General features: G+C 37.2%; 3 protein-coding genes and 1 pseudogene across 39 annotated transcripts; 2 read left to right on the forward strand and 2 right to left on the reverse strand.

The window, feature by feature from the left end:
* Positions 1 to 1632: 1632 nt before the first annotated feature.
* Positions 1633 to 3875, reverse strand: LOC106969426 (tubulin epsilon chain-like; annotated as a pseudogene).
* Positions 3876 to 14580: 10705 nt separating this feature from the next.
* ADGRG7 (adhesion G protein-coupled receptor G7) lies at positions 14581 to 85751 on the forward strand. Of its 3 annotated transcripts, XM_015065947.3 has the most exons (16): positions 14581 to 15130; positions 27775 to 27888; positions 29591 to 29695; positions 32191 to 32303; positions 35166 to 35315; positions 35781 to 35884; positions 41763 to 41887; positions 42003 to 42110; positions 45335 to 45495; positions 45931 to 46086; positions 57089 to 57201; positions 63466 to 63812; positions 64505 to 64601; positions 72258 to 72413; positions 74459 to 74615; positions 84965 to 85751. In XM_015065947.3, exons 1-16 carry the CDS (start codon positions 15016 to 15018, stop codon positions 85223 to 85225), a joined length of 2382 nt encoding a protein of 793 aa, XP_014921433.1. In that variant the 5' UTR covers positions 14581 to 15015; the 3' UTR covers positions 85226 to 85751. The 3 variants fall into 3 exon arrangements, with proteins under 3 accessions (XP_014921433.1, XP_053076748.1, XP_053076749.1); XM_053220773.1 differs by lacking the exons at positions 29591 to 29695; positions 32191 to 32303 and having other exon boundaries at positions 14994 to 15130; XM_053220774.1 differs by lacking the exons at positions 14581 to 15130; positions 32191 to 32303 and having other exon boundaries at positions 27855 to 27888.
* Positions 85752 to 98230: 12479 nt separating this feature from the next.
* On the forward strand, positions 98231 to 130836 carry TFG (trafficking from ER to golgi regulator). Of its 4 annotated transcripts, none has more exons than XM_027077634.2 (8): positions 98231 to 98486; positions 103483 to 103709; positions 106896 to 106979; positions 113020 to 113166; positions 117036 to 117203; positions 121102 to 121242; positions 126597 to 126695; positions 130028 to 130836. In XM_027077634.2, exons 2-8 carry the CDS (start codon positions 103526 to 103528, stop codon positions 130405 to 130407), a joined length of 1203 nt encoding a protein of 400 aa, XP_026933435.1. In that variant the 5' UTR covers positions 98231 to 98486; positions 103483 to 103525; the 3' UTR covers positions 130408 to 130836. The 4 variants fall into 4 exon arrangements, with proteins under 4 accessions (XP_026933435.1, XP_026933436.1, XP_014921434.1 ...); XM_027077635.2 differs by having other exon boundaries at positions 121102 to 121230; XM_015065948.3 differs by having other exon boundaries at positions 98234 to 98486; positions 130025 to 130836.
* A 229-nt stretch (positions 130837 to 131065) lies between these two features.
* Positions 131066 to 393566, reverse strand: ABI3BP (ABI family member 3 binding protein). 32 transcript variants are annotated; one of them, XM_053220741.1, is made up of 66 exons: positions 393382 to 393565; positions 328497 to 328676; positions 302734 to 302802; positions 299235 to 299367; positions 286695 to 286876; positions 286078 to 286133; positions 275751 to 275799; positions 274659 to 274730; positions 273793 to 273885; positions 268505 to 268582; positions 266529 to 266603; positions 265708 to 265782; positions 264788 to 264859; positions 264264 to 264338; positions 252881 to 252946; positions 251685 to 251759; positions 251058 to 251132; positions 250111 to 250185; positions 249157 to 249228; positions 248275 to 248349; positions 243456 to 243497; positions 242547 to 242585; positions 241843 to 241923; positions 241365 to 241412; positions 240207 to 240269; positions 240016 to 240090; positions 239279 to 239326; positions 237725 to 237784; positions 236816 to 236905; positions 234363 to 234443; positions 233152 to 233211; positions 232221 to 232304; positions 230922 to 230981; positions 228257 to 228316; positions 227368 to 227451; positions 225092 to 225175; positions 223912 to 223971; positions 223092 to 223175; positions 221694 to 221750; positions 220634 to 220693; positions 219910 to 219993; positions 219235 to 219294; positions 216720 to 216794; positions 215801 to 215857; positions 215073 to 215144; positions 214557 to 214604; positions 213740 to 213805; positions 211598 to 211672; positions 207635 to 207709; positions 201136 to 201195; positions 200492 to 200539; positions 199533 to 199613; positions 197342 to 197419; positions 186526 to 186591; positions 184763 to 184837; positions 178217 to 178294; positions 176460 to 176564; positions 173061 to 173189; positions 172451 to 172519; positions 157680 to 157889; positions 152362 to 152470; positions 136717 to 136796; positions 135750 to 135779; positions 134796 to 134957; positions 133463 to 133585; positions 131066 to 132243 (listed from the first exon to the last, which is right to left on the reverse strand). In XM_053220741.1, exons 1-66 carry the CDS (start codon positions 393458 to 393460, stop codon positions 132128 to 132130), a joined length of 5277 nt encoding a protein of 1758 aa, XP_053076716.1. In that variant the 5' UTR covers positions 393461 to 393565; the 3' UTR covers positions 131066 to 132127. The 32 variants fall into 32 exon arrangements, with proteins under 32 accessions (XP_053076716.1, XP_053076715.1, XP_026933302.2 ...); XM_053220740.1 differs by having other exon boundaries at positions 197342 to 197416; positions 216720 to 216809; XM_027077501.2 differs by having other exon boundaries at positions 216720 to 216809.
* Between the last annotated feature and the right edge of the window lie 183150 nt (positions 393567 to 576716).

Here is a 576716-nt window from a genome sequence, read left to right on the forward strand (position 1 = left end):
AAATACACACAGGTTCTAAAACATATAGACATAAGCAAGCCCAAGTAAACAAGGGGCCTAGCAATTTAGAACAGAACAACGCTCTCCTCTGATCAGAACCTGGCCTAGGTTCCTTTGCCTCCCAGATCCAGCCTAAGTTAATTAAGCATCACATCAAATAAAATAAAATCACTTCATTTGAGTATAATTCACTCTGCAGTTATGCTGTCATACTGTCTAACAAAACCCTTGTACCGGTCAGGCTGACTTGTTTTCTGTTACCCAAAACATGCTTATTTTAATTTCTATACCTATGGTGTATTAACCACCCTACCTGCCCCGCCTCCTTGCAGCTTAACTTCTGGAGATTCTTTAAGGCCAAGTTAAAAACCTTTCTTTTCATAGGGAAGAGCTATGAGCAGTAAAAGTCCTCAGTATGTGTGTACATGAGAATATTTCAGTATTTTTCTTTTTTCTTTCTTTCTTTTTTTTTTTTGTTGAAATTAAAGGACATTATATGGTCACTTGAATCTGTACAAAGAAACAAAGGTAAATACACGGGTAAATGCAAAAAAAAAAGGTACGTGGTTTGCAAATTTTTTTTTCTGTCTATATCTTCTTTTTTTTTTTAATTTTTTTTTCAACGTTTTATTTATTTGGGACAGAGAGAGACAGAGCATGAACGGGGGAGGGGCAGAGAGAGAGGGAGACACAGAATCGGAAACAGGCTCCAGGCTCTGAGCCATCAGCCCAGAGCCTGACACGGGGCTCGAACTCACAGACCGCGAGATCGTGACCTGGCTGAAGTTGGACGCTTAACCGACTGCGCCACCCAGGCACCCCTATATCTTATCTTCTTAATAAGGTCTTCTGCAGAATGAATTTTTAATTTTCCCAAGAAAACCCCACGACTTTTCTACTGCTTCCTACAACTCTCTGCCTGTGAATTCCTACAGCACCAAGTCCAGGCTCACATTGGATCATTCTCCATCCAGTCCTGTAATTATCTTTACACGTAAATTCTTCCTTCTTACTATTTTATAATCCCTTAATGACAGCCACACTTCTTTTCTTTTTGTTTGTTTAAAAATATGAACATTTATTATTATAAAAACTAGTTTAATAAAAAAGCATATTTAAAGATAATTTAATACGAATACATGTCAAAATAAATGCAAATTATGATTCTTTTGAGTGCAAAAGAAGTGGTTACCCAAAGAAGAAATAAAACCTCCTTAATAGTTGTAATAAAACCTACACCTGAAAAGTTAGAGGGTATTACACAGAAGTAATAAGTTCCTCTACTACTCCTCATACTTATTTTTAAAGAATCAGGAGAATTTAAACAATATGAAAAAATAAGTCATGAATAAATATAAAAATATACCCATGCAAGATTTTTATTGAAGACGTGATTATCATTGTATAAATGCCTAAATATCACACTACAAATAAAGTAAAATGTGGAAGAACTCTGTTGTCTCAATTTTAGAAAAAGGGAATTTTTTGAAAACAATGTCTGAAGTTAAGGTCCTAGGACTTCACTAACATCACACACTGGTGTCAACAAATTTTGATGAAATGAAAACCACTCTTTTTTTTTGGCAAAAATGCTCTCTGATAGGAAAAGCACAAACACGGCTTTCTAAATCACGAAAGTTCTGAAACAGAATGGTAAGGTGACAAAACCAGTATGAAATTAAGGAAGGTAAAAGTAGTCTTTTGGGGGTTTCTTTTTTACCCAGCCATGCTTAGTCTAGGTGAATCTTCCACAGGCATGCTTTGTGTGGCCTCCAGTTGGTTATGTTCCTCTGGGGGCCCTGATAAAGATGACACAGCTTCTGTGAAACAGCTTTCCTCCGCCCCTTCAACTTGTAGGTAGTGATAAAGAGCCTTTTTCTTGTAGAGCCTCATGAATCTTACGGTTCCATGAAGGTAGGCCTCACACATGTGTGCTAGGGCTAATCATGGGAATGGTCCACATGAGGTACTGAACACAGGCTGCTTTTCCAGCCTTCTTGATTCCAGGAGACAAACTGTAGAGAAGGTTTTAATCTTTCAGTAGTTCTACAAAAATCGGAAACCTGTACTTTCCTCTAACCATAGGTAGAGACTATGTTTGTGGCCAGCCTGAATCAGCTGGTGATCTTTACTAAAGGAATCTGAAAACATCTGATCCAACTTTCAGGTAGGACTGTTAACATCTGCCAGTATACATAGAGGTGTTAGGCTTGACACAAGATCATGCACTTAAGGAAAAGAAACTGAATTCATGATGATTTCTTTGAGGTCCATATTAAGGAATGCTTCAAACCTTGCAGAGCTTGTTAGGTTCAGCAGCAAATTTGCCACAGTGTTGTTCATTGCATCAAAAGACTTCTGGGCCCGTTTCTCAAAAGCCTCAGCACTTGAAGTAACCAGACTCTTTGGCTTTACAGTTGTACCCAACTTTGCAGAATTCACCATGAGAATTCACCAGTTTGCTAATGAGGTCAAATAAATATTGGACGTCAATGGGCAACACAGTCTGCATGCTCAGTAAGGCGAGGTTATGACATCATCCTCACCAGAAGGATAAACTGAAGTCATGGATCTGTATACTTCTGGGAATTCACCCTCAAGTGCCTTTAGAAGAAATGTTCCAAGTCCAGATCATGTTCCACCTCCCATGGAATATATTCTAAAAAACACTGCAAATGATCACAGGGCCCAGCCAACTTTCTGAGTTTCTCTAAAATCTGAGTTTCTGAGTTCTCGATAAAGACTGCCAAAAACTTAACGACCCACAGCCCAGTTATTCCCTGAGTCAGAAATATCAGTGATGAGCTGCTTGCTCTCAAACACATCTCTCAATGGTTCCTGCAGAATTTCATTTGCTACCCCTTCCTCCATGTCAATCAAGAGAGCTCATGCTTTCAAAGAACAAAGTTTCCCCTTGGAAATAGTGCCACCATCACCAAGTTACTCTGGTACCCACATTTCTAAACAAGCTGCTTATTTCCTCATCATAATTCCTTTCTGTGGCTATGGCATGCTCCCTTAGTGCAGATCCCAGAAGCAGCAGAAAATCTGGCGTCCACACTGGCCTATAAGACCATTTACTGGGTCACCACCGGCTGGAACACTTGTAAACCTGCGCTGGCTTTTGTACTCCTGACCTGGCCCTGTCCACCAGCGGCAACCATGATTCTTTTGTCTCTCTCTCTCTCTTTTTTTTAATGTTTTTAACGTTTATTTATTTATTTTGAGAGAGAGAGAGAGAGACAGAGAGAGAGCATGCATGGTGTAGGGGCAGAGAGAGAGAGAGAGAGAGAGAGAGAATATCCCAGGCAGGCTCCACATTGTCAGCGCAGAGCCTGATGCAGGGCTTGACCCCATGAACTGTGAGATCATGACACAAGCCAAAATCAAGATCAGACCCAGGCACCCCGTGCTTAATTTTGTACTCTTTCATTATTCTCTAATCCCTGCCTGAGTATAGTGCAGGCTGCTGCAGGCCAATTTCTTAATATCTTTTGTAGCTCCTACAGTGCCCAGGACAGTGCTGGCTGTATAATAGGCACATAGTAAATCATGTTGAATTGAATCAGTGAAACTGAGTTTGTTTCTGCCCCCAGAAGAGGGGTGCTCTGAGCTTTGAGTGTCGCTACCATGTCACTGACCCCCTTTATCAGACGACTGGGCCTGGAGGCAGAGCTACAGGTAAGAAATCAAGTTTGCACCTTAGATGCAGATGGCTGGCTCTTAATTCTCTGCCTGTAGAGAACCCTCCTGGCATTATTCAAGGCAAAAACAAGTTTTTCTCTGCAGGTCATACCTAATGGTTTCCTGTCCTTTCTAGCAGTTTTATTAAGCAGGTAAACATAGGCAGGTAAATCAAGGTTAGTGATTGACATGGTCACACGAAATTGTTTTTTGGTCATATTATTTGCTTTGTGTTTGGAAAAATATTGTTGAAGTGCATACCACTGTTTTTACTATGGACTTGGACAGTAATTATTCTTACCTTTGCAAAGGAAGGTAAAATTTACAAAGCTTTTACATACACACACGTTTTCTCATTTTAGTTTCAAAGAAATGCTGTGGGGAGGTTTATAGGGAGCGGGTATTTTTTTTTAAAAAGGGCTTAGTAAGGCCAAGCATCTTGTCCAGTGTTATCCTGTCCAGTCCATGGAAAGCCAGGCCTTTAATCCAGAAGTTCAGCTCTTTCGTTGTGTCCAACACAGACGCTCCATAGTGTCAATTCCAGGCCTTTCTTCCTCCAGATCATGTTTTGAATCCAACATTTAACTGTCCTGTCCAACTTAGTGTTACCTTCAAGTTGAGTAAGAATTCTCTTTGGTTCCTTAAAGTTAATATTTATAAGTGATCCTGTTGATCTATGAAAAGACTAGAAAGAAATTTATTGAGTGTTCACAGTGTTATCTTGGGGTAGTGAGATTACAGATGGTTGTTACTGCTTTTTTAAGTTATAAACTTTTATTCATTTTAAAATATAACTACATTATGGAGCGGCTAGGTGGTTCAGTCAGATAGGTGTCCGACTTTGGCTCGGGTCATGATCCCACGGCTCACGAGCCTGAGCCCTGTGTCAGGCTCTGTGCTGACAGCTCAGAGCCTGAAGCCTGCTTCAGATTCTGTGTCTCCGTCTCTGCCCCTCCCCCAATGGCATGCGTGCATTTTCTCTCTGTCTCTGTCTCTCTCAAAATTAAACACCAAAAAATTTTTAAAAATAAAAGCATAAAATATAACTACATTAATGGTAATATGGAAAAGATAAGTAAAAATTACTTCTTAGTCCCATCTCCCTAAAACAATTATTAGCATTTTGTGTACTTCCTTTTATCTCCTGCATATTTTCACATAATTGTAATCCTACTTTACATTGAATTTTGTATCTTAAATTAAGATACATATTAACATATAATTAACATATAATAATTCTTTTCTCCATGTTACCAAGTAGTCTTCACAATTTTCACTTAAATTTTTTCTTTTTTTAAAAATGTTTATTTATTTTTTTAAACTTTATTTTTTATTTTTTAAAATTTACATCCAAATTAGTTAGCATATAGTACAACGGTGATTTCAGGAGTAGATTCCTTAGTGCCCCTTACCCATTTAGCCCATCCCCCCCCTCCCACAAGCCTTCCCATAACTCTCAGTTTGTTCTCCATATTTATAAGTCTCTCCTGTTTTGTCCCCCTCTGTTTTTATATTCTTTTTGTTTCCCTTCCCTTATGTTCATCTGTTTTGTCTCTTAAAGTCTTCATATGAGTGAAGTCATATCATTTTTGTCTTTCTCTTACTGACTGATTTCACTTAGCATAATATCCTCCAGTTCCATCCACGTAGTTGCAAATGGCAAGATTTCATTCTTTTTGATTGCCGAGTAATACTCCATTATATATATATATACATACATATATATATATATATATATATATATACACACACACACACCACATCTTCTTTATCCATTCATCCATCCATGGAAATTTGGGCTCTTTCCATACTTTGGCTATTGTTGATGGTGCTGCTATAAACATGGGGGTGCATGTGTCCCTTTGAAACAGCACACCTGTATCCCTTGGATAGATGCCTAGTAGTGCAGTTGCTGGCTCGTAGGGTAGTTCTATTTTTAATTTTCTGAGGAAGCTCCATACTGTTTTCCAGAGTGGCTGCACCAGCTTGCATTCCCATCTTTTGTCTCTATTGTAACTCCTAAGGAATCCTTCTCAGCCTGTAGCATTAGAAAGTGAGCTAAAGGAACAGAATAAAGAGAGAAAAATCAAAGGAATATATTATTTAGAGAAAATAGGCCTCAAAACATTGTCTATATAGGTGAGGACTCTGAGACCAGAGAGTGATTTGTCTAAGATCATGCAATCAATTAGTGGCTGAGCCCATAATGGGATATAAGTCTCCTGACACCAAAAGAGTGTCAGGAGCTCTTTCCATTTTGGAGGTGACACTACTGCATAGTGAATGGCTCAATTCCTTCTTAGATGGGCCTACCTTATTCTATAGACCACTTGTCCCCTATTTCTGTTCACATATCTGGTCAGACATTTTCTAAGTCAGTTTGGACTGATGTTACAGAGCACCACAGACTGGGTGGTTTGAACAACAAACATTTATTTCTTACAATTCTGGAGGGTGGGAAGTCCAAGATCAAGGCACCAGCAGATCTGGTGTTTGGTGAAGGCCTTCCTGGTGGGCAGACTGTCTTGTATCTTCATGTGGTTCAGAGACAGATTATCTCCCTCCAGTGTCTTCTTCATAAGGGCATTAATCCCATCATGATGGCCTCTCCCTGATTATCTAATTATCTTTTAGAAGGCCTCACTTCCAAACACAATCACACTGGGGATTAGATGGGATGAATGGTGAAGTACTGAATATGCCCTAAAATAAATAGCAGAAAAGACAATAGCAATGATGCTACCCTCTAGTGGCAGAGCATAGCAACACAACTCATAAGTCAAAGTACCAGGTTGACATCCTAAAAAAACGAGTCAGACCACAAACATTGTTAGTGGTAAAGTTTGGGTTATTTTTTTAAATCTTAGATTTTAATTTATTAGTGCTATAACTCACTGTTCTGGATTGAATTATGTTCTCCCCAAATTCATATGTTGAAGTCCTAACTTCCAACACCTCAGAATGTGAGCTTGTTTGGAAATAGGGTTGTTATAGATATAGTTTAGTTAGGATGAGGTTATACTGGAGTATGGTGGGCCCAATCCAATGTGACTTGTGTCCTTAGGGAAAGTGGGAATTTGAACACAAAGATATACACACAGGGAGAATGCCTTGTGAACATGAAAGCATGGATTTGGGCAATGTGTCTGCAAGTTAAGGTATGTCAAGATGCCAGCAAATCACCAGAAGCTAAGAGAGATGGCTGGAACTGATTCTTCCCTAGCACTTTCCAAGGAAGCTTGACCCTACTGGTAACTTGATCTTGGACTTCATATCTCCAGAACTGTGTGACAATAAATTTCTCTAGATTAAGTCACTCAGTTTGTGGTACTTTGTTACAGCAGCCATAGAAAACTAATAAATCCAGACCTTAACATTGGTTTTAAGCTTTATGTTTTAGACTTCAAAATAAGGCATTTATTTGAATTGGAAAATGTATGCTGAACATAATATGGCAAATGCCAGGGATGAAAATACTATCTTTCTCAAGTTGTATTACCAGCCATAAAATGTGTTTACCTTATTGAGAAACCTGCTGACAATGTGGCTTGGTTAATACATTTATGTTGCTTTATGGCCTCATACAAGTGGCAAATTTCCTTAACTGGTGTGTCATTCATTCCAAGATTCTTCACGCAGGAATGTACATTAAACACTTATGGAGTAAGTCATTTACCAACTAGTGACTTCTGCATTATCTTTGGTGTGCTTTAATTTCTTATATGCCTCTTCTCTAACTAGGTCACAACCTCCTTGAGTATCATACACTATTAAGTTTTCTGGGGATTATGGGTCTTATCTGGAAAATTCATGGTGCCTGATACAAGTGGACTCTATATTATGCAGGGTTTTCCAAAAACAAAATAAAAAATATAAAGTCCAAGGGGCACCTGGGTGGCTCAATGGGTTAAGCGTCTGACTTTGGCTCAGGTCATGATCTCACGGTTCATAGGTTCAAGCCTACATTGGGCTCTGTGCTCATAGCGCAGAGCCTGAGGCCTGCTTAGATTCTGTGTCTCCCTCTCTCTTTGCTCTTCCCCTGTTCATGCTCTTTCTCTGTCTCTCAAAAATAAATAAATGTTAAAAAATATATAGGCAAATTAATAATTATTAATTAATAATTAAAACAATTATACCAAACTGAGATATTTAGGATCCAAAATATTATCTTGACAGATAAAAATAGTGGGATTTTGGGGCATCTGGGTGGCTCAGTCAGTTGAGTGTTTGACTCTTGATTTTGGTTTAGGTCATGATCCAGGGTTATGGGATCGAGCCCTGCATCAGGCTCTGTGCTGAGTGTGGAGCCTGCTAAATATTCTCTCTCTCTCTCTCTCTCTCTGTCCCTCTCCCTGTATCATGAGATCTCTCTAAAATAAATTTTAAAAAATAGTAGGATTTTATGCAGGATATTGAAAATACCAACTCAGCTCAGTTAAGCTTATGATTTCATACTACTATTTTCAGAAGGACTAGTGTTCACATGGGACTAGTGTTTCTTGGTTGAAGCTCCTTTTTATTTACTGTAAATTTTGGGTCTGCATTTCACTTGAATGAGGCTTTTCAGAAGGAAAAAAAGAATATTACACTATTTCCTACATTATGCCTCTCAACCTAACCATAAGTGACCATTTCTCTCCTCTTTCCATTTAATCTGTGGCTGACAGCTCATATTTGGGAGATATAAAAGGATAAATAAAAGAGGAGAAAGTGGGAAAGAAAAGATAAAGGAACAAGTTAGAAGAGATGGAGAGAAGAATTGAGACTGTCTAGAGGAGGATGCAGAGGTAAACTTTAAAAAAGAATTTGAGGGTTCATTTTCTTTCATCTTCTGGAGTACAGGAGTACTTCTGCTAGTGTTAGGTGAATTACTTTCACAAAATGATGCTGGTTTTTCCTCCATGGAGTAATGAGCCCTCAAGACCCTCAAGATCTAGAACACCTGGCTCTGGAGAGCATAGGAGACACCTGAAGAACAAAGACATATAGAGCAGAAGAAAAGTGGGAAGGCGCAAAGAAAGGTCAGTGTCCTAGTAACTTCCTCTTGGCCCAGGAAAGCTTTCTTAGTACCTTTCTCCCTGCTCTCCATTGACCGCCAGAGAGAAACAGAGGTGGGCACGGTTATATGGATATGTAAACACGTGAATTCAAGGGTTTCTTTGCTTGTAGTGGCTCAGAGTTTTCACTAATGAAGGGGTGGCAAATACCATTGGGAAGTTTTCCAGGGGAGAAATTCAGAGGCTTATCTCTTAGGAATAACAGGTGGGGAAGTTGAGATTGCCCTTTGTCATCAGTATCATGGGAGGTAAGGTAAGCAGTTTTCTGTATACTTAACTCTCCACTGGGGTCACAGTCCAGATGGTTGGGAAATGAAAGATTTCAAAACTTCTTCATGCTTCAGGGTATTAACTCATTGAAAGTGTGGTTAAATAAATGAGTAAGATAAAATGAAGAATAGTGATTTCAAAGATGACAGAAATATTGTGAATTTGAACAGGCTTATATGAAAATCTGGCAGTCTTTAAAGCCATGAGATTTCCCGTAAACATTACCAAAGGAATGTCCTATAACACAAAAGCCCATTTAATCTCTTGCCATTTGCTGGTTTACTGTGAACTTGATTCACTTTCTTTGGGAAAATTACTCTTGAACAGTGGTTACTAAACTTCAGTGGGCAATCAGGTTGGAGGACTAGTTAAAACAGATTGCTGGGCCCACCCTTAGAGTTTAAAATACAGTAATTTCCTATTTTATTTAATGGGTTATAATGTTATAATATTATTTATTTTGATGCTCAAATTATCCCTCATTTAGTATCAGGCAGCCACTTCATGCTGGATTCTGTGTCCATTTGATATGTACCCATCATTTCTTGAACACTTCTTTCCTTTCTGGCATAAAGTATTCTAGGCTCATCTTTGACTTTCCCTGCCCCAGTCTTGAAATTAGCCAATTTTCCAAGGAGCTATGTTCCTTTTAGTGGAAAATTGTTTTAAGAAATCAAGATCTGGGCTCTATATATGCTTATGATTGGTGTGTATGTGTGTGTGCATGCATGCGTGACAGAGGTGTTAGGACAAAGCTATTCTCACTTCCAGAGCAAGAGAAAATGGAGATAGACACTTCATTCTATTTTACCCAGTTCTCATGTGGAGTGAAGAACTTTGGCCTTCAGTGTAGGCATTCCTATCCCCTTGGTGTGGTTTTTTTTTTTTTTTTTAAGTTTATTTATTTATTTAGAGAAAGAGAATGCACACAAGCAGGGGAGGGGCAGAGAGAGAGAGAGAGAGAGAGAGAGAATCCCAAGCAGGCTCTGCATTGTCAGCACAGAACCCAACACAGGGCTCGATCTCAAGAACGATGAGTCTGATGCTTAACTGACTGAGCCACCCAGGTGCCCCTCCCTTGCCATATTTTCAATTATTTCCAGAGTCCCAGAAAGGGAGATGGGGCTGTCATTCACACAGAGAGTACCCAGGGATAGGTAGGGAGCTCTCACTATAGTCTTGTGTTAAACTAGAGCCAACAGAATCTGGTATACCAAAGAAAAGATTGCAGCCCTGCCACTGAACGCTTGGTGTTTGGCTGGCTGGGGCAAGCGCAGTAATGGCTGGCTAGCTCGCCTCCCTCCCCTGGCTGACTGAGAGGTCTTCATTCCAAAGAGCAGGCTGTTCACACATGCGCAGTATGCTCCAGGAACTGGTCACAACAGAAAGCACCAATATCGAAGGACTACTGCAGTCCCACTCCAAACGCTGGACACCTGGGTGGCTCAGGCGGTTAAGTGCCCGTCTGCAGCTCAGCTCATGATCTCGCGGTCTGTGAGTTCTAGCCCTGCGTTGGGCTCTGGGCTGATGGTTTGGATCCTGCTTCCGATTGTGTGTCTCTTTCTCTCTCTTTGCCCCTCCCCCGTTCATGCTCTGTCTCTCTCTGTCTCAAAAATAAATAAACGTTAAAAAAAAATTTTTTTTTTCCAAACGCTGGAGCATCAGTCCTGAGCACTTACGGCTACACCTGAGTCACTCCTGCATCTATCCATAGATGGGAAAGGAAGGAAAAACAGCTCAAACCAGAAGATTTCACTCTTTTTCTAAATGAAAAATGCTGGCTTTTCCCCCTATTTTTAAAAACTTTAATTCCAGTAGAGTTAACATGCAGTGTTACATTAGTTACAGGTGTACAATATGTGTGCTTAAGATTAGGGGGGATGTCACTGTTTTCATGGCCTATGAGTGGCCAGAACTAGAGAATATATGTATGTAAATGTATGATATATATCATAAACATACCGACATATAAATTTGTGTATATATACAGAATTTTGCATCTATTTATCTACTATTAACATATGTTTATTAAGTATATATTGAAATATATATATAATCATGAGTTTGTATTGATACATAAATCCATTTCTAATTCAATACCATGTTTCTATTTTTTTAAAGACACATGGAAGTTATGTAGTTCAAATATTAGCAACAAGTAATATCACACCCCTTCCTTTGAAATACTTGACTTTGTTGCAGTCATCAGTTTTCCTCTTTTGGATAAGAAATTCCTGACTGTATTCATGCATTTATCTAATAGCTGTTTCCCCTAAATGATATTGCTCCCTTCAGAATTAGTACCCTGTACCCTGTAGCTTTTCTTTCTCCATGTTTCTGATGACCTGTTTTGAAATTCTTATGGACTTCGGTTTCTCCTTTTCCAAATTTGTAACTCCCTTCTCCTAGAGTAAGGAACTTGGCTCTCGTTATTCTTATATGTTTACCTGTTCAGTTACTCATCCTGTATATAACTAATCTCTGATCTTCAGCCCTACCCTACCCATGTGTGGACACTCTTCTCTTTTTGCTTGGGCTCTGACTTCCTATTCTAGGCTGCCACTCCATGTGGACACCCTCCTCACTCAACTCTGGCCCTGAATTCCCACACCAACCAGCCCACACATGCTGCCCCTGTGATCCTTCTGGGTCTCTGAAGGAATGCCCTCCTCTCTCTGCTCTGGCTTTGATTTCTCACATTGGACTGTTTTTTGCCTAGAGGCCTTCCTCACCCGTTGGTTGTGACATTGCATGCCAGGCTGTTCCTCCTTATCGCAGGGATCCCTTATGCACTCTGTTTGGAATCTGACATCTCATGCTATCCCCTTTTTCACCCCTTGCCCAATAGGGCGCTGACATCTGCTCTGGTCTACTGCTCCCCTCTACCCCCTCTATAGACACCTACCTTGTTCTTCCTCCACTAATGACGTTAGGATTGAAATTTTCAGGAAGGAAAAGCCTCAATTAGGTTGTTTGTAATATGGAAAAATGGAGGTTCAGATGCTTATGTGGCTTGTCCAGGGCCACAGAGCAAATTAGAGCTAATGTCAGTACAAATTCAGGTATTCCTGAGTGTAAGCTGTGTGAGGTCAGGGACCTTGCCTCTCTTGTTCACTGTATCATCTTCAGCATCTAGCATGACATCTGCATTGAGTGGAACAAATGAATAAATGAATTATTCCCTGTTTATTTCTTTTCCCTTGATACATATAGGTGTGTGTATATAAAATTGATGTCTATATATTTGCCTATAACCAATAGAGATTCATGCCCTTATATAAATGTCAACATGTAAATTTCTGTGCCTAGGAATTACTTGCATTCCATAAATTTCTAGACTTTCTAACTGGAGAGTTGGCATATAAGTGAAAATATAAAAGTACTAAGAAGCTACGGCCATTTTAACTTCCCAGGATTCCAGCACTTCCATTGAGTGTGGGAAAGAAATATATGAGCATCATCAAAGTCAGTTTTTCAGTCACCAGACTACAGCTCCTTCAAAATATTTGGAACACTACAAGAAAAAAATACCATCATCATATGACAAATACGGGTCCCCATGATCAGTCCCTTTAGTGATCTAAGACCTTACTGTAGATGATCATGCAGGGAAGTGTTTCCAAAGCACATTCTGAAGATCGGTATCTCTTGAGAAATTCTTCTTGAGAAGAGGTTTCTGTGGTCAACACTGGGAACTTGACAATTCACAATGTATGTGAGCATATTAAAGACTTTAGGAAATTCTAGAGTTCAAGAAACCTATTACCTTTATGTAACCTCCTGTCACTCAAATTTCCTTAACCAGAGATCTCCTCTTTAGGGTAATACCTGCCCAAGTCTCATTTCCTCATTCATGCAGTAGGCAAAAATATCTGTTACATGGGGTTATTGTACAGAATAAATGAGTTAAAGATACACAAAGTACACAGCATAGTGCTTGGTATATTCTAGGCATTTGGTAAGTGCTAATTCCTTTTCTTAGACTTATTTATTTAAAATGATTTCTTTTGTTATTGAAAGAATAATAGAGGGGCGCCTGGGTGGCTCAGTCAGCTGAGTGTCCGACTTTGGCTTGGGTCATGATCTCATGGTTTGTGGGTTTGAGCCCTGCATTGGGCTCTGCACTGGCAGCTCAGAGCCTGGAGCCTGCTTTGGATTCTGTGTCTCCCTCTCTCTATGCCCCTCTCCTGCTTGCACTCTTTCTCACTCTCTCTCTCTCTCTCAAAAATAAACATTAAAAAAATAAAAATAAAAAAGAGAAAGAATAATAGATATGTTCATTATTATTATAATTGAGAAAATATTAAATGCATAAGGTAAAAACCTCAAATCATAAAAGGGGTACAAAATGAAAAATGAGTTTCTTAGATCTTTCAGATTCCCAAGAAGAATTTTTTATGTACCCTTCTAGACATTTGGTGTGCATAAATATGAAGACATCTCAGAAACATATTTTTAAAAATCTACTCACAGCAATAACAAGGGATTCACATTTGTTTTGTGCCACTGCAGCATTACCTGTAGTTCTTGCATTTTGGGTACAATGAAGTGTTTTTCTGAAGTCCTTGGGTGGGGTAAAGGTTAGAGCCTATGTTCATATCCCGTGAAGCTGTATTTTGATAAAATGTTATAGAAAATAGGGGAAATATATAATTGTTTTGGGGGTCAAAAAGTCAGCTTAAGTGTGTCCTCTTTTGTAAAATCTTTTCATCCACCAAGAACAGGACTCTGGTTGAGGTGAGTATTCATTCATTCATTCATTCAGTTAATGATGGAGAAGGGATAGGGAAAAGAACATGGGCATGAGATGGTCAGAGTTGCTGCAGCAAAGATACCTGCTAACATTGACCCAGATGGTGAATTAGTTTGCTTAGGGCTGCTGGAAGCCAGAAGTCCAAAATCAAGGTGTCAGCAGTGTTGGGTCTTTCTGAAGGCTGGGAGGGAAGGATGTGTCCCAGGCCTCTTTCCTTGGCTTATGGACAGCCATCTTCTCCTAAACTCTTGCCTTTATGCATATCTCTGTGCAAATTTCCTCTTCTTATAAGGACACCAATTATGTTGAATTAGAGCCTGCTTTAATGACCTCATTTTAACTTGCTTACCTCTGTAATGACTCTGTCTCCAAATAAGGTCACATTCTGAGGTACTAGGGGTTAGGACTTCCACATATGACTTTGTTTAAGTTTATTTATTTATTTTGAGAGAGAGGCAGAGTGAGCAAGGGAGAGAGAGAACCCAAACAGGCTCCATGCTCAGAGCCCAACGTGGGGTTTGAACTCACGAACTGTGAGATCATGACCTGAGCCAAAATCAAGAGTCACATGCTTAACCGACTGAGCCACCGAGGTGCTCCAACACGTAAATTTTTAGAGCAACATAATTCGGCTGATAACAAGTAGGTTGTAATACCGGAATTTAGTGCTCTTCGAAATTCATCCTGTGCTAGTAAAGCCCACTGACCAACTGCAGCTATCAAAATGTGGGCTCCTTTAAAAAATGCAAATATTGGAATCATGTGTGTGTCATTGCTTAAACCACTTGTTGACAAGAGAATCTGTGTGGCCTGAAGCTCCTGTTAGTCTTCCTTTGCTAGATCCTTCTAAAATGAAAGTGCAGGAAGATGACTTGGTTTTCTTTTTTCTGGCTCCCTTCCCCACCTTCTTGCTTGTATGGACATTTACACTTTGACCCTGTTAACTATTCCCTCCCTTTCTTCTTTATTATCCTGAGTTATCTTCTGTTCCCATAATTCCAATCACTTTTTTCTTGTTCTCATTCAGTGAAGGATGAGGAAGTTGCAATCAGAGCATGTACCTTTTATTAGGTGATTCAAACTGCCTCCCGCCTGATTAACCTCAAGAGTCCCAAAACATGAGGACTTCTGCCTGATAGATCACATAAAGGAGGAATTAAAAAAAATTTTTAGAATAGTTTCTGATTCAGCTTCTTGGCTCAGGAAGAAAGAAGCTAGCTGTTTTTCACCTAGGAGTGGTCTGACTTCTCCATGGCTTCCTGTCATGTTTGTGACCTCAGGGTGCTGGTGGCCACTGTGTGTGGACTGCTGACGGCCGTCGTTTTGGGACTGGGCATCTGGAGGATTGTGATTAACGTTGAGACAGGTAATATCGTTTATGTTTAACTATGTTATGTTTATCTTTAACTGCTATGTTGAACTCAAATCAAGAGAAGTTGTTGAGCCTCTGTCTCTGCTACCTGACACACCAGTACTGTGAATAGCCATGTCTGGGCTAGGGTTGTCTGCCAAGGTGTCGTGTATGACATGCAACAGGCAAGGGTCAATTGATGGCTAGCATATGGTTGTACATGCATGAATATGAATATGTGTGTGTGGGCAGGGTGAGGAATTACAAAGTTGAATTACCCTCTTCTTGCTCTTTTAACACCTGACTGGAAAACAGAATAATCAAATCATTAATAACACATGTTTGGGTTTGTTTAGCTAAATTCGAGAAAGAGAAATAATTATGGACACACACACACACACACACACACAGATATACAGACATACACACATAATCAAATATGCCCAGAATGGAATTTCATTTTCGGAATGTTCTCACTAGGATGGTAAATAAACTCTTAAGGTTTGTGCATAAAGTTCTCACTCTCTAAGTGTAAAAAACTACTTAAAAAATTAAGATTACTTAGAAAATGATTTTTTCAGGGGTGCCTAGGTGACTCAGCCAGTTAAGATTCTTGATTTTGGCTCAGGTCACGATCTCACACTGTGGTCTGTGAGTTTGAGCCCCATGTAGAGCTCTATGCTGACAATATGGAGCCTGCTTAGGATTCTCTCTCTCCCTTTCTCCCTGTCTCTTCCATGCTCATGTTCTCTCTCTCTCTCAAAAATAAGTGCATAAACATTAAAAAAAAAAGAAAATTATTTTTCTGGTTACTCAACAAGTATCTGTTGGTAACTTTCTGTGTGCTAGAAACGACACTGGAAGGTGGGAGGGGGAGCCATGGGTGTAAAACAATGGTGTTAGAGGAAAACCCCCAGTAACTCACACTGAAGACTTTCTATAATCCCAGTGCCTGTTCGCTTGGGCTGCAGAGGTTCTCCATGAAGGGATTCAAAGCTGGATGTGCCAAACGCTCCTTTTGTAATAAACAGAGAAAGATTCTAATAAAACTGAGTAAATAATGGTAAATAATACTAGTCTAGAGAGCAGAAGGAGGGGTGATCTGCCGTCTGAGAAGGTACCTGAGGAGGATGGAAGGTTGGGGGAGCCAGGAGAAGCACAATGCATGGCTGCAAAGATCCCATGCTGGAGAGAAAAGGAGTCAAATATATTCACTGTTGATGGAGTGACAGCTGAGATCTCATGGTCCTTCCTTCCCTGCCCCACAGAACATTATTTAGAAAATGTACTAACAGGATTTGTAGAATTAGCATGAGAAAATTTTCCAGAACAAAACCAATAACATTTAAACTTGAGAAAAATGTGTTTCCATTTGTTTTATTTATTTTTGTTTAAAGTTAAAAAATTATGAACTATAGATTTTTACCTCATTAAGGCTGCTAAATTTATAAGACCTCATTTAAAGAGTATACTTTTAAGAAATCTTTTTCCTCCCTCCTTCCCTCCTTTCCTTCTTTCCTTTATAGGACATCTACTTTTAAAGGGAAATTTGTGGTGACTTATAATGGAGACAGGTATAATAGAACCATTAAAACAAGGACCAAAGTATTAAACACTATAAGGAAGAAAACAGCAGAAGTTGCTAAAAACAAATACAAAACATATCCCTGAGACATATCCCTGAACTTCCTGAGGGCCAAGACCCCAAACAAAGCATAATAAGCAACAAAAAAACCTTGTTTAACAGTAAAAGCATACCAGCTACTCAAAGAACACAAATGTGTCCTTGCTCTGAATTTTTCTTAAAAAATGTTTTATTTGATTGTAGTTGACACACAATATTACCTTAGTTTCAGGTGTACAACATACTTATCTCATTTAACCCTAACAGCTACCTTTGAAGCAGTTATTATTATATCCATATTACATATGGGGAAACCCAGGCTCCAAGAATCTCTTCAAACTTATGTAGCTAGAAAGTGTTGGGTCTGGATTTGAATCTAGATTATTTTGACTTTAGTATCGATGCTCTTCACTCCTGCACTATTCTGCCTTCCTAGAGGGAAGACAATGGTAACCCAATCAATTAATTCACCTTCAGGTTTAAAAAAATTTTTTTTAGGCACCTATGCCTAAAAACCCAATTTCACAAAAAATATGCAGTAACTAGTAGTATGTTTTCTAGGCAAAGTTATGCATTTTGGTAAGTATGCTGTTTGTCTTCAAGTCAATGAGGTCTCCATTATTAATGGTGCTTATAGAGCATAGATTAGTATGCTTCACCTTTAAGCTTTTCCGAGTCTTCAAATAGTGTTTATAGATTTTTGGCTGTGGAGTAACTGCCATAGCTTTGCCACATTCTTCCAGGTTTTGCCAAAGCACCTCCTTCAGCTTTGCAAAGTTCTAGGATTGTCTGCTGTTGATCTTCTAGTCTAGAACAGCAGAAGAAAGTACAGATTCAGACTGCATTGCCTGGAACATTGCCCATTTTCTAACAACATTCATCCTGGTGACTGCCTTTAATGTAAAGATTTCTCACATTCACATAAGCCCCAACATCTAATGGCCATCAAACAAACTTATCTCTGTCTAATTGCTAAGTGTAATGAGTCATTAAAAAAAACCAAATTATTGGTTTAAATATCAAACAAATACCTCTAGAATGCCAATGATCTGTGTAGTATAGGAAAACTGTTAATTCTGCTCCTATTACTTAATAAGTCCTCTTGTAAAAGGTCATGGTAAAGCTCCAGTCCAGATGAAGTTGACAGCATTTCATGGGAGTAGACAAGCATGGGAGTAGCAATTCTTTCAGAATTGCTAGAATAGTCTTTGGCATTTTTATGTGCTGCTGCTGAAAACATTAAATAATAATGACCTTTTTTTTCATCAAAGCATCACAATAAGATATATTGTCAAGTATAACACTTTTTCCATCTAGGCTTTCAGAAATAAGATATCCTAGGCTTTTGAAGTTCTGTTTGGTAAAGAAATTTTTCAAAACTTTTGATGACTCTTGGAGGAGCTCAAGACTTGAAGTTCTTCTATGATGATATCTGTTTGCTGGAACATGTCACCCAGAGTTTCACACAGCCACCTCCCTTATGATTTAGGTCTTAGTTTCAATGTCACCACCTCAAAGAGACCTTTTCTATCCACTCAGTCCAAGGTTATCATTCTATTTGCTCTCTTTCACATGTATTTTGTTCATGGCTTTTATCACCTGGTAATTTCTTATTTGTTTGCTGTCTGTCTCCCCATTCCTAGAATGAAAGCTCTAAGAAACCAGGGACCTGACTTATCAATCTACATTCTCTGCACCTATATGGGTACCTGGAATAGAGTTGCTAGTACATAGCTTATCAGTAAATGAAAGAATCATGTGAAAACCAGAAACTGGACTGAAAGTTGTCAAATAGCTGTATTCAAGAAGTAAATAAATAAATATTAAAATGAATGTTATTATGGTTTTGTTTACATCAGTTAAGACAGACACCATTTTTGTTTTCTTCCTCTGCCCCAGGCCATGCAACACTGTGACCATTTCTAGAACTTCCGCTTCATTAGGATCTCTCCTGTTGTGTATGATCTCTTCTGTTTAGCTGTATGATCAACAAAAGGATGCTTTTATGTTGGAGCAAATTGAAGTTTTGCCTGACCTCTAGCCTTTTCACATTAGGCCTTCTTTGTAGAATATCAAGTAATATGTGCCTCATCTGATGTGTTTTCAGAATGGACAACGTAAGGCATTCTATCTCTTTTGGACTTTTGCTCCCAATAGCAAGAACCTTGTGATATAAGAAGCAGTGCAGCTTTTTGGTCCAATCACACTTGATGAAAGTAAAATGAAGCATAATTAAGTCTTATTATACATCTTTCCCTTGACATTTTTCAACTTGAGCAAGGCCTGATGTAAACATAGACAGATGTCCATAATCATAATAGTAGGAGATTTTTTTCTTAACTCTTAGGGAGAATATCTTAACCTTATGACATATTACCATTGATGATTATGCCCTATTGAACCATATCCTATGTCTCTTCTAGATTATAAAACTTCCTCCTTTCTGTAAGCATGAGTGCCTTTCCCACTCTTTCCAGATACCCTGACCTTCATTTCCTATCATGGGCTCACTTAGGCCTCAGGCCAAGAAAAGACTTTAGTAGGTTGCAATATTTCCAAAACCTAAGGTCGAACTTCATAGCATTGAAATTCTTGCACAGTAGGAAATACGGGTTGTGGGGAAAGGTCAAGGAGAGTTTATTGATTCTCAGAAAATAATTTGTACACAGATGCTTGACTTCCATTTTACTCAATTACAGTACTTACTCAAGAGGCAAACTTGTTAATAAATCAAACTCATGGGACTGTTCCTGGAGGACAGATTGTATTTTGGGGTTCGACAAAAGGTCTAGTAAGTGGAGAGCAGTAGTGTTATTTAGTCTTAATCCTGCTGTTGTAAACCTCTCTTCTGCTGTTTTGCCAGTCTCCCTTCTTGCTTCCTCATATAACCATTCTCTAAATTAAGAAAACAATTGCTGTGAAAAGGAAGGGATTTTTTTATGGAGGAATAAATTTTGTTATGTAATTGGCTGAAGAGCATGAATTATTTTAACATCAGTATTAGTGATGTTTAAATTGCTGATCCCATTCTCAAAGTCACTTTCTCAAATTAAGAAATTTAACACAAGTGGGTTGACTTAGTAGATTTTTCCTTGATTTCCAGGTATTAGGTATTTTTATTAAAATACTGAATACAACCACCATCCATAGATCTTTTGATAGCATATATTTTATTGAAGAACATCTAGTATAGAATGTGGTGATTAGGAGTGTGCACATGAGAGTCAGGGGGAAAAATGTACATAAACAGGGGCAAAAAAAAAAAAACCAAAAAAAACAACAAAACACCTCTGGAGCCAGACTGCCTTGTTGAAATGCCAATGCTACCACTTACTGAGTAAACTTGAGCAAATTACTCAACATTTCTGTGCTTCAGTTTTGCTATTTATGGGAATCAGAATAAACCTATCTTTCAGGGCTGTCATTAAATGATTAAATGAGTTACTACATTTATGGGTTTAAGATGACATTTAGGACACTATAAGCACTCAATAAATATTAGCTGTTATTTTTAATTTATGAATTTTTAGATAATTTAGTGCATAGTTTTCTCTGCTCCTTGAATTATACCTTGAATGAATGCCATTGACTTAGATGGGACCTTTGGATTGAAACTCACCTTATCAAACTGAAGGTCTACTACAGGCTTAATCATTAAGTTCAACTGATTAAAACAGAAACAGAAACATTTCTAAGAATTGTTATATCTTCCTGCATTAAAAAAAATTATATTATGCTACACCATCAGGGAAAATTTTATTAAAATATTTAATCAGTTTATTGAAATATGTAACCAGGTATTTCATACTGAACAACTTCTACCTTAGGTAAAAACTATGTATATTTTATTTGTTTACATTTTTTAGGTTTCTTTTCACAGTAGAATAAACTTTCCTAAATATTGTCCTCTCATTTAAGAGGAATCTTTATTCTCATCCAAATATTTCAAATTCCTGGTCTGAGACAAATGATAGATGCCAGGATTTTAAAACCCTAAAGAATTGGAGCCAGATACTAGAGTCTCCTGCTGGAATTTCTTTGACTAAGGAAGAGCATTTTTATTCCCACACTTAATTAAACTAGACTTTTCAGAACAGATTCTAATTTTGTTTAGTTTAGGAGAAGAAATGAAATTCATGTTTTCCATTTGGCATTTTTAATATTTTATGCTACTTTCTCAAGCAGCATGAAGTGTGTTATGTATGTTCTACATTTAATTTTCCATGATGTGTGGTAAAGATATTGAAAATAGGACTCATATTTCTGGAAATACTGCTTATTATAATGTAAGAAAATGTAGAAAATGTTAATATTATACTGGTGTTATAAAAGAAAAATAAATACTACTATTAAACACATGCCAGCGTATGAATCCTCAAGTTGAAGCTGATGCTCTCCATCCCTGTTTTTCCTGTGATAAAGGCAGCACTTGTAGGGTGGAGCTGGAGCACTTGATTAGTAACCAAAAGATCTGAGTTAACTCCACTCAGCTGTCAACTAGTTATTGATCTGGAACAAGTTACCCTTTATGTAGAATATACTCTTTATGTAGAATGTACTCTTTATATAGAATGGGGATGTTGGGCTAATGAATAGCTAAGTGTCATTTTTATAAGTCCATAGGTTTAAAAACTAGTTAAATGAAACAAACAAAGCACTTAATCCTTCAGGGTCTGTCTTTCTTTACTTAAAATACAGAGGCTTAAAAATACCAATATTCCCTTTGCTATATTTTGTGGGTAATTTAGGCATTTCAGGGGACAGGGTCTTGAACTGGGGGGGGGGGAGGGGCAAAAGGTGTTAAAAATGGGATTGTAACAGAGGAGTGGTAGCTCAGCTTGGGCTCGATATCCTCAACCAAATTGCAAATGCCAAAGAAGCCAGTCAGCAAACATTTGTTGTACTGTCTATGCATCTGTCATTAGGCTGGGCCTGGAGACAAAACAAATAAAAATAAATAAATAGAAAAGAAAGTAAATTCTAAGGAAGGCTGTTTGGCAGTAATGAAAATAAGAACAAATTAATGGAATGGAAACAAAACAAGAATGGAGATCAACGAAACCAAAAGCTAGTTTTTTGAAAAGATGAATTTAAGACGATAAATATCCAGCGAGATTTGTCAAGACGAAAAGGTATATAAGCAACATGTGCAAAAGTAAAGCGGATCACAACACAGAGAAGCAGGATGATAGACAAGATTTAAGCAAAAGCCAAGACAGCACGCTGACCCAGAGCCCGCATCTCTCCTTCCGGGGTTTGCGTCTTGCATCCGGGTCCCCAGCTTCCCTGCTGGGCTTATAGGGAGATTTTGCTCACCTCACTTCGCCCCGGTGGTGGCAGTGCTTACCTGGCCCTGAGGGGTGGCTGTTGGCTCGGGTGTCGGTAGGTGGCAGCACAAGGCCTCCTTGGGCCTGGGGCCCTACCAGGCATGAGGACAGAGGGGGGCGGGTGCATGTCACAGTCTGAAGTAGAACTCCGAGGAATGCACAGTTCCTAAATTCAGACCTGGACTTCCAGGTCCTTAGGAAGGTATGATTATCCTGGCATTAGAATCAAGCACGTAGACTTTATTTAGCAGTTTGTGAGCTTAATTTACAAGTTTTACATCTACTTTTATATAAATGGTATATGGGTCTTCATTGTACTTTGTTCCAGGCCCTGCATAGAGTTGCATTGCTGGTGAAAATACAAGTCAATACAACCCCTATAAGGGCAAGCTGGAAATAAATGTCAAAATGACAAAGGTGCACTCTTTGGCTCAGAATTGCACTTCTGGGAATTCATTCTCCATATGAATTTGTGCAATGTACAGTGCAATTTTGAGACAATTGAAAACAACATGTGTCCATCAATAAGGGGTCAGTTAGCTAAATCAGGGTTTATTATGATGGACTATAATGCAGCTGTAGAAGAAGAGGTGGAAGTTTTCTATGAACTGCTGGGGAAAGATTTTGGACATTCATTGTAAGGTGCAACAGCAAGCTACAGAAAAGAGGATGAAAATAAGTATAGATTCATATTTGCTTGTACTGAAAAAGAAAGATTGGAAAAAATGAATAGAAATTATTACTTGTGTATATTTATGGATGGGAGAAAGGTTATGTACTTTGTGTGTTATTTTTATTTTCCAACTCTGTGAATGTATTACCTATTAAAATATATAATAAAGAAGTGATTAAAAAATCAATAAAGTCATAAGCAAATACCATGCAAATATCCTAGCTAATATAAAAACTTTGCCCAAGTAGCAACTTTCTAAAAAAATATAAATGACCAAATTTACCCCCAAAGGAAGAAAAAAAAACCCAAATCGAACTGTAACCATTAAAATAGTCAAATCAGGGAGCCTGGGTGGTTCAGGCATCTTGATTTTGGCTCAGGTCATGATTTCATGGTTCATGAGTTTGAGCCCTGTGTCAGGCTCTGAGCTGACAGTGCAGAGCCTGCTTGGGATTTTTCTCTTTCCTTCTCTCTTTGTCCCTCCTCCCCCAAATAAAATAAATAAACTCAAAAAAAGTAGTTGAATCAATAGTAAAAACCAAAACAAAACAAAAACTGCAGCAAATGCTATGTATTGATTATCTTAGATATAATAATAGTATAAAATATGATGTAAAAGATAAACGACAATTTCAATATAGTGTTAACCTCTGGGTATGGAGAGAAAGGAATGTTGATAGAAAGGAGTAGAAGGGGTTTCAACTCTTCCTGTAAAGTTTTATTACATATTTTTTAAAAAGTCTGAAGCAAATCTGAGAGAAAGTTCCTAGCTTTTAAAACTGGCTTTGGGGTAGTGGGGGATGTTTTATACTCTGTACTTTGTGTACTTGAAATATTCTACAATTTAAAAAGATTCACATAAGGGCACCTGGGTGGCTCAGTCAGTTAAGCATTGGGCTCTTGATATTAGTTCAGGTCGTTATATCACAGTTCATGGGTTCAAGCCCTGCACTGGGTTCTGCGCTGATGGCTGGGGCCTGCTTGGGAATCTCTCTCTCTCCCTCTCTCTCTGCTCCTCCCCCACTATCATGCATTCACCCTCTCTCAAAATAAATAAACAATAAATAAATATTCACACATTTCCTTGGTTACACGGAGAAGTTTGTCATATAACAATTACAATTAAATCTCTCTTGGTAGATCTTAAGCTCTTTGAGATCTGGATCCATATCTTATATTTTTATACCAATGACTTGATTTTTGGAGAAGTTTCAGGCTACAGTAAAATTAAGCAGAAAATATAGAGTTCCTATTTATTCCCTCTCACATCACTGCTTCCCCTCCATATCTTCCTTTATTATTAATATCTTACTCTAGTGGGTTGCTTTTGTTATATAATGAATGAACCAATATTGATACATTATTAATTAAAATGCATCTTACATTAGGGTTCATTCTTTGCGTATACAAATTTGGTGGATTTTGACAAATATAATGACATGTATCCACTGTTACAGTATCATACAGAATAGTTCACTTGCCTAAAATTTCCCTTTGCTTCACCTATTCATCCTTCTCTCCCTCTCCCAACCTGCCAGTCATTTTACTGTTTCTATAGTTTTGCCTTTCTAGAATGTCATATTTAAATTTTTTTAACGTTTATTTATTTTTGAGAGTGAGAGAGACAGAGAGCATGAGTGGGGGAGGGGCAGAGAGAGAAGGAGACACAGAATCCGAAGCTGGCTCCAGGCTCTGAGCTGTCAGCACAGAGTCCAATGAGGGACTTGAACTCATGAACTGTGAGATCATGACATGAGTTGAAGTTAGATGCTTAACTGACTGAGCCACCCAGGAGCCCCTCCAGAATATCATACTTAGAATCATATAGTGTGTAGCCCTTTCAGCCTGGCTTCTTTAACTTAGCTAAAAGTATTTAAGATTCCTCCATATCTTTTGGGGGCTTCATAGCTCATTTCTCTTTATGGCTGAATAATATTCCATTGTATGGATATACCACAGCTTTTTAAAAAAATCCATTTACTTGGTGATGAGTGACGAACATTTTTTCGTGTGTCTGTTAACCATCTAGATGTATTCTTTGGAAAAATGTCTGTTCATGTTTTTTGCCCATTTCTTCACTGGATTATTTGTGTTTTTGGGGGTGTTGAGTTTGGTAATTTCTTGATAGATTTTGGATACTAATCCTTTATCGAATATGTCATTTGCAAATATCATCTCCCATTCTGTCAGTTGCCTTTTAGTTTTGCTGATTGTTTCCTTTGCTGTGCAGAAGCTTTCTATCTTGATAAGGTCCCAATAGTTCATTTTTGCTTTACTTTCCCTTGCCTCTGGAAACATGTCAAGTAAGCAGTCGTTGTAGCTGAGGTCAAAGAGATTGTTGCCTGTATTCTATTCTAGGATTTTGATGGCATCCTGTCTTATATTTAGGTCTTTCATCCATTTTGAGTTTATTTTTGTGTATGGTGTAAGAAAGTAGTCCAGGCTCATTCTTCTGCATCATTCATCATCAGGGAAATACAAATCATACATCGTAACAAATTGGGATTTATTCCAGATATGCAAGCCTAGCTCAACATTTGAAAATCAATTAATGTAATTCATATCAACAGGCTAAAAAAGAAAAATCACATGATCATATCAATAAATACAGAAAAAGCATTCAACAAAATCCAGCTACCATTCATGTTAAAAACTCTTAGCAAAGTGAAAATATAGAGGAACTGCATCAACTTGATACAGAACATCTACAAAAACCATAAACTCAATCTCATACTCAATGGTAAGAAATGAGATGCTTTCCCCTAAGATGAGAACATGTTATAAAGGAAGAGAAGGAGGATTGAGAATACTGTATTATGTTATAAATTTTTCTATACATTGTTGGGTTTCATTTGCTAATAATTTGTTGAGGAGTTTTGACTTTACATTCATGAGAGATATTGATATGTAATTTTCCTTTTTTGTAATGTCTTTATCTAATTTTGGTATTAGAATAATGTTGGCCTCATAGAATGAGTTAGGAAGTGTTCCTTTTGCTTCTGTTTTCTAGAAGAGAGTGTAAAACATTGATATCAGTTTTTCCTCAAGTGTTTGGTAGGATTCAGCAGTAAATCCATCTGGGGCCTGATGCCTATTGTTCTGGAAGGTTATTGATTATTGATTCAGTTTCTTTATCAATATAGGCCTATTCAGATGATCTATTTCTCCTTGTGTGAGTTCAGTAGATTGTGTCCTTCAAGGACTTGGTCCATTTCATCTAGCTAATCAAATTTGTGGGCATAGGCTATTCATAATATTTCTTTATTGTTCTTTTAATGTTCATGGGATCAGTAGTGATGACTCTTTTTCATGTCTGTTATTTGTGCCTTCTCTTTTTTTTATGGTTAGACTGTCTACAGGTTTATCAATTTGAATGATCTTTACAAATAACAAGCTTTTGGTTTCATTGATTTTGTCTATTAATTTCCTGTTTTCAACTTCATTGATTTTTGCTCTGATTTTTAATTATTTCTTTAAAAAGAAAGTGGACTTAGATTAGTTGTAAATGTATACTGCAACCTCTACAGTAACCACCAATTTATTTATTTATTTATTTTGAGAGAACAAGTAGGGGAGAGGGGCAGGGGCAGAGGAAGAGAGAGAAAGAATCCCAAGCAGGTTCCATGCTCAGTGCAGAGCCAGACACAGGGCTCAATCCTGTGACCATGGGATCATGACCTAAGCCAAAATCTGGTCAGACACTCAACTGACTGAGCCACCCAGGAGCCCCCCAAAATGTATCTTTTAAGTTTATCTATTTTGAGAGAGAGAGAAAGAGAGAGTGAATGGGGGAGGGGCAGAGAGAGACAGAGAATCCCAAGCAGCCTCCTTGGGAGTCTGACGAGGTGCTCAGTCTCACAAACCATGAGATCATGACTTGAGCCCAAATCTAGGGTTGGACACTCAACTGACTGAGCCACCCAGGTGTCCCTAATCTAAGTCTACTTTCTAATATCTCTGTGGTCTCATAAGTAGTGCCAGGACCTCATAATACAGTATTCCCAATTCCTCCTTCTCTTCCCTTAAATTTTTTCTGTCCTTTATTTTGTTTTTCCATAAGCTATAATCACCTCATATGTCATTGCTATTATTATTTTGAATAAACTTATCTGTTAGATCAATTAAGAATAAAAAAACTAGGGGTGACTGGGTGGCTCAGTCAGTTAAGTGTCTTGACTTTGACTTAGGTCATGATCTCATGGTTTGTGAGTTCAAGCCTCACCTTGGGCTCTGTGTTGACAGCACAGAGCCTGGAGCCTGCTTCAGATTATGTGTCTCCCTCTCTCTCTCTGCCCCTCCCCCACTTGTACTCTGTCTCTCTCTCTCAAAAATAAACATTAAAAATTTTTTTTAAAAGATCTCTCTAGACTCTTGCAGGATAAATCTCCTTGGCTTGGTCTATAAACCCACTCATAATCCAGTCGATGTCCTGCTATTACTTCACATAGGACTAATATTCCTTATTTGTTAAACTTTGCTATGTTCCTTGGACACATCAGAACTTTCCATTTTGTGATTTTGCACTCTGTATCCCGCCTATTTGGGGCCATCCTTTTTTATCTGGCTTTTCTAGTTTTAGTCTTAAAATCTGACTCAAATACCACCTCTTCTGGAAAGTCATCCCTGGATAAATTGCCTCTGTCCTCAACACCTCTCTTCTGTGTTCTTAAAGCATGTAAAAATCTGCATGTTGACTTAGGTGCCTTATATGCCTGCCTATCTATCTATCTACTATCTATCTATCATCTATCTAATCTATATAATCGCCTGTTTCCCTCCGTAGATTCTAATGTCCTTGTTCAAAGTATTATGTCTTTTAAATGTAGCTTTTTGGTATTCATAACCTGTCATAAGTATTGTATATCCTGTGTAAGTTCTCAATATATATTTTTGTTGATGATGATGTTACAAAAAATACTTCTCTAGTGCTACTCAAGGTGATTGTTTTACATGTAGAAATTGAAGGCTACACATCCAAAAGGAGAAACTGATTAGCCAGTTTGTGAAGTATTCTATAATTTATTGTTTTTTTTAGTAACATTAACCCCCACAGCAAACACCACAGTAAAGTTCTGCAGGAATGGTGGAACCTGGGAAAATGGCAGATGTGTTTGTCCAGAAGAGTGGAGAGGATGGAGATGTACAATCCGTAAGTTACTTGGGATGGCACTAGGGTATGAGATTTAGGTGGCTCGTGTTAATAAGGACAACAGCAAAGTTTTTCAAATGCTTCTGTTAATGATTTAGTAACAATGGGTTTAATAATGATGGCTTTAACATGTGTTTGTAGCTTAATAGTAAAAGCTGAGTATTCTTTTTGGGCTATTTACTTGTATGTTCAATATACCTAGTATGTTTCCCAACTATCAAGTTTCTCTGTAAACTGACAGATGCTTGTCCTTCTGGTTGCACTGTCTACTTCAGGGCAATGGGTGATATGGTTTTCTCAGGTCCTTCTGGTTGGTGATATGCTATATTACCCCATTTCAAAGATCACAATTCTAATATATTTAACTTTTCTGAAACCAAGGTACATCTTCCTATCTAACTATATATGTAGATGAAGTTTTTGTCTTTTCATCCTTTCTCTTGATGAGATGTAAAATTAGTGGTTTTACTTCAGACAGTGCTCTCTCAGAATCAAAGTTCAAAGCTACTTCTTTTTTTAATTGAAGTATAGTTGACACACAATGTTACATTAGTTTCATGTGTACAACATAGTGATTCAACAACTCTGCCCATTATGCTATGTTCACCACAAGGGTAGCTACCATCTGTCACCAAACAATGCTAGTTCAGTACCATTGACTTTATTCCCTGTGCTGTACCTTTCATCCCAGTGACTTATTTACTCCATAACTAGAAACCTGTATCTCCCACTTTCCTTCACTCATTTCGCCAATTCCCCCGGCAACCCCTCTGGCAACCACTCTGTATTTATGCATCTGTTTCTGTTTTTTATTTGTTTATTGATTTCATTTATTAGATTCTACATATAAGTGAAGTAATATGATATTTTTCCTTTTCTGTCTTACTTATTTTACTTACCCTCTAGGTCCATCCATGTTATTGCAAATGGCAAGGTCTCATTCTTTTTTATGATTAAGATTCATATATATATATATATATATATATATATATATGAATATTCCCAGCAAATATATATATATATGTTTGTGTGTGTGTGTGTGTGTGTGTGTATATATATATATATATATATATATATATATATATATATATTTCTTTATCCATTCATCTACTGACAGATAGTTAACGTTGCTTTCTTGTCTTGGATATTGTACATAGTGTTTCAAAGCTACATCTTCATCTACAGTATGCTTTCCAATACTCTGTACACTTTGTGCTCCCTGCTTAGGATCCAGAGCCCTAGAAATGCATTCCTACCATTTCCTGCACTCCTACAAGCCAGTATATCTCACATGCTCCATGACTTTGGTCTTTTTGCTTTGACCCACATCCTCATGATGCCCTTTGGTAGTAAAGATAATAAAGATATAGGCTCTATATCTTTAATTTTCAAGATTGCAACTAATTTGCTTATACTATCTTTTTTGATGTGTGAGTGATTACATTGTACCTCTACCAGGTTATATATTGTGTACATTTTAACTAGAAGACATTATCTAACATACTAATTTTTCTAATGGTATTAATATTAACTCAACCAGATAAAAAAGTATGAAATTCCTGGCGGGTCAGTGAGTCCTAAAGCTTTCTATTATCCTTCAAATTATACTGAATAGGTTTTGAACTTTGACTTTTATCTGGTTTGAAATTTTAAAAAGAAAATTATAATTTATGATAAAAAATATATTTTCTTTTCATCATAGCTTATTTCTGTGAAAGCAGTACCTCTGATGATTTAACTTTTGCCAGAATTCCAGTGGGAAAATATGGATCTTCCCAGGAAACATGTGGTGAGAACACTTTAAATGGTATGTGTTTCTCCAAACGTCTCCTCTGTGTAAGCATATTAATCGCTATGCTGGATCATACCTATCATTCCTCCAACCAGTATTAAGTTCCTGGAAGAGGCATCAAAGATAGCTTTGTGGAACGGTTTGCCTCCCTTTCATGATACCAGTGTTCCAAGTTTAGGATGCAATTTCACATAATTCTAATTCTCCTAAAAACTATAATATGGATCAGTTAAAAATTCCTTTTACTCCCTCTCCCATTGGTTTATTTCCCCAGTTTACTCTATGTCCTTGAATTTAATCATGTTAATATCTGCTTATGGAGTTTTATAAATTTTCTGAATATTAAACATTAGCTATAGATTTGTACCATATCTACTTTCAGACTTCATCTTTCTAGGTAGAGATGCTGTTAAGTTTGTCCACAGTTGGTAGTACTTCATCTCCTTGATAATTTTAGTTAGCCATCTTGGAACATTCTCTAGATTCATCATACCTTTCTTAAAGCATGACAACCTTGTGTGCATAGAGACATTCTAAGAATAAAGGCAAAAATAACGTTTTTAAAATGTCTATGCTCCCTGATGATATCCAGGATTTTTATGATTTATTTCAATGTTGCATTGGGTAATATCTTCTGAGAGTAGCCCTTAAAAATTCATAGGTTCCTTTCCTAACAGCTTAGAACCCATTATGCTGTATAATTTTCTCTCAGTGTTTTACCTGAACTTTGTTTGCATTGATTTTCCTTTGACCACTCCTCCTATCTCTCACATCTTCCTGCAGGATAACATCATTTCCTGCAGCACTGGATATCTGAATAACAGCCAATTCTAGATCATTTATGAAAATGTTTGAGAGAACTTCAGTCAGTAATAACCCTGGGGAGAATTTTGCATTTTATATAGATATTTATTTTTGTTTATGTCATGCTCTTTGAAATGCTACAGTACTTATAGGTACTGATCTTTCCCCTGTGTTTCTTTATCTTATTTATTCTAAGAGATTGTGTAAACCAGTATTCCATTTGCAGAGTTCAAATTGCCTTTGCCCTCATATATCATGTCTACTCAAATATTCATGATCCTATTCTTTACATATGTCCTTATAAGGCTAGAGCCTCTTGATTAAAAGCTCAAAAGGTGAAAGACATGGGGCTTCGTGTATTGGTACTTACTTTTTATAATGTATGTCCATGGATACTTACCGTCTTAATTTTTATATGTTTTGTGTGTGTTAAATATTTCATTATAACTTGTAAAAGAGATACAACTACAAAAAATAACTATGTGCTACCCAATCTGGAACAGTAAAAATGTCAGTAACATATGCATCAAGGGACATCACTCTTGTTTGATTTTTTTTAAATGTTTTTGGGACAAGGGAATCACCATCTTTCATTTGGTTCTTTTATTTGGTTATTTTTATTTTCTGAGCAACTATTGTGAAAAGGTTTATTTTACTTACCTTTAAATTTCAGATTGAGCCCATAAAATAATTTTAAGGATATAGATTCCAACTATTGGCAAATGTGTGTTTAGTTTTATATTAAGAATTACTTCTGAATTATTCACTTTTATACAACAAATGACCAAGATATTTTCAGTGATTTTGCGTAGGTAGATTCATACTTGTAGGAGGTGATTTTATCTGTTAACAGCTTCTTAAGCTTTGTTCACAGGAGAACACTGAATTAGGGAGGCTCAGTGATAATTATAAGAAATAAACCTAATGATTCATAAATATTGAAAGCCAACCAAGTATCAAATGGGTGCTACAATATAGTAGAACTCTTTGCCTTTCAGTTTACTCAGATTTGGATAAAGAAGGAAAGATCAATATGTAATTCATTATCTAGCAGGAATTTTTCATATTGTTTCCCATCTCTTCAACCCTCATCACATCCAATTCAAAGCCCTATGTCCCTAGTTGCTGGAAGGCAAATCTTCCTTGCAGACTTCAAAGGAAGGAAATAGTTTTGAATTCCAGATTTAAAAATTAAGACAAGTGATATCTGCCTTTAAGATTCCTGTAGTAACTGGCCGATTCACTTTTCCATTCCTGTATATCAAACTACCCCAAATTTCGTGGCTTAAAAGAATTAATGATTTAGATTTTTCATAGTTCTGTGGGTTGATTGTGGCAGCTGGAGTCCTAAATGGCAAGACTGAAGGGCCTCAGTTCTCTTCCACATAGCCTCTTATTCTCTAGTAGATTGGAGCTGCTTCCTTATGCAACAGTCTCAGGACAGTGTTCCAAGGGGGTGAAGGCTGAAACTTCATCTTCTTGAGGCCAGGTTCTGGAGCTCTCACAGAACATTCTCTTGGTCAACACCAGTTGTAAGTCCAGGCTCAATTCAGGAAAAGGAGGAATAGACTCCACCTTTTGGCGGGAGAAGCAGCTAAATCACACTGAGATGGAGGTGTGTATAGGGGCAGATTGTTGCTAGTGGCCATGTTTGCAAACACTGTTTTGTTTTGTTTCTTTTGTTTTTTTGCTTCTTTTTATTGAAGTGGGCTATCCAATAGCTACTCGGATGTGCAATATTTCTATATATGGAGAAATAGTATTAGAAAATGTGACAAAAGGAAATTGCGATGAAAATCTGAAAACCCTGGAAAATAAGGTATGCCCTATGGTCCATGTTCTGGGTAACTGGAAAAAGTTTGGATTCTGTATACTCTCTGTTCTTTAGATACCTGATGGTCAGATCTATGCTTTTTAAACATTTTTAAAAATTTTATTGTTATTATTTTTATTTTTATTTTTATTTTTTTTTACTTTTGAGAGAGAGATTGCAAGCGGGGGAGGGGCAGAGAGATAGACTGAGAGAGAAAGGGAGACACAGAATCTGAAGCAGGCTCCAGGCTCTGAGCTGTCAGGACAGAGCCCGATGCAGGGCTTGAACTCATGAACCATGAGATCATGACCTGAGCCGAAGTTGGACACTTAACTGACTGAGCCACTCAGGAGCCCCTGAATCAATGCTTTTAAAACTGTCAAATTAGAAATAGCAAAAACTGGGGTGCCTGGGTGGCTCAGTCAGTTAAGACTTCAGCTCAGGTCATGATCTCAAGACTCATGAGTTGGAGCCCTACATTGGGCTCTGTACTGTGACAACTCAGAACTGGAGCCTGCTTCTGATTCTGTGTCTCCCTCTCTCTCTCTGCCCCTCTCCTGCTTGCACTCTGTCTCTCTCAAAATTAAGAAACATAGAAAAAAGAAGTAACAAAAACTGGTAATTAAAGCCACTCTTTTTTTTTTTTTGAAGATGACATCTGTTTGTGAAAAAGAACAGTTGGACATGGGTTCAGCAAATTTTAGTGAATGATAATCTGTAACATATTTTAAATGGCCTCATCTTTTTAGATCAGTGGTAAAGTATTGACTGAAAATAGATCACTGGTATCTGAAACCAAAAGGAAGGTATTTTGATGGTCAACTTTATTAGAATAAAGAGAAAAAAGAAGAAAAAAAAACTATGATCAAACACCTTTTGAGACAGGAAACCCCAGCCCCTAATGCTGGTCTCAGGGCTGTACCCATGAGCAGGTAAAGTGGGAATTACATAGACTAGATGTTTTATTCATGAAGATTAAATTATTTTGACCTAATATATACCTAAATGCAATTGCATGGGATTGCTAATACCTGCGGCCAAGAAAGGAGAGAAGGAGGAAACTTTAAGTGGTCCAAGTGCAGGGCATGTAACATACATTATCTCATTTAGTCCTTATGGAACCTCTGTGAGTTAGATGTTATTCTCATAGATAATTATAGTGATTATACTAATTCTTGATCACTTACTGTGTAGCAAATATTGCACTAACATTTTACATATGTTTTTAAATCACATTTAATTCTTATAACAACTATATAAATAGTTATGAATGTACCTATTTTATAGATGAGGAGACAGTGTCTTTGAGAGGTGCAGTGAACCACAGCCAAAAAATGATGGAGCTGCTTCTTATTTTAAAGTCCACACTGTCCCACACTGGCCCCCTAACTGTAGATGGGCAGGGTTGAAGGTAAAGATGGGGATGGAAGTGGAATGTGGAGATGGCTGCCAGCCACGTAGTTTGTGTCAACTACACAGGCTGGGGAAAGACTTCATGTTCCAGAGTTTGACTAGCCAGTTTTTGGCTCTCAGCTCTGACATTTTAAGCTGCATGGACTTTGGGTGAACTCCTTTCCCTCTTTAGACACTTAAACAGGGAGAAGGATGCCCTACTCACAGTGTTGTTTTGTGCGTTAAATGTGATAACATCTATAAAAACATCCAGCAAAATGCCTGCACAGAGCAGGGACCTAGCTATTGAATGAGAGCTTTCTTTGTTTTGTCTACTGATTGGTTATTATTTTCAACTGTTCCCAAAGTATGAATGGCCTGTGACCTTGGTTTGATTTTTGAAATGATGCTGCCATCTAGTGAAAACTAACACACATGCTCACATTAACACCTGGCTCTACCAAAGACAATATGGATTAACATGTTTTATAGTCTCACAACACCAGAGCCAGGAGACTGATTGGTACCTGGAGATATGGTCAAGGTCAGTGTCTCCCAAACTGTCTTTGCTGAAAAGCTAGTTAAAAAAAATTTTTTTTACATTTATTTATTTTTTGAGAGACATAGAGAGACAGAGCACAAGTTGGGAGGGGCAGAGAGAGTTGGGGACACAGAATCCGAAGCAGGCTCCAGGCTCCAAGCTGTCAGCACAGAGCCCGATGCAGGGCTTGAACTCACAAACCGTGAGATCATGACCTGAGCCAAAGTTGGATGCCCAACTGACTGAGCCACCCAGGCACCCCTTGGAAAGGTAGTTTTAAAAATTTCCAACTCCTTGCTGACCAATAATTTTGTAAAATGTAATAAAAATGAATTACTAGGAAAATTGGATAAAAAAGATGAAAAATACAGATTATTTTTTCTCTTCTAAAAGAGTTTTAAATTATTTCTTTACTTATATTTTATTGAAGTGTAATTGACATACAGTGTTACATTCGTTTCAGGTGTACAACATAGTGATTAGAACAAGTCTCTATGTTATGCTATGCTCATGCAAGTGTGGCTCCCATCTGAATACAAATCATTGAAAAAAATCATTAGATTCAATAATATGCAATTGTTGTAGAAGTTTCTGACCAGTAACTCTCAGTTTCTGTGCTTACCTTCCCTATGGACCCTATAACAAACAGTGAACCATTTGGTTCATGGTTCCCACCTTGAGTAGCATTGCTTTCCCTAAGGCAGCCTGTCTTAGTTCATTAATCCTGGCAGATAGTAAAGGCTGGAAAAACCACCAGCCTGCGTGTACTTTGTCCTTTTCACAAGTAGAGAAACAAACATGAAGAACCAAGTGGATGTGATATTCAGGAGATTGAGGGTCAGCTGAATTCCAGTTTATTCACCTGTAATTGTTTGCAAAGTATTTGGACATAGTTGTATAAATCTGGCTGTTTTGTTTTGTTTTGTTTTTAACAGATAGACAATATGGGAGCACAGTTAGAGAACATTTCTAGTGAAACTCAGATTTTAACATCTAATGTCAGTAAAATGACTCCTGAGAACATCACTTCTGCTGCTAGAGTGGTCGGACAGATCTTCAACACATCCAGAAATGCTTCCTTTGAGGTAAAACTCACAAGGTTTTAAAAGGGGGGAGGGGAAGAAAAAAAAAGACATGGAAAGACAGACAAAACTAGAAATCCCTTTACTTAGTTCAATAGTAAGTATAATTATACTAAGTATCGTGGGCTGTGATGTTTTCATAGTCAGAACCCTGCACTCTTATTTTGTTTCTGCTTCTGGATCCAAGCATCTGCTTTTGTGTTCTCGGGGTGGGGTAGAGTTTCTGTGAAAGACCTTGCTTTGAGGGGAAATTCAGAAGCCTAAGCTTCCCAATTGACTCAATTTAAATTTCCATCATGCTTTATCTTTATTCTCTCTGCCATCTAAAACTAAACCTTCAATTTTGAAAAACACTTGCCTCTGGATTACCATACCAGTGGTGCCACATGATTCTACAATAATTCATGATAATGATGATGTATGATGTATGTCTTCTATGATGATGGTTTGGTCCCTTGTTCCTGGCAGGCAAAAGACACTGCTGTATCTACAGTGAGTCAACTTCTAAGTGTCAGTGAAGATGTTTTTCAAGAAGTTCCGGATGCTCCTCCTGATGATGATGCTTTCACAACGTAAGCACAATTCCAATTGGGAAAGAAAACATTACAAAGTGCTGTGTACCATTAAGACAGGTGTTTTTGTTTCTCTCATGGATGTACTAACTAGCTGATTCCTAGAGAATGAAGACTGAAGCCTTGGCTTTCCACCTGATCTTCATGTACTAGACAGGGTGGTATATGTTAACTCTTGGTTCCAGGGGTGTCCCTGGCCTAGGATATAGAGAGCAACTAGGATGATTTAGATTAGACTTCTTTTCCCGGCCTTAGCTGGGCATGGCCAAGGGTCAACCTGCATGCACAATAGGAGCTCTTCCAACTCTTTTCTCAGCATAGAGCTGAAAGGAACAACATAACTTTGCGGGACAAAGCTCCCTACCCACAACTCAGCTATCCTTGAGATACTGGTGTATTTTGATTAAGCTTTCTTAAGCTTTCCCAAGACTACATTGAAAAAAAAAAAAAGAATCCAACTCTACCTACTTTCTCTATTTTTGATTCCAGTGGGTTGGCATAGTTTTGGTTGTATATTTATAATAAAACTCATGTACTTTATTATAAAGTTCCCTCACTATGATTCATTATGGTTTTATCTTATACACAGTTTTTTTTGAGTTTTAAAAAATTTAAAATTTAAAAACTTTAAGTTTTAAAGTAATTTAAGTAAGTAATTTGACCACATTTTTATGTATGCTCATTGCAGAAAAATAAGAAAATATATAGATGAGCAAAATTTTATTTTATTTTATTTTTACTTAAAAATTTTTTTAATATCCACTTATTTTTGAGAGAGAGAGAGAAAGAGAGAGAGCAGGGGAGGAGCAGAGAGAGAGGGAGACACAGAATCTGGAGACACAGGCTCCAGGCTTCAAGCTGACTGTCAGCACAGAGCCCAACATGGGGCTCGAACCCATGAACTGTGAGATCATGACCTGAGCTGAAATCGGATGCTTAACCAACTGGGTCTGAGCCACCCAGACACCCCTAGATGAGCAAAATTCTAAAAATTGTCCCACCTTTATTAACTTGAGGGTATGTATTCTTCCAGATGTTTTCCTCTGTATGTGTGTGTGTTTGTATCATATTACATACTTTACAGATTTATAGCCTGTTTTTGTCATTTAATACTCCATGAATATCTTTTTAATATAAATATCTATACATTTATATCATAAATTTTTATTTTATTATTTTTATTTTTGAGACAGCATGCACAAATGGGGAAGAAGGGCACAGAGACTGAGAGAGAGAGAGAGAGAGAGAGAGAGAGAGAGAAACTTAAGCAGACTCCATGTTGCTCATTCTCATGAACCATGAGATCATGACCTGAGCAAAAATCAAGAGTCAGATGTTCAACTGACTGAGTCTCCCAGGTGCCCCTGCATCATAAGTTTTAGATACTGCAAAATATGAGTGAACTTTAAGCAATTCCTGCTGAGGGACATTTTGATTACTTCAAGTCTTTTAAAACTTTGAGCAATCAACATTCTTATACACAATCTCTGTTTGCAAGGCCCATTATTTTTTTTAGGAGAAAGTCCTGGAAGAACTTACAAGTTTTCTAATTTTTACAGTGTTGAGCCCTCAAAGTAGAAAAAGTACAAAAGCATGAAATGCATAGTACATTCACAAGTTATAATTCTGAGACCTGGTTGTCATTTCAGCAGTTCAACTGGTGTATTTTATGACTTCAAATTTCAGTAGGAGTCTAGGCCCTTCCGACTGGGAGTGTGGAGATTCCCATTTTTCCTGAAGTTGGAGAAGAAAGTGGCCATAGCACTCAGAGTCTATGTTGAGTGACCATGGATCCAAGAGCTGGAGCGCGCTCCCCCCAGACCTGGAGGCTCTGTGTTTGCAGTCTGGCTAGGCAGAGAGAAGAGTGGATGTTTCTGGTGAGAAAGTTGAGGAGACAGCAACTATGAGATTTGGCTGAGAAAGTCATACATCATGATACAGATGAAAGTACTGTCCTGACAATAAGTAATTATGAATTTTACTGGCTTAAGACATGGAGAATCAATTGTGTGTATTTATGTGTAATATCCAAATGGCTTCAGAGGAGGTGGTTAGAGGATAAAAATTTTAAATATGGGACACACTGAAACATGAAATGTAATCACACTCATAGTAATCCTTCCCATTCTGCATTTCTAGTCTACTTACTTTTTCTAATCCCATTGTGAAAGCTGACCCTCTCCCATGTGATCTTGTATATAAGCCCTTGTGGACTCAGGTCCTTATTCACTCGGATAAGTCTGTTGCCTCAGCCTCCAGGCCCCAGCCTCCCACACTTATTACTCCTCAAGAGCTGCCAACAGAGGTGACCTCTAATACTCTCTCTGGGGAAGGAAACTAATTCCTTCCAAACTCTGTCCCCTCAACCTGGGCCTACACACAGGGTCTCCTGACAGACACCAGGCTTCAGTTACTCATCTCCCTTTGACTTCTACCTTCTTTCACTTACAGTTTCTGGTTTGTATCCCTAAGCTACTGGACTCCCCTTCTCAACTTATGGAGAGAAGCGGACAGTGTAAGACTAAAACTCCTTAAGTGGAGAAGGGGAGACTGGTGAAGTTCTCTAACATCCATTCATCCATTCTCTTGGTCTGAGTTGGGAGGAGCCTGGACAAAGTCTCTGCTGTTAAGGGCACCCTGCTACAATCAGTGAATCTAAGACTTCATTTTTCCATTTTGACCACGTGCTGCAAAGACTGACCCATAACCCTGGAACTCTGCCCTCAAATTCAAGCCCATAATTGTCCTTGTTTACCTATTTTTGGGAATGGAAAACTGCCTCCCTAATACTGACCACTTTGTACATTTACATTTCACATTTTTATTTGTAATCTTGTTCCAACCAGCCTTCTTTGGTTAAAAGATCCTCACTTAGATTATTTTGACCAGAGATTTATTGTAAAGAAGCTTATGGAATCTCATGGGAACCTAAGAACAGTACCATAATATGGCAGGACTTTATGGATCCTGGAGTAAGGGGGTGGCAGGGCATCCAAGGCAGTTTTGAAGGTCCCATTAAAGGAGTTTGTGGGCCTTCCTTCTGGGAGAATATAACGGTTATGGCAACAGACTTTGGAGTCAAATAATCCTGGGTTCAATCTTAGCATTGTTATTTAGTAGGTCCATGATTTTGGCCAAATTCATATCTTTTGGAAAAGCCTCAGATTCTTCAGTATAATATGGGAGTAACTGTGGGACTCACTTCAGTAAGATTCTTGTGAGGCTTAACTGAGATAATATATGTAAATAACTAGCACGATACCTGACTTATACACATTAAGTCTTGAAAACAAAAACAAAAAACATTGGCAGTTGTCTTTATAATTAATATGACTCAGTAAACATGTATGTTTCATTTTTACTTCTAGTTTCTGCTCTGTCATAAATTGACCCTGTTGTTCATAACATTGGGGAAATAGTTTAAAACAGAATCTTTTCCCAACCCAGAAATGCTCTCCACAAAGACAGTAAAGAAAACACTCTTTATTGCATAAGCATTAAAGCAGAATGTGATGTGTATCATAGGCAAACACTAAGAGATTGCAGATAGAAAGGAGTCTCACTGCTTTATATAGCCAACCAGATATATCCCATTACATACAAGTTTTCAGGTAATCAATAACTAATCCTCAATTAAGAGAACTTAACAGCACTATTTGTCACACATAGTTCATCCTAGGTTAACCTGGTAATTGAGGTGACCATTTGTATTAGCTAACTGACTTTATTCAGAGGAAGAACAAACTTCACATATCTTTATGACAGGAGGTAGCTTTGCAACTTGGAGCAAGGTACCCACCCACTAAAATTAGGCTCCTACCCTCCACAGAAACTGGAAAATAGGGGCGCTAACTCCCTTGATGTTTACATTTCAAAAAGATGGCTTCCATGTCCTTGCAAAAGACATTCCTAGGTCATAAATTGACAAAATGCCCATCTTTCTTCTTTTCTTTTTTTTTTTAATTTTTAATGTTTATTTATTTTTGAGAGAGAGTGACAGAGACAGAGTATGAGTAGGGGAGGGACAGAAAGAGAGGGAGACACAGAATCTGAAGCAGGCTTCAGGCTCTGAACCATCAGCACAGAGCAAGATGCAGGGCTTGAACCCACAAACCGTGAGATTATGACCTGAGCTGAAGTCAGATGCTTAACCGACCGAGCCACCCAGACGCCCTGCCATCTAGCTTACAAAAGAATTTATTTATATTTCAAACAGAGGAGAAAGTACTTACAAAGTACTTTACAAAGTACTTTACAAAGTAAATGCTCATAGGAAAAGGAAGAGAGAGAAATTTCTTCTCTTATTTTCAACAGGAAAGTTAAGTCTCTTATTTTTAATTTGTATTTGTCTTTACAATGACAGAATGACCTCTCTGGTCCCCTCTAAACCATGGTTGTCCTGATATGACTATGACACTAACTTGAAAATTCCTGGGTGAAAGAATCTGATTGCTTCTTCTAGTCATTTGTACTGGTTTTGGTCAGCCTCTGCATTGGGTACCCTGAGGCAGAGCATGCATCTCTAATATAATCAGCGATGGCAAGAGGAGGGAAGAATCACATGGAAGAAAAATACAGCCTTGAAAGTGGCTGTGACTAGAGCCTTGAAAACCCTTGAAAAGTGGTTATGGACCCTGCAGTCACTGCCATATATCTAGTACATTGTTCTCTTTAGCCTTCAAATGCCTGAGGGAGCACCTCTTGCTATCTCCAGTGTTTCATAGGGTACTGACCTCTTAGTAGGTGCTCAACAGATATTGTTTGGTTGACAAATGTACAAAATATGCTCTTAGAAGATTAGAATTTTGTTAGGTATTCCTTCTGTTGAAAGCAGCTCTGGAGTATGACTGTTATTCTTTACATGGAGTATGGTTGTTATTCTTTATTCTTTAGTGTGAATTGCTAAAAATTCATAAAATGGAGTTATGAATAGAAAACATTTAAAACAGAGAAAGCAACTCAAATGGTTCCATATGAATGATTGTCACATTCTCTTTATAAAAACAATCTTTAATTATTTTAAAGTTTATTTCTTTATTATGTCACTTGGGGAAGGGAAAAATACTTTAGTGGACAAAATAAAAATTTAGAATATGGAACACCTACATTTTAATGAAATCCCTTCTTTCTAGGAAAACTAGATTGAACCATTTATCTTAGATATAGAGATTTTGTTTTGTCAAGTACAGAAATAGTACAAATATTTGTTAAAGCAAACAAGGAAAAGAAAAGGTCTTATGGCTTTTCTTGGAGAACACCAAATTGACAGGTTCTCCCCACTCCCTCCAACCTTCTATCTAATCTGTCTTTGAAGTTATCCAAAGTAGAAAAGAATATAGTGGAAACCTGCAATGTTTAGTTAATAACTGAGGCGGTGAGCTCAAAGATGTACTCTTACATGGTTCCAAATGAATTGTTGCCTCTGGAACCACCAACTCACAAGAGATGCTTGAGACCTGAAGGGGTTCACGTGAGAGAAGAGAAGGGAGTTGAATAAGTGGAAATTGAGTCTCACCACTGTAGAAGCAAGAAGCACATGTCCGGTCAATGATGGGTAGCAACACCACCCTTTTGTCAAGAGCAGCACAATAAAGATTATTTCTATGGGGAAATTTGTCTTTCTTGAGTTCCAGCTGTCTGGAATCTATATACAGGGTATCTTTCAGGGGAGAGAGTCCACCAGAACTTTAGAAAAATTATATGTAACAAAGAAACACTCTGGTGAAGAAAATAAATTATTTTAAGTTGATTGTGCCATTGTGTGATCACATGAGTTCTGTGGTCATGCCTTTCTACTGGAATGTGGGAGAGAACACATACCACTGATTTTTATGACAAATCTATAGAATATTATGTTGTTATGTTTTATTCTATACAGGCTTATTCAACAAATGGAGAGTTATTCCTTGTCTTTGGATAGCACTTCAGTGGTGAAACCTAATGTAGCAGTACAGACTGTTTTATTCTCTACAAAAAGCACTGTGCTCTTCTCTGTGAAGAAAGGTGAGGTGTTTATCTCATGTACTTATGATAGCAGAGAGCATTCTGCTATCAACCATGAACAATGCCCTATTTGTGAAAATGTTGACTTAAAATTCTACTTTTCTCCCTCTCACAGGAGATAGTGATTCTCTCATTTCTGGTTCCATAACTGTGGACACAAATGTGAGCAACCCTAATCCAGATGCAGAGACTGAACTTCAAATTTTGCTCAATACCTCAAAAAGTAGGTCTCAAACTTTGTTTCAGTAAAAAATACCCTCAAATTTATGGAATTAGTAACTTAAAATCCACTGAGTGAAAAATAATGTTTACTTAGTTTCATACTGAGTAATTTGCATTTGAGTTCATTTGAGCTCTGACAAATTATGGTAATCTCTACTATTCTGGATGATAGAGATGATTTCTTTCTCTCTTTTTTTTTCTTCAAAAGCCTTGGAGCAGAGTTGAAATACTCTGATCATGGACACAGATCTTTTTTTCTAACAAAAATCTAGCTAATGCAGGTCTGTTTTACACTTAAAAATACATTTAAAAATATTCGGTCACAAATTCTGCCCATATTTACTAGTGGCATGGCATTTACAGGCACGGATTCATCCTATGGGCCTGCCTCAGGATATTTTATGTAACTGACACAGTCACCATCTTGTGGCAACAGATTTTAGCTATCTCCACTACTATAGTACTTACCCTATCATCTTGCATACGGCCCTTCAGGAATTTTTATGTCTAACGTGAAATGTTGGTACTTTTCAAAGTCTAAAAAAAGTGATTATTTTGACAATAACAATAAGCAAAATAGGCACACACATTGCTTTATTCTCTCCCCAAATAAAAAAAATCTGATCCTAGAAAGTATACATTTCAGAATTAATAATGGCACTACTAAAGAAGAAGCGGGTATTATTCGTGTGTCTGGCATGCTGTGGAATTTTGCTTCCATTTGCTTTGGATACATTCTTTGTGAAGGAGAGACTAAATCTAAGTCTTTTTTGTTCTTTCTGTGTTTTTCTTTTAATTAAAGAATATTTCATGCATATAGAAAAGTACAGAAAATAATGTAAGCACACCTATGTACCCACCAACAAGGCAAACTGATGTCAAATTTTGCTTTGTTTGCTTCAGACCCCCTAAAAAAAAAGAAGATATTACAGCTGCACCTGAAGTTCTGTGCCCTATCTTTTCCCATCTCTCCTCCCCAGAAATAACATCTATCTGAAGTTGGTACGCTTCATTTTTATGTTTGTCTTTAAACTTGTGCTACATATTTATATATCCATACATAAAATAGTCTATTTTGCAGGTGTTTAAAATATTTACATAAGTGGTATTATGTTGTATGCAACTTGCTTTTTTAAATTTTAATTTAATTAATTTTTTTTTTTTGGAACTTGCTTTTTTTGAAAACTAAACATCTCTTTTTGGAGATTTATTCATATGTTATCTTAACTTTTGCCTATCTGATAAATATGTTACCAGTATTTTTATATTCCTTTTGCAGCTTTGAAGTTCAATGATACGTTAGATTTTTTTCCTTCCTTTACTTGAACATCTTTTCATGTGTTATTAGACATTCTGATTTTCTACTCTGTGACTTGCCTATTCAAACACTATAATCATTTCTCTACTGGCTTTTTGTTTGTCTTTTTCTTATTGGTCATTAGAAGTTCTTTGTGTACTCTGAACACAAAGTTATATATTTGTTATATATAAGTCACAAATATCTTTTCTCCAGTCTGTAGCAATGACATGGATGGAACTAGAGTGTATTATGCTAAGCTAAATAAGTCAGTCAGAGAAAGACAAATACCATATGATGTCACTCATATGTGGAATTTAAGAAACAAAACATAGAGGAAGGGAGTAAAAAAAGAGAGAGGGAGGCAAACCATAAGAGACTCTTAACTATAGAGAACAATCTGAGAGTCGATGGAGGTGAGGTGGGTGGAGGGATGGGCTAAATGGGTATTAAGGAGGGCATTTGTTATGATGAGCACTGGCTGTTATACGTAACTGATGAATTACTAAATTCTACTACTGAAACCAATATTACATTATATGTTAACTAACTAGATTTTAAATAAAAACTTGAAAGAAAAAACTGTCAAGAAGGTATATCCAGAAATACAGATATTTAAAAAAATTATAGGTAAATAGAATTTCTTCTAGTGAATCTGAAGATCTAGTTGAAAGTGATTGTTTTCTAATAAATGAGCAAAATACTGTAGGAATGAGGAGAGGGGTAAGCAAGAATTTTCATTTTTTAATTTATATATTTCTATAGATTTGACCTTTAAATCAACCATGTCATTCTTTTATAAAAAACAATAATAATGAAAAGAAGCCTTACTGAATTTTTAGGGTTAACTTTGTTATCTAGTGTTGAGAAGGAACAATTTGGTAAGGTCAATGTGCCATGTAAAAACTCTGTAAACCAATGTCTTTATTTCTGGGTAGAGGATAGAACAACATGGCTGGCTGTGGAGGACATTTTAGGAGTCGTCAGGACATTGTCTGCCTATTTATGCAATCACACTGAATATGCTGGCTCACTGCCAGGGTTTTAGTTTTCCCGAAATCACTAGTAAAAGCAGAGTTTAGAAAATTATTTCAGTCTAAAATGTGTAATTATTTTTGTTGCTTCTGTTTTAAATATGACAACAGTTGTACAAAGTGTTAAGAGGCATTCCTCAGGTTGTTCTGTTTGACCACTGCCATGGCCAGTCTCCATACAAAAACCCTCTGCTGTGGCCATGCTTTTCTAGGGCCTCTGAGGAATAGCTGACCGCTTTTTCCAGCCCCCTGAAGAAATATGTCACAATAGCCTTTTAGCCTCGGGAAAGACCTGTGATCATCATGAAGTAGCCAATAGTTCAAGAGATGATGGAAAGTATCTGGCTCCACTGAAACAGTCCCTGATATGTGCAACGTGGGCTCCTGGCTCTGTGGCTGAATAGACTGGTTTCTGCTCAGTCCCTTTTAACAGGACACAGAACTCACAGACCACTTTTCTAGGCACAGCTGCCTCCATATTCGCTCACTGTTTCTGGTCTGATGTCTTAACAGTGGGTAAAGAGACATGGCTTTAGGCTACCTGAATGTCATGTTCACTCTTGCTGCATAGAAAGCAAGATGTTATTTTTATACATGAGATCCTCACAATACTTCCTTGAGGTGGATTAGGTAGAAACTTTTGTCCCTATTTAGAAGGTAAGGAATCTGAAACTCAGGAAAAAAAAATTAACGTGAGTGGAATGGCAAGCCACAGGTTATATATGTTAATTACATATTGCAATTGAAGAAAGATTCAGCCAGCAAACCATTTTTACTGTACTTTACTCAAAGATAAGCAGCCATGCAGTTGAACAATGACATGGGACTTTGTTTTTTGTTTGCCCTTAGGTTCATTTGTTGATTTTAGTTTTTATTTATTTTTTTTCTTCACAGGTAACACAACATGTGGCTTTATAGTGTATCAAAATAGCAAGTTTTTCCGATCAAAAATTTTTAAACCTAAATCAAATTTTAGTCAAAAAATTATCTCAGGCAAAACTGATGAAACAAAAAAAGATCAGAGAACTTCTGTTGAAATTGTCTTTAACCCAAGGGTGAGTTTTTCCCACTAACAACAAAAAAAATTCTGTCCACTTTTGATTACAAAAGCAGGGTTGGTTGGGCAAAAGAAATCTACAGAAAAACCCTTTATTTTTTTAAGTTTTTGTTTAAATTCCTGTTAGTTAACATACAGTGTAACATTAGTTTCATGCGTATAATATAGTTATTTCACAGGAAAATTCTGTGAAAGATTCTTTGAAAATATTCATTTATACCTTCTCCCACCTATGTTTTTGTCAGACTAGCTAAATGCAAAATGAACTAATTTGAATTTCATATCCTTTTCCCTCCTCCCTAATCTATAATGAAGATGTTACACTTAGTACATACCTAATTGATTTCTAATATGCTTATTTTCTTCTATTTGATTTTTTTCTACCTGGTTAAGTATTTAAAAAGAAATTAGTTGTAATTTTTTCAATTTACAGTATGATCCAAAAACATTCCAAATTCATTCCTATGCCTGTGTCTATTGGAATTTTATAAAAAGGGATTGGGACACAAATGGCTGTCACAAACAGAGGAGCACTGATGAATTCTTGTACTGCCACTGCAACCATACTACGAATTTTGCTGTATTAATGGTAAGGATGTACATAGTAATCTCTTTCGGGCCAAGAATTTTCCTTATACACAGCTCTGGTATATACTAAGTTGGAGATACCTTTGGGGCTTATTTTGCATAGAAATTCAACCTAGATTACATGGAAAAACAGGGAATGGAGTGATGACTTAAAAAGGAAGTTCTGGTAAAAGCAAGTAAATAGAGCTTTTTACAGTATGGTCTCAGGGTGGGTGAGTTCAGCACTGTGCATTTATTAGTGAGAAGGGAGCCCATATGCAAAAGAGGAGCTGACAGACTCCATTCAACTAACTCACATGTGAAACTTGAAGTTGTTATAGCCAGAGGTAAGGCTGTATAGTCTGTGTCGAGGATGGGTTTAATGCATACTTGACTATGGGTGGGCAGTTTAAATAAGTTACTCAAAGCTTTTTCCACTGGAATAATCTACGTTGCTAAGTTTATGCTAGAAGATAAAAGAGGAAAAACTCTTGAATTTATCCAATTTGTTCCATAGTTCCTTTATGTATTTCTTAAAGCTTAAAAGCAATTTTTTAAAAATATGAATATAGTTGACACACAATGTTACATTAGTTTCAGGTGTACAACATAGTGATTCGACACGTTTCTACATTAGGCTGTGCTCACCACAAGTGGAGCTATCATCTGTCACCTTTCAATGCTACCACAGTACCACTGACTATATTCCTTATGCTTTGCCTTTTATTCCTGTAATTATTTATTCCATAACTGAAAGCCTGTATTTCTCACTCCCTTCACTCATTTTGTTCTCCTCCATTCTCTGCCCTCTGGCAACATCAGTTTATTCTCTGTATTTACAGGTCTGATTATGCTTTTTGTTTGTTTATTCAAGTGTTTTTGTTTTTAGATTTCACATGAGTGAAATGATATGGTATTTTTCTTTCTCAGTCTGACTTATGTCCCTTAGCATAATACCCTCGAAGTCCACTCATGTTGTTGCAAATGGCACAATCTCATCCTTTTTTATGACTTTGTAATATTTCATCATACAAACATACCACATCTTCCTTATCCATTCATCTATTAATGTATTCCTTATATCTTTTAGCTCCAAAGCTACCCTGTGTGATAACTGATAACACTTAGCTCTGATGTTCAGCTAAAAATGCACCTTTGAAAGTTCTTGGGTTGACTCTTTTAAGAGAGAAACTTTTGTTTGTTCTATTTTCAGAAATGTATTATTCTGGTAAAACCAAAAATGTTAGTTTTTACACTTGATGGAATGCTTTTTTATGTAATGTAATGGGGAAGGATGTAGTGTCTTACACTTATTGATACTATGAATCTTCCTGAGACAAGCAGATGTTTCCATTCTTCACTAAATGTGATGTAGCTATATTCGGGAAGCCAATAGAGATCAGAACATACATAGGATATCAAATGTTGGAAACTTTCTTATAAAAAAAATTATTGCATACATTTTTATTTATTTTTTTAAATTTTATTTAAATCCAAGTTAGTTAACATATAGTGTAATAATGGTTTCAGAAGTAGAATTTAGTGATTCATCCCTTACATATAACACCCAGTGCTCATCCCAACAAGTGTCTTTCTTAATATCCATCACGCATTTAGCCCATTCCCTCACCCACCTCCCCTCCAGCAGCTCTCAGCTTATTCTCTGTATTTAAAAGTCTCTCATGGTTTTCCCCCCTCTCTGTTTTTATCTTATTTTTCCTTCCATTCCCCTTTGTTCATCTGTTTTGTTTCTTAAATTCCAATTATGAATAAAATTTTATGATATTTGTCTTTTTCTGACTGACTGACTTATTTTACTTAGCATAATACATTCTAGTTCCATCCATGTCGTTGCAAAAGGCAAGATTTCATTCTCTTTGATCACAGAGTAATATTCATATATGTATATGTGTGTGTGTGCATATATATATATATATATGCCATTTCTTCTTTATCCATTCGTCAGTCAATGGATATTTGGGTTCTTGCCATAATTTGGCTATTGTTGATAGTGCTTGCTATAAATATTGGGGTGCATGTGACCCTTCAAATCAGCATTTTGGTATCATTTGGATAAATACCTAATAGTGCAATTGCTGGGTCATCGGATAGTTCTATTTTTAATTATTTGAGGAACCTCCACGCTGTTCTTTAGAGGTGGCTGCACCAGTTTGCATTCCCAGCAGCAGTGCAAAAGGGTTCCCCTTTCTCTACATCCTTGCCAACATCTGTGATATCCTGAGTTGTTAGATGTGAGGTGGTATCTCTGACAGGTGTGAGGTGGTATCTCATTGTGATTTTCATTTGTATTTCCCTGATGATGGGTGAAGTTGAGCATTTTTTCATGTGTCTGTTAGCCATCTAGATGTACTCTTTAGAAAAGTGTCCATGTTTTTTGCCCGTTTCTTCACTGGATTATTTGATTTTTGGATGTTGAGTTTGGTAACTTCTTTATAGGTTTTGGATACTAACCCTTTATCTGATATGTCATTTGCAAATATCTTCTCCCATTCCATCAGTTGCCTTTTAGTTTTGATTGTTTCCTTCACTGTGCAGAAGCTTTTTATCTTGAAGAAGTTCCAATAGTTCATTTTTGCTTTTGTTTCCCTTGCCTCTAGGCAAGTAAGAAGTTGCTATGGATGAGGTTAGAGGTTGTTGCCTGTTTTCTTCTCAAGGATTTTAATGGTTTCCTGTCTCACAATTGGGTCTTTCATCCATTTTGAGTTTTGTGTGTGTGTATAGTGTAAGAAAGTAATCCAGGTTTATTTTTCTGCATGTTTCTGTCCAATTTTCCCAACATGAATTACTGAAAAGACTGTCTTTTCTATTGGACATTCTTTCTTGCTTTGTCAGAGATTAGTTGACCATATGTTTGTGGGTCCATTTCTGGGGTCTCGATTCTGTCCATTGATCTATGTGTCTGTTTTGTGCCAGTACCATACTGTCTTGATGAGTATAGCTTTGTAACAAAGCTTGAGGCCCAGAATTGTGATGTCTCCAGCTTTGGTTTTATTTTTCAAGATTACTTTGGGGTCTTTTCTGATTCCATACGGATTTTTGAATTTTGTGCTCTAGCTCTGAAGAATGCTGTTTATTTTGATAGGGATTGTGTTGAATGTGTAGATTCAACAATTGTTGAATTGTATTTGTACAACAATTGTAATTGTGTATTTTAACAATATTTGTTCTTCTAATACATGAGCATGGAATGTTTTTCCATTTCTCTGTGTCTTCTTCAATTTCTTTCATAACTTTTGTAGAATTTTCAGTGTACAGATATTTCTTTGGTTAGGTTTATTCCTAGGTATTTTACAGCTTTTGGTGTAACTGTAAATGGAATGTATTCCTTGATTTCTCTTTTTGCTTCTTCAATATTGGTGTATAGAAGTGCAACCAATTTCTGTACATTGATTTCCTATCCTGCAACTTTGCTGAATTCATGGATCAGTTCTAGAAGTTTTTTGGTAGTGTCTTTCAGGTTTTCCATGTAAAGTAGCATGTCATCTGTGAAGAGTAAAAGTTTGACTTCTTCCTTACTGATTTTGATGCATTTTATTTCTTTTTGTTGTCTGATTGCTTAAGATAGGACTTCCAACACTGTGTTGAACAACAATGGTGAAAGTGGACATCCCTGTCATGTTCCCGACATTAGGGGGAAAGCTCTCAGTTTTTCCCCATCGAGGATGATATTAGCTGTGGGTCTTTTGTATATAGCCTTTATGATCTTGAGGTATGTTCCTTCTATCCCTACTTTCTTGAGGGTTGTTATTAAGAAAGGGTGCTGTATTTTATCAAATGCTTTTTCTACATCTATTGAGAGGATCATGTGGTTCTTATCCTTTCTTTTATTGATGTGATGTATCTCACTGATTGACTTGCAGATATTGAACCACTCCTGCAGCCCAGGAATAAATCTCACTTGATTGTGATGAATAATTCCTTTAATGTATTGTTGGATTTGGTTTGCTATTATCTGGCTGAGAATTTTTGCATCCATGTTCATCAGGGAGATTGTCTGTAATTCTCCTTTTTAGTGGGGTCTTTGTCTGGTTTTGAAATCAAAGTAATGCTGGCTTTGTAGAATGAGTTTGGAATTTTTCCTTCCATTTCTATTTTTTGTAACAGCCTCAAAAGAACAGATATTAATGCTTCTTCGAATGTTTAGTAGAATTCCCCTGGGAAGCCATTTGGCCTGGGCTCTTGTTTTTTGGGAAATTTTTTATTACTGATTCAATTTCTTTATGGTTATGGGTCTGTGTAAATTTTCTATTTCTCCCTGTTTTAGTTTGGTAGTTTATATGCTTTTAAGAATTTGTGCATTTCCTTCAGATTGCCCAATTTGTTGGCATATAATTGCTTATAATATTCTCTTATAATTGTTTGTATTTCTGTGGTTTTAATTGTGATCTCTCCCCTTTCATTCATGATTTTATTTATTTGGGTCCTTTCTTTTTTCTTCTTGATAAGTCTGGTTAGGGGGTTATCCATTTGTTAATTCTTTCAAAAAACCAAATCCTGGTTTTGTTGATCTGTTCTACTCTTGATACACACACACACACACACACACACACACACACACACACACACATATATATACACATATATGTATATATATATGTATATATAGATAGGCTATATATATATATATATATATATATATATATAAAATTGATTTCTGCTGTAATCTTTATTATTGCCTTTCTGCTGTTTGGGGGCTTTATTTACTGTTCTTTTTCCAGTTCCTTTAGGTGTAAGGTTAGGTTGTGTGTCTGAGATATTTTTTCCTTCTTTAGGAAGGCCTGGATTGCTATATACTTCCCTTTCATGATTGCCTTTGCTTCTCCCAGGGGTTTTGTTTTTATTTTCATTGGCTTCCATGTACTTTTGCATTTCCTTTTTAATTTCTTTGTTAGATTATTCTTTCTTTAGTAGGGTGTTCTTTAATTTCCACATATTTGTGGTCTTTCCAAATTTTTTCCTGTGGTTGATTTCAAGTTTCATAGCATTGTTGTCTGAAAATATGCATGGCGTGATATCTATCTTTTTGTACTTGTTCAGGGCTGATTTGTGACCCAGTATGTGATCTATTCTGGAAAATGTTCCATGTGGACTCAAGAAGGATGTGTATTATGCTGCTTTAGGATGAAATGTTCTGAATATATCTGTTAAGTCCATCCAGTACAGTGTGTAATTGAGAGCCATTGTTTACTTTGTTGATTTTCTGCTTAGATGACCTATCCATTTATATAAGTGGGGTGTTGAAGTCCCATACTATTATGATATTATTATCTATGTGTTTCTTTATGTTTGTGATTAATTGATGTATTTATTTGGATGTTTCAATTTGGGGGCATAAATATTTATAATTGTTAGCTCTTCTTGGTGGACAGTCCCCCTAATTATGATATAATGCCCTTCATCTTCATTTCTTGTTATAATCTTTGTTTTAAAATCTAGTTTGTCTGATATGGGGCACCTGGGTGGCTCAGTTGGTTGAGTGTCTGACTTTGGCTCAGGTCATGATGTCACAGCTCATGAGTTTGAGCCCTGAGTCAGGCTCTGTGCTGACAGCTCAGAGCCTGAAGCCTGGTTCAGATTCTGTGTCTCCCTCTCTCTCTACCCCTCCCCTGCTCACACTCTGTCTCTCTCTCAAAAATAAATAAACATTAAAAAAATTTAAAAAAATCTAGTTTGTCTGATATAAGTATGGGTACTCCAGCTTTCTTTTAATGTCCATTAGCATGACAGATGGCTTCCATCCTCTTACTTTCAATCTGCAGGTATCTTCAGTCTAAAATGAGTCTCTTGTAGGAAGCATATGGATGGGTTTTGTTTTCTTATCCATTTTGATATCCTATGTATTTTGATTGGAGCATGTAGTCCACTTACATTTAGTGTGATTATTGAAAGATATGAATTTAGTGTCATTGTGCTGCTTGTAGAGTTGGTGTTTCTGGGGACGTTCTTTGGTCCTTCCTAGTCTTTGTTGCTTTTGGTCTTTTTTTTTTTTCTTTGTTTTTCTCCACTCAAGGAGTCCCCCTTAAAGTTTCTTGCAGGGTTCATTTAGTGGTCATGAACTCCTTTAGTTTTTGTTTGTCTGGGAAACTCTTTATCTCCTCCTCTTTTGACTGACAGCCTTGCTGGATAAAGAATTTTTAGATGCATATTTTTCTGATTATGCACATTGAATATATCCTGCCACTTCTTTCTGGTCTGCCAAGTTTCTGTGGACAGGTCTGCTGTGAACCTGATCTGTCTTCCCTAGTAGGTTAAGGGCTTTTTTTTTTCACTTTCATAATTCTTTCCTTGTCTGTGTATTTTGTGAATTTGACTATGATATGCCTTTGTGGTGGTCAGTTTTTGTTGAATCTAATGGGAGTTCTCTGTGCTTCTTGGATTTTGATGTCTGTATGTTTCCCCAGATTAGGAAGGTTTTCAGCTATAATTTCCTCACATAAACCTTCTGCTCCTTTTTCTCTCTCTTCTTTTTCTGGGACTGCAATGATTCGAAAATTATTCCTCTTTAATAAGTCACTGAATTCTCCAAGTCTTGTATCATGACTTTTTGCCTTTGTTTCCCTCTTTTTTTCTGCTTCATTATTTTCAATAATTTTATCTTCTATATCACTGATTTGCTGCTCTGCTTTGTCCATCCTTACATTATGGCATGAATTTGAGATTGTATTTTTAATTTTGGCCTGACTAGATTTTAGTTCTTTTGTCTCTGTAGAAAGGGATTCTCTGGTATCTTCTATCCTTTTCAACCCTAGGTAGCATTCTTATAATTGTGGTTTTAAATTCTAGGTCAGACATATTAATTATATCTGTGTTGATCAAATCCCTGGCTGTCATTTCTTCCTGTTTTTTCTTTTGAGTTGAATTCCTCCATCTTGTCATTTTGGAGGAAGAAAAAGATTAATAAAATAAAAAATAAAAATTAAAAACAAAATAAAACAAAATAAAATAAAGGAAGCTAGATCTTAGGCATGTTTTGGTTTGCTGGTTGAGAGAAACTTGATAAAATAGAGAAAAAAGAGAAAGGAAAAAAGTTAAATTTTTTAAAAAAATTTTAAATAATAAAATGGAATAAAATAAAATAAAGAAAATAAAATAGAATAAAAAAATAAAAAAAGAATTTGCTCTTTCTGTGTCTAGGAAACAAAAAGAAAGAAAAAAGAAAAGAACCTAAGCAAAAACAGTATAGAAAATGAGCAAATAAAAGAACCAGCAAACAGAATAAAACCTGAATGAAGTTACATCCAGTATCCCCTAGAACAGAATCTTTGCAGCATATTATAGTCGTAGACTAATAAGCAGGTGGAAGGGATTTGTGCTGGTCTTCTAGGGGATGTGCCTGGAGGGCTCAGTTGAGCAGGGTTTGGTGTAATGGCTCCATTCTCCACCTGGTGGCACTGCTTAGCTTACTAGGGTCGATTTGTGTGTGTGCATGCACACACATGCACACATGTGCTTTAGAAGTGAAAATGACTTTACCCACCTTTCACACAGGAACCTGTAGCCTCATGACTTGCTATCAAGCACCCTCCTTTGTCATAGGCTTCTATCCACTCCCCACCTGTACCTTGTACCTGTCCAAGCTGTCCACTTGCCAGGTGGCACCTCCCTCCAGAGTTTTATCTCAGATAGGGCTGTGTTTCAAAACCCCACACTTCAGACACCCCTTTGACTTGGACCTGTGCCAACTCTCTGCAAGAGGGTCTCACCATACAATGGCCAGGAGCTGGCTTGCCCCAGATAACGTTCCTGTGATCACACAGTGGCAGAGGCCACTGTGGGCAAATCACATCACACAGCCTGCACTAGGTTTCCCTACACTCTGGGGTCTTTGTTCTAATATCAATAAACGTGACCACTCTCCAAGGTCCACTGAGACTTTCACCTGCGGGGAGCCCATATGGCCTCTACCAAATGCACTCCAATCTGGGGAACCACTTCTCCCTATGTGGTACACGGATCCCTCAGACCACACTACTTCCTCCTGGAAAATTCTGGGGATTTTTCCCTACTTCCTCACCAGAACACTGAGCTCTGAAACTTCAGACTTTGGACTTCACTGTTTATAGAATCCTGGCAGTATTGAAACCCTCTCCTTTTCTCCCCATCAGAGAACAGGTGTTGATTGTTTTCAGTCCCTGCGGGTATTTTCACTCTTTCTCTCTTTCTCTCCAGCTACTTTTAGGGGGAGTGCTTTTCTTGTGTGATTTCAATGTGCTGCATTCTCCCCCTTTGTCTTTCTTTCCTCTCTTTGTGAAAACAGCTCAGTACCCTCTATGGCTCCGTGGCTTTTCTCTCCCCCAGTTCACCTCTCCACACCCCATACCTGCCAAGTTCTCTGTTTCCAATTATGCAGATTGTTGCATTAATCCTCAGATCAGTTTCCTAGGTGTTCAAAACGGTTTGATGCTGATCTAGCTGCATTTCAGGGATGAGACAAGCTCAGGCTCCCTATACTACTCTGCCATCTTAACTCCTCTGTACTTGATTTACAAAAGTTTTTGAAATAACTATAGATTTCTTTCTTATTTATTTATTTATTTATTTATTTATTTATTTCTATTTTACAGTCTTTATGTCACTTTTTAAAGTTTATTTATTTATTTTTGAGAGGAAGTGAGAGGGAAAGAGAGAGTACACACGTGCATGTGTGCCAGGGGCAAAGGGAGAGAGAATCCCAAGCGGGCTCTACGTTTTCAGTACAGAGCCCAACTTGGGGTTTGATCTCATGGGTTCATGAGATCTCGACCTGAGCCAAATCAAGAGTCTGACACTTAACTAACTCAGCCACCCAGGTACCCCCATTTATTTCTTTTTCTTACTTTACTGTACTGGATTTAACTTTCAGTACAATTTTTTTTATATCAAGTTTTAATTTACATTCTAGTTACTTAACATATGGTTTAATATTAGTTTTAGGAGTAGAATCCAGTGATTCATCACTTACATATAACACCCAGTGCTCATCACAAGTGCCCTCCTTAACACCCATCACCAATTTAAACCATCCCTCCCCCTACTTTCCCTCCTTTAACTCTCAGTTTGTTCACTATAGTTTAGAGTCTCTTATGGTTTTCCTCCCTCTCTTTTTCCCCCTTCCCCTATGTTCATCTGTTTTGTTTCTTAAATTTCATATATGAGTGAAATAATATGGTATTTGTCTTTCTCTGACTGACTTATTTTGCTTAGCATAATACACTCTAGCTCCATCCATGTCATTGTAAATGGCAAGATTTCATTCTTTTTGATGTCTGAGTAATATTCCATTGTGTGTATGTGTGACACACAGCACATCTTCTTCATATCACATCTTCTTTATCCATTCCTCAGTTGATGGACATTTGTGCTTTTTCCATAATATGACTATTGTGGATAATGCTGCTATAAACATTGGGGTTTATGTGCCCCTTCAAGTCAGCATTTTTGTATCCTTTGGGTAAATACCTAGTAGTTTAATTGCTGGGTCAAAGGGTAGTTCTATTTTTAACTTTTTGGAGACCTCTATACTGTTTTCCAGAATGGCTGCACCAGTTTGCATTCCCACCAGCACTGTAAGAGGTTTCCCCTTTCTCCACATCCTCACAAACGTGTTATTTCCGGAGTTGTTAATTTTAGCCATTCTCACAGGTGTGAAATTATAGTTTTCTTATTTTAACTATCAAACCTTTATTATTTTAATTGACTTTGCTTATTTTCTAACGTATTGCAGAGAGATCTACTTTCTTAATTAGAAAATAGTAAAGATAAAAATTAACTTTTTTGATACCTTTAAGATCATTACTATCATTTGCTAGATGTGTAAAGCTTGGGTTGCTATATATATTAAATGATACGTAATACATTGTCACAGTTATTTTTCTTCTTTTCTGAGGTCAGGCTTTCAGCTATTTCTTCTCATTAATGTCTGAATCTGCCTCAATGCCTACCACTCACTTTGTAATTAGTTTGGGTTGCCAAATTTTTTTAAAGTTTGATTAGAACTTTAAAATATCTAAATAAATAAATAAAATATCTAAATAAAATAAATATGTATCTAAAATAGGAGCAGATAGGCTCTAAGTGAATAGATGATTTCTAAGCTTGAAGGTTTATGTATATTCTATGATTCTTTGGTATCTAGTCAGTATACTGTACACAGGAAGTAACATGAAGTCTTTGTTTTATAATTTTTAAAAATGAAAACTATTTTATTTTTGTTTTCTTCCTATAAAAGTAATACATATTTATTGCATAAGGTATGAAAGTTTATCTATTAAGCAGAAATATATTTATTCAAGAGATGTGGGTAATATTTGTAAGTACATTAAAAAAGTAAGCTCTGGAGAAGAGATATGATTTCAAGAGGAAGGGTGGTATGATGTGGGGTAGCCGGCAGTTAAGAGAAAACTATATTTTTTAATGTTTCTACATTACTTTCATGTTATATAAATATTACTTTCTATTTTTTTAACTATTAAAATAAAGGCAGGCAAAAATATTATATATATCCTACCCACCCAGTGACCACCATTATTACCTCTCCATAGAATATACTTATCTATGAATATATGTTAAAATACTGGGCTAGATATAGATATATTGGACAACAATAAGACTGCCGGTTTAAAAAAAATTAGCAGGATCACATGAACATCTTTCCATGTCCAAAAAACATTTCTGCAACTTTATTTTTAGTGCATTAGCTCAGATATGCATACTTCCTCTTGGATGATAGTTACATACAAAAATAACGTGAGGGATAAATTTTAGATTTTAGACATTGAGGTAAAGTATATATGTTTTCTTTAACTGAATTGGTTAGATAACTGTTCTCAACACTCTAATTCATATAAACTGCTTAGAGAAAAGGGGTTAATTTATTTCTTTTTAAAATATATTAACAGTTTTATAAAAAGACATATCTGGCAACTATCTGGTTATTTTGACCAATGTAACTTTTTATGATGTTGACTTTCATAGACATTTCAGGAATTGTTAGTAAAAAATATGAGTCTTAACTTGTTTTTTAGAGTTTCGAAAAGAAGTATAAATATCCTGCATCACTAGACATATTATCCAATGTTGGATGTGCGCTGTCCATTACTGGTCTGGCCCTTACAATTGTATTTCAGATTGTCACCAGGTAAGAAGGGAAACAGGCTCCTTTTATAAGAAAAATTGCTATCTTGATATTATTTCCTCTGCACATATTCTCATCATAATATGGTCTCTTGGAGATAAAAGGGAAATCAGAATTAGTTCAACAAGTTCATCTTACAGAAGAGCACACTCAGTTCTGAAGAGGCTAAGAAATACATACAAATAAATTTATAATTAAAACTGTGGTAAGTGCTTTGAAGAAAAATTACATACCATGTGATTATAAGTTTGTCATGTAAAAGTAGTGTGGTCCCATAGCTCATTAATGCTATATAGTTCCTTTGTGTTGAATAGAACCATACCTACCAATTTGCATTTATAAAAGAGCAAAACATTGCTAAACAATATTTTTGAAAATTAAACTAATTTAAAATACATATTAAGTTTTCAAATGGTCAAACTTTTAAAAAGTCTTTAAATTCCATAGTTCGAAAAAAATCTAACTTAAGGGGCACCTGGGTGGCTAAGTCAGTTAAGTGTCCGACTTTGGCTCCGGTCATGATCTCACAGATTTTGGGTTCATGCCCCACATGGAGCTCTCTGCTGTTAGCATAACGCCCGCTTTGCCTCCTCCATCTCCCTCTCTCTCTGTTACTCCCAGCTTGTGCTCTCTCTCTCAAAAATAAATAATTTTTAAGAAATCTAACTTTAAAAATTACCTATAAACACATATTTCTTTCCACCTTGACCTCCTCACTAAAGGTCCAATTTTATATAGCACTTGTTATTTTTTTCAAATGCTACATTTTTATCAATATGTAAATATAAGTTTGTTATTTATTAGTTTACCTGGGTACTCTCTGTTTTCCCCATCAGCATGAAAATCAATGAGAACAGTGACTTTTTCTGATTTTGTTGTTTCTATTGTTGTTTGTTTTGTTTTGATTAGTGTATCCCCAAGACTGAGCACAGTACCTGGCCCTTAGTAGAGGAATATCTGTAGAATAAGTGGGACTATTGAGTATTCCTATGTGGTCCTCCTCACAAACTCAAGATATCCCAAGATGAATTCATCTTTCTTTCAGAATTCTTTCTCCCTACTAAATTCTCTCATAAGTGTTTTCTCAGATGTGTAGGCTCAGAACCTTTTATTCTGAAAGCATTGCTGTTTAAAATATTTCCTGAAATTTTATTTAAAAAGTTGAAAACCTATAGAAAAGTTGCTAAATTTTCAAGCATTTCCTAAGGACACGGGTATTCTCTTCTACAGTATAATACCATTATTCTCACTCAGGAAATTCAACTCAACCAATTTACCATTGATATAATGTTACTGTGTTAATATACAATCCATATTCAAATTTCTGCAGTTGTTCCATTAATATCCGTTATAGCTGAGTGGTCCCCCTCCCCAATTCATTTAGTTGCTATGTTTCTTTTCTTAAAATTTTTTTAATGTTTATTTATTTTTGAGAAAGAGACAGAGCACGAGTTGGGGAGGGGTAGAGAGAGAGGGAGACACAGAATCTGAAGCAGGCTCCAGGCTCTGAGCTGTCAGCATAGAACCTGATGTGGTGCTTGAACTCAAACTGTGAGATCATGACCTGAGCCGAAGTTGGACACTTAACCAACTGAGCCACCCAGGAACCCCAGTTGTCGTGGTTCTTAGTCTCATTTAGCCTAAAATAATTCCTCTGCTTTTCTGTTTGTTTTGGTATTTGGGGACATTAAATCTTTTGAAATGTTCGTGTCAGTTATATTGTAGAAAGTAGAATATTCAACAGTTTAGGATTTGTCTGAAATGTTCCTCATGATTAGATAGGGGTTAAATATTTTTGATGAGAATACTACATCATTAAGTCTTTTTCAGTGTGGTATATATAGCAAGAAGCATGTGATGTCAGTCTGTCCCATTATTGGTTGTATTAAGTTGGATTCCTTGTTTACAGTGGTGTCTAGTGGAATTCTACACCCTAAAGGTTAATATTTTCCCCTTTGTAAGCAATAAGTAATCTGTGGGATGATACTTTAAAATTGTGTGACTCTTCTGTCCCCCAACTTTTACTCAATGGTTCTTATTGGAATATGTTATTACCTTGATGGTTGAAAATGATTCTTTCTCTTTATTTACTCTATTCCTTTGTAAAGAAGTGTACTCTTGAATGTAACCAGAGGGAGTCTCTTCATGTTGTTTTGGCATGTCCCTAGCAGTCTTTAAGCACTTTTTAATTTCAGGTACAGCAAGATGACCCAGGCACATTTTTCACTTTCTCTGCTCATATTCAGAAAAAGCCATTTGTTCAAAGAGCCAGAACTCCTTTTGATTCCTCTTCTTTATCTATCACACTTAATGAATCTCTTGCCATTCACTCAAAGTTTTTATAATGAGTGCTAATTATGGGCCAAGCACCACATACAAACTGAATACCAAACTATGAACAGCAAGTAAGCTCTCATTTCTCATGATATTTATATTCTTTGGCAAAGACAGATGTTATACAGATATATACAGAATTAAATATATGATTACAAATAGTGGTAAGTGCCTTGAATGAACATTGCATGCCATGTAGTTACAGGTCTGTTATGTAAAATGAAATGGCTCTTATATTTGTCCTTTTATTTGTATTTCTTTTTTTAAAATGTCCATCTTTGAGAAAGAGCAAGTTGGGGAGGGGCAGAGAGAGGGGGACAGAGGAACTGAAATGGGCTCTATGCTAGCACAGAGAGCATAATGAAGGGCCCAAACTCAAGAACTGCAAATTGCAAGATCATGACCTAAGCTGAAGTTGGACGCATTCCACCTGAGCTACCAGGGCCCCCTTTTATTTGTCTTTCTATCGTAATCATACTTGAACAGTTTTTGAACCCATTTGAATAAGTTGTGGTAGGTACATAACTAGTGTCTTTGCCTAAAATTTCAGTACTTCTAGTGGTTTTCAGATTTTTTTTTCATTCTCTATTGACATGTTTCTTAGCACAGTTATGCTGCCATGTATGTCACTAAAAATTCATCAGGAAACAAAAACAAAAATTAAAAAATGGTATTGACTTCTAAACGTGAATCAAATAGTTTTCTTTGTTCATGGACAGGGTCCCCCATAATTATATATAAATTACATATAATATGTATAATTTATAGTAAATTATAAATAATTTAGATACATAAGATATATAAGCTACATAATATATGTTATAATACATTATCTAATTATATATATTATATAGAAAAATAACATAATATTAATGTACAGAATATAGAAATGTACAGAAGAGCCAGGCTATTTGAAAATAGCCTGTTCTTCCTGTGGATTACAATTTCTGTTTGAAACTGGAAAAAAATTAGAAGCTAACTTTGCTTTTATATAAAAGGAATCTTTTGAGTACTTTTTGCAGTTCTGGTCATTAAAACTTTCAAAAGACTGAATTAAATTTTGAATTATTCAGAAAATCTCAACTAAAACATCAAGAGGACGAGCAGAGTTCTGTTTAAATATACACTTTTTATGCACTGTAGAAATCCAAAGACTGAGAAGGTTCATGATGGAATGTTATAAAATCATAAAGGATATGTAATTAGTAAGCAGACTTATTCATCAGATTCTGAGATATTAAAAATGGGTACTTGGAGATGTTAGAACTTTAAGCACAGTAATAAACTTAGGGAAATAGTTATTTGAAGAGGCCTTGTATTCTGAAAAACCCAGAAAGGCTTAGATGGTAGTGAATGGACATTCTGTAACTTTCATTAATATAAGACTGCATACCATAGTATACAGAGAACTATAATATGTCATTAAAGGGGCCTTATGGATATATCTGCCTTTAACCATTAAGGCAAACAATACATGCACAGTAAAGACAATATGAAACCTCACATTTGAGATCAACCCTTATTTAGGGAAACCTTGAATTCTCTGCCAATCTGAATATACACAGGTAGGCCACCACAGAACACACATGTGAGCATGAGCACACACACCCATTCTCATTTTCTCTCTCTCTCCCTCCCACTGCCTTTTAAAGACTCCTGGTAAACAATGCCAGCTTGCAGACAAAATGAGAAAAGGCTCTTCTTTTCTAGCAAAGATCTTAGGTAAAGGTGAGAAGGTAACAAACTCAAAAGTTTTAAAGAATCCTTGGTTCTACCCCCCAGAAATTATGTCTTCAAACAAAGGAACAGTCTTCAAGCATGGTTTATATTATAAGGATCATCCAGAGCATCTTGGCCATTTGACTGTCAGCAAGTATTTCCTAAATTATGTTTCTTGGACACAGGTGAAATTTTGTTGAGTATAAGCCTTTCAGAGGGATAGTAATCATCAGTCTACTCAAATTATGAAGAATGTCATTAGTAGCAATAGACCATGGAACACATTTTAAATATTTTTACTTAATTTAAAATGTTTATGAAAACCTTACTCTTTAAATGTAATATAAGCTAAACTTATACCATTTTGTTTTAAACTTATAAAAGTAGTTCAAAATTATATTTGGCCTTATTTTTTTTAATACAAAATTTATCGTCAAATTGGTTTCCATATAACACCCAGTGCTCATCCCAACGGGTGCCCACTCTTAGGTGGATCCTGAGAAACTTAACAGAAGACCATGGGGGAGGTGAAGGGGGGAAAAAAGAGAGGGAAGGAGGCAAACTATAAGAGACTCTTAAAAACTGGCCTTCTTTTAAAATCCATACTTGATTTTTTTTATATAAAAGACTTTATTTATTTATTTATTTATTTATTTATTTATTTATTAAATGTTTATTTGTTTTGAGAGAGAGAATGTGTGTGTGTATGCCAGGGTGGGGGAGGGACAGAGAGACTAGGAGAGAGGGAGAATCCCAAGCAGGCTCCTGCTCTCAGCATAGAGCCCCACATGGGGCTCGAACCCACAAACCATGAGATCATGACCTGAGCCAAAATCAAGAGTCAGATACTTAACTGACTGAGTCACCCAGGCACCCTTATATAAAATACTTTTTAAAGTACAAGAGACTTTTTCTCCACATTTGAACATATGTTCACTTACTAATGTGGAATTTTTTCCTATTTTGAAATTTAAAAAAAAATCCATTTGGAGTCTTTCTATAGCTGGCCTTTGTATATGTTTGCAAATCTGGAGTGGAACCTATTGTCTATTATAGTAGAAGGCCCTAAAAGTTAGTGGCTTAAAACATTAATTTATGTCTAAGGACTTAATTTGAGCTCAAGTGGCTTGATGGGGCTCAGCTGTGATTCTTCCATTGGTCTCTCTTATGGTCTCCTGTGAGGAGTCAGATGGTGGGTGGAGTTGGGCTAATCTGGGGCTCATCTGGTATGCTGGGAGAGATGGGTCTTTCTCCCTCTCCACATAGTCCCAGAGCATTCCTGTGCAGTTTCTTCAATAGGTTAGCTAGACTTTTTACCTGGTGGCTCAAAACTTCCAGAAGCGTGAAGGGGAAAGAAAGCTTGTTTTGAGTTTCATGGGCAGAGTGCCTTTATGGAGTCTTTCCTCCATTAAAAAAAAAATCAGAAAATGTTTCACCACTGTATAGGTATAAAGGTGAATATATTATATGTTCATATTTATTCTTTGACCTATAATAGTTAATTATTTTCCCCTTTGGTTTTAAAAGGAGTTAAAACTTTGCTGTGGGCCATAAAACTATCATTGGTCCTAAGCACTACTTTGGTGAATAAGTTGGCCCTGGCTTCCAGGCCTTCTGGCGCATTTCATTAGGGAGATCAAGTCACAGGTTGGCCCTGGGAGAGGATTACACAGCATATAGATACCAGAAAGTAGAATCCAGTGGGAGTCCTCTCTGCTGAATAGCAGTTACCTTTTATTATAACAGTTTCAAGAAAGGATGTATCGGGGGCACCTGTGTGGCTTAGTCAGTTAAGCATCTGACTCTTGGTTTTGGCTCAGGTCATGATCTCATGGTTTGAGCCCCACATTGGGCTCCAAGCTGACAGCATGGAGCCTGCTTGGGATTCTCTCTCTCTCTCTCTCTCTCTCTCTCTCTCTCTCTCTCTCTCTCTCTCTCTCCTCCCTCCCCTGCTCTCTTTTTCTCTTTCAATAAATAAATAAACTTAAAAAAAAAAAAGAAAAGATGTATTGACCTATTTTCTCTAACTCACTTCTCTGTGGAAATGAGAGGACAGTGAGCTCTTCTGGTGCAGTTAGAAAGGTAGGTTTACCAGCTGGCCCATGGGCTATGAGCTGGATTTACATCGAGTAATAATATTTTTCACTCACAATTTCACTAGAGTTTATTTTTTGCAGATGTTCTATTTGTTCAATTATATTTACTTGTTTTTAGGAACGTCAGAAAAACCTCAGTAACCTGGGTGTTCGTCAGCCTGTGCACATCAATGTTGATTTTTAACCTCCTCTTTGTGTTTGGAATCGAAAACTCCAATAAAAACTTAGTGAAACGTGATAATGACACCAATAAGATGGATTCTGATAAAAATGAAATACCCACGCAAGATACTGTTGTCATCTCGAATCCCACCTGCACTGTGATGGCTGTCTTGCTCCACTATTTCCTGTTAGTGACATTTACCTGGACTGGAATCAGTGCTGCCCAACTCTATTTCCTGCTAATTAGGACCATGAAGCCTCTTCCTCAACATTTCATTGTGTTCATCTCTTTAATAGGATGGGGCAAGTGTTTGCTTTTCCACTTAGTCATACATTAATTTTCTTGAAATAACTTAAAGGAATACCTACTTAAGGCCTAACAGCCCAAGTCCTTTAGGTAGGGGTGATGGAAAGCCAGCACCACCAGGAGTGCCTTCTGCCTGGTTGTTCACACTCCTGGGAAGGAGACACGTGTGATCAGGCAGCTGTACTAGTCACATCATAAGCTAAACTCAAATGTTAATTTCCTTTAACATCTTTAGTAGTTTGATTTGAAATTTAGACCACATATAATGTGTTTCCCAGCTACTTTAAAAGAAATATTTCAAGAAAACCAGAGTGACTCTAAGAAAAATAATTTCAAAAATTTTCAAGTTCCAGAAAAGAATTGTGTTCGTGGTATATAAATTTAAATTTCTTCAAGTGAAAGAGGAATTAGGCCATTTAAGAATGGAAATTGTGGTAAGTGTTACAAAGGAATCAGAAATAGTATCAGGTTATTATGTACAGCCAACAATAAAAGACAGAGGCAAAGAGTTACAGAAAAATTATGTCCACGATTGACCTACATCTGTAGGTCATTTAGTACATTGTCTAGAGTAGAAAGAATAACATAGTCTTGAAAAGGGTCAGACGTATAATTCATTTGTGTTCTTTTATAATTAATTTCAGTTTTGGGTAAATTATTAATTTGGTGCCTCTCTTTTGCCACATAGGAGTCCCAGCTATCGTGGTGGCTCTGACAGTGGGAATTATTTTTTCTCAGAATAGAAATGATCCACAATGGGAGTTAGAGTACCGGCAAGAGGAAATGTGAGTTTATATTTTTAAGAAATGTTCATTTATTTGATATAAGAGTGTAACTGTTCAGTGATATTGAATGTAAGTATCAATGTACATATGAATCTCACTTTATAACTGTCATAAGTGGGTATTTCAAATTCTCAAAGAACACATATTTTAAATATAGTGACATAAAAGTTTCCTATGATAAATCCTTTTGTAAAACAAGTAATTACCTTCTAAATTTATAATCTGAACTTCTTATATTAGATTTGTCTTCTTTAATTAAGCCTGAAAATCATAGGACACAATATGTGTGATCCGTAGTAACCCTTTATCTTAGTTTTTTTAATCTAGAAAATGGGAATTACAATGATAGTAATACCCACTCTGAGGTCATGGTGAGGGGTCAAGCGAGTGTGAAAATATTTCATAACTTGAAAAGCACTATCCATGCTTTTTACCAGTTCTATATTGATAAGATTATTATGAATACTTGATGATGATTTATCACACATTACAAATTCTTTCTGTGATTATAGTGTGAATAATTAACTCTTACTAATGGAAATACCTGACTGTATGGTGTTTGCTTTTTATGTGAGGTGGGAGAGAAGAAAACTGAGCTGAACTCTTTACATGTGTGTCTGCTGCCAAACAGCAACTGCTCTTTAATTTATCCTCCCTTCTCCTTTTATAATCCAGCCATTCTCATCCCCAGATCCACCTTAGGTCCCAAAGCAACTTAAAAAAACAACAACAGAATTCTAGGAAATGTGCCAGTACACCCAAGGAAAGTCTGTGTTGTCAGGGTGCATATCTAGTTCCAGGGCTGACCATGCCTAATTGTAGACTAGGAAGCTATCTTCCTGGCTTGATTTTAGGGGCCAAATACTCCAGGTACTATTTTCTCTGTTTAATTAGGGTTAAATATCTTTTAATTAGTTAAAAAATGTTTTAATTCCACAATTACAGAACAGGGGTAAGATGCAAATATCTCACGGGACAGGTAATTCACTTCATATAGCATCACTGATTTCCTTCCCTAACCCTGGGACAGGGCTAGACATACTACTGTCAAGGCCTTCAGGAGAAAGAAGCCTACCATCTTAGATATATTCACATTGAGCTATAAATAATTAAGAGCAGATTCTTTCCTGAGCACACTGTAGGTGTTAAGGAAGACACTAAGCAACGGATAATAGAAGTTGGAAAGAGAGGAAGGATGCTTAACATGAATATCTGCCTCATCTTGGACTCATCCCCCACCTTTCACCCTATACACATGCATCAATGGTCACATTTTTTCAGGATGTATGTGGAAAGAGAAGGGAGTATTTTTTGGTTTCTTGAGTTACCCTCCCAGCAATTATACCACCATATCCCACACTCTCCCCCACTGCTCCCAGCTCTGCCAGTCACACGTGAAACCCCTAACCCAGTTCCCCTCATGTACGGCTATCTCTGCAAGGACCCAATTAAGGGGTGACTGCAGGGCAGGACACACTCCTCTTTAATGCTCCATCCCTTGATTGTCAGTGCTGCCATCATATAGGCTGTTTCATACTTTCCTGAAGGATTGAGGTAACATGGAAAATTATAATGCCCGAGAGGGAAATTCTTTTCAGGTGAATGCTGCATATGATATAGAGCTGTCTTCATGGTATGTTTTCTGGCAAAATCACCATGGAATTAAACAGTTCATCCGAGGTCCACTTGTGATGCTCTCCAGACCTCAGGTCCATAGCTATTTGTCAGATCAGCCTCCATTGTGTGCTCTCCAATCTTAATTCTAGAAATTCCACTCCATACCTAAAAGGGTTAGTCTGACTGTAGGAACCATCCTCTCTTAGACAGCCTATTTCTCAAATCTGAGTTATTAAACCCAGAATAACAATAAGAAAGGCTATTATGAGAAGAGATTAAGCACGACTCTCTCTCCAGGAAGGACAAAGGAAAGAGGGGGTGAGGAGTCCTGTCTTAGTGCACACTTCCCGACGACCATGGGTATCTAAGCCTATTTCCCTTCCAGGTCTCCCCAGTGGTATGAGGTGGCTGAGAAGTCCTGCGTACATTTATAGGCACACACGCATGCACACACATTCACACACACACACACACACACACACACACACACACATCTATAGTACAAATAGTAATCCTCAGAAATTGTATTGTCAAAAGTAGAAACAACTCAAGACTCAGGTAAGGAAAAATATATATATGTATATATATTTGTATATGTATATGTATTTGTCAAATTGTTTCATAATTAACAAGTCTGCCTTTGTCCAATAGATGTGTATTGTTCATTTTCTTTCTCTATCCTTTCTTCCCCTCTTAAGCCGTGTTTCTCTAGACTGCCTAGATAAGAAGCGTGTTCATCTTTTTCACTTAAAACTTTTGATAGCCACTTGCAGTGTGCCTGGGTGGCTCAGCCAGTTAAGTGCCCAACTTTGTCTCAGGTCATGATCTCACAGCTCGTGAGTTTGAGCCCTGCATTGGGCTCTGTGCTGACAGCTCACTCTCTCTCTCTCTCAAAAATAAATAAATGTTAAAAAATATTTTTAAAAAATAAAACTTTTGATAGCCGCTTGCTTTGTCACCAAGTTGCTTCTAGAGATTTGAAATCCTTCCTCTCAGAAGGATTTCATTAAATTCTCAGCCAAGTGCTCTCCTGTTTCTTCTGTGAATGGCAGGAGGGTTGGCCTCCAGTTACACATGAAAGGAAAGCCTAAAATCCTGAAGATAAACTTGCTCACTCTCACCACTTTATTTAAGGATAGACCTATTCTATCTGTTAATGGATGAAGGCACTCCTTTTTATTTTTTAATTCATTACAGAGATTTGAACATCTTCCCAGTTTCCTTCTAGATCATTTGGATTAGAAATAAGTTTCTAATAATTTAAAATATAACAAATTACAATGCAAAACAGTTTAGAAATCCTCTGACATGTATAATAATGTTGTTTTGCCCGCAGGGGAAAGAAAACATACATTAACTAAATGCCAGGGAGTCTTAAATTATTTTGTTAATAATAATGCCCACCTGGGGCGCCTGGGTGGCTCAGTCGGTTAAACATCTGACTTTGGCTTAGGTCATGATCTCACGGTTTTGAGTTGGAGCCCCGCATCAGGCTCTGTGCTGACAACTCAGAGCCTGGAGCCTGCTTCAGATTCTGTCTCCCCTCTCTCTGCCCCTCCCCCACTTGCACTCTGTCTTTTCTCTCTCTCTCTCTCTCTCAAAAATAAACATTAAAAAAATAATAGCGCCCACCTGACACCTCCACTTGGGTGTCTAATGGGATGTCTTCTGGTCTTCACTCCCCAACCTGCTCTTCTTTTCATTTTCCCCATCTCACTAATGGTAAACTCCATCCTTCTAGGTACTCAGGCCAAAGAACTTGGAATCACTCTTAATTCTCCTACATCTCACATCCAACCTGTAAATAAATCCTTTGCTTTACTTTAAATATATTGGGAATCAGACTCTTTCCTAACATCTCCTCTCCTGGTCCAAGTCACCAGATTATTGTAATAGACTCCTAGGTGATTTCCTACTCTTGTGTATCCTCTTCTATTATCCCTGCATCTAGCTAGAGTAATACTTCCAGATCTCAAGACAGATCATGTCAGGTTTCTCCTTCTCATCAAGAGTACATGCAACAACTGATAAAGCCATAACATAATTTGCATCTTTTCACTAATGCCATCTACATACTATGTCTAGCTGCACTAGATTCTTTGCTATTCCTTCAGTTCTCAAATCAGGGCCTTTGCACTTGCTGTTCCCTCTGCCTAGAACACCCTCCCCCTGATCTACTTCAGATCTTTGCTGAAAGAAATATCACTTTTTTCCATAATGCTTTTTCTGACAACTCTATTTAAATTGAAACCCTCCCCCCCAACACATATACATACACATACACATAGTAATACCTACTCTCATTACCTGCTTTATTTTTCTCCATAGCACTGGTAACCATCTGATACAGTATATATTTTATTTGTTAGTTTTATGTATTCCTCTCCTTCAAAATCACTAAAAAAAGGAATTTTTATTTTTTAATTTTTTTCATCATGGTAAGTGTGCTCTTTAATCCCCATCACCTATTTCACCCATCCCCCCCCAACTCCCCTCTTGTAATCATCAGTTTGTTCTTTGTAGTTAAGAGTCTGTTTCTTGGTTTGTCTCTCTCTCTCTTTTTCCTTTGCTCATTTGTTTCATTTCTTAAATTCAACATATGAGTGAGATCATATGGTATTTGTTTTTCTCTGACTTATTTTCCTTAGCATTATACTCTCTATCTCCATCCATTGTTGCAAGTGGCAAGATTTCATTCTTTTTTATGGCTGAATAATATTCCATTGTGTGTGTGTGTGTGTGTGTGTGTGTGTGTGTGTGTGTGAGACATCTTTATTCATTCATCTGTCGATGGACCCTTGGGCTGCTTCCATAGTTTGCTATTGTAAATAATGCTTCAATAGACATGGATATACATGTATCTTTTCGAATTAGTCATTTTGTATTTTTTGGGTAAATACCCAGTGGTGCAATTGCTGGGATTGTAGGGAAGTTCTATTTTTATTTTTTTGAGGAACCCCCGTATTGTTTTCCATAGTGGCTGTTCCAGCTTGCATTCCTGGTTCTTTAAATTTAACGAAGAGGGTTCCTTTTTCTCCGTACCCTTGCCTGTACACTTGCCAACACTTGCTGTTTCTTGTGTTTTCTTTTTAGCCATTCTGACAGGCATGAGGTGTTATCTCATTGTAGTTTTGATTTGCAATTCCCTCATGATGAGAGATATTGAACATCTTTCATGTGTCTGTTGGCCATCTGGATGTCTTCTTTGGAGAAATGTCTTTTCATGTCTTCTGACCATTTTTAATTGGATTATTTGTTTTACAATATTGAGTTGTATCAGTTCTTTACATATTTTGGATAGTAACCCTTTATCGGATACGTCATTTGCAAATATCTTCTCCCATTCAGTAGGTTGCCTTATAGTTGTGTTGATTGTTTCCATTACTGTGCAGAAACTTTTTGCTTTGGTATAGTCCCAACAGTTTATTTTTGCTTTTATTTTCATAGCCTAAGGAGATATATGTAGGGAAATGTGTCTGTCGCCAATGTTAGAGACATTACTGCCTGTGCTCTCTTCAAGGGTTGTTATATTTTAGGCGTCACACATAGGTCTTTCATCCATTTTGAGTTTGTTTTTGTGCATGGTAAGATACAATGGTCCAGTTTCATTCTTTTGCATGTAACTGTCCAGTTTTCCTAACATCATTTATTAAAGATACTGTCTTTCTCCCATTGTATATTCATTCCTTCTTTGTTGAAGATTAATTTACCATATAATTGTGGGTTTATTTCTGGGCTTTCTAGTCTATTTAATTGATCTGTGTGTCTGTTTTTATGCCAGTACTATACTGTTTTAAAGTACCACTTTATAATATAACTTGATGTCTGGAATTGTGATACCTCCAGTTTTGTTTTTCTTTTTCAAATTTGCTTTGGCTATTTGAGGTCTTTTGTGGTTCCATACAAATTTTAGGATTGTTTTAGTTCTATGAAAAATGCTATTAGTATTTGTTGTAGACTCTATGCCTAAAGTTCTCTCTTGTTCAGCAAGAGAGTGGATGCAGGATTAAAAGTGAGAGATGGCTAATGTCTGGGAAAAGACAAGAGCTCCGAATAAGCGTCCTTGCCCGTATTTATTAAGATCAGAAGACTTACAAATGTGATGGACATGTACAAAGAGACAATGAATTTGTGAACATAAACGCATGGGCATGAGGGAAAGGGGGTTTTGAAGATATACAGTGTTAGGAGTTTGGGTCAATATAAAACAAAATCCTGGTGCCAGGCAGATGGGCAGGAGGTTGTTAACAGCAGACATGAGGCACCATATCTGTTTATCTTAACCAGTGTAGGGGATAAAACAGATAGAGCAAGTAACCTCAGGGTTAACAAGGCACCTTTTCTTTTGCTAATCAGCTCCACTCTGAGCAGCTTCACCCACATCAGGTCTATAGCCCTAGGTACCTGTTTACCTGATTTGGTCCTTTCTTTCTGTGAAAGCAGCTTTCTGTTATAGTACTAAATTGGGGGGCATTTTTGCCCTGAATACCTAATCTTGCTTACCAGATATACCTTTGTATGGGGGCCTTTGCCCCCCCCCCAATTCTGGTGGCTTTGCCCCCCCTACTCTATTTTGGGGGCCTTAGCCCCCCTTCTCTATCCTTATTCACCTAATCTTATTTACCCAAACTTGGGTGTGAGCATCCTATGGCTTTGTAATTCTTTATGCCTTGTTAACCCATTGGTTCAAGCCCAGGGAGTTTCTAAGCTTATTTCCCACAGTATTTTGATAGGGATTGCATTAAATCTGAAGATTGCTTTGAGTAGTATAGACATTTTAATAATATTTTTTTTTCCAATCCATGAGCATAGAATGTGTTTCCATCTCTTTGTGTCATCTTGAATTTCTTTCATCAGTGTTTTATAGTTTTTGGAGTACAGGTCTTTCACCTCTTTGGTTAAGTTTATTCCTAGACATTTTCTTGTTTTTGGTGCAATTGTAAATGACATTGTTTTCTTAGTTTCACTTTCTGCTGCTTAATTATTAGGGTATAGGAATGCAACAGATTTCTGTACATTGATTTCATTTCCTGCAACTTGACTGAATTCATTTATCAGTTCTTTTGGTGGAGTTTTTAGAGTTTTCTATATATAGTATCATGTCATACAGAAAGAATATTTGGATTATTTTGTGGTTCACTTCTAATATCTGATATCTAGAACAATGTCTGCCACATAGCATGTGTTCTATAAATACTTATTAAATAAATGAATTCATTCTTACAACAATGCCAGGAAGTGATTACTATACTTCATAGATGAGAAAAAACATCACCAAAACCACCATCACTAATTGTAACAGTAACAAAAAAAAACAAAACAAAACAGATGCAGTAAGGTTAAATAACTATTAAAATATTTTTATAAAGTAAGAAACTATGTAAGTAATTTATGGTATAACAAAATAATGGAGCAGTATGTAGCTATAAAAAGTAATGAGAACAATCTTTATAATCTCATCTGGAGTTATCTCCAAGAGATGTTGTTAAGTAAGGTATAGAAGTATCATATATTATGATTTGTTTAAAAATCAGAAAAAACAATTGATGGTTTATGCATAGCCTAAATCTGGCAGAATACACAAGAAACATTGATTAACACTGGAGATAGAAACTAGGTGAGAAGGGATAGTTGTAGGAGGGATGGTTGTAGGGGTAGTTGTCTTTCTCTGATTATTTTTACCTTTAAAATTTTGAACCATTTGTGTCCTACATGTTCAAGAATGAAATAAAACAATAACTTCCCTGAAGTCAGACATCTAGTAAGTGATAGAGCGACATGTAAATTTGGTCTGCCTGACTGGAAAGCCATTTTCTTTCCACTAGCCCATACATCAAGAAATATGGCAGAACTAATCCGTTTCATTTTTTTTTCTAGTGGTTGAATTCTTGAAAGTCATTTCAAATATATGGAATGCGAAGCAATATTGGCTTTTAGCAGTTCTTTCAGTAAAATGAATGTCAGTAACGTTAATAACATAGAGAACCAGTATGTATAGCTTTTGTAGTCTACTAAAATTATTTTTTTTTCTCTCCGTAGCTGCTGGCTGGCAGTTCCAGATAAAAAAGATCTTATAACTAGTCCATTTTTATGGTCATTCGTCTTACCTGTGACTATTATCCTCATCAACAATATTGTTATATTTATTATCATCATAGTCAAAGTGATATGGAAGAATAATCGCAATCTGACAAGGTAAGATTACCAATTATGGGAAACTTCAGGCATGACTCATCTGATACATAATACAGCACTTTAATATGCCCACGGTTCCCCAAAGAGTTTTCAGATTCTGGTACAATGGTAAGGATACGTGGTTTGCAAGGCAGATTTTCTTTTAAACTTTGTCTCAGAAAGTAAATCTTCCAACAATGTATTACATAACACACTTTTGTGCTATATGAGCCCAACTAAAAACTAAACCCAAAGACTTCAAGAAAAAAAAAATTTTCTCTCCCAGTCTCAAATATTCAAGAAATAAGATTTGGATAATTGAAGAAGTTGGAAGATTGTGAGGAGATGCTGGTAACTAGAGCTACAGGCTATATTTTACATGTGTTTCTTGAATCTGAGTATGGCTTTGTTTTTAAAATTCATTTAAAACATATAAAATTGGGAGATTTAACTTAAAAATTGTATTTTCTCTTGAAAATATTGGAGCATCTGGAAACATTGGGTCCACATTTCCTGCAGGGGGGACATATGCTCCCTGGATTCTCTGGATTATCAATTCCCATGTATACTGCTTCTCTCCTTTCTATAACCTTTCTGACTCCAATAAGCTTTTTCATTGTCATCCCTGGTAAACAAAACAGCTTTCAGTTGGAGAGACAAATAACAGAAACTGTTAAACAAATATACTGTCCATCCCCACCTCCCAACAATGTAGATTGGTTAGAACACAGTGCTAATGAAGCCATGAACCCAGCAGGTTTAATTTTACAAGACTGTGTTTATCACCAGTACATTTACTATAAGCACATCTGTGAGTTTTGTTGGTCACTGAATGGATCCATTTGGTATGCACATATGGGTGAAAACTGTCATTAGTGGGAATATCATCTTAAATATGTGCTTTATTGATCAAGAGTAAGTATCATCTTCCTATATGAATGATAGTCCACATTGAGAGGAAATGTGGGGGGAAAAGACTATCACTGATAATCTTTCAAATCTTTATTTTACTGGTAATGAAGAAAAATCTTGGTAAAATCTTAGTCTAATTGCATATTAGTTATATTTGCTTTGTACAAAACGGTATCATTTTGGCCATGGACAGCAACAAATGTGTATCTCTAATTTTGACTGGTAGATCATTGTTCTTAAGTTGGCTTAGTTACAGTGAAAATCAGGTCACAGTTTAATTGCTTAACAAACTATCTTTCATTGTATCCGTTAGCTTTTGCTGCATAACAAACCACCCCAAACTTAGTGGCTTAGAGTGACAAATATTTACTATTTTTCATAAATTTGAATGTTGATCAGGTGGTTTTTCTGGTCTTGGATGGCTTGAATATGGATGGATGGTCTAAGATGACTTATTTTTATGCCTGATGGTGTTTGGTTGGTTGGTTGGTTTTGAGTGAGAGCTGCTCAGCTGGGAAAACTAAGCTTTGCTCCATGTGGTCTCTCATCATCAATTAGGCCAGTCTATGCTTCTTGACATAGTGAAGTTAGGATTCCAAAGAGCAATAAAAAAAGGCCGGCTCTACTGAGCAAAATGCATTCAAGCTTCTGCTTGTGGAACAATTGCTAACATCCCACTAGTAAGTCATATGGCTGAGCCCAGATTCCTACATTTCTACATTGTAATAACCTGTCATTCCCGTATCAACCTGCATCATGGGAAAGTCCCAGATGTTCAGAAAAGGATTGCTCACTGGCTGATCCACAAAGCAATTACCAAAATAAAATTCCTTTACAAAGAAAACGTTGATATTTTCGTGTGTGAAAGTTCACACACAGTAGTACTGTGTGTGACTGCAGTAGTATTTAAGGGACTGTTTACGCCTGAGCTTTTAAGCAGGTATCACGTTCTTTACAAATAAAGCTTGCTAAATCATATTTTATCTGGACATAGGTCTAATATGCTTTTTCCACCTAATGCATAATATTGTTAAATAGTGTGTATGGACAGCTGAATATGTATTCTCAATTAGAGGGTAACCATGATATTAATAAATAAAATTATATTAGTAAGTAAAAATCTCATATTTTCTTTCTTGCTTTCTCTTACCTAGCACAAAAAAGGTTTCATCCCTAAAGAAGATTCTTAGTATGTTATCAATTGCAGTTGTTTTTGGAATTACCTGGATTCTGGCATACCTTATGCTAATTGATAATGATGTCATCAGGACTGTCTTCAGCTACATGTTCTGCCTTTTCAACACTACTCAGGTATGGTGTGGGTTAGTCTGAAAGTAGCACACCATGCAGTTGTGGAGACGACATCACCCTGGACTAAACTGAAGTTTTCTTCTTTTGAAACCCCTGAAGGTCATTGTTTATTACATTTTAGGAGACTCTATTTTTAGTACATTTTGAAGCAAGAGGAAAGAAATCTCTTTATGACCTACCTACTGTGTCCTTTCCTGGATGGAGTTTATAGAATATAATTATAGTAGGGTTGGACCACGTTATTTTCTCTTCTCTAAGCAGAAGAAATTTTGTACAGCAATTGGCTTGGCAAACACTTCTGATTCCTGTCTCCCATACAATAGGTTCACGACAGCTCCTCACCATGGTTGACAAGGACAATGTTACAGTTATTGCTGGAGCTTAGATCCCTGTGGGATTGGCTGAATTTTTTCTTTCTCTCTGTTTTCTAACAATTTTATAAGATTATGTGTCTTATCTTAAAAAAAAACCTTTATTGTGGAATAATTGGGAATAATTGACAGATATAATTGCATTTATTTATTTATTTATTTATTTATTTATTTATTTTAAATATAATTTATTGTCAAGATAGCTAACATACAGTGTACACAGTGTGCTCTTGGTTTTGGGGGGTATTTTCCTGTGGTTCATTGCTTACATACAACACCTAGTGCTCATCCCAACAAGTGCCCTCCTCAGTGCCCATCACCCATTTTCCCCTTTCCCCCACTCCCTCATCAACTCTCAGATTGTTCTCTGTATTTAAGAGTGTCTTATGGTTTGCCCCCTTCCCTCTCTGTAACTATTTTTTTTTCACCTTCCCTTTCCCCATGGTCTTCTGTTAAGTTTCTCGAGATTCACATATGAGTGAAAACATATGATATTTCTCTTTCTCTGACTGGCTTATTTCACTCAGCATGATACCTTCCAGTTCCATCCACGATGCTGCAAATAGCATGATTTCATTGCCAAGTAGTATTCCATTGTATATATAAATCACATCTTCTTTATCCATTCATCAGTTGATGGACATTTAGGCTCTTTCCTTAATTTGGCTATTGTTGAAAGTGCTGCTATAAACATTAGGTACATGTGCCCATATGAATCAGCACTCCAATATCTTTTGGATAAATTTCTAGTAGTGCTATTGCTGGGTTGTAGGGTAGTTCTATTTTTAATTTTTTGAGGAACCTCCACACTGTTTTCCAGAGTGGCTACACCAGTATGCATTCCCACCAACATTGCAAGAGGGTTCCCTTTTCTCCATATCTTTGCTGTTGTTTCCTGAGTTGTTAATTTTAGCAACTCTGACCGGTGTGAGGTGGTATCTCAGTGTGGTTTTGATTGTATTTCCCTGATGATGAGTGATATTGAGCATCTTTTCATGTGTCTGTTGGCCATCTGGATGTGTTCTTTGGAAAAGTGTCTATTCATGTCTTCTGCCCATTTCTTCACTGGATTATTTGTTTTTTGGGTGTTGAGTTTGGTAAGTTCTTTATAGATTTTGGATACTAACTCTTTATCTGGTATGTCATTTGCAAATATCTTTTCCCATTATGTGGGTTACCTTTTAGTTTTGCTGATTGTTTCCTTTGCAGTGCAGAAGCTTTTTATCTTGAATAGGTCCCAATAGTTCATTTTTATAATTGTATATATTTAAAGTGTATAACATGATTTGATATAGATATACATTATTGAATGATTGCCAAGATCAAAATAATTAAAACATCTATCACCTCCCATAGTTGTTGAGGATTTTGGCATCTATGTTCATCAAGGATATTGGCCTGCAATTTTCTTTCCAGCAGTGTCCTTGTCTGGCTTAGTATCAGGGTAATGTTGACCTTGTTAAATGAGTTTGGAGGTATTCTATCCTCTTCAGCTTTTTGGAAGAGTTTAAGAGGAATTAATATTAATTATTTTTTAAATGTGTGGTGGAATTCATCTGTGAGGTAATCAGGTCCTGGACTTTTCTTTATTAGGAAGCTTTTGATTACTTATTCAATATTCTTGCTTGCTATTGGTCTATTTAGTTTTTCTGTTATTTCATTATTCAGTCTTGGTAAGTTCTGTGTGAATTTTTTATTTCATTTCTTTTAAATTTATTGATGATGGTTTTATGGACATGAATTGCTATATCTTGATAAAACATTTACCCTTGAAAGGAATGTGCATTGTGTAGTTGGGTGTAGTGTTCTAAAAATGTCAGTAGGGTTAAGATGATTTTTAGTATTGTACAGATTTTCTATCCTTACCAATATTTTTTCCTGTTTTTCTCAATTGCTGAAAGAGGTGCATTAAAATCTCTAACTTTGATTGTGGATTTGTCTATTTTGCCTTTAATTCTGTCAATATGCTTCACATATTTTAAAGTTCTGCTATTAGATGCATATACATTTATTATTGTGATGTCTTCTGAGGGAATCGACTATCCTTTGGAAATGTCCATCTATAACTCTGAAAGTACTCTTTGTTGTGACATCTACTTTATCTGATATTCAGCCTTCTTGTATATATTGGATTAATGGGGTATATGTTTTTTTAATATATTCACTTTCAACCTATCTGTGCTTTTACATTAAAAGTATGTATCTTGTAGATAGCAAATAGGCAGGTATTACCCTTTTGTTCATCCTGACAATCTCTGTCTTTTAAGTAACATTTAGTCTATTTAGAGCTGATGTAATTATTAATATGGGTGAATTTATATGTACCATTTTGCCATTTGTTTTCTGTTGCCATTTTAAGTGTTTTATTCTTCTGTTTGCCTTCATTTTTGAAGGATACTATCATTGAATATGGAATTATGGGTTGAAAAATTTTTTCACTTTTATGAAGTATTATGAAGAAGTCATTTCACAAACCTGTTCTAGTTTCTAATGGGACACACTCAGTGTTTCATATTCCCGCCCCCCCCCCCCCCCCATCTATGTAATGCTTTATTTTCCTCTGGTTGCTTTCAGGATTCTCTTTATCTTTGATTTTCAGCATTTTCACTAGGATATGCCCAGGTATTATTTTCTTTGCATTCATTCTGCTTGGGATTGCTGAGTTCCTGGAATCTGTTTATTTAGATCTTTCACCAAACTTGAGGAATTTTTGAACTTTATTTTTCAAATACTTTTTCTACCCTGTTATTTTTCTCTTCTCTTTTTTGGGAGTTTAATCATATATGTTAGACCATCTGATATTGTTCCACAGGTTCCTGAGCTGTTTATTCTTTATCATTCTTTATTCTTGCTGTTCATCAGATAGGATTATTTTAGTGATCCATCTTCAAGGACATTGATTTTATCTTTAATCATTTCCAGTCTTCTGTTAACTCTATTTAGTGATTTTTATTTCAGATACTGTATTTTTTTCATTTCAGAATTTTTATCTTATAATTTTTAATAGGTTTTAGTTTGATGATTTTCTTAATTTTTGGCTCATAATTCAGTACATTTTCTTTTACAACTTTACGTGTATTGTCATAACACTTTAAAATCTTTGTCTGCTAACTCTAACATCTGGGTCATTTTAGTCAATCTCTACTGATTATCTTTTTGTTTACTATGAGCCTTGTTTTCCTGTTTCTTTATATGTCTAGTAATTTTGGTTGTTTCCTGGACATTCTAAATAATACACTGCAGCAACTCTGCATTCTGTTTTATTCCTACCAAGAATGGACTTAGCATATAATTAGCTTAGCTGGACTAAAACTGAAAACTATCTCTCCTAGGGTGGACAACAGCTGAAATCTCTATGTAGTCTTTTTTAGCCATAGACAGACTTCTTAGTGTTTACTCTATGCATTTACAGTTTATAGGTAATTAGAGATTTGGGTAGAATTTATAAACAGAATCTGGAGCTCCCCTTCTCTGTTTCCTCCTGGATATTCTGAATATTCTTCCTTATTTTTCAGATGTTGTAGTTGCCCTAAATCCTGTCCTCCAATTCTTCAACCTAATAAGACTGCCTATTTTAACCCCTCATTTAGTCATCCTGTGTGGGGCTGATCAGAGTGTGCTTTCTGGCAGAAAGATATTAAAAAACCACACATAACAGGAATCCTACCCAGTTATAGTTCCTTTTTTCTTAAATGTAGACTCTCCTTAAGACTCTTTCTTAAATGTAGACTCTGCTTTTATTTGTCCTTCAGTGTCTTCAGGTAGGTTTTAAAAAATATTTTGTTCAGAGTTTGTAGTTTTTATCTTCATGAGGGTTGATTTAATAAAAGAAGAACCTTATGAAGTTGTTTTTGTGACATAATTATACATAAGACTAAAGGTGCTTTTATTCCTTGAGTCTTATCTCTAGTATATATTTAATTATAAATCTTTTAAAAAACATTGCATTTATATTTTGTATTAAAATCAGAGATGAAGATTTATATTCTTTTTCTTTTTTGAAAGCCATTCTATTAGTATTTTGGGAGAATCTACTGTAAGAAGGATTATGGTGATCTTTTGATTTTTATCATGATAAAAATAGTGACATAAATGAACAAAAATGTTAGATTAAAAATGAAGATAATTCTGCTTGACCTTAGAGGATTTTTGTTTGTGTGTATGCATGAAGAATGTCCAACTCTAAGATAAAACAAGTATGCATTACTGAAAGACCTATCTTAAAAATTTTTTTAATGTTTATTTGTTTTGAGAGAGAGAGAGAGATAGAGAGCAAGCAGGGGAGGGACAGAGAGCGGGAGACAAGGAATCCCAAGTAGGCTGTGCACTGTCAGTGCAGAGCCTGGTGCAGGGCTCGAACTCATGACCCATGAGATCATGACCTGAGCTGAAATCAAGAGTTGGATGCTTAACCAACTGAGCCACCCAGGCACCCCTGAAAGACTTATCCTGAAATCAGAATTTCTCTCTGTGCGTCTTAACTGTATGCCTTCTTTCATAGTGAACAATGACTTTTACTCTGATAAAAAATACTACCAGGACTTTTCCCTCTGTATATGAAATATTGCTATTTGTATTTATACAATTTAATGCTGTATTTCATGTTCCTAGAAATTTATGGATGTTGTATATTTCTGGTGCATTATATCTTTCATTGATACAACAAGGCACTCTCGGTCCCATTTTGTCTTGAAGTATGATTTTCTATGTATTAATGTAGCAACTTCTAATTTGTTTTTATTTGATCTTATCTACTTATAGTTTTAATCTTTAAGCTTTTCTATGTCACTTTGGTTTTGACTTACCTCATTTTAAATTCCATATATTTAGGGACACCTGGGTGTCTCAGTCGGGTAAGCGTCCATCCGACTTCAGTTCAGGTCATGATCTCACAGTTTGTGGATTTCATGGGGCCCTGTGAAGACAGCTTAGAGCCTGCAACCTGCTTCAGATTCTGTGTCTCCCTCTCTCTGTCTTTTCCCGCTTGCATGTGCTCTCTCTCTCACTCAAAAATAAAGATTTAAAAATTTTATAGATCCCATATATTTAGATTTGTGTTTTTTAAAATAATTTTCTCATTGTTTTTCCATTTTATTAAAAAAGTTAGTCTTTTACCTATTTAGCTAAATGTTAGCCATCAAAACTAATATGTTTGATTTTATTCTGTCTTATTTTCTTTTTTCACATCTATCCATTTCTTCCTGTTTTATATTTACTGTGCTATATAAATTATGTATTCTTTTACTTAATCTCTAATTATTAGCATATTTTCCCTCTGTTAATTGTTATCTTTGTTTATTAAACATTGCAATTTTGCAAGATATAATTTTCAATTTGCAGAATAAAACAATATGTATTGATTTCTTCCTTTTAAGGTAATAACATTAATACAGTGTAGCTGCTTCCTGTCTCATGGTTTTATTGGTACAATTTAAAATTTACTCCACAATTATTGTTGTTAAATTATAGCATCTACATTATTTTCTTTCATGAGCTATTTACAATGCTTGGATCATATTTGATAATGATCTCAACTGTATTTTCTTTTCTTTAAAATTATTTTTTATTGAGGTATAGTTGACATACTCAACTACATTTTCTTATACTTACATAGTTTCAATGCCTTTTGCTAGTCATTTTATATTGGAATGTCCTAATATTTAACTTTTAAATCTTTATGAATATCTCATTAATAGTATTATATTTTTGAATAACTGTTTAATGGGTAGTTAGTAAATTTATTTTTTTAATGTTTATTTTATTATTGAGAGAGAAAGACAGAGCATGAGCAGGAGAGGGGCAGAGAGAGAGGGAGACACAGAATCTGAAGCAGGCTTCAGGCTCTGAGCTGTCAGCACAAAGCCTGACGTGGGGCTCGAACTCACGAACCACCAGATCATGACCTGAGCCGAAGTTGGACGCTCAACCAACTGAGCCACCCAGGTGCCCCAGGTAGTTAGTAAATATTAATGAGGACTTTGCTAACTGATACTTTTTCTTTAGGTACCATGACACATGAACCACAAATTAGCTTGGCATTTAATTCTTGGCAGTAATCTTTTTTTTATTTGACATTCTGTAGACTTACTAAAATTTTATGTTGTGCAAAAAGGTTAAAATTCTTTCTTTTCCTTCTTTTTGGTTCTTCCCATTCTTATGCAATTCCTTAAAATTAAAAAAAAATTTTTGGACCCCTAGGAAGTTACAAAAATCATACAGAGAGTTCCTATGTACCCTTCATCCAGCTATGCCAATGACAACAACTTATACAACTATAATACATCAAACCCAAGAAATTGACATTGGTATAATCCACATAAATTATTTGCTTATAGGCTTTAAACTCGTAAAGTGATGACTTTAATTCTAGCTTTACTAATTTATTAAATAAATAAAAATATATAATTTATCAAATTAAATAGAATTATTGTAGTTTTGTAAGTTCATTTGTCCTCTTTCTTCTTGTACTCAGAAATGAACTTTTTATGTATACAAGTTTCATCTCCTTAATTGGTTTTCAGTTCTCTCATGCAAGAAACATGCTTGTGTATCTTTCATAGTAGGTAACATCTTGCTTAATATCAGTATGGGCTATACTTGTCTAATATTTTGTGAAGACACTGCAGTGTTTGATGATTGTCTCATCACTGAAAGTAGTAACCACTGTGTGAAGTTGCCATCATGTTGGTTGTTTCTGGCCCTGGTCAAATATCGCTGAGGAGGCAAGTCTTTGATACAAAATGGAAACTATTGGAAAAGTATTAGATAAACTTGCCTGGACCACAAATGATAAAGTCTGTATAATGCAGTGTGAGAGCTGCTTGGATGTTTAAATTGCTACCACCATGTTTAATGTTTGTAAGCACCTCACCCTCTATCTGGTAGCCCTCTAGAGTGCCTTTTTATTAGTGCCTCAAACACTGGATGTGTGCCTGCCACTAAATCTAAATGGATATAAGGTAGTTTTTCACTGTTGTCAACACCCAGTGGAAATTCCTCAAGGGAAATAAATAGGATAAACTTAGTCGGTCTGGATTACCAATTGCCTCATGAGCTTGTTGCCTAGAGTGATGAGGAATTTAGAAAAGTACCAGAAAGAAGGTATAGTCAAGGATATTCTCTTCTCTGTGATATGAATGGCACATTACAACTAGAGGCTCATTACAAAATGTTAATAATGTCTAGTAAAACTGAGGGTGGCCATATGGCAAGAGCACTGAGCTTAAAGGAGAGTCAGGCTATCTTCCAGCTTTACCATTAATGATTCATATGATTTTAGGAAAATCATACAACCTTTCTGAGTGACATATGTAAAATGTAAAATGGAGGAGGGTGTTAAAATTGATACTATGTTTTTCAAAGTGTGTCTGAATATTGCTTAGGTCAGAATTTACATAGTATGTTAAAATGCTTATTCCTGAGCCTCATCCCTTACCTAGTCAATCAGAATCTACAAGGTAAGAACTAGAAATCTTCACTTTAAACAAGGGTTTGACTTTTATGTACACTAAAGTGAGTTGTTTATATGTAAGCCTCCCTCTAGATTTAGAATGCTACAATTCTAATGGACATTTACTATGTGCTATAAATATTACTTAAAAAACACAATTTGATCTTTGTGCTAGTGAGAATTAGTTTGGTCCATGCGTTTTGTCTTTTTCAATAACACCTTTGGGATTTTGGGAGTATAGAAATATTGGGATGCTACTCAGACAGAGTTTCACAGGATGGTGTCTTTATGACTTTTCCATGGTCTAGATCTTTTCCTCATTGTTGCATAACAAGCGATTCTATCCAGTCTTGTCTTTACCTTAGAATTTAAAGATGAAATAGTGTACTCCACAAAGAGGACCAGTTTTCTCATGTCTTCAAAATAAATCTCTCTTCCTTGAACAATCAGGATGGTCAGTGAACACTTTTGTTCTTCTGAAACCTGTGTCCCTATGCATACTTCCTTGTGTCATCAAGGCCTGGCACAGATAAGTAGGTACCACCTGTTGGATAACAATCAAGTTAACCTTCCTGCTTTTGGCCAGAGAACTGGTCTGTCTCTTGCCGATATGTATTGATTTTATTAGTTAACCTCTCAGAGTCTTTGGGTTATCTTACCACAGTACCAGAAGTCTCCTACCACAGTATTCACAGGATATGATTCTAGAAATAAATCCTAATAAGGCTTGGGCTCTAGAGATGCCAATCTGGAGACATGATGGATTTTTAAAAATAACTTTTAATTTTGAAATAGTGTAAAACAAGAAGTTGCAAAATAGTATAGCATTCCCACGTACTCTTTTCCCAGCTTTCACTAGTGATATCTTATATAACCCTGGTACGTTGTCAAAATCAAAAAGTGAACATTGGCACAATACTATTACTCAACTATAGATATTATTTAAACGTTATTTCCACAAAGGATATTAATGAGAAATTAACACGGGACTCTTAGATGCTATCATATACTTTATAATATCTTTCTATTGTAGTTACTAGCAAGAGGTTGAGTAGTATATTGGATAGAAGAATTTTGGAACCAAATGGAGTTGAGTTCAACTCCAGACTCTACTGACTAGTGGTTGGGTAATGTTAGGCAAGTTACTTAGTTTATCTGAGCTATAGTTTTCTCACTTAACATGAGGATAGTAAGGAGAGTAAGGCTCATTTCATAGGGTTGGTGTTAGGATTAGATAATGAGGATTAAAGGAAAAGCAGTATCTGATACCAATAGGACTTCATGAAGTAGTAGTTTTATTTTAAAAATGTACAGAAAATAGTACTCAGTCTTTTATGGACAAATTTCTCATGAACATCTGATCTTTATGTGTAAAGGACAGAAATGAATAGAAGTGCTTAATTTTTTTTTTTTTTTTTTTTTTTAGAACTGGAAGAGTTAGGTAACCCATAGTCAATCTACCTCCTTCAGAAATAAAAAACCAAACAGGTTAGGAAAAGAACGAAATTACTCTGGTACACTCAAACATAAAATATTTGGTCTTTGTCCTCAGTTCCTGACACACAATTCCTAAAATCCTTGGAATATTTGGAGTGATATGAGTTTCTTTTGTGTGCTAATGAATGACTGGTGGTCAGGGTCCCTAGAAAGCTTTAGGCTGGAGGCTTATTGCCAGAAAGACCAAACCTTGATTTGAAGCTTGGAACTTTCAGCCCCACCCCTCAACCTCCAGGAAAGGTAGAAGGGCAGGAGATTGAGTTGGTCACCAATGGCTAATGATTGAATTACCAGACCTGTGTAATGGAACCTCCATAATAAGCCCTAAATTAAGGGGTTTAGAGAGCTCCTGGGTTGGTGAACATATTGAAGTACTGGGAGCGTGGTACACCTGGACAGAGAATGGAAGTGGAAGTTCCATGCCCCTCCCCTCACACCTTGTTCTATGATCTCTTCTATTTGGCTGCTCCTGGGTTGTATCCTTTATAATAAACAGGTAATAGTAAGTAAAGAGCTCTCCTGAGTTCTGTGAGTATTTCTAGAAAATTATCAAACCTGAAGTGGGGAGGTGGGTTATGGGAACCCCTGTCATGGTAGTCAAGTCAGACAGAAGTGTGGGTAATATGGGGACCCAATATTTGCTATTAGCATCTGAAGTGAAAGCAGTCATGGGACTGAGCCTTAACCTGTGGAATCTGACACTAGCTCTGGGTTGTTAGTGTCAGAATTCAGTTGAATTATAGGACTCCCAGTTGGTGTCAGGAAGAGAAAGAGCTTCTCGGTTACACAGCCAACATGTGGTAAACTGGGACCTGAATTCAAGTCTTCCAGTTCTCCTGCCTACATGTAGCATTTCATATATGAGAAGAACATCTTTTCAACAAAGTGCACAACAGCTTGCAGATATAATCACTCAAGTTGGGGAGTTGTTGAGCATGATGAGAAGGGTGTCTGGCAGAGTAAAATAAATTGTTTCCCTGATTCTGTTATCTCAACACTGATCTAACATTAAACTTTTATTCTATCTCCAGGGATTGCAAATTTTTGTCCTCTACACTGTCAGAACAAAAATCTTCCAGGATGAAGCTTCCAAAGTGTTGAAGTTGCTGTCACTATCCACTGGGAGAAAGAAGTCACTGCCATCAGTGACCTCACTGAGGCTGCGTGTGAGGATGTATAACATGCTCAGGTCATTTCCAGCCCTAAATGAACACTTTAGGCTGCTGGAACCATCTGTAATTACAGAAGAAACTACACTCTCTGAAAGTGACCAAGCAAACCCAAGCATCTAGACAGTAAAACTATTACTTTTTGTAATCCTCTTTTTATTCAACTCATTTTAAGTTTTGCTTATTCTGTTTCTTTTGTTTATTACTCAGTCCTCCCAGAAAGTCTCCCTCAGCACACTTTGCTCAAGGCTGAGAATCGGATAAAACCTGTCGTTTATTATCATCAGGGATAATAGATTTGGAAGTTTTTCCATTATTCAATAGATTCTTACCTGTATGAGGTGAAGAATTCTACCCAGCATTCAAGAGAATTTAAGATTATAATTGCTACTTATATCATAAAGTCTATGTGACAAACTTTGGTAAAACAAATTATTTTACAATTTAATGAAAAGGACATGAGAAGAAGGGTGCCTAGGTAGCTCAGTTGGTTAAGCTTCTGACTCCTGGTTTCTGTCATGATCTCATAGCTTTGTGAGTTTGAGCCCCACATAAGACTCTTCACTAGCAGCATGAGCCTGCATAGGATTCTCTCTTTCCCTCTCTCTCTGCCCCTCCCCCACTTGCTCTGTCTCTCTCTCTCTCTCTCTCTCAAAATAAATAAATAAAACAAAAAACAAAATGACTCCTAATAAACACTGTATGGAATTGCTTGTATATATATAATACTTTTGATTTGTGAATATTTTAATTTATACCTTTATTCTTATACTTTTATTTCTACTTAATAATTTTGTACCAGTTTAATCTCTGGAAAAGGATATTTTTTTCTGTTTTGAAAAGGGATGTTTTTTTCAAAAGAGAGCATGTTATGTGACCAGAGGAAGTGGCTGTATAAGAAATGGGCAGTGAGGGGTGCCTGGGTGGCTCAGTTGGTTAAGCATCCAACTTCATCTTAAGTCATGATCTTGGCACTCCCGAGTTCAAGCCCCGTGTGGGGCTCTGTGCTGACAGCTCAGAGCCTGGAACCTCTTTCAGATTCTGTGTCTCCCTGTCTCTCTCTCTCTCTCTCTCTCTCTCTCTGCCCTGCCCCCACTCGTGCTCTGTCTCTGTCTCTGTCTCAAAAACAAATAAACATTAAAAAAATAAAAAAGAGAAAAGGAATGGGCATTGAGACACAAAAATAAGAGCTCGTTACTAAAGTCTCTGTATATTTCCTTCTGGTTCTTGATACATCTATGTTTTTATTGATGAAGAGACACTGAGACTCCAAAGATGAGAAGTTAGTCACAATCATCACTTACAGCTTTTCAAAGATTTAGCTGCTCCTGGAATTTCAAACACTTGAATTATGAAAGGCTTCCTGAATAAAAAAATGACCTCCACTAGGATGGGGAGCACTCCCACTGAACTTAGGAGATGCAGTCTTTGAATTGTGGTGTTCTGTTGTGTCATAAACTAGGCAACTGCGATGAGTGCACTGAACTAAGGGACTAACAAATGTCATGTGAGCTGTGACATAACCTTCTCATCACACCCTAGAGAACATGTGATTTTTTATAAAAATGGTTTTAAATGACTGTTGAACTCCTAGACTAGCTGAGAGCCTATCTCATCTGCAGAATGAGACCTTACAGGGTAATGGGAAAAAGTAAAGGGAAGAGGATAAAGAAGAAAAGCAGTTCTCAGAAGTGAGTATTTTTAGTGCTGCTATAGTTATATCTCTAGATAGGGGCTGAACACTGGGAAAATTGAAAGATGTGGGTGACTGATTCTATATCCCCAAATTTATATTCAAATGAAAGTAAACCTTAAGTGAGGGCCACTTTAAAGTGAAAAAAAAAATCACCAAAGAGCCTCATTTAGCCTCAGAGTGGAGTATGTGTGTTCTGTTGGCAATTTTGGTTTTCTTTTCACTTTTTCAGTCTTCTTGGGAGTATAGCAAACAAAATTCCATGTAATCTTCCTGGAATGGCTGTACCAAAAAATGTGCAAACTTTGCTTAAGTATTGTAGAGGATAACTTTACATACATATTGTGGAGAATAAGTTAGGCAGACATTGACGTTCATCCATCTACCCTGAAATCCTACCACTTGTAAATAATTCTACTGATTTAAACCTTTACCTCATGCAGTGGTCAGGAAGTTTAGTGGTAGAGATCAACTAAAAGTAGGTTAAGGGTCAAAGAGAATTTTATGACTCAATTAATTATAAAGTCCAAGGACTGAGTTGGTTTTAGGTGGGGTGACTATAAGCTCTACTTTGCCTGAGTCAGTCCTAATTTGTACCTGTTGTCCTGACTTATGTATTACTAGCAGCCCCTTTTCCTCTCAAGTGTCCTGGTTTAGAGAACAAAATATATGATGATACTAACTTTAGGTCTAGAGTTCAAAAGCAAGGAGTTCAAAGAATGTGTTAGGATTCTTTTTCTCTCCCTGTTTCCTGCATCTTTGTCCTTCTGTGCTTGACTCCATCCTCCAATTGGATTACATGGCTGAAAATTGGCCTTTAGCATCCCCTTTTTCCTGCCCTGCAACTTCCTGTCAGTGAAGACTAGATGAGCCAGAGACCTGTGGGGCTCGGTTCCTATGATCCAGAGTAAAGCAGGGGCAGGAAAAGAAAAGGAGCCAAGAACCGGCTTACCTTCCTTGGCCACGTGCCCACAGACACTTGTACTCGGGGAGTACTGGGCCAGACTGAGTCCCATACCCACTGTGAGGTAGAGGGATGAGGGATGACCTGGTTGACAGGATATCCTGGAGTGGAGAGTGAACAGTTACACTGAGGATGGGCTCATCAATCATTTCCCTTACTCTGAATGAACCTGTTAGAGCCTTGTCCAAATATAGTTTGAATGCAGTGGATAAGGAAAGCAAGAATTAATTAGTTGGTGCTCTGGAAGTTGAAGAGCAAGTACAGGGACTGTAGGAGCAAAATGGTGACCTACCTTGAATAGAAAATTTCACAGGGCACCTGGGTGGCTCAGTCAGGTAAGTGCCCCACTCTCGATTTTGGCTCAGGTCATGATCTCATGGTTGGTGAGACTGAGCCCCATGTTGGGCTCTGTGCTGACAGTGTGTGGAACCTGCTTGGTTTTCTCTCTCTCCCTCTCTCTCTGCCCCTCCCCTGCTCGTGCACACCTGCTCTCTCTCTCTCTCTCTCAAAATAAACAAATAAAATTAAAAAGAAAAAGGAACTTTCAGGAAAGGGAGACTCAGAGTACTGTTTTTCATGATATTACATGGAGCCAGTTTTCCATGTTTCTGATTTATTTTGCATGGTAACAGTGTCCTGTAGCCTTTTTGCTTATGGTAGCACATGTAGTTTCTTTAGGGAGCAAACTATCCAGACCTTTGGATTTCGTTTGCTGGGTCTAAACTGATAGTTTGGATGGAGCTCATTGTTTAATTGTTGGGGTTTTGGATTGCTCTTTCTCTTACCCTTCCTGTTTTGAAATGTATCTTAGGTCTTTTTTTTTTCCTGTTACCAACAAAAGGAGATTATTTTCAAGCTCATTGCCTCATTCAAAAGAACTTGGCATTCTGTGCAAATGTTTGGGAACCTGGGCCAAAATGCTGATTGTATCATACCAACCTGTCATCCACTGGAGCTCTCTGGCTCAGCGGAACCCCCTTAATGTCACCCTGGGACCTCTAGTACCTGGCTCCTCAGATGAGGTCCAAGCCAGAGACACCAAAATTATGTTCCATTCAAGCATGGGGGGCAGGCAGTTACTAAGAGAGGAAGTGACTTCCTATTTCCTATATATGTTTTGAAAGTTTTAGAAGATATTTACAAAGTATATCTTTCAAAAAAGCAAAATTCATAATTCTCTAACCTATCAAAGATGTCTGTTTTTCCATGTTTTCTTATGCGCTTTGAATACATCAGAATTTAAATAACTGTAATTACAGTAAATGAAATTTTATCCTGATTTTCATTTAAATTACCCAGCAATGTAGTCCTTACAATAATTGATTGAATAATATAGCACAAGTTATTAAGTTCTATTGGATTTCCATCTTATTTCAATTTTTAATGTTGTAACACATAATAAACTGATATATGTGAAGATATATATATATTTCCTTTCTTTTAAATTATTTTCTTAATATAAACTTTAAGCATTAGGATAAATGTGTCAAAAGTTATGGAAATTTGTTTAGATTCCTTGTATGTATTATTATATTGCCTTGAAAACCTTGCACTAATTTATAATGTCACCAACATTTGAAGTGCCATAAACATTTTTTATATACTTGTTTACTTTGGTACTTCATTTTTTAGTTGTTTGTGTTGTCCATTTATCAATTGAGCTATTGTTTTTTTCCTCATAAATTTGTATGAATTCCTTTTATTATAGTTGTTAGCCTTTTAATGATTAAATTTGGTGAAAATATTTTCCCTTAGTTTTTTGTTTTCCGCTCATTTTAATATAATGAAATGCTCAGTCTGCATTTGATTCAAAAGATGCAAAAGATTTATGGAGAATTTAGCATGTTTTTGAGTTTATATGTCCTCATAGAGGCAGAATATTTGTCATCTTGTTTTAAGGAGTATGTTAGGGACAATGTAGAAACTTTTAGAACAAAGAACAGAGACATAAGTGTGCCAACCAAGCCCATGGCATCTTTTTTTTTTAATATTTATTTACTTTTGAGGGAGAGAGAGAGCAAGCAGGGAGGGGAAGAGAGAGAGGAGAGACAATCCCAAGCAGGATCCGTGCTGTCAGCACAGAGCCCGATGCAGGGCTTGAACTCATGAACTGTGAGATCATGACCTGAGCTGAGATCATGAGTCAGACGCTTAACTGACTGAGCCACCCAAGCACCCCCATGATGTCTTTAGTTTTTCATTATATTGTATAGCAAGTAGGTGGGGGTCTATGGCATTATTTTTTCCTCTCAAATACGTTTTCTGTGTCTGTGTCCATTCACCTTTTCTTAAAAGTAAAACCCCAAATCTTAGAAAAGGAGAAGTTTTATTAGCAATTATGTAGTAAAGCACACATACAAAACTCAAAGTAGTGTTACAGGTGCATCATCTATGACTTCATTTACATATATGTAACCTATTAAGTGTGTATTTGAAAAAAAAATATATATATAAGCTGCTGAAAAACTGATTAAGGAAATCAGGAGGAAGGGAAAATAATCATAGGGGCAGAAGGAGAGTAATACCCAAGAAACATTTCATATGGTCTTGTATTTTTCCTAGGTGTGGGCCTCGAATTAGACCATAAGTTTCCTGGCACACAACATAAATAGGGAAACATGAACACACAAGTCACATATCTCTGAACAATTAAACCAATAAACATACCTTGGCAAAAACACTGCTATTTGACTACTACTTGAAATTCACATTAAGTTTTCTTCAAAGTGTCCACCTGGGTATATTACCAAATGAGAGGGCACACTACTTGGAATGAACAAAATATTCACATCCATGCCAGTTTGCTAAGTACATACACTAAACAGTCATGTGTAATGTTCAATGTTATTCCACACTCATACATTACTATGTATACACAAAGACACACTGTGCCCACAGGAAACTTCAGTATCACAAGTAGGTCACTGAAGACTTTTGTTTTTGTTGTTGTTGTTGTTTTGTGGGGGTTTTTTGGTTTTAATATTAAAGCAGTTTTCCTTAATTTTGGCAATTGGAATTAGTTTCCTATTTTATTTGTTTGCTTTGGTAGGGGGCTTGCTTTGTTTTGTTCTTTTGTAACCTTTTAAATTAACATCATCGAGTAGCACCTGGGTGGCTCAGTGGATTAAGCATCCGTCTCTTGATTTCAGCTCAGGCCATGATCTCATGGTTCACAAGGTTCCAGCACCACTTTGGGCTCTATGCTGACAGTGCGGAACGTGCTTGGGATTCATTCTCTTTCCCTCTGTCTCTGCTCCTCCCCAACTTGCTCTCTCAAAATAAATAAACATTTAAAAAAAAATAACTTCACTGATAATTTACATGCAATAAAATGCACCCATTTAAAGTGTAAATCAGATATTTTAGCAAATGTATGCCCTTTAGCAAATGTATGCCCTTAGGGTAGTAAAACCACTACCCTAAGCAAAATTAACAACTTTTTCATCACCCTATAATATTTTCTCCTGCTCTTCCCCAGTTAAATCCTCTGCCATCCTCAGCCCCAGGAAACTACTGACCTGCTTTCCATTATCATGCATTAGTTTTGCATGTTCTAATATGCCATAAACGGAATCATGTTCTCTTTTGAGACTGGCTTCTTTCAGTCACCATAGTATTTTTGAGATTCATTCATGTTATGTGTATCAGTGCTTTGCCTCTTTTTATTGCAGTAATACTCAATTTTTTTTTTTTGATAAATCACATTTTGTTTATGCTCTCACCAGTTGATAGGCATTTGGTCATCTGCAAGTTTTTAAAACTAGGAATAAAACCGATATAAAACTCTTATATAAAGTCTCTGTGTTTTCTCTTGAAATACCTAGTAGTGGAATTGCTGAGTCATACAGTACGTGTATATTTAACTTTACAAGAAACTGGCAAACAGTTTTCCAAGGTGGTTGTACCATTTTATACTCCCAAAAACAATATATGAACTTGGGGATTCATTTTTAAAGTCGTTATTTGTGATTTATTTCAAAAGTAGAAATAGGTTATCTTTTTTGCAAGCTATTGATCATATTTCTGAAAAATCCCACTGCTTAATATGTTAGCCCTTTATTTTAACAAGAAAAAAATTAAAAGCAAAGCGGAGTGCTATGATTTAATGCTGTTATCATGTACAAACTCCATTTCCCAGAGAACTATAGTCCAATTCTTATCTTCTTCCAGTATAGCTTTGTTACACGTGGAAGTATGACATTGATAATTTGCTGAACTTTGTTATAAGCTGCTACGAAACTATGTTGTAACAATTGAGACCTTGCGGACCTTTGCAATAACACAAAAAGAAGACAGTTTCTTCTGGCCACAGTACTTACCATGCAGTTGCAGATTAGGAAGCATTCCAGACTGGGAGTTGCGGTGCCAACTACAATTGACATGGCAAAACACAACACTTGCCTCTCTGGGCAAAGGCCTGAGGCTCTACCGTTTTAAAGGTATGGGCAGGACCAGGTGAACTCTAAATTCCCCACCAGCTCCAAAATTTTGTGACTCTAAATGTGGGCTGAAACTATTTTTAAATTGACTTAAAATATTTTCCTACCTAGGCAGCACATGAGTATATTTTCTATAAGAAAAACTAAAATAGAGCATGCCAGATAGAGCCAAAGTGCTTTTTGTCTAATTTCTACCAAATCCAGGCCCCCCTTTTCTTCCTTCCCTGTCTCCTATAAGGAGTTATTACCTTATGTTAATCACTGTAATAAGTTTGCTGTGTACCTTGCAGATTTTGAGAAATGTGTATACATAAAATTATATACCCACAGAAATTCAAAGTCTTTTGCTTCTTTTTCCTTATTTTATATAAATGGTATAGGGAAATAATTCAGTAGTCCCCAAGGCCACGCCCAGGTTCAATGATTCACTAGGAACACTCATATGATTCAGCATAGAATTGTATTCATGGCGATGATTTATTATAACAGAACACTATATAGCAAAATTGGCAAAGAATAAAGTCACATGGGCTGAATTCTGGAGGACACCAGGCACAAGGTTCCAAAAAGATCTCTTCCGTGCAGTCACATGGGGTGCACTTAGTGCCTCCACAATGAATTGGAACAACACGTGTGAAATGTTGTCTACCAGGGCTCATTAGAGAGTCAGTGCCCAGGGTTTTTATTCAGGGCTGGTCACAAGGTGCTCTCTGCCTGGCATATCCCGAAATTCCAGACTCCCAGAAAGCAAGCAGGTGTTCAGCATAAACCACATTGGTTGTACAGTTCAGGTTCAATGCACAATTCTTATCAATCAATAGCAGGAATGCTCCTGAAATCCAAGTTCCCAGACACTAGCCATAGGCCAAATCATGCAAGCAGTTCTTTCTAAGGATAGCTGTTTTGGTTTGTATGTTAACTCTTTCCTGCAAAGTAACATAACTTCCTGAAACTTGCTTTTTCTCATTTAATAAAATGTTCTTGAGATCTAACTGTATGTGTGTATTTCTTTTAATTGCTGTATAGTCTTTTACTTGAAAATAACACATCAGTGGTATCTGTGTTCTCATGTGCAGGGGTTTCTCTGGTACCCAAGAAATAGAATTCCTGGGTCAGATAGGATTGGCTATTTTAGATGTTGATAAATACTACCATACCACCCTTTAAATAGTTTACATCATTTTATAATGATACAAATATATAATAAAGTATGAATATATTGCCATACCCTTTTCTATGAAGTGTTATGAAACTTTAAGAAAATCAAACTAATAGGTGAACACTGGCATTGTTTTACTTTTCACTTTTTATTATGAGTTTTTCTTCATTGAAAAGGCTTTTTTAAAATGCCCTAATTTTGCATTTATATGGAGGGACTAAAAGCAAGATTGTTGGCATAAATGTTAGATTAGAGATGTGAGAGCCTTTCAGTACCCAGACTGTGATTTGACCTGCATGATTTCTAGAATCTGACATCTGGGTTTCTTAAAAGAAATGAAAATAAGATACTCTTCATCAAATGAAAAGTTGTGAGATCTTCTTGTACATCTTATGACATCAATCTTTCAACCAAAGCTGACGGACTGCATAGATGTAACTCAGCACTGTCTCCACGAGACATAAAGGAAGAAAAGTGAATAATTTCAAGTTACTCAGAGAAAAACTCCTATACTTCTAGGGACCTAGGAACTCACCAGTGATGGTTGCTCCCTGTTTCTGGAGACTTGCCCACTAAAATGGTGAGGAACTTAGTGTTGTTTCATTCAATAAATATATACTGAATACCTCAGAGGTGCCAGCCTCTACATATACAAAATCTAGGAAGAATGGCCTACAAGGAGCAATTGCTCTAAACAGGGGCTGGATATAGAGCCCCGTGGTAAGGACAAAACATTTTAGGGTCTCAGTGGATGTGCAGCTAGTAGGGCAGACTGAAGGATGTCGGTTAGCTAGTGCTATGAATGACTCCCTCAAAGTTACAGAGTAAAAATATTCTTTTCTCCTTCATTATCTCTGCATGGAGTGGCAGCTTCATTTGTTTACACAAATAGACCTTTATGTTTGGCCAATGGAAGGGAGGCTGACCTGACCACCTGAATCCTGTTTGGTCCTCATGAGTTTCCCTTTCTGTTTGGAATTCTCTGTATTTAGCAACTGCTGCCACAACAGGGCAGATTCTCAGGGAGGGACATAATTTCTCCTTGAAATTTCTCACCCAAGGAGGAACTTAGATCCCTTCTTTTATTCCCCTGAGGGTAGAAGAGATGATTGAAATTTTCAAAATGATTTATACTGACTACTAAAGGAGGACATGATGAAATAGGTTTTATTCAACTTGCTACAAGTCTCATAGTCTTTGTCCCATTTCCCATACTGTCTGAGAATATACCTTTTTGATTATTAGGATCTTCCTCTTCTATTTGAAGTATTCTAGCCACACAGACTTTCAGGGAGAAAGAGGAGGTGAGAGGTAAGTGAGTTGACTGCCTCTCTCAAAACCACATCTCAAATCTAACCCTTCTTCAGATGTCGGTGAAAAAGGAAAGTAACCTTTGAACTAGTACCTCAATTCTCCCTTTGCTACAGGTAAGTCAAAAGTATTTCCCTACACTGCTTCACCTTTATTCACATGTTTCCAACTTTAACATTTCTAATTCAAGACTATTCTTCGTGTTCTTTTAAAATCAGATTCACCTGCATATAGGTGACCAGGTGAGCATGAAGTTCAATCTTCTCTGAGCACATTTCTAAACTCCACACAAAAAAAGAGGGTAAGATGTTTTCTAACAGCATTTTAAAAGTGTAATTACTTACAGAATTCCTAGGACAATCTTCTTAATAGTTTGATTGATGTGTATCCCAATAAATGTGATCATAAGCGTTTAAAAAGTGATAATTATATATGCTAACAGCCTTTTTGGCTTCATTAATGAAAGGCAGCAGTATCTAAAATCAGCATCTACACATACAGTGGGAGAAACCATGTTCTTGGTAAAGGTGGTAACTAGTTCAATTCAGGTTATCACTCCCTGGCCAGTTATCATCCACATGTTTTGGGAGCCTAAGTACACAGACTTGTATCATCAGCAACTGTGGACACATTACAGAAACAGTAATAACTTTTCATTGACTCAACAGTTACTCATTGAGTGCCTATTATTCACTCACACAACCAGTGCCAGATGCTGGGAAGGATAGAAAGAATATAATCACAGCCTTGAATTCAAGTTGGGTGGGGGTGAACCAGATACTCAAAGACAGAATTATAAGGATACAGAACAACTACATGTCAAATGTTTGCACAAAAAGTCAGGGTTATAATGTAATCTTTATAGTCTTCAATAAGACTGCAAAATGATACCACTTACACTCCCTACCCCCCCTTCCCCGCCCCAAAGTCTTAGTGGTGATGCCGAGAGTTGGCATTTTCTTATACAACTAAATATTTGCATAATCTACTATTCAGTAACCCATGTATTAGCATGTAACAAGAGATACTCTTGAACAAGAGACATACAAAAGTATGTTTATAAAGGCACACAGCAGAAACTGGAAACAATCTAAATACACTTTGATAGGACAAATTTTAAAAATTTGTGGTATACTCCCCCAAAGGAATATTATTCGGCAATGAAAATAAATGAATTTCAGCTACATGAAGCAATATGGATATATCTTGGTAGCATAATATTGAGTGCAAAAATTGTTCCAGAAAACTAAGAGATGATACTCTATATAATGCCAATGAAGAAGTAAAATTGAGCAATATATCACATAGGCATATATATCTATATCCACACATATATGTATGTATGTATATAAATATATATGTGATTTAATTACATAGAACATTTAAAAACAAAAACAAAAACCACACAAGGGAATGTTAAATGCAAAATTCAGGAAAGAGGCATGGGACCCCCTCTGGTAGAAGCACATAGGGAGGCATTATTGGTAATCTTCTAATCCTTGGGTAAGGTAACAAGTTCCAGCTGTTCATTATGCTCTTAATTTTTAAAATGTAATCGTTATATAGGATCAGGAAGAAAGGTCACTGAAGTTTTTGTGGACTATTTATTATTAAGCTGAAACAAGAAAATGAACAGGATATGGTTTGGGTTATTAAGCAATTTGACACACACAGATGATAATTTCGTATGCTTCTCTATATCGGCTCTATAAAATACAAATAAACCCAAATCTCCTTGATTTCATGCTTAATCACATTGTAAGCCTGCATCTGAGATAGCAGGAGGCAAAATCTTTCATAAAGTTCTTCATTAGAAATTTTAAAATGTGTATGTCTGGAGAATCTTGGGTAAATGTTTTAATGTTGCATAGACATCCTTCTCGCCTCATGTCACTTGAATCTCTGATCTGGCTTCCAACTGATGCTTTACTCTCTTCTCACTTCTTGCCTTGGGCAGGTCCTACTTCCGCTTTGACCTGAGGAATCATCACTACCTCGTCTCTTAACTTCCATAGTGGTAGCTGGGAACAGGTTTTAACATTAAACAAGACTTCCACTAATTGTTTGGGGATGAAACATGAAGGAATTACAACATAGAGAAGCTCAAGCTGCTTTCAGAGTGCAAATGTTCCAGCCCCTCCAACAGACCACCCTATGGGTGTCTCTCTTCTAGCTTCCAGCTGGTCCCAGGGTAACAAGGACCAATGTACTTTTCAATGGCAGGACTCCAGTGAGTGTGCCTTTCATGGGAGCCTAAAGAGAGGAAATTGTTTCCCTTTATTCCAGGCCGAGGCTCAGTTCCTTATTTCCTGCCCCAGGATCTACCTCCTTTTAGGAAAACTGTGGTATAATTCACTTCCTTCAGGGAATATTTTACCTCTGCTCATATTTGTGTAGTTTTATCCAATCTCAAACCATCTCAAAGACATTAGAATACTATTGGACAGCTGTGCATTTCCCCAAATATGGAGTACTATTGTCCTAAATAACAAGTAACGAAGATCAGTCTTTGGAGAAAGTCAGGAACTTTTTTCATTTCTTCTACATTCCTCTCCTCTATCTCTGCAAGCAATTGCTCAAAGAGCAATACACACAGCATTGGAAAATACAATTCAGAGGCAAAAAGCACTGTGACGTCATATATTTCATTTTCAAATGGAATTTTTCAGACTTCTAACTGCAAAAAGATCACACTATAGTACTAAAAGAACTTATTTCTCACCTTGAATTCACTTTACCCCAGGTCCATGGAGAACATCTGACGAACAACTGGGGACCACGTGAGTTCGATTTGCTTTCTGCTTGGTTTCTGTCATAGGAGGCAAAAACTACTTGCAACTTTTAAAATAGCACCTCTTACCCTTAGATTTTACTACCTCCCCCCGAAAAATGTAGACTTCAATCTGAGCCAGGGCACTTCTTACAAAAATAGGCGTATTTAAAACAAATGTTTTAGATAAAGAGAGAAGGAAAAGAGTAAATAGTGCACGCTGCCTTATCTTCCCAAAAGGCATCCGGAATCCTTTGTGACCTTAATTTTCCAGACTTTACCTTTTACACACTCACAGGTTTGTCCTGTCTCGTAAACGCTATTAGAAACCCCTTGCTCACCAACTGATTCATCCCCATTCCCAACACAGTGCGTAGGTGCCCAATAAGAATGAATGAGTTTGTGGAAGGCGGGAAAAGGATTCGTTTTTTCGAGACATGACTAGAAGAAGTACAATGATCACTAAAAACAAAACAAAACAAAAGCCACCCAAACTTGAACAAATGCCCACTTTCAACAGTCTATCAGAGTCCAAAACAGCAAACCATGCCTCACAAACAGGCGACGGACGGGTTTCAAGCTTCCGGGAAAACCGGAAGTGCCTGGTCACGCCTTGCGCATGCGTGCACCCGTCAGCATACGTTACCACACTCGGTCATCCAGTGAGAAAGCAGAGACTTCGGCCCACGCAGGTTCGGGCACTACCCGCCCCGCGCCTCGGCCTCTGCGCATGCGTTCTGGGTTGCCTGCTTGCTGTGAGGCGGAGCGAAAGGACAGATTTTTTTTTTTTTTTTTCCCTTGTTCCCGCCCCTCTTCTTCCCCCACCTGCCACGTACTGGGCCTGAGATCTCGCTAGGCTTGGTGGGTCTGTGCGATTGGCCGCGGCCGGCGCGAGCCTGCGAGCGAGGTGCGGCGGCGCCGGCGGAGGGCACCGGAGTGGGCCGTGACCGCAGCCTCCTCACGACGCCCCAGAACGCGCCGGCGGCCTCGCACGGGTCCGGTCATCGGAGACCCGCGGAGAGGCAGCCGCGGCGGCCACGGCAAGCCGGTATGGCCGCTGGGGACGGGGGCGCGGCCGCTCAATCGACAAGGCGGGCGGGGAGACGAGGAAGCGCTGGGAGGGCCTCGCTCGAACCAGCGGGTACCCGGCGGGTGGGGCCGGAGGGGGGCTGTGGGAAGGGGCTGGGGCCCGGGAGGGCCCTCGCGCTGGGGAGGGGAGGGCCCGGAGGGGGGGATGGGAGTCCCGCAGGCCACCGTGGCAGGGGGGCAGGCCTCGGGGGTCTCTGGGGGTTGTTTGGGCCGGCAAGTGCTCTTGCTTCGATTCCTCCTGGCTCCAAGGGGTCGGACTGCCCGAGGGAGAGGAGAGGAGGGGGCTTGTGAGGCCTGGGGTGGTCGAGCACCTAACCCCCAGAGGGGCTTGGATGGGTGAAGAATAGAGCCTAAGGGAGTAAGTTTATTGGGGTCACTTAAGAGGAACCTTGTTCCTTAGCTGTGTCAGGGTTTAATCGAGCGCCGTCTGGAGGCCCAACCCGGTTTTATAGTGATGATGATAGCGAACTTTTAAGTTTACTTTACTATGCCCTGTAGTAAGTATTTTAGATGCATAATATCATTTAATCATCACAAGGATCCTTTAAATTTAGAGATCCTTTAAATTTAGATATTATTATGCCTATTTTGTGAGGTTTGGAGAGGTACTTGCCTAAGGTCACGGGGCTGGTAGTGGGAATCTTTACCATCTTACTGGCCAGGCAGGATTTGTGGCTCCTTGGATTCTTTGTAGTAACCAAGGGTTGCTTTTGCTTAGAGTTTCTTAAGGAAAATTGCTACCCTGTGGAGGTGCCTAAGCAGGCCCCTCTGAATTTGAGCGGGCTCAACTCATAGGATTAGAGGAGCTGGAGGTTTGGCCACTGAACCTGAATTCTGGTTCGAGGCAGGCTTTTTATGTGTCTTTGGGCATGTCACTTTATTCTTCAGTGCTGAAAACAGTGTTCCTGTTGGAGGACTTGGTAAATTAGTGTCTGTGCCCTTTCTGGACCTCAGAGGGAGTGGGGTGTGGACAAGATGGGAGAAGAAAATACTGTAAGGATCTCACTAGCAGTCCTGGCAGTTGGTAGTTCATTCATTACTAGGCTCTGCCTAGTGACTGGAGTTAGAGAGAAAGAGGACCTGAATTCTTTTACATAAGAAAATGTTGGGGATGGGATTTCCCCTGAAAGGGAGAATTTTGTAGTGTCCTTAGTTTTGTGATAATTGTGTACGTGGCTTGAGGAGATGGCTGCACAAACTGGGGACGGCCTTAGGAAAGAAGCTTTGGTTCCTGGCCACAGGGAGTTTACAGTGCATGGGAAACACCAAGGAATAAGTGAATTTGCAGGCAAACATGGCAGATAAAAGGAAAAGAGACTAAAGTTTTCAGATCCATTGGAAATGAATACTGCATAATCCTCCCCCCCAATAAAAAAAACATACTATTAGTTAATTCGATGTTGGAAATTTCTCTTAATCAGGAGTATGTCTGTTGCGGGAAATCACTTCAAAGAAGGTACAGTGTGAAGGTCCGACTTAGGAACCGACCCTAACAGTTCAGCTTTCTTCTCCCAATCCCTTATCAGAAATTTATTATTTCTTATTCATCTTTTGTTCAGAGAACAAAAACAAGTCTTTAAATACCTACTATATGTCCGGCACTATTCTAGGTGCTGGTAAGAGTAGATAATAACGTGTTGCTGAAGCTAAACCCTGGTCCTTAACTGTGTTCTTGCTGGTTTACGCATCCTCTGGGTAGGAGGAAGTAACATACCTTGATTTACTGAAGTTCTTTATTACTTTCAGACTGTAAGGTGAGCAAGGTGGAATCTTTACCATTTTGTTGAAGTAATTATACTTCAGAGCTTGGCACATAGTAGGTATTAAGTAAATGTTTCCTGACTATAGAAAGTGCTTTGGCTAACAGGTGAAGAGGTTGTATGGAGGTTTCAGTTAATCACAGTGTTCATGAGAAGTTCATTGTGAGAATTGTCAGATAAAGAAAACTATTCTTATTTTAAATTAAGACAAGCTTAGCATCCAGATTTAGGAACACAATCCACTCTGTTCTGAACTGCCTTAAAGTGTTAGATTCAGTATTTAATGCCCCATTTAAAAATATTAATATAGCTGTAAAATACAGTACAAGTACAAAAAATAAAAAAAGGAAGAGTGGAAAGAAACAAGGGGAAGGGCAAATTGTGGAGGGTATTTAGTGTTAGGTTAAAGGGAGTTTGAATTTACATCCTGCTGAAAAAGGGATAATCTGAGGATACAGGCCTTCAAGGGCTGACTTTGGGTCCTCACTAAGTGGCATAATTAAAAAATCTGTTGAAGTAACTGGGAAGTTTATTTCCAAGCCATCTGTGATTTGTGGGTCACTGCATCATGGAAAAAGAGTATTTCTAAATTTAAAAAGAAAGAAATTATTAAAATGTTCAGAATATGGCAAGGAGTTCTAGAGACACTCATTTAAGGCATAGTTGGAAGGACATAGGACGTTTATATGAAAGAATATTAGGGCATTTATATGTAATATTCATGAAATGACTTAGGATTCCTGAAGACTTTCTCCAGGTATTTGAGGGGGTGATGTGTTGGAGGGTAGATGGGGTGCTTTCACACCAAGAAAAATAATTGTAGAGAGGTACGAAAACTGTAGAATGATTGTAGAGAAGCATGAAAAGCCGGTATGATGTTAACAAATTAAGAGGAAAAAACAGCTGCCAGTAGTAAAACATGAGGTTGAAACTACAGTGTGGCCAGTAAGAGATTGTAGGGCACTTTATTTTATTTTATTTTATTTTTTTGTAGGGCACTTTAAATAAGATCATTTCAGGGGGGGGGTGCAGGAGGAGGTGGGGAGTTGAAGCTAGGGAAATGCTCAGTAGTTGTAGATGTATTTAAGAACATTTTGGTCTTGAAAACAAGAGATAGACCTTGAGAAGAAGAGCTATTAACACATTATTTAATTGTAACTGTATTTTCTAGAACTCTATAGTAACCATGTAAATTACTAGAGACCTCATAGTATATTTTGAGTTTAGAATTAGTGTCGTTACAGAATAATCACTCTGAAATAATACCTACAATTAAGATGAAAGTAAAACCCAGGAAGGGAAAATTTTGTAGCAAATTAGTATTTAGTGGCTAGTTCTCTAACATTATCTTATTTCTTTCTTAAAATATGCAATTTAAACGGGGCGCCGGGGTGGCTTAATTGGTTAAGCAGCCGACTTCGGCCCAGGTCATGATCTCGCAGTTTGTGGGTTCGAGCCCCACGTTGGGCTCTCGTGGTTTGTGGGCCGGAGCCTGGAGCCTGCTTCGGATTCTGTGTCTCCCTCTCTCTGCCCCTCCCTCGCTCGCACACGTGTGCACTCTCTCTCAAAAATAAATAAAAACATTAAAAAAACTTTTTAAAAATTTAAAAAATGCAATTTAAACATACACAGCCACTCAGGTTTGGGGAGGGGTGAGGTATAGAATATTAAGAGACAATAGTGGACATTCTTACTAGAAAGCACCAGAGGATGTCATTCATTTGTCTTTTCTCCTTAAGTTCCCAAAACAGATAGGAAAATTAGAGAAAATACTAGTGAGGTCTTTCTTATTTTAGAGAGAAACATTTCATACTCTAGTGTTCACACATGATTTTCTCTTTAGAGTTAGCATTTAGTTATAGGCTAATATAGAGTGAAAGCCAGTATTCTTCATTTAACACAATTGAATGACTTCCATGTGCTAGACCAGTATTGTTCTGGGCTCAGGAATACAATGAACAAAACCATTTACTTCTTTACGTTCTAGTGGAAAAGACAATACAAAATTAATTCTTAATGTCTGGGAGTGATAAGTGCTTTGAAGAAAATTGAAGCAGGGTAAGAAAGTGAAAGAAGATCCATTTTAGCTTAGATGGTCAGGGCAAACCTCTGAGAAATGAAGATTTGATCAGAGATCTGAATCATGTGAGTTTTGAAAAGGGCTCATGACAAAGGGAACAGCAAGTGCAAAGCCTTGAATTGAGAAGGAGAACTTAAAGTGTGGGTGCAGCAGTGTAACCAGGGAGAGAAGTAGGAAATGAGGTTAAATACTTGGCTAGGGGCCAGAGGCCAGATCATGACCTTGTAGTTCTGGCTTTTATTAAAACTGAGATGTGAATCCATTGGAAGATTTTAAGCAGAGTGACATTAGATTTTATTCAACAGGATAATTCTAAATTTGAGAATAGATTAAAAGTGGACAAAGGTAAAAAGGCAGACTGCTTACGAGTCTTATGCAGTAATGCAGGCAAGAGGAGTCTTGTGCAGTAATGCAGGCAAGAGCTTTAGATCAAGCTGGTAGAGGTAAAGTTACTGAAGTGATTGGAATATAGAGATATTTTAAAGGTAGTAGCAACTAGATTGTTGGCTATTTGGACTTATTTTTTTTTTTCTTTTAAATCTTGAACACCTAGAAGAAATTGTCACTAACTGAGTTGGAGAAGACTACAGGAAAAGCAGATTTTGGGGAGAGGATCAGGAGTTTGTTTTCCGACATGTTAAATTAGAAATCTAAATGGTAATGGCAGATAGGTGGTTAGATATATGGGTAAAATAATAATTGCCCAAAACAATGAAACTTGTTTTCTTATGCATATACTGAAGTTATCTCCATTTTAACATGATGAATGGGGTAACATTGGAACAGTAAATCTCTTTTGAAGACCAGAATTTCTTAGATTCCAATAGTAGTTTTTCAACTTTTTTTTCTTTAAAGTTTATTTATATTGAGAGAGACACAGAGAGAGAGAGCATGAGCAGGGGAGGGGCAGAGAGAGAGGGAGAGAGAATCCCAAGCAGGCTCCGCACTGTCAGCACAGAGCCCTACACTGGCCTGGATCTCACGAACTGTGAGATCATGACCTGAACTGAAATCAAGAGTCGGATGCTTAACTGACTGAGCCACCCAGGCGCCCTGCTTTTCAACTTTTAAGAAATGTTTTTATAGCTGTTTAATCACCAAAACCATTTTATCAGTCTTTCCCTAGAGTTGTATATACGCAACATCCTGGAGTCCACCATGAATGGACAGTTGGACCTAAGTGGGAAGCTGATCATCAAAGCTCAACTTGGGGAGGATATTCGACGAATTCCCATTCATAATGAAGATATTACTTATGATGAATTAGTGCTAATGATGCAGCGAGTTTTCAGAGGAAAACTTCTGAGTAATGATGAAGTTACAATAAAGTATAAAGATGAAGGTAAGATTGTTTCTAAAGTTAGTCATTAAAAGTCTAAGTATTGTATGTGTTCTTTTGCCTATCTTTTATTGAACAGCTCATTATAAATTTCCCTTCTGTCATAATTGAGTACCCACTTTATTTAATGGGATATATATGTAGCTGATTATAATTCTTTTATAAGTTAAAAATAGCTAAGTGATTTATTATTAAAAATGGGGTTTTTAGTAATCACTTTCACAGAATATATATTTTTAAAGTTTATTTATTTATTTAGAGAGAGAGTGTGCGTGTGTACCTCTGCGAGTGGGGGAAGGACAAAGGGAGAAAGAGAGAGGTGAGAGAGAGAATATCCCAAGCAGGCTCCATGCTATCAGCACAGAGCCCAACACAGGGCTCAGTCTCACAAATCATGAGATTGTGACCTGAGCTGAAATCAAGAGAGGACAGCTTAACCCACCTAGCCACCCAGGTGCCCCACTTTCACAAATATTTTTACAAGCATTTTTTTTCTTTTCTGCTCATGCAATTTTGGCTTCCTTTTTGCTTTTAAAACCAACTTTCACTCATATTTCTCAAAGTGAAAGAGGTATCAGTAGGTATTGGATGAAAAATGTTTTCATGGTCAACTAAGTGTGAGAAAGCTGGTTGAAACAGAAATGTGTTTCTTTACTGCAGGAATTTTTAGAACATGTAATAATGCTGATACACATTGTCTGTTTATAGTATTCAGTGTCCCTAGACTCATTTGACCACAAAACTGTTTTTATGGCAATGGGTTTTATATGTCAGATGTTGCATCAGACACACAGTGGAATTAAAATCATAGACTGTCTTTATTTCATCTTCTTTAAACCTTCTTCTTTGTAAACATCTCTACTGAAATTGTACTTTAGGTGGTTACCAGTTTCTTTCTGCTGAATTTATTTCCAGTCTGTTTCACCTTGATCTTTATACTTGGCATTGCTACCCCCATACCATCCTTTTAAAAATAACTCTTATCCCCTAACATCTCTGACACTACCGTCCCAGTTTTCTTATCACTAACAGCCGTTTCCCTGTCTTTCGGTGTGCTGGCTTAAAGTAATGCCTGCTGTTAATAATAGAAATCTTAAAATTTCAGTGGTTTAACACTCAAGAGATCATTCAAAGGCCCAGGTTGACAGAAGCTGTGTTATGTTCAACACATGGCTTATAAGCTCACCTTGAGCATTAACATCTAGCAGGCAGATAGACGAAGACAGAGTGTAGAGGATTACGTGAGGGATTGTACTCCCTGGGCCTTGAGGTAGTGTTTATCATTTCTGTTCACATCAAGCTGGCCAGACCCCATCACATGGCTCTGCTGAACTGTCAGTGGCTTGGAGTATGTCCCTGGTTGGCCCACTTTCCAACAACCTATACTATGGAAGGGAAATATAAAAATATAAATCACTGATGATCAATCAGCTAGCTGGCCATTTAGCTACAGGTGTAATTTTTTTTTTTTTTTTTTTTTTTTTTTTTACAAAGTATGGTCTAATGGTACCCAAAACTAATTTTGAGAGTCACCTGGATGGTAAAAGAGAGCAATTGCTTCTCATTCTCTTTCCTAATACAATCTCATCTACTTCTAATATGTTGACTTTAACCTTTTTGACTTCCAAGTGTGTGCCTTAATTTGATCAATTTGTTCTTTTTCTTCACTTTAGAACTCAAATTTTTAACAGCTTTCATTTTATCTGAGATGCTATGCTCTTGCCTCAAACTTGTATATTTTAAGCTGACCTCACTATTTATCTGGCTTGCTCTTAAATCCCTTATTTTTGTTTAGGGCAAGGATTGGTAAACTTTTCTCTAAAAGATCAGATAATATTTTAGCACTGTGGGTCATATTAAGTCTCTATTTCATCTACCCTTTTTTTTGAAAACCTTTAAAAAAAAAAGTAAAAGCCATTCTTGGTTCATAGTCCTATAAACGGATTTTTGACCATTGGTCTCACTTTATGGACCCCTAACTTAAGGGTATCTTCAGTGTTGAAATTTTGTCCTCCACATCTAGTTACCACATTAGATTTGTTTTTCACAGTTTCTAAGTGTTTTGAATTGTACAGATTTGTGTTACTTGTGGTAATTGTATAGACTGTTAGGTATTAATTAGGGTGGAGGACTGGCTTAGGTAAAGTTCTTGCCATCATATATTTCTGTTGTGAAATTCAGAAAATAAAAAAGGCAGTTACAGAAGGTTTTCTGTTTATATATATATACTTTATTAAAAATATATTTATGAGTAAAATCTCTGAAGTCTGAACATTAGATATGTTATAAGAAGTGGGTCTGGTTATAAGATCTTAGATCTTATAAAGATCTAAGAATAGTGATAAAATCTTTAGTTATGGCTTTTGTTGCCAGCTTTGTTCAAACTAAATCTGTCTAGTCAGTGTTTTGGTGTAGCAGAACATCCTTGGAGCAGCCTCCCCAGGACAGAACTACCATCCTTACTCCCCTTCCCCAACCCAGCTGTGTCTGTGAAGATAGCCAGCAGAGGCTCCTGACCCAGCTCCTTGCCTCTGGGTGCTTTTCTGTTCTTTTTCTCTCCAGAGAACATTTTCCCTGAGCCCTTTGAAAGCTTTTGAAACAAGCAGCTGATAGGCCGATTATAATATTCTTTAACTTTGAGATCTCGGAGATTATAGAATCTTGTGTATATGAGTATTTTTTCTAAGGAGAGTTGATAGTTTTCATCTTAGTATCAAAATGGTCAGTGACCCTTTTAGTTACTGCTATAATAGCTTCCTCTACATTTGTGTCAGTGGTGTTTTACTATACTTAGAATTACATTTTGAACACTGAGAATCTTTATTTCTTTAACATTTGATAAATATATTTAAATTTTTTGGAATGGAAAGATTTCAGTCTAAACCAATAATTTGTTATATTGCTACCATGAATGCTCTGGTGACTTATAAAGGATCGTCATATGTTAATCTTAGCTATGTTTTGGCTCTTCTTAATGAGGATGTGATAAATAGCCTTGTTATAAAAGTAATAAGCAAAATTGATATTCTTTTGAACAGATACATCTTTCCTAGATCCTTTAATGTTTAAGGTTTTTATGGGACATTCTAATTATGCTCTGTTACCTACATTTTCAATTTTAATTTAATGTATATCCTAGTTTATTACTGATACAAATCTGAAACTCACTTCTGTTTGTTTAAATTCCAGATGGAGACCTTATAACAATTTTTGATAGTTCTGACCTTTCTTTTGCAATTCAGTGTAGTAGAATACTGAAACTGACGTTATTTGGTAAGTGGTAAATCTTCTAATAAATTTACTATTTTATCCATTGTGTTTTTGTTGAAGACTTTTTAGCTTTTCTTTTTAAAGACTCAGAATTAAGCGATAACTTTTTCAGCCGTATCTGAATTTTCGAATTATTAGGCCTGCCTATATTCTTTTTTTTCTTTCCCGAAGATTAATAGAAAGTAGTTACATTTAAAATCTCCATCTGCTCAGTATCCTACATAGTAATGGGTGCCACTTATAGAAGTATTTCCAGGATTGAAAGTAATTGCAGTATTGAAACTACCTTTATTAAGTTTTAAATTTATTAAATTTATTCATTATATTAAGTTCTTAGTACTCTGAGAATATAGAATTATTTTCCATAAATGTAACATGTTTTTACTTATTCTCAGAGCTTAACATATAGGCCTAAGACTGTAGACATTATTTTTTAAGGAGTACTTAAAGATTAAATTAGAAGTAGTTTTGATTAAAAAAAAAGCAAATACAAGACTAATTTTAATCTTTTAGATTTTGTATTCTTGTAGACAGTAACATATTTGTGATGTAGAACTCTTAAAAGATAAGATAGAAAAGATTACAGAGTTTAAGTGGTAGCATGCTTATGTGAAAAATAAAATCTGGGCCTTTTTTTCTAGATGTTTTGTTTAGCATTTTTTAATAAGTTATGTGACACTGAACCTTTTGGTTCATGAAACCTGATGTGGGCCAGTTGGTTTAATTTGTATCTATTTCATCTCCATGTAGGAAGGGTGAATGTTAGTTAGATTTTAAAATGCTAATAACAAATAAAAGCTGTTTAAGAAATTTTTAAATAAAAGGTATGATTGCACAGTATTGAATCTAAAATACTTAACCACTAGCAGCCAGCTATCAGGAAGGTTCAATAAACTGAAAATCTTCCTTCCAGAAACACTGAGGACATTTTAGATTAACTATTATAAATGTGTTTTTTGAAATATATACTTGAAGTTGCTCAGGAGAGTAAGAGAAATGTCCAGAGACCAAAAGACAGATGAAATTAAAAACTGGGACCAGTAGTACCAAAGGGTGAGACTTGGTGTGCTTTTGGTGTTAATAGTCAAGGTTTTATTCTGCATAGTCTAAAGACTAGTCATTTGGTGTCTACATAGTAGAGGCCTTGGGTCCTAGACCCTCAGTGGGGTGTTCTAAAAAAGAATTTTTTTTTTAAGTTTTACTTATTTTGAGAGAGCATGCATGCACACGTGGTGGGGGGAGGGGGAGGGAGAGAGAGAATCCCAAGCAGGCTCTGCACTATCAGCACAGAGCCTGACATGGGGTTTGAACTCATGAACCCGGTGATCATGACGTGAGCTGAAATCAAGAGTTGAATGCTTAACTGACTGAGCCATCCAGGCACCCCTAAAAAAGAATATTGTAAAAGAAAAATACCTCTCTGTTGGTACAGGAAAAATCAAGGAATTGATACAGGAAACTCTCATACCCTGAAGCTGTTGGGTTTGTAAAGGCTCCCTTGAGGATTTCTAACCATGGTTGCTAGGTGGGTTGGATTTAAATTTAAACTGTCTTCAAAGATGGGGAACTCACAGGCACAGATACTACCATAAAAAATGGTAAGAAGTAAAGGCAGAAATCTCTTAGAGTAAGTTCTCAATCCAGGTCATGGGCTGCTTCTAGACAAAATCCTGTTGATGAACTTAGAGTTTAGAACTGTAAGACATGTGAAACAATCCATGTAGGCCAGAAACAATGGCCACCTCTAATAGTGCAGTTAGACTTCCAAGAACTTGCAGTTAATAGAAGTGGTCATCTATAAAATAATATTAAAAATTATTAGATGTAAAAGAAATAAGAATGTAAGAACAAGGCACTATGAAAAAAGGATAAACAGATTTTAAAAACAAATCAAGATAACTTTTGGAAATGAAAAGGATAATCATTCAAATTAAATACAAAGAGGAGAGGTAAAATAGATCAGTCACAGTGGAAGAGAGAATTATTGAACTAGAAGGTAGTCTAAAGAAATTACGGAATAAAGCACCAAAACAGAGATGAAGAATATAAGATAGAATTTAAGAATAAGAAAGTCCAGCCTATTTCCATTAAGACTTTAAAGAAGGAGATATAATGGGGGAGTGGAAATATTTGAGGAGGTAATGGCTAAAGAAATTTTCAGAATAATATAAAAGATATAAACTCGGATTCAGGAGGAAAAGTAGTCCTGAGCAGGGTAAGTAAAAACAAAACTCTCCTGGACATATTGTCACAAAACTGGAAAATATGTAAGGCAAAAAGATAATCTTACAAGTAGCCTGAAAGAATAAGACATCATCTAGCAAGCAATTAGACTTTTGGTAGACTTCTTCATAGTAATAATGGAAGCCAGAGACAGTAGAATAGCATCTTCCAACTGTTCAGAAAAAAAATCTGGAAAAGTAGCTTTCTATAGTGTGCTACACTTAAGGAATAAAGGGAGAAAAAAACATCAAAAATAAAAAGACTGAGGATTTACCACTCATGGACCCTGTTAAAAGAATAAAAGAGTTCTTTAGCAAAAAGGAAATTGAGTCCAGAAGAATGGTGAAACCTGCAAGAAATTGTGAGCAAATAAACTGGTCAACATGTAAATTTAAATGAGCACTGATAATAAAAAACAACAACAATAGTTTTAGAAATATAAAAAGATGGGACAAAAGTCCTGATCATTAATTGTATGTAAGACAGGAAAGGATGATAGGAATTACATTTTTTTAAAGTTTATGTCTTTATTTTGAGAGAGAAAGTGTGAGTCAGGGACAGGCGGAGAGAGAGAGGGAGAGAGATAATCTGAAGCAGGCTCCATGTGGTCAATGCAGAGCTGGACACAGGCCTTGAACCCAAGAACCGTGGGATCATAACCTGAGCCAAGTTCGGATGCTTAACCAGCTGAGCCACCCAGGTGTCCAGGAATTAAAATATTAAATTTTTTTTAACATTCATTCATTTTTTTGAGAGAGAGTGCGAGCAGGGAAGAGACAGAGAGAGGGGGAGACACAGAATCTGAAGCAGGCTCCAGGCTCTGAGCTGTCAGCATAGAGCCCAACCCAGGGCTCAACCTCACGAACTGAGATCATGACCTGAGCTAAAGTTGGACGCTTAACCGACTGAGGGTAAAGAAGGAAACAGAGTACCTACTTGGTTCACTAGACGATGAGGAAGAGAAGCAGAGAGAAAGCTTGATAAATATATAGTATAAAATACTAACTACAATGCACACAAATGGACTAAATGTACATGTTAAAAGACTCTTATTGGAGTTAAACCAGATCTAATTACATGCTTATTATAAGAGACATACTGAAATATTATGATGCAAAGTTTGAAAGTAAAGGGCTAATATTATACTAGACAAACTCAAACCTAGTTAGGAATACTAACAGAATGGACTAAAAAATTCCCTAGTAATAGTCACTTCATAGTGATAAAAAGCATAATTCACTGGGAGTATATAATAATTCTGAACACTTGTACGTCATAGCCATAGATGTTCCCTAAGGAAAAATAAATTCACAATCATGGGAGAGCTTTTATTACTCTTCTCTGGGAAACTGGTAAATCAAGCAGGCTCAGAATTGTTAGTAGGGATAGAGAAAATTGGAACAGATCAAATACAGGCTTGGTCTTATGCATCTAGCAATTAAGAAGGGGTATGATTGTTTTGAGCACATACGGCTATTTATATAAAAATTAACCACATAGTGGTTTTTCCAACAAATTTCAATAAGTTCTAGAGAAGAGATACCCTGGAGGTCACATTCTCTGGCTTCATTTAGAAACCACTGGACAAAAAAGATAACATACACTATGGGAGTCAGTCTGTGTTATCTTTTGGTTTTTGAGGATAAAAATATGCTTTAATATAAAAAAGAAATTATAATGGGAATTAGAAATTATTAGCTATGACTTCTATATAACAAAGTTTTTAGAGTATGCTAAAGTAAAACTTGAGGGGATATTTGGTAGCCTTCTATACAAGAAGGACAAAGTAAGCCGAAATAACTTATAAGGAAAAATTAATAAAGAGCAGAAGTGGACTAGAAGTCAGGGAATTGATAGGATCAACAATTCTGACGAGATAACAAATTTGCAAACTTCTGTAAGATTAATTAAGAAAAAAGGCACAAACAATGGTAGGAATGAAAAGGGGCATACTACAAATACATTGCAGTGAGGAAGAGTGAATACCGTGGAAGAACAATGGGTGTCTCAGTAAAAGTATTGGAAAGGATTTTTCATAGGGCTTAGGTGTATGGTAGAGGATTTTGGATAAGGTTCAAGGAAGTGGGACTTGCTATAGATTGGATGCCGTTAGTAGGTGGAGATGGTCCTGTGATTGGGTATGTAACTAAATTTTATGCAGAAGGTGGGAGGAGTTGTGGCTAAAGCTTCAATTAGTGGAACAGCAGCCATCACTCATTTTAGCTAGGGATGTTGGTCATTTTTGTGGTTTGGTTATTGTTCTTGTTTTGTCTGAGTTCTCACATGATTATGCAGTGGTGCTGTTTTCATCTTCCATCTATCACAGTCACAGAGTGATCTTTTCTAATGGTTGATGTTCTTTGAGATTGTTCATGTTCAGCAAGAGAACACCACGGCTTACTTGTGAGTGCCAGGCCAGCTTCTGGCAGCACTAAGGTCTGTCTTACAAGACTAGGCCAGTTCCTGGTTGTCAGGAGCTGCTTTTCTCCTTTTTAGGTATCAAAGAAAACCTAGTAATACCCTAAAAAGTCAATAATTAATTCATGTAGGTAGGAGATTGTATTGAACTTCCTTGTAGATATATGGACGGTATGTAAAATATTGGTGAGTTGTTTTCAAAAAACTTCTATTGCTGGTTTGATATTTGCAATTCAGTTAACAAAGAATCCCTGCACCTTTATTTAAATGGATTTCCTTTTTTAATTTGTTACCTTAGTAATTTGTATATATGTGTACTGGCAGTGCATAAAGCATTTTAATTTAATTTTTGAACTCCTGTCTTGAAGTGTGCATTCAGAACCTTGTTGTTACTTTTCTTTTTTTTTTTTTGTTTTTGTTTTTAAAGTAACCTTTAGTGGTGGCAATCTTTGTTGCTGGATGAAGGATTTCTCATATTTTTTCTTTACTTTTAAGTCAGTTGGAAGTCATTTGGACAGAATGGTTAAATGAGGTAGCGTTGCCTTCATTTAAAAAAAGACCCAATGATTATTAAATAATCTTTGTCTTTTTGTGGCTTTTATACTGCTTTTGGAAGTAACCACTTTGAAGGACAGTGGTGATTTGGATTCATGAATTCTGCATTTTTTTTAATAGGTTACTTTTTAGGTCAGTCATTTTAGGCGGCTATTTTTTCTTTTTTTAGATCAAAAAGTAGGCAAGAGGGATAATAGAACTGTCAGTCATGTTGCACCTTTTAACATATATATTTAGAATAATGTGTTGATTGTATTACTTTAAGAATATAAAATAGTGTGGGGTGGGGGCCTGCATGGCTTAGTCGGTTAAGCATCTGATTCTTGATTTCAGCTCAAGTCATGATCTCATGGTTTTTGAGTTCAAGCCCCGAGTCAGGCCCTGTGCTGACAGTGCAGAGCCTACTTGGGATTCTCTCTCTCCCTTCCTCTCTGCTCCTCCCACGCTGGCACTTGCTCATGCACTCTTTCTCTGTCTCAAAAATAAATAACTTAAAAAAGAACAGTGTGTGGTAAAAATGAGCTTTTGAAGGTACATCATTTCTCTTAAAAATATATTAAAGCTTTAGTTTACTATATTTTTTTCCTAATAAAACTTTTTTTAAGCTAATATCATAGGCCATAGATGTGGCATCCACAAAGACTGATGAATATTTTTTTTCCAAAAAGCGAATTTTTAGTAATAAAGAATCCTTTCCTTAAAAAGAGTTTTCATTTAAATGTCATCATTAGGTGTCGTTTGATTTTCACTTTTTCAAAAAATCCATTTATCTTTCCTTATTGCTATTGTTGTGTTGATTTTTAAAGAATGTTGCCTAATTTTGAGCAACTGAATGCTTTTATTCCAGTTAATGGCCAACCAAGACCCCTAGAATCAAGTCAAGTGAAGTATCTCCGTCGAGAGCTGATAGAACTGCGAAATAAAGTGAATCGTTTGTTGGATAGCTTGGAACCACCTGGAGAACCAGGACCTTCCACCAATATTCCTGAAAATGGTATACTGTGAATCCATTTTATTCTGCTTTATTCTTACATATTTATAAAATTTATTATTTTAATTTCAGTATACAGCATTATATCAGTTTCAGGTGTAGAATATAGTGATTCAGCGATTCCATACGTCACCAGGTGCTCATCATGACATCCTTAATTCCCATCACCCATTTTATCCATCCTCCCACCACCCAACTCTCCTCTGGTAACCATCGGTTTGTCTTCTATAGTTAAGAGTCTGTTTCTTGTTTTTGTCTCTCTCTCTTTTTCCTTTGCTCGTTTGTTTCTTAAATTCCACATGAGTGAAATCATATGGTTATTTGTTTTTGAACTTTTTTCACTTAGTGTTATACTATGTGCTCATACCTTTTTGCAGTTTTTTTTTTTTTTTTTAAGTTGGCACCTTCATTGTTACCCTTTCTTATTCCTGCCTCTCTGCTAGTATTCAAACCTGCTGTTCTTTAGGATTACCAGGAGAGGTATTTTACCAATTCCTGGATCTCGTTGTAGACCTACTAGAGAGTAGGACCTGGGAATCCCATTTTTAAAGTACTCTCTGGTTGATTCTTTGCAACTAGTCTTAAACCCCTGGGTGTATGAATAGGTCAGTTTTCAGATCCCTTTGACTCTTTTGAATCCTTTTCATTGTGATAATGCACCCGAGGAATTGCAGTCATTTCATGAGTTTTATGTGGTATATGAAGTAGTTTCAAATAAAAAATAAGATTACTACATTCAAGAGGTGTATTGTAAAGTTTATCTTAAACACAATTTTTAGTAATCATGCAAAGAAAAACTTATTTTTTCCATTTTTCAGATGACATGTACTGTTTATATTAAGATGAAGTAATATTTATTGACAAATTTGGAACTGACATTTTGGGGCCAAATATATTTAAAAATGTAGACTGAAATTTATGTATTATGGCTTGAAAGTAGATTTTAAAAAACTGCTTTCCTCAGCCTTTAAGATTCTTAGATGTTGAACTTAAAAAGCAAACTTAGGTTTTGTTTTGTTTTGTTTTGTTTTTTACGATTTTTGTGTTTGCATACAAATTACACGCTTAAAACCATCTATATTATGATAGAGTAATTTGTTATAGAGTCTGGATGACTGTGTATAAGGGCCTTAATAAAAGATGTTTTTGTGCGAAAGTGGCATTGTATAATCCTTTGCAGCCATTAGATTCTAAGAGATTGTATTTTTCTGTTCCATTTAGATTTTGGAGTTTTGCTTTCTTTTAATTTAGTAGTTACAGTGTAAATAAAGCTGTCTTTTTGTATAATTTCTCTTCCTCTCTTTCGCTGTATGGAATTGTATTAGTGGTAGATTCTCAATAAATATCTGGTGATTAGTAATTTCTAGTTCTCTCTCTGTATTTCAGAACATATGGGAGATGTGCTGAAATATAGTAAGATCTTCCTGGCCTTTATGTGATGAATCTTACTATATTTCAAGTCAGTGCAAATGGTCTTTTCTGAACCCTATCTCTCCAAACATAAGCTCCATTTTTAGGTCAAGAATCTGAAGAAAACTTTTGACGATTTTCTCAGAAGAATTCATAGATGCTGACACAAAAACATTTGCATATAATTTCAGGGGATTTAAGCATCTGTAGAATATTATGAAACTTAGATCAAAATTCAACAAGTATAGCCAGTACTGTGAAGAAATTACCTATAGTAGCCTATGTTCTCCTCTAGGGGATAGAATTATAAGCTTTTAGATTTGGTGAAACAACCTTTCAGTTCTCACATGTTTCTTGCCACTAAATTTACTACTTCTCTTTATTCTTTATTTTCATATATTCATATGTTTATTATTAACTTCATACCTATGTTCATGGAAAAGATGTTGAAACTGGTTCTCTGAATCTTAGAAATTATATCACATATTGTTCCTTTGTGTGGCCTCCCATCTTGTCATGGTGTCCTATCTGAGTTGTCTAATGAGTTTAATAATACATCCTGTGCTTTATTTTTTACGGATGGTTGTAGTGGTACCAGTGCCTATTGAATACCTTGGTATACTTAGAAGATACTTAAACTTACCATGCTCATGTTTAAAATTTTATCTTATTGTAATTGTTTATTATAATTATTTTATTGAAAAAATTTATTTTTGTAATTTATTGTTTCCTCAATAATAAGATCACTTACCTCTTGACCACTTACTTGCCTTCTAAGCTCTCAGAACATATCCTGACTTAATAGTCTTTTCAAGGAAATAGCATAAATAAGCCAAAAAAACCCCTACATCAGAAACTGAAAGTCTAGTCCACAAACAGTGCTGCCAGTCAGCTGTCAGTAGTCTTTAGAACAGTGTGGCTTACCCTCACCCAGAAACATGTGGCTATCTATGTTCTTCAGTGGTCTACCTCCACAGTGGTTCTTGGACACTTTCTTTCCCCTATGAGGAACGTGATGTGTAGGCTACCCTGGATACTGGATTGACCTGTTGACTTAGCTGTAGCACCAGGCAAAGCAACTAGTAGGCTAGTGGACATACAGTATTGTGTTTCCTAATGGACTTAGTTTGCAGGAAGTGGAAAGTTGAACAGGTAGTGGACTCTGTAGTAGTGTGAGAGGGGATAATTTATAAGCTTGGTCTGATGTCCTCTTGGGGTGTAGCCTTGGAATTAGAGGAGGAAAATGGGTGAGGAAGGTGGATAACTGTAGACTTATTTTAAAGGAGTCTTAATCACAGAGATGATCTAATAACTGATACTCAGTTACTTGTTTGGTGACAAAAAAAACATAATTGAATAAATGGTTAGCAATATTCTTTTTGTTTCCTTAGTTTTTAAAAAAAAATTTTAATGTTTATTTTTGAGAGAGAGAGCGAGCGCGAGCGAGTTGGGGAGGGCAGAGAGGGCGACACAGAATCTGAAGCAGGCTCCAGGCTCTGAGCTGTCAGCAGCTCAGGTACCTATTTATAAGATGTGGGTTGTTCTTGAACCCCTTTTCTTTCACGCGGTAGTGGTACCAATGCCTATTGAATACCTTAGTATACTTAGAAGATACTTAAACTTACTATGCTCATGTTTAAAATTTTATTTTTCTATTAAAGTATGGAAAAACAGACAAAAGTAGAAATACTTTAATGAATCTCATGAACCACCTCCAACCTCAACAGTCACCAACTCATCAGTACCATGCCATCTCTCCTCCCATACATTTCCACCTGTTATTTTGAGCAAATCTCAGACATCATTTTGCTATAAAGTATTTTAAGGGAGACATAGCAAATTAAAAGGATGTGTTTAATATATTGGTGGGCTTGAGATTTCCATGCAATTAATAATGAACAAATAGACAAGTAGAAATAAAACATAAAAGTTGATATCATAACTTCAATGAAGCTGCTTTATCCTTTCACAAAATGATGTATTAGTACCCAGTATGTATCTGATAGTAGGAGATACATATATATACATATATACGTGTGTATATATATATATATACACACACATATATACACACACACACACAAACACACACATATATGTATACATGTGTATATATATATACGTGTGTGTATATATACATATGTATATATGGGTCATGGGGCTCCAAAAAAAGGGGCAAAATATTTTTCTCTGTTAAGGAGCTCATAATTTTTTTTCTCATCTAGTAATTCTTAGGGAAAGAGGTAGATAAAATTTTTTGGAAAAAGCTGTTTTTTTTAAATTTTTGATCCTTCCTTCTGATTTAAAAAATAAAGGTATAAAAAGGAAAGTAAAATTATCTATGATCCTATATTCAGAGATATTTACTCTTAACATTTCAGACTGTATGTATTCTTCTGTATTTTTTAAGCCTTACTGAATATAGATAAAATTAAACAAGTTTTTGTTTATTCCTCTCACAGATACTGTGGATGGTAGGGATGAAAAGCCTGCTGCTTCTGATTCTTCTGGAAAACAGTCTACTCAGGTTATGGCAGCGAGTATGTCAGCTTTTGATCCTTTAAAAAACCAAGATGAAATCAATAAAAATGTCATGTCAGCGTTTGGCTTAACAGATGATCAGGTTTCAGGTAAGTTAGTTCCTCCCTCACATCCTTCATTCCCTCTCTTCTTCTCTCTCTTTCTTTCCTTCTGTAATAGAAGGATAACAGATACAGTGATGTGCATAAAGGTTGACTTAAAGGTTCAGTTGAATAAATTTTTACTTTTGTCTACATCTACAGAAAACATCAATTAAGTTCAAGACATAGATGATTTCCAGCACTCAGGAAAGCTTTCTTATGCACTTTCCCAGTCAGTAGAATCCTACCCTTGAAAGAATAATCATTGTTTGGTTTAGGTGAATTTTATCAAAAGTGGAATTCAGAAAGTTTATATTTTTTTTAAAAATCTGAACCATTTTATAATCTTATTTCAGTTTTGTTGTAGGATTTAAATTATATTTGATGCCATCTTCTCTCTTTGGATGTTTAATTAGAGAAATTGAAATTTAAATATAGATTTTTGGTTTACTTGCCTTGTGTAGAAAGAGCTCTTATAATGGATGGTTTTAACCTTTTTTAAAAAAGCACCTATACTGTGATTTCTTTATTTTTTGACTGTCATTTCTTCAATATTTTTTCTGCTGTCTTCCCTCTTCAGATTCCAATTACACATACAGCCTTAGAATTTTCATTTGATTCTTTTTATAGTTTATTTTTTTCTTTTGGGATTCCTTACCTTTGCATTTCATTAAGACTGTATTTCCCTTTAACTTATTGATGCATTTTTAATTCTTTAAAAATATTTATAATAGCTGCTTGATGTTTGTCTGCTTCATTCAACATCTGGTCCTATTTGGAGTCCAGTTTCTTTAGCCTGTCTTTTTTCCCTGAGTATGGGTCACATTTTCCTGTTTCTTTGCATATCTGATGATTTTTTTATTGAAAACTGTACATTATGATTAATACATTGTAGTGACTTGAGATTTTTTTTTGTTACTACTACTCTGGCAAGGAGTAAACTTGTATGTATTCAAACTACTCATTCTTTTTTCCCATGAAATATAGCAGCTAATATCTCTATTCAGTCCTTTCAACTCTTGGTGCTTTTTTTTTTTTTTTTCTGAGCCCTCTTATGTCTCCTCCTCGTAACTCCATGGCTAGCTGAGATTTGGGGGCAGAGCTTATACTGACTTTTTAGGTCTCACTTCTTCAGTGGCTTTTTTACTGCAGGGATATTTTCCCTCAAATTTCCAGGTAGTTGGCCAGCCATCAAGTTCATACTATGGCTTTCTGCTGTTGGGGCTGCAGAGGTCAGGGCCTGTCATTCTCATCCACTGTACTTCACTGGGGGGTAAACTTTTCTGGTTTCTGCTGACATTTGATTGACTTCTAGTGATTTCAGATAGTTGTTTTCTGCTATTTTACAGGTTTTTAGTTTTTAACTCTGAGAGTGTTCACCTGACCATTTTCATTGCCATTATCAGTAACTGGAAATGTAGTATTCAGTCTATTTTTTTTTCTTTGAGACTTTTATGGGATTATTCACTAAAGAGAATTGTGTGAAATTCTGGAGAGACAAATATTTGTATATGATGCATGTTCTTGGCAAAAGAAGACATTGCACAAGAGATATATCTGAAAATCACTTTTTAAAGCAACTGAAATTTGAGTTACTGTTATGGTTTCTTACTATTTACGACTTGAAGAAATGGCAAATGGAGGAGTAAATAGGAAGTCAGGCTTAACATTTTGATTAGAGTATATGCCACACCCTAGAATAACATGATTCACATTATTTGAAGGCCATTTTTCTGATACCTTTGTGTGTTAAAGTAAGAAAAACTGTGCACATAGAAAATACCAGGGGGGTACGTTGTAGTTATTTGGGTGTGCTATTGTGAAAAGCTTGACTGCAATAGTGAATGTGAACATGGAAGGAGGGATAAAATATTATAGAGATAAGATGGGTAGCATTAACTAATAGGTTACATACAAGAGAGAAAAGAGGAGTCAAAATAATACACTTTTTTTTTTAGATAATACAGTGTTTTTTGTAGGAGAGAGTGTATGTGTATGTATTTACATGTATGTAAATATCAATAAAATGAGCAAATTGTCCATTTTACTCTGGTAATCATTAGTTTCTCCTGCATTGCCACTTTGTTATCCTAAACCTAGTTTAGGTTCTCATCAATACCTGGACTACCAGTTGCCAACTATATAGTTGCCTAATACAGAGCTAAGTTCTGGGATATATCAGTGTGGAGGATAGAGGTTTGCCCTCAGGGAAATTAGACAGATTGTAATAGCAAGTCCCTGTGTGGAACTTTCTAAATGGTTGTCACTTTCATAAGCTCTTGCCATATAATCATTTAAAAAAAAAAAATTTTTTTTAACGTTTATTCATTTTTGAGAGACAGAGACAGAGCATGAGCGTGGGAAGGCCAGAGAGAGAGGGAGACACAAAATCTGAAGCAGGCTCCAGGCTCTGAGCTGTCAGCACAGAGCCTGATGTGGGGCTCGAACTCACGAACTGTGAGATCATGACCTGAGCCAAAGTCAGATGCTCAACTGACGGAGCCACCCAGGTGCCCCGCCATATAATCATTTTTACAAATATTTGCTATAAGCTCCTGTTAACTCAATCCTTGTAGTAACCTAAGTGAAGTAGAAATTAGTATTGCTTTCATACAGATGAGGAAACTGAGGCACAGAAAGAGATGAGGTGACTTGCCCAAAGTTATAAAGCTTACTAAGTGGCAGCACTGGCATTTGAACCTAGGCAGTCTGGCTCCAAAACCTGTGCTTTTAATGACTCTTGTATATTGCTGAACAGAAAGAACTTAAAGGAATAAACATATCTACAGTTGTCTTCACAGTGTCTTTTTTGACTGTCACAGTACTGGAACTCTAGTGAATTCTGTCCATTTACTTCTTCATTATTTTAGAAGAATTTGAGTGGCTCCAAGAATTTGAGAGGTAGTCTTTGTGAGGCAGACGAAAAGAATCAGAAAGGACTCTGGCCAAAAGAGCTTGTAGTCTAAGAGGAAGATGGGACCTGTTCAGAAATGCAAAGTAGAAGTTGGTAAGGGTCATCATAAAAGTATACTCTGTAGAAGTTTAAAAGTGGATAAAAGTATTTATGAGTGAAGAGGTCTTACTGGAAGTATAGAGTAGTAACCGGGGTTTAAAGACCATTATATGTAGATACATGAAATTGGGACTGGAGGCGACAGTGATAAATGAAGTGGAGGCAGAAAAAAATATTAGATATATTGTGGGCTCGGGAAAAGGTTAGTTTTAGCTGAAGTGGGCACGTGAGAGGAGAAATTGTGAGAAACAATGTTTGGACCCTGGAATACCAAACTAGAGGGTTGAACTTGATTTATGGGCAATGGGGACCCGTTGAAGATTAGGTGATACTTTTGGTTGATCCACAAAATAAATTAGGTAGCATGAGGTGGAGGATATTGGTATGGCAGAGAGGGCTTCTGATTTTTGCAGGGGGGAAGTTAGGACTTAGGAATATAACACTGCACATCATAGGGAAGGATTTCCAGTCATTGCTATGTCTTTTTTTTTTAAATTTTTAAATGTTTATTTATTTTTGAGAGAGACAGAGTGTGAGCAGGGGAAGGGCAGGGAGAGAGGCAGACACAGCATCTGAAGCAGGCTCCAAGCTCCTAGCTGTCAGCTTGGAGCCCGATGTGGGGCTCGAACTGACGGACTGCGAAATCATGACCTGAGCCGAAGTTGGGTGCATAACTGACTGAGCCACCCAGGCACCCCTGTTGCTGTGTATTCTTAAGAGAGTGAAGCAGAGGAAAAAATGAAGTATATACATTCAGTGTAAAAGGCTGTATTTGTGGTTGTGCTTACTCTGTAGTACTTTCATTTTTGTTCTCTTTTAACCAAACTTATTTGTTCAGCTTGCTGGGGAGAATTCTCGTATTAGAAACTAAACTGACTTTTCATGACCGTTTAGGGCCACCCAGTGCTCCTGCAGAAGACCGTTCGGGAACACCTGACAGCATTGCTTCCTCCTCCTCTGCAGCTCACCCACCAGGAGTTCAGCCACAGCAGCCACCATATACAGGAGCTCAGACACAAGCAGGTCAGAGTGAAGGTAAAATAGAAATAAGAGCACATATTTGGGGAGGTAAATGTGTAGAGATGTTTATTGCAGCATTGTCGGTGATGATAAAGAGATTACATAACCATTCATGCTATAAATACAGTTGTAAAAACTTTTGATTTACTGATAATGGTATGTTTTGGGGTTAAAACCCAAATAGAACAATATGTCAGATATGCTTCTGATTATTGAAAAGAAGAATACCTTAAAAAGTGCTTGTATGAATATAGATACATGGCAACCAATCAGGAAGGATTCATACCAGTCACCAGTCAGTGGTAATGTCAGAGATGACCCATTGAGGTGACATTTCATATTGCATAATAATACTTAGGTGCTTCCTTTCCCTTCTTGCATCAGTGTATTATTTTTGTAATTGGAGCTATTTTTAAAATAGAAGTAAAGCATAACTGTAGTTAAGTGTAATTTTTTGAAAGATAAATAGCCCTTAAATTTTGTGCAGTTAGCAATATGTAATATGTCTTTTGTGGAAAAACAGTGTATTTTAAATCAAACTTGTCTTCTCTAAATGATGTGTCCTTGGATGAGCAGTTTAATCTCTCTGGGTTTAATATTCTCTCGTGGTAAATTATGAAAACTGGACAAAATTAGTGGTATTAAAAGACTGTCTCTAGTCCCAAATGAAATAGAACTTGAAAGCTCAGTATTTAAACAGATAAAGGGGTCATTACCATGGTTGAAGGGGCCTGAGGGGCCACAAGCTCAGGACAGCAGGCACTGAAGTTTAAAAACTGCACATTCCACTTGAAAACAAACACCAGGTGGTGCTCTATTTGTGTATAAAAGGGTCAAGTGGTGGTATGTATTTTCAGCAACAGAAGCAAGTGACTGAGTTTATTAATCATATAAAAAAAAATTTATCGACTAAAATGAACTGAGCACTTAGGTAATAGAGTCCTAATCATCCTGTGGCTACATTTTTAGAGTTGTCCTGTTGGATGAATGCTAGTCATAGGGTCTAGCAGGTTGCATTTTGCTGATGAGTGAATAGTTTGGGAAGAATTTCTTACTGCTTCAGCTTTTTCTCAACCATCCCTAGTTATAGTCTTTGTACAAAGGTGCAGCTGCCCCAAACTGGAACAAACTAGAAGCAGATGTGGACTGCAACAGCGAAAGCAGAGTTTGGGTATGAAGGGAGTTTAATGGCTCCTTATGTTACTTAAATTCCATAGAAAGGGCCTTGGGATTGAAAATATTTTTCCTAAGGATTTTACTCCTAATACGTTCTTCAGTTCAGGTCAGCTTTCATCTCTGTTTTTAAAAAATTGCATCTTCAGCAGTGTATACTGTTGTAGAATGGCAGTTGGAGGGATAATTGTACCAAATAATGTTTGCTGTTCACTTATAAAGGAATGAGATTTAAGGCTCTGTTAATGTCTCAAATTATTTTGTTGGGTTTATTTTAATTGAAAAATTATTTTCAAGCAGGTAAAAATTTAAAAATACAATTCACAAATTCTCTCTCCCACCTCTGACCCATAGCAGCCAAGTTCCTTTTTCCAGAGGCATCAGGTTAACAGTGTTCAATATGCAATGAATTCATTTAGCATGGCATTAACTGTGTACCTTGCTAAAACTTCTTTATTTTCTATTTTATTAGTTTACGTTAAAACGTACACTATAAAAATTGTACAGTTATTAACACGTGACATCAATCAGTAGCGTTCTGGAGGTGAGTTTCTAGATCAGTGCTGTCCAAGAAAAAGAACAGTGGAAACCACATGTAATTTTTTTATTTGTCACACTTAAAAAGGTTTTTAAAAAGGTAAAATTAATGTTATACATTTTACATAACCTAGTATCTGATGTATCAACATGTAATTATTAAAAAGTTACTAATGTTTTACTTTTATTTTTTTGTACTGTGTATTGGAAATCTGGGGTGTGGCACCAGTTCGAAACACTTCCAAAACATACAGTATATCGTAGTTAAGACTAGCGGCATTTCAGGTGCTTAGTAGCCATGTGGCAATTGTATTGGATAGCACAGCCCTGGCTTAATATATCAGTTATTTATAGGATGAAGTATGGTCCATTTTAATGAGTACTTTTTGACCTGTGATGTATATTGAGTCCCTGACATCACCAGTTATATCAGCCGCTGGTTATAATTTGAAGAGAAAATCAATAAAAATCCATTACTAATAATAGGTTAACATAGGAATTTCTTATAAGACAATATGAAATAATCTAAACTAAATCTGAGTTGTTATTTAAAGTCCATAAAAGGGACCTTGGAATTACAACTTTCCCCCCAAGGATTTTGGTCTTTTTTTTTTTTTTTTTTTAATGTTTATTTACTCTTGAGACAAAGAGCGTGAACAGGGGAGGGGAAGAGAGAGAGGGAGACACAGGATCCGAAGCAGGCTCCAGGCTCTGAGCTGTCAGCACAGAGCCCGACGTGGGGTTCGAACCCGCAAACTGTGAGATCATGACCTGAGCTGAAGTCGGACGCTTAACCGACTGAGCCACCCAGCCACCCTGGAATTTGGTCTTAATATGTTTGATTAAAAACATATTGTTGAGCATCATGAAAAGAAACAAAATGGAGAGTATTATCCTTTTTCAGACAAAGTAGGCACCTCTGTTATTGGAAAACTATGTGCAGTTGAGTAGTTGGCCAAAAACTTTGAAGTGGTGAGGACACAGAGAAGAGCATTAAAAAATCATCAGGGAGACCAGGAGGTTTTGCTGTTTGACAAACTAACCAAAAAGGTGAAAAGGCTAGAATTAAAATATGTAAAATCTTCTGATAATAGAATGATAACTTGAGTAGAAACATACACAAAAGTAGAACTAGAATAATCAACTCTACATGAGTCCATTATGCAGCTTCAACACTTACCAATGTTTTGGCATTCTATTTTCATGTATCCTCCTTGGTCCCCCTCTTTTTTTTTTTTTTTTTTTTATTTGCTGGAGTACTTTATTTTTTAAAGTTTATTTATTTTGAGAGAGAGAGAGCAGAGGGAAACAGGGAGGGGGGGGAGGAGAGAATTCCAAGCTGGCTCTGTATTGTCAGCGCCAAGCCTAATGCAGGGCTCGAACCCACAAACCGTACCATGAGATAACAACCTGAGCTGAAACCAAGAGTTGTAGGCTTAATCGACTGCACTGCGTAGGCACCCCTCCCTGAAGTATTTTAAATCAAATACTTCATGTTATTTCACTCAGCTATTTCAGTATGCATGTCTATACTGGTAGTTTTTCTTTTACCATAACTTCTATGCTATTACACCTAACAAAACTGATTCTTAATGTTACATACTAGTCTATATTTGAATTTCTTTTGTCTCATAATTATCTTATTACAGTGGTGGCTAGGTTCACATTTTTTATTTGATTACATGCCTTCTTTTTCTTTTCAATAGCTGTCACCCCTACATGTTTCCAAAGTTAAAAACTATGTATTTTCATTATCTATTGCTGTGTAACAATTTATCCCAAAGCATAGATGCTTAAAGCTACAAACATTTATTATCTCATAGTGTTCCAAAGAGTCAGGGATCTGAGAGCAAGCGGCTTAGCTAGGTGGTTTTGTGTCACAGTCTCTCATGAGGTTGCAGTCATCAGAAGCTTAATCTGAGCTAGAGTATCTACTTCTAAGATGACTCTTTCACACAGTTGTTGTCTGGAGGCTTTAGTTCCTCACATAAACCTCTCACAGCCTGCTGGGTGACCTCACGCCTTGGCAGCTTCCACCAGAGAGTCAGTGAAAGACCGAGAGAGAAAGGTAGAAGGTGGCTGTCTTTTATGACCTGTCCTCAGAAGTGTCATTGTGATTTCTGCAATATTTTATTGGTATGTAGGTCAGCCTTATTGAGTGTGGGAGGGGACTACACAAGAGAGTGAATACTCCTGTGTTTATTGCTTATTGCTCTTTTGTATCGTGAGGTTAATCTTTCTTGTTTACAAAGATGTAAAGGACAGCAGGAGTCTTGTGCATATGCTAAAGCCGTGCAGGGGGTTATCACGGAGGCTGGCTGCCACTTTGTGCAACACAGTGCAGTACGAGAAGTTTCACAATTACTCTGCGCTTCATCCTTTTCTCTTGCTGTTCTGAAATTTAGTTATGAAATACAATCTAGGATTAATGTGGTGTCTTCCAAGGTAGTTCACTCTTGTGCTACATTTTGTGCTGTCTGTAAGTCTTAAACCATGAAGAAAGCATTTAGGAAACTTTTTGTCAACTTTTTGTTATTGTATTTGGGAAGAGGATTAATAGTTTAAAAATAGCTAAGCAGATTTTATTTCTATCATAAAAAGCAAACAACTGCTTGCTAGAAAATAAACTGGCTCTAATAAGTACAGGCATATCTCAGTTAGTGCTGTGGTACATAGGGCTGAGCAGGGAGCCCAGTGGAATGGGCTCTATTCCTTGAGTTCAGCCTGTGGGTGTTAGCTGCCTAGTGCACCTCAGTTTGGTGGCACTAAGATAATGTGACTTTTTTTTTTTTTTGAATGAGCAAACATATAAAGACAAATATTAGATAGTAAATGCAAGTTTTATTGCTACTCTAGGCATTAGATCTAGCTAAATCCACTGTTAGAACAACAGTAAAGTAGTAGAGATGAGAAAGATGTGCACCAATAAATCCTTGCTTGTTTGGAAATTACAGGTAGTAACAGTACCCAAAAGATTTTTCCATAGGAACTGTGCTCTCCTGATCGCAAATAGCACTCTCATTTCCCAGTTTACATCCCCAGTGTCAAGCCATTTTCAAAAATGTGCAGTGAGGAACCATGTAGGCTTTATCAGATTCCGAAACATGATGGGCTAGGATATTCGGATGATGGAAAAGCAAATTGTTGCCAAATGCCATAGGAATCTCTGAGGTCTGTAATGAAAGATGTCGCATAGTTCCTTGTTACCAGAGAGTCCATTCATGTGGTAACAAAGGTTCAAACCTTTAGATGACAAATACACTGTTTTGGGAGAGATTTAGGAGCTGTCAGTTGTATTTGTTCCTTTTCTCAGATTTTTATTTTTTGTATTTTGACTTGGTTGATTTTTACTAAACATCAGTAGTACGTATCTGTTGGTACTTGGGTTTGAAAGCATTTGTTTTTCTGGAATTTATGAAGTAACCACACTAGTGTTATTTGCTGCCCATTAGAGTTCTCTGCAGTTAATCCACAGCGGATCAGCTCCGTTTGTTCGGTTCATTCTTCTCTGTGTGTAGCATTTAAAGGGGAAACACATTCTTGTGTCTTGTTACTAAGTGTATTTGTGTGTTTGGATGGGGAGAGAATTAAATGAGCCTTAAAAATATTTCTCTTTATCAAATTAAACCTACCTCTTTTCCTTGTCTTGTCATTTTTAGGTCAGCTGTACCAGCAGTACCCGCAACAGGCCGGCTATGGTGCTCAGCAGCCACAGGCGCCGCCTCAGCCGCCACAGCAGTACGGTATTCAGTATTCAGGTGAGCACGTGTCCCGAGGGAGCGACTCGTTGGTGTTGAGCTGTTTCTATACCCATCGAACTTTAGTCCTTTCCTCTTAATTCCTTGATTTGTAATACTTACATTGTCGGAGTAGGTTTTAAGTATTTGTTTGTTGGAGGTTATAGCATTTATTTGTAAATATTTTGCATAAATATTGTAAATCAACATTTAACAGTCATAGATGATTTTGTAATAACTTGTAGCATGAAAGCATTTTTTAGCAAAAGCTATCTTGTATGATACAGTCTTATGATTAGCTCTTAGTGACTTAGAACTGCAAAAATGCAAGATTTTTTTTCCTCATTATATGTAACACATAATTCCAGGGTACTGTAAAAATAATAGTAGTTTCCTCATACATGAAAAGGCAGTCTTATTAAATAAGAACTAAATTAAGCTACTTAGGTTTTTAAATCTCCAAAAAAGTATGTAGGCATGCCAAAAAACACGCCAAAAAAATAGACTTGTGTCAAATGTAATCCAGGCAGCAAAGAATGTTGAATATAGATGTTGTAGACAGGCATCCCAGGTATTTTCTTTTACCTTCTGTCCACTAAAGATTATCCATATTTAAATATCAAATCTCTTTAATGTAGCTTTGAATGTGATAGTTATAGATCAGGTAATTTTACTTTTGTTAAAACAGAGTTTCTGTTCCACTCATGTTTCACAGCCAAAGATTTAAGTATCAAAATTTCAACTGTAATTAAAAATAACTTATATAAGGTGAATATTACCTAAATTCTATTTTATAGAGTTTTATAGTATCATTTAGAGTAGGAGTTAGCAAATTGTAGCCCACAGGCCAAATATGGCCTGTCACTTGTTTTTTGTGTATTAAGTTTTATTGGAATACATCAACACCCATTCATTTCATGCTGTTGCTCCTTGGCACTGTAATGGCAGAGCTGAGTAGTTGTAACAGAGATTGTGTGGCCCACAGAACCTAGAATGTTTACTCTCAGGCTGTTCACAGGAAAACAAACAAAAAACTGTGTCATGCCTCTTGAACTAGAATTTTATGGCCTTAGTTGGAGTTTGGTATATTTTAATGCAGATAGCAATTTTTATTTGGATTATGTTTGCTGTAGAGTGATTTAACCTGTAGCTGTTAGTTTTTAATTATGTAAAGTAGGTGAGATGAATTTAAGCTTGGATTATTATATTAGGGGAAATTATTTCAGGTTTCCTTTAAAGTCGTAGTGTTACAAATTAAGTAACTTGTAGAAATAATAGAGCTGAAAAGACCTAGTCCTCATTCTAATCCAGGGGATTTCAGCCCCCTCTGTGCTGGTGTCTGTACTCTACTCCCAGATATTTTGTTTCAGGTTAGGAGTGAGACTTAGGCTTTGATATTTTAAAAAAGCAAAGCATGTCATTCTAAAGTGCAGCCAGGTTTTTTATTTTTTATTTTTTGTCCTTGTCTCACCCACTCATTGTATAAACGAGACAACTGGTTCAGAGAGGTTGTGACATGCAAGCATTCAGTGGGGAAACTATATCAGAACCAGTGTACCTGACTTTGCTGTTCATTACTTATATCATGCTGCATTCTCCAACCTAGTCCAGTGGTGGCAGACTTACCTGCCATGAAAGTCTAGATAGTAAATATTTTAGACTTTGTGGATCATATGATCCCTTGCCCTATACTAATTAACTTTAAAAAGTCCCATAATTTCCATTCCTTGAGATTTTTGTTCTTCACCAAACTTGTTTTTCAAGGGTGAGGGTGGGGGTGGGAGGGAAACTGTACACAAAAAGAAGCATTGCCACATTATGATCAAAGACTGGAAGGTTGCTAATGAAATGGCATCTTAGGCCCATCGTTATTCCTGCTATTGAGAAATAATTAAGGATCTGGTTGTTTCCAGACTCAGTTAAAAAGCCAGTCTAGATTTCAATTGCCAGGATGAAAAGGCAGCATTTTTTTGCTCATAGTCTTAACTTATATAGACATTTTCAGTAAAATAGCTGATCCTTCTGTCTCTCCAAGAATTTACAGTAAAAAATTAAGCAAGTTTTAATGTAGAAGTTAGGAGAAGTTGTATAACATTGAAGATTTTATCATGAGTTGACTTCAGTATTTGGTACCATAAGTAAAATGACTTGATTTACTTATTAAAAGTTAAGCTTGTTCTTAATGATTTTAGTAGGGCCTTCTTCACATGAGTAAAATTTAGTTTTCCAATTATCATCTTTGTATTTCTGATCCCACTAGTCCTATTAACTTGAATTTGGGAGATGTGGAAATAGTCAACTAAGTACTCTGCTTGGAGACTGTAAGTGGTGGTGGTAACATTGGACCATTTTTGACACTTTTGGTTTGGCAGTTTCCCTTTGACCTTTCCAGTTTTATTCATGGACTATGTCAAAAAGGTTTCTTTCATGAGTAAATTTTGAACCCAGGTTCAAGGTGAGTTCAGAATATACTCAAATTCATTCAATCCTTTTTTTTTTTAATGCAGGGTTGTACATATTTTAATAATTTTCTTATGTATCTGGTATTTAATGCTGACAGGATTCCAGTCATTGGAGAGGTTTCATTGCAAGTAGCTGCAGGTGTGTTTCATGGTAGAGATAAAAGTTTGTAGTGAAGCAGACTTGTTCTTTTAAAAAAAATTTACATCCTAGTAAATAATGAATATAGATGTTGATATTGTGGGGCGATATGGTATGCTTTTTGTGTGTTATGCTGTTACTGTTCAGTCAAAGTGTAAAGGCAAAACATCAGATACCAAATCTAAAAGAAATGATTTGTAGGATTGTGAAAATGGTTACTTAATGTTTATTCTTAAATGGCTTAGTTTTTATAGAGTGAATAAACCTTAAAGCATCTCATTACCACAGTAAGATGTATTTGTAGCACCACTGCTTCATTTAAAAATATTGTCTGCAATGTGTTTTTACTTGCTACAGTTGTTAAATAGGCCTCCCTTCCATGCCAGGTTAATGACTAACTTTATATTCCTGCATTTATCATTTGAGCATCTGTTCTTATTAGGATTATGCTAGAAAGGTATTTGCTCTCAGGGATTAAGTCGTGCAGAAACATAATGAAGACATATGCATATATTGGTTTCCATTTAAGATTAGAGCGTTGTAAGAAATTGTTTAGGCAATACCTTTTTGCTACTACTTGGTTTTGAAGTAATATTATATGATGGAATCTACGCTACTTGTTACATAAATACTTAGGAATAAGTTTAAATTTCTCCTCTTTTTTGGTCCATTACAGTAAGACTAATTCTCTGGAAAATTTTCACCAAAAGAAAAATAAGGTATATGTGTACTTTATTTTGCCTTTTCAGCAGGTTATAGTCAGCAGACTGGACCCCAGCAGCCTCAGCAGTTCCAGGGATATGGCCAGCAACCAACTTCCCAGGCACCGGCTCCTGCCTTTGCGGGTCAGCCTCAACAACTGCCTGCTCAACCACCGCAGCAGTACCAGGCGAGCAGTTACCCTTCACAAACTTACACTACCCAAACTTCTCAGCCTACGAGTTACACTGTGGCCCCTGCCTCACAGCCTGGAATGGCTCCAAGCCAACCCGGGGCCTATCAGCCGAGACCAGGTTTTACTCCACCTCCTGGAAGTACTATGGCTCCACCTCCTAGTGGGCCTAACCCTTATGCACGTACCCGCCCTCCCTTTGGTCAGGGCTATACCCAACCTGGACCTGGTTATCGATAAAGAGGCTCAGCTACACTGATTAATGTAGCTGCTAGCTTATTTGCCTCCCAAAAGACTCCAGTACTACTATTTTAATTTGTATTGAAGTCCAGAAATTTAAAAAGCAGAGCATTTTTTGATATCATTGTTGCTGTTAATTGAAAGTATAATTTGCTAGAACACAAAAAGACCAAAATGAAAGTTTTTTTCCCTTGCTTAAAAGTGTAGCAGCTGCCTAGTTGTTTTGGAACACTACTCTGATGTGTGTAAAGTGATTGACTTTCTAGCTTGCCTTGTCCGGAGGATATTAAAATGCTAGGTTGAAGTTTAGCCATCTTACTTGGCTTTTTATTATTAACATGATGTACTAAAGTAGATCCCTTTGAGAAGACAACTAGGTATTATGTATAAAATGTAACATTGATAGGTTAATAAAGACAATTGAATCCATTAGTGGTCTTGTATATGTCAATGACTAAACTACATGAGCGAAATCCTTTTTGATGTTTGGTCTGTTAAGTGTAGACATTTTAGCTCACAGTTTTCTATATCAGGAAACACGGTGCCATTTGTTTTTTGTCCTGACTTTAAAAGAAATGCATTTAATAATCATTGGCTTAAAACCATGACACTTTGTGATTTTCCTTAGATGAATCATTCAGAAATGAAGAACTCAGTCTTAAAAAAACTACATCTCTTTATTGCAGTTTATACTTGCTTAAAAAATACAAAACATAGCACTGATAAAATTGAAGCATGATGGAGAGCAGAGGAAAGGTCCTTTCAGAATAAGGGCAACGAGGCAGCATTCTCCTATCCTCCAAATGAAGGACTTTTTTAAAACATTGTCATTACAGGTTGAGTTAGACAAAATTATGAAAACATCATCTGATACATTCGTGCATAGAGGTCTAATGTATAAAAGTAGAGTACATATCCTGTAAAATGGTAGGGAAGACTTCACATTCTACATACAGCTTCATTAGAATTATATTAAAAATAATATAAAGGCAGTTGCTTAACGGGACAGTTTGACAAAGTACATTCAGACATTGTAACACATTTATGGGTAGAAAGAAAATGGGTGTTTTGAAATTGAATGTCAGATATTCAGTTTGCAGCTGAAGTCAAATTTCCTGCTTCAAACAATATTTTCAGTAATTTGCAAAGATTTAAGGAAATGTTTATCAGCATGAATGGTTAACTACTGAAATGCTTCAGAAAAGCTGTTTAGCTATTGCTAAAAGTTTGAACTTTAAATAAACATGAATATTAGGACCCTTCCCCTCCCCTGATACAAATGCTGAAGATAATTTGATCTAATAAGTTAAACCAAGTTGAGATTTATGGAATTAACTCACCAGTAAGAAGAATACACTTTAATAAAAGTAAATATTTTTTAAAAAGTATATTAGTTTTTGATGTTAAATTTGTTATAAAAGTATCTCAAAACATCATTACAACAGTGTGATAAATAATATACAAATGATCTCTTAAAATACCATGAATAGGGAGCCAGCTTCCCTAAAAATGTTATTGTTAATGTCAATATCTTGTTTTCTTAAAATGATTTTGTAAAACCTGATAAATATTCTCAGCAATCTAATAAACATCTATTGCTATTAAACTTTAATACATAGTAAACATAACAGCTTTAAATGAATGTGACAAATACTATAGCGTTTCCAATTGTTTTTTGCCGTGATAGAACAGAAGGCACATTTGAACATGACTGCAGCATCTACCATTTTCCAGGAATTGTGGTCCCACATTCATACCACTGGACATAATTGATTTGGGTGTGACCACCTATTTCTCCAAATTGGACAGGTTCCTGGCGAACTGCTCTGAAATAACCTAAGAAGGAAAATGATTTTATTTTAATAGCTGCTCTGTTTTGGCCGTCACCACTCACAGACTGAAGGGTGTCACTGAATGGCTGAATGCTACTCTAGGTGAAGCAAAGTATTTTAGAAAATAGGTGGTAATAGAGACCCTGGTGTCTTTACTAAGATAGTAATGGCTGGCTAAACAGGAGGGGCACCTGAAACTCTTCTGATGCCTGCCTACGTGTTGGGATGAGCTGGTTGGTAGTGCCTGAGAGACCAAGCTGAAAGTGGGTAGGAGTCAGAGGGGTTTTTTGTTCTGAGTGTCTTGGCCACGTTCAGTATACTCTCTGCATCTTTTGTGAAAGTGTTCTTTCTGCACATTACAGACTAGTGGTCTGTGAAGAAGTGACCAGTAAAGGTGGTGTTTACCACAGTGTTAGGAAACAAAGGGTCATTCTAAGAATGCTAAATTTCTAAAAATTAAGTGTAGGTGAAATCTTCCTTTAAGGATGCTACATCAAATGATTACAAATTTTGCTGTGAATGTAAATGTTAGGGCAATACGCACAATTTGCAGTATGTTTCATATCCAATTCGTAAGAGGCAGCAGTTTCAACTTCTAGTAAAAGATGACTTAAAAGCCAGTGAACAAAACGTGTTGCTGAAAAGACTAGTCAAATAATTTAAAAACCTCTTAGTGATTCCTGAGTAATGTGGACATTTAATTTGCTCTCTCCTGCCCTGCCTGGATAAGGATTAAATTTTCAGTCTTTGGAATTCTCGAGGAACTTAATGCTAATATGGCTTTAGCAAGTTACAGTGGTTATTCATTACTCACCAGAATTGTTCAGTTTTAATTATGTTTATATAATGACTTCTAAGGCAAATAATGGAATAAAAAAACGCCAGTGTGCTTGGTATGACAAAACAATAAAGGTAACACAAGAGTGATTTAAGATTGGGAAATACTACTCTTTTATAGCTGTTTTTGCAAATTCAGGTGTTCTTGGAGTAGAATGCCTTTAATAGATGTCCGTGTGTAATTTCCTTTAGCTCTAGGGAGTAGAGTCTGAAGGACTGGGAGGTAATTTGAGAAATTCCTATTAAGGTCTTATGCGAAGATCTTTTTTTCTAGTCAGATAATTAGAGCAGCAATACTGTAGAATAATTTTTAAAATGATTGCTTTCCTCAGCTTGAATTCTCTTTGTAAAATCCTCTGGCTTAGGAGGAGGCTCAGAAAACATACCTTCTTTGGTGGGTAACTGGTCAGAAGTTAGTTGCTGTCCTGTGCGGCCATCCAAAAACGAATCCACAAACTGGCAGTGATCTTCTCCATGGCCTCTCTGATCGCCTATGTTATAAAATTTTCCTGAGGAACCGGAAATTAAAAGCATCATAAAGTGATACTATCTTTGATAAAGGATAATTCTGAAATAATCAAATTTTTTCAGATAAAGTCTTCCCTGCTTCTGTACTACCCCTCCTCCCCCCGCCAGTTCAAGCCATCAGTGTCTTTTCACTGAAGTATGGAGTAAGTCTTCAGCTGGCACCACTGCTTTTACTCTTGCCTCTCTTACTCCTCTCCCTCTCCTCCCAGAGATCAGTCATCTCTTTAAAATGCAGCTCAGATAATGTTACTCCTCTTCATAAATCTCTCCTGCAGTCAGTCTCCTATTCAAAAGAGAACCCATGATTTTATGCCTGCCTGCCTGACCTTCCCCTTACTACACCTGAGCCACACTAGTGGAACTGGCTAGGCGTGTTCTGGCAGAGGCCTTTGCATTTCTCTTCCTTCTCCCTCTAGTGCTTCATCCCTACATTTTTGCTGGGGTGATTCCTTCTAGTTTTCTTCTTAGCACAAATCTTAGCTTTTCAGGGAGACCATTCCAGCTAAAGGAGCTTCCGTTGGGCCATTTTCTCTCACCCCTTTTAATTTTTCTGTACATAGTTGTCTGTCTCTACTAAATTGTAAGCTGCTAGAAAGCAGGAATCAGGTTTGTTTACTGGTTTGTCCCCAGCACCTAGAAAACATCTGAACACAGTAGTTGCTTATTGAGTGCCTGAACAAATGTCTGCCTTTCCATGGTGAGGCCAGCCTTACTTGTTTAAAATTTTTACTGTATGAGTATATGAGAGAACATGGTAACCATGCACTGATCAGGTCTGGATCAAGGATTTATAACCCTTTTGGTCAGGTGTTTTGATCTGGTCTCTGACAGACTTAAAACATTAAATCTGTCCTATTCGTTCCATGATTATTGTTTCACTCATTTTATTATCAGTAGGCTTGTCTGTCTTTGGTGGCTGTAACAAAATGGAACTTTGATATGGCCAAGTGCCTTTACATTCAAATTTGCCACGATGGTTTTGTTTCAAGTTGCATTTTCATTATTTACATTCTAATAGCATATCTCGAATCCCAGGCTAAGTATTCCAGGACTATCTTGCTCAAAAAGAAAAAAAATTGCTCAAAAGAAAAGTAATGGCTGGAGCTGTCCATAGAAAAGGCTAAGTTACAGAATGCTGTAAAGCATTCCCTGAAGGACAAGGCTCAAAACAGAGCTGGGAGCCCCACTTACCTGTGAGGGAGTCACTCAGATAAATCTTGTATCTGAGAGAGTTGCACAGCTGCACCCCTACAAACTTTTTATACCATGTCCGTTTGACATACTGTTTGCCCTTACATTCTGAGTAAGAGTCTGAATTAAAGGGTCTTTCGGTCCAGATGGCATCTCTTCCTGCTACAGAAGGAGAACACATGGTTTGAGGTTAGCATCCAACTTTGCATATTGAAGAGCCGTCCTAAATGCTTTTTTGTTTTGTTTTGTTTCTAAATGTTTATTTTTGAGAGAGTGCAAGCAAGGGCAGCAAGAGGGGACAGAGGATCCAAAGCAGGCTCTGCGCTGCCAGACTGACAGCAGTGAAGCACAAGATCATGACCTGAGCCAAAGTTGGACACTCAACTGACTGAGCCACCCAGGTGCCCCAGTCCTAAATGCTTTTTAGAAAGCAGTTTGCAAAGTTCATTGTCAACTTGCTGATAACCTGGTTTTCTACAATGCTAAATATTAGACTCAAACCATTCTATGAGTTTAAACATATAAACCCCTAATTAAGTTCCTGTCACTAGTGAGAGAAGTGGTGTGTTTAGGTGTTGAGTGTAGACCAGCATCCCTTTAGGAGCAAATTTAAGATTTTGTTGCTTTGTTTTGGTAGCAGTATATAATTTAAACAGCTGCTTTAATGTGACTTGCTATTAAAGGTGGAAATGAAGTTGTTCTGTCGTGACTTATTTAACAAATTTTGAGCTCGCCTCGCACACGAATGACAGGGAGTTTCAAAATATCCAACTTGTTTCCCAAACATCCTAGGTTCTCAATGTTAGTGAATGTTTTAGGTAAGTATTTGCACCTGGCTGATATTCTAAGACTAAATGGATGAAAATGAAATCATGACCAAAACTCTGCCATGCCTGTTTAGTTGAATCAGTTTAGAAAAGCATGTATTGTGTTCACACTGACACAGGTACTTACCAGAAACTGGCTCGCTGACTCTTGGGTCCGCTGAAGAGAAATAGCAAACACAGAGTCAGAGGTTACTAGGTAAGCCCTGGTGTTTCGGTGGCAGAGTGAAGAAGGTGGACGCTTAACAGTCAAGTCTGACTTGCAAAGTGGTACACTCTTGCTAAAGACAATTTGAAGGGGTGTTTTGGAATTGTTCTCCATTGGACAGTCTTCTGCCAGGTACTCAGCTGCATCTTTTGGAATTTTTTGTTGCTCTTCAAGCGCTCATTCCATTTTAAAGCTTCCTTTTTTAAATTCAGACAGGAAACTATTGATGGTAAAATTACCAAAATGCCATGACGTACAGTTGGTGTAAAAATTACACAAATAATGCTGTGAGTATAGATTTATCTTTGAAAGGAATTGGAATGTAGGTCAGAAAATTTCACAGCTGTTTATCAAAAAAGTATCAAATAAATTCCCTTTCTGGAGGTACCTCGGTTCAGTGTGTCTGATATTTTGATTCTAGTCTTGGATTTTAAGCATACAGAGGAGCATTTGTTCAGTTTGTAAGTATAGATCCCCCCCCCTCCTTTTTTTTTGTTAGAGAAAGAGCACATGAGCACATTTGTGTGCAGGAGTGGGGGAGGACTAGAGGGAAGGGAGAGGGGAGGAATCTTAAGCAGGTTCCATGCCTAACATGGGGCTCCACCTCATGATGGTGAGAGATCATGACCTGAGTGGAAATCAAGTCAGAGGCTTAACAGACTGAGCTACCCAGGAGCCCACTTTTTATCTTTTAAACTGATACGCCTTTTTTTGACATCAAAATAAGTGAAAAAAAATGTAAGTAGTATTTTCTTAAAGCTACTTTGATCAATTTGTTTTGAAATTCAAGAAACTATACACCGTGTTTATTTAGCTGAATTTCAAACAATCTCCATATGCAAAACATTGAGGCTCTTTACATCCTTGATTTGGGAATTGATGTGATTACCTGATTCAGTACTGAATGCCACCGTGTTGCTGGCTGGGCCTTCTCCAAGTGGGTTTTTGGGTTTCACCTGGAATTCATAGCTGTGTGGGAGAGAAATTTTAAAAAATGTGATATATCCTTTAGAGGTGGGAAACAATATTCCTTCCTAATTCTATTTTTAAATCATGAGGACGGTGAATACACATATATTCTCGAAGCAGCATGAGGAAAGAAAAAGTACTTGTCAAACAGTCTAGGCTAGGCCTTATGTCTTTACATTAAAAAAACAAAACAAAATAAATTGCTTGGAGTTGTAGGTATGTTTGATTCTATGCTTAAGAATTATGCATTAACTTACTATGCAATATTTGGCAAATTTCATTCAAAGAATACAGAGAGCAAATCCTCTTAAGAATTTCAGGCAGTAAAGCTGTTTGCCATTTGCCTGAAACTAAGTTCCTTTTAACAGCACACTTAGCAGGAAAAGTAATTTTGAATGTAAAACCAACTTGCATCAGCTATTTTGAGTCTCAAATTTGTACAAGGCTTTTGGGATATAATTACCATTTTTGAGAAGTTTGTAATTGAATAAGAATGCAGAACACATAAAAGATGGAAATGCATTTTACAAATGAGTAAATAACAGGACAACAGTTCATTTGGTACAGAGGATAATAAGCAGTAACACGAGAAGTTTATGGAGTTCAGGGAAATCAGATTCTTGACTTTTTTTTTTTTTTTAATGTTATTTCTGAGAGAGCATGTGTGAGGGGGGACGGGGCAGGGAGAGATGAAGACACAGAATCTGAAGCAGGCTCCAGACTCCGAGCTGTCAGCACAGAGCCTGATGCGAGATCATGACCTGAGCCAAAGTTGGACTCTTACATGACTGAGCCACCCGCGTGCCCCCAGATTCTTGACTATTGAGGCAATGCATTAAAACACTGCCAGAATCTATAAGATGACAGAGTCTAGCATTACAACAAAGGCAAATCACTTTTTGAGTGCTATATATATCAGACACATCGATCATTCTACATATGGTACAAGATGGTAATCTATTCTTTGGTTAAGAACAATGAGGCTCTCATCATCAGGGAAATACAAATCAAAACCACAATGAGATAACACCTCAAACCTCTCAGAATGGATAAAATTAACAGCTCCGAAAACAACCCATCTTGGCAAAGATGCAGAAAAGGGGGAGCACTTTTGCACTGTTGGGGGGAATGCAGACTGACGCAGCCACTCTGGAGAACAATGTGGAGTTTCCTCAAAAAAATAAAACTACCCTATGACCCAGCTATTTCACTACTAGGCATTTATCCAAAGGATACAAAAATGCTGATTTCAAGGAGCACATGCACCCTAATGTTTATAGCAGCACTATCAACAACAGCCAAATATGGGAGAAGCACAAATGTCCATTGACTGAGGAATGGATAAAGAAGATATTGTATATTACCTAGGATATTACTCGGCAATCAAAAAGAATGAAATCTTGCCATTTGTAACAACGTGCATGGAACTAGAGTGTATTATGTAAGTGAAATAAGTCAGAAAGATACATGTTGATGTCACTTATATGTGAAATTTAAGAAACACACCAGATAAACATAAAAGGAAGAGAAGGAAAAATATGAAAAATGGAGGCAAACCATGAGACTCTTAAATACAGAGAACAAACTGAGGGTTGCTGGAGGGGAGGTGGGTGAGGGTATGGGCTAAATGGGTGATGAGCATTAAGGAGGGCATTTGTGTGGATGAGCACTGAGTGTTATATGTAAGTGATGAATCACTGGGTTCTATGCCTAAAACCAATACTATACTGTATGTTAACTGACTTGAATTTAAATAAACTAAAAAAAGAATAATGAGGCTCTTCATCATTGTACTATTACCATCTGCTTTTACAAACTGCAATGAGGATTAAAACTTACAGGGATTTTAGTGAGAGACTGCACATCAAAGCATTTTGTAAACTTATCAACTGACAGAAGGTACCATTATCATTTGCAGTAAAAGGAACCCAATAAAAAATCATCCATACCACTCATTTAAATAAATTGTACGGACAAAGGATGTTTGGGCATGTAACACTCTAGAGATTAAATTCTTGCTCAGAGGCCTGAGGACCTTTAAAAAAAAAAAAAGGAAAAAAAAAAAAAAAAGAAAACACACCACTATGGTGAATGGAAAATGGAAAAAAGAAATAACAGGTATGTGGACTTTGATTTAAGTGGGTAATGCATTCCACATACCAAGCCATTGCCAAAAGCCCTGTGCTTTGGCCAAGTCTGATTGCTGGAATCATCTCCACGTCTTTCTATTTCACAGTTATCTATACTTCAGCTTCATTTGTAGCATGGCCACAGATGTTCATAAGCTACTTTTTCTTCTTGCCAACATCTTATGATACTTGACATGTTTTGGAGAAATCACTTAAAACTAAGTTTAATTAACAGTAGGGAAACTAAAAGGCACATATTTTGAGGTGAGTAAACCCTATATAAAGAAAATATTTGAAGAGGCAAAATCTTTCTCAAGAAGCATATTTTATCATGAGATTTATAATGGTCTAAGAGTAGTGTCTCAGAGAAAATGCCAATTGCACATGCACATAGGCATATAATGCTATTTAAAATTTCCATAGAAGAAAATTATTTTTGAAAGAATAACACTTTAAATAGGTTTGAACAATCAAATTAAAATGTTACAAATACTAGAACAAAGAAGTCAAAGTAATAAAAATGAGCAAAAATAAGGAAATCTGATTATTCCAGGGAATACAACACCTAACTATAGATTCCAGAGGAGAGAGGAGGGTAAAAGGTGCAAAATTATCCTAGAAAAGTAATTTCTCAGAGCTGAATGACAGGTTTCCAAATTTAAAAGGGCTAATGTATGCTAAGCAAAAGAAAAAGAAAAAGAAAAAGAAAAAAAAAATAACCAAAGCACACAAGTTGAAAAATTTCAGAGTATTGGGATAAAGACAAGATCTTAAAATGTTTCTGAGAAGAGAGGTGCTGGGTGGCTCAGTCAGTTAAGTGTTCGACTCTTGATTTTGGCACAGGTTCTCATGGTTTTTGAGTTTGAGCACCGTGTCAGGCTCCACTCTGACAGTGCAGGAGCTGCCTGGAATTCTCTCTCGCTGCCCCTCCCCTTCTTGTGTGCATTCTCTCACAAAATAAATAAGTAAAATTAAAAAATAAAAGTTTCTGAGAAGAAAATAAGTCCCAAAGGATCCAGACTCAGAATGACATTTGACTTCTTAGCCCTTGAAGTTAGAAAATAGTGGAACAGTGCCTTCAAAAGTCCTCATTTTAGTTTAAAAATCTGTCTGCCTAAACAATATTATCAGTAAAATGAGGATATTTTCAGACATGTAAAAACTCAAAAATATTATCTTCCATAATAAGCTATTCTAAAGATCGATTTCTCAAGGAACACCACAAAGTGAGGGAGTAAAAGAAGTAAAAGGATGTAGGAGTTAGGGGAGTCAACATAGGATAAAAGCAAAAGATAATTGGCGAGGGATTCCAGAAGATGCTGCCTTAAACAAACACATACAAGGAGATGACATATTTTGCCTTTTTGAGAAGTGGTCAGTCTAGAAATATGGATTTAATTAACAGGAAAGATAGCTAAATTAATTAGAAATTGAAGATAATTGACGAAGAAAGTGAAAGAGGAGGCTTTTGAGCTCCTCTCCTCCCACAGGCACATCAAATGTACAGCTGTATATGGAGTTCTCTGAAAAATCTAGAAACTAGCCGAGCAACACATACACATTGGGTAAATGAAAGAACACCCACATTGAAATGGGTAGGAAAGGCTGAGACACACTCTTGCCATAAACCCTCTTGGCACAGTGTCCTACAATTGGGAGAAAACCCTCATTCCTACCTTCTCCCTGAAGAGTAAAGGGTTTGGACCTCACATTTAGTACCCCAACTTTTATTTTATTATTTAAAAAATTTTTTTTTAAACATTATATTTATTTTTGAAACAGGGAGAGACAGAGCATGAACAGGGGAGGGTCAGAGAGAGGGAGACACAGAATCTGAAACAGGCTCCAGGCTCTGAGCTGTCAGCACAGAGCCCGACACAGGGCTCGAACTCACGGACCGTGAGATCATGACCTGAGCCGAAGTCGGCCGCTTAACCGACTGAGCCACCCAGGCGCCCCTAGTACCCCAACTTTTAAAACTCCCATCTGAGGGATGGGGCCCATAAACACCCAGCTCTGAAGGCCAAAAGGGCTTGCATTCACAAGTCCCATAGGACAGTAACCAAGAAGCAGTTCTTAACCAGCTAACCCCCCAGGACTCAACAAAGAGGGAACAGGCAAAACCACTCATGTACCATCAGCCTTTTCCTGAAAGAGGTTTATTTGCATGTGTTAAAAGCTGTTATCTGAGGGCCAGGCTTCTAACTATAACACATATGCACTGGCTGGCTGTAATCCTCACCAAAGACTGGGAAACTGGTGGACATTTTCCCTGCCCCTCCCCTCTGGCTGGAACAGTAAAACCAAGTCTCCAATATCTCCTTGGAAGGAGTTTGCACAAATTTCTGGCACGCCCGCTTTTGTGGCTGCTGTTCAAGGAATGCCTCCCTGTACCCCCAACTCCGGTTGCCTGGCTCTGAGAACCAACAAGGCTTGCATTCTTCAGTCCCATAATATTGTAGCACACAAAGCAGTTAACAGGTACAAGAGCACTTCTTCCCAATGACTATATCCCAGGCCAAGCACAGAGAGAGCAGGCAAAAATGCCCATCTTCCAGTGTCTCTCTAGAGGGGTATTAAGTAAAGAGTATCCCAGCTGCTATCTGAGGGTCCAGTTGATAATCAGTCTGCATCCAGGTCGTGACTGCAATTCTCACCTTTGGGACATTGATGGGTTTTAGAGCACCCTCAGCTACTGTGAGCCACTAACAACAAAGAAGTTGATTTGGACAACCTCAGAAGTTTGAGGGACAACTAGAAGCCTGGGCTGGGCTGATTGAAGAGATTCATTTCCTATACAAGACCACTGTACCAACACTGGGAGAGGTGGGTGTTTTTTCTAATATGTAGAAATGAACAAAGAATCAAGGAAATTGAAGAAACTGAGGAATATGTTCCAAACAAGACAAGAAAAGTCAACAGAAACAGATCTCAATAGAGATAGTAATATATGTGACAGTTCAAAATAACAGTCATAAAGATGCTTACCAAGATCAAGAGACAAATGCAAGAACAAAGTGAGAATTTCAACAAAGAGAGACTATTTAAAAAGTACCAGAGAAAACACTTAGCGGAAGAATGCAATAACTGAACTGAAAAATTCATTACAGGAGTTCAGTATCAGACTAGATCAAGCAGAAAAAGGATCAACAAACTTGAAGACAGGGCAGTGGAATTCATCTAATCAGAAGAACCAAGAATGAAAATGAGTAAAAACAGTTAAGAGACATATGGACACCATCAAGGAGACCAAGATATACATTATAGTGGTCTCAGAAGAAGGAGAGAGAAAGAAAGGGGCAGAAAGCTCATTCAAAGAAATAATGGCTAAAAGCTTTTGTTAAAACCTGGGGAAAGAAACGGACATCTAGATCCTGGAAGTCCAAGAAGTTCCATATAGAAGAATCTACAGATATCCATACTGAGATACATTATAACTAAGCTGTCAAAAGTTAAATTCAAGGAGAAAATCTAAAAGAAGAGAAAAGCAACTTGTTTCATACAAAGGAACTTCCATAATACCATCAGCAGATTTTTCAGGAAGAATTTTCAGGCCAGAGGGAGTGGCCTGATATATTCAACATGCTATAACTAAAACAAACAAGCAAAAAAACAAAACAAAACAAAAAAACAAAAAACAAATTAACCAGCAAAATTGTCCTTCAGAGTTGAAGGAGAGGTAAAGAGTTTGCCAAACAAAAGCTGAGAATTTATCACCACTACACTGGCCTTGTAAGAAATGTGAGAGTTCTAGCTGAAACTAAAGGATGCTAATTAGTTATAAGAAAACATCTAAAAGTATAAAACTCAATGGTAAAGGTAAATACATAGTTAAATTCAGAATACTCTAATCGTGGTGCAGTAAATGACCTATAACTCTAATTTGAGGGTTAAAAGAGAAAAATATTAACTATACTACAACAAGTTGTTAACGATTACAACAATGTAAGGAAAGGTAAATTGACATCAAAAAACAATGTGGAGGGGAGAGAAAAATGTAGAGCTCTTTTTATGTTTGAAGTTAAGTTGTTATTAGTTTAAAACAGACTGTCATAAATGTTTTATGTAAGCCTTATGGTAACAAAAGCAATAACCTATAGTAGATATGCAAAAGATGAAGAGAAAGCAATCAAAGTATACCACTACAGAAAATCAAATCAAAAAGGAAGAGAACAAAAGAGGAAATAAAGAAACAAAAGAATTATAAAACAATCAGAAAACAATGAACAAAAATAGGAATAGTAAGTCCCTGCCTGTCAATAATTAACTTTAAATGTCAATGGACTAAATTCTCCAATCCAAGCATGTAGAGTGACTTAATAGACAAAAAATAAGAACCAAGTAAATGCTGCTTACAAGAGCCTCACTTCAGCTTTAAGGACACACACAGACTAAAGTCGAAGGGGTGAAAAAAAGATATATCATTCAGATGAAAAGCAAAAGAAGCAGGGGTACCATCTAGACAGATAATTAGTAATGAAATATTGGACTTAAACTACACATTAGACTGGACGGATTTGACATTTACAGAACATTTCATCTGAATACATATTCTCAAGCACACATGTAATATTCTTCAGGATAGATCATATTTTAGGTCACAACAAGTTTTGAGAAATTAAAGAAAACAAATCAAATCAGGCATTTTTTTTCTAACCATAATGGTAAGAAACTAGAAATCAATTATATGAAGAAAATTGGAAAATTCACAAATACATGGAGATTAAACAATATGCTCCTGAACAACCAATGGGTCCAAGAAGAAATCAAGGGTAATTAAAAAATATCTTGAGACAAATGAAAATGGAAATGCAACATCCCAAAACTTATGAGATGCAGCAAATGCAATGTGAGGAGGGAAATATATAATGGTGAATGCCCACATTAACAAAAGAAAGGTATCAATTAAACAACCCAACTTTACAGTTAAAAGAACAAGAAAAAGAACAAACTAAGCCCAAATTCGGTAGAAGAAAGGAAATGACAAATATCAGAACAGAAATAAATGAAATAGGGAACTGGAAACACAATAGAAAAGATCAATGAAACTAAGAGCTGTTTTTCCAAAGCTAAATAAAATTGACAAGCCTTTAGTTAGAGTAGCTAAGAAAAAAGAAGACTGAAATAAAATCCTATATGAAAGAAGAGACATTAAAACTGATTCCACAAAAATCCAAAGGATTGTGAGACTACTATGACCAATTATACTCCAACAAATTACATAATGTAGAAAAAATGATATATTCCTAGAAACATACAACCTACCAAGACTGAATGATGAAGAAATAGATAATCTGAACAGACCATGATCAAATGGGATTCAGTCCAGGGATACAAAGACAGTTCAATGCCCATAAATCAATTAATGTGATGCACCACATTAACAACATAAGTGATAATTTATATGATCTCAATAGATGCAGAAAAGTGTTAGACAAAATTCAACATACTTTTATGACAAAAACTCTCAACAAAGTGGGTAAAGTGGGAATGCTTCTCAACATAATAAAGGGCATATGTGACAAGCCCACAGCTAATATCATACTCAACAGTGAAATGCTGAAAACTTTCTACCTAGATCATGAACAAGACAGAAATGCCCACTTTTGCCACTTTTATTTGACCTAATGCTGGAAATCCTAACCAGAGCAATTAGGCAAGAAAAACAAATATGAGCCATCCAAGTCAGAAAGGAAGAAGTACAACCATCTCTATTTGCAGATGACATGATATTATATATAGAAAGCCCTAAACACTTCACCAAAACTCTGTTAGAATAAATAAGTTCAGTTAAGTTGTAGGATCAAAAATCAGCATACAAAAACCAGTTGTGTTTTTATATACCAACAATAAACTTTCAGAAAGAGAAATTAAGAAAACAACCCCATTTATAATAGCATCAAAAAGAATAAAATATTTAGGAATCACTTGATCTAAGGAGGTAAAAGATCTGTACTCTGAAAACAATAAGACATAATTGAGGAAAACACAAATAAATGGAAAGATAATCCATGTTAATGGATTAGAAGAATTAATATTGTTAAAATTTCCCTATTATCCAAAGCAATCTATAGATTCAATGCAATTGCTATCAAAATTCCAATGGCATTTTTCACAAAAATTGAACAATCAATCCTATGATTTGTAAGGAACCACAAAAGACCCAAATGGCCCAAGCAATCTAAGAAAGAACAGAGCTGAAGGCTCTATGCTGGATTTCCAACTGTATTACAAAGCTTCAGTAATCAAAAACAGTATAGTATTGGGATAAAAACAGACACATAGATCAATGCAACATAATAGAGAGCACAGACATAGACTCACACATATATGGTCAATTAATTTATGACAAAGGAGACAAGAATATACAATTGGGAAAAGGACAGTCTCTTCAATAAATGGTGTTGGGAAAACTGGACAGCTACCTGCAAGAGAATTAAACTGGACCACTATGTTACACCATACACAAAATTAACTCAAAATAGATTAAATACTTAAATATATGATCGGCAACCATGAAACTCCTGGAAGAAAACCTGTGGGTAATCTTCTTGACATTGGTCTTGGTGATGATTTTTTGGATTTAATACCAAAAGTAAAGGCAACAAAAGCTAAAATAAATGAGTAGGACTATATCAAACTAAAAAGCTTCTGCATGGCAAAGGAAGCCACCCTGTAACTGCTTGTTGGTTTGAGTGGTTTGGTTAGCTAATTTTACCCCTATGTAGTCTTGAAATATTTGAGCCCTATTCAGGTGGGGCTTCAGTCAGAGGGAAAGAAATGGAAAAGTAGAATATGAAAATATGAGTAATAGGCCCTCAAATAGGGAAAGAGAAATCCAATCAATTAGTTATATGAGCATTTCTGGATACCTGCCATATACAGACATTGTATTCACCTGGGAATATAGAGAAGGAGCAAAAAGTGGCAGAGCTGGAGGGATACTATTAGAGTGATAAAAGAAGTTCTAATCAGGGACAAAGGTCAGAGGAGCAGGGTATCAGCAGGCATGAGGTATCATCAACCAGTTACCAAGCATGTCCTCACGGACATTCTTGTATCTCTCATTTATACGGGGACAAGAAATTCCAGATCTGGGCTGCACTCCAAGTCTATGGTATTGCTAAGAGTTTCTGGCATACCCCCCTCCCCTGCCACACCCCAGATACTAAGGAATTCTAAATGAAAAGTAATTAAAAGAATATGTTTATGTGAAAATAATTGCTCTCTTTATAGATTAGTGGAGTTCCATGCTCTTAGCTAGCCTTTTTGCCAGAAGAAAAGTTGTAAAACTGAGCAATCCCTTCAATTTCTTTCTTCAATGGTGAAATTATTGATTGTTCTGCTGCCTACACCTACAATAAAACTCAGTAAAACTAGTAGCTTATTTTACTCCTTGAGAAAAGACGTTTAAAAGTTAATACACAAATGGGGTGCTTGGGTGGCTCAGTTGGTTAAGCGTCCAACTTCAGCTCAGGTGATGATCTCATGGTTGGTGGGTTTGGACCCCGAGTCAGGCTCTGTGTTGACAGCTCAGAGCCTGGAGTCTGCTTCAGATTCTGTGTCTCCCTCTCTCTCTGCCCTTCCCCTACTCATGCTCTGTTTCTGTCTCACAAATAAATCAACATTAAAAAAATTTAAAAGAAAGTTAATATATAATCTGCAGGAAACAGAACTACACAAAAACACTACGAATAAGGGTATAATGGCTATTCCACATGCCTGTTTTGTTCAGCCAGGTTTATAGTTTATGAGAACTTGCTGCCTCTATTCCAGTTTACTTTTTGAGCCAAGATTTTATTAAATCAAACAACATAAACAATATTCCTAAACTGTCTTTGTTGTCAGCTATAGGAAACTTTAGTATGTTTTAATTTTAGACGGAGAACTGTTCTCTAGAATCCTCCCAAGCTACAGAGGACAGAAGTACAGGAATAGGTTAAGTGAACTTGATTTAATTACCAGACAGAATACATTTTGCGTGGAAATTGCTGGGCCACATGTAAATCTGGTACACGCAATGGATTCTTTAGTTTCTTAGTCAAGTGAGGAGACAAGGGCTCACTTGAAGAGATTATAGGGCTTTTTGTTTGTCTTTACTGTATAGCAATTATGTGTCCATCTATATTGTCCAGCCTACCAATGGATTATTCAAATATGAGATAGAAACAATTTGTCTGAAAACAAATTGGAGGCCACAGACACAGACTTAAAGAAAAATGCTTTCTCTACTTCTGTAATAGAAGGACAATTCGACTTGCTGTAAGGCTTAACCTAGCTTTTCATTTTAATGTCAGTTCCAGTTTCCCACTGATTCTATGCATGTCTTTGGATATCATAAGAATGTATCATTTTAGAGGTGGGAGAGACTTCAAGATCAATTTACCTCACACTCCCTGTCCCCATAAGCAGTGGTACAAGACTTACTGTTTAAGTCATATACTTTATCAGTTCTTCTGTTCACAGAACTAAAAATAATCATAGTTGTCTTTACACACAAAGTGGTTGGCTATAGATTGGAGAGGCTCTTCTTACTATTTTTCTTTTAGCTCAACACAAGCCACACACTGAGGTTTCATGGGGGAAATAAGTGGAAAATATATACTGGGGAGTGGGCCAGGTGGGTACCGATTCAGGTGGACACCAACATATCTCTATTTTCTTTGCATTCTAGGGGTAGGAGGTAGGAGAGGGGTCTTGCAAAGAAAGAGATGGAGTTGTGTCACAGCACTGTGCCTCTGTTAGCACATCCCTTCTGCTTCATCTGACTAAATAGTTATGGCTCCATTCCAACACCCCTGTTCCCTGTGCGCATATATGACCAAAGCCCATTGTAGCTGCAAGCATCTGTTGGCAAGGCTGGGGTAGTCCCCACTGTGCCACCTTTGGAACTACAGCCTGCTGGCCCAGAGCAGCCTTGGGGCTTCACTCCCTATAGACAGAAACATCTCACAACACATATGCAGCCAAACTGTTCTTCAGCAAGATAGCTACTGTCCCTTCCTGTGGCTATTTTTTGAGCTTTTGCAGAAGAGGTAAAAATCCTGGCTAAAATGTAAAAACAGGCAGGGAGAAGGTGATCATACACTGTGAGAAGGAAATGGTAACACAGTCCACTGTGCTTTTGGTTCTAGTGTGTGAACATTTAAAGGTTTTACCTAAAAAGCTCTGGGGATCTATTTTCTCTGCATTGACTCTCTTGGGTTAAATGTTCTAATGCCAAGCTCTACTCCACCCATTTCAGTGTGTAATAAATGATTACCCTGTAATTATCACCTGTTTTTACATCTCATGATTTTTACTCAGGACAAATCATGGAAAATGATACTAAAATAAATTATATACATGTGTCTCCTGAAATTGGAACACAGTTACAGTAATTCTTTCAGAATTTAGTATCTTCTAGCTTTTCAAATAGGGTATCCCAGAACCTCATGTTGGGGTGGTGGTGGTGATGAATTTTACCAACTATAACTCAAAGTTTGCCTGTTGGGAATTCAACAGGCACTGAAATGTGACTAAAGTCATTCTTTACAGGTAATAAAAACCACCTGGTGGCTGCATGCTGTACATACTTCCTCTTTATTTTATAGCATGTCTTTTATTAGCATTAATCTTGGATCATGGTCGGGCAGAAAAGATATAATGGAAAGAAATCTTGCCTTAACAACTTAAGATAGTATGGAAAAAGCTTACATCGAAAAAACCTACAAACCTAAATTTGGAACTCATAATTTTATTATTCTGGCTGTAACCTTGCTGTCAGTAGTAACTTTAAGGACTACTTGTATTTCACCGAAGTCATGCACATGGACTTGATTTGAAAGAACGATACTGTTGTTACTCTTTCTTTTCTTGCCATCCTGTTCTATTCAATTCTATCCTTTACCGTCAAGTTCTAGTCTCAAGTATTGCAGGAGGCCTTCTCTTCTCTTCTAAATTGCAGAACTTCAGTGTAAGTCCTATGTGATCTTTTATGCTGTCTTGTGATGCTGTCCAGCTGTTTCATGGCTGTTAGTTTTGTTTCCCCAGGTGCTTCTAGGCTTCAGAAATATCAGATTAAATGAAATAATTTGACTTCAAATTATTCTTACTTAACTCATGAAGTTATTTTGATTAATAGAGGTTTCAAATCATAATTTTAATATTTCAGCTGAAAACATTTTTTTTGCTCATTAAGTGGACAAATTCATCTTTAGCATGCCTGTTAAGAGAACATAGAATGCATTCCTACTCACTGGGGTCTGGGATCTACTAAACTACTTGAACACCACAAGGCTCCACACATTGTAGACTAAACAATTTTCATTAGAGCACCTTTATATCCATGTGTATTATATCTGCTCCCAGTGGGGAAATGCTTTTCAAACTGCTGATATACAACTTTTAAATCATGACCCATTAGGGATTATCAGTATAATCCTGGTCAAATCATATATATGACTATCAACAGTCTTCATGTCTGAACTGGATTTCATTCAATTATATGAAACTCTAAAAATAACATAAAATAAGCCAAATACAGATACATTGAGTGGCCCCAAATTTATGCCAACTGGAAAAACTTGGCATGGGATTCTGATTTCAGGGAATCCTACATTTAAGATTACTTTTTCCCAAAGATGATTCCAGAAAGGGCCTCCTTTGAGCTTTGCTTGTCTTGAGACGAGGATAGTTTTAGGAGTCCCTCCTTTGAAGACCCACTGATGAAGGACAGGAGTGACAAATGAGATGCATATCTTAGGGTGAGATAAAGGGGACATGGCTGTAAATTCCAGAAACAATTAGTGTAATTCCTACAACTGACATAAACTCCAGAAACAATTAGCATAAGTCCTACAACAATTCATAGCAGAAGCTAGATGTGAACTCCATGACTAGTCCTGTGATTCCAGAATGAAATGCAGCTTAGCCCAAAGGTACGTTTGTCTTATGCACCTATTTGGCCAAATAGGCAAGATGCCAAAATGGCACTCTTGCAAGACATTATCAAAAAGTTCTTTTTGTTAGCTTTATTCTGCCGACTGTTACTCGTTATAAGTAGCTCTAGTATCAAAAGTGATTATTCCAACTAAATCAATGTCAGGAAAAAACTAAATGTGAAGTTGGAGCAAGTCACTTCCACTTAGCAACTTTCTGGCTCTCCCCATCTCTTGACTAAGTTCTCTGATCTGGCAGAGAAGGCCCTCCACAACATGGCTTCTACCTCTCGTTGCTTCCACTGCCTCTGTTCACTTTTCACCTCTCACACTCATGGAAGTAGCTGATTGTTCACTGCATACAACCATACCATTTGGGCCTCTGCTCTAACATATGCTAGTTTCTCTGACGTTTCTTTCCCCTACCACAGTTACCTAGCTAACTCCTTCCTGCTCTTCATTTAAGCCTCAGCCCAGGTGTCACCTCCTCCACAAAGTTTTCCCAATTTCCCCAGACTTTGCAAAGTGTCACCCACTCTGTGCTCCCCTTGCAACTTGTATATATTTTTGCCAGAGCTCTCACCATTTTGTGTAGAATAATCAGTTACTAAAAGACTACCCCACTACCTCAAGTCCTCAAGGACAGGCACCATGTTTATTCAGTTTTGTGGTCACCACACCAAGCACACTGTTGGCACTTAATAAATGTTAGCTGAGTGGAAACACAAACCTGTTACAAACAAATCAGGTTTAAAATGTCACTTAAATAATTATTTTCTACATCTGATCATGAGTCATAGGTGAACTTTGAAGGTGAAGATTTGAAGGTAGCCTAATTCAGAAAAGGAACACAATGAATATTTAGAAATTAGATGCTTTTCAATATGTTTTCAGTATATTAAGTGGCATAAAAAGCAAGAAACTATAAAGAAAAAAACTTCCATGTTCTGTAAGCCCAAATTCACCTATTAAAAAGTCCAAATTAAATAACTTTTTCTTTTTTACTCTTTCCTTAAAATATGTTAAAAATAGTCTCTCTCCCTGTTAATCTCTCTAAGGAAACAGAACCAAGATCATCAAATGAGTTTTTACTGAAATACATGCTTATTTTGGCTAACTTAAATCCTTTAAAAAAATTAGCAGTTGTAAAATTTTCCATATTACAACTCAAAATAGAGGACTTTAAAGAAAAAAAAATACCTGTGGAAATTATTATATTTATAGTATAGGACTACAGTTTGTACACAGCAAACCATCTAGAATTAACTAGATGCTTCCTTTTTTTCCTGAAAAGATTATCAGTTTCCTTGTTGTCAGAACTTTACTAGGCTCTTTTGAATGTCATAATCAATACCTGATTCAATTCAATCAACTGATGACAATGGAAGATAGAAATAAAACTTATGAAAAAATTTTCTAATGCTGGAGTTCCAGTCTTTGCCTCTGCTGGTCTTTATCAAGCTATGAAGTATTCAGGAAACTTTATCAAGCTATGAAGCGTTCAGTCTGGAAAAATTCCTGATTGTGTCTCTCTGAAAATTGATCTGTGTTGGTTGGTGCACTAGAACGTAAAGTGTGAAGATGTTTTTGTTTTAACTGAAAGCATAGTTTTCAAATAGTGTCTTGGAATTTGAGGAAAGAAATTGATTTTCCACAAAGAGTGATATTTAGTCCCCAAATGAATTTACTACATATTTGTTTAAAGAAATGCTTGGCTGTATCCTTTTGAGAATTTCCTTGAACAATAAATTTGATGATTTAGCCATGTAAAACAAAACAAAACCTTCCCTATTACATTTCTAGAAGTGCGTAAAGCCCTTATTTTTCTTCCAATACAGTCAGCCGATAAAATGTTGGATATTTTAGATTTAAAAAGAAATGACAAAACCATACAGTAATGTAAACAACCAGGTACCAATAGGTAATAAGGGATGCCAAGAAAAATTGTTTATTATAGAGCATCGGTAATAATATATGTGTCTATTTTCAAAAATGGATTCTCATTTGTTTATTATAAAAAGACCCAAAATGAAAAGACCACTATGCCTGGGAATGGTCTGTAGTTATTTTAAGCGTTAACTATCACAAACTTTCATCTACTTTTGTTACATAACTTTTATATCCTTACCCTCTTCTTTCCAGCATGCCAGCCAAATTCTTCTGTTTCACATTTAGTTTACGTCCTACACACTCCAGTTGTGTCTCATCCACAGAATTTTCCTTCTCTCGATTTTGGTATTTAATATCAACATTTGATATTAATGATCCTCTATTTTTCAATGTTCTCACCTATAGTGTTAACTTACAAGACCATCTTGTCAGCTCTTGTATCCCCACCAATAATTTGTGTATTTGCAAAACATGACTCTAGAGGTATCTACTCCTATGCACAGAAAGCCAAAGAATGAAATGCAAACTACACTGTCCCTTAACACAGAGACGGATGATGTCATTTCATTCCTTTGGTGATGATTTATGCACTGTCAGAATTCACCTGTAAGAGCACAGGTGGCTTACCTTGTATCTGGTTTTAGATTTTCTACAGTGGAGAAGGTTTGATTTGTAATTTGAATGGACTTGTTCTTCCCGCTGAATGACCCATTTTCTCTGGATATAACTTCATATTCTGAAAAGTGAAAAAGCCAACAAATACTTGTCTTTATGTCCCGGCTGATTTAATTGCTCTTAAGGCTAACAGCATCATAAAGTCACTCTTATAAAGGTGAGCAATTTAGATTGTAGTTACTGAGATGTACTGATCTTATACATTAGCAATTTGCAGATGGGGATGGCCAATGGATGACAAAGGTCCCAAAGCATTTTGGGAGTTGCTCATTGATCACATCTACTTTCCCTTTACTGGAACATGAAAGGCTTGGTAACTGTGAAGACTGATGATGAACCTGTGGTATCTTTGGATACTGGTAACTAATGATTTTGCTAGGCAAATCAAATAGTCTGTCATTGTTGAAAAACCCAGTGTGGGGAAAGTGCTGTATGAGAAGTGGTACTTAAGTAGAAGGCACGTTTCTTCTCTGTGGGGCTTTATTATATTGCTAGGGAAAAGACCACTGCATACATGGTTCTGCTGCAAAAATATATCTATATATCTATATCTACCTATACCTATACCTATATCTATATCTATATCATCTATATCTATATATCTTTGGGTTTAATACCATCCAGCAAATAGCAGTTAACCAAATAATGAGTGACAGTTCATTATTGGGAACTATAGAATTACGAAATTTTTCTACCTACTGCTTACATATGCCTCATTGAAAATAACCCTTGTTTTTTAAAAAAATCATTAAATTATGAATGGAGATCTGCATAAATTTCACCTAAAGACACGTTCCTATGAACTTGCAGGGCTAATCAAGAGAAGGGCTTTCAGATCAAGAACATAATTTATAAATTTGTTAATTGGCTTTTCCACCTCTTAATTGGAGTTTAATGTATGTGACAAGGTCACACAGAAGATTCAAAACTTGAAAAATAGAAAACAGAAACAAACCCTACTCAAAATCAGCTCCATAAGTATGAAGAAATATACAAGTGGTAGCCATCAGGGAAAGTGGGAAAAAGCCACAAAGGGTGGCAATTTAGTGGGGATTTCTGCTATTAGCACTAAGACCAAAGGTGGTCGAAAAATTCAAAATTAAATCAGAAGGCAATGACCATTGTATCTGGATATGTTAGCACAGCTACCAAAGGACTAATGGCTAGTATTTAGTGTTCTTTTCTCAGAACTTTCTGTTCCTTAACCTATTTCTGTTGGCATTCTATTCTCAAAGAGGATAGAAAGGGAGGGAAGGGAAGGACCTTGAATTCAAATATATCCATTTTATATCTGTTTCTCAGCTGTGAATCAGTATTTACTAGATAGACAAAGATGGGAGTAATTAAAATGGATTTTTAAAACTGGAAACTGCTTGTTGGATACATGGTTAGATATCTACTGATGAGGAACCCAAAACACTCATGACTTTTCTATTAAAGTTAAGGTATGGGGAAGGCTAGTCCAAAGGATAGAGGAGTGCTGTTTTGGAAGGGCACATGCGCACCAATGTTTATAGCAGCACTATCAACAATAGCCAAATTATGGAAAGAGCCCAAATGTCCATCATCTGATGAATGGATAAAGATGCATATACAGACACACACACACACACACACACACACACACACACACACACGTATACATACACAATGGAATATTACTCGGGGATGAGAAAGAATGAAATCTTGCCATTTTCAACAATGTGGATGGAACTAGAGTGTATCACGCTAAATGAAATAAGTCAGAGAAAGACAAATAACATATGACTTCACTCATATGTAGAATTTAAGATACAAAACAGACGAACATAAGGGAAGAGAAGCAAAAATAATACAAAAACAGAGAGGGGACAACCCATAAAAGACTCTTAAACACAGAGAACAAACCAATGATTGCTGGATGGGTGTTGGGAGGGGGGGATGGGATGGGCTAAATGGGCAAGGGGCATTAAGGAGGACACTTGCTGGGATGAGCACTGGGTGTTATATAAATTCTACTTCTGAAAACATTATTATACTGTATGTTAACTAACTTGGATTTAAATTTTAAAAATCTATAAAATTAAAAAAATAAAAATAAAAGATAAAAAGTTGAAAAAAACCCCGAAAGGACACTACATGACTCATTGAAAAGTGACAGACCAAGCCATTTGCCCTGATCTCAGTTTGTAAAATGTCAGTAATAGCTCTTCATAGTGTTGCTTGTGGGGATTAAACTAGGAATATATGGAAAGTGCTCAACAGTATTTTGCATAGGTTTTGTTCAACAGGTGGTACCTATTATTATTACTTATTATCCCTGAGTTGTGTTTAAATTTGAAAGATTTCAGTTGGAAAGATTCAAGTGTCGCTTTGTCACCCAAAGAAAAATTTGTATGACACTCCCGTTGAATTTGTATGAAAGCAACCACTTTCAAGAAACATCTTTGGTGTGGGACATTAATCAGTGACTGTGTAATATTCTTTTTAATATTACCCAGACTCAGTACTAGAAACTCTTACTGAATATCTTCTCTAATTTTCTTTTGACTGAGTTTTAAATGTTCATTTAATACTATTTTCATCCTGAAAGATTCAAGTTTTCAAAATGGACACAGAAGTTACCTTTGTAATTAAAAAACATATTTAGAATTTCAGAATTCTAACTTCTGAATGTGTATTCTTGGGTCTTGTAAATATATCTTTCATTTGTAATGCTTTAAAGAAATAGTAGCTTTTTCATAAATTCACTATACCATAAAAATGGAACATTAATGCTTGGAATGAACATTTATAGACACATTCTGATTATATTTCAGAAAGTAAAGACAGCCACTTAGTATGTGTCCATATTTCTCACTTTAAAATATGGGGTTTTATTTATAAATTCCTTAACAGTAAAGATATAAGGAACCTATAAAGAAGTAACACTGAATAAATGGTCTTTTTCCCACTCAGAGATTATTATTGCCCTATTATGAGATGATTTACTTAATAGAAAAACACTATTTATTATAAAGGTTGGGAAATCACATTCTGGTCATGAAAATAATAATGGTGACACTATTTCTACCAGTCCTACTATTGCTACTACTGACAAACATTAATTTAACAGCTTCTAACTTACACTGTACATTCAAATTCTGTTTAATTTTTGTCCTCATGATAAGCTGATTACAATGGAAGTTGTTGTTGTTGTTGTTGTTGTTACAAATAAGAAAACTAAAGCAAGGAGGTAAAGTGCATACCCAAATTGCATATAGAGAATCAGCTAGTCTGGGATTTAAATCTACGTTGGCATGCTCTTGGCATATCACAAAGCACCACCCCACAACTAATTTAAATTGTCCAAGGACTCAGGCTATGGCCCATTTCTCAGGTGTATCTATTTCTACTTTAGTGTAGAAAAGACATGTAGAAGCAACTGAATTTGGGTGTATTTATTATAGGTAATATGTGCCTGTTGATTAAAAGATGATAGACAGAAGCCAGCTAAGGAAATAAAGAATATGTTTCACTCCTTTTTTGTTATCTTTCTCAATCCTTTCTTGTAAAGCCATTTCCAGTGATTTGAGAATTAATCGTATTATCTGAGTGCTGGTTTATAAAAGATCACATTTGAAACAAAATGATATTTGAGAAAACACTAAAAATAAACAAAAGTGAAAAAAATAGAAGAGACTATTAGGCTATATAGTCTGACATTTAAATACAGACTGAGTAATGATTAAATATGGACTTATTTCTATTTAGAAAATCTTATAGCTAAAGAGATATGGACCTTATCTATAAAAGCTGTTATTCTAAGTCTAATATCTTATGAAAGATCTCAAGCAGTCCATTAACATTTAGTAACAATGTTACAAAAGGAATTGGTTAAATGGGTAAAGTATACCCTATTCATTATTTTTTGTAGATTACAAATTTATACAATTAAAAAAGGTTTCATGATGAACTGGAAAGGAAAATCATTTTGCTTTTAAAAAGTTAAATCAGAAATTGACACACCAAAGTGAATATATATTAGATGTATTAGATTAGATTTTAGATATATTAACCAATTCCAACTTGATGTCCCACATCTTCAAGGCAAAGGAAATTTTATAGATCATTTGGTGTTATGATAACTAAGCCTCAGACTGTCAGGAGAACTCCTTATTAGCACAGTATATGAATTGGGAGTTCTGGACTTTTTCATCTATGTAGATAATCAATGCTTAGAGATTTATTGTTTTTTAGATACGGGATGGTAGCACCTACTGGCATAGTCCCAAGTAAAGAAGCAGGACTAGACAAGTCCCCAGGAAACATGAGCAGTGGCTGGTTCTTTCCCAAAACAAAGGCAAGGTCTGCATGAGAAATGAAATTCACAAAATATGGTTTAAAAAAAAATCCAGTTAAGCAAAGATAGGCTGCTTATAGTGAAAGTCCCCCAGACCAAACAGTTTTGTCTGAGGAGAAATAGCTGCTGTTTACTCCTTTATTCACAGAAAACACTTTTGGCTGAATTTCCCACTTCCTCCTTTCCCCTGTATACTTCCCTCTACCCATCCTGATAGCTTCTTAGTGGGCTCCTCTAAATTCTGTCTACCTGTCCCATGCACAGCAGGGCATGGGCAATGGGGGGCTTGTGTACTCCTGCAATTTGCTATATTCCTCTAGCTGACTCTGCCCCTTACCTTTTCTCCTTCCTCTCTAGTTTGACTAAACTGTTCATATGAAGAATTAATTCGCATATAATAAATTCAAAGACTGACTTAGGATTTCTTAGTTTTCACAGTCATTTTTAGGAGGATTGGGCTAGTGATAGTAGAATTAACTTTTTCTGAGATGAGGAGAAAATCAACCATGATTAGAACCTAAAAAAACCCAAAAAAACAAAAAACAAAACAAACAAACAAAATACTAAAATAATTGAATTGCTTGACAGTTCTAGGTCAACCTAGAAATTGGGTTGGTGAAATGAAAACTGTTTAAATTATCATCAGCCCTGCCAACTTCTCCTATGTTATCTGTAATTTTCTTGATAATGAAAAGACCACATCTATTTTTACACTGTGAGGAAGAGTTCTGAGACAAGATGGAAGGAACGTAACCTAAAGAGATATGTTAAATTAACAGGAAACCCACCACTGGGACACAGATGATCTTTGCCCATCATATGACACTTTTTGACAATAGTTCTACTAGGACTTGCTACCCCTGAGATATGCCTCATAGTTTGACAAGGTACCACACTCACATTATTGAAGCTTCCCACCATAGCACAAGTGCTCACATCATGATCTTACCAGTGACAGTATCATTTAGTGGCTTTTCCCAGTCAAGGATGACAAATGAGGGACACCCTTCCACAGTGACCACAGTGAGGTTGGTGGGTGGGTTCTGCGGTGGGCTTGTGGCATTCCCCTCGGTGGCATCCTCTTTGGGGAACCGTTTGACAGAATCAGTGATGGAACAGGGCCTGTTGTCCGGTTTTTGGATGTAACGCACATGAGGACCTAAGAGAGAGAGGACTTGGACAGTTAGCCTTATTTGAGTTTGTACATACAGAAGGTGGAGGTAAACTCAAATTTATTTTTCTGTTTGAGGATATCTGGTCTCATATTATAAGCAGATAGATGAAAGCAGTGATGTGGACTGTTCAAACTTGTGAAAATCTAGAATTCCTGTCTCTGGGATACATGACATGGATGTTGTAGCTGATTTACTTTTTAAAATGGGTTTAACTTATGCTAATATCGAGAAGTAATTTGGTTCTTCTGAGCATGTTTTAAACAGTATAATTTGTGGGGTATTGGAAGAAGTATTCAGGAGGGTATTGCCTTGAGAATGGGGAATAATTATCCCCACACTAAACAGTTCTGGTCCCACCTAATAAATCTTAAAAGCCAGACTCAAAAAGGTCAAATGGTTTCAAGTAATTTAACCCAGGACAAAATTAAAGAATATTTTAGGAATAAAAAAAATAGGAAATAACAGGAAAATGTTGCCCATAATGAGAAAAATAAATAATTTGAAATCAATCTAGAACTTGCCTAGATGTTAGAGTCATCACACAGGGAAAATAAAACTGTTATTATAACTATAATCCACATGTCAAGAAGTTAATACATGAAAGATATTTTTAAAAATACCCAAAGTGAATTTCTAGAGATGAAAACTAAAATGTGTAAGATGCAAAAAACACTGGATGATACTAGCACTGATATGATATTGCAGAAAAAGATTAGTGAACTTGAAGGCATAGCAGTAAAAACTACCCAAAATAAAAGTGGAAAGAAAAAATAATAAAAATAATGAACAGAGCATCAGTGAGCTATGGGGAAGCTTCAGGCAGTATAACACAGATGTAATTTTAATATCTGCCCAGAGAACAGGGACAGCAAAGGTATTTGAAGAAATAATGGCAAAAGACTTTCCAAGTTTGATAAAACGTCTAAACCCACAGATCCAAAAGGCTTGAATAAACCTAAGCACAACAAATATGACGGAACTACACCAATCAAAATCAAGTTTCTCAAAGCCAGTGATAGAAAGAAAACCTTTAAAGGAGGCAGAAAAGACACATGATATATAGTACAACCAAGATAAGGATTATGGCAGATGTCTCATTGGAAGGAATGCAAGGGAGAAGGCAGTGGAGCAACATCTTTAAATACTGGGAAAAAACCTTACCATCTAGAATTATTTAACTAGTGAATATCTTTTTTTTTTTTTTAAAAGTAAAACACCTTTTATGTATATAAAAGCTAAGAGAATTCATAACCACCAGACCCACCCTACAAGGAAGATTAAAGGACATTCAGGCAGAAGAAAAATGATGTATCCACACAAAGAGATAAAGAGCACTGGAAATAGTAACTATATAGGTAAATATGCACAATATTTTTGTCATTTAATTCTTTCTAAAAGGCAATTTACTATTTAAACATAAATAATATCAATTTAGCATGATGTATTAATACGTAAAAGTAAAATGCCTAACAATGATAGGCCAAGAGGAAAGATAAGTTGCTATACTAATGTAAGGTTCTTGCACTATTTGTGAAGTTGTAGAATATCACTAGAAGATAGACTGTGGTAAATTAAAGATACATACTATAAACCCTAAAGCAATAACAAAATAAAGAGTTACAACTAGTAAGACAACTAAAGAGAGAAAATAGAATCATAAAAATCATAAAATTCAATCTCTAGAAATAAACCTATGCTGGGGTGCCTGGGTGGCTGAGTCGGTTGAGCGTCCGACTTCAGCTCAGGTCACGATCTTGCGGTCCGTGAATTCGAGCCCCGCGTCAGGCTCTGGGCTGATGGCCCGGAGCCTGGAGGCTGCTTCCGATTCTCTGTCTCCCTCTCTCTCTGCCCCTCCCCCATTCATGCTCTGTCTCAAAAATAAATAAATGTTAAAAAAAAACTAAAAAAAAAAAAAAGAAATAAACCTATGCTTATATTTCAATTAATCTATCACAAAAGAGATTAAGAATATACAATGGGAAAGACAGTCCCTTTGATAAATAGTAGACAGCTACATGCCAAAGAATGAAATTGGACCACTCACACTACACACAAAAATAAACTCAAAATGGATTAAAGACCTAAATTTGAGACCTGAAGCCATAAAACTCCTAGAAGAAAACATAGGCAGTAATTTCTTTGACATCAGTTTTAGCAACATTTTTCTAGATATGTCTCCTCAGGCAAGTTAAACAGAAACAAAAATGATCAGGACTACACTGAAGTAAAAAATTATTGCACAGTAAAGGAAATTATCAACAAAACAAAAAGGCAGCATAATGAATGGGAGAAGATATTTGCAAATGACATATCCAATAAGGGTTTAATATCCAAAACATGTAAAGAATTTATAGAACACCAAAACACATAAATAATCCAATTAAAAATGGACAAAGGACCTGAATAGACATTTTTCCAAAGGAAGACATGTAACTGGCCAATAGACACATGAAAAGATGCTCAACAACAGTAATTATGAGGGAAATGCAAATCTACACAACAGTGAGATATTACCTTATCTTATATTACCTGTCAGAATGGCTAGAGACAAAAAACAAGAAATAATAAGTGTCGACAAGAATGTGGAGAAAACTCTGGTGTCCTACTGGTGGGAATGTAAATTTGTGCAGCCACTGTGCAAAATAGTAGAGTTTCCTCAAAAAATTAAAAATAGAAATACTGTATAATCCAGTGTTTCCACTAATAGGTATTTACCCAAAGAAAATGAAAGCACTAATTTGAAAAGATATATGCACCCCTATGTTTATTGCAGCACTATTTACAATAGCTAAGATATAGAAACAACCCAAGTGTCCAGCGATAGATGAATGTATAAATAATGGTTTATACATACACACACACACACACACGAAAATTCGTCAGCCATAAAAAAGAATGAGATCTTGCCATTTGCAACAACATAGCATTATACCCTCTAGGTCTATGTAAGTGAAATAAGTCAGAATGAGAAAGACAAATACTGTGTGATTTCACTTATATGTGGAATGTAAAACACACACACACAAATGAACAAACAAAAAGCAGAAACAGATCCATAAATATAGGAAAACAAACTTATGGTTGTTAGATGGGAGGGCAAATAGGCAAAATGAGTGAAGGGAGTGAGGCATAGAGGCCTCTAGTTAAGGAACGAATAAGTTATGAGGATAAAAGGTCCATCATAGGGAATAGAATCAATGGTATTATAATAGTGTTCTATGGTGACAGATGGTAGCTACACTTGTGGTAAACAGAGTATAATGTATAGAAAAGTTGAATCACTATGCTGTACACATGAAACTAATGTAATATTGTATGCCTCATATATTTCAACAACAACAACAACAACAACAAAATACTCAATAAGAGATGGTTGAAAAAGAGGAAAAGAGGGAACAAAGGATAGATGGGACAAAAAGAAAAGAAATAGCAAAAGGAGATAGATTTAAATCTAACCTTATCATTGGTCATGTTAAATATAAGGTTCTAAACACCCAAATAAAGAAATCAAGATTAAATGAGGTCACAGGGTGGGATCCTAATCCACTGTGACTGATGTCCTTTTAAGAGGAAGAGGGGCGCCTGGGTGGCTCAGTCAGTTGAGCATCGACTTCGGCTCAGGTCATAGTCTCATGATTTGTGAGTTTGAGCCCCACATTGGGCTCTGTGCTGACAGCTCAGAGCCTGGAGCCTGCTTCGGATTCTGTGTCCCCCTCTCTCTCTACCCCACCCCTGCTTGTGCTCTGTCTCTCTCTTTCAAAAATGAATAAACATAAAAAAAAATTTAAAAATTAAGAGGAAGAGACAGCAGGGGTGAATATGGTAGAACATCATGGAAGCATTTTTTGTGTCTCTCAACTCTGAAATGCAGCCAGATCAACACTAAACCATCTTGCATACCTAGAAAACTTATTTGAGGATTAACATAACAATCTGAACAACCTGAACCACAGAACTCAGCAGGTACATGGTATGGAAAGGTGAACTGGGGGAGTGTGCATGGAGGGCAGGGAGCTGTTTTTGCTTGTTGGAAGAGGACAGAGATGGGGGGAGAATAAGGGAAAAGCACCCCTCACCCTGAAAGCACATGGAGAAAAAAGGAAGAGTGGAAACAGTTGCAAGGGGCTGACCAAAAAAGGGAGAAAGGAGAAGGTTTAAATTCCATTAAGACTCTATAAACAGGGGGAGCACAGAGTCTGAAACTCCACAGCTTGATACCTAGCAGTGCTCTGGTGAGAAGGGTGAATCCCCAGGAGCAGAGAGCAAGGTCTGTGGGGTCTTTGGGCCACATGGGGAGACATGGTTCTCCTGATGGGAGGACATTTGGTAGAGGCTGTGTGGCCTCACCATAGGAAAACATCCCAGCAGACCCCAGAAAATAACCACATTTGCTGGTATTGGAACAAGGATGTTAAGGGTGAAGCCTGGTGCCAGATATGTGTTGTGATTTACCATAATCCCTGAAATGGTGCTGCTACATGATCACACAAACTTTATCTGGGGTGGGTTGGCACCTAGTCAGTCTCTGGACATCAGCAGCAGCACGGTCTCATGAAGGTTCTGGCAGTGGGACGGCGCCTGGCCATTGCTTAGCAAGACCATCCCCCAGAGGGTCAGAACAGGTCAAAGCCACAGTCCCTCAGAAGTGAGGGGTTGGGAAACACAGCACCATCTGAGATAAAACTCAGGAGAGAGGTCCTGTCTGGCAGCCTGATGGCTTGGTCACAGACAGTCTACAAGCGGGAAGTAGACAGAAGCTAGAGACAAAGGTGGGGTGCTTGATTGCCCATAGGTGAGAGCACAGAGTTCTGATACTATAAACTGGGTAGCTGGGTGATGTCATTTTGACCCCTCTTACACATGTGCATACATGCCTACATGCACTAGAACAATCCACCCCAGTAAGCTAAGCAGTGCCATCTAGTGGAGAACGAAGCCAATACACTAAGCCCTGCCCAACTGGGTCAACCACATTCTTAAGGAACACCACAAGTCTCTCTGCCTGCTTAGTTTATGGACTATAAAGTGCTTCATAGTTTGGCTTCTAGGAGAAACCAGATGTAATTTCAATTGTATTTCATTCTGTTCACTGGTCCCTCTGTTCAACTTTTTTCTTTTCTTGTTCTTGAATACAAAAAGAGAAAAAAATTATTTTTTATATTCAATTTTTATTAAAAAGATTATTCTTTATTTTTTTCTACTACATTTTTTACTTTTTTGTAACTTTTAAAAATTCTATTTTACCCTCATTTCATTTTATTCTACTGTATTCATTTTTTCAGTTTTTCAAACGTTTTCCTTTTTCCTTTTCCTTTTTCTTTTCTTATCTTTCCCTTTTTTCTCTAATCTGTCAAGTTTCTTTCAACAACAAGACCAAAACACACCTAGGATCTAGCACCCTTTATTTGATTTATTTGTGTTGTTTTTAATTGTTTGATTCTATTATTTTTTTTAATTATTAATTCATTTTCTTCCTTCAAAATGACACCCCAAAAGAAAGAACAGGAATAAACAACAGCCAGGGACTTAGTCAACATAGATACAAGCAAGATGTCTGAACCAGAATTTAGAATCATGATAATAATAATACTAGCTGGGGTCGAAAATAGATTAGAATCCTTTTCTGTGGAGATGAAAGTAGTAAAAGCTAGTCAGGATGAAATAAAAAATTCTATAACTGAGGAGCAATCTCAAATGGATGCCACAGAGGCAAGTAAGGATGAAGCAGAGCAGCAAATCAGGGATATAGAGGACAAACTTATGGAGAATAATGAAGCAGAAAAAAAGAGGGAGACTAAGACAAAAGAGCATGATTTAATTATTAGAGAAATGAGTGACTCATTAAAAAGGAATAATATCAGAATCATAGGAGTCCCAGAAGAGGAAGAGAGGGGAAAAGGGGTACAAAATTTATGTGAGCAAATCATAGTGGAAAACCTCCCTAACCTAGGGAAAGACAAAGACATAAAAATCTGAGAAACACAGAGAACTCCCATTAGATTCAACAAAAACCGACCATCAACAAGGCATATCATAGTCAAATTCACAAAATACTCAGGCAAGGAAAGAATCATGAGGTTAGCAAAGGAAAAAAAGACCTTAACCTAAAAGGGAAAACAGATTAGGTTCTCAGCAGACCTACTCACAGAAACTTGGCAAGCCAGAAAGCAGTGGCAGAATATATTCAATGTGTTCAATTGGAAAAATATGCAGCCAAGAATTCTTTATCCAGCAAGGCTGTCATTCAAAATAGAAGGAGAGAGAAAAAGTTTCCAGACAGACAAAAATTAAAGGAGATTGTGACCACTAAACCAGCACTGCAAGAAATTTTAAGGGGGACTTTCTGAGGGGAGAAAAGATGAATATATATATATATATATATATATATATATATATATACACACACACATACATACACACACACATATACATGTATATGTATATGTATATGTATATGTATATGTATATGTAAATAAATAAATACCAAAAGCAACAAAGACTAGAAAGGACCAGAGGACGCCACCAGAAACCCCAACTCTACAAGCATCATAATGGCAATAAATTCATATCTTTCAGTACTCACTCTAAACATCAATGGACTCAATGCTCTAATCAAAAAACATAGGGTAACAGAATGGATAAGAAAACAAGATCCATTTATATGCTGTTTATAAGAGACCCATTTTATATCTAAAGACACCTTCAGATTTAAAGTAAGGGGATGAAGAACCATCTATCATGCTAATGGCCTCCAAAAGAAAGCCAGAATAGTCATACTTGTGTTAGACAATCTAGACTTTAAAATAAAGACTGTAACAAGAGATGAAAAAGGGCATTACATGGCGGTTAAGGGGTCTATCCACCAAGAAGACCTAACAATTGTAAACATTTATGCTCCTAATGTGGAAACACCCAAATACATAAATCAATCACAAACATAAAGAAACTCAGAGATAATAATACCATAATAGTAGGGGACTTCAACACCCCACTTACAACAATGGACAGATCATTTAAACAGAACATCAACAAAGAAACAATGTCTTTGAATGACACTCTGGACCAGATGGACTTAACAAATATATTCAGAACACTTAATCCTAAAGCAGAATAAACATTCTTCTTGAGTGCATGTGGAGCATTCTCCAGAATAGATCACATCCTGGGACACAAATCAGCCCTCAACAAGTACAGAAAGATCAAGTTCATACTGAGCATATTTTCAGACCACAATGCTATGAAACTCAAAATCAACCACAAGAAAAAATTTGGAAAGATAACAAATAACTAAAGAACATCCTACCAAAGAATGAATTTGCTAACCAAGAAGTTAAAAAGGAGATTAAAAAGTACATGGAAGCCAATGAAAATGATAACACCACAGCACAAAACCTCTGGGACACAGCAAAGTGGTCATAAGAGTAAAGTATATAGCAATCCAGACCTTCTTAAAGAAGGAATAAAGGTCTCAGATACAACCTAACCTTACACCTTAAAGAGCTGGAAAAATAGCAAATAAAACCCCAAACCGGCAGAATAAAGGAAAGAATAATGATTAGAGTAGAAACCAATGCTATTGAAACCAAACAACAACAACAACAACAACAGAACACATCAATGAAACCAGGAGCTGGTTCTTTGAAAGGATTAACAAAATTAATAAATCCTTAGTCAGTTTGATCAAAAAGAAAAAGGAAAAAGGAAAGGGCCCAAATAAATAAAATGAAGGATGAAATAGGAGAGAGTACAACCAACACTGCAGAAATACAAACAATAATAAAAGAATATTATGAGCAATTATATACCAATAAAATGGGCAATGTGGAAGAAATGCAAAAATTCCTAGAAACATATAAACAACCAAAACTGAAACAGGAAGAAATAGAAATTTGAACAGACCCATAACCAGCAAAGAAATTCAATTAGTAATCAAAAATCTCCTAAAAAAACTAGAGTCCAGTGCTGGATGGCTTTACAGGGGAATTCTACCAAACACGTGAATAAGACTTAACACCTATTCTTCTGAAACTGTTCAAAAAAAAAAAAAAAAAAAAAAGAAAAAAGAAAAAGAAAAGGAAAAAGAAAAAGAAAAAAAGAAAAAAAAAGAAAAAAAAGAAAAAAGAAATGGAAGGAAAACTTCCAAACTCTATGAAGCCAGCATTACCTTGATTCCAAAACCAGACAAAGACCCCACTAAAAAGAAGAACTACAGACCAATTTCCCTGATGAACATGGATGCATAAGTCCTCAACAAGATACTAGTCAAGTGAATCCAACAATAATTAAAAGAATTATTCACCATGACCAAGTAGGATTTTTATCTGAGATGCCGGGCTGGTTCAATATCCAAAAAATACAATGTGATACATCACATCAATAAAAGAACAAGAACCACATGATCCTCTCAATAGATGCAGAGAAAGCATTTGACAAAATACAGCATCCTTTCTTGATAAAAGCCCTCAAGAAAGTAGGGATAGAAGGATCATACCACAAGATCATTAAATCCATATATAAAAGACCCACTGATAATATCATCCTCAATGGGGAAAAACTGAGAGCTTTCCCCCTAAGGTCAGGAGCATGACAGAGATGTCCAGTCTCGCCACTGTTATTCAACATGGTACTGGAAGTCTTAGCTTCAGCAATCAGACAACACAAGGTAATAAAAAGCACCCACATCGGCCAGGAGGAAGTCAAAACTCCAACTCTTCACAGATGGCATGATACTCTATATGGAAAACCCACAAGATCTCACCAAAAACCTACTAGAACTGATCCATGAATTTAGGAAAGTCGCAGGATATAAATCAGTGCACAGAAATCACTTGCATTCCTATACACCAATAATGAAGCAACTGAAAGAGAAATTAAGGAATCAATCCCATTTACAATTGCACCAAAAAACATAAAATACCTAGGAATAAACCTAACCAAATAGGTGAAAAATCTATACACTGAAAACTAAGGAAAACTTATGAAAGAAATTGAAGAAGACACACACACACAAAAGGAAAAATATTCCATGCTCCTGGATTGGAAGAACAAACATTGTTAAAATGTTGATATTACCCAAAGGAATCTACATATTCAAGGAAATCCCTATCAAAATAACACTACCATTCTTCACAGAGCTAGAACAAAATCCTAAAATTTGGAACTAGAAAAGACCCCAAATAGCCAAAGCAATCTTCAAAAAGAAAACTGAAGCTGGAGGCATCACAATCCTAAACTTCAAGATGTATTACAAAGCTGTAATCATCAAGACAGTACGGTACTGGCACAAAAACAGACGCTCAGATCAATGGAACAGAATAGAGAACCCAGAAAAGGACCCACAAATGTATGGCCAACTAATGTTTGACAAAGTACACAAGAATATCCAATGGAATAAGACAGTCTTTTCAGCAAATGGTGCTGGGAAAACTGGACAGCGACATGCAGAAAAATGAACCTGGACCACTTTCTTACACCATACACAAAAAGAAACTCAAAATGGATGAGAGACCTGAATGTAAGACAGGAAGTCATCAAAATCCTTGAGGAGAAAGCAGGCGGCAAAACCTCTTTGACCTCAAAAGCAGCAACTTCTTAGTCAACACTTCTCTGGAGGCAAGGGAAACAAAAGCAAAAATGAACTATTGGGAGTTCATCAAAATAAAAAGCTTCTGAACGATCAGCAAAACTAAAAGGCAACTGACAGAATGGGAGAAGATATTTGCAAATGACATACCAGAAAAAGAGTATCCAAAGTCTAGAAAGAACTTATCAAACTCAACACCCAAAAAACAAATAATCCAGTGAAGAAATGGGCAAGAGACATGAATATACACTTCTCTAAAGAAGAAATCCAGATGGCTAATAGACTCATGAAAAAATGTTCAAGATCACTCATCATCAGGGAAACACAAATCAAAACCAAATGAGATACCACCTCACACCTGTCAGAATGGCTAAAATTAACAACTCAGGATATGACAGATGTTGGTGAGGATGCAGAGAGGTACAGCCACTCTGGAAAACAGTATGGAGGTTCCTCAAAACATTAAAAATAGAACTACCTTTCGAGCCAACAATTGCACTACTAGGTATTTATCCAAGGGATACAGGTGTGCTGTTTCAAAGGGTCACATGCACCCCAATGTTTATAGCAGTGTGATTGACAAAAGACAAAGTATGGAAAGATCCCAAATGTCCATCATTGGATGGATGGATAAACAAGATGTAGTATATATACACAATGGAGTGTTACTCAGCAATCAAAAAAGAATGAAATCTTGCCATTTGCAACTATGTGGATGGAATTGGACAGTATTATGCTAAGCGAGATTATTCAGAGAATGACAAATATCATATGAATTCATTCATATGAGGAATTTAAGATACAACATAGATGAACATAAGGGAAGGGAAGCAAAAATAATATAAAAATATGGACAGGGACAAAACGTAAGAGACTCTTAAATATAGAGAACAAAGAGGGTTGTTCGTGGGCTTGTGGGAGGGGGGATGGGTTAAATGGGTAAGGGGCATTAAGGAATCTACTCCTGAAATCATTGTTGCACTATATGCTAACTAATTTGGATGTAAATTAAAAAATAAATTAATTAGGTAATTCAAAAAAAAAAAAAGAGGAAAAGACATGAAGGACGTGTGCATTCAGAGGATAGGCCATATGAGGACATAGTGAGAAGGTGGCCATCTGCAGTCCAAGTCTTCAAAACAACCCAAATCTGATGATACCTTGATTTCAGATTTCTGGCTTCCAGAACTTAAGTTTCTGGAAAATAAGAAAATAAGTTTCTGTTGTTTAAGCTACCATGTCTGTAGCATTCTCTTATGGCAACCCTCGCAAATGAATACAACATTGCTTTTATGAAGAGCAGAATACACATTCTTTTCAAGTACACACAGAACATATACCAAAATAGATCATACCCTGGCCATAAAAAAGTCTCAATATATTTAAAAGGATTTAGGTATCTGGCAGAGCATGTGACAACAATGGAGATACATTAGAAGTCAGTAACAGAATAATCTCTAGAAAATCTCAAAATATTTAGAAATTAAATTACATATTTCTAAATAATCAATGAGTCAAAGAACAAATCAAAAAGGAAGTTAAAAAGTATTTTGAACAGAGTAAAAATGAACATACAACATATCAAAAACTTTTGGATACTGCTTAAATAATATCTAGGGGAAAATCTGTAGCACTAAATGCCATAATAAAGAAGAGAGGTTCTAGATCAATGAGCCCATATTCCACCTTAAGGAAATAGAGGAACAAATTAAACTACATTAAGCAGAAGAAACAAAATAAAGATCAGAGTAAATAGACAAAATTAATGAAACACAAATTTGACTTTTTCAGATCAATAAATTAATAAACCTACAGCAAGATTGATTAGGCAAAAGAGAAAAAAAAGACACACATCATCAGTAACAGGAATGAGATGATATCATTAAGAATTCTACAGCTATTAAAATAACAAACAATATGAGAATATTAAGAACCTTATACCAATAAATTTGACAACTTAGATGAAATGAACTAATAACTTGAAAGACAAAAATTACCGAAACTCACTAGGGAAGAAAAAATACTCTGGATAGCTCTACACCCATTAAAGAAAGTGAATTATACATAAAATCCTTCCAACAAAGAGAATATGAGGCTCAGATGGTTTCAATGGTAAATACTACTAAACATTCAGGGAAGAAGCAATACCAATTCTAAATTTTTTCAGAAAAGTGAAAAGGAGAGTTCAGCATTATACTGAGACTAAAACATGACCTATTACAAAAAAAGAAAACTACAGACCACTATCTTTCACTGAATACAATTCTCAACAAAATTTTAGCAAGTGAGATCCAGCAATATATTAAAATGAGAATACATTATGACCATGGAGTTTGTGCCTGGAATGCAAAGTTAAAAATTCAAAAGCAATTATTTCATTGTATTAACAAACTAATAAAGAAAAACATAATCATCTTCATAAAGGCAGAAAAATCATTGGACATGATCTAGCACTCGTTTCTGATAATAGTTACCACCGAAGTAGGCATAGATGGGAATTTTCTCAACACAATAAAGAGCATGTATGAAAAGCCTACAAGGTAACATCATACTATATTCAGGTGAAAGGCTGTATGTTTTTTCCATAAGACCAGGAATAAGAAAAGGATGTCCATTCCCCACTGTATCTATTCAGTGTTTTATTGGAAGTTCTTGCCAGTATGATAAGGCAAGGAAAAAGGCACCCACGTTAGGAAGAAGTAAAATGTCACTCTCAAATGACATGATTTTGTATGTAGAAAATCTAATTGACCTACATAAAAGCTACTGAGTTTCACAAAGTTGCAGGATATAAGATCACTATATAAAAATAAATTTTTCTATATAGTAGTAATGAACAATTGGAAACTGAAATAAAAAATACTATTTTAATGGTTTTCTGTGTACTGAAATTTAAATAACATTGGTTATAGAAGTCAAAGACCTAAATAAAATATGCCATGTTCATAAATAGGAAAGCTAAATGTTGTACAGCTCTCAATTTTTCCCAATTCATCTATAGGCTCAATTCAATTCTAATAAGAATCTAACCAGGCTATTCTTGGACATTGATAAGCTGATTCTAACATTTATACGGAGATACAGAGGACCCAGAGTCACCAATACAATACCACTACCACAGTAACACAAACATGATGGTATTGATGTAAAGGCAGATAAACAGATCAATGCAACAGACTAGAGAGCTAAAAAGAGTTCCACATATATATGTACAATTCATTTTTGATAAAAGTACAAATGAAATTCAGTAGAAAGAATAGTTTTTTCAACACATGATGCTGGAACAATTCTATATCCATTAGCAAGGAAACGAATTGGTATTCACACCTTGTATCATAAACAAAATGTGACACAATGTGGATCATAGACCTAAATTTAAAAGAAAACTTCTAGAAGGAAACAGCAGAGAAACTTCTAGAAGGAAATAGAGGTCTTTATGACCTCCAACTGGCCAGTTATTTCTTAAGTACAACACCAAAAATACAACATATAAAAAGCCAAATTAATAAACTAAGATATATTAAAATTAAAAAAGAGAAGGTATACACTGGGAAAAAAATATTTGTAAAGCATGTATCTGAAAAGGTATTCTACCCAGAAAACAAAGACTGTCAAAACTCAACAACAAGAAAATAAGCAAGGTATAAACAAAATGGACAAAAAAATGGGACACGACCAAAATGATGGCAAAAAAGCACATGAGAAGATGCTTAGTAATTAGAGATACACAAAGTAAAATCACAATTTGAAACTACTACACACCTATTAAAATGACTAAAATTAAAAAGACTGTCCTAAATGTTGGCAAAGATGTGGAGGAATTCAAACTCTCATATACTGTTGACAGAAAGGCTAATAGTACAACTACTGTGGAAAACAGTTTGGTAGTTTCTTAAAATGTTAAATGTACACTTATATCATCTAGCCATTGCTCTTGTCAGCATTCATCCAAAAGGAATGAAAGCACATATCCAGATAAACACTTGTACTTTAAGGGTTATGGCAGCTTTATTGGTAATATGAGAAAATTAGAAAAAAACCTTAATGTCATGAATAGGTTTAATAAATAATTATATATATCCATTCAATAGAATACCAGTCAGGATTAAAAGAAATAAACTGTTGCTACATGTTTCAACATGGATGAACCTTAAAATAATTATGCTGAGTCAAAGAAGCCAGACCAAAAAAAGTTCGTATCGTATCCTTTCTTTATATAAAAATCCACAACATGGATACATATTTTTAGTACGGCAGATCTGTGATTATCTAGAAACTAGAAATTTGGTGGGAGGAGTGAGATGGAGGAATTATAAAAGTACATGATGAAACTTTTGGAGGTGTTACATGTATTTATTATCTTGATTACAATGATGGTTTCATGAGTGTATACATATGTTAAAATTTATCACATCTTACACTTGAGAAAAACATTATAAAAGGAAATACCAGGCTCTATATCATATTATAGCTTTCTTACTGTGGTATATTTGATACTGTTCAAAAATATTCTCTATATCCATGGAAGGAGTATACTTTCCCAATCTTTGATTTGAGCTTGGCTATGTGACTTTCTTTAGCCAATGAATATTGGCAGGTGTAAAACACAGAGGAGCTTAAAATGCTGTATTTGAACTCTCCACTCTTGACTTTGTATTGTCATTAGAATGGCTTCTCCTGAGTCATTGTTGGTCTTTCATCCTGAGCACCAAAATGAAAAATGTGGAGCAGATCTGAGCCCAAGACATAGGAAGCCCAGCTGTATCTGATGCTGGAGGCAGAACCATCCAGTCAAGAATAGCTAGATCAGCTGACCCTCAGGTGACTTGCAGACACATGAGAAATAAATCCTTATTAGAACATGCTACTAAGATTTTGCAGTTATTCCACAGCAAAAGCCAAGTGATACTCCCATCAAAGACAGCCTTGTCAAAACTGAGATTTGGAGCCAATCATACACACCTTTGAATCTGGGCTTCCCAAGAGGATCAGTTTCTCTTGTTGGACTTGAGCTAAAGTCAGTTACATTACCTGAGAATAGAAGATAATAAATAATTTTAGAAAGATATAAAAAAGCTTCTCAATAAAATGAAAAAGTATTAAAGATTACAAATATTCAATAATGCCTCCTAGTCAGATGCCTGCAATTTTGATTTCCTTTATTATTATTATACATATTATCCACAATAAAAGGCTTTTAATTGTGTCCTGCTGCAGGTGTTCTGGAGTGTACTCAATAATGATTTAAAGATTAAGGTAGCCAATACTCATTAATTAAGATACATATGATTAATAATGACATTTGATTTAGTAAGAAGCATTGGGTAATTTATATCTTTTCAGGAAGACTTTTCCAAAAATATTGGGTACTTTATTCTATGTCTGTGGAGTGAAGGACCATATTCTATCTCATAGCATTAAACTTAAGTATAATTGCAAAAATTAAAAAGACATATTAATAAAAAAAATGAAATAATTCGATAATCCAGAACTGAGACTCTTTTCCCCCTAATTTGAAATCTTTTAGTACTTCATAGTTAAGCATCTAGTGGGAAGTGACTGACATACTAACCAAGATCTTCTCCTGAGGCAGGAACAGTTGGTTGCTTTTCATCTGTCTCTGTTTTCTCTGAGGGGGCTTCAGTAGGCCTGAATGTGGCAGTCAGAGGTGGAGAAGTTACTCGGCCTGATGAAATGATTCCTGTAATGTAGAGGCAAAGTAGTCAGGCTTTATAGGAGCACTGCCAACTTCCCCCATTTATTTATTCCATAAATATTTATTCAGCACTTACCATGTGGCTTGGCACACTATACGCTGGGCTTGGAGAAAAAACAAAACCTGTGTCCTTGATCAAAATAGATGTGTGATCCAAATATATTGAAGCATTATAAATATTGTGAAAAAACTGGATAAGATTACAGGGAAAGTAAGTGGAGGGAGTAGTAATGTCTATGGGAAAAGATGAGGGTGGGTAAGGAATGTCTTTACAGAGGTTGTGCCAATAAAGAAGAGAAGTAATCAGGAGGTAGCTTTGACAGTTATATTCTAGGCTGAGGCTGCAGGAAGAACCAAGTCAAGGAAGCATGAAACTACTTGGTGCATCTATTTGATGAGGTGAAAGTCAAGAGTACTTTGGGGTACAGTGAGAGCTGGCTATGGAGGGGCAGGGAAGGCCAAATCATGAAGAGCCTTCCATAACATGGATTTGGACATTGCTTTTTTTTTTTTTTTTTTTTTTTTTAGGTGACAAGGACCTCCTGAAATATTTTCACTAGGAAAATAACAAAATCAGATGAGAAAAGGATGAATGATCAGGTTGCAAAGCTGATGGCTGAGAGGGAAGTCAAGAGACTAAAGCAGCTGTAGTAAGGAAGAACAGAGCAGGTGAACTACATAAGGAGCCATGAGATTAGATGGAAGGTGTTTTAGGGGAATTAGAGTTACTCTTAGAATATGTTTATGGTTCTCTTCAGGATAGGCTGGCTGTACCAAAGTTATACTTACTGATGGGATAGAACAAGGGTTTTATATGACAGGAACCAAGGTCATGAAGCTATAGCTGAAGACACATAGCCTTACATAGTTTTACATGAAAGATGTCAAGGAGATAGAATGACTTGACCTGGAGAGTAACTGGCAGGCATGGGTCATGGCTGGACAAGAAGGAAAAACATGCTTACTGTAATATCTGTGATTCTGGCTTAGTTGCCAGAATAGTGCCACTTGAGATACTATATTCAATAGCGTCTCCTCTACTCTGAAAAGACTAATTGGTATCCCAAACAGGATCCATCCCAAAGTCCAGGCAAGTCTGGGTGTTTAGAGTAGAGTGGAGGCTGGAGAGGATTCTATAATCCTCCTAGGAAAAGGACTCATTCTCAACCAAGGGACAGCCAAGGTCTATAAGACTGACCCAAGGACCCTGGCTCATCATGGAACAATGAATGAGGGACTCAGATGTGCAGCTGGTCCAGCTCCTGCAGATTCATGCTTTTGGTGCTAGTGGGAATGGGCCACAATGCGAAGGTGAGAGAAAACCAAGAGAAGTTGGAGCTTTTCAGAGTTGGCAGAGCCAGCAGGAAATACTGACATAGCACTTTCACCGTGGCAAGGAAAGCAAACTCAGAGACTTCAGGAGATCTGGAGACAGGGGACAAGTGTCAAGTGCTACCTGGTAGTCTAAGACTGTGCCCACAGGCACATGTGAGAGAGGACTTATGTTCAGAGGACTTCAGAACATGTAGTTGATGTCCTGAATTAAGGACACACTTTCTTTGATGTTAATCAGGTCAAATCTGTACAATTGCCCTTTGTGTTTGGTTCCTCAGTGGAGCCATTCCCTTTGAGTTAGAGGTAGACAGCAAGAATGAGGGTAGGGGAATTGGAGTTACTCTTAGAATATGTTTATGGTTCTCTTCAGGATGGGCTGGCTGTACCAAAGTTACACTTACTGATGGGACAGCACAAGGGTTTTATAGGACAGGAACCAAGGTCATGAAGCTATAGCTGAAGACACATAGCCTTATAGGGGAGCTCTACTGAATGGTGGTGGTGGAAGGGGGGTGAATTTTCCATAGAGGACACTGAGGCAGTACTTTCCTGATGTGACTCATCCAGTCTGACTGGAAGCCTGCTGCAGTTCAAGTCATTGCTGCCCCAGGTTACAATTAATGAGGAAAACCTGGTCTCCTCATTGGGTTCATGTTCCTGGGCCTTGCCTCAGGAAGGCACCAGAAGTGTGGATGAGAGTCTGATTTCTTCCTTCAGCTACTTGGAAAAATGATTAAGAATTTACTGTGTACATGGTACATCACAGAAGCTTCTCCACCCCCATACCCTCCTTCCATCCTATGAAAAGAGTGACATCCATTCCCTTCCACATAAAGCATCATCAGTTTCATCTTTCACAGCCAACCTTAACACGTTTATCTTGATTCCATGTACAAAATATTTAAGAAGTAGAGATGGTGGGAGAGGAAAGAAAGATGGTTTGCTGGCAGGTCCAGGGGAAGAGCCCTCAAGAGAAATGAGGCAAAGCTTTCCCCAAACGGAGTCAATTTTCACTTATTCTTAATTTAACTGATTTATTCACTCAGCTACTTATCAAATATCCTCCGTGTGCCAAGCACTGGGTTTGGTTCTGTGAATTCAGACAAAAGGTACCAAGGACTCTGTCATCACAGAGCTCCTAGTCTAGCAGGGGAAGACCAGTATGTAAACACCCAAGTCTAAGCCAATTTGTTCTCTGCTGTAACAGAGGTAAGTGTCAAGAACAACCAGAACACAGAAGCAATGCTAATGCTAAAGCGACTTTAAGCAGCTGGGGAAAACTTCTTCAAGGAAAGGATGAAGTATGAGCATCCCAGGGACTCGAAGGTGTCATTCCACGGAAGGAGACAACACATATCAATGTGTGGCTTGATATAGTGTGGCTATATCACACATTGATTGGTTGATTGATTGATTGATATCACACATATCAATGTGTGGCTCTATAGTATATTCCTGCCCTGTTGCACAGGCTAGAGCTGCTGGTGTCTAGAGCTTAATCTCTCTCCTGGTTCCATGATATGGAGGTCAGCATGAAGGCTGGTAAACAGGGGAGCTTTCAGTGAGATGTACAGGATTTCATTCCAAGAGACAATGATAAGCAGATGACAGGACATCACATTTTCCATTATCCCTGGTAGGAAACATACATCATCCCAAATAATTCACTCACTCAAAGGCCTGAGTGAGCGTCTGTCTCACAACATTTGAAAAGCAAACCGAGATGCACAGGGATGGTTTCCGTGATCTCACCCATCCAGAATCAGGGTAGGAGTCCTCAAAACTGTAATTTACAGTGTCCAGTTGTGGGGGCACATGCACCATGGACTTGTCCATCGCCTGAGCTAGCACACCAAGAAGGGTTTGTGGTTGTCTAGTAAAACTAAAAGCACGGAGGGAGAAGGCATATGACTGACATACCTGCACTTCCTGGCTTCCCGGTGACATTATTTGGTGGTAAAGGTTTTCTTCGTGGGGGCACAGGTCTAGGTGGCAAGGGTGGGCGGCGAGTGCCTGGGATTGGGGCTAAGAATTTACATTACAGATAAGGCTGTCATGAGGATTCACTCCATAAACATGTCAGGTTTTAAAAAATAGTACATTTGGGGGGCACCTGGGTGGCTCAGTTGGTTAAGTGTCCAACTCTTGGTTTTGGCTCAGGTCCTGATCTCACAGTTAGTGAGGTTGAGCCCTGCATTGGGCTCTGTACTGACAGTGCAGAGTCTGCTTGTGGTTCTCTGTCTCCCTCTCTGCCACTTCCCGACTCACTCTGTCTCTCTCAAAAATAAAAAAAATAAACATTAAAAAATAGTACATTTGGTAAGTAGCTATTGGATGATAGAGAATAGATGCTATAGAAAAGTACCTATGAGTAATATATTCTGACAGTCTTTAAATTAATACCGGTAATGTAACCAGGGATAATGAAACCCATTAACATATGGAAAAAATATCCTCTAATTATGGGTAAAAACATATAGGTCTATCTGCCTTTTGAAACTGTATAGATATAGAGAGTTTAAGATCTTTAGTTTCTCATATAGGCTCGACAGTATTTCTCAGTTTCATTGTCCCCCTAGTGCCTTCGATTTACATTTCTTATATCAATTTGGCTTTAAATTGTTAAAGGATAAAATGTACCCTTTAGTGGAGAAATTGCAAAAGATTACAACAAAGCAGCCTTGATGGCAGAAGCAATAAGCCTATGCCTGTGGAGAACAATGTCGCTACAAACAATTGCACACTGCACAGGGCACCGGGCTAGGGATATGTGAGTGTGAACCAAAGTTTTCTTTTTTTTAATGTTTATTTATTTTGAGAGAGAGATAGATAGCAAGTGGGGGAGGGGCAGGAAGAGAGAGACAGAATCCCAAGAAGGCTCTGCACTGCCAGCACAGAGTCTGATGTGGGGCATGAACTCACCAACTGTGAAATTATGACTTGAGCTGAAACCAAGAGTCCAGTGCTTAACCGACTCAGCCATCCAGGTGCCCTGGAAGCTGAAGTTTAACACCCACTCTGATCACCCCACTAGAAGCCCTGGTGCAAGCCTGCCAGCCCAGAGGAAGATCTGCCTAAAGGGCAGAGGGAAGAGACACCTTTTTATAATATGCACAGAAGTATCTTTTTATACTTTTCACAAAGGCTGGCAAGGCTAGAGGTGCCTAGAGCAGTCCACCTTAACCCACACTTTAAATCTTGTGTTATAACAAGATTTTATAGCCTAAAAATTCATCTCTTTCACTGCATAATATATGTTGGTTAAAAACCTTCAAGTAAAATTGACAACCTAGGAAAATGCCCTGTGACTAAGTACTTCCTGGGAGACCAGCATAAACCCTGTCAGGTAAAAAGATACAGTAAATTACATAAGAACAAAACGTGAACATGATGAAAACCCAAACCCACAAGGAATCTTTACTGTTGGTCCATTGTGACCCCTCCGAACATTATACAAAGTAGTGATTCTTAAATTAGTACCCCCATTAGAGGTTCTTATTCATATTTAATGTGTCCCAAAGATAACGCTTTAGAATGCATCTCTAGCGGTACCCATGTAGTGTCGGCATGGTGCTTTGGGAGCTGTGAGGATGCTGTTTTTGCTACATTTGCCACTACGGTTACTGCCCAAGCAGCAGAGCAGAGCGAACTAAGGGAGTCAGGACCTTGTTCCTTACCTGGTTTTTTTGTGATATGGGTAGAGTCCACTGACACATCTTTGCCAGCACCTGATGGCTTTGGTGCTTGCTTGGCCCCTATGAGCAGAGATAATGAAAGGGAATAAGTACACAGCAAAAATGTGCTAAATGTGTTTCAAAGAAACTTGGTAGAGTTATCAGTGATAATGTGCATTCTGTGCAGAACAGTGGCATTGGTGTTTTTGTGCCCAAACATTTTAATTGGGTTCTCCTGTCTGCATATAGAAAATATTCAAAGTCCTATATTAATTAGCTGTAATAGTTTCTCTGAAGAGTTAGTGTTTGATTGTGGATCGTGGATTTATCTTAATTTTCCATGATGTCCACACTGCACTGCCTTCCTGGGTGGTATGGTCTTACCAGGCAGACTTCATCTTCGGTGATTGGCTATTTTTTGTCAATATTTCTGGGTACATTCTGTGGTTTAAAAAAAAAAAAAAGATTTCCTCCAACGCCTCAATACGCGTCTCTACCCCAAACCTCTTAAAATTCCAATGTGTTTGGATTTAAACTTGGAAAGTTGATTTTAAAAATATTCCTGGAGAAGTCCTGGCTGGTTAGGCCACAAACTGAATCTGTACCTTTGAGACTTGTAATTTAGTCCTGGTCAGGCCTAGATCTCCAAATTGCTATTTGGAAGAAACTGATCTGCAAATGGTTTTGTGTGATATTTTATGTCCTGAGTCTCTCAAATACAGTGTAGTGATTATTAGTCAGTCATTCACCTAAATACTCATGCGGAGTTGGATATCTGCCCCAAGGAGAGGGGGAGCCAATTTAAGTTTTATTTTTAAAATTATTATCCTTTTACATTATAAAATAATCTTCCTTTATGTGGCTGACAGTTATCATTAAGAACAGAAATAGACATTATCCATACAGAGAGGCAAGAATTCATACTGTGAGGATCTGACTAGAATTCACATATTAAAAAATAAGAATAAAGTATTTAATATACTAGTCTGTACATTAACAAGGACAACCAAAACTTTGAGCATTCGCCATGTTTTAAGGACTATGTAGTGACATTGCACACTCAACCTCATTTACTGTGCAGGCTGATATATTGATTAAAATACAAGAGAAGTTTTGCTTGCCTGAAATCAGATGATATTATTACATTAATATATAAAAATAAATTATTAATTATAATTATAAACCAACATTTTTATTTGACTGTAATAACACTGTAATTAGTGACGTATAATAATTATTATTGTTGTAATTATTATAATTAACATTAACTTATAAACCCTAGTATTGCAATCCATACTGTCTTCTGCTTGGTTAAGAGATAATACGTAAAATCGTGGAGAATGTTGGTATAGAGCCATGAATTAAATGTTGCTTATTTGTACTAGGAAGAAAATGTTTTGAGGGTCAATGACTATTTTTTGGCTAACCCCACAAGCATGGCAAAAACAAACAGCTCATTAGTCTTCCTGTGCTTACTCTCAGAGGTAGTGGGGTCAGAGAAAGGACTCATTTGTGCATGGCATAGAGGAATGGAAAATACTTCCATTTGTGTTACTGGGATAGCCTGGCTTGGTGAGATTGATTTACCACTACTTTTTGAGAGTAAAAAATGTGTTGTGTACTCAAGAAGGCTTTAGAAGTCTAGTAGGTTGTGTGTGCCTTTAGTGATTCTTCACAGCATTTCTCCAAATCTTTCTAACCAAAAGACAAAAATGATGTATTTTGATCCAAAGTACCTTCATATTCATTACCCAATTTGATCCTTACAACACTTCTGTGTGGGAGATACCACCCAGGTTCCACAGATGAGGAAACCCAAGGCAAGGAAGATTAAGCAATTCATAGCGAGGAAGTGTTGGGACTCAGACCAACATGTGCCCAAGCTCCAAGGCCTAGCTCTTCAACACTAAGTGGCATAGCACAGTGTACTGTCTTCCTCTCATCATTGCCTTGCTTCTGTTATTCCTCATAAAGACTCTAAGTGACTCTAGCTTCAGAGTGTTATACACTGCCTACTGGATGGTTTGAGGCATTGCCATTGTGAGACGTCTAAATGGCCCTGCCTGGCAAGCATGTGTCATCCAATTATGCCACTAGTGTGTGGGGCTCAGACATAGCTCAACCTGACAGTGGACAAATCCTCTAAGCCACAGTGGCTAGTGAATTGGAGATCTAGGAGAGAATCCAAAATTCTGCAAGAAAACTTTACGAATAAGACCAAAGTTATAATTTTCCTGGCTTCTTTTGTAATTAAGGGAGAAATCAGCAGAAACCAGTCATTTTGTGTTCCTTTCTGTGTAGGTAGAAACAGCATCTTACTGTTATGATCCTTAAATGTAAGTGCCCAAACCATTAAGCAGCTAATTTGGACTTTCTTCAGCCTTCACAAATAGATAAAAGTTGGCAGGGTATAAAAACACCAGTAAGAGCCCTGCCAAAGGCAGCCATGAAGCTCAGGGAAAGGGCACTGAATGGGGGAGAGAAGGATGAACTCCGGTTCTGGCCGTGCCTGCACCTTGTTGTGGTTTGCATGTCAGCCAAGCAGCAATGTGAGCACCAGAGCCCAGACACCAGTGAACTTCTTTTACTCTGAATCAGAGAGCAAGTGAAGGCCAGAGGTAGCAGAGAGGCAATGGGAAGACAAAGGAGGAAGCCAGGAAGAGAGATACCATGGAGAAAGAATTCTCAGGAATTGGCACTTAATCAGCCAGTCTGGCCCAGGCTGTGACCTGAATTCTTTTTCCCTCAGGCAGGATTAATCAACATAGTTTCTAAAGGGCAGCATTGGCTCTGGAAGCACCAAGTGGAGCTCCAGCATGAGCCCCGAATCGCCATATGGGAGTTCTCCAAAAATCTCTGGATTTACATAGTTCACCCCTTAGCAATTTATTGTCAAAAATGAAGTAATGGTTTGCGTATTTTTAACCATGGTAACAAAAACGTTGCAAACAAACACAGTAAACTGAAAATCCATTTCCAAATGTTTTAGGCACTATTCCTGGTGACCAAAAAGGGGTGGTATTTATGCATGATTGGTCTCTGTGCCCTTGTCTCCAAATCTTAGCACCTTGCTAAAAAGCCAGGAGTGATGAGCCAGCAGACTGGAAGATTTAGCCACAGCCCAGAAAAACACATTCCTCATCTCAGAGGAGTCTGGTTTCTGGTTGTCAAGCACACTCAGTGTGGGGGCAGTCAAGTGTGGATTCCTCATTAGGAGGCAGAGAAAGGAGTCTCAGGTTCAAGTATTTAACATATCTGCTAAACCACATGTGTCAAGGTAGTTTCCAGATTACATTTTGCCTGAAACATAATGGGCCTTCAATAAATGTTGGTTGGATGAAAGTGTATCTGTACAGCTCAGTGACTTCTTGCTACAAGGAGAAAGTTGAAGATTGACCCTTGATAAAAGAAGTTAGCCTACTCTGTGCTGGACATGCAATAACCGTTTTCAGATTTGTGTGCCATACGGTCTCTGCCACAATTGTTCAACTCTACCATTCTGTTAGGAAAGCATGCTGTTTCAATATGGCAGTGAGCCAGATTTGGCTTGTGGGACTATAGTCTTTATGATCTAGCCTAGTGCATGCTTATTACATCTCTGTAGTCTAGAGCTGAAATTGGCTATACTTTTTAGAACGTATCAGTGAAGCTGAAACACATCTCTGGAAAGCTTGTAAAAACAGAGTCCTGGGATAAATAACCTACCAACAACCTCAACCTTTGTAGCCTACTTTGAGACTTGAGGTGGAGAAATATTTACAAATATAGCTCAGAAATTCATATAAAGCTGGGTAAATATCTGCAATGATGTTATGAAATAAGAAACTTGGGCTTTCCTGGAGTTTATGGAATCATTGCAAGATTTTTTGTAGAGGCCTAAATAATCAAAGGTCCATAGTTTTGAGGCCTCAGAATGTTTCTTTCTTAGTCTTCCAAGGGCACAGTCTTAAGTGGCCTAAGACCATGAAGAGTGTATCCTATAAATCCTACACACTTCCTTTATCAAATGATTTTTCTTTTTAATGTGAAATATCTGGGCTGAAAACTTTAGACAGAAAAACTACAGGAAAATGTATGTAACGTGGATGAATAACAAAGAAATATTCTGGACAAGATGTCAAAGTTGATTAAGAATCAGTTGGTGTAGAAATTAAGTCTCATTAAGACTCAACAGAAGCTAGAAGTGAATGTAGATGAGATCATGGGATTGGGGTCAGAGAAGAAAATAAACTTAATGTAAATACCTGCATTTCTGGTAAACAAGCCAGAATGAAACTATGCAGAGTCAAAGTGAGGGGGACACATTTAAGTCAATAACCTGGAATGAACAGATTTCAAAAAATTCTTTTTCTCACCAGTTTTTAAAAACCTTATTCCCTAAGCAAATAGTCTGAAAGCTATTAAATTTTCCTTTCATAATATCCTACATGTTATCTGTGATTTTCAATTTTTTTTTACCATTTTACTTTCCTTTTTGCCTCATTTCACTGGCTGAATACTCCACCACTGTTTTCAGCATAAGTGGTAAAAGTAGGAATCCTTGTGTTCTTGATGTTAGGAGAAAAACATTCAGACCACTGTTAAATATGATGTCAGTTGTAGGTTTTTCACAGATGCTCCTTATCAGAGTGAGAAAAATTTCTTCTATTCCTTGTTTTCCAAAAATTTTCATCATGAATGGATTTTGAATTTTATCTAATGGTTGCTTTTTTTTTTGTATTTACTGAGGTGATTGTATGATTTTTCTCCTTTTCTCTGTTAATGTGGTGAATTAAATTTCTTTGAATGTTGAACCAACCTTGCATTCCTGAGGCAAGCATCAATTGGTTATGTGATAATGTAGATTTGGGGATGTATCACTCCCAGACCTCTAATCAAGGCTCTCTTAGCAGAGGCTGATCCTGAAGGAACTGAAAGGGGATGCTGTCTGCTGACCTCATTCCTTGCAGATGGGCAGTAGGTCCTCCCCTGAAGGGGAATCTCAATAGGTAATAGAGCATAGAACATGTGCGATGCATTTTAGTTGGGGGTGGACGTAGAACAAGGGAAGCAGAAACTGAACTCACCTTTGTCTACCTGCGCTCACCAGCCCATTTCTACTAGCAACTAAGAAGCTCTGCTTAGAGATCATCCTTCCACAGTTTAGCTAGATGAGTAATACTACAGAGTTGATTTCATCTACACAAAAGGGGAAGGGATGTCAATTTGTGTTACAAGGGGGTCTAGAAAAAAATGTTTGTATTGCAGATAAACTTGTAATAATGCTGTTTTCTTTCTGAAAGACAATTAGCATTCTCCTAGTGAGAATCAATGCTTGATTACACTGAAGGTTAATGACTTTCATGTTTGATCATAGGTACTGTTTTTTCACTTGCTTTGTTGACAGAAATGTTTCTATTTTTGCTTAGACAAACTCCAGGGAATTGCTCTGACTATTAACAAGGTGGCTCTGTTAAGAGCCAGACTGTTTATATCAGTCTGAGAAACTATGCATTGCCTAAACCCACAGTTGGGAATAATAAAAGGAACAGCTGAGCACAAATAGATAATGGAATGCTTTCTTGCTTTTCATGAGTCAGGGGTTTATAGTAATTGCCTCATTAATTAATTTGAAGGAAAGTGTGGATTCCTAGAACTTCACACACTGTGATAACCTAGGACAAAAACAAAACAAAATCCACCCCAAAAACCAAAAACAAAAAACACTGTACAACCAATCTAAATGATTTTCAGACCAAATATCATTAGGTATTATTTATATCTCTCTCTCATTAGGGAATCATCATGGATTAAATATATATGCACTAAATCAATTCTAATTTCCATGCTCTTTTGCATAAGTATATGATTTGTACTATTAAAAAATATTGCAATATTGCAAGGAAATGATGCAATCCCATATGAGGGCATCTAATAACTACTATGTATCTATTTAGTGAGTTGGGTGTTTGAACTTTTATCACATCATTTTCTTAGTTATCTGTATAATTTCAACTCCCCACAAATCTGGCTGGATTAGGGCAATGTCACTTAATTCCTGAATTAAACTGAATGATTTGGAAACTTTACTCTGAGTCTTAGCTCCTCTTGTTAGAATGTCATGTTCCAGATTACAACAAATGCAAAAAAAAAAAAATTGTAATGGTACTTGTGAAATTACAAACTTAAAAGCCAAGTGATTACAGTCTGAAAGGCCAAGCCTATGCATGGATAGTGTTTTTGAAATTAGGGAAAACAGCTATTTTGATATTTTCATTCAGTGATACATATGATACTATTTAATCAGGATCTTTTCAAGGATCAAGACTATATATGGTAGCTGATTTAGTGAGCTGAGTTTAGGAAAGAAAAATTCTTTTTCCATGTTTTCAGAGACATTGGAAATTTTGATTTTGGAAAGATGTACAATTTCCAATTCCAGTTACATTAAGAACTTCCAAGATTGGTAAAAGAAGAAATTTGAAGTGTGAATTCAACAAAAGTATAAATTTTGAATGAAACATTTGTAGTTTAGAGAGGATCAAAAGGAAATAAATTTGTGATCATTACCAGCTCCCATTCCATTTCCTTTGGGCGTCCCACTGGGTTTGAGTCTACTAGGTCTTGTAGTTGTCTTATTCAGAACTACAATAAAATGGGAATAAAAAGGTCAGGTATTTTCTTTTTAAAACTTTGTAGTTAAGGAAAGCAAAAGTTCCTGGAGAATTGGAAGTCATTTAACTAAGCAATGGAAAAATTGTGGCTTACCACACATATTGTTCAGAATATGGAAACCACAATTCTGGTTTAAAAATAATAGATTTGAATTTGGGACTAGAGACTTGAGTTTGTACTCTGAGGTGATCACTGGGCTTGAAGAAATAACTGGCAAGGGAATTTATATGTCTAAATGGGAAATCCCTCACTTCATTTTTAAGCACTAGATACATTCCAAAACAGAACTGAAAAAAGATTGAGACTACTACACCCAATGAAAAACCAAACCTGAAGTGCCTTTATGTGCCAAGGCCTTAATTTAAAATTCATAAGTTGGTGGTTCTTCTACAGGGGTCTCTAGGTACAAATGTCCCCTCTTAACCTGGCATAAGTCCATTGTTGAACACAGAGCATGATGAAACCATTTTCATTTCTCTCCTGCTCCATGGAGAGCCAGAGTATTACCAACACTTTTAGAGATCACCTGTCTGTTTGGAAGACACTTCAAGGAAAAGCACTAAGTGTATTGTGATTGAGAGAGCAAGTTCTGGAACCAGGTTGTTTACCTTAAAATCTACTTCCTAGCTCTTCTCATGCCTTGGCTTCCTCAACTGTACCCCACATCAGACATATGACAAGCCCTCAGTCAATGTTAGCTATTGTTACTGTTTCATTATTTTGTAGAAACCTTTAATATAACCAGCCACACATTAAGCTCTCAACAGCTATCATGATATAGAGGGCACATGGAGATACACTTGTTTATAAAAGATGTCTGTGCCTAATTACCTTTAGGTATTGGAATATTACTGCAAAAAAAGCATGAAATCTCCATAAACCAAAGGATAAGAAGAATTATTGTTCCTTCTCCCACATACCTGGAGAGATGTTCACCAAGAACATTAATTTATAAGCCAGCTTCACCATTTAGAACTTTAAGAAGACTTAGAATTGCAGCAACCAACGGGTACATAATAGTGTCTTTGGTCCAACTTGTGCTTTAGCACAGGAGCAGTTTACATGAACCAGATGAACCTTCCTAAGTTACCTTTTCATTAACAAGCTCCAGTGAGGGAGAGCCTAGAGCTTTTGGAGAATTCAGTAAATGTATTTTCTAATGTTTATCATTTTTACTGTATACAGCCTATAAAATGTGTGTGTGTTTTATCGCTTGAAGGAATCAAGTAAAAATATTCTCCCAGAACAAGGGTCTTTTATACTGGAAGAGACCATCTCTTCTTAAATAACATTTGAGAGCTAGTGTATCTGAATAGCTAACTCTAATGTTATTTCTGTAATTGCCATGGAAAACTGAAGGACTATGTGTGAGATTTACACACAAATACTGTTCTAAAAATATTCCTATACTGATAAAGTTCCACAGGAGTCTTTATATCTGGTCATCCTTAAAAACCTTAGTCACATTGTATCACTTCCATGGAAGTGATCATTACCTCTCTACTTATCCACAAAGATCTGAATTTCTGTACATCTGTTATTGCCATTTAAGTATATATATATATATCCCTCCTTTGGTGTATGTTGCTGTTTCTATACATTTGATACCTTCTCAGGTGTGCTGATTATTTAGGTCTCCAAAAAGAGAAACAACTTACCGGGTCTGATGTGTGCTTTGTCAGATGTTCTGGGCCTCACAGGAGTAGTGTACAATCTGTGTGGGGCTGAAACAGAGGAAAGGTTTCATATTTAATAACCAACATTCCATTAAATGGAGATTTAGCATCTTAGGGACCAACAATTCATGCACTTGCATGGAGTAGAAAGGATGTTTTGAAACCTGCAATTATGCATTTACAGCATAGCTGTTAAAGAAAAATAAAACAAGATAATCATGACTGGAAATAAAGGCACACAGCAAGTAAGGTAGGTCATTTGCAATGTGTGTTAAGGATTAGTCTTCATTTCGTCCATGTTTCTCAAGGGCACTTATTTTACCCAATGGTTGCTTAACATGGTTAACATAAACCTTCCATCCGTCCATCCACCCATCCACCCTTTTGTCCGTCCATCCATCTACATCTCTCAATTCGAAAGTCATAATGGAACATTATTTGGCCAAAGAAGACAGGCAATGTCCAAGGTAAAAACAGTATATACTTTTAGGTACGTTAGAAGAATAGGAACATGTGGTCTCTATCCTACTGTCTTAGCTCACTAACCCTGGAATGAATACTCACTTAGCGCCAACCACTAAAGTTTTAGGAATGGGAAAAATGACCTCTGGTGCCCTGCCTGTCAAGACAGGGTGAGCAAGGAGCAAGAACTCGAACAAGCTCTGGGATCAATACACTGCCTTGTCATTTTCTGCTCCTGTTATTCAGGATCTGGCACAGTGAAGACTCCTACTTGCTGAATAAAGTTAAAAAATGATTGGCCATTGTAAGCAGGCAAATTCATGAGAAACTCAGCTGGAATACTTTTGCTTCCTAAGATTTTAAAGTATGCTTTCATCCTGGAATTCCTCCATCTTTCCCTTCCGTCCTCTGCCCCCTTGACATACCACACTGCCTCCTTACCACCAACTCTCTTGGTAATGCTTTAGCTAAGACTGGAAAAAATTTTTCTTTCAAACTATGTAAGTAGATTACATCGTTTTGATGATTTTGTTCACATCTTGAGTGGGTATTTATATAATCATAAATCAGTAAAGCCTTGCCTGCCAAGTTAAAAAAGTACACCTGCGAAACAGATTATACTATAGCTCGTTTACGAGCTTCCAACGTGAAGACTGATGAGCAGAATTTTGCCGTACTTGAGGCCAAAAATAGCAGACGCATATTGAAATTCTCTGTAGGTTTAGTGTGGGCCTTTCAAAGTGTAGCAACTAGAGTGAAGAGAGGCACTGATGTTATAAAAAATTCTCGTTACACTCTGAAGTGTGTAATGATGATTTGTAAATGTTATGCTTCAAAATTTTCATTGCTAGTGGTAGGATTCCTGTGAATTTAATATATTTCAGTTTTTTTCATGTTAATTTCTTCAATGTTAGATTGTTTTTAGCTTAAAGAAATACAAGGATCATGGTTCTTATTAGTCTCATTCTAGAACAAAGATGAATTTTAAAACGTTACACAGGAAAGGGACATAAAGCAGAACACAGAAATAATCAGCACGACACTTAGTATTTCAAAGCCATAGGATCAGAATTTTTGCTTTATTTTTTTCCTCACAATCTTTACTTAAATCTAGACAGAATTGGAAGAGTTGCAAGAGTTGGAATATAACATGAGTTTAGACTGTAAGTTACTCATGTAGCTCATCACCAAATAACACAAGACCTTGAGAAAACTACTCTAGGGTTTTAATTTTGAACTGAAAACACACACACACACACACACACACACACACACACACACACACACACACACACAAAGGAGCTTTGTGAACATATCTCCACATAGTTTTTAATGACTAATAATAGAAATAATTCTAAAAGATGGCCTGTAAGGACTCATGTTCTGCCCAGCACAGGGAGAGGGTAAGTAAGATATAACTTTCCCTGGGTGGGCAGGGATAAGGGAGTTGAAATAAGTAAAATAAACACAGTGTCCCTCTGGCCAAGGGGGTTTCTATTACAGTTTGAGAAAGGCAAAAAAATAAAAACAAAAACAAAACACTTGAGAATTTTAGGGTTTTGATTATAGGGTGCTGCAGGGAATTGTCTCAGTAGGCAAAGGAGCAAAGGTGTCAGAGAGAAAAGGTGCTGGAAATTCTACGAGCAGGGTCGTGTTGTGGGTTTTAGGCACAAAGTTTCGGTGGAGGACTTGGACCCCATCGTGGAGGGCTTGGAAATCAAAGAGCCACGTGGATCATGGTACATGCATGGGGAGAATGTGAAGATCAAGAGGACTAATTTCACCCCTATAGCACCTCTCTCAAATTGTCGTGTGCTGTCTTATGCTCCTAATGCCTAACGTTAGAAACACAACGCAATGTAACAGTAAGAAAACAGCTGACTTCCTCTTCTACAAAGCCCAGGCACACACTTATGAGGGTTTTATGAGGGGGCTCCTAGTGACACACATCATGCCTTTGTGAAAGTGGACGCTTTCGGTAACGCGGGGCTATTGGGCTTGTGCATGCTACTCTCATCCTTAAGATGAGTTCTTTCCCAGGAGGTTCTTTGTTGCCTCATATCAGCAAATCCCTGGTGAGCTCACCATAAGATCCTTGGCGCAAGCTTAGAAAAATATGAATCCCAGGGCAGCACAGTTTTGGTTCAAGCTAATGATCCTTAGAACATAAGAAAACAATTAAATAGATTGTTTTCATTGTGTAAGTATGTTAAGACATTTCATATAATGATATCAGATTCTGCATATACCCCCATCAACTATGAAACTCCTATCTAATAAAACCATGTTCTAGAAAGAATTTGATTAAAATTCCACACACACTAGTAATGGTGACATAATACTGATATTCCCATTAAAGTAAGAAAAAGCAAAGCAAGGAAAAAAAAAACAGGCCTATAATCTTGTATCCTCAATTCTGAAATTTTTAAAGTTCTAAAAAGCTGAAGCCTTTTTTCATTTTGCAGCACCACCTGAACTGAATTTTTTATGATTATAAATATTTACATATTTTAGCTTACATAAAGCTTCTTTATGCTTCTTATTATAAATATTTACATATTTTGCTACAAAAACAATGTGTTTCATCATGAGAATCCACCTATCTTCTATTAAGTAAGACACTAATTGCTTCTATTAAGCAAAAACATTAAAAAAATGAGGGCACATTATGGATGTAATGTGACTGACCATCTACTATTAGTGGTTGAAGCTGGTAAAGAGGATGTGGGAGGGCTAGTGTTATGTTAGGTTTCTTCTGTGTGGATTATAAATAAATAAAAAGTTAAATACAGCGGGCACCTGGGTGGTTCAGTCTATTAAGCGTCTGCCTTCAGTTTAGGTCATGATCTCAGATTTGTGGGTTCGAGCCCTGCATCGGGCTCTCCACTTCAGATCCTCTATCCTCCCCTCTCTCTCTGCCCCTGCCCATGCTCTATTTTATTTTTTTAATATGAAATTTATTGTCAAATTGTTTTCCATACAATACCCAGTGCTCATCCCTCAATGCCCATCACCCACTTTCCCCTCCTTCCCACCCCCCATCAACCCTCAGTTTATTCTGTTTTTAAGAGTCTCTTATAGCTTGCTTTCCTCCATCTTTAACTTCTCTGTCTCAAAAATAAACAAACATTTTGGGGCATCTGGGTGGCTCAGTCAGTTAAGCGTCTGACGTCAGTTCAGGTCATGATCTCCGGGTTTGTGGGTTTGAGCCCTGAATCCAGGCTCTGTGCTGACAGCTCAGAGCCCAAAACCTGCTTTGGATTTTGTTTCCCTCTCTCTCTGCCCCTCCCCCACTAGTGCTCTGACTCTGTCTCTGTCTCTCTCTCTTTCAAAAATAAATAAACATTAAAATTTTTTTAAAATAAACATTTTTAAAAAGTTAATATAAAGATAATAAGGTAAATAATAAATATTAAAAACAACAAAAAATGAAACCAAACAAGTAGAAAAAGATTGAGAAATTTTACAAAAACTATCCTCGAGAAAAAAACCGCCAGAAGACTAGCAGAACAGAGTCTCGGGAGCCAAGCGTAGACAAGAGGCCCACAGAAGAGGGTAGGAAGGGCGGAGAGGCGGTGAGTGCTGCACGGACTGGCGGGAGGGAGCCGGGGCAGAGGGGCAGCCCGCCAACCAAGCAGAGCCCCCGAGTCTGGCTTGCAAAAGCTGAGGGGCCGGAGGGAGTGTGTTACGACAGCAAGCGGGACTTAGCATCTGGGAGGTCATAAGTTAACAGCTCTGCTTGGAAAGCGGGAAGGCTGGAGGACAAAGGGAGGGAGAGTTGCTAAGCCCCGGACGACAGAGCTCAGTTTGTTGGGGAACAAAGGCGCTCGCCAGCACCATCTCCCTGGCCCATCCCCCAGCCAAAATCCCAAAAGGAACCAGTTCCTGTCAGGGAACTTGCTTGCTCCATGAAAACACCCAACGCTGTGCTTCTGTGGAACCACCCCTCCCGGCAGGGGGTCTGACTCCCTCCTGCTGCCACAGGGCCCCTCCTGAAGTGGATCACCTAAGGAGAAGCGAGCTAAGCCTGCCCCTCCTGCCCCCGTGCACCTTGCCTACCCACCCCAGCTAATACGCCAGATCCCCAGCACCACAAGCCTGGCAGTGTGCAAGTAGCCCAGATGGGCTACGCCACCCCACAGTGAATCCCGCCCCTAGGAGAGGGGAAGAGAAGGCACACACCAGTCTGACTGTGGCCCCAGCGGTGGGCTGGGGGCAGACATCAGGTCGGACTGCGGCCCTGCCCACCAACTCCAGTTATACACCACAGCACAGGGGAAGTGCCCTGCAGATCCGCACCACTCCAGGGACTATCCAAAATGACCAAATGGAAGAATTCCCCTCAGAAGAATCTCCAGGAAATAACAACAGCTAATGAACTGATCAACAAGGATTTAAATAATATAACAGAAAGTGAATTTAGAATAATAGTCATAAAATTAATCGCTGGGCTTGAAAATAGTATAGAGGACAGCAGAGAATCTATTGCTACAGAGATCAAGGGGCTAAGGGACAGCCAGGAGGAGCTGAAAAACGTTTTAAACGAGATGCAAAATAAAATGGAAATGACCACGGCTTGGATTGAAGAGGCAGAGGAGAGAATAGGTGAACTAGAAGATAAAATTATGGGAAAAGAGGAAGCTGAGAAAAAGAGAGATAAAAAAATCCAGGAGTATGAGGGGAAAATTAGAGAACTAAGTGATACACTAAAAAGAAATAATATGCACATAATTGGTATCCCAGAGAGGGAGAGAGGGAAAGGTGCTGAAGATGTACTTGAAGAAATAATAGCTGAGAACTTCCCTGAACTGGGGAAGGAAAAAGGCATTGAAATCCAAGAGGCACAGAGAACTCCCTTCAGACGTAACTTGAATAGATCTTCTGCACGACATATCATAGTGAAACTGGCAAAATACAAGGATAAAGAGAAAATTCTGAAAGCAGCAAGGGATAAACGTGCCCTCACATATAAAGGGAGACCTATAAGACTCCTGACTGATCTCTCTTTTGAAACTTGGCAGGCCAGAAAGGATTGGCACGAGATCTTCAATGTGTTGAACACAAAAAATATGCAGCCGAGAATCCTTTATCTAGCAAGTCTGTCATTTAGAATAGAAGGAGAGATAAAGGTCTTCCCAAACAAACAAAAACTGAAGGAATTCGTCACCACTAAACCAGCCCTACAAGAGATCCTAAGGGGGATCCTGGGAGACAAAGTACCAGAGACATCGCTACAAGCATAAAACATACAGACATCACAATGACTCTAAACCCGTATCTTTCTATAATAACACTGAATGTAAATGGATTAAATGCGCCAACCAAAAGACATAGGGTATCAGAATGGATAAAAAAACAATTCCCATCTATTTGCTGTCTATAAGAGACTCATTTTAGACCTGAGGACACCTTTAGATGGAGAGTGAGGGGATGGAGAACTATTTATCATGCTAGTGGAAGCCAAAAGAAAGCTGGAGTAGCCATACTTATATCAGACAAACTAGACTTTAAATTAAAGGTTGTAACAAGAGATGAAGAAGGGCATTATATAATAATTACAGGGTCTATCCATCAGGAAGAGCTAACAGTTATAAATGTCTATGTGCCAAATACGGGAGCCCCCAAATATATAAAACAATTGCTCGTAAACATAAGCAACCTTACTGATAAGAATGTGGTAATTGCAGGGGACTTTAACACTCCACTCACAGAAATGGATATATCATCTAGACATACGGTCAATAAAGAAACAAGGGCCCTGAATGATACATTGGATCAGATGGACTTGACAGATATATTTAGAACTCTGCATCCCAAAGCAACAGAATATACTTTCTTCTCGAGTGCACATGGAACATTCTCCAAGATAGATCATATACTGGGTCACAAAACAGCCCTTCATAAGTATATAAGAATTGAAATCATAACATGCATACTTTCAGACCACAATGCTATCAAGCTTGAAATCAACCACAGAAAAAGTCTGGAAAACCTCCAAAAGCATGGAGGTTAAAGAACACCCTACTAAAGAGTGAATGGGTCAACCAGGCAATTAGAGAAGAAATTAAAAAATATATGGAAACAAACAAAAATGAAAATACAACAATGCAAACGCTTTGGGACACAGCGAAGGCAGTCCTGAGAGGAAAATACATTGCAATCCAGGCCTATCTCAAGAAATAAGAAAAATCCCAAATACAAAATCTAACAGCACACCTAAAGGAAATAGAAGCAGAACAGCAAAGGCAGCCTAAACCCAGCAGAAGAAGAGAAATAATAAAGATCAGAGCAGAAATAAACAATATAGAATCTGAAAAAACTGTAGAGCAGATCAATGAAACCAAGAGTTGTTTTTTTGAAAAAATAAAATTGACAAACCTCTAGCCAGCCTTCTCAAAAAGAAAAGGGAGATGACCCAAATAGATACAATCATGAATGAAAATGGAATTATTACAACCAATCCCTCAGAGATTGGTTGATCCCTCAGAGATAATTGAACAGACCCATAACTGTGAAGAAATTGAATCGGTTATCAAAAATCTCCCAACAAATAAGAGTCCAGGACCAGATGGCTTCCCAGGGGAGTTCTACCAGACGTTTAAAGCAGAGATAATACCTATCCTTCTCAAGCTATTCCAAGAAATAGAAAGGGAAGGAAAACTTCCAGACTCATTCTATGAAGCCAGTATTATTTTGATTCCCAAACCAGACAGAGACCCAGTAAAAAAAGAGAACTACAGGCCAATATCCCTGATGAATATGGATGCAAATTCTCAATAAGATACTAGCAAATCGAATTCAACAGCATATAAAAAGAATTATTCACCATGATCAAGTGGGATTCATTCCTGGGATGCAGGGCTGGTTCAACATTCGCAAATCAATCAACGTGATACATCACATTAACAAAAAAAAAGAGAAGAACCATATGATCCTGTCAATCGATGCAGAAAAGGCCTTTGACAAAATCCAGCACCCTTTCTTAATAAAAACCCTTGAGAAAGTCGGGATAGAAGGAACATACTTAAAGATCATAAAAGCCATTTATAAAAAGCCCACAGCTAACATCATCCTCAACGGGGAAAAACTGAGAGCTTTTTCCCTGAGATCAGGAACACGATAGGGATGCCCACTCTCACCGCTGTTGTTTAACATAGTGCTGGAAGTGCTAGCATCAGAAATCAGACAACAAAAGGAAATCAAAGGCATCAAAATTGGCAAAGATGAAGTTAAGCTTTCACTTTTTGCTGATGACATGATATTATATATGGAAAATCTGATAGACTCCACCAAAAGTCTGCTTGAACTGATACATGAATTCAGCAAAGTCGCAGGATACAAAATCAATGTACAGAAATCATTTGCATTCTTATACACTAACAATGAAGCAACAGAAAGACAAATAAAGAAACTGATCCCATTCACAATTGCACCAAGAAGCATAAAATACCTAGGAATAAATCTAACCAAAGATGTAAAAGATCTGTATGCTGAAAACTATAGAAAGCTTATGAAGGTAATTGAAGAAGATATAAAGAAATGGAAAGATATTCCCTGCTCATGGATTGGGAGAATAAATATTGTCAAAATGTCAATACTACCCAAAGGTATCTACACATTCAATGCAATCCCAATCAAAATTGCACCAGCATTCTTCTCGAAACTAGAACAAGCAATTCTAAAATTCATATGGAACCACAAAGGCCCCGAATAGCCAAAGTAATTTTGAAGAGGACCAAAGCAGGAGGCATCACAATCCCAGACTTTAGCTTCTACTACAAAGCTGTCATCATCAAGACAGCATGGTATTGGCACAAAAACAGACACATAGACCAATGGAACAGAATAGAAACCCCAGAACTAGACCCACAAACGTATGGCCAACTCATCTTTGACAAAGCAGGAAAGAACATCCAATGGAAAAAAGACAGTCTCTTTAACAAATGGTGCTGGGAGAACTGGACAGCAACATGCAGAAGATTGAAACTAGACCACTTTCTCACACCATTCACAAAAATAAACTCAAAATGGATAAAGGACCTGAATGTGAGACAGGAAACCATCAAAACCCTAGAGGAGAAAGCAGGAAAAGACCTCTCTGACCTCAGCCGTAGCAATCTCTTACTCGACACATCCCCAAAGGCAAGGAAATTAAAAGCAAAAATGAATTACTGGGACCTTATGAAGATTAAAAGCTTCTGCACAGCAAAGGAAACAACCAACAAAACTAAAAGGCAACCAACGGAATGGGAAAAGATATTTGCAAATGACATGTCGGACAAAGGGCTAGTATCCAAAAACTATAAAGAGCTCACCAAACTCCACACCTGAAAAACAAATAACCCAGTGAAGAAATGGGCAGAAAACATGAATAGACACTTCTCTAAAGAAGACATTCGGATGGCCAACAGGCACATGAAAAGATGCTCAACGTCGCTCCTCATCAGGGAAATACAAATCAAAACCACACTCAGATATCACCTCACGCCAGTCAGAGTGGCCAAAATGAACAAATCAGGAGACTATAGATGCTGGAGAGGATGTGGAGAAATGGGAACCATCTTGCACTGTTGGTGGGAATGCAAATTGGTGCAGCCACTCTGGAAAACAGTGTGGAGGTTCCTCAGAAAATTAAAAATAGACCTACCCTATGACCCAGCAGTAGCACTGCTAGGAATTTACCAAGGGATACAGGAGTGCTGATGCATAGGGGCACTTGTACCCCAATGTTTATAGCAGCACTCTCAACAATAGCCAAATTATGGAAAGAGCCTAAATGTCCATCAACTGGTGAATGGATAAAGAAATTGTGGTTTATATACACAATGGAGTACTACATGGCAATGAGAAAGAATGAAATATGGCCCTTTGTAGCAACGTGGATGGAACTGGAGAGTGTGATGCTAAGTGAAATAAGCCATACAGAGAAAGACAGATACTATATGTTTTCACTCTTATGTGGATCCTGAGAAACTTAACAGGAACCCATGGGGGAGGGGAAGGAAAAAAAAAGAGGTTAGAGTGGGAGAGAGCCAAAGCATAAGAGACTCTTAAAAACTGAGAACAAACTGAGGGTTGATGGGGGGTGGGAGGGAGGGGAGGGTGGGTGATGGGTATTGAGGAGGGCACCTTTTGGGATGAGCACTGGGTGTTGTATGGAAACCAATTTGACAATAAATTTCATATATTGAAAAAAAAAACTATCCTCAGCCATAGGTGCTCTAGTCATGTTTATTTAGAATAAGTACTACTTATGAAATCTTTAAATTAGATTTCTTTTCATCATCATTATCTATAATTTCAAACTTCTTCCTCCACATTTTGTTCACAAATTATAACTGACAATAAGTAAAATAAGTTTACTTTTTTTGTTTTTTGGGGATTCCTACCATGTAAAAGAGGTAGAGATGAGCAAAAGGGATCCTTCAGAACAAAAATAAAAGAAACCACAAAAACATAAGAAATCCACAACTGTTTATAACCTAAGTAACATAGAAAAATAAAAGAAAGTCAAAATTTCTGAGAGCATGAAGGTAAGATAGGGCTTTGTGTAGGTAACACTTCCCAAAAAGTTGGAAGAAAGAAATAAAAGAAGGAAATCTCCCCCAAACCCTCCCTAGATATTTAAATATTGTCATTTTCTTTGAGAGAGAGAGGGAGAGAGAGAGAGAGCACGTAAAGAAGAGGGGTAGAGGGAGAGAGAGAATCTTAAGCAGGTTCCATGCTCAGCACAGAGCCCAATGTGGGGCTCAAACCCATGACCCTGGAATCATGACCTGAGCCAAAATCAAGAATCAGACTCTCAGTTAACTGAGCTACCCAGGTAACCCAAATATGAAGTCATCTTAAAAAAATGATTTTTCTCACTACTAGTTTCCTTCCTCAGGCTACAATATCAATGTGCTTATTAAGTGAAAGAGAGGGGACAGAGGAAGATGAAGAGAGAGTGAGAAAGGAGGACGGGGAAGCAAGATGGGGAGGAAGAGGAGGCGAAAGAAAAGAATGGGGAAGAACAAAAAGGTAATAAAAAATTTTATCAGATGTGGAAAAAAAGCAAATGAAGATAAGCAAAGAAAAAAGGGCACTTTCATTCTTAGTTATCAGCATCAAGTTGTCAACCATACATTCAAAAGCAAAGTTCTAACTAAAGAAACTGTCTTCCCTACATTCAAGTAAAGTACATATCAATATTCATATTCGGCTGATGTCGAATGTCATATGAAATGAAGAAAACTAATTCACTGTGATGAAAATTGACATTTTGAAAAGAAAATTTCTTTCCTGATTAAAAATGAAAATAAAAATTTACTACACAGAAATGGGGAAATAGCATTACCCTGAGTTGTCCTTGTCAATTCAGTTGTTGGTGGAATCTTAGTTGTAAAGAATTCTTGGGTGGACTGTTCTGTTTCTGCTGGGGACAAATAGAGCAAGGTGGCTGACTTTAAATAATTATCATTATGAACTTGTCAAAAAACCCACACTTATTTCCACCCCATGCAATGGTAAACAGGAAATTGCATTTATAAGTATGCCCAGTCATCATAATATTTCAAGGTTAAAGGTACATTTTAGTAACTCATTTATTCTATTTACTATCCTCGTGCACTATTGTTTTAATAATTATTATAAGGATTTCCAAAAGCTTTTAGTTCACGATTATTGTTTCATGATCCTGGACATGGCTGTTCTTGAATTGTGTCTATTAACTGCTTTTATCTATTGTTGCCTTCATGCTTCCTCTCTATACCATCAACTATTTATGTGAGCTGGAAAAGAAATACATCTTATGAAAAGAGGTGCATTCATGCCATCTAAGAATAAACATTCATCTACTAATGTCATGTGAGAATCAAAGTTTGTTTATTGACATAGACACATTTATTCTGACAAAATAAAAAAAAATTTCAATACTTCTACTCCCATAATGTTTTGAAGTCATCACAGCATCATGTAGACATAGCAATTTACATCGTCCACTTTGCCATGAACTGTATCCAAGGAAATACTTGGTATATACAATATACAGTCATCTTTTTTTCTGCCCTGCTTTGTAATCTGGATTTTGCTCATAACAGAGATACTTGTGAGTTGGCAGGTGATGGTCCCTGCTTCAATAAACCAAGACGCACTTAAACAAATAGGGAGTAGAAGTTAGATAATTAGTATATCTAGCAGGGGTTCTTGAAGAGTACTTTTGGCTTTGCCATCATGGGTGATGTTCACTTTGAAGGCCATGGCTAGAATAAATGGGTATTTGGAAATTAGGGTGTATTTGCTCAGGTTTCACTTTTTTTCCTTCAAAAATGATTTCATTTTGAAATGTGATCAGTAATTTCATCTCAGTAGACACACACAAAAGATAGGTTTATTTGAAAAGGGACAAAGGGAAGAAAATAAGGCCAGTGATTTAAACACAGCCACATGGTATGCAGTGTGGGCAGGGCAGAAGAACCAGCAAAAACAAAGTGTGAACACTTGGTTTCTGATTTATTTTCAGTTGGGGATCAAGCAAACTGGGGTTTCCCATTCAGTGAATACACTGGTGCTGAACTCCTTAAAAACATGGCCCACTCATCCCCACCAACCTTCCTGTTGCTTCTATCCTTCCTTGTTTTCTCGAGGTGATTCACATGCCCATAAGATTAGCCTATCATTTTTGCCGCTGCCTCTGTCCCATCGGTCTTTAACCTGAAAGGACCCTTCACATCTTTAACTTCAACTGTCACCCCAACTTGAAAATCCAGGGTAAGTATCACCTCCTCTGTGAAGCCTCCCCTGATATGCCTGGTGGTTTGTTTAGCATGTTGCTCATTTTTCTGTCACACTCATTTTTTGAACAATAGTGGGGTGAATCTCAGGAGCTCTGGTGACTGAGTATGTGGGTTCCAATCCAGCTTTGACATTAGCTGTGTGACTTTGCCAATTTTTTAAATCTCTCTATGCCTCAATTTTCTAATGTGTAAAATGGGGCAAGTAATAGAACCTACCTCACAAGTGTTATGTGACTGAAATTAAACATACACATAACCCACTGGGTGGTATGGAGGAAGTACTACCATCACTAAATCCTTCGTATTCTTAGATGCTGAACTCACTAGGATAAGGATTCACTCTCAAAACAGTTTCTTTTTTGGAATTCTGGTTGCTTAGCATTTCACTTAGCACCCATAAAATATTCTGTAAATACTAGATGAAATTCTTTCCAAAGGCAGCTTCCAATATGGAAAAGCAACCAAAAAGTATAGAATTGATACATTTTGGGAACATTCTTCTTAGAATAATTAAAATTTTATCAGGATATTTTAAAATATTCTCATTTTCTATTGAAAACCAACATAACTATTAGAAGGACAGAATACAATTAATGTAAAAGAATCAAGTGAAATGGCTATTTTTTATAATGGTAGAAAAAGACCCTCTATTGTTTGGAAACAACCCATCAACACAAGGTACATATGGCTACTTCAAGGGCAATCCCTAAAAAGTAGACCCACATTGGACTGAAATATGAAATCAAAACTTACCCAGAGTGCTTTGCAGTTCCTCCTGACTAGTACTTGGTGAGATCATAGGTATAAAAGGGCTGCCTCGTGTCTCTAAAGGAGCTGGAAAAGAAAAGTATAATCGGTATCAATCTTGAGATGCAAAATCCAGCACCAAGCCAGAATGATATTACACAAGATTCCTTCGTTTGAAGCGGAAAAAGGAAGACATTAGGTGGATCATGAAGAATCAAGTTAGGTGTACACAGAACCTTCACAAAAATGACTGTGGAATATAAGAATAATGGTTCTCAACTGTTTTTTTCCACCACCAGGATAGATAGGAAATAACATTCAGTGTCTGGCGCATTCCATGACCACCCCTGGTTAAGATGGGATATGAGTAAGAAACAATCTTGGTCTGTCAGCTGTGGGGCATGCTTGTGCTCGCACGCTCTCTCTCTGTCTCTCTCTCCCCCACCCCCATCCTAGAGAACATACAGGATTACAAAATGAGTGGAAATATTCATTATTGTAGTGGTGTCTCATATTAAGTCTCCTCAAGTTTATTTTTAAAAACAGACCATTGGCAAATTTCAGTATTTTTACAGATATTAACAGTAATTACTTGCCAGAACTTTTCACAACTGGTCATGCTAGTGTGTTGTAACACTACAGCTGAGAACCACTGAAAGTGCTGAAAATGTTAACTGGATGGGCATGAGCACGTGGAATCATTCTGAACATGGAAATAAATGAGGTAGGTGAAGAAGAACTCAGTAATAAGCTGCCTTAGGTTGGTCTTCAGAGCAAAGCCTTCACAACAGTGAAATCGTTGCTTTTCTATTTTGGAAAGAGTAGGAGTATGATGATGAGATGACAATGAGATGATGAAATGGATTAAGAAGAGAGGGTGTTCAATATGATAAGTTGAGCAAGACCTGCAATTAGACTGTAGCAAAGCAAACAATTAGAGTTGGTTGATAGGGGGAAACCATTACCTATTGTTGTCTCTGGTGGATCAATTCTAAAGGTAACAGGTTGCAGAACTAGGCCAAAAGCAAACCAAGGAAATATATTTATGAGAATTTACTACCTGGTGAAGTAAACATTGTTTCTGTGTTCCTATATGCTTCCATTTGAACATTTAAACATTCTCAAAGAAATACAATAAATATGAGAAAATTCTACATATTAGATGCTACTTAGGAAGCTTAGTTTAGCTAAAACTTTAAAGATCTCATTCACTATGACTCTGAGGAAAATTTTTGAGTAGGCATGCACATTTTTGACTTACATTACACCCACAGTTGGAATGGAGTTATATTTCCATTTTGAAAGAAAGTAAAAAAAAATGGTTGGCTCAGTTAATAAATATGTCTTATAATTTTAGCATGATCTCCTTTTCAATGGAAACACTTCCAGGGAAAATAAACTAATTATATACTATTCTCTCATGTTAAGCAGAAAAAAAATTCAAGCAATTTGTAAGATTAAATCTTCACAAAAAAATTACACATTTTAGATCTATAATTTTCTCCAACCTTGTTCCACATCACAATCATTAAATATATATTTGCCTCAAGAACATTTTTCTTTTTGAAAACCATGCTTCCAAGCTGGGGAAATAAAGTAATTTATTTACCAGGTTCACGCTGAGAGACTTCAGGGTCTGGTTTAGGGGGAAGGACCACATCTCTCAGAACTGAAAGAAAAAAGATTATAAAACACTGTACTTTAAGTTTCACATCTGGAGGGAAGCTAAACCCGCAGATACAACGTCCTGGAAAACATGAATAAAGCAAAGGCATTTTCACAATGGCTAAAGAGTAATTCCAAGAACATGAATGCTTTTTTCAAGGTGGAAAAAGTCACTTGTATGGAGAAGGTTCTGGTGGTAGTTAAAATTGGTCACAGTTGATGGTGAAGCCTCTCTTGGAAAAAAGAAAAGAAGAAACAATGTCATTAAACAAAAGAGGGTGGTTCAGTTGGTAGAGCATGTGACTCTTGATCTCACAGTTGTAGGTTCGATGGGTGTAGATTTTATTACTTAAAAATAAAATCTTAAAAAGAAAACCAGAAAGCCAGTTTTTGCTCGAAGTGTTTAGCTGCCATTTGATATTCACGCTAAAAGTCCCCTGAGAGCAACAGCAAATACATTAATAACGTAGGCATAAATGGCCTACAAATTAGGGGAGACAGCAGGGAAGACAAATTCTAAGAGGAGAACAAAGTTTTATTCTGAAAGGCAGTGACAGTTATTACCAGGAGAAAATGGAGCAAGAGGAAAACGCCCCTCGTTAGAAGATCCTACATGTAAAGTTTAGGAGAATACTTGTTACGTAGTAAATGCTAGATAAACATTGCCATTTCTGTCATTCTTAGTGATGTGGCTTCCAGTATATTAGGTTTCAAGGTCTCCTGACAGACAAGAGAATGACAACTAAAGACAAAAATGTCAGTTAAAAGAGACCTACTTAGAGTCGGTCCCTTTTACCCAGTACATTTTTAACATCTATGCCCAGTTCTATGTTGGCAAAATAAAACAGTAGGCTGGGAATTTGATACCTTAATTCTCACTGAGGAAAATACGAAGGTAATTTGTTTATTATTAGCACCAGATTTATATATACACTCTTTCCAAGATCAAGGTAAAGTTCTTCTTTGGCTCAGTTTCCCCACAAAGACATCCTTCTCAGCCCTACTCTCTTGCTGAAAGGTTTTCATACTAAACTGAACATCTGGTAAGTATCAGGGTCCCTTTGGTAGACATTGTAATTTCCTTGCATCTTAAATGATGCTGGGGAAAAAATTAGAATTCAGGCTAAAATTCTACCGCAGGAAAGCCGAGGAAAACTTTTGCACCATGAGGTGGCCAAGCACCACTTTACCATTAGTGTGGAAAAAGGTTATACTAGGTTACAGACACTCTCTCTTAACTGCTATGTGGGATCATATTTAACTTAAATATCACATTTGTTCTTACTCTAGGCCACTAAGTTCCAATGAAGTTATAGTTGTGGAAGTTGGTAGATTGAGTAGAATCTTGACTCAATTAGAAACTTTATGAGCTAAAAGGTAACATCCACAGGAACTTGAAAATCTGAATTAAAAACTTTTTAATGTTTACTCATTTATTTTTTGAGAGAGAGAACACGCACAAGGGAGGGGCAGAGAGAAAGATACAGAATCGAAGCAGTCTCCAGGCTCCAAGCTGTCAGCACAGAGCCCGATACGGGGCTCAAATCTATGAACTGTGAGATCATGACCTGAGCCTAAATCAGACATTTAACTGACTGAGCCACCCAGGCACGCCTGAATTTTTTTAAAGAAAAAACTCATAAAGATTACTGGTCAACAAAAATAGAGAAAACTTACAATAGTGAACATTTGACCTTTGCTGTGTAGTACTTTTGGGGATTTGAATGGTAAAATATGAGAAATTTCCAGTTGTAAATCTAAATGTTTATCTGGTGAGTGAAAGACTGATTTGGCTCTGTGAAGATCATGGCCATACGAAACAGCCTGTAGTTTATAAATACCCTAATTGGCTACAGTTCTAAAGTATAGAGAGGACCCAGGATTAAGGAAAGTAGAGGCTGAGAAGAAATGTGCTACCAATAAATCCACTGTACTGTAAATCCATTACTCGCTGCCTGTTTTCATTTACTGAGGAATGTAGGTGGGGGTAATGTGGATTCCTGCTGCTGCAATTGGCACTTTTTAACATGAAGTGATGATTTAATAAACTGTCACTGCAGACTTTCTAAAGCAGGTGAAATCAGTGGAAAGGAAAGAAATAGAAATATTCTCAGGAAAGGGATATGAATCATTCTCTTGGTCAACTGCAGCTCCAAGAAATGAAGCTTCTTTTTTTTTCTTTTTCCCTATGTGGCATTCCCCCATATATTAAATTGAACAAAAGCCTGATTCCTAAAATCTGAATCTTCCATGCAGGCAGAAACTTAGTGTAAATAATGACAATTTATATGAGAAGACAGTTTTGATTTCCTTATAAGAATATTTGTATAATAAATATATGTAATTAATATATAATACTATTATAGTTTAGACTCCATCATATCAACCAACTTACCATTTTTATTAACTAACCAACTATATTAACTGTCTTTTTGAATAAAGTGCACCAATCCAAAGAAAAATTCAACTAAGGCAATTATGAATGGAAGTGTCTAATATGGACAAATGTAAATGAATGTACATGAATGTTTCACTAGAGTAGTTGAGAGAATTAATCTCTTATTCTCCAATAAAGGTGGTGGAATATGAAATCTTCAATGAGGTTTACTCCTGCCGTAAGCTACAAAGAGACTGACTTAGAAAAGTAACATATGCGGACTATCCACCATTTTCACCTCCAGATTCTCTGTTCCTTTATCCTAACCTTATACCCTTAGGTCCCATCTTGGAGGAAGCAGATCTCCCACCAGTTTGAAGGCCACTTTGTGAGCTCACCTGTGCCACTAGGCCATCCTCTCTTGTAGGGCCTTTTACCTTCCATTATTTCTATTATCTTACATGCTTCTCCATTAGTCCCTATTTCCGTTGATCCATGATTTCCTCCCTATTCACCTGCTAAGCAGTCCAAATGCTCCAACACCCTAAAAACACTAATCATTTCCTTGATATGGCTTCCCCTTCAATCCATCCTTCCTTTGCTCTCATTCCTGTATTCAAAAAACTTTATCTTCCTTTGCTTCCTGGTCTCTCGATTGTATCTTCATCTGCTGTGGTCTGGCTTCCACTTCACTGATCTCCTGCAACCATGGATCCACGATGCTCTATCCGTAGCTCCGAAGTCCGCATGCTCTGAAAACTTTAAGTTTTTTTCTCAACTAATTAGACAGCAAACCCTGACTAGACCTGACCTAAAGGTCATTATAGTTTTTATTCACTTTTATTCATACTTCTTACTGGAGACATATTCATGTATTTGGTATATGTTCTGTTTTTGCCTATCTAAAATCTGGTAACTGCTGGATTTGAAGCATGGGCCCATAGGTTTCGGGTATGAGTTTCTGGATCTGCATGGTCAGGTCCAGCAGCTCCTCTGATCCTTTTCTACCTCACTGTCGTTGTTGAGCACCCTTCCCTGCCTTGCCTCCCGAGACCCTCCTTCCTGGTACTCTACTATATTTTTGGCAGCAACTTCTGCTGGCCCCTCTTCCCCTATCCATTTCCTAAATGTAACTGTGCCCCCCAAGTCATTTACCTCTGTCCTCTTCTTTTCTCAGTCTATACTTTCTGTTGGATGGTGTCATTCACACACAAGATTTAAATAACCTTCTATAGGTAGAGAGGTGATTCCCAAACCTATATCCCAAACCTTAACTTTGGTTTAGAAATACAGAAATGCATTTCAACCCCCAGTTAGACATTCCCACTTGCAAGTTGTAGTGGCCCTCCAAACCCAGCATGCACCAACACAGGCATTTATCCCTTTGTGTTCCCTGCCTTAGTTAGTGGTGTTATCATCTATCACTTGTCCAAGCTAGGATCAACAGTGTCATACTCCTCTCCATAGCAACTTCTAGTCATTGCCTATGTACTAGTGATTCTACCTCCAAAGGCATTTCATCATTATTCCCTCATTTACTAACTGCAAAAATGCTACAGTGCAGCTGCAAATTAGAATTTACCGAAGAGAGTAGTTATATAGAACATTTGTGAAGATTGCATAATTTGCCGAAATTTAGATTGTCTTCCTGGTTGACTTCCAATGACTGAAGTCTCTCCAAGTATCTGTGGGCCAGAAGAGGCACCACAAAGCCAAGACAGCTCTTTGTTTAGAAACAGATCTACAAAGAAAGCCCAGCTCTGTTGAGCCAGGTTATCAGGGCAAGTCCTTAGCTGTGAATTTGAAATCATTCCTCTAAGGCACATCTGAAGAAAATCCAGTTCTATTTTGGTTCTGGACGTGGTGTGTGGGCTCAATTTGTCTAGATTTTCCTTAAGTATTATAGAGATAATTCAACTGAGTGGCTAGAGAATAGTTTTTTAAAAGTCTAAGTAGATGAAACCTGTGTTATAGCTAGGAATCTATGAATGGAAGAGCTACATGGCATATCCTATACTGACCTATTTGATACAGGTCTAAAAACTCCAGTTTGTTGCTTCTGATGTCTCTCAGAATAAATTTTGAGATAAACCTTATGATAAAGCAAAACTCTGTCTTGGGGGCACCTGGGTGGCTCAGTCAGTTAAGCGTCCCACTTTACCTCAGGTCATGATCTCACGGTCCGTGAGTTCGAGCCCTGTGTCGGGCTCTGTGCTGACAGCTCATAGCCTGGAGCCTGCTTCAGATTCTGTGTCTCCCTCTCTCTGCTTTTCTCTCTCTCTCTCTCTCTCAAAAATAAGTATTTTAAAAACCCATTAACTCTGTCTTGATTTCAGCAGCACATTTTACACTTTTAGACTTTTGCAGACAATCTATTTCTCTACAATACCAGTACATATTAAGTATAGTGTAAATTCCCCTCTGCTTTCTGAGATATAATCCATAGGGGCTAGTAAACAAGGTTCTGGGTTCATTAGGATGTAAACTTGAGCCCAGATATGACCCAGAAACTGAGCACAGCAGAACCTCGTCTGTTTGAACACTTGTGAGTAAACTGAAGATTATTCCTGTAGGTCTTGCACCCCTGGAACAACAGTGGAGCCCCTGCTGAATACAGTGGTGGGACCAACACTAGATTTAGAGACAGAATTCTAACTGAGCATGTGGAACTGGAGAGTCAACAGAGTAAGCCCAGTGGAGACTCCGGAGGGCAGTTTGTTCTGTTGTTCCAGTGCTCAAACTCACAAAGTTTCTGTGAAAAATAAGGCATTGGTAGAATTGAGGCAAATATTTGGTATTTAAGAAGAAAAAAAATAAGGACTAGATATATTGGTTTAATGAGATTAAGTCACATCAGGACCAACAATATTACTTTCTCTAACATAAAGGAAAAGCAAACAAAATCACTTAAACCTACTGTTATCATTAATGAGTCAATTACTGTTACATTTTTTTGCCATAACTGAAAATCAGAAATTGAATTTTTCCAAGTGGAAAGATCAGCTTTTTTCTTGTTGGTGTTTGTAGTATTGGTTATTGCATTTAGTGGTGCAAATTTAAATTCTAGACTTCAGGGCAAAGGAGCCTTTTTCTGTCCTATGGCCACCTGCAACGACCAGACTCCCACAGCAGCAATAACCCCGCTTACAAATCTGGAAGACATTTATAGCAAGTGAATTCAGGCTTCCTTCCAAAATGCCATCATTTCATGCTACAGCATGGTTCTGGGAATGTTCCATAGGCTTCTAGGAGCATCTAGAAATTTATAATAATTGGATCATTAAAAAGAAAGAAAGAATTATAGCATTCCCCAGAACATTTAGTTTAAAATTAGCTTGGTTTGGTTTATCAGAGAACTGTTCGGCTTACTGTGGCTTCCTAAGGTCACTTGAGGACCTAGAGCATTGGCAGCAAGACTCAGGGAATGTTTGGGTCCTTGCAGGTCCCACACCAACTACTCCCACAAATATGAAATTATTCCCTCTGTAAATGGACAAAAGGCCTTCTCAGATGATGGGCAAGAAATGGATTTGTACCTACAGAAATCTTTTGTGTATGTGAAATTTCTTATTTCTCAACCTAAGCTATTATTCCATGAATGGGTAAAGTAGAATTTAATGGAAGACACAAAACAAAACAAAAAACCTCAATGCTGGTTAGTGTAAAATTACTGAACCGAGGGCAGTGGATAAACATCATTTCCTCTGTTTGCAAAACACTTTATCGTTTTACGTGGTAAAAGTCTCGAATTCTTGATCTTATTTTGGTGGACCATTTCAACATAGTACAGTTAGCATTGGTAGGTTTATTTTTATTGTATGAGAACTTTAGTTCTAGAAGGAAGATTTACCCTTGGCATAATTCTCTGCCATTTGACTGTATCAATAGCTTACTATTTGAGCAACTAGATAACTTATGAAGCCTCTGAGATGCTCATACCATAGATGATTCCACATGGCATTTGAACATAAGTGAGGTATTGACCTCGCATCTATCAGATCTCAGGTGTCATTGCAGCAGAGCATGACAGAATGCCTTTGAGTTAAACATGAAATAAATCATTTACCAGGTGGAGTATAGGACACTTCTGGACTTGGTGATGTTTTTGGCTTTGAAGTAACACGCTGAGGCACCTTACGAGCTGAAAGAGAGAACTCAGATCATGAGTCATTTTGGTTCGGCATCTCCCAGTCATGCTTAACATGTAAGATATGACAGAGTGTATTCCTGACCACTGATTAAAAAAAGAAGTATTGAAATGGGAGTTATATGGAAAAATAAACCTTAGGCTCTAAATATTTATCAGTTAGAATTCCAGATACTTTTAGAAAAATGTTATCTGAGAAACCACAAGATATGACTCAGCATAAGGGTAGGGTGGAGAAAGTTCTGTTTTTAAAATCTTGATTTCAGAAGAGACAGCAGTTAAATTAATGCAAGAGCACTCTTCTCGAAGTTTGACTCATCGAATCCACCCTCATGTCTTTCTGTGAAGATTAATTCAGTGAAATCAGAGTAGAAGCCAATGAAGCATGGATAAGACAAGCTTTAAGTCAACTCAGACAACAGCAGAAAGAGAAGAAGATAATACAGTGAGTAGGCTTGAATTTCACACCCTCTGCCATGCTTAGGCTCAAATCAATCTTTAAATGAGCATTTTCACAAACTAAAATGGTCTTCCCACAACTGTTCCTTTGGAGTAATGAGGTGCTGATACCAGAAAAAAAAAAGATCTAATTTATTTACAGCTCATTTTATAATTTCAAAAGTGGTTTTATAAGGATTGTGCCCTTTGAGTCTCACCATAATGATTGAAGGAATTATGAGCTTCACTTTAGTAGCTTGGGTTGGTGACTCTCTGCCCGAGGTTACACGGTAGTAAGTACCAGAGATGAGACTTGAACTGAATTCTGAGGTCCAGACAGAAGCACTAGATCCAAACACTTGGGCTCTCTAGATCCCAGTGCTGAGGTCACATTTTAACTTGTTCCTCATTTTTTAGGTGGAAATAATAAACCTATCTTAAAGGGTGATTATGAGAATTACACATGAAATGTCAAAATGATGTGAGAACTATATAAAAATTCTTTCCACTTCTAGAAGATTTTTACAAATTTGACAGTGAAAGGTTTGAGTATATTCCAATTCTCATGTTGTTCATCTCTACATAAACCCAAAGCACCCATAGTTTTGATGGTTGTAAGATTTATTGGGATAAAATTAATAATGGGTTGTTGACTATTACCTATGAACACAGGAATCTAAAAAAAAAAACTTTATTCAATGACAAAATACCTTTGATAATTTGTTCCAAACTTTTTATTCCACTTTGCCTTAAATCTTGCCATCTAAGTATAAATAGGAAGAGAGGTGGCATGCCCAATTATAGCATTTCAATCTGAAAAAAGTAGCGGGTGATCACACTGTGTTGTATTTGGTGTTGTATACTCTACTGTCAGGGATCCCTTTACAGTCTAGCAATAATAATTTGCATTTGGTATTGTACATATGCACAGAACATTCTCTCTCCCAAACGGCCTTTTGAAATTTACAAGATCTAGCCAAGGGTAAGGGAGAAAGTACCAGCATTTGATTATTCATCTTTGAAAGATTTAGTGATACATATGTATACATACTACACAAACATTGCTAGGATCTATTCAGTAAGATCATTCTCTTGGGGAGGGGAATTCCTAATTTTACCTGCTTTGAAGGGGAATAATTAGAATACACTTACTTCTTCACAATCAATTTTCCAAATTGTTCTCTTGCATTAAGTGCAATGACAAGCCAGAAGTACTTGGGTTGCAGTTACTTTCCACAGGAGATGCTGGTGTGCTGAGTGTTGCCTCAGTGGGAACAGAATCAAAAGGCTGTCTTGTTATGGGCTGACAACCACTCCAAAATTTCAGGGTTAGAGAGTGGAATGCATCGAGCATATGAATCTATCCATTATGAAGTTGCATATCTTGTTGAACAAGGTTGGCTAAAGGTCTAAATAAAAATTAAACAATCTTGAAATTTAGAATGATGGGAAGTTAGAGTAAACTCCAGATTTACTACATGTATTTCTGTAAGTATAGAGTATGTAGCTCAAAAAGATAAAATGACAAATGTCTTCTTTGTTACCTCATATCTCCTTTACTTTTACAAATTTTACTAACCAGGAATTTATATTCCCAATGTCTTAACACTCAAGCACTTATTTTTCATCTTTTATTTTCCAACATTCATCAAGTTTTCATGCTTTCTTCTGTTTCTCCTTTCTCTACTACTTTTGTTCTATGTTTTACATTTAAATAAAAAGCTGAGAGCTGCTTCTTCTCATGTCATTTTATCTGTTAAGCTTTTAAGGCCAGATTTTAATTTTCTACCAATTTAATATACTTGCTTTGCTTTTTTTGTTCTTATTCTATTCATTAATCATTATTTATTTACTAATCATTGTTTTTCATAGTATTTATTATGTATTAATGCTTCCAGTGTATTAATTGTTATTATTTTAAATTTTGTATTCTAGGGAATTTTGGCCATGGTACCTTTACACACTATGTATCATACTATTGTCATAGCAAAGCTTTAGTAATGAAAGAAAACACACTTAAAAATACATTAAAGCAGATTTAAAATCATTAGCTAGATGTCAAACATAGAACTGTGTTTTAAGGAATTTCCCTTAAGAGAAAAAAAATGATAGGCAAAATTTCTCTTAGAATCAGATATTAAAGACCATGCCCAAATCTAGTTTTTTCTTTTGGTAGGGATACTGACATATGATTAAAGGATCAGTGGTAGGAATTAAGAACCACTACCTCGATCAAGCATAATTTTGATAGTGCTCACATTTTCCTTTCCCCAGACCATAAGTGGTAGTGAAGGCTCCTTTTCTAGCAAATTGAGTAGGTGCACCCTCATAACTTTTGGAAGTAGACCATGTATAAATGATATGTTTAAATTTATATGACGAGCCTAGACTGTAAAGTCCTTGACCATGGATGGATGCAATTCTGTCTCGTATCCCATGTCTGGCACACAGGCCACAGAATGCAGGAAATATTTGTTGAGTGACTAACTGATGAAATGAGTTAATCACTTAAGCACTGAGGGGTGGTATAATTTGAAATTAGAGAAAAAAGAAGATCAAAGACAACACACCAGTACATGCTTGTAGTAGGAACCAATGCTAGACATGTTCCGAAGAACTGAAGGTATCATATTTATTAATAGATGGATTGCAGAGGGCAGGGGGGGAAGAGGAGTAAAAATTAGATTTAAAATACTGAGAACCTACCACAGACAAAAATGAGAAATTGAAAGGAGGAAAAGATAATGAGCTCTGAGGCATGTCAAGTTTAGGGTAGCCCCAACTAGACATCCTCCAAGGCAGTTGGAAAAATTGGACAAAATCTTGGTTGAGAAGTTAGGGTTAGATTTAATCATATTCAAAGAAGAGTGTCTTGAACAGAATGAAAAACAGTTTATAATGACTCTTGTTCAGGTCCTTATCACAATTTTACAGCAAAACAGCCAAAGCAATATTATATAATCATTATGTTATAGGAGAGTATATATATAAAAAAACAAATCTTCATGACATACTATTAAATAAAATCTACTGGAAATAAAAATAAATAAATAAATGAATGAATGAATGAATGAATGAATAGGTGATTGGCAGGGGGAGGCACATTCCAGGACCATGCAAGTGTTCCCACGCTCGGAGAGGCAATGGGAATAGGCAGGCTACTCTGAAGAAATTCCATTCTTCTCCAGCTCCCTCTCCAAATAATGTATTAACAGGGAAGCTTTCTGGAATAAGTTATTCCAATCACATACTTTTTGATGAAGTTCAAAAATAGATGTAAATGTTTCTTATGTTTTGATGAAGTTCAAAAATAGATGTAAATGTTTCTTATGTTTCAAAGGAAGACTTGTTTTACAAGGGTGAAAAACCCAACTGACAATAACTCAATAGAACAAATCCAATAATATCAAATTCTTCAGGCCAGAATATAAAACATGTCTTTACCTGGCTGTGTTTGTGGGATTCTCGGATGTGGAGATGTTTTTGGTTTGGGAGAAGCACGTGGTATCTGCTTGGGAGCTAAAAAAAAGAATATAGGTTTGAAGCTCTTAAGCGCTTCAAGAATCACAGTATCTAAGCCTCTAGGATCTCAAAGATGAAGTCTTAAATACATAGCAGCTAATGCAAATCAAGCTTTCAAAGAACCACAGAACAAAAGGAGATAAATTTCTTATATTACTATAATGGAAAACAAAACAAGAAAGCACATTAAATGATATCCAAGATATTCAGCCGGCAGATGAAATATCTACTTCAAATACCTTTTAAAAGGTTAAAAATAAATTTCATAGTAAGAATTCATCCTTATTACAAGTTCATACTATTTTACAAGAATATTCTTCTATAAAATTTTAAGTGCAGATAAATACAATTTCTTCTAAAACCAAAGTTGGTATGTCACATTCCAAATATACCTAGAAAATGAATGTATTTTAATACCAAGTGTTAATGGAAAAAAATCTTAGTCAACATAATACAATTTTCACTGGTCATGCTGGGGAAGAAAAACTGAATAGAAATTCAAAGGATACATTCCTGAGAAAGTTATTCCTTTGTTGGGCGATTCCTGCAGTACTTCTAGGACATTCACTGTAAAAATCAATTGTTTCTTTACCAAGAAAACGAGAAGTATATCCTGCCGGAGGAAAGTAATTATCAAATGCAAGGTTGCAGTTTATGGAAACACATTTGTATGGACTCTAGTGTGTTTGGTATAAACAGCTTAGGAGAAACAAAATGGTTTCCAAGGTCACTGGGTTTCAGGCACCTAAGGAAAGCTGGCTGAAAATAAGAGTTATTAGATACTAGAAGTTTCTATCGAGTCTGCATGCAGTGGTTTCAGTGGAATCTTCAGTGGGATCGCCTGGAGAGAAATGAACACCAACATATGCAAGAGATTGTGCTGGTTTAGGAGCCTGAAGACTTAAGAGCTCCCTTTGCTAATCACTCAGTCTACAGCCTCAGCTTCTCTCTCAAAAGTAACAGGACTTTTAAGAGCCCTTCCAATACGGAAATTCTGTGATTCTAGAATTTCTTTCAGTCTTGTGATTTTCTGACTACCAACTTCCTTGGCTTGCTGAGGTTCCTGATGGGCTATTTGCTTCTCCCATGGTATGAGGTAGATATTACTAATAGTATTCACAATGAAACATTCCAATCGTATCATTACAGCTACTTAAACTTTGGAGAAGTTAGAGATGACTGGCACAGAGTCAGTTAATGTGGTTAAGGTGATATTTCAGTAAAAATTAAACTGTAAATTTGGTAGGCAAATTTAATGAGATATTTTAGAGGACAATGCATAAAATTAACATTCATATCTCTTTTGGAAATAGAGCCATATGAAATAGCTTATTAACAATCAAAACACAAGTTTGGGCTTATTTATGATAAACTATCATGCTAAGAAAGCTTATAGATATTGAGAGGATTTTTCCTTGTAGGAGGCCAAACATTTAGTTATCCATATTGGTGATCTGTTTTCCTGTATTTCAAATTCCACCATCAAGTAAACCTTGACGACTTGCTAAGTAGCTGGTTTCATGTCAGTTTTTCTTATTTACATGCAGTGAAAGGTCCAACTGCTGCAGAAAGGGGAGGAGAAAGAAGTAAAGGACCTGAATAATGATAAGGTGACTGGCCAGTTGTACCCCTTTATGGGGACCACACAGTGAAATCTGTTAATCTCCAACACAAATTAGATACCTTAAAATATTCTGTACATTACCACAAGACTTGTAAAACTAGTTAAGATGATAAAGTATTTAAAATTAAGATACATATTTATATATAAAAATGGAATATAAATGTTATTTCCCAGCAACAATACTATTTCCTGTTTGAAACATTTGCAGAGTAGCTCAGAAGGGCTTTTCAGCCATAGCCTAAAGAATATTCATAAGGCTGCCAAGTGAATGTCTATTAGGATGAGAAATGGGGCATCAGGGAAGTCAGATCCCCCATCAAAGACTGTGAGCAGAGTGATTAAGTTAGGTGTTCTGATGTCTACAGTGCCCATACTGTCTTTCCATTCTTATAAATTCTGCAAACACTCACCTTCTACATGAAATACAAAATAATATTTACCCGGTTCAGTCGGAGGCTCATCAGGGCTGGGTAGGATTATAGTTTGGAAAGGCAGAGGAGATGTCTCTATGATAATTGAAGGAAAGTACCTAGGGTTATGAAAGTGCTTCACAAACTTTAAGTACTGATGACAGAAAGGATGGTAACAATTAAAAAAAAAAAAAGAAATTGCAACTCTGTAGCAAAATAGCATTCCTACTTCTTCATAATGCGTTTAGTTTAAAAAATGCTGAGATGCCAGATTACCAAATAATTTCAAAGTAAGCAATATCCTTACTTTTAAGTCCTCATTTCAAACTAGTACCTCCTCAACACTACTAGAACATTAGAAAGATAGTAACCTTAAAGAGCAAACCAAAGTAATATGAAATGTTAAAGCATGAGCCCATGAAGAAGCATTGAATTTCACTTAGAATTGTGGCAAAAAAAAAAATCAGACATGTAAACGAATGTGATGAAATGAGTGTTAATGGAAAGTACATTGCTAGGGCAGAAAGTATAAAATGGATCATCATACAAAAAGAAAACTGAAATATTCGACACAATACAAGCTGGGAGAATGTTCAGTGTTAGGAAAAAGATGCTTTAGATTTCAAAGTTTCACTGACTTAAGTAAAGAAAGAGACCAACATCTAGATACAAAACTGAACAGAAGAAGAGACTTTTTGGACAATGGTTACGAACAGAAGCACCTAGAAAGAAAATTAACTGCGGTGGCAAAGAATGATGTTGCAACATGAATTCACAATGAGAGAGAACCTGAGGTTCTCAGGTGATGGCGGTAATGAAAATAAAAGCTGCTGAGATGTGTCATTACCTAGCGTGGTCTCAGGTGGTTCAGACACATTTGTAATAGATTCCACAACTGTATCAAAACAAAGGAGAACAATTTTAGAAAACTTTAAGGTGTTAAGCTACAGTTAAGTATATCTTTCTTGAATGTCAACACATCTCATTCTCTTAAGATTTTGTATGTATTTTTTTTTATAGATAGGATGATGGATTTAGAGAAGAAAAGAGAGAAACAAGGGGGAAATCCTATTCTGTAATACTAATTTTCCAACTAATATTTATGTTTTAACTGTCAGTAGCTGGCTATCAAATGCCATAATGTTCCATATTTTGATACCACAGAAAACCAGAATTTCTGTATTCAGAGAGTCAGTTGTCATTTTAGTGTTAAGAATCCAAGAATTTGGGAAGCTATTGCTCTTCAAATGAATTCAACTGCAGAACAAATACCACAGCCTGAACTTCCATGTTCCATGGACATAACAGATGCTAATTAAAAATTTGGTGAATAAATGAATGAGAGCATGAAAACCTTTACCACCTGCAGTCTTTGGCTCCTCTGGACTGAGTGGTGCTTTGGCAGAGGGATATAGATAATTTGTTACAGTTGGTGCTAGGGAATAAACAGGGAATGGCTGGTTAGTGGTGGGCAGCTCTTAAAACACTGTAATAGAACACTGTTGACTTTGTAAACAGAGGTTGGTTAAGTAGATATATTCATGAGAATAAATAACGTTTTGGTAGATTAGGAAGATGACTACAATTTAAGAGGGCAGAGGTGAAGGCAGATAATGAAGGCAGTGTTCAGTGGGGGCAAGGGTATACACACACACACGGTAACTGTCAGGGTCTTCAGCAATTTCTACTTGGAGTAAAGCAGGTAATTTCACTTCCTTACATATTTTGATTAAATATTCTACTAATAAAAAGACAAAGAGTCCTTAAAAAGCATTGGGATGAAACCTAAAAACAATATAAAAATGAAAAACAGGATGTTCATATTCATATTTAAAGAATGACGAGAATGTTACATTTTGCATTCAGAGTGAAAGGGAACTAAGAAAATTGTGAAACGTGCATAGCAATACAGCAGACACTAGCACAACGTGCTGTATGTAATATCTGACTTTTAAGATTCACTGGATGAGCACAGACAAGATGTGAAGAGCTATGAAATGTCACAAAGCATGGGGGCATCCAAAGATGACTTCTGCAATGAGATGGAAAAGCACATATACCTGAATTTCTTGATGGGAAAATGTTTTTTACCTATAGCTTCCTTTGATGACGCAATGCTTAATGTAACGAATTCCAGGACTTCAGAAACTAGCAGAGAACACAAAATGATACAATTGATCAAGAATGGGTTGTTGCCAGCATTGGGAATGCACACAAGCTAAATACTATTTAGAAAAGTGTCTTGCACTTTGTTTGCATGTCATGCTCAATGTTTGCTGTTATGATAATAACAGTATTATTAATAACATGATGGGAAGCTCAAATAACTGAATTGAATTCCTAATTTTGAAAGTGTTGTAGGTAACTATTAACAACCGTACCTTGTACCATCATGGGCACAAAAATGTCATTTAATTAATTAGAAGATACACAAAGGAGATGAAAAGAATTATAATCCTATGCTGGAAAAAAGATCTGATGTTTCAAAATATATGCCAGGGAGTAGCTACTGAATTCCTAACTTAAAATGTGTGTTTTCATTTTTGAAGGGCAATATTGTGTAGGGTGGTTTTGGGACCTGTGCTTAAGTGAGAACTTTCTCCCTCCTTCATGGTTATAACTGAACTAACATTCTTTTCACAGAACAGAGCACACATTTAGCTTATGACTAAAGAGAACTACAAGTTTGTAACTGTTAGGGAAAAATAAGGGATAAAATCAATTCTTCTAAGTGGTTTTGTTGACTGCTTAATCCACATACTTGACTATTCTCTATGTGATACAGAGTATACACAATGAAATGAAGATAAATATGTCTATCAGGTGAATAACAATTGCCATGAATATGTAACTAACTTAACACCAGTATGCAATCATGGGAAAAGCATGTACAATGTATCGAGTTATTAAATGTGTATTACTTGTTTTTTTTTATATTTGAAAATTTAACACTTGGAAAATGTCCCCTGAGGCTCACAGTGTACCCAGACAGATAAAACAGTCTATTTACCAGGTTGACTCTGTGTCATTTCTAGGCTTGGTGATGTCACTGGTTTCAAAGTAAGAGTTTGCAGTTCAGTGGGAGCTGAAAGAAGAGCATCTAAAATGTCAAAGTAATTATGGAAAATTTATTTTTACAGGTTTTAGATAAAGGTAGCAATGGATAGAAATACATAGATCTTCAAAAATCACACGGTTATGGAGAGTCATGCAGAGTATACATTATTAAAGCAGCAATTGTCAAACTATGGCCCTGCCAATCCAGCCCTTGGCCTGACCTGTGAGCTAAGAACAGTTTTTGTATTTTTTCAATGACAGAAAAATTTCAGAGTAATATTTTATGACATGTGAAAATGGTATAAAATCCAAATAAAATTTTATAGAAATACAACAACACCCTCAAGTTAAGATGATCCATGGCATATTTCCATATCATCTACATATTGCTTTTGGTTGCCTTCAATTGAGATACTACAGTAGAATCAAGTAGTTTCAACACAGAATGGCCTACAAGTCTAAATTATTTACCATCTAACATCCTTACATAAAAAATTTGCTGACCCCTGATCTTAAGCATCCTACAAAATGCAAGGGCCTATTTGAGAAAAAACTAGGTTCTCACTATGGTAGCTGAATATGAATTCCCACAAGGGCTTTCTAAGAGCTTCCCACAGCTGATTTTCTGACAGTATCATTACCAATGTGTTTAGCACCATTTGGCGTGTTTTGTTCTGTGTTCTAGTTTGACCTCCCCCTTGGGTAATCTCAATAGGTATTGAGATTTTTTTGTTTTATTTTTGCAGTTTCCACCCTCCTGTCCACTAATGCAAAATTCTGAAGTTATTTCAAAGCCCAACTATTCTCTATCAATCCACATAGATCTTTGTTTCCTTTAAGTATTTTCTCTCTATATTCTTACCAATTAAACAAGCTGCTTTTGTATAAGCAAATTGCCTTATTTAAAACAAACAAACAAACAAACTTGAGAACAGTGTTTCTTCACAGTTATATTGTACTCTTCTCAGCAAGTGAAAGATGTTCTTACTTTGGTCTCTACCTCTGTTCCTCACCTCACCCCACCCAACTGCTAATATAGTTCTGGAAACACAGAGGGCAAGGACATTTTTTGTTTAGTAAGCCAAATAAGTATTGCCAATTTCAAAAAAAGATAAATGAAATAGAGTGGTTAGAGAATTTAATAAGATGCATCTTTTGTTGGAGACAACCCTTCTGCAGGGCACATGATGAATTTGGCTACCATATAAATCTCCCCAACCATGATCCTTTTGGTCAACATGCAATTGTAGAGATACTAACTACAATTTGTGCCTTCTCTCTCTTAGAAGGTATAGAGGTGGGAATTGAAAGTTAACAAGCTACATCACCGTCATCCCTGGGATCCAACTGCAATGGGCTGGACGGACTCAAACTAGAAATCACTGACTTTCTTGATTCCTGCTGTGAAACTTTCAGAAGTTTAAAGTTTGGGAGGAGGATTTATTTTCCCCCCAACGTTTTTGAAACTAAATGAAGAAAATCGAGTTGCTATTGTGTTTATAGGTCTAGAAACCATCAAAAGCACTGTTCACAGACTGTGTTTTCTAAAATATTACATTTTCTTGAGTTTATTGCCTAACTTTGAAACATTTTATTTTACTAATCTGTTTCTTATCACTACTGACAGTGTTTTGGAAACAAAATAACAAGATTTGTTAATTAGAGGAATAGATATTAATGTAATCACTCAGAGATTCCTAGTTAGTGAAGATTAAGAATCAATGCTAAGCTGTGGTGGAAGATAAAGAATAACCAAAATCTTCTGTGGTGGGAAAAGACTGTAGCTTGTATTTACTATTGTTTGCACTTCCAGAAAGCACTTTTTTTTTTTAGATAATTTAATATAACAGGGAAAAACAATCCCTGAAAATAGGAAGAGAATAATGCGTATGTCACAAAAATCTTATAGAAAGTAAGTTGCTCAGAAAGATTTCATGGTATTTAATTATCATGATTTTATAGATCTAACTACCAAATAGATGGGTTGTAATTTATAATTCAGACACTTAAGAGAATGAAATTTTAAAGGAAGTTTAATGGCAGATAGATTTCCTGGGTCCAGGGACATTTGTTAAAAACAATAGGTAGCACTTGAATTAAGGATCCTGACTACTAATGGGGCGCCTGGGTGGCTCAGTCAGTTAAGCGTCCAACTTCTGCTCAGGTCATGATCTCACAGTTCATGAGTTCAAGCCCCACGACGGGCTCTGTGCTGACAGCTCAGAGCCTGGAGCCTGCTTCAGATTCTGTGATTCCCTCTCTCTCTGCCCCTCCCCCACTCACACTCTGTCTCTGTCTCTCTCTCTCTCAAAAATAAAAATAAAAAAAGAATCCTGACTACATATAAGACGAAGTATGAAACAGAACAAGAGCAGTCTAAGAAAGCAGGAGCAATTCTGGCCATGACAGTGATAGAATAGGTTTTCAATGAGTAAAAAAGTATGTAATGAGGTCACAAAAATCATTACCTAATGTTGATTCTGGAGCCTCAGAACTATGAATAACAGGTTCAAAGCTTGTAGCAGGAACTAACCAAAAGCAACAACAGGAACATGAAAAAGTATAAATACACATTAAAAAATCTTAATTTTTCTTTCAAAACATTCGTTTCAAATGACTTTTTTTTTAACTTTTGAATTGACAGGAACCAGTTTATTTTTGAGAATTTGGTCAAACGAGTCAGGAACAAGTCATTGTAGAAAGTAGTCACAACCTTTAAATTCTGCTATGCATATTAGTATGGTCACCATGAGGTTCTTCTAAGATGTTTGATATTCTGACTCTAACCAATATGAAAGCTTGCTTTGGAAAATCTGCTTAGGCAATGTATATGAAGATATATATGAAAGTAACTTGTGACAACTTTTGGAAGCTGAAATAATACCTATGCTTATGTAATCATGACCATAATAACTAGATCATGTGTTTAAATGCAGATATAGCAATAAGTAATTATCAGTGACTATGCCAGTCTTGCTATAGACACATCTTTAGAGAGACCAAAAATTTCACTCAAGAAGCAGTTGCTAACCATACCTCTCATGCCTTGAAGGCTGTCACTTCCCATCAGACGCATTTCTTTGGGACCCCACTGGGGCAGACTGCTAGGGTTCACCCCTCAAATCATGGAATAGCATATTTACCCTGTTTGGTCTGAGGTGCTTCAGGACTTGATGTGGTTTTAGGTCTGGGACGTGGACGACGGGTTCGTTGTGCTGTTTTAGGAGCTGAAGGATGAAACTTTGGATTACTCCTCTGAAGATGGTTTTGGAAACAAGGCTCTAGATTTTCTAAAATATGTTATATTTTCTTGAAATTCAAGGCATATGTGTTTCAAGATTGAAATATTTTCTATTTTGTTAACTATTTCTTTAATCACTGAAGATTCTTAAGAGATAAAACTCACACATAAAATTAAGTCAAGGAGTGAGGAATCTCATAAATCTCTAACCTCAAAAGCAGAAAAGGACCATGGCCAAGCTGTAGGTAGTGGGGTCTTAGGTTCACACCAAGAAATAGAAAATTTCCAAAGAATCTATGATACCATGTGAATTGCTATGGTTTGGTTGGTCTAGAGGAGATATAGACATTGCCAACTTTGAAACTCAGCTTTCAATTTGAGCCCCGTTTAGATGAAAGTTCAAGATTACATGGTTGACAGATATTCTGACTTATTCCATGCATAGCTTTTAAAAACAACAGGTAACTTCCGTTAAGAGTTTTCAATACTCTCAAGAAGAAAATTAAAGTTGAAGGACAGCAGAAGATGACAAGACAGTCTTATAAAGATGGTGACAAAGTGATTATGATTAGGATAGAATGGGTTGATGATGAGCCGGAAAAAACTGTTCACAAATGCTGGATTACCTAATGTTGTTTCTGGATCCTTGGTTCTAAGAGTGACAGGTTCAAGGGCTGTAGGAAGAACTGGCCAAAAATAATAAAAGAAACCAAAGAGATTTTTTAAAAAAAATTCACTTCAAGGCTAACTGCAAGAGTCAATTTTTAAGCCTCAAGACTAACAGAAAAGAGACACTTCCTCTGCAGATTTGACTACACTGTGGAAAAGTACCCATTAAACTCATAAGATAGATACAGCATTGTACTCTGCTAAATATCACGGTGGTCAACAAGTTCTCCCAGATGTTTGATTATCTGACTGTTGCTAATATGCACAATTCTGCTAGACAAACTTCTTACAGTTAGATAATATATACTTTTCTAACTCTACTGAAAAAAGCATTTATCATTCTACTTGTACTTCTGTACAAGTTGAGATAAATGCCTATTATTGAAATAATCATGGGTACAATAATGAGTTTATTTGAAAGCATCAGGATCAATACATTATAGAGTGTGTTCAAAGTTTCAAAGTAATCCTTGACTCAATAAAAGTTAAATACTGTTAACCTTCTCATGAAAGAGTTACTGTACTCTATCATGAAAAGCCTTTCGTTTAAAGTCTCAAGACTTAGGCACATTTAAAATTTTGACAATTAAGTAAAAGCATCTTGTTTTGAAACAATAGATCCATCAATATAATCACACAGATCCTAATACAATAAAAAGTAATACAATTAAAGATCATGACATTTGTACAATTGAGGAGGGAGAAGCAGTGTAAATAAGGGACAGATGGAAATTCATGTTTGAAAAGAAGCTTAAAGCAGTCAGTGCTTTTCAGCACATGCAGATGATCACATGAAACAGTTATGGCAGTTTGATGTCCTCATATTAGCATATTCACAGTTTTCTTAAGTTTAACAGGTAACTTGAAATAGAGTTTAGTATAATTTCAAGATAAAGACTACAATGGAATGACAGCAGAGGGTGTTGAAATGGTTGTAAGATGCAGGAGAACATGTGGCCACAATGGCATGACAATGAGCAAGAAAAGCACTATTTGAAGGGCACACATTCTCATTACCCACGATTTCTGGAGCTTTAGTTCTGAGAGTGCCAGCTTCAAGATCTGTAGTGGGAACTAACGAAAAGCAATGAAGTCAACACTTGTGAAAAGTCAGCAAGTTAAAATCTAACCAGTATAACATTGTTTCAAATAAATGTATAAAATATTTGGTCACCCTATAACCAGGTAAATATTCTTTCACGAGATAGTCAGTGATAGCTGACCTATCAATCTGGTAAGCATCTCAATGTCAACACAATATGCTCTTAGGTGTTTAAGTACTTAATTCCAAGTACTGCTCTAGGAAACTTGTGTAGACATTTTACCAAATAGAGACTTATGAAAATGTCCCAGCAATTATTGGCTTTTCTGTGGAAGCTCCAAGAAAATAGCAAGTCTAAATAAGATGGATACAATGAATGGCACTTATATTTGAAAGGTGTCATAGAAAAGAACAAAGCAAAGTGAACCTTGCTCATCGTGTTGAGAACTCGTAAGTGGAAATAGGCCTCATGTGATGCAAAATCATTCTAATAACCAATCAGGTTAAGGAACAACCACTCAGTGTGTGGTACCCAGTCGAACAGCTCTCTGCTCTAATCACAAAAATGTGGTACCCTGTGTATGTGGAAGAGATCGCAGAAAAGACCACTAATACTACTAGGGTCAGATCCAAACTTATGAGTCATACCTTCAAGAACTTTCCTCAACTGCTCTTATGGACCCTTCCAAACTCAGCCCTATCTTTACCACTTAGAAGCAGTATCTCCCTTGTTCCAGGAGCCCTGTGCCTTCTGGCTCGCCTCAATACCTCCTTTCTTTTTGTCTCTGTTAAACTCCATGATTTTAAGACTCACTTTATTTCTAACTCCTTATTCCTGTCCTTCACAAACTTCTCTCTATGCTCAAAGATGTTTATAACCCCTGCAAAAAATAATCTTGATTTGCACAGACACATTGCCTTGGTTCAATCTTTAAATGCTTCCTATTGGAGCAGGTTTTGACTTTGACTACACTACAGCCTGAGAAGTAAAAACAAGCAGGCTACATCTGTGATATCCTCACAGCTGTTGATGTAGCTGTGGGGAAATGGGAGACACTGTTTCTTGAAATAAAAAATGATTGGTTCTATTTAAGACATTTTGTCTGCTAGAGAAGTATGGAACAAAATAAGCAAAAGTAATAAAACACACATTAAAATAGAAGATCTTTATGCAGAAAGCACAAGGGATTCAGCTGCCACATGTCTCCCCAAATCATGTTCTCCTTTGCTTACTCAACAGGGGGATCAGTGCAGATCATTTAGTGCCCCACCCTCACTGGGCTCACTTGGGCTATCACTTCTACCACTGGCATCAATCCCAGACTCCCAAAAGCTGCTAGGACTTACTCCTTTAACCAGAAACCCACATTTACCCAGTTTTGTTTGAGGTACTTCAGTAGTTGGTGTAGTTTTATGTTTGGGACGTGGACGACGGGTTCGTTTCGATGTCTTAGGAGCTGAAGAAGGAAGATCTTCAATTACTACAGAGTCTAGTTCAGAAGCTAAGGACAGCATGACACATGACTCCAGATTTTCTAAAACTTACTACATTTAGTAAATTTTCCTTATTAACCTTTAATTTGAAACTTTCACCCTTAATATAATAGTATATATTCTTTTATAAATCCAAGTTCATTGAGAATGAGTCATGTAAAATTATTCAAGAAACAAAGAACTGTTCATAGCACTCTTCTATTGAACACAAGGGTAAGTTCCACTGCTAAAATATTATGGTGTGGTGATAGATACAAACTCTTTGACAGTTTACGAAGATAAGGCCATGTAATTAACTAAAAATTTAATCAAAGAACAGATAATACATGGAGAGTTTAAAAAAAAAAAAAAAAAGAAGAAGAACTTCAGATCCACAAAGAAACTTCCCGATGCCATAATAGTCAGTAGAGTCAAAACCCAGCTTTAACAAAACATGATTAAAAAGCACACAGGATGACAAAACAGTTTCAGATGGTTACATGTACAACAGATGACTTGAGTTAGGTTTATGCATGGCTCTCTTAAAAGAAATAACTTGTTTGAACAAAGTCCTCAATACTTTTAGGATGAAGAGTTTAATGGAGTGACAACAGAGGATGATGTAACCTTATGAAGTAAAAGAACCTGCAGGTATGATGTTGATGGAATGAGTCTGACAATCAGAAAGAAAGGCACCTACTGAGGGGCATGTGTTTTTACCTTGTGTTGTTACCCAAGTCTCAGTTCTGAGTGTAACAGGTTCAAGGTCTGAAGTAGGAACTGATCAAAAGCATTAAAGATAAACAAAATGATTGTTTAATAAAAATACCCTTAAGACATTTTCTTCAAAATGAGTCTTATTAATATGCTTTCTAGAACTATGTAACAACTTTTAAAAACTGTTAAACTAGAAAAGTAGACTGTTGATTTCCTCAAATTTGGCCATACCTAAGTCAGGTAACTATTTCCTTATTCTTCCTTTGATGATTTGATTTTAAGTAATAAAGTGGGATATGTGGGTATTACTAACAACTTTGGAAAGAAAGTGAGACCGAAGTATGATCTATTTAACAGGGTATTCCTCTATTCTAAGCAAAGAAAGAACATGCCCTCGTGGGCAAAGACGAATTTGCTGATGTCTATTGGATTAAGTCTCAACTGTTCTATCAGATGCCTAAGAATCTCCACCATAAGAGTCCATGGACCAGTCAAGATTCAGTAAGCTTTGATGACCACGGTCTAGTCAGGCATTCTCTATACTAGTATTACAGTTAGACTATCTCTTTTGGTTTGTCTCTCTATATATACAGTCTTTCTGATTTTATTCCTACCTATCTTTCCAGTCATCCATGTACTATGGTGGTTTCAAGGCCCCACTATTTCCTAATCTTTTCCTGATCCTATTTATGTACCTAGCACATTTTGTTGAGAGCATATTTTGTCAATCTCATCTGTACATACATGCTCTCTAACGCCATCTTCTATCTTATTGAGGAAGGCTTTTGTTCTCAATTTTCTTGTAGGTTTGAGGACTAAAACATGTCTCCCACATCTAATGTACACCCACCAAAGACACTAATATGACCTGGTGATACTAAAGACCCTGTTAATTTGAACTGAATATGCATAATTTTTCTAAAGGAATTTTATTTTGAAGACAAATGGAAGTTAATAAAAGGCACAGTTATAGAGAAGATTTCACTCAGGAGCTATGAGGCTTTTGGTTGCCCCACAGCTGTCCCCCTACTGTGTTCCTCTTGCCATCTCTACAGTGGGAAATTCTGTTTAACCTGAGTTATATCTTTAATAGGGTCTATTGGTTACTCCCAACCACTGGAATTACTCTTGAGATCCTGCTGGGTTAGGCTGCTGAGACTCTAAACCAGGGATACTTATTTACCTGGTTTGGACTGAGATACTTCAAGACTTGGTGTCGTTTTTGTTCTGGGACGTGGACGGCGTGTCTGTTGTGATGTTTTGGAAGCTGAAGGAAGAAATTCTAGGGTTACTACACAACTACATTACCTCTTTTCTGGAAGCAATGAGAGGTGAAAACATGATTTGAGATTATCTACAACCTGTTAGATATTTGCCTTTCTAGTTTGAGATTTTTGTCATGTATACTCCTTAATGAATTTCTATTAGCACAGAATAGTCTTTGAAGAAAAAAAATCCATTTCTAATTAAAGAAATAAAGTTTAGTAATTATAATCAAAGTGTCACAGAACAGTTTGGACAACAGAAACGTTAAGAACCATTGCTAAATTTTAATGTATTATCAAGGACAGTCATATTAAATCTGAGATTTATAACTCAATTTTTCAATCTTTCATACATTCTACATAACTACTAAAACAAGAACACATTAGTACCTAAATAGAAACAAGACCAAAAAAATACTGCACAAATAGAAAAAAAAAAAGGTAGAGATGTAGATGTGAAATGAATGGATTCTCTTGGCTTCACGATAGCTGTTAATGGCTTCTAACTAAGTTAGAGGTAGAAACCTATAGTATGTTTGAAAAAGTTTTTTTTTTAACTGCAAGCACTGCTTAAAAAAATACAAAATAACGTGAAACAATTTAAAATAGATTACATGGCAAATAAATGCCCTAAAGTACGTTCATGAATGACTGATTCTCTATAAAAAGACAGATGATTTGTTTTAAGAGTTTTCATAAATTTAAGAATGTAAATGAATGGCCTAAAAGAATGACATACAGTAATATAAAACAAGAGGAAACTCTGTGTTGTAAAACAAGCAGAGTAAGTCTTGTTGAAAAGCCAGTATATCTGTTATTACAGATATAAGCATGACAGGTTCAAGAACTGTAGCAGGAACTGACCAAAAAATACAGTAAACCAAAGAGATTTTAAAATACACAAAAAGTCAGAACATTCACATCCAAACAAATCTATTTGTGTGTCAACCCTTCCTCAAAAACAAAAAATTACCTCTTAAGGAAAGAGTAGATAATCATTCTTTGAACATTTGGCGAAACTACAATCATGGTCTTCAGCTTAGCCTTTGAATTATCTTGATTGCCTTAAAGAAGGCAACATTAAATTATCCTAGGTTTTAGATAATGGATTCTGATATGGAAAACTCTGCACTGGAAAATATTCTTATTCATTTACCTAACAAACTTGGAAAAGAAATGGTCTTTAAAAAAATCTTATCAGTCTGTATTTCTATGGAAGCTGAAAATGTGCACTTGCTATGTTTAAGTAAACATGGATGCAATAAACAGTTTATAAGTTTGAAATAGATATAAAAATTAATCATTGAAGTAGACTATGCTGATCTTTCCAAGAATTCATCATGACACATAAAAGAGCAAAATAAAGATGGTCACTCAGTCTAAAATACTTAGTGGATTATCTGTCCAGCCAAAGCCCAAATAAAGTAGAAATCGAAGACAGTTGATGTCCCTGTATCAAATCCAAGCTTCTGAATTGGGTCCTCAAAATTATCTTTCAACTGTCTGCCTGGACCCTTACAAATGCAGCATCATCAATAACCTTGTTTTGGCCATCTGGAAGTAGGACATTCTGTGTTAGGCCCACTGGATTGCCTTTGTGGCTGATCCCCTACCACCCCACATGTCCAGCCCTCCTGCCTTGATTCACTTTTCCCTCCATTCATTCAAATCCTGTAGTGGGCCCAAGGTCCAAGTCTAGATCACCTTTGTCTTTTTCTCTTCAAGGTCAGTGTTTAATGTATCATGCAAACATATACCCAACTCCATTATTTTTAGAAAGTCTCTCATAGCTGGCATATCACTCACCATTATCACATCAATATTGGCAATTTTCAATATTGGTCCAGAAATATGCAAGGGATGTAATTTATATTCCTTATATTTTTTTGTTTCCTTGAACTACATATACTGACTCTGCTAAAGAAGCTTTATCATTAAAATTTGACAGAAATTGACAGTAAAAATATACTAAATGCATATAAAAGAAGACTTTCACATAGAGTAAGATATTCTGGCATCAAATATATCTCAACCAGCCGTATTCTCTGACACCTGGGCAAAGCAGCCATATTCTCAGACACCTGACCATGCCTCATGACTTCAGGCTTAGAGCGACGAACAGCTTGGCACTGCTTTGTGTTCCCACTGGGATAGGCTACTAGGGTTCACCCTTAAATCAAGCGATCACATTTACCCGATTTGGTCTGAGGTACTTGAGAGCTCGGTGTGGTTTTAGGTCTGGGACGTGGACGACGGGGTCTTTGTGACATTTTGGTAGCTGAAGAAAGAAAAACTTTGTGTTACTCTAGGTCTTTAGGCTCTGGATATCGAGGAGAGGTTTTTACAAAAGCTGTTAGATTTTCAAAAGTTCTAGGCAATTTTTTGTAATTTAAAATTTTCAATCCTTTTAGGCCAATGTATCTTCATTTATCATTGATGGTACTTTGGGGCAAACTCATGTATGTAGTTGAGTAATTCATTCAAGGCATGAAGATTAGCACTTGTAATTAAACAGTCACAGAACTTCTTCACTGGGAAAAAATGAGGAGGGCTCAACCCTGGCGCAAGGGGAGGGGAGGCTAGAGTCACACTAAGGGAAAGGCTTATAATTTAAAATTGCAGATTTAGATCATTTCCTATCTATCAAGTTAGTAATAAAACATGTCATTATTTAAAGCAGGAACAAAGAAACAAACATATCATACAAATAGTTTTTTTTAAAACATAGATGTGCAAAGGAGTCTAAGAGTAGCTGTTATTGCTGATCCGCCTAGATAAGAAACAGATCCCAACTTGTTTTAAACTTAGTATTAACACAGAACACTGTTCAGTGGAGCATGAGCTAACACGACAATGTCAAACGTACCAAATGGCAGCAATGTTTTGAGTTAAGCTAATGTCTGCTCTCATAAAAACAACAGGAAACTTGTTTTTAAGAGGCTTCAGTATTCTTCAGATTGATTGAATGGCAACAGAGGATGATGGTGGCTGTCTTATGAAGGAGGAAAATCTAGGAGATGGGAGACTGAATGGAATGTACAATGAACAGCAAAAGCATTTGGCAAATGGCACAGAATCATTACCTAATGTTGTCCCAGATGTCTCAGTTCTAACAGTAACAGGTTCAAGATCTGTAACAGGAACTGAAGTAATAAAATAAGCAAAAGAAGTTTTTTAAAGATGTATAAAGAGCTACAACATCCACTTCAAAATGTATTTTTCCAGTGCAACATTGCCTCTAGAATTATTATTTTTATTTATAGATGGAGGGTATGTGGAGTGTACTGTGTTTCTCCCAAATACTTATGTTGAAGCCTTAACTCCCAAATGTCACTGTATTTGGAGATAGGAACTTTGAAGAGACAATGAAGGTTAAATGGGGTTGCAAGGGCAGGTCCCTAATACAATATGACTCATGACCATATGAGAATAGGGAGACACACAAGGGATGCTCACAGACAGAGGAAAGGCCATGTGAGGATGCAGAAAGATGAGACCATCTACAAACCAAGGAGAAAGGCCTTGGGAAATAATAAAACTATTGATACATTCATCTTAAATTTCCAGCCTCCAGAGCTGTGAGAAATCGATTTCTATTGCTCAAGCCACCCAGTCTCTTTTGTTATGGCAGACTTAGTAAACTAATATGAAGGAAAACCCATTATTTTGTCCCGATTTGGCTTAACTGTAGTTAGGGACTTCTACATCTCCCGAGATAGTCATTACCTGTGGTCTCTGTTTAGCAAAAGAGGGAAACAGTTCTACTAGATAGCGGATTGTATGAATCTAATATGGTAGACTCTAGCACATTTTTAGGCATTTACTAACCATCTTGAAAAAGCATGTAAAAAACTAACTTGCACTTTAGTGGGTGTTGAATAAAGAAGACATCTACCATGTTTATCAAATTACGGCTGCAGAAAAAATTCCTAAATATCCAAGTAGCCGTTATACAAATAACCAAAAATAGCTATGAAGACCTTGCTGAGAACTCATCTTTGGAAAGATTTTGTGACTTGTGTCTATAGAAAGGTACTCAAGAGGACTGTGTAAGGGGCACCCACTCAGTCTGTGGCACTCGTAAAGCACCCATCCACACTCAGTGCAGGGAAAACTTTATCCAGTGTGGAAAGAAGAGATTTCTGATGCTCATGAGAACAACTTTGGACTCCTGAGTGCAACATTCAAGCCCTCCTTCAACTTCCTGTGGTATTATCCAAATGCAGAATCACCAACAAAATGTTTTGACAGATGCTTCAAAGCCCCAGAACCTCTGCCCCTCTGGTGGCCTCTAAACGTGTCCTATTTTTTTTTTCTTTGTTCTCTCTCACCTGTCCACTTGTGCAAATTCTGATGTGATGTCACGACCCAAACTCCTTCCCTGATCTACTGAGGCCCAAAATGATGCTTTACTTCTTCAATAACTTACATAATCAGTCTAGCACTTGATGTACCCAACAAAAACCTTGAATTTGTGAAAGCACCCTGCCTTATTTCCCTTCTCTAGGCTTTTTATGCAAGAAAAGTTTTTGTGTTCCACTAGCCTGAAGACTAAGTAAAACATGTTTCCTTCTACCCTGAGCAAGAGGAAAATTATGTATCTTCCAAACATGTACTTCTCACCAACACTGAACAGGAAAGGACTCTTCATGATTCCCTCATCAGAGGGTTATGTGGGTTTACACTTTTAATAGGTAAGGCTATGAAACATTTCATAGAAAGCTCAGGCTTCTGAAACAAAGGACTCAGTTTTTATCTAGTGCAGTCCCAGGATCTTAAAGGACTTGGAGTGGTTTTAAGTTTGGTTTATGAATGACATTCCCACTGGGATGTCTTTGGAGGTGGAAAAAGATAACCTTTAAAGTTTATGGTTCTACAAATCATGAAGTTAAAAAAAATGTTTTCTAAAGCTTGACAGATTTGTCTTGAATTGCATAAAATATATACATTTCTAGTGTGAAAAATTTGCCCCTACTATGTTCCTGTATCTTCCTTTGTTATTGAAGATATTTGGGGGTCAAAATGACATAAACATGAAGTTATTAATGCAGAGAGTCAATATTAGTATTTTTATCATATATTTTAAAATTATTTAAATTTGTTTTTACTCTCTACACCCAATGTGGGGCTCAAACCTGTAGCCCCAAGATCAAGAGTTGCACAGTCCACCAACTGAGCCAGTCAGGAACCCCTTTATCACATTCTCCTAGAGTACCCTGACTGCATTTAAAAGATTAAGAATCATCTATTTCTAAACTATGGTGGTGAGTAAGGGGTAGTCAGATTCACCCTAAGGATGGGGCTTACTATTTAAACTTACTGTCCTTGATCACATTATCTGATTGACAATTTACTAAAAACATATTACTCAAAAGTTAACAACAACAACAAAAACAAACAGGCAGATAAAAAGTACTACAAAGGATATATAAAGCAACTTCCCTGTCATAGCCTGGTTAGCACAGATCAGGATTAGGTGCTCACATGAACATATGATATTTGCCTTAACAGAGAACTCAGATTAAGACAAAAACAGAAGGTGGCATGAAAAAATTTTAAAGTAAGTTACAGGGCAAAAAGATATCCCCAACTAGATTCAGGCATGACTCTCTTAAGAACAAGAGAGTGAAGCATCATTTTGGGCCTTATGTTCAACTCATAAGATAAAGAATGTAGTTGAATGACAAGTGGAATCAGTTTGACAATGAGCAGAAAAAGCTCTTGCTGAAGGTCAGAAAATGGCATTACCAAATGTGGTCCCTGGAGTCTCTTTCATAGGAGTGACTGGTTCAAAGATTATAGCAGGAACTGACCAAAAATAATAAAAAACAAAAATGAAATGTTAAATATTTATACAATCTCAGAACTGCAAAATTAATTGTACCTAAGTACTAATGTGTCTAGAGTACAAAGCAAAAACTATTCACTTTCTGAGCTGAGAGATACGGCATCTCTGCATGCGGGTACCAATTCATCACATAGTAGGAGTGGTCTTTGTAGTAGATAATTATCCCTGTAAGGTGCCCCTGTAGTGTCTCACTCTTTGATAATCCTAGTCTAAGTAATGTACCAAAATAGACCACATCAATCTTGCTAAGAACTCGTCTTTGGAAAGAGACAGTGAGCTTTGCCTACCAGAATACTTAAGAGAACAGGAGAAGGGACAGGCATTCAGTCTGAGGTATAGCAGGGTAGCTCTCTGTCCAATGCTCAGGCAAAGCCTGACTATATACAAACATTGATCATTACTAAATGAATTCAAACTCCTTAGGCCAACATTAAAAATACCTTTCAACTGGTCCTTTGGGCCCATTTAGCTACAGTAGCCTCAGAAAAATGCCCTTTGTGATCAAACTTAGAAGCCCTAGAGTTTCAACTGGTGAGAAAAGCCTCTGCCTTCCCTCACTGGCCCTCCACACGTGTCCTTCCTTTATGTACTTCTCCATCCCCTTTGTCCCCAGCCATCTAAATCTATAGTGATTTCAATGCTCAGTCCTTCCCAACTATTCTGGCCTACTCTGATTATTGATTCTTTAAATCAACGGTTGACCAATGATGGCCCATAGACCAAATCTTGCCCATAGCTTATTTTCATATATTCCATGTAAAGCTAAGAATGATTTTTCCATTTTTTAAGTGTTGTAAAATTAAAAAGGAAAAAAATAAAAATGTTCAACAGAAACTACATGACTCACAAAGTCCCAAATATTTGCTCTCAAGCCCTTTATAGAAAATGCCAATTCCTACCCTAGATCCTTATGACTTGGACTTGACTTTGTAGTTACCAAGAAACAATTTCCCATTTACCCAAACATATATTCATTCTGTACCTATTTCATTCCACTACACACATTTAACATTTCAAGAATAAGAAGAATTTAATGAGAAATCAAATAAACATTTAGAGAGAAGATTCTCATTCACAAGCCTGAGAAATTCACTATCACCTAAACCCCTTCAACCATGTTCTCATTATCTACCTTGACTTGCCCCTTCACTTTCTCTGGGCCCCACTGGGATAGGCTTAACCAGGATATATACATTTACCTAGCTCAGTGTCAAGTGCTTCAGGACTCCTTGTGGTTTTAAGTTTGGGATGTGGAGGGTGAGTTTGGTGAGGTACTTTGGGAGCTAAAGGAAGAAAACCTCAGGTTAACAGAGTGTTCTTAGTTCCAGAAGCTGTGGATAGGATTATATGTCTTCTAATTTCTTGAGTTTCAGAAAATTTTTCCTTTCAGCTTAATATATTTGCCCCCATTTCGATAATTGCCTCTTTATATCATTTACATTACTCTGAAAAACATAAGTCACACAGAAACATGAGTTTATATATCAAGGATATTCTCACAAGTATCTCTAAATGATAAAAGTTCCAAAACTTTACTGAGTTACAGTGTTGGTGGGAAAGATGGAGGGTGAATTTCAACTAATGATGGTACTAATAATTTAAATTGATTATCATTGAGCTCATTTCTATTTCACCCCTTACTGAAAGAAGACCACACCATTACCTAAAATGACAAAACAAAAACACAAAATGATGCACATAATAAAATTGTAGGAATTTAGATCTGCACAAGAATCATGCCACACTGTAACAGCTGTGACAATACTTAGCTTAGACCAAGGATAGACACTCTCACCCCAACCCTCCTATGTTTGAAACTCACAAACAAATAATGTGATTAACAGGTTACATGGATTAAGATGCCGTACTTTCACATGCATTAAATTGCAGATGCATATACTAGACTAAGTTCATACTTGGCTCCTTTAAAAACAGATGAGTTGCTTTAACTCTCCTCAGTATATTAAGAAGTAACAGAATGACAAAGAAGTAACTGAATGATAACTGAACAGACAATAGAGGATGACATGGAAGTCTCATGAAGCAGAAGAAGCTGTGGTTATGATGGTGATGAAGTGGGTTTCAAATGAGCAGGAAAAGCAGGTGCTGATGGATGTAATGTGTCCTTACCTAGTGTTGTCCCTGGAGCCTCAGTTCTAAGAAAAACTGGTTCAAAGACTGTGGTAGGAACTGATAAAAATCAATAAAAGAAACCAAAGAGATTTTTGTGAATGCATGAAATGTCAGAAAATTCATCTTAATAGTAAAATGCTTCTAAGCCTTCTAAGGGAGAAAGGGCAGGGAAAAGATGGATTACGCACATCTTTAATACCAAGAGGCAGGAAGTATGAGGGGCTGAAGAGTAAAGGGTCATTTTAGGGTCTGTTCACCACACATACCAGACATAGCCAAAATGAAGCTGATACTACACCATCCAAGAGACTAAGTCTTTAGTGAAAAGAGTGGCATTTGATACAGTAAGGTGAGAAAGAACCCCTGTTTTTTGATATTATATTAAACTAGGTATCCTCAGTTTTAAGAGCAGAAAAAGCATGATCCTGTGCAGAAGGATCACTGAAGCCCCATAAGTCAAATTTAAAGTCTTAAGTACACCTCTCAGCCTCCCTTAAAGTTATCCTATGGGCCCACTCAACAGGAGAGCACCTAGAAATCATTCTGTATCTGGGAGGCCAGCTTCAGATATTCTCTGCTTGTCAGACTTTGTTCCCTTACCCACTCACTCACCCAAACTCTGTACTAGTTTCTTTCTAATATCCTGATCCTTGTCCTGCTCCAGATATTAACCCATTACATAGCATTTCTACCATCTGAGGAGTTATACATATAGACACACAGCCACCGCCACCACCACCCCCCACCCCACCCCCGGCCACATACTTGCGTAAACATGGCTGCCTCATGTTATTTTCTCTATGTTTATGCAGGAATGGCTTTTGTTTACAACTGTAATACATACTAGGGGATAAAACATACTTCCCACTTCTTATGTATCTCATAGCTACTAATATGGTTATGGGTGTTATGAGGGGATTAATAAAAGAAGTCCACTTGAATTGATTGTGTTGGTTCAATACTGAGCAAGCTTTATCCTAAGACATGAATGGAATCAAATAGTATGAAAAGTAAATAAAACAGTCATTGCTGGAGAAGATTCCTACACAGGAAGCACGAGATACTCAGGTATCTCAAGTTCTGCTCACTAACCAGCAGCTTTTACTCTTAAGAGATATATAGAACATGTGCCAACTGTGTACATAGAATTTAGGATCCCAACTGGGGTAGACTGCTAGGATTCCTTAAACCAGAAATCACATATTTACCCAGTTTGGTCTGAGGTACTTCTGGATGGGGTGTGGTTTTAGTTTTGGGGCGTGGACGACGAGGTCTCTTTGTTGTTGTAGCTGAAGGAAGAAAATTTAGGATTAATATAGTGTTGATAGCTCATAAACTCTGATTAAGATGATATACTAATCTTTATAAAATTTGTCAGAGTTTCTTTGAGTCGAGAAAACTGTTACTTTGGTTTGATGTTTTCTCCTTTAGTATGTTAAGAGGTTTCCTTTTTTAATTGAGTTCTCCCAAGATTAAAAATTACAATATAATTATGTTTAAGAAAAGAAGATTAAGAACTATCACTTCTTTGAAAGTGTCCCTAATCCAAAACTGGTTACAAATTGCTCCTAACATATGATGGGGTGAGAGTTCAAACCACACTACAGTATTCACTTCTAATTATAATTTAAAATAACTAGGCTCGGGCAAATATTCCACTTGGTCATTTACTAGAATAAGCACACAAAACTTGCTGAAACATCTACAAAGTGAAAAAAAGTTAGAACTTGCAATACAGAAAAAAGATGCCTGAAAAAAATCATGGCATAGCCAATAACTTATTGGGGGTCTAAATAAGGGATATACAGACTATCATATTTAGGCCTTAGCTCTAACAAACAGTATTGTTCAAGCGGAGACTCAGATTGACATGATACAATTTGAAGCTGGGATATGGGGCAGACAGTGGTGCTGAATTCAGTCCATACACATTTCTGTTAGAAGGAAAGCCTTTTAGGGCCACTTGCATGGCTCATTGGTTTAAGCAGCCAAATCTTTGTTTCAGCTCAGGTCATGATCTCATGGTTCTTGAGTTTGAGCCCTGCATCTGGCAGCTGACAGTACAGAGCCTGCTTGGGATACTCTATCTCTCCCCCGCTTGTGTGTGCTTTCTTCCTCTCAAAATAAATAAAAAAATAAAATCTTTAATAAACAATCTTTAAAAATCCTTTTATATTGTAAAATGAATACTGTAATAGGATGATGACAAAGTATGACATCATTGTCTATATAGCACCACAAATGAGTTTAACAATGAATAAGAGAAAGCACTTGCTAAAGGACATAAAAGATCACTACCTATAGATGCCCCAGGAGTAATGGGTTCAGAGTCTCTAGCAAGCAATGATCAAAAGTAATTTAAAAAGAAACGTTAAACACTTGGGAAAAGTCATTGAACTTTCTTCAAAATGAACTTCACCAGTGTGGTATTGGTTCTACAGCAAAAAAGCAACATTTTTAAAGTTCTGAGGTGAAGGTACAAAGATATTTGTTCTTATGAAATAGTTATATCTTCAGTATCTCCACAGAGCTCTAAGTTTTGCTTGTTTTCAATATTATCTGATAACACGTCAACAATAAAAACCCTACTTAGAAAAATCTTTAGGCTTTTGTCAAGGAATTTTATGGTAAAAAATTATGAGAAAACAATGTGAAAGTATAATTTATTAGAAAAAATCCCTAGGTCATTATAGATGCAATAGTTGATATATTTAAGCAGACACTATAATGAATAGCCAAAATAGAGGATGCTTTTTGTTGAGTGTCTACTTTGGAAGAAGACCAAGACGTCTGTCCAAAGATAAATAAAAGAACAAGATACAGAGGGTCATTCAGTCTGCAAAACTTGTCAGTGCATTTCTCTGCTACCAGGACAGAAAAGGCCTGACCCCAGGAAGATAGGAGAGTATGTGGTAGCCAATTGGCTTAAATCCAATCACTGAAGTCAGGCATTTAAGGTCCTTTTTATGGACCCATCTAAAAGTAGCATCACTGACCAAAATTTCTGAGAATCAGCCTAGTGAACATTGTCTTTCTCCTTTCTCCCATTCAGGTTGCCCTCCTAATTCCGATCTTCTGCTGTCACCCACATATATAGTACCTTCCAGCCTCTGTTTATGCTATTCCTGCCTATCCCAGCAACAGGTCTACAAACTGTATAAATTTTGAGGTCCACATTACACTTACCAGCTCACGGATCTTTTACTTCTCTAAGAATTAACTATGTGCCTAACAGTTGGTAAAGCCCAGTAGATATATTGCTTCTGCCCATATTCCTTTACATCTATTAGTGAACAGTTTCTACATAAGAAACTTCCTTCCTCAGCCAAGTGATTTGTTACTTCTGAACTATTTTTCACAGAGGCTAATGGAACACTTAGTAAAATGTGTGACTAAGTGAACTAAATATGCTAGTTACTTAACTAAGTTTTTGATAAACCAGAATCAAAGAGAAAAATATAATTTTTCAGAGAAAGCAAATAAAATACAAAGGTACCAAGAAGATACCAAGCAGCACAAGGCAGTCATAATTATTAACTAGAGCTCTTGTGACTTCGGCCTTCACAATGAAGGGTCACCAGAGCTATTAGGTGGCAAGTTAAACTGTCATGCACGTATCACATCCAAGGGGTTCCACAGTTACCAGGAACCACATATTTACCTAGTTTAGTCTGAGATACCGCTGGGCTCTGTGTGGTTTTATGTTTTGGACGTGGACGACGTGTTCTTGTCCGTTGTGTTGTTTTTGGAGCTGGAGGAAGGAAACTGGTTAATGTTGTCTTATGACTCCAGAAACTCAAGAAAGGATGATACACAGCTCTAGATTTTGTAAAATTTGGCTAAATTTCCTAAGCCTTAATAAATTTGTCTCTTTTGTTTTGGAATTTTGTCATCTGTATGCAAAAAAAATTGGGGGGGGGGGAGTTGTCCGCTGACAGTTCTCTGAGAAGGATTACATAACATTATTCTAATAATCTGAAAAGCTTATTATTATTGGCGTCAGATTTTCAATAAGGATCCTGACTCCAGGGAAACCAGGAAACCAGAAACACAGCATGTCCATCGGAGATGGACCCAGGCTCACCTGCTTTTGTGAGATCATATTTAGAAATTATTTGGCTTAGACATACATCCCATTAAACATTAGAATAAACAAATTTAACTTCTTAAAATCATTGGTAAACCATAAAAATGCCCTATCTTAAAACAACTTTCGGTTGATGTCCATAGAATTAACATTGATGTTTATGGAGCAGCCACTCCTAATTGTATTTGAAATTTAGCTTTACCACAGAACACGGGGCAGAATCACAGGTTCTGTAAAGCACTAATAAAGCTGGATAATATGGAAGACAGATGCCGTGTACCAGCTGCATACAGGTTTAACCAAGTGACTAATCACATAACTTATATTAAACATCTTCAGTATTCAAAATGAAGAATATAGTTGAGTGATAAGAGAGGGCAATGAGAAAATCTTAGAAAAAAGAACACCACTTGACCAAGATAGTAATGAAATAGACTGGACAAGTGGAAAATGCACTTGGTTAAGGACATAAAAAGTCATTACCCAATGTTGTCCTGGGAGCTTCAGTTCTCAGAGTTACGGGTTCAAGGTCTGTAGCGGGAACTGGCCAAAAGCAATACAATAAACAATGGAGATTTAAGAAATGTAGAAAAGGAAAGAAAATTATCTTCAAAATGTATTTTCTTTACCCTGTAATGTTTTGAAAGCATTTCTGAACGCTGTTAAAATGGTATTTGGCTGTACTCTGGCATTCATACAACTCACAAACAAAGACATACCTCTTGTATTCTGCATCCCTATGAGGCCAATGGAAAGCTTTTTCCTGTATTTAATTATTTGACTCCAACTATATTGGAAACTTGGCTCCAAAAACATGTCAGTTGGCTACTATGTATTTTAAATTACTCTGAAAAACTGCAAAAGCTTCTGTTAGTATTTCGAAGGCTTTCACTACAACCGTTATTTGTTTTGAAGAATTGTGGTAGTGAGGAGAATTTTTAAAAATATTCTCAATTAGTCTGTTTATTGGAGACGTGTGACAGTTATGCAAAACATAAACTTGTGCCTTTTCTCCATGTGAAATGGGGTACTCTTTCTCTATTTCTCCTTTTTTATTCACTTAGGTTAAATGAATAATTAGGAGATGAGTATTCAAACAAGCAATAGAAATGATTAAGAAAAAAATCTCAAGAGTAATAATTTGACTTTTTGGCTCTATAAACAGGATTCCTATAATTCTGTAACATTCTAAAATGATCGAATTATGCATACATGTGAAATTGTGATTTATAACTCCTTGGATTTAAATTACCATCTCTATTTGTCATTAAGTCCAGAAGACTAAATGTAACATAAACATCTTATCATGAACACGCTGTAAGCACTTATATAGAGATTCCCTTTTGCTAAGACATCACTGCAGAGTTGCTTGAAGCCACATCTGACGAACTCTTCCGAATTAATGGAAATCTGTGCCTACAGAAGAGATGTAGAAGGCGAGGACAACAGGATGAAGCAATATTCGAAACGGGTTGCCTTCAAACAAAAAAGGGAATTGGTATTTTGCTTGGAAATCAGCACAAGATGAATTTGTCAACAGGTGTATGAATTCGTCATGATGACAAGATGAATTTGTCAACAAATGTTCAGGTGTATTTGGATAGCATGGAATCAAAGAGGAAAGGACTTTTGCAAGAAAGAGACAATTATGTATTGCCTCAAGCCCCAACCACATTGTTAACTGCTCCTCTCTCATAACCATAAATTATACACACATGAAAGCAGAACTCTCAAAGATTTCCTGGTTTGCAGGATGGATGGTCTCTCAGCCCCAGTGACCCTTGACAGCATCAAGTGCTGCCAGCAATCTGAATGTCTTTGAAGGGGATCAAAGGAAGAATGACATACAGGGATTATAAACTGAACAGAAGTAAGAATGCCTTATGATGTTGAAAGTTGCCCGTTAAAAACAATCAACAGTTTGTGGAAATGAATGAAAAAATGATGAATTACAATTGTTTAGGTAAGAGAATACAGCCACTGACAGGAGAGGGAGAGGCCCAGAGAAACACTGACCAAGAAGGAAGACATCATTACCTATGGTTGTGGAGGGAGCTTCAGTCTCAAATGTAGCAGGATCAAAGACTATCATGAAAAATAAACAGATATAATAAAAGTAAAGAAATCTAAAGTTTTAGGTGCTCCCTGATGCTTAATTCATAGGATACAGAACCTGGTTTATTCTAAGTTGATATAAATTGCTTTCTTCATAACTTTATTTATTATGAGATACTCTCTTACTAAATTAGAATTTTATACTAATTGGAAACTTAGGAGAAAATCTCGATTGCAAAACAGTTGAATTTGTAGTACTGTTATATAAAAATCTTCTTATTTGGTAGGAAATCACTTAGTTAATAGTTACTGTTTAAAATGCCATCAAGGTATTTTAGACGAAGCCAATCCTTGATTACATGCCTTTAAAACAAGAACACATTGTCAGCCTTCCTGGTCCTATCTATTGGTGAATGCTAAAATCACTACCAACTATGTTCCAGATACAGAAAAACCAGGCTTCTGTTCATCACATACCCAAATTCATAAAACAGAGCCTAAAAATGTTAAGAAAATGTAATCTGTCAGACTATCAGATGTAAAACTAACTTCTTACACATTGATTGTTCATTTAACTGGTATGGTTACTTTGAAAAGATAATGAGCCAAATCATAATATTGGGTTTTTATGCTTTATATGGTATAACAAATTATAAATATTTTCAACAACATTCCCCAGAATAAACTTCTTAAACTAAAGCACTAGAAATTATGTTTACCGGGTTTAGTTGGTGGCATATCTGGTTGTGCTGTGGTTTGGGGTTTAGGAAGTAATTGCTTTGGTGGTTTTGAATCTGAAGAGAAAAAGGTGCTATAATTAGTGTCATAGCAGGGCTGTGAATATCAAGATTAATGTTACTTACACACCATTCTCCTAGTTTTAGATCAAGGCAGTGAAAGTAGTGATTACCAGGCTGGATTTGAGGTGTATCTGGTCTATGTGTGGTTTTAGGTCTTTTGGATGGTTTTGATGCTAAAGAAAAAGGTATTAAAAATTAGCACAATGATCATGGCTGTAACTATCATAATTAAAGACACATACACTTGAGCAAAAACACTATATAAGTTCACTGAATATACAATAAAATTAATTCCTGGGGTGTATGAAGGATGGGAAATATGTCCATTTGTACCAATTTTTCCAAAAGGAAAAATCTTTAGGAAATGTTCAAAATGTGCCTTTGAGCAAAGTAATGAGAACTACAGTAAGACTTTTTTCTTTATAATTTCAGAGATCACAAGTATAATAGTTGTATTTCTTAATTGTAAGGTTTTTTAAAGCATATAAGTAGTAGTGTAGAAATTTGAATCTTGTTTAGTAGGAGACCTGGGAAATAATCCATACACACTTTAAATTATACAGAAGTTTACATGGCTACAGAGTTCTGGAATTTTCCAAAGTAAAGCACAGTTTTTGTGAATGCTGAGAAATGGTATTGAACTAACAACAGTCAAACAGCATTAGTACCAAAAACAATAAAACAAGTTTGGGACTTATAATTCTTGTTCTTGTTCTATAATTCTTATTCTTAAGTTACAAAGACCACACTAATTTTATATTGGACCCTAGACCAAAAATAGTGTTTATGCTTCTAGTTATCAAAATATACTCACAAAAATTCTGCAAGAAACAGAAAGCTGAAGAAGCCATTATTTCATGCAGCTTTTTAAGAGGGCAAAAGTCTTACAAGTGGAATGAGTAAAGCAATGAAATGACAATTATGGCACCAGAACAAAATCTTGCCATTTGCCAAGCCCAGGATGAGCAGGGAAGTCCCTGTCTGAGAAGAAGTGGAAGGTTTTCTCAACAGAAGGACATAGAGAGACAAAGAGTTTGTGGAGAAGCAGGAAGTTGTGTCCAAGGCCACAGACCTTCCTTAAAGAAGCACACAGGTAGGATTCTTCTAGAAGAAGTCTCCTATCTTCAGGCTCTTCAGACCCAGAGAGAAAACATGAGGAAAAGCATGGAATGAAACTGTGATGGTGCAGTGGCCCTGCAGTCATGCCTGGTGGAGAATAAGAGCCAAAGTGACATTCCGTGAAAGCAACTGGAGGAGAGGAGAATTACCGACTGTGGGCACCAAGAGCTCCGGTTGTACCGTAGCAGGTTCCAGAGCTATGGAAGCAAAAGGCAAGAATACTAATTATATCAAGAAGCAGCATCTCGAGGAAGGAAACATTAATCCCCACTCTTAAACTCCTCATCCCTAAGAAAGGGAATGTGATTTTCCCTTTCACTCTTCCCATTACCCCTCTTCCCCTTCCTTTCCCACACCTCATCTGCCATAAATATGCATCCTACGACAAACTTTTAGGGTGCCCTACTTTAATAATCCATTTAGTGGGCCAGCTGACTGTGTGTGTACCTAATAGTTACAAATACATAAAAATATACGGTAAGTATAGAATGTACAGATGCTTAAATATGAAAGTCAACTATACTGGTTCTTAAAGTCCAGCTATTTAGGTAATAGGTAGCTACTTTATCAGAAGCTACTATATATTACATTTTCTATGTTAACTGGAACCCTCAGCATCACATTTACCAGGTTTGGACTTGGGCACATCTGGACTAGGTGTGGTTTTAGGGCGGGGGCGACGACCTGGTCGTTTGGTCTTTGGTGAAGCTGAAGAAAGACAATTAGCTAGTTAATATAGGAGCAGTAGCTCAAAAAACTGACAATCAATACTACATGTATCTTAGAAGCACATTTAAGTCCTTTGGTTTATTATGAGTAGATATTCTTCTGTTTTGCAACTTTCTATCATCATTTACCCAGTTAACTGAGGTCTTGAATAATATTTTTTTGATTAAATTTTCCCTATTCCATTTTGAGATGGAAAACTCAAAAGTCTGTACAGCTTAGAGAAGACAGTCTCCTAAAAATTTTGAAGGTGTATGTTTAACAGGAACATGAGAAATGTACCTTTAAGGAGCCACTAGGGATACAAATTAAAATTTATTTGGCCTAAGATTCAAAAGAAGTTTTTCATTTAGCATTAAAAGTTCACAAGTTAACAGTATGTATAAAAAGTCTTTGAATTCAGAGATTGTTTCAGGAAAGGCAACTTCTTAAAAATGAAATATAGTTTATAACACTATAGAATTTAAATTTTTTTCTCTGCAAGTAAGAACAAAGAACACAAACAGGTATCCATGGATTAATCCATTAATGTGAGCCTGTTAATAAAAATACCAGCAGTCAGGAAAAGAGGAAATAAAGGTCACTCACTCAAATAACTGTATTACCTAATGTTGTTGAAGGTTTGGTTTCCGGAGTTTCAGGTCCTAAGAGTACATGAAAATCATCAGGAAGGAATCAATATCAAAGGAAAAACTATAAAGTCTAATTAGATATGAAAAATTCTAATTTCTAAAGTTGAGCAATTATATGTAAATGGTGAAACTTTTATCCATATAAGACATTCCTTTTTTATTTAATAGGTTCCTGTGTTTTTAGACAAAATGAACAAAAATGTAGTCCATTAAATTTGGAGAGAAAAATGGAAAAAAACAAAAGAGGGCATGATTCTCATTTGGAAGGTAAGAATGCAATAAAGTAACCAACAGTTTGTGTTATAAAGGAAAATATGGGTCATTGGCTAAGATAGCACCAGCAGAACACAATTTTTGCTCTCTTTGAAGAAAAAGAAGCTATAAACATTGGGGTGAGTTTTTCTATTTCTCTTAATGAATTGCCGAGGACACATCAGGATAGTTAGACCGGGAAAGATCATAATGCTTTTCAAGAAAATCTGCAAATGTTCGAATTTTGAAAGTAAGAAAAACACCTCTATAAGTAAAAACACAAAAATATCTGCAAGTAGAGGGAAACGAATGTCTTCCACTGGAAACAGCCAGGTTAAAGCAAGCTCAGGAAATATTAATCAAATATAAGGAGAGACAACACAGAATGCGTCAAATCAAAACCAGTCTCTGGCTTTCACGGCTGTTACAGAGGCTTGGCTTAGTTAAGCACAAAGAGTGTATCTTCTGACAAAAATGGCTGAAATAAAAATCTGAAGGAAAATTAAGAGTTTTTTTAAAAACCCAAGCTAATGACAACGTTCAACATAAAAGGTGCTAAAGAAAGAGAGGTGGGGTTTTTTTTTTTTTTGTTTTGTTTTGTTTTCCACTCAGTAAAGGAAACTTCATTACCTATTGTTGACTGTGATGGTGGTAGAGTCTGAGGTTCTGGGGCTGCAATAAAATAGGTAATATCAAAGGCCATGCTGAATATAACCATTTAAAATAGTAAATAAATGTCTTTTACGGTAAAAGTTGTTCTCTCGCTGGTGAACAGTCTGGTTCTATGGTTTATTACAGTAAAGCTCAATCACCCCACATCCTTTCCATGAACCACAAAAAAAGAAATGAGAATTCTGATGTTCGTTGTTGATTTCTTCACTATTTTCCCCACCACTCAATATTCTGAAGATTGCTCCTAGTACCTGGGGACATACTGCTCTGCTTTAAGGGGAGGTCAGGGTAGCCTCTCTGAGGTTTGTCAGAGTGTCTTGTCATCTGCCATTTTGTTTTCATACAGGATAGTCAGTTTCATCCAAGGAAGTGGGAAGAGGCAAAAGACCCATGGACCTATAACCAGGTCTGAGCTCTTAGTTTTGGATTTCTCAGGTTTGCTGGATCTGATACTCTTTTTAAAAAAATAGGAATTGAATGTATGGTCTAAAAAGGGCCACAAGTATTCATATGATGTTCCTTTTATTTGGTAGCACCTATTGCTGGTGAACAAATTGGTTTACATATGAAATTTAGTCTATTTTGTTTAGCAAATCAAAGAAGCCAAAAAGTAATCTTGGATTTTATCAGATACTGAACCAATTAAATAAAAATATTATTTAAGTATTCTGAAAGATAACAAACCTTCCAATGTGTTTCAAATTGGCAGTATGTAAATGATACTTCATGCTGAATACAGTTTGGTTACAATATCTGGACTTATAAAAAGACGATACAATAGATTTCTTATTCTACAGAACAAAAAGAATTCTTTTCTTTCAGGAAGAAAATTTAAAAAGGAACCCAATTTTTGAAGCAGAAGAAAAAGTGAAGATTCTTTGCCTTTTTTTCTTATAATGTTTTTTTTTTTTTTTGTTTTAATCTTTGTTTAAATGACTCCGACTGGGGAGGTGGAACAGAAAGAGAGGGAGACACAGAATCTGAAGAAGGCTCCAGGCTTTGAGTTGTCAGCACAGAACCCAACACGGGGCTTGAATCTGTGAACCACAAGATCATGACCTGAGCCAAAGTTGGATGTTTAATCAACTGAGCCATTCAGAGGCCCCTCTTTCCTTTGTTACAGAAATCAATTAATTAATATGACACCCACCAACTAGCTTAAGAGGACATAAATAACTTTGTTACTTGTATTTCTTATGCTACATTTACCAGGAGTTCTCTGTGATGTTTCTGGACTAAAGGCTGTGAAAAGTTTTGGGGAAATAAGTAGAGACTCGTTAGTATACAAAAAAAGAAAATGTAACAACAAATATCACAGGTAGAGAATTTTCATTTATTCTGAAAGCAATGAATAGCACAAGGTATTACTGAAAGGCGGCATCATTCATTAGCATGACTGTGGCCAAATTTTTTTTTTGATTTCTCAAGAACTTGTCCAGAAATAGATTACAACAGATAAATGGCAAAGCCAAAGTGATGTATGAGATTGAAGTACACATAGTAAGGCAAAAATTGTGTGTGTGTGTGTGTGGTGTATGTGTATGTAAGAGAGAAAAAAAGAGAGGATAGAGGGAGACTGGATGTCTCAGATTCTACAGGAGAAAGGGTAAATAGTAAATGTCGATACATTAAATATAATAACTATCCAAACAAATCCATGCCTGAAAATAGCAAACAAAAACTCTTCTGAAATTTTGAGGCTGTGATTCGTGTTTTAATTTCTACACAGTTGCCTTCTAAAACTTAGAAAAAGTAAGATTTGCTACTTGTAGCATTTTTAGAATTTACAAAGATTAAAGAATGTGGTCTTACAAATTTTATAAAGAAAAATCTGTATTTTTTTAGTTCCTGACTGAAACTGAGACCAAATAGGTATGGAGCCCCATCAATTAAGCTTCCAATTCACCTGCACACAGAAATATTAAAGTCAGGGTTTATCAGAAGCAAATGTATCTTCTTGGGGAGTCTGGGTGGATCAGTTGGTTAAGTGTCTGACTTCAGCTCAGGTCATGATCTCCTGGTTCGTGACTTTGAGCCCTGCCTCAAGGTCTGTGATGACAGCTCAGAGCCTGGGGCCTGCTTCACTTCTATGTCTCCCTCTCTCTGCGTGCCCACCCGCCCCCCCCCCCCCCCCACACTGGGTCTCTTTCTCTCTCAAAAATAAACATTGAAAACATTTTTTTAAAAAAGTAAATATATCTTCTGACAAAATTTCCTCTACTTTATAATTTTAAGGTATAATGATAAAGGTTTAAAAATGTTAAGCGGCATGCAAATAACTACACCAGTCACCTCAGCACAAAAGAAAGATACAATGGCTCATGATTTGTAATGAGCAATAAGAAAAATTTACAATTCTATCTACCATGTCAGAGAATCGTGTTAAAAAATACCTGTAATTGAAGGTCTCTCCTTTTTTTTTCCCCAGTCCATTAAAAGCTTGAATAGCCGAAGGCCATTACAATCTTAAAGATTAATTATGAAGGATGAAATTCTTGTTGGTTGAGGCAGACACGTTGGGACATGGTAGATGGTGGCATTTTCAAGAAAGCACTGGATTATGCTTACAAAATAAGCCAAACCCAATGTGGGTTTTTACTCGTTAGTTTAACCACAAAGGAAAACCAGAGGAAAAGCAACTTGCATGGAAAGTGAAATGGAAAAATAGCAGAGTGAGAGCGGTGGGAAAGGCAATGAATCACTCAAATAAGAAAAGCTTTTGGTGGTTGATTTGCTCTCCTGAACCTTGGCTAGAAACAGAAATCTTCCGCAAAGCTATAATGGTGGCCTGCCCTAAAATAAAAATAAATATATTTTAAAAAGCTAAAACCCAAGCAATGGTTTGCAGAGATCCTGTTGTTACTCTGTGTTGCCTCAGACCACCGGAGGTCAATTTGAGTTTGTGTAACTTTAGGTGCAGATTCTGAAGTGGTTATATTTGATGCCAGGGGGAAAAGCGTGGATATTCTTGGGTGATTAGAAGGTACACACCAGAGGAATAGAGACTCATTAGCTTCCAAATAATTGGCCACATTTTAAAAGGAAATGTCAAATTAACAAGTCTCTTTGCTCAAGTAGCTTAAATGGATAGGAACACATCCTCGCCCCTTATTTGTATTAATGAATTTCTACTAAACCTTTCTTTAGAAAGGACTGAAATTAATAATGTAACTAATCATGTATAAACCGTTAAGATCAAATGCAGACTTTTTTGCTTTTTTCAACTTTTATCTTATACTAACAGGAATAATTAGATCAGAGAGACATGTATTTAAATTTATGGTCTAAACATCCAATAGTATTTCTCAATCCACTTAGTAATAGCTCCCTTTCAAAATACAACAAAACAGTTTTTATCTTATCCCAAAGCTCTCTAGGCATGATTTTTAAATAAATGTACATTAAATCCTTCTGTCATATAGCTATTGGAGTTCATTGATTTAAACTGTTAGGGCTCTTGCGGCGCCTGGGTGTCTAGTCAGCTGAGTGTCTGACCTTGGCTCACGTCATGATCTCACAGTTTGTGAGTTCAAGCCCTGCATGGGACTTGCTTCTATTAGCATAGAGCCCACACGGAATCCTCTATGCCACCCCCTCTCTGCCCCTCCCCTGCTTGCACTCTCTCTCCCTCAAAAATAAATAAAACATTAAAAAATAAACTGTTAGGGGCCTTCAGTTTCATTAGCTATGTGCTTCTTTCTCCAAGTAACCTCTCGGAGTAAGAGTACTTAATTCCATTTCTCCAACATGAAGACCTCACCCATGGTCACAGTGCCAACTACACATCCCTTTGACTAATCCCTCATTTCCTTTGGTCTGACACCTACACCTGGAAATCTCACTGCCTCTTTGAAGGGAGTCATAACAATTCCTTTTCTGAGCAGTTACATTTTTCTTCCTTACACATTTCACTGCAAAAAAAAAAAATCATGCCTGCTTAAGTAGAAAATCTCTGGTTCAATCATTGTTTACTTTGTAAACATGCACTAATGAAAAATCCATTGAATAGGACAGTGAGAAATATATTCTTCCAGAAGCTAAGAGTTTAAAATTTGGATGAAAATGATGAATAGCAACAAAATTCCTATATATAAAGGGATACTCATAAGTCAACATTTAAACTTCTGTATAGATTCTGGATAGACAGAATAAAATGCAGATTTGGTCATTCAACATGTCCTGCAATTGATATGCAGAGAATTGTCTCTGTCTTTAATTACATATACAGAATAACCCCTCCCTGCAAAAGAGCCTTCTTTTCAGCAAACCATCATTGTCATATCCTGAGGAGTAAACAAATGTCAGTGTTCAGATATAAGCTTCAATTCAGCAAGAAGTAATGCAGCATTAGGAAAATACTACCCTTTCTGATTTTGCAGCTGGAGAACTGAGAAGCTCTAAAACAAGGGCAGAGTTTTTAGGGGAGGGAAACACTTCTCCCTTTTTAGGCTGAAAGGCTGTTTAGTGTGATCAGAATTCCAGTCAACTGTGGTACTGGAAACTATTCCGTTGTCTTAGACAAGGGAGTCCTCAATCACTCACATCCCTGTATTTCTGTATTTTCTCTGGGTTGGTCATCCACCCAACAGCTCAGAATGAGGCTGCCATAATATCAGAAGGGCTGGTTATAAGGAGATCATTTCATTGCATTTTTGTACTTTTCATGGAAAAATTGCATCAAATAGCAAAATACAAATCAGAAGTTCTTACTCCAAAGAGTGGCATAAAATAAATTTTCAACCCTACTTTTGGAAAAAAAAAAAATCAGGGTAATTACCAGGTTTGGTGTCTATCGCTTCTGGGATGAGAGGAATTTTAGGTTTCAAAGAGATAAATTGTGTTTTACTGGGAGCTGGAAAAGTAAAGAAAATAATCAACAAATCAATATTTGGGCATTTCAGTGTCTAAAGCCACAAAAGAAAAAGCTATGTTTTAAGTGGAATGAACTCTTCATCTTGGAAGGTTTTGCAAGTGTTCCACTGAAAGAATATTTTACAGAACAACACTGAATGAATAAAGTGATAAATTTTCATCTGGTTTGAAAAAAAACATTTCAGGACATATTTGAACTAACAGAAATAGCATTGCTACAAATAGCAACAATAACTACACAAAGAGCATTATTTTAATCCATTATCTTTGAAAAAAATCTATGGAATCATTTTGCCCCCTTACTTCACATTTCTCAGCCACATACAAGTCTTTAAGCACCAGAAAGAAGGCACGTTTAAGATTGATAATCACTGATAGATATAATGCATGATCTACTATACAAAGAAATTCTACTAACATCATAATAGAACACGGTTCTTCCAAATGAAGTCTGAAGTTGAACTTGAGGATGTTACTCAGAAAAATGGAGAACTGTGTTTAGGACTCTACTTCAAATACAATGACTTATGGAAGGTGATGAAGCAGCCGTGTTTTCCAGCTTTCCAAGGTACAGGATAATGTCTGAATGCTGATTTCAGGTACATTAACTATGGGACAAATTACCCAAAACCATGAAAGTCACAGGGCTGCTGTACTGTATGAAATCATCACAATTGACAAAATTATCCAACTAGCACAGTGACTGAGACATTACACAAAAGCTAAGGTACTGGATTTTCATGGTAAAATTAAGTAACACATCTAACTACTAAGGACATGTCATTACCCAGTGTTGTCCATGTAGGTTCAGGGCTTTTAGGAATTTTAGATGTAATTATTCCAGGACTTGTGGTTCTTTCTGGTGATGGAAAGGAAATAAAAATATTAAGATATCCTACAGACAATAAAAAGATAATCGCTCGAAGAATAACTGAATGGCCCTTTCAAATCCTGCCATATTTAATTGTCAGTGTTTACAACGACAGTGAGTACAGGTTTTGGGAAATAATTTCTAAGTTCAGTCCTAATAGCAAAGGCAATAAAAAAACTGTATACTATCATGGAATAAGCAAAACCTGATTTGTTGGGCATGATTCTGAGTGTATCATTTGACAGTGAAAAATAGTACCTCCTGATAAGCTACCTCTACCATGCAAATTCGGTGTTGGGATGTGTTCCCTCCTCCTTCTCCTCTGTCTAAACCCTACACATATTTTGAAGCTTACATCCTCAACTCTTTTTCTGAGCTTCTGCACAAGTATTATAGTCTCACAAGCAGCTCTCTCATTCTGTGCTGTAGCATCTTTTTGAGATTATAAGCATTTGGAGAGTCAGAGTCATGGTCTCTCCTCTCAGCCACTGCCCCAGCTCAGTTGAAAACATAGTAGGCTCCCCAAACACCAACTGCTAGCCTAATAAACACCTAAATATACATGCATACCAAGGAAATGAGTCACACTAACTATCTTACTTCCTAACACTAACAAGACATTAGGACTTGTTTCTGGGTTTATACCGAAATTCACAAGCAAGAAGATCACGGACTTAATTTTCAATGAAGTCTTATTGAAAAATTGTCTGATTTTTGTCATTTTGCATTAATTCATCTTCAGCTAATTTCAAATTTTGTGAAGAAACTTTGACCTGTAGAATCACATAGCTTCTTTTTATGAAAAAGAAAATAGAGACATTATGTATTTGGAATTAAGTATCCTGAGAAGTTAAAGAGACCATTATTTACCAGGTTTGGTTCTTGGTTTTTTGGGCCTGACGCGTCGTTTAGGTGTAGAAGGGATAGATGTAGTTTGCTGGGTAGCTGAAAGAAGATTTAATATAGCTTTGATAAATAATATTGCACAGAGGCCAATCAGGTCACAATTGTAAACTCCTTGAGTACAAGAACTGCTTTTTATTTCTTTGTATGCCCAGAATGCCAGGCACTGTGCTTTATACCCAGAAGGTTCTCAATAAATGTGCTGATTGGGCCAAAATGAATTAAGTGTCTATATGAACACTGAAGGTATATTGTTGAGTTAAATGTACTGGGAGGTAAGCACTCTTGAGGGATTCAAGAACACAAGGTACAGTTAAGAACTCAAAAGATAATTTACCAAACAACAGAGGACAAACACAAATATTTGGGATTTAGAGAATGGAAGTTCAGAACTTCTTTAATTCTGTAGCTCATTACTAACCTCACCAGGAGTTAATGAATTACATTATTCTAATAACTTTTAGACCATTGTAGAATGTAGGCTGTGTTATCTTTCTTACCCATCTTTTCTTATCATTTCCAGGGATATAGAATCTACTCGGTGCTCTTTATATTTAGACTACTTTGAGAAAAATATTCTGACAAAGTGCTATCTAATCATGCTGAATAGAAGGGAATGTATTTTAGAATAACTATGGTCTGTAATTCCACTTCTGTTTTCTGGTTGGCAGAATTGAAAGGATTATAGAAGGGAAATAATTCTTCAAATATATGGACACCAAGATTATGGAGATTCTTTGAGGATTCTCACAAGGCAAAGTATGATAGATAACCTAGTTCTTGGAAGAATTTCATGGTATAGAATAAAGGAAATATTTACTACTGAAAATATTCTCGAAATCCAACGTAACAGATTCTTTTTGGTCATTTTATCTGTTCTTTCAAAGTATACAAATAAAAACATCATTAGTTACCAGGTGTTGTAGGTGGCATTTCAGGACTAGTAAAGATTTCCAGTTTTTGAGGAACAAATGGTGTTTCACTTGGAGCTGAAAATACAAACACCCCACCCACCAAGTCATTCCAGTTAAAAAGAGGTATTTTAAGGATTTTAACATGCTTTTTAGATGGTGTTACCAAGCACATGCTACAAGTCCATGATTAAGAATGAAAAATGCATATAGTGTTGAAAGCTGGTGGATGAAATAATGATTTAAAGAAAAGGTCAGAATGATGATTGTTCAGCAGTTCACTCCAGGCAGACTCAACACATGGAAGAGAGGTGATACAGGCCATAAACACATGAGATGGGATGATATGGATGATGAAGAGTCCATGCAGTTTTCAAAGCTTTTCATTCCTTTAAGAATGGAAAAAATAATCATCTATTAGAGTTCAAAAAGAGAGAGAAAGAGAGGGTGCACACACCCAAAATGGAACATAAGATGACTGCATTACAGGAAAAAATATATATATTCAGAAATAGGAATGAAATAAATGATTAAATGTGATGGAATGAAATGGTCATTTGGAAGAATGGCATTCACATGGATTTTCTCTTGATGGAAAACAAAGTAGGATTTTTCTGTTAAAAACATTACCCAGTGTTGCCCTTGGCTGTTCAAGAGTTCTAGAAGTTTTAGGTGGGACAGAATCCAGAAATGGATCACTTGTTTCTGTTGGAATAAATGTCAACATTTATAAAAGCAGAAGGCCCCAAGAATAAAATACAAATTCATGAGTAATAAATTATTCCTCATATGGGGAAAAGCATCACGAACACTTGAACGACTGCTGACCAACATTTTAAAACTAGTGATTCATTAGGAGCTGAAGATGAACTCACTTTTAAAAACTTATATACTTTAAACATTAGAAACCATTATAAAAACGTTTCATGTATTCAACTTGTCTTCAGTTGGCTTTTCTGGTTTCTCACCTTTCTTTAACTACTAAGTGAACACACTCAACACTCTATTCCATTTTTTCTCTTATTTTCTGCTATTTAAAATTATTTGCTTTTATCATGGCACAAATAATGTGGATATCAGGCGAAATATACAAAAATATCAGACATATATCTATGTCTAGCAGAGACCACTCATATTGACTTGGAATCTCTCTTAGTACCTAGTTTAGTAGGTGCTTAATAAACAGTTGCTAAAATGAATTATTAGATTGAGTTACATTCACTGTATGTGGATCAGTAGGAGAATGCCAAAGATCAGATCCAACTGAACTTCTATAGACCAAGGAATGACATGATTGCTCTAGTGCACGATTTCTCAGCTCATCACTATTGCCTTTTAAGGCTGCATAATTCTTTGTTGTTGGGGGGAGGGGGGCTGTCCTGTACATTGCAGGGTTTGGCAGTATCCCTGGCCTCTACCCACTAGAAGTCAGTGCCACCTTCCCCAGTTGTGACAATCAAAAATGTCTCTAGTTGTTGCCAAATGCCTCTGGGGGGAGAAGAGAGAAACATCATCCCCATCTGAGAACCACTGCTCTACAGAAAAGTCCCTAAGAATCTAAAACCTTTTTAGAGTGATTCTGTTAATACATTACTCTGGGTCAGTGGCAACCAAATTTATCTGCATCTCCCACGTGTGGCAGAGCTTATTACTGATAAAGAAGTAATCGTTCAACAGAGAAATGGGTAGAATCCATCTCACTGACACAGACTGCCACTTCTCTCCTGCAGAGAGCTTTTTCACTCTGTGCAAGTTAAAGCAAGAATGAGGCGTAGTGTTGTCAGAACATTTGGCTTCCAAAGAGAGAATTGAGAGGCGGGGTATACCTGTATGGGGTTCTGATATGTCAGGCTCATCTGATGTTGTAGGGCTTGAGAAAACATCATAAGTTGCTTTTAAAAGAAAAGGTAAAACAAACGAGAAGATGTTAATTTTGATTAATTTAAAAAAATTTCATGACACAGTTTAATGCTGGGTAAAACAGAGTTTTATGTAAGTGCTAGTGCGTTTAGGCTCTGGGCTATTGGTCTTGTCACTAAATGTGTAAGCAATCACTAAGACTTGCCTCTAGGCTTTCCCCAAACTAAAGGCTTTTGTACAGTGAGCCCTGGCACTGGCCTCGTGGGTGATGTGCACATAGTGCTATATATTTACAATGAAGTGGTGCCAGCTCTAAATCAAAGAGCTTCAAAGAGTATAAACATAAATGAGTCAGAAGCAATTTGAGGAGAGATTTCCAAAGAAGGAAACAACAGTCACATTGAAGCTATTTGCACCAAATAGCTTAGTCTTCCTACTTAGTAAAAGTTACCATCATGGTGTCTTATGTTTGGACAGCACTTTCCAGTTTGCATGGCACTTTCTCACATATCAGCTTATTTAACCCTCTCAATATCCCTGAGAAACATGTGAGGTAGGCATTATACCCATTTTCTAGATAATGGGGTGTTAATTCCATTTTCTATATGATGAAGTTGAGATTCGCAGCCGTGAAGACATCTGCCAGTGGTCCCACACAGGCTTTGTCAAGTTCAGTGTATTTGTCATCCCATTAACAGGGCCAAGAAGAGCTGAATTAAGACCAGTACTCTCTTCTTGCACCACGCCTCCTGCCACTTTACCTGGAGGCAACTTTCTTTCTATATTCCTAGTGGAGCCATGAGCCCTTCTACAATCTAGGTGGATTTCAGGATAAATTTAATATTCTACATAAACCAAGGAAAGCAGGGTGACCTTGGAAAACAAGGTTGATCTTAATACAGGGATAAATTTCACGTTCACGTAAGAGTTGAATCTGCAAGCAAAAAGAGCATCAAAATAAAAATTAAAGATGTTCTCTTTTTCTGCACAAAGAGCTGTCAGTATGGTAATGGGAGGTGAAGAGAAAGCATTAATTGTCATGAGATACATGTTACTTTCCTGACCCATTCAAAATGGCTCTACAGAAATAAACTAAAAAGGAATTCATAGGAAAATTTACTCAGCAAGGTTACTTGTCAGTCAGCGACCATGTCATGACTTTGAACCAGCGCTAGTTGAAGGTGTAAGAAAGATAATATCAGACTGTGTGATACACCCAGGTATGCACAGAGGGCAGTTTATATTGCACCACATACTGAAGAAGCGGGAAATAGAATTCTCTTTGTGAAGGCCAATCTACTACTTTGCAAAATCTTCAAAAACAGAAAGAACATTCTGAGTCATGCACATGTTCTAAGAGCCAATGCTTTAAATTGCAATGCAAGGTTTTCTTTAGCCTAGCTTCAATTTTAAAGAGTCAGATAAGAATGACAAACCTTTTGAAGGACAAAAATGCTGGTGGTTGCTGATCTTGCTTGCTTCAAGCCAATTTCAAGTCATGGATATACCCAAGTCAGCCCTACGTATTACCAAACAAATTAGGAAAACTTTCCCAACTTCTATTTAAACTTCTTATACTAGAAGTTATGAATAAGTATCTTGACTTTTAATTATATTGCTGCTAACTTTTGAAAAACGCTACAACTGTCTTTTTGTTACCCTAAGTCATACACATCCCTTCTATCTAGTAACACTGAACCAGCTTTCTTATATTCTGTAATTTTTGTCCCAAGAGTACCCCCTTTCTATTTCTTTTCTATATTGATAATTCCTTTCTATTTGCCTGGTTGCAAGCCAGGCTGCCATCTTCCCTCAAGTTATTCTCAGAAAGCACTATACTGGGGAAGGAAGCCCTCCTTCTGTCATCCTCTGGCCATGGTGCCTCATGTTGGGAAGTTCCCAAGTATCACAGACCTCTCACACCTAAAACATTTTCTCAAATATACTTAATATTAAAATAACACATCTTCCAGAAGACTTGGTCCCTGCTATTTCTATTTCTGGAGTTTCTGAGAGTTGAATAGTTAAGAACAAGAGTGCTAATAACTCACAAATACCACTTGCTGGAAGTTTTATGTTGTTTGAGCAGCTTTGAGAGGCACGTTATCACCCCCCCTTCACTCATGGCTTAAACACACTTTTTTGGGGCACCTGGGTGGCTCAGTCAGTTAAGTATCCAACTTTGACTCAGGTAATGATTTCACGGTTCACGAGTTCGAGCCCTGCATCGGTCTCTGTGCTGTCAGCCTAGAGCCTGCCTCCGATTCTGTGTTTCCCTCTCTCTCTGTCCCTCCCCCACTCATGCTCTGTCTCTCTCTCAAAAATAAATAAATATTAAAAAAATTTAAACACGTTTTGTGAATCTCAAATAATAGATACCGGAGGAGAGAACAGTGTCAAAAATGGAGTTCTCTAAAAATCAACAGCTCTTGGGGCACCTGGGTGGCTCAGCTCATTAAGCATTTGACTCTTCTTGATTTCAGTTCTGGTCATGGTCTCACAGTTTGTGAGACCAAACCCAGCATCAGGCTCTGCAATGACAGCAGTGGAGTCTGCTTGGGATTCTCCCTCTCTCTCTCTCTCTCTCTCTCTCTCTCTGCCCCTCTACTTGCTCATGCACGCTTTCTCTCTCAAAAGAAAAACAAAAACAAACAAACAAACAACAAAAATGGGGCACGTGGGTGGCTCAGTCGTTTAAGCATCTGACTTCAGCTCAGGTCATGATCTCACTGTTCATGGGTTCAAGCCCTGCGTTGGGCTCTGTGCTGACATCTCAGAGCTTGGAACCTGCTTCAGATTCTCTGTCTCCTTCTCTTTCTCTGCCCCTCCCCACTCACTCTCTCTCTCTCTCAAAAATAAACAAACATTAAAAAAATAATAAATTAAAAAAAAACAGCTCTTGATTTCTTTATGAAATTCTTGTATATGTGTTTCTATACCAGAGTAAAATGTGTCAAATGATTAGGCCTCTTGGCTTTTAAAAGGCTACTCCAGCTATAAGAGTGAAAGATAGCTAAGAGTGAAGAGCAAATTCCTGTTTCTTAGACTCTCCACATGCTATCATGCATTACTGTTCAGAGGCAAATATTTTCTATCACCGATGTGGACGAAATGCTCCTGTTTAACATTAAGCATTATCTCTAGTCTCGCATTCACAGAACATAAATGGGACCAAAAGTTGCAGAACCAATCCAACACAAGTAAAATAGGTAGTTCAATTCGAAGGTTAGAAAGAGCTATTATTTTCTTTCAAGTAGCAGTAATGACTTATCATGATAACTCAATTTCACTTTTATATTTCTCAGAAAAATTATTATGAAATAAGCCATACTAACATTTGCTCATTTGCTCACAACTTCCTAAAACCACATTGTTAAATTATGTTTTGTTGGTTACATGTTTTATTTTTTTAGATGTTTATTTTTGAGAGAGAAAGAAAGAGAGTGCTAGTGGGGGAAGGGCAGAGAGAGGGAGACAGAGGATCCCAAGTGGACTCTGTGCTGACAGTGGAGAGCCCAATATTGGGCTTAAACTCACAAGCAATGAGACTGTAACCTGAGCCAAAGTCGGATGCTTAACCAATTGAGCCACCTAGGTGCCCCAGTTGTACATTTTTTAAAAATGATTTTAAAAAACTAATCAGATGTAAATCCCATCATAAAAATGCTCTGATATTGCTCTGGAAATGTGATAGCACACAGATAAAGCATTTCCACTTATTAAGGACTTATCAATTTATTCCACTCAAATTCCATGAATGTTAGTACCTATGTGAAAGACTTTCCTTTTTCATCAAATTCTTAGGTGAAAGGCGTCATTAGGACAGAAATTGAGTCAGTCATGTTCATGACGCACTCCAAAGTTTATTTTACCCCAGAGCCTGGTACATGGTGGAGACTCAATAAAATAGGAATAATTACTCTATTAATTAGTAGAATTAATAGAGTTAACCTGCAAGATGGCCATTACAATGAACAAATAACAGTTTGACAGCTGAGTAGTTCATGCTCTTAGTAAGGACAAATGAAAATAAATGAATAGGCCCCTTTAATTATTTTATGATACACATACTTGTGCACACAGATCTCTTCCTCTACTACACAATCAATTACCTGCCATATGCTTATGTGGCCATACCCTGCCATGGAAATAGAATCCTAAAAACATACGAAGAAGCAACGGGAAGATACAATAGGACTATCAATAAATAGCGGGATGAGAAAAGCATTTATGAACACCACACACACAGTTCTCAGTACCATTTAAATAAATACATCGTGCTTTCCTTAGTTGATGGAAAAATAAAGTATCTTTCTGTTTGGACTTGAAATTTGTGAAAATAGTGCATACAAGAAAATGCTCATGAAGCAAAACCAAAGGCTGAGGCTGTAAATCTCTAAGAGGCCACAGTGAATCTGTAAACCATCTGCTACACGTGAATCCTATTTTCCTGCTCTGTAAGCATCAACACTACCACTCATCTCCACTTTTTTCTCCTCTCTAGGGCTTAATCCAGTTGGGTGGGCCAGATCTGTAATCATCAACAACTCACAGGGAGGCAGTAAGGTCCAAATGTAGATAGAGTTCAATCTCTCTTCAACCACTCTGAGCAAACCACAATTTTCCAACCAGTATACCACTCCCCATGTGTGATCATTCAGCGTTCAGGTCTTTAAATGATTTATAGATCTTAAGTGCATATAGTAATTTCCTGAAGTTCTACAAAGTACTGAAAATAGTAAGTGATGAACTCCTAAAGGCAGCTCTCAAAGTAGATTCTAATGACAAGACTGAGGCTGATCATTCTCAGTTTTGACTCTGTGGTCAAGGGAGAGCTTCTAAGGATAACTGTTTGTTGTTCAAGGGGAAGGAATTATGCCAGAAGATGGAGTCGTCTTAATAATAAGTCACAGTACATTTGGAGGGAAAAATCAGTTAGTCTGGGTACACTGAGAAAAGAACAGTCAGGAGAGTTTTCTAAAAATGAAAATGAACATGTCAGATCATCTTGGGTTGTATAAAGAAACCATTATCTTTGTCTGAATTGAGCTTTAAATCTTTCCTGGTACTAGGGCACCTGGGTGGCCCAGTCGGTTAAGCAACCAACTCTTGGTTTCTGCTCAGGTCATGATCTCACCATTCCTGGGTTCGAGCCCCACATTAGGCTTTGGGCTGACAGCACAGAGCCTGCTTGGGATTCTCTCCCTCTCTCTCTGTCCCTCCCCTGCTTGCTTGGGTGTGCATGTTCTCGTTCTCTCTCTCTCTGAAAATAAAACAAACAAACTTTAAATCTTTCTTGGTATTACAGGCACCTGGGTAGCTTAGTTGGTTAAGCGTCCAACTTTGGCTCAGATCATGATCTCATGGTTCATGAGTTTAAGCCCCACATTAGGCTCTGCACTGACTAACAGTGCGGAGCCTGCCTGGGGTGCCTGTCTTACTCTCACCCTCTCTCTCTGCCCCTCCCCCACTCATGCTCTGTCTCTGAAAAATGAATAAACCTTAAAAAAAAAAACTTTGTTTTAAAAGTAAGTAAACAAAAAAAAAATATATTTTCTGGAGCACCTGGGTGGCTCAATCGGTTAAGCATTTGCTCTTGGTTTTGGCTCAGGTCATGAACTCACAGTTTGTGAGTTTGAGCCCTGAGTCAGGTTCTGGGCTGACAGCATGGAGCCTGCTTAGGATCATCTCTCTCCCTCTCTCTCTGCCCCTCCCCTGTTCATGCTCTCTCTCTCAAAATAAATAAACTTAAAAAATTAAAAAAAAAATTCTTTCCTGGTACTAACTGATGGTCTTTTTAAGTGGATGATCAAGTTAAGGAGGCTTAACACTGATGACACTATGAAGCCAGAAACCAAAAGATGATTTCCATCTTACCCCTTCAATGACATAAGGGCTTGAGAAATGATGCACGTGCCTGAGCTGTGGGATGGTACACACATCATTTATGCTGCCTCTCCCACCTCTGATGCCCATGGCAAACAGAGCAAGTTGGTCACACATCATTTTACTCCTTGAACCTAGGAAGGGTCTCAGGGCCCAGTTTATAGAAAGATTCAAGTTGCTACTCTAACTCAACAGTGTGGCTGTGTTATACATCCTTGCCCAGAGTTAATAAGATGTCAGACCATTCCATGGGGGCAATGCCTCTTTAAATAACAATGCATATATCCTATACATTCTTTTTAAAAAAATGTTTAAACAAGTGAAATGAAGACCCAAGAATCTTTTGTTAAGCTTATATGCAAGTTAGAGTCTTTTTATTGTCTCTCTTCCTTCTTCCTTTTTTCCAGTCATGTTATTGTATTATTATTATTACTATTATTATTGAGTATCTGCAGCAATTCAGGAGGTTTGGGATGGGCAGTGTGGTAGGAAGGGATGCATTCAATTCAAGAGTCCATTGTATTAAGGAAAGGATGACAGAGTACCTCTCAAGTACTGTGAATTAGATTTAGTGACTTACACTATTTTTTTAAACACATTATTTCCAAGACATAACACTCAATGAAAAAAATTATATTTCCATTTTATAGGTGAGAAAATTGAGACTCTCAGAGGTTAAATCACTTGTCTACAGCCACATAACTACTACGTAGTTGAGTTGGTTATTAACCCAGCTGTGTCACTGCATAGGTCACAGATCAGTGATCACATTCACAAGAAGAATGAATGTCAGAAAGTGGCCAGTCTTACTCACAGACCACTTAATGTTGCTTAAAAATCTAGAAGGCACCTGGTCCTAGCATCATTTGCTCTGTTGGGAAGCTATTCAAGAAAAAATTTCGAAGTAAACTGTATAACATTATTTCACTCTTAACTTGGTGTAGTTGTTAGAAGCTTAGGAAAGAAACCAATGAGGATCTAGTTTTTGCTCCTCCACTCATTCAGGGGCAAGCCTCTCACTTGTTGCTTTAAAAGAAAATGGTAACTCTCTTTATTTCCAGGGACTTCTGGAGGATCAATAGGATGGTATATATACAACCTTTCAATCTCTTAATAGGAAATTGCTGTGCAAATACAAAATTATACCAATGAAGAAGCAATTCAACAAGTGCATGCACATACACACAAATGCACACTTCTTTGGGGGACCGGAAGGTAGACTACTCTTCTAGAACTCACTCTATAGTACACAGAAATCATAGTCAACTGGCCACTTTTCAACAGAACCTAAGACCAATTCTATCATGTCATCAGAAAAATTTTCTTTCCTGAGTTTTTGTTACAAGCACTTACATATTTTTAAAAGGTGGCCAACTTTCTTTTAATATAGAATTTATTTTAAAGAGTATACATTCTGATGTATAATTATAGAGCAGATTTTAATCCTCTCTTTTCTAAACTTTAAGGAAACTTAGGTTTGCCAAGAGAATAAAGATATCAATCAATCCTACTTCAACATACTTTAGAGAAGGTTGAATACAAAATACAATTCTAAATGATGAGATCAAAAAATGCCATACTAAGGTTGGAGCAAATAGGCTAAAAGTGGGGAAGAACATGTTTGATGATTACACTTCTCAGATTTTCCACAATATTCCAAATTCCAAATACCCTATTTCACTCTTTCATAATCTATTGAATTGACCTAGGGATTTAAATAATCAGCATGCAAATTAGAATTTCCATACAGCTTTTTTATATCCCAAATACAGACAGCTTTTTGAGAGCATGTGCTGTGATCATTTGATATAAAACATGAAGTAAATATGGAAAACAAATCTAGTAAATGCTGAAGCAAAATGAATTCTACAAAAGGTACTGGTAAGTCACACTTAATGGTTGTTAAAGAGAAAAGCAGCCTCTGGCACCCAGCAGTTGGCCTGGCACCCAGGAGTTGGCCTGTGGCACTCTCCTGCTCAACATCAACAATTTGAAGTAACACTGATATCAGACAAGACCGCTGGGTGACCGACACAGATCAAGACAAAAACAAGACCACTGTTTGGTTGTGTGCAAAACAAAAATTACTATCCCCACTTTCTGGCTAATATGGATTTACCAATCACAACTTCACTGTTCTTCCTGCCTTCTAGTTAAGAATTAAGATACTTGGTTATGGAATTACTCCCGTTTTTTGGCAGCAGCCAATCCAGGCGTTGCTTCCTTGGACCCTCCCCAGAATCACCTAACACAAGACCAAGTCCTACAGTGAGTCCTTTCTAGTACCCTCTTACCAAGGACCCCACAGTTCCTCATGCTCTGCATTCTCCATTGTTAGAATGAGCAATAGCTTTAACTTTGTTCAAATACAGGTGTGGTCCTAGTGGTCTTTGGCTGAAGGGAGTTCATATAGCAAATACAGACACACTATACCCCAAAGAAAACAAAATCTGTTCATTATTAACAAAAAAGTGTTAATAATATCATTAACGCCAGCTAAAATGTATCATTTCTTCAAAACATATAATAACTAAAAATGGGACGAATGCTATTATGGACCAGCATTCCACTACTATCTCTACCCCTCTCTCTTCTGACTTTCTAAAACAATTCCATTAGGAAACCACGGTGAATGACTGGAAAGTAAAATAATCCTATACATTGAAACTAAATAGGAAATAGAAACTTAGTACCCATATAAATTCACACAAAATTAATCACAAGAAACAGGAAAGTCTTAAATGAATGAAAGGATAGCATGAATATATCAACTCTTTAAGTCACAATATATAGGATAAATTTTAATTTTAACATGTTAGGAAGATGCCACACAGAACACTTACATAAGAGATAGAAGCATTAGTAGAAACAAGACATAATCACCCACTTTGAGAAACCAATCTTATATTGACCTGAGGCCTCCCATCCTACAACTGACTACATTTGATGATTCTTACCTACATGTGTAAAATATTAGAGGTTAGTGATAAGGTAGTGCTTCTCAAACTTTACATTCATACCAATTCCCTGGAGACCTTGTTTAAAAAGCAGATCCTGATTCAGTAGATTTGGAGTAGAGCCCAAGATTATGCCTTTTTAACAACTTCCCTGGTGATGCCAATGCTGCTGTTCCAAGGAGCATACTAAGTAGCAGAAATATAAAATTTAAGTATTGTGAGGGAAGGCTTACAAATTTCTAGGGCCAATGCTCATGCCTGAGATCATTACCTACTGAACTGTTACAGCCATGACAAGCCCAACACTTCATCCAGAGGGGGTTGGCAGTCAAAGTTGGAAGTTCTCTGGCAGCTTAAGGTTGCTCTGGCAGCAGTGAGGTAACGGAATAATGCAAGCACTTCCTGCTGCATTAGCCACTATTTATACTCCATCAGAGCAAGGCCAGAATATTCCTTTCTGGAATTAAAGGCAAAAGGAACTTTTCCTTCACTAGGATCTTTAATTTCATCTCTCTTTGTAACCCTACAATCCTCCCTTCCCAACATATTCTCCTCCCTCCCCAAAGCTTAGTTCAGTTCAGGATTTTTATATATTTCATGTCCTAGCCATTAAAATTCCATAAGCAGTTTCCTTGAGGCTCTGGTCAGTTCATTCTTGAATAATCATAGACACAAAAAAACTACAGGCTGCTCAACGGAAATGCAGGTTGCCCTATGCCTCCAAGGTAAATAACCCAAGCTAAGAGATGAAAGGGGTCTAAGCCTTTATTTAGTCCCATGGGCCCTAGTTTGGTTTGAGAGCCATAATCCTCATGAAGGACATGGGAGCCAGGCCAGGCATGCCACAGTGCAGGAGATAAACCATCACACAGGTCCACGGACTGATTGTTGCTCCATAGCCACAGTGCAGCTGGGCCTGTGGAATGGCTCCATATGAACTCTACCCCGGACCCAGATTTTAGACTCAGGTGACCTGGAATGCTAAGGATATTTTTGCACCCACATTAAGTAATTGCATTACAGTTTCAGGGTCAGTGACTCTAGGGGAACGAAGCCCGTGTAAGACCCAATTTGAGACTTCTCTGGATGGTTGAGAACCATCACCGACTTTCAAGTGTTTTCCCACTGGAGAAAACTAGGGAAGACTATAATAGACATGCTTACTTCATGTGATGCCATCCTTTTATCTTTTGCTGAGATCTGAGCCCATTACATGTAACAGAGAAGGAATAATTAGCTAACATCTATGCCTCTGAAGGCTCATTCTCATCCTTTCTCAAACCAGTCCTCTGCTGGAATCCTTTCTGGAAAATACCACAAAATGTCAGTGTACTTAACTTCATTACATGAACTTCAACTACATTACATACTATATTATATGTACTCAAAGCATCACAACTAGAAGTGCACAACAATTAAATACAAACAAGTAAAACAAAAATCATGGATGTAATCATACCAAGTGGTTTCTGAGGTTTTAGTATAATTCTCACATGCTGACTATTCTCTTTAGTTGCTAGACCCCTAGCAAAGACAAGATGTATAGGAAATAACTTTTTAATTAAGAAAATATGTTATTGCTGTGTGTTTTTTTTTTAAAGGGAAGCTGTCTCCCTCATCAGTCTTAATGGTGGGACAAAGAATTCTCAGGAGAAAAAGCCAATTGCCACAATTTATAAAAGAACAAACTAAGACCCAGGAAAGTAGAAAAAGAGCTAAAGTATACTGTTAATGGGAAAGCCAGAACAGGAATCAAGGTCCATTTTTAATGCCAAGACCTGTGGTCTTTCCTCTTTATCACAATGTTCTTAACAGATTTTAGTACTTAGCAATGCCCTGCACATAGTGAGCTCTCTACTGTTTACTGAATATTTTTGTTGGAAAAAAAAAACAAAAAACAAATATCCACCTGCAAGGGAAACATTAAGCTGATACACATCAGACCCAAGATACCTTATTTTTGTTACTGTTCTCCATGTCACTACAGAGGTCTCTAGAAAATCCATGTGCCAATTCACAGTTCACCTTCTAGCCACCCTTCTAATTATATATCCAGACGTTAAAACAGAATTTTAAAACAAACACAAAGCTGTTTTACTTTGGCATTGAGAAAAACACAACATTCCTCCAAGTATCAAGAATGCATTATAGCTTGGGCGCCTGGGTGGCGCAGTCGGTTAAGCGTCCGACTTCAGCCAGGTCACGATCTTGTGGTCTGTGGGTTTGAGCCCCGCGTCAGGCTCTGGGCTGATGGCTCAGAGCCTGGAGCCTGTTTCCGATTCTGTGTCTCCCTCTCAGTCTGCCCCTCCCCCGTTCATGCTCTGTCTCTCTCTGTCCCAAAAATAAATAAACGTTGAAAAAAAAAATTAAAAAAAAAAAAGAATGCATTATAGCTTTACCATTTACTACAAGTATTTTGATATCAACTAAGGAACCTATAAAAATAAAAATAAGAGAATTTATTCAATACTGTTGTTCCAATTGATTTTAAAAAGAAAAAAATTACCAGTTTGAGGTGGGAGAGGTTTGGAATCTTCATATATTTTACTTGTAGGCACAATCCATGGCTTTTCAATGGAAGCTACAGCAAAAAGAAATGGAAGTCGCTGAAGATTATTTTTTGAGAGGAGAAAAGGATACAAATAGGTTGCCGGTATGGTTACGTGACTACCAGAAGCTTGCAATTAAAAGCACACACTATTTCAATCAAAAGTTGGGAAATCATTATGCATCCATCCAGAGAGCATTTAGTGATCAGAAACAGGCCAGAATTTGGTGTCATACTTTCAACATTTTTGAGGACAAAACCTAAATCTATATAGAATTAACATAATGATGACTGTTACTGAAGTTGTAGAAAATGTCATCAAATAAGGGTTTTTTGTTTTTAAATCAATCCCTTGTTTGGTTGAGTTACCCAAATTCATCAGTACGTTGAAGTTTGCTGACATAGGATCCAGTAAACGTGGCCTACACAATTAAGCAATCTGCACCCCCATCTTAACACCAGGTTTAAGGTGCTATTATTACCCAAGGTGCCCCCAGGTTTCTCAAAAGGGAAGGGTGTTTTTGCCTGAGGAAATTCTGGAAGCCTTTTCGGAGCTGCAACGAAACATATAAGACATGTTACAACCTGAGTGAGGTACAAGGAACAGAGAAAAGATTTTTCAAAATCTCAAGCTTGCAAAAACAACAAAAAAGACACAAAAAGGAAAATTATTCATGTCAAGTAAATTGTTGTTAGTCGTATTTCTTATTCTTGTGATTCCAGTGCTGGCTACTATAATCAAGCTTCTTGTTCTATTCTTTATAATCGAGCTGCTAGATTTGAAGAATTTGGGTTCTCCATTTCACCTTTACTAAATGACTTTCCTGATTTCTTTAATTATGTGTTTGTGTGCCCTTAGATATATTTCATTTTAACTCAAATCAAGCACTAAACACATCTGAACTAAAAAATGTACATCTAATGGCTTTTAAGGATAGAATCTCAGTAACTACATGGCTTTATATTTAACCTCCTCCTCCAACAATTTTTGATATTGCACTCATAAATAAATTCTAAGAAACAGTCTACAAAAAAGACCATAAATTCATCTTCTCGGCCAGGATAAACAATGGAGTAAAAAGATATTTAGAAAAAGTATAGAAAATAATTTATTCAGTGACACAGTGATTTTGAGTAAGAAGAATCACATATAATATCAAAATATGACCGCCAAAAAGAAAAACCATGAAAGGATTTGTCATAAAGACTCTTCAGGATCCTAAGTTATAAAATGTTTTCTAACATTTAAGGGCTTGACGTTGGGGAGCTTACGGTTCTATAAAGCATCTGTCCCTTCTTTCCTTAGAGGAGATCAATTTGAATGAATTAGCCTAAGGATTTCTTTAAAGCATGCATTAAATTTCCAAGGTAATAACAAGCTGTAATGTTTAATAATTTTTACCTAGAGTGCTCAGTGACAATTCAAACCTAGGTATTAGAATAGTTTGCAGTGTTTCCGGGGTCCTTTCGCTGAGAACTAAAATAAAGAAGAATTGAGTCAGCAACTCCCTGAGTCAGGATTTGACACTGTGGTTAACACATCATCATGTGAAGCATGCTCATTACACGGGGTGCACCGGGCAGCTGATGCCTTTCATGGGAAAAGCTGGCGCCTCCAGGAAAAGCTTTGCATAGCTGTTAAAATGTGAAGGTATAGGTTCAAAGGGTGTGGTGTGACATGGAAGATCAACATCACACGTACACAAGAAATCACATGCTGCTCCTTTTCTTCAGCAGAAAAGGACAAAGCAAGTTAGATTCTCTTGGACCGAGCACCTGCTAACTTGCATGACATGAAGTTCTTATTAAAAGTCATGACACTTCTGGGGATTCTCCTGAAGTGTCATGCACGTAAGACTCGGGAAGCCTATTGAAACAGAAAACACAGACACAGCGAAGACTTCCAGGTTTCCCCTACCCCTGCAAGATTTGTGGGTTAAAAGACTGGCATTCTGTTTTTTGTTTTTTTCCCTACACATCCCAAAAGACTGGTAAAAAGTGTGTGTAGTCAGCATCTAGAATCTAGGGCTGCCTAAAATATGAGTCACCAAAATCAAACACGTTGTTAACTCTCTAATGGAATTAGTCCAAGAAATAGGAAGGTTCACTACTGCTAGTAAGAGAGCAGGGGAAATCAAGGAGGTGGGAATGAAGGCATTGGAGTTTCTTTTTGTTTCTATGAGTGTTGGGAATTATTAAAGAAAAAAAAGTTCTTAGAATTACCCAGTGTTTTTTCTGAAAAGTCTAATGCACTAGACACAGTAGGTTTCGTGGTTCTTGGCACTGACTCAGGAGTCACTGGAAGGTAAAAAAAACAACTTGTAAATTAAGATAAAATGATGAAGCACCCAAAGATCATAAGGCACTTTTGGTGTCCAGTTAGAATTAGCAACGGACTCTTATATATACCAATCCTTTTCAAGTCCACGAAGGACTCCCTGGCTTGCCCCAGGCACCTGAGCGGACACTTCTCCCAACCCTTCCTTGCTAAGTTTGGTGCACTTTCGATGTGTTCCAAAAAGCACAGTGAACTGACCACCATGAAAGTACTTACTAATCATAATTTTTTATTTGCCTGCTTTTTTCCTTCTCATTATTTCCAGGGCTTAACACAACGTCTGGAGTAAGCAAGCATGGGACAAATATCTATTAAATGAATTAATAAATGGGCAAATAAAAGAATGACCCAAGGCAAAAAGGTTTATTTTAAACTATTACATTAAATATTTCTCTCTTCCTAACTGCAGTCAACATGCAAAACTTGGAACGGGGTTGAAATTATGTTAAGGATTCAAAAGCTCAACCACAAGGTTGTTCCAAATGCTAAATCAAAGGCAAAGATGAGCTCAGGTAAATAAGAACCAGGATCACTGGGATTTGGAATGAACTGTGAGCTACATGACTCCAGAATTCTGCAGGATAAAGACACAAAATAAACACAATACTTAATAATGAGGTATGGTGTTTGCCTAAGTGTTTCTGAAGTGGAAAACTGTGAATACGGTTTGGCAGAGAACTAAAATTCGTAGACTCTCCCATCAGATACTGTGCTAAGACAATAAAGTATAACTGGGGAAAATTAATACAATCTTTGGGGCAGAAAAGGACTTGGAGTCATCCACTGAGTCATGCCTATGCTTTTCTTGGTATTGACAAATTATATTGAAATTAGAAAAGTTACCCAGGAATTTTATTTGAATAGATTGTTCCAGCATCTTAAATAGCTTCTACCTTTGACCCACACCCGTGAAGGTGGGGAATGGAAGGTCCGTCTCCCAGGTAGGTCGAAGCATATACTTCTTACTCTGGCAGAAATATTCCTACTTGAATAGGTTTCTTGAAATCATGTTATTTTATTTCCCTACCAATATTTATCTTTTCTGGACCAGTTATGAATCCAAGACTTTAGTACAAGGTAAATGTCACGGATATCTCAATTTATGGTAATTTTACAGATGAAAAAATTCACTTTAGATTGGAGATATTTTGCTAAGTGTGGATTTGGGGAAATTCTGGGCAAATGTTTGTTTCACTGGGACTTGGATAAAGTGGTATTGCTCTGGCAAAAACTCTGTGGTTCAGAGAATAACATGTCCCCAGTGGCCTGGACTTGGGCAGTTCATTAGAGAAGAAATGCTTGAATGTTTGTTAGTAATGGCTGATCAACTATGGAGAAAATGTATCCACATTTATTCTTGAAAGGATTTTTACTGAACTATTATATATTTTCTTTATATTTGGATGGTCAATCTTTCATAATCTTCTATAGATTAAGTGATTCCAGGCTGCCTTCATAGATATCAAGCTACAGATTTGGGAGGGATAATGGCATTTTGCTAAACTGACCACTTGCAAAAGTGAAGAAATGAAAAATGAAAAATGAAAAAAAAGGAAAGCACCAAAACCACAGTATTACATTTTAGTATAAAAATATTTTAGAATGTTGAGGTGACAATTTTAATTGCGAGTGAAAAATATATCTTCCATATTACATATGGGTCATAAGATTCAATAGTTCCTTCTGCATCAGTTGGTTTTCCAAATGTTAAATTAAGGACCTACAATCTCTTTGTTTGTGCTTATGATGAAGATTAATTTCCTAATGGCCCCTCACTGAAAAAAGGTGTAAACTTGTCAATCATTTACCATTTCAAAAAATATTTATTCTTTCAAAATTAACAACATAGGGACCGCATTACCTGTTACGGGCCGTGCTGGGATTTTTTCTACTTCTGGTGTTTTAGATTCAGCAGGTAATGCCAACGTTTCATTCTTAGCTAAAAAGTCAGAGAACAAACAATTTACCTCACTTCCTCATAACACAGTGTCCAAATATAATTCATGAAAACATAATCAAGTAACCTATTATTTCAAGAAATCTATTTTGCTCTTAATTCTTCCCCCCAGGCAGTCAACAAAGTTATTGGGCATTTCAACTAGGGATTCTTCAGAATTCCATCTCCTTAACTCTAGGTAGTTCTTTAAGATTTAAATTGGCATTGGAATGAAGAAAAAAATAACAATCCAATACTTGAGATAATTCTCAAGTCATACTGATTCATACATAGGAGTTTCTGGAAAGCATAGGTTGTATTGCAAATACTCCCTAGAATTTTATATGCAAGTACTCCTAATTAAAAAAAAAAAAAGAATACATAGAAATTTTCTTCATTATACATAGTAATAAAACAATAGGTTATGACACCAAAATTTGAGAAAAATAAATAAAACACATAGGAAACTAAGATAGTTAATAATATTTGTGGCAAAAAATAACAGCTATTTATTTGAGCCACATATTAACACTGATCTTTTGGTCTCTGTGGGAGCTAGCATCAAGAATAAAATAATTTTTCCCCCATGTTTTTAACCTCTTCAGAAAACTATGGAAACTTTCTTCTAAAATTTAAGTATTCTTTTTTTAAAGAAAATACATTCTTATACCAGGGATTCCCAATGATTAAGATATTTCTTATTTTAAAAATACATTTAGGATTAACTTGACTCAGCTATGTAGCACCCTGAATCAATGACTTATTTGTAGTATTTTGAAAGTCTAGTGGCATGAATTAATTAATTCATTCTTGAGATACCCTAATCATGTAACCTTGGAATGATTATAATCAGATGGAATTTTTTTCTTTTTTCTTTTTTTTTTTTAATTTTTCAATTTTTTTTAGAGTCCTAAGACTATACAGAACTTCTTGGGATTCTCAACTTTGGCTTTAGTGACATTTTGGGCTGGATAATTTTTTGTTGGTTCACGGTGGTGGGAGTGGGGCGGGGGGTGGTTACTGTGTGGTATAGAATGTTTGGCAGCATCTCTGGTCTTTACCCACCGTATTTCATTAGCATTTCCACAATTGTGAAAAACAAAAATGTCTCCAGATATTGCCATTTATCTCCTTGGGGACAAAGGTGCCCTCTGCTGAGAACTACTGATCTAAGTGATTCTCTCAAAGTTCTTTGAGTATCAAAGTTTTAAAAACTTCCTTCTGTAGTTCACATCACTGTTGTAAAGACCATTTTCTTAACAGTTAACATGGGCTACAAATTATTTATTCTGAAGGACTTCAAGACAATTGTAAAGTCATCCCTTTCACAATAATAGAAACAAATCAGTTTCAATCTGTATTATGGAGGTCTACAACAAATTTTTACGGACAGCTGATTGTTTTCAGGAATGATTTAAAGTGCTAGAAAGAGAGGTCACAAGTGCTTCCATATTTGCCACATCTAACAATCAAGTGTGTGTTTTGGATTCATGTACACATAAAGTTGCACAGCATTTCTGTACAAAAGAAATGTTAAATACCATTGTTCAAGTTAATTTAGCAGGGCATAAAGAGAGGGACTCTATGAAATAATTTAAAAAGCAGATCCAGTAGAAATTTATAATAAACTCCATTTTTAAAATTTCTGAACTTAACATTTTCTTCTGTTGCTGTGACAGCTTTTGTTTAGAACCACTGTGATTGTGAGCACAGGAAAAAACATTCAGATTCCAGATTTTTATGAACTCTGTTTTTTATGAAACCTGTTACTTTCAAGGTTTGCCATGTAAGGAGATAAAGGGTTTTTTTAATGCTTTTTTTTTTTTTCTTTTCAGTGTCCTCTTCTCCTTCAAGACACCTTTGCGAATCCTCTCCTTCCTGGGTAATAGCCTATGGTGGTTTCCTTGGCTGACTAGGACTATTTATCTATTTATTTTAACCTATAGATCTTATTTCAAACAACGCTCTGGATTACCTTGCTTTAGCTCCCTGTATTAAAAACATGCCCTCAGCTGGCAATCACATTAACCTAAAATTAGGCTGTTAGTGGGGGAAAAAAAAGGTAAACTACCCTCCCAAGAGACATTTGTATTCTTCGCACATCACTAATACCTTATAAAGGCATAGAGTGTTTCTAAAAATGCCATTTCAGACATCAGAGAAATTGTTAGATAGAGATTTTTGAATGAAAGAGCCTTTATGTCTCTTATCAAGCCATGGGCATTCACCTACATTATGTACAACCATAGTCTTGGCAAGAACACAGTAAAATGCCACCAGAACATGGACTGAAACCCAGGAAATTCCCTTTCCTCTCTGATTCTTCTCTACCTTTTTTCAACACAGTTGTTTCCTTTCATTTTTGGCAGGCTAAGTCTTAGCTTTGGCAAACCCTTTATATGCCCCTGGGAGGGGTGTGTGTAATACTAGCTTTCTTGTTTATTTCGTTCATTACTCACACCATGTGTTCTTAGAACAAAAGCTATTAATTTCTTGATGTCCCATGATGGGCCCTGTTGGAATGAGGATATTATTTTTAGGATTTACCCCCTCAAGAAAATAGTACATTTCTGAACTGCAGTGTTAAATAACTTCAGGAAACTTTATTTCTCCCTTGGTAGTATAAAGCACTATTTAAGCAATATCTCTTCTCATTAAATACGGTAACCTTAAAATGTAATTTTTAAATGTAGTCTTTTAAGACGGTACATTTGATGGATTTACTGGACATTTTCAAATATACTAGCTGCCAAACTTTTCAATGCACAAGAAATTTGTCATGTATTAAATTTAAGCTGGTGTTTTGCCAGAAAAGTCAAAAATTATATTTACTGTTTGCGTACAATTTTTCGTTATTTAAATCACACTTAATCCTGAAGATTTAGTGGATCATATCAGAAAAATAAAAGCAGAAACAAAACAAAACATATCCACTGTGTAATTCTCTAAAGAAAACAAAAAGACTGAATTGGTATTAAGGCAGCATGTAGAACTTCACAAAAACCAAAAAATTTAGGAAAGATCACACAAGACTAAGGAACAAAAAACATCATCCACTTCAAAATGGACAGCAGTGTTCTGGGAAAAAACTGCTCATTTTCAGCCTCCTTCACAAATTCTGTTTTTTGTGGTTTTGCTGGATGGATTAGGAACCACATCAGTAAGAGATTGGCCAGTTCCTTTTTTAACTCCTCCCCAACAAGACTCCCAAACAGGACCAGGACAAGGTATATAGGCTCTGGGCCAAGAACAGGTAAGTTTAAGAGTACTGAACACTGGATTCCAAATATAGGTTCACTGCGGAAATTCAATTTGTAAGGTTCCTGGCTCTTAACATGGCATTTAGATGATGCAGAGTTTAGTCACAGAGTTTGACAGCTAAAAGAGAAGTGATCGAGTCTGAGGAACAAATTAAGGAAATTTTGTCTCAAGTCACTTGTCTACATTCTTGGAGGTAACTCACTCTAGGACCAAAAGGTATGAATATGTCATAATAAAAATATAAGGATGCACAAAATCACAAAGATTGGAAAATATTTTGACATCTTAATAAAATGGTGATATGTAAATTCTGAAAGCTTTTCTAAAATTTGGGGGACTGTTCAGTCTAACAGTTAAGTGCTCTACTACTTTTTAAGGCTTTGTTTTTCCTTCTTTCAGTCAATTCTCAAATTAACAGGAGAATTTAAAAGTTCACTTTTTAAAACTGTTCCAATCTGATTGCCTAGCATCAAACAAGCAAAGGTCAGGAGAAATTAAGTCTGAGGTCCTGTCGTGGGCAGGACCTGTGTAACTTACCTATATAGTAAGTGCTAAAGTTCTTTGCTAGTGCATAATTCAGAGAAAATATTCACCTTTTTTAGTTTTGTTCAATTTCTACTACATCATGCCCTCTCCTTCCATATTTACCAATAGCCCAAGTCATTCTCTGGAGACCGTAGAGGGATGGTTCTCAAAGTGTGGTTCCTGGACAAGTCGCTTGAGTATCTCCTGGGTGCTAGTTAGAAAGGCAAACTCTCAGGTCCTACTGCCTAGCTACTGAAACAGTAACTCTGACGGTGGGTCCAGCAGTCTGTGTTCACAAGCCCTTCGGGACTTCTGATGCTCCATCACATTTGAGATACTGTGCTATAGAGACAATCCTGACTAATTTGATTCTAAAATGCAGCAACTAATTTACTCCACTGAACACCACAATTAATTATTTCCTGGGCTCCTTTTAAAGGGTTTTGCTGTGTTTTCCCCCTCCAAAGTGTTATTTTTTATGTTTTTAAAACACTGAAATTATATCAAGTTATTTATAGAAGTAGGAGGCAGTATCAATCTCCAGTAAATAATAATTATAACATACCTGACCTCTACAGCAGTTCTCACTGAAAACATCTCATGGCCCCTTGACAGTATAGTACAATAATTTTTTAACAATCACTCTATTTGAAAATTTTACCTAAATAAATGTATTCTGGATAATTTGATAAATGTTCACTTTAAATATAAATACATTTCATATAATTTATAATAACTACCTACAAAAGTGATTTGCATAAATACTTGCAACACTCTAATCTCTCTGTCCCTTACTATATTTTTCCAAATTTTTTTCTCGTGGTAAAATATACATAAGATGCAGTATATCAACCATTTTAAGTGTATACTTCAGTAATATCAAATACATTCATAATGTGTGCAACCATCACCACCATCCATCTCCAGAACTTTTCCCATCTTCAACAGTGAAACTCTGTATCATTACACCTTCTTTATCCATTCATCAGTCGATGGACACTTGGACTGTTTCCATAACTTGGCTATTGTAGATAACGGTGCTATAAACATCACCGTGCATATCCATTCATTTGTTGATGGACACATGGGTTGCTTCCATGTTTTAGCTATTGTGAATCATGCTGGTATGAACATATATGTCCCAAATACCTCTTTGATAACCTTTTTTCCAATTCTTTTGGTTATATACCCAGATGTGGAATTTCTGGATCATGTGGTAATTCTAGGCTTAACTTTTTGAGAAATGGTCCTACTATGTTCCACAGCAGCTGCACCATTTAACATTCCCATCAATGGTGCACATGCCTTTTCCTTACTTTTTACTTTAAGATGCCCACATAGCTCATTTGCTGTATTCCTTGGATACAGGATTATCATCACTAGTAGTCAGTCACTGCAAAGTTCACATATACAACACTGCTGCTTACCTAACTGTGTCTTGATTGCATCTGAAATCTCAAGCATTATGGATGTAGGAAGCTTTACGGTGGTTTCATTGAGACCTGGAATAATAAGGTGGACTGCAAGGAAATAGAATAAAGTAAGAGGAAGAAAATGCATCATGACATAAAGTAAAGCTCATCATTTAACAAAAACTACAAAATTTAGCAATTATATGGCTTAATCACTTTTAAACCAAACCTAAAATGTCAGAAAAAAATATGACAGTACCTTTTAAATAGTTTTTTTTTTTAAATATTCAGAACTAAACTACAAAATCCTGGCTTTTAATCCACAGACTCAAAAATCATAAAATGGTAAAGATGTGTAGTGAAAAAGAACACCATTATTAATAATAATTTAAGTTTAATTTATTTATTTTGAGAGAGAGGAAGAGAGAGAATCCCAAGCAGGTGCTGCACTGTCAGAGCAGTGTCAGATGTGGGACTCCATTTCACAAACTGAGATATGACCCGAGCTGAAATCAAGAGTGAGACGCTTAATTGACTGAGCCACCCAGGCTCCCTATTATTAATTATACTTTTTAAAAAGCAGCTCAATGCAACAAGGACTCCCTCCCAACTGCAACAACACTATGAGGCAGGTAGGATGGGTGCCACCATTCCCACCAGGCATGGGCTAGAAATGCTTCTCTAACATACTTAATAGAGGTAGCAGCTCTTGGCTCCTAGCCTAGAATGGACACAAAGAAGGATGCTAAATATTCAAAGAAAATGAACCAATTTCAATTTAATAGACCTGCTAACAGGTCTAACAGTGTAAAATTCCATAATGGTCCTATTATCAAAAATAGCCTGACTTAATGCAGGTATAGATACCAAGATATACTCACCTAATATTGTTCCTCCAAAGGGAGTCTTATCAGGGGATTTAGTTGAAGCCCTGTGAGTAACATTCTGAATCACTGTTGAAATGAAAAAAGTTAACAGTGTGATGGGAAAAAAATAGTAAGCAGTAAATAGCAGTACTGTGATGTGAAGCAATCTGCATGGGGTAAGCCTCGATATAACTTTTAAATTAGTAAAAAGTAACTCTTTGTACTGGTACACAGCCAACGAAAGGACTGGAAGGCACATCTCACCTTAACACCTACGCCTTTAGGTAATGAAAGGCTGTTACTCTATCATCAAGTGTTCCATTCTAATGAGATGAAATTTCCTTATCCCTACTCCCCTGCAACCTACCCAAGTTAAAAAAAAAAATAGCACAAAACAGGCAATTAATACAGTAAATTTTAAAAAGTGAAAATGTATGTTCTCAAAGAATCTAGATTATTCCAATACTGACACTGTTTGAGATTACACTTAAGACATGTGTTTTCTTAAAATGATTAATTATTGTAAATGTCTGATCTCTTCTACCAAGAAACTTTCTGGAAATATTGGAGTCATTTTAATAATTTGAAAAACTGAAAGTCAAAACAAAAACAATTGGATAGTGAAATGGAATAAGACATTATAATTCTCAAAAACTGGATGCCTTTACTTTCCTAAAGGGAGCACTAAATCATAGTTTTTGTTTCACTAATCCAAATATCCTATTAATGATTTTCTTCCTGTATGCTAATTTAACCCTGAACAAAACCACACATATTCAACTGTTTTTTTTAAGTTAATACTTAATTTTTTTTTAAGTTAATACTTGTTATGGTTGCTTTGTCCCTAGTTGTCCAACCAGTGAGACTTGCCAAGACTTGACCTATTGGTATGAGAGCCAAAATTATTAAGTTCTAATTTGCTAGACCATACTGATTTTTTCACACTTTTGCTTTAAAATGGTCAGAAAAAAGATTTTAATGTGCTATGTTTAGTTATCTCAGTGCAAAAAGTATATTAAAACTAGTTCTAAACTGTTAACTATATTGGCATTAAAATTTACAGAAATAGTTCTAAACACATATCCAGAGCAGACTCATACAAATTACCTTGTTTGATGACTGTTATTGGGATTAGCTTCCTTGGGACATATGCTGGCTGAAAAGAGAAGAGATTTGGCTTTTTAATTAGTGTTAAATTAAAAAATAAATAAATAAAGCAAAGACCTGGAAGTAGCCTGTCTTGTCTACGGTTGCTAGAAATCTTAGTACATATGTCTACCTCTATTTTTTTTTTAAATTTTTATTTATTTTGAGAGAGAAAGGGAGAGAGAGACAGAGAGAGAACTCTCACACACAAACAGAGGAGGGGCAGAGAGAGAACAGAGACAGAATCCCAAGCAGGCTCTGCACGGTCAGCACAGGGCCCCAAGTGGGGCTTGAACTCACCAACTGTGAGACTATGACCTGAGCCGAAATCAAGAGGAGGATGCCTGACTGGGCCACCCAGGAACCCCTATCTACCTTTATTTTATTAGGCTTACTTGGTTTTCCCCATAAATGTCCAAAGACTTGAAAGAAGCAATTTCTTCAGAGCTCCCATTATGTTACTTTACCTTGAAACTGCAATGGAAAGGAACTGAACCATGTGGGTTGACTACTAGTTCATCTATCACTTCATTTGAGATGTGACCCAGCCAGATTCTGCCCTTACATTTCCCCTCAAACAGATGCTGAGCTACATATTGTCTTTTAAAACTGCTCAGAATCCATTGTTTGAGTGTACCCAACTGCTACTACTATGGGCAATCCAACCACCACACATCTCTTTGCCCAAGAAAGCAGAGATGGCATTCAGATCCAGAAATTTCTACTTCCAAATCTTGTACTCTTCACCATCCTGCACACATTTATGCACAAGGACCTCAAACTAGAAAGGCAGGTCCCAATGCATTCTCCCCTCTCCCAAATTGCCTCAGATGTCCTACAACAAGTCCTGATGCCATGGAGTACCTTGAACTAGAGACAGGTTTAGTGTTACCCTTAAAGTGGAGTAATCACTGGACATAATTGTGAGCCAAGGATAAGACAGCTAATGGATAGACATAGAAACAAAATAAGGAAAGCAAATATATAGGGAAGAATTAGACTAAGTTAAAGGAGTAATCATGAGTGAGCATGATGTTGATTTTTTAATGCTTGATTTAACCTGTATACATAACATAGAGACTCCATGTACCAGATCTGCTAAGAATCCAGAATGTGCTGAATGAGATACTTACCACATAGGTGTTTACACTTGTGAACAACAGAGACTCATTGATGTGCTAACATTTCAGTGAATGATATGCCCATAATAATGAAGGGCCACACAATCAGAAAGAATGAAATCTTGCCATTTGCAACTATGAAGATGGAACTGGAGGGTATTATGCTAAGTGAAATTAGTCAGAGAAAGACAAATCTCATATAACTTCACTAATATGAGGAATGTAAGATACAAAGCAGATGAACTTAAGGGAAGAGAAACAAAAATAATATAAAAACAGGGAGGGGGACAAAACATAAGAGACTCTTAAATAAAGAGAACAGAGGGTTGCCAGAGGGGTTGTGGGAAGGGGAATGGGCTAAATGGGTAAGGGGCATTAAGGAATCTACTCCTGAAATCATTGTTGCACTACATGGTAAATAACTTGGATGTACATTAAAAATAAGTTAGTTAATTAAAAAAAAAAGAGGGGCCACAATACCAAACTTACTGTTTGCTATTTTTCTTCTTGTATTAAGGTCCTTATGTTTAAAAACCACAAAAAGTAGAAGTTTACTATTGCCAGATTTCTAAAAAGTAGTATTTATACCTATGGACCCAGTGCTATAGACTGAATGCTTATGTTCCCCCAAAACTGGTATGTTAAAACTTAACTCCCAAGCGTGATGGTAGAAAGACCTTTGAGAAATGATTAAGTCATGAGGGATCCAGCCCTCGTGAGTGGGATTAGTGCTCTTATAAAAGAGACTCCAGAGAGGTCCCTCCACCCTTCTACGCAGTGAGGACATAGTGATAAACTGGCTGTGATCCAGGAAGCAAGCTCTCAGGAGACACCAAATCTGCCAGCACCTTGAACTTGAACTTCCCAGGCTCCAGAACGATGACAATTAAATGTTTGTTTTTTAAGCCACTCAGTCTATAGTATTTTGTTATAGCAGCCCTAGTGGACTAACACACACAGTAATTTCCTTCATCACAATCTAGCCTAATCTAATGTTGATCTAAGGAATTAAAGATCAATACCTTTACACATAAATTATTACCACTATGTGAAACAACTACATCGTCCAAAAGCAGAAGTCTTATTAAATAAACTATGATTCAAATTTTGACATCTGCTTAACAAAGTAGAAAATATGCATAATATAAATATAAACGTTACACTTATAACCACATTATAACCTCATTTTATAACGAGTATGTACAGACAGATCAGAAAGAAAGATCATAGTTTTTTTTTTAAAACAGTGGCTATTTCTTATAAATGGATTCATTGCATCTTTTATACTTCTCTTTCTCAGTTCTTTACAAGTATGAATTACATTTTAGTTAAGAAAAGTTATTTTGATCAACAGTCTGTTCAATTACTACATCCGGGTCTGTACTACAGAACTCATGTGCTATTGGTAAATAGAGGAATGATTTAAGTATAGTTTACACACATTTTTCCCCAGACAAGGGGAAGGGAATAGTAGAAATAGAAGCATCACCTTCAGCAGGAGAAGAAAAAAAATTCTCAGCTTTGGTATCACACTGGCAGCAGGATCTCTTTCAGCTTTATCATAAGAAAATTAATTAGGAGCACTCGCACACAGGATCCTTTCCCTGAGAGATACAGGCTCTGCCTCGCGTGTCCACCTGTCCTGCTCTAGTGAAAGGGACATGAGCACATGGCCTTTATCATTTGAGAACTTTACTTTTTTAATTTTTTGAAGTTTATTTATTTGAGAGAGAGGTAAACAGCACAAGTGGGGGGAGGCTGAGAGAGAAACGAGAGAGAATCTCAAGCAGGCTCCATGCTGTCAGCACAGAGCTCGATGTGGGGCTTGAACCCATGAACTGTGAGATCATAATTCAAGCTGAAACCAAGAGTTGAACGCTTAACCGACTGGGGCACCCCTCACTTGAGAACTTTAAATACCAGGTGTGCCAACCTCCAGCCACATGAGAAGCACTTGCTGGAGGGGCCACATTATCCTTCCAGGTACTAAGGATCATTTTTGTTAGAGCTGTTGCTACAGTTCCAAAGGCTTTTTGAAAGCCCTATTTTTTATTTGTCCTATGAATCCTGCCACTTACAGCACATTTTGCAGAATGTGAAGTTTTTCAGACACATCACAATGCAGCAAAAACACCTACATGTTGCTGTGTTGACTGCTTTCAAATTTCATTATTTCAGTTTTTAGTTCCTTTGCTGTGATGATTTGTTTTAAACAATTTTTGACAAGAACAAATGGAAAATATTCCACTCTTCACATGAATGGAACAAAGTTTCTCTTTGAGCTCTTGAGTATCTACCAATGTTCCGTTATGATGACATGACTATATGTACAATATGTGCTGCCAAAAAACAAGGAAATAATTTAGCTGCAGGACCCAGTTCTTTCTAGACCTATAATTACTCTCTTGCCTAATCTGCAATCCGAAGATGTACCAAGACTGGACTCATGAGCAAGTAGCTGCCTCTCTATAAGTGGGGTTTGTAGGGGCATCAGGGAAATACTTCTGCCTAAAATGTCTATGCTGAAGGGGCACCTGGGTGGCTCCATCAGTTAAACATCTGACTTTAGCTCAGGTCATGATCTCATAGTTTGTGAGTTTGAGCCCCGCACTGGGCTGTCTGCTCTCAGCACAGGGCCCAATTTGGATCCTCTGTCCCCCTCTCTCTCTGCCCCTCCCCTGCTCACATTTTCTCTTTCTTTCTCTCTTTCTCCCTCCCTCTCTCTCAAAAATAAACATTAAAATGTCTATGCTGAAGGCTCTAAAATTCCCACTAAGAGGTTGACACTGTGAGTCCTTTCCCTGTATGTTTTTATGAAAGTGTAGGAAACAGTCTGTTACCAGGATTCATTGAAAAATGAAATATTGTGATAATTTCCAAGTTAACAGTGTTTAACCAATTACAAACCAATTTTAATCAAACTGTTCTGTGTACAGTGTTTTTGAAAAAGGTACCAGTTCCTTCAATGCTGTCCCAGTTTTGCTCTCAGGCCATGTCCTTGCCGGCTCTCTTTTCTGTGGACCTTTTGTGGACTCCCATTCCTGCCGCAAGCCTCTATCACCGCAGATCTTGTCCTCCCTTCATTAGAAACTCTTTTTTGTGTTTACTGTATGCCTGGATGTAAGCATATTTCCCTCCTGCCCTATAAGAAATGCGGTATTTCCTTTTTCCTGACTTTCAGGATACCCTGTTCCTAAAGAACCTAGGTTGTACTATATATATTCTGAGCTGGGGACTAGTTAAGGGAATTCATTTCTACCATTTTTCTGGGGACCTGATGGCCAAGTATCAGGTGGGGAGACTCTATGGGGAGAGAATGCTGATGTGGTCAACAGCAATGACCTGATGACCAATTCAGCCTGATTTTAAGTCCTGGTTAGGGAAAGCCTATGCATAGCTGGAAATAACCACAGCAGTAACCATATAGGATAAGGGACTTCTTACTCACTCTGCATTATACTAACTTCCTCCTGGTATTATTTTGAAAATTAGCTTTAGTACATGTAGAGATAATGTTGTTCTTTCCAGCCTCTTCTTTTCAAGCTTGGCTATTTGGTGTTTTCGTGGCATCAGAATATTCATTGTAGATTTAACTAGTTTTAGCTCCTGAGATAAAGACAAGTTGCCCATTTGGGGAGTGGCTAATGGTTGCTCAAAGTCAAGCTTCAGTGGTTTAAGCCAAACCACATGAAAAGAACTTGGGCCTGTTACACTGTGGTTTTAATTCATTTTTAGGATGTTCTAATGAAAGTTAGGAAACACATTGATTTAATCTAATGTCCTACTTGCAAAAGTCTTCATATTTCTGGTCATTTAGGGAGGAATCACATATACACCTTTGATAGTATCATCGGTCTAGATAGAAATTTTTCAAATTTCTGCTTAAGACACCAATTGCTACAGATACCGGATATATTCATTGTATACAATCTTAAGGTGCGAGTGGTGACCACATGGTATTTCTCCCTGTTCACTTTACTTATCTGATAATGGTTACACTCTAAAAATTGTCACAACTTCTCTTTTTGCCAATAATAGACATGGTTTTAAAGATGGGTGGATCTCTGATGGAAAAAAACAGAAGGGTAAAAGATGTCATATACTAGGGGAACACTTATTCTAAAGCGATTTTGATTAAATAATTAAACTTCTATTTTAAAATCTCTATTAAGGGGCACCTGGGTGGCTCAGTTAAACGGCTGACTTAGGCTCAGGCCATGATATCACGGGGTTCCTGAGTTCCAGCCCCCATCAGGTTCTCTTGCTGTAAGCTTGGAGCCTGCTTCAGATCCTTCTTCTCCCTTTCTCTCTGCCTGCCCCCCCTCCCCACATGTGCATACCCTCTCTCTCAAAAATAAACGCTTAAAATAAAATAAAATCTGTTGAATGCTTCAAAAATTGTTTAGTGAACTAGTAAGATAACTTAGTTTTTTTTAAATATAGACCTAATGTGTTAAAATTAGGTCCTTTTAGCCATGTTCTTGATTGGATCCTGCATAATAAAATAAAACCTATTAATAAATATTAGGTTTCACGTCTGTCAACAGAGGGTTCTACAGGCCCCTGGGAGGCTTGGTCCATTAAGCAAACAACTCTTGATTTTGGCTCAGGTCATGATCTCACAGTTCATGAGTTCAAGTCCCCTGTGGGACTCCACACTAACTTAGAGCCTGCTTGGGACTCTCTCTTCCCTTTCTCTGCTTCTCTCTCTGCTTCTCCCCCAAACTAGTTCTCAAGCCTGCACATACACACGCTCTTTCAAAAAAAAAATAAATAAACTTAAAAAAAAAAGTGTGTTCTAAATTCTCGACATGGACCCAACAGCATAATTATGATAAATGTGTATTTCTTTCACAGTATCTTGAATCTCAAGTAATACAACTTGTATAGAATATAATCACAATCTTTAAAATTCACCTTTTGTCTGATTTTTCTGGAGGTATAGGCAGGGGTGAAAGTAGAATAAAGGCACCAACCATCAGAAGAAACCTCTGGCACCTGTACCTGGTACAAGTGTGCTGGGGCTTGCCAACAGAACATGTGTGGAGATACATGAATTACAAATATAATGCACCAGATGCTTAAGATGGGGTTCTTTTTAACATTCAAATTTTTAGCGTAAATATTATTTATCTTTTAAAAATGGATATCCTATAGTTCAAATTGTCTTTTCCTTTCCAAATCTCTGTTTAGAAGAAGTTAAGTGTTTGCTGCATACAAGTTTTAGGTGTAAACACATATAGGTGAATGAAAGCATTTTTCAATGCATCTTTTGCTTAAAAGTCTAAAAGTAAAACATTTGGAATTAATTTCATAGTTCTTGAAATATTGCCTTCTAAAAGCAGTCTCAGAGATATCTGAACATTTGGATTGATATTGACTATTTGGATTAAAATATGCCTCTAAAATATCAAATCTATTTTCAGAATCAAGTCTAAGTGGTCATGTAAGATGGTCTAAGGCTATCCCAAGTGGTTCCTTTTCAACTTTCCTGTGTTCCAGAGCTACCCAAGAGGACAGATGGCTGTGCAGAAAGTGACAATGGAGAAAGCCTCACAGAGAAGCCTTAAAATATCTTTTTAATTAATTTGGGTTTTCCTTTGGAAATAACCAAGAGTTTCAAACCACAACTCATCACAGCTGGCTGGAGTTGGGAGTACTCCGCCTCACAGCTTGAAGTGATAAAATATCTGGCTTTGTGTCACAGATGCAGGAAGTTTCTTCCTCGACCTTCTCATCATGGCTATTTATGATATGAAAAAGAAATTAAATTCCTTGGGAGTAAACATCAATCATCTTTCCCAATTTTGCTGAGTAACTCTCACTAGATGAAATATTTTGCACAAAACACTATTGGGATATGATTGAAGAAAAGGAATGAAAAATGACATCATTGGGTCACATGTAAGACAAAGCATGACAGCCAAGAGGGTGGGAGATAAGATATGCCTCCTAGGTAACCATTCACAACAAGAGTGGGGATTGTTCCAGAAGAGAATCAAAGAGCAACTCTATTCCCTGTGGTTGGATTTGAGACAAAGCCAGAGAGGGACCTTAATAAGGAATGGTACAACTCAATACTTAGTACTGGGCCAAATGATTGTTTGGAAAAAATATATATAACCTAATCAATATATGACTTTACCACCTGCAATATAGTGAAATACAACCCATATAGTTTAGAATTTAATTACCACAAAAATCAAACCACTTATAAAACTAAAAACAAAAGAGGGAAATATTTGCTCTCTGGATAAAGAAGGGCTTTATAAAATACAATATAACTGTAAATACGACAATGGAAAAGACAAATAATTTGATTAAACAAATTTTATAAGTAGGCTATTTCAAATATTTCCATAAACAAAATTGATAACAAATGTGAGAATAATGTTCCTAGATGATATAACCAAGAGTCAACGTTCTTTAATCTATAAAATCTTTAAAATCTATTCAATAAGAACCATGAGACCCCCCCCCATTGAATTAAAGACTAAAACTAAAAGTCATTAAATGGAAAATACAAATGGCTGATAAACAAGTGAAGAAAGCAGTGCTATTAGAAATCAGGGAAAAAATTTATAAAACATTTTAAACTATTACATTATGTGAAAATTTAGTGATGGAAATACATATTGATAATCAAGGCATATTAGCAAGATAACTCTGATATATTGATAGCAAGATGGTAAAATGGCCCAACCTTTCTAGAAAGAAATTTGATCATATATAGGAAGTTTTCAATATGTTAAGAATCTAAGTTACTAAGTCCTGTCTAAGTATCAATTATAAAGAAACAAGTAGACAAATGAACTAAGATTATAGTCATAAATGTTTGCCATAGCATCACTTATAATTAAAAACAATTAGAAATAACTTGAATGCCTACAAATTGGAAACTGAGTTTCCAATTTATATTATAGAATACACAGTAATTAAAATTATATATATGAAGAGCATTTTATGACATGAAATATGCTATGCCATATTTTGAGTAAGTGGATTATAAATGGTTTTATACTGGTCTTTATTTGGCAGTGTTGTAGATAATTTTGTTTTTATTGCTTTCCCCATATCTATATAGTCTCAATTTTTAGATATTAGATTAGGAAACAAATCAAAATCTAAAGAAAGGAAAGAAAAAAATGAATGAATGAATGAATGAATGTGACATGGGAATTTACCTGCCATCTCCTTTCTTACCTGATGATTTGCAACATAACAAAACACTTTCCTGGGCAATCTAATAATCATTACTTGATCATAAATTTACAAGGGACACACTTTTCTGCCAATGAAAACCACAGAAACATTTGCCTTATCAGGATTAATTCTCAATCTTTTTTACCCAAACCATTTTTCTGTCACTGACAAGAATTCTGCATTTTTTTCCCATCCCAATGAGGTATGTACTACCTTTTTTTTCCTACTAGCCTACATGATCAATGGGGTATTCTTTTGACTATTTCATTAGACATAAAAGATATCCATCCACAACATGGACACATTAAATAGAGCAAATTTGCAGCCATGAATAGTCTTTGCATGTTCACTTGACTGTAGGGTATTTCCCTGGCTGGATACTCCCAACACATAGGGACCAAAGCCAGCACCAAATTCCTCCCTTCTCACCAGAGTGCCTCCTCTACCTGCTCAGGCCATCATCTTATAATCATGCATGTGATTTAATGGATGCAGAGAAAGGTGAAGGAACCCTTTTTCACTGTTGGTGGGAATGCAAACTGGTACAGCCACTCTGGAGAACGGTGTGGAGGTTCCTCAAAATCTTGAAAATAGAACTACCCTATGACCCTGCAATTGCACTACTAGGTATATATCCAAAGGACACAAAAATTCTGATTTGAAGGGGCACATGTACCCCAATGTTTATAGCAGCACTATCAACAATAGCCTAATTATGGAAAGAGCCCAAATGTCCATTGACTGATGAGTGGTAAAGAAGATGGGATAGATGTGTATATATGTATGTACATACATATATGAATATACATACATACACACATACACACATATATACACATACAATGGAATATTACTCAGTAATCACCAAGAATGAATCTTGCCATTTACAACAATGTGGATGGATCTATAGGGTATCGTGCTAAGCGAAATAAGTCAGAGAAAGACAAGTATCATATGATTTCGCTCATATGTGGAATTTAAGAAACACAACAGATCAACATAGGGGAAGGGAAGGAAAAAAAGGATAAAAACTGAGAAGGAGGCGAACTGTAAGAGACTCTTAAAGACAGAGGACAAACTGAGGGTTGGTGGAGGGGAGGTGGGTGGCGGGATGGGCTAAATGGGTGATGGGCATTAAGGAAGGCACTTGTTGGGATGAGCACTGGGTGTCATATGTAAGTGCTGAGTCACCCAGTTCTACTCCTGAAACCAATACTACAACTGTATGCTGATTTGAATTTAAATAAACAAATTAAAAAAAAAAAAGAAACAGATAAAAACAATAAAAGAAAATGCAAACATCTCTGTGACAGTTACAACAATGGCTTACATTTATAACAGGTAGTACATAACTGGTGTGGTGCTTCCTGAGAACAGATTTTGAAAAGTGGAGGGAAAAAGGACAAGAGACTGAGTTTCTGCAGTGAGAGAGAAGAGGGGGTCTAGATGAGGGGGATGCCTGGCAGGTAAGATATGCAGATATTTACTACACTCAATAGAGGCTAGGCACAAATAAAAACCAAGCCAGTTGCTTCATCATTTTGAAAAGGGTTAGCTCTTTAAGCAGGAAGTGAGAAAATAGTGGGAAGAGGACAGAGAAGTGAGTAATACCAATGTAAATAGAACATATACAGATTTACTCTGGAAACACGTTATTCTAAAAGACAATCCACTGCAGATAATAAGCATAACCTCAAAATACCTGGAATCTGGATATAGAATAACTACATCAAGTATCAGTATTTTAGAGCTATAAACATATTAGATAATTTGCTCTCATATTTCTACCTCCATTTGCTGAAAAAGAAATTCCTAAAGCATTAAGTACTTTACACAAAGCCCCATGGCCAGTCATCTAATCCTAATAGGCCTATTTTCTTGCAACCAACAACAACAACAACAACAACAACACAATGCAGATACAATTTCTAAAAAAACATTCCTGAGAATAACCTGGTACCTACCACTGTGTGGGCTTGGTCATGGGTACTTTGGATTTTCCCATTGACTTTGCTTTTACCTGACAAAAACAAGCAGAAAATAACATTATTTTCATTCTTTGTGTTCCTAAATTAACCCTTCCTACTCATTATGAAGACAACTGTACTCCTTTTCTAACTCAGACTCTGTATTCCTATTGGTTATTTACTGTCATTTCAAGCGCTGATTCCAATGAAGTTTGAATGAAGAGATGACAAGGTTTGGGCCCCTTCAAGTATTTCTATGTTCACTCCTACTGGCCCAGCTTTCCATTCTGAACACCAATACACATTACTGTTTTCACTCAGTTGGTGCTCATAGATCTGAGATTGATTGAAAATACTAAAATGGCCAAAGAAGTGTTATCAATAAAGGCATCAAACATCAGTTCATCACATTTTCTGTTTAAAAAAACACTCATCAACATAAAAGATTCTGAAGTATCAGTACTCAAATTGTCTTCACTTTTGTATTTTTTTAAGCACTAGAGGATGGCAATTAACTCCCCTCATATATAAGAATAAAATAATTAAAATTTTGGCACTTAGGAAAAGAAGATAAAAGTTACAAAAATCTTCCTCAAACAGTTCCTGGTACTTACTTCCAACAATAGTCTTGTGATTGAAAATCTTACTCCAAATTCCACCTTCTACATTGTCTTTCACTCCAAATTCATAAACTGTGTTGGGTTTTAGATTTTCCACAATTGTTTCAGTGGCTGGACAGAGTTGAAAAACCCATTTCTTCTCCTTATCCTTTTCTCTATAGCGAATTGTATAATATCTGTTGAATAACCAAAACATGATGCTTTTAATCCACAGGGAGAATCAGAATGCTATTTCAAGTTTCTTAATACATCACAGACTCCCATCTACTTCAAAGACTATGCTTAATACTGGCTTCTGTTTTTATTTTTTAGAAATTGCAGAGAACATGACAAAATAGCTCAGTGTGTACTTAAGGTTTTACATTTCTAATGCCAAGTTGGAGAATGTGAAGCACAGTTACGGTCTAACAGAATTCAGTTCTATTATTTGCTACTTTGCAAAATGAAAGTTGGAAAGCGCCGGATGTTCGTTTCTTTCCAATTATGCATAGAACAGAGCATAGGTATAATTTTTCAAGTGCTTAATACTGAAGTTTTATAGCTAAATGGGTTTAACTTGCAACTGTATGGGTTTATGCCATGGAACATGCATTAGAGGTGGTATCATTCAATTTTGTATAAGGGGATCCTGAAATTCTAAGATACATCCAGGACTGCATTTTAAGAGTGAAACATTCTTATCATAAAAATAGAATCAAAACCAAAGCCAAGCTAAGAGTTCAATGAAAAGAATCAAACCATGCAAATTTAAGATCAAGGTTACCTATTTGCTTAGGGGTTCATAATATTCAGACATACATATGAAGTAATGCTAATTGTCACCGCTATTTTTTTTGCACTTTTATCACATGCTAGGTTTTATATATATTATCTTGTTGTCACAAAATCATCTGAAGTGGTAGAAGTTATTAACTCATTCTATAGATGTGAAAATAGAGATTCAGAAACATCATTTAACTTGCCCATTGCTGCCCACCTAGTGACTTTGACCAGTAACAGAACCAGAATACAAAGACTCCTCTGACCCTGCTGTAAACAGCCTCACCAAGTGGGCCAATCAGGACAGGGGAGAGCATTAGTACTATACAGTCATAAGAAATCAATGAACTAGAGCTATATATATATCAATATGAACAGATTTTACAAATACTGAAAAATAGCAAATTACAAGATGACACATATAGTTTCATGATTCACATAAATATTAAAATGCTCACAAAATATGTTACCATATATGGTAGCAGTGTAAAGAGACAGCAAATATTGCAAGGGTCCAACATTCATATTAGTGCTCTAGTTCCCACTGAGGTAAGAATTTTTTTTAATGCTTATTTTTGAGAGAGCTCGAGAGAGCTCAAGAGAGCAGGGGAGGGACAAAGGGGGAGGAGACAGAAGATCCAAAGTAGGTTTCACGCTGTCAGCACAGAGCCCGATGTGGGGCTCAAACTCAAACCATGAGATCATGACCTGAGCCAAAATCAGATGCTTACCCACTTAAGGAACTGAGCCACCCCGGCACCCCACCCAGTGAGATAAAGGAGTATAGAAGTGGGGCCAACAGGTATATTTTATCTGCTTTTTATTTTTAAATAAACATTTTCAATAAATACAATAAAATAATAGCTGTCATGTATGCTGATGGAAACTTAGGTGTTTGTTATACTATTTTAGGTTCTTCTATTTTAAATTTTCTCTCAAACATTTAGTACCTCTCCCCCACTCCCCACCCTAGCAAAACTAAAGGGGCTAAGATTCTGGTCAGTTGCTTTTACTTGAAGCCTTACAAAGTCACTCATTTACTTGTGCTAAAAACGTTTATTGTGCCCCCTTCTAAGTGCCAGGAACACCTTGTTGATGATACATAAAAACAATTACCTAGAACTTCTAGAAACAAGGGGCAGGACTGGCTACATAATTTGTGAGGCTCATCCCAAAATAAAAACATGGGACCCCATGTTCAAAAATGATTAAGCATTTCAAGACAGTGACATTAGAGTATTAAACCAAGCATGGACCCTTCTAAGTGCACAGGGGGACCCTGTGCAAATGCACATGTTGCATGGCCATCAAGTCAGCATGGGGTTTATAGTTAACAAATACAGAGAGAGGGGGAATGGTTTTGTATGTTTTTGTACATTTGTATTTTGAATGTATTTGTATATTCAGCCTATGTTCCTACTAGTTACAAACTACTGAAATGCTTGAAGTCATTCATTAGCTTGCTTCTTTCTAGTAAAACTGTCAGGGCTCCAGTTCCTGACTTCCAAGGAGCAAGAGACTAAACGAGTGAAGGAAGCTGTTCAGCCAAAATACTAACTACTACTGGGAACATACATTATAGACTACTAATCCTCTGTGTCCTGTGAGTTGAAACATCAATAGACATTTATGCAACACACTTATTGACAAGTATGCTGCATGGAATTTTTGTGGCTGTGTTTTTCCCTGCCTTGTATACTAGAAAAAGTCAGCGAAGTACAGAGAAAATCAGACCAGATGGGCTACCACATTATGCATCTATACTTTGGATACATTTCTCAAATCCTTAATTGCTGGTATGATCCAAGGTGTGTTGGGGGAGGGGGGGGGGTCACTGCTAATACAACAACCAAAGGCCAGATTCCAGAGTTACCAGTAAGTTTGATTTTATATTATCTTCCCAGGAATAAAATGGTACAAAAATGTTCTAAGAACTTCCCACATGTTAAAAACAAAACAAAACAAAAACAAAAACAGAGTGGATGGATCTGTTGGTTAAGCATCCAACTTCGGCTCAGGTCATGATCTTGTGGTTTGTGGGTTTGAGCCCCAGTCATGCTCTGTGCTGACAGCTCAGAACCTGGAGCCTGCTTTGGATTCTGTCTCCCTCTCTCTCTCTGCCCTTCCCTCACTTGTACTGTGTGTCTCTCTCACTCAAAAATAAATAAACATTAAAAAAAAAATCCTGCACATTTTTTCTATCTTGATCACAAAGCATTCAAAATAACCTGTCTTATATCAAGTTTGTTAGGAAAAATAAACATACAGGCAGCCAACCTCTCTCTCCAGCCTCAGAGGTTATCTTTACCGACACTGGCTTAATTGATAGTTGTGTAACATAGGAAGTTCCAAATGTTAAAAGAGATAGTCAGTAAGACTATTTACCTATAAGGTAGTGAAGCAAATTTCCTTGATTTTAAAGCTAAATACAGGCCTTATGAAAATTAACAGTGCCGTACCGCACACAGAAGGTGCTCCATAAATGTGGAATGAACAGAATGGATATTTGGGTTCTCATGGGGTCATTCTAAAATTAGAATATAATTGCTCTAAATGGTCAATAATTCCTTCACCAGAAAATATGGATTTAAGCAATAAAGTTTACAATTATATTATCTTTTTCAATGTGTCATTGCCTAAGGTTTTACTTACCAAAACTCAGCATTCCTATAAAATCAATGCAAACTGAAGGAAAATACAATAAATATCTACATTGAACATTTGCAGAGGGCTTAAGATTTTAAAATTTACTTCAGTTGATTCATACAATAAACTGAAATGAGAATAAGAATTATTATAGAAGAAAAAAAAGGCCAGTAAGTGTCTAAGATCTGATTGTCAGGGACAAAGCCCGACAAATGGTGGTTTTCTGACTCAACTAATACCTTTAGTATTGCATTGGATGGTCTTTCTACTACTGTGGTGCTTGGCAAAAGGAAATGAAAAAAGGTAAAATGACCCAGGAGGGAAGAGGACAATCATAATTCCTTTCAACATCATTTAAGGCTTTTTATTTTATTGTGTATTTACCATAACATAGAGTCACAGACTTCCCATTATTGTCTGAGGACACTCAGGATCAAATGTTGATCATACCCTTTTCTGTTGATGATTAAATTTGGACACAAGTGCAACAAGTCTATTAAAAATATAAGTAACAGTCAGTGAATGTCATCAGACTAGACTTCTGGAAGACCTGCCTCCAGCAACTTGGACTTTAGGGAATGAGAACATTTCATGTCCTTGTGGTAAGAAAACTACTGAATGGAATGTTTGGTTTAAATAACATTATCTTTGCTTGGATCTCCCTAATAGTATGAATATTGATAATAATGCTTACTGTAGTTAAAAAAAAAATTCCATAGCTCCTCTAAATGTAGGATTTTCACTCTCCAAAAAGAATAGGGGTTGGACTAGACAACGTATGGGATCCTTTTTGTTTCTACAAGTTTATTGTCTACATATTAGACCTTTATTCCAATAAACTACAGAGGCAGAACACAGGGTAGAAACCCCATAAACGTGATTTATGAAATAACTAGTAGTCAATTATACCAAGAGGAGAAATGGAGCTATGACAAGATAAATGTAGTCCTTTCACAAACTAGTCTGCTTGATGCATGTTATTGGTCATTGTTTGAACTTTCTATACTTTTTTCAGCAATATTTTTATTTCTGTAACTACTATTATATTTCCTAAAACATCCATTATATAGATTTTTTTTGTTCTCTTTATATCAAAGGACACTTCCTGACACCGCCTTTGTCAATATTTTTGCTTCTGATGTAAATTCTGCCCTCACTCCCTTCTTCTTAAAGTGTCTCTGTCCATCACCCCCTCCCTGCCCCTCTCTGATTCTGGCATTCTTCCTGCTGCCCAAACATAAATAAACATCTTGGTGATTTTATTCCGTTTCCTTATTCCATTCACTCACTTCTGAGCCAAAAAATTGTTTAGGTATTTTTCATTCTAACAAAAATGAAAAGAATTTTCATTTCATATTCCCTTTTATCCCTGCTGTTGTTTAACACAAGATGTCTTACAAGTAATCTACCTTATCCCACTTTCTCATCACTCGTGATGCCTAAATCTCTTTGTAATCTGGTGTCTGATCTGTAATATAATAAAACCTCTTGATCCAACCTAGTGATTTAATCCTTCCTGAGTTTCCTCACTACCTTAAAATCTACTTCTGTTCAAATCTGCTCCTATTCCTGTTAGCTTCAGGCCCCTTCTCCCCTCAGTCGGTTTTCAAGGCCAGTTAGGTTTCCCTGCATGATTCCTCTTTTACCTGTTTCTTCTTCATTTCTAAGCAGCACTTATGGGACCAGTTCAGGTTTTTATTATCTTTGGACTCTTAAAATAATTTTCAAACTGGTCACAAATTTCCAAAACTCTCTCCTTTATCCCCTAATGGTGGCTGGCTTAAACATCAACCAAAAGAATCAGTTTCTAGTGATTTTGGTGCTACCTAAAATGCAATACTCACCTGAAATGGCCGTTATAAAACAAAGCAAATAATATCAAAATCAACAAGAATAGCAAACAGTACCATTTACTGAGTGCTTACTGTGTGCCATACACTGTGTTAACCATTTTACACGTATCATCTCATTAAATTCTGACAACCTCATGAGATAGTGGTATTATTATCCCATTTTACAGATTTTAAAAAATGCCTTTAAATACCTTATCCAAGGCCATTCAGTTAATAATACAACAGAATTTTGAACATAGGTCAGTCTGACCAGAATTTGTACCCTCAATGCCTGTGCTGTTATCATTGCTGGAGATACTCACTGTGGACTCTAGACAAGAGATGTTGCATAAGACGTTCAAGAGCTAGATGGCCTGACCTTAAGACTTGCTCTGTAACATTCCACTTATTCACTTGTACATGTGTTGAGAACTGCTATTATAAAGCAGGATGCTAGGATACACATGCAATGGAAGATGAGTGGGACACTGAAAACTTCAAAAATGAGCTCACAGTATAGTGAAGGAGGTAGATGTATATATGGATAGAACCAAAGAAGTTGGGATGAAAAACAGAGGGTGCTGAGGGGAGCTGGGTATAGCCCTCTACACTTGAACTGCTGCAATGGACAAATAGCATTTTAAATCCAAAGGGTGTGACTTAAAGTTGGATATCCTACATAGGTCCAGGAAAGCAAAGTAGTCCAGATTTAAAACTCATGGCAGTAGCATGACTCATATATTCTTGGAGATAGATTCTATGAGAGATTCTACGATTTGTTTTACCAGGCAGCAGAAGCTGGTGGAGATTCTTCAGCCAGGGAATAAAGTTAAGCAGTGATGGAGGAGGTTAGACTTACCAGCAGTGGGCGAATTAGAGAGAGATTGGAGGGAAGAATCTCAAATAATATACTCAGTCCACACGAGTCAACCAAGGAATGACTCATGGAAGAAATGAAATGAAGAAAAAAAAAATCAAGGTTATATTTGTTTTTTTAAGTTTATTTTGAGAGAGAGAAAGAAAGAGAAAGAGAGAGAGTGTGTGCAGGCACACACACAAGGACGGGGCAGGGAGAGAGGGAAAGAGAATCCAAGCAGGCTCTGCACTGTCAGCACAGAGCCCAGAATGGGGCTAGATCTCACATACCTTGAGATTGGTAACCTGAGCCAAAATCAAGAGTGGGAGGAATGAGCCACCCAGGAGCCCCCAAAGTTAGTATTTCTACACAAGAATTGATGCAACTAGATTTCTTTATGGGATAAGTGTGCTAAGAAAAGCATTAATATAAATCAAAACTGAATTTCCTACCTTAAAGGAAATGAAAGTAATGGAAAGGAATTTTTTTGGTAGTACAGATTAAGAATTTTGTTGGAGTTTGAGGTACTAACCACCATTATTTGGTCATTCAAATGTAGATCATTACACCAACAACTGAAAATAGTCTTAGAACTTTGGAAATGAGTCAAGGTCAGATATTAGCCCTGCAAGTCACTTATATCCTTATCACTCCCATTGCTCTCTGTACAAAAGCAACATCAGCACATCCTGTGAGCTTTTAGAAATGCAGAACCGCAGGCTTTTCCTTATGCTCTGGAATAGAATCTGTATTGTAACAAGGTCTCTTACATGATTTACATGCATAAAGTTTGAGAAGCACTGTTTTACTTAAAGACACAGCATAGATGAGATAAGGGGGGAAACAGATGAGAGATCCAAGGATAAAACTCTATTCCACTTTGGGAGGTAGGCTAACAATTAGCAATAGAGAGGAGAAAAAGGCCAAGAGAAACATTTCACAAAACATGTCAAAGAAAGAGTTCAAGAAAAACGGTGGCTGACAATTCCACTGAGAGGTTAAAAAGGTAAGAACTGAGGGGCATCTGGGTGGCTCAGTTGTTTAAGTCTCTGACTTCAGCTCAGGTCATGAGCTCAGTTTGTGGGTTTGAGCCCCTCGTGAGGTTCTGTGCAGACAGCTCAGAGTCTGGAGCCTGCTTTGGATTCTGTTTCCCCCTCTCTCTGCCTCTCCCCTACTCACACTCTGTCTCTCAAAAATAAATTAACATTAAAAAAAAAAAGAGTATGAACTGAGAAAACACTTCTAGATTTAGCAATTCATTGGTCATTGGTGACCACAAAGAGATATTTCAATGGAATGGTAAAAAAGGAAAGGAAACCAGTGAAAGGGAATAAAGATTATAGGGGTGGAACAAAAACCAGGTATGAGAGAACAGACCACTCTGAAAAGTACTGGAATGAAGAGATTGAAAAATAGCTTGGAAGAGCTAACAGAATTAACAGAAAATGTTGTTTGGTGATAGAGAAATCTTCAACCTATTTGCAAGCAAGAGGCATGGTCCCAATGGCAGTGAAGGGGTAAATTTGAGAGTAAAGTCTTAAGGAATGTGGAAGGGACAGGATGATGAGCACAGTCTCGAGTCAGAAATGTGCTCCTTGGAAAGAAGAGAAGGAGGATGAATCTGGGGTGAAGAACGAGTGAGCTGATGGTAAATAATCTAAATTTCCTTAGTTTTGCAGAAGCCGGGATGGACTGGAGTAGGAAAAGAGCCAGGGAAAGAAGCCAGGATGCTACTTCCAGGATCCAGGGTATGGTGACAAGTGTCTGAATTAGAATTATTGGCACGAATGTGAAGAAGTAGAAAATAAAGACATTGATGTACTTCCCAAAGGCAGAACCATTATAACTTGGGGGCTTATTAGCTGTAGGAGAGGAAAAACAAAAAATGAATCAAGATTCAAGTTAGAGTGAATGGAGGAATGAAGGTACTTCAGAAAGTACTAAGATGTGGACCTGAAATATCAAGAGAAACAGTAGGAGTTCAATTTTGTCATGTGAAGTTTGAAGTACTGGTGAAAGTAAAGTGAAAATGCTGCTGTTTTACTTTTTATTCATTCAGTATATATCGACTGAGGGCCTATTATGTGCCAGATGCTGATCTAGGGACTGGGAAGATTAAGTTGGTTATGATACACATGGTTCCTGTCCTCACAGAGCTTAAAATTTACATGGAAAGACAAATGGATAATAAGGCATTGGGCTCAATCGAGAATTCAGACATCAAAAACATTTGCTTCTTAAAAACCTGGGGGGCGGGGGGACACAAAAAAAGAAAGGCCAGAGCCTGCTCTGGACCAGCCCAAAAGGAGGGCCCTCATTCTACATTAACAGTAAATAACTACAGTATGAAAGTGTCAGAAAATGTGAAAATGATTTCTAAACAAATCATAAAGCTTTAATAAGTTGGCAAAGGAGTGAGAACTAAAGCAATCTTGAACACTTTAACAAGTTGGAAACATGGGAAGGAAAAAATAAGCTATTAATGAGGGAATAAATTTGGTTAAAAACATGTTTTACTCTTCATGGGCGCCAATTTGGAAAGGTTTCTTTTGCCCTTAGATATATTGAGGACAAATGTGTACATTCTTCCATTCAAAGAGTAAAAACACATCTACTTTCCAATGTGAATTCAGGAAAGGATTTAGGAACATGAATACCCATATGGACCCTATGCAAACAGTAACAGAGCCATGTGTTATGAAGGATAACGTGATACACCATTAATATTTCCAAACTTAAAACAAAATGAAACATAGGGGTTTTCTCACTTGGAAACTTACTGCATTGAGCTTTCATAGATTAAGTCGAAATCCAAGTATAAAGACAAAAAAATTTTCATTGTATAGGATAAATAGGGCTGTATGCATCAATGAGAAAGGATGCCAATATTACACAGAGTGCCAGTATTAGAATTCAGTGCATTACACTGATGCCAGTTGGTGTTCCTAATGCAAGCTAAAGGCATTCAGATTCCAATGATTATTTAATAAAGTACTCCTGAAGGCAAAACTCAGCTATATTAATCTTCTGGTTTTCAAGAAGCAATCATTCCCTATAGCTACTATTATTCTAACCTACTGGCTTAGTCAAAATTCTAAAACAAACAAAAAAACCCCAGCATCTTGTAGGGTAGATTTTTCCAAGTCTGCTTCTAATTACATTCATTTAGAATCCCGGTGGATTTATTTGGGTGTTTATAATGTGCACAGTAGTTCTAGGGCCTTTCAACAAGGACCACTATTTTTTCTCAGCTACCACAAAGACTTTAAATTTCAGCTCTTTATTAACGGTACTAACTAGGAAGAAAGGAGACATGTGTAAATGAAATCCATAAGTACTCCAAATGCTTTCTTTTAAGCATTACCATTGAATTCTTCCCTGTTAGTCATGTCCTAAGAGTTTCCTATTTTTGTCCAGGATATCTTGATTGTCCCATTCATCCAGGTTTCAAAGTTTACAAGTATCTTGATATGTTATTATTGAATCTCAAGAAAAACACTTTATGCTAAGTAGAATTATCAATTTTGACTATTGTGATTTAATGGGCATGGCTCCATCTATTTGATGACAAGAGTAAAGCCAGGGTGTGTGGGAGATGAACAAGGGGGTTAGGGAGAGATACATGCATGGTCTGAGTAGCTTGGGTCTTCTAATCAATTGCCTTGGTTAATATCCTAGCTTCATCAGACCATCTGTTCCTCTCCTTCTCCCTGTATTATCTCTTTGTGCTATCAAACCATGGCAACATCTGTCAATTAGAATCAGTATCAGATAAATTCCTTTATGAAGGGTAAGGCCAAATGGAACTTAACGAAAAATTTGAGGACAGGGGAAGAAATCATATCCAAAGCATGCTCTATGGATTTGTGGGTTAGTTAACTCCATGAATTTATCAAGCAAGTTAAGTAACTATTAAAATCAGCTTCATTTTGCTACAAGAGCTCCACATTTCCTTGCTTCCTTTTTTTTGTTTCCCCTTCTGTCTTTAAATTAGAAACTCAAGAAACTGAAAAGGAGTAAGAAAGCAATCCGTAAATGTTAACCTTCTCAGCATGGTACCCTGGATCAATCCAGTAAAAGCTGGAATTACCATATGAAAGCCTATTTTGTCAAGAGTCCATTTTCCAAACAAAGTAAGTTAATGGACTTAGTGGTGGGTGATAAAGGGACATTTTAGTTTCTTTGAAACATCTCAAGCTTATTTTTCAAGAAATTTGGTTTTGGCACTATCTTCTACATGGGTTTTTCCAATAATTTCTTCCTTCAGAACTATGAACATGTGAAGGAAAATCTAATTTTTTTCTTAGTCTAAATTTCCTAATGAAAGTCATATGAAAGGTACTCTTGAGAACTTAGGAACATTTTTAAAGGTCTTTTTTTGGTTCAATTTAGACAAATAAAAATAAAACACTACACAAGAGATTATGTCCAAAAGTATATGAAAAGTATATGAAAAGTAATAGTGGATATTAAGACTCTAGTAAGATGCTGCTGTGCTAGAACAGCGAAAATGCAAAATGCTGACAACATGAAATGCTGGTGAGGACATAGAACAATCCGAATTGTCCTATTGCTTACAGGAGTATAAATGGAAAAGTTAGGCGAAAAAAAAAGTTAAACATACATTTCCCCTGTGACCTAGCAATTCCACTTCTAAATATTTATATGAGAGAAATTAAAACATAGGTCTACAAAGTCTTAAAGAAAAACATTTATAAAATCTCAATTCATAATAACCCAAAACAAGACATAAGTAAGTACCCACCAATAAAAGACTAGATAATAAATTCTGGAATATTCATGTAACAGAATACCACTCAGAAGTGAAAAAAGAATGAGAGGTGCCTGGGTGGCTCAGTGAATTAAGCATCAGACTTCAGCTCAGGTCATGATCTCGAGGCTCGTAAGTTTGAGCCCCACTTTGTGCTCTCTGCTCTGTCCCCCTCTTTCTCTGTCCCTCCCCACTCGTATTCTCTCTCAAAACTAAACAATAAAAAAAAAGGAATGAACTATAACACACACAATGTCATGAAAGAATCGCAAAAACATGCTGAATGAAAACAAAGGGACACATAACATGCTGTATGATTTCATTTATGTACAATTATAGATTAGGCAAAACTTATCTACAGTGATGGAAATCAAATCAGTGGTTGCTTCTTGAGAAAGGTACTATCTGGGGAATGAAAAGGTTCTATTTCTTGATGGGGCATAGAATACATGATTATGTGCATTTTTCATATCTGATCAAATAGTGCATTATATTGGATTTAAATTATACCTCAATAACACATTTTTTATTTAAAAAGGAAATGAGGGCATCTGGGTGGCTCAGTCAGTTGAGGGTCTGCCTTCAGCTCAGGTCATGATCTCATGGTTCATGACTTCAAGCCCTGCATCAAGCTCTGTGCTAACAACTCAAAGCCTGGAGCCTGCTTCAGATTTTGTGTCTCCCTCGCTCTCCACCCCTCCACCCAATCACATTTTAACTCTCTCTCAAAAAAATAAACACTTTTTAAAAATTTAAAAAAATAAAAGTGGGATGAAACTTTTAAAATTTAAAAATCACTTTGAGTCCATTTAACTTTTTTTAAAAAAATTTTCATAGAATGCCTCGGTTGAACAGAATTTGGAATCCTTGTCAGATGCAAAGTTTTCAATTAAAAACATTTTTTTAATGTTTATTTTTGAGAGAGAGAGACAGAAATCTGGAGAGGGGCAGAGAGAGAGGGAGTCACAGAATCCAAGGCAGGCTCCAGGCTCTGAGCTGTCAGCACAGAGCCTGATGCAGGGCTTGAGCTCACAAACTGTGAGATCATGACCAGAGCCAAAGCTGGACCCTTAACTAAGTCACCCAGGTGCCCCTGAAGTTTTGAATTTTAAAGGTAATGTAATAAATACTTATGATAAACAAACATTGTCTATCCCAGCTTCAGCATTCAGTACAGACCATACCAAATATAGGTGCTAGATGGATGAATGGCATTCATTTGAAAATACATTAGATATTTCTTATTTTGTCCAGTGCAGGAAGATAGGAGCTTCATTTCCAAACCTGTGCTTTTTCCTGTGTTTACATCTCTCCCTGTGTCTATGTCTCTAGTTTTCTCCAGCAGTGATTCTCAAACTTAAGTGGGCATCAGAATTTTCCAGAGGCTTGTTAGAACACAGATTACTGAGCCCCACCTTCAGAGTTTCTGAACATGAGAAGTGAATCCAACTGATTTTGGTGCTACTTGGTTTGGGGCAACACTTTGAAAACTACTGCTTCTAGTACTTCAACTGTCAAATAGTGGATAGAGCATGTGACTCTTGATCTTGGGGCTGTGAGTTCAAGCCCCACGTTGAGTGTAGAGATTACTTAAAAAAACAAAAACAAAAACAAAAACAAAAACAAGAGCTAATTTACAGGTTAAAAAAATCTTTTGTTAGATGAATTACCTGTCATTGGGACAGTGACTCGGCAATGTCCAGTCATGGTGTGGGTTAATGAGGAACCCCCAGGACAGGAATACAGAGCTTGGTGACAGAGTGCCGACCACCAGCTGGAGAGGTTTGCGAGAGCGTGCTTTACCTGTGGAGGTAACATACGGGTAACAGTTTATTTTTATATTGGGGTAAAATGCATAAAAATGACTCAGGAAGATGATGAAGAATGTGAGCCATCAAGTGTCTTTTCATAGAGCACACCAATATTATTAATTTTGTGCCCATGAATTTAAGCATAAACCCAACAAAAATATTGAGATTTATGTGTGTATGCATATGTGTGTGTGTGTGTGTGTGTGTGTGTGTGTGTGTGTGTATGCATGCATATATGGGTAATGTATGGCATGTAAAGTATATCCAGTCATACCCAGGTTTTATTTCTTGTGGGTTAGGGATGTATATGAAGGTCTTAGCTATTACCAGTGAAATGAATAATGCAAATGGATTCACTCCATTTCTTTTACAGATACAATAAAAGCATATTTGGTTCCCCATCCCCTACTCAAGACTATGAACTAGTGTGAAAGAATATCAAAGAATAGAAAGCTTAACATCTAGCTTGTAGGTTATATTGTTTTTTCAAGCCAATTTAGAAGCATAAAAATCCCTTGTCATACTATTACAGTAAGCATTTTTTTTTTTACAGTTAGTGTCTATATAGAAAATGTATGCACTTTTTTTTTTTTTTTACGCATTCTTAATGCTGGGAGAGTGGAGATAATAAAGGAATCACGGTTCTTCTGATGGGACTAATTGGATTTGGGCAATGCCAAGAGATGGTGACAAACCACTTAAGATCTTCTTCCAGCATATAAGGGGCAGATATTTGCATTTTCAAAAAATATTGGGAACTTCAGGATTAGGGGACAGTGCAAAAGAGGAATGAAGATTCTTTGCCATGGAAACCAACACTGGCTCAATAAAAAAAATCTGTAAATAAAATAATACAGTATCTAATAAAATTATGCAGAATATAAAACATTCTATATTTTCATTGGACCCTGTCTTTCATTTCATGAAATGCCTGTTGTATTTGCTATAGGAAGAATTTGTGTTATTTTAATCTAACACAATAGGAACTAATAGGAAGGTACCCTTTGTATGAGCTTAGTGAAAGTTACCTGAACCAAATGCCCTTGACAATTTTTTCAGGCTTGCTGCTTCTATTAGATTTAAGTTCTGTCAGTTGTTACTGTGGTGAAAACCCTTCTTAGCCAAGAATATGTATAACCAAGTAGTGGCAGATTGTTTCCTTGTAACATAGCTGAATTTATTAAAAAGACATTTGAAATAATTGTCAAGGATAGCTGTTATTTTGTTGTAAACATGCATTTATCCTTCTCTATAAAATTTTCCAGTTCCACCTATGATACTACCTAGCATTACTGTGATTCCAAGAGTCCAAGTCTGACTGCCTATGAGGGTAGATTAGAACCTGATGAGAGTGAGAGGTTTATGCTGTTTGAAAAAGCCCTGAAGGGATTCTGATATTCCTTTTCTAGCCCCTGATTGGTTCTCCCTAATGTAATACCACTATCTCATTCTACAAATGAAAACTAAGGCCGAGCTAAGTTTCAAGGGTATCCAAGTTCATACCAAGAGTAGGGTCAAGACTCAAATTTCTGTCTTCTGAACTGTACCTTTGTTTTGTTTTGTTTTGTTTTTTCTACATCACTGGCATAGCTCACCATGTATGAAGATAATGCCATTTAGAGACAAAAGATAAATTTTCCTTTCTCCAAGGGAACCTAAAGCCTACAAGACCAGAAAGTATTTATTTCACTAAGTATCGATCTGATACAAAAGTGATTAAAATGTATGTGGTAAATGCAAATATAAAATGAATCAAAGTTAATACATTAGTCATTATATCATTCTCAAATTCACATTACCAAAAAAAATTACACCCGCTGCCTGAAAGGAAAGGTGGGGTAGTACAGTATATCCTGAACAAAATGAAACAATTTCCTGAGCCCGTCATCACAAAGAGAAAAATAATTTCCAGACCAGTGCCATACAAGTCCCCACAAAGTGCTACTGAGTTGTAATCATTCTTTTGACGTCCCTTACACATCTTTGTGTTTTTGTATTAAGAAAGAGTTTGATGAATGTGAGGCCAGAATCCCATGGGTCCTTACTAATACTTCTTGACTCTATTAAATATTTTGAAATAAAGTCTTGAAATGGTGACTATCATTACAAGTTATAAGGAGTAACTGAAATTTCCCTGATGCTTTGGGATAATTTAAGGGGCCAGGAAAAGGGGTTTGTGTTTTTCAAAATGCTTGACTATTAACTGCTTCTCTAAAAAAGACATGAAAAACAACCGAAGGAGGGGAGGGGACTGTGGCAACCTATTTCTGGTAACTGGCTTGGCTGATGCGTCCAGAGGACAGGATTCACAACTGCAAAGGGGAGGTTTGCTCAGTGTGTTTAAAGATCTGTATGCTCCCCCCACCTCCATGCCAACCCTTTAGAAAGATCTAACAAAGGAGATGCTTCGTTGTTTGACATTTAGTGTACTATGAAAGAGAAACATGATTAGGAAATATGTAAAGAATAATTGACATTAGAAAATGAAAGAGAAAACCAAACCTTTTTCTCAAGTATCTACAGTTAGGGAGATTTAATACCAGACAGTAAAAGCATATTCACAGCTTCTACAGCCTCTTACAGCAAGGGCAGCTTATTTGATCTGACAAGCAATTTTAGTAGTGAAATTGGAAAATGTAAGGTTTTTAATCTTTCTCCAGTCATGTAGAAAAGGCTTCTACTCACTTATTCCACATGGCATTTACTTTCCTGTTTCATGTCTCCCCATCCCTGGGAGTATCTGTGTTGTGTTGCTATTGTTTCATGAAAGCAGTCCTTGCTCTATTTGTTCGACTAAATAGAAGAGGTTTTGAAGGAAGAGATGAGGAGTCAAGTAAAACCCAAGTTCCAATCCATGTAACATGCCTATAAAGGAGTTACACTTTTGAAATGTAAACAGTCTCCTTTAACAAAGTTAGACATTAGATTTTGCCCTTAAGATCCGGAAAGCACAAGAGCGCATGGGTTCACACACTGCCAAGTAGAAACAGGCTAGCAGGAGCTAACTCTATGTGAGCACTTGCTGTGGGCCAGGCCCTGTGCTACGGGCCACACATGCATCAACTCCTTTAACCCTCACAACGGCCCTTGTATGCAGGGGAGAGGAGGTACACACAAGTCCAGTAATTTGCCTAAATTCCTCACGTTTGTATGTAGTGGTGCTGGGAGAAGGTCCCAAGCAGTCTCTACAACCAGACCATAATACTTGCAAGGAGGGTTATCTGTTGACACAGGGCCTGCTGTGCTGCATATTCTAATCCATGCTCCTAAGGCTTCTCCAATGCACTTGGTCTCCGTGGGTAGAAATGAGAAGGCATGGCTTAAAGTTAATAAAAGCTTAAAAATGAACAAAATATACCTGAGCATGACTTCTTTTGACTTGGAGGAGGGGCAGGCCGCACAACAATCAGATACTTCGGTTCTGCATCTGGAAATGATAACATTATTTCTTCAGTAAAATTCTCTGAGAAGGAGCAACATTCACAACAGTACATCCATGTCCTGACTCAACGTTCCCCGGAATTAGTCATCATAACCACAGCACCAGTGGATGACAGGACCCAGGAATTCGGAAAGTTAATACTTCCTGAGATGGTTCAGTCCACTAAGTCTTTTAAATGAATATTAAATCCAGATTTTCAAAACCAAATGGACAGGAGTCGGGGAGAAGTCTTAAAAGAATCTTGCTAGACACAGATTTCATGTCACATTTTCATCAATTCTTTCCTGTGCAAAGAGGTTTTCTTTTAATCTGATCATACCCATTTTGTTACCCTATTCTTCACACTCTTCTGATGCTTCAGAATCAGAGAAGGAAAATCATCCTTTCATAAGGCACAACAGGGTCTCACATGCTGTGTGATCTGAAACTGCTCACTTCTCTGTTAATATCAGTATTCTTTTTTTTAATGTTTCTTTATTTTGAGGGAGAAGGAGGGGGAGGGACAGAGAGAGGAGGAGAGAATCTCAAGCAGGCTCTGTATTGTCAGCTCTGAGCCCAACGCAGGGCTTGATCTCATAAACCGTGAGACCATGACCTGAGCCGAAATCAGGAGTTGGACGCTTAACCCACTGAGCCACCCATGTGCCCCCACAATATGAATATTCTTAATGTTCCTTTTTTTTATCCTACTTGCATAATTTCTCAGCCTGTTATCATACTCAACCCATCCTTTTCATGAGCAATTTTTAAATAGAGTCACCATTTTGTGTTGGTATACTTTCAGTAAAATATGCCAATGGAAAATAAAGAAAATCTTTTAAAAATATTTAGCCTTTAAATAAATGATGTTTAAACAATCAGTATGCACTACATCAGGAACTAATAATTTATCAAATAATTTTTAAAAAATTTTTAATGTTTATTTTATTTTGAGACAAAGAGAACATGAGCAGGGGAGAGGCAGAAAGAAAGAGAGAGAGAGAGAGAGAGAGAGAGAGAGAGAGAGAGAGAGAGAGAGAGAATATCCCAAGCAGGCTTCATGCTCAGCTCAACCCAGGGCTCAATCTCACAAGTGTGAGGTCATGACCGGAGCTGAAATCAAGAGTCAGACACTTAAGCAACTCAGCCACCCAGGTGCACCCAAAAGCTTTTTTTTTTTCTTTTCAATTGATGTTTCCAAGATGGTTGATTTTAATATATATAAATAAGCCAAATGCACATTGGGCATACTAACTAGCATTTCCTAAGCACTTCTACTGGACTGATTGATGAATCTTATCTACAATAGTTCCTCAAGTAACTTGGATCCTGAAATTCATTCTACACCCAATTTCATTTGGATGCTGCAGTCACCAGGAGTTCACCTCTGCTTGCTCAGGCAGACCTCACATCTTCGTTTTGTTTTTATTCTGAGTGCAAACAGCTCCCCTCTCCATGAGTTTGGAACAGAGGTTTCTCTGCCCAAGGTTTTACAGAGCTAACCTCCTTCTCGGATACAGACAACGTGGCAATTCAGCCATTCTTAATGACTTGAGACTTTGTCTTTTTACTGGACACTCCATACAACCTTATTTGTTATAACCTGCTACAGTAATTACACTCCATAAAGTAAACCAGGTAACCTCTTGAACTGACATCAGAGCTTTGGCTGCTTACTGATAACTACCTCATGACCACAACACAGATAAGGGAATACTCATTTTGTTTCAGATCTTGTGTTTGAAAGCCTATCTTGCTTAGAGGAGCTTATACAAGGAACACTTAACCTAAATCAAGGTCCCTAATAAGAATATAATGCATTTCCTGATTTTACTTGGGATATAAAGGAACAAACATTAAAAAAGTACCACATATTCAGTACTTTCTATGTGTAGACTATTTGTTAAGCACTTCACATTTGTGACTTAACTACTCCTCGTGGCAACCCTACTTGATACATACTATCATCACCCCAATTTGTAGATGAAGTTACTGAGGCAGGATCAGCTTTGTGGGCTGCAACATGCACCATCAAGCAGGGCCCCATGTCCAGAGGGGTCTCATGCTTGGTTTCATGCCCTGCTGTCACCATCTTGACATTCTTAATAGTTAAATCTTTGAATCTGTGTTTTGTGAGGGAAGCCTGAAGGGACGATAAAGCACATGTGTGAGTAGACAGGAACCATACGCAATTCCTGTGCTTTCTTTCCTTCACATTTAGCGGCTGAGATGCCCTATTAGGTATAGCATTCTGAGGGACCCCTTGTGGTAGGGTCCCCTCCCTAAGGAAAAGAAAAACCTCAAGGCAACCTGGCTACACGCATATGGGACAATATCCCTCACAACCTTGTAACATGAGACCACTTAATCAGACTACACGTTTGTGTGTTACCATATATATGGGAGAAAAAGAAGTAGAAAATATATTTAAAAAAAAAACTATGCCATGTGGTGTTTGGGGCTCAGTTCCTTGGGTACGAACCCAAGTGAGCGGTGCTGGCAGGAATAAAGTTGCTTCTTGCAAAGAAAAGCCTAGGTGTTACAACTCTGTGTGAGAATCCTACTACACCCTGAGGCAAGGGGATTCAGCAAGACTCAAAGGTAAAACAAGGTGAACCTATTGCATCTAGGACTGAGGGAGAGGGTGCGGAGGGAGCTGAGAGGCCACCCTGTTCCATCAAACCCACACTGGCTTCGCTGCAGAAAGAAGGAAATGGCATTTCAATGCCAATGGCAGAACAATCTTATGGTATCCTTTCTCATTTATGTTAGTTGTACCCTATTTGCCGACCAGTTCCACTGAAAATGATGACCTAGAAGCAAAGGGGAAACCAGAGCAAGGCCCGATTCCCCCCAGTTTTCACATTTTCCTCACTCGTAATTAAGTCCAGGGCAGGGTTGTGGCAGCATGTCCACGCGCCAAGGAGCCAAGTAAAAAGAGCAGTTAATTTTGTGCACTTCCAGTCCTCTGGTAAGAATGAAGTACGTGTGCATATATGAACTACCAAGAACAAAGTGTGGCATTTCAGTGACTCTGCTTAGGAGCTAAAGGCCCAAATTTGCATTTAAAATTAGCATTGCACAAGGTAAAGATAGCTGGCAGAGTTCATGCTAATGATGCATAGTTTTAACTTACTTAATAGCATTAGATAGCAAATAAAAGGATATCACAAGGTGAGAGAAACGAAGAAAGGAAAAATTTTATATTTTAGTATCTTTAATGACATTTTTCTCCTGTTTTTTGAAACAAGGCCCTCCCATTTATGTCGCATTTGGCCTTGCAAATTATACGGCTATCTTAATCTAGTCCTCAAAATGCCCTTTTACTTTTAATGTTCTTTTTTTAATGTTTATTTTTTGAGAGAGAGAGAGACAGAGCCAGAGCATAAGCGGGGAAGGAGCAGAGAGAGAGGGAGAGGGAGACACAGAATCCGAAGCAGGCTCTAGGCGGTTGGCCCAGAGCACGATGAGGGACTTGAACTCACTAGCCATGAGATCATGACCTGAGTCGCAGTTTGACACTTAACTGACTGAGCCACCCAGGCACCCCTACTTTTTTGGGGTTTTTTTTTGAAGATTATTTATTTTGAGGGGTGGTCAGGGGGAGGGGCACAAGGAGGGGAGGGGCAGACAGGGAGGGAGAGAGTGCCAGCATCCCAAGCAGGCTCCACACTGTCAGTGCAGAGCCCAATGAGAGGCTCAAACCCAGGAACCATGAGATGGTGACCTGAGCCAAGAAAACAAAGGTAAATCTCTATGTTTCTTAAATTACCCTCACTGTGGTGGAGTCTCAGACCTAGCCTTTCATTTCCCTCCTTGATGCACATTAATTCAATTATGCCTCAGTGGTTTTAAAACAAAGTCCAGAAACATGAGAACAATAACATACATAGAAACCAAAGATAGTGCCATGATCCAAGACATATGGTTACATGAGCAATTTAAAAGTAATTTTTGTTATGATCAGTCATTTTGCATAAAGCACAGGCTGTTACAGTCAATTACAAATTGGAACAGATGTGGGGAGCTGGGTGCAGTTATGTTGCCTCTCACTGCTCATTAGAAGCTTCCAACATTCATGTATTTCAGCAGACTCTGCACTTGGTTTGGAACACAGAGATGGAAAAATAAAACAACTAGAAAAACCAGAATTTCTATTTCGGTTATGTACTATGAAATTCTTTGTGGGATTGTAGCAGCCTGGAAATATATACACTGTAGCTTGATCAGCAATTCTGGCAACACATGCCAAAATATACTTCATTTAGAAAATGTGTATAATTAAAATGTCAATTTCGCAAATTTGTGTAGAATGCAGTTACTTGAACCAACTTTCCATTCCTAGTAATTAAGCCTATATCATGTTGTCGACTAATTACATCTAATTTGTTTAATATTTCAAATGCCCTGGGGGTGAAGGATTGGGACAAGCTTACTTTTTAAGACAGTGTACTATTGAAATCCTTTATAAAGTACTAAATTTTTTGATAATGCAAATAATCCTCCCATGATTGCCCTGTTTGATAAATGTCAATTATCACATGTTTATTAGAGGACAAGTACGTTGTAGGACACCGCTTCAGAATGAGGTCATAGCGAGGTTTATTTCTGCCTTGCGCATTTCCACAAAATAAACATTTAATAAGCCAGCATGATCCTATAGGAAATCATGTAAAGGACTTGAACAAGAATAATAGTTTGCCCTTGCCATCTTTTTAACCATTTTGTCTCATATCAAACTAAATTTCTAGACATGAAAGCATGGACTCCAGAGCCTGGAATCAAATCCTGCTTTTTAGTTTGTTATACAAGGTGAGTGTTTAATGTACATACATGTTTCCTCACCTAGAAAATGGGAAGAATCATAGTACCTAGCTGCACAGAAGTCTTAGTGAGGATTAGCCTGTAACAGTGCCTAACACACAGAAAATGCTAAGTTTTAAAAATATTTTTATTTTTGAGATACAGCACAAGCAGGGGAGGGGCAGAGAGAGAGGGAGACACAGAATCTGAACCAGTCTCCAGGTTCTGAGTTGTCAGCACACAGCACAACACGGGGCTCTAACTCCTGAACCCTGAGATCATGACCTGAGCCAAAGTTGGACGCTTAACCAACTGAGCCACCCAGATGCCCCAGAAAGTACAAATGTCAGCTATTACAATGACAATAACGATGATTTCTTGAAAGCAGAAATTTGCCTTAAGAGGCCCTGAGGACTTATAAAAAGGAAAGAAAAAGTTTAAAGCCTTGTTTTTTAAACCAATCACCACAGACTCCAAAATGCAAAACTATCACAAAAAAGAAACTTACACACCATACGACAAAGATCTTATATCCTGACCAAACTTTAAACTGAGCTGTTTTTCAACAGGGCCCTGAGTCTTGGGGTTTTGTATTCATCTCTGTGTGGTCCGATTTTATCAAGAGTTTTGTTCAAATAGTTTAGGCAGGATCCTCTATCCTCCATACTTGACCACACTTGACATCAAATGAGTTTCCTTAACCTCCACCATCCTCTGATCACCCCAGCCTGCCCTTAGCAAGAGTCCTGTCAGGTCAGTTGAGCCAGAATCTCCCCGTCTTCTTCATGTTTCTTCTCAGTTATTTTCCATCCACTGACTCACACCCTGTTCCATGGCTAGAAGTACTCACTTTTCCTTATTGTATTCAGAATGCAGCTTAATCTCTCTCCCATGCTGCAAGACCCCATTGTAGTGGTCCCTATTTCCCCTCAAATAAAGTTTTGCCAACCATCTTTAACAAGTACTACTGAGTAACTTTTCCCTTCATGATACTCACACATATCAATGGAAAAAAAATCCTAGAATATTGGTAAGTAGAATCGGTCAGCACATACTATGGCTAAGTGTAGATTATTCCAGAAATGTATCATAAAATGAAAGTATACTTATTTCAACAGGTAACTAAGAGTCATTTAACAAAATTCAACACCAATTTTTTTTTACTTTTTATTTTTAATTAATTTTTAATTTATATCCAAGTTAGTTAGCATATAGCACAATAGTGATTTCTGGAGTAGATTCCAGTGATTTATCCCATATGTAAAACACCAGTGCTCATCCCATCAAGTGTCTTCCTTAATGCGTCTTATCCATTTAGTCCATCCCCCTACCTACAACCCCTCCAACAACCCACAGGTTGCTCTCTATATGTAAGAGTCTAAGTTTTGCCCTTCTCCCCGTTTTTATATATAATTTTTGCTCCCCTTCTCTTATGCTCGTCTGCTGTGTATCTTAAATTCCTCATATGAGTGAAGTTATATGATATTTGTCTTTCTCTAATTTCACTTAGAATAATACCCTCTAGTTCCATCCACGTTGTTGCAAATGGCAAGATTTTATTCTTTTTGGTTGCTGAGTAATATTCCATTGTATACATATACCACATCTTCTTTATCCATTGTATGTATATGCCCCATCTTTATCCATTCATCCATCGATGGACATTAGGGTTCTTTCCATACTTGGGCTATTGCTGATAGTGCTGCTATAAACATTGGGGTGCATGTGCCCCTTCGAAACAGCATACCTGTATCCCTTGGATAAATACCTAAGTAGTGCAATTGCTGGGTCATAGGGTTGTTCTAATTTTTTGAGGAACCTCCATACTGTTTTCCAGAGTGGCTGCACCAGTCTGCATTCACACCATCAGTGCAAAAGAGATCCTCTTTCTCCACATCCTCCCCAACATGTGTTGTTGCTTGAATTGTTTATCTTAGCAATTCTGACTGGTGTAGGAGGTGGTATCTCTTTGTGGTTTTCATTTGTATTTCCCTGATGATGAGTGATGTTGAGCATTTTTTCATGTCAATACCAATTATTAATGATAAATAAGGATTCAAGGATATCTTTCCTTAATATGATAAATAGATCTTAAGACATCTGACCTAACTTTATTGAATGTACTCTGCACATAATTCCTATTGAGTAACTCTCCCTAGTTTAACATTTAATTCTCCTTTTTCTTTTCATTATTTTTAAAAATATTACACTAGGATTCTGGGTTTTTTTTAATTAAAAGATTTAAGTTAATTTTTAATTAAAAAATTTTTTAATGTTTATTATTTTTGAGAGAGAGAGAGAGAGAGAGAGAGAGAACAGAAAGCAAGCAGGGAACGGGCAGAGAGAGAGGGAGACACAGAATCAGAAGCAGGTTCCAGGCTCTGAGCTATCAGCACAGAGCCTGATGTGGGGCTCGAACTCACAGACTGTGAGATCATGACCTGAGCTATAGTCAGCCACCCAGGCGCGCCCAAAAAAATTTTTTTCAAGAAAGAGTATGCATGAGTAGGGGAGAGGGGCAGAGGAGGGATACAGATTCCCAAGCAGGTTCCAGGCTCAGCACAAGCCCAACGCAGGGCTTGATCCCAAGACCCTGGGATCACAACCTGAGCTGAAATCAAGAGTTGCACATTAAGCCAACTGAGCCACCCAGGTGCACCTAGGATTCCATTTCATAACCTGCTACAGGCTTTCTTTTTAAATTTTATTTATATATTTAGAGAAGGAGTAGAAACAGGGGAGAGGCAGAGAGAGAGGGAAAGAATCCAAAGGAAGCTCCACACTGTCAGCTCAGAGCCCGATGTGGGGCTTAAACTCATGAACTGTGAGATCATGACCTGACCAAAATCAAGAGTCATGATCTCACAGTTCATGACTCTTGATTTTGGTCAGGTCATGATCTCACAGTTCATGACCTGACCAAAATCAAGAGTCAGACCCTTCAGACTAAGCCACCCAGGAGCCCCTCAGCTTTTCTAATAAGCATCTAAGACTGTAGATTAGGAAACAGGAATATAATCAACTATATTATGTGTTCTTTTGGGGACTAAAATGAGGCAGTGGGTTAGAAGCATTACTGGAGTATTTACACACAAGGCCAACTTACCAGAACTATAAATTAGAACTAACTTGCTCACCAAGACCCAGATTTCAGTTTCTATGTCCATTTTCCCTTTTGAGGTGCCTCCTTGTTTTACTGAGAATGGCTGTCCTCTTCAAACTTATTTTCACTTGTTCTCAGAGAGGATCACAAAAACAACCATTTCCAAGTTACTGTGAGTGAATTCATGTTAATACAGTGCCTGTGCTCATGACACATTCTATTTTCATTACATGGGAAAAGCATACATCCACTACTAAATACACACAGAAAGGGCATCAGGCAACAAGTAGGGAGAATATTTTGGCCCAATGCCTTTCCTAATTCCTTTCCTTATTTCCTGAATTCATAAGGTGTAGAGAACCACCATCTCAATGAGCTGAAGACAGCTGGCTGGCAAAGGTTTTGTCAGAGACTAGACCTGGGGAAGGTGTGCAGGCTCTATTCTGGCAGGAGAGGGGCCATGCAACAAACTGTTACAGTGCTTTAATGGTCTGGGTTACGGGAGGTGGACATCACCTCAGACACCTTTCAAGGTCCAGAGAAGGGATTCAAGATGAAAATGAATTTACAGGTGACTTTGAGTCTATTAAACACAGTCCATAAACACCTTTTGTCAGTAACTAGATTTTTGTAGTCTTAAAAAAAAAAAAAAAAAGAAAAAAAAAGGAGGTTGAATAGGTAGAATTATCCCTACTATGATTTAGAGGTTTAAAAAGAACAGTGATGCTTTTTCTTCGGTTCCCCTGCCAAGAGGGAGAGACACCTGCCTCTGGGTCCCCAGGGGAAGAGGCTGAAATCTTTGCCCTCCTGAGCTAACTGGGGCCTTAGAAAGTCTCCTGAGATGCAGAACTTGGGTCCTAGAAACCCAGCAAGGAGAACACAGGATGTGGAGCTAGAGTCCTGCTCCCACAAAGGACCCTTCTGAGAGGCTGGGCTGGCCCCTGCTGGAAATTTGGCCCGTAGGTACCTGATCAGAGGGTAGAGGAACAGCCAATAGGTCAAGTTGTGACCTTGCTGTCATTACCTAAGGCCTGTCCTAATAAGGTCATGAAACGGACAGATTTTTTAAAAATGTTTATTTATTTATTTTGAAAGAGAAAGAGAAAGCAGAGGAGGGGCAGAGAGGGGGATGGGGGGAAAGAATCCCAAGCAGGCTCCACACTGTCACCACAGAGCCGGACGCAGGGCTCAAACTCAAGAACTGTGGGATCACGACCCGAGCCGAGATCAAGAGTGGGATGCTTAACCAACTAAGCCACCCAGGCACCCCTGAAAGTTTCAAAACTGGCTGAAGAGGGTCAGTGATTTGGAATGAATTGCAGCGGAGAAGGGTTTCAAAGCTGCTGCCTCACCGGGGCTCTTACTGGAACAGAGAGTGGTGTGCTGGGGGAAAACGAGGCTCCTGAGAACCCAGAGTCAAAAGTTGACACAGAAGGGTCAGACTCCCAAGGTGAAAAATATTTAGCAGTTACTGAATCTTTTCTATTTTGGTTGTTTATCTTACTTAAAAACATTTTTTAAAGTAATATCTTCCTTGCTCAAGCTCCAAACCCCAGTCAAACCATGAGAAAAACATTAGTTAAAACTAAATTGAAGGACATTCTACAAAATATCTAACCAGAACTTCTCATCAAAAGTAAAAATAAATTGATGTGGTCCACTACATCTGAAAGAGACATGACAAAATGCAATGTGGTTCCCCTCCATGGGCTCCAGGAAGAGAAAAATGATCTTAAGTAAAAACTAAGGAAATCAAAGAAAGTACCAACTTTAGTTAATAACATATCGATATTGGTTCATTAGTTGTAACAAATGCACAATATTAACGTGTTAAGAATAGAAGTTGAAGTATATAAGAATTCTTGGTACTATAGGATCAACTTTCTGTAAAGCTATTCTAACACAAAGAGTTTATTTAAAAAAAAAATAAAGTATCTGTTTACAAAAACAGATAATACGAAATTTATGGATCAATGAGGCAAAGGAAGTTGTTTCAGTAAGCATAAAATAAAAGCCCTAGGGGATGCAAAAGCAGTGTCATTAATCAACGGCTTCATTGTTTTTTAATTCTTTATAAAAGAATGGTGTGATTTTATAGTTAAAGCTACTTTAGAATTTGATAAAGTAAGGGAAGTATTTTTATTAGATGCCAATGTGGCACATCAGAATACTACTAATAAATGAAGAGTAAAATCACTGGGGCACCTGGGTGGCTCAGTTATTTAAGCATCCGACTTGGGCTCAGGTCATGATCTCAGGGTTCGTGAGTTCTAGTCCCGCATCAGGCTCTGTGCTGACAGCTTGGACCCTGAAGCCTGCTTCAGATTCTGTGTCTTCCCCTCTCTCTGCCCCTCCCTCACTCACACTGTGTCCCTCTCTTTCTCTCTCAAAAATAAGAACATAAAAAAAAGAATAAAATCACTGATAAAACCTAAAACAACAACTATGGCCAGGGAAGTCTCCATACATTAATATCCATTTTTCTTTGCATCTTCAAGTGTCCACATGCCACACTTAACTGTAATCTGTCCTAAACGGGTACAATCAATTCCCTTTAGTTTTTAGCATTTGGCAGACAGCTCCTGTGGCTTATTTGGTCAACACAAACACTGAGTAATGTCTGTTCGAAAAATCCCCTTGAAAAGCTTCCCTGTGTTTGAAACCCAGGCAGAGAGAGTTCCACCACTTACCCGCTAGTCAATTCTGGGGAGAAAAAAAAAAAAACCTCCAGAGTGTGGCCATGGAGGGGAGAAGCAAACAGAGCTCCAGCCAGGGTCCTTGGCTCTGCTGTTCTACCTCAGCTGCCTTTGCCTAAACTTGCAGACATTATCCCTGGCCTTCTGGTCCATGAGGAAGAGAGGGGAGCCTCATTGAGATAGAGAGGTGTCCAATCTGGCAGGGAGTTAGAATATAAAAAGACAGTAAATGCTACTTGTCTGCTCATTTCTTGAAAGGCGCCTCATCGTTAATTTCTAAATTCCAGTGGAGTAACCAGCCTTGCTCCCACCCCACCCATTTTCAAGTTCCAGTGATAAAGTGGCAACAACATACTGATACCACACCAATCAGTTTCAGCAACAGTTAGAAGTGCTTCATATTTGAACTGCAGTTCACATCCATCCTGAAGCCGTTACTCGAAAAGGAGAAGTTCAAATATGGTTGATGAAACAGATAGATCCTTCCAGAGGAGAGTAACAACCACTACCACCACCAAAAAACTCATCACAAAATAATATAATTGACCCTCAAGTAATTACATATTAAAAAGCTAGAATAATAATTGATAGACTTGACCCACTCAGAAACATCACTGATACCCCTTCAGAAAGTTTGTATCCTTATGGGAGAAAAACTGATGGGGCATTTTTATAGAAAACTGGGTAAAGAGCAATGTCTGCTTAGGTATATGTTAGCTTACAGTCTTGCGAAGGTTCATGGTAGCCAAAAGTTCAAATAGAAGACAGAGTAGTTTTACCTAAGGTCAGTAGTGCATGAAATTTACTATGTTTACTAAGTTTATGAATATAAGAGTTTAGTAATTTTTAATAAATCACTTAGATTACTAGCTTTTGCCCTTAGTTGTCCATACAAATGGAAGCCTATAGAATTATGAATCCTCACTAATGAATAAAAGTCCTCCACCGTTTAGAGTATTTCTAAGCCCCTGTAGGAAGATGTGGTAGATGGAACATCACATAGAATCTGATCCAGACTCAGTTCATGTTTTGTTCATTTCTGTGCCTTTCAACTTGGAAACATAGTGATGGAAAGGCAAACATTTTCAGAAAGAATGAATGGATCTGTTCCTCCAAGCCTTTATTGCCAGAAGGATGCAAGAGCTAAGGCTTTTCAAGGAGAAAGGAAAAAATAATTAGGGGCTTGGGTATAGCAAAAGTAAATCACCTTTAAAAAAAAAAGCCAGGAAAGTTTAATTTCTGGCTTATTCTTTGATCAGCCTGCCTGTACACCTTTTTTTTTTCCTTTGAAGTTTTTTTCTTATAATAAATACATGGTTTGCATGTAAGGATTATCCTTCTCTTTCTTTCACCTGAAAAGTTTAAAGCAAATTTTAAAGCAAATCCTACACTGTTGAGCAATTATTTCCAGAACCATTACAAAAATCAGTTTATTACTGAATGGATCCCCATCTTGATGGGACATCCTGCCATACCCTTAGCCTCTGGGAAGCGGCCCACAGGCCCTGCCCCTCCAGCAGGCTGAGACCATGGGAAGGGCTGAAGGATACCACAGAGCAACTGCTAATGCAAAACTGGCTAGGAACAGCCTCCAATGGTGGGATTCCAGAATGTTCAGATGAAGATCTGTTCTGAAGGGAGCTGACAGCCTTCTTTGGTGTTTCTGCTACAAGAGGTGTTGTTCAAGCTCTTTTGAAATGGATGACAGCAATGAGAAGCAGCCCCGCACCCCCATTCTGCAGTGAGTGGAGCTTCTCAGTAGGAAAGGAGACCCAGCTGCGGCTGGAAGAGAGGATGTGGGGAAGAAGCAGGTGGGAAGAAAGGGTTGGAGGAGGAAAGAGGGCGTTTTCTAACAACAGTGTGCTCCACACAGCCGCCCCCCCCCAACCCTCCACCGCCGCCAGAGGCTCTGCTATAGTCCTGTACTCCTCATGGCTTCCTGAATGAGTCTTGATGGAAAAATGCATCATTTTTCCAGAATGGCATTTCAAAGACACATTCCATGGAGGAAGACATTGCTGGAAACTTTTTCTGAGAGTTTTATTTTAATTTCAGTGAGAATTGGGGAGGGAAGGCTATTGAAAACCCACATGTCATCCAGCACCAACTACATTGTCTGGGCCTGATCAACGCAAAAACAAACAAATAGGATGAAACCCCTATTTTTGTAAGCAGGGGTTGGGTGGAGGGGAGAGACATTGAAGCCTAAGTATAAAACATTTCTCTCCTTCCACAGCGTCTGTCTCAATTTTTCACAGTAAGTATTGGCTGTTTAACGTTGCACTCTGCAATTGAGTGCAGACCCTCCCTTCTCCCTCCCGGCTGCAGTAGAACCCTCTGGCATCAGTGTCAGCATCAGGATCAAAGCCCTTTACCTCTGGCCCCACCCCCAAGGGCTGAAAAGCCAATTTCCCCTTCCCATGGGCCTGCCATCCCAACCCACAGACTCCAAGAGATTGCCATCTCTCAACTGAGACAGACTGTATCTGAATGGAGGTAGGAGAGGGGCATGTGCATGCCCAATAACCCCACAAATGCCTGGCAGTCCCTACTGCAGCCTTCTGGCCAGGTGTCACCAAGGGAGTGTTCTTACTGCAACTCCCAACATGCACCCCAAGTCCCTCCTGAAGGGTAAAGGGAGCAGCAGTCACCAAGGCTAGGTGGGGAGAAGGAGGCCTAGCAGCAGGGGCAGCAGAGGACCAGGCAATAAGCCCAAATCAGAGGAGGGGCTGGGAGGCCGGCACACAGGAGCCCGGGCACTAAGCCCTCAGCACGTATGCCACCATCACTGAGAAAGCAGCAACAGCAAAGCATTGAACTTCTAATGCTGGACCCTTCTGAGTGCACTGGTCACGTGCCCATGAGGCCAGCCTTGACCTGACCCTTCCATTCCCCAGCCTCCACATACTGACCCCAACTCTGACATACCAGCTCGCTATTTCCTAAGGTCCAGGCACCTCATCTGGAGCATCTCATTCAGCCACTGTCCCAAGATAACCCTGCCTCTCTTTCCAGCCTTGACACATTCTCTCCCCGACACTGGAAACAAATATTTAATAAGCTAGTTCTTTTACCCACTTGCCCTCACATCCAGTCTACATCCCTTTCTAGTTTAGAAGTCCTGTTAGACATTAAAATTGTTGACTTTATTGCCTGTGGTTTTTTCCTTGCCTGGGTTTTATATGTGCACCCCACAGAGAAATTTAGCGGAGGGTGTTGTCTGTGAACTGGCCTCAGGTTTGGCAAGGGCTTGCTTTTGAAGAGGAAGGAGCCTGTAGCACACGCGCACGCGCGCGCACACACACACACACACACACACACACACACACACACATTTTCCAGTGAGTTCATCACTTTGTTATTATCTCTACAGGAAGTACTATCAAAAAATCAGGACTTCATTTGGGTATTTTTCTTTCAAATCATAAAAGCTAGGTCACATTAGCTAGCAGGTAGTAAGTCAAAGCCTTCAAATCAGCAGGGATTTTTCTTTCATTTTCAATGTGTTCCTTGGCATTACCATGTAGGGATAAGGGTTCAGGGGTCAGGAATAATCCCAAGAGGAGCTTTTACACGGGCTCAAAGGTAAGAGAATCCCCTCATGCCATGGGGAAGGGACTATGGCATGGTGGTCGAATAAATGCACAGGCTCTGGAGCCAGCCTGCCACTTGCAGGTTTCTTAACCTCTCTGGGATTTACTGTCTTCATTGGGTAGAAAAGGATTATAATACTTTGTGCTTCACAAACTGGCTATGAGGATGTAACTTCTGTGAAGCCTGGGCCCAGCTCATAGGGAGTCACCCACATTAAACCATCAGTAAACAGCTTGGTGAGAACTTGTACTCCAGCATTTGTTGAGTAACCTATACATGCCCATGAATGGAATTCATCAAAAGCAAACCTGTATCAAACCTCTTCTTGATTTTGTTCCTCTTTTCTCATTGAGGAGTGTCCCAGTAGCAGGAGAAAAGGCTATGCTACTAGCCTGGAATTTGATGGTGAAAGACTTGGGGTCTATGCTAAGAATTCAAGGCTTTCTCTTAAGTATGTATTAAACATATAATTGTTTCACTAACCTGGATGCTGGAGAGAAAGGGGAGCAGTACTAACTGTGCCAGAATAACAGGCTTAAACTATAACTGTGCCTGAGAAATAGGGTAGGGTCAATGCATTTACACAGTTAAATATTTTTTTTTCTCCCAGAGATTACCACTCTGGACAAATAGAGGCGTTTTATTTTGTTGACTTGGAGACCCTCCAGCCAACTTCCAATCTAACTCCAGGTAGTCAGTTCCTACACCAGAGATCCAACCTCCCTGATTGCGGAGTACATGAAGGAAAGGAAGACCCAGCTCTGGCACCAAGGAACTCACCAGCTGGTCAGACAGGACACAAATGAAAACAAACCAAACCAAACAATGTAAACAGGGAGAAATCCAAAACAGAATATAACCAAAAGTTGGCCCTCCTGACACAGCACTTCCAGCATGATCCTTCAGTGCTAGGCATCAAGTGCCCAGGGAAAATGAAACAAGTAAGGAAATAACATGTGGATCATTAGGAGACTGGGATTTGATTGTATTCCTTGGTTGGAAGATCTCTTCCTCAAAGTAAAGGAAATTTTGAAGTTATGTATGTTCTTGTGTATCTGTTCCACATACTCCAATTTATCCTTCTACTGGCAGCTGTCTTTCCATTTAAGGCATCTTAACAGCAAGGCTCTTAAAGCAACAAATCTGGGATAGGGTTTAATTTCATTTTGGCCCATGACCAAAGGGCCATGAGCTATGTTGGGGAACCCTTTTAGATGTAATTAAGGATGATTTTTTTAAAGTTATATTTTGGTCACTGTGCACTGTCCACTATGGTTGAGGGGGAAAAAAACCTGTCATGCTTTATATTGAAATATTGTAAATTTATTTTATTTCCAAGGAAATATCAACTTGGGAGACAGTATCTATTGTTTGGTGAGGCCAGGAAGTCCATGAAAACAATACATTTGAATCCAACAGAAAAATAGAACTTTGAAAGGATGTTATCTTTATCAAAACATGGCAAGATGGTCATCTATTATGAAACCAGGCCTTTCTGATATAAACTCATGGTGAGCTGTTTAAACGATGGCATAATATTTATTAACTTGGTATCTATTAGGCCAACTTAAGAAAAAAAAAAAAACTTTGTTGAAACTTAAGTTCTGCTAAAGTTTGCACCTCAGAAGAAAATCAAGTGATTTTGAGATTCCTATCTTTTAAATGAAATATTTGGATTAATCTGGAAGATTCAAAGCCAAATACTTCCCAAGTGGTAAAACCATTTCCAGAGAAGGAACTAGATGACATTCTCAAAAACAGTTCTAAACAAAAGAGAAAAATCTATCCTCAACATGACCCATAGCAGTTTCAGACTTCCTGGGTCTCTCTGTTGCATCTTTGCCATTCATTCTTACGCCAGCACTGGAGGTAAAAAGGGTAGTCCTCTAAGGTCCTTAGCTCCTGAGGGTTTTCTATCTGGGTACAGTGTGGGAACAGATAAGACACACAAAAATAAAAACAAATAGTCATTTATTAAGAGTGATGGTGGGGCACCTGGGTGGCTCAGTCAGTTGAGCATCTGACTTCGGCTTACGTCATGATCTCACATCTCGTGAGTTTGAGCCCCACTTCGGGCTCTGTGCTGACAGCTCTGTGCTTCAGATTCTATGCCTCCCTCTCTCTCTGCCTCAACCCACTCACATTCTGTCTTTGTCTCTCTCAAAAAATAAATAAACATCAAAAAAATAAAAAAATAAAAAAAAGAATGATGGTAAAAGAAAATACTCAGCCTCTAGGATACCCATAGAGAGGGACATAGATATGGACTGCCTTGGCCAGAAATGGCCTCACGGAGAGCAGAGGAGGTAAGTCTTAACAGATGGGGATCTCATAACAATTAGAGACAGTGATGGTGGTTCAAAGAGTGGGAGAGAACAAGTTTTGGGGACCCAGGACATACTGTATGTATTTTAACTCATTTAAACCTTAATATGTTAGGTAGCCAATGGCTCTTTCCAGAATACAAGGCCTTTTTTCCCTGTTTATTGTTTGAAGGACATTATAGAAGCAACCTATCAGTGATTTATGGACTTTCTATTGTAGAACAGGTAAAATTCCCAAAGTTTTAGAGGCAGTAGAGTTTCAGAGCTCAGTTTCTAGAGCCAGACTCTCTGGGTTCAAACCTTGGACCTGCTGCTTATGACCTAAATAATTTTACAAAGTTGACTTCAACTCCTGAAGACTCATTTCCTTATCTGTAAAAGTGAACTAGTAAGACTAACTCCCCCTGCATAATTATCATCCCTTATCTGCATTTGGGGACTGCCTTGTATGCATTACTAGCTGCTATCTTGTTGTCTCCTCTCACATCCTCCTGTTTAAGATCATTAATCCTTAAGTATTCTGCCAAGGAAGATAGGGCCTGAGATGGTTGCCAAGGCTGGCACTTCGTCTTTTCTAGCCATTAGTTTATCCTGCTCCTCTTTCACTATTCTTCAGCGGAATCAAGTGCTTATATAGTTCCTTCAGTTATCTTCAACCTCTACCTCAGCTATTTTTCTTTAGTGACTCCACCCCCACCTTCCTCCTGACACTTAAAGTAAAAATTCATTTCTTTTCATCATTAAGGTGATATATTTATCCTCAGCATAATAAATAGCAGTTTGCATTACCTTATATTTCATCCCACTTCCATAAAAATGAGTAAAGCATGCTTAAACCTTTCTATGAAAGAAAAAGACCACTGAAATTCTACAGTTTGCAATGCTGAAAGAAAATACTGTGCATTTCCTCTTGCTTTCTATATAAATGTAGAAATTAAGGGTAAAATGTATGGGGGGGTAGAAAAATTGTAAGAATTTGTGTAGAACCACAATAGGCCCCAAATAGTTAAAGCAAACCTAAGAAAGAAGAACAAAGCTAGAGGTATCATGCACTTTTATTTCAAACTACATTACAAAGCTATAGTAAGCAAAACAGTATGGTATTGGCATTAACACGCATACATATAAATCTGGGAAACCAAATCACAGCCAAGAAATAAACCCACACATATATGGTCAATTAATTTATGACAAAGGAGTCAAGAAGACACAATAGGGAAGTGACAATCTCTTCAGTAAGTGGTGATGGGAAAACTGGACACTCATATGCAAAAGAACAAACTTGACTACTATCTCACAAAAATTAACACAAATGGATTAAAGACTTGAACATAAGTCCTGAAACCATAAAACTCCTAGAAGTAAATATAGGCAGTAGGCTCTCTGCCATTTGCCTTGGCAATGATATTTGGATTTGACACCGAAAGCAAAAACAACAAAAGCAAAAATAAACAAATGGACTACCTCAAACTAAAAAACTTCTGCCCTGCACAGGAAACCATCAACAAGATGAAAAGGCAACCTACCAAATGGAAGAAAATATTTGTCAATCATTTATCTGATAAAGGGTCAATAACCAAAATATATAAAGAACTCCTAACTCATAGCAAAAACAGACCAATTAAAAATGGGCAGAGGAATTAATAGACATTTTTTCCAAAAAAGACATACAGATGACCAACATATGAATAGATTCTAAACATCACTAATCATCAGGGAAATGCAAATCAGAACTATAATGACCCATCACCTCACACCATTCACACTGATCAGCATCAAAAAGGCAAGAAATAATAAAACTTGATGAGGATATGGAGAAAAGGGAACTTTCATGGGTGATGGGTATTAAAGAGTGCACTTGTTATGATGAGAACTGGGTGTCATAGGTAATTGATGAATCACTGAACCCTACTCCTGAAACCCATATAGCACTGTTAACTAACTAGAATTTAAATAAAAATTTGAAGAAAAAAAATTTAAGTTGGTACAGCCCCTGTGGAAAATAGGATTGAAATTCCTTAAAAAATTAAAAATAGAATTACTATATGATCCAGCAATTCCACTTCTCAGTATTTATCTAAAGAAAATGACAATACTAACTCAAAAAGACTTATGTATCCCCATGTTCACTGCAGCATTCAACAGCTAAAACATAGAAACAAATTCAAGTGTCCATCAATGGATGGACACCTGCCCACACCCATCCCCACACCCACCCACACACAGTGTCTCTCTCTCTCCACCTCTCACACCCACGCAGTGTCCGTCTGTCTGTCTCTCTCTCACACACAAAGAATATTATTCAGTCACTAAAAAAAGAATGAAATTTTGCCATTTGCAACAATGTGGATGGACCTCGAAGGCCTTATGCTAAGCACAGAAAAGTCAAATACAGTACAATCTCATTTATATGTTTAGATATATCTAAAACAAAAACAAAACCAAGCTAATAAATATAGAGAACAGATTGGTGGTTGCTAGGGAGACAAAGTGAGACCAAGTGAATGAAAGGGTCAAAAGGTACAAACTTCCAGTTATAAAATAAACAAGTCATGGGGTCTAATGTTCAGCATAGTGACTATAGTTAATAATGTACTACATATTTGAGGGTTGTTGAGAGAACAGATCTTAATTCTCATCACAAGAAAAAATATTTTTGTAACTATGTATGGTAATGGATGTTAACTAGACTTACTGTGATAATTTCCCAATATATACAATATCAAACCATTAGAGTGGACATCTGAAACTAGTATGTCAATTTTCCTAAATTAAAAAAAATCACAAACATGTAGGGGTGTTGATAATATAAAGGAATATATATATTGTATGCTTAAAATACAATTTATATTATTCTGGATCATCATAATCTTATTCAAATTTTTAAAATCAATTTTCCCCCCATGAAATTAAAAGACAGAAATTTCAGAATAAGAAACTGATGATTAAATTTTGACCTCAATTTGCTGAGATAAAATTACCATCAGTTTAGTGATTGAAATAGTGTCATGCTTTTTATCTTGATCTCTATTTTACTAGAATGGGTGAAAATTCTTACTATGTTCTTGCTAAAAATTGCTTCACTGGATAAAGACAGACTGGAAAAGTCAAATTTAGTGATGATAAACTCTTCCAGCTGTGTCTGTTCAGGATTCACCTCATTCTCCTTCAGAGGCCACGCTTATAGAATCTAAAAGACACCTGAAGACTCCAGTTGGCAAAGTGCACCAAACAGGAAATGCCCCTTAACGGTTAAAGGATGATCGTGACGACGGCAGACGAGTGTGTGCACTGAGGGTGCAGTGTTATCGTCTTAAAATTTTGCTGTTTCTTTAGTTTCTTAATCTATTTTGGGAGTTGTCCCTTCCAAAAAAAAAAACACATTAATTAAGTATAATAAAGACATGGGTTTGGTTACTTCTATTTAGTTACTGACAACTTTGTTAGAACAATATACCTCTACAATTTTCCCAACTCCCCCCCCCCAAAAAAAAAAAACAATCAAAAGAGAAAACAGAGCCACAGGACGGACTACCACTCTGACCAAGGTTTTCAGCCTAGCACTAAATCTTAGCATGGACCACAACTTTAGCGGTGATTGAGCTCATTTCTTATTAGCAGTTGAAACAAACAAAGCTCAGAAAGGTTAAATTATCCAAGACCACTCAGCATATTATGAAAGCAACTGACAAAACTTATAAAACATACTACTCTGTACCAGGGTTTATATTAGCTGCCTTACATGACCTATTCATAATCTTCACAACATTCCTGAAAGGTTTTTCTGTATTTTATATAAAAGAAATGAACTGAGAGAATGACTTACCAGAACTACTCCACAGTAAGTGGTTGTACTGAATTTGAGTCCAAGTCTGTCTGACTCAAAAGTACATGCATAACCTTACCCCACATCACGCTGGTTCTCTGGGTAGACATGGATCTTCCCTAGAAAGCACATGTCAGCCTTCTGGGCCAAGGTCTTTCCGTGCAGACCATCTTCGGAGCAGTTAGCACTGTGTGCTCCCCTAACTAGCCCAGAAACCACTCTAAGGAGCAAGGAACAAGATGGCGATGAGGGAGAGACTGAAAAACCTCCGGCTGCCGGAGAGAAGCACGCCCTATAAGAGCAGTGAATGGAAGAGTTAGCAGCTGTGAGAACAGGACAGGGAATTTGCCCTCTTAAATCCCTTTGAGTCCCAACACCTGGTTGGAAGACAGATTCTTTAGTCAGAATTTGTGCTAGTGATAACTATATGATTTATTTTCAATTCAAGCTTTTCTTGCAGTAAGGGTACTGAAATAACTCCTTAACGTGCACTACGTAAGTGATGGGATACAACGCTTTCCTTCCCAGGTGATATTGATTATAGTTGTAGATGTCAGGAAAACATCAGAAAGTGTGAGTCTATAAAGATTTGATATCAAAAACTTCTCATATTTTACTTTATTGGATGTTTGTAAAATTACCAACAGCTGAGCGCTAAAAGTGACAAAGCAATGCCTGGATGTGTAAACCAGAAATGAGAACTTTTATGAGATGGGTTTAAGAAAAAAAAGGATATAGGAACCTAGATCTTCTAAATGTGAATCATGTTTTATCACATCATTGCAGCACTCTCACGGCCATTAATATGTATGAATAGTCCCCTGGCAAAATACTACCTTTTTTTTTTTTACGGCTCCAATTAATCTACTAAAATCTTAGAAGATTTTGATGAAATAAATTTTTCTGCAGAAGTTCTATATGAATAAATAGCAAAGGGGAATGTTTTTTTAGTTTTACACTTAAGACCAGTATGTAACTTCTGAAAATGCCTCTTTCGATAACAGAGACCACTATTAAAATAAATATAGAAATACTTATAAATGATTATTTAGTAAGACAGTTTTAGTCCACAGGTCACTAAATGCTAACTTGAGTATTTCTGAATGATCAACAGCTTCTCATTTCCATGGCGGACTCTTTTCAACACATCAAATGAAACATGTCACAATGTGGCACTTACCATTATTTGGAAAATGAAAATAAGTTAATCTGTTTTCATATAGATCAATGCAACTGACAAAGGCTACTATCTCATTACAGAAGAAAGTAAGAGGAGAGGCTGTAAGTTATGCTCTTTTCACAAAGCAATAATTCTTGGCTCTTGTACAGCAGCTTGCACTCAAGGGATTTCAACTCATCACTTTATAATCTTGAATTCACTAATGCACCCACATCACATCTGTGGAAAATAGATTTTATTGCTATTCTACAGATGAACAGAATTGAGAATGATCATACAATAAACTGGTGGCACAAATAAGAGAGACACAAATATCAAACATGGCAGTTTGCGGCAGGCAGAATCAAGGTCCCTCAAAGTTTGCCCAAATCCTAATCCCCAGAACCTGTAAATAGGTTACATGACAAAGGAGAATTAAGGTTACGGATATAAATAAGGTTGCTAATGAGCTGATCTTAAAATAGGGAGAGTATCCTGGATTATCCAGCTGGGCTCAATATAATCACAAGGGATCTTTTAAAGTGGAGGAGGGAGGCAGAAGATGAATTCAGAGCGTTGTGGAATAAGAAGCAGTTGACTCACTTTTGTTGTTGGAAGGTGGAAGGGGAATGCGGAAGCCTCTAGGAGCTGCAGAAAGCAAGGAAACAGTTCTTCCCTCAGAGCCTCTGGAAGACTTTTCACCCCCGCCCACACCTTTATTTCACCCCAGAGAGAGAGTGCCACGTTGGGTTTCTGACACACAGAACTGTAAGATAATACGTCTGTGATGTTTTAAGTCACCAAACTTATGGTAATTTGTTATAGCAGCAATAAAAAACTAATAGCTGCTTCATCAATTAGGAGCAATTAACATAAATTCAATCATTAGGAAAGACGGTAAGTAATAAACTTACGCAACCACAGAATAACGTGTAACTTGGAAATGCAAGTTCATTTTGAAGTAATCAAAGCAGAAGCACACAGATCCTTTGGCAGAAAGAAAGATGGAAAGGGAAAGAAGAGGAACTTTTTTTCTCTTCCACTAGAATACTAGAAGGAAAGGAAATTATAAAAAGAACACACTTATCTAAAGGATGAGGTAAAAGTTTTAAAAGGGCTATGTGGAATAGCCTTCCAGGAGATGTTCTGGAATCTTTGTCCCTAGAGATCTTTAAGATACACAGTGATATATTTTATCTACCCGAGATGGCTTAGAAATATACTTGCCTGATGACAAGGGCCTAAATCAGACTAACTCTCCTGGCCTCCTCCAGGCTAAATATTCTACACAGAACTTGAGTCTATTCAATCCAGGGCCACAATCATTACTGACTGTGTATTCAATGTAAATCATTCTGCTATGAATAACCAAAGAATAACATAAACACTGACTTCAAGAAATTCACAGTTCAATAGTGAACCAAGGTAAACAGCTGACCATAAGCAAACTAGCTAATGAGAAGGATCATAAGGGTGGGATAAGGGATATACTGATTAAACCTCATTAAATATATAACAGTTGGGGCTTCTGGGTGGCTCAGTCAGTTAAACGTCTGCCTTCGGCTCAGGTCTGATCTCACACATCCATCGGGCTCTCTGCTGTCAGTACAGAGCCCACTTCAGATCCTCTGTCGCCCACTCTCCCTGCCCCTCTCTGCCCCGCTTGGCGCGCACGCACTCTCTCTCTCTCCCTCTCAAAAATAAATAAACTTTAAAAATATAAAAATATAAAATCAATACACTGTTAGTTATCATAAAACAATATTATAGGTCACAACTGGAGATTATCAGAGCACCAATTTATTACAATGAAAATTTATCCTGCCCTTCCTAAAAATAGTATATTAGGAAAATTTTAAAAATAAAAAAATTCTTTATTGTAGAATTTCAGCTAAAAAAATGCAGAAAGAATAACTGAATTAGGTTATATCTAGAATGTATCTAGAATGTAAAATTGCCATTTTATAAGCTCCGTGTGAAATAATGGAGCTGGGCAATAATCATCAATCGATGTGAGAACTATTAAGTGAAAATTTGATGGTGAATTTTATAATGGAGGGATCAGACTGAGACCACCCAGGCACACCAAACAGTCTTAACATCACTAAGCGTGATGCCAGCCATTTATGTACCTCTTTTCGTGAGGTTTAGGAAATACACAGTGCCATCTATAAAGTTTTATTTCCCCACACAAGCTGAATCTAAATTTAACGCAGCTTCCAAATCTGCATATTTTTTCACGGGAAATGTAGGACATAGAGAAACCAGTTAAAAATTACAGAATGGAAGCAACCAGTTAAATGCAGAATGTGGACCAGGATGAAGGAGGCAAGTACTCCGGCAAATCAATACCACTTAAAAAGGGAGTAGAGAAAGGGTGAAAGAGACTTAGGAGACATAATAACCAAATGTAACAAGTATACCTTGTTTGGATCCTCATTCAAAAAGGAAACCACTCTAAGAAGGCATTTTTAAGACCACCAGAGAAATTTAAATATGGACTAGGCAGCAAATGATTTTGTAAAATTATTATTGTAATGTGATAAAGACATGGCATTACTAAAAATATTCCTATCTGTTAGAGATGCATACTGGAGTGTTCACAGTTTTAAAAATATGGTATCCAGGTATGCTTTAAAATCTAATTTAAAAAAAATGGTGTACATGAAGAATACATAGAACACGAGAGCAAAACAGTGATATGTATTCAAGTTACATAATGAAACATGAGGGTCATTATATTTGCCCTCCTTACATGTTTGAACTTTCCATAATAAAAAATTCCAAAGGATGACAACAACAGTAAATAAATAAAAGTATATTTTGTCCTTTTGATTATCCCTCATCACTGAGCTACTGAAAGCTTGGTATATTTATAATAGAAAATTTTCTTTACTTTTCTGCACATATTTTTCATTAGCAACCTAACTTCTATCTTTTTAAGATTGAAAGTCTTTCACCTCTTATGAAAAGGAAGTTTTCAACTGACCAAATTCTCAATCTACAGAACCAAGGGGAAAAACTATCATAAATAAAGCATTACTTCCAATACTTAATAAATAAAGGGTCAGGAGACCTGCTTCCATTTGTGCCGAGAGTGAGTATACAGCTTCCAGGCACCTTTTGTAGTAAAGAGTGAATGTGGTGAGGGAATATTTGCAAAATTTCAAATTCCTTATGGTTTGTATGATCCAAGGTTAGTGTTGTAACATTTGTCAAAAGTGCGTAATTCTCAATTTTTTTTTTTTTTGGCAACAAAGTGTAATGTGTTTGCTTTAAAACAATTATCTTAGGTAAAATCTAGTCTAGACATTTCATTAATAATGTTACTCTCCTGTCTGATTGTAAAGTACAACAGACTTTTCTGTGAAGAACGAACAAAAATGTTTATGCAACGTCGTCGCGTATATGCATGAATGCCAGATCTGTTGTACGATAGTTCAAATACATGGTTAAACATGGGAACTTCATGCAAAAGCTCTTTAGCAATAATCGTAGCAGTGGAGCGAAATACAAATCTCATCTGAGACTGTTCAGAAAGCCTTTGAAGGCATTCATAATAGATAATCCCCTTCTTAAAAATTTTATCTTTAAAAAGGTTTACGTGCAAATAATTTTTCTGAATAAGGCTTAAAGATGCTTACATCCTCAAATTACATTTTAATGGGATTAAAAACATTTTCAAAGAAATGTAACATTTTATAATCCATGTAAAAGCTTTTAATCTTTTTGTCTGAAATATGCTAAAATTTTTTAAAAATGTAATATATTTTCTTTTCCTTTTTAAGGGTAGCTTCTCATGAATACATGCCCAGAAAGCTCTAGTTTCTATTTTCCACCAGAAGAATGTAAAGATAAAACAGAGAGAAAAATTGATCCAAATAGACAGGCTAAAACGAGGCATTTTAGCTCATTTTTTTTCCTATGCAATTTAAGTTCTATGGTCAGGGATTGTCGGTATAGTGACAATGAAGCTGATTATTTCCACAGTACACGCAGAGTACGCATTCCATGTTTTCTCATGTAAAGAACTGTGCTGTATCCATGACAACAATTATGAAGATAACTTGTAATTTTGGCATTTGGTTTGGCTGAGAATGGAAGAAAGGACGCCTGCCTTCAAGATTTCTATTTCGTGTTGTGCCCATTACCTGCGACCTGTCTTCTTCCCGTGCCTGAAACCCACACATCTTACCGACCACGGCCTCCGTGTGTTTCCCTTCTGCTGGAAGAGGGAAGTACTGGTTTGGTGACAAGTTGCTGCCATATCCCAGGAGAAAACCTTCCAGTTTTACATTTGGATTTGGACGTAGGAACTTCAAGAGGATGGAGTCACTCGTAGTATTGATGTGGACTTTCAGGTTTGGCCTTTTACCTAAAGATGGCAACAAAAAAGTACCAGGCTATTATTTCACTGATTTAGCAACCCAGAGCAAATTTGGAGCAAAGGTTAGTTGTTACAGGCATTGTCGCTAGAAAGCACGCGGTCTACGTAGCTAACCAATATTCTGACACACCCACCTAAACGGCTAAAACATGGGTAATTTTGAGATCCCCAAACCCAAACTAAATAACGTATAAAGCAGTCTAGAACACAAAGGAAAATCTTAGGGCTTAATATTTAGTAGTTTATTATTGAGCGGGTAGATGGTATTTAAGGCTATTTTGGTTATCCACAATTAGTCAAAACCTTCATTTTATACATACTGTCGGAATGGGCAAAGGGTCTGAAATGTCTAATTAGTAAATTTAGCTACTGCGCTTTGAAAATACCCAGCCTCATCAATGCTGCCCTCCAGCTGTATTCCTGCAAAATTCAGTGATTAATAGAGATGGAAACAAAGGGACAGGAGCGAGGGCCGGGAGACAGCTTAAGGGTACCTGAGATGGGAGGATAGGGAGTTCTGAAAGAAGAGACAGGTGGAGGAGAAAACCTTTAGTTCTATTTGGAACCTGTAGGGTCAGTGAGACAACTGCATGGAGATGCTCTGCAGGAAGTTGAATATTCAAGTGCGATGCTCAGGAAAAGAACACAGATCCACCTGGATGTTGTCAGTTTCTAAATAATCATTTGATGAACTTTCCCAGAGAGATTGTGCAGACTGAGGAGAAAAATCTTAATTAAATTTTCAAGGCTTTTTTTTTTTTCTTTTTAACTGTGTAGGCAATAGTGGCAGATCATCACACTAACCAGAGGTCTTGACTAAGCCGTGAGTAAACAACATGGTGTTTTGTCTTTGGGGCCAGAAGGAGCCTCGTTCAAATCCCAGTTCTGCAACTTAGTTATTGATGTATCCTCTGGCCACTCCCTGAAAGTACTTGACCCTGAATTTCCTGATTTGAAAATTATGGATCATGGATAACAATGTCCACTTTGAGGGGTTGTTTACAAAGATTAGTGAAAACGGCATTATCTTTTTTTTTTTTTAATGTTTCATTTATTTATTGAGTGAGAGGGTGTACACATGAATAAGGGGCAGAGAGAGAAGGAGAGACAGAGAATCCCAGGCAGGCTCTGAACTGTCAGTGCAAAGTCTGATGAGGGGCTCATCCCATGAACTGTGAGATCATGACTTGAGCCAAAATCAAGAATCATATTCTCAACCAACTGAGCCACCCAGGCGTCCTGCAAATGGCACTATCTTAAAGCTGGCACATAGTAATTGCTCAATAATCTGTTACTTAAATTTTTTTTAATGTTTATTTATTTTTGAGACTGAGAGAGACAGAGCATGAACAGGGGAGGGTCACAGAGGGAGACACAGAATCGGAAACAGGCTCCAGGCTCTGAGCTGTCAGCACAGAGCCCACCGCGGGGCTCGAACTCACAGACCGCGAGATCACAACCTGAGCCAAAGTCAGACGCTTAACCGACTTAGCCACCCAGGCGCCCCAATAATCTGTTACTTGATGAAGGCCATAGATAACCTTTTAGCCACGGTTCAGAAATCCAAAACACTTTGTAAGGTTTTTTGTAGATTTAGGTTAAACTTATTTGGTAACAAAACCCAATCTGAACCATAATGAGGCCACTGAGTCTTTCTTGAATCTTACTGACTAGTCTGCGTGACTATTCACATGTTTAATTGTAGGAAAGTTAGTATGTTTAATTAAGGGGTGCTGGCCAAGCCCTGCTGAAGGGTTACTTACTAGAGGTAAGTAACTAGTACTACTACTACATTGTACTAGCAATGTAACCTAGTACATTGCTAAAATCCAAAGATTTTCTGAATTCTAAAACATATCTGGCCCCAAGAGTTTTAAGATAAGAGAGTGTGGACCTCAATTATTTTCTTTCTTTATTCCATAGAGATTTCTTTTTTTTCCCAAAATATTTTGCCCACGGGAAAGATTGCATTTATTAATTTAGTAATCCACATTCTATTTCTCACGAATCAAAGATTTATATTGCATTAACACCAGTCAGCACCTCTGAACAGCATGGGCTTCCCAAAGTCATTACACTAAATTTATACTATCCCAGTCAAAATCAGCCTGGAATGCCTCAATATAGCTACATAAAAGGATTCCAATAGACCTTTGAAAAAATAAAGACAGCCCCTTCTTGGATACCAGGTTGTGGGAACCACTCTCTGACCTCACCAGCCAGTACCACTATTTTTACATATGTACATAGAACTTTGTACTTTCTAAGAATTTGATAAAATTTCTATAAACTTCTAGAATCTCAAATTGCTATTCCTATACTTGTGGCAAAATTGAAACCCGGAGATACTGGGTGGCTTATCTCAAGTCCAAGGAAGACTCATCTAATCTAGCTCATCTTATGCAATTCTCTCGTAGCACAAACAACTAAATTGAGGGCAGCCACTCCTCTGTCACTCGGCAAGTTAAGTGCAGGGTCAAAACTGGATCTCAGTTCTCATTAAGCTGCACTTCCTGCTCTGTTGCCATTAAGAACTTCATCATTACCCAATAGAGTAAGGGGTGACCCCAACACCCAGACCATGACACTCAAGTTCATGCTAACTGCTGGTGTTTTGTCCTAACTTCATTAGATTTTGATGAGGGGGGTTATACTTTAGCTATAACATAGATTTTGTCCAAGCCAAATTTTCCCTTTTTAGTTATGTGCCTAGATCCATCCTGCTCAATGGAATGGAACAAATATCAGTCAAAGACATATACCACTACCTTAGAAGGTTATCAGGTCCCACAGTAAATCAAAATCCACTGGCCTATTTCCAACCCCTTGTTGGGAAGCAGAGAAGAAGGAATCTCACTGTACTTAGGCTGCATTCATGTTTGACTAAGGGCCAAGATTCACAGCATCATCACATCAGACCTTTGCTCATACATTTTGGCCTGATAGGCCTCTTCCGTTGGAAAGTGGAAGGGATGGCTGCACCGAGTGAGGAAAAAGAAGGCTGTAAACAGAATTACCAACTGACAAGGTGGAATTATTCTGATTTCCTCTGCACGGGACTTTTCATGACCCCAGTCTTTCTCCCTTTTGCAAATATGCCAGCAAATATATCAACATCATGTAACTCTTTGAACGAATTGGCATTTAGCTGACCAACTTTTTCCAAAATTCTAATTCACCCTACTCTCTGGAGCTAAATTTTTAAAAGTCCTGAAAAAGAAAGAGAGATGCACACAGACAAATCTGACCTCAAAGCAGCATCACAAACATGGTATTTTGAGACGATCATCTCAGTTCCTTCTTTGGAGCTAAGAATTCAAGTCCCTTATAATTACCCTGGCACACATTACTGCTTCCTTTATTACTTTTCAACCTATCTTACTTCTGTTTGGCCAGTATAATCTTCTCACATTCTGCAATGCACCTTCACCTATGCTCACATTGTCACGCAGTATGGATTTCCTCTATCTTTGGTTTGTCTTCCTTACATGCCTTCGCTCATTGAGTTATTACACCATTGGTCTTTTCAGTGCTCAGCAAAGAGTTTAAACTTTTTTGCCCTTTCAATCTGATTAATTTTGTCAAGCTTTGCTTCAAATGAATGTTTGGAATAGTATTCAATTTTATACTACTGGACAACATCCCTCAATATTTTAGGGTATATCTCCATGCATCCTATAATAATTTTTAATCTTTGATAAATTATGCTTCATTCTGAGTAACTCTAATTAAATGCTTTGGAACACAGTCCTGTGGTGACAGTTATCTTTCAATGTTTGTATGAAAACCTCTGGTGAATGACATAAGGTAGAGTTAACAGAAAAATAATAGAACATGATATAAGCTTAACTAGGATAACATTTATAAGTAAAATGGCATATATATTGCCCAGAAAAGTCCAGGAGTACAGAGAAGTAAGAGTCCTGGAAGAACATTTTATTGTATCTTACATGAGAAATAAAGCCTCTGCCAATGAAGAGTGAGACAAAATAAAGAATGTGAACATTCCAGGAAAACAACACCAGTATGGTTGAGAAAAAAGATTGCATGTTGGTAAAGTAGAACCTTGGATCTAGAACAGTTGTTTCTAATCCTCTTTTTGCAACACCCTAGAGTATCTCCAAATAGTTCAAAAGGGTGTTGTGAAATACTAAAAGAAAAAAAAAAGTCTTTCAAAATAAAATTAGAATTAATCCTCTTTTAATTTTTAAAAGTAAATACATGCCCTGTGGCATTAAAATCAGTTAGGAGGTACTGAGATAAGAACACCAGACAAAAGGTGGAGCACTGTAAGCTCAGAGAACTCTCTGGATCAACCGGAGGTTGCTTTGCTATAGGCACAGGTACTGAGCAGGCATTTAGTGTTGACCCCAGAGTTCTGAGTGGCTTTGGTCAGTTTCAGCTTTGTCAAGAAACATAGCCCAAACACATGGTACTTAGCTAAACTATTATAAACATCAAGACACAGATCAGTGAGAAAGGAGTTACCATTCCAACCCATTCAACAGGATATATTCTTTTATGTCTAGGCTCTCTTAAGGTTATCCTATACTTTCTAAAGTATTTCAGAATGTGGCCTAAAGTTTGATACGTAGTTAGCCAAGTTGATTAAATCACCTTAAGAGAAAATTGATACTAAAGTTCTCTTTTTAAAGTAAAAATTATCTATTAGTGCAGCAGCAAAAAAATATGCTCTCAGTGTTGTAAAACACTAATGACATCAGAAATATTCTAAATTGCAAATTTAGGAAAAAACCAGATCAACATTAATTTCTATAAGATATGAAATAAAAAAAATAGCTATAATACTGATGTCAATAATGACTCAATTGGAGGCAAACCATAAGAGTCTCTTAAATACAGAGAACAAACTGAAGGTTGATAGGGAGGTGGGGCAGAGGGGAAATGGGTGATGGATATTGAGGAGGGCACTTGTTGGGATGAGCACTGGGTGTTGTATGTAAGCAATAAACCACGGGAATCTACCCCAAAAACCAAGAGTACACTGTACACATTTTATGTTAGCCAATTTAGCAATAAATTATATTTAAAAGAATAATGACTCAATTGTTTCAGGACTAAAAGAACAAGCTGGATTATCACCCATAGTATGTTTCTCTTTTGTTACACACATTCCATTTATACTGCCAACCCCTAAACTTATTTAGTGCCTTTTTTTATACATAGTCAATTTTCTAAGATATCAAAATAATAAAATTAATTCCCATCAGTTCAGATACGACAGATAAAGCATAGATTTCAAAAACTGACAAATTAAATTGGATCAGATTTTTAAAGTTTTGAACTTTAAAAGAACTAAGAAAAATAAAAGCCAAACTACAAATTGGAAGAAAGTATTTGCAATATGTGTATCTATTTAAAAACTTGAATTCAGAATGTTTAAAAGAATTCTTTCTACTCAATAAGAAGACAAAATATATCTTTTTTTAAGGGAAAAGGATTTAAATAGATTCTTCACTAAAGACAATATGTGATAGCCAACAAGCACATGCTGAACACCAGGGTCATCAGATGCTTTTTGTAAGTGGTCAAATGATAAATATTTGAGGTTTTGTAGACCAGGTGCTCTCTGCTAGAACTAGTCAACTCTGCCACTGCGGCACAAAAGCAGCTACAAACACTTTGTAAACCAATGGACGTGTCTGTTTGTCATAGTCGACCCTTGAACAATATGGGGGTTAGGGGCACTGACTCACCACACGCATGAAAATCTGCATTAACTTTTGACTCTGCAAAAACTTAACTACTCATTGCCTGCTGTTGACTGGAAGCCTTACTGGAAACATAAACAGTCAATTAACACATATTTTGTCTATGTATTCTATATTTGTATTCTTACAATAAAGTCAGCCAGAGCAAAGAAAAAGTTACAGAAAATCATAAGGAAGAGAAAATACATTTACAGTACTGTTTTTGTCAAAAACATCTGTGTATAAGTGAACTGGTGCAGTTCAAACCCCTATTGCTCACGGGTCAACTGTACTTATAAAAATAGGCAGTTGGCTGGATTTGTCTACCAGGTCATAGTTTACCAACTCCTGGTCAACATCATCAGTCTTCAGGGAAATGCAAGTTAAAATCACAGTAAGATATCACACTCCCAAGAACGGATAAAATTAAAAGACTGTCACTAACAAGTGTTAGACAGGATTTGGAACAACTGGAGCCCTCACACATTTTGAATGTGAACGTTTAGTGGTATAACCACTTGCGAAAACTGTTGGGCAGCTGCCAAATAACCTATAAATTTCATTCCTAGGTATTTTTCCGGAGGAAATGAAAAATAAAACTGTATGAAGATTCGTATGCAGATAGTCAAAGCAGCACCAAACTGGTAACAAACCAACTGTCAATCAATAGTTAAATGGATAAACACATTATGGCTTATCCATACAATGGGATATGACCCAGCAACAAAACAAAGCAAACTACTTATGTAATTCAATGTGGTTGAATCTCTTGCCTGGCATGATACCATGCCACTAGAGCATGGGCATGGCATGACCTCCCTCATCTCTGAGTAATAAGCCTTTCTCAGAGATGAAAGACTTTCCTCTGATGGAAGGTCATTCAATCATCTTGCCATTACAGCACTGGTGAAAGTACTTTTAATAGTGCCTAATATTCTTATTCACATTATATAAATGGTACATATATAAAATCAGCAAGTCCTTTTTAGGCATTATTATCTTCCCAGAGCTGACAATTCTAAGTTTCAAAGGCATTCTATATTCTTCTTACACAGTGAATTGCAGGTGGAAAACATCCTAATGCCTTTATGGTCACATCTTGAGTTTATGTATTAAGCAGGGCAGTTGCTATCTGACAACACATTTCAAAAACTTCCAAAAACCATATTTGGTGGCATAGACTGCATTTAATTGAACTGTAATGCTAAATTGTACAAACCATAATTTTAACATAGGCTCTGGATCTCCAGAATGGAATTCCTTCTCAAAATCCCACATAGCTCTGTCACTCTCTTTGGAAGTGAAGTTCCCAACTCTTTGGGAATGAAGTTTTACCATGGCCCAGTAGAGAATTAATGACAGCTTGCAAAGAGCTAGTGTGTAGTAAACATGTAGCCGCTGTACAACATATCTTCTGGAAACAGGGACACCACTGACAGTTGTTTGAGTTGTGCACTGCAAAACTCTAAATGGCATCATTCAACTCATCTTTTATTTATGGTCTTATACATTAACCACTCACAAAGACCATGCAGAAATAATTGCTACTTACAACTTTATAAGGCTAACTTGAAGTTCTCTAAACTCTTCCCATAGGCCTCAAGCTGCTCCCACCCACTCTGCCCTTCTTCCTTCATGCCTTTGATTTCCATCTTCCCTGCCTTCTGATTCTGCTGACACTGGCCATAAGGGATATGGGTGGTGGGATGCCACCTGTAAGGAAGACAGGGGCTCAGCCACATTTTGGACATTGTGCTTTCTAACGTACCAATGAAATCACTTCACTCAATAGATACAATTCAGGTGATGAATCAGGAATCTAAATAAGAAAAAGAGATGAAAAGAGATTTGGGGCATTCAGGAAAGGCTGAATTAACAGCACACAGCTTTAGAGGCGAACAGAAGGCATCCCTACTTGTGTTTTGTGAATTCAGATCTGAAAACATACGGGGAAAAATCTTCATGAAAATAGTTCAGATATATATAAAGCAAGACTTTTATAAATTTTCAGAAAAATGTCATTTTTAAAAAAGTGTAGAGAAAAAGTAGGGTAAAAGTACCATAAGCCACATGGACCGATGCCAGAGTATGGGAATGGGGGCCTTTAAAGAAACTCAGAACTTGACCTTACACATACATGATCAGTGTGAGCAGGATGCTCAACCTACAACGTTCTGTGATCTCTGCTCTAGTGCAAGCAGAACAGCATGTTCTCTCTCCAGCGCCTTGTGGGGAGTTTGCCACTGGAAGACATGTTCCTGCATGTAAACGTGCTTTCAGAGCTCAGGAAATAAAAAGTCCCAGCTCATGTGAAGAGCTCCCTTTATAAAGTCACACCTGAACAATTCCCACTGAGCCATAACTCCCAGGTGTCAACCAGTTAACTTTTTATTAGGATATTATGGTCACCCAATACCTGGAGAATGTTTGCTATTGAATTTAGAAGAAAATGCCATTTTGACAGAAATCTGAGAGGGAAAATGTTTTCTTCCTAACGGAGCACTTTATATCTGTTTGCCCAGCTCTTCTTGTAATGAGCTCCATTTCAACTAAAACAACCACACAGTTCCCCTCTGGTGGGAATTCCCATTGCCCTGATTCCTCAGGCCAATACTTTGCCGTCTGGTGACTCTGGATAACTGAATGAGACCGACTGAACCTGCCAATGTTGACATGTCATCACCTCTTAGCAGGACTAATTATTTTACTTCGTTACCTACCTTGTCACCCAACCAACAGCCAAGCAGGAAAATTACTTTTCATAGACTGCTTAAGTCAACAGCCTTTCATTCTCAAAGAAAAATCTCATCCTGAGACATACACAGTTGTCACTTGTGCACACACCCTCAATCCAATTCTCCTAAAATTCCTCTTTAAACTTTGGAGTGTGTTTGTCTCTCTCTCTCTCTCTCTCTCTCTCTCTCTCTCTCTCTCAAAAATAGATAAATATTTTTAAAAATTTTTAAAAAGGGGGCACCTGGGTAGCTCAGTTGGTTGAGCATCTGACTTTGGCTCAGGTCATGATCTCACGGTTTGTGAGTTCAAGCCCCATGTCAGGCTCTGTGCTGACAGCTCAGAGCCTGGAGCCCACTTCCAAGTCTGTGTCTCCCTCTCTATCCACCATCTCCCCCTCATGCTTTGTCTGTCTGTCTGTCTGTATCTTTCTCTCTCAAAAATAAGTAAATATTTTTAAAAAGTTAAACTTTGGAACGTGTTGATAGTGTGGGACAACCACCTGCAACCAATAAGCATATATTTCTATAAAGGAAGGGGGCAGTGACATGGTTAACTTCAAACAACAAAATCTAAATAAGTTCTGTATTTGCATTGGGAGATATGTCTTTTCATTCATCTGGTTTTCATTTATATATTCATTCACTACTAGATATGAGGCATTAGTGATGTGCATTCAATTATGATCTGTCGCATCTAGTAAATCAAGCAGATGGGTAAGTCAATGATTTCACTGCAGCATCATTCGTACAATTGGTACAATGTGGCTATAGCAGAGGGGCTCTAGATCTGATGGGAGAGGGGTAAAGAAAGGATGTACTTAGTTTTGTTAAACTAACACAAAAATGGTTTTTATTACATGGAAATATGCCAAATGCAAGTAGGGAAGTAGATCTCAAAGTCTCCTTTGTAATACTTTGCCCGTGCCACTTTAGACAACCAGTATATTCTTAGTAATTATTATTTTTAATGTACATACAATAAAAATAGGAAATCAAATAGGCGAAGAGACTTAACAAAACTCATTTCTCTTCTTCTTGTTCTTTTTCTGACTTTTCATGAAAATCCTGGAGTTGATTTGCTCACATTCTCTTGCTATTTTAAGTAAGGAGTAATGGCAATAGGTGCTCCTGATGGAAGGGCGGATGGGCCCCATGCCAAGATTCTTAAAGAATGGTCTCCCAGTTAGAGCATCAGCTGCACCTGGGAACTTGTTAGATGTACAAATTCTCGGGTGCCTGAGTGGCTCAGTCAGTTGGGTGTCCAACTTCTGCTCAGGTTATGATCTCACAGTATGAGTTTGAGCCCCACATTGGGCTCTGTGCTGACAGCTCAGAGCCTGGAGCCTGCTTCGGATTCTGTCTCCCTCTGTCTCTGCCCTTCCCCTGCTCATGGTCTCTCTCTCTCTCTCAAAAACAGACATTAGAAGAAGAAGAAGAAGAAGAAGAAGAAGAAGAAGAAGAAGAAGAAGGGGAGGAGGAGGAGGAGGAGGAGGAGAGGAAGAAGACGAAGAAAAAGAGGAAGAAGGAGGAGGAGGAGAAGAAGAAGAAGAGGAAGGAGGAGGAGAAGGAGAAGGAGGAGAAGAAGAAGAAAAAGAGGAAGAAGAAGAAGGATGAGGAGGAGGAGGAGAAGAAAAAGAAAAAGAGGAAGAAGGATGAGGAGGAGAAGGAGAAGGAGGAGAAGAAATTCTCAGACCCTACTCCAGACCTCTAGAATCTGAGACTCTGGGATGGAAGCAGCAACCTGTAGTTTACCAAACTGTTTGGGTGATCCTGATGCACACTCAAGTTTGAGAACTATTATTACTCTTTGGAAATTCAGTGCCTCAAAAATAAAATTCATGGCCCCAATTTCTTTTGAAAGAGATTTTCAGATACACTCTATTGGAGAAAAAAGAACTTCACCCACCATGCTGTTAAGTTTCCTATCATGAGAATTTTACATATATTTTGATCTGTGAATAAACTCTGTGAATTAGAGTTTTCTAGAATTATAATTTCTGGAGACTCTTAAGGTAAAATGTTTAATAATGTTTGGAAAATTTCTCTGACTTCTAGCATCGGTTATATGTCTTTAACCAATCTATTTAAAGACTGGGAAATACAATGAGCTAACATTTTATTATAAAAAATTTCAGAGAAGCGTGCAAGAATTGTGCAGTACACATCCATATAAGTCACTATCCAGAGACAATGATTTAAATCTTGCTATATCTCTTTCATCCTATTTATCTGTCTCTCTATCCATCCATCAATCCATCTTTTTTCTTAATGGATTTCAAAATAAATTATACTTCAGTACTCTTCACTCCTCAACACTTCAGTATGCATATCATTAACCAGAATTCAATATTTATTTATATTTTTCTGTGGAGATAAAATTTACATATAAGGAAATATGTAAATCTTATCTCTACATGGCTGATTTTTTCCCAAATACCATACATTTATGTAACTCAAACCGAGATAAGATTTAGAATATTACTGTCAACCTACAAAATCTCCTGTGCCCTTTCTCAGTCTGTTTCCACTCCATCCTTCCAGAAACAACTTTTGTTCTTATTTTCATTAAACCATAGTTTACTTTTACCTGTTGGAGACTTCAGTGAAATTGAATCATATGATATGCGCTTTTATGTAAGACTTCTTGCACTCAACATAATGTTTTGGAAATTTACCAGTTTTATTGCATGTATCAGTAGTTGTTTTTGTTGTTATTTTCACTGAGTAGTATTCAGATAATTATTAAAATCAACATTTTTACATCTTTCTGTGTCTCAAGAGTATCAACCTCTCTTGATTTACAATTTTTTTTTTTTAGAGAGAGAGAAAGAGAGAGAAAGACAGCAGGCAAGCAAGCATGTGGGCAAGCAGGGGAGGGTCAGGGAGAGAGGGAGAAAGAATCTCAAGCAGACTCCAGGCTTAGCATAGAGCTGGACAACACAAGGCTCAATCTTGACCATGAGATTATGACCTGAGCCAAAATCAAAGAGTCCAACACTTAATTGACTGAGCCACCCAGATGCCCCTTTACTATTGTTTTTTATTTGTTAGTTGTTTATTTATCAAGAGAAACTATTCCATAACCCAATATTCATGTTTCATAGTTCAGGAACACAGGTCCTGGACAAGTGAAGCGACAAACTTCAATGGAACTCAACCTAAAGGAATTCTTTACATCCCCAAATCACTTTGCAGTCAGAAAGATACCAGTCTTCTTCATCCCCTCAAAATCTTTCATGGAATCATAATTTCTTTAGAAATCTGCATATGCCATCTTTCTTGGTTCAGCCACAGCAAACTCATAGAAAGTTGCAACCCCAGGGATGCAGCGAATGCTCCAACAACATGAAATTACCGATGCTTGGTCAGAAGATCTTGCATCTGAGGTTGCATCAAAGCACTGGAAGTCATGGGTTATTCTCCTCAACACCAAGTTCAAACCCAATGTCTTTACTAACCAGTACAGAAAATTACTATATTTTAAAATGTTGATTATATTGTAGTACAGTTTTCTCTGAGAATAAAGGGAAATCATATATATATATGTACATATATATATACGTATATATATATATATATATACGTATATATATATGTACATATATATACACACACACACGTATATAATTTTTCTTTCCAGGTATTTATTTACATTATCCTATTTACCAGGAAAATAAAACTAAACATTTTCTTACTTATAATACACACTTATTTTTAAGACTTAAATAAATGATTAATAGTAAATGCAGACAAAACCATTAATAATTTCATCTTCACCAGAATGCTAAATACTGGTTGCTGATACTCAAGATCTTGGAGATCTTTCCCTTTCACTCCCAGCTAATGGAACAACAGGAAGAAGTAAGCCTCTTTTGACAACAAAGTCTATATCTAAGAATGATTTTCACTGAGACAAAAGTGGATACGTTTACATGTGTCATTAACAGAAATTGCTTATCCTAACAATCTCAAAATCTCAATCCTAATAATACCAAAAAACAGAAAAGCTGTCATTCAGATTATTATTACTCTACTGGTCAATTTTCCAAAAGGACCAATACTCTTTTTTTTTCCTGCTGTCGGTAACTCCAATTTCAACATACATTAAATTCCATTAATCAAGTTAAATCAAAGTATTACTTTTTAGGACAAAGCAGAAAATGCATAACTTCTGTCAGCATTGTAAGAAATCCTCCACATACAAGCTTGTATATTTCCATTGTGAATACACTGTCCCAAGGAGAAATTAGAAATACTCTTAATAAAAATGCAAATTTTGCCATCTTGTAAAAAACTGTCAAGCAGTAACAAAACTTTCTTAAATAAATCTGGCTTTGACTTATTTATTTTTCCAATCTCACAAATAAAAACAAGAGATGTAGCTAGAACAAATGGTTTCATTTGCCATCACTGTTGAAACACTGGAAATCTTAATTGAACCGTAATTTGTTTGGTTAATAAATATCCAGTGCTGATGATATACAGCTGTTTAGTCTGAGATTTCACAGCATCAAAAGCCTTCCATGAGCTAAAGGAAAATGGCTAAACTATCATGAGAGTTTGATCAGGTAGATCATCAGGCCACATGAACAAGGTAGAGTGGGCCATGAGACAGGAATCTCTAGGAAGTGCCACTTGCTAAGGACCTCATAGTAAGTCATCCTATTTTAATACACTGTAGAGGCAACAGAGGGGTGCTGGTGTCAACTTTGCCTTTCACTGTGTTTGACCTGGGTCACCTGTCCACCCTAAGGGCTCACTTTTCTCCTCTTTATGATTAATTAGAGACTCCCGAATCCATTTTCAACCTCATATTCAATATCTCTAACACTTCGTCCAAACAAAATACTATCTTCCTATTAAAATTTGGGAAAATAAATCAGAAAATGAATTTGTTTATAGAATTTGTTTTCAGACAATATTTATTTTTTACAGAACTCCCAAAATTTACCTCAAATATGAAAAGGAGAACTAATACTTTCATAGACCTATGGAAAGAATGTGTGTGACTGTCACAAATATTTTTTAATGGCTTTTGTGAGGTATATATAATCACACACCATAATTCATCTATTATAAGTAATCTTTAAAAATTCAATAATTTTTGACAAACTTTTATAATTTACTAAATCCACTACAATCCAGTTTGAGAACATTTCCATCAATCTAGAACATTCCCTTGTATCCATTTGTAGTCAGTGGGTATGCCCTTAGCTCCAAGCAACCATTGGTATGCTTTCTGCTTTTCTGATAATTTAATATAAATGGACTCATACAACATGCAGTCTTTGTGCCCAGCTTTTTTCATTTGCTATAATGTTTATGAGATTCATCCATCCATGGTGTATCATTAGTTCATTCCTTTTGATTGCTTGATAACATTTCATTTTGTGGATTACATTTTGATTATCCATTGCCTCAGCTGATGAATATTTGGATTATTTCCAGTTTTTCCTTATTATGAATAAGCTGCTCTTATGAATAACGCTACAAGTATTTGTGTGCACATATGTTTTTATTTTTCTTGGATAAATACCTAGGTGTAAAATAGCTGGGTAATAAGGTAACTTTATGTTTAAATTTTAATAAACTGCCAGATTTTCCATTTTTTATATTAGTTTTCAAGATTATGAATATTACTCTTGCTTGAGGACAAACACCAAGTTGTGAACATCCAGAAAATGAGCTATATTGTTTTATCACTATCCCTAAACATATGTTATATAGTAAAATTAATAATTTTAAACTCTGAGATTTCTACCTTTAGTCATTAATGAACATTGTACCTTGTTACAATAATTATTTTAACATACAGCAACTCCAATTTATCCCAATGCAAGAAATAAGCTTTTTGCAAAATAGTAAGATGGTCACTGTCATTCTCAACAATGATTATGATACAGGATAAGTTACCAAGTTGTCTTCTCAGTCCCTAGTCATTTCCATTTTAAGAATACTTAAGCCTAGGGGCACCTGGGTGGCTCAGTTGATTAAGCAGCTGACTCTTGATTTCAGCTCAGATCTTGATCTCACAGTTTGTGAGTTCCAGCCTTGCACTGAACTCCAGGCTGACAGGGCATAGCCTGCTTGAAATTCTCTCTCTCCCTCTCTTGGCCCCTCCCCCACACTCTCTCTCTCAAAATAAATAAATAAACTTTAAAATAAAAGAATATTTTAGCCTAGGGACACCTGGGTGGCTCAGTTGGTTGACTGTACAACTTTAATTTCGACTCAGGTCATGATCCCAGGGTCCCAGGGTCCCAGGGATTGAGCCCTACATCAGGCTGTGCACCGAGCATGAGCCTGCTTGGGATTCTAAATCTCTCTCTCTCTGTGCCTCTCTCCCCAGCTTGTGCACTCTCTCTCTCTCTCTCAAATTAAAAAAAATTTTTAAAAATGTGAAAAACAGTATTTTAGCCTATATCAATTATTCAAATATTTGTTCACCAGAGATTAACCAGTTCTAGAGAGATTAACTTTATTATTATTATTACCAAAAATTAAAGTGAAATTTGATATAAACTCTGGTCTTGTGAACCAAATGACTTAGCTATTTATCTACATAGTCAGAAGAAACTGACTACCTATAGTGAGTTGGGATTTATTACTATTTTGATAATATTTGTCACTGTTTCTTTTTCAATGAATTAAAATTCAAACAATTAAAACATTATAAATTTCTAAAATGTTTTTCAGTATTAATAAAAATACGCCTTGTTAACTTTTCTGGTGGCTTGTGATTAATGTAGCAATTTTAGGTGTGAAAAAGAAAGTCAAAATGGCTTGGGATCATTGCCTTCCAGCCTGACATTATTAAAATATCCCAGCCTGCATGGTGTATGTGACTCAAGTTTAAGTCTAGGTACTTAAAATAGAATCTTATAATATTTATAAAATGTTAACAAAATCTAACTAAATGAACTATTTGGGGGGGGAGTCTTCTTGATTTAAAATTGTAGAAATAAAAAGAAAAGCTTCCTCATAACTCTTTTTTATGTGACTTTTTTTCTTTTTCTTGAATTTGGAACTTAAGAGCTGTGATGGATTGCTCCCACTCTATTCCAAATTCTAAACTGGGAAATGAAGAAGTGAGATATCCGTTGAGTATTCCAAATCCTGTGCAATAGAGATTGTACCTTAGACACTGAAAATGGGAATAAGTCAATTCCCACTGGTCACACCATTTCCTAGTGTGGAATGAATCCATTTGGTTCTAAGAGAAGCAGAGGAAAAGAGATCAGAAGACATAATCAAGGACCAAAGCAAGCTGAAGATGAGATAGTAAACTGTTGTTAGGTAATAGCAGCTCTAAAGCTGACAAAAAAGAAAAAGTACCCAACAAGGCAGATTATTGGTATCAGGAAATAGACAAAAGGATACTAGACTAAAAACCCAATGGTCTAGTGTGAAGGTGACCAGCCCTTACAAAAATCTACACATCCTATGACCCAACGAAGTGACAAATATAAAGGGTGGGTAGAAATTACTCAGCCAAAGTGTCTGTACATACGGGGTGAGGAGAGAGGGTAGAAACAGTAATTGGTGCATTTAGAGACCCTAATGAAGGTCAGTGCAGCCGGGGTGTAATGGGGCAAGGGGTGCACAGTGATGTTTTAAAGGAGAGAGGGGTCCCTATAAGCCACATGAAAAGATCTATTGTTTTAAAAGCAAACCTAAAATATTTTCCTCCACTAAGCTACACACACAGACACACACACACACACACACACAGACACACACACACACACACACACACACACACACACACACACATACCTTTTGAGAAATGCATAATACAAAATTTAAATCTTAAACAGTTATAAAATATACCCATATGGTAGAAATCTTGTCACACATGCCTTTGGCAACAAGCAACTCAAGTAAAATGCTGGGAGTAAAATTTGGTTTGAGTAGGAAAAAATATGCTATTTTTTTAATGAAAAAAATCAAAGGTATCTTATAAACATTACAATTTAAATGGAATGCAATTAATACAGACCCTCCAGCAAACATCAGATGTGTTATTAAAATCAATTGTTACTGTGATCAATGCAGCCAAATTTATTTGTGAAACAAGGAAATAAAAGCTTACTTCTCTCAAAAAAGCAAACAAAAAAGTCAATTGCTATTAATTCTATTCTTTAGCCAGAAGCTAAATGGAAAAAAACAAATGGCTCTAATTGACTCTATTGGTTGCAGCAACCTGAGGTTTATGCTGCTTACAACTTACTGTAATTCTGTGTTTCCCAAATTATTCCTTTATTGCATCCTCCACCCCAGGCTGGTAGCATGTCTCCCATTCCTCTGCCTAGTGTATTTTCATCTCCTTTCCACCTACTGCAAAAATAATCCCTGCATGGACTTTTTAACTTAAAAATAGATAATACACATTTATTTTAATAAAAAAATTAAGGAGTTGCAAAACAGAGAAAAATTGTTTTAAAAATTACCCATTATCTAATACAGGGTAAGGTCTTCTGTAAAGATTTTTAATATATCCTTCCAGACATTCCCCCCTCCCCGCTCCGGGTATGATATATGTGACGGTTTATGAAGATAGAATTATATTCTAAGTGCTATTTTATAACCTGCACTTTCCTTAACACAAATAAACCTCCATGTACTCATTTTTAATGACTGCACTATCTTTTAATTACTTATAAGAATCTTTAATACTAGGTAAACTGATACATTTACACCTCAGTGAGTTAGTAGAGTTTATTATCTCAATAATTTCACAACTTTATTTTGGCAAAATTTGGTATTTGTTTTAGAGAAGAGGACTTGATCTTATAAAGTTTGTATAATTAGTTTGAGACTAGGTTTTTTTTTTAATCACATTTGAGATCTGTCATGTTGAATCTGTTAACAATGGGATAAACTCATTGTATTGTTTGTCAGATTATTGCTAACATTTTCTGGCTATGGGGGTGACAATATTTCTATGTCCTTAGGACACTTTGCCTGGTCCTATCAGGAGTGATGTTTTAGGGAGGGAGAACTACATCGTAGGAAGACACAGGGTTTGGAGCCAGAAAGCCTGTGTTCAAGTCCCAGGTTAAACCAACAATTGCCCTAGATATTTGAATATTTAACTTAACGGCTGAATGTCACATTGTTTCCTATAAAACAGGATTAATCCTACATAGTTGCCCTCTCCGAGTTGCTGGTAAGATTAAGTGAAACAGTTTATGAAAAGCAGTTTCTAAACGGTACAACTCAGTGATAGTTGTTACTGATGTGACCTTACTCATGCATTCCTTTCAATTTGGCAGTACTTTGAATTTTTAAAGTTCTTTGCATTTCAATGAAATATTCATTCTGTAAATACAGACATAACTTATACGTGATTGTAAACTACACAAGGACACTGTCACTGGCACAGAGAGGATATTTAATAAATATTTTTGAATGAACAAGTACATAACAATACTTTTCTTAAACGAGTAATGTTGAACTTGATAGGAATCATTGCCAAAACACAAATGAGTCTCCTAAAAGAAAAAGTATTATAATGGAGGATATAAACTTGTAAGCATTATTACTCAATACTCTCAATAAATTCTACATAGGGGAATAAGCCTCAAGTTGAGCTAATTTGGAGGAACACTAATTAGAAAGGGATGGGTCAGGAATGGCATCATAGAAAAAGTGATGTCTGAGCCAGGTCTTGAATGTCAAGAAGGATTTGTCCAAAAAACAGGAGGAAGAGAATTTCAGACTGAGAAGAAAGTAAAGATGAGTGTTTGTATGTCGATGTCTGTGCTAACCTATTCAACAAGACAGTATAGGGCAAGTGCTACCAAAATCTCTTGTTCAAGACAATCTTTCCACCCACCCTCCAATTTAAAAGTAGTATAAGGTCATAAACATCTGATGCCCTTTCGTATCATTTCCACATAGAAATCATTCTTCTGAGTGGGGAGTTATTTCTAAGCAATCCAAACATCAAAAAATACATTCACTTAATTTCTGTGGTGTCCATCACACCCCAGGCATCTTGTACTACTCATTCAGGGTAACGTGATAGATACCCTGTTTCATGGAGCTGGGACAGCATGGCCAGGGGTCAGGATGCTCATCCGAGCATACTAAATTCCATCCACTGAGGATGAAGAGATGAACCTCACTCCTCTCTAATGAGCAACGGTCCACTATCTCTTAACATTTACCTATGATAACAGCTGTTCATGGAAGAGCAGCTAAAAATCGATTATTTCCCACAGTAGCATTAGAACAATTTCAATGGTTTCAATGATTCTAGAAATGTCTGAGATAAGTCGAGCGCATATTGGAGAATTCCATGTTTCAAACATTTAAGTTTCCTTTCTCCATAATTCCTCTATAACATTTAACACCTTCGACCACCTCACTGCATGTGCCTTCACATTTACATCTGTGCATACATAACACCCAGCCACCCACACCCACCTCGGTTTTACTCTGTGACACAAAGGTATCCTTGATCTGATGTTTCTAAGACACTTTTCCATCTCTCTCCCTTACTTTTCTTCCTCTTCTAGCCCTCATAAGTAGGCAATTTGTGAAGATTTAATCTTTTACCCCTTCAGAAAACTCCTTTACACTCAAGTCTTCAGTAATAACTTAGTCGCTAACTACTACGTAACTTAGCTTACTCTGAAATCTGCACCTCTATTTCTGAATATTCACTCAACTCTAGCACTCCAGGTTTCCTGAACTACTGATACTGTCATCAATGACACCAAAACCTAACCATCACAATCTTCCTCAAAAACTAATTTACTTCTCTGTCTTCCCTACTGCCATAGTCTCAGGCACCTGCATCACTTTTTTTATTTTAACTTTTCAAATATAGTTGTCCCAAACCCCCATGTAGGATGGCTTCATGATAATATCCATAAGGTTAGCCTGAAAACACCATCTGATCTTACCCATTTTTGTGATCACCAAACTCATCACCTCTCTAATCTATCCTTCCTAATATTTCCAGGTTGATAATCATACAATCTTGCTTTGTTATGCTACATCTTCTACCTTCTACCACTAGCACCAAAATAGTAGATGACTCCTGAATGCTCACAGCATAAAGGTCAAAATAAGGCTATCATCATAAATGGTAAAGGAGATAGGCTTCCACAAAATAACATCCCAGGTACAAGCCAAATAGTGTGCATGCAAAGATGAATAAGACATTTCTCACCTTGCACTTCAGAAACGAGAGATTCTCAGTAATGAGGGATACTGATCTCTGTTAACTTTAAAACATGATAAAAGCTATGTCCAGAATGTTACACTTGCAAAGGGAGAAAACAATTTTCTGAGGCACGGAGGAAGACACTTTTAGGAACACATCTTAGAGAAAGTACTTTTGCCCTTGAGGAGATTACCAGACAGTTGGAGAAACTATTGCGGTACAAAGCAATGTTTGCCACATATTGAATTTATAGGAAGTAGAGATTACTCTCCAGGGAAAGGTACATGGGGAAGGTGGGATTTCAACTGAGCCTCAAAAATACAAGTCAAATGAAAAGCAGAATTTGGAAGAGAATTTCAGGCAGAAAATGATGGAAACAGAAACCCATGTTAAACTCCAAGCCCTGCATAGAGTTGCATAAAGCAAATAGGCCAGTTTGGTTGAAAGAGAAGGATGATGTTCATAGTAACTTGGAATCTCAGAGTTGGAAGGGGCTTAAAAGTTCATTCTGTCTCTCTCTGTCTCTCTAATAATGACACTAGACAGATATAGCAGAGCCAGACTGTGGATTAGTTTAGGATGAATTAAGAGTCTTTCTCCCTTCTAAACACTAGTTTGTCTGACAAAGGCCCAGATACGGTGATCTTAGGCACTGCATTTCTAGTTTTCATCAGAATATTTTCCTCTCAAACACAGTATGAAGATATGAAGGAGATATTTGCCTTTTAGAAATAATTCAGTGGTTATTTGAAAGACTTACTGTTATTTTCTATTGTGACATACTTAACCAAACTTTGGAATCAGCAATATAAACAGGAAGTATTAACTTTAGGCCAAAAAGGCAACAACTGATTTTTTGGCAAAATTATAAAAAAGCTGAAGAGGTCTGGGAACCATGAAATGTTGGAATTACCCTTTGGATAGAATTTCCCTGGTTCGCTGTTAGTCACGGAATCACTTCTAATCAATTTAAGGATCATTTTCACTTACATGCTCTTCCTAAATTCCCTCCATTACATTTATTTTTAGAATGGCCATTCCTTGGGAGCCTCTCTTCATTTCTTTTTCCTTTCCTCTGTCCTTCACTGTTATAATTTAAGTATTAATTATACAATGAAATGAATGAAGTAGTAATAAACTGGCTATATGGTAAGGAATTATAGGTACTTTACAATATAAGTTTTAGCTGCTCCCTTCAAAAACATGTGAGATGAGTCAAAACAAGATCCACAGTTCCACAGGCCTTTACATTACATGTAGTCTTAGTAAATAATCTGCACTAGGTAATCTTAGCATGAAAGTTTTAATCTGCTGAGGAGCAAAAAAATATTAGTTCATCTGCATTAGTGCCCAAGGCATGGCAAACTCTCTTCCCCCACAATTTTGGGTCCCAATTTAAATGCCAGATACATTGTCATAAAAATCCACAAGAGACAAAAGCACACATGGAAATGCCTATCAGCAGCTCTCTGTGTTATCAGAAATGGCACATTTCCACCAAGCCCAGGGCAAAGGTAAAATGTGTTTGTCATTCCTTCCATTTTTCTTAACTTTGGTTTTATTTTTTACAGAATTGTACAGCTTGTCTGGCAAGGGACTGGGCAGGGAAACCAGGACATGTCACCCTTATAAACTCAGTAAACATTCTCCATAAGCACACAGAGCAATAAACACATGTGTCATCAGGCAGAGAGAGGCAGCAGTTTTGATATGGACAATGCTTGCTGCATGTTTCGAGCTCAAAGAGCTTGCTGTGTGCCCAGGAAAACAACAGGTTCAGCCCAAGAAAGAAACAAGGTTCTAGCCCTGACAAAAGTCCAAGCAGTACACTCAGTGCCTGTCAGACGAGTGTCACAATGGCATCATCTGAGCAGGGTGGGGCACAGAACTGGCCCTAGGGACTCTCCTTCCTTGAAGATGGTGAGTAGACTTTCTAAAAAAATGAAGATAGACTTTACTATCATCAATGACTGTGCTGATCCAGTTTCTCTTTGCAACATGTTCACTGTGTGACCTCACCTACACCCTTCCTGCAAATAGATTTCTATTATATTTACCAACTTATTGGGAGCCATATTTGATCAGATGTTTGACATATATATTTATCTTCTTCATAAAATTTTAAATTAAATTGCTTGAATCCTCCATTATTTTCATGATTTTTCCAACATTTTCCTTTACACAGATGTCTTCTAATTAGAATTATACAATAATAATAAATAATAATATTGACAATACTATACACATGGAATCTTTTGCATCTATTGACATATCTGTGGGGTGGTAGATTATTTTTCTTAAAATAATTATATAAAATTATTCATTCATTTATTTATTTAGCTAATTTATTAAGCATCTAGAACATGCCAAGCTCAGGGTGCATGGGTGGCTCTGATGGTTAAGCGTCCAACTCTTGATTTTGGCTCAGGTCATGATTCCAGTGTTGAGGAATCAAGCCCCAGGTTGGGCTTCATGCTGAGTGTGGAGCCTGCTTGAGATTCTGTCTTTCCCACTCTCTCTCCCTCTCCCTCTCCCTCTACTCCTCTCCCTGCTCATGCCCTCTCTCTCTTTCTTTAAAAATAAAATAAAATAGAATCTTTTCTATGAGCTGAGAATATGGCCATAAAAAAACAAAACAAAAAGCCCTGTTTTCATTGAGCTTACATTACAGTGACAAGAGATAAACAAATCAAAAATAAGATATATATAGCATGTCAGATGAACAATACTACCGTTGTTCTTGGTGATCTGATTCTTTCCTATTCTGGGCACATGAGAGGACTGTATGTTTCCATCTCATTGAAATTAGTCATGATCATGTCATTAATTCTCACCAGGAGTTTGGGGGCAACAAGGAAAGTGCCACTTCTAGGCCAACATATTAAACTGTTGGTGCAAGATCCTCCGAGTCTCTTCTTCCCCCACAGCAGAGAAGCAAATAACCAGATGGAGCCTGGGTCCTCAGTGGCTACAAAGGACAGAGTCCACACCATAATTAGTAGATACGTACTTGAGCAAGAGGTATATTTTTGTCATTTTAAAGCCCTCGAGTTTGGGGGATGTTTGTTGTTGAGCCATAATCTAGCCTAACCTGACTAACACAGATGGTGATAAATGCGGTGGAAGATGGTAAAGCAGGGAAGCACGCAGGAAATTTCCGGGTGGGGAAAGGGTACAATCTTGGATAGAGGACAGAGAAGGTTTTGCCTTAGAATAAAGACCTAAAGAAAAAAAGGTGGCAAGTCACCCAGATATCTGGGAGAAGAACGTACCAGTATAAGGAACTCCAAAGGCAAAGGCCCAGAGAAAGGGACATGTGTCGCTCTCATGGCTGGAAGAAGATGAGCAAACAGGACATGCTGAAGCCATAAGTGGAGCAGATGGATAGACCCTTCCAGGGAGAATTTGGGTGTTTACTCTGAGATGGTAAGCTGGTGGCTGTTTTTGAGCAGGGGAATGACAAGGTTTGATTTCTATTTTAAAAGGATGATTCTGAGTGTTTTATTGACAATGTTCTAAGAAGCGAAAGCAGGGAGATCAGTCAGGGCACTATAGCAACAATCCAAATGGGAGATGATGCTAGTTTAAATCAGAATGAGAGAGAAGGTCAGAGAGAAAAACAGAGACATAGGAATTCTGCAAAAATTTTGAAAGTAGAGCTGAAAATATTTGCTGATGAATCAAATGTGAGATTTATGAGGAAAAAAACAGAGTTACAAATGTCTCCAGTTTTTTGACCTGAGTGAAAAGATGGAGTTGTCCTTAACTAGTTGAGAAAGACTTTAGGAGAAGCAAGTTTGAGACAGAAGGCACTCCAGAGCTTAGTTGTGGACAGGCTAAAACCTATGTGTGTATCAGAAAGTCAGGCAGATATACTGAGTTGGACTTAAATAAATGGATCTGCAGTTGAGAGGTGTGGTCAGGGCTGGGGAGATACATTTTCAGCCTGTTAGTGTATAGATGGTATTTAAAGACATTAGCCTATGAGATCACCAAGGGAGTGAGAGGAGACAGAAGAGAGAAGTTATCCAAGGGCTCACTCCTGGGACACTCCAACTTAAAAGATTGGTGAGATGAAGAGGAATCAGCCAAGGAGACAGAGGAGCAGCCAGTGAGAAAAGAGGAAAACCAGACACAAGAGAAACTAAACCCAAAAGGTGTTAAGTTACTTGCCAAAGGAGAGTCAAACCTGAACTGTGATCCTGGGCCCACTGTTCACAGCTGAGCTCCTGGTGCAGGGAGACTGTGCTAGACCTGCATAAATGCATATTGTTTTTGTCTGTTTGTTTGTTGTGGAGTATCTTACAAAAGTAGTCCAAACTGAGAAACATGTGATTGGTGCTACAAACAATAAACTGCCTAAGAAATGAAACAGAACAAAGAAGAGATTACATGAGTGAGAAAGAGACAAAGCAACAGTTGGAATAAGCATTTTCTTTGTGGCCTCACTCCATTACAGAGAATGTACATTGAGGATATACTTCACCAGAGGGACAGAAACACAGTGTTTTTATTCAGGATAATTCTGCCATGTGACACATATCCCCTAATGTACTATATTGGAAAACTAATGAAAGGAGTATGCATACCTGTAGTTTTAAAACAAAAATATATTTAAAAACTGTTATGACATGTCTCTAACATACTGAACTTCTGATTTCCACTTAGGGCAGAAAAGTATAAACAATATCACTCCTGCCCTATAATAACCAAAAAGAACCCCAAACAATCTTCAAATTCTCAAGTTTTCTTAAACTAATCAAAACCTTGAGGTTGCAGGAAAGCCTGAAATATAAGAGAAAAACAAACAAACAAACAAACAAGCACATCCAAAGAGAGATGCCACTTGATGCTGCTGAAACTAGTGAGAAGAATTTATTGAAAATTTTAATGAATTCCTAAGGGGCTAGTGTGGACTATCATGAGAATATAAAACCTCTGGGAGCCACAGAAATAAGGAAAATTTGCACCTATTTGCTGGCTCTTCCCCAAGAGACTCGTTGTTGCTTACAAGAAAAATTGGAAGCAGCAAGAGAATCCTAAGAAAGCCTCCTTTGTGGAGCAAGCCCCAGGGAAACAGCAGCCACCGTAAGAAAGTCATAAATCACCACGCAGATCCTTCTCTCCTATCTTTCGTATGGAACACAAGCCTAACCCCACAGGGGGCATGACCACCTTGATGCCCTAGAGCATAGGCGAAGAGCCACTGCAGCTGGTAGAAGGGAACGGGAAAACATGCTTTATCCTGGAGGTGAGACAAAAATACGTCCTTGGTTCAGACCATCAGAGATTTCCCCTGGGGGTTGAGGCAGAACCACTGAGACCCCTTAAGACCAAAGAAAGGGTGCTTTTCTAAGACTGAGTCTGGATCAGAACAGAGGGAACTCTTTCAAGCCTCCTAGCAACAGGCTAACAAGAAATGAGCAACAAGTAACAGCCATTTAGTGCTAAGGAAACATCAAGAACATGGAGAGAAACCTTCCATGAGGTATATGCTCAAAGGAAAGACATTAAGAAATACCGTCTCATAAATCTGTTCTGACTTTACAAGGGTAACTAGAGGAATTTGAAGCCTGTTGTACACTGGCATAACCATGGTAACCAAAAATATACAAACCCAGCTCAACTCATTACATGATTGTTTAACCTAAAAGCCTAATAAAAGAAAATGCATGCTAATTTTCAAGCATAAAAAGTATTTTCCTCATTGCATTGTATGGTAACAGATGGTAGCTATACTTATATTGAGCATAACATATAAACTCGTTGAATCACTATGTTGTACACCTGAAAGCAGTGTTATATTGTGGGTAAACTATACTTAGATTTTAAAAAAAAACCATTTTCCTCAGCCTCTGTTGTTCTACAAAGATGCTAATTTAAAACAAAAAAAGTTATGAGATATGCAAAGAAACAAGAGAAAACCAACACTGTGAAGATACAAAGTTATCTATAGAACCAAAGTTTGATATCTACAGATGTTGGAATTATCAGACAGAAAATGTATAATAACTATGATAAATATGTTTAAGGCTCTAGTGGAAAAGGTAAACAGTATGTGTGATAAGATGAAAATTTCAGAAGAGAGAAGAAAAGTTTAAGAATAAATCATATTGAAATGTCAGAAGTGAAAAACATGGTAATAGAGAATTAAAATCATTGACATTTTTAAAAGATGTACCCTCCGGGGTGCCTGGGTGGCTCAGTTGTTTAAGTGTCTAACTCTTGATTTTGGTTCAGGTCATGATCTCATTGTTCATGAATTCAGGGCCTGCCTTGGGCTCCACGCTGACAGTGTCGAGCCTGCTTGGGATTCTCTCTTTCTCTCTCTCTCTCTCTCTCTCTCTCTCTCTCTCTCTGCCCCTCCCCTACCTGTTTGTTCTCTCTCTCTCTCTCTCTCTCTCTCTCAAAATAAAAAACTTAAAAAAAAAAGGTGTAGCATCCAAGAGGGATCATATGAACCAGTTCAACATGCATGTGATTAGAAACTCAGAAGAAGAGAGAATTGAATAGGAGAAATATTTAAAAAGGGAAATAGTGACATTTTTGAAAACCAATGATGGGTACCAACTCACAATTCTGAGAAGCTCAAAATTCACCAAACAGAATAAATACAAATAACAACTAGACATATCTTTTTCAAAGTGCTGAAAACAAAAGACAAAAACCAGAAAGCAACCAGGGCAAAAAGACACATCACATACAGAAAAGCAAAGATGTGGTAAATGGCAAAGGAAATTTGCAGATATAATTAATGTTATGGACCTTAACGTAGGGACATTCTCATGTGTTATCTGGGTGGGTCCAATCCAATCAAATGACTCCTTAAAAGCATCAAAATTTCTCTGTCTGGAAGCAAGATTTATGAGGCAGAAATAGAAGCCAGATGGATTCAGAGCATGCAAAGGACTCAACCAACAGTTGCTGCTTTGAAGATGAGGGAAGAGGGCCACAGGACAAAGAATATGAGTGGCCTCTAGATGCTGAGGATGACCCTTAGCCAATATCCAGCAAGGAAACAGGAGTCTCAGACCTACATCCACATGGAACTTAATTCCCCCAAAACCTGAATGAGCCTGGAAGTGGATTCTTCCTCAGAACCTCCAGGTAACAGCCCACACTAGACAACATCTTTATGCCTCTTAGACCTGGAGTAGAAAAACCAGTCATGCCCAGCCAAACTTCTGACCTACAGAGCTATAAGATAATAAATTTGTGTTATTTTAAATTGCTGAGTTTGTGGTAATTTTTTATGGCAGCAATATAAACAAATACAAGTGCCTTTATATCAGTCCACTCGAAAGCAGTTTTCATAAACAGCAAGATCAACAAAGGCAGCCCTAGTGCCTATTCACTTCAAGAAGGAAGCAGAGAAGTAATCATGGGGGCCCAACTTCAAACACTGAAAGGCCCTACCCAGTGAAACATACCTTGTGCCAGCTCCCCATCATCACACTTGAAATTCCAATTCTGAAACAGAGATTTGATCTTAGCAATAGAAGATACCTGTGTTACTAACAAATAGAAGATAAGGAAGGCATGGTCCTTCCCAGGGCTCAGCTATAAATCACATGTAGTAAGAAGAAATGTTTTACTGTAGGATGGGATGAGTTTGGCAGAAACAAGCACTATTCAAAGGGATAGAGAGAAGAAAATAAATGGTAGCATGAATGGAATGGTTGGCTACGACAGTAGGCCTATTTGAGGGAAAAACCAGGGTGAGCATAAAATGTGACATGTGGGAGAAACTTAGCCTAACTCACAATTAGTGTTATAGCAAGTTGTGAACCCAGATCCAGATATTATTGCCCCTAATATAATGCGAAAGGTCAAACTCTCCTTTTGCAAAATTTTTAAGTGTTACAAACTCAGAGCTTTCTATTTACAATATTCTCAAATAAATCATACTTAAAATTACCATCAATAAATTCATTCTACTGCCAGAATCAGTAATTCAAGAATCCCAGACTCTAACCACAACCACTTCTCCTTGCTTATTAGCTACTTCCACTAGAGCCTTTCTTAGACATCATTGCAAAACTGCCTTCATGGGCTCCTTTACTTTTCTCCAAACTAGTAGCCTCTCCTCTAGTGCATTAGATTCCTATCCTTGCAGTAATATTCTTGTCCCACTCCAAAAACCTTTAGGCCACTTTTCCCACCAACATACCCTTCTGGTGATATCTTTATCCTGGATGAACCCAACAATCTGCTTTTATGGCACTTGTCTCCAAATAGCAAACTCTTCTAGACAACATTGCACAACAGATTAGATGGTATCACTATCAATTCATGGTCACTAGTGTCTAGTGGGTTCTTATTCCTCTGGCCAGTTTGTTTTTCCCTTCTCCCTGATGACTATGTCAAACTTTCAGCCCTCTCCTCCAATCTGTCTCTCACTCAGCACATCATCTCTTCATAGGAAAACTGAAACCATCAGACAGGAACCATCTCAAAGTCTCACTGCTAAACCTACAGACTTGCCTACATCAATACCCATCACCTTTCTTTTTCTAAATAATAGGAATTATCTTTCCCCACCTGGATGACTCAGTTGGTTAAGTGACAAGACTCTTGATTTTGGCTCAGGTCATGATCTCATGGTCATGACATCTAGCCTTAAGTCGAGCCTGCTTAAGATTTTCTCTCTCTGCTCCTCCCCTGCTCACACACACTTGCATGATCTCTCTCTCAAAAATAAAATAAAATAAAATAAAATAAAATAAAATAAAATAAAATAAAATAAAGGTAGTTTTTCCACTTATACTCTGCATGTTTTCTATTCTCCCTTTTTTCAAGGAAATTGCACAATTCAATCTAATTCTTTCAACTTAATCTTTATCTTTGACAAGTAAAATATACAAACCTTCTCATCTTAAAAACAATAGCAAATTATAGTTTCCTGTTCCCTATGTAAGTAGTTCAGCACTTATTCTAATAAGTAACAATCCGATCAAACTGAAAAATCAACAGCTCTTCTTGGATAAAGAGAGGGGAAGACACAAGGCAAAGAGATGTCCCTCTGACTGGACAGACAGACAAGAAAAGACAGGAACAGGTTTACCTGCGCAGAGTCTCATGATCATGAATTGCTGCAGTAACAAATATTGGAATTGGCAAATTGCTGAAGGCTCAGTGTAGACAATTCTGAGGGTTAAAAATTGCAGAGGGACCCTGTCATAGTCCCTCTAAAAAATTTTGTGAGATTTACTTCCAGAAGCTCAATCAGGTTCTTTATAATAGGAAATGCCAGAGAAAAATTCCCTCTGTCCTTCAGGCAAAAGGATGGGACAAGAAACCATTTTGAAATACACCAGAGCATTCTGTTCTCCTTAATAAGGCCTGCCCATATGGGAAACTAGTTAGCCAGAGCCTAACATGCTGGGGCTATTAACAGAGCCTAACCATCCTGGAGAAGGGAAATACAAAACTTCAGCCCACACTAGCCATCCTGTCCCTCATACAGAGAGAGAGAAATATTGAGAACCACTTTTGAAGTTCAGAGTATAGAGCCACAGGCTCACCAAAAAGCTATAGTCTTAATCATGGGACCATAAAATGCTTCTCCTTCCCCCGTACCTCAGCACAACATTACTACAGACCTATTTACAGTGGTTTCTTTCACCTGATGTTTCATGTTCTATCAAGAAAAAGAAATATGGAATACTGAAGAGAAAAAAAACAACACAACTTGAAGAGACACACAAGCATCAGAACCAGACATGGCAAGGATGTTGAAATTATCAGAATGGGAATTTATAACAACTATAATTATGTGCCAAGTGATCTAATGCATAGACAGTATGCAATAACAGATGGACAATATAGAGACTTGGAAGTCCTAAGAACCAAAGAGGAATACTAGTGATAAAAAATACTAAGAGATTTTTAAAAAAGATAACAGAAATGATCAATGATTCTGACTTATTAGTGGCCTCATTAGTGGCCATAGCTGCAAAAAGAATCTGTGAGCTAGAGAATGTACTAATAGAAACCTCCCAAACTGAAAAGCAAGGAGAATAAAGACTGAAAAAAGTAAACAAATATAATTGTAGGACAATTACAAAAGGTGTAACATACACATAATGGGAAGAAAGAGAAAAAGAAACAAGAAATATTTGAAACAATAATGATTTAGAATTTCCCTCAAATTAATGTCAGACAGCAAAACATGGATGGAGAAAGCTCAGAGAACCCCAAGCAGGATAAATGTCAATACAAAAACAAAGCTATAGTTAGGCATATAATTTCAAATTGAAGAAAATCAAAGATAAAGAAAAAAAATCTTAAAGCAAAAAAAAAAAAAAAAGGAAAAAACAGCTTACCTATACAAGAACAAAGAGAATAACTGCATCTGATGTCTCAAAACCATGCCATCAAGAAGAGAGTGGGTAAAATATTTAAAGTGTTGAGAAAAAAAACCCACCAACCAGGAATTCTATAGCCTAAAATTATTCTTCAAAAGTGAGGGGGAAATAAAGACTTTCTAAGAGAAACAAATATTGAGGGAATTTGTTGCCCATAGACCTGACTTGGAAGAAATGTTAAAAGAAGTCCTTCAGAGAAAAGGAAAATGACATAGAAACTTGGATCTACATAAAGAAAGGAAGAACATTAAAAAAGAAATAAGTGAAGGTGAAATAAAAATTTGTATGTTTCTTATTCTTAACTGATCTAACATAAGTTTGTTCAAAATAATAATAGCAACAATGTATTTATGTATATATCACATATGCTCATGTATATATCACATATATATATGTTTATATAAGTGAAGTGAATGGCAGAAATAATACAGGGATGGGAGAGAGGAATTAAGATTATTTGATACTCATAATATCCATGAAGTGATATAGTGTTATTTGAAAGTGGACTTGGGTTAGTTGTCAATTTATATTGCAAACTCTATGGTTTGCAGTAAATTTTTACTAAATATTAGTAAAGTTTACTAAGTTAAAGATATAAATAATACTCTAAGAAAGAAGAGAAATTAGAATTATATAAAATGCTCAATTAAATGACAAAAGGCAGAGAAAGAGTAGAAGACAAAAGTAGTAACAAAGAACAAGAGCAACAAGTAGAAAAAAGTAATATATATGTTAGAAAAATATCCAAATATATCAAAAGGAAAAAAAAAGAGTCACTTTGAATGTGAATGGTCTAAATGAGCAAATTAAAAGACAGATTGTCACAGTGGATCAAAAAACCAGACCCAACTATCAGTTATCTACAAGAATGATAAAGACACACATAGATTAAAAGTAAATAGAGAAAGCTATAGCTTTCTCATGCTAACACTAATCAAAAGTAAGCAGAGTAACTATATTAATTTCAGACTAGAGCAGATATCAAAGAAAGGAAATTTATTAGTAATAAACAAGGGGATTATAATGATAAGCGTGTTCTCCAAGAAGACATAACAATCCCTACCATATATGACCCTATGACAGAGATCCAAACTATGTGAGGCAAAGCTGATAGAATGGCAAGGAGGAACAGGTGAATCTAATATCATAGCTAGAGACATTAACATCCTTCTATCAAAAATGAATAGATCCAGCAGGAGAAAATCAGTAAGGACAATAGATGAACTTAACAACACCATCAATCAACTGAATAGAGTTGAGATATATAGTACTCCATCTAATAAAAGCAGAATACACAAGCTTACATTGAACATTCAACAAGATAGACCATATTCTGGATTATAAAAATACCTTCAAAAATTTAAAGGAATAGAAATATGCGATGTCTTCTCTCAGACCACAGTGGAATTAAATTAGAAATCAATACCAGAAGGATTAATGGAAAATCCCAAAGTACATGGAGATGAAACCATACACTCGTAAATAACATATGAGTCAAAGAAATCTCACGAGAATTTGAAAAATATTTTTAACTAAATGAAAATGAAAACACAACTTATCAAAATGTGTGGTATGCAGCAAATGTGGTGCTTATAAAAATATTATAGCATTGACTACTTATGTTAGAAGAGAAAAAAGACCTCGGGGCGCCTGGGTGGCGCAGTCGGTTAAGCGTCCGACTTCAGCCAGGTTACGATCTCGCGGTCCGTGAGTTCGAGCCCCGCGTCAGGCTCTGGGCTGATGGCTCAGAGCCTGGAACCTGTTTCTGATTCTGTGTCTCCCTCTCTCTCTGCCCCTCCCCCGTTCATGCTCTGTCTCTCTCTGTCCCAAAAAAAAAAAAAAATAGATGTTGAAAAAAAAAATTTTTTTTAAAAAAGAAGAGAAGAAAGACCTAAAATCAATAGTCTAAATTTTCACTTTCATAAACTAGAGAGAGAAAGTTAAATACAAAGTAAAAAGAAGTTAATAGTGAAAATTAATAAAACCAAAAGCTAATTTTTGAAAAGATCAGTAAAATAAAATTGATAAGCTAATAGGTTAATTAAGAAAAAAAGAGAAGACACATAAATAATATCAGAAATGAAAGAGGGAACATCACTACAGATCTTAGGGCCATTAAAATGATAATCAAGAAATACCAAGAATAATTTTATGCCAACAAATTTCATAATCTAGACAAATCAGATTAATTCTCTGAAAGGCTCAATTTGCCAGAAACCACACAAAAGGAAGTAATCTGAATAGGCCTATATCTATTAAAGACATTAAATCAATAATTAATAATCTTTCAAAACAGAAAGCACCAGGCCCAAATGGGTTCACTGGTGAATTTTACCAAGCATTTAAGGAAGAAATTATACCAATTCTCTGCTATCTTTTTTGGTAAATAGAAGCAGAGAAAATATTTCCTGACTCACTCTATGAGACCAGTATGACCCTAATACCAAAATCAGAAATGGCATAGAAGAAAACTAAGTTTCAGACCACTATCTTTCATGAACAAAGATACAAAAATCCTCAACAAAATATTAGAAAATCAAGTTTAACAACATATAAAAAATTATATACCATGACAAAGTGTGATTTATCCCAAATCAGTTAATATAATTCATCACATCAACAGATTGAAAAATAAAAATTACATAGTCATATACTGAAAAAGTATTTGAAAAAATCCAACACCCATTCATGATTTAAAACAAACAAACAAACAAAAACAAAATCTCTCAATGAAACTAAAACACAGGGAACTTCCTCCCCTCCATAAAGAATATGTATCAAAACCTATAGCTCACATCATATTTCATGGTGAGAAACTTGAATCTTTTCCATTAAGACCAGGTATAAGGCAAGAATGCCCCCCACCACCATTCCTTTTCAACATCATGCTGGAATTCCTAGCTAATACAATAAGATGAAAAAAGGAAATAAAAGGTGTACACACAGTTGTATGATTGTCTATGCAGAAAATCCAAAAGAATGAACAAGCAAGGTTGCTGGATACAACTTTAGTACACAAAAATCAGTTACTTTCTGGCACAAGAACAGACAGACACTCAGATCAATGGAACAGAATAGAGAACCCAGAAATGGACCCACAAACATATGGCCAACTAATCTTTGACAAAGCAGGAAAGAATATCAAATGGAATAAAGATAGTCTCTTCAGAAAGTGGTGCTGGGAAAACCAGACAGTGACATGCAGAAGAAAGAACCTGGACTACTTTCTTACACCATATGCAAAAATAAACTCAAAATGGATGAAAGACCTAAATGTAAGACAGGAAGCCATAAAAATCTTCGAGGATAAAGCAGGCAAAAACCTCTTTGATCTTGCCCGCAGCAACTTCTTACTCAACACGTCTCCGGAGGCAAGGGAAACAAAAGCAAAAGTGAACAACTGGGACCTCATCAAAATAAAAAGCTTCTGCACAGCAAAGGAAACAATCAGCAAAACTAAAAGGCAACTGACAGAATGGGAGAAGATATTTGCAAATGACATATCAGATAAAGGGTTAGTATCCAAAATCTATAAAGAACTTATCAAACTCAACACCCAAAAAACAAACAATCCAGTGAAGAAATGGACGAAAGACATGAATAGACACTTCTCCAAAGAAGACATCCAGATGGCCAACTGACACATGCAAAAATGCTCAACAACACTCATTATCAGGGAAATACAAATCAAAACCACAATGAAACACCACCTTACACCTGTCAGAATGGCTAACATTAACAACTTAGGCAACAACAGATGTTGGCAAGGATGCGGAGAAAGAGGATCTCTTTTGTATTGCTGATGGGAATGCAAGCTGGTGCAGTCACTCTGGAAAATAGTATGGAGGTTCCTCAAAAAAACTAAAAATAGAACTACCCTACAACCCAGCAACTGAACTACTAGGCATCTATCCAAGGGATACAGGTGTGCTCTTTCGAAGGGACACATGCACCCCCATATTTATAGCAGCACTATCAACAATAGCCAAAGTATGGAAAGAGCCCAAATGTCCACTGATGGATGAATGGATAAAGAAGATGTGGTATATATATACAATGGAGTATTACTCGGCAATCAAAAAGAATGAAATCTTGCCATTTGCAACTATGTGGATGGAACTGGAGGGTATTATGCTAAGTGAAATTAGTCAGTCAGAGAAAGACAAAAATCATATGACTTCATTCATATGAGAACTTTAAGAGACAATACAGATGAACATAAGGGAAGGGAAATAAAAATAATATAAAAACAGGGAAGGGGACAAAACAGAAGAGACTCATAAATATGGAGAAAAAACTGAGGGTTGCTAGAGGGGTTGTGGGAGCAGAGATGGGCTAAATGGGTAAGGAGCATTAAGGAATCTACTGAAATCATTGTTGCACTATATGCTAACTAATTTGGATGTAAATTTTAAAAAATAAAAAATTAAATTAAAAAAATCAATTACTTTCTTATATACCAACAATAAATAAGTGAAACATGAAGTTAAAAACACAAAACCATTAATATTAGCACCCCACAAAAATGAAATACTTAGGTATAATTTCAACAAAATATGTACAAGATCGATTTGAGGAAAACTATAAAATTCTGATGAACAAAATCAAAGAACTAAATAAATGGAGAGATAATCCACACCCATGCACAAGAACAGTTAATACTGTCATGATGTCAGTTCTTCTCAACTTGATTGATAGATTCAATACAATCCCAATCAAAGTCCCAGAAAGTTATTTTGTGGACATGAACAAATTGGTTGTAAAGTTACATGGAAAAGCTACAGACCCAGAATAGTCAGCAAAAGATTGAACAAGAAGAACAATATTGGAAGGCTGATGCTATCTGACTTTAAGACTTACAATGAAGCTACAGTAATCAAGATAGTGTGGTATTGGCAAAAGAACAGGCAAATGGATCAATCTAACAGAATAGAGAACCCCAAAATAGACCCACATACATAATGTCAACTTATCTTTGGCAAAGAGGCAAAAGCAATATGGTGGAACAAAACAGTCTTTTCAGCAAATGTAGACATTATACTCTTCACAAAAATTAACTCAAAATGAATCACAGATATGAATGTAAAACACAAAACTATAAAACTCCTGGAAGATAACATAGGAGAAAATCCAGACGACCTGGGTAAGGTGATGACTTTTTAGATACAACACCAAAGACACAATCCGTCAAAGGAAGAATTGATCAGCTACACTTTGCTAAAATAAGAACCCCTGCCCTGTGAAAGACAATATCAAAGGAAAGAAATGACAAGTCACAGACTAAGAGAAAATATTTGCAATTCAATAAGGAGATACACAGGTGGTAAATAAGCATATGAAAGATGCTCCACATCATAAATTATCAGGAAAATGCAAACAAAAACAACAATGAGATACCACCACACACCTATCAGAATGGCAAAAATCCAGAACACTGATGCCAAATGCTGACAAGAATGTAGAACAACAGGAACTCTCTCATACATTGCTGATGAGAATGCAAATTGGTAGAGCCACCTTTGAAGAAAGTTTGGTGATTTCTTAATTAATGATACTCTTATCATTTGATCCAGCAATCTAGCTCCTTGGCATTTACCCAAAGGAATTGAAAACCTATGTCATACAAAAGCCTATACATGGATGTTTATAACAGCTTTATTCATAATTGCCCACTTGGAAATGACTAAGATGTGTTTAAGTAGGTGAACGGATACATTATGATTTATCTAGACAATGGAAAAATACTCAGTGCTAGTAAGAAATGAATTATCAAGCATTGAAAGTTAGTGAAAAACTTGAAATGTATATTACTAAGTGAAAGAAGACAGTCCAAAAAGGCTATGGAGACAATGTTTGCTAGAGTTTGGATAGCTCGAAGTGATAACTAGATAGAGCACAGAGGATTGGTGGGGCAGTGAAAATGCTGTGTGTGACACTATAATGATAGATACATGACAGACAAGATACACTTGTCTGAACCCATATTGTGTACAATACAAAGAGTGAACTGTAATGCAAACTATGGAATTAGGGTGATTATGATGTGTCAATGCAGGTTCATCAATTGTAACAAATGTACCACTGTGGTGGGGGATGTTGATAACAGGGGAGGCTATTCATGAGTCGATGCAGGAGATGTATGGGATTCTCTGTATTTTTCCTCTCAGTTTCACTGTGAACTGCTCTAAAAAAAATCTCGTATTTTAAAAAAATGGCAACAAAACACTGTCTTCAGCTGACCTCTCATTCTTTTTCAGTTCTTGCTCCCTCCCCTCTCCTTTATAGCCAAACTTCTCAACTTTGTCTTTACTCACTCTATTTACCTCACCCTTCAGCCCAGTATGATGTAGCTACTGTGTCAGTTACACAGATGAAAATGCTCCCCTCAAGGTCAGCATTGCCTGCATTTTCTAGATCACCAGATTCCACAGACACTTACTCTGCACCTTACTTGAGCTTCTGGCAGCATCAGACACTACTGACCACACTCTTATTCAAACATTCTCCTACCTCTCTGTCTACTCCTTTGTGAGTCTGTAATCTCAGACTCTTTCACCTGGTCATTAAAAATTAGAGGCTCTCGAGGCCCTTTCTGAAGACTTTTCAAGGTGATTTTGTTTATTTCTATGACCTCAGCTGTCATTTACACACTGTTGACTCCTGAATTATAACTCTAGCCAGACCTTGTCAGTGAATTCTAGTTTTATATGAAACACCCTACTCAACACTGTTTGCCAAGAAGTCTCAAAGGCACCTCAGACTCAACATGTCTAAGACTGAACTCAGATTCTTTAGCCCTGAAGAATCTGACCTCTTTCTCTCAAGGAATGACCATTACCCTTTAAGTGATATTGATCAGACCCTGTTCAAATATACTAATTTATTTAAACCTCATTACAACTCTATGAAGTGGCTACTGTATTATCTCCATTTCCAAGATGAGAAAGAGTAGGTTAGAGTCGTCTTAAGATCTCATCATTAATGGGACACCTCAGTTGGTAAGTGTAAGCATCTGACTCTTGGTTTTGGCTCAGGTCATGATCTCATGGTATTGTGAGTTGGAGCCCTACATCAGGATCTGTGCTGATTGCACGGATCCTGCTTGGGATTCTCTCTCTTCCTCTTTCTCTCTCTCTCCCCCACTCAGACTGTCTCTTTCTCAAAAATAAATAAATAAATAAAGTTAAAAAAAAAATCTCACCATTAGTAAGTGGCAGAGTTGGGATTTGAACACAGGCTAGAAACTTAAGCGTCATTTTTGATGCTTTCTTCTTTTCCTCCAAAGATCTTTTTATGGAATCTGTATATTTTCATCTTCTCACAAAGTCATTCCTTTTTCTTTTATCACAACTAAATTAACACCTATGTCCAAACTGCTACCATTTCCTACTTCAGCTACTAAAACAGACTCCACATTGGTGACCAAAGACATCTTCCTAAAACATAATTCTGTTTACATCACTTGTGCATAGAACACTTCAAACTTTCCATTGCTCTTGAGATGATGACCAACAATTGCAATGTAGTTGACTCCCCAGTGTGTGATTTAGTCTTGCCTTTCTCTCTTTCTAGCCTCATCTTTCAGCACTCTCCACTTGCATGCTGCACTCCATCACACTGGCCAGCTTTCATTCCTTCCAACTTACATACTCCATCCGTAGCATTTTTATTGCCTCCAACTACCTTCCCAGAGCTAGTCCCTCTCCTGAGGAGGCTCTGAGCTTCAGTCCCCTCCTTACCTGGGTGGACTTGGTTTGAGTTCTTCTTGTGGAATCTTTCCTGACAACACAGCCTAGACTTGATTTCTCTCTTTTGGGCTCTTCTTCATGAAGAACATTCATCTATTTGAAGTAGTCATTTAGTATACTATTATATAATTAACATATTGTTACCCACCAGAATATAAGCTACATGAGAGCATAACTGTCTATTTTTGTTCACTTACGTAGCCTCAGTGCCCAGGTACTGGCTCACAAGAGCACTCAATAACTTAGAAATGCCAATTAACCAGATACCACCCCCTCAAGCTTTCTGAGCAGAGGTTTCTCTATCTCTTCTCTTTTTTCTTTTATTTTCTCTCTTCTCTTCTCTTCTTTTCTCTTCTCTTCTCTCTTTCCTGTTGATTTGTTTTATTTTTAATGAGAAATAACTTGAGACATTTAAATCATTTTAAAAGAATAACAGTTGGCAGCAAGCCTCCACACTGTTGGTCCTGGGGCAGGGGATGGGGAGAAGAAATTTCTACAGGCAAAAATTTAGCATCCTTCTATCTCCAGTTTCAACACATTTATCCTAACTTCTGGTTTCTGCCAGCCTTTCCACACTCACAGCACTCACAGTTTGTGCCAGCCTGCTTTGTCAAAGCTCCAGCTGGTTAACCATCACACTGAAGGAGATCTGAAGAGCTAATTTCTATTTAGGTGAAAAAGAATCGAAGTGTTTCTTATCTCATGGTTAATATTCATGTCAGTAAGGGGAACTTTCAAATTGCATTATCTAAGTTCTAATAGTGTAAGTGAAATAATTAGAGATAATCTGGGGGTGGAGGCTTCTAACTGGTCATTTACAGCTTCTTTCCCACATCTACTTCCTCTTCCATACATTACCAACCTGTTTCAATACAACTAGAAAACCAAACCTCGGATATCTAAAGCAGCAGAATCATGAGTCTAAGGTAAATCCACATAAGGAGCCATGACCCTAACTCATTTTAAGTCCCATCAAACTCTCCTGCTTCAAGGCCTAAGAGTATTCAGAAACCTTAATGGATATTGTGATAAAATTCTGGGTAGTTCAAACCATTAAGTGCTCCAATTTCTTTAAATAGCAGGGTTCATGAAAGAAATACAATTCTACAGTTTTAGCAAATATCCTTCAAAATGGCCCATTATTACTGGACCAGAGAACATTCTAGGCAAGTTGCTATAGTAATGGCACGAACGTACAGAAAGCCTTTAATCTTTGAATGAAATAAAGCAAAAAAAGCAGAGAAAGTACTCAATTTACCATCAGAACAACGATAAAGTCATTCTCTGAGTTTAAAACTGAGTTTCTATGTTATTAATTTATGTATATATTGATTGATTTCTGTGTGCCAGGCCTTATTCTGGGTGCTGTCCAGAATGGAATCGTGATGTGTTAGTGATGGAAGAGCCTTAGAGATCTAACAGGTGAAGCCAATGGAGGCTAAGATCAGTGACATGACTCTGCCAAAACACCAGAGGTGGGAATAAAACAAAGTCCCTGTCCTCCTCTCCTCAATGTCCTCAATTTTTCATTCTAAATTATCTTTACAAATGGTAAATGCTACCATTATTGTAGAAGTCTGAAATGCATGAATGTGTGCATCTGTTATGTCATGAAGGGAGGACTTCACCCAAGGCCAGTGATCAGCCAAAAAAAGTCCATGTACCAAGTCTAGTTTTGTGACTAGCTTAGTTTTCCTTCTAATTTAATCCTAAAAGAGCTACATCAAAAAAGCAGGATCAACTTTATAAGCCTAAGAATGCTTCTGTTCTCCAACCTTAAGTGATCACATTGGACTCACAACACTAATTTTTTCCATCATGCACAGCTATTGTCACAAATGGAGAACCATGACTTCATGTGTAGACTATGAGTACAAGCAAGAGATCTGTTATCAATAAGCCCACTCTCTCTAACTTCATCATCTAGAAAACTGGACAAGATGTCTATCCAACAGCATAGTTTTGCCAACTTCTTTCTGGTGAAGTGAAGCAAATAAGGCAACATTGTCTCTTAATTTCATGCTCAAAAGGGCAAACTGTAGCCCATGGACCAAATCCAGTCTGCCACCTGTTTTTATAAAAACAGCAGAGTTTAGTATGAGAGATAATATATAGCTCACAAAGTCTAAAGTGTTTATTATCTGGTCTTTCACTGAAAAGTTTGCTGATCCGTGTTCTAAAGTGAAATAATTAAATAACAACAGAATTTTAGGCAGATTCTTCTTTATCAAAAGGTTGGATTACAAATAAAAAGTTGGGGGGGCACCTGGGTGGCTCAGTCGGTTGAGCGTCCGACTTCAGCTCAGGTCACAATCTCACGGTTCGTGAGTTCGAGCCCCGCGTCAGGCTCTGGGCTGATGGCTCAGAGCCTGGAGCCTGCTTCCGATTCTGTGTCTCCCTCTCTCTCTGCCCCTCCCCCATTCATGCTCTGTCTCTCTCTGTCTCAAAAATAAATAAACATTTAAAAAAATTTAAAAAAAAAGTTGGTAACTTGTTAATACAGTTTCTTACTTAGTTAAATGTATGAAACTACAATACAGATTAAGCTATAGGACTTTATGAATGGAAAGACTCAAATATACCTCTCTTAACCCATCACATATAGAAAAGATTGGTCTGAGAATGCTGTTCTTCTTTCAAGACATAAAATATTATTTTAGATGTCAGGCTTGATGGCTTTGTATTCATGATTGCCTCCCTGTAAAACCATATTCTAAGTCTTTGTATCCCCCTCTCCCCACCATCATGAGCACAAGGTTTTGCACTAAGGAACTCAAATGTTGTTGCATGTGCAGTGAATTTTAAAGTTCTAGAATTTGTAAGGATTTTTTTTTCATAATACTAAAGATTACTCAGGTATGGAAAAGTTACTTTAGAAGACCTAGTTTTGTTCTTGACTAGTAGTATTATCATGGTTAAACCTAGGAACTATGTTCCATGTTCCATGAGAAAACCCCGATTTTCTCATCTGTGAAAGGAAGGGCTTGAACTGTATACCCTCTGGGGTTTTGGGTTCTGAATTCTATGACTAATAGAGGCAAATCCCATTTGATTCCCATCAATTTCAAGGGAGAGATTAAGTTATTGTGTTGGAATTTTGTTAAATTAAATATTACTTGAAGTTAATTCTGCCTCGGATATGTTGGGTTTCTTAACCTCTAGGAGCACCAATATGACAAAGGACAATTTATCCTGTGAATATGCAATAAAAATAATCCATTCCAATTATATGGTGATGCACCTATGTCTCTATGCAATTTTCCGATTTCAATCATTGCAAAAGCAGTTCAATAAGGTGGAATGGTTACAACTAGCTTGACATTTAAATTTTATTTATATCATCCTAGGAATAAAAATGTCTCAGTGAACATTTAATAAGGTAAAATTTTAATCTGCAGTTAGCCAATAGTTTTCAGTTTAGCCTAGTATTCATAAAAAATATACATTTACACACATGAAAAACACCTGTAGTTCTCAAGGCTAGTAGTCATATAACCTTTTGAAATCTACTAAAATGAATGAGATTTGAAAGAAGCTAGGTATCAGATGGTCAGGGCTAGTATTGAATGAGGGTTCAGTTGTAGTGGAGGATATGAGCAAAGACTGCCATGGGTGAGCTCAGCAAGTTCTAACAGGGCAATCTGGCCATACTTGACCTAGATTCTTGATATGATAGAAGATACTTCCAGTCTATTATTCTATTTGTATAATGTGCAGCTTTGAATCACAGATTCCTATTTAAAAAACAAATCCTGAATGGGCTATTAAAGGATCTTAAATTTGCTGCTTTAAAAGAAATATAGATTATCCTTTGTGAGTTTCTCCTGCAGCCATGGGCTTCATGCATAATTCCCTTTGAAATTTGCTGAGCTTTTTAAAACACAGAGGAGGAGTAATCTATTTATTCTCAGTTCACCAGCAGAGTCACTCGTGCCTCATGTTATGCAGATCCAGTGCTTGACACAAAGGGTGGGGAGAGACAGACATAGCCTCAGTGATGCAAATCATGAAGCAAGAAAGTCATAGACCAGAGTGAAAGCCAAGCTGCCCACACATGCAGCCACAATGAGCCACAAAGGCAATTCCCAAAGTTCTCCTACTTTTAGAATGCACCACCCTGAATCTTAGAGATAGAAATGACTTTTAACGTTGAAGAACATACTCTTCATTTTAAAGCTGAGATAACTGAGGCCAAGGTTAGGTGACTAATGTAGGGCTCTAGAGCTAACCAGTGGCACTACCAGAATTGAAACCCTCCTGACTACCCATCAGCCCCATATCATACTCTGCATGCTGCCCCATGCAGAGAGAGCAAGATCCAAGTACCAAAGAGACAGGTACACCAAATAAATATGGCCAGCAGCAGGTCCTTGACTCTGGATTTTATTATAAACTTTAAAAAATTCTCCAGCAATCACAATATGGAATAAAGACTGTACTCAAAACATCAGCTTGTCCCAAGAATGTACATTTGAAAAGAAAGGCAGAGAAACTCTAGGATCTTCAAATCTCAAGGCATAGCTCAAAACAGACAAAAAAGCAAATCTATGTCATCAAGAATGAAAAAAAAAACATGCTTTTTTGAAAAAGAAGAATGGATTTTTCTGGAATAGAGTCAGGGTGGAGTAGGAAGTATCCACATATTAGGGTGTTAACTCATTTTTGTAAACCACTTGCCAAAAGTCAAAGGAAATCCCCAATAATGTCAGCAAAGGAAATATTTTTTAAAAAATGCATCTTTTTTTAAGTACTTTTCTCCCTGCTTATGTAAAGTTAGTCTCAAACAAAAAACTGTAACACAAATAATCTTCAAATTATTATTAAATGGTTTTTGTTTACAAACTTCATATTACATAAGGAGTTACTGCATTTCTTTCAATAGAGCCCTCCCATGGGGGTATTCTGACAAGTACAGATCTAGCCAAATCATGTCCATTTCTCTAAAGTCTTGCTGCAGCCTGAATTCCCTTACAACCACACGCCTGGATGGCCAACAGCCTCTGTAGCTGTTTAGATCTCTGTTATAAAAAAAGGCAAAGGGCACTGTTAGCCATACCTATTCTCCAATAGTGCTTAGGCTATCAAGGCAATTAATAAATATTTCTTGAATGAATTCTTACTGATTTGAAGCAGAAATTAGGCTTCTTATTCCATAACAATGCTCAGTGGCAAAATCAGAAACATCAATTTGGCTTTGACATGTGTTGGTTTTTGCTGGTGTCCAAAGTGGAATGTCTAGTTGGATATCTAGGGAAATAGTCATACTTCCTTCCAAAGTGAATCCACTAAAAAATATGACCAAGTTCATGAAGCCCAACTCAGGTATCCACTTGCAGAGTAGTATTACATTTAGAGATACGTGGACCCAGATTGTGATTTCAGGTCTTACGATGCCTAGCTCAAATGTTTAAAAGAACCTAAGAAGTTGGAGTCCAGCAACTTTTATTAAATTTACTTTTTCTCCCCTACTCTAGAGAGAGTCCCCAGACTTTCACATGACTAGACTTCTCTCATCTGTGCCATCCAGGTACTGTTACATGGCCCTTATTATTTCCTTCTCCTCAGGGCCGAGGGCTCCTGGGCTCCTGGCTTGTTATCTCACCCTCCTGGAGCAGTGTCTTTCAGCTATTTGTGCTGAAAGCTTTCTTCTGTACTTGCAGCATTGTTCTCCCCCTCCACAGCAAGTGGGGGAGGTGACAATACAAGTGGGCAAGGGAGACTTGGAGAGCTGTGAAGCCCCTCCTGTTAGTAAGTAAGTAATTCTCCATCTTGGTACCCAAACAAAATAATCATGGGTGTTCATGTCACTGCTCCATGCCAAGAGTTTTTCTTTTGAATCCTAATTAAAAGTGAATTACTCCAAGGAGATCATCAAGCAAGGGGAGCTTAAAGCTTCTTTCTTAATAACTATAAGTGCTTCAAGAAATTTTGGTGGTTGCTGATACAATTTTGTGCATTAAATATATAGCTTTCTCCCAATATGCCTGCAAAGTTCCCTACAAACACTGTATTACAGTCAGAACTTTCTACAGTGAACATTATTACTTGGTGCCTTTTCCAGGACTCGTTGAACATGTAAACAGAATAGGTTGCCACTTATCTGACATGATTTGAGAGACATAAGGAGGCTCCTAAGCTTTAAAAAATTCTTCCCTTGAAATCCAAGTTGGTGGAAATCTTCTCATTAAAGAAGCTTTATTAGAGAAGCATTGAAGCTTTATTCACAGAAGCATCTTTAGATAAAAGGCAAATATTTCACAGAAATAAGACATTTAGCTGCTGCCGACCATCAATATCTTATTATTAATGAGAATATAAGATTATTTTCAAAAAGTAGGCTAGCAGGAATGGGGCAGTGACTAGAGAAATTTTGACAGATGGGAAAGTCTGGAGCTGAAAGCATTGCAAAGAGAAGGCAAGTCTGGAGTGGGGTAGTAGAAGTCTTTAGGTATTGACCTCCAGAGAGAACACCAAGAATGTGGGTGGGCCCCAAAGGCATGTTGATGCTTACCACACGTTCTGAATTTTCCCCCCAGTATCAAAACTGCCTTACACTGGATTGTATCACACAACAAAAATGGAAATAACTGACAAGTACAGAGCTTGATAAATGGTAGAAGTTTAACAGATGTTGATGGAAATTGAATTTCATTCATCTGCTTATCAAGGTGTTTTTCTTTATCCCAACAAAACCACAAGTTTTTTTTTAATGAATGGATCAAGAATAAGGTCTTTAAAAATAGATTTTTTAAGTGGAAATTAAAACAGAAAAGAGGTGTGAGGGTTCTTGCCAGTCAAATCAACTAGCACTTTGTCAGCAAAGGAATCATAGAAATGTGGGCTGAGAAGGGCGTGCCTTCCAAAAAAGGGGTAGAAAGGAGGGCAACTGGGAATGGAATTCATCCCCTCAAGCACCAGATTTCCACAAAAACATTTCTGCAATCTGGTAATTTCACCTCAATAGCTTAATGCATCCATGTTTTTAGAGTTTCCTTGATATAACAAAGCTAGCATTGCCATTAAAACATCTGTATTATATTTTAGAAAATGAAACTTACACCATAGAAATTAAAGTAAGTAAAATCAAATTTTTATGTGAAAAAAAATCTATCTGTCCCGAAAGGAATCCACAAACAAACAAACAAAAAAACTGGTCACTGCAAGTATTTATAAAGCACCTTTGAGTTGTGAAAACTACCCTCTGGACCAAGAAGACAAATGATTGATGACCACTTAGTTTAAAAAGGATCCCACAAGGCAGCTGCAAATGTGCACAAAAGCAATCAGGTTCCAACAAGTCTTAACCCACCTTAAAGAAATCAAACAATGGAGTAATTATTTTTGCCAGTCAAGGCTCTTCAACATGATGTTATCTTCATATGTTAATGCATATTTTTAAGTTCCATTAGGCCCTATGGTTTCATAACATGTTTATGGTGCTTGAGGCCCAGTGAGATACTTAAGTATTAAGATTTTCTTTCTTTCCTAATAAACGCTAGATTTCTTAGGCCCTGGCTGGAGAAAACACTCATGCTCAACCATAATGAACAGCACTGCCACGTCCTTTCACTTAAACATATACGTGATCCGCCCTATGGAACAGAATCAGAGAATAGAGTCAATCAATCTTTATTAGCAGACTCTGTGATTTTTCCCTACTCACTAAAATTTATTTGTAACCCCAAAATCAATACTGGCAGCATTTTTGTGGTCTTTCGTGGACATGCATAGAGAGTCAAAAAAATTTGAGCTACCTGATGTGCATATTTCCAGCTGAGTTTGAACAGGGCAACACTCTGCCTCCTTATTTCAGCTCTCAGACTGTAAAGAAACATCCTTTGCGCAGTCTGTTTAGTGCCTTTTTTGTGCTTTTTGCTGGTGGTTTCACTGTTTAAAATGGCCTCCAAGTGTAGTGAAGCAATGTGGCGGGGTCGTATGTGTAAGAAGGCTGTGTTGTGCCTCACAGAGTAAAATAGAGAAGTTCTGTTCAGGCATGATCGGTGGTGCTGCTGACTTGAGTTCAATGTTAATGAATCAACAACATATATTAAATAAGTTGTTTTTAAGTAGAAACATATGAAAAAGAAGGTTATATATTGATTGGTTAACAAAAATGTGATCAGAGACTCAACGGAAACCTAACCCTGTATTTCCCCTATAAGTAATAGTTCAATATTTGCTAACAAGGTGTTTGCAGCAACTTTATAGAACATGGCTACTCTGAGCAATGAGAACCACTGTATTGTGTTCCATGGCTTATGGTGAGAAAAATAAGATCCAGGGAGACTAAGTTATTTCCTTTAATGTCACCCATCCAGTTAGAGCAGGGTAAAGACTATAATTGAGGTGTTTTGTTTCCATGTCCAGTGGATTATTTTTCTGCCTAATACCCTCTTTCTCCAATCACACCTTGGTTGTGGATAAAGAGAAGGCTTTCTTTTCCACATTGCATGGGATGCCCAGGTTTACTCAGCATTCTCCTTTCCAGAGCACTCTCTTTCGAAGTGTGTCTTTTAAATTTGAAAAACAGCTGAAATTGAGTCTTAAAGCAGAAAGTGGGAAAAACTACATGACAGTTCAACCTAGGTGGTGTAATTTTAATGTTTGAGTTATGATGATTTATGAATAGAAGATATGGGGAGGGAAGGAGATAAGATCAAACTTCACTGAATGTCCCCTCTTGGCCAGGCAAATGTAGCCAATTCCCATATCTTACCTTATCTAATAAGAAATCTGTGGGTTCAGCAAATTTATTTACCTATTATCTTTTAGAAAAGATGGTGGTTTCTAAGAAAATTGATCTCCTATCTGTTTAAAGAAAGATACCTAACAAGTGTGAACAAATCTCTAAGGGGTAGAGGTATAATTCAAAACTTATCTGACTCATTCCTATTAGAGCAGCTAAAATTTAAGAAGAAAAAAACAAAAAAAATGGCAACACCAAGTTATGGGAAGGATATGAAACAACTGAAATCATCATGGTTTGCTATAAAAAGTGCTATAGCTACTTTGAAAACGGTTTGGCATTTCTATTAAAGCTAAACATATACGGAATATATGACAAAGAAATTCTACCCTTACGTATTTAACCAAGAGAAATAAAAGTATATGTTCACACAAAGACCTGTAAGCAAGTTTTTATAGCAGTTTTATTCATAATTGCCCCAAACTAGAAACGACCCAGAAGTCCATCAGTTGGTGAGTAAACAAACAGCGGTACAGGAGCACCTGGGTGGCTCAGTTGACTAAGCCTCTGACTCTTGATCTTGGCTCAGGTCATGATCTCACAGTGCATGAGTTCGAGCCCCACAATGGGCTCTGTGCTGACAGCATGGAGCCTGCTTAGGATTCTGTCACTCCCTGTCTCTGCTCCTCCCCCCCCTTGAATGCTCTCTCTCTCTCTCTCTCTCTCAAAATACATAAATAAACTTAAAAAAAATAGTGATGCAGCCATATAGTGGAATCCTCTCAACCAATAAAAGGAACTACTAATACCTGCAACAACATGGATGTATCACAAAAGCACTATGCTAGGTGAAAAAATCCAGACAAAAAGCCTACATAATATATGCTTCTCTTATAGGACATTCTGAAAAGGGCAAAACTATAGACAGAAATCAGATCAGTGTTTTATAAGAGGCTAGGAGTAGGGGGAAGAAATTGACTACAAAGGAGCATGATGGAATTTTCTGGGGTGATGAAAATGCTATATATCTTCACTGAAATTGACAAAATAAAAACGTTTATCAGGTTGGATGAAACAAGGGTAGACAAAGAGAAAATAGAGACATTTTTCATAGTGTTTAAATTTTGAAGGAAAGATGAAAGTTGTCTACACTCCAGATTTTTTAAAAAAAAATTTTAACGTTTTATTTTTTTTGAGAGAGAGAGAGACAGAGTATGAATGGGGGAGGGGCAGAAAGAGAGGGAGACACAGAATCTGAAGCAAGCTCCAGGCTCAAAGCTGCCAGCACAGAGCTGGTCGTGGGGCTCAAACTTGAAAACCGTGAGATCATGACCTGAACTGAAGTTGGACACTCAACCGACTGAGCCACTCAGGCGCCCCTAGATTTTTTTCTTATTACAGAGAGAGAGCATGCAAGCAGTGGAGAGGGGAAGAGGGAGAGGGAGAAAGAATCCTAAGCAAGCTCCATGTTCAGTGCAGAGTCCAACACAGGGCTCAATCCCACCATCGTGAGATCATGATCTGAGCCAAAATCAAGAGTCGGATGCCCAAGTGACTGAACCACCCAGATGCCCCATCTATCCTCTAGATTAAGCTATAACCACAGATGAATATTTTCTAATTAGCTAAAGTAACATTAAAATGAGTCACATTTAGATTCAGGGTGCAGGATGGAACAAAAGGTATTCCAAGAGAAAGGTACCCTGAAAAATCAGACCTGCCCATGATGGTGTTTGAGATTCTCTCTCTAAGATACAACAGGTGAGCTGTTTGCAGTCTATGTAAACTATTTCTCCTGTTTGATAAGAACTTAGTTACTTTTAATATGTTGATCTGAAGATTATTTAATAATTAGATATATTAATAACAGTGCAGGAAATTTCTTAAAGAATATAGTTATAATCATGTTATTTTAGAAAAAAGAGAAAGATGCTAAGAAAGTCAAAACTTTTACATTTGAATGTAGATAAAAATATTTAATCACTGAAAGTTGCTTCCCTGTTTTGTTATATTGCAATAAAACACTGAAGCAAGATAACAAAATGGAACCTAAAAGCAATATACTCCCACTTTTAATGAATGAGTCCAAGGAGAAAAGTCACTTAGGAGTAAGTACCACTGCTGCCTTGGAGGAGAAGAGCCAGTGAGGATGAAGGAGTCCTTCACTTCCCAGGATGGAGTGGGAAAAGGATTCTAAAACAGCTGATCTCTAGTCACAGTTGTGACTCTTCTAGTGGCATGTTGCCTGTTTGGATGATGGCTTCAGATTTGTCTCAATGTTTTGGCTTTCCCTGACTTTTTTTCTTTGCCATAGCATCCCTCATGAGTAGAGTCCACTTTAAAAGCCTGAATGTTTTGCTTAATAGTTTCCTTCATTGACAATGGATGAAGGAGTGGTAGGAAATGAGCTGCTAAAACAGCTCTTCCTTGGCAACTAGGATAAGACACTCTGGGAAGGTCAAGTCCATGGAGCCTTGAACCTGCATGAAAACAAGAGGCCACAGGGAGCCTTGTAATTCTCTGAATGATGATACATATTGGTGAAAAAAACTTGGGATCTAGACTGGAATTTGGTTTGGGAAGAGGGGCTAAGCAGGAAGACTCCTTATCCCTTGTGACCTATATCATCCAAGAGACACAGATATTGACTAGCCAAGGAACAGGCCAACTGGATAGAAATTGCTTACCCAGTTTTATGTTTTGTTACATGCTTTGTTAATAAGGTCTTAGCAACTGATGATAAGTGTCTGTGATTCTTCTTTGTAATCATTTTATAAACAATGGTATTTTTGAAGGAAGTAAATGAGTTCAGCTTAAGCACTAGGCACAGTCATTAATGAAGCATACTATAAGTCAGATATAGCTTGAGCATTTGTTACATTGTAGTATCGTGTTTAGTTCATCTATTTCTTTTGCTAGGGTATAAACTCCACAGGAACAGTAACCATTATTCTTCTTTATATCCTTATTCCTCCTATTATAGCATTGGGTGCTGATAAATGTTTTTTCTATAAGAGATAAGAAATTTCACAAATGCTTACCCTGGAGTTATAATTACACGAAGAATGCTATGACATAAACTTTAGCATGAGGTCAAAGCTAAGACCAAAGGCCAAGGAGATAAGACCTTGGCCCTATCCATGTTTGTCCCAGGAAGCCCATTTGTTCCTCAGGGGAATTCAGGGATGTAGGTCAGCTACAGGGTGGATCTTAATTTGCTTCTCTTTAAGCTGTCTTGGGCACAGGTCGACTCTCCTAAATGACAGCAGGACCAATACAGACTCACCCTTGGCCTTAGGCCAGTCCTGAAATGGCCTCCGGAATGAAAGCCAAGGCCATCTATTAAGGCCTCAAAAGACCAGATCTTTAAACTGCTCTAAACTAACAAACATTTTCTATGATTACTTTAGAAGGATATTCGTTCACATATTGTTTCCAATCATTCTTTGGTCAGCATTTATGCCCAGTTGTTTTGTAATGGATCCAAAATTATCCTCCAGAATTTATTTCCAGTTATCTTTTGCCTGTAGGCAAAACTACATTTCCAAAGTTATGTGCCAATAAATAAAATTATCTGTATTTTTCATTCTATTTTTATTCCATTTAAATCATCCTTTAAATTACAATAAAAAGTCACTCCCTAAGTTAATTATCTATTGTTGTATAATAAATTAATCCAAAGCCTAGAGGCTTAAGCAATAAGCATTTATTATCCACACAGTTGCTATGGATCAAGAAGGAACTTGGAAACAGGTTGGCTAGGTAGTTATAATTCAGAATCTCTCATGAGATGCAGTCAAGATATTGACCAGAGTTTTAATCATCTGAAGGTTTGACTGGGGCTGGAGGATGCATTCCAAGATGGTACATTCATATGGCTAGCAAATTAGTGCTGGCTATGAGGAGGAAGTCTCAGTTCCTTACCACGTGGACCTCTCCACAAGACTTCTCCAGACTGAGTGATCCCTAAGAAAGAACAAGGTGTGAACTGCAATGTCTTTTATTACCTAGCCTCAGAAGTCACACATCTTTACTTCACTTTTTCTCTGTGCTGATGGAACACAGGCCAGCCATGATTCAGTATGTGAGGGGACTCGACAAAGACATGCATACCAGGAGGTGGGGATTCATGGTGAGGTGAAGTGGTGAGGATCATTGAGGGTTATTTGAATACTATATGTCCATATTTAATTTTTTTGCACCACAACAAAACCAATTGCATAAAATAAACTGTGTTCCTATCTTAGTTGTGAAGTTTGAGATTTTTCATGGACCATCTCAGAGCCCTTTCTTTGTATTCTATGCACATAGTAGTAATCCTTCCAGCCACTCATTTGATACATCCTAATTCTAACTCAGTAAAAGGCATCTGTCTAGACATATAGTTCTTAACTTTCACTGGCTTTTAGACTTCTTTGAGGATCTCAATGTCCAAGGATCAATACCCTCCAAAATGTATATACCCATAAGTACACTACTTCACATACAACTTCAAGAGTTTTATGGACTCCCAGAGCTAAGAAAAGAAACTCAAACCTGAAAGCTACATACACAGTGTTTTTAGCTAGCTGCCAAAATATAAATGCCACAGCTGATGTTCAATAATAAGGGCTGGCTAACCATCTATGTAAGTCAAAATAACAAAGCACTTTTATGTGAAGTATCAAATTCATCTTTAGTTTCACAACTGTATTATTCTTGATTGACCTGGTAAACTGTTCATACTTTATGGTGGGATTTCTTAAGTTTGGGTTACACTTAACAGATGCTTCAGGCTAATATTAAGCATTAACTTTAATGTACATATACACAAGAGAATGACTCTCACTAATATGTCACAATGTCACCAAAAACTGTCCAGCCCTGGTTTTAAACATTACTCACTACCAAACAAGGTTACATTAATGGTGAATGCTGCCCAGAACTCCAGCCAGGTATGGGAAAAGGTGGTTTCTAGGTATAAAATCAGACAGAAGTTCATCACAAGAACTAGAGCCCTTACTATCCCAAACTATAATTTTTTGCAGACATGTATCATATACTGAACAATGCAAACCACAGGTTCTTCAAGTTTATAGAACTGTAGTAAGCTAGGTAAGTTCCTCTTAACCAATTTCTTCAAATTAGTGTCTCAGAGCTTGGTGCTGTTTATATAAAAAGATGAGTATTATTTCTCTCTACACAGTTAATCTCAGCAGAATCAGCAGTGATAGTTGCTAAAAGCAGACCTACTAAATCAGAATCTGGTATGAGTTTAGTAAGGGGTAAGGGGTATGAAGGGTGGCATTGGGGAAGGTAGTCCATGCACACTAACAGATTCACTAAGTCAGTGGTTTGCAAAAATGTGGTCCCAGGGCCAGCAGCACCAGCAGCACCTGGAAACTTGTGAGAAATGCAGATTTTCTGGGCCACTTGGTCTCTGAGTTTCTGATCCACTGAGTCAGGAGCTCAGGGGATGACATCCAGCACTTTGAGTTTTAATAGGCCCTCTAGATGATTCTGATGCTCACTCGACCTTGAACACCACTGCACTTAAGGATTCCTTGCTCCTCAATATAATCTGAGATTGATTATCTCTAGGTTTGCTGAACAGTTATGTCTCAATAAAACAAAATTCACAGGTTTCTTTTTCTATTTCCATCTTCTACAACCAGGGCCTGTGGATGGATGTAGGATGCAAGTCCTCAAAGGAGGAAGGATAGGTGGGAGAGAGACTAGTTTTAATACAGATTAATGGAGGTACATGTTCCTCCCCTTAAAAAAAAGAAAAAAGGAAGAAACACTCCCACAAAATAAGAAAGAGCCTAGAAAGAAATATCCCTAAAAAGATCTTGACTGTGCTAATGCTTATCCTTTAATGTCTTTTAAATTATTTAATAATATAATTTTCAGGAAGTTTGTTTAGTGTTAATGTCTGTGGTCCCTTTGTGGCCTATGAACCTCTGGCTATGAAAAGGAGTGTTTGAAATGGACATTTCTGGGACACCACAAGAACCTTTCAGATGACATGTGAGCATGGGTTATGACGACTTTGGAAAACAGTACAGTCAATACTTGTTGTCTTAATTTTCTGACATAAGTGAAAACAGATGCTTGGAATGAATGGCCGATTAAGAACAAGTGTTATATAATGCAATTCAGCTGACAAGTTTAGGGGATTATAAAACTAAATTGCGTTCTTTGTAAAGAGCTGAGAAAGGCACCTGAAAGTATTTGAAAAAGCATTGACATGTTGATGAAATATTGTGAAAGTGAGATTTCTTGCCAAGAGAAGGAAGGAGAAGGAATTTTGACTAACCAGGACTATGAAGGATTGTTACCTCTTTAAGTGATTCAAGAATATTTTTAATTAGTCTTTCTGGTGATTGAGTTGTAATATCAACATTTAAACTTTGAGTTACTATTTCCAAAACAAGGTAATAAAAATAATCACTTGTTCCAGTGAAAGACTGTAAAGACTTTTTAACTAGATTGTTCCACATAAGAGCAAAATGCTACACCAGAGTAATACCAGTATGTTGATCAATCAAAAATCAGTGGTGCATCATGCCAAGTTTAACCCATTTCTAGGCCTTTCATCTATTTCATATTTATTGGTTTTCAATTTGTAGCTCAAGGAGAACCAGCACAATAATGCAGCATGGCACACGTGTGTAAGCACACACCCTTGAATCTGGAAACCTAATTTTACATACATATTTTTTTCACTAGTCATTATTACTATAGGTCATCGTTGAAAAAGTCTAAAATCCAGTAGAACATATAAAGTTTCCATGGCAGAGATGGTGGATGTCTTCCAAGCACAAGGGTAAAAACTTGAAAAAGACATGAAAGTGAAAAAGAGGAGGCTGTAAAGAGTGAGAGAAAAATTTGAAAGTCATCTGTTGAGTATAGCAAAGCAAAGGGGGAGCCAGAGAAACAGAGATCAAAGAGGGAGACTGGCACATTGAAATTGTATTAATGGTATTAAATGCCTGCTACTGTGATCCAGTGGCCAATTCAAGGATCACATTTCATAGGGGACACTTAACCCAGGAACTCAGTTTCGTGGAAACATTGGTTACCAATGAAATGGAGAGAAACATGGCATTTGAACTTAAGATCCAACTCAATGAGCCCCTGAAAAACAGCAAAGTTTTGTGCAAGTTCTTCAAAATATCAAACTCCAGCAACTACAATGGAACAAAAATTCAGAATAAACAGAAAAGTGACCTTACAAAATACCACTGTGCTATCTGGCTTTTATCAGGCTTATGTTGTTGCCATAATTCAAGGGATGTAATAACTTATGCCATGTTCAAAACCATTTAACAATGAACTGTGGTGTTAATATACAGTTATATTTTGTTCAATCTGATATGCACAGAGCTTATCAGATGAATGTAAATTTGTGCTTCTTGCAAACTTGCTGATTTTAAGATAACTAAGTGGGAAACCATGATATTTTCAGTCAAGTGGAACATTTAGCATGACATAGAAATACCCACTGCTGACTTGAAAAAATTATGAAGTGTGCATTTTTTTCCAAAGGGGTGATTCCTGATGTATCTGAACAGATAAGGAGTCAGTTGTGAGGTGAAAATGAGGGGCCAAAGTGGCCTGCAGAAGAGACTGAGGGTGGAAGCCAGTAGAATGTTCTGAGGACTCCTCTGGTGTTGACAGAAGGGAGAAAGAGGAAAGGAGGGAAGTAGGAGGAAAAGAGGGGAGAGAAGGAGGATAAAAGGAAAGGAATATCAGGAACAAAAAGAGAGGGCAAGAAAAAAAGTCTCAGCAGGTGGCTGATCAGACCAACACAGTACCTGAGAGTTGGCTAGACAGTCAGCAGCAGACATCCAGGGGGAGTTCAAGTCACATAGAACTGAATCCCAAGGGTATGTAGAGATACAATTGACCAAGGACCACAACTTGTGCTCCCAAATCTTTCACAATAACTTAAATCTGCTCTGAGCACGACCTTCCAACCTCCTGCAGAGAACTGGACAAAGGAACAGGAGCAGGATGCTGATGGCAAGATTTATGCTTAAAAATCCACAGTGCTGTGGTTCTTCTACTCAGTCTCTGTGTCACTGTGAGGCCAACCCACTACAAGCCCAGGCTCAGGAAACTGATTTCCAGGAATGGAGCACTCTTGTAGCTCAGCATATTTTCAGGAAGGGTCCAGGAGACTAGAGCATCTAGGAGATCTTCTAGACCTCTAGCTGCCATGGCAGGTAGAGAATTTTCAAAAATGCATCTGGTCTTTACATACCCTCTTATTTAGTTTAAGAAAGTTACTAACAAAAAAATCCGTTAAAATCACCCTACTATTATTTATTAGTGGAAGCTAAAAAGAGAACTGTTATTTTTATGATTCCCTTTTTTCAGGGAAGCAGATCTGATTTCATTGAGGTCAGGTCACTTGCTCAGACTCACATTCACTCCTGCACTTTGCCCACTGGCCCCCATTGCTATTTTCCAATATTGACCATTTCAATGCACGATGAAACTACAGACTAAACCTCAAAGGAAGAACATGGCCAGTGCCATTTTCCCTCCAATTCTGGGAAAAATATGAGTAATTAGGTAATTATTCTGTGACAGTAGCATCATTGGGGTGTTTGAAGAGGCTGAGCCAGCAGAGGGAAGGAGGGGTTCTTCTTCCAATCATCTGATCCCTTGTCCTACACGTACTAGCTGGAGAGGCTTTAACTCCATCTGGGAAAGTGAAAGGAGAAGCAGCCTCTGTCATGTATCCCCTGCTGGCATATCTGTAACAGGGCTGAATTCCAGAGTTCTCTGCCAGCATGACTTTGGCAGCTGCCCCAAACTCCTCCTTCTGCTGCTCTCAGAAAAGGAAGGCCTGTTAGGTCTTGCACGCCCACACACACGTGTGCACAGTGGACTCTCAGCAGGGCCCTTGGAGAACCAGAATGTTTTCTTATCAGTTAACAGAATGGAAAAAAATCAACGAATGGCATTTAAGGAAAAAGGAAATCTGAAACTCCATTTGGGCATCTTGTCAGAAGCAAAGTATCCCAAGCTTTGTTACCAAGGGTTTATTCTCCACTCAAAGAGGAGAGACCTTTCCTTTTATTGGAAATTCAGTGATTACATTTTAAAGATGTTTCAGATTATAAGCCATCCTATGGGCTCACAAATTATCCTTAACATAAAACAGAAGGATGGTAAGCTGGAATGTATGTGGTAAATGTGCACAATTAAAGGAACCATGTCCAAAGGTGATTTATATAACTTGGACCTTCTGAATAGGGAAATTCACTGAACATTTGCTTAACTCCTATATTTTGCATTAGCTGGGATTATAGGGTACTTTGTTTTTCTTAATATATTACATTAATTTATCTTTTTCTTCTTTATGTGTATCACTTAAAGCTAGTGCATGGCAACACAACGGAATAGCTTAACTCCTAGAAATTTTGTATGTTAACTAAGGATAAAGAATTAAGACACCAACAGTTTCATCTAAAAGAAAATTACATTTCTGTGGCCAAATAGTTTTAAATACAACTTTCTCAAATTCCTTGAAGGCAGGAAATGTCCTACTCATCTTTATAATCCTACTATTGCTTTTTTTAATGATAATTAAATGACAGAATAAATAAACTTCAGTCCTGAAAAACACAATCAGCCATAGTTTCTCAGATCTAGCTTCTGATATTTTATGAAAGTAGGATTAGCACTTATGTTCTAACACCAAAAGCAAATGTTCATCTCAATTTTAAACATTTCCTTATTCTATGTAGTCTGATAAGGGAGCCTCAAAAATTTTCCAAATAAGGCTTTAAAATTCTAGAACAAAGCAGAAAAAAAATCATCTTTGAATTGATTTTAAAACTTAAATAGCAAAATAGTTTGTTTCCAACTTTTAAATTTTACTCTGCATACATCTAGAAAGATTTATCAAGCACTTACACATACAAATTACAAAACTGTAAATCAGTAGTTCTCAACTCTGATCATACTGGAACCACCTGAGAAAAATTTAAAACTCTCCCACCCCAGACCAATCAAATTATAACTGAGTAGGGAAGCAGAATAGTACTGATACTTTTTAAAACTCTCTAGTTACTCTAATGGGCAGTGAGGGTTACAGCTATCAGAATAGATGTAATAGTATTTGTACTCAGAGCTAAACTTACTTTAAAAGAAAACATTGAATTGTTATATCATCCATGAAGCTTGAACTGGACCTCAACTTTATGCAAAATTAACTTCTAACCTGACTAGCAGGTGCTTGGAGTAGGTTGAGTTGATCTGGTTTTCTAATGCATAGACTTTAGTAGTACACTCTGTGACTAGAGAACAATAATGAGCCTTCTATGAAGTTATCACATCTTCTACTTCCTTTTCAAGATTCCTCAGGGAGGAACATTAGCTGACTTCATAGCTTGCTACACCAAAAGAGCCTAAAAACCTCAGGCTAGCTTTAAGGCTCCTAAATTTCTATCAAAATCACTAGGAATACAAGTCAGGATTTTGTTAGATCAGGGAAACTTACAACACACTCTAAAATTCTCACTGTGAAAGGTTCTTGGTAGAGACCCAAACTAACATGAGCAGCAAGCAGAGTAAGCCCTGATTCAGCCTTCCTGTCCACAGGACTTCAGCAAAGTATACTGAGACCAGGAGGTTTACCCTTCTTACCATGGACCTCTTAGGCCTTTAGGACAATCCCAACACAAGAAGAGACTGTGGGATAGAGAAAAAAGCCACACAGGGTATTCTAGTATTAAACATTCTATGAGGTTATGGATACCATGTTAAGAATATATCCTATGTACAACCTAAATTGTGTGTTTTGATTCCTAGAACATATGGAAGAATTGTTTTATTAACAGCAAAAAGGATCAGAAAAAGCTCCTTTTGTTCATCCAGTTGTCTCCATCACATGCACCAACACAAATACACTTTCTTCCTCCAAACACAAACTTAACTCAACTTTATAACAACTCCTCCATTCACTGATGTTTCAGAAGCACATTTTCTGGGAACTGTGTCATCAACTCAATAGGGGTTAGTTTCTTAATATTTGTACATTTTGTTAAAGAAAATTTTTGCTCTGTCTTATGTTTTCTCTTTTTGGGTGAGAGATGGTGACATCTAAGTCTTAAAATGAAAATCAGGGTTTCTATTTGGGGAGAGTTTACTTTCCATATCCCTCTACATGGGATTGACCACATTTGATGTGCCACAGAGGAAATCAGCAAAGGAATCTAGGCATTGACTGGATTCTTGCACACATAAAATTGTGCCCTAAATATATACCTTAAGTCTTTGCACTCTTAACATGTTTATCTCAATTCTCAGGAATTTCCTAGAATTGACCCTAACCATGGAGGGAGACAAATTGGCAGTTTGCCTAATGGGGACCTTCCACTAAAGGCTGAATTCTATGGAAAGTAAATTGGTGTTAATACTCAAACCAGTATATTCTCTGGAGTTAGATCTGCTATATTCATAGTTCCAATATATTATTTACTAGCTGTATGATTCTAGTAGCCATTGACCATTTTGTAGTGGGTAGGCTCTAAGATAACTCCCAATACCCCTATCTCCTGATATTAACTCCCTTGTATAATCACCTTATGTGACAGGGCCTGTGAGTTGTTTCTAACCAATAGAATGTGAAAAAGGTCATAGGCTTTCACTTCCATGATTAGGCTGCATAAAATTAAAATTTTTATCTTTCCTGCAAATTAATCTGGGTTTGGACACTTTGATGAAGCAAGGAGACATAATAGAAATGTTCATGTGGCAAAGAATTGAGGTGACCTCCGGTCAATTGCCAGCATTCCTCAAGGAACTGAATTCTACCAACAACCACAAAAACTTGGAAGTGGACCTTTCCCCAGTCAAGCCTTCAGATGAGACCCTATCCCTGCCCAACTCTCTGTTGCAACCTGTGAAAGACAGTGAAGAGAGGCCCCAAATAAGACAGACTCAGTCTTGTAACCCACAGCAATTTTGAAATAATAAATATGTGTCGTTTTAAGCTGATGATTTTGTGGCCATTTGTTGTACATCAATAGTTAACAAAAAAACTAGGGGTGCCTGGGTGGCTCAGTCAGTTGAGTGTCCAAAGTTCACTCAGGTCATGATTTCCATCTCACGGTTCATGAGTTCCAGCACTGTGTCTCTCTCTCAAAATAAATAAACATAAAAAAATATTTTAAATAGTTAACTAGCAAAGTCTTCAGGCTTAGTTCCTCATCTGTGAAATATGAAAAATAATAACATATCTTCATAGGTGTGAGGATAAAATGAGATAATTTATGCTAAACACAGCATTAAACATCATGCCTGCTATGCAGTAATATGGTTAATTGTTTTCATATTTTTAAATGTCATTTTAACAGAATGTATGTAGTGAAACCATTCATATCCTATTTATAACATGTTCCTTCTTTAGCTGATACTATTTATTTTTACATTTTTATTTTACTATTATAATATCTGTCACTTTAGATTATTCTATTTTTTAATTTTACATTTATTCTTAGATCACTTTTATAAGTTCATATATTACGTACAACATTCTCTCTTATACCTACTTTTACAATGGCAAGCAAGAAACAAGCAAAAGGAAAATCTTTCTGAAGATAGTGATCCAGATATAACAGTGGGTCTCATCCCCTGAATGATCCTCTCTTTATTAGATACCTCGCTTTTGTCTTAAAGAAACCTTCTGCCAACTCACATTTAACCGACAAAAACATTTTAGCTGTCTTTTCTATGAGACAGTGTAGATAAAGTTTCTTATTCTCAATTGTTTCCCTGTGAAAGAGAGAGGCTGAAATTCCTTACCATTCCATATCTCATAGTCTGATATAGTAGTCTATAAAACTGAAAAAAAGTAGCAAATATATAGTTAACACAGGAGAACTTAATTTTTAAACCTTAGGTTTTATACATGATAGTCTTAGCACCAAAAAATTATATTTAATCAATTCCTAATATAGGGTTATTTTATAACAAGGATTGGATCTCATTTTTACCTAATAGATGTTCAATAAACACAAACAAATCAATAAAACTGCCAAGAAACTTTGGAGCTGACAAAGATACTAAAATAATTCTCCCATAGTTTTCAAACTTTTTTGTTTCCTTTTAGCAGAGGAGCCATATTTTTCCAATATACTCTTATACAGTGACACCAGTACATAAATATAGATCAACTTATTAAAAGCAGAATCCTACCCAGTAGGTTTCTTTTGCACTCCCCATTAATATCCCCCCAACTTCCCTGCCCTAAGATGGAAGAGATCTTCTCCAGCCCCTTGCAAATATTAATCACCTTTTAGAGAAATGGACTGGGTCATTGGAGTGACACATGAAATTTTGTCAAAGTAAGATTGGGAGGTATCCAGGGAAAGTGAGAGCCAGACCCCAGGTGAATGTCTGGAAAAGTTTACAGAGCAAAACATAGGAGTCCTCCACTCCAAAGACAAGCTTCTATTTCCTCTTTGTAATCAATCTTGGGGAGTCAATGAGTCTTGGACAAATAGAGACAAGGAAGACACAGTTGCATCCTATGTGGACTTCCCAGTTCCGGCTTCTTCTCTGAGTACTTTAACACCAGCTGAGCACTGGCACCTGGGGGTTTCCTAGGGTCTGGCCATGCAGCTTCCTCTGTTGCCAAGGCCCCTCAACTCCCAGCCATCCTCTTCCTTGCACCAACTTGTATTTGTCTTCCAGGCCTCTACTTAAGTACTTTATCCTCTCCTAATTCTTGATCCCTTCTGGCTGGGGTGGGTCCTCTGGCTGTTCTCAAAGCTCCATGTGCTTTACCTAAAGTGGAGGATAATCTCACTCTATTGTAATTATCCCTTTATATCCCGGTCTCCTCCGTTACCTGGTCAGCTCTTTAAAGACAGGTGCCATGCTGTGTGTTCCTAGCCTCAGTGCTCTGCATACACATGGAATATAATTTGTTACTTAAATAGATTAGTATATCTTCACATAAAGCAGGGAACTGATATTACATGGAAATTAAGGATATATATATTCTTTTGCCACTTTCTGTCTGTGTGACTTTGGGCAAATCGCTTAAATGCTCTGGGCACAATTTTATGCTCTGTAAAATAGGAATAGTAAAATACCTGCTATATAGGGGAGCTTTGAGAATTGAGATTTTCCACATTAAAAATATTTAGCCTTAAATTACCACAGGCAATATGAGCTCAAAAAATGTTACCTATAAGTTATTAATAACTGTGACAGTTATTGTTATTTTTACCATCTGCCCCTGTTTTATGCCCTTGGAATCAGTGATTTCTATCTACTATGTCAGGTAAGAACCTGAGGCAAAGAGCCAGCTGCCTCTTCCCTCTGCTACATGCCAAGAGTCGCACCCAAGAGCCTTATGCCTTCAGGCTATCTGATTACACTAGTATCTTGGATGTTCCTCTGTGATTTTCCTCACACGTGCCTCAGGACTGATAGAGTTCTCTAGAAATAGTAGGCTTTGCCTCCTGGCAGATTACAATCTTCCATACACAGGAGTTTCTGCAGAGAGCTCCCATTATAAGCTTTCATTGGCTCCCTTCACAACATATTGTTGTCTGTGGTTTTTATCCTAGCCTGGTATGCAGCAGGGGAAGAAAAGGTCTGTGGTGCCAAGAATAAAGATTCCAAGAGGTAGCTGGAGCACAGGGGCTTTCAGAGGTGTCAAATAATGTGGTGATTCTTCTCAGGGTCTGTATGTTACGGTTTAATTCTCTTCCTGAAAAACAAGCTCAAGGGATCTCTCCAGGAAGCTCTGTAAGGCCTTACCAATCCCCAGAGAAAGCTGATCCTAAGGCAAAGGTGCAGCTTTCCATAAAGAACAGCAATGTTTGACCTTGACAATCAAACATCCATTGGGGTTGGCCATGGTCAGCCTAGAGCGCAGGAGAGGTTTTCTCTCATTGTCTGTAGAGCAACACTTAACTCTCTTGCCCCACCTTTCTGCCAAAAACATGCCACCTAAATTTACTGCCCTCCAAGAATTTGTCTGACAGTTTGGGCACAAGATCACAAATTATGGTATACCTATTTTTTAAAATATTGATCCACTTTTCTATGACCATTTAACATGATATCTCGTCTCATTTAATCCTAAAACACTATGAGATAGTTACCATTATTCCTCTTTTACAGATGACAAAACCGGGCTTAGCAAAGGCAAACGATTTGCCAAAACACATACTCATTAAGTTGTAGAGAGAAGAGATCCATTAATAATAGTCTTTAACTTTAAGCTTTTGAAAAATAAGAAGGACTCTTCCAATATCTTATTTTCTGTAACCAAGTATGTGGTTACATACTTGTATGCATACTAAGTATGCAAATAGGTATAAGACAAGGAACAAATGTATCTTATTTTAAAAATAATTTCTTTTTCCTATAAATTCCCAACTATACATATCTATATATATATATCTATATATAGATATATATATAGATATATATATACATAAATATACATATATACACACACATATATATATCACTTATATATAGAAAGATATATATATACATATATATAATGTGTGTGTATGTGTATGTACAGAGGATACGTTCTTGGGAAAACGTGAATATTAAGATAATGGTTATGATATTTACAGGAAAAAAATTTATTCAAGTGAAGGGTAGCATTCACACACACTGCACAATGTAACTCCTAAGGTTTGGAGCAGAGAAGCCTGCTTACCAGGCAGGAAACAGGGTAGAACATGCCTTTCAAGTCAGAAGTCCAGGATCCAGTCCTGGTCCTGTTATGGATGGGGGAAAGTCACAAACCCTCCCACCTTTGAGTGTTTTCATTTGTAAAGTAAATAATTAAGCTAGGGCAGTGGCTCCCAAATATTGACCTTTGATGAAATTTTCCTTAGCTTATGGTGAAAAGAGAAAAATAAAAACAACACACTTATTTGTATAAATTTCATTTATTTTATAAATCTGTTAAAATGGTTGCTTTTATGAACACTGGGGATTTTGGTTCCTCTTGGAAATCCTCAAGTATGTCTTCTATAATGGAACCTTGATGTTAAAAATATATATGTATTTTTACTGGCCCATCAATTTAAAGGTCTGGGAACCACTCAATTAACCATTAATGTCCTCTCTAGCTTCAAAACTCTATCCTCTTCTTAAATCACAAATGACATATAACTAGCTCTAAAGTAGGAAGGAAGAAAAGAAAACCTTTTTATCCCCACCTTGTTCTTGTTTAGCTCAGCATTTCCCCAAATGTGTCCTGTGTGAGACAAGCCCCTATCAAGATATCATAGCTATTTCACTAGAAAAATGGACTCTTTTTTAGTCAAATGAGTTTGAGAAACAATGGGTTAAAGATGTTGGGCAGGTTCCTTTACCGAGTAATTTTCAGAATGGGTGAAATGCTCACATCTATTGTGACTCCCCAAAAGAAGACAAAGCTGGAAGGCTCCTTAAGTTATTGGTGGAGAGCAGATACCTGCCCAACCCCCCTTTTGAGGACAATACACCTATTTCTGAACACAGTTTGAGAAAAGTGACTTCACCTAACCGAAAGTTCCTCAGTGGCTTTTATGATAAGCAAAGAAACAAGGAGACGTGCCAGTTATTTTGTAAGAAAATTATTTTTAACAATTTCTCAACAATTACCAACACTACAGATATTTCTTAAAATTACAAAGGAAACCTGGATAAAAATTCTTCAGATTAAAGTGCAAGGAAGAGACAAAATTCTTGTGGCCTTTTAGGGCAACATTTCTTTTTTTTTTTTTTTTTTTTTTAACTATAACAAATAAAGGAAAACTGTGTCAAGAGATTTGTATCCAGTGATTGCAACATGATAATTAAAGCATTTGGAATTTGCCGAAGTCTGCAGTAACAAAATTATGGCTATCATCCCTACACAGTGAATAGGAGATAAAATAAAACCATCTGTAGGTATTGAGCCTGAGAAAACCCCAGACTTCTCTCAAATGATGTGTCCTTGTTAAATATTTCAGCAGGAAGAACAATTCATTCTAAATACTTCTGCCTCAAGATTGATGTACTTAAACGTTTTTACAATGATCAAGGAACAACATTCTTGATAGAAGCAAAAGATCTAACAGTATGTGTTTTTATTTTTATTTTTTTAGTTTTGCATAATTATCTATCTGTTCAGAGTTAAGAAGGTTTACTTAGCCTTTTTTATTGCTTTTTACATCACCCTGTGAAATATCAACGGCCCAACCCTTCAGCCTTCACATTCTGGATTCAAGTTTCACTTACCACACTGAAGAGAGAACAGTTTTCACTTGGGACAGGATGATTTGGGAACACACTACCCAGAGGGAGGACCTGGGAAGGATCTTTTGGACATTCTGACACTAACACCCTCTCTCTCTGACCCTAGGTTTTGGACAAGACATTACCCCCAATATTTTCCGTCATAACCGTATAGTAAGTTCCAGCCTGTTTTTCATAGTCCTGCTGACTACAACAGTCTGCAGCCATAAAAAGCCTTCCCTGACCTAGAGTTGGCTGAGAAAGCGCCTCTGCAAAGGAACAAAAAAAGTACATGCAACGTCTACGTTCAAAGATAGGAGAGAGGCAAGCTCTTCTTTTGGTGCTGATGGGCTCAAAAGATTGTTTTTAGGGTCTAAATTTAGAAATTTCCATTTTCTTTTGATGGCATTTATAAACAAAATACCAACACTAAAATGAGAGCAATTTAGCCAGGAAAAGGGGGAGTGTCCCATCCAGCAGATCAAACCCTCTTCTAAACTCCCCTGGAGAGAAGTGTCTACAAATTAGCACATGACCCTACTTTGGTGTGACCTGCCTGGAGTCCCTCAAACCCCAGATTAGCAAGCAAGTATGTGTGAGGTTTACACCATTCAAAGTTTCAGAATTAGCTTCTTTTAAACCTAAAGCCAGAGCTCATTTAGTCTCTGGGAAGGGGAATGAAAACACCAAACAACTCTTTTTAACAGACTAGAAAACCCATCCACATATGATTCAATATACAAACACCGTAGTTTGAATCCATAGCATTCAAGCTACTGTGAACGTCTGTTAAACCTAATAAGAAGTTGGTCTTCATTTTTTGCATTCAAGAGATCCAGTTGAAAAATAAATAACAGAGGGGAAAAGAAGTAAAAGTTTAAGCAACTCCTTCATGCATATGAACTCTGACTCCACAGAATAACTGTATTCCCCCTGATCTGGCAAAGTAGATCACATTTAATAACGACATTTAAAAACTAGTATCTCTTAAAAATTATTTTTAAAACACAAAACATCAGAGCTACTTGCCTTTTGGCAATTTCTGTGCATTTCCCAGGGCTAGTGCAATACTTCCACAGAGAAGTAGACACCCCAAGCTGGAGAGCATGTTGCATTTGCCACCTCGCACGGGGAGTAATGCTGGTGGGTGTCCTGCAGCCCTGAAGCTGCATTTAAGCGGACTGTCTCCCAGTGACAGAGGCGGGCGGCCGCACTTAGCTGTGCTGTGGGCTTACTCACAGGGGGTGGAGACAAAATGACATCACACCCTTTCCCACACACACCAAAAAAAAAAAAAAAAAAAAGAAGGCACAACAGCAAAAACATAGCATCACATTTCTCTCTGTTAGGTTGTAACTGTCTCTCCTCTCTGTGAGAGAAAAACTTGAAATTTTGGTCAGTCTATATTTGTGAGAGAAATAGTATTTAGGCAATTCTTAACCATTTGAGGAACTACTTTTAAAAATCCAAAGAAGGCATGCCCAAAACCACTGGAACAAAAGAAAAACCTTATTAGGAAGGAAACTGTTTTTAATTATCTGGTAAAACAATCCAATTCTTCTTTTAAAGGGGAGTAAACTCATAAAAGTACACTTTGAACCATCCTGAAGTTCCAATATTATGAGAAAATATTAAGAGTAAGTCAGTGATTACATAGCAATTCATTATACATAACACATATGTACATATAAATGTATATACACACAGAAACATACACATGCATATATTCTAGAGATATGGACGCAGAAATGGAGAAATCACATTACTAATCGATCCCCAGCTCTGGGCCACACTCTAGATTAGTGTCCTTACCTATATCATTGCATTTTAACCATCACAGTGGTTATACAGGAGAAACACTGTTATTCCCATTTACCAGTGAGAAAAACTAAGGCTTAGTCTCCTGACCGAGCCTGTGTATTCTAATGGTTAATCATTTGGGTAGGCTCTGGAACAGAACTGACTGCAGTCTAAATTTGGATCTATGTGCCTTTGAGCAAATTTCTCCATCTATATCTCATCAACATTGCATAAATTCAAGGGCTTGCTCCTTGCAAGTCATTGACCCGATCAATTCACATATATTAAGACATTTATACCTCAAAATAACCTAGCAAGCAGACATTATCATCCCCCATTTTCCAGATGGAGAAACAGGGCGTCGAGAGACTAAGAGAAAGGCCTGAGGTCATAGTGCTTGTCTACATTAGAGCTGGCATTTTATTAATTTTTTTTAACGTTTATTTTTGAGACAGAGAGAGACAGAGCACAAACAGGGGAGGGGCAGAGAGAGAGGGAGACACAGAATCTGAAAGAGGCTCCAGGCTCTGAGCTGTCAGCACAGAGCCCGACGCGGGGCTCGAACTCACGGACCGTGAGATCATGACCTGAGCCGAAGTCGGCCGCTTAACCGACCAAGCCACCCAGGCGCCCCTAGAGCTGGCATTTTAATGTGGCAATTTAACTCTAGAATTTCCAGTCTTTTGTTTGTTTGTTTTTATTTTAATTTAATTTAATTTTTTTTTTTTTGAGAGAGAGAGAGAGCAGGGGAGAGGGGCAGAGGGAGAGAGAGACAGAGAGAGAGAGAGAGAGAGAATCTCAAGTGGTTCCACACTCAGCACACAGCCTGACACAGACTTGATCCCATGACCCTGGGATCGTGACCCAAGCTGAAATAAAGAGTCAGATGCTCAATCTACTGAGCCACCCACCCACTCTTAATTGCTAAACTTTAAATTCTAAACTAGAAATGATAGTACCAATTTCATAAATTTGCTAGCAGGATGTTTGGACAGGACTAACCATAGCACCTGGCACACAGAAAACATTTAATAAAGGAAAGCCATGGAAAACAACAATAGTGACCATAATAAATCCTCCAATTAAGAAGGACTATGGTTCTAATTGTACTTGTCTACCACTAAAGCCCATGTATGTCCTCTATCCCCTCTACATCTCCTGCCCCAAATATACACACATTGTTGGAATGACAGAGTTAATAAAGCACTTGAAATGTCAGCCATACATTTATATTGACTCCTTGAAAATAGCTCATTTCATGGGTTTGCTGTAGCTGAACCAAAACACTAAGTGGGAAGTGGAATAATGCTAGTCAAATAGAATTCTAGTCAAAAAAAGCTACCAAAAGAAAAATTGAAGAGACAGCCCCATCTTCCAAAAAAAGCGTGAGAAGGCACATTGTTAAAGTCATTTGGAGCCAGCCAGGTCTAAGCTCTCACCATAGGAATGCTCTGGCACTGGCTACGGAAGGGATTGGGTTATTTAACAGGTCTTTTTCATCTCTAATTTTTTACTTGAATAGGCAGCTCTCTCGAACTCAAATTTGGACATTCATCCAGCTGGCACTGCTGTCTTGGCTTCTATATGCCAGTGCCATCAAGTTAAGCCAGTGAGGCCACTGTGCTAGCAGGAAACGACAGGTTTTCTGAGAGGGGGAGAAAACACAGCAGAAATATTGAAAAGAAGCCTGGTTCTTCCAACAGTGTGAGGGGCTGGTCCCAGGGTTAGGTAATGGAATTCAAGAATCAGCCTCTGCTTGGCCCGCAGGCTAAGTCTGATCGACATTAGCAAACGGTATTTGCAGTCTGGAACTGACTGGGGGCTAATTAAAGAAAGGACAATCTCCAATTATTTTGTCAGAAAAAAGATGGCTGCATTACCTTAGCTAGTAAGACAATGAGCGTTCAGTGAAGTCGTTAAAGTATTAGAGGTCTCTTCAGACCAGAGAGGAGGAACATCCTAAAGAAACAGACCATGTCAAAGGAGGTAATTCACCTTCGCAAAGAACAAAAAGTTTTCAGTCATGTCAGAGTTCTAACCCAAAGAGGAGGTACACAAATACTCCAGAAGAACTCTAAATACCTTGCTATATGAGATAAAACTTCAGGGATGTGGTCATGTAATCAGAGGAGTGTTAAAGCCCTTTTTAAGGAAGAATTACCCTCTGAAAATAAGTATATTGAAGGTGATGCCTATGGAGTAATTTGCGCATCTCCATTAGGCTTCTCACTTGTCACAAAAGAATGCTGGTTCAAAAGTGCTGGTTCAAATGGCTCTGCCAGTATTTGTGTTTGTATTTATCTGTAGGTTTAAAAATGTGAAGCTCCATTACTTGTGAGATTGTAGAAGACTGAATTGCCATCAATATTCATGAAAAACCTTTTTGCATACATTTTTTCAAACCCATAAAATAGGGGCACCTTGGTGGCTCAGTTGGTTAAGCGCCCAATTCTTGGTTTTGGCTCAGGTTGTGATGTCACAGTCCATGAGTTCGAGCCCCGCATCAGGCTCTGCACTGACAGTACAAAGCCTGCTTGAGATTCTCTCTCTCCCTCTCTCTCTGCTCCTCCCTTGTTCGCACTCTCTCTCTCTTTCTCTCAAAATAAACAAACAAACACGCAAACATTAAAAAACCATAAAATATACAACACCAAGAATAAACCCTTATGTAAGATATGGTCTCCAGATGATAATGATGTGTCAATGTAAAGTCATCAGTTGTGACAAATGTGACAAATGTGTAACAAACTCTGATAAGGGATGTTGGTAGAGGAGAAGACAAAGCATATATAGTATATCTCTATTTGTGAGGGCATAGTGGGTTGGTATATGAGAAATCTGTGTGCATTCTACTCAATTTTGCTGTGATCCTAAAACTGCTCTAAAAAATAAAATCTACACTGGGTGTTGTATGGAAACCAATTTGACAATAAATTTCATATATTAAAAATAAATAAATAAATAAATAAATAAATAAATAATAAAATCTATTACAAAAAAAAAACCTTGTTGAGAGGACATTTAGGAATAACTTCTTGAAAAGCACATAAAATATATTTATATTTTCTCTCTGTTCTGTGAAAGGATGAACCATGCCTGTCTGTTTATCACTGTAGCTAGCACCTAGAATACAATAAGAATGCAGTATGATGAGTAAGTGTCAAATGAAACAGAATCCATCAATTCCTCCAGACAGTGTAAATGGATCAAGCTAGAGAAAGCTTGACTATGATCTGGAATGCACAATTGTTGGGGGACAATTCTCCAAGGGACCCTCATGTTTCTGTGTATAGTATAAGCAAAATACTGATTTCCTGGGCTCTAGACTATCTCTTCAAAGGTGTTTGTATACCAAACAGCTTTGGAAGATAGAAGTTTGTTTACTGCCCCATGTAATAAAAGGTAATGTCTCCCTCTGGGGCAAAGGAAACACATGCTCATATCCTATTATCAAAGATTCAGGTTCCCTAAGCTGACGATTTCTGCGGCATGTATACGTATCACCTGTATCTCTGCACTGCTCTGTGGATAATCTGAGCTCCTAGAATGTTTGGCTAATGCTACTTCTGTGAGTAAATAAACCGTCCTTTGTCTTTGACCCTGGAGTCTTGAGTCTCCTGCAAGGGTTTGTGAACTATGCATCTTAGCTTACACATAGGGCAAAATCTCAACCCTTCACAATTCTTGATAATAAGATCAACCCACTCCATAATATTTTTTTAGATCATCTTCAGTATAATGGCATCACCAACATTCAAGACCTCTAGAAGAATCAGCTATGAGATTCTCTGTTCTGCATAGTAAGAGTATTGTTAGACATTGTTTATTAAATCATATGGTATGCTCTTGATAAAAACCCTGGAGAAAAACCTCTTTTCTTTATGTACCAAAAAAAAAAAAAAAAAGACTGTAATTTTTTCTGAGCAACTGTATTTGTTTTGTGACACTGTAACCAGGTTTCTCATTCTGTGGTGACTGATAGAAAACCGGAGCCAATGCGTCACCCACCCATACTAAGTGTGTAGGTCTTTGTGGTGTGCAGGTTCTGGCATCATTCCTAGCTTTGTTTTTAATCCCCACCCTTATTTATTGCTTATTTTACTTGGAGTCTTAATTTACGTGGTTTCATAAGTTGCTTTCATGTTTTCTTTCTTTCTTTCTTTCTTTTTTGGAACAAAGTCAGGGATACATAAACTTGACACACAGGAGTTGTGTCAAAATATGTAAAGTGAGAATCTGGGAAACTGTTTTCTGCTTTCCTTCTCTACACAGCAGTAAGTCCTGATGCAATCCTGGTACAATGATCACATAACATTTGCAGAAGTAGACAAAAGACAGGAGGATATCCAGAACGCTACTCTAAACATACATCATATGTTTCATTCATTTCACATTTGGCCTTTGAAGCATTCAGTATTAATTTCATTATTTCAAATGGGACTTCCACTAAAACTCATAAATCTTTCTAATCTTGGATGTAAACTCAGTGCAGTCATTTTACCTATCATTTCACAATTTTAATGTCTCGTACATAAGGTCCTACACCGGGATATTTTAAAAGGCTTATATATCTACAATGAATGATATGTAAAGAGATGTTGTGGTTTTCTACGGGATGCTAATAAAAATAATTTTTTATTATGACTCATATTTGAAAGAGGTATGCCAGTGTTCCATATTTTTAGCCCAAATGTTGCTGTGATTACTGTACTGAAGGAGACTCATGATTCAATTGTATAAGTATCCTGCTCCAGTGGGGGTACACGTGACCAAAGCATAAAGTTCTCTTCCACATGCTCTTTACACAGAGAAGTAGTGCCCCTTAAATGCCTAAGTTTATAGGTCATTTTTCAGTCTGTCTATAGGCATTTGGACCTCTAGAGTTTTGGCTTCACAACCTTGAGGTAACAAGCAACTTGTATTTATAAAAGAATATAAAGAATCCTTTCTTTCTATTCAGATGGAAATGAGTTTAAGACCTAAGTTACACATTTCTGAGCTGTACAGTTTGCCTTGTTTTGTCTAAATTCTACCTTTTCTTCATTACTGAAGTGTAGTCGACGTATGTTAGTTTCATGTACACAGCATAATGATTTGACAGTTCTATACATTATTCAAGGCTCACCACGATAAGTGTAGTCACCATATGTCACCATACAATGTAATCACAGTATTATTGACTATATTCCCCCTGCTATGCTTTTCATCTCCATGACTTATTTTATAACTGGAAGTTTGTTCCTCTTAATCCCCTTCACTCATCCCTCTACCTACCTCCCCTCTGGCAACCATTACTTTCTTCTCTCTATTTAAAAGTCTGGCTTTTGTTTCTTTATTTTGTTTTTTAGATTCCACATAATTCTTTCTAATTAGTGTGATTTTTTTTTATTGGTGTGGGGGGGGGGATAAATACCCAGTAGTAGAATTACTGTATCATATGGAATTTATATTTTTAATTTTTTGAGAAACCTCTAGACTGTTTTCCACATTAGTAGCATCGATTTACATTCCCACCAATAGGACACAAGGGTTCTCTTTTCTCCACATCCTACCAATATTTGTTGATTTCTTGTCTTTTTGATGATGGCCAAATTTGATAATGGCCAAAACCAGAGAAGGAATTTTAATCTGGAGAATGTGTCAGAAGTGGGTCCTGAAAGTTAGAGTACAGCATCAGGGAGTCTGAGGAAGCATGGGGAAAGTAGGAGACAGCAGCAAATGGGGCAAGGCAGAGGATGGTGATCCTATGAACACACCCTAGGCAGGAACTTTTGCCAGAAGGCTGACTTTTACACACTGTTGACTGTGGTATATGGAAGACCTGACGTATTTTATTTATTGTTTGAAAATGTTTATTTATTTATTTTGAGAGAGAGAGCAGAGAGAGAAGGAATGAGAGAGAATCCCAAGCAGGTACCATGCTGTCAGCGCAGAGCCTGACGCAGGGCTCAAACTCACAAATCATGAGATCGTGACCTGAGCTGAAATCAAGAGTTGGACACTTAATGGACTGAGCCAACCAGTAGCCCCAAAACTGGATGTATTTTAAAGGCTTGGATGGATAGTCATGATCATAGTCTCTGAAACAAGAGATCCCAGATCCTTTTAGTTTATTATTTAATGGAAGTAACCCTTGCCTAGACACCTCCCAGATTTGTTTGCATTGTTTTGAGACAGCCAATGCTTCATTATATTGTAAGATTGAAGTTGAGAGTTATGTTGTATAATAATGTCTCTAATGAGAGAATAAACAGAAATAAGGAAATACAAAGGACTTCTTTGAAGCAAATTTGAAAGCACTTCTCCCTCATAGGATAGGCACTGTGGGCTCTTGGCTATAGCTATCCACTGAAATAAAGTACAGAACAAGAATCTGAAGGAAAGGTCACATTTCAAATCTAATTAGAAAAATAAATCCCAATAAAAAAGGAAAGAGGTAGTAATGAGGTTAGACTGAGAATAATAAATTGTTCTTAGAAAGTTACAGCATAGGAGCACGGGGTGGCTGTCAGTTAAGCGTCTGACTTCGGCTCAGGTCATGATCTCACAGCTTGTGAGTTCAAGCCCTGCATTGGGCTCTGTGCTGACAGCTCGGAGCCTGGAGCCTGCTTCAGATTCTGTGTCTCCTTCTCTCTCTCTGCCCCTCCCCCTGCTCACACTCTCTCTCCTCTCTCTCTCTCTCTCTCTCTGTCTCTCTCTCTCAAAAAATAAAGAAACATTAAAAAATATATACATAAAAAAAGGAAGTTAGAACATATAATAGTTGAATAATTTGGGTATTTAAAGTACCAATCACTGACGGTGACAAAAGTGCACAAAATTTCAATTTGTGATGTTCTGTGTTTGGGCTTTGTGACACTCTAATTTTCTCATCTCTATCTCTATCCCAGCTTAAAAATAATTGTGTTCGAAGTTAAGGAAAAATAATAATAATTTGACGTGATAATTAACTACTTTAAGAATATTGAAAATTTGAGGTTGAGCATTACATCATGTAATAATGCCTCTAATGGGAAAATAAACAGAAACAAGAAAGTGAAAACAAAGTATTTCCTTGATCTATACTTGCACTGTTCAGTATGGTGGCCATTAGCTACAGGTGGCTATTTAAATTTAAATTAATTAAAGCTAAAAATTCAGTTCCTCAATCATTCTAGCCACATTTCAAGTGTTCAATCACATGTAGCTAGTGCTCACTGTATCAGACAGCCCAGATGTGAAAGATTTCCATCATTGCTGTTCTGTAATGCAGCTTTGATCTTGACGGTTTCAGCAAGCATTAAACTCTACTCATGGACAATAAGCAACATTGATATTTTGAATTGTCGTTTAATTAATGAATGAAAGATTGAATGAATGAATCACTCTCTTTTGGGTCTTTGTCTCTCTTTTCAAAATAAATATAACATGCTTTTATTATTCTTTGTTATTAAACTTGAACTAATATAGGAAGTTCTTCTCAAACAGAGAAAGTAACAAAGGACAAAGGAATTTCATCTACAAATTTCCAGCTCCTAAAGTGTCAGGGACCCATCACTGAGAATGTAATCTTGCATTTCTGGCAGGATATATCAAAGTAGGCCAGTCATTGTTGGTTGCCAACCCAATTACTATTCTCTGTCCTTCTTTCTCTGATAGCACATGCCTCCCATCATAGAAGATACCTTGGGAGGCCCATGTGAATAAGTTCTAGCCCATAAATGTAAGGGGATTTTCCAAAGTGCTTGTAGCAAAGATTTATTTTTCTGATGAAAGAAACATACAAGAAGATGGCTCCTTCCCACCCCTTTTTTCCTGCTTTATTAATATTAATTATTAATTATTATTAAATGAGAAAAGAATTCTTAGACATATGGCAGCCAACTTGTGGCCATAAGAGAAGGACCTAGAGAAGTCTAAAAAACCTCACCTAGGCCCTTATGCTATTGACCTTAGGGCCAATCCTGGAAAGCTCTATCTATGCACTTGGTGTAAAGAATTTATACAGTAAATAAACAACAATGTACTTGTTTAAGTCACTTCTGGTCAGATAATTTATATTTGCACCTCTTTGTGCCTAAATTTATTCTATAAACAGGCAGAGCATTCTCTACCTGATAGGGTTATTATGAGGAATAAATAGCTTACTATATGTAAAATGCTTAGAATAGTGCCTGGCCCAGGACAGGCAGTCAGTTACTATTGGCTATTGGTGTCTTGGTTGTTGTTGTTGTTGTTGTTGTTGTAATTACTACAGCTGAAAGTATATGGACACAAGAGTTAATGAAGAGTACTCCACAATGTAGGCCTGATCTTCAGCAAAGACACCAATTCAGAAGATGTGAAGTGTATAGAAAAGATTCAACCAACTTTTCTCAGAGTTCCTTTGCCAAGCACTTAATTTGCTACTAAAGACTGGAGCATTAAATTAAACTATTATTTAAATACTCACATTTTCAAAAAAAGAAAGGAAACTTCCACAAATATGAAAGAATGCACGTATAATATTTACAATATTTTTTGTAATAGTAAGATAGCAGAAACCATCCACCCAATCACTAATAAATTATACTGGTATAGGTACATGATGGAATACTATGCAGTCACAATAAAAAATATGAAATATTTCTCTAAATAAATACTCACATTTTCAAAAGTTGTATTTTCAACAGAATCTTATGTGTTAGTCCCCCCAAAAGCTTATTTCACGCCCCTAAATCTAGTACCTTAAAAATATTTAAATAGTTCAAAGTAGCATGTCAGTGTCTAAAATACCCTTAAAAAGAATGTGGGTATACTATTCCTCAAACCAGTTTCTTCCCTACTATATTTTATTGTATTTTTATAATCTTTCCAACAGCTTTAGTAAGGTATAACTGACATGAAATAAACTGCACAAAATTATACAATTTGATGAATTTTGACATATTTTCACCTAGGAAACCCTCACTGCAATCAAGATGACAAACATACCAATCACCTCCAGAAGAATTCTTACGGCTCTTTTTAATCTCACCCTCTTTCCTCCACACCTCCTACCCCATCCCTCGCACCCACAGATTGGCTTTCTATTATAATACTCTGGATGCAGTTTTGAGAGTTTTACATAAATTGAATCGCACAGCATGCACTCTATTTTTCAGTGGATTCTTTTATTCAGCATAATTATAATGCAAGTCATGTTGTCACATGGATCATGAGCCCATTCCTTTTTATTGCTGAGTAGTATTCTATTGCATAGATAGACCACAATTTTAATCCATTTACCAGTTGATGGACATTGGGCTGTTTCCAATTTTAGCTATTTCAAATAAGGTTGCTATGAACAATTGCATACATGTCTTTGTAAAGATGGATGATTTCATTTCTCTTGGATAAATATTCAGGAGTGGAATAGCTGGATAACATGGTCAGTTTTCATTTAAATTTTTTAAGAAACTGCCAAACTCTTCCAAAGTGGATGTACAACTTTACACAAACAGTTCCAGTTTTCCATATTTTTGCTGACACATGCACGTCAGACTTTTTAATTTTAGCCGTTCTAATAGGAATATAGTAGTATCTTACTTTGCTTTTCGTTTATATTTCCCTAATGATAAATGATGCTGTATATATTTTCAAGTGCTTATTTGCCATCTGTTTGTCTTTGTGTGTGTGTGTGTGTGTGTGTGTGTGTGTGTGTCTGTCTGTCTGTCTGAAATCTTTTGCTGAGTTTCTGCAGTGGTGGGAATTGTTTATTTTCTTATTATAGAGTTTTGAGAGTTCTTATAAAGAAAAATCCCTTATCAGATATATACTTTGCAAATATTTTCTCCCTATCCATAGCTTGTTGTTTCATTCTCTTAATGGTGTTTTTTGAAGTGCAGAAGTTTTTCTTTGTACAATATTCTATTAAAGATTGTATTATGGGTGTCATAGCTAAAAATCCTTTGCCAAACTGAAGGTCACAAAGATTTCATAGCTTTAGGTTTTACATTTAAATCTGTGATCCATTTTGAGTTGATTTTTTGCATATGATGAAAGGTATGGATTTGGTTAATTTTTTGGAACACAGACATCCAATTGTTCTAGTGTCATTTGTTGAAAAGACAATTTTTTTACTGAATTGATCTTATACTTTCATCAAAAAGCGTTTGTCCATATATACACAGATTGATTCTGATTTCTCTCTTCTGTTCCATTGCTCTATCTGTCTCATTTTAATGCCAATCAAACAGTATATTGAATACTTCAGCTTATAATAAGTCTTAAAATCAATAGCATTAATTTGCCTGTGAAACCATCGAACCTGGAGTTTTCTCTATAGGAAGGTTTTGGGTTTGGAGGGTATTTTTTTGTTTCCTTGTTTTACTAAAAATTAAATTCCTTTAATAGATACAGAAACATTCTATTATCTACTTCTTCTTGAGTGAGGTTTTTTAGTTTGAATCTTTCAGGGAATTTGAACTTTTACATAGGTGGTGAAGTGTATTATCATAAGGTTATTTATAATATTCCCATATTATCCTTTTAATATCTATAAAATCTGCCATGATGTTGCTTCTTCCATTCCAGATACTGATTTGTGTCTTCTCTTTTCTACTCAAACAAAGTTTAAATTCATTGCATTTTTATTTTCATTCAGTTGAAAATATTTGTATTTTACTTTTGTTTCTTCTTTGCTCATGGGTTATTTAGAAGTATGTTATTTTGTTTCCAATATTTGGGGGATTTTTCCAGGAATCTTTTTGCTTTTAATTTTAACTTAATTCCATTGTAGTTGAGAAATATACTTTAAATGATTTGAATCCTCTTGTATTTATTGAGAATGGTTTTAGGGCCCAGAATATGGTCTATCTTTGTGCTCTTGAAAAGAACATACATTCTTATATTGTTCAGTGGAATACTCTGTAACTAGGATTTCTGTTGTAATTCAAGTAGGAAACTAACAGGAAAGTGTTGACCAGAATCAGACTATCAAAGCAGAATTTAGCATCTGTTCAATTAGAATGATGGCAATGATGATTGTAATGATAGTGATGGGGATTGTGATGAATAGCCATTGTTTATTGAATGTTCAACACTTTTTTTTCCTGAAACTTATCCTCCCACTTTATTTCTAGAAGAGCTAGTCTTCCCTTATCACCACTGGCAAAACTCATTCACAAATTAACCAACAAAAAAACCTAAAATCAAAAACCCGAAATGATCTACTTATTCCTCTAGCAGTCCCCTGGGAGTGCTGAATTTTTAAATTATTTCCCCATCCATACATTTTTTTATACTGTCTCATCCTCACTAACAACTCTGTGAAAGTTTGAGGTGGAGAAAGCATAACTCAAACAATTTAAGAGACTTGCCCAAGAAACAGAGTGAGTCAATGGGGTTCACAAACTTTAGTGTGTATCATAATCAGAAGGTTTAAAACATAAAATTTCTTTCCTAATTCACTATCCTATATCTGAAATTATGTTATAGAGACTTATTTTGACTGATGGAAAAAATGTGACAATCCCTTAGAGGGAAATAGTATATTACCAGTCATTACCCAGAACTTATGAAGACATTAGGACAGATTGGAGGATAGAGAAAGAAGAGACTAGGCTCTTGAGACGATCTGGAAGAAGTTGGAAAGGTATGCAGGAAGCTAAAACCAGAAACATCTTAAGGATTTGAGTGGAATCCAGGCCTACATGAATCCAAAGGACATCAAAATATGATGAGGACTTTGCTTTCCCACCCTCTTCCCTTTTTAATCCATCCATTCATCCAACTATCCATATCTTCTAGCTTATCTTCAGTTCCATATTCTTCTTCTAGCCTCAACCAGAGGAACTTAAGGAATGAGGGAATAGGAACAAGGAACCACCTAAGCATCCCTAAGTTATCTGCAATTCAAGAACACCTGTGGATGAAGACAAACTTTCTGAAATTCAGCTTTTCATGGTCCCACCTGACATAGTGAAATCAGTTGTCCTTAGGCCACAGACTACTATTGTTCATCACCAAGCAGAATCTCACATCTAGTGAAAGAAGAGAATAAAAGCATTCAAAGAATTTCTTCTGAATTACTATCCCAGGCCAATGCTGAGAACATCTTCTACCCTGACTTTTTGCTGAAGTGACAAAAAAAAAAAAAAGAAAAAACCTTCCTTGAAATTATATGATTCACTGCAAACATCTGACATTAATTCCAGGAACAAGGGCTTGAAATACAAAGACACAGAGAAAGCAACAGGGAGGGTCTGATAGTCAATGGGATGAGATGTGGCAAGATGTATCATCAACTGTCACTGCCGGAACATAAAATTGGTGCCCTTTGACTTGTAAAATGCCTCATTCCTAGCACCAGTGCTCAGGCAGAACACTAAATTGTGTCAAAGAATGCCAATCACATGAGATGATGCTGACAGGACTCTGAATTATTCCCAGAAGACCAGAATTTCCTATTCCAAATGACCCAACCCATTCGCCAGCACAGGATGTGCTGTATTGACCAAACCCCTCAAATCAATCTGGTCACCAGTCTAAGACTTAGGGCACCATTACCAGATTCCACATATTTAGAGTCTTGCTCTGTTATCCAGATGGTCATTTCTAGTCATGTAATAAGGTTGTAGGATACAAGGTTAAAATATAAAGTCAATCACTTTCCTGTATACCAACAATGAACAAGTGAAATTTGAATTTAAAAACACCATACCACTTACATTAGCAGCCCCCAAAAATGAAAAAATGTAATATCTATATAAGGAAAGCTACAAAAGTCCAATGAACAAAATCAAAGTATTAAAAAATGGAGAAATATTCCATGTTCATGATAGAGTATTCAATACTGTCAAGATGTCCATTTTTCTCAACTTGATCTATAGATTCAGTGCAATTCTAATCAAAATTCCACCAAGTTATTTTGTGTATATCAACAAACTGATTCTAAATTTATGTGAAGAAGTAAAAAACCCAGAATTGTCAACACGATATTAAAAGAGAAGAACAAAGTTGGAAGACTGACACTACTAGACTTTAAGACTTACTACAAAGCTACAGTAATCAAAATGTTACAGTAATGGTGGAAGAATAGACAAACATATCAAGGACCCAAAAATATACCCATATAAATATGGTCAATTGATCTTGGACAAAAAGAACAAAGACAATACAATGGAGCAAAAATTTTCTTTTCAGCATGCGATGTCAAAACTGGACATCAACATGTGAGGAAAAAAAAGGAAATAAAAGAAAGAAATCTAGACATTTATACCCTTCACAAAAATTAACTCAAAATGAACTGCAGATCTAAATGTAAAATGAAAAACTTTAAAACCCATAGCAGATAACATAGGAGAAAACCTAGATGACCTTGGGTAAGGTTATGACTTCATAGATAGAACACCAAAGGCACATCCATGAAAGGAAGAATTGATAAGCTGGACTTCATTAAAATGAAAACCTTTTCCTCTGTGAAAGACTATTTCAAGAGAATAAGAATAAGAATATAAGAATAAGTCTCCCACAGAACTGGGGGAAAATATTTACAAAAGATACATCTGAAAAAGGATGGTTATCCAAAATATGAAAGATCTTAAAATATATATATATTAAAACTCAACAAACAACCTGATTTTATTTTATTTATTTATTTATTTATTTATTTATTTATTTATTTATTTTAATCTTTATTCACTTTTCGAGAGACAGAGAGAGACAGAGCATGAGCAGGGGAGGGGCACAGAGAGAGGGGAGACACAGAATCCAAAGAGGGCTCCAGGCTCTGAGCTATCAGCACACAGCCCAACGCAGGGCTTGAACCTGCGAACCGTGAAATCATGACCTGAGCCAAAGTCGGACGCTCAACCGACTGAGCCACCCAGGTGCCCAAACAACCTGATTTTTAAAATGAGCCAAGACTTTAACAAACACTTGACCAAAGAAGACCTACAAATGGAAAATAAGCATATGAAAGATGTTCAATATCATAAGTCATCAAAGAAATGCAAATTAAAACAATCTTGATATACCACTACATGTTTTCCAGAATGGCAAAAATCCAGAATGCTGACAACACTAAATGCTGGCAAGCATATGGAAGAATAAGAAACCTCATTCACTGATGGTGAGAATGCAAAATGATACAACCACTTTGGAAGATAGTTTAATGGTTTCTTAGAGATCTGAACATATCCTTTCCATGTGACTGAACAATCAGGATCCTTGGTATTTACCCAAAGGAGCTGAAAACTTATGTCCACACAAAAAATCTGTACATGGTTGTTTATAGCATATTTATTCATAATTGCCAAAATGTAGAATTAACTAAGATGTACTTCAGTGGATGAATGGATAAACTGTGGTACATCTAGACAAGAGAATATTTATTATTCAGTGCTAAAAAAGAAATGAGCTATAAGCCATGAAAAGACATGAACAAAACTTAAATTCATATTACTATGTGAAAGAAACCAATCTGAAAAGGCTACACACTGTATATTTGTAATTGTATGACATTCTAGAAAAAGCAAAACTATGGGGACAGTAAAAAAAAAAAGTCAATGGTTGACAGGTTTGGTGGGTGGGAACAGAGGGATAAATATGCAGAGACAGAGGATTTGGGGGCAGTGAACCACTTTGTATGATACTTTAATGATGGATACATATCACCAAACCCACAGAATGTACAATGCCAAGAGTAAATTGATGATGTGTCAATGTAGGTTGATCTATTATAACAAATGTACTACTCTGGTGAGGGATGTTGATAATGGTGGACACTATGCATGTGTAGGGGCAGGAGGTGTATGGAAAACATCTGTACTTGCCCCTCAATTTTGCTTGCTGTAAACCTAAAATTGCTCTGAAAAAAAAAAGAATCTTAATTTTAAAAGTATTTCAGCTAAAATTACAAAAAGAATATATATCCTTTGGGGAAAAAAAAGAAAAAATCAGAATTCTCCTTTGCAATAGATTGTGTAGACTGATATATTTCATTTATTTGACCAGCATTTATGAGGAGCCCAAGGTATGCCAAACACTGTAAAGTATTGGGGCCACAGAGAAGATACCATTCCTTGCCCTCCAAGAAAGCTCTCCAATGGTTACTAAATAGTGTTCTTGGTCTTACAGTAGTGGAAAACACAAGACCATATGGAAACCCTAGAAAGTCCTTTATCCCTACCTAGCCTGGTGTATGCAAGAAAGGTTTCCCAGAGGTGATGGTTTCTGATCAGTCTTAAGTGGCAAATGGAAGTTACAAAACCACAGATATTTTTTACTACCTTCATAGTTTTGCCTTTCGCAAAATGTCATATAATTCAAATCATATAGTATCTAGCCTCTTCATCTTGTTTTCTTTCACTCAGCAATATGCATTTAGGGTTCATCCATGTCTTTTCGTGGTTTGACAGAGCTATCTTTCTATTTTTAGCACTAATATTATTTCCCTGCCAACATGTACCATAGTTTATTTATCCATTCACCTACTGAAAACATCTTGGCAAGCGAGGCAAGCACAATGTCTTACCATCTAAGAAAGAACTTTTACTTCTTCATAATGGCAGTTTGATTCATCAATAAATAAACATTTGATAAGTCAATAAAATGAAAATGATATAAAATGGAAAAGTCAGTGACCAAGGAACACAGTTTATTTAGAAACAAAAACTAAGTGTTTGTTTCTATGGCTACTATAAAAAATTACCACAAACATAGTGGCTTAAAACAATACAAATTTAATATCTTAAATTTCTGCATTTCAGAGGTCTGACACGGGTTTCACTGAACTAAAATCAAGGTGTTCACAGGGTGGTGTCCCTTTCCAGAAGTCCTTGGAGAGAATCTGTATCCTCACCTTTTCCAGCTTCCAGAGCCTGCATTGTTTGGCTCAAGGCCTCCTTCCTCCATCTTAAAAGTTAGCAACATATTATTTCTCTAACCTTGCTTCCATCATCCCCTCTCTTTCTCTGAATTTTCTTTGACCTTCCTCTTCCATTTTTAAGGATCTTTGTGATTACATTGGCCCACCTGGATAATTAAGGGTAAACTCCCTATTTTAAGAAAAATTGATTAGCAAACAATTCTATGTGCAAACTTAATACCTCTTTGCCATGTAACCTAACATATCCACAGATTGTGAAAATTAGGATGTGAACATCTTTGAAATTTCCCCAAAGATGTGAAATTTCTCCAAAATCACTATAACAAGACGATTCAAAGGCCATAAGGAATATGTGGATATTAAATATAAATACTTCAGCGCGCCTGGATGGCTCAGTCAGTTAAGCATCCAACTATTGATTTGAGCTCCGATCATGACCTCATGCGCACGAGATGAAGTCCTGCATCAGGCTTGGTACTAGGCATGGAATCTGCTTAAGGTTTTCTTTCTCTCTCTTTCTCTCCCTCTGCCCCTCTCCCCCACTCACACAGATGCTCTATCTCTCTCTCCCTCAAATACATACATACATACATACATACATACATACATACATACATACTTTAACCTAGGGAGGTTAAAAGAGTTAAAAAGACAAAGCCACAAAGATAAACATGGAGATTTAGTTGAAATATTTTCAAACCTATTATTTGCTGATTATATACCTTCCTATATACCTGAGGAAGCCTAGCATGTATACATTGTTGTATACAAGGAGCATATTAAGACAGGTCTGCTGGATTAATCTTACCATCTTGAATGCATGGCTCCTACCATGGCCCTGTCACTGGGTTTCACCTAAACCAGTGAAACAGCTTCTTCGTACTAAGAAATAGGCCTTTATGTTTCTCTAGCAATAGCTATCAGAGCCTAAAACATGTTCACACCCTTTGACTTAATAATCTACATTGAAAAATATATGCCAAGATAAAGATCCAAAATATCAAGATCATTTAAGCATCTTTATGAAAATTAAAAAATAGACAACAGCATGAATAACATGAGACATAAAAGAAGGGGTTGGTTATATAAATTGAGGCACAATATAATGAGCCAATGTAATTTGGTCACTAAAACGCACATAATAATGGCTACATGAGAAATCCTAAAATGCAAAGGGTAAAAAAAAAATGCAGTTTATAAAATGTTAAACAGGGTATAGACATACTATTTTTAAAATATGTATAAAGTTAAAAGGCTAGAAGGATATAAATCCAAAGCAGTTGTCCCTATGTGATAGAACTATAGAGATACTTTTTCTTATCTTTTTTGTAATTACAAATGTTTATTTATGATAAGCAAGTATCTCTTGTGCAATGACTGCTGTGCTCAGAGTATATCCTCCCAAATTCAAATGTTGAAATCCTAACTCCCAAAGATGATGGTATTAGGATTTGGGACCTTTGGGAAGAGCCTAGGTCTAAGGATAGAGCCCTCATGAATGGGATTAGTGCCTTAAAAAAAAGAAGTTCCAGAGACATCCCTAGCTCCTTCCACCATGTGAGGACACATCAAGAAATCTGTGACCCAGAAGAGAAACCTCACCCAACCATGCTGGCACCTTGAGCTTAAACTCCCAGCTTCTGGGACTGTGAGAAATAAATTCCTGTTATTTACAAGCTACACAATCTTAGGTATTTTTTACAGCGGCTGAATGTACTAACATAATGACAAAATGTTCTAGAAATAATTTTTATTTCTAATCATCCCAATAGTCAGTAGCAGTAGGTAGCAGGGTTTAGTTAGCAGGAGGGGTTACACGTGAACCCAGTAGATAATGAGGTCCCCAACTATTCTTGCCCAAGTGTGTTATACACAACACATAGGCCACATTAATACATATAGTGGTAGGGGCGCCTGGGTGGCTCAGTTGGTTAAGCGTCCGACTTCGGCTCAGGTCATGATCTCACAGTTGGTGAGTTCGAGCCCCACGTCAGGCTCTGTGCTGACAGCTCAGAGCCTGGAGCCGCTTCAGATTCTGTGTCTCCCTCTCTCTCTGACTCTCCCCCGTTCATGCTCTGTCTCTCTCTGTCTCAAAAATAAATAAACATTAAAAAAAATTAAAAAAAATACACATAGTGGTAGCTCACACACCCAATACAACAGGATAAAAGAAATCACCAACCAATCATCAGGTCCACATCAATCACAGAGACTAAGGCACAACTGCTAAAATGTCCTGGGTTTGGGTGAGAATGATTGGCTTCAGACACTACACAGAGGGGTGGTGCTGAAGTAGGCCTCATTCAGAGCAGAGGGGCTGAAGGTGGCCATTCTAGGAAAGCCCAGCACCAAGTCCTCTGCAGACATTCAATAATCATCTGTCGCACAAGAGGCTACCATCCGTTCCTCTTTGTTATGTTGCATCGCCCACAATATAATTACTGAGATATGGGATTGAGTGGTCCCTAACTTCCAAGTGTGATGTGGAAAAGGAGCAAAGAGAAAGCAGAGGCAGGGTCCTCCATTATAGTCACCTCTGTGTGTGTGTGGGCGTCAGTGGGCGTGTATGATGTATGTGTGTAGCCTCCCCTCATTCTTGCACCACTGTTGCTGCTTTCTAAATTGTTGCCAGTTTTCTGCCTCTGTCACCTCAAATCCAATAAGAACTCCCTAAATCCCATAGCCCTAGTCTGCTGTTTCCTTCCCCTGATCTGGTCTTGCTGTCTGTTCCACTCACTAGCACTTAGTGCCTGATATTTATTTTCAGTTTATCTTTCCAGTTTAAGTATTTATTTGTATTTCCATATTCATTTGCATAAATGGATATGTGATATACTTAAGAAACAAATTATGACTTTCGGAGTAATAAAGAATAACTTTTGGGGAGCCTGGGTGGCTCAGTCAGCTTCACCTCAGGTCACCATCTCACGAGTTTGTAGGTTCAAGCCCCACCCTGGGTTCTGTGCTGATAGCTCAGAGCCTAGAGCCTGCTTTGGAGTCTGTATCTCTCTGCCCTCCCCTGCTCATTTTCTCTCTGTCTCTCTCTCTGCCTCTCTCTCTCTCTCTCTCCCTTTCTCTCTCTCTCTCTCAGAAATAAATAAACATTTAAAAAAATTTTTTTAAAAGAATAACTTTCTTCAGCTTATTTTTGTCCCATTCTGCTTCATGCATGAAATTAAACAATGGGTCAAAAAAGAAAAATATCTTTAATGTGGAATCAGCCCAGTGATGACCATAAAACATATAATTAGGATCAGAGTTAGACCACTGCCTGGTAGAAAGTCCCGGCCTTCATCTCAACTTACTGGAAAACATACTCATTTAGTTTAGGCTTTGTTTAAATATGAATTTACTTGGGAGGAGAAATTGTTAGACTATTTTTACTTGGTGTGAGTGGAGTAGTAATATTTTCTTCACAACCCATTTGAATAGGAAGGAAAAACAACAAAATATAAGGATGACATCTTGGAAGGCCCAGGGAGGTCAGCATCAAGGTAAGAAATGGCACAGGAAAAGGAAGCAGACAGAGGCAATGAAAGTGCACTTAAAAAAAAAAACCACACTCTTTTGCTTGTAGCTGATCTTAAACATGCTTATAAACACAGTAATGTCATTTGCCAAATCAAGACTTATGCATTTTAATCCAGCATCCCAACTTGGTGATCACAATCTAGCTGGAAAAAAGAGAGAGAGAGAGAGAGATTGAGAATTTCAAAATATATATCCCATGCACTGGAAATGTCAGGAGAAAATGTACTTTCCTTCTCTATCCCCAAAGCATGAAACCTGAGGCATCTTAAACTAAGAATGATTACAGAGCACATGACTCTTTGCTCATAAAACATCTTGGAAGAAACTGGGGCTATACTTTTGGCTCTAAGTTGTAGATGAAGCAGGAAATGTTAAAATATTCTGGACTCCCTCACAAAGGTTCTCAGTCTAACACTGAATAAGAAACTCTTTTGGAAAAGATGGGGGATTAACAGGTGTGGGTTTTAAGTGTGTGCATTCTCCTTAGCTGACTTTTGGAAATGTCCCCATGGCTCTGTCTTTGAGCGACAGAAGGAGATGAAGCCTTAGGCAGGCTGATACACAGATACAAAGATACTTATGTTGTCAGGAGCAAAAAGGAAACCGTGAGTCACATAGAAAAGAAGGATTAAGTGTTTTAACGACTTTTTTGCTTTTCCTGGAATTCTTACTAGGAAAAAAAGAGCAGCTTTTCTTTTCTTAATGCAACAAATATTATTTTTTTCAATTTAGAGATGAAGAACATGTTTATATGTACAAAGGTAAGTGATTTTTTTTCCAATTTACACTTTTCTTTCTGTTTCGTTTAGGTCAAACAACATGCTTCCTAGGAGATGAATTGGTACATCTTCAGACTTAACAAACCGAGAGCACTTAAGCTTACACAACTAAACTCTACAACATTTTTGTGCCTTATGTTAAACATGAGTTATAATGGTTCTGCACTCCTAAAAAATAGAGCAGTTTAAAAGAAAAATCCTCACCTTGTTTTCCCTTAAGTTTACCAAATTTACTGAATTTTATCCAAAGTGTTACACTATCAGCAAATTATGTGGCAGATGGTGAGCGAAAAGCAGGGATAAAATCTCCGACCAATTCTTATCCGTCTTCCAGCTTAAAGTACTTCACTTACTGTTTTTATTGGAAGATATGCAGTGGTGCTTAAACAAATGTTCATTAATGCGTACCTCAAGGAACTTGTTTCTATTACTTCATTGGATTTTCAAAATATGGGTGATGAGGTTAATGGACATGACGTCAAGCCCACACAAAAGGGATTAAACTATTATATATGAAACTGAGGCTATTGTCTAACCTTCAAGCTCATCTCCTAATTAGCTAGAGAGTACTGTATTCTGAAATCATTCAGTCCTGAGGTTTCCTCCACTTAGGGGTCTTCTTAGTTTTACTTATTTATTTTTATCTTTTATTTTAGAGAGAGAGAGAGAGCACACATATGACAGGAAAGAGGGGCAGAGGGGGAGAGAGAGAGAAAGACAGGGAGAATCTTAAGCAGGCTCCACACTTAGAGTGGAGCCCAATGTGGGGCTCGATCCCATGACCCTGGATCATGACCTAAACTGAAATCAAGAGTTGGATACTCAATTGACTGAGCCATGCAGGTGCCCCTTTAAAGTTTTAAGTGATCAGGAAAATGGTGTCTCTCTGGGGTGGCTGATGGTTGGAGTGGTCACCTCTTCTGTATGAACACCTTGAGCACCTCTGTGACTTGTACATTTTGTCAGATTTGGAGTCTGGCCAGTAAGAGATGAACTTGCCCAAACAGAATAGCTATTAAGGAAGTGGAGTTGGAATCACATCTTCCTGAAAATAAAGTTGAAACTTCAAGTTTGGGCAGGGGGAAAGGGAAGGTTTCATTTTACAGAGTGACTGAGTGGTTTTCACATTCTTCCCTCAATCATGATGAAGAATATATCACATTATATGAATTATATCAACTGTACTTATTATTTTAATGACTGAACCCCATCCTCTATCTCCCATGGACCTGTAAGGTCTTTGTTGAGCAAAAACTGCCTTCTCATCTTTGTATCCCCACTACCTAGCATGGTGCTTGGAGACTGGAGACCTTTGATAACCACAAATAGATATCACAATTGTGAGAATAACTGGAATTAAGGACAGACTGTAACAAGGGAGAGCTTGAGGTGAGCATTTGTTTGTGTTCCCAGACTGTCCGGGGAAGAGGACACTCATCAATGCAACCATTCCAGGTCTTTGGAAAGAAACACTAAATATCCAATATCTTGTAGAAGTTTAAAAAGAAACAAAGAGCTTTCTAATCATTACAGACTACAAAATATATGAGCTTCCTGGGAGCCATATCACCGTCAGAGTTGTTTAACAGAGATGTCATAGCCAATTACAGATGATGTAAATGTATTCAGTGAACATTGGACTTTTGATTTTGCTCCAAATCAAGAGTTAATTCTTGATCCCTAAAGTAGATTGATCCCTAAACTAGAGTTAGCCTATTCATATGGCCACAATAACTTATTAAGTACATCCCATGATGATGGTCAGTATCCTTGCTCTGGCTCTATAGTCACAGCTGAGAAGGCTTTAGGTGGTTTTGTTTTCTAAGACAACTTTTCCAGTGGAAGAAAACAAGGGTTCTAAGTCAACTTAGCTTGATTGTAAGATCAGGTACATCTTTGATAAATTATAGGTTAACTTCATAGCACTAATTGGTCTTTTGTAGGTTTGATTAGGATTACAAGAGTTTTATGAGAATTTAATAATGCCCAACAACCAGACTAACACTGTTCAAGATGTATCAGTCAAAATGTTGGGAACTGAGTCTACTTATTGACCTCCCTGCCTCCACTCTTGTTTTGCGTGACCCATTTTCTTCTCTTACGGAAAAATGACCATTCTCAAATATAAAACTAAACATAAAACAACACCCCTTTCCATAAGGTCCTTTAATGGCATCTAATTGCCTTCAAAAGGAAATCTAAATGGCCCTGAATGATCTTCTCTTTGACTACCTCTTGGCCTCTATGTTAAGGCAGGTTAACAATTTACAGCCTCCGATTGTGACACATCACTCTCATCACTTCAGATCAGCGATTCTCCACAGGGAATAATTTTATCCTTGGGGGACATTTAACACTGCCTAGAGACATTTTTTGGTTATCACAACTCAAGAGATGCTGCTGGCATCTAGTGGGTAGAGGCCGGAGATGCTGCTAAACATCCTACAATGCAAAGAACAATTCCTCATATCAAAGAATTAACCAGCCCAAAATGTCAATAGTGCTTTACTGAGAAACTCTGCTTTAGATAAATGAGTGATAGTAAATTATAGGCAACAAACCTTGAGAGAAGTCCCTTTAAAATAGTGTCTCTAAAAGAAGGTTGGCAGACTATGGCCCATGGTTCAAATCTGGCCCGCTGCCTGTTTTTGTAAGTAAATTGTATCGGCACACAGCCATGCATATTTGTTTATGTATTGCCATCTTGTCTCTAACACTTTTGCTGCAGAGATGAGCAGTTGTGACAGAGACCATACGGCCTACAAACTAAAATATTTTCTATCTGGCTCTTTACAGAAAAATATGTCAACTCCAGCTCTAAAACAACTCTACAGTTCCACTCCTAAGATGGCAGAAAATGTAGTATACAATTAAGATTTCTATGTAGGAAAGAAAATACGTTTTTCCCCCCCAACGGGCACACTATTTCTGTTTTAGAACAGAAACTGCAGGCATAGGGTAACAACTGGATGTCCAACTACTCTTCTGGGAAGAGTACTCTGGGAAAAGCATTTCCTGTGAACTAAGAATGAGCTTTGCTGGCAAGATATCATCTAAAAGAGAAGTTTAGGGCTTGGAAGGGGTAGGTTGGGGTGGGAGAGGTGAAGTGGGGTAAGAAAAGCTTAGTCATCAGATATTGCTATTTCCTCCCTAGGAATCTTTCCACTCGGTATCATCTGAACACAGCCTAATGTGTCTTTTAAGGCAGACAGATCCCATCACTTCTCAGCTTCAGGCACTTGCTAAAATTTGCAAGGAAAAATGGGTAGGGGCAGAGAAGCATACGGCTATTATGAGGAAAACAGCTAATCAAACAAGCCTTTGGCAGCCTCACTCTGGCTCCATCAAAGCAAGAATTTGCTTAGCGGTTGGATCTTCCTTTAACTTTAGCAGATTGCTAATGAAACGAGGAGCAAGCCAAAGACACAAAAGACATGTGACCCTTGAAATGTTTGCTAGGATTTCCCCACATGGTTAGTGTTGGCACTTGTAACAGTTGAAAACACAGGTATCTTTCAGACACACAAAATGCCAACTTAATGCATAAGCTCTTTATATATATATATATATATATATATATATATATATATATATATAAAACATTAATTTATTGTGTTTATAGAGAAGGAAACTGATTCCTTATAACTACTATGTACCCACATGCACATACATGCCACACACTACTTTTTATTTCATGAGGTATTTAGAATTAGGGCAGCTTCCCAGGAGCCAGAGGAGAGGGAGATGAGCTTTCATGGTTCCTCAAGTGGGGCATATTTTCTCTGGGGGCAGATGGGATGGGGGGAGGGGAGGAAGATACTCCTGTAATGGGGAACACGTATATCAGGCAAACCAAAATCAGAATTTCCCCAGGTATCTCTGAAAAAAAATAACATGTGCAAACAGCTAGAGAGTTAAGGTTTACAAAATAAAATAGAGGTTGTCCTCAGGGAAAATGCCTACTTCAGCAATATGATATACAAGGACAATGTAAAACCAAATAGTACCTTTGTGAAAATTATTCTAAAAAGTGCTTTCTGGTGGCAGATGTAGTTCTGAAAACATGAGATGAAGTCTTGGAGCAGCAACAACATTGGGAAACTGAACCTGAGATTCTTACATCAAGCCCGAGATCCTAAAAGGGAGCTTTTCCTAGGGAAAAAAGAAAACTTAAGGGGCACCTGGGTGGCTCAGTCGGTTAAGTGTCCAACTTCAGCTCAGGTCGTCATCTCACTATTTGTGATTTCGAGCTCTGCTGACAGCTCAGAGCCTGGAGCCTGCTTTGGATTCTGTGTCCCCCTCTCTCTGCCCCTCCCCTGCTCACACTCTGTCTCTGTCTCTCTCAAAAATAAACATTAAAAAAAATTTTTTTAATAAAAAAATTAGAAAAAACTTAAAACTGCATCAAGTAGTTATAAAAGCCTAAATACACTGGGACCATGGAAGAAATTCAATTATTAGTTGAAAATCTTCCCCAATTAAAAAAAAAAAAAAAGACAAATAGGATTATTTAAGGTGAATTCTATGAAACTTCCAAAGAACAAATCATCTCAGTCTCTTCTAGAGAAGAGAAAAAGAGGAACATTCCCAATGTATTCTGAGGCAAACATAACTTTAATGCCAAAACTAGTAAAGGATAGCTTGTAAAAAGAAAGTTACAGGCAAATTTCAAAACACAAATGCACAGATTATAAACAAAATCTTAACAATCCAAGCACAGTAGTTGAAAAAAATAAATAAAGCATCATGGCTGAGTTGAGATTTTCAAAGGAATTCAAGGGTGGTTTAAAAGACAATCTATAGATGTCCTTTACCACATTATCATTATTGGAGAAAAACAAGGTGATCTCAGCTTTGCAGGAAAAAAAACAAAACAAAACAAAACAAAAAAACACTTGATAAAATTCAATACAAATTCCTAACAAAAGATTTTGTGTATTTGCTGTTAAGCATGTTTTTTCCAAAAGGAATGAAGAGTCCCAAAGCAGATAGACATGAACATAGAAATTTGAAATGTTATTTTTAAGATCAATGGGGAAAGTAGAAAAGTAAGTAATAAACAGTGTTGAGTGAAATGATTCTCCTTCAGGAAAAGAAAATTAACTAAACCTCTTACATCATACCATGCACAAAACCAATCCTAGATGAATTAAGAACATCAAATAAGTGGCAACATTTTAAGACGTTTAGAAGAAAATTTGAGAGAATATAACCTCAGGGTAGAGAAGGTCATCTTAAGACATAAAAAGCACTAGCCATGAAAAAATGTTAACAAATTCACCCATGTTAAAATTAGAACTTCTATTCATCAAAAGATAGCATGAGCAAAGTGAAAAGACAAGTCACATACTAGAAGGTTTTTAACTGCAATACATTCAAACGACAAAGGCCAAGTAACTAAAATATATAAAAGCTCTTACATATCAGTAAAAGACAACCCATTAGATAAAGGGACACCAGTCTTGAACAGTTACTTCACAAAGAGAAAGGAGAAATGGCCACTATACATATCACGTGTGCCTAACCTCTTTGGCATCTCAATTTGCATTGTCTTGGTTACTAATAAAATGCTAATTTATACCCATTAGATTAGCAAAAGTCTCAAATCCTGGAAACAAGTACTGGCAAGGATGTGGATCAAAAGGAATTTACATATGCGCTATTATGTGGAAATTGTACAGTCACCTGGGAAAATAATCGGCATTATCTACCTTCTATGTTGAATATTAGCATACAGTGTGACCTAGCAATTCCATATCCACCCCCAAAGGCAAGTATAAGAATGTTCATAGTAGCAAAACCATAATTTTTTTAAAAAGAAACAATCTAAAAATTCATCAACAGGAAAGGGATACATTTCCATATACCCTCATGAAGGCCTATTATACAATATAAGTAAATTATAATTATGTGTAACAACACCAAGGAATTGCAAAGTTGGAGGACAAAAGCAAGTTGAAAAATATTATATTGAGAATGGTAGCATTTGAATAAAGCTTAAGGAACAAAATATTCTTAGGGATTACATACATATAAAAATTCCCCCCAAAAAAATGAAGGATGCAATTGATAAAAATAAACTTCATGATAGTAGTTACCGTGTAATGGAGGCAAGAGAAAACAATATTATAATGTTTCAGTTCTCAATTTCACTGTAAGTTCATGAATGTTCATTATTTTTCTTTAGAATTTATATATGTCACCTATTGTTTTGTATGTATAAAAGTAATATGATAAGTATTTTAATGCAAACACACTGATGTAGACAAAGTTCAAAAAGAAAGTCTGAAAACAGATCTAGCAGGAAACACATGGGTTAATTCAAGGTAAACCAATTAAAGATGAGATTGTTTCCACCAATAATAATAGCAAGTCTCTTTGCCCAATGTACTCATCAGGGAACACCTGGTCTGGAGACTATGAGCCAGGAAGATTAGGTTGTTTCCTTCGTATTTACACAAATCACTAAGATAATGTGTCTGAAACAAGTTGAGATCTTATTACAAAACTGTGTAGAAATGAAAAAAAAACAAGTCATAGAAAGCAAATATTTTTTTAGTCTCTCACAGTCAAAATAGGAATGAATGAGATGTGGACAACTACCTTGGGCCCACATGCCTGCCCTGACAGGGAAATGGAGATTCAGTCCTTTGTAGGGAGGGGATCTCCAGATTGGGGAAAGAGTGTCACCAAGTCACATTAGTGCAAAGATGTAAAACTTCACCCAGATCCCCTGTTTATCAAGAATCATTCTGACTGATAAGTGATAGAATTATGAAGCTAGTTCAGTTTTTTCTTTTTTTTTCCTTCTTTAAAAAAAATATTTATTTATTATTTTTGAGAGAGAGTGACCATGCTGCAAGGGAGGGAGGGGCAGAGAGAGAAAGAGAGAGGATCCGAAGCAGGCTCTGCTGACAGCAGTGAGCCCAGTATGGGGCTCCAACTCAGGAACTGTGAAATCTTGACCTGAGTCAAAGTTAGAGGCTCAGTCAACTCAGACACCAGGCACTCAGGTGCCCCTCAGTCTTTTTCTTTATATATGTGTACCTGTATGTGTGCTTAAATCTCTCTCTCTCTCTCTCTCTCACACACACACACACACACACACACACACACACACACACACACACTTGCTGGTAGCAATAGCCAGTCCTGTGTGAGTCAGGGCATCATGAGTCACCAATCTTTGGACATCAACACCCCTGCTCCAAGCTGAGGAAACCATACCAAAAACATTGCAACAACACCTTCTACGTAGCAACTAAAGGACTGCAGACAATCCAGGACAATGTCTGTCTAAATGTTCCCTGAAATTGTGTACAAATGGGAAGTCAGTTTGGGGCATCAAATACCTATTTGACCAAGGGGAAAAGGTTCTAAGCACTTACAACCTACACAAGCATGCTCTCTAGCTGATTTGGAGGCTGCTTTCAAATGAACACTTGGACTAAGTAACTTCCCTCTGCTTTCTCATGGAAACAGATTTGTCGTGGTAGAATCTGGAGACAGGGAGTAGCTTCAGCTATAAGATTATCCCTAAATGTTACCAAGTTCTATGTGCTGTAGCCATGTGTTGTGGCCTTTCTTAGTACACTCACTCTACTGGCACAGCATCAATGTCCTTTATGGACAGAATCACCAAACCTGTGGATCTCAAAGATGATGTCCTGGTATGGCCAACCTATTCATTTCAGAAAGTTAGTCTTCATTCTAGAAAGTCGGTCATCGGTAACAGACAACACTGCTGAAAAAAGCATTATAAAAGGGAAATGAAACAGTGCAATTTAAAACACTGATATTTGCTTTTATTAATTGTTCAACATCATGGTTACCAACAGTTGATTTTAGAACACAGAGAGTTTTGAAAGTACACTCGAAGAAATCATCTTAGAAGCAGCTAAATAGGGCAGCTTGCCCACTTGGATAATTGAGGGAATGACTTTTATACTGCCCTGAAAATTGATATTCGTATTTTTCATTCCCAATGAAATGCATGTAACCGTTTATAAAGGAGGAGAGAAAAGGAAAGAAGAAGCAAGTTCAAATGAGCAAACAGATGCAAATAAAAACAATAAACCCTTCAGCTAGAATTTGGGATTATAGTATCCCTCATTCGGATGACAGGTCATTGAAACTGAGAGAACCTGGTAAAGCTTTCCTCACGCTTCACTGAAGAAACCTAAGGTGCAGAATAATGAAGTGGAAGCCAGGACTTAACCAGAAGCACCCTACTACACACTCAGAATTTTCTAGTCTTTTATTTTACCTTAAAAATCTGAGTGTTTTTTTTTTTCCTATTTGGTCTTTAATATAGCCACAGGAAAGCAGAAAGGCACGATTCACTGGTTTTGCCTCTATGTGTAGCTTACAAAACTTTCAGGAATGAAAAAATTCAACATCACACCACCTCCCCCATATCTTAGAATACAATTGAAGCATTAGGAATATGTGGCATGCTCATTGAGGGTTTTGTGTACTCCCAGGCAGAGGGTAGGAGCTTACTCAATTAGCACAATAGAGAAATACGAAAAGAAAAATAAAATGTAACTAGATTTAACAGGGAAGAAAATCACTCAAATCTTAACTTGTAGATTGCTTTATGCAACTAACTAATTGAAGTCTTCCTACAGATGCTGCCAGATTAAGGAGAGAAACAAGAGCATCACATTACTTCGTAGAAAAATAGCTCAGCCTCTTTAACTATCAGAGACCCAGCATTCAGCTTCTAAAGAAAAATATATTCTTCCCAAATCCTTGGGGATCAATGTCTCAGAAACCAAAGACAGAAGTCCTCAGAGCAATGACACAGAATGAAATAAAAGAAATATTCCATTTTAGAAGACACCAGGGTGAGAAATTCACAGTTATGAAAAACTTTTCCCTTTAACAAAATAAGAAACATCAGGCATTAGTCATCAGGTATAGAACTGAGTGGGTCCCTGGGTGCCTGGATGGCTCAGCTGGTTAAGCATACAACTTCGGCTCAGGTCATGATCTCACAGTTCGTAAGTTCGAGCCCCGTGTAGAGCTCTGTGCTGACAGCTCAGAACCTGGAGCCTGCTTCAGATTCTGTCTCCCTTTCTCTGCTTCCCTCTCTCTCTCTCTCTCTCTCTCTCTCTCTCTCTCTCTGTCTCTCTCAAAAATAAACATTTTTAAAAAATGACAAACTTGCACCAAAAGGTTGGACTGTCCCATTCTACTTGATTATACAGACACACACACACACACACACACACACACACACACACACACACACCACGAGAATGTGACTGTAGTTTGTGTGAGCACTGGCCATTGCTGACCTGGAGGTGTAATTACTTTGAGGTAGCCAGAGATCTTCGCCCCATTGAGGAGCTGTTCATAAACTTCCACCTAGATTTACAAAGTATTTGAATGAAACAAACAAATCAATCTCAGTTTCTCAGGGGCTAACTACTCATATCAACTTTCTTTCCACAATAGTCTACTTTGGGCCTTTTCCTACCCTTTAGAACCTCCTTTGATATTCTAAAATAGGTGGCTGAAATTCCAATCAAGCCATTTTGCCTTCACCAGCCAGTTTGGCAAGGCAAGGAAATTGAAACAGTACAAACTAATTTTTACAATAGTTATATGTAAATGAATTTCAATTATCCACATACTCATCACTACATCACTCATGACACCACTGTTTATTTTTTCCAACCATTATACTTACAATCCACGATGTCTATACTATTCTATCCCCAGAGGAAAGCAAGGACTATTAGGGCCATTCTTCAATGCCTAGACCAGGAAACCTAGCCAGCTCCAGTTTCCTTGTCGGGGTAAAGCCATGGGATTTAGAGCAGCCTAGTGAAGGCTTGATTTCCATCAAGTGAAGGCTTGATGATCTCCAGCCTATCTAGAGTAAAGGATGATTTGCTCCAAGTCAGTGCGTAGCTGGGACTACTATGTTCCCTCTAGCGTAGTACAGCAAGAAACGTACTGCCCTAGGAGTCAGAGACCCAGATTCTGGTCCTGTCTCTGCTACTCTCACGTCTCCACAGAAGTTGTACAACCTCACCGAGTCTCATGTCTCTCTGAGTTTTGATTTGGACTCTAGCTAACATCCCTTCCAGCTACAAGTTTTTTTGAGTCCTTCCCTCTTCTAGCTCTATGCTTTCACTGACTAAAACTTGGAAAAGTTCAAGATTCATTGTTTGGAGACTTAATGGCTATTGCAACCCCTGCCAAGCTGGGAATCACCTCCAGCTGTTACCCCAGTCTTGGCCCTCTAGGGAGACAGTTGGAATGTTTTTTAATAAACAGGGCTAGCCCTTGGCTAAGTAGCAAATAGGTGCAATCTTTGTTTTACATGCCTTCCAACTTCCCTTACAGAATACCCTTCATGCCAGACAAGTCTCTTGTATCCCATGGAACCCAGTGCTCAGTAGTCAATTAAGCCACAGGCAGATGATGGCTGATAGGCACTAAGATAGGATTCCAGAAACTGTGTTGGAACAGAAGATGCTTAGACAATAAAAAAGATTTTAAAACATCCCCGCATCTGTCCCTCTCTTAGTCATCCCCTCCTCTTCCACCCTTCCAGTTACTCAGGCCCAAGTTTTAAGTGCCGTCCTTGGTTCCTCTTTCTTTTTTATACCTTTCATCTAACCCATCAGCAAATCCTATCATCTCTACCTTGACTTATATCCAGAATCCAACTATTCTTCACCACTCTTTTTATTATTACTCTCATTTAAATATTTGAGGGATAGTATACAGAGGGAAAGAAAAGAATAAACAAAGAGAAACAGGCTGGGTTTAATGCAGCAGTCAGTGGAGAGTAGAAAGAACATTTTTTTGTGAAGGAATGCCATATGGAGGTATATTCTATTAATATAACTTTGCAGCTAGTACTGAGGGGAACATACTTCTCATCTAGCTTTGGTTACAGCATCTTAACCAGTCTCCCTGCTTCTGGACATGCTCCCCAACAGCCCATTCCCAACAGGATTAACAGTAATCCTATTAAAAGGTAAAAAAGATCATGCTCAAAACTCCCCCATGGCTTCCCAGCTCTCTAGGATTCAAAGATAAAATCTCAGTATGATACTACTGGACCCTACCACCTCTCTGACCTTTCTCCCACTCTTCCTCACTTGCCCTGGCCACAGCTCCTGTGCCATTTTTAGATACACCAGGCAGTCTGCTTAGGACCTTCATTCTTGTTGTCACCTTGCTTGGAAATCCATCCCCTCAGTGCCCCACAAGCCCTTCTCCCTCTCTGTCTTCAAATCTGTTCAAATCTGACTTGTAGAGGCTTTCACAGACCATCTTGTATAAAAACGTGCACACACACACCCCCTCTGTATCCCCTTGTCCTTTTTAATGTTATTCCATTTACCACCACCTGACATCATATATATTTGCTTGTTATATTTTACTCTCCCTCATCCCTGCCCTACACCAGAGCAGAGCTGTGTCTTGTTTACTGTTGGACTTCTGCTGCTGGCATACTGCCTGTCATATCCTGAGGACTCAGATATTTGTGAGATAAATGGGCTGAGACATGGATGAATCACTCTCCAGCGCAGAAAGATATATGTTAGTCCTTCTGGCTACTCTTCACAGCACACCTACTCCTATATTCTAGGAAGGTCACATCTAAATGATATCCAACCCTGCTCGGACAGACTTTGATTCATTGTCTTCTTACAATAAAGTACTATATTGCTAAAAATCTTCTACACATGAGATTTCCTCTTTTTTCCTTGTTTCATTACCTGTTCATCCAAATGCACAAAATTATCTTGACTGATACGTCACTCTGATCATACAATCTTTCACTCACTCTGTTTATCAAAATATTTTCCTAGAATAAGCTTTAGGAAGGGGAGATTTTCAAGTGTCCACACTCTGATTTCCATTATCTGAGACACTGGATGCCAATTCAAAGACAAATGAATGAGTTTGTGTAGACTGAGAGAAGAGTGAAGGGAACTAGAATTCATTGAGTGTCTACCAGGAGGAAGCACTGTGCTATGAGCTTGATAAATGTTATCTCAACAAAGCTATGGTATTTACATAAGTGTTCACATGAAGGTGACAGAGAGTCAATTACATAAATGAAGAAACTGAAACTGGGAGTAGTTAAAATTTTTAGCCAAAGTTAGGGGCACCTGGGTGGCTCAGTCGGTTAAGCATCTAACTTCGACTCAGGTCATGATCTCGCGGTTTGTGAGTTCAAGCCCTGCGTTGGGCTCTGTGCTGACAGCTCAGAGCCTGGAGCCTGCTTTGGATTCTGTATCTCCTCCTCTCTCTGCCCCTCCCATGCTCATACTCTGTCTCTCTCTGCTCTTACTAATAAATAAATGCTTTCAAAAAAAAAATTTTTTTAGCCAAAGTTCAAATTAAAGAATTGAGATTCTAACTCAGATCTGAATCCAAAATCCATCCTCTTCCAATACCAAAGACAAGACATTCACACCATTAATCTTTCTTTCTTCTTCTCCTCACTCACCAGATCACAACTAATACTCTTTGGCTAAGGATTATTTGAGGGTTCACCCTAGAGAGTATTCTAATGAGTCATTCCCACGCACAAACACTATAGCTTCTGAAACCAAGCCTATCTAACATGCAAAAAAATGATTTATCACTTTTTTCAAGGAAATGCCCTTCAGTTTAAGAAAACATTCACATACAGATGAAGACATAGCTACATATTTAATTCCATATACGTTTAAAACATTTAAAACTATTGTGCCAGACTAGTTACCTGAAATAATAAAAAGACCTGATTTCCAAATATTGTGTAGTCCCTTTCAGTTCCTTTTCTCCATAGACATTTGAGAAGTCCAGTCTTTCACTCAGGCACTACTTGGGGTACACTGGGCTATAAACTGGGGACACAACCGTGAACAGCAAGCACCATACTGCTCCTGTGAAACTTACTATCTAGTGTGGCAGGTAGACAAATATGCAATTGAATGTTTGATTACTTTTCGTCTAAATGCTATTAACAAGCCAGAGTTGGGTGATTATAGAACAAATAATCATTTCTTTGGTGGTCACAGAAGACTCCCCTGGGAAAGTCACGTTTGAGCTAAGAGCTAAAGAATGAAGTGGCATCTCTGAGATGGAGGAATTGGGAAGTAGTCTCTTGGGTCAGTTTTACAGCAAAAGGGGCAGAATGGGACAAAGCTGTGAACTGAGGAGGAGCTTGACCACTTGAGGAATTAAAAGAGAGGTAGTATGACTGAAAGCTGGATCTGCGAAGAGTGAGAACAGAAGACTCCAAAGGGATGAGCTTCAAACATGGGGAGAGACCAGGTCCAGTAGAGCCTGTGAAGGATTCTGTAATGGACCCCCAAAACAATGGGAAACTGCTTCAGGTAGGGGTGATACATTCAGATTTACATTTTGAAGAGATCACTCTGGACATAGTGTAGACAATGGCTTAGTGGGATGGAGGTTCATCAGATATGGGAGGGAGGCTGCTGATACACATAAGAGGGCAAGTGAGGATGTAAAGACCAGGAGAAACTGTAAGTAGTAAAGAATTTGCAGAAAAGTTAATGTATTTGAAGTATGTTTGTAAGGTAGGATCAACAGAACTTTGTGATGGGTTGTATATAAAGGATAAGAGAGAGGCAGATGTAAAAAAAAAAATGACTCCCAGTTTTCTGGTAGGTGCAGTTGGGTAGATGGTAATACTGCATTTGGGGAAGGAAACATAGCAGGAATATGTCTGGGGGAGGTACATGAAGAGAATGAATTCAATATTGGACTTAAATCTGAGTTGTCCATAAGACTCCCAATGGGATGTTGAGCGATTAGTTGGCTATTTGAGGTCTAGAGCTTAAATGAGCTATCTGAACTTGACATTTAAATGTAGAAATAGATGCAATCACTTAGAGAAAGAACACAGGGTGTTAAGGGGATGGAGTCATGACAAACTAAAACATTTAAAGGTCAGGTAGACAAGGAATGGACTAGCAAGGAAACATAACAGGATTCCTATCACATGATGCCTTCATATTACAACTCCCCTTGAAAATGCCAGTGAAGTTGTTTACATGGCACCACTAAAGTAGGGCATATTCAGGAAGTCAGAGTAGGCAATGTTTTCAACACTTCTCTGATAGAGAGATTCAAGACAAGTCTTTGTGAATTGGCCAAAATAAAAGTTGTTTATGTACCCATCTACAGTTACATAAGGCATTGAGTTTGTTTTGATCTTTATCCCTTCCAAAACAACATTTTTACTTTTTAATATTTCAACCTCAATTTTATTATCTTTTTCTATTCTTCTTTACACTAATAGAGATCTGGCTAATTGGTGTAAATTAGCAAAGTCATTAACCTTCTTAACTGTAGTTTGTTTTAAACAAAACAGTACTGATACTTTCCACAATCTCATTGCCTTCCTTTTCTTCCTGGAGGGAACACCTATTCAGAATTTTTTCTCTTCTTCTAATTGACATTCACGTTGTTTCCATGTTTTTACTATTGCACATAGCTGCAATAATTACTTCCAGACATTTCTTCTTGTGTACATGTGCCATGGTTTCTCTCGAGTATGAACCCGTAAGTGTTAGTTACTGGTCAAAGGATACATACATCTTTGAGTTTACTAGTTATTGCTAAGTCACCCTCCAAAAGGCCACTAGCAATGTTTGAATTCATATGTCTTCATTTTATCATCAACACTTGATATGTCACATTTTTCATTTTTTCCCCTCCGATGGCCATAAAACAGTTTCATTACAAACCTGAACATCATTTCATCTTTACTTAGTTTTTCCTATGTGGCCAGGTTTTTTTAAACTCTGTATCTTTCCAATTAGTTTATATAATTTTTAATCATTTGCATACATCCCCCAAAGATTCTTATATGCCCTAAGTAGAAGTGGGGCACATTCTATGAGAACATGGGTATTTGAACTTTTAATCAATTTCTTCAGCTGACTCCAATATGTTCCCCTCTCCCTCCCCTTTGATTTAGAATAACATATGGCCAGACTTTGTTCTTTTTGATCACTGAATAATATTTCATTGTATATATATACCATACTTTCTTTTGCCACTCATCAGTCAATGGACTTTGCAACAACATAGGTGGAAATAGTGTATTATGATGAGCAAAATGTCAGTCAGAGAAAAACAAGTATCATATGATTTCACTCGTGTGGAATTTAAGAAACAAAACAGGTGAACATAGGGGAAGGGAAGGAAAAATAAGATAAAAACAGATAGGGAGGCAAACCATGAGAACTCTTCAAGACAGAGAACAAACTGAGGGTTGCTTGAGGGGAGGTGGGTGGGGGAATGGGCTAAGTGGGTGATGGGCATTAAGGAGGGCACTTGTTGCGATGAGCACTGGGTGGTGATGTAAGTGACGAATCACTGGGTTCTACTACTGAAATCAATACTACACTACATGTTAACTAACTTGAATCTAAATAAATAAATTTTAAGAAATAAAATAACAGAAACATTTTCTCTTTTTTGTTTAATTGTGAGCACTTGGTGCCTACCATTGAGTCTACTAGGATTGGTATACAGAGAGAAGCCACAAACCCTGCTGTCAGTGAGAGCCCTAAAGGTGAAGAAAAAGGATCCAACAAATAGGCCACAGGATTTTAGTAGAACAAAATACTGAAGTGGGATGCACATAGGATGCTAAAGATGCACTGCAGAAGAGCACCACACAAACTAGGGATGGAGGAGGACTTTGGAGTGAGATTATATCTGAGCTAGGATTTGAAGGATGAACAGAAATGCACCAGAGTGGTGAGACAAGCATCCCCAATTTTGTAAAAGGGCAAATAGAGAGCATGGCAAGTTCAAGGAATGGAAGGTATTTGAAATGCCAAGAGACAAAGTAAGGATGGAGTGGCAAAAAAATAAAATGAAAAATAAAATACAAACAAATCTCAAAAGAACAAAACCTAAAAGAAAGTCTGGATACACAAAGGGCCTTATGTTATGCTAAGGATTTTAAATTTGACCTTGTAGGTGATGGGAAGCCTTCGGAGACTATTTTGCAGGAAAATTATAGGATTAGTTTTTTCCCTTCAGTAAAATCCCCTTGGGTTTTAGTGATTAGGGGTGGGCAAGAATGATGGCAAGGAGGTCAATGAGTTTTTTTTGGGTTGGTTCATGATCCAGGTAGAAAAGGATGGTCCTTCTATCCTTCTACCTAATAGCAGTAGGGATAGTAAGGAAAGGTATTCAAGAAGTTAAAAAAAATGTTCAACAGAATTTGAGAGTAAATCAAAGATAAACCTTGGCTTTGTGGTTTGAGGAGTCTACACATCATGGTACCAAGCAAAATGGGGAATAGAAGAGAAAGAGATTTGGAGAGACGGTGTCATGGTGGGAAAAAATGATGATAACTTCGATTTTGTGTTTACTGAGTTTAAGGCTTACATGGAACAGCCAAATGAAAACATTCAGGAGGCTTATGGAATAAGAGCCTGGAATCTAGGAGACAGATCTTAGCTTGAGATGTGTGTTTAGGATGTAACACATTTACATAACACATAACACATTTATGTTTGTAATACAAGTTACAAACATAAAGGAAAATCATGGCAGTAAATAAGATTGCTCAGAAAGATTATGAGGATTGTAAGAACAGAAAGGATGGACAGAACCCCAGGAAGCAGGATGTAGAGATTAACTAAGTAAGAGGAACTGAAAAAAGACCTAAGAAAGAGTGATCAGAAAAAAGGAGAAAATTCAGGAGGATGTAATGCCACCAAAGGAGTCAAAGTTTTAAATAGGAAAGAGTGACCAGTGTCAAACGGACTTGAGATCATTTAGACAAGATCAGTGAAAAATGTTAGGTGGATTTAGACACAATGTGATCATTGGTGATCTTAGAAAGATCTCTGAAATTCCCAGTGTATGGATTATCCCCGAAATAAAATATGGATATTCCTATAAAATATGGATACTTTAAGAGTATCTTTGCCACCAGAAAAAAAAGTCTAATTATGCTCTTTAACTAAAGCTTATCAGTTTAGCCCATAGGCTCCACTTTGTCAAGTAGAAAGAGGCATGGGTTAATTAGATGACAGGTCAGGTCCCCTCCAGCTCTCACAGGCTATTAAATAATTGCCTCAAAAATCATGTAGTTAAAGTCACACTCTGCATCATTGAGACTAGCTGTGAAATACATATTGGGGACCTCCTTTGACTTCAGTGACATCCTTCCCTTTCCTTCCCAAGTCTCCTCCCTGGATATCCACTGACTCTAAACTATCTTGTGCTTCACCCTTACTCACTCTTCCTGGAAGCAGCCCACACTAACTCTAATCCTTCCTCTCCATGCCTTTAACTTCCACTTTGTGAGACTGTGGGTCAGAGGCCACCTTATATAGGGACTATCTTTCCGAGATGTGCACACATCTTTTGATGTTAGTCCCTCCCTATCAATAATGAGAACACAAATGAACACCACTGAACATTGTACACATCAGTGAACAGGCAGAACTGTGCACTGAGGGCAGGAACTATGCACTTACTAACTTTGGGAAGCCAGGATTCTTGAGGGCAGGAATTATATATGGACTAATCTTAGTAAGCCAGGTCTTAGATGAAACCCAGCAAACTATCATCACTCAAAACACTTATTTTGGGTAAATGGAGGAACTGTGACTTCATGATACTACAAGGGACCTCAGCAACGATAGATATAACACTTGAAACACAGCAAAAGATTACAATGCTGCCAGCACCCTGCCAGTAGTCTCACCCCCAATACCTGGCACCACAGTTTCACCTAAAGATAATAAGCACCAAAAGGCTTGATTTAACACCCTCAGCTACTGCCTGGTTTCAAAGTCCACCGTGTCAAGGTAGGTGATGGACTCTACTCAAGTAATGATGGACTCTAGAACTTTCTCTTACTCCAACACTACATAGGATTCATTGAATTTGAACCATCTGTTGCTCACCTTCCCCCTGTTTTCATTCTGATCCTGCAAGACTGAAATTTTCCTCCCCCTTTCAGAAGATGACAATCAAACTCCCTGGACTCTTCCGAACACTTCTTAGGTTCCTCAACTTGCTCTGCAAACATGTTATTGCTAAACATTCACACACAAGAGATCTAACAATGACTGTGATCTGTATTTGTGTGAGCTTTCTTTTACAAAAGCAAAATATTTTAGAAACCTAACTTAATTTTCTGATTCAAATTTAAAAGAACTTCAAAATAAATAAGCTCATATAATGTCTTTTCATGTTAGTACTAGCTAATGTCAGATTGAATCATGATGGTGAAATGCGATTTCACATTCTTTTATGTATGGAATTTTAAGAACAAGTATCACTTGTATCCATGTGTCTAATTTCCATGTCACTTCTACCAAATTTCTTTTATTCTACCTAATTTTTCTTCCTCAAAGTTCAAGTCATTCTCTTAATTTTTCTCTCTCTCTCAAAAGAAAATCATCATTAGGCATAATTTTTCTAGCATAGCATAGCTGACACCTTATTTCTTTAGTTTTCTGCCAAGATCTGAAATCAAAAATTCTCCTTGTATACTTTTCCAAATATTTAAAAATACATTTTCGCTGACATTTTCAAGTAATATTTATGCTACTGAATTGAGTTTAAGTAAGCAAACCATTACTGGCATAGTCACTATACTCTAATGTTCTTTAAGGTGTACCACACAGAAGCATTTATATCAGTGACACTCCCCAAAAGAAATGAAATCAAACACTCACTGCCAACATAAACATGTAAAGGTCTTATTTTCTTTATTAGGTCAAGGTCAAACAAGTAAGTGGTCCCCAAAGAGTTAGGCATTGGGGAATATCCGAGGGTGTTCAAATTTTGCATTCCTTGAAAGTTTGTGTTGAATTGAGTTCAAATATCTAAAACTGCTTTTGAAAAAAGAAAAATACTGTTTCCTGCTTTTAAGTAAGAAAGGTAACTTAGGATCATAAGGCTTCTTGGATAGGTCAATGCTTTTTCAAAAGAACACTGAAACTCTGAGGAGTGTTTGTTTAGTTAAGTAAGGTTGGCCCAACTCTACTGGGATCCCTGGAGGACTTTTTTTTTTAAGTCTTAACGCATAAACCAACCTTAGACCTCATGGATAATGTTTGTGGCTCTTGTAATAAAGCAAGAATACACTTGATCTTAGCCAAAAGGCCGAGAAGCAATATAATAAAGCAAGAATAAAGGAAAGAGATATTTATAGGTGATCAGAGATCATATCAGAGATGGCACATTTGAAGGGAAAGAGGAAAATGAACTTACTGAATTTTTACAATGTATCAAACTTTGTGCGTGGTCTAGTTTAACTCCTAAAACAAGTCTGTGTTTTAATATCACTGCTCCTTTATTACTGAGAATAAAACAAGCTCAAAGAAATTAAGTAACTTGCCCAAGACTGCAGAGTTGGTAAGGGGTGACACCTTCTTGTAACCCCACTGTGCTTGGTTTAGAACCCAACTTATTCTAATATTCTGCAGAGTAAGGGAACCAGGGAGCCAAGGAAGCCACATCACAGAAGAGCTTCATAAAGACACCTGCCTATTGTACACCCTTGTCAATAGCAGCATATTTACAACAGCCGAAATATGGAAACAACCCAAGTGTCCATAGACAGATGAATGGGTAAACAAAATGTGCTATACATGTACAATTGAATATTATTCAGCCTAAAAAAGAAAGGAAATTCTGACACATGCTACAACATGGATAAAACTTGAGGACATTACATTAAGTGAGATAGATCAGTCACAAAAAGGCAAATGCTGTATGAGTACACTTACGTGAGGTGTCTAGAGTACTGAAACTCATAGAAACAGAAAGCACAATGGTGGTTGCCAGGGGCTGGACTGGGGAGGGGAGAATGGAGAGCATTTTAATGAGTATTGGGTTTCAGTTTCGCAAGATGAAAGAGTTCTGGAGATTGGCTGTATGACAATGTGAATGTACTGAACACTACTCAGTAGTACACTTAAAATGGTTATGATGGTAAGTTTTATGTTATATATTTTTTACCACAGTTTTAAGACAAACAAAAACATCTGCCTGAGTTGAATTTCCTTCACCTTTACCAAGCCTTTCATTTTCTTTTCTGCTCAGTATTATGCTCTTTTGCAGGACAGGAATTTAGGTCAATGTGATGAAACACCCAACAGACACTACATTATAATCTGTTCAAAAGAAAAGCCAAAGATCTTTGATGGAGCAGGGAGGTCAATAAATGAACTGGTAGCAATTTTGATAAGTCGGTTGGACTTACAAATGTTGGTCATTAAGTTCTTATATTTGAAATACAAAGACGATTTTTCATGTCATCAGTCATGGTTAGATACCATGTAGGAATATTGATAAAACATTGTGTTTAAGTACTGGTTTTGTGATTAGCTTTGTAAGTTTTTCTTCAATGCCTTCTCTTATTGATAATGGGCTTAGGTTAATTGTAGGTGGTGGTACTGTTGTGGAATTGTGTTGAATTTTGGGGGGTCTTTTTTAGGTTTGATAATCTTTTTGATTTATTGGGAAAGATGCTTGTGGTATTTGGTTATAGAACAGCCATGGCTACTGAACAGTATCCTAAGGTTTGGGCATAGAATAAGACTGTCCAAAAAACAAGTCCTCCTTCCTTCAATACACTAAAACACCATTTATTTAAAGGACACGAATTCTTTAATACCATTTACATAGTCTGTCAGAGACAGGTGCCACATGAATCAACATTTTGAGGTTATATCCAAAGTTTGCATCTAGTTCATCTTCTAGCCAGGGCATGTCAGAGGTTGAGAGGGAGCCCACTGGTATTTCATGAACTATGGCACCCACTGTGTCACACCCAGTTGTAAGCACTTCACGAAAATAAGCCCATTTAGTCCTCTCAACAACCCCAGGGACTGCTATCATTTTGTAGCTGAGTAAATCAGGATTTAGAATGGTCAAGTCACTTATCCAAGGTCACACAGCTAGTAAATGGCAGAGCAAATGGCAGAGCCAAAATTTAAACAAAAATGGCCTGACTACCGAGCTGATGCTATGGGACTCATCATTTGTATTTTCCATGGCTTCCTAGATATTAAATTCACACCCATCCACCCCCCCCCTCCCCGCCCACACACACAGAGTCACATTTTTTTAAAGTTTAAATTTCATTGCCTTCTTCCAAACCTGCAGTGTTGCTCACTGGTGTTACATATAACCTCCTTTGGAGGTGAAAGCAAAAATGTAAATGTAAATGTAAAATGTAAATGTAAATGTAAAAATGTGTAAAAGTTAATGGGCTCTCTTGCCCTCTCTGCCTGTACTAGATTCAGCTTCTACCTACATGAGGCTATTTCTCAGTCCTAATTCAAACCTAATCTCTTTATTACCATTTGACTCCTGACTGGGCTTCCCCGAAACTGTCCATAGAGTTTTCCTGGCTTCCTTTCTCCCTCTTGGGCACAGCTGTCAGGTTCAGTTTCCCAACAGTTGATCTAAAGGCTTTCTCCATTTCCAATTTGCCTTTTAGGAGCCACATTGTTTCATAGCCTCACTTCCAGAGCCTTTCATTTTCTGGCATTCATCTCTCATTGGCATGTTTCCTGACCCATTATCTTTTCTCAGGCCAACCTTCCATTTCTCTGGCACCAATGTCTGAAGGATATCAATCCACACAGCACAGCAAGGGGCAGCTTACTTCACACCTGCTGTCCATCATTTCATCCCGATGGCCCTAGCGACCTTGGAAACGTAGACTGGCTCTATGATTTTTCTTTATGATTTTGAAGAAAGAAAAGTACAAGTATTTGGGGCAGGGGGTAGACAGGTGGGTAGTAATATGAGCAATTTTGTCAAAGTGACCATTTCGTCAGCTGTGCCCCCTAATTGCCAACAAAGCTCAAACAATACAAGTAACTTTTGATCTTGTAGGAGTTAAAGCAGAGGTAGGCAAGCTTTTTCTGTAAAGGGCTGGGTAGCAAATATTTTAGACCTTGTGGGCCATATGGTCTCTGTCCCAACTACTCAATGCTGCCATCATGAAACCAGCAATAGATGAACAAATGAGTGGGTGGGGCTTATTCCACTAGCACTTTATTTACAAAAACAGGAAGGGGGCTCAATTTGGCCCATGGGCCTTGATTTGCTTCTCCCTCAGTTAAAGCACTAGAATCCTTTGTGATGTTTTGCAGCTTTAACATAGGTTTCTGTGAAACCAGAGCCCCTCCTTATTGTTTTTAGACTATATTTCATTAACTCTCCCCTTCACTAAAAGTAAAGTTAAACTAGGAGTGCCTGGATGGCTCAGTAGATTAAGCATCTGACTTTGGCTCAGGTCATGATCTCACTGGTCATGAGTCTGAGCGCTGTGTAGGGCTGTATGCTGACAGCTTGAAGCCTGGAGCCTGCTTCAGATTCCATGTCTCTCTCTCTCTGCCCCTCCCCTGTTTGCTCTCTTTCTCTCTCTCTCTCTCAAAAATAAATAAACATTTTAAAAATTTTATTTAAAAAAAGTTAAACTAAAATAAAGTAAAATAACAAATGTGATCCCTCACATCATTTGGCATATTGCTTTAGGCATAAGAACTCATCTCAGATGGGACAATTATCCACTGCTAAAAACTGATAAACATCTGCGAGCACATATACTGCCTCAGTCAGATACTTTTTTATATCCACAAAGAACCCTCTCTTACAAATATTCATGAAGGATCTCCAGACCATGTTTTGCCAAGTACAATTTTGAGACAGCAAAACAAAGCTTTGTGTAGACCTGTGAGTAAGTAAGCCTGTGAAGAGCATAAAGCACTGAGGCCTCAGGAAGCAAAGATTTGCAAATACTGGTCCCAGAGAAAGCTGTTACGATGGGGAACATTCTTGACTGCTCTACTTTGTCCTGACAAGGTTCTAAGGTGTTCATTTATTATCTTACTTTTCCATTTGCTTAATAAATGTTTTGGAGGGTCTTCTATGGTCAAGACACGGTGCCAGGCACTGGGAATAAATGCAAAGACAAAGACAGAAAGATAACAGGAAGAAAAAAAAGAAGAAAGAAACAGTGTCTGTCTTTGAAGAATTTACAGTATGGTGTCTGCCGTCCTATAGAACTTCCAGCAGTGATAGAAATGTTCTTTATCCTGCCCTGCACAATACAGTACTTACTAGCTGCCAATGGCTCTTGACTACTTGAAATGTAGCTGGTGGGACTAGGAAACAATTTTTAATTTTAATTAATTAGGTTAGTGACTACCGTACTGGACAGTGCAGGTCTAGTGGGAAAGATATTGAATCAAATGAACATACTATTACCATTGTGCTATGTGCTAAGAAACATGAGGTACTGAGTGCTCTGAAAACTAGTAATAGGAGGATTTGACCAATTCAGGAAGGTCAGGAAAATCTTCTCTAAGTGGCAGGAGAGAAGAAATTTGAAAGAGGAGTAGGGGACAACCAGATAGAGTGGGGTATCACAGAAGGCAATCCAGACAATGAGAATAAAAGGGAAATGATATTATGTAATAGTGTGGCAGAAGCAGAGGGTGTTAGGGGCATTAGAAGCCAGGACATTACAGGCCACATAAGAGATTTGGGTGTTTAGCCTAAGGACAGGGTTATAAGCAATCAGAGGTTGAAGGTTTAAGTGTGTGTGAAATGATTGCCTTGGCAACTTTGAAAAGCTCCCTCTGGTTATAGCATACAGAACACACTGAGGGATGCAAGAGAAAGAGCTGAGAAATCAGTAAACTGTCTCCTGCAATGGTCCAGATAGCTAATGAGGGTTTGTGGCTTAACCCGCATACCCTGTCTGGCTGAACCCAGACAGATCTGTGGGATATGTAGAAAGTAAAACTGACATATCTTGGAAGAAAACTGGATACAAGGAATAAGATCTAGGAACAGGATGACAGACAGTTCCTCCTCCTGGCAGATGGAGGTGCCATTGAACAAACAAAAAACGTGGTGGAAGTAGTTCTAGAGAGGGGATGTTGTTGGCTGGGTCTTCAACATGTTAAGTTTGAGGTGCTTAGAGACATCCAAATGGCTTGTTGAATAGGCAAGAAGGAGTTCAGGGGAGAGGTAAGGATTGAAGATAGAAATTGGTGGGCCATTAGTGAATAGGCCCCCTTCTGTCCCCATGATAATGTCAGGTAGTTTTGGCAAGTTGCAACAGTGTTTGTTAATTAATCCAGAAAAGGAAGTATGCACAAATACAATACATCCAATGCAATGCAATAATTACAACAGTAGTATAAATGGGAGGAAGTAGCCAAATGGTGAAAAAATGCTGGCAATGTTCATTTATTAAAGCTTCATAAGAAAGTAAAACTATCTAAGGAGATGGGGAATAGGGAGTGAGAAATTCACACAGTGGTTGCTTTATACAATTACAAAGGAATAGGGAAATAGAAGGATTCAGTTCAAACTGAGCTCTCAGAGAACCCAAATGAACTAAAAGAGAACACTGGTATATAAAGCTTGGGTATAACAGATGGAAACAGATATATGGGGAATGGGGACAAGAGTGAATGATACACTCGTGGACATTTTATTTATTTCTTAAAGACTTTTTTAAAGATTTATTTTTTTATTTTTAATTTTTTTCATTGTTTATTTTTGAGAGACAAAGAGTGAACAGGGGAGGGGCAGAGAGAGAGGGAGACACAGAATCTGAAGCAGGGTCCAGGCTCCAAGCTGTCAGCACAGAGCCTGACATGGGACTCGAACTCACAAACTATGAGATCATGACCTGAGCCGAAGTCAGCGCTTAACTGACTGAGCCACCCAGGGGCCCCAAGATTTATTCATTTTTGGGAGACAGAGGCAAGCAGGGAAGGGGCAGAGAGAGAGGGGGACAGAAGATCTGAAGCTGGCTCTGCACTGACAGCAGCAAGCCCAGTGCAGGGCTTGAACTCACAAACTATGAAATCATGACCTAAGCCAAAGTCAGATGTTCAACCGACTGAACCACCCAGGTGCCCCTGTGGTGGACATTTTAAAATTAATTTGTTCAGTTTCTGCTTATGGGTGATAATTATATTTGAATACAGGTGAGTTGAATATTTAATCAAAAATAATTTCACAATATAATTGACAATCAGACTGGAAAGGTGTTCAAGTCTTTCATGTTCTTCCTATACGCAGTTGCCATCTTAGCAGCATGCCACCTTTTAAATTGGTAAAAAGAAGACTTATCAATTTTAAACGATCTGCTCTCAGCTAACCATATGGGCAATTGCATTTGTCTTCCATTACCTGAGGTCAATTTCTTCCATTTATAAGTGTTCCTACTGGACTATAGGCTAGTGGAGAAATAAATGTAGAAAATGTATGTAATTGTTCCAATCAACAGTTTTATAACTTGCCCTGAAAATCACAACACTAAGAACACAAATCTCCATTTGCCTCCAAATAAATACTGTGTTGACTATAGTTAGGATTCCTGGAAATGTGTTCAGATTGTTTCAGGACAGAAAAGCAACTGAGTCTAAATCTAATTACAATATCAACAAATATCCAGGTATTTCAAGCCAAAGCATTGTACACGTTCATGCTACCAACACCTGGCCAGTCCCATCCCCTACCACCCTTCCTACCTAGAGGCAGATGTGAAGAGGAGTGTAGCATATATTCTTTCCAGTCCAAGCTTTTATACTTTCACCATATCTATGAATACAAAAACAATATATAGCATTGCTTTAGGCTTAATTTATGTAAATACTATTCTCTAACATGAATCATTCTGAAACTTGCTTTTTCATCTACCTTTGATACTAAGATTTCTCCATGATATGTATAGTTCTAGTTTGTTTTAATTGCTATTAATTTTCCAATATATAAATAAACTACATCTTATTCATTCCCCTCTTGATTGGTATTAAATATCTTCTAGTCTTTCACTATTACAAAAATATCACAATGAAGGTATTTTACAAATCTTCCTATATACATGAGCAAGAGGTTCCAGATCAGCCTAGATCATTCTAAATCTAGGTCAAGGGAGTCATAGACTATCATTTCACTAGACATTGGTAAATGTCTCAAAAAGTGATGGGAACTATTAACACTTAGCAGCAGTGGGTAAGATCTTTTTTACACACATCTGACTTGATGTTTGTCAAATGGATATGAAATGGTATCTCATTTTAATATTTTTTCCTGATTACTATATTACTAGTTAGGTTAAACATACTTTTTATGTCTATTGTCTATTTGGTTTGCCTCTTCTTTGAACTGCTGTTCATATCTTTTGTTCATTTTTACACTCACTTGTCACTTTCTCCAGAGTTCTTTTCATACCATACATGTCTATACTTAAGGTAACCCAGATATAAAGCTATACCTCCCAGTGTTCCAAATGAGAAGATACAAAAAGTTCTGTACAACTTTACCAAAAAAATATGTCTGTATAAGGATAAAATGTCTATGTGTCATGTTTGATATCAATGTTATTTCAAATGCATATTTTAAATCATATATTACATAATAAAATATTTTTAAAATATTACTTTCTCCTTCACATTTCTTAAACAACTTTATTCAAATTTGTAATGAGCATGTCCAACGTCATTTGTCATTATTGAGGCACTTTATGAATCATTTATAGTTTTCTAAAGCAGATCGTCACTTCTATTCAGATGAATTTTGAATCTGATTTTAATATACTCACAAGACTTTGTTCTAAGCTACCAAATATCATATACTATTCAGGATCTTCACAATATGATCATGCATTATATTGCTTTTTGTGCCAGTTATCTTCTATTTCTATTTTCCGATCCACTCCCCTTCCTTCTCCACCCTACCTCCTGGAAACCTGATATGTATGAACCATATCCTCACAATCCCTTGGTCTCAGGATTCCTGACCAGGCTCCCAGCTCAGCCTATGGGAAGTCTAATAGGAGATGAGAGGGAGGGCAGACAATGAGGTTGGGGTATTTATTCTCTGGCTCTTTCTCTTAAACATCAGCTCAGTCTGGCTGCATCACTGGATAGAAGGCACCCTACTCCTCATGACTTTCTTCTTCTATGTCTAGAAAACTGTCCTTTCCCTTGATTTACCTCTGCAGACCTAGAAGGGGGCACAGTTCTGAGCCTGGTAGCTCTGGTTCCTGCAATTTTCCTTGTACCTCCCTTATTTCCCACCACACCTTATAATTAGTCTTTTGATTAATAAATCATCCTTGAATTGTCCAAACTTGAATGTGCCACCAATTTCCCATTGAGAAACTGATTTTGATATTCAAAAAATAATCTTTAGAAAGCTCGCTTTCTATAACATCTAATCCTTAGTTTCGGGTCATTTCCCAGGAATCAATCATCTATATTAACCTTCTTTATAACATTTTGTTTGTTTATTTTGTCATTTTAACCAACTTCGATCTGAGTTTTGTACACATAGGCAGAAATATCACTGACTGGGTGGTTTCAGGCTGCCATACATTTCAGATATGCTCTCTTTTCTGAGCAGTCATTTTCAAGAAATAAACATTACCTTATGTTTCATCATTTATAGTATTCTGGATCCTAATCTTCTTTGTGTGGCAAAACCCTTCTTCTCATCTATCACTTGAATTTTAATGTTTATTTATTTTTGAAGGAGAGAGAGAGAGAGAGAGACAGAGCGTGAGCTGGGGAGGGGCAGAAAGAGAGGGAGACATAGAATCCGAAGTAGGCTCCAGGTTCTGAGCTGTCAGCACAGAGCCCGATGTGGGGCTCAAACCCACGAACCATGAAATCATGACCTGAGCTGAAGTCAGACGCCTAACCGACTGAACCACCCAGATGCCCCTATCACTTGACTTTTAAATTTGTTTGTGTTGTGTTTTGTTGAAAGAGATTTGTCTTAATTTAGATAAATCTTTTATTTTCTAACTTTTGGGTTTTATCTGTTCTTTAAGAAATTCTTCCCTACCACAAGTTCACAGATATTCTTTATGTTTACTTCTGAATGTTTTAGTTTCTTTTTTTATGTTCTGATATGCAATGCAAGATGGAGATCTACTTTCATATTTTTATATATGGAGAGAAAACTGTCATATTCATCTACTCAGTAATGATATCCCCCAATGATTTGAATGCCACCTCTATTACAAGGGTTTGGTAGATGCACGGATCGTCTCTCAGCTGTGTCTTCTACTGTATTGTGTATTCCTGCACCAATTCTACGCCATGGTTCTACAATGAGTCATGGTATCTAGCAGAACAGATGTATTCATTGTGTCTTTGTTCAAAATTCTTTATTATTTTTGGCCTTTGTACTGCCAAAACAGATTTTTTTCTCCAAAGAATAAAATCTGAACAGTATCCCTTGGGTTGACCATTTATGCTATTTGAATTTTAGAATCTAACCATCTCGTTACATGAAAAATCCTGCTGTGACTGTGTGTGTGAGATTGCATTAACTTTATAAATTAATTTGAGAGAGAAAAAGAATTCTTGCTTTTGCTTCAACTTTTCCATATATTCTATAGCTGAGTGCTGGGGAAGGCACTTTCCTTATCAACTCCAGTTTAGAAGACATCTCTAAGATGACATTTGGAAAGGCATCATTGGTCCAACAGAGTAGAAAATATTGAAGTCATTGGTCATTTATTGATCCCCTCATTCAGCAAATTTTGTGAATGCCAGGTGTGCTAATATGTTTTATCTTCAGAAATACAAAGATTTTTCTCTTGGTTTAAGATATTCAATAAGAACACGTGAACATTTTAAAAACAAATTGTTTCACATTTCCATCAGATTTACAATAGGAAGAAAAAAACAAATAAGAACAAAATTGCTTCAGTAGTTAAATTATATTCTTTCTCCTTCCTGTAAACTGGCTTTGGAAAGAACACCCTAATTCATCTGAAATTGTTCACGTTTCCCATAACTTGAAGAAATGGCATTTCTCTTTAGTGTGATTCTCTACAGCTATAATGATGAAGTCTCTAAATTTGACTACCAGGTAGAAATAACAAAGGAAAGTTATTGTACTTAGGTGTTTTTTTATCTGATTGCATTAAAAATATACAATATTTAGTAGCTATTTTTAAAATATTGACATCCCTAAAAGTTATACATTTAAAAAGTATTCAAGATCACATATTTAATCAGAGTTCAAAGTATCTCAGGAGAATTATTATTTGTTTTTGAGTTTCATGATCTTTTTCAACTGTATAGAACAAATAAATTAAAACAATTTAAATATATTACATTAAATATATTTTAATACATTAGAGAAATTAAGCACAGACAAAACTACCTTCTTAGGACTTATGTAAACTCACAGTAGGATCTCAAATTACAATGAAGAGCAAGAATTTAGAAATTTAAATCAGAGTAAAAATATTCTTAGCATCTCAGTCTTTAACAATCTCCACACACCCACTGTATACTTTATTAGCATCTCTATGAGAAGTTAGTTGGTTCACCCAATTGTTTATTAATACCAACAGTCATGGAGGGTACACACTGCCATAAATTCGGCTGCCATTCAGAAAATGTAACAGAGTAGCTAATAATTTAAAATCTAGCCTGTGTTGTAGTATGTCTCTCTTTGTTAAATTAAATGGTGGCTTATTGAAGCTAAATTGATTAATATGCCTTTAGCTGAGTTCTCCCCAATTGGAATTATTCTCTGATCCTTAAATGAATTAAGAAAATTGGTATCATTGTTCTCAGTGTTCTACACCGTGTAGTATGTGTCCAAAAGTTTGTTTGGAAAAATTCTGATCAACTTAAACTCCATGGGGCAGATTTATCCACCATAATATAAGGTATGTTCTAGGCTCATCACACAAGCATCAAATGAATTCAAAGAACAAATGACAAAGAACAAAAGAATTGACCAGCAGTTGCAACTTTAACAAAATTTGAAATCTACAATCCCATCTCAATATTTAGGGCTATGAAGCTATTTGACATATTTAGTCCAGCTTTGATATCAGCTTCTTATAATTTTTCCCATGCCTAGTTTTCATTTAGGAAACTTTTTTGTTTGTTTCAAAGAACAACAGATGGGAGTAATCATAGCTGAAACTCTCACCCCTCCTCCTCTGTTGCTGGCCTGGTCCTTCCCAAGGGCACATCTGGGCCTGGGATGGGACCTTTTTATAGTTTTCTCAAGAGCATGTGACTAATACATTTCATGTCTTTAATTAAAAGCTTTTTTGTGTGTACCATGTGCAGTGAGGACCTCATGTGTTTCCAAGATCACATGTCTAAACTATAACACTGTGAACCTTTAATGTCTCACTCTGAAATCAAATTCATTAAATCAGAATGAGTGGATGGCTAGAAATGAATTGTTATAAATTAAGGATGTGCCCTAGAACATTACCATCAGCAGATCTTCTCAAATCAGATCTTCTCAAATCAAATCTCCCCACCTAGAATTGTCATCCTTGAGAACAGGAAAGGCCCCAGACAACACCTAGTCCAGTCTCCTCACTGTACAGATGAAGAAACCAAAGTACAAAGAGATTATATGATACACCCAAGATTGTACAGCTTGTTAACAATTGACCCAGGACTAGAACTCAGGTCTCCTAACTTGCATCTAGGGTCCTTCTCATTATACCTTAAACATGTTACTGAAATTTTAAAGCCAGAGTTAAGAAAAGCAAATTGTGTCCCTACCATTATTAGGCACTGTGCAATACCTGGAATTACAAAGATAAATAACTTAGGAGTCCTGCTCTCACAGGGTTTACACTCCAGGGGGACAAAGGTAACAGATAAATAACTATCCACTGCAGTAACTACTGAGGTACATTAGCAAAGGACTGAGAAGCCCCAAGGACAGCGTAACTTCTTACCTGGGAATTAATATTTTCTTAGATCTTGAAGGGTGAGTAGGAACTTGCCAGCAAAGAAAGGCTGTACCAGGCAGAGAAAAAGCAAAGGAGGACAACAGAGCCTTAAAGGATCTGGTGTGTTCCTGGAACTGAACTATACAGAAAGGAATAGTACAGAATGAGTTTGACAAGATTGATTAAGTCAAAGCTAAGAAGTTTCAGTTTGGTAATTTTAGCCACTTGAATTTAATAGATTTTCAAATCACATAGACAGTATTACTGAATAATCCTTTTGAAAACTGGCGTTGATTAAATGCCCAACTAGTTTTAAGACAGACTAGAGTGGAAAGAGATTAATCTCAGGGACATGAATTGGGAATTGGTTACTACTCATCCCAAGAAGCAAAAGATGATGACAAAAGAGAAGAGCTGCATTTTATTTTGAAACTAAATGAACTGGTAGATTCAGAAGGGGGTTATAAATAGAATAGAGGAAAGAAAAGACTGGATGAAACACTGAGGTTTCTAACTTGGGAAGCTCAGTGATTTCATCAACCAAGATCAAGAATAAAAAAGATGTTGGGGCGCCTGGGTGGCGCAGTCGGTTAAGCGTCCGACTTCAGCCAGGTCACGATCTCGCGGTCCGTGAGTTTGAGCCCCGCGTCGGGCTCTGGGCGGATGGCTCAGAGCCTGGAGCCTGTTTCTGATTCTGTGTCTCCCTCTCTCTCTGCCCCTCCGCCGTTCATGCTCTGTCTCTCTCTGTCCCCAAAATAAATAAAAACGTTGAAAAAAAATTAAAAAAAAAAAAGAATAAAAAAGATGTTAATTCTAAGAGTAAGAGAATGAGAATTTCATTTAAGAACTGTTCAAGTAGGGCATAAAAATCTAGAAAAAAGCTTACTTAATTCTATGAAGGAAGTTTAGAGAGATTCTGGGCAGTGTGAAATATCCAGTCCTATAATTAATAACAGATTACTTCTCTGACTCAGTGATTACAGTTGAGACCCTAGAAATAAAAACATTATTAGTTTAAATAACCATCTACTCACAGTTGACTATACACGAAACTTAATTATAACTAACAAATTTTGAGAGTAGCTGTTTCCTGTTTGTCTAAGTACAATCTTTTACCAGCGGCATCTAAATAAAAACATTATCATTAATTAAGATACATGAGTTCAGTTTTAAATAGCCTTTACTGAATGTCTACCTGGTACAAAACTTGTACCTCATTGCCAGGAAATGCAAAGAAAAATAAGGCACAGTACAAGTGATTAATAGCTTGGAGTGTGAATAATAGCAAATGTAAGTTTCCAAAATGCAGAATAAAACATCCTCTGGGTAAGGGAAGAACTCTTAGGGAAAAAGATACTTTTGCTGACTCATGCATGAAGCAGGAAGAGTTTAAGAATTAGTGTTGACAATAACAAATGAGAAAACGCGTTCAAGGCTGGTCATTCTAGGAGAATAGTACAAAAAAAAAAAAATTCATGGACAAGGAAAAGAGTTAAAATATTCAGAGAATATTAGTTGCCCAGTATAATTGTAACTTAGAGTATCTAAAAGTAAATGGTTTGAGTTGTGGCTGGAATGATAAATTGAAGTCAGCTTATGAAGGCCTTCAAAATGTTTCTAGACCTGACAGAGACAACAGAACTTTGGAGAATATAGATTAGAATAATAGAGCTTTGCTCAGGCTCTGATGTGGAAGCCCTTGCTTCCTACATGACTGGGCTGCATCATTCTTGTTACAAAGACTGGTCTAAGACTACACCTCCCACAAGACTGCTTTTATTATTATTGTTATAATTATTATTATTATTATTATTATTATTATTGCCACACCCTACTTTCCACTTGACCCTCACCAAATTAGAAATATTACAAAAACCTTGCTTAATGTACAAAATACATGGACTTCTCAAAGCAGTCTGATATCCAAAATGAAGTTGTAATGATTATTAAAATAATAATAAAATTAGTCACAATAGCTAGTATTTGCAACATTCTCTTTATATGAAGAGTGTGCTGATTGTGTTGTTTGTTGGTTTGTCTCTACAATAATCCCTTTAGGAGGATACATTATCGTATCAGTTTAACTATTGAGAAAGGTTTAAATCTTTCCACTGTTGAGTATCCTGAGAGCGGGGTAACCGGTATTAAAGCCCAGGACTGCTGAACAGAAAAGCTCTGCTCTTTCCCTTATGCCACAGTTGGCAGGCACTTCTCTACAACACAACAACAACTTTTAAGGCATTTTCCTTCCAAAACTCATTTTTTATAACCCTCTTGTAATCCAAGGTAGCTGTGGCTCATAAAGGCACATAAATGGAGCTATGTTGAATCTTTTAATGTGAAATCTCTAAAAGGAGGGGGTGAAATAAAGGAAGAAGCAAGGAAACCGGTACACTTGGGATTGTTACTTCTCAAGTACTACCCTGGTAAAAGAACGGCAGTTGTTCTCCAGTAATTCGGGAATAAACTCCCTCTGAGTCAGTGAATTTAGCAGCAAGACAGAAGATCTAGCCATTCTAAACCGATGATTCATTGGCCTTGGAAATCTGGCTGGTTAGATATCTAATAAAAACAACCCCCTTCAGTCTAATATATGAGAAATTTACTCCACACCCAAATGAATTGTACGGGGGCCTTAGAAACTTTAAATTGCTTTTTCCAAAGCTGCGCAGATTTCTTCTCTTTCAAGAATGAGTAAAGCAATACTAAATAACATAAAGAAAGGAAGTCCTTTAGGGATACAAGGCACACACATAAAATGATTTACTGTAAGAAACTGAAGATATTTTTAGAAATTATCTACTTTGTATTTTTAGTAAAATTAAAAGAAAACAGACTTTTTGAAATGTAAGTCAAGAAATAAGTTTAAGGTAAAATAAACTAGAATAAAAGCTAAGCTTTAAATTAAAAAGGAATTGACCACTATAAGGAAAGAATGTAAGAAAAATCTTGTATTCTCATTACCAATTCCCTTGCCAAAAACAATTATAAAAGCTGAATCAAAGACATTTTTTAAAGTTTGAAACCATCGGTAAAGGCATTAGAGAACAACTAAGACAATCAGGAGTTGGGGGCAAAGACCCCACAACAAAGAGAGGCAGATTAAGATGAACCCACTTTGATGACTAGCTTTTCCCTCAGAGGTATTTTGGACCATCATTTTTAAACACAAGTGGTAGACTGTGGCTTAGAGCAGTTTCATCAGGCTGGGGAGACAGAGACCAAAGGGGACAAAACATTACAGGAAGAGAACAGAAAAACCCAAAATGCAGCAGCAATTTGCCCTTGAGGAATTTCCAACTCCCAAGCCTTTCCAATGGAGAGTGAGAGTTGAAAACCCAAGCAAAAAAACCCTAGCTGACATGCCAGAGTATAAAGCCTAGACTCCAGGAGTCTATCAGTCTATCAGTTGGAATTCATGACCTACCCATGGGGAGACCATAGAAAACATCCCAGGATTTCAGTTAAGATATAAAAAGGAAGAAAGTCATAATTTTTAAAATTCCCTACATAATTACAATATCAATAATAAAAACCAAATACAAAAAAGATGTTAAGCAAAATAAAATTCAGATCCCTATAAGCCAAAACTTCGGAGTTATTGCTTTAGATGTTAGAAATACTGACCTTGAAAAATAAGAATAAATGAATAAACATTCCATTATAAAGTTAGAACTAGATTAAAAACAAACTTATAAAAACAAGGATAACAGATACAAATAAAGCAATGAAATTATTTTTTAAAAAAGTAGAAGTGACAGATACATCTGGCACACAACTAAAAAATTAGTTCTTTTCACTATTGAGAATGATGTTAGCTGTAGGTTTGTTATATATGACTTTATATGTAGAGGTACATTTCTTCTATACATAATTTATAAGAGTTTTTTTAATCATAAAAGGATGTTGAATTTTGCCAAATGCTTTTTCTGCATCTATTGAGATGATCATATAATTTTTATTCTTTATTCTGTTAACATGGTATTTCAGTTATTGATCTGTGTACGTTGAACCAGGAATGTATCTCACTTGATCATAGTGTATGGTTTTCTTAATATGCTGTTGAATTTGTTTGCTAGTATTTTTGTTGAGAATTTTTGCATCTATGTTCATAGGAATATATATATTGGCCTTAAAGTTTGTTTTCTTGTAGTGTCCTTGCGTGGCTTTGATATGAGGGTATTTCTGGCCTCATAAAATAAGTTTGGAGGTAGTCCCTCTTCTTCACTTTTTGGAAAAGTTTGGAAATTAGCATTAATTCTTTAAATGTTTGTAAAATTTATCTGTGAAGCCATCTGGTCCTGTGCTTCTTTTTTTGGGAAGTTGTTAACTACTGATTCAATCTCTTTACCCATTGTTGGCCTGTTCAGATTTTCTATTTCTTTAAGATTCAGTTTTGGTAAGTTGTATGTTTCTAGGAATTTATCAATTTCTTCTAAGTTATCCTATTTGTTGGTATATAATTTTTCATAGTAGTCTCATGATCCTCTGTATTTCCGTGGTATCAGTTATAATGTCTCCTACTTCATTTATAATTTTATCTATTTGAGTCCTCTCTCTTTTTATCTTGGTGACTCCACCTAACAGTTTACGAATGTTATCTTTAAAAAAACCATCCCTAAGTTTGGTAGATCTTTCTGGTGTCTGTTTCATCTATTTCTGCTCTAATATTTATTTCCTTCCATCTGCTAACCTTGGGCTTAGTTTTTTTCTTTCTTCTTTTTTTTTCTAGTTCCTCATGGTGTAAGTTAGGTGCTTATTTGAGATCTCTTTCTTTTCTTAATATAGGGATTTATGCTATAAGCTTCCCTCTTAGAATTGCTTTTGTGGCATCCCCTAAGTTTTGGTATGTTGTGCCCCCCCTTTTTTTGTTTTTCCCTATAATACTCTTATAATACTCCCTATAATACTCTTACAGCACTCACAAGAATTAAGTCAAACTAGATTAAAGCCTTAATTGTAATACCTGAAACCATAAAACTTCTGGAAGAAAACATGGGGGGGGGGAACCTCCTTGACACGGGTCTTGGCAATGATTTTTTGGATATGACAACACAGCACAGGAAAACACACACACACACACACACACACACACACACACACACAAAATATATCAGTAAGACTACATCAAAATTAAAAGCTTCTGGAGACCAAAGGAAACCATCAATAAAATGAAAAGGCAACCTATAGAGGGGGAGAAAATATTTGCAAACCATATATCTAATAAGATGCTTATCTCCAAAATATATGAGGAACTTCTATAACTCATTAGCATAAAAACAGATACCTGATTATAAAAAGAGCTAAGGACTTGAAGAGACATTTCCCCAAAGAAACCATACAAATAACCAACAAGTATATGGAAAGATGCTCAACATCATTAATCATCAGGGAAATGCAAATCAAAACCAGTCAGATATCACATCACATCCATTAAAATAGATATTATAAAAAAGATAAGAGACAACAAGGGTGGGTGGGATGTGGGGAAAAGGGACCTCTTATCCACTGCTAGTGAGAATGTAAATTTGGTATAGCCATTATGAAAAACAATACAGAGGTTCTTCAAAATATTGAAAATAGAACTACCACTAGATATATATCCAAAGAAAACAAAATCAGTATATCAAAGAGATATTTGTATTCCCATGTTTATTGTAGCATTATTCTCAATAGCCAAAATATAGGAACAACCTAAGGATCCATCAACAGATGAACAGGTAATGGATATGTAGTGTGTTTGAACACACACACACACACACACACACATGCACACACGCACACAGGAATATTCAGTTATGTAAAAAGAGGAAATCTGCTATTTGTGGCAACGTGCATAAACCTGAAAGACATCATGCTAAGAGTAAGTGAGACAGAAAAAGACAAACACTACATGACCTCATTTATATGTGGATTCTTAAAAAGTTGAACTCAGAACCAGAGAGCAGAATGGTGGTTGTTGGGGGTTGGGGAGGAAGATAGGGGGTTTGGAGATATTGATCAAAGGGTACAAACTTTCAGTTATAAGATGAATAAGTTCTGAGGATCTATTGTATAACATAGTTATTATAGTTAATGATACCGTATTATACACTTGACAGTTGCTGAGAGAGTAGATCTTAAATGTTCTCACCACAAAAGGAAATGGTAACTATCGGATGTGATGGAGGCATCAGCTAACACTCTGATGGTAATTGTATTTCAAAATATAAATGTACCAAATTTATGAAATCAACATGTTGGATACCTTAAACATACACAATGTTGTATGTCAATTATATCTCAAAAAAGCTGGAAAAATAGCTTTGGAAATTAGTTTACAGAATGTACTACAACATTTTTAAAATATATGTTCATGGAAAAGACTAACAAGACATATCCTAAAATGATAAATGCAGGGTATTTATCTGGGTAGCAGGATTACAGGTTACACTATTTTCTTCTTTAGGCTTTGAAATTTTCCATAATAATGATTGAGAAAAATGATTAAAATAAACAAGTATTGATCTTCCTTAAACTGTATAAACACTTAGAAATTTTTTATTAACAAAAGTATGTGAAAGTAAGTGGAAGAAAAATGTGCTTTAAGTCACATAGTATTTATTTGTTTATTCTGTGAGAATTTTCAATAACATCTTTTAATTTGTTTTTTAGTAGTTTTCATCACTTTGCTATTGCCTAAAAAAGACTATTCCCAACTTCTAGGAGTTGGAAAGAATGAATAAGCTACATACTACAAGTGTGTACCTGTCTACCTATGAGGCAGATTTTGTCAGCTACTCAGCAATCAGCTATTTCAAGGAGTTCCGAGAGCTGAAATAAGATTTTCACTTATAGAAACCACAGCAAGTCCTTTTCTGTGTCCCCCACATTCCAGCTACCATTGTTCAGAATGTATACCATTACCATCAGGGCATTTCATCACAGACTACAGCTCTATCACTTGCACAAAGGTATCATTAACGTGAAAGAAATTGCTGCTAACAACAACAACAAAAATTTCAAAACTGATGTTTATCAAAATCATGGTTACTCTACTGGTGAGATGATGCCATTTTTTCCCACCTTGCACTGATATCCACTGGATTTATGATCTATGAGAACTATTTCCATTCAATATTTGTCCTAATTTTAGTGCTAATGGTTTTTAATATTTTTTATATTTTATTTATTTTTGAGACAGAGAGAGACAGAGCACAAGTGGGGGAGAGGCAGAGAGATGAGGGAGACAAAGAATCCGAAGCAGGCTCCAGGCTCTGAGCTGTCAGCACAGAGCCCAACACGGGGCTCGAACTCACAAACTGTGAGATCATGACCTGAGCCAAAGTCGGATACTTAACTGACAGAGCCACCCAGGCACCTCAAGTGCTAATGGTTTTTAAAGGATTATTACTTTATTAGTAATTGAGTTCTTTAAATTCCTTTCTATTTTACTCTCTCTCTACATCAGTTATTTCATTGGTAAAACTGAGATATGGTCTCCCATACATGGTAATTGTAAAGGTTAAATATATTTTTGCTTCCAGTAATTGGGATCATTTCTCCCACTGGGACCATACACTCCCACTGAAGATATGACAAAATACAAACCATGGAATCATTTGAAATCTAACAAGGTTGATAAAAACTATCAAACCAAGATATAAGAGAAGGGTAAGCCAGATATTTGGGACTTCTTTTCCTTGAAGACTGATTCTGTATGGGATTACCGAGAAATTCAGTTGCTAAGAGAACACTGGACAGCCTGATAAGGTCAATGGACAAAAACTGGGCTCCAGGGACCGCCAAAGACAAGAAAAAGCTGGTACAACCCTCTGAGTTTTGGGCTATAACACTGCACAACTACATACAAAATATGTTCTCTGACTACAACTGATGTAAGCCAAATATAAAAACAAGATAGTTTTTAAATCCTCAATTATTTGGAAATTAAGTACACATTTCTAAATAATCCACAGATTAAAAAAATCAAAATGAAAATTAGAAATCAATTGCAATAAATATACTATATATTAAAATGTGTAGAATGCAATGCAATTACAGTCATGGTCAGAGGGAAGCACAGCTTTAATGTTTATTAGAAAAAAGGAATAATTAAAAATTGAGCTAAGAATCTACCTCAAGAAGTTGCAAAAAATAAAAACCAGAAGGCACCTGGGTGGCTCAGTCAGTTAAGCGTCCTACTTCAGCTCAGGTCTTGACTTTACGGTTCTTGAGTTCGAGCGCTGTGTTGGGCTCTGTGCTGACAGCTCAGAGCCTGGAGCCTGCTTCAGATTCCTGGTCTCCATGTCTCTCTGCACCTCCACCCCCTCACGCTCTATCTCAAAAATAAATAAACATTTAAAAAAATTTGGGGGGTACCTGGGTGGCTCAGTCGGTTAAGCGTCCGACTTCAGCTCAGGTCATGATCTCGCAGTCCGTGAATTCGAGCCCTGCATTGGGCTCTGGGCTGATGGCTCAGAGCCTGGAGCCTGCTTCCAATTTTGTGTCTCCCTCTCTCTCTGTCCCTCCCCCATTCATGCTCTGTCTCTCTCTGTCTCAAAAATAAATAAATGTTAAAAAAAATTTTTTTAATAAAATAAAATAAAAAAAATTTAAAAAGACCAGAAAATTATACCCAAAATTAGGATTAACGGGATAAAGAAAAACAGGAATTAATGAAACAAGGAGACATTTGATCAGAAAAATAAATTTTAAATCTAATTCTTTAAGAGACCAATAAAATTTTTAAATTGGTGATGAAAGTGATCAAGAAAAAGAGTAATCTTAGAAATCTATTTTTGAGGGGGTGCCTGGGTGGCTCAGGTGGTTAAGCCTCCGACTCTAGATTTTGTCTCAGGTCATGATCTCACAGTTCGTAAATTCAAGCCCTGCATCAGGCTCTGCACTAGCACTGTAGAGCCTGCTTGGGATTCTGTCTCTTTTTCTCTCTCTGACCCTCCCCAGCTCTCGCTCTTGCTCTCTCTCTCAAAGTAAATGAGCAAACTTAAAAAAAAAAAAAAAAAAAAAAGAGCAACAGCAACAAAAATCCATTTTAAGGAATAAAAATGGGACATCGCTAAAGATTCTACAGACATTCACATTGTGATAAGAGGATATCATAAGCATTCATGCCATTAATTTAAAATTTTGGATGAAATGACAGATTCCCATAAAATAAAACATAATTTACTGATATTGACTCAGGAATAGAAGTTCTGAATCAATAACCTCCTTTAATTTGTGTATCTAATTCATTATTTTAAACCTCGCTAATCCTCCAAAAAATATTTCCATACACAGACAGCTTTACTAATGAATTATACCAACAATTTTAAAGAAACAACATCTATTTTACAAAAACTCTCCCAAAGAATAGAAAAAGAAATGCTTCCCCTCTTTCTATGAAGTCAGTATAGCCTTGATATAGGCCAATTTTGCTCAAAATCATAGATGCAAAACCTCTAAACAAAATTTTAGCTAACTGATATGGAAAAAGAATAACATATCATGGCTAAATTGGATGATTCCACAAATACAAGATTGATTAAATATTAAAAAATCAAATCGTCACAATAGTGGAAAAAATGAGAAAACATAATTGATCATCTCAATAGATGCAAAAGAGCATTTGATAAAATTCTATATACAGCTCCTAGCAAACAAGACATATAATTTCTTAGAAGATATCTAGTGGGGAAAAATTGCACTAGATGTCATCCCCAAAATGGTACAGCACCAAAAGTTTTTTGGTTTTCCTGAGATAAGGAACAATACAAGGATATTTACTGTCTCTTTACTATCAAATGTTGTACTGGAAGTTCTAACTAGTGCAATAAGGCAATAAAAAGAAGAGATTTGAAGTCCAGCAAAGGAAGAAATAAAACAGTCATTATTTGTTTATGAGCTGCTTATGGAATATACAAGAGAATCTATAATAAATTATTAGAATAAATGAGTTTAGCAAGATTGTTGAATATAAGATAAATATATCAAAAATCAATTGTATTTCTATACCAACAGCAAACAGAAAATTAAATATTTAGAGATGTCATTTATAATAATATCAAAAATATCAAATCCCTATGAATAAATCCAACAAAAAATGTGAAAAAATTCCATGATGTTTGATAGGAAAAAAAGACCATGTAAGGAGTATGACAATTTTTGGAAAACTCAATAGTGTAAAGAAGTCAGTTCTTCCCAAATGAGCCTATAGAGTAGTAAATAAAATCCTAATCAAAACCCAACAGGGTGGCTTAATCAGTTGGGTATCCAACTCTTCATTTCAGCTCAGGACATAATCTCACAACTCATGACATCAAGCCCTGCATGATCAGGCCCAGACAGTGCAGAGCCTGATTGGGATCCTCTCCCTTCTTCTCTCTCTGCCCTTCCCCCTACTCGTGTTCTCTCTCCCTCAAAATAAGTAAATGAACTTAAAAAAAAAAAAACAAAACAGAATTTTGTGTGTGTGTATAACCTGACAAGCTTATTCTAAAATCTATATGGAAACACAAAGCGCTCTTAAAAATAAAGAAGAGGGGCACCTGGGTGGTTCAGTGGGTTAAACGTCCAATTTAGGCTCAGGTCATGATCTCGCAGTTTGTGAGTTCAAGCCCTGTGCTGACTGCTCAGAGCCTGGAGTCTATTTTTGATTCTGTGTCTCCCCCTCTCTCTGCCCCTCCCCCATTCATGCTGTCTCTCTCTCTCTCTCTCAAAAATAAATAAACATTAAAAACAATTTTAAAAAATAAAGTAGAAAAACTTATTCATATTATAAATATTAATAAATCTATATGATTAAAATCATATGGAATCATCACAGAAATATGCAAACAAACAAAATAAAGAGCTCAAAGACAAACCTAATGTGTATATTTCCTAATTATGATATGATAATTTAGGATAAAAATGGTACTACAGAGAAATGAAGAAAGGAATCTTTTCAACAAATTGTTAGAGGCAATTGGATAAGGGAAAAATATTAAATCAAGCCCTTATTTCACACCATACAAACACACAAAATGATTCCAAGCTGGATTGTAGATCTAAATGTAAAAGACAATACAATAAAGTTTGAAGAGTTGCTCTGTCTGACTGTCTGGTATAGTAGCTTTAGTAGTATAAGTAGATTTTTAAATTAATTAAAATTAAATAAAACTTAAAATTCAGCTCCTCAGTCACACTAGCCACATTTCAAATGCTCAACAGCACTTAAAATTACTATTTGACAGTGCAGATACAGAACATTTTCATCACTGTAGAAAGTTCTACAATGTAGAAATTTCTAGAATATAATAAAAAATATCATTATAGTCTCAGTAATGGAAAGATTATTTGAATGGAACATACACATGTACACACACACACAAAACACACACAACCTAACCATAAAGGGAAAAATTGATCAACAGCCTATAAGAAGTTCTATTCATCAAAAGACACCACTAAGAGAATGAAAAAGCATTCAGATGAGAGCCATCGTTTGTAATACATATCATAAATGAAGGGCTTATATCCAGAATATACAACAAACTCACAAAAACCAATAAAGAGACATCCCAGTAGTAAAACAAATAGACAATCCAATACTATAATGAGCAAGAAATTGAAAGGTGCTTCGAAAAGAAGACATCAACATGACCTACTTTTCAGTAGCTGAGGAAATGAAAATTAAAACCATCCAAAAGGATGGCTAAAATTAAATAGACAGAAATACCAAGTATTGGTATGAAGAAGGAATAATTGGAAAGGAACACTCATATATCACTGATGAGACTGTAAATTCAAATAATTACTTTGGAAAATTGTTTGGCAGTATCAAATAAAGCTGTATATTTAAACCCACTCATATCCTATAACCAGCACTTCTACTGCTCATTATGAACCCAACAGAAATGCATACACGTGTACATCAAAGTAGGTACAAGGATATTTAAAGCAGCAACATTATTCATGGTAGCCCAAACTACAAATATTCTAAATGATCAATCAGAAGTAAAATGGATAAATAAATCATGATATATTAATACAATAGAATAATACATGGCGTGCCTGGGTGGCTCAGCCATTTAAGCACCGGACTCTTGATCTTGGCTCAGATCATGATCTCACAGCTCATGAGATTGAGCCCCACATCACTGCACTGACAATGCAGCCTGCTTGGGATTCTCTCTCCCTCTCTCTCTCTGCCCCTCCCCTGCTCATTCTCTCTCTCTCTCTCTCTCTCTCTCTCAAAATAGATAAATAAACTTTAAAAAATAGACTAATACACAGTACTTTTCCTTAAGCAGGTAAAACCAGAGGGTTAGAAGTCAAGATAGTGGTTTCTTTGGGGGGTGGGGAGGAGGAAGTATTTGAATGGGGACATGAAAGAGGCTTCTGGGATGTTGGCAACCCTCTACTTGTTGATCTTGGTGTTTATGTGAGTATTTGTTTAGTGTTATGAATACATTACGTATGTTTTGAACACTTCTATATATGTGTGGTATACTATATAATTACAAGGTTAAATGTTTGTTTTCCTCTTTAAAATAAACCTCTAGGGACATAATATTTCCTGGAAATGTTCCTGTGAAATATCACATTAGTGACTCAAGCTTTTAAAAATAAAATGAGGAGCCCCAAGGAATAAAAGTTGCTCTAGTTTAAGTAACCATGGACAGAGTTTAGCACAACTGCTTAGTCTCTCTCATTCCCTTCTATATCACTCCCAACCCCCAAACTTGGGGCATAGCTAAAGAGCCCTAATCTCCTTGGAATGCAGTTTAAGAAGCATTGATATATAATTTTCTCTTTTTACAAATATTTGAGATCTTATTGAGACTGGAGGAATAGAAGACAGAACAATGAACAAACCCTCATGGACCTTATATTCCTACAGGACACTGAAATAAATAGCTTAGCACATTTTCTTAACAGGAAGTTTAGTTTACAGAATTAGAGCTTTGAACTTAAAGAATTCAAGGCAATTTATTCCCATAAAAGAAATTTTGACATGACATTAGCCAGATCTAATGCTTTCTAAAGAGTATTTATAGGGGCGCCTGGGTGGCGCAGTCGGTTAAGTGTCCGACTTCAGCCAGGTCACGATCTTGCGGTCCATAAGTTCGAGCCCCGCGTCAGGCTCTGGGCTGATGGCTCAGAGCCTGGAGCCTGTTTCCGATTCTGTGTCTCCCTCTCTCTCTGCCCCTCCCCTGTTCATGCTCTGTCTCTCTCTGTCCCAAAAATAAATAAACGTTCAAAAAAAAGAAAATTTAAAAAAAAAAAGAGTATTTATAACTCAGATCTTTTTGTAAGCATTTCTCGGGGCATCTGGGTGGCCCAGTTGATTAAGCCTCTGACTTCGGCTCAGGTCATGATCTCATAGCTCATGTGTTCAAGACCCACGTCAGGCTCTGTGCTGACAGCTTGGAGCCTGGAGCCTGCTTCAGATTCTATGTCTCCGTCTCTCTCTGTCTCTCCCCTGCTCACATTCTGTCTCTCTCTCTCAAAAATAAATAAACATTAAAAATGTATAAGAATTTCTCTATTCATTCCATAATATTTGAGAGCCAACCATATGCTTAATACTGAATAGAGCCTTGAGAATACACAACAGAAAACAATACAGAGATGTTCCCTGATCTCAGAGAGTTTACAGTCTAGATGGTGTGAGAGACATTAAACAAAGAACACAATCTGTAACTAAATTTAAGGAAAGAACAAGGGTTAAACATTATGCTGCTTCTTACTGACTGATCTGATTTGATCTGATATTATTTAATTTGACTCTGTGAAACGCCTGGAAAAAATCAATAAATTCTAATATATTTCAGTCTGTCAAACAGTTTTACCTAAGGCAGCTTTCTAAAAACCTTGATGGCTTGGGCACACCCATGACCAGATAAGTCAGCCTGAGGTGTGACCAAAAAAACATCATGATTCTTAAAGCTCCTCATGTGATTCCAATGTGCAGCCAAGGTTGAGAATCTCTGCTCAAGGGATGAATTTAAATGTTTTAAATTTCTTTTATATTAACTTGCAAACCTATTTTCCATCATATTTAATACTTCAGGGCCTTCTAAATCATACAGGTTCTTACTCAAGAAAATATTTATGCTTAATTACCAAGTGCAAAATTTCAGAGTAAGCACCTATCCTGAGCCTAGTAGCTGGAATGTAAAACTGGCCATTTCAGATAATCTCAAGGAAACAGGAAGCAAGTTGTTCATCTATTATTTATTTCAGCTATTATTTAACTCCATGCTTCAAATTTCACCATAATTATATGTAAAGCTAAACAAGAGTCACTTTTTTTTTTTTTTAATTTTTTAATGTTTATTTATTTTTGAGAGAGAGACAGACAAGTACGAGTGGGGCAGGGGCAAAGACAGAGGGAGACACAGAATCCAAAGCAGGCTCCAGGCTCTGAGCTGTCAGCACAGAGCCTGATACAGGGCTCAAACTCACAAACTGCGAGATCATGACCTGAGCCGAAGTCAGATGCTTAACCAACTGAGCCACCCAGGTCCCCCAAGAGTCACATGTTTCTGATGCCCTTTCTGCTTTGGAAAAGTGTGGCGACAGTGAAGGTGTCACACTCCCCTATGATGATAGCTTAATGTCACTACCTAAAAGCTAAATATTGAGCTCTGTAAAATATTACACTGATCCTCTATAGTCCTCTTTATATTACAAGACTTATGTAATATGTATATGGACATGGGACAAATGTTAGGGTTTAGAGAAGCACTCCAAGTACTGCGGACAGAATATAAAAAGTCTTATTACCAGAGAGGCAAAGAAAAGAAACAAACATAAACAGAGACCAGTGGTGCTCCAAAGTTTTCCTCCATTATTTTCCTCATTAATTATAAGGCTGTTGGAGGCTGTGATGTTTGGAGATCAGCCTGCTGGGCCTCCAAGGCCAAGAGCAAGCTGTCTGGCTCCAAGTACATTAGGCTCCAATTTTGATGCCATAAGGATTTCTCTTTATGGGATGAAACAAAGTCCTGCCATTTTTCTCACAAGTTTCTAAGATTTATTTAGCTTCAGGACTCTTCCTAAAGCAGCAGTTCTTGGAATGATGTATTTACATTCAGAACTCACAAGTCTCTTCAAAGGCTCCCTTATCCCCATGTAATCACTCAAAAATGAAACCACAAGGAACAAGCCTGTAGTAGCGAACAGTTTTCTACAAAGCAAAAGATACATGAAGGATTCCTTAAGACTCCACAAAAAAATTTTAGTCTGTTTTCTAATTAGGGAGTTATTTCACAGCATTTAGAAAGAAATAAACCAAATATACATCATTCTTTGAAACTAGTTTGGCTACTTACTTCTAAGAGTCAGGGAACTGCAGAGCCAGGAAAACGGACTCACATCCTGCAGCAGCTACTCTTTGCCAGGTGCCACGTTAGACCCAGAGGTTACAAGAGAAGAAAGAACCCGAAGTCTAGGGAAAAAAAGAAGACATAAATGACTTTATGAGAAAAGGAGTCAAGCAATCTTATCACCAGATTCCTTTGCTTCATGAGATTTCATCCAGAACAATGTTCTCCCCTCTGCCTCCCAGGGTGGTACCTGGCCTTGAAAGCGCTGTAGTTTAAAAGCTCAATTTAATTTCCAACTCTTCAAACACCATCAAGTTTTCTTCTTCAGGGACTAAATGGGAAAATGTTTTGTGATTCCCTTTGCCTATTATAATCAGCTGCAAAGAACAGAAACCAACTCTACCTGATTTAAGCAGAAAAAATAATACTAAAGGATATTGGTATCTCACATTTACTGAGGAGGCTGGAAAATCAGGCTCAGGATAGGTGGGGACAAAGAAAAGCTCTGCAGCCAGAGCCACCAGAGTTGTGGTACAGACCGCCTGGTGCAGCCCCTCCCCCACCACATGCACCCAGCACTGATTCCGGATTCCGGTTCTCCAGACACTCCTGCTGCTGCCCTCAGGGATCCCCTTTCTATGTGTGCCTCAGCTCTGCCTCAGGGACTCCAGGGTGAACGTTCCCGCCACTATTGCCTACTGACCTAGTTTCAAAGGAGCTAGAGAAACAGTTTCTGAGAATTTTCTGTGTCTATGGTAGTAAGGAATTTTCTGCTTCAGTAGTGCCCAAGTCATCGAGTTTGGGCTCTGTTTCTATCAAGTCATTTGTAGCAGGGAATTTTCAACATATAGGAAAGGAGGTAAAATGCTGGAGAGATGGGAAAAAAAGTGACTAAGAGACGCTCTTCCACAAATTTCTCAGGCAATTCTTTCAGGGAATGTGTTGTGGGCATATTCTCTTCTCCCAATACTCTAAGGAAAACTGGATTTTGATGGTCGTTTATATGTAAATAACATGTCTAATTTCAAAGGGAAGTCCAAACTTCTGTTACCCAAACGTTACTCTCTGGAAGTCCTTTACAAGACTGAAACGACAGAGTATTTTTGTCGGTGATCTTTCCCATAAAAACTGGTCTCTACTTCATGCTCAACTGCCTGCATTATTTTGAAATCTAGCTCACAACTCACAGCCTCCTAGCTCAGGGAGAAGTTACACTAGGTTTTACTGCTCTGTGAGATATCATTATCTTCTACCTTGCTTCCTTTGCTGTCCCAAGAGCCACGTCTAATGTACTTTGAGTCCTCCTTTCCTAGTCAGACCTCTGGCCAATTTCCCCTTTTGTAAGAACCCTTCCTGAGTTGCCATGATTTTATATTTGAATAAATTTATCAAATAGAAGAAGGTCACATAAAACAAAGCCCACCACTTTATAAAGTAAGCAGCAATGTCCTTGGCTAAATCTTAATTGAAGTTGAAGTACGTCTGAATGCTCCCAAGTATCCCGTGTCAACTACTTTCCTTCTACATCCAGTAGTACCATTTCTCTTGCTTAATACCTTCCAGCAAGAATCTAGAACTGGATCATATTAACATGTGAAGGAATGATACTAAGAGAAATCTGTCAGGGCTCAAACTTTTGCATCAAACAGCAATATCCTTGAGCTCTGCCAAGGTATTGCAGGGCTTTTTTGAAAAGAATTTTCCATACAACATTGCAAGCTTACTTAAAACTAACCAAAAATTCTTGCTTTTCCTTATTCTTTTCGGTTTCTACACATATTTGGAATAGAGGGTCCAATACAAGGGTCAAACACTAATGCCAAATATTTTGAGGAAAAATCCATAATTCTATTTTTGGATGCTGAAATTCTGATTTACTTTTGTCCCCACTTAAAATTTTATTAGAGATTCCCCCCCAAAGAGTTACAGTCCTATGATTAAGATTTAGATACCAAGTTTCCTTTAGTCAAAAATTTTGTAACAAAAATCACTGTGCTTCCTATCTAATTTTATCAGGTCTGTGATGGCTGACAACCTAAACCATGACTTAGTTCAATAGTGCTTTTAAAAAGTACAAGTTCAGGGTGCCTGGGTGGCTCAGTCTAAGTATCTGACTTCAGCTGAGGTCATGAACTCATGGTTCGTGAATTCAAGCCCTGCACTGGGTGCCCTGCTGTCGGCACAGAGCCACCTTTGAATCTTCTGTCTTCCTCTCTCTCTGCCCCTCCCCCATGTGCCCTCCACACACTCTCTCTCAAAAATTAAGAAAAATTTAAAAACTAAAAAGTACCAGTTCATATTCAGGTTAGTACTTATTCTGACAATGATATTAAAGTATGTGATCAAAAGGAATCCCATTAGCATCATTTGGACAAAACTCTAGAGCCATTTATCAGTATCATTTTTCTAAACCAAAATATCAAAGCTAGGTTTCTATGGTAAAAAGACATAATCAGGTTATTGATAAGACACTCCTTGGCATCTTATTTAATAAAGAAACTGTATGATGAGCCAATGAGAACAGGGTGATGGAGTGGTGAGTACAATTCATTAACTAGACATGTTGTACAGATAGAAGGAAACTAGATGTCCTTTACTCCAGAGGTTTCAATCTAGCAGTTGTATTTTCTTTGGTCTGCAATGTTTTGATTTAGTTCATTACCAATATAAAACAAAAGTACACTTCATATAAAGTATTCAGACTTTCATTTCTTCTTAAAAATCTAGAATGTCTGGCCCAATTTCTCACATTTATATGGGGCAAGTGTCTTCTAAAATGCAAAAGTTTCTCCACATCCTCTCCAGCATCTATAGTCTCCTGATTTGTTCATTTTGGCCACTCTGACTGGCGTGAGGTGATATCTGAGTGTGGTTTTGATTTGTATTTCCCTGATGAGGAGCGACGTTGAGCATCTGTTCCTGTGCCTGTTGGCCATCTGGATGTCTTCTTTAGAGAAGTGTCTATTCATGTTTTCTGCCCATTTCTTCACTGGGTTATTTGTTTTTCGGGTGTGGAGTTTGGTGAGCTCTTTATAGATTTTGGATACTAGCCCTTTGTCCGATAAGTCATTTGCAAATATCTTTTCCCATTCTGTTGGTTGTCTTTTAGTTTTGTTGATTGTTTCTTTCGCAGTGCAGAAGCTTTTTATCTTCATGAGGTCCCAATAGTTCATTTTTGCTTTTAATTCCCTTACATTTGGGGGTGTGTCAAGTAAGAAATTGCTGCGGCTGAGGTCAGAGAGGTTTTTTTCTGCTTTCTCCTCGGGGGTTTTGATGGTTTCCTGTCTCACATTCAGGTCCTTTATCCATTTTAAGTTTATTTTTGTGAATGGTGTAAGAAAGTGGTCTAGTTTCATTCTTCTGCCGCTCTGGAAAACAGTGTGGAGGTTCCTCAAAAAATTAAAAATAGATCTACCCTAGGACCCAGCAATAGCACTACTAGTAATTTACCCAAGGGATACAGGAGTGCTGATGCATAGGGGCACTTGTACCCCAATGTTTATAGCAGCACTTTAAACAATAGCCAAATTATGGAAAGAGGCTAAATGTCTATCCACTGATGAATGGATAAAGAAATTGTGGTTTATATACACAATGGAATACTACGTGGCAATGAGAAAGAATGAAATATGGCCTTTTGCAGCAACGTGGATGGAACTGGAGAGTGTTATGCTAAGTGAAATAAGTCATACAGAGAAAGACAGATACCATCTGTTTTCACTCTTATGTGGATCCTGAGAAACTTAACAGAAGACCATGGGGGGAGGGGAAGGAAAAAAATTGGTTAGAGAGGGAGGGAGCCAAAATATAAGAGACTCTTAAAAACTGAGAACAAACTGAGGGTTGATGGGGGCTGGGAGGGTGGGGAGGGTGGGTGATGGGTATTGAGGAGGGCACCTGTTGGAATGAGTACTGGGTGTTGTATGGAAACCAATTTGACAATACATTTCATATTAAAAATAATAATAGAAAATAAGATACAAAAGTTATTTACTTAAGTTACCTGCACAGCTTTTAATTTTGAGATTATTAACAGACTCTCTGCCATCACTGCTCCATCCTGGTACAGATGAGTATTCTAAACATGATATTAAAAAACAAACAAAACATCTAGCAAACCACTACCAAAAGGAATCATCATTCTTGATTTCATTAGGGCCTGAAACCTACCTGATAAAACAGAGTATCACTGCTTAATCTAACTGAGACATAAATACTTTACTTCTAAAGCTCAAGGCAAGAATCCCCTTTTGTTTAATATTGCAGGATTACAGAGGCAGACCCAGACAGGTGAGGAGAGTGTACTAATAGTTAAATTAGATACAACCCTTGAATTTTCACTACAGACAGAAAAAATAATTTTTACAGTGGCAGGTGCTTAATGTATGTTGTATCAAAGCAAAAGCTATATATTTTCTTTATCCATGCATCCATCAGTGGACACTTAGGTTCTTTCCATATCTTTTTTTTTTTTTACATATAATTGGCATACAGTGTTATATTAGTTTCAGGTGTACAATATATTGATTTGGCAATTCTGTATTTACTCAATGCTCACCACAAAAAGTGTAGTCACCATACTTATTTCCATATCTTGGCTATCATTAATAATGCCACAATGAACATGGGGGGTATAGATAGCTCTTTGAGATACTAATTTTATTTCCTTTAGATAATACCCAGAAGTAGGATTGCTGTTCTGTTTTTAATTTTTTAAGGAACCATCATAGTGTTTTCCATACTAGCTACACCAATTTAAATTTCCTCCAACAAAGTACACAGACTCCCTTTTCTCCACATCCTCAACCAAATTTGTTATCTTTTTTTTTCCAATATATTAGTCATCTTAACAGGTGTTAGGTGCTATCTCACTGTGTTTTTGATTAGCATTTTCCTGGTGATTAATGATGTTAAGCAACTTTTCATTTACCTGTTGTCCATTTGTATGTCTTTGGGGAAATGTCTATTCAAATCCTTTTAAAAAGGATTGAAATTAATTTAATTTACTTAAACATTTTTATTTTTTTGTCATTGAGTTTTATGAGTTCCTGACATATTTTCGATATTAACTTCTTATCAGATATATGACTTGCAAATATTTTCTCCCATTCCATAGGTTGCCTTTTTACTGATTTTTTTCTTTTATTAGCACAGAAGCCTTTTACTTTAATGTAGTCACACTCATTGATTTTTGCTTTTGTTGCTTATATTTTTGGTGTTATATACATAAAAAAATCATTGCCAAGACCAATGTCAAGTCTTTTTTTCCTATGTTTTCTCCTAGGAGGTTTATGGCTTCAGGTCTTCCATTTAAGGCTTTGACCCATTTTGAGTTGATTTTTGTGAGTGGTGTGAGACGATATGGGTCCAGGTTCATTCTTTTGCATGTGGCTGTCCAGTTTTCCCAACACCATTTACTGAAGAAGCTATCCTTTCTCCATTGTGTATTCCTAACACTCTTGTCAAAGATTACTTGAACATCTATGTGGATTTATATCCGAGCTTTCTATTACTTTTCACTAACCTTTGTGTCTGTTTTTATGCCAGTACCATTTTGTTTTGATTACTATAGCTTTGTAATATAGTTTGAAATCAGGAAGTGTGATGGCTCCAGCTTTGTCCTTTCTCAAGATTGCTTTGGCTGTTCAAATACTGCAGTTCCGTGTGAATTTTAGTACTGTTTTTCATTTCTGTAAAAAGTGCCTTTGGGATTTTGACAGAGATTGCATTGAATCTGCAGAGTACTTGGGGTAGTATGGACATTTTAACAATATTAATTCTTCCAATCCCTGAGCAAGAATATATTTCCATTTATTTGTGTCTTAATCAATTACTTTCATTGATTTTTTGTAGTTTTCAGTGTATTGATCTTTAGGTATTTTACCCTTTTTGATGATACTGTAAATGAATTGTTTCCTTAATTTCTCCTGTAGAAATTAAGGCAGTGTAAATGCAACTGATTTTTGTATATTAATTTTGTATTCTGAAACTTTAGTTTATTGGTGTGGTTTCTTTGTTATTTTGAGGGGTTGGTCTTTTTGAAGTTTTTTGTGGAGCTTTCGATGGAGGGCTTTCTATGTATAAGATCATGTCATCTGCAAGAAAAGACCGTTTCACTTGGATGCCTTTTGTTTCTTGCCTAATTGTTCTAGCTAAGACTTCCAGCACTATGGTAAATAGAAGTGATCAGAGTGGGCATCCCTATCTTGTTCCTGATCTTAGAGGAAAAGCTTTCAGCTTTTCACCACTGAGTATATTAGCTGTGGTCTATTATATATGGCCTTTGTTTTAGTGATTAGGGTACATTATGATATATATGTTCTGGCATATTATGGTACATTCCTTCTGTTCTTAATTTGTTGAAAGCTTTTATCATGAAAGGATGTTGAATTTCGCCAAATGCTTTTCCTGCATCTATTAAAATAACCATATGGGTCATTCTGTGAATGTGGTATATTACATTTACCGGTTTATGTATGTTGAACAATCCTTGCATCCCAGGGATAAATCCCACTTGATCGTATTATATGATCCATTTGATGTGCTGTTGAATTGTGTTTGCTAGTATTTTGTCAAGGATTTTTGCATTTATGTTCACCATAGATATTGGGCTATAATTTTATTTTCTTGTAGTGTCCTTGTCTGGCTTTGGTGTCAGGGTAAAGCCATAAAAAATAAGGAAAACCTGTCATTTATGACAACATGGATAAATCCAGAGGATGTTATTCTAAGTGAAATAAGCCAGACAGAGAAAGACAAATACTATATGCTCTCACATATAATCGAATCTTTTCCTTAAAAAATTCAATTCATAGAAACAAAGTAGAATGATGGTTGCCTGGAACTGGGGAGTGGGGAAATGGAGAGATGTTTGTCCAAGTGTACAAACTTTCAGTTATGAAATGAATAAGTTCCGGGGATTTAATTCATAGCCTAGTAACTATAGTTAATAATACTCAATTGTCAAGTTGAGATTTGCTGAGCGTAGATGTTAAACATTCTCACCACACAGAAAGAAAAATGGCAACTATGTCAAGTGACAGATGTGTTACCTTGATTATGGTAACCATTTCTCTATGTATGTTGTCATGTTGTACAATTTAAATATATACAACTTTATTTGTCAATTATATCTTAATAAATCAGAGCAAGAATTAGCTTGAAAATGAGCACGGGCCTCTAGGAACTAACTCTGTGCATTTACCCTTGTGGTAAATGTGATAAAGATAAACTTGTGGTTAGAATTGCATTTGTTACTTTATTGTAAGAAAGCCAAAACTATAGAGAATATGACCAAGTTTTTTGCCATCTTACATGAAAATATCCTTAATTTTTCCACCTACTTGGGATAATAAAGCCATTTTATATTCCTTAATAGCCTGGTCTGATATGTCAAATTTATAATCTTAAGGGATTGTCAGAAAGCAGCATGTTAGAATTCAAAATAATCTAAGAAAAATACTCCTTTAGAATGTTTATCTAAAAGCAAGTAACTTGTATAAAAGTTTACAAAAGCTTAAATAACCTTATTTTTAAAAAGTTCTAAATTCTTCTTCCAAATTAGGACTTGTTTTAGTTTCATGGAGATACGTATCTAAGAATACCACTATATAATTAAAGAATAAAGAAGCAATATTTTCCTTATTATAAAAAAGTCTATAATAAAAATGGGTTGTTAGGCTTAAACAAAACATAGGTTTGCTTTAACAGTAGTTCCCTAACAAAACAATATCTATTCTGGAACATGGAATAATCTAATCCAGTCTTTTACACAACCATAGAGAGTTAAGACAGACTATAAACAAACATTTAACAACAAAGCCTATAGAAATAAGTCCCAATTAAGGTCAATGCAGCAGCCACCTGTGGGAATATAAAGTTTGTTTCCCCATAAAACATCATTTTTAAAAGGAAGTGCAATCTATAAAAGCTTAGGTTCTTCTGAAAACTTTCTGGTTAGTCATCTATTATCTATCTCTTCAAGCCAGTGGTCCACAGGCAACCAACTGTACAATGTATCACCCTGAAGAGGTGGTTAAGATAGATTTTGGTATGGTCAAACTTTATGAGTCAGTTGCACCAAATCTATAATCCAGTGACAGGGGACTCAGAACAGAACCTCAGACAAAAGCTTCAAAAGCTGTAGTGCAATAAAGGTTAAAGTCATAGGTGCACTCTGAAAAACAAACAAACAAAACTCTTAATGAAACTCAGTAGAGTTTATTAAGAGATGGCCATGAAAATAGATTCCAAGTAACAGCTAGAACTTACTCATTTATGTGCAGATCTGAAGGCGACAAGTCATGTTGTAATTGTGGCCCCAGAGCTAAATGCTGTTTTGTAGCCAAGGACCTTCCTAATACCATAAAGAGCATCAGTGCTGAGTGGTCTGCATTCCTTAGAATGTAGCAATGATAGGGATTCAGCAGCTCCTGGTCATTAGGGAAGGCATCCTCATGCCAGCCAATGATTGCCTTCAATGGAAAAAAGCTACATGGGAAACCCTTGCCCCAAGAAGTCCAGAGGTTCTTGCATTGTGTCTGGAGTAGATGCAACAGGAACTGGATGTTTTTTTCTGTTTTCTGTTTTTTTAATTGGGTGGTCAGGCAATGACTAGCATCACTGAGGCAGTAATATGAAAAGATGACACAGTTTCAACTTTACAGCTATCCTCTCACCAAACCCTCTGATGCTCATCAAACTAAGAGCAGTTCTTCCTTTCTCGTGGTCATCAGATTACTGTCTAAAAACAGCATGACAGGAAAACCTCTGAAAGCCAAGAAAATTTCACTCAAAGTTGTCAATGGAAAATGTCTTACAAAAGAATAACAGGGACAGCTATTGACAGTTTTTATAGTTTTCTCAAGGTATAAATGCCTAGAACGCTGATGCCTAAAGGTCAATCAGTTCTTTTCTTAGACCTTTTGGCTATTTATCTAAGTGACTGCCAAAATCCATCCACATCCTCCACATGATGTTAGGAACTCCATATACTCTCCCTGAGATATCTATGCTCCTCATTCCCAACACTGCCATGTAATCCTATCAATCACTACAGGTTATCTTTCTATGAGGGCAGAACTTGACACATAGTTTGTTCCTGGTGATTATTAACCAATAAATGTATATACATGGAAATAAATGAATTTCCATGAAGAAAGTAAAAACAAATTATGATCTTACTGATGGATCTCATGGAAAATGTATTATAAAGTCTACTTTTTACTTTTTAACTACTTTGTGAAGGAGACTTAGAACTTTAATCATAAAAGGCATAATTATCAATTATTGATATGTCATAATAGCTTTTTGTTTTAAGCTCCTGGTTAATTATGGGCATTATTGTAATTACTGCAGCTTCTTATATTGACTATGGATCTTGTCATCTGCTGTTGCGACAGTCAGAAATAATGACATCCCCCCTAAGATGTCCACATTCTAATCCCCAAAACCTGTGAATATGTCACCTTACATGGCAAAAGGGACTTTAGGGATCTTTAGATGGGAAGGTTACCCTGGATTACCTGGGTGAGCTCAACATAATCGCAAAGAAGACATGACAACAGAAGCAAAGGCCAGCATGATGTAGCAATGAGCCAAGGAATGCAGGCCAGCTGTAGAAGCTGGAAAGACCATGGAAATAAATTATCCCCTACAGCCCTGCAGACTTATTTTAGACTCTGAACTATAAAATAATACATTTGTATTCTTTTAGCTATTAGTTTTGTGATAATTTGTTACAGCAGCAATAGAAAATTAAGATAGCTATGTATTGGGCATATGTAAAAAAAAAAGTGATTGGTCATGAAAAATGGTGATAAGAGGAATGAAGCACACCTAGCAAAACCAAGATGGAGACACTAATGAGGGGCACTAATAGACACAATGCTGAGCAAACTGTTACAGGGAAATATCCAAGGTCTCCTGAAGAATCCATGAGCAATTAAGATAAAGTTCTCTTTGCTTGGTGCCAACTCATCCACATCTTGCCCAATGAAAACAATTCGTTGTTTCTTCTTCTCCTCTTTGCTTCTTTTTCTTTTATAAGTCCTGCCTTTTCCTTTAATAGATTATATCAGTCTCTTATTAGGTGTCTTATTAATAGAGTACTAAGAATTAGTTATATGCTGTTTAGTTATATTTCAAAGTCTTTGTGAAGTTGCAAACAGATTTAAAATAATAGGTGATGGGGATTAAGGAGTGCACTTGTCATGATGAGCATGGGGTAACGTATGAAAGTGTTGAATCACTATACTGCACACCTGAAACTAATATAACACTGTATGTTAACTGGAATTAAAATAAAAACTCTAAAAAAATAAATAAAACAAAAGCTACATTTTGAAATATTTGTGAAGGAAAACCTATTAACAGGTTTGGTTAAATGCTATTCAGCTAAGGAAAATTGGAAAAAGTAACAAGGCAAAAAGAAAAGAAAAGCCAACATGTAACAGTCTGAGTTCTTGGTCCTAAGTGAAACCACTATTGGCTAATTAGAACAGAAAGGCAATCACATTATTGATATAAATGCAGGTCATTAAGTAAATTTATTAGATATTTGATAGATACTAAATATATACGTACACACCAATTAAAGGATTCCTCAAAGAATTATAAATGCACTCTATTCTATCAACAAAATGCATCATTCTTTACACTCTAAGGGCATTCAATTTATGAATATAATAATTTTTAAAAATAAAGCTTAGTGGGGTTTTTTTGTGGCCATGGAAATTCTTAAGAGCATCACTACCTAACCCAAACTTTTCATTGTTGATGTCTTTTTTTTTTTTTAATTTATTTATTTTTGGGACAGAGAGAGACAGAGCATGAACGGGGGAGGGGCAGAGAGAGAGGGAGACACAGAATCGGAAACAGGCTCCAGGCTCCGAGCCATCAGCCCAGAGCCTGATGCGGGGCTCGAACTCACGGACCACGAGATCGTGACCTGGCTGAAGTCGGACGCTTAACCGACTGCGCCACCCAGGCGCCCCTCATTGTTGATGTCTTAATTCCATTTGAGTTTTTATAGAAATATATGGCTTAAAATACATTATGCTCATGTCCTGTTTTTTGTCTCAGCAAAGACAGTTTCCCCTTTTCTATTCTTTAATAGAAACGGAGGCATAGAGAGATTAAATAGCTTGCTCAACTCATACTACTGGTTAATTCCAAATTCAACCTCCTGACTCCTACATAGCCCAAAACTACAAAAAAGAGTACCATGAAAAATGACACACACTACCAAATTCCACTACCATAAGAATTCAAATTTTGGATGGTTCAAGTTAAAGAGACTCTCAATTCAATCCTCTTCAGCTCTTGTGCATTTAACACTATGATTCAATACATTTTAGAGAAGGAGGGGAGATATGTTCCCAATTTCCACAAAGAACAAATATATTTTTTCTTTGTTTAAAGGTATACACATGTAAATATAGACCCTTGTTAAGATCCTCTTTGGTTTCATTCACCTGTAAAACTAACCCATTTTTAAAACCAGGAGAGATGAGGATAGGATCTCTACGTTAAAGAGCCAATAAAGATTTTTAAATAAAGTTTTCCCACAATTCACACCAGCAACTGTGTAGTTAACATCTCTTCTTACTTTGGGTATTCAAATGACATTTTCTCCTCTTCCTACTGAAAAATGTCCAAGAACTTATTTCCAGACTGTTTATTTTAAGTTAGATGAATTTAAACAAAGGTTAATCAGTCTCAATTGTTTAAAAGTGGGTCACAGATTTTGTTTCCCCTTAAATTAAAATGCCTCGTGGCTGTTGATGTGAGAATACAGAAAGGTCACCAGCTTCCTTCCCTTGCCTCTGAAAATAAACAATACACTGGGGAAATCTTTTGACCAATTAATTTTTAGAAAATTATTTATTATGTCTAGAATAATAAATACTAAGAATCCTTCCCACATACCATTTTCCCCTAAATAATTGTATAGTCATAGAAATCCATGTAAAACATTGCCAAGAATAGGTGTAACATCCTCATGGGCTCCAGCTCTGTGTTGTATACGAGGTAGAGACTGCCAGAGCCAATGGCCTGAGCCCACTTGGGGATTAATCACCTGCATGTTAACAAGAGGCTTCATGAGAGGTTATACTATAAAAACTCAATGTCAGCCTAATGTATTGTCTTCAACTTAAGAATTACATACCATGGGATCACCTATATCACCCTTAAATCTAGCACGGCATTCCTACTATACTATTGGGGTGCTATACTATTTATAAAATGTTTACAAATTTTGAATTAGCTTGACACTTCAACTATCTAGTTCAATTTTCCTAATTTAAGAACTGATAGATGCATTCCACTTACACCTTTTTCCCTTTCTCACAAAAACAGACCTAACAAAGAAAACTTGCAGATATAAGATTTATAGATTTGAATAAGCTGTGATATTTCATGTACTGCAAGCAATTAGGAAGAAATTTAATATTTTTCCTATGGTCACAGAAGGCTAATACAACAAGGACCATTAAGCATCTGACTCTTGATTTTGGCTCAAGTCATGATCTCATGGTTCATGGGATCAAGCCCCACATCAGGCTCTGTGTTGACAGAGTGGAGCCTACTTGGGATTCTCTCTCTCCCTCTCTGCCCCTTCCCTGCTCACGTGTGCATGCTCTCTCTCTCTCTCTCTCTCTCACTACCTCTGAAGATAAATAAACATTAAAAAAAAAGACACAAGCTTTAAGCACCAGGTCTTCCCAACTAGTACTCAAACTAGTCAGGAACTACCTTATTTTGGGATGCTTTGCCCTTTGAGAATAGAGTGGTCACTAGCACTAAACTTCCCTTTCCAGCTCATTCTTCTAATATAAAATTCATCTTTTATACTTATGATTCTTTAATAAGTCATAGCAATCACCAAACTTTATCTTTTATTTTTGTCTGTAAAAGTTACATTTAAGTAACGCTCACCATCATCATTATTAAAGTTATTTTCCATAATTTATTCATAATCCTAATGGGCTGATTAAGTTCCATGTGGTAGAAATTTACTGGCTTTAAGGACACAGAACTAAAACACAGGGATTAAGAAAGAAATTGATATAGGATTTTTCTGAGGTTCAATAATCCAAGGGATCAATCATGGTAGAATACATTTTACGGGAGGAACATGATGCTATATATGGTTGAGGATAGAAAGAAACTACTTAAGCAAAGCCCATTGGCAAGATGGAAAACATTGAAGGAATAATTAGTAGTTAAGGAACAGAAGGGAAGTCATATTATTATCCTGTGAGATTAATGTCTCAGGAGTGCAATAGGGCTGAGAGTAAGGTACACACTATGCCACATACTTTCACGCACATGCAACCTTGCCCAAAGTAGATGACCAATAAATATTTGTTGAACCCCTGAAAATGAAGAGCAGAGAGCAGTAGAAAAGTAAAAGTAGGAAGATGAAGCATGGTTCTTATTTGAGCACTAGCTGCATGGGAGGAACTCTACAGAAATGGAACATCTTTTATGGCAGCTAGAATCAATTCTCTTAGTTTTTATGACACATACACTGAAAACCTTCCTGTGTGAATTTCTCACTTTAACACATTCATGTTTTTCAAGTTATTCAGGTCTGGACTTATCTGTGAATTTAATAGTATACGTGACCAAAAGCGCTAAAACTTTGTTTTAAAAAAGCCAAATTTAACACGACTTTTGAAAATAAAAGAGAATATAGTATAGGAAGACAACACCGTAAGCAACATATGAAAAATCAGCCTTACAACTGCTAAGATCCAAAGTTAACAAAACTTTGGACAAAACTGGCTCTACCATTAATTAACTAGTCACCATTTACATACCAAGCGAGACCTCAGTTAGCAAGCCAGACCTCAGTTTTAACAAATCCAGAGCCAGTGCGTGGAAATTCTGATTGTATTTCAAGCTTATTTAGAAAAAATAGTTCAACTTAATGGATCTATAAATATTTTATGGGTTTTATCATGGCTTACATTGAGCAGAAGCAATATGGCACAGAAAAAATACATACTTTTGAACCAGAATAGACTTCAGACTAGTTTCTTAGCATCAGGGTAATCAGTCTTCTTGATTACTTTTATATATTAACCTCATTAATACCCATTTTAAAAGATTGTTATAAAACTTACAATAAAAGTATTTAAAAATACATCTCACCAGGAACTCTTATCCATTGTTAATGGAAAGCAAAATGGTACAACTACTATGGAAGACAGTTTAACAGTTTCTTATAAAGTAAACATATTCATACCATATGATCCAGCAATTTCTCTCCCTGGTATTTACCCAAAGGAGGTGAAAACATGTCCATGCAAGAACCACACACATCTATGTTTGTAGCAGCCTTATTTATCATTGCCAAAACTTGGAAACAACCAAGATGTTCTTTAGTAGGTGAGTCAATACATAAACTGCAGTCTATCCAGACAACGGAATATTATTCATTACTAAGAAGATATAAGCTATCAGGCCGTGAAACGACATGGAAGAACCTTAAGTGTGTATTACTAATTGAAAGAAGCCAATCTAAAAAGGCTATATACCGCATTATTCCAACTATATGACATTCTGGAAAGGCAAAACTATGCAGACAGTAAAAAAAAATCAATAGTTACTGAAATAGGGGGATGGAGGGATGGATAAACAGAGCAGAGATTATTTTTAGAGCAGTGAAACTACCCGATATGATACTATGATGATGGATAGATGTTATTACACTTTTGTCCAAATCCATACAACATGTAGCACCAAGACTATTGAGTGTGGGGGATAATTCTGTGTCAATTAGGTTCATCATTTGTAACAAATATACCCATCTGTTGCAGGATGTTGATAGTGAGGAAGATTGTGCCTATAAAGGGCAGGAGATATATGGGAATTCTCTGCACTTTCTTCTCAGTTTTGCTGTGAATCTAAAACTACTCTAAAAAAGTTAAAGTTCATTTTTTCAAAAACTACAATGCACAAAAAGGAGCTTTCAGAAAATTCTAACTTTGGCTATTTTCAGAGGTAAACAATGACTTATACATATGCATATATTTAATGTTATACATATATTCAACAAAATGGTTTTAGTGATTGCAAAAGGGATATGCTCTGGTTGCTTCAATTTACTCACAAGGGATGAAGGATAGAGAGAAAAAAAGTCTATTTGTACAATTAAGTATTAAAATACATTTATTTTAACATTAACCAAGTCATAATTATGAAATGAGTCATCTAATAAAAATTTTAGGTAGTATATCGTGAAGTAAGAGACAGAATAAAAAGCTATATCTTTAAGCTCTTCCTTTAGTCAGATAACCACAAACATCTTTTCAAAGAAGCATGACAAGATCCATCCCACTCAAGCAGCTTCTTTCCAAACAGTGCAGCTGGGCTGTAATCTGGGTTATTGGAAATGCTCACAACTGTGATATTATAGCTTATGAAAAGTAAATTAAAGCATTGGAAAAAGTCCACTGATTTCCAAAAAGAAGAAAAAGTACCTTGCATTTGCCCATAGTGAGTCATATATGTATTTGTTTTTCAAAGATAAAGTCTTTCCAGTGTTGTTTCAGAGTCATTAAAAGTTTTTAGGCACCAGTCTGCAGAACTTTCTGTTACTTAAGTAAACAGATCACAAGTCAGAACATTTTCAAATACCTATGTAGGTGTTAGTTAGAACTGCACAGAGAATAGGAGACAGGTGGCGTTATGGAATCCTATCCATCACATAATCATTTCTTTCAAGTCCAAATCCTTAGCCAAGAGCATCTTCAATCTCTCTGGGTCATAAGCATATAACCAGATTATCCCTCGTTCAGCCACTCACTCCAGCACAAACCAGAAAATATGAGGAGACGGAATATTAATATTCAAAGACCAGCCTCAAAAAGAAATATAGAAAAAGAATTCTAAAACATGTTTAAATTTTAAAACAAATGTCTTGGCTCTGCTCATTTGGAACCAAGCCTTTACTGTGCATCTGCTGTGCGTAAAGAACAATGGCACGTCTACAGAATTTTTGGATAATTACAGTAGAGTCTTTTCTAATTTCATCCCTTCTCTTTTCAAGGACTAAATAGTTATATATTATTTTCTTTAAAATAAACAAACAAACAATCAAAAAACCACTGAGGCCTGTGTTATAAAAGCTCATCTAAGGAAAACGAGTAACTCAGCATCACTGTTTATTTTCCAGCTAGGACTAAAGGTTTAACTAATGAGACTGGTTGAAGGTACGTTAGATTCTCTCTTATATGATATACTCAGAACCAGTAGTTAACTGTTTAAAGTAAAAGTTGGTTAATTTGGACAGTCAAAAATTGATTAGTATTCATATATGTTAACTAAAACATGTAAACATACGTGTATTTGCTCATCGTCAGATATAAGGAAAGTTATCACAATATCATCTTCAAATTTCCAATTAGTCTCAGGGCAGGAAGAAAACACAGGGTCTCCTGTCAAGCAGTTTAAATGAAAACCCTTTATAGATTAATACAATTCCCGCCTCCAATCTCAATTACTCAGTCACACCTAATTAGGCAGCAAGCACAGTGTCATGTTTTTACCAACACCCAAAGCATTCAGTCTTAGTGTCCACAGAAATAATTCCCATCCCAATATTTATTTCATTGATTTATATAGTATCTAACTTGATTATATAATTATATAATAAACATATATTAAATTGTATGATAAAATACAACTGGAATAGATGGATTTTGGAACAATTTAAATAGTGGTAGCTGAATATGGATGTGCTAGAAAGTAGTCTACAGCTATGTGTTCTGGAAGCAGTCTTTAAGAGGGAACGAAAAATTTCTGCAAACCCAGAAAGCTGGTGAATAAAGATCAGTTGGAAGTGCTTTTATCAAATTAATTAGGGATTTGGATTATGTCCTTGAGAAAAGAGGCTTAATTAACACCCTTCCCAAATATAATTCCAAATCCACATCACTTGGTATCTCCAAAGTGTCGTACTACAGTGTGTGTGTGCACTTAGTGGAGGACGTTGTGGGCTGTATATAAGTGCTATAAGAATGTTTTTAAACCTTGTATTTTTACTCAACAATTTAAAAAATGTATGTGAATATATTTCACATCATCTAGAAAGCAACCTCAAAGCTGAATGCTGCCGTCCAGGTATTAGGGTCATGGGAACACAACTGATCACTGAAAGTCACAGAATTTAACTGTATGTGTACATAAGCATGACTAACTCCTCTTTGATTAGTGCCACCTAAAATTAAGCTAACTGTTCTACACAGTATTTGTACTGAAAATTTTTTACCAGTCATAAGACAGTTTCCCTCTTATCAAAGTATCTGTAGTTGAAAGTCATGTCTTTCATAGGAACAGACTTCAGTTTAAAGTATTAACATTTAAGCAAATTTAATGTAAAAACATAGTACACTAGAGAAATATACTAAATTGATTCACAAATTATGAGAAATAGCATAAATCTGGACTTCAATATATAAAGGTACCCACATCAAGCCAAGGAAAATCACACCCAATTTATTATAAAAGGAGTTTTCAACAGTTCAAAATTTCTAGTTAAAGATCAAGAGAAGGAAAAAGGAAATCTGAGTTAAAGTCATGTCATTTTAAATGGGTGCACAAATTACTTCAAGTATCTATGGAATGATCTCAGCCTGAATCAGACTCAGTGTTTAAACTAAATTACTATTTCGCTTAGGATAATACCCTCCAGTTGCATCCACATTGTTGTAAATGGCAAGATTTCATTCTTTTTCATTGCTGAGTAGTATTCCATTCTGTATATATACCACATCTTCTTTATGCATTCATCAGGTGATGGACATTTGGTATCTTTCCACAATTGGCTATTGTTTTTAGTGCTGCTATAAACATTGGGCATTATGCTAAGAGAAATAAGTCAGTCAGACAAAGACAGATGTCATATGATTTCACTCATGTGTGGAATTTGAGAAACTCAACAGGTGAGCACAGGGGAAGGGAAGGAAAAATGAGATAAAAACAGAGAGGAAGGCAAACCACAAGAGACTCTTAAATATAGAGAACAAACTGAGGGTTGCTAGAGGGGAGATTAAGTGAGGAGTGAGTTAAATGTGTGATGGCCTTAAAGGACGGCACTTTTCAGGATGATCACGGGGCATCATATGTAAGAGATGAATCACTGGGTTCTGCTCCTGAAGCCAAGACTACACTATATGTTAACTAACTTGAATATAAATTTTTTTTAAAAATGAAAAGGAGAAAAATAAAATAAATTGTTATCTTGCAATGTCTGCAAATATTGAAAACTTTAGATATTTTTCTTCTGCAGCAATTGGACTTAGATGCCACTGTAATGTAGAATTCAATAACAACACAATAATCTTATCTGGAATGAACATGAAAGCTTTACAGTCACAGTAATATGTCATCAAGAATGACTTCTGGGGCACCTGGGGGGTTCAGTCAGTCAGGCATCTGACTTTGGCTCAGGTCATGATCTCATGGTCTGGGAGTTCGAGCCCCGCGTTATGCTCTGTGCTGACAGCTCAGAGCCTGGGGCCTGCTTTGGATTCTGTGTCTCCCTCTCTCTCTGCTCCTCCCCTGCTTGTGCTCTCTGTCTCTCAAAAATAAACATTAAAAAATTTAAAAAAAAAAGAATGACATCTAAGAGGGGCACCTGGGTGGCTCAATCAGTTAAGCGTCCGACTCTTGATTTCAGTTCAGGGCATGGTCTCACAGGTCGTGAGTTTGAGCCCCACATCAGGCTCTACACTGACAGTGCATAGTCTGCTTAGAATTCTCTCTCTCTGCCCCTCTCCTGCTCACACACCCTTTCTCTGTCTATCTCTGGCTCAAAATAAACAAACAAACTAAAAAAAAATGGCATTTAGGATTATTCCTTTGTAGATTTTTGGTTATAGGGTAAATCTAATTGTGTGTTTCAACAAATATTCAGGTGAAAACAGTTCATTTGAATCGTATTTATTTTATTGTTTGTTTATTCGTAAATTTGGCTTACTTATATCCTGGTATAAGAGCCACAGGTACAAGGAGTTTACAAACATGTGCAAATATAAAATAATATAAAATGTCTAAGTAATAGTTAACATAAAAAATAGTTTAAGTCCAAGTGGGAGGCCCTCCAGGCAGCTCTCACACTTTGGGGGTTTCACCTTGACACTGAGCATACATTTTTTGCTTGCTGGCACAAGGTGTTAGAGGCTCACCTGTGCCCTCTTTTCCCAGGACTATAATCAGGCATTTCTCCAAAGAAGGAAGGAGAATGCAAGTTCCAGGTACTAGGTAAGCTCATTATTACTGTAGTGTTATTGCTTCTATACCCTTCTATTGGGCATAATTAAGAAACATTTTTTTTTTTAGTACTGATGTCTCCAATTCAAATACATTAATACAAGATTCTTCCTCACATTCCCCATTCCCTATTTGCTTGGGACCCTCATTCCCAACATCAGTAATTTTTACTCAAATCCTTTCTCACACAATGCACATAAAACAGTTTCAGAATTAACTCACCAGTAGCACAACCAACCTCAATGACTGTAAGTAAAGTTCAAGAATTCCATACTGCTCTACTCTGACTTCTTCCCAAACACTTCAGTCCTAAAGCCATTAGATGCGGCAGAGCAGGGCAAGCATCCCTGTGTGATGGGGAGAACATGGTAGTTCAGCATAAAGAGCAGAAAGCCACCCAGGGATCCCTGAGACCTGTTCAAGTGCTGAATGGGGTCAAAACTATTTTTTAAATAACACTAAGATATTACTTGCCTCTTGCACTTTTATTATCTAAGTGTTCTGTGGAGTTGTTCAAAAGCTATAGGATTTTATAACTGTATGGGGATGGGTTTTCTTCATATATTTCAACCAAAACAACCTAATACAATAGTTTGAATGCAAAGCAGATACAGAATACAGCTCTCTTCTAGTAGCCCAGACATTAGAGATTTGCAAAAATGTAAAACAATGCTACACTTCTCAGTTTTGCTTTGGAAAATATTTGTTTCTCATAAAACATTTTATTTATGTTAATATGCAGTGGGTTTGCTATTATTTTAAATGAAATTTTTATTTAAAATATTTTCATTAATAAAGATTTTAACTTCTTAGTTTTATTTTATGATATGGTAAATATCAATAGCTATTATTCACATAAATTAAACAAATTAAATTAATAAATAGCTCACATATATTAAAGGTCTTTGGAGTCCTCCATAATTTGTAAAAGTGTAACAAAGTCCTAAGGCAAAAAAAAAAAAAAAAAAAAGTTGAGAACCAGTACTCTAACGTATCACTGACAAGGAAAGAAGAGGGAGGGAAGAAGAAATCTAATGGATAGGAAACTTACATAACCAAATGCAATGAATGTGTCATTTTTGAATCCTAATTCTAAAAAGTCAAAAAAGACATTTTTGAGATGCCAGGAAAATTAAAGTACATACTATTAGATGAAATTAAGGGGTTTTAATTTTTTTAAGTTTGATAATGGCAGAATGATTATGAAAAAAAAAATACATATGAAATGAAATGATGATTACAATTTGCTTTAAAATACTCCAGAAGAAGGATGCCTGGGTGGCTCAGTTGGTTGGCATCCAACTTTTGATTTCAGCTCAAGTCACAATCTCAGGGCCATTAGACTGAGCCCCGCCTCGGGCTCCACACTGGGTGAGGAGCCTGCTTAGGATTCTTTCTCTTCCTCTCCCTCTGCCCTTCCCCCACTCAGGCTCTCTATAAACAAACAAACAAACAAACAAATAATAGTCCAGAAGAAAAATGGTGGCAGAGGATAGATGGAATATAATTGGGAATGGTTGATAATTCTGGATGATGGACATAGAAGTTAATGGTAATACTCTACATGTGTGTATTATTGAAATTTTCCAAAATAAAACTTATGAAAAAGAGAAACAACTTAGAATACATTGATTTTAAGATTTTCATGGCTACATATAGTTTAAGAATCAAACTTAATTTTTTAATCAATAAATTTCGATTTCTGCTTTCTCAAATCCCATGTCTAGTTAAAAGGAAATCCAATACATCAGTAAGCTAAGCACAGTTAAAAATAATGGGAATTTCAGTAGATGTTCACACAACTTCATCTCCTACTTGACTTCAAAGATTTTCCTAGATATTCCTATAAATATCTATGGTTGGATGGGAAATCTCAGGAAACGGTGAAATTACAAAATAAATGTAGTTATTGGAATGAGAAGTGTCTAAATGGTGGATCTTATGAAGGAAAGTAGAGGAAACAGGAAGTGAGCTTTTTTATTATTAACCAACTAAGATCAGTAACATTTTCTAGCAGAAAAAGGACGCTTGCTCAAACAATGAAGTCTTCTGAAAACAGGCTAATCAATGTTATGAAGCAACCATCTGGTGCAAAGCAGGATTTTGTGAGGTAAAGTATGAATATAATAGAGTTCCTACCCTGTAATCAAGTTAGAGCTTTAAGAGAAAGAAAACTTAATTATACAAACAGTAAAGTGTCCAAATGTGCATTAGAGATGATAAAAAGTTTACTATGTGCTTGGGTAGGAGCTATTCCAACCTATAGCACTATTCTTACCCTATCCTCTGATGTTAAAGCAAGGCTGTTCAGGAAAACTACTCACTCCATAGAGTCTTGGTAAGGATTTCAATTCAAGAAAGGCATTCAACTAGAAAATAAAACTATTCATAAAATAATAAAGAAGGCACATGCCAGTTATCTTATACTTTAATCATAAGTATAAATGAATAACCAAGGACTGCCAGGTGTATATGTTTGAAGAGAACCAACATTACAGAAGACAAAGATCTCTTCCTTCCAAAACAAAAAACAAAAAATAACAAAAGACTTTGGTAAAAAACAAATAGCGAGGTATAGAAGAAAAATTTTTAAGAGACAAAAGAAAATTTATAATTTACTAGAGTTAGAAATTACATCCATAATGCTAAAAGAGAAAGCAATGAAAAAGAAAGAGAATAAGAAAGAGCTTTTAGGAATTTTTTTTAATGTTCATTTATTTTTGAGAGAGAGAAAGAGGGAGAGGCAAAGAGAAAGAAGATCCAAAGCAGGCTCTGCACTGAGAGCAGAGAGCCAGATGTGGGGCTCGAACCCATGAACTGGAAGATGATAACCTGAGCCTTAGTAGGACACTTAACCAATTGAGCCACCCAGGCACCCCTAGGAATTTCTTTAATAGCCAAATAAAAATAAATGTTTAATAAAATGACTGGAAAATAATTTAGTAATCTCCTAAAATAATAAGACAAAGACATAGACTCTATTAAAGATAAGAAAAACGGAGAACTGATCCAGATTCAATTAACAAGAACCTCAAAGAGTAAAAAGAAAATAAATGGCAAGAAAAAAATTATCAAAAGGGATAATTTCAGGGTTTAAGGACAAATCCTCAGACTGAAAGATGGAACAACTATACATTCAAATATTTCCTAAAAATATATACTCAATTTTTAGGAAAGAAATTTTGAAATTTTAGGCCAAGGATAAAGAATAAATCCTAAACAAAAACAAAAGAATAAGAATTAGATTAGCACCAGACTTCTCATCGGCAACATTACATGCTAAAACACTGTGGTAAATTAGGTGTATTAAAGGCCCAAAATAATGATCTTCCTGTAAAGAATCCTTTGTCTTATAAGTTTATTGTCCTCTCTCATCTGACTATGAGTTCAGCCACATGACTTGCTTTGACCAGTGAGTGTTAGTAAAAGAGATCTGAAAAGGAGCTTGTGTACTTCCAGTCTTTCTCTGGGATCTCTGCCACTATCATGAGAACATATTCAGGCTAGCCTGCTGGGAGAATAAGAAAGCAACATGGAAAACAGCTGAGTCATCCCATATGAAGTCATCCTAGGCTAGCCTACAGCTAACCAATTTCCAAATATATGTGATTCCCGTTAAAATCAGCAGCCCCTTAACTGCTCTCAGCTGAACACAGACTCGTCTGAGACCCAAAGGAGTGCCCAGACAACTCACAGAATTGGAAGCAATAATAAATGGTTGGATTTGTTTAAGCTACCACAATTAAGGTACTTTGCTATGTAACATTATTGTGGTGATAGATAATAGATAGAACACAGAGGATCAATGCCCTCAAAAAACTCTGAGGGAAAGTTTGAAACCTAAAAGTCAACAGTAGGCACCTGGGTGGTTCAGTCAGTTAAGAGTCTGACTCTTGATCTCTACTCAGGTTATGATCACATGGTCATAGGATCAAACCCCACGTTGGGTTTTCTTGGGATTCTCTCCCTCCTTCTCTCTCTGCCCCTCTCCTGCACACATACTCTCTCTCTCTCTCTCAAAATAAATTTTAAAAAAACATTTAAAAATAAGTAAATAAATAAATAAAAGTCAGTACCTAACTAAACCATCAATCAAGAGTGAAAGGCAAACAAACAAACAAAAACTAAAGGCTCCACCAAAAAAAATAAAAAACAAAACAAAACAAAACAAAAAAACACAAGAAACTATTAGAACTAATGGAATTCAGTAAAGTTACAAGATACAAAATTAATACACAGAAACTTGTTGTGTTTCTATACACTAATGATTAACCATGTCCATACTACCCAAAGCAGTCTAAAAATTCAATGCAATCTCTATCAAAATACCAATAGTATGTTTCACAGAACTAATCTTAAAATTTGTATGGAACCACAAAATACCTCAAATAGCCAATGCAATCTTGAGAAAGAAGAACAAAGCTAAAGGTATCAAATCCACATTTTAAGATATACTACAAAACAGTATGGTACCGGCACAAAAACAGACACATAGATCAATAGAACAGGATAGAGAGCCCAGAAATAAACCCACAATTATAGGGTCACATTATAGTGACCTATAATTATAGGTCAATTATAGTATGGTTAATCTATAACAAAGGAGGCAAGAATATACATGAGGAAAAGACAGTCTCTTTAATAAATATGTTGAGAGAACTGGACAGCTACATGCAAAAGAATGAAACTTGACCATTTTCTTACACCATACACAAAAATAAATTCAAAATGGATTAAAGACTTAAATGTGGGATCTGAAACCATAAAACTCCTAGGAGAAAATTTGGCAGTAGCTCTTTGACATTGATTTTAGCAATATGTTTTTGGATCTGTCTCCTCAGGCAAAGACAATAAAAGCAAAAAATACAAATGGGACTACATCCAACTAAAATGCTTTTGCATGGTGAGGGAAACAACACAATGAAAAGACGACCTACTGAATGGGAGAAAATATTTGTAAATCAAGTATCTGATAAGAGGCTAATCCCCAAATATTTAAAGAATGTACACAACTCAATAGTGACAAAAACCCCAAACAATCCTATCAAAAAATGGGCAGACGATCTTAATAGTCATTTTTCCAAAGAAGACATACAGATGGCCAACAGGCACATGAAAAAAATGCTCAACATCATTAAGTATCAGAGAAATGCAAATCAAAACCACAATAAGGTATCCACCTCACCCATGTTAGAGTGGCTATTATCAAAAAAAAAAAAAAAAAAAAAAAACAAACAAGAAATAAATGTTGACAAGGATTTGGAGAAGAGGGAATCCTCATGCACTATTGGTAGGAATGTAAACTGGTACAGCCACTAAGGAAAACAGCATGAAGTGTCCTCAAAAAGTTAAAAATGGAACTACCGTACAATCTAGTAATTCTACTTCTAAGTATCCATAGAAAATGAAAACCCTAATTCAAAAAGACATATGCATTCCTATGTTCATCACAGAATTACTTATAATAGCCAAGATATGGAAGCTACTTTATTGTCCATCAATAGATGAATGGATAAAAAGGGTGTGATAGATACACACACACACACACACACACACACATACACACTGAAATGTTACTCAGCCATAGAAAAGAATGAAATCTTGCCATTTGTGATAACATGGATGGACCTAGAGGGTATTAGGCAAAGTAAGTAAGTCAAAGAAAAATACCATATGATTTCATTTATATGTGGGTTCTAAAAATAAAAATAGACTCATTAATAAGAAAAATAAACTGGTGATTGCCACAGGGGGAGGGAATGGAAGGATGAGTGAAATAGGTAAAGGGGATTAAGAAACATGATCTTCCAGTTATAAAATAAATAAGACACAAGGTAAAGTACAGCATAGGAAATATAATCAATAATATCATAACAATCTGTATGGTGACAGACGGATAAGTAGCCTTATTGTAGGGATCGTTTCATAATGATATAAATAGTGAGTCACTATGATCACTATGTTGTACACCTGAAACTAATACAATATTGTATGTCAATTATTCTTCAATTTTAAAAAAGTAAAGACAAGAACAAGACATTTCACAAATGCAAGAATACATACCTATTCTTTTGTCCCATGTCATTTTCTCAGGAAATTTCCTGAAAATGTTTTTCAGAAAAATGAGGAACAAAGTAAGATAAAACAAACCACTCTATATAGAAAACAGTGAATCTGACCCAGAAATCTAGGATAAATTCATGCTGTAGACCCAGGGAGAATGTCAAAAAATTGGATAAGGAGCACACAGGTTCTGATCTGGGTGGGGGTGGAGTGACTCAATAAAACAGTTAAATATGACTGAGACATTAGAAAATAGTAAGAATATGATTTAAAAAAATAATAATAGTGCAAGAGTATTATCAGTGAAAATGGCAAGTAAGATCATTTGAAAAACTCTTCTCCATAAAAGCAATGAGAGCACTGGTAAATCTTGCCAGAACCAACCTTTTGGAACTGTGGAAATTAACCGAAGGCTTACAGTAATCCAGGGAGCATTTGTTCAAGACAGATAACTGGATCTCAGTAAGTACAGTGAGTTTTGTGGTATTTTAAGCTGCCCTACTCTCATCTCCCAGCCTTAGGCTCTGTAGCAGCACCCTATGATCATGGTAAAAACCAGTAGCTTGGAAGCCAAGAATTGCCATTATTTGACCTCTCTGGCCATTCTTTGTAAGACCCCACTCATGTCTTTACTTGACTATCTCAGAGCTCACCCAATGTGACAATTAGAGGCCCTATACAAAAGAATGAAGTTTAATATGTTTCTCACACAATATGCACAAATTAATAAAAATGAATCAAAGGCCTAAAATTAAGTGATAAAACTATAAAACTCTTACACAAAAATAGATAATTTCTGTGGCCTTGGATTAGACAGTGGTTTCAGAGATATGACACCAAAAGCATAAAAACAATGGAAAAAATAGATAAATTGGACTTCATTAAAATTAGACAATTTTGTTCTTCGAAAACACTATCAAGAAAGTGAAAAGACAACCCACAGATGAAAATATCACATATCTGATAAGAGTTTAATATCCAGAATATATTTTTTAAAACCCTCAAAACTCAAAATTAGACAACTCATTAAAAAAATGGACAAAGAATCTGAATAGATACTTCTCCAAAGATATAAAAATGTTCAATAAGCTCATAAAAAAATGTTCACTGTCACTGGTCATTACAGAAATCTTAATCAAAACCACAGTAATATATTACTTTACACCCAGTAGGACAGATCTAACTGAAAAAAAAGAGACAATAACAAGTATTGGTGAGATGTGAAGAAATCCGAACCCTCATACTTTGCTGGCAGGAATGTAAAATAATGCAAATGCACTACTCTAGTGGAGGACTTTGATAATAGGGAAGGATACACATGTGTTGGGGTAGGGAATATATGGAAAATCTTGTTCTTTTCCTTTCAATTTTGCTGTGACTCTAAAGCTGTTCTAAAAAAACAAGCCTTAAAATACAAAAATCTATGTACTGTTTTAATTACTTAATAATCATTTTCCATAACAAACAAAAAACAGAGAGAGAATTCTGTAGCCCTGGAAACAAAGCACATGGATTTCCAGGGCCTGGAGATAATGACATTGAATCTAGAGAGAAAGAAATGCAGTGAGGGTCAGCTTTGAATATATATATAAAATAAAGCTATAATAATGTAGGCAATATTTATTGAATATAAACTTTTAGAGATAACCAAACACAGAAGAGTTAGAAGTGGTTGCAGATCAAAGGCAACTGAAGACTATAATAAAGACAGAAGGAAGGGAAAGTTCTCATTTTATAAAGAGGAGATCAAAAAATAATATCAAGAATTGAAGGACAAGAAAAAGATATTTACAAAGGTTAAAGAAACACAAGTTAAAAATAACAGAATTAAAGTTACAAATATAAATAGCACATCAGAAGAAAAGGAGGAATAAAGAATCAAAAGATTCATCTTTTATATTGGGAGTCAATAGACATGAAGTAGCTAGGTCAATAAATAAATAAATACAAGTATAAGTACATTATCTACAACTTTTGAAGTGACCACTAGGAAGACAAAAAAGTTAGAGTGTATTTCCTCTGAGAGTGGAAGTGCAGGTAGGGAAGGGAAAAGCAGAAAACACTGTTTTTCAGAAGTTGTTCTCTACTGCTCTGATGCCACGTGCTTGAATTGGTTTATTTAAAATGAGTTAATTAGGAACTTTACAACTCATTGGATTGGTAGCAAAGGAAAAAGGAATGAAGGCTGACCTTGGTTGAACCCAAATAATTGGGAAAGTGATCTCAGAGAAACAAAAAGCCAAGATAGGAAATTGGTAACTGGCCTGAGGGAAGAAGATAAGGACACTGGGAAATACAGTAAAAATATAACACAGTTACTGGATTATTGGGTAGTTCTATTGTTAACTTCTTGATAAACCTCCATACTGTTTTCCTGAATGGCTACACCAGTTTGCAAAGAGGGTTCCCTTTTCTCCACATCCTCGCCAACATCTGTTGTTGCCTGTGTTGTTAATCTTAGCCATTCTGACAAGTGTGAGGTGGTATCTCATCGTGATTTTCAGTTGTATTTCCCGGTATGACAGATATTGAGCATCTTTTCATGTGTTGATTAGCCATCTGGATGTCTTTTTTTGGAAAAGTGTCTATTCATGTCTTCTACCCATTGCAATTGCACTACTAGGTATTTACCCAAAAGCTACAAAAATACTGATTTGAAGGAACACATGCATCCGAACATTTATAACAGCATTATCAACAATAGCTAAACTATGGAGAGAGCCCAAATGTCCATTGACTGATGAATGGATAAAGAGGATGTGATATAAAGATACACACACACACACACACACACACACGAATATCACTCAGCCATCAAAAAAAATGAAATCTTGCCATTTGCAATGATGCAGATGGAGCTAGAGTGTATTATGACACTCTAATAGTGTCAGAAAGACACTAATAGACACTAGTAGAGAAAGACAAATAGCATATTATTTCACTCATGTGTGGAACTTAAGAAACAAAACTGATGAATTTAAGAGGAATATAGGAAAAAAGAGAGAGAGGCAAACAATAAAACAAATTCTTAGCTATAGAGAAAAAACTCAGGGTTGCTAAGGGGGAAGGGAGATATGTATTTAATGGATGATGCATATTAAGGAGGGCACTTGTGATGAGCACTGGGTGTTATATGTAAGTGATAAATCACTAAATTCTACTCCTGAAACCTCTATTATACTATATGTTAACTAGCTGGAATAAACTAGAAAGAAAAAAAAAGGAGGCTCAACCTAAAGAAATCTAGAGCACTCTTCTAAGACATAAACAGGCATTGAGAAAGCTGAGGTGTGAGATTATACTGCTTGTCAGATCATGTACAATATGTTTAACAGAGGAATCTGGCTAAAGGAAAGATAAATGGGCCCTGCAGCCTGATTGTGTTAAACAACACATTCCAAGGTAGCATAAAGGAAACAAACTTGAACAAATGGAACACCAGCCATGGAATCCTACTGTTGAATTTGTTTCTGGGATATCAGTTGATAAAACTGTTTTGTTATGCATTCTTTAAAGAAATCAGGTATAAAAATATGAGTGTATTACCAATATACTGGGTAGATGAATAGTACTTAGGACCGTTTATCTGTGTGGTCCTTCTAAGTTAACGTATTTTAATGTGACCAATAAAACTATTATGCTGTTAAAAAAAGAATATAATGCAGTTAAGTGAAAGTAATCGGTGGTAAAATACAAACTTGAGAGGCATTTACGTAAATGTCACACCTGTGACATTCAAAGGTGATACTCAAAATAGGCACATGGAAATTGAAAACTGATCCATAGCTTTCCTCACTATTTTTAACCGCCTCTTTCCTAACATAGTTGGAAAAAATACTGCTATTTATGATTTTTACTGCCTAACGCATGCAAAAAAAAAAAAAAAATGTTCTGCCAACTCTATTCTAAATCTCACTCACCCATTGTGACCTGATCCAAAAACATATCATTTGGGAGAAAGAGTACATGCAATCACAAAAAGCTTAAAGCCAATTTTTCATCAAACCCAGCAATGTAACCTTTGGGAATTACATCAGGCAGCATTGCTATGAAACAATTTGGCAACTTTCACAGTTTGCTTATTTGTAAATGAAACTCTGTGCAGCTTTCACCTTGGGATCTCCAGAGAGATGGCATGCTATTACAAGTGTCATGGAGTTAGTATTAAAAGAAGGTTTACTATTGGAAAGGTCTCAAGTTACAATCTAAAGTTTGAAGGAAAGGTGCATTTGAAAAGGAAACCCAAGGGCCTTCTGAATAAATTATAAACACATATAGTTTTGTTTCTCAGTGATAGTATCAAAACCTCTATGTTTGTTTCATCCATCTACGCTTCTTCAGTTTAAAAGTCTACCATGCACATCCCCCTCCAGCTTTTCTCTCTATAATGGTCACACATAATTCAGAGATGCTTAAAGCAGTTTCATTTTCTTACTTCCAACTCTTCCGATTTGCTTCCATTCCATCACTCTGTCCAAGCAGCTCTTGCTAATCAAGACTGTGATGTTTCGGAGCTCTTTCTATTTCATGTTAGGCTACATTTGATACCTTGAATTAGTCTTTCATTTTTGAAACACATTTTTTTCCCTTGTTTTCAAGATAAAGGTCTCTTTCTGTCCGCCACACAGGAACATAATTATCTACCAGGTTCCAATTACCCATCTTTAAGCCCAATACTGTAAAAGCTCACCGATATATACAAATATCTCCTCAACACCTACAGTTGAACACCTGGAGGATCTCAACTGATCTCATGATATTTACCTGTGGACCTGATTTTCTTTGGTTCCTACCTCAATGAAGAGACTCACAATCAAAGTATATGAGCCAAAAAAAACTTGAAATTGTCTTTGACACCTCCTATATTCAACTCATCATTGATTTTTCTCTCTAAATGTCTCTTGAATGCATACAACTCTTTGTCTCCGCTATCACCCACTAGTCCAGGCTGCCTGTTACCTGAACTATGGCACCAGCTTCCTAACAGGACTTTCTACATTCACCTAGAACTCCTTCCAAACTGTTTTCCCTTATTGCAGAGTTATCTTTTATAAACCATAAATCTGACCTTGCACACAACCCTATTTTTATCAACCTCTCTTAAACACCCTCAATGTCTTCTCATTGTTCATAGGCTGCAGATCAAATTTCTTAGCATGATCTACCAGCCCTTGCATGACGGTCTGGCCGCTGCCTACTCCTCAGGCTCACCTCACACAACTCTCCTCTCTCTCACTGACTTAACTCTATCAACTGACATTCGAATTCTTCAAATAGGTCCTGCTCTCCTCACTCCCACCCCCAGCCCTGTTCACCCAGTCACCTACTGATCCTTCAGCTTTTCTCAACCACTATCTTCACAGAACATCATTTCTTGACTTCCAAGCCTAGGTTAGGTTCTTCTCTTATCTGTTCCTTTCTTTCACAGCATTTATCTCAGTTTGTAATTGCACATTCAATCATGTAGTTCTTTTATGAATGCCATTCCTGGCCATTAGTCTGTGAGCTTCATGAAGTCAAGGGCCACATCGTTTCTGCTTACCATCCTATATCCAGATTCTAACTGTATTCTATATTCTTACATATACAGTACTCGGTAAATATTTGCTGAATGAATGAATAAATGAATAAACAACATATTTTGTTTTAAAAAAAAGTATATGGCTCATAAGTCCATCCCTCATGCTGATTCACACCTGATTTTCCACAATTTTTAGCTTAAATATGTTACTGTTTTCTTATGCATCTATGTTCATAAAGATTGTTCACAAGCCTGAAATGTTACAATCCTCATGAATATATTAAGTTCAGATAAACAGAATAGTAATAATATGAATACTGGATTTGTCATATGAAATAATTTTAGATAATTTCAGATAGATCCTAGACTAAGGGCCTGTTAATGCCCTTAGACAATACCAAAGAGTTGACCAATGTTTGTATGGCATTCAGAGACATGTAGGTAATTTTACTGGCTCTTGTTCCGGCTCTCCTTCATAGAATTCAGGCAAGTATTTTAGGCCAGGCCTTTCTAGCCTGGGGCTGAAGGAGGGATAAAAACTTTCCCTTCCTTCTGCATTCTCTCATTTGACCTCTCAATTGTCATGGTGGTTCTTTGTTGTTGTTATTTTGCTATTTGATGTTATCCTCCCTTGGACAAAAAGATACTTGTTGGGTGTCACTGGTGCCTAGGTCCTGTCTGTGACTGGATGGAACACAAGTGCATAAAACTGACTTTCCCCATGCCCAGGCCCCTACCAGGGGTGAAGGGCAACAGTAATTGCTGAATGGGGTAGGGGAGCAAGTGGCTGAGAACCCCACATGGAGAGGCAGAGAGAGGAAGGGAGGTGGTGGCAAGTGGGATCTCTCATGAGTCAAAGCTCCAAACCCCCCACGTAAGTTTCATTCTGCCATCACACTTTACTCATAAAACACAAATTCAAAGACAAATTATTAAGAATTTTAAGACGGCAATAACAGCATTAAACCCCAAGCGCAGAGTTCCCTTTGGAGTATGGGTGCTATGCAGCTGCACTGGCCACACACACATGAAGCTGACCTTGCCCAGATGAGATGGTCTGTAGCCTAATTCAACATTATAAACTAGGCTGTAACACGAAGGGGAGAGTAATGCTCCCAGATAGTACAGTGGATCTTCACACACTCAAACATTACCATCTGCAACTGCATGTACACTGTGCCTCCTGTCACAGTGTCAGATTTGTGTCTTCTTTGGCAAATGTGAATCTCTGCTAAGCAGCCTAACTGTACTAACTTCACTCGGATAAGTGCATCTTGTGTAATTTATCCAAGTGTTGTTAGTACCTGGTACTTCCTCAAGTCCAACAGACATGCAGGCAGGAACCCATTGTTTTAAGAATTAATCTAGAGCATATGCTTTCTTAGGGCAGGACTGATCATCTTCTTATCTATAGCAACTCACAGTACTTTGGTATGTTGGTGCTCAGTAAATACGTCTTCAGTTGAAATCAGAACCCTGTGCTGCTCTTCATGTTACTCTGTTTCTAAAATAAAAGTCAACTTTTTAAAAGTGGATGTAGCTAGGGGCACATGGGTGGCTCAGTCGGTGGCAAAGTCAGCTCATCTGACTTTGGCTCAGGTCATGATCTCGCAGCTTGTGAGTTTGAGCCCCGTGTTGGAATCTGTGCTGACAGCTCAGAGCCTGGAGCCTGCTTCGTTCAGATTCCGTGTCTCCCTCTCTCTCTGCTCCTCCCTGCTCTCTTGCTCTCTCTCTCAAAAATAAATAAACATTAAAAAAATTTTAAGTGGATATAGCTAGAATTATCAAATCCCTTTAGTGTATGTATGTGTGTGTATATGTAAACACACACACACACACACACACACAGAGTCTTAATTCCATACATGTATTCTCACAAGTTCAATGTGGTTATCAAGACTAATCCAACAAATAAATAGATTGAAAATTCACACAAAGTTATTGTCTTAAACAAAAGCTAATCTATTTTAAGGAAGCCCTAGTTAAAATGTAAAAAAAAAAAAAAAAAGCCTAAAACAATATTTACAAGGAAAATTTAAATAACATGGAGAAGAGCTTGTGGTATAGTTAAATGAAATATCAAGAGGAAACAATATAATATTGCAAGTCTTCAAAATAAGAACATGTACTTACATAAAATAAAAAGATTGGAAGGAAACATTATCCAGCAATATTAGTGTTTAAATCTTGGTGTATAAGATTATGAGGGACTTGGGGCATTTTCTATTTATTTTGCATATTAAACTCTTTCTCCCACAATGGGCATATGCTGATTTCATAATTAGAAAAAAATGTATAAAAAGTAAATCTTTGGAAAAAATAACTTTCATTATTTAAGCAATACTTAAAATTATTTTTTAGTTACAAAAGTTTTTGGTATCAATATTCTGGAACCCCAATATATTTTAAAAAGTTAGTGGAGAGGAGGGCTTGGATGGTTCAGTCAGTTAAGCATCTGACTCTTGATCTCAGCTCAGTTCATAATCCCACAGTTTGTGAGTTTGAGCCTGCAACAGGCTTTGCACTGACAACACTGAGCCTGCTTGGGATTCTGTCTCTCCCTTTCTCTGCCCCTCCCCCACCCTCTCTCTATCTCTCAATCTCAAAACAAATAAATAAACTTTATTTAAAAAATTAGTGAAGAAAGGATTCCTTAGGCAGTTTAAATCTTCATCACAGGCAGAAAATTCTTCATTCTTTGGAAGCACTCCTCAAATGCCACTCAGACTCACTAATTTAAATCCAAATCCTATTCAGTGGTTGTAAAATAGGCACGTGGAGTGGCCTTTTATCCCATTTCACTGATTCATATTTCATGCATTATTTAAGTAGTTCTCAGTTATGCCTCAATAACAAATAAATCTGATATCTCAGAAGCTTAACTACAATGGTTTGTTTTTCACTCATGTCAATTCAGTACACATCAGCTGGCCAAGCAGTGACCCAGGGGCCCAAGCTCTTCAATGTTGCAACTCCACCATCTTGGATTTCTTCTCTTCCAGCTACATTGATAAAAGAGAAAAAGAGATGGTGGAGACACTTGGTCCTTAACTGCTCTGGCCCAGAAACCATCTTTTTACCTATATATACACTTACGGGGGGCCTAAAATAGTCACACGCCCCAATCTAAATGCAGAGGAGAGTGGGAAATGTCAAAAAGTACGAGAATATTTGGGTATTATTAACAGTGTCTGCCACAATATTTTGTTTTAAAATTTCAAATAACATTAAAGAAGGACATAAGATTTATCACAACAAGACAAAGGTTAAGAGAGGTTGTAAAACACTATATTCGCAGAAACTAATGTTTTTCTGAAGATTAATGTACTTGAAAAAATTCTAAGAGGATACAACCAGACAAATCATTGATATAAAGTAGTGGTGAGGATAAGATTAAATAGAGTTGAAACAATATCCTAAGATGTTCTATAATTCTACTTACCACCCTCTGATTTCTAAAGGTTCTATATTAAGACAGGTAAGTGGGGCTTTTAAAATGTCCCAGCAGAAGTAGAAAGCTGCCATAACTTAGGATAAGATTTGATTTGATTTGCGCTGCTTACAATAAATTTCAAAGAGATACATGCCAGTGGTTCCTAAATGTCATATAAACACAACTTCATGTAAACATCAGTCTGGAACTCTCCCAACCTGTTCAGAGCTAGTAGACATTCAACAGAGCAAACCAGCAAAAGACTTTATTCCCAAGTCTTCACAACTGAGGATAACATTGCCCATTTTTCTGCTTATTTAGTAGAGTGATTCTTTATTGTTTCCACTTTCAAGCAGCAATATATGTTCTCCACAGTTTTGCACTTCAGTTGTGATTCCTCAAGAACATTATAAACTTAAGGGAAAGACTATTTTCCAATCATGTATACAATACCTAGGATTGTGCTCTGTATACCAGCAGTCATTTCAGAATGTGGTGATTCATTTATAAATACAGGTACTGAAATCAATGGGAGATACACTTGAAATATGATTCTACTAGCATATGTGCTTGAGATAATTTTTTATTTTTTATTTTTACTTTTTTCTTTTCAAATTTCTATTTAAGTTCTAATTAGTCAATATATAGTGTAATTTGGGTTTCAGGATTTAGATGGAATTTAGTAATTCATCACCTACATATAATGCCTAGTCCTCATCATAACAAGTGCCCTCCTTAACATCCATCACTGATTTAGTGCATCCCCTGCCCACCTCCCTCCATCAACCATCAGTTTGTTCTCTATCATTAAGAGTCTCTTAAGGTTTCCTTCATCATATAGTATTTGTCTTTCTCTGCCTGACTTACTTTGCAAACCATAATAACACTCTACTTCCAACCACATCATTGCAAATGGCAAGATTTAATTCTTTTTGATGGAGGAGTAATAGTCCATTGTATTTATATTCCACCTCTTCTTTATTCATTCATCAGTCAATGGACACTTGGGCTTTTTCCATAGTTTGGCTATTACTGATAATGCTGCTACAAACATCCGTGTGCATGCATCCCTTTCAATCAGTGTTTTTGTATGGTTTAGGTAAAATATCTAGTAGTAAAATTGCTGGGTCAAAGGTAGTTCTATCTTCAACTTTTTGAGGAACCTCCATACTATTTTCCAGAGTGGCTGCACCAGTTTGCATTCCCACCAACAGTGCAAGAGGGTTCCCCTTTCTCCACATCCTTGCCAACATCTGTTGTTTCCTGTGTTGTTAATTTTAGCCATTCTGACAAGTGTGAGGTGGTATCTCATCCTGGTTTTGATTTATATTTCTCTGATGATGAAGGATGTTGAGCATCTTTTCATGTGTCTGTTAGCCATCTGGATGTCTTCTTTGGAAAAGTGCCTGTTCATGTCTTCTGCCCAGTACTTCACTGGATTATTTGTTTTTTGGGTGTTGAGTTTGGTAAGTTCTTTATAGATTTTGTATACTAACCCTTTATCAGATATGTCATTTGCAAATATCTTCTCCCATTCTATTGACTGCCTTTTCATATTGTTGATTGCTTCCTTCACTATGCAAAAGTTTTTTATCTTGATGAAGTCCTAATAGTTTATTTTTGCTTTTGTTTTCCTCGCTTCTGGCTGAGGTCAAAGAGGCTGCTGCCTGTGTTCTCCTCTAGGATTTTAATGGTTTCCTGTCTCACATTTAGGTCTTTCATCTACTTGGAATTTATTTTTGTGTATGATGTAAGAAAGGGCCCAGTAATACAATTCCTATCAAAATACCACCAGCATTTTTCACAGAGCTAGAACAAATAATCCTAAAATTTGTTTGGAACCACAAAAGATCCAGAATAGCCAAAGCAATCCTGAAAAGAAAAGAAAAGCTGGCAGCATCATGATTCTAGACTTCAAGCTATATTACATACAGTCATCAAGACAGTATGGTAGTGGCACAAAAACAGATCCCTAAATCAATGGAACAGAATACCTAGATCAATGGAAGAGAATAGAAAACCTGGAAACTGATCCACGGCTATATATATGGGCAACTAATCTTTGACAAGGCAGGAGAGAATATCCAATGAAAAAAAGACAGTCTTTTCAGCAAATGGTGTTGGGAAAACTGGAGAGCAACATGCAGAAGCATGAAATAATTTTTAAGTGTGGCCTCATTCCTATCACTGAAGTGTATCAGCACCAAAATGTAAGATCACTTCGTTCCATACCATATCTTCCTATAAATGTCTAAGAAAGTTTTAAGTTTAAACTAATGCTCAGAAATTTATAAAGTATAATCCTTGCTCCTCCACTCTAAAAGGAGGGAGGGAGGGATGGAGGGAGGGAGGGAGGGAGGGAGGAAGGAAGGAAGGAAGGAAGGAAGGAAGGAAGGAAGGAAGAAGATATCTGTTTTGAAGTATTTAAAGAACATTTTGTACTCTCTTTAGATCATGGGTATTCAATTTCTTTATTATTCTCAATGGTTTTATACCTTATGGATGGCAAACTACAAAAGTCTTATTGGTTGTTAAATGGATAATATGAAATCAATAGTTTTATTCATTAAGGGATAGAACCTCTGAGTAAATAATTTTGTTTTATTACCTGACCTGCTTCTTCTCTGAAAAAGAATGAATCAACAATCTAATTCATCAAATCTCCAGGGGCACCTGGGTGGCTCAGTCAGTTAAGCCTCCAACTCTTGATTTCAGCTCAGGTCGTGATCTCAGGGTTCATGAGTTCGAACCCCTCACTGACGATGCAGAGCCTGCTTGGGATCTCTTTCCCCCTTTCTCTCTGCCCCACTGCCCACCCCCTCAAAAATAAATAAATATGTTTTTTTAATCTCTAGAAAAGTTCCCAAGTTTAACTTATTTTTTAAATGTTTATTTATTTATTTTGAGAAAGAGAGACAGAGAGAGAGCAAGCAGGGGCGGGGCAGAAGGAGAGGTTAGGAGAGAATCCCAAGCAGTTTCCAGGCTTCAGCACAGAGCCTGATGCGGGCTTGATCCCACAAACTGTGAAATCATGACCTGAGCCAAAATTAGGAGTTGGATGCTTAACTGACCGAGCCACCCAGGTGCCTGAAAGTTCACTAGTAAAAAGTTTTAAAAGTTTAAAAAGGTGAAAGAGGTAAGGCCACCTCAGCAAATCTTTCAACAATCTTACCTGGGTTCAGAGACTGTTAAATTATCATATGAACGAATGATTGGATACATCATTTCAACCCTCCTATCTTGGGCCCATTGCTAACACAAACTTCCAATCAGGGAAATGAAATAGGTATGATTTGCTAAGAGCTTTGCTCCAATTGTTTTTGCTGGTAGAATAAGGCACTAAGATTTGTAACTGAAAACAATCTCAGAGACTTCGGACTCTGCCATTTTCCCAGCACCAAGGCTCCTGCAGCCACTATTCTACTCTTCCAGAACAAATGAGGACAGTCTTTACACTGCTGGACTTCTCATACGTGTGTAGCAGAATTAAGAACTTCTGTGACATCCAAAAAGCAGAGGGTGCTTGGGCATTTACATTGTTATTATTTTAATTATCTGCTTACTGGTCTGTCTCCTGTATTAAACTGTGAGCAACATGAGAGAGTTCCTGTTGCATATGATTGTGTTGTTTCCCATATATATCTCAACACTGACAAGTGTTCAATTCAATTTTTTTTTTTTTTAAAGATGTGCCTGGGTGGCTCAGTTAGTTAAGCATTTGACTTTTGATTTTGGCTCAGGTCATAATCTCATAGTTAGTGAGTTCAAGCCCCACATCTGGCTCTGAGCTGACAGCATGGAGCCTGCTTAGGATTCAGTCTCTCCCTTTCTGTGCCCCTCCCTGGCTCGTGTTCTTACTCTCTCTCTCTCTCTCTCTCTCAAAAATAAATACACTTAAAAAAATTTTTTTAATAAATAAAAATTTTTAAAAAGATGTTCATGGAATACTAAATTTTAATTAAATTAATATATACAGAAGGAATTGGGGCAAATATCAAGTGGATATTCTTCTTTCCAACTTCTTTGTGAATTCTTTCCAAATGCCAATAATCCAACAAAAGGACCTCCTAGTAGCCTTGCCTTTAGCTAATGGGTGAAAAATAGAAAAAGGAGATTGTCTCAAATAAACTATGAATTATAACTACATAAAGAAAGATAAGAGGAACTTAAAAGGCTTAGAAATTTTATGTAAATTATTTTTCTTAACAAAAAAACAGAATATTAGTGAGAAACCTCAGCAGTTCTTTGATGGTAAACTTTCTGCTCATATTTGCAATCCAAATTTAGGTTTTGGATCACAGTTCTCTCCCTCATCTCCCTATTTCCTTTCCTGTCACCAACTTTCTTAGATGGAGCAAGACTTCTATTGTAAAATTTACTATGTAAGGAGCTTGGTCTAGAGAACTGGGAGCATTTAAAAAGCAAAGAAAGAAAGGTAACCAAGACAATTACACTGACACAGCCTGTCACTCAAAACAGGAAAGAAAAACTAGAAGTCCATTAACCAATTCTAGATCACTATTCACCTTAAACATGTCCTCCAGGCAAATTTCCACATATTCTTACCTAGTAAGAAACTGTTGGAATAATCTACGTGTGGAGCAATGCCAATCTGGACTAGACTCTAGGCCAGTGGTTATTGAATGCCACCCCAAATCAGAATCATTTGTCAACTGCTTGCCAAACCACAGTTAAAATACAGATTATAATTTAGAAAGTCTGGGATAGGACCTAGAATTTGCATTTCTAACAGACTTCCATGCTGTTGATCCATGGACCACTCACTCTGAGTAGCATTTCTCTAGACCACTGAGCTAAAAACAGCAAAAGCAAAAACTATTTTCACTAAGAGGCACGTGGGTAGCTTAGTCGGTTAAGCATCCCACTCCTGGTTTTGGCTCAGGTCATGATCTCACAGTTCATGGGTTCCAGCCACACATCGAGCCCTGCACTCACTGTGTGGAGCTTGCTTGGGATTCTCTCACTGTTTCTGCCTCTCCCTGGCTCATTCTCACTCTCTCTCACTCTCTCTCAAAAGAAATAAATGAACTTTAAAAATTTTTATTAAAAAAATTTTTTTAACCTATTTTCACTAATATTCAAAATGTTATAAGAAAGCCTAGTTGTAAAAAGTAAGATACCAAAATTTCTAACATAATGGTGGGGTCAATGACCTTTATGGAAATTGGAAAAAAAAAACTGGTGGGACAAATGAGAGATAAATTTTGTTTTTATAAATGCTGGGTTGGAGAAGGTATCAGGTTATCTACGGGCACATGATCTATAAAAAAGCAGAAAATAGATGGCTGTCCCAGGCATATAGTTAGAATTCACATTTAAAGGTAGAGATATGCAAGTCTAGTTAACAAAGTAACTAAACCCAAAAGACAATAAAGTCTCTGAGTTACAGGGGAAAAAATACAGCCATGCACTGAACCTCAAAGAATTTCTATTTCACAGGTTAGAAGAATGAAAGACAACCAAGAAGAAACAAGGAGGACTGGTTATAATGATTATGATGGAATAAGAGGAACTAATAGGTAAGCGTCATTGGCATTTAAAGAAGGGAAGGTTCATGAGGTGCCTGGGTGGCTCAGTTGGTTAAGCATCCAACACTTGATTTTGGCTCAGGTCATGATCTCAGGGTTCGTGAATTCAAGCCCCGCATCAGGCTCCATGTTCAGCCTGCCTAAGATTTTCTCTCTCTCTCTCCTGCTTGAGCTCTCTCTCACACTCAAAAAAAAAAAAAAAGAAAAACTCTTAAAAAAAATGAAAGGAAGAAAGAAGGGTTTCATTTATTAATAAGTGATCTATGCTAAACAATTCAAAGAGATGCACCAGGATTTGGCTCCACGGTCACTGATAAACTTGAAAGCATTTATCAGTAGCATGGAGCAGAAGCCAAACTGCAAGAGGTTAAGAATAAAATGGAAAAAGAAAAAGTGAGGCAGTTAGCATGATTAAAATAGGAGAATTACATTAAACTTGAATTAAACTTTGTTTACAGAACTAGGATTCCACGACATCTATTATGTTTATGGCTTTTCTTTCTTTTTTAAATTTCCAAAGAGCCTTATAAAGGTTGTGGAAGGCTAGATAATGGTCCCTCAAAAGGTGTCCACATCCTAATCCCTAAAACATGCGAATGTTACTGTATATGGGGAAAAAGCAGGGAGGGTCTTTGCAAATATGATTGACTTAAGGATCTTGAGATGGAAAAAATAGCCTGGACTACCCAGGTGTCTCCTAAATGCAATCACAAGTATTCTCTTTTCAAAAAAATTTCTTGAGTATGGTTGACACACGCTGTTAACAATAGTTTCAGGTTTATGACATAATGATTCAACACCTCTGTGCCTTATGCTTTGCTCACCACAAGTATAGCTACCTTCTGTCTCCATACAATGCTGTTACAGCATCATTGACTATATTCCCTATGTTGTGCCTTTACTCTCATGACTTATTCACTCTGTAACTGGAAGCCTGTATCTCTCTCTAACCCCTGTTTGAGCTCATCTTGCCCATCCTCTCATCCTCCTTCTCTCTGGCAACCAGCAGTTTGTACTCTGTATTTATGGTCGAATTCTGCTTTTTGTTTGTTTCTTTAGTTGCCACATGAGTGAAATCATATGGTATCTGTCCTTCTCAATCTGACTTATCTCCCTTAGCATAATACCCTCTGAGTCCACCCATGGTGTCGCAAATGGCAAGTACTCACGCTTTTTTATGGCTGTGTAACAGTCCATTGTAGATATACACCATAACTCTTTACTGCTTCATCTCTCAATGGACACAAGCTGCTTCCATGTTGGCTATTGTAAATTGTGCTGCAATAAACATGGGGGTGCGTATACCTTTTCAAATTAGTGTTTTTGTTTTCTTTGGATAAATAGTCAGTGGTGGAATTATTGACTTATATGGTATTTCTATTTTTAATTTTTTGAGGAACATCTATACTGTTTTAAATCTCAGGAATTCTTATGAGGGAATCAGAAGGAAATTTCACACATTCAGAATAAGAAAGCATCGCTACACTAGAAACAAGATGTTATGTTTCTGGCTTTGAAGATGGAGGAAGAGGACACACAACAAGGAATCCAAGAAATGCTGCTCTGGGTGCTGGAAAAGGCAAGAAAACAGATTAGCCTCCCTATAGCCTCCAGAGGGAGTATGGTCCTGATAATGCCTTCATTTCAGTTCAGTGAACCTGATTTCAGGCTTCTGGGTCTCCAGTACTGCAAGAGCATAAATTTGTGCTACTTTAAGCTACCAAGGTTGTCATAACTTATCATAGCAGCCATAGGAAACTATGGTCAATTCACAATCTGGTCTTGGCAATAAATTTAGTTATTATGTCATCTACTCTTAGACGAAAACAAACAGAAACAATTCTAAGTGATTATGAGATATTTCTCAGTTAAGGGTCACAAAATTTTGTTGCTCTTCTCGCATCAAATTTGGTAAGAAACAGATGTGCTGTGTTATAAGACCTTGGAGAACATTATTTAAATAATTTGAAAACTTAGGGAGAAAATATGAATTTTAACTGCTAAAATGTAATCTTTTTAAAATATGGTTTGATCAACTTGCCATAGTGGTTTATCCAGCTAGCAACTAAATTAGAACACATGCCAGAAAGTACAGTCATCAGTATTTCATAACACAGATGCTAAAATGAAAATCCCAATTTCCCAGTAAACATGAAAACCCAATGAAAAAATTTTAACAGGAAAAAAATGAAATTTGAGCATAGCAAACAAATTCCCAAAAATCAATACTATATGGAAATTGGAAACTTTTTCTAAAAAGATTTTTTTTTAATATTACTCTTTTCAAAATGACATAGAGCAACTCAACGACAACAACAACAACAACAACAAAAACCCAAGGCAATTAAAAATCGACAAAGAACTTAGACATCTCTCCCAAGGTATATTAATGGCCAACAAGCACAGAAAATAGATTGACAGTAACAACCAGTAGGGAAATGCAAAGTAAAAACCATAATGAATTATTACTTCATATGCATTGGGATAGATATTTATGAGAGGAGAGAGAGGGAGAGGAAGGGAGGGGTAGAGAGGGGAGGAGTGAGAAGGGGAGGGGAGGGGAAGGGAGGAGAAGAGAGAGAATGGGAGGGGAGGGGAGGGGAGGGGAGGGGAGGGGAGGGGAGAGGAGAGGAGAGGAGAGGAGAGGAGAGGAGAGGAGAGGAGAGGAGAGGAGAGGAGAGGAGAGGAGAGGAGAGGAGAGGAAGAAAGAAAGAAAGAAAGAAAGAAAGAAAGAAAGAAAGAAAGAAAGAAAGAAAGAAAGAAAGAAAGAAAAGAAAGAAGAAAGAAAAAGAAAGAAGCAGGAGAGAAGGAGGGAGGGAGGGAGGCAGGAAGGAAGAAGGGAAGAAAGAAAGAAAAAGAGTTGGCAAGATGTGAGGAAACTGAAACACTTGTGCAATGCTGGTGGAAATATAAAATGGTGCAGTGACTGTGGAAAGCATGGAGGTTCCTCAAAAAATTAAATATAGAACTACCACATGATCTAGCAATTCCACTTCTAAGTATATACTTAAAAGAATTGAAAGCTGGAGGTCTTAGCTCAGGTTGCCATAAAATGTTATAGATGGTATGGCTTAAAGCAAAAGAAATCTATTTTCTCACAGTTCTGGGGGCTGGAAATCCCAGATCAAGGTCCTGTGGGGTTCAGCTTCTGGTGAGAACTCTCTGGTTTGCAAATGGCCACCTTTTCGCTGCTTCAAATGACAGGGTGAGGGCTCTCTTCCTCTTTTTACAAAACCATGACCCTGTAGGATTAGCGCCCCACCTTTATGACCTCATGTACCTTAATTACTCCTAAAGGCCCTATCTCCAAATACAGTCACATTTTGAATTAGGGCTTCAACATATGAATCTGAAGGGACACAATTCAGTCCACAACACAATAACTAAATCAGTACACCCATGTTCATAGTGCATTATTCACAAAGCCAAAATGTGAAACAACCCAAATGTTTATGGACAGATGAATGAATAAACAAAATGTGGTACATACATTCAACTGAATATTATTCAGTCTTAAAAATGAATGAAATTCTGATACAGGCCACAATATGGATGAATCTTGATGTCATCATGGTAGGTGAAGTAGGTCAGGTAAGGTAACACTGAACTAGTTCAGACCTTCAAAGCCTATGTTCTAACTGGCCCTTCTCTTCTCTCTAGGCTATCCTTACTGGAACACCTAATACAAAGTAAAAGGACAAACATTTTTTTTTTGTACAACAGGATGTTAAAATAGTATTCTTATGTCTGTTTTGGCTGAGAGTTCTAGGAGACAGGTAACTATTATTGTCACACCTGAGCAATATTCAGGTTGTGTAAGGCTTCTAAAAGAGGTAAAAAAAAGAACCAGTTTTGTAAACCCTTGGCTTACCAAACATCGTCAGACTTCAGAAAAGAATGGGAAACTAAATGGTGAGAAAACTTCTGTTGGTGGTATACGAACCTGGGGAAGAGGTCCTCAACTCTCCTCAAATTTCATGAGGGAGTCTTCATGAAGATATATATATATATATCCCTTGCATTTGGGAACACACAGTAGAGTCCCCAGATAAATGTCAGACACCAGAGCCCCTGCTCTAAAGACAGAGGAGGCATGATAGCTGCATTTGGGACAGTCTCTGTCTCAGTCAGCTTGTGCTGTGATAACAAAATGCCATAAACTGGGTGGCTCAAACAACAGACAGGAACTTCTCACAGTTCTGGAAGCTGGGAAGTCCAAGATTGAGTTGCCAGAATGCCCCAGTTCTCATGAGAACACTCTTCCTCACTTGTAGATGGCACCTTTATCCTCACCAGGTGAAGAGAGGAAGAGGAAGCAAGCTCTCTGGTGTTTCTACTTATAAGGGCACTAATCCCATCATGGGGAATCTACTCCTATAACTTCATTTAAACTAATTACCTCCCAAAGGCCCCACCTCCTAATACCATCATACTGAGCAGGTAGGGTTTCAACATACAAATTTTGAAGGGACACAATGTTCAGTCTATAATAGTCTGTAATCCCAGTATTCATGCTTCTCCGGGGCTAAAGATGATCAGGTGTTAGGCCTGTCTAGGAGGGCTGCCTGGAGGAGGGAGGACCTCAGCACAAAAAAACTAAAGTTGTACTGCCCAAAGTTTGAAGTCTGAAGGAGGAATTTTAAGTAACTTGCTGGAGAAAATGTATTAATCACTGAACTACATGTAAGGTGTTGCTGGTATTTGGTGGGGACAAGTTTCCTGAAGACCCACAAAGCACCCTGTGAGCATTAGCTTTAAATGTCCACCAAAGCTAGAAGAAGCCAAGGTCCTCATAAATTGGGGCCATTCAAGTAAAAATCTTTTTTCCTTTTCTTCTTTCACTGTTTTCCAAACCAAGAGGGATCCAAAGCTGACAAGTTAAGACTGGAGAAAAGGAGCTGGTGAAGAGCAGAGTGAAGAGAAAAAAATAAAATCTCACCAGATCCCACCCTTCTGACTAAAGGCTGATGTAGTTTTGACTATTTTTTGATTCTTGATATTTTATTAACTGAAATGAGACTCATGAGGAGTAAATAGGAGTGAAAGACAATACCTGGGCACAAGATTTCAGCCAGAAAGAGAAAACGATCTTCACAGAATGAGGGACTATACATGAATAAAATTGCATCTGATTACACCTTCAACGTTTTGCTCCTTCAGCATACAAGTTAAATTTATAACTTGTATTAAGATTAAACAAGAAATTCACTTTTGTTTCTCCCTTTTATTTTAAAGCCAACCAACTGCCTCTGTTTCCTCACTACCCACTTATTCTTATAACCTTAAAACACATTTTCTATAGAAATTGCCAATACCAGTTATTGGCAGGTCCTGTCAAATAATTTTTTAAATTCTTTTATATGGCAAAATGTTTCAGAAAAATGAAACCCAGCCCAATCTTAAAAGAATGATACATGATGACATAGTTTGATTTCTTCCAAAAATGGAAGACTGGTTTCCTATTAGGGCATTATTAATATAATTCATCATATCAGTTGATCAAATGAGAAAAACTATATGATCATTACAAAATTCATAAAATCAGTACAGAAATCTTAGGAAATGAAAAAAAAAAAATGAATACCTTCTTGTGATAAAGACCTCAGACTTTCCAAGTCAACACCTTATTTAATGAGTTACCATGAAAGACAGTCTTCAAAGTCAGAAACAAAACAGCTTGAGAACCAATGAAAGATCAAGGATATAGAATAGAAATATTGAAAGAAATATTCATATATAGACAAAAAATATGACCAGTATCATTTCAAATCAATGGGAAATTGATAGAGATGTCAATGAATGGCATTGGGACATTGGCCAACTTTTCAGGGAAGAAAACAGACTACTTCAAATACTTTCCACATGGATTTAAGATATAGCTATAAAAAATGGTGAGAAGTGCCACTAGGAAGTATAGGTCAATATTATCTTGGGGCAGAGGAACCTCAGTTGTAATAAATAGGTAAAAACTATATACCCAGAAAGACATATTTGACTATGGAAATCTTCTATACAACAGAAGTTACCATTAAGCAAACACCCATCTGGAGGCATCTGAGGCTCAAGGACAAATTAAACTGGACTTATTCTCTGTCAGCAGGTAATGCAACCATTTCAGAGTCTATCACTTAAACTCAATATTCATCAGAATTCTGTATGTGGACCTGGCCAGGTGTTTTATTACTTCACTCTACCACTCACATATGATAAGGGACTAGTGCCTGGGTCACAGAACCATGAGATGCTGTGATAAAGAGCTGATAATACCCCAATTATTTCCAAGATGATTAAGTAAACATAATGTCATCTCACGGTGCAGTTGGGGTAGTGAGGTGATTCTTTACCCTAGCTGCACATTAACATCACCTATGGGGGGCACCTGGGTGGCTTAGTCGGTTAAGCATCTGATTCTTGGTTTCAGCTCAGGTCATGATCTCATAGTTTGTGAGTTTGAGCCCCACATTGGGTTCTGTGATGACAGTGTAGAGCCTGCTCCGGACTCTCTCTCCCCAGCCCTCTCTCTCTGCCTCTCTCTCTCTCAAAATAAATTAAATTTTTAAAAATATAAATAATAAATAAAATAAATAAAATAAAATAAAATAAAATAAAATAAAATAAAATAAAATAAAATAAAATAAAATAAAATCACCTATAGGAAGCACAGGGCCTACCCCAGAGATTCTAATTCAGTTCATCTGAAGTGAGGCCTAAACCCTTTACTTTGTTATTTTGTGTGTTTGTTTGTTTTAAGTTTTCAGTTACATAGTATTTCATCAGAAAACAAAGGGGATGCGACTTACTACTAAGCAGCAAATCTGTAGCATAGGAAGACTTTTAAAAAATAAGAGTGATTTACTCTGTCTTCAAAAATATAGCCTTGGGCACATGGGTGGCTCAGTCAGTTAAGCATCTGACTTTGGCTCAGGTTATGACCTTACAGTTCACGAGTTTGAGCCCCCCATCAGCTCTCTACTGTCAGCACAGAGCCCACTTCTGATTCTCAATCTCTGTCTCTCTCTACCCTTCCCCCCTCCCTCTCTTAAAAATAAATAAACATTTTTAAAAAATTACAGTCTTCTAACCTAAACAATCCTATTCAGTAATTCTGAAAGAAACACATTTCCTCAGAACAGATCTAGTTTCTGGTTAATGCTTCCAAAGCTACCATTTTGAGTCCCCCTGCACTCTAAAAACCTCTTACACTTCATCTTTGTCTCCCCATACTTTATAGCTAATTTTTATGATTGTAAATGTGTTCTCTTTAATGAGAGTACAATGCAAATGACTAATCAGTTAAAGAAACTTTATATTTGTATTTTTGAAGACAGGAGTAAAAGACAAGATCAGACAAGGCACATGGCACACATTCATGCTGGAACAATGAAAGCTCTTGCATTGTTTTTCCAAGACACTATGCTTACCAGGCAAACAAAACAAAACAATACAAAACCACCAAAACCTGCCGGGGGGGGCAGGCAGACTTCAGCATGAACCCCTAAATATTCTGTACATAAACACAAAAATTTCTTCACAATGAGTACGTAAACCCTAGTCGAATTCTCTCCCTGGAGAGAAAAGCATCCTTAAATTTTGGTGCTGTCTCTAATGACTTGGAAATGTGATCTTTACTCACCACTGAAAGCTTCACAACTACTTGGGCTGCTGGGTTTACATCCTAAAATTACTTATTTTTTGCAAAATTATTTGACCTTTTAGTGTATTTATTCTACTTAAACTATATAGTTTGAACTAGCTTCTTAAGGGCCAGGAATGTTCCTTTGTATCTTTATCCATGGTAATTGGTACCAATTAGCACTCACATAACAACCGAATAATAGTTTTTAAAAATCATCTCCTTCACCCTAAAGCAAGAGCTCACATGCATGTGAACCCAGGTACACAATCCTTAGGCAAAAGAAATCTCCCCAAACTCTATTTGTCAGAAACCCTGCCCTGTTAAGATACTCAGTTACAGGAGGAGAGGGGGGCAGGCAGCTGACAGTGGTAGAAAAGGCAGTATATTGGAGTTGGGAACATCAGAGGAAAGCTCCTTGGATCCTCCCTTCTCCAACCTTCGTCATTGCCACGAGGGGTTCCAAAGGACATCAGAAACAGCAAATACCACCAAGGGAGAAGGAGAATAGGTTGGGGTTATTGTGGCTGTATACTGATTTGTGACCAAATGGCCAGCCCTTTGGAAGAAACCCAGAAATATTATAGGGGATGGTCTCTTTGTAAGAGAATGGAAAGTCCTACATAGGCAATTAAAAGCAAAAACAGGAACTTTGGCTTACTGGCATCCTTGTGACCCCATTTGCATCCTGAAGCTGCTGAAATTTGGTCATATTGAGTTGTTACCATATGAGAATGCCAGAGATGTGCCAAATGTCCTTTCTCCTGATGCTCCCAAGCCCTAAATCTATTTTTATTATGCCTTCCAGCTGTCCCAAACCCCTTCTCCAACAGCACAGCCCATATATGGGTAAGGGATGGGTTTGCAGAGTCAAGATTCAAACCTTATGGTGTATAACATATTCAAAACCCATGCATTTCCCCCCCACACACACCACACTAACATAGGTCAGACATACAAATAATTGAAACATAAAGTAGTATTTACTATTGTTAAGAAAAAATATCCAAAACAGAAATTTGGCAAAAGGAAGGCTGCATATCCTTTCAATGTCATACTTGAACATGATCTCATAGGTCCACCCAAGGATTATTTATTTCACTCGGAGAATGTACCTTTCTTTGACTTGTTATTTAATATTGATTCTATGAGGTTATGTAAAACCTTGTAGATTTTTTTTCCAGCAGAGATGCCAGTGATTTCTATTCAGTGGAAAAAATAACCCCAAACATTATGATTTTACTGCCCTTTAGGATATTGACCATTTCGTCTCTAACTTAACCAATTTAGTTAGTTTGCCATCCCCAGCAAACTATAGAATTCTCTGTTCTTCAAAAGGCCTGTGAGTCAATTTATTACCCTGCTAGCTCCTTTATTAACGAGTTAAAATAAGTTTTTGACAAGGGCTCACTATGTACTTACATAAGTGTCACCTTAAATTCTTACAAATTATGCCTTGACACTACAACATGTTGTCAAGGTTTGACATAAGATGTGATTTCATGTAGTAGGGGCCAAGACAAAGGAAAGTTTGCCAATGAGGCGAGCCTCAAGGAATGGACGAGATTTCAGCTGTGGCTGTGGGAAGGAAAGCCATTGCAGACACAACTTTAAATATTTATACATTTACATGTAAAGCTAACAAAGAGGTTCTAACTTGGATCACTAAAAAAATACTTATTTTAGACCTATTGTATGTGATCTTCTAGATAAAATAGTATCAAATAAGATCCATCGATGCATAAAGAGAACAATACATTATAACTAAAGAGAACTTATTCCAAGAAGTGAAAGGAGATGCAACAACTGAACGTCTATTGTCATAATAAAGTATATCAAGAAATTACAGGAGAAATACCACGTGATATCAATAAATTCAGAAAAAGGTACTCATAATCAGGCCATTTCTAATACAGATGGTAAGCAAAATGGAAACAACTTAAATTTATCTAATCTAATCTAATTAGATTATCTAAATCTAATGAAAGCTATTTATTAAATTGCAATAGCAGATATCATTGTAGACAATGAAAACTGAAATCATTTTCCTTAATACCAATACCAGATAGAGATGATGGCTACCATCACTATTTTTCACTGTCTTGCAGATGCTAATAAATGCCACACACATTTTAGAAAAATTAAATACCATGTAAAAATCATTGGAAAATGAGGTTAATCCCTTTGTTGATAAGACCATATTTTAAAAAAAGAGAGAGAAATTTTATATGAATTTGTCAGGTATATACATACAAGATAATTTTTTTAAAGCAATAAATTTTCCCTATGTAGCAATAGTCACTGAGAAATGGAAATGGGGAAGGATTTCTATTCTTAAGGACGATAACAAGAAAAAATATCTAGGACTAAGTTTAACAAGAATTTTCTATGAAGATCTACATGATGAAAATTTTACACTTTATTGAAAGACACAAAATAGGATATGAAGAAATGGAAAGACGTGCATTATGTTCTTGGATTTGAAAAAAAATATTATAGAAATACAAATTTCTCCAAAATTAATATATAAATGTAATTCAATTTCAATTAAAAACCTACCAGAGATAGTGAATTATATAATAAAGTGTTTATAGAATCTTAGTTCCCCTAGGTCCTATCTTGTGTTCTGAAAATTTCACAGCCTCATTGATAGCCTTTTTTTTTCTACCAAATTGCCAGCAAAGGGAGGAAACAAAGCTCAGAATTCTTACACTGAGGGAGGAACAAGATGGGATCTTTCTCCACCAACTCCCATCACTCACTGATTAAAGGTTGCTTCAAGAAATACCTCATATGAAGTTCTACCTGCCCCTGCAAGCCAAGAAAACTCCTGCAGCTAGAAAAATCATTCTGTAAAAAAGGTAAAAAGATGCAGGCATTTGTGGTGCTATGGTCTCAAGTTTTCAGCTTTCTACTTCTGTGTGGTTCCTGGCCAACAGAATACTCTATTAAGCACTAAAATAAGCAGAGAGGGGATTATTTTTCTAATCTGATGGATGGAGGAAGGGGGTGACAGAGATGAAGTGGGAGAATGTAGCACCACTCTCTGCTACAGCTTACTTTCTCTAAAGTATCTGAAGGCAATTTTACTCTTTACTGTGAAGACCACCCTCCTCACTACACGATATGGGTACAAGTCTATTGACATAATCTAGACCTCATTTCTTGAGAACAAATTACTTGCCTAAAAGAGCTTCTGCCCATCCCTGACCTGGGAGCATCTCTATATCATACAGTTTCCCTCCTATTTTTCTTCCCTTTGTCCACTGGTCTGCAGCATAACAAGAATGTGTCAGCACCTCAGTTCATGCAGCCTCAATAAAATCGGTCAAGGAAGAGAATGGATATTTACAGGTGAAGTTGCCTCCAGAGGTACTTAGAAGAGCAAGAAGCTCGGTGAAGTCTGACATTGACTTCATACCCAGCTCTGACACATTTTGCCTACAATTCCCGGAAACTTAGGACCTCCTGGAAACTTTCCAGACACCCTCGATAGCCATATGAACTTTTTTTTGCTTAGCTAAAATACTGTTGTGTTAAACTCTATTTCCTTTCACAAATCCATTTTTCCAAAAGAGGGATAGAAAATATTATTATCTCATTCAAAGTCTTCACTCTGTTAGAACTTCAGTTTAAAGTTTTGTAGAAAGGCAGCTACAATTAATTTATCCTAAGTCTGTCATTTCAACTTCCTAAAACCACAAATAATAGACTCTCCCCAGAAATAATTGTCTTTAAATAGCAGGAGTTTTGTTGTTTGTTGTTTTTCTTTTTTAATAAAAGAGCTTTAGCCTCAAGAATCTCTATTGAAAGTTAGTCTCCGGAAAATCAGCTGTCCATACAGAGGAGTTAGAAAGAAGTTGGACAGGCTAGTTTGCCTTTAAACGACTTGAAACGACTTTATATGACTTTAAACCTTCATCCTCAAACTCATAACACTTTCAAACTCATTAAAAGAGGAATTGCTTCTGTCTGTCGTCTATGAAAAACACCAGCTGATACCACAAAAGATAGCAATCTGAGCAAAGCATCTTTTTTGGGAATAAAACCACAGCTGCTGTCCAGGCAACAACACTATTTATTATATTTAATTACTAAAGCAAAACAAATATAAGGTGTTTAAAATGGGCCAACTAATAAACAACCGTTATTTAGCACTTAAGTACCATCAGAAAATATTTACATCATAAATATCAGCTGATGAAGAAGACATTGTTATTGTAGTCAACATAAAGCTGTTTTTCAATCAATAGATACTCAATTCATCCTTCAAATCCCACTCCCTCTTCATCAATAATCATTTATAGGTACTTACTATGTGCCTGCCTCTAATGTTTCCTGAAGGATCCATATTAATTAGTGAGTTTTAGCTTTTCATATTCTAAAATGTACCTTTCAGGATCGCCTGGGTGGCTCAGTTGGTTAAGCGTCTGCCTTCAGCTCAGGTCATGATCTCACGGTTTGTGAGTTTGAGCCCCAAGTCGGGCTCTGTCTCAGAGCTCAGAGCCTGGAGCCTGCTTCTGATTCTGTGTCTCCCTCTCTCTCTGCCCCTCCCCAATTCATGCTCTGTCTCTCAAAATAAATAAAATGTTAAAAAAAAAATTTTAACATACTTTTCATATCTGATAGTTCTACATGAAATGCAACTCCTTGTCATGTTAAGCAGTAGATATATTCTTTAAGTGTCACATTTTAAATCTAATCCCCTGAAGGGAATTCATTTTAGCAAGTATGAATTAGCTCCTACAACACAAACTTTCCACTGCAGTAACTGTCTCTTGAAGGTTTTTTTTTATTATTAAAATCAACCCCAAAGCTCAAGGCAAGAAAAAAAACTCCGAAAATCTCTTTGCCATTCCAAAAGCAGCTAGGAAGTCCCAATGAGTGAAATGGAATTTGAATAGTTAATTACATCCTATTAAACATGCCAATAGTTTTATCAAAATATATATGTTCGCCAGCACAGGAAAACAGGTTGCTTACCTGTTTCCTGACATTGACTTGCTCTGCCAGCAAGGTTATTGTAAAGGTTAGGACATTTAGAAATGATTCAGACAGTGCTGGGAACATGTGGATTCAGAGTGGCTTCCTGCTTCTATATGAAGCATTGTATAAAGCCATTAAAGCTGTAGGAAATGACTGGGGTGAGATGAGTGTGGCTGACATGTGATTATCACTCACCCCACCTTATGAGCTGCTCCACTTCTGAGCTGCTTCACCAAATCCCTGAAACGTTTTGAGAGCTTGATTCATCTGTTTGAAGACAAACCTTACTCAAGCCAAGTTCTAAATTTCTTGCAGGCACAGGTGTTCAAGTGCTCTGTAGTGTGATAAGAATCACATGGAGTGCCTCATTCTTGCTCTTCCCTCTCAGGATCTTTGTGAAGCTGGGGGCTGGGAATGTGCTTGTTTATATGCTGCCCAGGTATTTCTGAAAGAATTGATGCTGTTTTAGAAACACTGGTTTAGGACCAAAAAAAAAAAAAAAAAAGAGAGAGAGAGAGAGGGAGAGAAATCTACTCCCTAATGGAGAGGAGGCAGAAATGAGAAATGACTGCTTTACAGTGAAAGAGGTTAGATTGGTGTTTAAAGGCTCCTACACGAAAAAGCTACCAGAGGTAGATAGATGATAGCTGACAGATGATATAGATAAATGATAAAGAAGAAAGAAAGAAAGAAAGAAAAAGAAGAAAGAAAGAAAGAAAGAAAGAAAGAAAGAAAGAAAGAAAGAAAGAGGAAGGAAGGAAGGAAGGAAGGAAGGAAGGAAGGAAGGAAGGAAGGAAGGAAGGAAGGAAGGAAGGAAGGAAAAAGAGTTGAGGTCTGGCTGAGGCTGGCAGCTAGATCACATCTCATTTAAATCTAGGCCAGGTTATGCCATTGTTTCTTCAAAAGTGATACCATCCACTCTACTCAGTTAAATCACAGAGATATAAGACAGAGAGAAAGAGATGTCATCGAAATAAGATCGATTCTACAGTATGGGGCTTTTGGTACAGAAAGAGCCTGAACTAAGAACAAGATTATGGAAAGAATAAAATAACCTGTGTTCCCCAGAAGCAGTGAGCTGAAGTACTTAAAAACAGAGACATAGAGCCCCAAATGAGTGGGGCAAAGGCATGACTATCCATAGTGCCAGCTGTGTCTTTCAGATCTCAGACCTCAGCAGAAAGTCCCATGCAGCAAGATGCCATACCATCACACCTCTTCTGTCAACCAAGGTGACAAGCTCTCACTCTGTAGCCCACCTTCACCCTTCCCACCTGTCTTCTCCTTGATTAGCTCCCTTTTGGAAAGATCTAGTGTAAGCCCATGCCATTTTGCTGGATGGTAATAACTAGAAATGTATTGACGTAGATATAGGCATTAACTTCACTTATCAGAATTCAATTTGAACTCCACACTGGCCTCTAGAAAGCATCTTATTGAAGAAGGAAAGACTATCTCACCCTGTCCAGGAATTCCTTTGGAGGCACACCAATACTGAACCAGGTGTTTTGGGATCTGGCCATGCTTTCCTTCCTCAGCAGAGTTCCAATCCAAAATGGCTTTTGGGGGTTTGTTTGTTTCTTTGTTTGGTGCACTTACTATTAATACCAAACAATTAGCTCATATTATAGAGGTTTATTCAGTAAGTTCCATATGTGTGTCTGTTTTCTCCATGCTGAAAATTCCTTCTGGGCAAAGACTATGTGATTTCTCCTTTTATTCCCCTCTCATTGACACTCAATAAATTACCTTTGTTCTAACCATTATATCTTGAGAATTTCATAGGTATGATTTCAGCTCCTTAAAACCCCACGATCCCAAACCAGTCACAGTGGAGAAATACAGATATCAACTTTTTAAAAACATTAACTTGAAACGAGAAGAGAAAGGTTTTTTTAAGGTGTTATTCCTTATTGCTACCTGCACCTACTTCCCGTGAAGGATTTCCCCTGATATGTCTTAGAATAACATGCCATCAAACTAACAAGGGAAACTGATAATACAGACGTAGAAAGCAGCTCAAACACTGTGCACGGAAGGGAACTTGACTATGAGGAAAAGTGGGTGAGATGCGTGGTAAGCAGTGTTAGTTAGCCCTGCTGTACAACCCAGGATATAGTCTACAACATCTGATAATTGTTTGGAGGATATGTAGCCACACATCCCCAAAAGCAACCACTACCTACAACAACAACCAACAACAAACCAAGCAAACAAACAAAACAAGAAGATCCTCTTTTTCTATCTTCCTCAGTTTCATCTTTGGAAAGAAGCAGAGAATCTGGCTCCAGGCCAGTGGTCCAGGGAGCCCGGTCACACTTCTGCCTCTCTCCTCATTTTCCAATCTCCTTCCAAGTCCCTACCGGGAAATGTTTTGCCCACATATTGGGGATTGGACTGTACTGAGAATATGATCATTGAAAGTGAAACTGGGTCCTGACCCCCTGCAAAAACATTGCTATCTATGTGAACCAGTTCTTTGAATCAAGTGTGTATCTGGCCCCAGTATATTTCTACTGGCTGGTATTCCATGAAATAGAAAAAATAGACAGTTAAAACCAGGTCTCTCTACCTATCTGATGAGGGAGCATAAAGCAAGCTGACGCCCTGCAAACCATTTCCCCCAAGGTGGAATATGTGTGATATTCCTCAGGCACTCCTGGCTGCCCAAGAACAAAGGAAAGGGGAAAACAAGTGGTTAAACTGATAGAGCTTCCATCAATTTACAAATATCTCAATAGCCTAATCTCTAGGAACTCCCTACTGTCTTAATGTTAATACTTTGCTAGAGGGAAAAGCAACCTTAGCTTGACAATAGTTAGGCCTTCAGTAATCTGTAAATCCTCTTTAGCATATGGAAATCCCTTTAAGAAACTTCCTCTTGATTTTACCTCCCTCAGCTCCACACAGTAAATAAGCAACTGCTCTTTACAACTCCAGTACAGTTCTTTCTGCCCATTGGTCCTGTCCCCATGCTTTAATAAAATCACCTTTTTGTACCAAAGACGTCCTCAAGAATTCTTTCTTGGCCATCAGCTCCAAACCCCCACCACTACCTCAAAACCTCATCATATCTGTCTTTCTCCCTCCCTCTTTTTCCTCCTACAACTAAAATGCTTACACTACCTTTTTCAATAGTACATTTTATTGAGTAGTAAAAACAGACTGTTAAATTGGCAAGAGAGCACAAGAAATCCTAGGTATCTAATAGCCTAAATTACTCAGGGGATGCAGGTCCCCTACCCTATTGCACCTCTTCAATCTCCTTGGCATCCTGAAAATACTATTTGTTTAAATGTACTAAGCTACTTTCCTAAGTGTAAGTGATAATAGATATGGATTCAAATTGCAGGCTAAGAAATGAGAGCTTTGGAGATTTAAAAATAAAGAAAAGTGATCTCAGATGTATCATTCAGCAAATACTTACTGAATTCCTGCTGTGTGTTAGGCATTGTGATAGGAGCCTAGGGTAAAAGAGAACTAGTCAGACATGATGGGTTGCTCAGGTAGTAAAGGTTTTATCCAGAGAACTCTAAACACAGGATACATTCTCCCACTACCAGTATGGACTTTAGCCAGGTAACCCTTCATCTTCCTGCTGGATGCATGATTCTGAAGTTCCCACATAATCCCATGCCCAGATCTACCATGGCACTGGCGTTTTTATCTTTTCTTTTTTCTTGTTTTTTGTTTTTGTTTTTGTTTTTGTTTTTGTTTTTGTTTTTGAAAGAGAGAGCTCACATGTGTACAGGGGTTGGGAGAGGGGCGGATGGAGAGGGAGAGATGGAATCCCAAGGAGGCGCTGCCCTGCCAGGGCACAACCTGACATGGGGCTCAATCTCACAAATTGTGAGATCATGACCTGAGCCAAAATCAAGTGAGACACTTAACTGACTGAGCCACCACACCATGGCACTGGTTTAAAGAGACTGTGACACTGTAGAGCATCAGTGACTGAGGCCTCTTGCCAAGTTTCCAAGGGTGACATCTTTAGTGTCATCCAGTGGGACATTTATTACAGGAGTTTTATTCATCAGACTGTAATTTTCTTAACCACTTGCCTCACTGTTAAGATAACATCTGGTTAGCACATTACTATCTTTAGAGGAAAAATACAATATAAATGTCAAACCTCTGGTGTGCTTATTTTCTTATTATCTATATTGTAACTCTAAATTGCCATTCTTAGACTCTTGATTTGTAAGACACTGCACTCTTGCCATTAGTATTTAATCTGTCTGCAGAGCAGTGGATGGGGTCACATTGGCCATAAGGCAGATCTGAGTGCTCTAAGCTTCAGAATTCGGAGGAGGGGCTGACTGGGAATGGGCAATTACATGCAGCTAAGGCATTCTCTTGTGACACCTAATTTTCCCTCAGGGTGGGTAGCACAGGCCCAGCATAATACCAGTGGGGTTCTGGGGGCCAAACCTTTATCTTGCCAATGGGTACACAAAGTGGAAAAACACAGGGTAGTTCAAATCTCACCCAAGGAGATAGATCAAAACCAGAAAAGCATCACAAAAAGATAATACTGCATGATTCATTTATATGAAGTACGTAAAGGTGCCAAAGTTATAAAGCCAGAAGGTACATAGGTGATTGCCAAGGGCTGAAGGGAAGAGGGGAATGGGGAGTTATTGTTTAATAGGCACCAAGTTTCAGTTCTGCAAGATGAAAAGAGTTCTGCAGATTGTATTGGTTGCACAACAATGTCAAAGTACTTATCACTGTTGAGCAGTGCAGTTAAAAATGTTTAAGATGGTACATTTTATGTCATATATTTTTTACCACAATTAAAAAGCAAAACAAAACAGGAAAATTAAGTGCTGATAGATCAAACATGTTTTAGTGGGGACAAAAATGGAAAGCAAAGCCCTAAACAGTTGGGTTTGGGCAGACAATGGCTCAGAGCAGAGGCCACAGTGAAGGAAGAGCACCCAGACTGTTTCTGAAATCAGGATTTTATACTCAAAATATCTTTTTGTTGGAAATTAAATATGCAATACTATCTATCTGTTCTAGTTTAGAGGCCCCCATCACAGTGGTCATATAATGCCTCCCACACTATACTAAAGAGCAGAGGCATATACCTCAGAGATACATAGTCCTGAACATAGTCCTATACATTCAGCTTAAGAACAGAACAAATCTCAATTGTATTTAACATATTGCTTGTTTGGATGTTGCCTAGTTGGGCAGGGGCCTAAGAAAGAAAAGTATTCTTTCCCTGGTTAATGGTCTTCAGGAAGCAGAAAGAGGAGACAGAAAGAATTAAAATGGAAAGAGAATAAAAAAAATATATTGAGTGTTATACTGTATCATAAAAAGTTTACTACTCATTGAGAAGTCTTTGTAATGTTCGCAATTTTGCCACTCAAAAATAATCTGGTCACTCCAAATTTAGACCAGGCAAGACTTTCAGCCTGCAGCCCATTACAACACTCTGTTCAAAGTGCCAGTCAAATGTTCAACTGCCAAAAGGCTATTGCCACATAGATGTGCCCCTGGACTTCAAGCTCAACATTTGCAAAACTGAGAAAACAGACCAGAGTCTTTTCCTTCTCAGTTCCCTTTCCAGTAATGGCACCAGGGTCCCCACAGTCACCCAGGCTTGAACTGTTGGAGTCAAAGAAATTCTCCTTAACCCACACCACTTCAGTTGCCAAACCCTTGAACTAAGTTTCAGTGAGATTTGCCTCACACATCTCCCCCCCCCCCACCTTTGCCGCTGCCCTAATCCAGCTCTTTTTTATTTTCAATGTTTATTTATTTTTCAGAGAGAGAGACAGAGCATGAGTGGGGGAGGGGCAGAGACAGAGTGAGACACAGAATTCAAAGCAGGCTCCAGGCTCTGAGCTGTCAGCACAGAGCCTGACTTGGGGCTAAAATTCACAAACCACAAGATCATTACCTGAACCGAAGTCAAGGCTTAATGGACTTAAGCCACCCAGGCGCCCGCGCTAATCCAGCTCTTAACATTAATCATTTGCTTGGTGTGTTGCTAGGGCTTTTTTTAATGTTTATTTATTGTTGAGAGAGAGAGAGAGAGAGCATGAGTGAAGGAGGGGCAGAGAAAGAAGGGGACAGAGGATCCAACACCGGCCTCACACTGACAGCAGTGAGCCCAATGTGGGGCTCAAACCCACAAGCCAGGATATCATGACCTGAGCCATGTTGGTTGCTCAACCAACTGAGCCACTCAGGTGCCCCAACACTCTTGACTTTAACTCCAACTTGGAAAAAAAATTTTTTTTAATTTTAATTAGAGTAGTTGACATATAGTGCTGTCTTAGTTTCTGGTATACAATATAGCAATTAAACAATTCCATATATTGGTTTTCAAGCATAATTCATTCTGGTAAAATGCTTGTAATCCAAAGCACTTGTATATCAAAGCAAATTTCAAGAACCATTGGCTCAGTTGTGATCCTGCGACATTTGGCATTGTGTACTATTCATATTGCAAGACATCACTTGCTTATCATGTTAAAATTTATTAGAAATGTTTGCTTATCTTGCGGAACACTCACAGAACAAGTTACTCACAATCCAAGGTTTTACTGCATTTCTCAGTACCAAACAAGATAAGTTACTCTTCTCTCTCTCTCTCCCTCTGCCCCTCCCTGGCGTGTGCTCGCTCTCTCTCTCTCTCTCTCTCTCTCTCCCTCTCTCAATAAACAAACTTAAAAAAAAGAGAGAGAAGTGTATTTTAATGTCCTTCACCTACTTCACTCATAGTACCACCTCCCTTTGGTAACCCTCTGTTTACTCTCTGTAGTTAAGAGTCTGTTTTTTGATGTGTTTTTTTCTCTTTTTTTTATTTGTTGGTTTGTTTCTTAAATCCAACATATAAATGAAATCATGTAGTATTTGTCTTTCTCTCTGACTAGCTTATTTTGCTTAACACAATACCTTCTAAGATCCCTCCATGTTGTTCCAAATGGCAAGATTTTATCCTTCATTATGGCTGAATAATATTCAGTGTGTGTGTAGACACTTGGGTTGCTTCCATATCTTGGCTATTGTAAATTATGCTGCAATAAACACAGGGGTGCATATATCTTTTTTAATTAATTTTTTGTTTGTTTTCTTTGGGTAAATATCCAGTAGTAGAATTACTAGATCATATGGTAATTCTATTTTTATTTTAATTTTTTATGCTATAAATGCTTGTATTAAGAAAAAAATTTCAAATAAATAAGATTACATCACAAGGAGCTAGAAAAAGAAACTTATCTGAAATTTAGCAGAGGAAGGAATTAACAAGAGAAAATCAGAAATAAATAAAATAGACACCAGAATAAATAATAACATAACATTGAAAGATTTTCCCAAAAAAATAAACAAAATTGGCAATGCTTTAACTACATTAAGAAAAAAAAGAGAGAAGATTCAAAAACCAAAATATGGAAGACAGAACAATACAACAGATACCACAGAAATGAATAGTGTAATAACAGATTACTGTAAATAAATACTAACAACTCAGATAACTTATGGGAAAAAAAACATATAGTTCCAAAAAATGCACAAGTTATCAAGATTCAAACATGAATCTTGAATCTGAGTAAGAGGAAATATTTGTAGACCAATAACAAGAATGGAAATTGAATTAGGAATCAAAACTCCCCAGCACAGAAAAGTCATGTATTCTATTTTTTAAAACCTTACAGTGAGCTATAAAGAAAATATATTCTAGTCTTTACATTATTCTTCCCTATATTTTTTGTTTACATTTTATCTCTCCAGCAGGATTATAAATTTCTTGATGGCAGATATTATATCTCATTAATCTCTTTAACCACCAATGAACAACCTAATAATAGTGGTTTGAATTTAGTTGGTGCTCAATAAAATTCAACTGATTGAATGATAAAATAAATAAATGGGGGCTCCTAGGTGACTCAGTCAGTTAAAGCGTTTGACTCTTGATTTTGGCTCAGGTCACGATCTCATGGTTGGCGAAATCAAGCCCCACCTCGCGCTCCACGCTGACAGCGCCTGCTTGGGATTCTCTCTCTCCTCTCTCTCTGCCCCTCCCCCACTCACACACTCTTATGCTTTCTCTCTCTCTCAAAATAAATAAATAAACTTTAAAAAAATGAGTGAATAAATGGAATAATTCATCTTTGTATGTCAATGTATTATACATTCTAACCTTTCAAAGCAACAAAATTTCAAATATTTTCATTTGTGAGTTTTATTCCTAACCTGGAACTCAAAGTTATTCACACATTCTTTAAATCCAGTGGATTTGCCAAGCTGAAATCAAGCCACATATGCATCCCAAAATATCATGTACCTTCCTAAAAGGTTCTTTTTATTTATTTTTTTTTAATTGTTTTATTTATTTTTGAGAGAGACAGAGAGCATGAGTGGAAGAGGGGCAGAGAGAGAGGGAGACACAGAATCTGAAGCAGCTCCAAGCTCTGAGCTGTCAGCACAGAGCCCGACACGGGGCTTGAACTCATGAACTACAAAATCATGACCTGAGCTGAACTCGGACTGAGCCACCCAGGTGCCCCATGGTTCTTTTTATTTTTTAACACCACTGCTAATAGGCTTATTTGCCAGCTATAGAATGTTATATGCATCAATGTGGTATGGACATTTCCAAGAATATGCAGAAAAAAGTTGTTCTCCTCTCTAGTGTTGAATTATATTTTAATTTAGGGTCTATGGAAATGCTGAATGTCCACAAATTAGCCAGAATCTACAGCTAATACATTCTAAATTTTTTAGGTACATAAGTATATAGCTTTGAGGAGAGATAGTGCTAGAGAGAATTCCACAAGATCCATAGAGAATCCTCAATCATTTGTCAACATTTCCTTAAGCAATATTCAAAAGGTAACTGGGAAAGATGCATGAACATCTTTGGTGGGTATGATAGATTACTGTTCAGAAATAGTCTCAAGCTCTCCCTCTCTGTCCCAAATTTGGCCATGGATTTGTGCACATCAATAGAACACTATGGCATATGACATGCCCGAAAGCTTGAAAAGCATTTGCTCAATTACCTTACACCCTTGCACGTCTGTCATCTCCACGAGAAAAGTATCCATGGGTGACATTGATGGTCCCAGGAGGAAGGGACACATGGAACAAGCTGCTCTGGCCAGCCCACCCCAACCAGGCCCAACCTAGAAAACACACAAATGTGGAAGCTAAAAAAATGCTATTTCTGCATGCCACATTTTGTGTTGTTTACAGTGCAGCAATAATATGGTGAGCTAATAACCCCATATCCTCCGTCTGGCAAACAACCATCTTCATCATCATTTTTAGACTCAGTCCCATACCTGATATCTTTTGATGGACACATTTTATTTGCTCTTCCAGATCTATTCTCTATCTTTCTCTACCCTGCTTTCTCCCCTTGGACTCGGACCTGGAGAGAATGCATCAATAGGCTCCCTTCTCTCAGACTTCCAGTTGGGATCTGCCAGTGGGAAATCACAAAAAGAGATCACTGGAAGGGAGGAGAGTAAGACAGGGCACCTATTCCCCTGACTACCCACCTTATTGTGTCCCTTAACTGAAGGTCACTTCACTCAGAAAGGACTCCTTTACTCGATCTGGGTCCTGGGAACAGTTCCCTCCCTTGTCTATTTGGGCCTAGATAATAGTCCAATTGCCACTAATCCCGGGTCATCTCCTGTGGTGCCCTACACCTCAGGACACTTTTACAGATAGTCCCTATGTAAATAAATCTACCTGGAAATGTCCTCATTTGAATGTTCGATCTCTTCCTTGTCAGGGTCTTGACTGATACGTGTCCCCCACAGGGCCTCTTGCACTCTCTGCCAAGCATCACTTTTCTGATGACAGCTGCCCTACTGGGTCCTTCACCAGTTGTCCATCCTTTAGGCCCCTGCTTAATCAATCCACTCAGGCTGATTTAACACCTCTGATCTCACACACGGTCAATGAGCCAGTCACTGAAATGACTTTGAGTGCATCCTGTTACTAGGCAGTGGAGATACAGAAGTCCCTACCTTCATCAACTAGTGGGAAAGATGGACAAATTAAAATCTAATGCGACAAGAATATTGACAGAGATATGCATAGAATGCTAATGAAGCCACAGAAGAAGGAATATTTAACACAGGACATTCCCCCTAAAATAGAAGCTGCAGCAGTCATCATGAGACAGAATATAATAATGTAAGGGAATAGCAGAATCAACTAACGGAATTGCAGGGCTGCATATGTCTAGCTGTGTGTCTTTGACCAGAAGAGTTCAGCTTTTATTTGTTTTACATTTCATAAAATAATTCTTTTGAACAAGAATTCAAGGCATTTGAAATTTGAGAGCCTCTAAGTCAGGGAATAAGTGAAAACAAATTGGAAAACTGACAGTGCTAACATTTATGAACAAGGAATAATAAAATCAGATAGACAACAGAATGCAACTGGGAATGGTAAATGCTTGTGTTGCTTGGAACTAACAGCATTAACTGAACTAACTGCAGAAACTGAAGAGTAGCTTTTAGCAACATATATCTATGCTGTAGGGCAGAGGCAAAGGCAAAGGCAGAGAGAAGTTCTCATGTGTTTTGTTTTGTTTTGTTATCTAATTGAGGATACATGTGGTTTGATCAAATGTCAGCTTTAACTACATCTGATAAGATGTACTACCAAAAATGCTTTCTTGGTCTGAATTGCTGAATTCAAAAGATTATACTGTGTATACAAGCATAACTAATAAACAGTTTTTTAAAAACCTATTCAAAAGACTAATTAGGAGTTTATTTTCCTGTCATTTGGAAATGACTGGGAAGGGAGTGTATGGAAGCAGTGGAGGGTTTGAGGAAAGGGTCTAAAAATACGTCTGGCCCAGGAAGAGCCAGTCAGTACTCAGGAGGGAGGGGAACAGTCTGCAGAGAGATAAAAAGACTCAATAATTATCAGCTATCACTAACAGAGCACCTGTTCTTTTGGGTTTTATGCTATGCACTGATTCTTATTATGAATAATAATAATGTAACCGTTATTGATAATAACCATTATTGATAATAAGCTAACCATTTATTGACTCCCAGTAATTATGCTATGAATTTTTATTACAATGATTGATAAAAATAATATAAAACTGATACTTTTCTAATAAAAATTATTATTAATTTTAAAAGAATCATTATTGATCACTTGCTACTTCCAGGTATTGTGCTAAGGATTTTATATACTTATTTCATCCTTACAATAACCATATGGGGTATTCATTCACTCATTCAACAAATATTTTACTTTTTCTCCATTGTTCAAAAGAAACTATAAATTGTATAAACAAAAAGACACAGATACATACAGGTGTTTTCTATATTCTGGCTCCTGTGCTGAAATTGGAGACACAGCCATGAACAAATAAAGAAGTAAATACAAAGTATTATGTATGGTAATAAATGGTAACATGATTTATTATCATTATAATAAATCATGACGTGTGGAAAAATGAAAGAGAGTAAGAAAGATGATGAAGATATAGTAATGGAGGGGGCTAGAGAGGCTCATACATACAAGGCGGTAGGAAAGAGCACTCTGAAAAACAGACATTTTAGCCGAGACCTGAAAGAGGTGAAAGGGGAGTTATTCCAAACAGATGTCACACCAGTAAATACCATTAGAAGACCCATCTGACAAATGAGAAATCAAGACCAGGATTGCGGCACAGGCAATGAAGTTCACCAGCTATTCCGCTATTCCATTTGTTCCCCTACATTTCCTGATCTCCCTTCAGCCTAGCAGCATCATGACAAGGTTAGTTGGTCACAATGAGATACACATACTTTGAGTCATTTGTGTTATTTACAGAATTATATGCCATTTATTGCATAATCAATTATTGTTTTGAAACCACTCCAACAATATAGAAATAGGTGAAGAAAAAGTGAAAGTCCCCTTAATCCTATGATTCCCTAGAAGGTTACTATAATGAATAAGTGTGTGTCCTTCCAAAAATTTTGTTATACTATCATATTGTTTTGTAGAAATGACAGCAATTTCATAACATGTATTAAAACTAAGTGTAGGGGCTCCTGGGTGGCTCAGTTGGTTAAGCATCTGATTCTCAACTTCCGCTCAGGTCATGACCTCATGGTTGGTGAGCTGGAGCCCCACTCAAGCCCTGCATTGACAGCACAGAGACTGCTTGGGATTCTCTCTCTCCCTCTCTGCCCCTCCCCTACTCACCCTCTTTCTCTCGCTCAAAAATAAATGAAAATAAACTTAAAAAAAAAATCGAACAAAGTGTGAATACCACTTGACTAGCCAATACCACTAGTCTGGATGACTAAATGTAAGTGAAAATGACATATGTCACTTTCAGGGTAAGGCAGGGAAAAGCCTACACATGGTTCTCTAGCATTTCTCTCCCCCAGCTACTGCATATGTGGAGCCTCCATGTCCAGATGCAGATAGTGGAGACTTCATCAACCTGACCCACTGTATGGAACAGAGGTCTCCCCTCCTCCCTCCCTGGCTTGCATTATGAATGAACATAAAATTTATTATGCAAGTCTCTGAGTTGTGGACATTACTTGTTATTGCAGCAGAGTCCAGTCAATCCTGACTAATGCAGAGAAGGTGAGGATACTGCCCAAGTTTTCCCAGCTACTAAGTGGAAGATCTACATTCAAACTTTGAGTGCAAAGTCTCCACTCTGTTATACGGCTCTCCATAAAATGTCATATTTGATTTTAATGAACAATCTGGGAAGACATATATTATTAGCCTCATTTTACAGAGGAGGAAACTGAGATTTAGAGATACTGTCATTTGTTGAAGATCACACAGCTGACAAGTAGCAGAGCTAAGATACAAACTACCTATACTGACAGCTCATACTCTCCATTCTTCCACACTGGAAATGAATGCTGCTCCTATTTATAACTCATCCTATTTAAGAACCCACAGCTGATGTTGGTATACTTTTTTTATTTTAGTAACCAATGTAGTTGAGAATTTTTAAGTCTTTTAGACTACCTCCCCATATACTTAATGTGAGGGAGTATTAGGAAAGATTTTCGGTAATATTCTCAACACTACCAAGAACCGATGTTGAGTAGTACACCGGCATTTCAATGTGTATGTGATTAATTTATACAATTTTGGAATAAGATAGTGAAAATATTATTTCACTTAAAATTTACCTACACACCACTTTCAAAATTGCATATGTTAGACCAACTGCCGAACATCCCCCATCCCCCACATCAATATAGTTCAGGACCACTAGGAGCTGGCCAAGGGGGCGATATGCAACAACACTCCCAACATGATCCAACGCAATTTCTCAGCTGGTATCCCCCAATCCAATCTCCACTAGATGCAGAAGCAGTGAAGGCTATTGACTGTAGTCTCAAAATGAAAGGTGTCAGTTGTATAGGAAAAGGCAAGAGGGTCACATTTCTTAGGGAAAACATAGTCAGTAAAAGCATTTTCATCAAAATAAAAAGTGAACTTAGCTTGGAACATCAGAAACTAGGACAGAAAATATCCTTTGCAATTATGCCTCTGTGGGAGGAGATGCAGTGGACAGAGACTGTTTGCTAACAGCTCACAATAATAATCTATTATTTTTACCTCAAAGCGCACATCTATTATCTCTCAATGTTTAGTGGGTTGCTAGAGTCAAAATTCAGCATGCATCAGAATCACTTGAAGAGTTTGTTAAAACACAAATTCCTGGGCCCATCCCCCAAAATTCTGATTCAGCAGGTCTCTGGGATGTCAAGAATTCCCATTTCTAACAAATTCCAAGGGTGCTTGGAGGGACCACCCTTTGAGAACCACATCATAGAGACTCTGGGGAGGATTGAGTAGATGGAAGAGAAACTTGTGCAAAGGAAATCACAGGAAAAAAACAAAACAAAACAAAACAGGTTTTTTTTTTCTGAGCTGAAAAAACACTTCCCTGTAAAAGAGCACCCTGATAATTAGCAGACATTGTTGAAAGAAAATATAACTAAAATATTTTCTGGTGAGAGTTCTGAAATCAAAAATGAAGAGATGAATCTAATAAATGGAAAGACAAACATCCTTACAGACAGGAAAAATAAACTGAAAACAGTTATGTATAAACTTAATGCTAGGCAAAAATGGTATAATTTCTATAATATTCATTCAAGGATTGTGACCCTGGAATTCAATATAGAAGCAAATTGTTTATTTTAATGTTTATTGATTTTTTTAATTGTTTATTTATTTTTGAGACAGAGCGTGAGCAGGGGAGGGGCAGAAAGAGAGAGAGGGAGACACAGAATCCAAAACAGGCTCCAGGGTCTAAGCTGTCAGCACAGAGCCTGACATGGGGCTTGAAGCCATGAACTGCAAGATGATGACCTGAGCCAAAGTAGGATGCTTAACTGACTGAGCCACCCAGGTACCCAGAAGCAAATTGCTGTTTAAATGTGATGGCAAAGGAGAAACACTTGCAAATGTGCGAGGACTCAAAACATTTACTTCTCACTCATTCTTCCTGAAAAATATTGCTTAAGGGTGTCACCCAGAAAAATGGCTTAAAATTACCAAAAAATTTAAGAAAGCCAAATGGTATATAGGAAATAGCAATGAGACCAGTGCAGGGGAAATACTTAATTCTATATAATTGTTGCATATGGTTCTAATTCTAATAAAATTAAGAAAGGATTTCCAAAAAAAACACATGGCAGGATATTTTTAAAAATCCAAACTGAAATTCCAAATGATTTCCGCCAAAACCTCTAGTGAGGGGTGACAGAGGTGTGGACGCTTCCTGCAGCTCAGGGTTGGCTGCATTCTACAAATCAGATGCACTCACTCTGGACTTTGAATCAAGAGCTGGGGACACACACAGAAATAAGCTCCACCAGGAAAAGCTCAGAAGTGGCAACTGAAATGGGTTGACTCTCTGGGGTCGGAGAAATAGTAGTACTGGATTTCACACCCAGTCCACGCCTCTGGTGCTACGAATCCAGATTCCGTGTCTAGAACTTGGCTTTCGTGATGGTGGAACAAATATTCTCCCCTGGCCTCTTTCTGGGACAGTATATTTGGGCACTGTTCTTGGCTGTTTAGCCTCCAAGCCTGGTTCTTCAATCCTCACTACAATTCTGGAAGATGCTGAATTTCATTTGTAAATTGGAATGTTAAATGGGAGGCAGAGACTGAAAAGCACCTGAATACAATTGTCAAAACATTCCTAAGTGAGGAACCAAACCAACTGCAGAAATTTCCAAGCAAGTGGCTGAGAAATTATTCCTCTGCTTAAATTAACCAGAGTTACTTTCTACTCTTTGCAGTTGATAACCTAACAGATACAATGACCTTAATCCCTGGCCAAAGTTGATTTGTCAAAGGATGGAAACCTCATTCCAGCTTGACTGTATGATTATGCAGTTTTGTGTAACAAAACCTAATAGCCTACAACAATAATTTATCTCTCAATGTTCAGTTGATTACTGGAATCAGCTGGAAAGTATCACTTTGCATCTCTCATGCACTCACAATTATATATCAGCTGGGTCTGTAGTCGTCTTATAAAGGGCATTACAGTAAGCAGGAAAGTGGCCCTCCAGGGATGTTTATATTGTCATCTCTGGAACCTGTGACTGTATTACCTTACATGGCAAAGGGGACTTTGCAAATGTGATTAAGAGTATGGACCTTGACGTAAGGAAATTATCCTTATTATCCAGGTGTGTTCGATCCCATCATATGAGCACTTCAAAATGGAAAAACTTGCCCAGCTCCAGAGAACCAGAGAGATGGCAGTGTGAGAAGGACTTGGCCCGTCACTGCTAACATGAAGTGACGGAAGTGCTCAGGAGCCTAGAAAAGGCAAGAAAATGGATTCTCTGTTAGAGCTTCCAGAAAGGAATGCAGACATGATGACACTGATCTTAGCTTGCTGAAACCTACGTTGGACTTATGACCAACGGAACTGCAAGCTAATAAACTGGTATTGTTTAAGCCACAAAATCTGTGGCAATTTGTTACAACAGGTAGTAAGAAACTTTTACAGGCATAAATACCAGGGGGTATGGCTCAGTAGATCTTTGGAAACCTGGTACCACACCCGATCTACAAGAGTCCCCTCTTAGGAATTTAGAATCATAACTCAAAGATCATTCACTCTCTTAGACCAAAGACATTAAACCCAGAAACTGCTAACAGTAGCCCATTTTCTAATGACTGCTCTGTAAAATCAGAGTACACCACTTATAATTTTAAAAATAAATTAATGATGGCAACACTAATTGAAAAGTGAAAATTCTCAGATACTTAATATTTCATATTTCTTGTGTTGGACAGAGGCTTTACTGATTTACTTAAACCATCAGTCTATTTCCTTCAACCATGAAATTTTTTAAGCTTAGAAAAGTCATTTTGCCTTAACTCATAAGTTCCTTGGGTAAGAAAGAAATGTATACATATGATTTGGAAGATATGAAATAAATATTCAAATGTACCCGAACTTAAGTAGGAACAAAAATGTGTAAAGCTGAGTATCTTGAGAGAAGCGTTTAAGAAACTAAGAATTAAACATATGAGTTGCCTACCTCATTGGAAGGCAACTCATCTGTGCCAACGAACTGGAGAAGACTTGTCAGAGAGAGGTTAGATATTTAGGGGTTTCTTGTACACATTGTTTTCTGACTATACATCGTTTGGTTATAGGACAATGAGGTGAAAATAAGCTCAATTCTCAATAATGTTCATTTGCTTTGCCTTCTTCAGTATTATTCCTATAAGCAAAAAACTGAAATATAAATTTAGAGTACAAGGTTGTCCTGTTTTCAACTACCTCTTTATACTCACCAGCACTTCCTTCCCCAGCAAATCTGTAATGAGATGATTGGCCAAGTTTGTGTTAATGGAAAGCTGCATTTTTAACTTCTTTAGAATAAACATAAAGTTGAACATACAGATAAAAAAGAACTGAGCTAGAATCTTCCCTAATACCAGAAAAACTTTGGTGGTGAATGAAGGAAAACCCTTGCCTTTAAATGTGCATGTCTCTGTCCTTCCCATCTAGACAGGGGACAGATATGAAAGCACCAAGAAAAAGTCATAGTTGCTTCAATAAAATAGGCCCAAACTATTTTTATGGGCAAGATTAAATTAATGAAACTTCTGGGTGATCCAAGGAGATAAAGGAGGTCAAATATTATAAGTTCATCCACAGTACTATTTATTATACTTACTACACAATTGAATATGTTGATTTTTTTGTCTTTATAAGAAAAACAAATATACCCCAAGCATCCTTCCATCTGTTTTGTACCCTACTAATTTTATTATTCTTATAATAAAGGTTTTAAAGATTGCTTTTCTACATGACTCCTTCAAAAAATATTACATAGAGAGCTGAAAATATTTCAAGAAATAATCTCTCCCCCCATGACCCCTATGACCAACCACTGCAAAGAAAAGTTGGGCAGGGGGTGTAGTACAAAATAACTTGGTCCCTGTTCCTTTCTATTTCAATCCGTTGCAGTGGACAATCTCACTCATCAGAACTGGAAGTCTCAGAGGCAGGAAACATGGACCATTCTCCTTCCTTTATCCTCTCAGTCCCCAGCACAGCCAATGGCACACATTCAGCTGACCTCCGTTGATACCTTCTTTTCTATTCTCATTGTACTTCAGATTTCAGGTCCTTATTATCTGTCTCCCGTGGACTATCTTTAAAGCCTCTCAACTAGTCATTACCCTTGGACTTTACCTTCCACAAGAGAACCATCTTTCACACAGAGTTAGACTCCTAAAATCCAGGCTTGAGGGTTGGGTTAGTCAGATTTCTAAAATCCATTCCTTGCTCACCCCCTGCAATGGTGTCTGTTGCCAACAGAATAAAATCCAAACTCTATATAATAATAAAGACCTCTATTATTTAGATTGAAGATCTTCTGTCTCAAACCCCTATGTCATTCTCCTCTTCCTCCTTCTCCTTCTCATCTCTAGCCTCATCCCTACTACTACTTAAACATGCGCTGCAATTTCCACCTTTGCTTACACTGTTTCCTCTACTTAAAATACCTTTCTTCTTCACCTCAATGTTTCTAAATTCTGTCCTCTCCCTAAAGCTTTGGTCCTCCACTCCCAAGTCAGATATAATCTCTCCTGTATATATGTACTATGGTGCTTCATTTTTATGTTTACTATATCCTCCATCATAGGCTGTCCTGTAGTATGGTCACCCATGCAATGAGGACAGGGATTGTGCCTCACACTTCATAACACAAAGCTTTGCTTATATTGAACGATGGTCATTAACTTTTTGCTGAAGTGAACTCAAAAGGGCTAGTCTAGACAAAAAAGGGGATGGGGTTGGGGGAATGATATTCTATTAAAATGAAAGGTTATCATTCTTAATTTGACAAATTCTAAATTCATTTACACCACAAAAACCCACCCAAGAATACTGCTTGGGCAAAAGAAATGTGAATCTTTAAGCAAAAAGCTTAATGACAAAACCAAATCCATTCCTTTCAAAATTTTTATTTCAAAATCTTTGTTTTATCTCCTGGGACTTATCCCAGTAAGAGCTGGAGGACTGGCTGGAACTGAGTCATGGATTCCACATGTTTATCGTTAGCAGACTGTCCAAGGCAGTGTGGACCAGAATTATCCATACACATGCCATTAGCCACAAAGAGCCTACCTGTGACTCACCTGCCATAAGCCAATCATCTGAGTGAGGGACAGGAGGATCTGAGATGACCATATGCCGATGTGGATGATTTTTCATCACCCCTATTCCAAGAATATCATGCAGGAAATTGATTCTATTTATTAACATCTCCCTGCCAATATCTGCTATGAATCCACAGTATGCCAGCAGACAATACACACAGCAGCCAGGGGTAACAAACACCGTGTATTGTGCCCATGAGAATGGCTGTATAACATAGTGATGAAGGGAACAGGTTCTGGATTTAAATCCTGACTATACCCTTACTAGCTGCATAATCTTGGGAAAATTACTAAACCTATCTTTGCCTCAGTGTCTTTACCTCTTCAAAGAGGGCAATAATAGTAACTACCATTTTCCCCCCACTATTGGAAATATCTGAAGTTTGTTACTTAATTTACATATGGAAAATATGATCATTACTGGCCAGAATTAACACACGTGATAAATATTAGTTTTCACTATTACCATTATTATTATTTTAGTTAATGAAAAGATGTCTAAAAGAGAGCATAGCTGAAATCAACAATATAAAGAAGAAAATAGATATTATAATTCTTTCATTGGGAACATCTACACACATAATCAATCATAAAACAAAATTAATAAAATCCAGATCGACATTCATCATATTCATCTGGCAAAAGTTCCAAATCTCTTTATTAATAAATGCTAATATATGACTTTTCATCTCACACTCCAAGAAGAGCTCTTTAATGTGTAATTTATCTAGTATTTTCATCCTGTTCTCCATCAAACCCTAGATGGGCTAATTAATATAATATCAAGTGTTGTGTTGGCATATTCTCCTCCTTCCACTAACAGTATCTTAGGGGAGAATAAAGAGGTGAGAGGACAATATGGAGGCTCAAAAACAATCAGTGGTAAATATAAACACCCAAATCCAGGCAAAACACCAGATAGACAGTCATCTGACCATCAATTTCTGAATAATTGTGCATTGATTTTAGTAAACAAAATGAAGATATATTTGAAAGTATATGTTTTCAGCAGCACAGCATAAGAAGTGATTATCTGAATTCAGTAGAGTTGAATTTCTACAGCTCTTGAGACTATATCTCTATCCCCAAATGGTAAAATAATCAGCAGATTCCATAAAATAGTATTACAAGAAGTCATTTGATTTCTAACAAAAAAAAAATCTTGGCTTTCAAAGTGGTATTTGGAAGGCTGTTTTAGAAAAATTTTATTAGCCTCAGAAAGACAGAAAATGAGCATCCCAGGTGTTATTCCATGAAATAAAGCAATGTGTTTCTTTCCTGCTTCATTATATATATTTAACAATCAAATGCCAACTTAGTCCTTCCCAAAATTCAATTTTTAAACTAATTTAACTCTAAGAGCCATACTTAGGGGGAAAGTGGCAGTGTTCCTAAAGGGACAAGATATACTAATATATCTTACTGACTGTCTTTACATGTTTGACTCCCAGACCTACTATTTTTCCACTTCTGGAGTTCCTATCAGAAATGTGTGTATCTTCTTATGAAAACCATTTTGAAAGTACAATCAAGAAAATGCTTAGAGAACACTTGGTTCTCTAAGTATTTCACATTCATGTTGTGGCCTCTGCAGAGAAATGAACAATAAAGTAAACTCACTGGGACCATACAATTTGACATGGTGGCAATATTCACAAGCCGAAGATGAACCTTGAGCTCCAGATGAGCACTTGAGAGCACATAGCCCATATTTGATGATAACTTTCCACCCCAGAAAGTCACAGGAACATGGAGAGTCAAGGAAGTTGTGTTCAATAAGTTCACTCTTGCCCCAACAGGTATTAATTATATTTTGTCCTCATCAATATAAGATCAGATGATACCAGCAGTGTCAAGGTGTGGGCTAGGATACAAATTTTCTCCATGCTGCTCATATTTGGGACTGCCTCACACTCTCCACATTGAACCCCACTGTGTTAGAAAAAACTGTATTTCCAGGATCTTTGAACATGGTAAAAATTTTAAACAGTTTAAAAACAATACAAACTGAAGTCTCATTAATTTGTGTTCATCTCTAACGGTATGAAACGGAGCAATTTGTTTATGCTTGTCTGGGTGCCCAACTTTTTCCAGGAGAGAGAAATTAGGAAGGTTGAGAGCTAAAAAAAATCACGATGCTCTCTTGGGAATGTTTAAGAATCATACCTCTTCTAAACAAAAAATTATAGTCACATCAGGCTGTAGTTGTATATTGCACAACACAATGAAAGTTTCTTGAAGTCAGTATCAATTTCATGTCTATAAATATTTTCTTAAAAACAAGAAACCCACACACAACTATAATGGTGGCCAAATGAATGACTGCTATGAATAATCTGGGACCAGAATGTTTATCACAAGTGACCTCATATCCTCTTCTCTATTTCTAAGAACAGGAAAGACTTGTATGTACATGTTCAGGACTGCAATACAGTATTATTAGCACATGAAACAGTCTGAAGTGTCTTAATTTTGCTAAGTGTGGTGATGGCTACAAAAGAAGTGAGTTAGAGAACAATTTTACCATCATCTTCTTGTTAAACATGGAAGCAACTCTGTGAGAACTATTAGTTCTCTCATGAGCTAATGTACTCCTCCTAAGATGTGGCAATTCCTCTGCGAAGCATTCTGTGAAACGCTTTCCAAGGCAAAGTGGTAAAGATGTCTCAACATCCTCAGGCACTTCTAGTGGGAAAAATAATCGAGAAAGGCAATCCCCAGTATTGCCAGACTTTACACATGGACTTAAACCTTTGTTCTAATATCAGAGTTATTTACTGAAGCTGTGGGATGAAAGTGAAACAAATTTCATATTATATGCAATGAATCATGAATCATGTACACGTACCTAAGGGAGAAAATGGCAACTATTGTGAAATGTAATTTCTCAAAATTTAAAGGCAGTATATTACAAACTACCTTGTTTCCTAGGAATGTTTCCATGTATGATCAGTTCATACAGCAATTCTACATAAAACAGTATTGAGGAGTAATAGAGGTAAACATATATTTTATACAGAAGTAAAATATTTTTTCCTCAATTGCTAGGTTTTTATTTTACTCAAATTTTATTTGTACTGAATTCTAAAACACTTCTGAAATGAAAAAATATTTTTCAGAAAAATAAAAACTTCCAGCCGTTACTTGTAAATAAATGAGCGAATGAACACAATCTATACATAAAATCTAAAAAATAATAAAACCTAAAATTTCAAAATAAATGCAATCCTTGTATTTATGAAGCTAGTTACAACAGATGTTACAATAACCTATCAATATATTTTATAACTTCTCTCAGTCTCTCTGCAAAGGCTCTGGAGGAAGAGAAATTAGGTTACAATCCAGAAAGGTATTTCAGTTTATAAGCCACTCTAAGCTTTATGAAATGGACCAAGTCCCTGAAAACCCACTTTATGGTTACAACTGATATAGATTATAGAGAAATTTAGAAGGCCTTGGAAATAGTATTTCAATTAGATACTGCCAAAATTCCATGAACAGCTACATCATATTTAAAATTCACATTTAGGGCATTCTTTTACTCAATTACAAGAAAAGAAGAGAAGGGACATCTTGTGTATTTTAGATATCTGTGACTCGATTTAAAGGGAATCTTCCTCTGAATTTAAATAGAAATACTCTTCTGGACACGTTTTTCATTTTAATGTGCTTACAAATCACTCAGACTTGTTAAAATGCATTTTCTTCTTCCTACAGGTCTGGAGAAGGATCTGAGATTTTTTCCTTTCTAACAAGTCTCCAGGGGATGGTGATACTGCTGGTCCCGGCCACACTCTGAATAAATAGCAAGATCCTGGGGACTTAACAGTATCTGACAAATCACTGTAGAGTCTCTTAAAATCACCAGTATCTCTAGAAACTTTGACTTTAACTCAAAATCTTAGTTGCTCAAGTGAGGAATCTAAATTTTTATTTCTTTTTAAAAATTTTTTTTTAATGTTTATTTATTATTGAGAGTCAGAGAGAGACGGAGACACAGAAGCCAAAGCAGGCTCCAGGCTCTGAGCTGTCAGCACAGAGCCCAACGTGGGCTTGAACTCACAAACCACGAGATCATGACGTGAGCTGAAGTCGTAGGCTTAACCAACTGAGCCACCCAGGCTGCCCTAAATTTTTATTTCTAATACCATTAGATTTATTTTCTAAAACTGGCTACTTCCATAAAGTGCCAGAAAGACCTAAGACCTTCAGCATTTTTTCTATTTAAAAAAAGATAATAAGCAAAGAACATATTACATTCAGCTTCTTCTAATTGATACTATAAAGATTACTGTAGCCCACAGTAAATCATAGAAGAATCTAAATGAATGTTATATATGTGTGTGTTTGATGTAGTAGGGAGTTAGGATTGGATTTATCCCCTGGATGATATCAGTTGCCAGTTGGCTAAGCTTAAGAAATCCTGAACACTAGTCTTGCCAAAATTCTGCCCCCACAACCTGGCTGACAGCTTTATCAACAACCCAGGAGGGAGAACAGGCCCCAGCCTGTCCTCCATCTCTGTAATGCCAACTGTAGTCTGAATGTTTAGGCTTCATCATTAATAGAAGCAAGCAGGCCTGAAAGATCTAGAGGGAGCATATGTTACTTTTACTAACAACAACAACAAAAAAAAATCTGTGATATTCAGAATATGTATGCACTTTTAAGACAATGATGCCTTAAGCAATCAGCAATGTAAGTTCCTCAGTGATAACTTACCGAATATTATATTCAAAATATAAATAATCACATTGATTAATTAAAATCACTTTTACTAAACACATATACTGTTCAGCCAGCTAGAAGGCAAACCATACCAAAAAGATCAGAACAATGAACATATCAGAACAGGGAGTCAAGATATGTCAATCCTTCTTCACCTTCAAGGATAGTCAGAGCTGAAGATGACACACTAGAGAAAGAGCCTGTAAAGTTGGTGTGAATTTCTTGTTCCTTTACTATTTCTATCGAATGAAATTATGCTGGTGGTTCAAAATTGCCCTGCAGACTTCTCTATTATTCACTTATCAGTTTTCCAATGTTGGCTGGAGGTGACAAGAGGGGAATGATATCAACAAAGACCTCCAACGAGATAAGCAGCTCAGTCTTGGCAGTCTTGCTTTAGGGATAAGGCTATTCCAGAGGCAAGACTGGCTAGAAAGATGCAACCAGCGGCTCATAGGGACAAGCTAGGAAGCAGTAAATTAATATTAACCTTATTGTTTAATAATAAAACAACTAAAAAGTAGCTAAGATATCCATTAGGATGTCAATCACCAAAAAAGGAAGATAAAAAGAAAGAACGAAAGAAAGAATGAAAGAAAGAACGAAAGAAGGAAAGAAAGAAAGAAAGAGGAAGAAAAGAAAGAGAAAGGAAGAAAGGAGGGAGGGAGGGAGGGACGGAAGGAATAGAGGAAGGGAGGGAGGGAGGAAGGAAAGAACAAGTGATGGCAAGGATGTGAAGATACTGAAATCCTTGTGCATTGCGTTGCTAGTGGAAATGTAAAAATAGTATAGCCGTTGTGGAAAACTGTATGATGTTTCCTTAAAAAGTCAAATATACAAGTACCATTTGATCAGGGAATTTCACTTCTGAGTATATACACAGAAGAATTGAAAACAAGAACTCAACAGACACCTGTACACCAATTTTCATTGCAGCATTATTTCACAATTGAAAACAACCCAAATGTCCATCAACAGATGAATGAATAAACAAAGTGGTGTGTGTGTGTGTGTGTGTGTGTGTGTGTGTAATATTATCAACCCTTAAAAAGGAATGAAATTCTAATACATACTACAACATGGATAAATCTTGCAAACATTATGCTAAGAGAAATAAGTCAGACACAAAGGGATAAATATTGTATCATTCCACTTAAGTGAGATACCTAGGATAGGCAAATTCATGGAAACAAAAGGAAGAGTAGATGTTACCAGGGACTAGAGGAAGAGAAACAGGGGGTTATTATTTAATGGGTAGTCTTTCTGTCTGGGATGATGAAAAAGTTCTGAAAATTCAGAAAAAGTTCTGAACCAATGATGGTTCAACAATGGTGTGAATGTACTTAATGCCACTGACTTTCCAGAGTGAATATATTTAATGCCACACTTAAAAATGGTTAAAATGGTAAATTTTGTTGTATATATTTTACTACAATAGAAAAACAGAAAAAAATTCATCAAAGATTTAAAGAATCTGATTTCAAACTTTCCTCTTTTATTCTTCCTCATAAATTAAATGTGGACAATTGTCCAAAAAAATTAAAAAGCTAAGAATAGAAAGTCTATTTTTAGAGAAAGACACATGTACTTGGAAGCATTTTCTTTGTTTTCTCTATTTCTCTATTGTTTATTTGATTATTGTCTGAACTAATACAAAGGATCAGATTCACACAAATTATGCTCTTAGCCAGTAAGTATACTACTAGCCAGTAAGCTTACAGTATTAAGGTTTTGTACTGATGTAAAAGATTCAAGTAATCCAGGGCTCAGAAAAAACAGAGAGAAGTCTGGGACATTGAGGGAGGCCCCCCAGGTCCTTCCCTCCCACGATGATCACATGCTCTCAGGCCAAGGGTAATAGATGAGGTTTCCAGTGGAGAATTTATGGGTTCCCTCACACAGTAAGGGGAGCATTTCATTTATGAAACATCTGTTTTATTTTTTTTTAATATAATTTATTGTCAGATTGACTTACATACGACACCCAGTGCTCATCCCAACAAGTGTCCTCCTCAATGCCCATCACCCACTTTGGCCTCTCCCCCACCCCCATCAACCCTCAGTTTGTTCTCTGTATTTAAGAGTCTCTTAAAGTTTGCCTCTATCCCTCTCTATTTGTTAACTATTTGTTTCCCCTTCCCCCATGGTCTTTGGTTAAGTTTCTCAAGATCCACCTATGAGTAGAAACATGATACCTGTCTTTCTCTGACTGACTTATTTCACTTAGCATAGCACCCTCCAGTTCCACCCACGTTGCTACAAATGGCATGATTTTATTCTTTCTCATTGCCAAGTAGTGTTCCATTGTATATATAAACCACATCTTCTTTATCCATTCATCAGTTGGTGGACATTTAGGCTCTTTCCATATTTGAGCTATTGTTGAAAGTACTGCTATAAACATTGGGGTATATGTCCCCCTATACATCAGCACTCCTGTATCCCTTGGGTAAATTCCTAGCAGTGCTATTGCTGGGTCATAGCATAGTTCCATTTTTAATTTTTTGAGGAACATCCACACAGTTTTCCACAGTGGCTTCACCAGTTTGCATTTCCACCAACAGTGCAAGAGGGTTCCCATTTCTCCACATCCTCATCAGCATCTATAGTTTCTTGATTTATTCATTTTAACCACTCTTACTGGTGTGAGGTGGTATCTCAGTGTGGCTTTGATTTGTATTTCCCTGATGATGAGTGACGTTGAGCATCATTTTATGTCTGTTGGCCATCTGGATGTGTTCTTTGGAAAAGTGTCTATTCATGTCTTCTGCCCATTTCTTCACTGGATTATTTGTTTTTTGGGTGTGGAGTTTGGTAAATTCTTTATATATTTTGGATACTAGCCCTTTATCCAATATGTCATTTGCAAATATCTTTTCCCATTCCATCAGTTGCTTTTTAGTTTTGTTAATTGTTTCCTTTGCAGTTCAGAAGCTTTTTATTTTGATGAGGTCCCAAATAGTTCATTTTTGCTTTTATTTTTTTAATATAATTTATTGACAAATTCAATCCCAATTAAAATTGCACCAGCATTCTTCTCAAAGCCAGAACATTTTTCCTTTTAATTCCCTTGCCTTTGGAGATATGTGGAGTAAGAAATTGTTGCAGCTGAGGTGAAAGGTTGTTGCCTGCTTTCTCCTCTACATGAATTCAGCAAAGTCACAGGGTACAAAATCAACGTACAGAAATCGATTGCATTTTTATACACCAATAATGAAGCAACAGAAAGAGCAATAAAGAAACTGATCCCATTTAGAGCTGCACCACAAACCATAAAATACCTAGGAATAAACCTAACTAAAGATGTAAAAGATCTGTATGCTAAAAACTATAGAAAGCTTATGAAGGAAATTGAAGAAGACACAAAGAAAAGAAAAAATATTCCATGCTCATGGATTGGAAGAATAAATATTGTTAAAATGTCAATACTACCTGGAGGCAGGAGCCAAGATGGCAGAAGAGCATGAAATTCTTTTGTGTGTCTCACAGCCATGAAATACAGCTAAATCAACACTAACCCTTCCTGCACACCTAGAAAACTGATTTGAGGAGTAACACAACAATCTACACAACAAGAACCACAAAACTCAGCAGGTATGCAGCACAGAAAGGTGAACTGGGGGAGAGAGAAGCTGCGGAGGGCAGAAAACTGTTTTTGCTTTCAGAGAGAGGACAGAGACTGGGGGGGGGGGGAGGAGAGTATGGGAAGAGCACCCCCCCCCACCCCTGCAAAAGCAGCTGGAGAGAAAGTGGAAAAATGGAAACAGCCACAGGGACTGAACTAAAAAGGGAGAAAGGAGAAAGGAGAGGGTTTAAATTCCATTAAGACTCTCTAAACAGCAGGAGCACAGAGTCTGAAACTCTGCAGATTGATACCTGGTGGTGCTCTGGTGGGAAGAGCAAATCCCCAGAAGCAGAGTAAAGTCCAGGTGGTCTTCAGGCTACACGGGGAGAGGTGGTTCCCTTGCTGGGAGGACATTTGGTAGAGGCTGTATAGCCTCCCCATAGTGGACCTTTGCCAGTGGCCACATCCACCGGTGTTGGAGTGAGGATGTTATGGGTGAAGCCTGGCACCAGATGTGTGTTGTGATTTGCCACAATCCCTGAAACGCTGCTGCTACACGATTGTGTGAACCTTTTCTGGGGTGAGCTGGCACCCAGCCACAGTCTCTAAGCATCAGCAGCAACACGGTCCTGCAAATGTTCCCGGGTACTGCTGTCACCTGGCCATTGCTCACTGAGACCCGCCCACAGAGGGTCAGAACGGGTCAAAGCCACAGTCCCTCAGAAGTGAGAGGTCAGGAAACACAGCCACATCTGTGGTAAAACTCAGGAGGGAGGTGCCGCCTGGCAGCCTGACAGCTTGGTCACAGACAGTGTAAAAGCAGGGAGTAGACAAAAACTGGAGACAAAGGACAGGTGCACAATTGCTGATTGGGGAGAACAGAATTCTGATACTAGAGACTGGGTAGCAGGGTGACGCCATATTCACCCCTCCTGCTCATGTGCATACACTCCTAAGAGCGCCACAACAATCCACCCCAGTAAGCTAAGCAGCAGCATCTAGTGGAGAATGGAGCCATTACACTAAGCACAGCCCAACTGGGCCAACCTCGCTCTTCAGGAACCCACAAGTCTCTCCACCTGATTAGTTTATGGACTATAAAGTGCTTCACAGTTCAACTTCCAGGAGAAAATGATGTAATTTTAATTGTATTTCAGTCTGTTGACTGGTCCATCTATTCAATTTTCTTTTCTTTTTTTGTTTCCTTTCTTTTTCTTGAATACAGAAAGAGAAAAAATTTATTTTTATTTTCAAGTTTTATTAAAAATATTTTTAATTTTTTTCTACTATATTGTTTGCTTCTTTGTAAATTTTTCAAATTCTATTTTACTTCCATCATTTCATTTTATTCTATTTCATTGTATTCATTTTTTCAAATTTTCAAAAGTTTTCCTTTTTTTTCTTTTTCCCTTTTTTCTCTAATCTATCAAGTGCCTTTCAGCAACCAGACCAAAATATACCTACGATCTAGCATCATTTATTTGATTTGTGTATGTGTGTGTTGCTTTTAATTTTTTAATTTTTTTACCTTATTAATTCCTTTTCTTCCTTCAAAATGACAAAACGAAGGAATTCACCCCAAAAGAAAGAGCAGAAAGCGATGACAGCCAGTGACTTAATCAAGACAGATATAAGCAAGATGTCTGAACCAAAATTTAGAATCACAATAATAAAAATACTAGCTAGGGTCAAAAATAGATTCGAATCCCTTTCTGCAGAGACAAAAGAAGTAAAAGCTAGTCAGGATGAAATGCTATAACTGAGCTGCAGTCTCAAGTGGCTGCGATGTCGGCAAGCATGGATGAGGCACAACAGCGAATCAGCTATATAGAGAACAAACTTATGAACAATAATGAAACAGAAAAAAGAGGGAGACTAAGGCAAAAGAGCACAATTTAAGAATTAGAGAAATCAGTGACTCATTAAAAAGGAACAACATCAGAATCATAGGGGTCACAGAAGATCAAGATAGAGAAAAAGGGGTAGAAGGGTTATGTGAGCAAATCATAGCTGAAAACTTTCTTAACCTAGGGAAGACACAGACGTCAAAATCCAGGAAGCACACTGGACTCCCATTAGATTCAACAAAAACTGACCATCAACAAGCCATACCATAGTCAAATTCACAAAATAGTCAGGCAAGGAAAGAATCATGAAAGCACCAAGGGAAAAAAAAGTCCTTAACCTACAAGAGAAGACAGGTCAGGTTTGCAGCAAAACTTGCCACAGAAACTTGGCAGACCAGAAAGGAGTAGCAGGATATATTCAATGTGTGCTGAATTGGAAAAATATGTAGCCAAAAATTCTTTATCCAGAAAGGCTGTCATTCAAAACACAAGGAGAGATTAAAAGTTTCCCAGACAAACAAAAATTAAAGGAGTTCGTGACCACTAAACCAGCCCTGCAAGAAATTTTAACGGGGGCTCTCTGAGGGGAGAAAAGACTAAAAAAAAAATCAGCAAAGACTACAAAGAACCAGAGAAAACCACCTGAAAGTCCAACTCTACAGGCAACATAATGGCAATAAATACATATCTTTCAGTACTCACTCTAAATGTCAATGGACTAAACAATCCAATCAAAAGACATAGAGTAACAGAATGGATAAGAAAATAAGATCCATCTATATGCTGTTTTTACAAGAGACCCACTTTAGACCTAAAAACACCTTCAGATTGAAAGTAAAGGGATAGAGAACCATCTATCATTCTAATGGTTGACAAAAGAAAGCCCAAGTAGCCATACTTATATCAGACAATCTACACTTTAAAATAAAGACTGTGATAAGAGATGAAGAAGGGCATTATATCATAATTAAGGGGTCTATCCACCAAGAAGATCTAACAATTATAAATATTTATGCTCCAAATGTGAAAGCACCCAAATATATATGTTAATTAATCACAAACATAAAGAAATTCATTGATATATTACCATAAGAGTAGGGGACTTCAACACCCCACTTACAGCAATGGACAGATCATCTAAACAGAAAATCAGCAATGAAATAATGGTTTTGAATGACACACTGGACCCCATGGACTTAACAGATATATTCAGAACATTTCATCCTAAAGCAGTGGATTATACATTCTTCTCCAGTGCATATGTAATGTTCTTCAGAATAGATCACATACTGGGACACAAATCAGCCCTCAACAAGTACAAAAAGATCGAGAACATACTGTGCATATTTTCAGACCACAACGCTATGAAACTCAAAATCAACCACAAGAAAAATGTGGAAAGATAACAAATACTTGGAGGCTAAAGAACAACCTACTGAAGAATGGATGGGTTAACTAAGAAGTTAAAGAGGAAATTAAAAAGTACATGGAAGCCAATGAAAATGATAACACCACAGCCCAAAACCTCTGGGACGCAGCAAAGGCAGTCATAAGAGGAAAGTATGTAGCAATCTGGGCCTTCCTAAAAAAGAAAGAAAGGTCTCAGATACACAACCTAATCTTACACCTTAAAGAGCTGGAAAAAGAATAGCAAATAAAACCCAAAACCAGCAGAAGATAGGAAATAATAAAGATTAGAGCAAAAATTAATGCTATCAAAACCAAAAAAAAAACAAAAAAACCCACAGTAGAACAGATCAATGAAACCAGAAGCTGGTTCTTTGAACAAATTAACAAAATTGATAAGCCCCTAGCCAATTTGATCAAAAAGAAAAAGGAAAGGACCCAAATAAATAAAATCAATAATGAAATAGGAGAGATCACAACCAACACAGCAGAAATGAAAACAATAATAAGAGAATATTATGAGCAATTATATGCCAATAAAATGGGCAATCTGGAAGAAATGGACACATTCCTAGAAACATATAAACTACCAAAATTGAAACAGGAAGAAATAGGAAATTTGAACAGATCCATCACCAGTAAAGAAATTGAATTAGTAATCAAAAATCTCTCAAAAAACAGAATCCAGGGCCAGATGGCTTTCCAGGGGAATTCTATGAAACATTTAAGGAAGAGTTAACACCTATTCTCTTGAAGCTGTTCCAAAAAATAGAAATGGAAGGAAAACTTCCAAACTCATTCTACAAAGCCAGCATCACCTTGATTCCAAAACCAGACAAAGACCCCACTAAAAAGGAGAATAAAAGACTAATTTCCCTGATGAACATGGATGGAAAAATCTTCAATAAAATATTAGCTAACCAGATCCAACAATACATTAAAAAAAATTATTCACCACGACCAAGTGGGATTTATACCTGGGATGCAGGGCTGGTTCAATACCCACAAAACAATCAATGTGATTCATCACATCAATAAAAGAAAGGGCAAGAACCACATGATCCTCTCAATAGATGCAGAAAAAAGCATTTGAGAAAATACAGCATCCTTTCTTAATAAAAACCCTCAAGAAAGTAGGAATAGAAATATCATATCTTGAGATCATAAAAGCCATATATGAAAAACCCACAGCTAATATCATCCTCAATGGGGAAAAACTGAGAGCCTTCCCCCTAAGGTCAGGAACATGACAGAGATGTCCATTCTTGCCACTGTTACTCAAAATAGTATTGCTTAGCCTCAGCAATCAGACAACACAAAGAAACAAAGGGCACCCAAATCAGCCAGGAGGAGCTCAAATTTTCCCTCTTTGCAGATGACATGATACTTTACATGGAAAACCCAAAAGATTCCACCAAAAAGCTGCTAGAATTGATCCATGAATTCAGCAAAGTTGCAAGATATAAAATCAATGCACAGAAATTGGTTGTATTCCTATACACCAACAATGAAGCCACAGAAAGAGAAATCAAGGAATTGATCCCATTTACAATAGCACCAAAAACGATAAAATACCTAGGAATAAATCTAAACAAAGAGGTGAAAAATCTATACACTGAAAACTACAGAAAGCTTATGAAAGAAATTGAAGAAGTCACAAAAAAATGGAAAAATATTCCATGTTCCTGGATAGGAAGAACAAATATTGTTAAAATGTCACTACTACCCAAAGCAATCTACATATTCAATGCAATACCTATCAAAATAACACCATGATTCTTTACAGAGCTAAAACAAACAATCCTAAAATTTGTATGGAACCAGAAAAGACCCTGACTAGCCAAAGCAATCTTGAAAAAGAAAACCAAAGCAGGATGCATCACAATCCCAGACTTCAAGCTGTATTACAAAGTTGTAATCATCAAGACAGTATGGTACTGCCATAAAAACAGACACTCGTGTCAATGGAACAGAATAGAACCCAGAATTGGACCCAGAAACATGGGGCCAACTAATCTTTGACAAAGCAGGAAAGAATATCCAATGGAATAAAGACAGTCTCTTCAGCAAATGGTGCTGGGAAAACTGGACAGTGACATGCAAAAAAATGAACCTGGACCACTTTCTTACACCATACACAAAAAGAAACTCAAAATTCATGAGAGACCTAATGTAAGACACGAAGCCATCAAAATCCTCGAGGAATAAGCAGGCAAAAACCTTTCTGATCTTGGCTGCAGCAACTTCTTACTCAACATATCTCCAGAGGCAAGTGAAACAAAAGCAAAAATGAACTACTGGGACCTCATCAAAATAAAAGGTTTCTGCACAGCAAAGGAAACAGTCAGCAAAACCAAAAGGCAACCAATGGAATGGGAGAAGATATTTGCAAATGACATATCAGATAAAGGGTTAGTATCCAAAATCTATAAAGAACTTATCAAACTCAACACCAAAAAACAAATCCAGTGAAGAAATGGACAAAAGACATGAATAGACACTTCTCAAAGGACAACATCCAGATGGCCAACCAACACATGAAAAAATGCTCAACATCACTCATCATCAGGGAAATACAAATCAAAACCACAATGATATACCACCTCACACCTGTCAAAATGGCTAACATTAATAACTCAGGCAACAACAGATGCTGGCAAGGATGCGGAGAAAGAGGATCTCTTTTGTATTGTTGGTGGGAATGCAAACTGGTACAGCCAGTCTGGAAAACAGTATTCCTCAAAAAATTAAAAATAGAACTACCCTACAACCCAGCAATTGCACTACTAGGTATCTATCCAAGGGATACATGTATGCTGTTTTGAAGGGGCACATGCACCCCAAGGTTTATAGTAACACTATCAACAATAGCCAAATTATGGAAAGAGCCCAAGAGTCCATCGATGGATGAATGGATAAAGATGTGCATGCACACACACACACACACACACACACACTGGAGTATTACTCAGCAATCAAAAAGAATGAAATCTTGCCATTTGCAACTACGTGAATGGAACTACAGAGTATAGTGCTAAGTGAAATTAGTCAGAGAAAGACAAATATCATATGACTTCACTCAGATGAGGACTTTAAGATACAAAACAAATGAACATAAGGGAAGGGAAGCAAAAATAATATAAAACCAGGGAGGGGGACAAAACATAAGAGACTCTTAAATATGGAGAATAAACAGAGGGTTACTAGAGGGGTTGTGGGAGGGAGGATGGGCTAAATGGGTAAGGGACATTAAGAAATATATTCCTGAAATTGTTGTTGCATTATATGCTAACTAACATGGATATAAATTAAATAAATAAATTAAATTAAATGGTAAAAACAATGTCAATACTACCCAAAGAAATCTACACATTCAATTCAATCCCAATCAAAATTTACCAGCATTCTTCTCAAAGCTAGAACAAACAATCCTAAAATTTGTATGGAAACACAAAAGACCCCAAATAGCCAAAGTAATACTGAAGAAGAAAATCAAAGTGGGAGGCCTCACAATCCCAGACTTTAGCCTCTACTACAAAGCTATAATCATCAAGACAGTATGTTATTAGCACAAAAACAGATACATAGACCAATGGAATAGAATAGAGAACCCAGAATTGGACTCACATATATGTGCCCAACTAATCTTTGACAAAGCAGGAAAGAGTATCCAATGGAAAAAAAAGACAGTCTCTTTAGCAAATGGTGTTGGGAGAACAGGACAGCAACATGTAGAAAAATGAAACTAGGCCACTTTCTTGCACCATACACAAAAAGAAATTCAAAATGGATGAAAGACCAAATGTGAGACAGGAAACATCTCTGTTTTATACCTGAGCTTTCAGGTCAATTTTCAAGGACATCCTGTGAAGAGTAGTCCATAGAAAAGATCCTCCTGCAAGTACATATCATTAGTGTATCTACTGGGAGGTCCAGAATCATTTTGTCTAGGAGATTAGACAGGATTACCTGCCTTCTTCATCCAACCCACGTGGAGTGTTCCCTGGTAGTCAGGGGAAAACTGGGTCACTCCTTGAGTTAACTCCTTCCTACTTATTGACCAATTATTTTGACTGCACCCATGAACTAATACACAGGTACTTGTCTTTACAAATAATCTTTTAATATACAAACATGGTATGATATTTCCATGGAAGTTTTCTACTCCTAAAGCTTGATATCTAGACCTCAGTATTAGGAACACTCCTTAAACAAGTGTATCAAACTATTACCCGGTGATGGTGAGGCAGAAAAGACAACTCCCTTCCCAGGGTCTCTAAGCCCTCATATAGCTTGACAAGTTCAGATGTAAGGAGGTATAGGCAAGGAAACCCTAAAGGAAAAGGCAAATTGTTTTTCCATCAGTCACATTTTAGGCTAAAAGGAAATGAAGGATCATTTCATCAGTGCCTCAGAAGGGCTTTCCAGGGTCTGCCTCGCTTACTCCATCTTTCCCGTTCTCTGTTGCCAACCTTTGATATGAGAGTTCTTGCTCTCCACCTACCCTCTGGGACTGCAGGATTCAGACATTTCTTCACATCCCAGGTCAACTCTGCCTTTAACATAACACAAATTGCCCCAAATCCTTGGTTAGGCCTTAGCCCATTCCATCCAGGTCCTAACTCTCCAGGACTAGAGCTGGATCAGGAGAAGCTAGATAAAACTCCCAAAGCCTTAGGGGTGCCTGGGTGGCTCAGTCAGTTAAGGATCTGACTCCCAATCTCAGCTCAGGTCATAATCTCATGGTTCATGAGTTTGAGCCCTACATTGGGCTTTGTACTGAGAGCAAGGAGCCTGCTTGGGATTCTCTGTCCCTCTTTCTCTCTGCTCCTCCTCTCCTCAGGTGCTCACATGCACTCTCTGCCCTCTCTCTCTGAAAAAAAAATCCCCAAGCCTGAGAGCTGGTGGTGGCAGCAGACTTCACCTCATCCTGACCACCACATAGAAGACTTGGCCCTTTCACAATCACTTGTCCTTGGCACAAGGTTTCCCCCTGCGCTGTTCCTCCTACCAGAGCAACTCCTTGCAAATGTGAACAACAGAGAAAGGGAGATGCATGGACCATGGTGTCTTAAAACCCTCCTCAAAGTTCCCTGATGGTGGTGGTGAGTCTGGACTCTATCACCAGTGACTCAAATTCTGAGATTAACAGTGGCGCCAGGGAGCCATGGGAATGGAACCAAAGCTGGCACTTGAGCCATGAGTATATAATGTCCTTAATTAATCCCACCCGGCTTCATACAATTATCTAAGCAGAAGTGCCTTTGGCATTATTTGAATCACAGATTTAGCTCTGCCTTCTGCTGGTAGCTACAAAGCCCTTTCTTCAAAGCATGTAGCAATGAAAGCAAAAGGACTAATTTGCTTCTTATAGATATATGCCCTGGACAAGGGACATCTGCTGGGTGAAATACAACCAGAAACACAATTATAAGAACTACAACAATCCTTTTTGTAAACAGTGCCAAATGCAATTTTAAAACCCTTGGAAATCATGGTAGTTTAAACGTGAATGACACATCATAGCTTACAAAGTGTTTTCGCCAATTTTCCCATTTGAAAGGAAAATAGGGAGTAAATGTCACAACAACTTTAAACTAAAACAACAGAAGAAGACATAAGGCTGGTTGTATAGGCCTTTCAGAAACTCATAATGCTAGATAATTCATTCACAGGAAGAAAATGATTGGGTTTCAGCTACAGAATGTGTTTTCAAGAGCTTCTATGTTATGATCACATCCATCCTTTATAATCTTTATATTTCAGGCTCTGAAGAATGCAAAATATGATTTTCACCTCATGTATATGTGTCAGAGAAGTGCAAGAAAACATTTCCATGAAACCAACTATAGCAGTCTGCTTGACTGCAACAGTGTGTTTGATGTAGGTTCCGAACAAAGCAAACCCCCAAGGTTGGAATTGACAATGGATGCTTTTGCCAAAGCCTGCCAGTGGCTGGTGACCATGACCTGCCTGGTCCTGAATGCCTGACTCTTAGTGGTGGTTTCCTGTGCATGTGTGTGCCCCATCATGTTCTCTGGGTGGCCGACCTACAAAATATTTGGAAGTTATGGCCAACTTTGTCCACAGACAATTAGGCTAACATATGAAATGCTGTTGCATGCTGTTTGTTGAGTGGCACCTACTTTATTTTCCCCAGAATCAAATCAAACACTAAGGATGCTATAAGATCATAGTTACTGTTAGAATGACTTCTTCATGAGCAAGAGGAGGAAAGGCCAACACATACAACATATCCTTCAGAGCCAGGGTGAAAACTGAATCATTCTTTGCCACTTCTTCAAAAAACAGAAGAGGAAGGGAGAAACGGAAAACATAGATTCTATCCTGTGTGCGCCCATAGATAGCCTCTTTTTTCTACTAAGAGTTTCATTCTCTCTCTAGAGTTCTAATGTATGCCAAATCACTTTTCACATGATATCTCAAAATTTTGAATGTAAGGATTTCAAAGCAAAACAATCTATTGTTGAAAAAGAAGCCTCTCCCCATTATACAAATGATTATTCAAACACCATACTAAGCTATCATGTCTTCAATTTAGAAAAGTAATATCAAAGTACTTGACATCATACTTAGTATGAATAAAGGATATAACAATTGACTTTAACTGAAGAAGAAGGATTAAGAAGCTAACTCCTACCAATAAACAACTAACTTAAGACCAAACTTCAATATCAATTTTATATTTGCCATTTTAAGGGGACAAGAGAGAACCCATATGGGTTCAGATATTCCTGCTAGTCTTAATTTCATCTTTGAAATGATGGATTCATTCCACATGTATTGAGCATGTAAAAGCATCTACTGTGTACTAGGCACTTTTCTAGATACTGAGAATAGAGCAGAGAACAAAATAAAGTCTCTGACTTCATGGAGATTTTAGTGCACTCTATCTTAATGTAATTACAATTAAAACAATGAGTACATTGATATCCAAATTTATAAAGCAGTGTATGCACCCACAACTCAGTACAAACACATAGTTCCCTATTGTGATCCTCACTTTAGTCACCAATCCTTCTTTCCTAGGGATCAAGTCAAGACAACAAAAGTTTCCTCTTTAGCCCCAGAGTCAGACTCGAACCAATTTCTGTGCCTGTTTTGGCTTTTTCCACTCAGTCTTATTCTGTATCAGACTACATGGTCTGTGCACCAATCCCCATAACCCAGCTCTGGAGAGCTACCCTCCTCCGATGAGAAACTGCCTCCAGCAACAGGCCAGTGGCAGAAACCCACCTGCTGCTTCTGGTGCACTCAGTGTCCTCAAAGCCTTCCTCTCTTACCCCCTTTCATCACGTGGCTTCTCTTCTTAAACAACCCTAGCAGCACAGAACTTCTTTCTCAAAGTTCCCAATCTGTCTTGATTGCTGAGTGGAAAACAATTCCTACCCTTTGTTAGAATGAGACTATTAACTCCTCAGGCCACCTCTTTGCTATTCAGAGGCAGAAATTAGTTTCTGAAACGCTGCAGAATGATTCCTCCTGCTAAAATAGCTCTTCCTCAACCTATCTCCTGTAAAGCTTTTTGAAAATACAAATGCCACCCTTGAAAAGTTCATTTTATTAGGAGTCAAGTGGAACCCAGACAACTATTTATTTTAACCATGTGGGCCATTCAGACGTGCACCTGTGTTTAGGAGCATTGCCCAGAGAGCTAATTCATTAAAATACAGTTGTTGTGGTGAGCTCTGCACTATGCCACTTGCCCTCACATGTGTCTTTCCCAGTCTTCCTCCAGACACATCACCTTCCATAGTATATTCAACCTTCACATTGCATTTCTGACCACACTTGGGTTGCATTGTTCATGGTTTCATTCATCTCCATCCCTTTTATTCTCCTAAGTGATCTTAGCCTCAGTGCAGCCTCTATTTGGTTCTTTCCAAATTTATTTCTAATCTACCTGTATTAGACTCCTGTCAAAATATAGGGTAACACCTTTGTCTAGGCCAGGCTTGATTTTAAGGTATTTTAAAACAAGTAGTAACTGACTTATTTCATTTAGCATAATATACTCTTGCTCCATCCACGTCGTTGCAAATGGCAATATATCATTCTTTTTTGATAGCTGAGTAATATTCCATTTTATATATATATATACCATATCTTCTTTATCCATTTATCAGTCAATGGACACTTGGGCCCTTTTCATTAAGTCAGGCAGAGAAAGAAAAACATCATGTGATCTCACTCATAGGTAGAATTTAAGAACCAAAACAGATGAACGTAGAAGAAGGAAGGAAAAAAAGAAAGAAGGAGGCAAACCACAAGAGATTATTAACCATAAGGAACAATCTGGGGGTTTCTGGAAGGGAGGTAGGCAGGGGGATGGGTAAAATGAGTGACAGGTATAAAGGAGGGCACTTGTGTGTTATATGTAAGTGATGAATTACTAAATTCTACTCCTGAAAACGCTATTACACTATATGTTAACTAGAATTTAAATAAAAATTTGAAAAAACAAAAAATATATTTTAAAAAAACAAGTAATGATGCAAACAATAACCTGGAAATCAAAGTGCTATCCTGCTTCCCTTATAACTTCCATTCAAAACAATTATACAGAATACTCTGGCTGTGTACCAGCCTGGATCTGACTGGGACATGGGCATCTATGGCCATCTTACCTTCCTGGGAAAAGGCACTGTGAGCCTAGATTTCTTTATTTGGCATTAAGTAATAGAAAAAGCAACTTGTACCATGAAGTGGCCAACCCACCACAGTATTGCTGAAGACCATCGCTGGATGGAAAGGTCTATGAAGCAAGTGGTCTTTTAACACAGCAGGATTTGAAGGTCATTAACTTTTCTCTGTTTAAACCTCCACTAAAGGCTCCACAGAACAGAATACACTGCTGAAATAACATTTGAGCCCTTCAAAACTCCAGACTTGTACATAACCATGCAGCTGTTCTTGCATTGACAACATCCTGAGCATCAACACAAGTAAGAAAATTGGGGTGCCTGGGTGGCTCAGTTGGTTAAGCATCCAACTCTTGACTTTGGCTCAGGTCATGATCTCAGTTTGTGGGTTTGAGCTCTGCATTGGGTTCCACACTGACAGTGCAGAGCCTGCTTGGGATTCTCTTTCCTTTGTTCTCTGTCTCTCCCCTGCTCATACACTTGCGCGCTCTCTCTATCTCTCTCTCTCTCTCTTTCTCTAAATAAATAAATAAATAAATAAATAAACTTTAAAAAAAGGTAAGAAAATTGATATGGTGTGACTGGTGTGATACCAGATAGTGAAGATGGCATCACTGCTGTCCTTCCTGTGGCTGAAGGACATGTGATCAACAGCTGTGGTAAGCACATTCCAATCTCAGGATGAGCTATAACATATTTCATTCAGCACCTGCTGAGAGGCTGAGAAGCACGAATTCCTCTAGAGCAACCCTGGAAACAGTTATGGAAGTAAAGAAGTGCTATAGTTAGGTCTGCCCTGATTTAGTAAAAGAATTTAGCAAGTATGACCCAGAAGAGCCAAGTGGATTAAACAGTATACTGGAATCAAGGCAATCTTGAAGAAAGAATTTTCCACTGACATTCGTTATGACAGATCCTTGGGACCTGAAAGCTTTTTCATCCAGAATTTGCTAATCTAGACTTCATACAACCTACCTAAGAAGTAGTAGATGAAGTAATTCAGAATTACCATATTGGCGTCGGGGTTCTCTCTACAGGAACACTGATGTCACTGAACTGCGTGTGCGAGGATGTTGAGTGTCACTTTTCTATTTTGAAGGAAAAAGGTGACCAAGTAAGATACATTTCAGAAAGTAGCCTTGTTTATAACAAGGTGAATGTATTTAACGCCACTGAATTGTACACTTAAAAATAGTTAAAATGGTAAATTTTTATGCTCTGTTTTTATTTCCATAATCAAATAAATTTAAGAAAACACTTTAAAATAGCCCCATAACACTTGCCACTACTAATTTATAGGGATTTCAGTAGTTAGGACAAGGGATTTCAGCAATTACGAATTGCTATCATTGTCACTATTGCTCCTTTTCACTATATCCTGACATGGTGAAGAAGAGATGCTCCAGTGTCTCTTCCTTTTCTTATAAGGGCATTAATTCCAACATGGGGGCTCACGACCTTCATGACCTAATCTAAACCAAATTACCTCCTTTCAAAGGCCCTCCCTCTTCATATCATCACATTGGGAGTAAGAGCTTCAGCATATGAATTTGGATGGGAGACAAACTTTCAGCCAATAGCACAACACAATAATATTCCCTTGTACGGATATATTACATTTTATTTATCCATTCACCAGTCAACAGGTATTTGGGTTGTCTCTGCTTTTTGGCTGTTATGAACAATAGTGTTATGGACACTTGTGTATAAATTTTGTGTGGACACATGTTTTCAATTCTCTTGAGTATATACTTAGCAGTGGAATTGTTAGCTCATACGGTAACTCTATGTTTAACCACTTGAGGAATTGCAAATCTGATTTCCCAAGTGGCTGCACCATTTTACAATCCTACCAGCAATATATGAAGGTTCCAATTTCTCCAAATCCTCACTAACACTTATTATGTCTTTTTTTATTATAACCATCCATCCTAGAGGGTATGAAGTGATATTTCATTATAGTTTTGATTTGCATTTCCCTAATGACTAATAATGTTGAGCATCTTTTCATGTATGTATTGGTCATTTGTATATATTTATATTTCTTTGAAGAAATATCTATTTGAATCCTTTACCCATTTTTAATTGGGTTATTTGTCTTTTTGCTATTGAGTGTAAGAGTAATTTATATATTCTAGATACAAGTCCCTTATCAGATCTGCAAATATTTTATCCCTTACATGATTTGAAAATATTTTATACCATTCTTTGGATTTTTTTTTACTTTCTTGATAGTGTCCTTAAAAGTACAAAAGTTTTATAGGTGCCTGAGTGGCTCAGTTAGTTAAGCATCTGACTCTTGGTTTCAGCTCAGGTCATGGTCTCATGGTTTGTGGGTTTGAGCCCCACATCGAGCTCTGTACTGACAATGTGGAGCCTGCTTGGGATTCTCTCTCACCCTCTCTCTCTGTCCCGCTCCTGCTCATGCTCTCTCTCTCAAAATAAATAATAAACTTTTTTTAATGCACAAACTTTTTTTAATTTTGATTATAAATTCCTTATTTAAAAATCCTTTGGAGATCTGGATCCAGAATAATGTTTCCCTAATATGTAATGAGTAGTTTCATAAAATTTTATAGCAAGTAGGAAAGTAATTCAGAGTGTATTACAAGAAGTTGAGAACCTAAATGACAACTAAAAGGGAAAATAGAAAAATATTTTCATGGATAGGAAATTAGTTACACATAGTTAATACATAAGAATAAGGTCTCTGTAATATATTTTTACTTCTTTTCATATGTGTAAATGCACATAAAGCAGATTGCAAGAAGTTATTTTACAAACACAAGCCAGAGAAAAATCATTGCTTGCCTCAAAATCTAAGTGTTGTTGAAGGGAAAAGAGGCTTGATTACTCAGGTAAATGGATTGGTGTCTATAAATGACAAATGGCTATATTAAAGAAATAATTAACCTAATATTCTGAACCATAGCTAATGATATTTTAATTAATTAAAGTTGCTCTTGAAATAAACCCTTCTGGTTAATTTCTCCTCTCTCTTTGGGATCTTTGGTAGTTAAAAAAAAAACTGAACTAAATTCAATGCACATGTGAAACTTTTCCAAGAGTTCATGCAGAGCATACAAAATTAGCAGCTTATACATTCTCCTTACTTCTAGAAAGAAAATGGGCACAAGAAACTAAGAACCTCTATAGTCACCACTCCTGCTAAAAAACCTCTTAGTATACTTTGAGCTATTCATCTCCTTTTTTCTTTTTCAGGTGTGATTGACATATGACATTCTATTAGTTTCAGATGTACAACATAATGATTTGATATTTGTATATATTGTGAAATTGTCACCACAATAAGTCTAATTATCATCTGTTACCACACATAATTATAAATTGTTTTCTGGTGATAAGAACATTTAAAATCTACTCTCTTAGCAACTTTCAAATATACAATACAGTTATTAAATACAGTCACCATGCTGAACATTATACTGCCACGATTTATTTATCTTATAACTAGAAGTTTGTACCTTTTGACTACCTTCATCCATTTCACCCAACCCCCATCCCCCACCTCTGGCAACCACTAATCTATTCTTTGTATCTACAAGCTCTGTTTTTTGGGGTTTTTTTAGATTCCACATATAATTGAGATCATACAGGTATCCATTTTTCTCTGTCTGACCTGTTTCATTTAGCATAATACCTTCAAGATCCATTCATGTTGTCTCAAATGACAAGATTTCATTCTTTTTTAGAACTGAACAATATTTCATTGTGTATATATACCACACCTTGTTCATCCATTCATCCATCAATGGACATTTAGGTTACTTCTATGTCTTGGCTATTGTAAACAATGCTGCAATGAATACGGAGGTGCACATATCTTTTCAAATTAGTGTTTTCATTTCTTTCAGATAAATACCTAAAAGTGGAATTGCTGGATCATGTTAGTTCTATTTTTAATATTTTGAGGAATCTCCATACTATTTTCCATGGTGGTTCCACCAATTTATATTGTCATCAACAGTGCACAAGGGTTGCCTTTTCTCCACATCCACACCAACACCTGGTATTTCTTATCTTTTTGATCATAGCCATTCTAACAGGCATGAGGTGATATCTCACTGTCTTTTTAATTTGCAATTCCCTGATGATTAATGATACTGAGTACCTTTTTATGTATCTGTTGGTTATCTGTCTTTTTTGAAAAAAATGTCTATTCAGATCCTCTGCCCATTTTTTAATCACATTGGTTTGTTTTGGGTTCTTTGGTTTTTGCTATTTAGTTGTATAAATTCTTCATATATTTTGGATATTAACCCTTATCAGATATATGATTTGCAAATATTTTCTTCCATTTGGTAGGTTGCCTTTTCATTTTGTTTTATGGTTTTCTCTGTTGTGCGGAACCTCTCTGCTCTTTAATGGTAATATTAAACACCAAGATAATAATACTATATCATTTGTATAATAATAAGATATGATTTGTATCATTCCATTCTTGCAATAATATGAAATTTATCTTTCTTGAGAAAGATGCACTCAGATTTTGGTGTGCATTAGTTTTCAAAGCAATTTATTTCCATTTTTTCTCAAGGAAAAAGGATGAGACATTAATTGAATCTAAATACTAAGGGCTTAAGTCTTAGCTCTAATAAACTAGAGTCACATCTCACACAATTTATATACCCTCCATTCTCTAGCTGCTTCTGAAAAGAATGGAAGTGTTTTTGAGTAACACCTTTTACTGAGTGAGTTTTGAGACTCTCGCTGAGTCTCACCTTCCTACCCAGTGTCCTGATCAAGTCAATCATAGTTTATGTGGTCAGTAGTCTATGTCCAGAAATTTATGGGGCAATAAAAAGCCCTATAGTGGCATGTTATCCTTTCACCTTAGAACAAAATTTCCATCACCATCATCAATGTATAGAGTTGACATGTGTTCATGTTTGTTTGTTTGTTTGTTTATAGTTCTAAAAAGAATAAGGAGGCTGGTAGATGACATGGCAAATTGGTGATCTGTTTCTGTACATCAAGCAAGCATTTATTAAGTATGTATTGTGTGGCCAGCATATAAAGCTAACACATGGTTATTGTCCTCAAGGAGACTGCAACACATTTGGGAAGGCAAGATAAACACACAAGTTTTAGTCAGGAAGAAGCAGGCTTCAGGAAGGACATAGGATAGTGTCTCCTGGCTTAACATATTGTGTGGCACACCCATGTCTTGGCCAACCTTGTTTGCTCCTGATATTGGCTACATTGATTCTGGATCCTTCCTGATCCTAACTCTCAACTAAATGAGAAGAAATCTTTTGTCCTTATTACTTCCAAAGTGCTATATTCCACCACTAGGTGCTCTGAAAATCTGAGAGGTCATCACTCTATCTACCCATGTTATGCTACAATGGAACATAGTGCTACCTTGTGACCTCAGTTTTTTGAAGATTTCACCCTGACTCTGGCTAGTCTTTGGAACTTGTCTCAATCCTACCTATTCCAAGCAATTTTCTCCAAGTGTTCCTACCCACTTACATTCTTAACTGTCCATGTTAATATATATTATATTCTGTCTTCCCCTACCTGTTAAGGTTCTGCATCTTTCCTAAAGAAAGTGAAACTTCCATGAGTTCAGATTCTTATGCTATACCCATAAACTTAAACTAGTAAGCACTTGACAAAGACATATTCAATTACTCTATATCAGTGGGTAACCCAAGAGGATGGAATTCACAGCTGTAGTAACACTAATATCAATAACAAAAATCTCAGTGACTGTACTGCAGACTCATTCCCCAGATTTTACACATCACAGGCTGAATCTGCTGTAGACCAATTAAAACCGAAAGAATGAGACTCCAGGTCATTTCCCTGAGGTGCTACTCAAGGCTGATATTCCAATCCAACAGCTATTTTGTCACCTTTTCATTGTTTTGTGAAATAAAATGGGACATTTTGGAGGATCCCACAGCAAAACTTTACAATTCCTATAGCATCACAGTAATTAGTGATATTGAAGACTATTGGCACATTTAGGTTTCAGAACACAGAGGCTGTTGAGGCTGGGTATTAAATATGTGGGAAATAAAATGAATGAACCAGACTTTAAGAAAATCTTCAAATCCTCCTTTGTGATCCAAGTATGAATGAAACATTTTCTTTGAGTAGAATGGTCTTGAATAGGTATTTGCAAATTACCTTTACTTTTCTTCCTACTTTGGTTACAAACAATGGCTTTAGACAAACACTATTACCTCCATACCTTCTTGCCTATGAATTTTCAGGCCTCCCAAGTAGGAACCCATGATCTTCCTTATAAAATGCAGGGAACCTGAGGTCTTCAAGGGCAAAGCTAACCTTGCTTCAGGGAAGGACTTAAAATGGAATTATGACCAGTTGTCCAGAGATACCATTAGGACAAGATTCACAGCAGACATTTCTCCTGCTGGCCTCTCCTGTTAATACAAGAGCTGAAATGTGACTAAGTGGGTAGGATTAGGAATCTACCATGGAGGACATATTGCTGATACATAAAATCTTCGTGGGAGTTTCCTTGTCTGAGTCAGCCTCAGACCAGGACATTGCCTGCCTCCTGTGGTATAGTGGAATCCATGTGGTCCATAAAATCTTCCAAGATTCTGCAAGCCAAGCAGTCATTGCCTCCCCTAAATTATCCGAGGATCCAAAAGGGTGTGTTCCTGGTGATACAACTCTTTCACTTACCACCAAAACTAGCTAAGCAAAGATTTCACACCCAGGCTCCACAAGTTCTATAGCAAAGACCCCACAATCCATCCACCCCTCCCACTGCCTCCTCACCACCTGCCACAGCCACTGGGGCTGCAGAACTGCCACAGCGATCTCAAATGATTAATCCAGACATCAGGGCTTCTGCAAAGTACAAGTGCTCCTTCTCTATTTTATGCTTGGTCAGGATGAGTTCCCAGGAAAATTGAGTCTCAAGAGGCTCTCATGTTCTTTCTCTTTATCCCTCCCTTTTCCTTCCCTTTTCCTCTCCCCTTTGTGCTTTTTCTTTATCACATTTTTCTCTATCATATTTTCTCTCATTCTCTCTCTCTCTCTCATAAACACACACACACACACACACACACACACACACACAAACACTTGAAGAGCCAGGTTTGGCTCATTATTTGCTTTTCATAAGTCACATTACCTCAACAGATCACCAAACATCAAAAAACTTTCCTAAGGTACTGGAAGAAAAGCACTGGCTTCTTTATGTGTAGATGTGTATGACATGCAAGGCCCTCTTGCTAGGTCTGTAGGTATACTACACACATGCACAGAGCTACCAGGATGTCTGACTGGCACAAATGCCACCAACCACCACATTGCTGGGTCTTCCAGGTCTTCATAGAAAATGCTCTCTCAGAGACCTACAACCTTTTTCTGAAATCTGGTCTCTACTGTTAACACTTACGTTCTGCAAATAATTTTTGGACATTCCAGAATAGCAGTGCTCAACCTGGGCTGCACGTTAGAATCACCTGGGAAATTTTATTAAAAAGGTGATGCTTGCCCACCCTAGAGATTCTGGTTTCATTGGCCAAGGACATACTCTCAAATCAGGGAATTAAAAGTTCCCAGGTGGCTGTGATGTTTGGCACAGGTCAAGAGAACCTGGAGATAAAGGAGCAGGTCAGAGTTCCAGCCTCTTTTTACAAATGGCCCAGAGCCTTTATGTAAATTCGTATTTGCAAGTAGATTTGAGAGATAAATGATATGCTAATTGTTCTCACCAGGAGTATCTTAACCCTGCTTCTGCCCACCCATTACAACTATTTACCTTTCAATTATGACCAAAAACAAATATAAAAAAAAATTTATAAACAACATTATTTCTCTTTTCATTTACTGTCTCAGTAGGGAGATGTTAACTGTTAGCATTGCCTTAGTATAGAGAAAAAATATACCATTCCAAGGGACAGCAGAATGTGTTCCTCATATAATCTTGTTCCTCATTCATTGATTGTTATTCAAATTCAAATCAGGAAAGAGTCATAGCTCTTTTGTGCAAATGTAAGCTATTTTAATTAAAAGCAAGCACAGTTAATTACCTGAAAGGTCTTCTATTGTTAGAAGCAAATAGTTCCTCCTAAAAATGCAAATAAATAACACCCTTACATGACATATGATCATAATCTTGCTCCAAATGAGGATAAGACCAGTTTATCAGATTTTCCTCTGCCTCATAAAGTTCTCCACTCTTTCATAGCCTGCAATTTAATTGCAGAGAGAAACTATAAACGACCCTGCAGAGTGCATAAGAAAGAATTAGTGATTGTCTTTATTTATGAGTATTCTAAACAAAGAAGCTAGCAAATATGAATACAGTCAATGTCTCCCTGGCCACACCAAATGGAGGGTAAAAATAGGTCACCATATGATATAAAAAGGATTTATTGGCTTTGTTTTTCAATAACTCTGCCAAAACTCTGGTCCCCCATTAGATAAATCTCAAAGAATTCTGGGAGCCTTCAGGGGCCCAGGAACTAATGTTTATATTTGCCATGAATAGCTGCCCTTTTCTTCTGTACTGCTCAAGCTCATGAACATGACAGTGACTGTCTCAGAGGACTCCAGGGTTGTGAGCTACACCATCACCTCTCATTAAAGAAGACAGCACAGTTTCAGTGTTATAGCACTTGTTCTAAGAATGCCATGGCCACACGGTGAAGGGGCAGCCTTTATACCTGGAGTGGCTGCTATCACACAGCCAATCACATTGCCCTGGGACTTAAGTATGACTCCATGGAGTCAGGGCCAGAGCATAATATGGATGAAAGGCATTTGCTTTATTTAAAATCATCCCTCTCATCCTCCCCTCTGGCTTTGGTCCATTCTCCTAGAATCAAGTGTGTGTCTTCATTTTCTCTTACCACATTTTTTAGTGGAGATTCTCCAGCACACCTGTTCACCCCTCCTTACCCCCAGTCCTCTAGATGTATACATTCATTTATTTATTTATTCATTCATTCATTCATTCATTCATTCACAGACTATGCTAGACATCGTTGAGGATACAACAGTAGCCTGGACATATATGGTCCTCTCCTCACAGACCAAGTACCATAGAGGGTTATGTGGTAGGAAGGCTCAGGATGCTGCACACACAGAGGGCAGGCACTTCCTCCTATTTGCATCATGAAGAAAAGGTTCTCAGAGGAAAGAAATGGCCTCAAAACTCAAGCTTAACAAAACAGTAGGACCCAGGCAGGCAAGGTAGAGCAGGGCAGAACAAGAGTGCAAAGAGAGAGGTGGGGGGCAGGAAGAGGAAGGGGCACCTCCAGACATAAAGAACCTCATAATCAAAGCCCCAGAGGTTAGGTAGAACATATCAAATTCCAAAGATAATTTCAGAAGACTCACTTCCACCAAAATGTTAACTTTCTGCCCTAACAACTTGTAACCACAGAGCTTGATCTCCTGACTTTTTCTTGAAGAAGGTTTTAGGTAAAGACAGGCTCTGAAGTTCAATGAAAATAGAGTTGCCAGGTTAACTCCAGAACACCTAATTAAATTTAAATGTCAGACAAACAACAATAATTTTTTGGTCTCAATATGTCTCAAATATTGCATGGGATACACTTATACTAAAAAGTATTTGTTGTTTATCTGGAATCAAATGTAACTGGGTGTACTGTATTTTTATTTGTTAAGTCTGGCAACTGTAAATCATGAAAATGACCACATTCGCTGGAAAATCAATTGGAAAAAGGAGAGATAAGATTACAAAAGCAGACATCAATGGTAAAAACATAAAAATGCAACTCACAGAAAAAAAGACTACAACAGGCCAAGCAAATTTCCTTGTCTGAATTCTAAATAACTAAAACCCATGAGAATACTCTACAATAGCAAGTAGAGGGTTTGTTGCCAGAAGCACTTCATAAGAGCAAGATTGCAGAGAAAGGATCCCTAAAACTGAGTCCCCAGCTCCATAGTAACCACCAGCTCGGGCAATGAACATGATACCAACAGGAGACCTGCAGTCATTGAAAAACAGGGCCAGCCACCCCTGGATTCCTGGTCACACACAGCCAAGTGGTGACTGCATCAGGGTTCTTAAGAATTCTGATGGGTGGAAATACATCCAAATGCATGTGTGCTTGTCTTCTGTCATTTCATTATAATGTAGCCCAGTGCCCATATTTCAGGTTCAATCTCAATACGTAGGCCTCTGTCTCAGCAGAAAATGGATGAGAATCAGTGTGTCCTTGGAGAGATGGAAAGTTTATAGCAGCAGTAAACAAACAAACCAAAAAGATGGGAAGGAGGGAGGAGGAAGGCTTTCTGCTTTCTTAGTCCTAAAGAACAGTAGAGTTTGATGAATAAATTAAATAGGAAGGAGGGGAGTCGAAATAAAAATTTCATAGGTAGGGTTGCAGCAAATCTGGGCCTTTAATGTCTCCATAGCACTGGCTTTAGGTCTGTGTGCATGCGTGTGTGTGTGTGTGTGTGTGTGTGTGTGTGGTGGGGGGGAGAGACAAACACAGAGACACAATTCAAGAGATTAATATGATGGACACAAAAGAGAGATTGAAAAAAATATTCTTATTCTGTTGCAATTTCCATAAGATTGTTGACCTTAAGTAGAAATATACCAAATTTGAGACAGACAAGAACAAAACCAATAAACTTCATAAACCTGTAGTTAACACCAGGTGTTGAAAGTCTTAGCAAACCAGGTGTCTGCTTTCATCGCTAAGAGACAAAAGAGATATATACTCTATATACAGTGTACATATATATGTATATATATGTACATACACATTATATATATATATAAATATATGCATATATATATACATATATATATGACACAAAAACAAGAAGCATTACAGATTACAAAGTGCAAATGCACAGCCCCAGTTTTAAAACCAAGATGCACCTTCATGGTCCATTGTCCATTTATTCCTTACCCCCAATCTTCTATCCCAGACTCCTGAGCTTCCACAAGGACCTGTAGGTCTCAATTCTGTACATTCAGTTCTCATCTGAAATTATGGTTTGGGGTCCAGTTTTGAATAGTTCAAATGCCTAAAAGCCTTCTAATTCCTTACCCCCTTGAAACCATCCTCTCCTCAATAAACCTAAGTATATTCATTGCCAACTTTCAAGATGGAGACAGCCTCTTCTTTCCAAAAGCAAGCAGAGCAGCAGAGTGGTCCAGGCAGGTTGATCTTCCTGTCCAATTCTTTATATCACATTAAAATAAAAAATGGGTTTTGCTAGTAAGTTTCATACTTATAAACCTGAATATATATTATAACTTTTTACAATTAAAAAGTAGGATTTTTTTTCTGGAGACATTCATAAAACATAACTATTAAAAAGTAAAGTTAAGCTTTGCTTATATGAAATAACGTAAAATGGAGGTGAGACATGTTAAAAATTATCTCAGATGGACATTCTAATGAACCAAAGCTGCTATGCTTAAAAATAAAATCAGCTATTGTAAAGTGAACATAGCCTTAAAACAGGTGATTACTTCCCATCCTTTTCTTCTTTTTTTTTTAAGAAATAGTTTTCTTATTTCAAAAACATTAACAAAAGTTTAGGGAATCAAAAGCACAAAGAAGAACATTTAAATCACCTATAATCATACCCGTGAGAAGTAACCACTATTAATTAACAAGTTTAACCTCCCAATCTTTGTTTTGTATTTACATGATATTGCTATAAAATGAGATCATCCTGTGTTTATTATTTACTAACAACTTTACCAATAAACATATATATAGGCAACAAGTATACATCATTAAAGATACTTCTAAAACACATAGGTTAATTTTTAAGCACTGTAAATATTTCATTGTTGACCTTAAATAGAAATGCACTAAATTTGATGACAAGTGAGAATAAAATCAGTACATTAGTTTTGTTTTGTGGATGTGCCTTAATTTATTTAACCAATCCTCCTCTGTTGTTGAGAATTTAGCTGCTCCTCTACCATATTAGTTCTCTCTCATGCTCTCACTCTCTCTTTCCCCTCCCTATCAGCAGTAATAACTGTAACGTCCTTGTAGCTAAACTTTTTGCACATTTAATTATTTCCTTGACATAAACTCCTAGAAGTGCAATTGCTGGGTCAAAAGGAATTTACTATGATTTCTAAACCAAATGTTTGTCTTTCTCCTGTTATTGGCTAGGATTAAGCAAGAGCCCCACATGGGTCTTCTCTATGATGCCTGCAGTTTACATGCATGTCTGTTCTTGTACAATTCATTGACAATTTCTAATTTCATCCTACCAAGTGGCAGATGCTAAGCACATGTGTATGTAATTATTTTTAAAAAATCAGAGCCACTGAAATTGTCTCATACTGATAGCTCCCATCACTTCCAGTTCATTAAACTACATCATAAAACTAAATCAACTCCTAGAAGCAACTTTACATTGTAAAACCAAGGAGGAATTCTGTACAAAGTAATAGGGAGAACTATGTTATTTTTAACTCTAAAGTCAATAAACAGCAGGCACATACAACAACATGAATGAATCTTAGAGGCATTATGTGGAGCAAAAGCTGAACACAAAAGAGCACATGTTTATGAAGGTTCACGAATAAACAGAACTAATAAAGGAGATAGAAGTCAAAATAGCGGTTACCTCTTGGGGTCAAGGAAGATGATATTGACTGGGAAACAGCCTAAAGGAAGCCTTCTTAGGTGTTGGAGATACTTTATCTATTGGTCTGAATGATGGTCACACAGGTGTATATAAAAAAATTACAATTTACATACAAAAATTGAATAATACACTTAAAATTTGTGGACTTTGATTTTATGTTCTGCATTATGGCTCAATTTTTTTTAAACTCAAAGAAATCTAAGTTCTACATCAATAATTTATGCATTTCCTAGGGCTGATTTAACAAAGTACTACAAAAGTGGGTGCCTTAAAACAACAGAAATGTATTCTCTCACAGTTTTGGAGGCTACAAGTTTCAAATCAAGGTGTCAGCAGGGCCATGCTACCTATAAAATCTTTAGGATAAACTTTTCCTTGCCTATTCCCAGCTTCTGGCAGTTTGCCAGCAACCTTCGGCGTTCCCTGGTTTGTAGATGTTTTGCTTCAATCCTCTGTCTTTACATGGCATCCTCCCTGTGTCTCTGTCTTCACATGGTCATGTCTTTATAAGGACACCAGTCATATTGAATTAATTCCCATATGACTTCATCTTATCTAATTCTATCTGCAATGGCCCTACTTTAAATAAGGTCATATTTTCAGGTACTGGGGGTTAGGACTTCAACATATATTTGGGGGAGCTGCAATTCAACCTGTGAAATTTTACAATATTGTTTTTAAATTATCTTTCAAAAACTTAAATTCTGCAAAAGGAACCAAAATGAAGAAAATGGTGTCTGGAAGGGCTTATATTAGAGTTGGCAGTGAACAGACTCTTTGCAAGGAGATTCTGCAGGAAAGCCTCATAGTCAGGACTACAAATTTGTTCTTAGTTTCCAGAGTATAATATCAGAGGGAGTAAAGATAATTACTTGTAAATAATTACCCAAGGGGAATTTGAAGATATCATGAACGAGCTCACACAAGTAGCAAAGCAGTGTAATACTTCTGCCATTTTAAGATATGTTATGCTCATTGTTTTCCCACACCAGCCAGCTGGCTGCCTCAAAGGAAGCTTTTGGCAGTGCAGAAAACAGAATCAAACAAAGCAAAATCCGTATTTTGTGTTCTAGAGGGAGGAGATTAGATGTACAGACGTAACCTTTGGAGGCGAATCTCACCCCTGCCCTTAGATGCGAGACAGATTCTTTCCACTTTGGGACACAAAAAAAAGAGAAAGGGGGCCTCCTTTCAGATTCCTAGTAGAGCCAATGAGATTAGGAGGATGGTTGTCAGATGTCAGAGAAGGAGTAAGTACAGCAGAAAAGACTATGGACAGCCTCACAGATATTTCTGTGCCCAAGGTGTGGCACAACATCACCAGAGAAAGCTTCATGGTCCTGGGGCCATGTGGAAAGTCAAGGATCACCTCAAAAGAGAGCTACAAAAGCCAAGGACTGCATGCGCCTTTTACCTAACACACAGGGAAAAAAAGTGATTCATCAAATTGGTAATGAAATCCCACATAGTTTATCTCCATTTATAAGACATTTCAAATAAATAAATGCACAAATCAGAATAATCTATCCCTTGTCAGATCACATACTGCAATTTTTATTTCAGATATCATGGTCACCTAAAAAATCCAGCAAAAGGGAAAAATATTTAGTGGCTCTAAATGTACCAAGAGGGACAGGAAGTGAAACTGGATTCAAGCTAAAACCTGGAACCAATAATCTGACTTTTATTAACTGCTCAGTTCAGATCTAAAAAAGAAGAAACAAAAAGTATTTGTCAGGCTCTCCAGGATTTAAGAGCATAAAAGGAACTCAGACCAAGAATGACTGGTTAAGTCTTGTCCACAAAAATCAATTCAGAAGAAGAAAGCAACAGATAGGAAGCAAGGAGAGATGCTGTGAGAAGCATTTCAATGAGCAGGTCTTGTTACTTCTCTTAAATCCATCTGCCAACATTACCTTAACTCTGAGTGGCTCCTCAGTTGTAAAACATGTACTCCGCTAACAAAATGACTTTTAGAACAACACTGATTCAAAGCAGATATGTTTATACATACCTATACAAATTAATGTTGTCTTTAGCAGACAGAACTGGCCTGTATCCATTTGGTTTGTTCCTTCCTAAGTAGCTCTACTTAACTTTTAGCACCACTGAATATATCTGCCTTTCACTTGACCTTGTAGATGACCGTGAGTCCTGAACCAAAATTTGGAAAATCTGATCCGAGAAAGTTTTTCCTCTGATTTGTGACTTTTTTTAAGAGAGAAAGTGAGTGCATGTGTGTATGTATGTGTGTGTGTGCACGCGCACACACACACACACACACAAGTAGGGGAGGGGCAGAGAGAAAGGGAGAGAGAATCCCAAGCAGGCTCTAAGCTGCCAGCACTGAGCCTGAGGCAGAGCTCAGTCTCACCAACCACAAGATCATGACCTGAGCCAAAATCAAGAGTCAGCCACTTAACCAACTGAGCCACCCAGGTGCTCCATGCAAGATATATATATATATATATATATATATATATATATATATATATATGAATACTTATATATATATATATACACATATATATACACACACATATATATATATATTCCTATAAATGCAGAACAATTATGTCACATTTAGTTAGAAATTTAATGAATGATTTTTCGAAAAGAATAAACTACATGAAATTGAGTCTCAGCTGGAAAACCTAGGACATATGATCATCATACAAAGAAAACAGGGCTTTGTAGAGAAGGGAGCAGCCATCATCTGGAAACTGTCCCTGGCTTCTGGCAACACAGGAATTTGCCTTAGGAAAATTGATCACTGTGAGCACAGGGTCCAGTTCGGCATCCCCTGCCAAGGAAGATCTAACTGTCATCTGGTGATGAAAATGAGAAAAGAATGATTCCACAAGCTGAAGCAGAGCATTTACTGCGACCCAATTCCCTTCCGCTGCATTCACATAGGCCCAGATCTGCTGTCATCGGTTCCCTACGTGCTCCTTTCCATCCAAGTACACTTGTGCTGTTCCATGGACGTCTGAGGTTTCTTTCCAACAGACCTAACCACGAGACGGCCTTTTCCGCATGTTTGCCGATTCTGTTAGTTACATCTTGTGCCTTGCTTCTCAAATAATTCCTCAGCAGATGAACATTTTGGCCAGAGCAAAACTAGTGAATATTTCCATTTCTAAAATAGTAGAAATCATCAAAGAAAATAAACATTATTTCCACTCACTGATTACTCTCCACCACTTACCTATGCATTTAACTTTTAAAATAAAAAGCTGATTTCTTGGTTGAGGGTAAAAGTATCACACTTCCTTTTTTTCAATGTTTATTTACTTTTGAGAGAGAGAGACAGACAGACAGACAAACAGAATGTTAGCGGGGAAGGGGCAGAGAGAGAGGGAGACACAGAATCCAAAGCAGGCTCTGGGCTCTGAGCTGTCAGCACAGACCCCAATGAGGGGCTCAAACTCATGACCTGAGCTGAAGTCATCCACTCAACTGACTGAGCCACCCAGGTGCCCCAAAAGTATCACTTCTTAAATCATGAAAAAATAATTGAAATTTAGCATTCTGGCACTATCCAGGACACCTGACAACATCTAATAAAGCAGTGCCTTTTATGAATGAGGAACTTGAGCCACAAAGAGCTTAAGGCAGCAGGTCTCAAACTTGAACATACACCAGAATTATGGACACGTTGACATCAGGACATATTGACAAATGAAACTCAACTCCAGCAGCAGAGATTGTTTCAGAGGTGCTCAATGGGAGGGTCAGGAATCTGCTTGCAGGAGGGTATAACCTACATATTTAACAGCCACCCCGTGTGATTCTTATGCAGGTAGTGTCTAGAACACACTATGAAAATATATTGAAACCACCCCTAGGGTCACACAGAAATGTCAGAGTCTCAGCTTAGACTTTGAGGACTATGCTGAGAGGCAAGGAAGGTATCATGGCCCTTAAGCTGACTCTTCCTCCTCAGCCCTGTTTCTCACTGTCCAGCTGCCCTCACACTGGGCAAAGCCATCTCGTTTAATGATTATATTGGTATTAAAATCTGAATGGCACATTGTGAAATATATCTGACCATTATATACCTCACCATTATTAGCTCCCCATAATAAATGTTAGGTACTTTTATTATTTTCATTTCACAAGAAATTAAAATGGGGCTCAAATAGTTAATCTGTCCAAAATCACACGAAAAGAAAGCACTGCAGCCATACACAAACCCATATTTTAGGCATATAACCTACTGCTTCCCTGAAGGGCCAAGTGCAACAGATCAGCTTTTCCTACTTGAAGTTTTGCCACCATCAAGCTTGTCCAGGTTCTCTCTGAGTCCTTCCATCAGTCAGTGAGTGGTATTTATTTGGCACCCACTGTGTGCAGAAAGCCAAGGAACTAAAACAAAGATCCACAATTGCTTTTACAGGAGTTTAGGATGCTCTCAGGCCTTAGAATATTTTTCCTTTGTATCCCTTTGCTTTTTCACTTCTTCAGGAGCACATCTGGCCCTCTGAAGAGTGTTAACAGTGGGTTATAATAAAACATTTTCCAAATTGCTTCCTGATTTGTATTCAGTTTTTAAAGCCCAACATGGTTTGGGAGGCTATTTAACTCATTCTAAAAGCAGAACAAGAATTCTTGAAAATAGAACTTTCACTTATCATTTAAGCCCCACTGCAAAATTCAGAGCCTTTTCAACTGAATGTGGGTGACCTCAAATTCGAGCAAAAAAATATTCAGTATCCTGAGGCACAAACACCCCCTCCAGGGCCAATCCAGGTACCATCACCCACCATCCCAGTACCACCCCTGTCTAGTCAGTATAAAAGTATTGGTGGGAGGGAGTGGGGGTTTTCCAGAAGTCTGTGGAGAGTGTTTTGGCTTTTCCCACCTCTCCATAAGAGGGAGGAACTAAAAGAGACTATCTCGTAATATGAGGATTTACCTCAGCAGTCCTCACACTGTGGATCCCCAGGATGTCTCCCAAACACCTTCAGAGGGTTCACAAGGTCAAAACTCATTTCATCCTAAGACATTATTTGCCTTTTGACCAGTGGTGTTTCCACTGATAATGCAAAAGCAATGGAGAGTAAAACCACTAGACCCTTCACACATATCAAGACAGTGACACCAAACTTACTAGTGGTCATGTGTTCTTTATTCCATAGATTCACAGTAAGAAAGGGGAAAGAAAAGTTCACATAAAGCTGGCCCTAATGAAGTAGTCAAAATTAATTTTATTACATCTTGTCATTTGGCTTCATGTCTTTTTAAAATTCTGTAAGAAAATGAGTGGACGTGCAGGTCAAGCACTTTAGCTATACACTGAGGTACCATGTTATCTTCAGGAAAAGTACTTGTGTGATTGGCTTGTGAGCTGAATTGGCTGCTTTTTCATGGAATACTGTATTGGTTTCCTATGGCTGCTATAACAAAATATCACAAACGTGATATCTTCAAACAACACAAATTTAATATCTTACATTTCTGGAGGTGAGTAGTGTGACACAGATCACACTGGGCTAAAATTAAGGTGTCAGCAGTGAGTTCTTTCTGGAAACTCTAAAGAAAAATCCTTTTCTTTTTCCTTTTCCAGTTTCTAGAATCCATCTGCATTTTTTGTCTTGTGGCTTCTTCCTCTATATTCAACACTACAAGGATAGCATCTTCAAATCTCCTGCCTCCTTATGTTACTTAAAGGACCCTTGTGATGACTTTGGGCCCCACCATGATAATTCAGGATAGTCTCCCTATCTTAAAATCCTTAACTGAATCACATCTTCAATGTCTCTTTAGTCATGTAAAGTAATATAGTCATAGGTTTCAGGAATTAGGACATCTGGGGGGGTGGGGGGGGGGGCGGGACGCGCCTTATTCTACTTCCTACCATTTTTACTTGAAAGAATGAATAACAGACAAACTATTGTTTTTCGGTCTTGGGTATTTGGCAGATACCTTCTTAAAATCAAAAAAGTAAGCCGATAACTTCTAGGAAAAGAGCTCATATTATTTGCTACCAAAGATAAAATTCAAGTTTTCAAGTAAAAATTAGAACGTTGGAAGACTTGTGTCTACTGCAATGAAGTTAACAGTTTCCCAATATTTAACGACTTTTCTTTTTTTTTTTCTTTTTCCTTTTTGGTAATGATTTTAATGTAGCTGTTTAAAAATACAAATGTGAAAACTGCCAAGTATCTTTTTACTCCTTCATGATCTTTCCATCTTACCCTTGGACTACTAGGTTTATCCCTGAGAGGTCTCAGGTGGTGCAGCAGAGTTGTTAGAGAATTGCCAGCTCCTGTGCCTTTTATCTTTATTCTCTTTTTTGGCCCTTCCTAGCCTCACCTGCCTTTTTATTCCTGTGCGGCAACTTAGGTCCAGTTCCTCTCGACCAGAAGACTTCCTGCCTGCTGATATTTTTCTTTAATTATATGTAATTTATTGTCAAATTGGTTTCCATACAACACCCAGTGCTCATCCCAAAAGATACCCTCTTCAATACCCATCACCCGCCCTCCCCTCCCTCCCACCCCCCATCAGCCCTCAGTTTGTTCTCAGTTTTTAAGAGTCTCTTATGCTTTGGCTCTCTTCCACTCTAACCTCTTTTTTTTTTCCTTCCCCTCCCCCATGGGTTCCTGTTAAGTTTCTCAGGATCCAGATAAGAGTGAAAACATATGGTATCTGTCTTTCTCTGTATGGCTTATTTCACTTAGCATCACACTCTCCAGTTCCATCCACGTTGTTACAAAGGGCCATATTTCATTCTTTCTCATTGCCACGTACTACTCCATTGTGTATATAAACCACAATTTCTTTATCCATTCATCAGTTGATGGACATTTAGGCTTTTCCCATATTTCGCTATTGTTGAGAGTGCTGCTATAAACATTGGGGTACAAGTGCCCCTATGCACCAGTACTCCTGTGTCCCTTGGGTAAATCCCTAGCAGTGCTACTGCTGGGTCATAGGGTAGGTCTATTTTTAATTTTTTGAGGAACCTCCACACTGTTTTCCAGAGTGGCTGCACCAATTTGCATTCCCACCAACAGTGCAAGAGGGTTCCCGTTTCTCCACATCCTCTCCAGCATCTATAGTCTCCTGATTTGTTCATTTTGGCCACTCTGACTGGCGTGAGGTGATATCTGAGTGTGGTTTTGATTTGTATTTCCCTGATGAGGAACGACGTTGAGCATCTTTTCAAGTGCCTGTTGGCCATCCGGATGTCTTCTTTAGAGAAGTGTCTATTCATGTTTTCTGCCCATTTCTTCACTGGATTATTTGTTTTTCAGGTGTGGAGTTTGGTGAGCTCTTTATAGATTTTGGATACTAGCCCTTTGTCTGATATGTCATTTGCAAATATCTTTTCCCATTCCACTGGTTGCCTTTTAGTTTTGTTGATTGTTTCCTTTGCTGTGCAGAAGCTTTTTATCTTCATGAGGTCTGAATAGTTCATTTTTGCTTTTAATTCCCTTGCCTTTGGGGATGTGTCAAGTAAGAAATTGCTGCGACTGAGGTCAGAGAGGTCTTTTCCTGCTTTCTCCTCTAGGGTTTTGATGGTTTCCTGTCTCACATTCAGGTCCTTTATCCATGTTGAGTTTATTTTTGTGAATGGTGTGAGAAAGTGGTCTAGTTTCAATCTTCTGCATGTTGCTGTCCAGTTCTCCCAGCACCATTTGGTAAAGAGACTGTCTTTTTTCCATTGGATATTCTTTCCTGCTTTGTCAAAGATGAGTTGGCCATACTTTTGTGGGTCTAGTTCTGGGGTTTCTGTTTTATTCCATTGGTCTATGTGTCTGTTTTTGTGCCAATACCATGCTGTCTTGATCATTACAGCTTTGTAGTAGAGGCTAAAGTCTGGGATTGTGATGCCTCCTGCTTTGGTCCTCTTCTTCAAAATAACTTTGGCTACTCGGGGCCTTTTGTGGTTCCATATGAATTTTAGGATTGCTTGTTCTAGCTTCGAGAAGAATGCTGGTGTAATTTTGATTGGGATTACATTGAATGTGTAGATAGTTTTGGGTAGTAATGACATTTTGACAATATTTATTCTTCCAACCCATGAGCATGGAATGTTTTTCCATTTCTTTATATCTTCTTCAATTTCCTTCATAAATTTTCTATAGTTTTCAGCATACAGATCTTTTACATCTTTGGTTAGATTTATTCCTAGGTATTTTATTCTTCTTGGTGCAATTGTGAATGGGATCAGTTTCTTTGTCTTTCTGTTGCTTCATTATTAGTGTATAAGAATGCAAATGATTTCGGTACATTGACTTTGTATCCTGCGACTTTGCTGAATTCATGTATCAGTTCTAGCAGACTTTTGGTGGAGTCTATAGGATTTCCCATGTATAATATCATGTCATCTGCAAAAAGTGAAAGCTTGACTTCATCTTTGCCAATTTTTATGCCTTTGATTTCCTTTTGTTGTCTGATTGCTGATGCTAGCACTTCCAACACTATGTTAAACAACAGCGGTGAGAGTGGACATCCCTGTAGTGTTCCTGATCTCAAGGAAAAAGCTCAGTTTTTCCCCATTGAGGATGATGTTAGCTGTGGGCTTTTCATAAATGGCTTTTATGATCTTTTAGTATGTTCCTTCTATCCGACTTACTCAAGGGTTTTTATTAAGAAAGGATGCTGAATTTTCTCAAATGCTTTTTCTGCATCGATTGACAGGATCATATGGTTCTTATCTTTTCTTTTATTAATGTGATGTATCACATTGATTGATTTCCAATGTTGAACCAGCCCTGCATCCCAGGAATGAATCCCACTTGATCATGGTGAATAATTCTTTTTATATGCTGTTGAATTCGATTTGCTAGTATCTTATTGAGAATTTTTGCATCCATATTCGTCAGGGATATTGGCCTGTAGTTCTCTTTTTTTACTGGGTCTCTGTCTAGTTTAGGCATCAAAGTAATGCTGGCTTCATAGAATGAGTCTGGAAGTTTTCCTTCCCTTTCTATTTTTTGGAATAGCTTGAAAAGGATAGGTATTATCTGCTTTAAATGTCTGGTAGAATTCCCCAGGGAAGCCATCTGGTCCTGGACTCTTATTTTTTGGGAGATTTTTGATAACTGATTCCATTTCTTCACTGGTTATGGGTCTGTTCAAGCTTTCTATTTCCCCCTGATTGAGTTTTGGAAGTGTGTGGGTGTTTAGGAATTTGTCCATTTCTTCCAGGTTGTCCAGTTTGTTGGCATATAATTTTTCATAGTATTCCCTGATAATTGCTTGTATTTCTGAGGGATTGATTGTAATAATTCCATTTTCATTCATAATTTTATCTATTTGGGTCATCTCCCTTTTCTTTTTGAGAAGCCTGGCTAGAGGTTTATCAATTTTGTTTATTTTTTCAAAAAACCAACGCTTGGTTTCATTGATCTGCTCTACAGTTTTTTTAGATTCTATATTGTTTATTTCTGCTCTAATCTTTATTATTTCTCTTCTTCTGCTGGGTTTAGGGTGTCTTTGCTGTTCTGCTTCTATTTCCTTTAGGTGTGCTGTTAGATTTTGTATTGGAGATTTTTCTTGTTTCTTGAGATAGGCCTGGATTGCAATGTATTTTCCTCTCAGGACTGCCTTCGCTGCATCCCAAAGTGTTTGGATTGTATTTTCATTTTCATTTGTTTCCATATATTTTTTAATTTCTTCTCTAATTGCCTGGTTGACCCATTCACTCTTTAGTAGGGTGTTCTTTAACCTCCATGCTTTTGGAGGTTTTCCAGACTTTTTCCTGTGGTGATTTCAAGCTTCATAGCATTGTGGTCTAAAAGTATGCATGGTATGATCTCAATTCTTGTATACTTATGAAGGGCTGTTTTGTGACCCAGTATGTGATCTATCTTGGAGAATGTTCCATGTGCACTCGAGAAGAAAGTATATTCTGTTGCTTTGGGATGCAGAGTTCTAAATATATCTGTCGAGTCCATCTGATCCAATGTATCATTCAGGGCCCTTGTTTCTTTTTTGACCGTGTGTCTAAATGATCTATCCATTTCTGTGAGTGGAGTGTTAAAGTCCCCTGCAATGACCACATTCTTATCAATAAGATTGCTTATGTTTGTGAGTAATTGTTTTATATATTTGGGGGCTCCTGTATTCGGCACATAGACATTTATAATTGTTAGCTCTTCCTGATGGATATACCCTGTAATTATTATATAATGCCCTTCTTCATCTCTTGTTACAGCCTATAATTTAAAGTCTAGTTTGTCTGATAGAAGTATGGCTATTCCAGCTCTCTTTTGACTTCCTGTAGCATGATAAATAGTTCTCCATCCCCTCACTCTTAATCTGAAGGTGTCCTCAGGTCTAAAATGAATCTCTGGTAGACAGCAAATAGATGGGTCTTGTTTTTTTATCCATTCTGATACCCTATATCTTTTGGTTGGCGCATTTAGTCCATTTACATTCAGTGTTATTATGGAAAGATACGGGTTTAGAGTCATTGTGATGTCCGTATGTTTTATGCTTGTAGCGATGTCTCTGGTACTTTGTCTCACAGGATCCCCCTTAGGATCTCTTGTAGGGCTGGTTTAGTGGTGATGAATTCCTTCAGTTTTTGTTTGTTTGGGAAGACCTTTATCTCTCCTTCTATTCTAAATGACAGATTTGCTGGATAGAGGTTTCTCGGCTGCATATTTTTCTGTTCATCACATGGAAGATTTCCTGCCATTGCTTTCTGCCCTGCCAAGTTTCAGTAGAGAGATCCGTCACGAGTCTTATCAGTCTCCCTTTATATGTTAGAGCACGTTTATCCCTAGCTGCTTTCAGAAGTTTCTCTTTATCCTTGTATTTTGCCAGTTTCACTATGATATGTCATGCAGAAGATTGATTCAAGTTACGTCTGAAGGGAGTTCTCTGTGCCTCTTGGATTTCAATGCCTTTTTACTTCCCCAGATCAGGGAAGTTCTCAGCTATTATTTCTTCAAGTACACCTTCAGCACCTTTCCCTCTGTCTTCCTCCTCTGGAACTATTTATGCGTAGATTATTTCTCTTTAGTGCATCACTTAGTTCTCTAATTTTCCCCTCATACTCCTGGATTTTTTTATCTCTCTTTTTCTCAGCTTCCTCTTTTTCCATAATTTTATCTTCTAGTTCACCTATTCTCTCCTCTGCCTCTTCAATCCGAGCCGTAGTTGTCTCCATTTTATTTTGCAGCTCATTTATAGCATTTGTTAGCTCCTCCTGGCTGTTCCTTAGTCCCTTGATCTCTGTAGCAATAGATTCTCTGCTGTCCTCTATACTGTTTTCAAGCCCAGTGATTAATTTTATGACTATTATTCTAAATTCACTTTCTGTTATATTGCTTAAATCCTTTTTGATCAGTTCATTAGCTGTCATTATTTCCTGGAGATCCTTTTGAGGGGAATTCTTCCATTTCGTCATTTTGGATAGTCCCTGGAGTGGTGCAGAACTACAGGGCACTTCCCCTGTGCTGTCTTGAATAACTTGCGTTGGTGGGCGGGGCCGCAGTCAGACCTGATGTCTGCCCCCAGCACACCACTGTTGCTAGTGTCAGACTGGTGTGTACCTTCTCTTGCCCTCTCCCAGGGGTGGGATTCACTGTGGGCCGGCATGGCCCATCTGTGCTACTTGCACACTGCCAGGCTTGTGGTGCTGGGGACCTGGCGTATTAGCTGGGGTGGATTGGCAAGGTGCACAGGGGTGGGAGGGGCAGGTTCAGCTCACTTTTCCTACGGTGATCTGCTTTGGGAGGGGCCCTGCGGCACCAGGAGGGAGTCAGACCTGCGGCGGGAGGGATGGATCCGCAGAAGCACAGCGTTGGGTGTTTGTGTGGTGCAAGCAAGTTCCCTGACAGGAACTCGTTCCCTTTGGGATTTTGGCTGGGGGATGGGTGGGGGAGATGGCCCTGGCAAGCACCTTTGTTCCCCACCAAGCTGCGTTCTGTCATCCGGGGTCAACAACTCTCCCTGCCGTTGTCCTCCAGCCCTCCCGTTCTCCAGCCGAGCTGTTAGCTTATAACCTTCCAGATGTCAAGTCCCGCTTGCTGTCCGGACACACTCCGTCTGGCCCCTCCACTTTTGCAAGCCAGACTTGGGGGCTCTGCTTTGCCGGCAGGCTGCCCCTCCGCCCCAACTCCCTCCCACCAGTCCGTGTAGTGAGCACCGCCTCTCCACCCTTCCTACCCTCTTCCATGGGCCTCTCGTCTATGCTTGGCTCTGGAGAATCCACTCTGCCAGTCTCCTGGCAGTTTTCTGGGTTATTTAGGCAGGTGTGGGTGGAATCTAAGTGATCAGCAGGACACGGTGAGCCCAGCGTCCTCCTATGCCGCCATCTTCTTCCATTGCTCCTCTTAACGACTTTTCGAATAAGATTGGTGGTGTGATTTTTTTTTTTTACATTGAATAATGAAGATGTCCACCTTTGGAAGATCTGACTACGTAAACCAATATTTTTCAC

Source organism: Acinonyx jubatus, chromosome C2 (genome assembly GCF_027475565.1).
Source record: "Acinonyx jubatus isolate Ajub_Pintada_27869175 chromosome C2, VMU_Ajub_asm_v1.0, whole genome shotgun sequence".
Classification (NCBI taxonomy): domain Eukaryota; kingdom Metazoa; phylum Chordata; class Mammalia; order Carnivora; family Felidae; genus Acinonyx; species Acinonyx jubatus.

What these genes read in the sequence shown, in the direction of transcription:
- ADGRG7 (XM_015065947.3), top strand. Translation starts at nt 15,016, where the DNA reads ATGGCTTCCTGTCATGTTTGTGACCTCAGGGTGCTGGTGGCCACTGTG. An exon ending in GATGATGATGCTTTCACAAC is followed by an intron (nt 35,885 to 41,762) that starts GTAAGCACAATT and finishes TATTCTATACAG; the next exon opens with GCTTATTCAACAAATGGAGA. An exon ending in GAGTACCGGCAAGAGGAAAT is followed by an intron (nt 64,602 to 72,257) that starts GTGAGTTTATAT and finishes TTCTCTCCGTAG; the next exon opens with CTGCTGGCTGGCAGTTCCAG.
- TFG (XM_015065948.3), top strand. Translation starts at nt 103,526, where the DNA reads ATGAATGGACAGTTGGACCTAAGTGGGAAGCTGATCATCAAAGCTCAA. An exon ending in ACTGAAACTGACGTTATTTG is followed by an intron (nt 106,980 to 113,019) that starts GTAAGTGGTAAA and finishes CTTTTATTCCAG; the next exon opens with TTAATGGCCAACCAAGACCC. An exon ending in ACAAGCAGGTCAGAGTGAAG is followed by an intron (nt 121,243 to 126,596) that starts GTAAAATAGAAA and finishes TGTCATTTTTAG; the next exon opens with GTCAGCTGTACCAGCAGTAC.
- ABI3BP (XM_027077501.2), bottom strand. Translation starts at nt 393,460, where the DNA reads ATGCTCTCCAGCTTGGGGTGTCTACTTCTCTGTGGAAGTATTGCACTA. An exon ending in AGCTCCCAGGACAACATTGG is followed by an intron (nt 236,906 to 237,724) that starts GTAATGACTTTT and finishes TCCTTCCTCCAG; the next exon opens with CTCCAAAAACAACACAACGG. An exon ending in AGCACTTGACACTGAGCTAG is followed by an intron (nt 230,982 to 232,220) that starts GTAAATGTATAT and finishes ATTTTTGGTCAG; the next exon opens with TTCCTGCTATAATCTTTGAA.